The sequence below is a fragment of the Polypterus senegalus genome, chromosome 6, assembly GCF_016835505.1.
Source record: "Polypterus senegalus isolate Bchr_013 chromosome 6, ASM1683550v1, whole genome shotgun sequence".
Lineage (NCBI taxonomy): Eukaryota > Metazoa > Chordata > Cladistia > Polypteriformes > Polypteridae > Polypterus > Polypterus senegalus.
In genome coordinates, this window is record NC_053159.1 from 12,917,699 (window position 1) to 13,494,414 (window position 576,716).

Consider the following 576,716-nt stretch of genomic DNA (forward strand, 5'->3'; position numbering starts at 1 on the left):
TTAAGGCAGAAGTCTAAAGGTAAAATCGTTGGCTGCTTTGGACCATAATGGAGAGACGATAAACTGCAGTATCAGAAAAGTTCTGAATCATTGTAATGTGCAGGGAACAATGACGCAAATGTCACTTTCGGATTCCCAGAATCCTTTTCAATTTCACTGGCTGAAGACAGATTCGTCTCGTCATTTCTTACGAGATGCCATTATGAGGGTGGGAGAAGATGTGTCTGCACCGTTGTCCGGTGTAATGCTCAGGCCTGACGTTTATGCCAGACATGCCTGTACTGAAGTACGAGTAACACTTGGCGTTAACACTGTTGGTACTTTTACAGCCCGAATATTCCTCAGGGCTTACGCGAGACTCATCTGTACAGTTCCCTGGGTAGCGCTCGGGCCTGACACTAGCAGTAGACACTTGTACCGTTACCTGAGTAAACGCTCGGCTCTAACGCTGGTAGCACTTTCACAGCCCGAATAATCCTCAGGGCTTATGCGAGAAGCATACATTCTGCTGTCGAGTGACGCTTGGGTCTAAACGCTAAGGAGGGTAAAGGCAGGCGAGTTCGCAAAATTGACAATGCTTTTCAATATGAGATTTTAGAGAAAAGCCAAGCTAAATGACACCTTTTATTAACTCACTAAAAAGATAACAATATGCAAGCTTTCGAGGCAACTCAGGCCCCTTCTTCAGGCAAGATGTAATACAGAAACTGGAGTTCTCTGTGTTTATATACACACTAGGACAAGAAACAACATTGGTAAATCTTTAAATGAGATTTTAAAATTTTGTACAGCATAGTTTATTTGAGATAACTCAGTTACTATTGAACTGTCCAGGAAGTAAGTTTGCCAAATCTCAACAAAATCGTTCTACTAGGACCCGACTTGCTTAATACAGCCAGACAGATACGGAATATTGCATATATATGCAAATGTACCTAAAAAATAAAACTATAGTGTATGTGTTAATGAAATATTTATTCAAATCCACACTGTATTCCACCAGGTGAGAGTTACTATGTAGCATAGCATGCACATCTTTAGGACAGTCAACCATATGCAGAGGAAACTAATGCAGATATGGAGCTGATTAGGCCAATGACCACCAGTCATGAATGTGAACCTTTACCTCTGACACTGGGAGGCCATATCTCTAACCACTAGGCCACCCTGTGTTTGAGATAGATAGATAGATAGATAGATAGATAGATAGATAGATAGATAGATAGATAGATGAAAAGGCACTATATAATAGATAGATAGATAGATCGATAGATAGATAGATAGATAGATAGATAGATAGATAGATAGATAGGCACTATATAATGATAGATAGATAGATAGATAGATAGATAGATAGATAGATAGATAGATAGATAGATAGATAGGCACTATATAATGATAGATAGATAGATAGATAGATAGATAGATAGATAGATAGATAAGGCACTATATAATAGATAGATAGACAAACACTATATAATAAGATAGATAGACAGATAGATAGACAAGCACTATACAATAAGACAGATAGACAAGCAGTATATAATAAGATAGATAGATATGAAAGGCACTATATAATAGATAGATAGACAAGCACTATATAATAAGATAGATAGATAGACAAGCACTATATAATAGATAGATAGATACTTTATTAATCCCAAGGGTAAATTCACACACAAGGGGAAATTCACAAGAAGATAGATAGATAGATAGATAGATAGATAGATAGATAGATAGATAGATAGATAGATAGATAGATAGATAGATAGATATGAAAGGCACTATATAACAGGTGCAGAATCCACCTGGATGATGTGGCAGCAGTCATTTCTGCAGCAATATGCTCACCACTTATTAGCTATTAGGTGGTGAAGTGGTGATGGTGATAGCTATTTACAGGTAGAGGAGGATTAGGGGGCCAGAATGACTAGGCCATGAAGGGCAGTTTAGCCTGGACATCAGCATACACCCTACTATTTACTAAGGATTCACAGGTATCTTTTATAACCAGAGAGAGTCAGGACCTTGATCACACCCTTTTTATAGCACTGTGTCCCTATCATTGCACTGGGGCATTGGGATCCACATTCAGACCAAAGGGTAAGCACTCCCTGCTGGCATCACCAACACGTCTTCCAGCTACAACCCAAGCTTCTCCTAAATGGACTCCCATCCAAATACTAGCCATGCCCGAAAATGCTTAGCTTTAGATGGATAACATCTTTCAAAGTGAGCGTGGTATATCGGCCAGGGAAGGCCACCAAGCCAGAGAGACTGACCTAACATCGAATAAGAGTAAGGTTCAATGGCCAGGGGGGACAGAAAAAACAAAAAAACTCCAGACGGCTGGAGAAAAATAAAATCTGTAGGGATTCCAGACCATGAGACCGCCCAGTCCCCTCTGGGCATTCTACCTAACATAAATGAAACAGTCCTCTTTGGATTTAGGGTTCTCACGGAAGGGCTTGATGATGATGATGGTCACGTAGACTTCTTCCTTTTAATCCGTCCATCATTGTTGGAGCATCATGAAGCTTTGAGTAGGTGGAGGTGGCGCAGGCCACCACCACAAAGAAACCGGAAAAAGAAACAGAAAAGAGAGTAGGGGTCAGTACGATTTTAGAGCCACCATGAATAGTTATTATGATGAATTGAACATACAGAGTATCAGGATTAAGTTAAATTGAAGTTATAAAAGGCCATGTTAAAGTAATGTGTTTTCAGCAGTGTTTTAAAGTGCTCTACTGTATCAGCCTGGCAAATTCCTATTGGCAGGCTATTCCAGATTTTAGGTGCATAACAGCAGAAGGCCGCCTCACCACTTCTTTTAAGTTTTGTTCTTGGAATTCTAAGGAGACACTCATTTGAGGATCTGAGGTTACGATTTGGAATATAAGGTGTCAGACATTCCGATATATAAGATGGGGCGAGATTATTTAAGGCTTTATAAACCATAAGCAGAATTTTAAAGTCAATTCTGAATGACACAGGTAACCAGTGTAGTGACATCAAAACTGGAGAAATGTGTTCTGATTTTCTTTTCCTAGTTAGGATTCTAGCAGCTGCATTCTGCACTAGTTGCAAACGATTTATATCTTTTTTGGGTAGTCCTGAGAGGAGTGCGTTACAGTAATCTAGTCGACTGAAAACAAACGCGTGAACTAATTTCTCAGCATCTTTCAGTGATATAAGAGGTCTAACTTTACTTATGTTTCTTAAGTGAAAAAATGCTGTCCTAATGATCTGATTAATATGTGATTTAAAATTCAGATTACAGTCAACAATCACCCCTAAGCTTTTTACCTCCGTCTTGACTTTTAATCCTAATGTATCCAGTTTATTTCTAATAGCCTCATTGTATCCATTATTGCTGATCACTAAAATTTCAGTTTTCTCTTTATTTAACTTGAGAAAATTACTATTCATCCATTCTGAGATACTAGTCAGACATTGTGTTAGTGAATCAATAGAATCGGGTCATCAGGTGCTATTGATAAGTACAGCTGTGTGTCATCAGCATAGCTGTGGTAGCTCACGTTGTGCCCTGAGATAATCTGACCTAACGGAAGCATGTAGATTGAGAATAACAGCGGACCCAGGATAGAGCCTTGTGGAACACCATATTGGATATCATGTGTCTTGAGTTGTAATTCCCACAACTAACAAAATATTTTCTCCCTGTCAGGTAGGATTCAAACCAATTTAAGACACTGCCAGAGAGGCCCACCCATTGACTAAGGCGATTTCTAAGAATGTTGTGATCAATGGTGTCAAATGCAGCACTCAGATCTAAGAGGATGAGAACAGATAAATGGCCTCTGTCTGCATTTACCCGCAAGTCATTTACTACTTTAACGAGTGCAGTTTCTGTGCTGTGATTTGTTCTAAAACCTGACTGAAATTTATCAAGAATAGCATGTTTATTTAGGTGGTCATTTAACTGCATAATGACTGCCTTCTCTAGAACTTTACTTAAGAAGGCAGGTTAGAGATGGGTCTAAAATTTTCAAGAGCTGAGGGTCAAGATTATGTTTCTTAAGTAGGGGTTTAACTACAGCAGTCTTAAGACAGTCTGGGAAGACCCCAGTATCTAGTGACGAATTTACTATGTCAAGAACATTATCAATTAGCACGCCTGATACTTCTTTGAAAAACCTTGTTGGTATCGGGTCAAGGACAGGTGGAGGGTTTTAATTGAGAGATTATTTTCTTTAAATCAGGTAAATCTATCCTAGTGAAAGAGTTTAATTTGTTTATAACAGGATGTTGGGGTTTAGGGGGATCCTTAGTGTTGGGGAGATATACTATGTTATTTCTAATATCATTAATTTTTTGATTGAAAATACAGCGACAGCCTCACAGGTTTCACTGGAAGCACTTAGGAGGCATTCCTTTGAGCTACCTGGGTTTAGTAGGCGATCAATTGTTGAAAATAAGACTCTGGGATTACTAGCATTGTTATTTATAATCTTTGAGAAATAGCAGCGTCTCTCAAGACGGACAGTGTTATTGTATTCTGTTATTTTGACTTTTAATATTTCGTGGTGGATAGTAAGTTTACTCTTCCTCCATTGACGCTCAGCTCTACGGCATGTTCTCTTTAAATCAGACACTCTTTGGGTCTTCCATGGTATACCAATGCTAGAAGATTTTTTCACTGTCTTTTCAGGTGCAACTATGTCAACAGCAGCTCTCACTTTAGAATTAAATCTTTCCACCTTACTATTTACATTGTCCTCGCTATTATAGCTGGCACTATAAACGGACTGATTGCTTAAAATGTTTGTAAGTTTTAAAGCTGCTGCGAATCAAAGAAGCGTTTTTAACAATATGCTTCTCATGAGTGTTTTTATCATTATTTCTATATTAAAAGTAGAAGAAAATGGTCTGATAGACCAATATCAATGATCTGTTTTATATCAACTTTCAGTCCTTTAGTAATCACTAAGTCTAATGTATGACCTGCTTTATGTGTAGGCTGATTTATGAGTTGTCTCAAATCAAAAGAATCCAGGAGGTTCATAAATTCTTTTACTTTTAGATCACACTGATTATCTATATGAAAATTAAAGTCGCCAACTATTAGGAGTGTGTCATAGTTAGTAATTAAAATTGACATTAAGTCAGAGAATTCCTCAAAAAACGACGCGTTATATTTAGGAGGTCTATACACGGATAGTATTAGAACTTGAGAATCTCCATGAATAACAACGGCGAGATACTCAAAGGACTTGAACTTACCAAAACTGACATCTTTACATTTTAATCGCTCGAGTAAATGTTAGCCAATCCGCCCCCTTTTCCCTGGCGGTTTGCATGAGTAAAACTGTAATCCGGAGGCAGATTCGATTAAAACTGCACGCATCTGAATTCAGCCATGTTTCATTTAGTGCAATAAGATCTATTTTTATCACTAATAAGATCGTTGATAAAAAACGTTTTGTTAGTTAAAGCTCTAACATTTAATAGTGCCATATTTAATGTTTCGGAGGTGCAGAGATGAGTACTATGTGCGTTGTTATTTGGAATAGGAACTAAATTATTATTATTAGCGCTCTGTGTATTTTTGTTTAATCTGTGATCTGTTTTTATAGTTTTAATACATTGTTCCTCTAAAATAGTGATTTTAATTAGATTATTGGAGTTTATGCCGTATTTCCTAGGTTTTCTACGTGCATTGAGATTGCTTATTACAGTATTAATGGTGTGCACTTTAACGGAAGACTCTATTAAACATTCATCATGTCCTGGCACAGCAGTATTATTTCGGAAGGGGTTAGGGGTTAATTTTACAGCATTAATTAATTATTCAACAGGAAAATATTCTCTAAAAGACAGTACTTTGTATCTCTTTCTTTTGAGTGTGATAAGTGTACCACTATTTCCATTTGCCTTATATTATCACATTTTTTATGATAGGTTTCCAGTGTGCTACACGATATTCAAGAGTTAAAAGAGCAGAATGTGATGTTAATACATGGAACGTCAGATGGTAAGTCTGTGAAAAAAGCTTCTTTAATATGTTTGACACATTTTGTGTTCTTTATTTTGTGCATCTGTATGATCAAGATGGCCCTGATGCAAATGCAAATGGTTTATAGATATTTATACTGTTTTATTCATTTATTTATTTATTTTGTACTTAATGGCATACCCATCTAAGATTAAACTGAACTCTAAGTAATCGACGTAGACCTCAACATTAACATTCGCAGTACACCACCTATTTGAATGTATTTTGTAAATCATGTAGTAACAAAACACATTGAATGTGTCATTCCAATTGATGGTGCATCACAAACATTTGCAGTAGTACATTTTATTATTAGTTGTGGCATGGTGGCGCAGTGGGTAGCGCTGCTGCCTCACAGTTAGGAGACCTGGGTTCACTTCCGGGTCCTCCCTGCGTGGAGTTTGCATGTTCTCCCCGTGTCTACGTGGGTTTCCTCCCACAGTCCAAAGACATGCAGGTTAGGTGCATTGGCGATCCTAAAACTGTCACTAGTGTGTGTGTGTGTGCCCTGCGGTGGGCTGGCACCCTGTCCAGGGATTTGTTCCTGCCTTGCACCTCGTGCTGGCTGGGATTGGCTTTAGCAGAACCCCATGACCCTGTGTTAGGATATAGCAGGTTGGATAATGACTGACATTTTATTACTACAAATGTGTGCGATGCACCATCTGTTGGAATGTCAAATGCAAGGCATATGTCTCTGTTAAATATCATTTGGTATTGGATCCATAAAGGCAGTGTTAATATTTGGGACGTGCTATCCACTGGAATGACAAAAACAACACATTTAATTACTGCAAATGTTGTGATGTACCATGTGTTGGAAATGAAAAGTGCATATGTCTCTGTTATACACCATTTGGTGTGGGATTCATACAGTGTTAATATTTGTAATGTGCTATCCGTTGGAATGATAAAAGCAATGCATTTTATCACTACAAAATGCAAACTTTACAAAATGTGCCATCTGCTGAAAATGATAAATGCAATGCATATGTCCCTGTTATTTACCATTTGGTGTGGGATTCATAAAAGCAGTGGTTAAGCTTAAAATGTGTCATCTAATAGAATGTATTTTGTTACCACAAGCGTTTGTGAAGCACCATTTGTTGGAATGACAAATTTGAAGCATATATCTCAGTTATACACCATTTGGTGTGGATTCATAAAAGCAGTGCTAATGCTTTTGGTGCACTATCTATCCATCCATCCATTTTCTAACCCGCTGAATCCGAATAGGGTCACGGGGGTCTGCCGGAGCCAATGCCAGCCAACACAGGACACAAGGCAGGAACCAATCCTGGGCAGGGTGCCAACCCACTGCAGGCACTATCTATTGAAAGTACAAATACAATGCATTTCATTACTCCAAATGTTAATGATGCACCATCTGTTGGAATACCAGAGCCATAGCAACCGGGTGGACCCCCAAACACTTGTTCTTTAAATAAAGGTGGATTTTTAGTTCCCAAGAAAAGAAACTGCATATCTTAAGTTAAAAAAAAAAAGAATCTCCAAAATATAATTAACAAACAAACCATGCTAATGCTGCTTTTATCGGTCAATGCAGTGTAAGTGAAATCTGAAATACCAAAGGTTGAAGAGGCACAAGGAAAATGTTAATAAGATCACCTTCACAGGAAATATTTTGTAAATGTTATAAGCTGTGAACAAAATGAAACTGTAAATATCTAATTACAATGTTGGAAAAAAAAAGCTGCACACCTATTACAGTACCCCGTACTCTCCGTTCCAGCTGACTGGTCTTCATTTGACCTTTCCGGCAGCCTGACCACATCCAATTTGGTGTTTGTAACCATTCATTAAAAAAGAAATAAATAAAAGAATTATACATTGTGTTTATTGTACTTTTTTTCTCTTCCAGCAAATGTTCATTTTCAGCACTCAGCAGAACTGATTAAACATCTAATAAAAACTAAAGCAAACTACACTATGCAGGTAAGTGTCTGAGTGCAAGTTGCGAATACAGAGTGAATATTAAATGAGCAAATATCTTTAGTATGAAGACAGAAACAAAACACAAAGGGGAGAGCAGCCTGTGAGATTGAGAGCCCAATTGTGTGGTGAGAATTGAGCTGACTAGGTGTACATCACGGAATAGGAGATCATTTGTTATCATCATTAATGTGTATACAGAACTGCAGTGGCCTTAATGGAGCTCACTTACTCTGCTCTTCCTCTCGCATAATCATCCATCTGTCTGTGTTTCAGGTTATTTTAGATTCTGCATGCATATCAACTTCTTTCATTTCAATATTCAGGGTGTACAGCATCAGATAAATTCATTTTGATATGGGCATTTTGAGCATGAGAAAGGCGCTATATCAATAAAATGTCTCTCTATTATAATAAAATAATCTTGGGAAGAGAGACGAGATGTGATTTTCTCAGAGAGACACTTTCACGTCCCGCTAGACGAGACTTTGGGCCAAGAGATTTAACCACACCCGGAGCTGGGAATAAAAGACAAAGAGTAGATGGCAAAGTAGAACGTCGTAAAGGATTCAAAAACATTGGCGCGATACACATACAGAGCAGGTTAGAGGTAATGAAAGTACGAAAATTCGAAAGTCTCAAAAAAATGACAGTAAAGATCGCATTAGCACAAACATGAAAATACTCGGTGAAATAACAGAACAGCGAAAAGAGATCGAATATATTGTTTGGATTTAAAGTGTAAGTCGGAGACCTGCAGATCGTCTAATTTGTGTTGCTATCAGGGGAAAAAAAAGTAGTGTTCCTTCCCAATGAAGAGTCGTATCCGCGAGAATTAAAAGATTGGTTGTTTGGTGCAAGAGAAAATTTTAAGGCCCGCAAGACAAGATTTTATACAAAGAGATTTGGAAAAGTCCTGCCCATATCTAAAACATTTACAACCACGCACACTGTTCAATCATTTCTCATTTGTGTGAATGCTATTGTCAGACACAGTTCGCGTAAAGAGAAAGAAACAATATTCACTCACGGGCAGTGATACGTTGCGTTGTCACGATGTAATTCCAAACACGGAATCAAAATTCAATGGGATATTGACGAAAAGGTAAAAGCGACAGGAGATCGAATATATGGACATAGGTGATATGATCGAAATATGTAGATATTGTTTGGCTTTAAAGTTTGAGATTTGTAGATTGTCTAATTCGTGTTGCCATCAGGGAAAAGTAGTGTTTCTTCGAGAGAAGAAAGGAGCCGCTTAACGCCTTCATTTTCCAACTCATCACTTCCGTGCATTGCGCAGTTCCACTGCTTGCTTTTTCAGTATCCGGATCATCACCATGACAACCAGTGCAAAGGAACCCCGGGGTTTGGATTCCTATCAGCCATTGCCGAGGACTTACATGGTGAGGTCGTTTTGTATGTTTGGGAAGAAGCAAAATATCACTTCAGCCAAAATTCAATTATCGACGGACTTTATTAGCTTTGGACTCATTTATCACATACATTTCAACTTGCCGTTTATCATTAATCTGTGTTTGTGTTCCATGCTTATTCATTTATTGTTTAGTGGCAAGGGAGGGTTTGTGTTAATATTATTATTGTATATTTATGTGTTCATATAAATAATATCTACTCTCTCTCTCTATATATATATATAAAATCCTAAGCCTAAAAGTGCAATGATTTTGTGCAACGATTTTATGTGACGTTTTTATGTCACACTTTAAATCGGGCTTATTTTAAAACCTATACATATATGTTTGGCATCATTCTTTTCAGAATTGATCAAACTTTAGCAGTTAGATTTTCAGACTCTTATTCTGTTTTTAAATTATTAACTAAAAAGTATTAAGAACTCACATCCCGCGAGATGAGACTTTGTGCCAAGAGATTTAACCATGGGTTTAACCCTAACCCTAATCTGGGGCAGGAAATAAAAGACAAAGAGTAGGACAGCTGCTGTACAGACTTTTAAATGCTTAAAGCGCTGCACGAGATGCAGATCACATGGCACGGCAGCAGCTGATCAAGCAAAGAGGAGGTAAAAAAAATTGTATACAGTGGAACCTCTAGATACGATCACCTCTGTATACGAGAAATTCAAGATAAGAGGAAAGTATGAGCGAAAAATTCGGATCAAAATACGAGCATTGGCTCACGTAACGAGCCACGAGCCAGGCTGTGGTTATGCGTGACACGTTTCCCAATCCGCCTCGACTCGGGGATTCACCCAAGATGACGCTGCCAGCCCTTCAGCTCACTCAGTGTTCCTTGTTCTCCTGTAGCATGAGGATCTACGCGTTTGTGCGCTTGTGATTTCATTGTTTTGCTGTAGCAGTTCGCTGTATAAGCGTATCCCAAAATATCGCGGACATGCAGACGGAGAATAGGAGACGATTGCCCTCAAGAGGAGAGAGAGAGAGAGAGGCGCGCGAGCGAGATAAGGAGAGAGAGAGAGAGAGGAGCGAGCGAGAGAGATAAGGAGAGAGAGAGAGAGAGACACGTGCGAGCGAGAGAGATAAGGAGTGAGAGAGAGAGACGCGTGCAGCGAGCGAGAGAGATAAGGAGAGAGAGAGAGAGACGCGTGTGCGAGCGAGAGAGATAAGGAGTGAGAGAGAGAGAGAGACGCATGCGAGAGAGAGAAATAAGGAGAGAGAGAGGCGCGCGCGAGTGACAGAGAGAGAGAGAGAGAGAGAGACGGGTGCGCGAGCGAGAGATAAGGAGAGAGAGAGAGAGAGAGAGAGACGGGTGCGCGAGCGAGAGAGAAGAACCATCAGCTCAGTTATGATCACATGATGCTCAGCAGACAAAGTGTATCCATACTACAGGTATTGCAAGACATCGCTCGTTTTATCAAGTCAAAATTAATTAAAAAATTTAGCTCGTCTTGCAAAACACTCGTAAACCAAGTTACTTGCAAACCGAGGTTCCACTTGTATATATTATTTATCAGTGTTATTTGTTAGGAAAATTGATTTTTATGTTGATATTTTTGGGGGTGCGGAACGGATTAACTGGATTTCCATTATTTTCAATGGGGAAGTTTGTTCTAGATACGAGAAATTCGCTATACAAGCTCAGTGCTGGAACGAATTCAACTCGTATCTCGAGGTTCCACTGTATATTTGTTTCCCATTGTATCACCGTTTAAGAGGGGGTTTCTGAGGAGCAACCGGGTCTCCTTGGGGTGCATTCAGCCCTCCTCTTCACAACACGAGTAGCAGAGACGAGAAGTGGCTGGCGCGTAGCAGAGGCCCTTTGGTGTTTGGTGAGCGAAGCGATATATATGTGGGGGTTGCATCAGGAAGGGCATCTGGTGTAAAATTTTACCAAATCAATATGCGGACAAAGATGATCCGCTGTGGCAACTCCTAGCGGGAGCAGCCGAAAGAAGAAGATGTATATATAACCATTCAGTGGTGTCTTTGGGATAGTGGTGAATTGTGTGCACATGTATAGTATTGAGTATTTGTCGGCCCTTGTGTGTGTACATATAAAGATATCCATTGTCAATATATCTGCACTTGATTTTACTTTGCTGACTTGTAGTGCCTGTTATTTCGTCATTTGGGGGAAAAAGGACTGTTTGTAAGGAGTACAGCTTGTTATTAGCTTGAGAATCCTCAGGATAGACAAGGAAATAGTCTTGGTAGTGTAGTTGCCCATCTGAGTAAAGGGGTCGGCTGTTACAAGTCAGTCAGTCAGTTAGTCATTGTCCAACCTGCTATATCCTAACTATAGGGTCACGGGGGTCTGCTGGACCCAATTCCAACCAACACAGAGCTCAAGGTAGGAACAAACCCCGGGCAGGGTGCCAGCCCACCACAGGGCACACACACCCCCACTAGGGACAATTTAGGATCACCAATGCACCTAACCTGTATGTCTTTGGACTGTGGGAGGAAACCCATGCAGACACGGGGAGAACATGCAAACTCCACGCAGGGAGGACCCGGGAAGCGAACCCAGGCCTCCTTACTTCGAGGCAGCAGTGCTACCCACTGCGCCACCATGCCGCCCCGCTGTTACAATAATTAACCAGAACACCTGCCAAAGCAGAATGAAAATTAGGTTGAAAAATACCGTTAACGACTTAAAAAATCGACATATTTCCCCATATAACTGCTTATTACATTTTAATAAAAATCTAGCAAACATAGTTTGCAATTTCTACATTGACTCCAAAAACAAAGAAACTGGGAAATAATGACTCACCGAATTAGAAATGAAAAATAGAAGATGGTTGGAACAAAAACCTGCAGCCACAAGGGGTCCCCAGGACCGATTTTGGGAACCACTGATCTAGGTGGTCTCCCATCCCATCCAAATACTGGCCGGGCCCAAACTTGTTTAGTTTCAGGTGGATGATGTCTTCTGAGGTGCATCCCACCCCACTTATCTAAGAGAGGCGCGTTCGTTCAGGGTGCAAGACCAAAAGCAACAACAGCCGCTGGATGGATAGTTTGTTCTCCTCTTGGCACAGCGTCTATTAATAATGCATATTTGGTAAGGACTGACGTCTTTGTTTTTTGAGCTGATTGGACAATGCCTTGTGGTAAACGTGAGGTATGTGTAATTTAAATTTTTTAAATTTGTATAAACCTATGCCATACTTATGTACCAAATAAGAAAGAATGCGTGTCCATTGTTTTAATGATCTTTTTTTTTTCTTTCCCCGACAGATCTACCCAGATGAAGGACATTTTGTGTCAGAAAAAAGCAGACAGCACCTGTATGGCACACTCATCACCGTCTTTAGAGAGTGTCTAAGAGAAGACACATTATTATTTCCAGAGGAGCCAGAAGAGGATGAATAGGTCAACAGGCCACTGGAAGGACTTTATAATTTATTTCTGTAATGACTACTGGAGCCTTGAAGGCTCTGAAGTAAGCATTAGCTAGAAATGACTGAGAGAGTGCAGATGCTCCAGAGGCTCAAGGGCAGATAAAGGATTTCTATCAGTGGAACGGCACAGTTAGACATACTGGGCCAACAGTCCGCATTTAACATATCAGGCCCCAACTTCTCTTCGATTTAGAAATCTCTTTTGGAAGGGCACAGGTCTGCTTCATCTTCCAAAGAGAATTTAGTTTTTACATCCATAGTTATGTGCATGATTATTTGGTTTAGCGTCACCGATCTTTCTTTTCTTTTCTTTTTTTTTTTTTGTTTTTTGGTTTTTCATGTAAATATTTCTGGTAGCAGCGAGCCCACACGTTTCACTGTCTGTCTGTATGGTTTCTTCCCCTTTGTAAAGCTACAACGATGTAGAAACAAGTGCAATTCCTTCACTCTTTCACTTATAAAAGCAATCCTGTGGAGTGCATAGAGGAAACATACGCAAATGAAAAACAAAAAAAAAATGTATTTAAATAGCACCCAATCCAAAAATTCTTACTCTCGACTCTCAAAAATGATTTGATTTTTTTTTTTAAAAGATGTAAGTATTTTGTAATGCTTGTCCTCTCCTTTTTTCCTTTCCGTTTATAGATTTTTTTTTTTGTTATTGTTATTTCTTGATAATTAACTGGAAAAAAAAAATAAATCTTACTTCAATACTTTAAACTTTTGTTTGTAGTGTGAAGAGTGGATGTATGGGCTGCTGTCATCTGGTATTGGCATCATGGCATCCCGCCTGTTATTCCCCTCAAGGTTATTGGGATGCAGAAAAGATGAGCAACTTTATCTCCTTAATTAAAGAAACGTTTCCTATAGCTCACTGGGGGGGTCAGTCGGTGGGTATGGAGGTGGCACTGGACCAGCTGTAACAGACTCCCATTTTAAGTGTACAAGTACCATCATTTTCTGACCCATTTAGTCCTGAACAGAGTTGCAGGGGATGGTGGATCCTAACCCAGCTAGCATAGGGCTCAAGGCAGTGGCAAACATTGGACAGGGTGCCAGGACACACACACACACTCCAATCATACACTGTGGCCAGTTTAGTATCACCAGCCAGGGCAAGAGATGCCAACATTATCAGCTGGCATTCTATCAAACAAAGGAAGTCTTTGTGCCAGCTGCAGGGGAGCCTATAAAAATGTGAAGCCTGCCAAAGTCAGTGTTGCAGGTGGTGCTGAAGCCTATCCCAGCTAGCATAGGGCATAAGGCAGGAACAATTCCCTGGACAGAGTGCCAGTCCACACGCAGACACACACACACACGGCCCAGTTTAGGTCTGGCAATCCACCTAACCTGCATGTCTTTGCATTGTGGGAGAAAAACCGGAGCACCCGTAGGAAACCCCCGCAGAGACACGGAGAGAACATGCAGACTCCACGCCAGGAGGACAAGGAATACGAACCCTGACCTCCTTCCTGTGAATACCTACTACTCTGCCTCCGTGCCTCCCAGTGTATTATCGGTCATAGTCAGTCATTCAATCAGTCATTATCCAGCCCGCTATATCCTAACACAGGGTCACTAGAGTCAACACCGGGCACACACACACACACACACCAAGCACACACTAGGGACAATTTAGCATCACCCGGAGGAAACCCACGCAGACACGGGGAGAACATGCAAACTCCACGCAGGAAGGACCCGGGAAGCGAACTCAGGTCTCCTAACTGTGAGGCAGCAGCGCTACCCACTGCACCACCGTGCCATCAGTCATAGTGACAAAGTGAAATAAAAGCATCAATAACACTTCGGGTGCTGGGGTCTGTGATGCATCCCATAACTCATGGATTGGAATCTTGATTGGATTTCAAGGCAATTGCCTTTTTTTTTTCAAATCACTGGACAATGAAGATTTTGCTTGCAGAACATCAGAACAAATACAGAATTGTCCTGTAAAATTCGGAATTGTAGAGTAAATGGAAGGTAAAAGACATGTTCCATGTTGAACTAATATGGGATACTTGCCAAACCACGGCATATCATACGCCGCATAATCAGGCCGCTTTTTAAATGATTTTTAAGCACAGAGGAAAAAATAAACATTTGAAAAATCCGTAATTTAATAAACCACCAAGAAAAGTAACGTTGCAACAATGCACGGTACGAACCAACATACAATTGTCCGTGACTGAAAACCGGAGGAGAGCCGTCGCGCTTTCTCCTTCCAAAGCGAAGGACGGGGTTGAACGGCGCTCGTTCAGTACGCACTGCCCGCTTATGTGCCCGCCCCCAACTCCCTACCTGAGTCGCTTTCGTCTGTGTACAGTCCACACACACCTGTGAGTCACGTTGACTGTTAATTTTCCAAACAACTCCTCAGTTGGTTTCCACGTTGATTTTTCATTGTTCTTTGCGGTTCCGGCTGCTTTTTTTTATATATAATCCACCAAGTCACCCGACCATGGGGGGCTTTACAAAGGGCAGGGACGTAATCAGTGCGAGCGTATGACCCGCACGTACTGGGAATTTCTCGTTCGTGGGGAACAATTGGAAGCCACGGTCTCCATCACGAATGGGGTTCAACGGCTTACCCACGCCGGGTAGACACACGTTGATCCATTCAGTGTAGCGCGCGTGCAGTACGGACATACAAGTGCATCACAGACCTGTTAACGCTCAATCTCACTTGTCCCTCTAAGAATTTGGACGCCGACCGCTGTTGGGTCGTGTAACTATTTAGCAGGCGGGAGTCTCGTTCGTTTTCGGAAATAACCAGCCAAATCGCTCCACCAACTAAGAACTGCCATGCACCACCACCCACAGAATCGAGAAAGAGCTATCAATCTGTCAATCCTGTCCGTGTCCAGGCCGGGTGAGGTTTCCTGTGTTGAGTCAAATGAAGCGAAAGGCTCCACACCTGGTGGTGCCCTTCCGTCAATTCCTTTAAGTTTCAGCTTTGTAACCATACTCCCCCCTGAACCCAAAGACTTTGGTTACCCGGTTGGCTGCCTGTTGCGGGGCCTGCATTGGTGAAGCAAGTGAGACGGTAATGAAACAGAGGCACAGGGCTTATTGGTTTTTAAAGACCGCTTCCTTCATTGTGTTTTAACCAATGCACGGAACGAACCAACACACAATCGTCCGTGCGGCACTCAGGGTGGAACGGGAGGAGAGGAGAAGGACATCCACTCCGCTTCCTCCGTCATGCTAGTCTGCTGATTTCTCGTTCAGTATACACTGCCTGCTCATGTGTCGTCTTTGTACTGTCCAGATGCACCTGTGCTCACGTAGACTTTTCATTGCTCTGTGCGGTTTTGGCTGCCTTTCTATATATAATCCACCAAGACACCCGACCACGGTGGGAGGGGGGTGTGTACAAAGTGCAGGAGTATCTAAGAAGACGCATGTTTGTTGCGGATGCGAATTGCTGTATGTAGCGTGTAAAACAGTTTGCTATGCTGCACGCGGTTATGCGTCGTAACCGAAAACTCATTTTTTAAAGACTGCTCACTTCATTGTGTTTTAACCTCAGTTGTAAAGGAACGTTTTAAGGATCCCATGGGATACCCCTCGCAAACATTTTCACATGCCGCATTTGGCGATTCACCTCTGTGAGAAACATGCCTCTATTAACAGTCAGCGTGGGTCGGAGCTGCATGTGACCTCTACGACAGACGAATATAAATGACGCCGGTTTTTCTGTGTCGTCGCGTCCGAGTTGGTGGGCGTGGCTCTGTGAGTTGTCGTCGTATCCAATGGTCTTGGAGTTGGTGGGCATGGCTCCTTCCTGCGTGCGCCATAGGTGTCTCACTTATCGGCGGCTTAGTGAATCCACGCCCCTTCCGGCGTGCTTTCCATGGTTGTCTTGCCTTAGTGAATTATATATATATAGATAATTAGTTCTGCATTTTTTCTTCTGCATTTCATTGATTTTATTAAAATCAAATAACATTCTATAAAAACAAGTCACGTTTTACAAAATTAGGTGTAAATTTCCCCTTGGGGATTAATAAAGTATCTATCTATCTATCTATCTATCTATCTATCTATCTATCTATCTATCTATCTATCTATCTATTATATAGTGCCTTTCTTATCTATCTATCTATCTGACTTACAGTCAGTCAGTCATTGTCTAACCTGCTTTGTCCTGGACAGGGTCACGGGAGTCTGCTGGAGCGTATCTCAGCCAACATAATGGACAGGGCACCAATCTACTGAATGGTGAACACACACAAACACACCCAGACACATACTAGGACCAGTTTAGTTTCGTCAATCCGCCTAATCTGCATGTCTTTGGACTGTGAAAGAAAACTGGAGCACCTGGAGGAAACCCACATAGACACGGGGAGAACAAGCAAACTCAATGCAGGGCATGACCTGAGAGGCAAACGCTGGTCTCCTTACTGCAAGACAGCAGTGCTACCATTATGCCACCATGCTGCCCCTCTATATTATAGTGTCATTTGTATATCTATCTATCTATCTATCTATTTTATAGTGCCATTCACATCTATTTATCTATCTATTATATAGTGCCTTTCTTATCTATCTATCTATCTATCTATCTATCTATTATATAATAACTTTCATTTATCTATCTATCTATCTATCAATCATATAATGCATTTCATATCTATCTATCTATCTTATATAGCACCTTATCTATCTATCTATCTATCTATCTATCTATCTATCTATCTATCTATTTATCTATCTATCTATCTATCTATCTATCCATTATATTGTGCCTTTCATAACTATCTATCTCTCTACGCTATCAATCCATTATATAGTGCCTTTCATATCTATATATCTATCTATCTTGAAACAAATCAAACCCCACCCATGAGAAAGAGAGCTAGGCCACCAGAGTAAAACTTTAAACTAGTAAAAATAAGTATACAGATAAATTAATAAAAATAATCGTTCTGCATTTTCATATACAGCTTTAAACAACTCACATAAAAAGCCCAATGGGGACCCCCTTCCCTAACACCCATGCAGCAGACCTGAGGAGAGGTTAGCAGCACACAACTCAGGTTAAAGATGTCACAAAACCTGGCAGAACTGGTTTGGACGCTACAGAACCTTCTTCCAAATGCAAGGGGGTCAAAGAGGACAGAGAAAGGAGGAAGTGGTTCTCCACGATGCAATTGGCTTTGCAGGTGCATTGTTTTATAAAGATGTCATTAATGGAGAGCTGAGAGGCCCCAGTGATCTTTGCTGTTGTGTGCACCGTCAGTTGTAGTTCCCAAACCAGATGGTGATGCAGCATGTCAGAATGCTCTCGACAGTGCACATGTATAATGGTAGGCTTGCCTTCCTCAAACACTGATGGAAGCGGAGACCCTGCTGAGCCTTCTTGGCTATTGAGGTGGGTGCTAGCTGCCAGGTGCACACCAAGGTGTTTGGTGCTCAAGGACCAATTTCACTGCAACGCCCTTGATGCACCTTGGGGAGTGGACAACATGGGCCTTCTTGAAGTCGACAATCATTTCTTTCATCTTGTCCACTTTAAGAAGCATAACGTAGATCTTGCTGCAGTTTGCCAATCGTGGTGTCTTTATTCTGAAAGCCGACTCGTCCCCATTGCTAATGAGACTCACCACCGTTGTTCCATCAGCAAACGTAAGGATGGCGTTAGAGCCCTACGAGTCAGTAGGGTTGAGTATGCAGCCCTACTCACTCAACATGATGGTGCAGAAGATGATGATGTTTCTGAGAGGGACTGTCTGGGGTCGGTCTGTCTTTCAGGAAGTCCAACAACAACAATATTTATTTCTATAGCACATTTTCATAAAAAGTGCTTTACGGGACGAACAAAGAGAAAGAGAGAAAAAAAGACAAAATATAAAATTAGGCAACACATCCAGGGTGAGATAATGCCATGAGCATGCTTTTTCCTCCCGGGTCCTTCCATTACAAAGGCGTCCCAGTCGATTAAGGGTACCCAGCCGGCCACCACATTGGGAAGTCCGGCTTTCAGATGGCATAAGACTACGTCGTGTTCCCAGTTTGTGCATAGTTGAATACAATTTTGTGTTATTTTCCAGTTATATGAAGTCAGTGTAGGTTTCAGGTAGATGTGCGGTCGAGTACATTGATTTGAAATGCATGAGTACTGTATGTGGGCTGTACACTCTGCCCAAGACGGACATCATTTGAGGTAATGAGATGAGAGTCGGTGTCTTTTGAGTTCTTGTAAAACAGACAGGGCAGATTACAGTTGTACTGCAGCAGTACTGAAACAAGAGTTTGGCCTCCGGAGACTTCATTACCACATCAAGTAGATAGCAGATGATCGGAGTTGTCATCCCTCTCTCCTTTCACTAATCTACTCATCCATCAGCATCTAATAGATCAACACTAGCCTGAGGAGTGTCTCACCTGCAGTCAAGGAGTTCTGAATGTTCACGTCGACAGTGACAACAAATGTTCTCGTTTTCATTCTCACCCTTTTCTTAATGAGTGTCCTGTTTTTGCTGCTAATTAACGTCTTTTGAATTCATTTTTAATTGACTTGTTCTTGAAGACTCAGACCCCATAAATGTTTCATTTTCCTTAATTAGCAACCAAACCGTAATGAGATACAAAATGAGCCAAAACATGACAAGTAAACCGTGTCCATCATACAATATCTGAAAATAAAAAGCCATGGAGTTAAAGAACGGGTTTAATTAACAACGAGACTCGGCGCCTCATTGAGCCACCGGTTGGAGTTGGAGGCCCTGACTTAGTTGGACTTCTGTCGGCTCACTCACTTCACGTTTCATTTCTGTTTAAGGAAAGAAACAAAGCAACTCAGAGGAACGATGGAGAAATTCTGGGGAGCAAATCTTAAAAAAACAAGTCAATTAAAATTAAAGGAAAAGGAGTTAATTAGCAGCAAAAACATGTCACTAATTAATAATAATGTGGGTGTGTGTGTGTGTGTGCCCTGCGGTGGGCTGGCACCCTGCCCGGGGTTTGTTTCCTACCTTTTGCCCTGTGTTGGCTGGGATTGGCTCCAGCAGACACCCGTGACCCTGTGGTTAGGATATAGCATGTTGGATAACGGATGGGTGGATAATAATAATAACACATTTTATTTATTTATTTGTAGGGGGGCGGCACGGTGGCGCAGTGGTAGCGCTGCTGCCTTGCAGTTAGGAGACCCGAGTTCGCTTCCCGGGTCCTCCCTGCGTGGATTTTGCATGTTCTCCCCGTGTCTGCGTGGGTTTCCTCCAGGAGCTCCAGTTTCCTCCCACGGTCCAAAGACAGGCAGGTTAGGTGGATTGGCGATTCTGGTGTGTGTGTTTGTGTGTGTCCTGTGGTGGCTTGGCACCCTGCCCGGGATTGGTTCCTGCCTTGTGCCCTCTGTTGGCTGGGATTGGCTCCAGCAGACTTCCGTAATCCTGTGTTCAGATTCAGCGGGTTGAACAATGGATGGATGGATGGATTTATTTGTAGGCACCTTTCTAAACACTCAAGGACACCGAACAATACATAAAACAAACATTATTAACAAAATTAAAATCAGACAGAGAAAAAGCAGTCTTAAACAAATGAGTTTTAAGTTTAGATTTGAAAAGTGACAATGATTCAATATTTCTAAGCTCAGATGGTAGTGAGTTCCAGAGCTGGGGAGCACAGCAACTGAATGGTGGTAAGACGGACGAAGGGGACAGTCAAGTGGCTGGAGGAAGAGGATCTGAACCAGGGGTTGGCAAACTCAGTCCTGGAGGGCCGCAGTGGCTGCAGGTTTTTGTTCCAACCCAGTTGCTTAATTAGGAAACAATCCTTGCCAATAGTTTAATTTCATGGCTTGTTTTAGTGCTTTAACTCTGCCATGTCAGGTCATTCGCATATCCTAGATTTTTTTTTCCCTTTCTGAGGATATCATCCAAACGATTTGAAGTTATTCTGTTTACATAGATTGTTGTAGACACAGAACACACATGAAATACATGTGTTCCAAATAACGATATAGTATTTATAAAAGGTGTGATTTTGCTTGACTTCTCACTCTATACAACTCTAAGCAACTGACATGCAGGTAAACAGACTTGAGCTGAGACAACTGTGCAGGGTGGGGGATGTAATAGCAGGCTGTTTGCTGCTTATCAACACATTTACAGGACAAAAGACGCTGACGGAGAGGTGCGAAGCGATTTAAGGTGGGACGGATCTACGAGTTTTTTCGTAGGCTCTTGTAATTCTAGTGTTAAGCAAGAGAGGAGAATAATGTCTAGTCAAGATCTTTGGATAAGATGACTGTCCAACAAAGTCTTTTGAAGTTTCTGATGAGTTTTTCAATACAATGTGGGTCTGTAATCAGGTTGTCCCACACCCACATGAGCTTGTTGGACATCCCATTTCAAAATCACGGTCATTAATTTGGAGTTTTCAGCTATAAACAGTTTTTCTGGGAAGGATTTCCACTAGATGTTGGAGTAGGCCTGTGGGAATCTGTGCTAATTCAGCCAAAAGGGTATTTGTGAAGTCAGGTACAAGAAGATATGGCCCACAATCGGCATTATGGTTCATCGGTCATGATGAAGCAGAGAACAGCCTTCCATAAGCGTTTGCCACAAAGTTAGAAGAACACAATTGTCTAAAGGCATGTCTTTGTATGCTGTAATATTAAAAAGATGATCCATTACTGGAAACAAGGGACCTATCCAAGGCCAAGTTACTTCAACTACCTGTGTTCCAATAGGAAAAGCAAAAGAAATGGAACCAATTGTATCTCAAATGTTGTAAGTTACCTTGCATAAAGGCAGCAACCAAATAATTAAATGGACATGTGATGAAGAGAGACCAAACTTTACAGTCACAGCTAAATATTTTGAGAATAACCTAAGTGTTGGTTTTCACAAAGTTTGCTGCTTCAGTGTTTTTAGATCTTTTTGTCAGATGTTTCCAAGATATACTGAAGTAGAATTACAAGCATTTCCGAAGTTTCAAAGGCTTTTATTGACAATTACATGGAAGTTTATGCAAAGAGTCCATATTTGCAGTGTTGACTCTTCTTTCTTTTTCAAGACCTTTATAATTCGCCCTGGCATGCTGGCAATCAACTTCTGGGCCCAATCCTGACTGATGGCAGCCCATTCTTGCATCATCAGTGCTTGGACTTTGTCAGAATTGGTGGGTTTTTGTTTGCCCACCCGCGTCTTGAAGATTAACCACAAGTTCTCAATGGGATTAAGGTCTGGGCCATGGACCAAAAATGTCGATGTTTTGTTCTCTAAGCCACTTTTGCCTTATTTCCTGGTGCTCCATCATGCTGGCAAAGGCATTGTGGGTCACAAAACTGTTCTTGGATGGTTGGGAGAAGTTGCTCTCAGAGGGTGTTTTGGTTCCATTCTTTATTCACGGCTGTGTTCTTAGGCAAAATTGTGAGTGAGCCCACTGCCTTGGCTGAGAAGCAACCCTACGTGACATAAATGGTCTCCGGAGTGGTCTCCCCTAGACTTTTGGAAATAGCCCAAAAGTTGATAGAAATCAAAGTACCTAATACTTGTATACGAAATTTGGTTTAACTAAGTGAATGCATTCTCAAGTTATCGTGTTTACACACACACACACACACACACACAGATATAATTCCATAAATATTTTTTTCTGACTCAGGGAGGTCTAAAACGTTGAGATTCATCAAAATCTTGACATCAAATTTTTGGATGATTATAATATTTCCCTATACTTCATATACGAGAAAGTAAACAAGAACAACTGGATACAGGAGATCTCTTCAAATATAGCTGATAGGTGGCTAGGAAAAACGGCAGCTTGCAGCGCTCGTTCATCACACTTCTTCCAAGGAAGCTTGAGCTGTAGCTGGTAGAATTCAAATAACTAGATCATAACTCAGCAGGGTAAGGTCCCAGCTCACGGACCTCATCAATAATTGTATTACTCATTAAAAGCCAATTTTTCTCAGCGCTAACTTTAATCCAGAGGGTAAAGCCATAGTTTGAAGGACCCATCAATTAGCTGGATTGTGGCTGAGGTTAAACTGGTACTCATCCATTATGTCAGAGCTTAGGTGGGTGAAGCTTTAACTTGTTGATATCCAAGAGGGTGCAACAGCAGTGAAGATCAGCACTCTTACTGTTACTGAACACACATGGCAAGAGAACAATACATTAAAAACAAAAAAAAAATGAGACTCTCTGAAGATTGAATTAACACTTATTTGATCCCAAAATAAACCAGGCCGGTGCAAAAATTTTGTGGTGATGAGAAGGAATAGTCCCAGTGAGGACGTCCACTTCGAAAATGCAGACGTCAATCTTGAGATGCACAAACAGAATTCAGGTGTAAAGTATAATCTAAATATGATTTTGATTACTGAGGATGTGAAATGATATATAAAAGAAGATGGTCCCCTCTCTCTGTTGTCCTCCTTTCATTTGTTAAACTAGATGTTCTCCCAACGTTCTGTCCCCAAGGGCCTCTGCCCTGAAGCACCAAAGGTCTACTCTGTCCGGTGCCAGAGCTGAGCCTGGGGGAGCCAGACAAATTATAAAAAATAATTGTAATAAATGACTCACAACCGTGCTACTACATTAGGGTGGTCCAAAACAAAATTCAGATGTAAGCGTCGGGAACCAAGTTACCTGAACTATTCTATAACATTTCAGTAATTATTTACCGCTCTGATGCTCATCTTTCTGATAATAAAATAGGTCATTAGGATAGCAATTGATGATAAGAATTCAGAATTAATTGCAGAATTACAATATTTGAGGGTTCCTCTAGAACAGGGGTGTCCAACTCCGGTCCTGGTGGGCTGCAGTGGCTGCAGGTTTTCACTCTAACCCTTTTCCTATTTAGTAGCCAGTTTTTGCTGCTAATTAACTCCTTTTCTCTTCATTTTCATAGCCCTGTTATTAAGGATTCAGTCCTCTGAATTGATTCGTTTCTTCATGAAATGGCAGCCAAACAGAAATGAGATGTGAAACGAGCCAACAGATGACCAGCTAAACTGGGACGTCAAACTCCAGCCAGTTTCTCTCCAACCGGTTTCTCAATGAGAAGCCGATTCTTGCTGTTAATTAAATCCGTTATTGAATATCAGAACTTGTTGCTGCTCTCATTCTCCCACAGGAGACTATTGATTTTCTGTTTTTTCTAAGACCACCATCAAGATATTTCAGTGACCTGAGCAGACCAACATGACCGAGACCTTCACCTTTATTTTCAGGTTAGCTGGTTGTTTTGTGTCTCATTACTGTTTGACTAATCATTAAGGAAACAGAAACAACTAAGTGGTAAATTAAAACTAAGGCAAAACAAGTTAATCAGCAGCAAAAACGGCTCACTAATGAAGAAGAGGGTTAGAATTGAAAACCTGCAGCCACTGCAGCCCACCAAGACCGGAGTTGGACACCCCTGCTCTCGAGTGCCTCCATCTCTTGCACGACTTGGCTTACAAACTAATCAGCACTTCGTCAACTCAAGCTGAAGTTTTGAGTTTGGTATTTTTCCGTCCAGCCATTTTAGCGCTAGACCATCCTGAAGAAATTGTGACACACACAAACACACGCTCACAACTCACACACACACACACGCACACACATACACAGATTCACACCTATCATTGAGATATTGATGGGGAACCCTAAAACTTCGAGATCTGTCGAAAACCAAAGATTGAAATATTTGATGAATCTGAAGCTTTAGCTCCTCCCTCATAGATGATACTTTATAGTGGGAGGGGGCGCAAAATAACAAAAAATGAAGATAAAAGCTTTAGAAGTCACATTATTTGACAGATTTATGTCATCTGAACAGCAAACAAATGTTCCACACTTTAGAACTGTTTGTCATGAAATTGGAAATTTTTTTTGCTGATTTGCAAACAGTCAAACTGCTTGTGTTCCTCGTCATCTGTCAATATGTCATTGCTCTTTTCGATGAGTCGCATTCCTCTTTCAGCTGCATTGTTCACTAATGTTGGCAGCTCCCAATTGAAGACTGGATCCCCTGTCCACTGTTCTGGAGGTTTCTTGAGAAATGACTGAGACCTTTCGCTGTATTCTTTTTCCATAAGGACATCAAAGAAGGACGTTGATCTTTCTGTTATCAGATCCTTCAACTTCAGCTGTCCAGATTCTTTTATCAACTTAAAACGTTGAGGAATGTCTGGTAACGGTGGCTGCTGCTTTTCTTTTTAATCAAGTAGATTCAGCTACATTCTTCCAGCTTAAAGGTGAATCATATACAGTGGAACCTCGGTTTGCGAGCATAATTCATTCCGGAAACGTGTTCGCAGTCCAAAGCGAATTTCCCCATAAGAAATAATGGAAACTCAGATGATTTGTTCCACGACCCAAAACTATTCATATAAAAATGATTAATACAAAATATAAAGTAAAAATACATAAAACAAATAAACCTGCACTTTACCTTTAAAAAGAATCATGGCTGGTGTCAGTGAGTTTCTAAACTCTTGTGGGGTTCCACCCAACGGGACGACACGCGGAAGAGCATCCCAAAGCAATCGCAGTCTCCCAGATCTGTAGCAGTTCGCCGTATAAGCGCATCCAAAAAGATCGCAGAAATGCTATAAGCGCCTGCCGTCAATGGGTGATACAAGGAACATTATAAAGATCCCGCTGCAATAAATAACAGCGCTGTTGCTGTTTCAAGCTGAATAAAGCTGGTGTTGTTAAAGTACTGAGACTCAGCTTCGTGTTTTGGGCGCAAGATGGGGACTCGCACTTCACAGCACACACGTGCGCGCGCACACACACTCACAGTCACAATGCTGTAGTAAAAACAGTATACGCTCGTATGGATGTTGACTATATCAGTGAGGCACACAGACTCAGACGGAGAATAGGAGACAATTGCCCTCAAGAGAAGAGAGAGAGGAAGAGAGAGAAAGAGAGAGAGATAAGAAGAGAGAGAGACGTGCTGCGAGCGAGCGAGAGAGAGACGTGCTGCGAGCGAGCGAGAGAGAGACGTGCTGCGAGCGAGCGAGAGAAATAAGGAGAGAGAGAGAGAGACGCAAGCATGCGAGGAGCGAGAGAGATAAGGAGAGAAAGAGAGTGCTGCGAGCGAGCGAGAGAGATAAGGAGAGAGAGAGAGAGAGAGAGAGGGAGACGTGCACACGAGCGAGAGGGATAAGGAGAAAGACGCACGCGAGAGAGAACCATCAGCTCAGTTGTGATCACATGACGCTCAGCAGACAAAGTGTATCCATACTACTCGTTTTGCAAGACATCGCTCGTTTATCAAGTCAAAATTTATTAAAAAATTTAGCTCGTCTTGTAAAACACTCGTAAACCAAGTTACTCGTAAACCGTGGTTCCACTGTACTTGAGGACATCTAGTGGAGATTAAGGAGAAGTGCATTTAATAGTGAAACCAGGAAGTACTTCTTTAAGCAAAGAGTTGTGGGACTCTGGAACAAACTACTGAGACGTGGAGTCAAAGCAGAAACCTCAAAAATCTTGAAGAAGAATCCAGATGAGATATGGGGACAGCTTAGCTATTAGCTAAACAAACGGGCTTGCTGGACTGAATGGTTTTCTCTCGTTTGTCAAATTTCTGATGTTCTGGTATTTCTGCTGAGACTCTGTCATCACAAAGGCTAAGCCTGTCAAACGTTCAGATGAAAACCAGAGGTGCCTTGAAAATGCTGCATATACATTGCCGGCAACAACCTGTTTTGGGTAAGTAATCTCATGTCATCGAAAATTAGTTTGGATGACAAATGGTGCTTCGTTCAACTGTCAGACATAAACAAGACTAACAAACAAAATAAAATCGTTCTGAACTGAGCCTCTAAAAAAGGAATATTTTATTATATACTAGTCACGGCACTTGTCGAAGACACGTAATAGGATCATTTTAAAAATATTTGCTATCTCTTGCCCTACAAGTACCTTAAGTGCTTTTCCTCAGTATTCTCCTGTGTGTGTGTGAATGTCTCTTTACTGACGCTCCACTTCTCGAGCGTGTTCCCGTAAAGCCTGCTTCTCAGACTCTGTCATTATTTCTGAGGTGCCTTTCTAACCTCCTATCTCCTGTCCATCTTTGGTGTCTTACACTCGCACTTACTCTTTTGTTGCATCACCAAAGCCCAGGCTCTACTTACAGGCTTCGGCCTATCCAGACCCCAAAAATATGAAATAGGCTTTTAAAGTTCAAAGTACTTGTTTGGAATATAAACTTTATTTATCATTAATTGTTCATAATATAAAAAGTTACAATATTAAGCAAATCTTAACACGTGTAAAACTTGGAATCATGAAAAAGTACTCAAATTCCATTAATAATAATTAAATTACCCTGAGTCCTGACTTTACTGAGAGGCTTTGGCCTATCTAAACTCCTAAAATGGACAGAAAGGCATTTAAAGTTGAGATTTCTTGAAGTTCTAATATTAATTAAATTTCACTTACATTAATACATGTAAAACTTGAAATCAACTAAATGTACACAGCTTCTGTTAATGATATTTAAAGAAGCCTGAGTCCGGACTCTACTGACAGGACTAGGCCTGTCCAAACCCCAAAAATGGGAAATAGGCTTATAAAATTCAAATTACTTGATTGTAATATAAAGTTAAAATATTAAATAAATCTTGCTTACATTAACATATGTAAAATGTGAAATCACGAAAAAGTACACAAGTTTCGTTAATGATATTTAAATTAGCCTGAGCCCAGACTCTACTGACAGGCTTTGGCCTATCCAGACTCCAAATATGAGAAAAAGGCTTTTAAAGTTCAAATTACTTGTTCGGAATATAAATTGATTATTTTTATTTATCATTAGCTATTTATAATATAAAGATACAATAGTAAGTAAATCTCATTTACATTAACAGATGTAAAACTTGAAATCATGAAAAAGTACACAAGTTCCGTTAATGATATTTAAATTAGCCTGAGCCCAGACTCTACTGACAGGCTTTGGCCTATCCAGACTCCAAATATGAGAAAAAAGCTTTTAAAGTTCAAATTACTTCTTTGTACTCATATAAAGATACAATATTAAGTACATCTCACTTACATTAACACATGTAAAACTTGAAATCACGAAAAAGTACAAAAGTTCCTTAAATGATATTTAAATTAGCCTGAATCCAGACTCTACCGAGAGGCCTCGGCCTATCCAGACCCCCAAAAATGGGAAATAGGTATTTAAAGTTCAAATTACTTGGTCATAATCTAAATTCATGATTGCTATATATCATTAATTGTTTCTAATATAAAGTTCAACTTGCTTTTAAGGTTCAAATTACTTTAAATATCTTGTGAAGAGTCAAGCAAAATGACATCTTTTATTGGCTAACTAAAAAGATTACAATATGCAAGCCTTCAAGGCAACTCAGGCCCCTTCATCTTGCTAGTTGCCTCGAAAGCTGGCATATTATAATCTTTTAAGTTAACCAATAAAAGGTGTCATTTTGCTTGACTTTCACCACATAATAATGGCTAACACGGTACAACACCCTAGTACTTTAAATATCTCAAAATATTTCAAAATTCCTCTAAAGGGAAAGGAAACCAATAAAAACCTTTGGATTGAGAAACAAGTCCACAAAGAATCAATAGAAAAGGAGCATATTAGAAAGATCAAAAGAATTATAAAAACTGTCAAGAACAAGACAAAAAGGTTGGCTTTACAAGGCAACCTACAGATCTAATCCATGATCCCAGTACAACTTTTAGAAAAAAGAAGTAATAATAGAATCAGTAAACAAGAAAACGGATACTCACCACTGATTGCACAATCCAAATGACAATATACCACTGAAGAATCCGCTCCTCTGCCTCACAACATATAGGCCGTGGGCGGTCCTTCAGCCGTGACGTAATGGTGGCCCCGCCTCTTGAGGATCCGCCCACAAAGCACAATGAAAACAGAACACGTCGTTCATAGATAATGAATCATAAACCCTACTACAGTATATTAAAAAAAAAATACATAAATGTTGGAAAAATAGTGCTTTACAACAAATAAAGAACATGCAGAAAATGGAAAATAATAAACCAAGGAACACACCCTGGCTGAAACGTGACACATACGTTCCTTGTAAGAACTCCAGCCATGCACAAGCACCACTGTTAGCAAAAGAGCTATGGCGCTGGGGTATCTAAAGGACAGTGGGCACTCTGCAGGGTACCTCAGAAGGGCAACAAAGGACCAGCAAGACAGAAAGAGAGAGCATCACTGCCTAGAAATCACTAATATTTTCCCAAGCTGCTAGAGTGTCTCAGAAGGTATCATCAAAAATCTCATTTTAAAGTAAGCCAACCCAAAATGGCACTACAAGGTTGTTATCAGAAAATATGTAAAAAAAATGCTAACAATATTAATTATTAAGCAAGAATAATGCAGAATAATTGTTTCTTAAAAATAAAAGTCTGATCTCATAACATACTCATAGTTTAATACTGACCCACTGAGAGGAACTGAGAGAAAGCGACAGAGCGAAAGAAGGACGCCAAGGTGGACAGACAAGAAGCTTCAAGACCTCCTGGCCAACACGTGGCAGAGCAGGGCTACTTATTCAGGAAGCTGGCAATTAGTTACCCGGTCAGAAGGGGCATCTCAGGAGAACATGGCAGGAGACCAGAGCTCTTGTGACCTTTTGTCATGTTATATGATTTATTATTCCTTTTCTGGAGACGATTTTTATATCTTTCCCAAGTTTTTATTTTAACCCTGCAGAATTTATTCTTGATGTATTTTCAATTTTATACCTCTGATAAAAAGTTTATTTATTATTGTTATTTCAGAACAATGTTTGGTTTTTGGCATAGACATCTCCATATTCTGAGTTCGTTGGGTGACGGCACCCGATGTTGAAAGACCCAAAACACCCGCCGAAGCCAAGTAAATCAAGACATGTCAATGTCATTCATGATGTTTTCACGTCTATGCCCCTTGGCTTATTGTGGGTGTACAGGGCTCTCCTCCAACCACAAACATCACCTCTTACATTGGACTTTGGACGTGATGTACAGTAAGTGACCTTAAAGTCTAAAACAAAGACCCCCAAAGAATTAATAGGAATTAAAAAGAAACAGCAGCATGTACTTATTCCCATTTAGTGGACATGATAGTTTTACAAATACACTTTGAGCAGAATCAATTAAATATTTTAATTATCACTGTCAGTTATTACACAACATTTTCAGGCAAAGTAAAATGACTGCATATTGGACAAGATGATATTTTTATTATTTACAGTACTTAGCTGCAGACATATTTAATTGGTTAACAATGTTTTTTTTTTTAAAACAGGCATTGTGAAATTAAGGACAGCTATAAGCAGATATTTTAATCTGTACAGAATAATACAACAGACTCTCATGATACTGAGCAATGAGAGAGATGGACCTTGAGCTTTACTCGCAACCACCTGAGGCACAAAGTCAGTGTTTCGATTATTCCTCTGAAAAATGTGACTCTGATGGAAGTTCTGCATGAAAGCATTGCCTGAAAAAGGTAATGAGTGTATTGTAGAAGTAATATCTGCTCTTTATCAAAGTAATGTCGTGCCCTTCGTCAGGGTACATCTGGAAAAAAAAAGAAAGAAAGGGAAAGGTCAGTGAGGAACACGGCTGAAGACTCTGAAATTGGTAAAAAAAAAGAAGTTATTTAAAGTTTTATGTGAACATCTTTCTTTCTCTGGAAGATAAAGTGAAAAGGTTATAATGATCAGAGAGATAGATAGATAGATAGATAGATAGATAGATAGATAGATAGATAGATAGATAGATAGATAGATAGATAGATAGATAGATAGATAGATAGATAGATAGATAGATAGATAGATAGTGAAGTACTTTGAGCTACACTGTTTGTATGAAAACGTGCTATATAAATACATGTTGTTATTATATACTGCCTTTTACATCTATCCACCCATCCATATATCCATGTCTCTAAAATGCTATCTTCTATCTTATCTTTAATCTTCAGTATCTATCATATAGTGCCTTTCACATCTATCTAGCCATCTTTCTATTATGTAGTGCCTTTCACAACTAAAATGTTACTTTCTAAATTATGTCTTTAATCTGTAGTATCTATCCATCTATCTATTTTATAGTGATTTAATTATATATAATATATAACATAAATATAATATATATATATATATATATATATATATATATATATATATATATATATATACATGGTTACACAGGGTGAGTCAAAATTATGTTAACACTAATGGTACTGCTATGTATATACTGTACTTATGTGCAAATTTTTGTGGACAATTTATGTGCCATATAGGGTACATGTGGTGAACATGATGGCGATTAGGTAAATTATTTCCACCATTCAAATTTTAACATAAATTTGACTCAAACATATATATATATATATATATATATATATATATATATATATATATATAGTACCTTTCATTTCTATCTATCTATCTATTATATAGTGCCTTTCATATCTATCTATCTATCTATCTATCTATCTATCTATCTATCTATCTATCTATCTATCTATCTATCTATCCTCTTAAAAGTATGTTTTCTTTACACATACACTAGGGTCAATGCAATCAGTTAGTTTGTGCTTCATATTTGTAATTAACTTAGAATTGCATTACAGACATTAACATGAAAGAGACTACTTCTGCTGATAAGTGTCAAAGATGCAAGTTAAATTCCCAGTGATTCAATTTTGCATAACAACAAAATGTAAAACCTTCTAAAGAGTGAATGTTTTTTTATTATTTATCTATCAATCTATTTGCCTTGTAGAAGAACATTTATAGGTGTATTCTCTAAATACCAACTTGATAAGGGTAAATATTTTTATCTATCTATCTATCATATAGTGTCTTTCATATCTATCTATCTATCTATCTATCTATCTATCTATCTAATAGTGCCTTTCATATCTATCTATCTATCTATCTATCTATCTATCTATCTATCTATCTATCTATCTATCTATCTATCTATCTATCTATCTATCTATCTATCTATCTATCTATCTATCATGTGTAGGCTGTAAATAACTATAGAGCTTTCCTTCAATTTCAGTGATACTAATACCACTGTTATACAAACAAGTGACTGCCTTTGTGGTCCCTTTAATGATAAAAATATATTAGTCCTCAGGTTCCAACCTTTGTTGAACCCACACCAATTTCAGAATAACCTTATATCTTCAAAACACAAAACAATTGATTGGGTAAAACATAAAATGTTTTTTCTTTATAGTGTTTGCATTTCATAATCTTATTTATTTGTGTACTTTTCAGAGAGTGCTGTTTAGAGGCTCAGCCCCGGTTTATTTCTCCTTGACTGTACCCTCAGTTAAGGTCAGTTCTCTAATATCTCTTGTCCCCTTTCAATATTACAATGCTGAACTTTCCTAATTTTTTATTTCCTTCTAAGTAACGCTGAGCGTTGCTCACGTCTTCACGTGTCTCTCTGCTATGAAAGTGGCCTCTTACAGAGGATAACAAAGATGTGAGTAAATGTGAAGTGCCAGCCTGTTTTAGTTGTCTGCACTAATCTGGATTGTCTGTTAATTTTCATTTCTAGACGAATATAAATTAAAGCAATTAAGGGAACAATCTGTTAACAAGAAAATGTATTCTTAAAATGTAAAGGAAATTAATGAAGAGCCGTGCAGAGAGTCCTTGTGCTATTGTCCTGTTTCCCAGGCTTGGTCGCCTAATTGCTTTTAAACACTTTCCTTTACAAGTGACAATTAAAAGACTATTAATGAATTAATTCACAGAAATGTCCATCTGTGTGTTCATCACCAAGTAATTAATTTAATAATACACATTGTAAAATAAAAAAAGAGAGAAATGGAAACAAACGAGTAAACTTATTGGAAAGTAAAAAGTTCCTGTGAATAAAACCCATCCTTACAAAGATCTGTGGTAAAGCAGAACCGAACATATAACAACACAATCATCCAAAACCAAAAGGAGGAGGCATCTCAGTGACAAAGACCACCAAGAGATAAACCTGAATCCAGAGGCATTGAGAATACTGCGGCTCATCGACATGACAGACATACTCCACTCCACAGAACGCAAGACCAGTGACGAAAGAGAAACATATGTCGAGAAAGGAGGACATTGTCTGGTACTCACCACTTCCACCCGTATGCTAACATTTCTTTTTCATCCTTCCATCATTGAGCACTGCTTACGAAGGTTAGACTAACGATGTGTTTACTATTCGGTGGGGTTTTTTTATACTGCAAACAAAAGAATGAGAGGCCAAAATGGACACATTAAGCTTGTTCTGTGTGAACTACCTTTATATGAGGACCAGAGGTCCTTCTCAGTTGGTCACATCAGATCCCTCCTTGTTATATTGGGGAACCTTTTATTGACATTAAACAAAGTCCTGTGCAGTTGCAATGACTACAGGTGCCACAAGGTGGACCTTTACACTGGTGTCTGAGCTCTAGGGGCAGATCATGCTAGGGGTCCTTAAGTTTGGTCCTGACGGACCAAAGTGGCTGCAGGTTTTTGTTTCAACCCAATTTTTTAATTATAAAGCAAGTCCTTGAAGATATTGGGATTCTATGTCCTTTATGCTCCTACGTCGGGATAATACTTGCAATCGTAGATTTTTCTTTTCCAAGAATATCATTTAAACAACTTATAGCCAGAAGAGATTAGTTCTTCTCAGTCTTTCATATCTTTCCATGTAACAGACACTTCACGATGAACACATGATGATGGGGAACTTAACAAGCAAGAGTTCTCCTGATGCAGCTTGGATATTTCCTCAGTGATAGAACCTTAGGGTCATGGGGTGTTTAGGGTCTTTAAGCATCACATTCCCTCACATAGGCAATCCAGCCAAGAGTGATCAATCCATGCCCTGTGACCAAGTAGCGTATGTGCCTTGGAGCACCCCAAAGTCATCTGGAAGCCTTGTTTTCCAGCCCCCACAATACTTTTGAAGGCTTTCTTCTGCGATGCCAAAGTACTTGAGAGTCCAGTATGAGGATGGGCCCACGGTGCCTCTAGAGCCCAATGTTCTACATTGAGCAAGCTAACCATTAACCAAGCTAACCATTTCTTATGCGTTCACTCACCAGATCCTCATACTCTTCCTTTTTGCTTGCCTCCTCCATTCTTTCTTCCCTGCGGACAATCAGTTCCAGCATGACCACTTGCTTTGTTTTAACAGACATCAGGACAATGTCTGGCTTGAGGGTGGCTACTGTGATGGCATCTGGACATTCGGGTTCCACCCCTCAAGCTGTGGTGAGAATCCCAGCTGGTTTACTTCACTGTGGCCGAAGCTTGTCCCATCACTTCACAAACATGATGACCTGCTTGTGGGGGTGGATCTGTTTACTGTTGGAAAGTCCTGCGTATAAGGCATCCACAAATGCCATGAGCACCTGGTTGTGTCACCAGTGGCAACACCCTTCTCCCAGGGTCCTCAGGCAACAGCTTAGGATGTTCTCCAGGGATCCTCTTTTCTGGTGTCAAGGACAGGTTGGTGTTTCAACCATGGCCCAGCAGTAGAGGTTGGTTGGGCTGCTCAGGATATCATAAACTGACTGGACTAGGAATCATATTTGCACAGGTCTGCCCATGAGATCTTCTGATCCAATAACGGTGTCCCTCTCTAGTCCACATGCCCTGCTGTTGTGTCTCCACAATTCTGCTGGTATATACCTCTTCTACTTGTATCGCTTGTATATCTTCCTTGACCAGGTTGTGACCAAAGGCTTTGTCATAGCAGAATAAAGGTTTGTTCTATTTACTTTCTCATATAAGAAGTATAGGGAAAGTATTGGAATCCTCCCAAAATTACATTTCGAGATTTTTATGAATCTCGATGTTTTAGACCTCACCGACTTTCTTGTATATGATGTATAGGGAAAGTAATGGAATCCTCCAAAAATTCAATTTTGAGATTTTGATAAATCTCAACATTTTAGATCGCCCTGACTTTCTCAAATATGAAGTTTAAGGAAAGTATTGAAATCCTCCAAAAATTCCATTTCAAATTTTGATGAATCTCGATGTTTTAGACCTCCCCAACTTTTTCATACATGAAGTATAGAGAAAGTATTAGAATCCTCCAAAAGTCCCATTTCGAGATTTTGATGAATCTCGACATTTTAGACCTCCCAGACTTTCTTATATACGATGTATAGGGAAAGTATTGAAATCCTCCAAAAATTCCATTTCAAATTTTGATGAATCTCGATGTTTTAGACCTCCCTGACTTTCTTGTATATGAAGTTTAGGGAAAGTATTGAAATCCTCCAAAAATTACAATTCGAGATTTTGATGAATCTCGATGTTTTAGACCTCCCTGACTTTCTCATATAAGAAGTATAGGGAAAGTATTGGAATCCTCCAAAAATTACATTTCGAGATTTTGATGAATCTCGACATTTTAGACCTCCCAGACTTTCTTGTATACGATGTATAGGGAAAGTATTGAAATCCTCCGAAAATTCCATTTCGAATTTTGATGAATCTCGATGTTTCAGACCTCCCCGACTTTGTCATATAGGAAGAGAAGTGTCCATAAATACCATTTTAGGAATTATGCCTGTGTGTCTGTGTCTGTTTGTGTGTGTGTATGTAAACACGATAACTTGAGCATGCTTTCACATAGGTCAATGAAATTTTGCATACAAGTATTATGCACAAAACATAAATTTCTATCAGCTTTTGGGCTATTTCCATTAATCGAAAGTGGTACTTTACCTGAACACATACTCATTTTTTTTTTTTTTTTTTATTCATGTAGCTTCAGAGTCTGATTTATTCAACTTTACTTTTATAATAATTGTTCAATATATTATTAATTTGATTTGATTTGTTGTTGATGGTTCTTTAATGTACATAATATAAAAATATGATTATTGTCATGTGGTTTACTCATCAAGTATCCATCCCCAAATATACGAGACCACTCCAGATTTTTTAATTCTATGCCTTTCATTTTTTTTATGTCAGGCCATTCTTACATCATAGATGTTTCTTTTCTGAGAATATCATCCAATTGATTTGTAGCTGGAGGATATCAGTTATTCTCAGTCCTTCATGTTTTTCTCTTCTTTTTCTTTCCATATAGCAGAATGATGAACACACACGAGTATAAATGGGAGGGAGTTAGTTGATGAGTTGATTTTTCCATCATTTATATCTCAATTGTGAATTGTCAGCTCAATCAAAAAAGTGAATAAAGGTGCATAAGACTAAAAAATTATGAGTCATGAATCCTCAGATAACCAAATTGAAGCACAAAATGTTGATTGAACAATACCTGGACCATGACAGTAATTTTTTTTTTGATAGAGGAAATTGTCCTTTTGCGTGTTCTTTAGGGGGTTAAGAGTGCAGGGTCAGCCATTGTACTCCATCTCTGGAACAATTTTCAGGTTAATGGCCTTTCTCTTCTAATTAACTAATCAGGTTGGAACAAAAACCTGCAGTCACTGCAGGACCAAACCTGAAGATCCCAAGGTTCCACCCTGTCCAAAATGATGAGGACATCAGAAGTGACCCTCAAAGTGCTTATGGGCTGGGATGGAGTTAGGAGAATGGAAGCCAATGTTTTAACTGCCAGGTGGAAGAAATCCCAGAGTGATCGTGAAAGGAAATAGTTGTTGCAAAGTTTTTTATGTGAGCAAGTGGACCTGCCATTCTATTTTTTGGTAAGAGTTTCCTAAGATCCATAGACATATGGAACAAAGTAGGACTTCAAATCTCAACTTGATGTCATTCAGGTGGTTATCCGGATGAGTAAAATTGGTGAGCTTGAATGGCCTTGCTCTAATATTCAAATATTTATCATTTGTGAGTTTATGATCTTGTATCGTCTTGCTCTGTCTGTAATTACCAAACTCTGTGCACCATTTAATTAATAAATTACTTTTCTGTCTTATATCTGAGCGTCCTTGTAGTTCACGGATGTCTCTAAAGCACCCATAGTGGACCCGATCCATTTGTTATATGGATGTAATAAAGCTGAATTTGTTAAATCTTTTGTATCCAGAACAAATGACATTAGGCTATCTATGACATTATTACTTAATAATGGCTGTCTCTGTCAAAAGAGCTTTATGCAGGCAGTTAGAAAGACTCAAAAGCGATTAAAATCAGTGTCACAGGTCGTGCCTCACAATTCATATTACACATAAACAGAGATGTTCTTAATTGGAAAAGGCCGTGGCATATGAGGAGGGTTTTTGCTGGCATGCATAATTTAGTTTTTACAAGGCTGAGTTCAATTTAAGTTACCACTCTTTCACCTATTGATCTTTGTCATCCTGGAAACTCATTTAAAGAGCAAAGCAGAGCAGGTGTTCTAAGCTGGCAATGACCTTGACGAATTTAATTGTCACATCGGTACAAGACGTGCTGCTGAGCGGTCCTCTCTCCCTCTCATTGTCTCTTCCTGCCTGTCTCACACTTGGTGCATTGGAAAAACGAGCACGGCAAAAAAAAATGGGCCTATATCCTTTATACAGAAAGTTTCAAATAATATGAAATGGATTTCCACATGTATTTTACATATTGTACACTTACATGTTATACTCATCATAAACACCCTAAGTAATTAAGAATATTTGGGACAGTCTGCATACAGGCACAATAAGGCACACATTCATTTGGAAAGTTAGACATTCAGGCCATACTGCATATAGCATGTTATCAAGACAGTGATAGTTATCGACTTTAAAAGCATGGTATACATAATGTGCTCTGTGTGTGTATGTGTTCATTTATTATATACTACTTAAAAAAATGAAAGGCACCCTTTTGAATGAGAGTATAGCATAGGAGGAGGAGTATAGGAAACTAATCAAAGACTTTGTTAAATGGTGCAACTCAAACCACCTACAACTAAACACCTGAAAAACTAAGGAGCTGGTGGTGGACTTTAGGAGGCCCAGGCCCCTCATGGACCCCGTGATCATCAGAGGTGACTGTGCAGAGGGTACAGACCTATAAATACCTGGGAGTGCAGCTGGATGATAAATTGGACTGGACTGGAAATACTGATGCTTTGTGCAAGAAAGGATAGAACCGACTATACTTCCTTAGAAGGCTGGCGTCCTTCAACATCTGCAATAAGATGCTGCAGATGTTCTATCAGCGCCCTCTTCTACGCGGTGGTGTGCTGGGGAGGCAGTATAAAGCAGAGGGACGCCTCACGCCTGGACAAACTGCTGAGGAAGGCAGGCTCTACTGTAGGCACGGAACTGGACAGTTTGACATCTGTGGCAGAGCGACGGGCGCTGAGCAGGCTCCTGCCAATCATGGAGAATCCACTGCATCCACTGAACAGGATCATCTCCAGACAGAGGAGCAGCTTCAGCACCAGACTGCTGTCACCATCCTGCTCCACTGACAGACTGAGGAGATCATTCCTTCCCCACACTATGCGACTCTTCAATTCCACCCCTTAAACGTTAATATTATACAAAATCATCCATCCATCCATCCATCGACCCGCTAAATCCAAACACAGGGTCACGGGGGTCTGCTGGAGCCAATCCCAGCCAACACAGGGCACAAGGCAGGAACCAATCCTGGGCAGGGTGCCAACCCACCTCAGGACACACACAAACACCAAGCACACACTAGGGCCAATTCACCTAACCTGCATGTCTTTGGACCGTGGGAGGAAACCCACGCAGACACGGGGAGAACATGCAAACTCCACACAGGGAGGACCCGGGAAACGAACCCAGGTTTATTAACTGCGAGGCAGCAGCGCTACCAAAAATCATTGTCTGTCTTTTATACTTTCATTGTTATCACTCTTTAATTTAATATTGTTTTTATCAGTATACTGCTGCTGGAGTATGTAAATTTCCCCTTGGGATTAATAAAGTATCTATCTATCTATCTATCTATCTATCTATCTATCTATCTATCTATCTATCTATCTATCTATCTAGCATCAAGTCAATAAAACTTGAGGACTATTGATCAGGTCAGTTAAGTAGCAGAGGGGCTTGTTAATCAGTTTTAGCTACTTTGGTGCACTAGACGGGCAACAATGAGACAACCCCCCAAACACAAATGAATGATTTAACAGGTGGAGGCCACTGACATTTCCTTCTCCTCATCTTGTTTTGTCACTCGTTTTGCATTTGGCTATGGTCAGTGTCACTACTGGTAGTTTGAGGCGATGCCTGGACCCTACAGAGGTGGCCCAGATAGTCCAGCTTTTCCAGGATGGCAGACACATCCATACGTGCCATTGTCAGAAGGTTTGCTGTGTCTCCCAGATCAGTCTCAAGGGCATGAAGGAGATTCCACGAGACAGGCAGTTACTCTAGGAGAGCTGGACAGGGCCTCTCATAGAAGGTCCTTAACCCATCAGCAGGACCCACCAGTAGGACCCACCAGTATCTGCTCCTTTGGGCAAAGAGGAACAGGATGAGCACTGCCAGAGCCTACAAAATGACCTCCAGCAGGCCGGCCACTAGTGTGAATGTCTCTGACCAAACAATCAGAAACAGAGTTCATGATGGTGGCCTGAGGGCCCGACATCCTCTAGTGGGCCCTGTGCTCACTGACCACCCGGCACCATGGAGCTCGATTGACTTTTACCATAGAATACCAGAATTGGCAAGTCCACCACTGGCGCCCTGTGCTTTTCACAGATGAGAGCAGGTTCACCCTGAGCACATGTGACAAAAGATAGATAGATAGATAGATAGATAGATAGATAGATAGATAGATAGATAGATATGAAAGGCACTATATAATAGATAGATAGATAGATAGATAGATAGATAGATAGATAGATAGATAGATAGATAGATAGATAGATAGATAGATAGACAGATAGATACTTTATTAATCCCAAGGGGAAATTCACATAATCCAGCAGCAGTATACTGATACAAAGAAACAATATTAAATTAAATAGTAATAAAAATGAAAAGAATTAAAATAAAATTAATGTTAGCATTTACTCCCCCGGGTGGAATTGAAGAGTCGCATAGTGTGGGGGAGGAACAATCTCCTCAGTCTGTCAGTGGAGCAGGACGGTGACGGCAGTCTGTCACTGAAGCTACTCCTCTGCCTGGAGATGACACTGTTCAGTGGATGCAGTGGATTCTTCATGATTTACAGGAGTTTGCTTAGTGCCCGTCGCTCTGCCACAGATGTTAAACTGTCCAACTTTAATCCTTTAATCTGGAGAAGCCGTGAAGAACGTTATGCTGCCTGTAACATTGTTCAGCATGACCAGTTTGGAGGTAGGTCAGTGATGGTCAGTCTGGGGATGCATATCCATGGAGAGACACACAGACCTCTACAAGGCTAGCCAACGGCACCTTGACTGCCACTAGGTATTGGGATGAAATCCTTTGACCCATTGTTAGACCCTATGCCGGTGCAGTGGCTCCTGGGTTCCTCCTGGTTCATGACAATGCCTGGCCTCATGTGACAAGAGTATGCAGGCAGTTTCTGGAGGATGAAGGAATTGACACCATTGACTGGCCCCCATGCTAACTCACGTGACCTCAAATCAACAGAACCTCTTGGTGGGACATTATGTTTCGGTCCATCCAACACCTCAGACTGTCCAGGAGCTCAGTGATGCCCTGGTCCAGATCTGGGAGGAGATCCTCCAGGACACCATCCATCGTCTTATTAGGAGTGATGTTGTAGCGGTTTTTTCCGCTACACTTCACTAAGTTTAACTGATGATTGCAGGTCAGCCTCAAACTGCCTTCAACCCCTTCCCACAGCGCCGAAAGGTGATTTATAATAATAAAAACGATATTAACTAACCCATACAGAGAAAAAAATGCAAAAACAAAAAACTATAATTAATACACTTTTACAACACCCCCACTTCCAATATATACAATGAACACAAAGCATAAAATTATATTTCCAAGAACTTTCCCCTCCGTCCTTTCGATTTAGTCTTTTTTCCGTTTTACTATTTCTCCATAGTCCAGATCATTATACATGCCGATCCCAGAATAAAAAGATTTACGGCTCACACTGCTTTCGATCCCTTTCACGGTAACCTCAGCGTATCTGGAATCTTGGAGGTGGTCACCCCAGACTGCAGTTGACTTGTGGTGCTCCCTGAAAACAAATCTTTCTCCTGGACTCAGAACGGTCATGTCCTTTCCTCCTTCACCATAAAACTCGGGCTGTCTTTTCTTTCTCCTCTCCCTGCCTTTTCCTGCCCTATTGAAATAGTGCGTCTGTTTCCATGGCACTCCCGGAAATCGTAAATGACAGCCCTGTACCTCCCAAAAGGTTCTCTCTATCCAACCCGCCTATCTTATCTTCCGTATTTTTTTTTTTTTTAAATGACAACGGGATTTTACATAGAGAGAAGAAGAAAAAAAATATATATTTTTTATGTGGCAATGCTACAACGTTGTCGGGCATGCATACAAGCACATGGATGGCATATAAACTACTGAGTACGATTTGGAATTGCTGCAATGAAATTTCAGCAAAAATGGAGTCATCTGCCTGCCACATAATTTTTTCACATTGATTTTCAGGGTGTCTTAGAATTCAGCCCTCTGTAGGTTGATCGTTTTCATTGCCATCAAATGCTGTGGCATCCTTTCATTCCTAACACATTACCATATCAGTCCATATCAGTAGCGATAACCAGCAGGATTTTTTTTTCACTGATGTGTTTTAAAAGTGTTCCTTTAATTCTTTGGAGCATATATATATATATATATATTGTGACGGACAGCCGGGTCCCATGCCCGGTCGGGACGCCCCTGCTACATATGTTCCGGGGGAGCCATCATGGACAGCTCATTACCTCCCCCGGGACGCTAGGTGGCAGCCTCCCTGGCCGATGTTCATTTCCCACTCTCCCACGTGGCTCCCTGGGACATGGAGTCCTCTAAAGCCTGGTTGGGAGAGGGGTGGCCTAGGGGCACTGCCACAACTCAAGAGCCTGGCTGGACGAATCTTCAGCCCCACCCGGAGGTGCAATTAGGACCAGGTGGTCAAGCACCTGGAACACTTCCGGGTGGGGTATAAAACGAGCCAGCCTCCACCACTGAGGAGCCAGAATCGGGAGGAAGAGGACGAGGTTGCCTGGGAGGAGTGGTGGTGCCAAAGAGGGAAGAGTATTGCTTGTGCTTTGATACTGTGTTTGGGCTGTGTGGCACGGGGAAGACGTGTCACACAGCTGAAGAAAAATAAAAGCCTGTGTGTTTTTGTACACATGCCTCTGTGTGGTCTGTGCCGGGTCGGGCTATATAGCGCCTTTTACTATATATATATATATATATATATATATATATATATATATATATATATATATATATATATATATATACACACACACACATATTTATAATACACACTGTGTACATATATATGCGTAATGGCACCGACAACTGTGCCACGTCCAAAGTCACTTTAGTCCCCTTTCTTTCCCATTCTCATGCTCGGCTTGAACTTCATAATGTCTACAGGCTGAAATGCATTGAGTTGCTGCCATGCGATTGGCTGATTAGATATTTGTGCTAACAAGCAGTTGAACAGATGTACCTAATAAAGTGGCCAATGAGCGTACATATTGATTTCCAAATGCACGTTTAATTAAATGCCAGATAAAAATATACATCCACATCATAAGATTCTGTGCATCTGTCTACAGACCTCCACATCTGCACACGCAGGCATTCACGTCTTCCCTTCACTATTGGCTTCAAATGATGCCATTACCGAGTGGCTGCACATTCTCAGCTCACTGCTCCTCGGCCCTTGCCCTTCATGCTGACTCCATCTCCAGATTTCAAAAAAAGTTGTGCAGACTGTAGTTAACCCTGAGGCCTAACACCTCTCTTGTGGACTGCAGGCATATTGGCTTTTGTGATTTAACTAACCATAGCTTTTATTGTAATATCTCTTCCCTATTTCTTTTTTAACTTTTCTTTTCCAAATGTAAGACCTTCTCAGCGCCTAGCCTTGTTGCTATGCATTGTACTTTCATTCCTGTCACTCTTTTTTCCACATATTCATGGTCTCTTCTCATCACATGTCCATTTAATTATTTGACTGTTGCCTTCATCCAAGGTGACTGACAACATTTGAGATACAACTGGTTACATTTCTTCGGTTTTTCCAATTCGAGCACTGGAGGTTATGTTATGTTGCGTTTATAGATAATTGACATTTCTTGCGTTTTTGTACTGGTATTCTCCATCATGCACTTGTAAACAGTATAAAGATGTGGTAAATCTTAAAGAAAAAATACTAAATTAACTATAATTTTATAACACATCCTATACTTTAGCCAAAATCAATAGAAAATTACAGAACAGTATTATGAACTTAATCTGAACATCCAATTCCTAGTTGACCCTCAGAATGACATTGTGCAGTGAACAGGTTGTTATTGACTTCCTTGTGGCAGAGAAGGAACGAGTAAAGACCATTTTCAGGCAATTACAATAGGTAGGGTGCACTATATGCCCAAAATGTTGTGGACACCTGACCATCACACCTATGTGAGCTTGTTGGACATTTCATGCCAAATCCATGGGTATTAACATGCAGATGTCTGTCCCTTGGCAGTGTCACAGGTGGATGGGGGTGGCATTCAGCCGGGATGCACCGGAGGACCGGAGGAGGGCTTACGCTTCCCTCAGACCATTCGGGAGTGTCTGCCCTGGTGGCTTATGTGACCACGGGAACTGAGCTTGGAAGCTCAGCCCTATAGGGGCCTGTGGTCACCGCCAGGGGGCGCCCCCAATGCCTTTGGAGCCCTGGCACTCAGCACTTCTGCCACACCCAGAAGAGCTGCAGGGAAAAAGACCAGGGACACTCAGAGTGCTTCCGGTGTGCAGCCGGTACTTCCGCCACAAGCTAATCGGAAGGCACCTGGAGCACGTCCTAGTGGGGATAAAAGGGGCCGCCTCCCTCCATTCGATGGCTGGAGTCGGGTGAGGAGAAGGACAGAGCTTGGTGGAGAGGAATGGAGGCGGCCTGAAGAGGTCATTGGATAGGGAGGCCTGGACTTTTGGGGGAGTTTGGGGTTGTGTGCTGCACTTATTGTAAATAGCAAATTATGATTAAATGTGCGTTGGGTGAACCATCGCTGTCCGCCTGTCTGTGTCCGGGCCATCTCCCACAGCAGTTATACACAAAATGTGTGAGAATTTGTGGCCGTTCAGCCAAAAGAGGATTTGTGGAGTAGGGTGTTGATGTTAGATAAGAAGACCTGGAAAGCAGGAAACAATCCTGGGTGGATGTCAGTCCAAGTGAAGCTCTTACTCACACAAACATACAGGCAGGGCTGATGCCACCATTAAGGCCAATTAGGTGTTCGTCTAGGGTGCAGGTCATTAAGATGCTTTGCAGTAAGGAGATTGTGGGTTCACTCCCCGGGACTTTCCTGTGTGGAGAGTGTTTTGAGTAGTGAGAAAAGTGCTATATAAATGTAAAGTATTATTAAGATGGGGAAAAACCCACTAGCACGGGTTAGCTACTGAACAGTAGGTTGGCACACTAATAAGCTTAGCCTAGCACTGGCACCGCTTACAGGGCCATTTAACGTAATGTAATGGAGAATTCCTAAAACCCACTTAAGCTACACCTGAATATCACACCTATAAGAGTTTGCTGGAGATCCCATTTCAAAGCCATGGGCATTCATATGGGGCTGGTTCCCCATTTTTAATAGTGTCTACTCTTCTGGGAAGGCCTTCCACAAAATTTTGTAGTGCGTCTGTAGGAATTTGTGCCTTTGTAAATCGAGGATGAGAGGACCCAACTCACAATTGGCATTCCAAATCATCACAAAGGTGTGCAGTAACGTTGAGGTGAGGGTTCCTTGCAGGCCATTTGAGTTCTTCCAAGTTTTTTTGGGACCTGGCTTTGTGCACATGGGACAGTCACGCTGGAACAGAAAATGATCTTCCCTAAACTGTTACCACAAATTTGGAGGTACACATATATCTAAAATGTATTTTTTATGTTGTAGATTTAACTGTACCCTCAACTAGAAAACAAAGGGCCTAGGCAAGGCCAAGTCACTTCTCCTACTTGTGTTCCAATTGGAAAAGCAAAAGAAGTGTAACCAAGTGCATCTCAGATGTTGTAAGTTACTTCGGATAAAGTCATCAGCCAAATCATTAAATGGACATCTAATGAGGAAAGACCATGAATATGTAAGCAAAAGAGTAATGGGAATGGAAATACAGGGGAAGAGGAAGCAATGGAGGCCAAAGCAGAGGTGAATGGATAAAGTAAAAGAAGATCTGAAGGAGTCCTGTGGTGGGCTGGTACCCTGCTCAGGGTTTATTTCCTGCCTTGCGCCCTGTGCTGGCTGGGATTGTCTCCAGCAGACCCCGGTGACCCTGTAGTTAGGATATATTGGATTGGTTGGATAATGGATGGTTGGGTGGATGAATGGATGAAGATCTGAAGGAAAGGGGTCTGACTTGGGAGAAGGTGAAGGACCAAAATGTATGGAGATGGTTGATCAAGCACAATGACCTGTGAAAGAAAATGTAACTGCTTGCAAGCTACTAAGAGTTAAAAGCTGACAAAGCTGTTTTGCTATAACGGCAGGTTATTCATACATGCCTCTGTCATAAGACAAGGTGCAGTAAGCTGACCGAGGACAACTTCCTCTTTAGGAACGTGTCTGTTAGAGACACGGGAAAGATGACCTTTCCTTCTTTAGGGCCCCTCTGACACGTACATAAAACAGAAATGGTTGGCTGATTTGCGCAATATTAAATGAAATGCTTAGATAAAAGATATTATGCTTTTTTATAAGTAGGGGTGGGGTAAAATATAAAAAAGCCAACTGAAAAGCAGAACTTCGCTCTTCTGCCTTGCAATGCATGAATCCGTCTACTCATCTGTGTCTGAATAAAGAATGATTGATTGAACTATTCCTGTTTTCCTCAAGGGTTACTTCCACAAACCCCATATAGAAATGGGAACAGATGAAGAGGAAAGAAAAAAAAATGTACAATAAACTTGAACTTACGAGGCAGGGGTGCATATTCAGAAGGGGTAGTGTGAGAGGAAGGATGGACAGAGAATAACAATGAGGCAGCGTGTGTTCCAGTATACGTTATGTGACTTCCCTGGGTCAGAGTTTAGACAGTGCGGCAGCTTTGGACTTGGAGCACTTAGGTTGTGGGTGGTGAAACTTTGCTCCCCTTCTCCAAGAAGCCCACCTCCACTACACTTAGTGGTAGTTTTTCTCCGTTGCTAGTGTGCAGCTCCGTGGCACACTGAAACAGCGGCGAACATGAATGTCAGTCTTGTTACATAAATATGAACTAAGAGAAGAGTGGCAGGGGATCATCTCGAGATCATTACAACTTTCGCGGTGTCATCATAAACAAGTCACAACTGAAAAATTCGGACGTGGACATCAGTAGGCTTTGCTCCCTAGAAACCAAGCTACCCAAACTATTCTATAACATTTCGGTAATTATTTAGCACTCTGATGCTGATCTTTCTGATCATAAAATAGGCCATTAAGACAGCAATTGATGAGAAGAATTCATAATTAATTATAGAATTCGGGTATTTGAGGGTTCCTCTCGAGTGCTTCTTTCTCTTGTACGATTTGGCTCCAAAATTAATCAGCATATCGTCATCTCATAACAGGCTTAAGTTTCGAGACTGGTGTTTTTCCGTCCAGCCATTTTAGCTGTGACACGCAGACACACACCCATCATTGAGATATCGATGTTTTCGATATCAAGGCACCCTAAAACATCGAGATCCACTGAAAATTGGAGATCAAAATTTTTCGACGAATCTAAAGCAGTGATGGGTTATGGTGGGGGAGGCTGCAAAGCAAAAAAATACAACAAATATGTTCTTGTAGAAACAAATAAATAAATTGAAATGTAATGACGACAAATAAATGTAATGGATGGATGGATGAGTAGTAATATTCTCTAACTAAATAAGGAGAAAACAGTAATTTTAGTGATTGGCAATAACGGATATAATGAGGTTATTAGAAATAAACTTGATGCATTAGGATTAAAAGTCAAGATGGAGGTACAGAATTTAGGGCTAACTATTGACTCTGACCCGAATTTTAAATCACATATTAATCAGATTACTAGGACAGCATTTTTTCACTTAAGAAACGTAACAAAAGTTACACCTCTTATAACATGGTAAGATGCTGAGAAATTAGTTCACACTTTTCTTTTCAGTCGACTAGATTACTGTAATGCACTCCTCTCGGGACCACCCAAGAAAGACATCAATCGATTGCAATGAGTGCAGAATGGAGCTGCTAGAATCTTAACTAGGAAAAGAAAATCCGAGCACATCACCCCGGTCTTAGTGTCACTACACTGGTTACCTGTGTCATTTAGAAATTGATTTTAAAATACAGCTGATGGTTTACAAAGCCTTCAATCATCTCACTCCATTTTATATTTCAGAATGTCTTACACCTTACACTCCAAATCGTAACCTTAGATCTTCAAATGAGGGTCTACTTAGAATTCCGAGAGCTAAACTTAAAAGAAGTGGTGAGGCGGACAGTATTCTGCTGTTAGGCACCTAAGATCTGGAATAGCTGACCGATAGAAATTCACCAGACTAATACAGTGGAGCGCTTTAAAAAAACTGCTAAAAACTCATTATTTTAACATGGCTTTCTCATAGCTTCATTTTAGTGTAATCCTGATGCTCTTTATATTCAATTAATTATCATTACCATTCATGGTGGCTCCATACTTCATACTAACCCTTGCTTTCTCTGCTGTTCTTTTCTCCGGTTTTCTGTGGTGTCGATCTGCACCACCACCACCTCCACCATTGATGGATTAAAGGCCAGAGGTCCACATGACCATCATCATCAAGTTCTTCCATGTGAACCCTGAATACCATGAGGACTGATGGAGGTCATTGATGTTAGGTAGAATGCCTAGAGTGGGCTGGGTGGTCTCGTGGCCTTGGAACCCTTGCAGATTTTATTTTTTTCTCCAGCCGTCTGGAGTTTTCTTTTGTTTTTTCTGTCCTACCTGGCCATCGGACCTTACTTACTTTTATTCTATGTTAATTACTGTTCCCTTATTTTAATTCTTATTTATTTAGTCTTTCTTTCTCTTTCTTCATCATGTAAATTACTTTGAGATACATCATTTGCATGAAAATGTGCTAAATGTTGTTGTTGTTGTAAACATCAGAAGAAATTAAACAAATTAGAACCCCACCCTCTGTAAATGTAATAAAAATCAAATACCTGGAAGGTGTAGCTCATATTACACTGCGTTAGCTTCGTGATAAGCTCTGCAGAGTGCTGGAAGTGAACCTTGGCTGCAGCAAAGAGAAAAGCAGGAGAAGATATTGTTATTTTTTTCGTCCATCTATCCATCCATCCTTTGTGGTAATTAGTGCCAACATGCCTGATTAACAAAGGCACCAGTCATAAATTATTCAGAAAGAAAGAATGAAAAAGAAAAGAAAAAAACTGATGCATGTTTCATGCGACATGAATTATGTAAGCCTTCTTGAAATACAAAGCTTTTATTAATTTATTATCAGTTTCCATAAAGGCGTCTATGTTTGCATACAGGTAATTTAAAGAGATTCGTAAATTGAGTTTTGATGAGCACACACACACACACACACACACACACACACACACGTGGCTGTAGCCAATGACCAGGAGGCGCCACACGTGCCACGACTTTAATGGGAATGACATTCAAAGGCCGTTCATCTGTTGTGCATCCCTGGAGGCGCAGACTTCACTGTCTAAATCTGGTGAATATGAATGAACTCGAAATAATCACACAAATTCATCATGGTCACAGCCAGCTCTGCCTTTCCAGGCTGCACAACTACACAACAGGCATTTAACCTGATTAAATGGTACACGCACATTAAATCTTAAAATCCTATTTGAACACATCTTGTCAGTTTATTTGTTCTTTTTAAGATTAAATTCCATCTGAATGAGCTCAGCTAGGCGGCACGGTGGCGCACTGGTAGCGCTGCTGCCTCACAGTTGGGAGACCCGGGTTCGCTTCCCGGGTCCTCCCTGCGTGGAGTTTGCATGTTCTCCCCGTGTCTGCGTGGCTTTCCACCCACAATCCAAAGACATGCAGGTTAGGTGGATTGGCGATTCTAAATTGGCCCGTGGGTGTGTTTGTGTGTGTCCTGCGGTGGGTTGGCACCCCGCCCAGGATTGGTTCCTGCCTTGTGCCCTGTGTTGGCTGGGATTGGCTCCAGCAGACCCCCGTGACCCTGTATTCGGATTCAGCGGGTTAGTAAATGGATGGATGGATGAGCTCAGCTATGTGCCCAACTATGGCCCAAGATGGACTGGCACACTCTCCAGAGCTGCATCCTGTCTTGTGCCTAGTGGCACTGCCCACAATTACCCTGAAGTGTATTAAGTGGGCTTGATAAGCAATGAATGAGGGGAACGTTTTCCTGTTTACATAGCAACGACAACATTTATTTTTATAGCATATTTTCATGCAAATGCTGTAACTCAAAGTACTTTACAAGATGTCAAAGAAGTAATTTAGTGCAAAGAAAAACAAATTAAAAGTAGATGAGAAAAATAATTCATAAATAAGACACAAGCTTGTATAACACATACATATAATTAAGAGAAATGGATTCCTTAAACACAGAAATGTTTATTTTTGGTGGTTCAATGATGAGGTTCCGATGGCTGGGGTGGATGGGAAAAAAAAAAATAATAATAATAATGTGCAGGGGTTCCAGGCCAAAAGACCACCCGGCCCCCGATGGGCATTCTGCCTAACATAAACATTTTTAAGTTGTTCTTTATTATTTATTTATTCTGAGGCTTCCTGGGTTCACTTCCCGTGTCCTCCCTGTGTGGAGTTTGCATGTTCTCCCCGTGTCTGTGTGGGTTACCTCCCACAGTCCAAAGACATGCAGGTTAGGTGGATTGGTGATCCTAAATTGTCCCTGGTGTGTGTGCGCACCCTGTGGTGGGCTGACACCCTGCCTGGAGTTTGTTTCCTGCCTTGCGCCCTGTGTCGGCTGGAATTGGCTCCAGCAGACCCCTGTGACCCTGTAGTTGGGATATAGCGGGTTGGATAATGGATGGATTATTTTATTTTATTTTTTTTTTCTGAGGCTTCCTGGGTTCACTTCCCAGGTCCTTCCTGCGTGGAGTTTGTATGTTCTCCTGTGTAGACGTAGACGTCACGTAGTATATGTGTACCGAATTTCAGGTCAATAGGTCAAATGGAGGTGGCACGGTGGTGCAGTGGTAGCACTGCTGCCTCGCAGTTAGGAGACCCGGGTCCTCCCTGTGTGGAGTTTGCATGATGTCTGCGTGGGTTTCCTCCCACAGTCCAAAGACATGCAGGTTAGATGCATTGGCGATCCTAAAATGTCCCTTGTGTTTGTGGGCTGGCGCCCTGCCCAGGGTTTGTTTCCTGCCTTGCGCCCTGTGTTGGCTGGGATTGGCTCCAGCAGACCCCCGTGACCCTCTGTTAGGATATAGTGGGTTGGATAATGGATGGATGGCTTCACATTAAAGCAGTGGTTCCCAAACTCGGTCCTTGGAACCCCCCTGTGGCTGTAGGTTTTTGTTCCAACCAGCTTCGGTTTTTAATTGGACTCATAGCCTTATTAAGCAAGCTCTTATTATACAGTTTCCGTTTTTTGGGATCAATGAAGAAATTACAAAAGTAAGTGTGCTAATACAATTTAATAAAAGTTAAGCAGTTACATGTAAATATTTTTTTCTTTTTTTTTTTACTTTTTATTTATGTTCACCTTGATTTCCATTCTGCTTTTCCATTATTGACTAATTGATGGGCCAGACGCTGAAGCAGTTGCAGCCTTTAATCATTTAGTGTTGTTCGCCTGGGTGTCTGTCTGCTTGTTTTTAATTGTCATCACTAGGATACAATGAAGGGAGCAGAGTGCACAGAATAAGGGGAGAAAATAATCGGAGAGCAACGAAATAGAATGAAGCATTTAAAGATATAGCAAAATATTTCTAACTGTCTCATAATGTAAAAATCATACTGCTGTGCTTTTCTTAACACTGAGTAAAAGAAGAGAGAGAGAGAGAGAGAAAAAAAAAACAGATAACTAAATGAGATCAATTATTCTCTATTATTTATCAGTTCTTGTGAATCTGGTTGGAACAAAACCTACAGCCTCAGGAGGTCGCCAGGGCCGAGTCTGGGAACCACTGCCTTAGAGCAGGGGTGTCAAACTCCGGGCCTGGAGGGCCACAGTGGCTGCAGGTTTTCATTCTAACCATCTTCTTAATTAGTGACCAGTTTTTGCTGCTGATTACTTCTTTTTAATTAACTTGACTCAGGCCCTTTAGTTGTTTCTTTTTCCTTAATTAGCAGCCAAACAATAATGAGACACAAAACAAGCCAACACATCACACAATATCTGAAAATAAAGAAAGGTGAAGGTCTCAGTTGGGTCGATCTCTCAACTCACCAAAACACTTTGACGATGTTCTTATGAAAAACAGAAAATCAACAATTTAGGAAATGTCTGCTGTGGCAGAATGAGAGCAACAACAAGCTGATGAATTAAATAACAAGTTTAATTAACAGCAAGCATCGGCTTTTTATTAAGAAACTGGTTGGAGTTTGAAGCCCCAGTTTAACTGGTCATCTCTTGGCTCGTTTCACGTCTCATTTCTGTTTTGCTGCCATTTTAATGAGGAAACGAATCAATTCAGAGGAATGAATCCTTAAAAACAGGACTATTAAAATGTGAATTAGCATTGAAAACAGGTCACTGATTAGGAAAAGGGTCTGAATTAAAACCTGTAGCCGTTGCGGCCCTCTAGGCCTGGACTTCAACACCCGTGCCTTAGAGGGTTCAGCGATATCATTACTGAGCACTGACGCAGCATGGGTGACAGCCAATCAAATGCTCCGCAGTGCGGGGTCTTGACAGATTTCTTATACTAATGGCGAGCTATAGGGATTAGTAGCGCAAGTACTTTGTGCACTAAAAAGACAGCAAAGACTTATTGTAAACTGTAGGTTCTCGTTCCCCGTCATGATTATAGGTCGCCAACACCTTCAAGTTGTCACACGCACGTGACTACATCGCAATTTTGAATGCCGCGCTCCGAACTGACGCACGTGTGTTCATACAGGAACACGGAATGGGAGAGATGGTTTGAAGTTATCAGTAATCACATCATTGTACTACTCAATTTTTCAGTTTTACATTTTCCCTATGAAAGTTGCTATGCAGTGAAACAAGATCATCTTAAAGTCAATAGAGCACAAAGAAATGGCAGACTTTCACATACCATCGGCCGTTCCATGAACAAGAAGAAACTTTCTTTCATTCATTGCAGTCACGTTTTGTTGAGAGCTACAAACCTGTAAATACAACACAAAAAGTCACAGACGCTGGCAGCATAACAAATTATTAGGTTTCTTTACTGGTAACTGAATTTTATTACAATATTAGTGGCAATTTAAAGTGTATTTCCATTGTCTGTAGCAAATGTATCTTTACAGAAGCAATTTAAATTTATCTATCTATCTATCTATCTATAGGGTGGACCAGATCTAATTATGTAATTTTCATTACGCTATAACTTATTAAGTTTATTACATAGAAAATCACCCGAAAAATCCCGGACCATCGAGAAGTGTGCGAACTGACGACATTAAGAATTGTCTTTGCACCGAACTGCAATCGTCCCCGCATAAATCAAAGTCATTCAGACGATCTGGATCTGAATAATTGGATCTGGACCACCCTCTATCTATCTATCTATCTATCTATCTATCTGGTATATGGTGCTTTTCATATCTATCTATCTATCTATCTATCTATCTATCTATCTATCTATCTATCTATCTATCTATCTATCTATCCTGCCTACTATACTAAGATTAAAATCTATATATCTTTTACAATGCCTCTTCTATCTATCTATCTATCTATCTATCTATCTATCTATCTATCTATCTATCTATCTATCAATCATATAGTGCCTTTCATATCTATCTATCTATCTATCTATCTATCTATCTATCTATCTATCTATCCTGCCTACTATACTAAGATTAAAATCTATATATCTTTTACAATGCCTCTTCTATCTATCTATCGATCTATTTAGGGCTCTCTGGCCTAGGATTTGATTTATTCAATTTCTTTATTTTGATCTTTACAATTTCTCCCCATCTTTCTCAATGCCATTTTTTTTATCTTCTATGCACCGCTATGTCAAAGTTTAGTGCGTCGCACACTGTCATGGGAATCCTTCCCACAATGCACTAGTAACATAATCGGCACGACCACTTAAAAGTCAACTCGTGCAGTCTCACGTTTACCTGAGATTAGATCCGTTCTTTGCAATCTATATGCTTCATTTTGAGAATTTCTTGGGATTGACTTTGGCTCTGAACTTTGAGTTTGATTTTTTGAGGTAACGCTTTTCTTTTTGATCTCCATTTTTCAACTTTGTTTTTTCTCCCAGCGTTTCTTCGTACGTTTTTCGGACCTCTCGTTAAAGCCAGTACAGATAGAGTGTGTGTGTGTGTGTGTGTGGGTATGTGCGGGCGAAGTTGAGGGGGCGATAGCAGACTGGTCCAATAATGAACTTGGTGAGTTCCATGATAATATAGCTGGGAGGACGGGGGACACTTGGAGGGGGTTTGAGGGGACTGTTTATTTTTCTTTATTTTTAATTTTTGACCTGTACAAATTTTCATAGCCATTGTTTTCTTTTTTATTCTCTATAAAATATTGCAAAAAATACTGTACCTGTATAAAAAATCATAAAATAAAAACTGAATGCACCGTAAAGAAACAGAGATATCATTTAAAATTCAGGCATGATCTTCAATGTTTTAATTAAGATAAATAACCTTCTGTCTGAATCATGAAGGCAACGGATTGTAATTAATAACACCTACCCTGTATGTGTGAATATTCTCCAGTGGAAGGCCAAAATACCGCTCCGTAAATGCTGAACCTGTAAATTAAAATGGAAAAAGGACGTTGAAAGGGAAGAATTAAAAGAAAGAAGCTGTTTGATGGAAGTAATGCAAGATATTCTTGTTTCCAACATCCAACGACAGATTTATGAGTGACATGGAGGCAACACTACGGTACATTAGTGCCTGCCCTGTATTATGACATGGGGTTTCAGAGACTTTGAGCAGCTGCCTCACACATTCACTGCGGTGAATTTGAATCCCACACATTGGATTAGTTAGGTGTCTCCACATTCTGATGGTCTCTGTGAGGTTTTCCTCCCAAACAGTTGCATTGTGGGATTTTTTTTCTTCTTTTTTCATCTGTTCTCATGTAGGGGTCGCCAGGGGGGATCATCCATCTCCATCTGTCCTTATCTTTGAAATCATTATCTGCCACACCGACTGCCTTCATGTCCTCCCTCACCTCATCCATAAACCTCCTCCTCTTTGGTCTTCTTCTTTTCCTCTTGCCTGGCAGTTCCATCCTCAACGTTTTTTTTCCTGACCGACACCTCTCCTCTCAACCTCTCATCCATTACTCTTCCTCATACAGTATCTGCATGGTTTGGCTGATCAACTTTATACCCCAGGGATTTAACAGTAAGAAGTCTTATAACAAGTCTTTAGAGTCCTGGTGCTTTCTGTCTTGCTATAGGGTTGCAAGACATGGATGCTATTCAATGACCTGAGACGAAGACTGGACTCCTTCTCCTCCACAGGGAATCCTTGGGAACTGCTGGTTTGACTTTGTGTCGAAAGAACGGTTGGTCATGGCTTCCCAAATGAGGAACATTCCCTGCATTGTGAGGGAGCATCAGTTACGGCACTACGGCCATGTGGCGTGTTTCCCCGAGGGTGATCTGGCTTACAGGATCCTCATTGTTGAGGGCCCGAGCGACTGGTCCAGGTCAAGTGGACACCTACCTACATAACACCTGACTGCGGAAGATAGAGAGATATGATAAGATAGAGGCAAATGAACACCATCAAAAACCAAGGAGCTGGTGGTGGATTTTAGGGGGCCCAGGAACCTTCCAGACCCCGTGATCATCAGAGGTGACTGTGCAGAGGGTACAGACCTATAAATACCTGGGAGTGCAGCTGGATGATAAATTGGATTGGACTGCCAATACTGATGCTCTGTGTAAGAGAGGACAGAGCCGACTATACTTCCTTAGAAGGCTGGCGTCCTTCAACATCTGCAATTAGATGCTGCAGATGTTCTATCAGACGGTTGTGGCGAGCGCCCTCTTCTACGCGGTGGTGTGCTGGGGGGGCAGCATAAAGAAGAAGGACGCCTCACGCCTGGAGAAACTAGTGAGGAAGGTAGGCTCTATTGTAGGCATGGAGCTGGACAGTTTGACATCCGTGGCAGAGCGACGGGCGCTGAGCAGACTCCTGTCAATCATGGAGAATCCACTGCATCCACTGAACAGGATCATCTCCAGACAGAGGAGCAGCTTCAGCGACAGACTGCTGTCACCATCCTGCACCACTGACAGACTGAGGAGACCCCACACTATGCGACTCTTCAATTTCACCCGGGGGGGAAAACGTTAACATTACACAAAGTTATTGTCTGTTTTACCTGCATTGTTATCACTCTTTAATTTAATATTGTTTTTTATCAGTATGCTGCTGCTGGAGTTTGTGAATTTCCCCTTGGGATTAATAAAGTATCTATCTATCTATCTATCTATCTATCTATCTATCTATCTATCTATCTATCTATCTATCTATCTATCTATCTATCTATCTATCTATCTATCTATTTATCTATCTATCTATCTATCTATCTATCTATCTATCTATCTATCTATCAATTTGGGGGATTGAGGGGAATAGATTCATGACAAATAAATAGAAGATGGCATGGCAGGATGTTTGCTCTATTTGGTGCATGACCAGGAGGCCCTGGTCTGCTAATTTAAAAGTTTTCTTTACGTATGAATTCCATGGGCAGGGATTTTTGTTGATTAAAGCAGGCCTGACCCCATTGTCTTGAAGCCGATTTCAAAGCCATGCAATTCAACTGACAGAGGGAAACCGCCGGAGAGGATGGACAGAGGGATGTGACAGCCACACAGGCTGGCTATTTTAAATGTGATCAAATCCTATAGAAGACATTAGTGAAGGTGTTATAAAGAGCCCATCTGCCAGCTGGCCATATCTGACAAGTATTCGATATATATGTAAACACGTGAGTGGTGTGATGGGCGCCATTACCCAGCCAGGACGCTACCTGGATGTAAGGATTGGTGTAGAGAGCATCTGTGAGGCACTACCTCCCATGAGACGCTAGAGGACAGCCCTCCTGGGCGGCTCTGACACCACAGTGGGACTTGTAACTTTGGTACAGCCCTGTTGGGTTCCGTGGGGGGCGCTGCAGAGCCGTATGAGGGGACTTCCACTACGCCTGCGAGTTATTCCAGGTAATCCTGATGAACCACCTGGAGTAATCCTCACTCCAGTCTTGGAGCCAGAGTCAGGACGAGGAAGATGAAGCTTGCTAAGAGAGGAGTGCAGGCAGCAGAGAAAGAAAGAAGGAGGAAGAAGATGATGACGAAGAAGAAGAAAGGAGGGACTGAGTATTGTGTGCTTGTCTGTACTGAGGTGGGGAGCCAGTGCTTCCCAGCTGTAAATAAAGGTGTGCTGTGTGACAACTTGTGTCCTGCCTGTCTGTACCAGGGTTAGGGTGGCTCTATGCACCCAGGTGGTCCACAATGGTCATAATGAAGAGGATCCATCACAAAGTCAGAAGCCGAACAAAGCTGCCCCCCTTCCTGAATGTATAAATGAATTATGCATTGGATCCCTTGGGACGGAAATTACATGTTAACACAAGTTACCGTATATACTCTCGGATAAGTTCTCCCGTGGATAAGTCGGGACTTGATTTTACAGTATAATTTCTGGTATTTTGTAATGTCGGTCGTATAAGTCAAATGTGGAAAACTCACACGACTGTTCCAAGAGATGATGATATACTAACACCCACCTGAGAGAGCAATCACGGAGCACCCAGCATTTTTTGTCTATGTGAGTGAATACCCAAACAATTCTGAAGCGACGTTTGCACTGATTTGTGTTTTTCTGTATCTCACACCCTCATACACCTTTATCGTAAGAGCATCCCTTACCTACTGTTGCCGCTTTGCGTAAGGTGAAGTCAGGCACGGGTAAGACGCGTGTCAAAGAAATCTCTCAGTCCAAAAGTTCGTTTTAAAAATATTTAGTGAAAGTTAAAGGCAAATAATCCATACAAGAATAAAAAGAAAAATAGTTACACACAAAGGATAAAGGCAAAAAAAAGGGAAAAATGTATCTTCTATAAACTTAGTTTTTCTTATGAAGCTTTGGTTACTTCTGTACTTAAAGGTTATTTACTTCTTCTTCTGTATGCTTTAAACATATGGTTCAAAACTTAGATCTTTTAATTTACGAGTTACTTTACACTCAAAAGACCCTTAGGCCATTGGCACTTAGAAATGCGCCAAGCTCAGTTCTATGCATAAGCACGAATGCGAGCATAAAAAGAATTCTTTCAAGGACACGTTAAAAAACCGTATGCCTCTATACCTTACACAAGGTAAGGCCAAACACTTACTAAAGAACATTGTTTACTCAAAAACTATTAAGAGATGACAGGAAAATACCAACTCAATTCTATTCACGGGGGTTTTAGGAACCTCCCATATTTTATGCATTATCATCTAGTAAATGTTCATACATTTTATAGAACTAGGAAAATGGCTCTTACACCTACGATGGAGCATTTGATCAGAAGAAACTATGAAGCTAGTTTTAAATTAAACATCGTTGAAGTAGTGAAACAAATTGGTAACTGCGCTGATGCGACAAAATTCGATGAGTCTGAGAAACTGGTGCGAGATCGGAGGAGGCAAGAAAATGTAAAAAAAAACAAAAAATGAAGTGTCGCATTTTTGAACAGGCGTATAAGTCAGGGTCTGATTTTATGTTTGATTTTTCGGGTTTCAAGACCCGACTTATATGTGAGTATATATGGTAAATACATATCTCTCTTTTTGTACCTTATTTCTCTCGTCTGATTATTTCCGCCATGGTTATTAAAGGGATGGGCATTGACTCTAGTCTGTTCTGCACCAAGAAAGGACACACCGTAGGAGAGAAAGAGCACCCCCTGCAGGATGCAAGGTGGACTCCATCAGATGTGCCGATGGTCACCAAGTGTTTTTGACTCAATCCTTTGGTTGGCTTGTTGGTCAGCACATTAATCCCAGTTGACTTTTCTTTCATTTAAATAACACAAATCGCATTAAGTAAAGAATCACCCAACCTTTCACATTACGACTTGGGCCCAGGCCTTTTCATGCTGTTAAGTCACAATTAAACAATTCTCACTGTATAACTGCCAGTCCGTAATTGGAGCAACGGCCACCATACACTTCAATGGACTCTCTGAAGAGAAGAAGAGCCGAGTTGAAAGGAATCCTCCATAAGCCTGGCAATAAAAACAGAGAAACTCACAAATATTAATGACGTGTTTGAAGATTGTATAGCTGAATAAAGGAAACATAATTCAGAAGTGATATTTGAGCAAATTTATATTGGCAATATAAATTAAAAGTTAATGTTAGGCATAAACAATTGCAATCTTAAATAATGGAAAATAAAGAGAGGATTAGGTAATGACATCCATAAGGAGGCTTCAAGTGATACCCGACTAGGCTCAGGCCCCGTATGAAGAAATTCAATCATTAGTGTGGACACTTTTTCTCTAGTGTCGTTTCTTGTGACTGAAGACAGAGAGATATAATTAAAGTTAGTAAAAAATCTTTTACTAATACACACCAGGCAAGGGTAAGATGACAGAGAAGCACAGTCCTAGGACACCTGCCCTTCGTCTGCCCTGAGGGGTCGGTGTCCCAAATCTTTTATAGGGCAAAGCTTTGTCTTATGACTTTAGTTGCACAAGAATTTCAAGACGTTACATCTTTACAACAATTTGCTTGGATCAACATTTTTAAAGTTCATCAGTTGGTCACTTGTGGTTTTTTGTCTGTTAGGAAAAACAGGAAGTTGCACTTGTCATATGCACTTAAGACAGGCCTGTGTGGCTTTTGTTACGTACACCAGATTGATCAATACTGATCAACTTTTTATTATTTTTCCACATTAGTGATAAAAACAGAAAAATGAAGTTGCATTTACAAGAAAAAGTCACTTGCAGTCTCTTAAAAAATTACTTAGACTTGATAAAATATGGAACTTATCGTTTAAGTTATTTTCTCCTCACAAACTTGGCATATATGCATTTTCCACATGAAATTGTGCTCTTAAGTTAAGCGTTGGTAGTGATCGAAAAGATGCTACGATTCATACCGACACAAGATGGTGATTTGTTGATTTTATTGTGGGGACCCCAAGAACACATTCAGCCTTGGTCTGGTATGCACACACAAAGTCACACCCAGACACACTGATAAGTGGCTCATTGACTCGATCAATATTGAAGTATACATCAAATAATGAAGAAAAAAAAAACAATATTGCACAAAAACACATTCGTAATTGTCCTTCCCTATTCTGCAATGATGACAATTAGTTACATACCCTACACAGTAAACAATAAACACTGACAACAAAGTCTAACACATTCCAGTACAGCTGGAACAGGTGACGGTGCAGAGTGGAACGAAACCCCCTGTGGACGGTTCTCAGAAGGAAATGTAAAGTTTTGTCCTACCAGGTTCCCACTGCAACGTGAAGGTTTGATGATTGGGAGAGGCCCACCCCAGACCCCCACACGATGAATACAAAGCCAAACAAGATAAATCCACACTGTCAAGTGTTGTGGAGAAAGAATTGTTCCCTCTTGGAATAAAATAGGCAGAGTTTCTGGATGAGCGATCAGAATTTAAACTTTAAAGCTGGCCCAGTTCAATGAAGTGAGTACCATTAATCTAGAAGTATAATAAGTGTATATGTTTAATATGTCACTGTGCTCTGTACAAACATTTTATAAATCTTCTTTTCTCTCTACTCTCATGCACAGCTAATACAAAGCCAGATTTAGCACAGGGGCTCATCATTTGACAAGACAGGGACAACTGCGAAATAGGCATTGTACACTATTTTTGTGTGTCAAAGTCATCATGAAACTGTATCTTCATTGCCTTGTTAGGAATGGCATGACTCACTGAAGTGGGGGCTTGCACATGAAGAAAGAGTATAAAGCATTGGAACATTGCCTGGCACACCTATGAAGCCGACGGACAGAAGGGAGATAATGTCATCCGATCCAGAAAATCCTTCCAATGCAGCGACGAAAATGGCAGACTCTCTACACTGGGCCCTCACTCCCGAACTGGGTTCTTGCCATTGGCTTCCTTCGTCTGTTATGCAGCGCAAGCTGTCATTAAAGAAAGCTGTTATTTCTCCTATCTGATTTCTTACCACCATATCAATAAGGGAGGGGTATCGCCTTTTTATATTATATCTATATAGCTTTGGGTTATGTAACACACCGCAATTAAAAAAGAACTCATTCCAACAAGGGAGCTAGCTCCCCCTGCTGGATACAAGAAGTACCTCATTTTAATAGCGATTTTGTGGTAACCTACACTAACACAAGGGGCAAATCGATTTTGTTAATCAGACGTCGACATTCTGCCGTCTCCTGCACAAGCAACAGCAAAACAATCTAAGAAAAGTACACTAAGAAACACACTTCTACTGTCCCGATTACAACATTGACTATTTCAGAACATGTTGCACAAAAAATGTGTATTAAATCTGTATCACTAGACGTACGTTCCTACTGCATTTATGTGGACCATTTGGTATTTACGTGTTTCTGTTACATGTAATGTCATCTTTTCTTGTACCATTTTTGCCTTGATTTTCCATTGGAGGTAAACATAACATCTCCAAAAATCTTGGGAGGGAGACGGGATGTGATCTTCTCGGAAGACACTTTGACGTCCCGCGAGAGACACTTTAACGTTCTGCGAGACAAGGCAGTGAGACAAAAGGACAGCTGCTGTAAGGGCTTTTAAATGATCGACGTGCAGCGCGACAAGCAGAACACGCAGCTCGCCAGCAGCAGCAAGCCAGCAGGTGATCCGACCGCATCTCCTTAGCCCCCCTTCACAATGCGATCAGCGTTATAAATTCCGCGAGAAATAGATTTAACCATGCCTGGGGCCAGAAATAAAAAACAAAGAGTAGATGACAAAGTAAAATGTTGTAAAGAATTCAAAAATGTTGGTGTGGTACACATGCACAGCAGGTTAGAGATAATGGAAGGACGAAAATTTAAAAGTCGCAAAAAAAGAATAGGAAAGATCGCATTAGCGCAAACAAACAGAAATTATTACTTCATGAAATAACGGAACAGCGAAAAAAGCTTAAATATATTGTTCGGAGTTCAGAGACTTGAACATCGTCTAATTTGTGTTGCCAGCGAGAATTAAAAGATTCCAAAAACATTGGCGCAGTATGAAGTCCCGTGAGACTTTTAACATGAGATTTTTTCAAGTCACGCCATACATACAACTATTTTCAAACAAAACCACGATCATCTAACCTCAGTCGTGTGAATGCTTTGGTCTCACACACTTCCTGCGCTCTCAGCTCTTAAAACTTTTCTCAGGACAATAATTTTATATGTTATAGATGACATGTCAACGACAAAGCAAAGAAGAAAAAGCATGGACAAACATTCGAGAAAGTTGTTTTATTTATTAGAGAGAAAGAAACGATATTCACTCACAGGCAGTTCTACGTTTCATTGTCATGACGTAAGTCCAAACACGGAATCAAAATTCAATGCGATCTTGAAGAAATTTTAATTTCAAATATTGTTTTTGCTAAAGTTTTAAAGTAAAAGTGAAAGTAATGCATATGTAACAATTCCCATGAAAATGACAATCTCTTTAAATTGTATATCGGGTAAAACAAACCCGGGGTGGGCGAGTGAAGCAAGCAGGGGGTGGTGCCCCCTAGTTAAAGTTAAATAAATGAAAACTGAGACGCTTGTGACGCTGTGTCTGACTGAGGGCACTGAGTAGAAGGTCTCTTGCTTGCAATTCATTTTCGTTCTGTAACATTTATTTCTGTTAAACATGGTGGTGCTGGGGGTGTTCTGGCTTGGGCATGTATGGCTGCCACAGGTCCTGGCACACTTCTCTTCACTGATGATGGAAGTGCTGATGGCAGGCACACAGTGTATTCTGAGGTGTGTAGAAACATCTGATCTGTTTGAGTTCCAGTAAAGGCCTCCAAACTCATCAGATGGCACTTTATCCTCCAACAAGATAATCAGCCAAACACACTGTTGAGACAACACAGGAGATTATCAAAAGTAAAAATGGAAAATTCAAGAATGGCCAAGTCAGTAACCCACCTGAAATCCAACAGAGCAGGCCTTCCATATGCTGAAGAGAAAACTTAAGGGGACAAGCCCTCCAAAACAAGCAGGAGCTGAAGATGGTCGCATTAGAGAGACTTGGCAGAGCATCACCAGAGAAGACCCTCAGCACCTGGAGATGTCTGTTAATGGCAGACATCAAGCAGGCATTGCATGCTGGGATATGTGACAAAGTTCTAAATACGACAATGATTTTAATAGACCTGCCATTGCTATGTCCACACATCATGGTGCCCTGAAATGGGGGTCCATGTAGATCACAGGTGTCAAACTCCAGGCCCTGAGGGCCGCAGTGGGTGCAGGTTTTCATTCTAACCCTTTTCCTAATCAGTGAACAGTTTTCATTGCTAATTAACTCCTTTTCCCTTTGTTTTAATAGCCCTGTTTTAAAGGATTCCGTCCTCTGAATTTATTCTTTTATTAATTATATGACAGCCAAACAGAAACGAGATGTGAAACGAGCCAACTGATGACCAGCTAAATTGGGATTTCAAACACCAACCAGTCTCTTAATGAGAAGTCGATTCTTGCTGTTAATTAAACCCGTTATTCAATTCCATGGCTTGTTGCTGCTCTCTTTTTGCCACAGCAGACATTTCCAAAACTGTTGATATTCTGTTTTTTTTTCTAAGAACTCCTAAAATGTTTTGGTAAGCTGAGGGATCAACCTTACTGAGATCTTCATCTTTATTTTCAGATTTAGTTTGATGGGTACAGGTGAGCTTTTCATGGCCTGCTTGTTTTATGTCTTATTACTGTCCGGCTGCAAATTAAGGAAAAAACAACTAAGGAGCCTGAGTCAAGCTAATTAAAACTGAGGCTAAAGAAGTTAATTAGCATCAAAAACTGGTCACAAATTAAGAAGATGGTTATAATAAAAACTGCAGCCACTGCGGCCCTCCAGGACTGGAGTTCGACACCCCTGATGTAGATAAAGGGTTAAGTGCAAATCCCCTTAAATGAATGTCTGCAATGTGCACTTTAATCACAATGTCTGAATTGTCAGTCAGTCAGTCATTTTCCAACCTGCTATATCCTAACTACAGGGTCACGGGGGTCTGCTTGAGCCAATCCCAGCCAGCACAGGGTGCAAGGAAAGAACAAATCCCGGGCAGGGCCCATGCACACACACCAAGCAAACACACACTAGGGACACATTAGGATCGCCAGTTCACCTTACCTGCATGTCTTTAGACTGTGGGAGGAAACCCATGCAGACACAAAGAGAACATGCAAACTCCACCCAGGGAGGACCCCGGAAGCGAACCTGGGTCTCCTTACTGCGAGGCAGCAGCGCAACCACTGTGCTACCATGCCACCCATGTCTGAATTGTTTGATTTGTAATTTCAAACTGAGGAACAGAGGGGGAATTCAAGGAAAGAGGAGTCTTTTCTCCAAACACTATGGAGGGCACAGTGTAATGATAATGCCTTTTGGCCACGTGTTCAACAGAACCACGCATAACTGCCAGAAAGAAAAAGAAAATAATGCAGTTATTTGTGATTATTATTAAATATGAAATCAACAAAATAGCTGTTCGTGTGGGTGCCACAGCAGGACCATTAGAAACTCCATTAAAGCATTACACATTTCATAACCAGAACTGGTAGTGCAGAAGCATTCAGATTAATTTTCTTGAGTTCAGCTCATTTTCTTTGGCTGAGGAGAAGACAGCGTTACTTATTTCTATATTTTCTAAAATGGGCTGCAGCTGTGTTTGACAGCAGGCATTAGTTTCTTTAATTTCTCTAGTTTTAATGTTCAGTAATCTTTGAGGTTTCACAAAGGAAGGAAGAAGTCACCAACAAACCATTAAAGTTGACAAAGGGCAGCGAATTCATCACTGAATTTATCACCAACTTGAAAACTCTGCCTGGTAACCCCATATGGGAGGACGAGGCTGTTATTTCATATTAGATTTTCAAAGGCACTCAAGGATGAGATGGCAGAGGGGATTATCTGGGAGAGGTTATTGAGTTGGCCTCTTGGAAATGGTCTCATCTGTTTGTCAGACATGGATAGCAGAAACAGCCTCTCCTCTAGCCGCACAGCTTTAACTTCATTGTTTCATTTTTTTTTCTTTTATTTGAAATAATCCATCCATTATCCAACCCGCTATGTCCTAACTACAGGGTCACGGGGGTCTGCTGGAGCCAATCCCAGCCAACACAGGGCACAAGGCAGGAAAGAAACCCCAGGCAGGGTGCCAGCCCACCGCAGGGAGCACACACACACACACACACACAAACACACCAAGCACATACTAAGGACAATTTAGAATCGCCAATGCACCTAACCTGCATGTCTTTGAATTGTGGGAGGAAACCGGAGTACCAGGAGGAAACCCACGCAGATACAGGGAGAACATGCAAACTCCAAGCAAAGTGAACCCGGCTCTCCTAACTGCGAGGCAACAGCGCTACCCAGTGAGCAACCGTGCCACCCTATTTGAAATAATCTCATATGTAAAACTTTTGGTGAGGTTCTAATGGCAGAGAGAATACTGTATGTGTCCAGATGATCCATTCTGATAAGAATAAGAACGTAAGAAGTCTGACAAACGAGAGGAGACCATTCAGTCTATCGAGCCCATTTGCTTAGCTAATAGCTAAGCTGTCCCAAAAAATTACCCTAATGATATCCTAATGGGGCGGCGCGGTGGCGCAGTGGTAGCGCTGCTGCCTCGCAGTTAGGAGACCGGGTTCTTCCGGGTCCTCCTGCGTGGAGTTTGCATGTTCTCCCGTGTCTGCGTGGGTTTCCTCCCACAATCCAAAGACATGCAGGTTAGGTGGATTGGTGATTCTAAATTGGCCCTAGTGTGTGCTTGGTGTGTGGGTGTGTTTGTGTGTGTCCTGCGGTGGGTTGGCACCCTGCCCAGGATTGGTTCCTGCCTTGTGCCCTGTGTTGGCTGGGATTGGCTCCAGCAGACCCCCGTGACCCTGTATTCGGATTCAGCGGGTTAGAAAATGGATGGATGGATGATATCCTAATGTCCCAAACGAGATAAAAGAGCAATCAAAGTTGAAGCTTAGAACTGTCGCGTTTCAACCAGGGTCTTGTATGATGTTACTTTGTTGTCAACAGTCATATGAAAAAGTTTGGGAAGCCCTCTTAATTCTTTTGTTTCTCATTGGCAGAGCTTTCAAAGTAGCAACTTCCTTTTAATATCTGACACGCCTTATGGAAACAGTAGGATTTTATCAGTGACATTACGTTTATTGGATTAACAGAAAATATGCAATATGCATCATAACAAAATTAGACAGGTGCATAAATGTGGGCACCCCAACAGAGATATGACATCAATACATCAAGTGGAGCCTCCTTTTGCAAATCTAACAGTGTCTAGCCTCCTATAGTTTTTGATGAGTGTCAGGATTCTGGATGGAGGTATTTCTGACCATTCTTCATTACAAAATCTCTAACTGTGCCTGTGGCCTTCCATTTCCTGATTCCATTCCTTACAGTTGAAACTGACAGTTTAGACCTCTGAGATAGTTTTTTGTTGCCTTCCACTAAACCATGAGACTGAACAATCTTTGTTTTCAGATCTTTTGAGAGATGCTTTGAGGATCCCATAATGTCTGTCACTCTTCAGAGGAGAGTCAAAGGGAAGGAAGCACACCTTAAATACCTTTTACCAGTCATGATTGGACACCCCTGTCTATGAAGTTCAAGGTTTAACGAGCTCATCCAACCATTTTGGTGTTGCCAGTAATCAGCATTGAGCAGTGACAGGCATTCAAATCAGCACAATGACAAGGGGACTCACAGCCAGTTTTTCACATTTGATTTAATTTCATACAATTAAATACTGCTTCACTAAAAATCTTTGTTTGGAAAAAAACCCAATACTCAGATGTTCCTAGAAAATGAAAGACATACCACTGTTATCTTTTTGGTTCAAAGTAGAGTCAATTATTATGCATGCTGAGAAGGGTTCCCAAACTTTTTCATATGACTGTACATGGTATAGAGAACATATAGGAATCGTGAAAAAATTCGACCTCAAGATTTTGACGAACCGTGACATTTTAGACCTTCCTGAGTCCAAAAATACAACTTTTGAAATTAGGTCTCTCTGTGAGTAAACTCGATAACTTGAAAATGCTTTGCCCTCGGTCAATGAGAATTTGTACACCTGCTTTATATCAAAAACTAGCTGTCCTCCACGGCTCCGCCAGCATAGTAGTGAAACAGGACAGTGAGGAGGGCCCTACCCGGCTCCCTACTCCTGATGTCACGCATCCCCCTCCCCTCGGCCCGTAGCCTCTGTCTCGGATTAACGTGAATATATTTGAATTATGATTCTTAGCGCGATAAGAGAAATCGCAAAATCAACCAAAATGTTTAAGCAAATTATAGAAAAAAAACAGATCTAAATCCGTTAAGGAGTTCTCTCGTTGTCAAAGCCATTTTCCTAGTTACATAAGATTCGTGAATATTTTACTAGATGACAATGCATAATCTTTGGGAGGTTCCTATAACCCCTGTGAATATAATTGTATTGGTATATTCTTGCCTTTTCTACAGCTTTTAGTAAACGTTAAAGTTCAGTTAGTGTCTAGCCTTGCCCTGTGTAAGGTATAGAGGCATACGGTTTTTAACCGTGTTCATGCTCGTGATCGTGCTTGTGCACCTGACCGTGCCTATGTGCCAACCGGCCTACGGGCCTTTTTGAGTGTGAAGTAACTCGTAAAACAGCACCTATTTAAGTGTTGAACCATATGCTTAAGGCATACAGAAGAAGAAATTAAGAACCTCTAAGTATAGAAAGAAGAAGCTAAGAACCTTTAAGTAGAGAAGAAGTAAAGAACTTTTAAGTACAGAAATAACTAAAGTTTCCCAAGGAAAGCTAAGTTTATAGAAGATACATTTTTTCTTTTTTTTTTGCCTTTTATTCTACGTGTGTAACTATTTTTCCTTTTATTCTTGTGTGGGTTATTTGCTTTTAACTTTCACTAAATATTTTCAAAACGAACTTTTGGACTGTGAGATTTCTTTAGACACGCGTTTTACCCGTGTCTGATTTCGCCTTACTCCGGGCTACACTCGTGAAAAGTGGACAGACATACAAACAGACAGATGTTGGATTTTATATATATATATATATACTGGCCGTCCCCCGTGGCTCTGCCCACGTAGTAGTAAAACAGGTCAACGAGGAGGGCCCTGCCCGGCTCTCTACTCCAGATGTCATGCATCCCCCCCGCCCTCTACCCATAGCCTCTGTCTCGGATTAACGTGAATATATTGCTCATGCAAGCGAATTATGATTCTTGGCGTCATGAGAAAGGTCGCAAAATCAACCAGAATGTTTAAGCAAATTATAGAAAAAAACCCAATCTAAATCCGTTAAGTAGTTCTCTCATGAAAAGCAGACAGACATACAGACAGACAGATGTTGGATTTTATATATAGAGATAAGGAATCCTATCAACTTTTGGGCCACTTCCGGCGACCGAACTGAATACTTCCACGAATTTTCAAGTAAACTATAGTTCTAATGAAAGATAGATGATTAAAATTTTGTATAGATATTGTCTCACATGTGCGAATAGGAGGAAGCTGATTGGACCAAGTCAAAGTAATTAACCGCCAGAAAACCGCCACTAATCCCACTTCTGTTATCTCTGCAGGCCAGATACAGGACCACCTACCAGACACCCCAACAATGACATCACTTCCATTTCTGGCACCACGGAAGACATAACTTCCGGTTCTGGTGCCCAGAATGACGTCACTTCTAGCTTCCAGACTAACATTACTTCTGGTTCTCGCTCCATCACTTCCGTCCTTTGGCTTATGAAGCCGCCATCTTTTCTAATCAAATCAGTTTGACTCAGGACTTGAAACCATGTACATGTGCGCGTTATTTAAACCCATTTGCAGCCAGGGACAATATATGGGTGGCTGCCCCAAACCTTTTTGTGTGTGTCGAGGCTGTTCTTTTCACAATATTAATAATCATTAAAAGCAAACAGATATGAAATTTGAGAAATATTAATCAACCAGAAGTAGTCTTTTTTGTATCATGGAAATATAAATGTGTACACGATATTAAAATCTGTATTCAATATAACGCATATTCTTTCAACGATTATTATTAATTTTATTTCAATTTATACATCATCAGTTTAACAATAATGTGTAAACATTGAACATGTCATGTAAATATAAAGATGTAATGGGAACAATAAGCTGCTACATCCCCATCGTGTTAATGGCAATACATTTAATTATTTTTTCTTTTATATTTCCACCATCATTAACATAATTAAATGTAGCTAAATGCAGTTTCACCATTAGTGATTTATTGCAGCAAATATTATATAATACTAACACTTTTTAGGTGACTATAACTCTTTTTACTTTGCACGTAATCAAGGTAACACATATGTAATCATGAAAAAATTCCACCATTGTTTTTGACCCCCCTAAGTGCGAAAATATCATTTTAATATAAGGTTTGATTATAAAAAGAGATAAATGATTGGGTATCGATATTATCAGTTCGTTATGATGAAAAACAAAGAGATATGAAATTTGAGAAATATCGAGCAACTGGAAGTGGTTCAAGACGGAAGTAAAAAAACATAGGGGTATCTGTTGACTGTAATCTGAATTTTAAATCGCATATTCATCAGACCACTAGGACAGAATTTTTTTACTTAAGAAACATAGCAAAAGTTAGACCTCTTATATCATTGAAAGATGCTGAGAAATTAGTTCACGCTTTTGTTTTCAGTCGACTAGATTACTGTAACGCACTCCTCTCAGGACTACCCAAAAAAGACATAAATCGACTGCAACGAGTGCAGAATGCAGCTGCTAGAATCCTAACTAGGAAAAGAAAATCCGAACACATTTCTCCAGTTTTGATGTCACTACACTGGTTAAAACAAAAGTTAATGCAGACTCGCTGTATTTTATGATCACCCATCACAAAAATCTCAGAACACGTTTAATAAACACCAAGAAAAACCGACACGGAATGGCGTACAAGCAATACAGAGCAATGCCACTTGGCAGACGGCCACAGAATACTCTAAGTATGATAGACCTAGTGGCGAAATTTGCAGCTAAGTCGAGATTGCATGCCAGGTACAGATTCCAGTTATTTTTGGGTACCCCCTCGTATGTGGGTTCAATGTGCTTGACCAACCTTCTCCAAACAGCTCAGTCCTGTACCTTCCTGGTCAGATCATTTTCCATCAGATCTTCTTTTACTTTATCTATCCACCTCCCTCACTTCCCTTCCCCTGGACTTCCATTTCCATCACTCTTTTCCCTACATATTCCTTGTCACATGTCCTCACCACTTCACCCTACTGTTCTGTACTTTCTTACATGTTTCTCCTACTTATATTGAACCACGGTCTGCCTCGTTCCTTCTTTTGTCCTCATGTTTAACACCACACATCCATTTCAACATTCTGATTTCTGCCACATCTATCCTCTTCTCCTGCATTCCTTTTACTGCCCACTTCTCACCTTCATACATCATTGGTGGTCTTACCACTGTCTTAAAAACCTGACCTTTACCCTACACCTTGATTCTTCAGTCACACAATACTCCTACACCTGCAAACGATTCTCCATCTTGGGCTACCACTTCTTCTTCCTCTTCATCTTTACCCACTTCTATGTGGGGTCGATGTTCTCCATTCAGCTCAGTCCTCATCTCCTTCCCAGTCAGACCCTTTTCCTTCAGATCTTCTTTGACTTTATCCATTCACCTCCACTTTGGTCTCCTACGCTTTCCCTTCCCCTGGACTTCCACTCCCATCACCCTTTGGCCCGCATATTCCTCATCTCTCCTCATCACATGTCCACATTACTTCTCCCTACTGTTCGGTACTTTCTTACATTTCTCCTACTTTTATTGTACCTCTGACTGCCTCATTACTTCTTCTGTCCTTATTTGTAACTCCACACAGCCATCTCCACATTCTCGTTTCTGCCACATCCAACTTCTTCTCCTGCACTCCCTTAACTGCCCATTTCTCATATTCATACATCATTGGTGGTCTTACCAATGTCTTAAAAACCTGACCTTTACCCCTCAAGTTGATTCATCAGTCACACAATACTCCTACACTTGCAACTGATTCTCCATCTTGGATGACCACTTCTTCTTCCTCATCATATTAACCCCGTTAAATGTGGGGTCGATGTTCTCGGTTCTGCACCTCGTCTTCAGTCAGACCCTTTTCCTTCAGATCTTCTTTTACTTTATTCATCTACCTCTGCTTTGGTCTCCCTCATTTTCTCTTCCCCTGGACTTCCACTCCCATCACTCTTTTGGCCACATATTCATGGTCTCTCCTCTTTAAATATCCACACCACTTCTTCCTACTGTCCTGTACTTTCTTAGATGTCTCTCTCCCACTTTTGTTGTACCTCTGATTGTCTCATTTCTTATTCTGTCCTTTCTTGTAGCTCCACACACCCATCTTAACATTACACCACTGGATTTCTTTCTACTCACTCTGACCCCTGCTATCACAAATCTGAGCTTACTTGTCACAAACCTTACATGACGTGAGCAGTGCTCATGTGCCAAATGTTGTACAAGTGGCCTTAACAGACATAGAAATAGCACATTTCGACAAGAAACAGCAATCATTTTAAGAACTACAAGTTAAATGACCCTCTTCAAATCACAGCAGAAAATAATTAACAGGCAGCCCAACACACGATACTAAAACCAATAGGCGACAGTGCCTGATTTAATCAAGAAACGAGTTTAAAAAATACACATTTATAGTATGCACATGTATTTCACTTTCCAAAGAAAGTCATTTCTTTGCCAAAAAGAGGAGTGACTGCTTTTTGTGTATCACACAAATCTTGGCGCATTTGCTCATTCTGAAGAATGCTTCATTTTTAGAGCGACATCTTCAATTGCAATTTGTTTACTACAGTCTTTGTACTGTCAATTAAAATATCTGTAACAATTTAAAGCACTTCTATCGTTAGTGTTCATACATTGCTGCTGTATCAGCTCAATATGTCTGCTAGAGATAGTCTCATCTCTTGAAACCGCTTTTAGTAATAGCGACCATGTTTTGATGTTCATATTACTTATTACTATTAATGTTAATATTATTTCCTGCTAATTGAAATTCATATATTAAGGGCGGTACAGTGACACAGTGGTAGCCCTGCTGCCTCTAAATACGGAGATAAGGCTTCACGTTCAGAGTCTTCCCTGTGTGGAGTTTGGATGTTCTTCCCATGTCTGCATGGGTTTCCTCAGGGTGCTCCGGTTTCCTCCCACAGTCCAAAGCCATGCAGGTTAGGTGAACTAGTGATGCTAAATTGGCCCTACTGTGTGCTTGGTGTGTGTGTGTGCGCGCCCTGCAGTGGGCTGGTGCCTTGCCCAGGGTTTGTGTCCTGACTTGCGCCCTGTGTTGGCTGGGATTGGCTACAGCAGACTCCCGTGACCCTGGTTTGGATTAAGCAAGATGACATGACAATACTAATTTATTAGTATTGTGGTCTGTACAGAGGGTCTCAGAACCCCAAACATCAATGCAGGAGTCCAAAATGACAAAATAAAACGAATATGAAAACCTTAATAAGCAGTACCGGGGAACAGTAAAGTATAAAAAAGATAGAAAACAATAAACACCTCCACCTTCAGGGACTAAATTAACCATAGTCACCCCTTGCTACTCCTGTTAAATATCTACCCTGCTCACCTTCCACTCTCCGACCAGCTGAGCTCCTGTCTCCTTCCCAGCAAGGAAGCAAGGCCCTTTTATATTGTGACCCCCAACCACCTTCCGGGTACCCTCCCATAGTCAATCTTTGGGGTTGTATGGGTAGGACACCACCTAGTGGCGCCAGAGATTGCTGCACATTAGCATCGCTACAGAAGTGCACTGGAGTGGGACAGACTGGTTGTCATTCTCAATATGCAAGTGAGGATATAACACATCGCCCCCTAGTGGTCTGGGGAACCTGAAACCCTGTGATAGATAGATAGATAGATAGATAGATAGATAGATAGATAGATAGATAGATAGATAGATAGATAGATAGATAGATAGATAGATAGATAGATAGATAGATAGATAGATAGACTAGCAGACCTTACGTGCTTCGCTGCACGTTTCACCGGCTAGTTTCAGCAGCGGATTGTGGTTTTTCCAATCTAGACATCCTGTCTTTTTCAGATTCTTTTATCCGCCTGGTCTCGGCAGCCAATTGTCCTTTTTCCAATATAGAAATTCTGTCTTCTTTAGTTTCGTTTGACCACCTGATTTTGGCAGCGAGTCATTTTTTGTTGAGATTCGTTTAATCGCCTGGTTTTGGCAGCCAAGAGCTTTTTTTCCAACCTAGAAGACCACTCTTGAGATCCGTTTAATGGCCTCGTTGATTGCATGTCTTCCAAGGTAGTTTCAATACCCATTTCTTGCACGGAGTCTTCACCCCTTTTATGAGTGACTGTGTAAGTACCGCGTGTACTAAACAGTAAATTAGTAAAGGAGAAAGGTCTAAACACTAAGAAAAAAGAACGGCAAGACCGCGTCAGCTGCGGAGCTCAGTTCGGAGCGAAATGAAGTGAATGAAATGACGTGAATGGGAGGGGAGATGATCACGTGACTCCCCACCCTTAACTCTCCATCCCTCCACAAACACAGTCTATCGGATTCCAACTCTCCTTTATAGATAGGTAGATAGATAGATAGATAGATAGATAGATAGATAGATAGATAGATAGATAGATAGATAGATAGATAGATAGATAGATAGATAGATAGATAGATGTAAGGCACTATATAATAGATAGATAGATAGATAGATAGATAGGCACTATATAATAGATAGATAGATAGATAGATAGATAGATAGATAGATAGATAGATAGATAGATAGATAGATAGATAGATAGATGTAAGGCACTATATAATAGATAGATAGATAGATAGATAGATAGATAGATAGATAGATAGATAGATAGATAGATAGATGTAAGGCACTATAATAGATAGATAGATAGATAGATAGATAGATAGATAGATAGATAGATAGATAGATAGATAGATAGCACTATATAGATAGAGATAGACTATATAATAGATAGATAGATAGATAGATAGATAGATAGATAGATAGATAGATAGATAGATAGATAGATAGATGGATGTAAGGCACTATATGATAGATAGATAGATAGATAGATAGATAGATAGATAGATAGATAGATAGATAGATAGATAGATAGATGTAAGGCACTATATAATAGATAGATAGATAGATAGATAGATAGATAGATAGATAGATAGATAGATAGATAGATAGATAGATGTAAGGCACTATATAATAGATAGATAGATAGATAGATAGATAGATAGATAGATAGATAGATAGATAGATAGATAGATAGATAGAAGGCACTATATAATAGATAGATAGATAGATAGATAGATAGATAGATAGATAGATAGATAGATAGATAGATAGATAGGAAGGCACTAGATAGATAGATAGATAGATAGATAGATAGATAGATAGATAGATAGATGTAAGGCACTGTATAATAGATAGATAGATAGATAGATAGATAGATAGATAGATAGATAGATAGATAGATAGATGTAAGGCACTATATAATAGATAGATAGATAGATAGATAGATAGATAGATAGATAGATAGATAGATAGATAGATGTAAGGCACTATATAATAGATAGATAGATAGATAGATAGATAGATAGATAGATAGATAGATAGTAAGGCACTATATAATAGATAGATAGATAGATAGATAGATAGATAGATAGATAGATAGATAGATAGATGTAATGGCACTATATAATAGATAGATATAGATAGATAGATAGATAGATAGATAGATAGATAGATAGATAAGGCACTATATAGATAGATGTAAGGCACTAGATAGATAGATAGATAGATAGATAGATAGATAGATAGATAGATGTAAGGCACTATATAATAGATAGATAGATAGATAGATAGATAGATAGATAGATAGATAGATAGATAGATAGATGTAAGGCACTATATAATAGATAGATAGATAGATAGATAGATAGATAGATAGATAGATAGATAGATAGATAGATAGATAGATAGATAGATAGATAGATAGATAGATGTAAGGCACTATATAATAGTGTAGCTTCTGTTAAAAGCTTCCCGTCAAACTGATGAACTCGAAGTCATGACCCCAGACACCACACCCCTACAAATGTGGAATGAGACCCTAAAATTTCACCCTGATCGTGACACACTAAGCACATTAAACAAATGAAAGCTCAAGAAGTTTCCACTCCTGTGTGTATTTGAAATGAACAGCCAGGAATTGTGGTAGACACTCCTGATTTATTCAACAGAGAGCAATATCTGGAGGTGACTGGTAGGTGCCCCCCCTCTTTGGGGACCACCCACAAAAAAAAAGCAAACATAATAAAGGCTTAGATAAAGATAAATAAAATGTGAAGAATACTGCAAATCATAAACAAATGAAATAGTAGCACATAGAAATAAAACAAACACATATGAACTGCAGGCAGGGAAGGAACCTTTACTGAGCAATGACAGTAGTAGCCATGCCAAGACCATAAGAACAGAAGCCTGACATTCTTATTAAATGAATCACACAAAAGTGGATTCTGAATGAGAAATTAATCAAATTATAAACTAGCTCGGACAAAAGGATATTAAACTCTTAATTTAATTTTTTGTGTCTGTCATATTTTACCAAATTAAAATATGCTGTACTTCCTGTAGAAGCAGCTCACATCATGTCTTGTTGAATGCTTGAAATTCTTTGTCTATGTGACATTTTTTTAAACTGCCCCGAATTTACGAATCTCTGATACAGTTTCTTAATGAAAGTCAAAATAGAAGCACAAATATGTGCACAAATTGTTTCTTTTATGAAAAGGTTAATGTATACAGTATGTACAGTATGCACTCACAATTCATTATAACACCAGCTGGAGTACATCACAAAGGCAAAAATAATACATATTTAATTATTTATATACAGTATACCTTACCTTACCATATATGGCTGTTCTTCTGTTATCAATAAAAGGTAAAGTAAATAAGTGCCTGAAACAAAAATAACACAAGTTACAGAAATTAACTATAAATAAATAATAGTAATCATTGTGGTAAAACAGAAGTTATTTGCAGCAAGAAAAATAAATAAATTACTATTAATGAAAAATCCAGTTCAATAAAAAGATAAGTGCCTGTGTGTCTGTACAATTGCCATGTCTCAGTCATTCCAACAGATGGCGCATCACACACATTTCTAGCAACAAAATGCACTGGATTTGTCATTCCAACAGATGGCACATCACAAGCATTAACACTGCTTTTATGAATCAATTACCATGATGCACTGCAAACATAAACACTGAGGCCTATGGTGATTACATAGATTTCAACGTGTCTTAGATGGGTAGCACATCTAGTAAAATTATGTGTCTGTATGGCTGTCCTGTTGCTATGTCTCGGTTATTCCAAAAGATGATGCATCACAAACATTTTAAGTAACAAGATGCATTGCATATGTCATTCCAATACATTGCACATCTCAAACATTAACACTGCTTTTACTAATCCCATACCAAATGGCATATAACAGAGACATATGCATTGCATTTGTAATTCCAACAAATGGCACATCACAAACATTAATTCCTTACCAAATGACACAACAGAGACATATGTATTGCATTTGTCATTCCAACAAATGGCGCATCACAAACATTAGCAATGCTTTTACTAATTCCTCTCCAAATGACATAGAGCAGAGACATACATAACATACATTTTTTACTTTAACAGATGTCACCTAACAAACATTTGTAGCAATGCACTTTTTTGCTACAAATATTTGTGACACACCATCTGTTGGAATGACAAATGCATTGCATTTTATTACTTGCAATCATTACAGACTATTGTAATATTTCTATAGATGGTGCACTACAAACATGAAGGCTAAGGTCTATGTTGATTACTTCATTGTCATCCTGTCTTAGACAGGTAGCAGAGCTAATTTCTGAAAAAATTTAAAATCACATACTGAATAGCTTTAAGATAATCATGAACTTCAAGGACTCCCACACGTTGATAGATCTGTCTCATAATATTCAGGCCCTGAAAGCCACTTCCACTGCCGTCAAATTGGGCCACAATAACACCATCAGAGCTGCTCAACACAGAGTCCCAGTCAAGATGAAATTTTTCAGTTATCGTCTGGCTACCAGGGGCTCCATCACTGCAAAAAGAAGCACAAACAGGACATAAAAAGACACAATATATATAAAGCCTTATAAAGCCTTAAATAATCTCGCTCCATCTTATATATCAGAATGCCTGACACCTTATATTCCAAATTGTAACCTTAGATCTTCAAATGAGTGTCTCCTTATAATTCCAAAAGCTAAACTTCCAAAAAGAAGTGGTGAGGCGGCCTTCTGCTGTTATGCACCCAAAATCTGGAATAGCCTGCCAATAGGAATTCACCAGGCTAATACAGTGGAGCACTTTAAAACACTGCTGAAAACACATTACTTTAACATGGCCTTTTTATAACTTCACTTTAACTTAATACTGATACTCTGTATGTTCAATTCATCATAATAACTATTCATGGTGGCTCTAAAATCCATACTGACCCCAACTCTCTCTTCTGTTTCTTTTTCCGGTTTCTTTGTGGTGGCGGCCTGCGCCACCACCACCTACTCAAAGCATCATGATGCTCCAACATTGATGGACTGAAAGCCAGAAGTCTACGTGACCATCATCATCAGGTCCTTCCATGAAAACCCTAAATACAAAGAGGACTGTTTGACTTATGTTAGGTAGATTGCCCAGAGGGGACTGGGCGGTCTCGTGGTCTGGAACCCCTACAGATTTTATTTTTTTCTCCAGCCTTTGGAGTTTTTTTTGTTTTTTCTTTCCACCCTGGCCATCGGACCTTACTCTTATTCCATGTTAATTAATGTTGACTTATGTTTATCTTTTATTGTGTCTTCTATTTCTCTATTCATTTTGTAAAGCACTTTGAGCTACATTTGTTTTGTATGAATATGTGCTATATAAATAAATGTTGATTGATTGATTGATTGACAATTTCTCATCTTTTTGCTTATATGCTGTGTGATAGGATTTTAGTTGCCAATGCGGGACTTAAATACAATCTAATATTCTGGAATGAGAAGTATTTTGGATGTTAAATCAGCATAATATACCATGGAGGTTTGGCTACATCCTTGAGATCCTTTCAGCTGCTGCGTTAGAGTGGATTGGATTTTATTGTCTATTTTTACCATCCATGGTCTTCCTCTTAGTAAATTCACTGTTCGGTTGCGGTACACTTAAAAATCAAGGCAATTGAGACACAAACAGTAGTACTTAGAAATATTGGGAAGTATTTTACATAAAACCACTCGTACAGACGGATTCTGAAAGTATTCAGAGAGGTGCTTGAAGAAAACCTGCTCCAGCAAGCAAGCCACCTCAGACTGGGACGACAGTTCGCCTTTTAGCATGACAATGATGTCAAACATACAGCTATGCCAATGCTGGTGTGGCATGAATCTTTGAGCGGCCCAACAAAAGCAAAAACTCCAACCCCACAGAACATGTGAGGAGAGACCTGAAGATGGAAGCTGACAGACGCTTCCCATCCAATGTGACGGAGCTTCAGAGGATTTGCCAGGAAGAGTGGGGTATACTGGCCGATTCCAGGTGTGTAAAGCTTGCAGAGACTTACTCAGGAAGACGCAAAGCTGAAAAACAGGCTCTGACAAAGTACTGAATTCAGGATCTAAACACTTCTAGGAATGAGAGATTTCAGTTTTTGAATTTTAACAAATCAACAAAATTTTCTGAACACATGTTTTTACTTTGTCATGATGGGGTATTGAGTGTAGATTAGTGGGCAACAATGGTAAGTGTAGCCATCTCAAACAAATACACCTCGGTCCAGCACCTCATCTTCTTATATAATACGCTACTGTGGCTGTTTGTTTGTCTGTCCAGGATTTTAAATCACCTGTAGCTCGCAAACCATTTGACATATTCAACAATTCATTATCCAACCCGCTATATCCCAACCACAGTGGTCTGCTGGAGCCAATCCCAGCCAACACAGGGCGCAAGGCAGGAAACAAACCCCGGGCAGGGCGTGCACACACACACCAAGCATACACCAGGGACAATTCAGGATCGCCAATCCACCTAACCTGCATGTCTTTGGATTGTGAGAGGAAACCGGAGCACCCGGAGGAAACCCACACGGACACGGGGAGAACATGAAAAATACAAGCAGGGAGGACCCGGGAAGCGGGTCTCCTAACTGCGAGGCAGCAGCGCTATCCACTGCGCCACCGTACCATCCCCGTTTGATCTATTGACCTGAAATTTGGTACACATATACAGTGGTGTGAAAAACTATTTGCCCCCTTCCTGATTTCTTATTCTTTTGCATGTTTGTCACACAAAATGTTTCTGATCATCAAACACATTTAACCATTAGTCAAATATAACACAAGTAAACACAAAATGCAGTTTTTAAATGATGGTTTGGATTATTTAGGGAGAAAAAATCCAAACCTACATGGCCTGTGTGAAAAAGTAATTGCCCCCTGAACCTAATAACTGGTTGGGCCACCCTTAGCAGCAATAACTGCAATCAAGCGTTTGCGATAACTTGCAATGAGTCTTTTACAGCGCTCTGGAGGAATTTTGGCCCATTAATCTTTGCAGAATTGTTGTAATTCAGCTTTATTTGAGGGTTTTCTAGCATGAACCGCCTTTTTAAGGTCATGCCATAGCATCTCAATTGGATTCAGGTCAGGACTTTGACTAGGCCACTCCAAAGTTTTCATTTTGTTTTTCTTCAGCCATTCAGAGGTGTATTTGCTGGTGTGTTTTGGGTCATTGTCCTGTTGCAGCACCAAGATCGCTTCAGCGTGAGTTGACGAACAGATGGCCGGACATTCTCCTTCAGGATTTTTGGTAGACAGTAGAATTCATGGTTCCATCTATCACAGCAAGCCTTCCAGGTCCTGAAGCAGCAAAACAACCCCAGACCATCACACTACCACCACCATATTTTACTGTTGGTATGATGTTCTTTTCTGAAATGCTGTGTTCCTTTTACGCCAGATGTAACGGGACATTTGCCTTCCAAAAGTTCAACTTTTGTCTCATCAGTCCACAAGGTATTTTCCCAAAAGTCTTGGCAATCATTGAGATGTTTCTTAGCAAAATTGAGACGAGCCCTAATGTTCTTTTTGCTTAACAGTGGTTTGCGTCTTGGAAATCTGCCATGCAGGCCGTTTTTGCCCAGTCTCTTTCTTATGGTGGAGTCGTGAACACTGACCTTAATTGAGGCAAGTGAAGCCTGCAGTTCTTTAGACGTTGTCCTGGGGTCTTTTGTGACCTCTCGGATGAGTCGTCTCTGCACTCTTGGGGTAATTTTGGTCGGCCGCCACTCCTGGGAAGGTTCACCACTGTTCCATGTTTTTGCCATTTGTGGATAATGGCTCTCACTGTGGTTCGCTGGAGTCCCAAAGCTTTAGAAATGGCTTTATAACCTTTACCAGACTGATAGATCTCAATTACTTCTGTTCTCATTTGTTCCTGAATTTCTTTGGATCTTGGCATGATGTCTAGCTTTTGAGGTGCTTTTGGTCTACTTCTCTGTGTCAGGCAGCTCCTATTGAAGTGATTTCTTAATTGAAACAGGTGTGGCAGTAATCAGGCCTGGGGGTGGCTACGGAAATTGAACTCAGGTGTGATACACCACAGTTAGGTTATTTTTAACAAGGGGCAATTACTTTTCACACAGGGCCATGTAGGTTTGGATTTTTTTTCTTCCTAAATAATAAAAACCATCATTTAAAAACTGCATTTTGTGTTTACTTGTGTTATATTTGACTAATGGTTAAATGTGTTTGATGATCAGAAACATTTTGTGTGACAAACTTGCAAAAGAATAGGAAATCAGGAAGGGGGCAAATAGTTTATCACACCATTGTACTATAGGACGTCTACTGTCCGTTTTCGGGGTGATGATTGACCTCCAAGGTTATTCCTCTTTTTATTTTATTGTAGAATCAACTCTTGGCCATGCAGCGCATGCGTACGGGTGTTGTTCTCATTCCCTACCACCTTCGCCGTCACTTCCCCTACCTCTTCATATCTTAAATCATTCTTGAGGCAGATTGAAGACTTAAGTGCCAGCTCAAGTGAAAAATGAAGGAAAACATACTAAGTAATTGCAACGCAAACCCTGACTTAATCAGTTTTAACGTGAAAAGATGCCCACGGAAGAAAAGAAGAAGTGGGCCGCTAGGGTGGAGAAAAGAAGAACTGCTTAGGATGCAGCAAGCACATCAACCTCTGAGCAAACAAATGATAAACGTACAGAGAAAGAGGATGAGAACTACAAACGCTCAAGCCGAGTGTATTCACTGCACATTATCGTACAGTGCGCCGTCACTGGTAAGTGTATATATATTGTGACCAGTGTCTCCACCGGTTAGTTGCCCATAACAGTGGTAACCGTCACTCATGTGCACTTCAATAGCTCCCCTGCCCCATTTTTTCCTCCCACACGCTGCACGCTCTTAACGCCGTGCTGTCTCTCTGTTAAACCGTAATCCTATGGCAAAGAAACACAGCTGCCCTTCAACAACTCCCTCTTACACAGCATTTCACTGAGAAACAAACACACCCTTACCCGTCCCCTTTGTGGGATCAGCTGCAGGCTTAACACGTGACATGCTTCTCATATGAGGTTTAGAACATTTTAAAGACCGAGACACCCGGCCCACCTGATGGCTCCCTCTCCTGTCGTCTCTCCCTCAGACTGCATCTGCTCCAGTCGCTGCTTCCGAGCTGCTGAATCCACTTGATGTGCTGGAGACAGGAGCTGGACCACTATGTTTGACAGCTGCAACCTGTGTGCTTTTCTGCTGTTGACAAACCCCTTCTGATTAAGGTTACGTGTTTGTACCTGCCAGTTCCATAATAAAGATTTTGTACCTTGGAAACCTGATCCCTTTTCCAGTCTCCTGTGCAACTCTGTGAACCACGCTTGACAATAATACATACACAGGAATACGTGAGACTTTCTGAATGATGTCCATTCAACTCAGCGGGCCACAGGTAGACTCCAATCAAGATCTAGAAACATCTCCAGGATGTACCTGAGCACAATGAGGAGGGCCACAGCAAAAGGTCGAAAATGTTTTATGAATACACTAGCTGTCCCCCGTGGCTCCGCTCACATAGTAGTGAAACAGGACAAACTTTAAAAATCAATAAAAAAAATGCAATTCTGGCCAAGCAGAAGGTAGATAGGCTCCAGTGTCAAATGTTGGCACTGTATGTGATCGTGTTCATCTCTGACGGGAGAGTGTCCCCCGCGTGGGGAGAAAAGCACATGGCCGTGATATCCCTGGCATTCAGCAGCTACCCTATAAAAACACATGGAGTTCTGATCTCTCTCTCAAAAACATCAAACGTTACTCTTTAACAATCTCTAGATGATAATTTCTGCTGAACAAACAGGTATCGCTAGCTAAGTGGAGGCAAGGTGCACTCCAACATGTGGCGTAGAGCCACTCGAATGGAGGCTGGCATGTGACTAAGCAGGGCACCACCCCCCCTCCCCTTAGCCCACAGCCTTTCTCTCAGATTTGTACAAATAAATTGGCACCGCACACGAACTATGATTCTTAGCGTGATGAGAGAAGTCACAAAATCAACCAGAATGTTGAAGCAAATTATAGAAAAAAACCCGATCTAAATCCGTTAAGTAGTTCTCTCGTGAAAAGCGGACAGACAGAAAGAGAGACAGAGTAACGTTTTCGGGATTGTGAAAGCCGCAAGGACATACCACTCACCAAACCTGGACACAGACACACACGGAGTCCAAAAGCAGCACACAGTTTATTTCCACATGGGGCAGGTTGCCCTCTTTTGTTCCGGGGGAGGTATTGCTGTCCTTCCATCATAGGGGCGTCACGTCCAGGGAAGGGCCTAGCCATCCACCACAAATATATATATATATATATATATATATATATATATATATATATATATATATATATATATATATATATATATATACGTATATATACACTTACCTAAAGGATTATTAGGAACACCACACTAATACGGTGTTTGACCCCCTTTCGCCTTCAGAACTGCCTTAATTCTACGTGGCATTGATTCAACAAGGTGCTGAAAGCATTCTTTAGAAATGTTGGCCCATATTGATAGGACAGCATCTTGCAGTTGATGGAGATTTGTGGGATGCACATCCAGAGCACGAAGCTCCCGTTCCACCACATCCCAAAGATGCTATATTGGGTTGAGATCTGGTGACTGTGGGGGCCATTTTAGTACAGTGAACTCATTGTCATGTTCAAGAAACCAATTTGAAATGATTTGAGCTTTGTGACATGGTGCATTATCCTGCTGGAAGTAGCCATCAGAGGATGGGTACATGGTGGTCATGAAGGGATGGACATGGTCAGAAACAATGCTCAGGTAGCCCGTGGCATTTAAACGATGCCCAATTGGCACTAAGGTGCCTAAAGTGTGCCAAGAAAACATCCCCCACACCATTACACCACCACCACCAGCTTGCACAGTGGTAACAAGGCATGATGGATCCATGTTCGCCAAATTCTGACTCTACCATTTGAATGTCTCAACAGAAATCGAGACTCATCAGAACAGGCAACATTTTTCCAGTCTTCAACTGTCCAGTTTTGGTGAGCTTGTGCAAATTGTAGCCTCTTTTTCCTATTTGTAGTGGAGATGAGTGGTACCCGGTGGGGTCTTCTGCTGTTGTAGCCCATCCGCCTCAAGGTTGTGCGTGTTGTGGCTTCACAAATGCTTTGCTGCATACCTCGGTCGTAACGAGTGGTTATTTCAGTCAAAGTTGCTCTTCTATCAGCTTGAATCAGTCGGCCCATTCTCCTCTGACCTCTAGCATCAACAAGGCATTTTCGCCCACAGGACTGCCGCATACTGGATGTTTTTCCCTTTTCACACCATTCTTTGTAAACCCTAGAAATGGTTGTGCGTGAAAATCCCAGTAACTGAGCAGATTGTGAAATACTCAGACCGGCCCGTCTGGCACCAACAACCATGCCACGCTCAAAATTGCTTAAATCACCTCTCTTTGCCATTCTGACATTCAGTTTGGAGTTCAGGAGATTGTCTTGACCAGGACCACACCCCTAAATGCATTGAAGCAACTGCCATGTGATTGGTTGCTTAGATAATTGCATTAATGAGAAATTGAACAGGTGTTCCTAATAATCCTTTAGGTGAGTGTATATATATATATATATATATATATATATATATGTATACAGGTATATATATATAGTCAGTCAGTCATTTTCCAACCTGCTATATCCTAACACAGGGTCACAGGGGTCTCCTGGAGCCAACACAGGGCTCAAGGCAGGAACAAACCCCGGGCAGGGTACACACATGCACACACACACACCAAACACACACTAGGGACAATTTAGGATCGCCAATGCACCTAACCCGCATGTCTTTGAACTTAGAGCAGAGATTGGAGCACCAGGAGGAAACCGACATAGACACGGGGAGAACATGTAAACTCCACGCAGGGAGGACCTGGGAAGTGAACCCAGGCTACCACTGTGTCGCCCAATATATATATATATATATATATATATATATATATATATATATATATACACTTTATATGTATATATATATATATATATATATATATATATATGTATATGTATGTGAAATTTCACTATTTGAATTTTAATATATGTGTAAACCTTTTCGAAAAACATGTTTCCACTTGGTAATTATGGGTTATTGAGTGTAAAATGATGGGTAAAAATGGCAAATGTATCCATTTAAAATAAAATGAATTCAAAAGAAGTTAATTAGCAGCAAAAACAGGCCACTAATTAAGAAAAGGATTAGAATGAAAACCTGCAGCCCTCCAGGACCACAGTTTGAGACCACTGGTCTATATGAATTTAGGTAATGGTTGGGTGGGCTCCGACCTGCCCGGGGTTTGTTTCCTGCCTTGTGCCCAGTGTTGGCTGGGATTGGCTCCAGCAGACCCCCGTGACCCTATAGGTAGGATATAGCGGGTTGGATAATGGATGGCTGGTAATGGTTGGGTCCCTCATGTATCTACTGATTTAACACTTTAGTTAGTTTGCCATCTATTTATGAGTCCTGTCACCTTCAAAAATAAAAGAGAACCGATATTTTTCTAAGAAGTGGAGAAATAAATTCAGCATTCTGCATCAACAGACAGCAGCTGTTCTGGTCAACATGATGAAGTGACATTTCACTCACTTTTTAAAAAAAGACTTACAAAAAACGCTTCTGCGATCCTGTTTTCTGAGTCTGTGGAATAATGGGATGTGACAGTAAACGCACGCACTCATGCTGCGAATTTATTCTGCTTATCTATAAAATCGTTTAATTCCCAGTCCAAATGGCATTGTGGTGTTTATGGCACTTAAATTAAAAAAAAAATAAAATAAAGGTTTCTGTACATCTCTACATTTTATTATACATAATAAATCTTTCTGGATAAATTATTAGAGTAAAACACAGTGGTTATGTCTCCAGCAGACATTAAAAAAAACATTTTCTTTTGTTATAATAATCAATATAATTTTCTTAGGAAATTTCTTTTATATTTCCAAAGCTAAAGTGTGCTGTAATGACAATACAACAAACTGAACTAAATTGGATATGACACACTGCGCAAAAGAGCTGTGACAAAAAGGTATTGAATGAAGATTATTGCCTGAAAATTATGACCGATCGCCTACTGTGCGTTTGCATTATGTGCATCATAATTACAAGCACTCTCAATTTTTTTTTGTTTCTTCATGATGCCAAAACATTGATTAATATTTCCTAGGATCAAAAACATGTGGTGAAAGCAGTTATTATTTTAAAGAGATAGGATTTTGTAACCTTTTAGACTGATCTTTCCGACTGAGGTGTAAAAAGCAGCAACGTCACTTTAGAAAATATGCACAACACATTACAGTTCACAAAATTATAAGGCAGAGAGGAAAATGATAAATGTGCGTTGCTTGGATTGACCATATATTTCATTTTTTGTCTTATATTTTGTTTAAAACCCAGATTATAATGCATCATAGATGTCCACAAAAATGAACATCTCTCTCTCTCTATATATATATATACCGTATATATATTGTCATACACATGCAAACAGGGGGACGTTGTGTGGACCAAGTAAAGGTAATTCCATGCCAGGCCAGGGTAGGGCGGGGTGCACTAAACCTTCTCCTGCTATCTCTACAGACCAGCCGCGGGAAAACGTATCTGAATCAAGAAGGTCACTTCCGGTTCCGATGCCCAGAAGAATGTCACTTCTCGTCCCAGCACCTAGAAGAATGTTACGTCCAGTGCTGGTGTTCAGGCTGATGCTAGAGAAACATCACTTCCGGTCACCCTACATCACGTCCGGTTAACATACATCACTTCCTGTCTGACCACTTAAAACCACCATCTTTTCATCAGTTTTGTCTTGGACTCTGTATGATCATCAACTCTGTTGAATGAAAAAGAAAACCTTTGCAGCTAGGAATATTATACGGGTGGCTGCCCCAAACCTTTTTATGTGTGTTGAGTCTGCTCCTTTTTACAATATATAAACTCCAATGTCTGTCTGTCTGTCTATCCGTTTTTCAGGAGAGAACTATTTAACAGATTTCGAGTCTCTTTCTATAATTTGCTTGAACATTTCGGTTGATTTTGTGACTTCTCTCATCGTGCTGAGCATCATAGTTCGCTTGCAGGAGCGATATATTCACGCTAATCTGAGACAGAGGCTACGGGTTGAGAGGAGGGGGAAGCGTGACGTCAGGAGTGGGGAGCCGGGCGGGGCCCTCCTCGTTGACCTGTTTTACTACTACATGGGCAGAGCCGCAGGGGACGGCTAGTCTAGGTGTAAAATCCAACATCTGTCTGTCTGTCTGTCCCACTTTTCACAAGAGAATTACTTAACGGATTTAGATCGGGTTTTTTCTATAATTTGCTTGAACATTCCGGTTGATTTTGCGACATCTCTCATCAGGCTAAGGGGAGGGGAGCTGGGCAGGGCCCTCATCGTTGACCTGTTTTACTACTACGTGGGCAGAGCCACGGGCGACAGCCAGTATATATATAAAATCCAACATCTGTCTGTTTGTATGTCTGTCCGCTTTTCACGAGAGAATTACTTCAAGGATTTAGATCTGGTTTTTTTTTCTCTAATTTGCTTGAACATTCCGGTTGATTTTGCAACTTCTCTCATCGTGCTAAGTATCATAGTTCAGTTGCAGGAGTGATATATTCACGCTAATCTGAGACAGAGGCTACGGGTTGAGAGGAGGGGGAAGCGTGACGCCAGGAGTGGGGAGCCGGGCGGGGCCCTCCTTGTTGACCTGTTTTACTACTACATGGGCAGAGCCACAGGGGACGGCTAGTCTAGGTGTAAAATCCAACATCTGTCTGTCTGTCTGTCTGTCTGTCTGTCTGTCCCACTTTTCACAAGAGAATTACTTAACGGATTTAGATCGGGTTTTTTCTATAATTTGCTTGAACATTCCGGTTGATTTTGCGACATCTCTCATCAGGCTAAGGGGAGGGGAGCTGGGCAGGGCCCTCCTTGTTGACCTGTTTTACTACTACATGGGCAGAGCCGCAGGGGACGGCTAGTCTAGGTGTAAAATCCAACATCTATCTGTCTGTCTGTCTGTCCCACTTTTCACAAGAGAATTACTTAACGGATTTAGATCGGGTTTTTTCTATAATTTGCTTGAACATTCCGGTTGATTTTGCAACATCTCTCATCAGGCTAAGGGGAGGGGAGCTGGGCAGGGCCCTCCTCGTTGACCTGTTTTACTACTACGTGGGCAGAGCCGCGGGCGACAGCCAGTATATATATAAAATCCAACATCTGTCTGTCTGTCCTCTTTTCACTAGATCCTTAACGGATTTAGATTGTGTTTTTTCTGTAATTTGCTTGAACATTCCAGTGGATTTTGCGACTTCTCTCATCACGCCAAGAATCATAGTTCGCTTGCAGGAGCGATATATTCACACAAATCTGAGAGAGATGCAGCGGGCCGAGGGGAGCGGGAAGCGTGACATCGGGAGTGGGGAGCTGGACAGGGCCCTCCTCGTTGACCTGTTTTACTACTACGTGGGCAGAGCCAGTATAAAATCCAACATCTGTCTGTTTGCATGTCTGTCCGCTTTTCACGAGAGAATTACTTCACGGATTTAGATCTGTTTTTTTTTTCTATAATTTGCTTGAACATTCCGGTTGATTTTGCAACTTCTCTCATCGTGCTAAGTATCATAGTTCAGTTGCAGGAGTGATTCATTTGTGCTAATCTGAAACAGAGGCTGTGGGGCGATTGGAGGGGGAAGCGTGACGTCAGGAGTGGGGAGCCAGACACAGCCCTATTCGCTGTCCTGTTTCACTACTACGTGGGCAGAGCCGTGGGGGACGGCCAGTATATATGTAAAATCCAACATTTGTCTGTCTGTATGTCTATCCGCTTTTCACAAGAGAACTACTTCACGGATTTAGATTGGGTTTTTTTCTATAATTTGCTTGAACATTCCAGTTGATTTTGCGACTTCTCTCATGGTGCTAAGTATCAGAGTTCACTCGCAGAAGCGATTCATCCACATGAATCCGAGAGAGAGGCTGTGGGACGAGGAGAGGGAGAAGCAAGTAGGGCCCTCCTCACTCACACGCCAGCCTCCGTTCCAGTCACTCTACCTCTGGCCACGCAGAGCCGGCCCTAGACAATTTCGGGCCCGAAAGCAAACTGATACCATAAGGGGAGTCTGTTGGGTCCTCTGCAGCAGTGTCGCATCACAGGAAAAAAAAACCTTGGGCGCTGTGGGCCCGAAACGGTTGCTTCATTCGCTTTGCCCTAAGGCCGGCTCTGGGCCACGTGTTGGAGTGTACCTTGCCTCCGCTTAACTAGCTATACCTGTTTGTTTATTGATTTTTAAAGTTTGTCCTGTTTCACTACTATGCAGGCGGAGCTGCGGGGGACAGCTAGTTCTTCATACATTATCATGCATGTGCATTGGAGGATCTCCTCACAGTCTCGATCGAAGAATGTGATAACCCACAGGGGTAAGAGGGGGCGCTGTTGCTAAGTTTCTCTACTCCTTCTCCCCCAGCAGCTCAGAGAACCCGCCCAGTCAGGGCACGTAGCCCCACCCCTTCCAGATTGTGTGATATAACAAACCCGGCTAAACAGGAGGAGGCATCTTTTGCGATCAGAGTGACCCACCGGATGGAGCTCCAGTAATTGACCCTCAATTCTGCGGTGATGAACCAAATATTTTTATTGTTTTGCCCAAGAGGCGTGTTTCTTGTATTTATTTATTTCTTTGGTGTTGAACTGCATTCAATTAAATGGGATGACCCTTAGTGTCACAATGTTTCATTGTCTCCTCAACCTGTCATTCTTGCACCTGGCCACAACATATTCATAAATTAACTACACTTTTAGCCATAATAAAATATTTGGCATTTGCATGCATTCTGAAGATATTTTAATCCTAAATTATGGTCAACAAATTCTAGGACTACCAGTTGTAAACAGCATGGCTCTTTAATCCACACCTCTGTGATGAGGTGTTGGTGGTAAAGGAGCACAAAGTTTCTGCATTCATGGATTCCAGCAGCAACATTTCCATTGTTGTATGCCGCTATGTGCTTCTGCAACAATGGCAGAAGGGAGCAGTGGATTGGCAGTCCCATAAAGTATGCCATGAATGCAGTAGCTCTGACTGACAGAAACTGTACAAATTATCCCATTCCATTGGGACCCCAGTTTGTATCAAATAAACAATTTACTTGACCCATCAGGGTGAGATGTCGTTTCATCTTTACAGTGGTTAGGTCTGGTGAGCTTTGTCGGGCTGAACGGCTTGTTCTCGTCTAAACTGTTCTAACGTTCTAAAGTAGAGTTTACCAAAGACTAATTAACTCGCTTTCCTGATCGTCCTCCTTCATCCACCACGAAGGCTCTACCACGTGGTAGGACCACTGATTAAGGGACGTATCTCAAGACTGCTCTCGTAGATCATCTGAGATCACACTGGGAATGTTGTGAACCACCGTTTGTGAACCATCACAATTACTTGAGTCAAGATTTACAAACATTTGTGTAAACTGTTACGCTTCTGCGACCACGGTGGTGCAGTGGGTAGCGCTGCTGCCTCGCCGTTAGGAGACCCAGGGCCTTCCTACGTGGAGTTTGCATGTTCTCCCCGTGTTTGCATGGACTGTGGATATCCTCCCACAGTCCAAAGACATGCAGGTTAGGTGCACTGGCGATTCTGAATTGCCCCTAGTGTGTGCTTGGTGTGTGTGTGCCCTGCGGTGGGCTGGCACCCTGCCCAGGGTTTGTTTCCCGCCTTGCACCCTGTGTTGGCTGGGATTGGCTCCAGCAGACCCCCGTGACCCTGTAGTTAGGATATAGCGGGTTGGATGATGGATGGATGGATGGATGGATGTTACGCTTCTTTCTGTTTAGCATTATGACGGTGACGTCATCACACAGACATTATGTGGTGATCCTGTTAGCGGTACTCAAGTTTCACGGTTATTCATTTTTTACATGCTCTGATCATTATGATAGTAATATCACTTATTGATATGAGCAGAAGAAGCTGACTAAATTTTGCAATAACAACTTCTAGATATATAACATCATAAATGACTATACTGATGCAGGCAGTTCTTCACTTGATAACTTACATCATCAGCAGTAAAGGGTACTGGTCCTTTTCATTAAAGTTGGCTGGCAAGGTCAACTGCAAAGGAAATTCTATAAGGAAACAAAAATGAAAGTTTTGTTTGTCTTAATTTTATTATACATCACTTACAATTGGGATTTGTCTACTTTCCATTCTTAACAGAAAATAACACAACACAGCAGAACATTCCCAAGCCTGCTTAATTAAAAGATTTCAGTTGCAAAACTAAAATGTTCAAAGATTTTCCTTTTATTCTCCACACTTTTTACAAGATATTTTTCCAAAAAATGTGTTATACAGGGTGACACAGAAAAATGGGAACTTTTGAAATGTTGAGATGTTGCAATATTTTGTTGCACCTGCATTGAACAATTTTCCACAACTTCACGAAACCTGGTTTCAACAGGATGGTGCGACATCGCACACTGCAAGGCAATCAATGGCAGCTGTATGAGAATTGTTCGGTAACCGTGTCATCTCAAGATTCGGTGACATTCCCTGGCCCTCAAGATCACCGGATTTGTCCGTTTGTGATTTTTTCTTGTGAGGCTACCTTAAGAGTCGGGTCTACACGACTCGGCCAAGGACACTAAAAGGAATCGAAACAAAGAATTCAAGACGAAATTCGTGGTATCCCAACTGAGATGTTGCAGCGATTAATGGGGAACCTCAACAGCAGATTGGAAGAATGCATACGTACAGGAGGACGCCATCTACAGGACGTCATTTTCAGACATCGATAATTTGGATTACTGTCTCTTAAAAAGGCAAGTTGTAGTGGTTCAATTGCTGTCAATAACATTTTTTTGTTGGATTTCTTCTATTTTTATTGGGTTTTTCAAAAGTTCCCGTATTTCTGTGTCACCCTGTACATTGGTTTTCTTGATTGCTTACATTTCACACCCATTTAATTTGAAGCAATTTAGCCAAATCTCAAAAATGCTAAAATGGAGATTTTAAAATGAAATGACACTGTTTATAAAATCGAACGCCAGGCCCGGTGGGCCACAGTGGCTGCAGGTTTTCATTCTAACCCCTTTCCTAATCCGTGACCAGTTTTCACTGCTAATTAACTCCTTTTTCCTTCCTTTTAATAGCCTTGTTTTAAAGGATTCAGTCCTCTGAATCCAACAATCATTCAACCTGCTATATGTTAACACAGGGTCACGGGGGTCTGCTGAAGCCAATCCCAGTCAACACAGGGCTCAACGCAGGAACAAACCCCGGGCAGGGTGCCAGCCCACCGCAGAACACACACCCACACACCAAGCACACACCACAGACAATTTAGGATCGCCAATGCACCTAACCTGCATGTCTTTGGACTGTGGGTGGAAACCCACGCAGATACTGGGAGAACATGCAAACTGCATGCAGGGAGGACCTGGGCAGCAAACCCAGGTCTAGCACTACCACTGCGCCACCGTGCCCGCCCAGTCTTTTATTCTTTTTTTAGTTAAACAACAGAAATGAGATGTGAAACGAGCCAACAGATGACCAGCTAAACTGGAATTTCCAACTCCAACCAATTTCACTCCAACCGATTCCTTAATGAGAAGCCAGTTCTTGCTGTTAATTAAACTCATTATTTAATTCCATGGCTTGTTGCTGCTCTCGTTCTGCTACAGCAGACATTTCCAAAACTGTTAATTTATCTGTTTTTGTTTTTCTAAGAACACAGTTAAAATGTTTTGGTAACCTGAGAGATCAACCTTACTGAGACCATCGCCTTTCTTTATTCTCAGATAATGTGTGATGGGCGCAGGTGAGCTGGCCATGTGACAGCTTGTTTTGTGTCTCATTACTGTTTGGCTGCTAATTAAGGAAAAAGAAACAATAAAGGGAACTGAGTCAAGTGAATTAAAACTAAGGCAAAAGAAGTTAATTAGCAGCAGAAACTGGTCACTAATGAAGAAGATGGTTAGAATGAAAACCTGCAGTCACTGTGGCCCTCCAGGACTGGAGTTTGACACCCCTGGTTTAAAATGTCAGCCATACCACACACACTTCAGAAGAGGTCATCCATCAGAAGCTAAGCACATTTGGGCTTGGCCAGTATTGGGATGGGAGACCAACCAGGAAAACCTATGTTTGCTGCTGGAAGAAGAGTTGGTGAGGCCAGCAGGGGGCGCTTACCCTGTGGTCAGAATGTGGACCCCAAGTCCTCAGTGCAGTGATGGGGACACTGTGCTGTAAAAATTGAGCAGTTCTTTGGAGGAGTTGTAAAAATCAAGGTCCTGACTCTTTGTGGTCATAAAAGATCCCTGAACATCATGGTCTAGTCTTTCTGGTCCCCTAATCATTCCCTGTCACTAATTGTCTCTCTGTCTCTCACCGCCTAACAGCTAATGTGTGGTGAGTGTACTGGCACAAAATGGTTGCCGTTGCATCATATATTCCAATATATCCATCCATCCATTTTCTAACCCGCTGAATCCGAATACAGGGTCACGGGGGTCTGCTGGAGCCAATCCCAGCCAACACAGGGCACAAGGCAGGAACCAATCCTGGGCAGGGCGCCAACCCACCGCAGGACACACACAAACACACCCACACACCAAGCACACACTAGGGCCAATTTAGAATCACCAATCCACCTAACCTGCATGTCTTTGGATTGTGGGAAGAAAACGGAGCGCCCGGAGGAAACCCACGCAGACACGGGGAGAACATGCAAACTCCACGCAGGGAGGACCCAGGAAGCGAACCCGGGTCTCCTAACTGCGAGGCAGCAGCGCTACCACTGTGCCACCGTGCCACCCATATTCCAATACACAATCTAGTAAATCCTTTAAGAAAGTCTATCCTCATTGTTTTTGTGGCTGTAGCAAGTTTTTTTAAGCTCTCTGTTGCCATGCGAAACACAGGAAAGTTCCCACACATGCTGTAGAGTGGGCAGAATAGTCAGCTTGAAGATGTCTTGTTACAATCAGCAGCCATACCACAAAAGAAGAAGATGGTTAGAATGAAAACCCGCAGCCACTGCGGCCCTCCAGGAACAGAGTTCGACACCCCTGATTTTAAAATGTCAGCCATATACAACATGCACTTCAGAAGAGGTCATCCATCTGAAGCTAAGCCTGTTCAGGCCCGGCCAGTACTTGGATGGGAGACCATCTAGGAGAAGCCTGGGTTGCTGCTGGAAGAGGTGTTGGTGAGGCCAGCAGGGGGCGCTTACCTTGTGGTCTGAAAATGGGTCCCAGTGAAGTGATGGGGACACCGTGCTGTAAAAATGGTGTCGTCCTTCGGATGGGACATAAAACCAAGGTCCTGGCTCTCATAAAAAGCAGGGGTTATCCCAATTTATAGTCTATAATGCTGCCCATGGCCTAGTAATTATGGCCCCCTAATCATCCCCTCTCTCTGACTGGCTAACTATCTCTCACCACCTAACAGCTAATGTGCACTGAGCTTACTGGTGCAATGATGGCTGCCATCATATCATCCAGGTGAATGCTACACATTAGTGGTGGCTCTCCACTCTCTGTGTAAGGAACTTTGAGTAGTGAGAAAAACACTATATAAATGGAAAGAAAGAATGTTCCATTAAAGACAAGCTCAGAAATGAAGTGAAAGAAAGAAAGAAAGAAAGAAAGAAAGAATGTTCCATTAAAGACAAGCTCAGAAATTATGTGAAAGAAAGAAAGAAAGAAAGAAAGAAAGAAAGAACGAAAGAAAGAATGTTCCATTAAAGACAAGCTCAGAAATGAAGTAAAAGAAAGAAAGAAAGAAAAAAGAAAGAAAGAAAGAAATAATGTTCCATTAAAGACAAGCTCAGAAATGAAGTGAAAGAAAGAAAGAAAGAAAGAAAGAACGAAAGAATGTTCCATTAAAGACAAGCTAAGAAATGAAGAGAAAGAAAGAAAGAAACGTAACAGTCCATTGCATAATGTCTTAGTTACTTCTGTAGGGAAAGACATCCAGCTGGAATTTTAATTTCCCAGAACAGTTATAAAACAAATACAAATATTAAATCTTCCTACAGTATGTGCCAGCAGGTTTTGTTCGGTTCTAACAATTTACACTTGAACATGAACACTACTTGCTCATTCAGTTCCAAATCACAGGCAGGTAATCCTGACATTAGGAGTGAGGCAGTAACCGACCCTGAAATTGTGGTTAAACGTTATTGTGGTCAAAAGTTTTAGAAAACCACCATTATGAAATGTAATTAAGTTCATTCAGCCTTGAAAGTAGATGACGACAATTCCTGCAGGTGTCCCCGCTTTTGCTGATTACTTACAAAGCCCTCTGGGTGTATACAAGCTGAAGCCTTTGTTGCTACAGCCTCTAAAACATCATTTAGACAACATTATGCTGTATACCATCAGGATAAAGGTTAGAATAAAGCCAACTAACAAAGGAAGACAGACAGACCTTTATACCCCTTAAAAGTTTAGGTCTTTACTTTAGTGAAATTGCAAAGAAAGCCAGCGTGTCATTGAGTACAGTTTCTTACAAAATAAAAAGGAACTTGGAAACTGGAGAAAACTCTGACAGAAACAGGCCTGGCAGACCCAAAGCCACAACACAATCAGAAGACAAGCGTCTGAGAGTCAACACAGCTTGTGTGATGGACCCCTCACAGGAGTAGAGAGAAGGAGGAGGAGGAATAAGTTATTGAGGTTAACAAATGCTGTTTGTGAAGCTAAATATGAAAACGTGGGATTCTTTTTGAGACTTTGTCTTCATTGCTGTGTTCTGGAATTTTGTCAGGCAAGACCCCCAGAACATAAACGCCATCATCTAAATCCCTAATATTTACGTTAGGTTTGCATAAGAAACAAATGTAAAGTTCTTCAATAAATTATACTAATGTGAATTCAATAATCAAAAAAAGCTTAGCATAAAATTAGGACCATTTTCAACTAAACATCCATCCATCCATTATCCAACCAGTAATATCCTAACTACAGGGTCAAGGGGATCTGCTGGAGCCAATCCAGGGCGCAAGGCAGGAAACAAACCCTGGGCAGGGTGCCAGCCCACCGCAGGGCACATACACACATACACCAGGGACAATTTAGGATTGCCAATGCACCTAACCTGCATGTCTTTGGACTGTGGGAGGAAACCAACGCAGACACGGGGAGAACATGCAAACTCCACACAGGGAGGACCCGGGAAGTGAACACGGGTCTCCTAACTGCGAGGCAGAAGAGGTACCCACTGTGCCGCTGTGCCGGCCTCAAACCAAACATTAAAAATTAATTAGTCTGACCAAGTAACTAAGATTATTAAAACTAATGACTACAGTAAAAGTAAAAGCAAATAGAAGTGACTCACTGTATCCATCAAAGGAAACTGTTGTGAGGTCTTTCATTAGAACTCGTTTGGCCATAAAATCTCTGAAGTTTGCATTGTCTTCCAAAGTACTGCAAACTATAAGGAAAAGCACAGAACATTTTATAACACATAGCAATAATATTAAGAACATTAAAAATACAGAAACATACCTAAATGTGCTCTATTGTATTCACTATAATACTTTTTAAATTAAAATTTTACTTGTTCCCAATCTATGCAATATAGAAGTTTTTTTATTTTCTTTTTTAATTTTAAATAACACTGTATGACAATTAAAGAAGTCACACAATTGAACTCAAATATCACAGAAACAATTAAGATTTGCAGTTACGAGCCCCACTAAAACCCAAACCCCTACCCTCACCTACAACAGAGAGCTAATTAGCCATAGAAAATCTCCACTGCATTATAAAACCTTTAATTAATTAGTAGTTATACAAATTAACTATACAGGCAGGAGTTCAGCAAACTTATTTTTGAATAATATTAAAGAAATCTTGCCAAATTCTAAACACACTCTGCTTAGTTTTCACACAAATAAAAATTGGATTTTGTTTTCTAGTTTTATATAATAGAAAATATAATTTTCCAATTTAGTTGTAGAAAGTGCATTTCAATTCATCCAATTAAGCACATTTAGTCATTGCAGTGAAGGAAATAATGGTCTTTTCATTATCAGATATTTTAAGCTCACCTGAAATAACTCCAAAGACCACCACAAAAGGAATTTTGATGATCACACAAACTATTCTCACAGATTTAAAAAAAAGAAAATTCTTTTTAAAAAAGGCTTTAATTTTGGACAGTCCCAAAACATATGCCTGGGCGAGGCTGGAGCTACATAGCATTACTGAACATTAAGGTAAAATCCCCAATATACACTTCTCAAATAAAAATTAAGGCAACACGTACATCACACATTGGATCTCAATAAACAGGATATTCAGGTGGAAAATCTTTACTAAGTAACCCCGTGTAGGTCGTTGAGAAGAAAATGATGTAATAACGGTCAATGGAAATCAAAACCACTCGCCCATTGAGGGCTGATTCAACATGACACCGAAAATCTAAGTCAAAAACCATTTCTACTAAGTGACTACTTGGAATTAATAAATATATTATATTATATGAGGGACATTCAAAAAGTTTACACACTTTTTTTTAAACTCTGTTTATTAAGAAAAATATTACATCACTCTTTTACATACATAGTCACCTTCATATGCGATGCAATTTTCCCAGCATCATATGAACTTTTTAATGCCCAACTACTACTCCTCCCGCCTTCACCCTTTCCAACGACAATATAAAAGTGCGGAAACTTTTTGAACGTCCCTCGTTATACAGGGTGGCACACGAAAAACTGAACCGTCTCCGACCGGCTGGTTTGAGCTATTATACAGGCAGGTGCCGTCATGATCGCGGAGCCTTGTTGTGGTGATGGGGTCAGCAGCCCCAACTGTGCATTAGTAAGGAAGCTGTGAGTGGGTACAGACATGCGTGAAAGAGATCTGGAAGATGTATTCTCTGCAACAGAGGATTGGAATATTGGAGGCGTATGTGTCAACCGGTTCTTTTAAGGAAATGCGGGACATTTTCGCACAGAAGTTTCCTGGCGTAAACCTAATAACAAAGAGCGGCATTCACGAGTTGGTGAAGAAGTGCCGTAAGACAGAGGTTCTCAACCTGTGGGGCAGGCTCCCCTAAGGGGGTGCGAAGTAACAAAAAGGGGGGCGCGAAGATGTGAAAAAAAGAAAACAAATCAAAAATATGAAAAAATATCTGTTGAAACCAAAACAAATTAACCTAAACTACCTTCTGATAGTAGACAAATAAATATACAGTTAGATGTCGATAAAAGTTAACTAGGTACAGTGGTGTGAAAAACTATTTGCCCCCTTCCTGATTTCTTATTCTTTTGCATGTTTGTCACACAAAATGTTTCTGATCATCAAACACATTTAACCATTAGTCAAATATAAAACAAGTAAACACAAAATGCAGTTTTTAAAATGATGGTTTTTATTATTTAGGGAGAAAAAAAAATCCAAACCTACATGGCCCTGTGTGAAAAAGTAATTGCCCCCTGGTTCAAAAATAACCTAACTGTGGTGTATCCCACCTGAGTTCAATTTCCGTAGCCACCCCCAGGCCTGATTACTGCCACACCTGTTTCAATCAAGAAATCACTTAAATAGGAGCTGCCTGACACAGAGAAGTAGACCAAAAGCACCTCAAAAGCTAGACATCATGCCAAGATCCAAAGAAATTCAGGAACAAATGAGAACAGAAGTAATTGAGATCTATCAGTCTGGTAAAGGTTATAAAGCCATTTCTAAAGCTTTGGGACTCCAGCGAAATTACAACAATTCTGCAAAGATGAGTGGGCCAAAATTCCTCAACTCATTGCAAGTTATCGCAAACGCTTGATTGCAGTTATTAGGTTCAGGGGGCAATTACTTTTTCACACAGGGCCATGTAGGTTTGGATTTTTTTCTCCCTAAATAATAAAACCATCATTTAAAAACTGCATTTTGTGTTTACTTGTGTTATATTTGACTAATGGTTAAATGTGTTTGATGATCAGAAACATTTTGTGTGACAAACATGCAAAAGAATAAGAAATCAGAAAGGGGGCAAATAGTCTTTCACACCACTGTATAATAAAATATGCATCTACGTTTCAAAAAAAATTAGGGGGGGCATGATTAAAACTGTTATGAAAACTCGTTGAGGTTGAGAAACGCTATCGTAAGACTGGGTCAGTTGCAAACTGCAAAAAGAATCGGTCCCCGTCTGTTTGTACACCTGCGGTCGTAGCAGATATTCAGCAATGGATGGCCAGAAACCCTAGGAAATCGACACGTAAATCAGCACAACAAGCGAATGTTTCGTGCAGGTCTTGTCAACGTGTATTGCACTCACTACAAATGAAGCCGTACAGAATGACTTGTGTCCAAGAACTGAAGGACGATGTATATTATTGCACGTGGCTCCTTCAAACAATTGCAAATGGAATTTTGTATTGCATATCTTTTGTTTTGTGTACGGGCTAAGAAGCGTACGTTGACGTTGGAGTCGGAGATGGTTTGGTTTTTTGTGTGCCACCCGGTATTATATTACTGTTTGTAAAATATTATTGTATTTTTTAAATTAATAAATATATAATTAATAAATATATTTAAAACAATTTAAATAGGTAATTTTAAATTAATTTTTAAATCAATTATAGGTAATTTTTAATAGGTTTTTTTTCTAGTCTAAATAATTAATTTGAAAAATATATTATGCTTTGTTCTCTAAAATAGTGTAATTCTCTAAACCGTCATCTCTTAAATACTGGATATGACGAAGCAATTTGATTGCCAGATTTGGATTCATTATCCTCAGATCTGTAAAGAACACTTTTTTTGCAGACCAGTATATGAGATATAGCGGGAAGCACTGCCACTCCACAGCTCCAGTGTCTTGGGTCCAGTTCTCAGACTAGGCCACTGCCAGGGGAATTTAAACAGATGCACTTTATAGTTTTGAGTTTTGTTTTTTCCCCTCCCAGAATTCCAGTTTTCCTCTGCCATTTCAAGGACATGCATGTTTGGTTATTTGGTTATGCGAGATGAATGTCAGATTAAAGGAGTGGGTGGATGAGAACTGTTTGTCTTTAAACACGGATAAAACAGAGATGTTAACTATAGGAGGGAAAGAGGCCGATCGCAACAATACTCTGCCATTATTTAACTCAGTTGACATCACCATTAGTTTAACTGAATCAGCCCACAATTTAGGTATTATCTTTGACACCAGCATATCATTTAAAGCGTACATTACAAAATTGTGCAAAACATATTTTTTTTCTATCTTAAAAATATTAGGAATTTAAGGCGTTTTCTACATATGCAGGATATGGAAAAATTAATTTACGCATTTATTTCTAGTAGGCTAACTGACTAATGCAATGCAGTGTTCACAGGCTGTTAAAATTGTTCTTTGTGCAGCTTTCAGTTACCATATATACACACGTGTAAGTCGACTCTTGAAACCCAAAAAATCGATCATAAAATCAGACCATGAGTTATACGCCCTTTCAAAAATGCAACACTTACATTTTTTTTTTCTTTACATCTTCTTGCCTCCTCCAATCTTGCATCAGTTTCTCGGACACGTCGAATTTTGTTGCAGCAGTGCAGTTATCAATTTCTTTCGCCACTTCAATGACTTTTCATTTAAAACCAGCTTCATATTTTCTTCTGATCGAACGCTCCATCGTAGATAAAGGATGCTCTTATGATAAGGTGTATGAGGGTGTGAGATCCAAAAAAACACTAAACTGTGCAAACGTCGCTTCGGAATAGTTCGGGTATTACCATATGGTCACGTAGGCACAATAGACAGAGAGAGAGGTTAGGAGCACATGCTGATAGATAAAAAAGGCCGTGTGCTCCGTGGTTAATCTCTCAGGTGGGTGTGAGCATATCATAATCCCTTGAACCAATAGCGTTGGAGTTTTCCGCATTCGACTTCTACGACTGACATTATAAAATACCAGAAATTTTACTGTAAAGGCAAGTCCCAACTTATGCACAGGAAAACTTATTTGCGAGTATATAAGGTAATTCATAATGCTGCTGCATGAATTATTACAAGAACTAGAAAGTGCTCAAAAATTATAACCCCAGTTCTCATGTCCTTGCACTGGCTCCCGGTTAAGTTTAGGGTAAATTTTGAAATTCTCCTTTCAACATATAAAGCCTTAAATGGCCAAAGCCCTGCTTACTTATCTGAACTTATCATTACTTACAAACCATAAACCATGCATAAACCATGCAGTAGAGCAATTTAAAACACTGCTGAAAACATATTACTTTAACATGGCCTTTCTATAACTTCAATTTAACTTAATTTAACTTAATCTTGATACTCTATATGTTCAATTTCCTCATAATAACTATTCATGGTGGCTCTAAAATCCATACTGACCCCAACTCTCTCTTCTGTTTCTTTTTCTGGTTTCTTTGTGGTGCGGCCTGCGCCACCTCCACCTACTCAAAGCTTCATGATGCTCCAACAATGATGGATGGATTAAAAGGCAGAAGTCTACGTGACCATCATCTTCATCAAGCCCTTCCGTGAGAACGCGAAATCCAAAGAGGACTGTTTCATTTATGTTAGGTAGAATGCCCAGAGGGGACTGGGCGGTCTCATGGTCTGGAATCCCTACAGATTTTATTTTTTCTCCAGCCGTCTGGAGTTTTTTTGTTTTTTCTGTCCCCCCTGGCCATTGAACCTTACTCTTATTCGATGTTAATTAATGTTGATTTATTTTGTTTTCTTATTGTGTCTTTTATTTTTCTATTCTTTATTATGTAAAGCACTTTGAGCTACTGTTTGTATGAAAATGTGCTATAGAAATAAATGTTGTTGTTGTTGTTGAAACCAAAGTGCACGTTAAGATCTCAAGATATCGGTCTGCTCATGACTCCAAGGATTAATAACAGTGAGAGATTGAGTGTTTAATTTACCAGGCCCCAAAACTGTGGAAAGGTCTGCCTGCTACTATAAGAAATTCTCCTTTAGTTTCAGCTTTCAAGTCCTGGCTGAAGTCTCACGACTTCAGTTTAGCATACCCTGACTAGAGCTGCTGTTCATTCTGCATCTCTGTGGTTAGTCATTAGTACTAAAATACAAGTAATATGATATGCGTATTTTTTACTAACCTTCGCCTATTCTATTTCTCTTTTCGGGTGCGACTTGCGGCTCTTGGTGCTACTGCTCTAGAGTCAAGTTGTTTGCATGTTTATGGAAAAGTCATCTCTGATAAACAAGCACTAAAATCATCAAGTAGAAAGGTCCTTTCATCTGATTGGCCAGCCCAGCACTGACTCAGCTGTGGATTGGCCAGTAGAGGAGAGGCAGCTTGTTCGCTGACATCTCAAGGACTCTGAAGAAATCTGAATCCTCATATGCAATAGTTCTGTATTTAGTGAGAGACCTCACTTTATTCTTACATTTTTACTTTGTATTCTTTGTATTTCTGAGGTGGCCATGATAGACTGGCCATCAAGCTATGTGAAGAGGAGTAATGGGGAGTATTTACCCAATTTCTTTGAAATCCAATGCACATCCAACTCACCTGGAAAAGCTTTTCCTATTAATTGTCTTTCCCAAGATTTCTTCCATTTTTTTCCCTACAAGAATTTTTTTGGGAGTTTTTCATCTTCTAAGGGAGTCAAGACTGGGGGACTTATAAAAACAGGGCCTGTTAAAGCCTATTACAGTGAACCCTTGTTTATCACCATCCATTCCAGACTCTACTGTGATAAATGAATTTTCACGAAGTAAGATTCTTTATTTATAAATCGAATATTTTCTCAGTTAGAGTGTAGAAAACCTGTTTACGACCTTCTAAATACGTTTTTTTAACATTATTAGAGCCCTCTAGACATGAAATAACACCCTTTAGTCACCATTATTTAGTATTTAGTATTACCCAATATATTAGACAAAATAAGAGAAAATAAGACATATTAGACGTTACAAATACCATATTACTAGGCGCACTCGCCTTTTAAGGCGACCGACTTTTATCCTCAATTTTTGTGAACTCCATGTGTATATCAGGCATGTAAGTGTAGGGAATGAGAACATCAAAGTGCCCATTCATAACATCTCCCGAAAACCTAAGTTTTTTTTTTATCACCTCAAGTGCCTGTCCAAAGTCGTACAATGTCAGCCCGAATCTGTACCGCTAAAGACGGAGTTTCATGCACTAAATAAGCTATAGATGAGAATAAGCAAGCACCATCTCCTCTGATATTTACTACGCGGTGAGGCATTTGTACTCCATCAACATTAATTATTTCCAGAGACATTATTTTGTCCATTTTTCCAGCGTATCGCGCACAAAAGCAAGGGAACGATGAGAGCAGCAGAACTCTGCTCATATCGCGTCGCTTCGTACCTCAAACCGCAAGTAGTAAGTCTGTGATAAGCGAAATACCGCTACGCTTTGCACTCACAGGACGGAAGGTCAATCCCGAACACTTTTATCTAGTAGATTATTGTACTGTACATTTAATTGCGCACAACCACTAACCTATGAAGGCACGACCTCAGTAGGAGAGTCTTCAGAGGTGGTGCAGTATCTTCAGCAGGTGCGTTGTTGTCTTCTTCCGCTGAAGGAGTACTAGGAGAAGGCAGTGGGTGTCTGGGTGCGCGGCTGAAGAACATCTTGATAGGCAGTTGCTGGCGCTGTCTTTTCATATGCGTGAGGAGGCTTTTGTAGGGTATTGCCATCTTTAATCATATCCAAGAGTTTCACCTTCTCCTGGATAGTAAGCATCCTCCTCCGGCACTTAGTTTTATTGTCAGAAGGCTTAGAAAAAGTAGAACGTTTAGGAGCCATCGTAGGGCTTAGATAAAAGTTCTCAGAAAGCGCATGCGTAGTGACGTAAGCGTGTATGAGAAAATAATCGCAATAGAGTGAAGCCGTGAAAGTCGAAGCGTGATATAGCGAGGGATCACTGTACATCACTCCTTGTGCAATTTTGGGCTATACAAGAAATAAATTCTGGTTGTTGTTGTTCATATTTTGTACCCAATGTTATTTAGTTCTCTTTAGATTTCCAAATTTTGCTTCTGAATTCTTTCATTTGAAATTTATTGGATTACAATTTTGTTTAGATGAATAACAGGACGAGCTTTAGGTTTAGATTTTGTATCTTACTTCAAGTTTCCTCTTCTGGTCATCCTCAATTACTCTCCCAGTACCATTTCCTCGTACGAGGCATGACAGTTTTAGGCTAGTAGGCTTGATAAAGTCCCACCATAGTTCCATCCCCATCTCATCCCAATTCCTAGAGACTAAAAATCATAAACCGGCATTCATTTATTTATCTGCTAGCCGAGTTGTAATTAAATTACACACGCACAAGTGTGAGTTGGTGTTATGAGATGCTTAATTGTTCAAGTAAGTTATAAAGATTGAGCTGATTCACGCTGCCACCCCATTGTCACAGATTAACTCTTTCAATAATGCAGTGTTTCATTGTATTTGGGCCAAGCATCAGGACTTAAACAAAAATACAATATTCAAATATTATTGCTATATCCGCCTTCTGAAAAACTGAGATTTTGTTTTAATGATATATTCTTATTCTCAGACTTACTTTCCATGTCGCTCAGCCTGTGAAGAGTGACTTTAGGGACACCAGGACCTGTTTACAGCAAAAAAGCAAACAAACAAAAATAGAAACGTAAAAACAGTTTTGAAGAGAACAGGCCACTCCGCCTTGTCAATCTGTAGTTATTCTGCATTCTGAAAAATAGCATCAGGGTGAGATTCCTAAAATATTACAACGTAACTCACATGTCATGGGTCTTTGTGTGAAAAACAAATTTAGGCATTTGTGCAAAATTTACTCTTAATCCGATTCATACCTGGCTCCAGGGGCTTCTGATACTTGATGGATTTTGTTACATCACCCATCCCATCCAGTATTTACCAGTTTAGCCTGGAACCCAAGATGATCAGTTTCCATCTTCTCCTGTGCTATTGTTAAAGATCAGTGGGAATCCATTTTCCTCTCATGTCTCCTATCTAAAGGCCATGGCACATTAGACGACTTTTCCAGCGATTTTTCATTATGTTTTCATTAACACCATCTTAGGAAAACGGGATGTCACAAGATCCTGTGAAGCATTTCTTTTGGAGTCACGCTTCATTTAGCTGGCATTTTTATTTGTACATTTTTTTCCCTTGTACAGTAAATAATAATTCATCTTTTAACATTATTTTACAAAATCTCAAATGTTTTCTGACTCTTGCAGGGCCCATAACCAAAAACTATTTGTCAGCCAGACCAGGAGTTGGCGCTCTCACCTGATCCTCTCTCCTCTAATTCCTCTGCAGTTCAAATGAAGACCCCACCTCTCAATGACATCACCACTGGTCCCACCCTCTGCTGACATCACTTCTGGCAAACCCTGATGACATCATTTCTGATACGCAGAGTCCACCTTCCTGCCACATCAATTCCCTGCCCTGACTCCACCCCTTCCTCCTACCCACCTTATTTATAGAGCCGTCTCAATCTGTAAGTCAGTTCAGTTGTGAATTCCGCTTACGTGAAGACGTATTTCTTTTCTTTTGATGATTTTTTCAGTATATGGGGCGGCCAGCCCCAAACCTTTTTCTGTCTGCTGCCTAATATTTTACCACATGCAATATATTTTTAACGTTGGCTTAAAATTTTTCTATTACAACATTTAGGGAAGTCGGTGCCTCACCACCACAGTGATGAAGTAACCAGCAGATAAAAGGCAGGCACAGTTTTGCCAAATAACCAAAAATGTCTGCCTTTGAAGTTTGCGTAGTTTGTACAATCTACCTGATGAACACATACAAAATTCACCTAACAGTGACTGGGCTGACAAGTTAATCCAGATGTCTGAAACATTGGGGTGAGGTTTGCTGGGGGTAACCACAGCAGTAACTAATTGTGCCATCATGAAGGCCTATCCTTTATTATAATAATACTCTTAACTAATATATAAGGAGTTATCAGATCATCTTTTATTTTGGGGCTTAAGCCTTGGCTCTAAGCAGGTGAGCAAGGAGGTGAATGATTAGGCTTTCAATTACCCATCCATCCATTTTCTAAACTTGCTTTATCTTTATCCTGAGCACGGTCACCATGAAGTTGGAGCCCATCCCAGGAAGCAAAGGGTGCAAAGTAAGGAAAAATCCTTTATATGCTGTTTTATATTTGTAATTAATTTAGACCATTTGGAAAATATGTGTTTTCATGTTGACATTAAAGAGTGTTTTTTTCTGTGTGTGAGTTCAGTATCAGAAAAGCCAAGTTAATCCACAATGATTCAATGTTGTATAAGAATATAATGCGAAAACTTCCAAGAGGGTGAATATGATTTAAAGGCACTGTAAACTCTCAAACAACAATCAAATCCACCATCCAAAGCAATGAACAAATTTACCCACAGTGACTGAAAGAAAAAAACACGCCATTACTTTCCAATGGCACTTCATTCTATGTGAAAAAATAGCAGTGGTGGACATTTGCAGCTCTCCCTGTAAAGGCAGGTCAATTGCTGCATTCAGAGAAATCAGAAAAAAGTACTTGGCACATCAGAGTGAACACTTCAAGCAAAATACTTTTAGAATAAGTGCTAGCATTTTAGAATAGGAGCTTAATGGGTTTGCTGCACTAAATCTGTCAGTCACTTATCAGCATGTAACAGAAATAAGATGTCTGATAGGCTCTTTCAACATGCCAAAAATTTACTATGAGTAGCCCATATTTGAAAATGTCCCTGGTGTTTTGTAAGACTTACTGACATTAGTCGAAGCTTTTGTTACGGTCTTATAGATACATAGAGATAGTTTATTATAAGATACACCAGGATAACCCCTGTTCAAATGTTAAATTATGGCGTTTGTAAGCCAATTAGCACTTAAAAGTTCACTCTATCTATCTATCAATGTTTTTTCTATCTATGCTATCCTGCCTATTATACTAAAATTTCTATCTATCCCTAAATTGATATTTTTCCTATCTGTGATATCCTGCCTACTATACTAATATCTATCTATCATATAGTGTATTTTATATCTAGCAACCTGATAGATAGATAGATAGATAGATAGATAGATAGATAGATAGATAGATAGATAGATAGATAGATAGATAGATAGATAGAAATATTAGTATAGTACGAATCATAATATTGAAAGCCCAGTTGGAAGTATCTTGAACATAGGAACTTTTATAGAATGCCGCACTTACAAACATGCACCGCTATCCCAATTTAAGTATCTCCTTTTCCTTCTGTAGCTTCGCCACACGCCTTTTTTTTATGATAATACTACTGTTGTAAATATCACTATATGACAGTAGGCAGGATTAGCCTAGATAGGAAAAATACCAATATAAGGATAGATAGATAGATAGATAGATAGATAGATAGATAGATAGATAGATAGATAGATAGATAGATAGATAGAGTGAACTTTTAAGTACTAATTGGCTTACAAAAGCCATAATTTAACATTTGAACAGGGGTTATAGAAAAAACATCAATATAAGGATAGATAGATAGATAGATAGATAGATAGATAGATAGATAGATAGATAGATAGAAATTTTAGTATAGTAGGCAGGATTGCATAGATAGTGTGGCAGATGGGGGGCGCTGTCGTCCCTTTGAACCCTCAGATCAGACACCAGATAAAAGTCCAATAATTATTTATTTTATAATAATAATGTGCACAAAGCACCCTACACTCCACAATACTCATAAATATCCAATAACCAATAACTATAATCAATCCTCCACTCTCTCAGACGCGTTGCCACCACCCTTCCTCCCAACTCAGCTCGTCTGTCTGGGATTTCCGGGAGTCCTTTATAGTCCTTGACCCGGAAGTGCTTCTGAACCCTCAGTCCATGTGACTTCCTAGCACTTCCAGGTCAGATCAAAAGCTCTTCTTTTCATCCTGGAAGTACATCATTTCCTCTGTCCCTGTGACCAGTACATACTTCCAGGTTATAGGGCACATAAAAGTCTCTGAGCCTCCCTGCAGCGTCCCCTTGCGGCCCCCATGGTATCTAGCAGGGCTGTGAAGGAAAACTCCAATATCCATGATGCCCTGCCGGAATTCGGGGCACCTCCATGCTGCCAGAAGGGCTCCATATCTCACAATAGATAGAAAGATAGATAGATAGAAATTTTAGTATAGTGGGCAGGATAGCATAGATAGAAAAAAAATATCAATTTAAGGATAGATAGATAGATAGATAGATAGATAGAACTTTATTTATTCTCAAAGGGAAATTAATACTTTACAAATCACAAGAGAAAAAAATATATTGGTAGGATCAAATAATATGGTTTCTCAGCTGGACTAAGGGTTGGTGGTGTCACTTAACCATGTGTCCTTTTTTTCCCCTGCGGACCAGCCGAAGAACCAACCCAGCAGTGACGTCACCATTAACCCACCCTCTGATCTCGTCACTTCCAGCTTTTCCAGATGACGACTTCCTCTAGACCCCACCTACCACAGATGTCATTTCCTCTCCAGGCCACCCTTGATCTTCCCATTCCTGCCATATAAAAGCCTCTGTCTACCTGCTGTATTTAGTTTTCTTTTGAGCTCGTTTGTAAAACTGTGTTTGCTTTGCTAATTTTCAGGATACAGTGGCCATCCCCTGAAACCTTTTTTGGGTCTCCTGCTCTCATATATATATATATATATATATATATATATATATATATATATATATATATATATATATATATATATATATATATGTGGTGTAGTATGCTAGTATGCCTATAGCTCCTGTTCAGGTGTTGTTGCCCGATTGCACGTTACTCACGTGCCTAATCTCCTACTCAATAGCTGTCACTAGATGGCTGCTGCATGTGTGTGCACAATGCAATATGATGCAATAAAGATTTTTTTTTCATGAGTGGCAAGAACAAGCTTTCATACTTTAGCACATAGCATGAAAGCAAATAAAATATTTAAAACGTGGCTCTCCTCTTACCTTGACATTTCAAAATGACATATTGCAAGTCAGAACTAAATTCGGCGCTGAAGTAAGTGCAGTTTTCCTTGAAGATACTGCAGGTGAGACACTGGCGTGTAAATGTACTCACATAAGACACTCTAGGAAAGAAAAAACAAAAACTCAGATGAGTTCTGCTGACAAATCCCCCCTTTAAATGAACAGCATGTTACGAGGTGTTTACTATAAGCAGGTGTGTTTCATGGAGAAAGTTCCTATGAGGCAAAACAACCGAGGCCGTACACTTGATCCGGCATTTTTGCAGGTAAGCCGGTGGACACTCTGTTCTTCTTCTCCTGCAGAACTTTGCAGTGGTCCCTCCTGGTCCTTGTGGTAGGGATGCAGCTGTCACAATTACATTCATTATTTTTTTCTTTTCCCAAGCCTTCCTGAAGTTACTGGGACAATCTACGGCTGTTTTATTTATCATACACATGCAAAGTTATACTGCAGTGTCCTGGTAATAAATGGTCCAGCAGTCAACGTGTTATTATGACATCTGGAATACAACACGTTGTATACAATTTTTCAAATTTCAAAATCTCCCATGATGAAGCATTAGTGAATTTCCAAACTTATCTATTTTAAAACGGTGAAACTCCGTGCAACTCCGACTACAAATTACTTTGGGAGCTGTTACTTCAACTTATATAATTTTTTATAGATATATATATTTTTTTTTTTGTAATGGCAGAACAGTCATGTGCGCTGAAGCAAATACACCTCGCTGCAGGACATGGGAGGGTAAGATGTGGGTGAAGTCGGATGACCAAGTGTTTCCATATAAGAAAGGCACGACTCTTTATTTATTTATTTTTGTATAGTTAGGTTCATAAATATTTGGACAGAGACAACTTTTTTCTAACTTTGGTTCTGTACATTACCACAATGAATTTTAAATGAAACAACTCAGATGCAGTTGAAGTGCAGACTTTCAACTTTAATTCAGTGGGTTGAACATACAGATTGCATAAAAATGTGAGGCAACTAAAGTATTTTTTTAACACAATCCCTTTATTTCAGGGGCTCAAACGTAATTGGACAAATTAAATAACTGGAAATAAAATGTTCATTACCAATACTTGGTTGAAACCCCTTTGCTGGCAATGCCAGCCTGAAGTCTTGAACTCCTGGACATCACCAGACGCTGGGTTTCCTCCTTTTTAATGCTCTGCCAGGCCTTTTCTGCATCGGCTTTACTTTCAGTTGCTGTTTGTTTGTGGGCCTTTCTGTCCGAAGTTTAGTCTTCAACAAGTGAAATGCCTGCTCAGTTGGGTTAAGATCAGGTGACTGACTTGGCGATTCAAGAATTTTCCTCTTCTTTGCTTTAATAAACTCCTGGGTTGCTTTGGCTGTATGTTTTGGGTCATTGTCCATCTGTATCATGAAACGCCTGCCGCCCAATCAATTTGACTGCATTTAGCTGGATCTGAGCAGACAGTACGTCTCTCAACACCTCAGAATTCATTCGGCTGCTTCTGTCCTGTGTCACATCATCAATAAACACGAGTGTCCCAGTGCCACTGGCAGCCATGCATGCCCAAGCCATCACACTGCCTGACTCCACCGTGTTTTACAGATGATGTGCTATGCTTTGGATAATGAGCTGTTCCATGCCTTCTCCATACTTTTTTCTTGCCATCATTCTGGTTGAGGTTGATCTTGGTTCATCTGTCCAAAGAATGTTTTTCCAGAACTGTGCTGGCTTTTTTAGATGTTCTTTAGCAAAGTCCAATCTAGCCTTTCTATTCTTGAAGCTTATGAGTGGCTTGCACCTTGCAGTGCACCCTCTGGATTTCCTTTCATGCAGTCTTCTCTTTATGGTAGACCTGGATATCGATACACCTACCAAGCCCTGGAGAGTGTTGTTCACTTGGTTGGCTATTGTGAAGGGGCTTCTCTTCATCATGGAAATGATTCTGCGTAATATTGTACCAATTTCTCAGATGGGTTTTTTTTCTGTTTTCACAGCTTAAGGATGGCTTCTTTCTCCTGCATGGAGAGCTCCTTTGACCGCATGTTGTCTGTTCACAGCAAAATCTTCCACATACAAGCACCACACCTCAAATCAACTCCAGGCCTTTTATCTGCTTAATTGATAAGACATAATGACGGACTTGAACACACCTGCCCATGAAATAGCCTTGGAGTCAATTGTCCAATTACTTTTGAGCCCCTGAAATGAAGGGATTGTGTTAAAAAAATACTTTAGTTGCCTCACATTTTTATGCAATCTTTTTGTTCAACCCACTGAATTAAAGCTGAAAGTCTGCACTTCAACTGCATCTGAGTTGTTTCATTTAAAATTCATGGTGGTAATGTACAGAACCAAAATTAGAAAAAAGTGGTCTCTGTCCAAATATTTATGGACCTAACTGTATGTATGTACTTATTTTTCCTATTATTAAAGTTTTACTCTGTTGGTCTAGCTCTCTTTCTCATGGGGAGGTTAGTTTGATTCAAAACCCTTTTCTTAATTAGTGACGGACAGACAGAGGACTCTCCATTTATCAAGTTTCGCTCATCTTTAGTGGCTGGGAACCTGCCTGGCAAGTCTCCTGCCATGTGCCACTTGCTGTCCTTGCATACCTTTGCCAGTTGGTCAATCTGTCACAATATTATAATTTTTCCACATGGTTTTAAATGTTTTTTGGCAAATATGGTCTTTTTCTTCTTTCGGCTGCTCCTGTTGTTCAATATCTTCCTGTCCTCGTCATCTTGATTTGTCACACCCATCGCCTTCATGTCCTCTCTCACTACATCCATAAATCTCCTCTTGGGCCTTCCTCTTTTCCTCTTCCCTGGCAGCTCCATCCCTACCATCGTCTTCTTCTGTTGGCTGCTCCTGTTAGGGGTCACCACAGCAGATCATCTTTTTCCATATCGTTCTGTCTTCATTATCTTCTTCTGTCACACCCATTACCTGCATGTCCCTTCTCACCACATCCCTAACCCTTCTCTTAGGCCTTCCTCTTTTCCTCTTCCCTGGCAGCTCCATCCCTACTTTCTTCTTCTTTTGTCCATTAGGGGTTGCCACAGTGGATCATCTTCTTCCATATCTCCTTTTCCTCGTCATCTTGCTCCATCACATCATCACCTGTATGTCCCTTTTCACCACATCCCTAAACCCTTCACTTAGGTCTTCCTCTCTTCCTCTTCCCTGGCAGCTCTGTCACTACCTTCTTCTTCTTCTTCTTCTTCTTCTTCTTTCAGCCGTTAGGGGTTGCCACAGCGGATCATCATCTTCCATATGATGAAAAGATTCAGAAACTCCTGTCCCGACGGAAATACCTGAGAAATCTGAAGGCCCGGCTGTTGGATAAACCGTCCTTGCCATCTGGAACCGGCGAAACATCAACCCCGCGTTGTGCCGACCTCACCCCCGCGTCTCGTAGGAGCGACGCCGCTGCTGACCTCGGTGGATTTCAGCTATGCAGGCGGGGGTTCAAGGCCAGAGCACCTCCATCGGCACAGGCGAGCATTTTATCTCAGAACCGGTTTGACCCTCTCGCGTCCCCATTTCGCCTTCAGCACCTGGTGATGTATTAGTGGTAGGTGATTCCATCGTTAGAAACCTTAATGTCGCATGCCCTAATGCAAAATCGTTTGTTTCTTGTTTTCCCGGTGCTCGTGTCCGAGATGTAATGAAACGTGCGCCAGCAGTCTACGAGAAACACAAGGAGAGGGCAGTTGGATCAATCGTCTTGCATGCCGGCGTAAGCGATATAAGGCACCGACAATCAGAAATCCTGAAGGCTGACTTCGCAGCTCTGATTAGAGACACGAAGGAGAGGACCCCATCGGCAAAGATCTTCGTTTGGTCCACTACCTCTCGTCAGACGATCCAACGAGTACTACAGTCGTCTGCTAGGGTTGAACAACTGGCTACAGGGTTTCTGCAAGAAGAAGGATGTCGGCTTCATCAACAATTGGAATCTCTTCTTGGAAAGGCCGCGTCTCTTCAAGCGTGATGGCCTGCATCCGAACAGTTTCGCGCCGGGTCCTCTCCGAAAACATATCGAAGGTAATTCGTTTTTCTTGACTATCTATCTCTGCTCTTAACCCCTTCCGAAATAATACTGCTGTGCCAGGACATGATGAATGTTTAATAGAGTCTTCCGTTAAAGTTCACACCATTAATACTGTAATAAGCAATCTCAATGCACGTAGAAAACCTAGGAAATACGGCATAAACTCCAATAATCTAATTAAAATCACTATTTTAGAGGAACAATGTATTAAAACTATAAAACAGATCACAGATTAAACAAAAATATACACAGAGCGCTAATAATAATAATTTAGTTCCTATTCCAAATAACAATAACGCACATAGTACTCATCTCTGCACCTCCGAAACATTAAATATGGCACTATTAAATGTCAGAGCTTTAACTAACAAAACGTTTTTATCAACGATCTTATTAGTGATAAAAAATAGATCTTATTGCACTAAATGAAACATGGCTGAATTCAGATGCGCGTCAGTTTTAATCGAATCTGCCTCCGGATTACAGTTTTACTCATTCAAACCGCCAGGGAAAAAGGGGGGGCGGATTGGCTAACATTTACTCGAGCCGATTAAAATGTAAAGATGTCAGTTTTGGTAAGTTCAAGTCCTTTGAGTATCTCGCCGTTGTTATTCATGGAGATTCTCAAGTTCTAATACTATCCGTGTATAGACCTCCTAAATATAACGCGTCGTTTTTTGAGGAATTCTCTGACTTAATGTCAATTTTAATTACTAATTATGACACACTCCTAATAGTTGGCGACTTTAATTTTCATATAGATAATCAGTGTGATCTAAAAGTAAAAGAATTTATGAACCTCCTGGATTCTTTTGATTTGAGACAACTCATAAATCAGCCTACACATAAAGCAGGTCATACATTAGACTTAGTGATTACTAAAGGACTGAAAGTTGATATAAAACAGATCATTGATATTGGTCTATCAGACCATTTTCTTCTACTTTTTAATATAGAAATAATGATAAAAAACACTCATGAGAAGCATATTGTTAAAAAACGCTTCTTTGATTCGGCAGCAGCTTTAAAACTTACAAACATTTTAAGCAATCAGTCCGTTTATAGTGCCAGCTATAATAGCGAGGACAATGTAAATAGTAAGGTGGAAAGATTTAATTCTAAAGTGAGAGCTGCTGTTGACATAGTTGCACCTGAAAAGACAGTGAAAAAATCTTCTAGCATTGGTATACCATGGAAGACCCAAAGAGTGTCTGATTTAAAGAGAACATGCCGTAGAGCTGAGCGTCAATGGAGGAAGACTAAACTTACTATCCACCACGAAATATTAAAAGTCAAAATAACAGAATACAATAACACTGTCCGTCTTGAGAGACGCTGCTATTTCTCTAATATTATAAATAACAATGCTAGTAATCCTAGAGTCTTATTTTCAACAATTGATCACCTACTAAACCCAGGTAGCTCAAAGGAATGCCTCCTAAGTGCTTCCAGTGAAACCTGTGAGGCTGTCGCTGTATTTTCAATCAAAAATTAATGATATTAGAAATAACATAGTATATCTCCCCAACACTAAGGATCCCCTAAACCCCAACATCCTGTTATAAACAAATTAAACTCTTTCACTAGGATAGATTTACCTGATTTACAAAAATAATATCTCAATTAAAACCCTCCACCTCGTCCTTGACCCGATACCAACAAGGTTTTTCAAAGAAGTATCAGGCGTGCTAATTGATAATGTTCTTGACATAGTAAATTCGTCACTAGATACTGGGGTCTTCCCAGACTGTCTTAAGACTGCTGTAGTTAAACCCCTACTTAAGAAACATAATCTTGACCCCTCGCTCTTGAAAATTTTAGACCCATCTCTAACCTGCCCTTCTTAAGTAAAGTTCTAGAGAAGGCAGTCATTATGCAGTTAAATGACCACCTAAATAAACATGCTATTCTTGATAAATTTCAGTCAGGTTTTAGAACAAATCACAGCACAGAAACTGCACTCGTTAAAGTAGTAAATGACTTGCGGGTAAATGCAGACAGAGGCCATTTATCTGTTCTCATCCTCTTAGATCTGAGTGCTGCATTTGACACCATTGATCACAACATTCTTAGAAATCGCCTTAGTCAATGGGTGGGCCTCTCTGGCAGTGTCTTAAATTGGTTTGAATCCTACCTGACAGGGAGAAAATATTTTGTTAGTTGTGGGAATTACAACTCGAAGACACATGATATCCAATATGGTGTTCCACAAGGCTCTATCCTGGGTCCGCTGTTATTCTCAATCTACATGCTTCCGTTAGGTCAGATTATCTCAGGGCACAACGTGAGCTACCACAGCTATGCTGATGACACACAGCTGTACTTATCAATAGCACCTGATGACCCGATTCTATTGATTCACTAACACAATGTCTGACTAGTATCTCAGAATGGATGAATAGTAATTTTCTCAAGTTAAATAAAGAAAACTGAAATTTTAGTGATCAGCAATAATGGATACAATGAGGCTATTAGAAATAAACTGGATACATTAGGATTAAAAGTCAAGACGGAGGTAAAAAGCTTAGGGGTGATTGTTGACTGTAATCTGAATTTTAAATCACATATTAATCAGATCATTAGGACAGCATTTTTCACTTAAGAAACATAAGTAAAGTTAGACCTCTTATATCACTGAAAGATGCTGAGAAATTAGTTCACGCGTTTGTTTTCAGTCGACTAGATTACTGTAACGCACTCCTCTCAGGACTACCCAAAAAAGATATAAATCGTTTGCAACTAGTGCAGAATGCAGCTGCTAGAATCCTAACTAGGAAAAGAAAATCAGAACACATTACTCCAGTTTTGATGTCACTACACTGGTTACCTGTGTCATTCAGAATTGACTTTAAAATTCTGCTTATGGTTTATAAAGCCTTAAATAATCTCGCCCCATCTTATATATCGGAATGTCTGACACCTTATATTCCAAATCGTAACCTCAGATCCTCAAATGAGTGTCTCCTTAGAATTCCAAGAACAAAACTTAAAAGAAGTGGTGAGGCGGCCTTCTGCTGTTATGCACCTAAAATCTGGAATAGCCTGCCAATAGGAATTCGCCAGGCTGATACAGTAGAGCACTTTAAAACACTGCTGAAAACACATTACTTTAACATGGCCTTTTATAACTTCATTTTAATCGTAATTTAACTTAATCCTGATACTCTGTATGTTCAATTCATCATAACAACTATTCATGGTGGCTCTAAAATCGGTACTGACCCCTACTCTCTTTTCTGTTTCTTTTTCCGGTTTCTTTGTGGTGGTGGCCTGCGCCACCTCCACCTACTCAAAGCTTCATGATGCTCCAACAATGATGGACGGATTAAAAGGAAGAAGTCTACGTGACCATCATCATCATCAAGCCCTTCCGTGAGAACCCTAAATCCAAAGAGGACTGTTTCATTTATGTTAGGTAGAATGCCCAGAGGGACTGGGCGGTATCATGGTCTGGAATCCCTACAGATTTTATTTTTCTCCAGCCGTCTGGAGTTTTTGTTTTTCTGTCCCCTGGCCATTGAACCTTACTCTTATTCGATGTTAATGTTGATTTATTTTTTATAATTATGTCTTTCATTTTTCTATTCTTTAATATGTAAAGCACTTTGAGCTACTGTTTGTATGAAAATGTGCTATATAAATAAATGTTGTTGTTGTTGTTCCTGGCAGCTCTGTCACTACCTTCTTCTTCTTCTTTCGGCTGCTCCTGTTAGGGGTCACCACAGCAGATCATCTTCTTCCATATCTTTCTGTCTTTGTCATCTTGTTCTGTCACACCCATCACCTGCATGTCCTTTCTCACCACATCCATAAATCTCCTCTTAGGCCTTCCTCTTTTCCTCTTTCCTGGCAGCTCTATCCTTAACATCCTTTTCCAAATTTTCCCAATTTTTTATTACAAATATGGTCAATTTATTTAAAAAATCAAAAGAAAACTTCATTTAAGGATATGTTTGAGTGTCGTGGCCCAGTAAGGCATTTTTACCATAAGGGCTGAGCAACAGAGCCTGATCTGATTATATTACAATGTCTTTGAAAAACCTCATCCTTGATTAGGATCATGAAGGCATTTCGGCATCATCATCATCATCGGCAGCAGCATGCAGTTCAGTAAGATGTTACAAGGGAATGATGAAAAGGGTCGAATGGACAATAAAAAACGCACAGAGCAATGCCTGCCATTTCTGCAACCCACAGAATTATTATTTGGAGATTCAATAGTTGGGATTTCATGACATTCAAATCCAATATCCTCATAACAGTTGACTAATGTTCAATTAAGCTTTCGCCACAATCTAAAGTCATGAGGGACACATTGTCATAAAAACGCTCTTTACACCGTATGTGGAGAGGAAAGGTCCCATTAAATTTAATCCGTATGCAGTAGGCTTTTTATTGTATTTTATAGTACAATTCTGTATTTACATCCTTGTTTTAATGAGATTTTAACAACTAATGGGTTGAGAATTGTGATTCAGAACCCCGGGATCCTTCAGAAAACCAATTGCAGGTGCTAACAAGATTGGTGTGGCTGTGTACATTTTCTTTTAATTGATAATAGATGATTAAAGAAATATATTTCTTCTTTTAGAAGCCGGATATGGATAATTAGAAGCAAATATGCATTCTGCAGAGAGTCAATTCGGAAGAACAGCTGATGGGAAATTATGCTAATATTCCAAGTATAATCACTGAAAGATAATTAGGCAGGATTTTTCTGCTTATTTCATTTTCTATTTTTGCATTTATTTTTTTTTTGTAAGTTGCAAAAATACATTTTCATTAAGTGGAATTAAGGAACTAAAACAGGTTATATGTTATATGAAACTTAAAATGATTCCATAATAATAAGTTTTTGATTTATATAGCACTTTCCCTTCAAAGCTCTTCACAATTATTCAACATTTTTTTTGTAAGTTTTTTAAGTTGCAAAAATGCATTTTCGTTAAGTGGAATTAAGAAATAAAAGCTGGTTATATGCTATGAGAAACTTGCAAACATTCTATGAGAAAAATAATAATTTGATTTAGGTAGCACCATTCCCAATCTCAAAGCACTTTGCAATTATTTAAAATGGATATTTCAGTTTCTTTTTTTATCTTTTTTTTTTTTTTTTGAAGTTGTAAAAATATATTTTCATTAAGTGGAATTAAGGAATAAAAGCAAGCTATGTGTTATGTGACTTTTCCATAATAATAATAATAATACGTTTTTGATTTATATAGCACCTTTCACCTTCAAAGCTCTTCACAATTATTTAAAATGGGCATTTTGATTTCAAATTCTATTTTTGGTTTTTTTTTTAACAATTTTTGAAGTTTCAGAAATACATTATCAATAAGCGGAATTAAGGAATAAAAGCAGGCTATATGTTACGTGAAATAAAACATTCCATAATAATAATGATAATAATCATTTGTTTTATGTAGCACCATTCCCATCATCAAAGCCTTTCACAATTCCTGAAAATGAATATTTCGATTTCTGCTTATTTTTTTTTTTTTGTGTGTGAAATTGCAAAAATACATATTTTCAATAAGTGGAATTAAGGAATAAAAGCAGGCTACTTGTTATGTGAATATTAAAAACATTCTATAATAATAAGTGTTTCATTTATATAGCATCTTTCCTTTCAAAGCACTTCACAATTTAAATTTTTGTGTGTGTGTTTGTGTTTTTTTTTTAAGTTGCAAAAATGTATTTTCATTAAGTGGAATTAAGAAATAAAAGTAGGCTATATGTTATGAAAAACGTACAAACATCCCATAATAATAATAGTTTGATGTATGTAGCACCATTCCCATGCTCAGAGCGCTTTACAATTATGTAAGATTTCAGTTTTTGTTTTTGTGTGTTTTGTTATTTAAATTTCAATACAGTTTATTACATGAAGCTTAAAAAAATTCCATAATAATAATAGTAATAAGAAGAAGAATGTGTTTGATTTATATAGTACCTTTCCCTTCAAAGTGCTTCACAATTATTTTAAAAAAAAAAAATTTCTTAAGTTGCAAAAATGTATTTTCATTAAGTGGAATTGAGAAATAAAAGCAGGTTATATGCTATGCAAAACTTACAAACATCCCATAATAATAATAATAATTTGAATTATGTAACACCATTTCCTTGCTCAAAGGGCTTCACAATAATTTAAAATGGATATTTCAGCTTCTGTGTTTCTGGTTTTTTTTTAAGTTGAAAAGATACATTTTATAACATAAAGCTTAAAAAATTCCATAATAATAATAATAATAATAATAGTAATAATAATGTGTTTGATTTATATAACACCTTTCCTTTCAAAGCGCTTCACAATTATTCAAAAATTGTTTTGTGTTTTTTTTTTTCCTTGTTGCAAAAATGTATTTTCATTAAGTGCAATTAAGAAATAAAAGCAGGTTAGACGTTATGAAAAACTTACAAACATCCCATAATAATAATAATAATAGTTTGATGTATGTAACACCATTCCCATGCTCAGAGCGCTTCACAATTATGTAAGATGGATATTTCAGTGTCTCTTTTTGTGTTTTGTTTTTTAAGTTGCAAAGATATATTTTATTACATGAAGCTTAAAAAATTCCATAATAACAACAGTAATAATCGTAGTAATAATAATAATAATGTGTTTGATTTATATAGCATAGTAGTTTGATGTATGTAGCACTATTCCCATGCTCAGAGCGCTCACAATTATATAAGATGGATATTTCAGTTTCTGTTTTAGTGTGTACCTGATTTATTTCCATCCAGGTGGTCGCTTGCCACGACCACCATCTTATTGAATGGCCGGCTGTTAAACATTTCTGTCAAAGGGTTGAAGCTTGTGGCTACAATGAGAGTGAGTGGGGGTGGGGGTCGGGTTTGGGGGAGGGGCATTGGGAATATTACCATGACAACTCTATAAAATGTATTTTACCTGAGGTGGCCTGTAAAATTTTCCCAAACATCATTACTACTATCCCAGATTGCAGAAGCCCTGAACACATGTACCTTGAAGCTAACGGCAACAATAATAGCACTTGCAATTTGCGTAGAGGGTAATTGGTATTTGGTACAGAACTATATAGTAAAAGAGTATTCAAGTGTGAATGATTAAAGTAAATGAAGTAAAAAAAAATACCTCAAAATTCCTGTTTTTCCATTTAAATCTGTGTGTGATAGCTATTGGGTGCTCACATGGGAAATAAGGACTAATCCGAGCGTGTGCAGAGTGAATTGTGCTATCTGAACCTTGTTGCAGATTGGAGAAATAGCAAACGTAACAGCTATTCCGTCTAATAAACATCACCAGTCTCCACTACCGATTACCTGCAATTGACAAAGAGGGATGACGTCTGTCCACCCCGCCTAGAGCTCCAAACGGGCTTCAACTGGCAAAGGAAGACAGAGAAGTGACAATATAAAACTAAATAATGAGCACGTCATCACGACTGCAACATTAAACTCAGGATATGCTGCAAAACATTTACCCGTAGTTCCAAGTATAAGCATCTATCTGTCAAATGGGCTTACATTACAACTCCCTTTTAAAACTCCTTAAATCTCGTCCTCTGGTTGGTCACCATCATCAGATGGGTCTGACAGAGCAAGATACTGTATAAAGAACAGGAATGGCTTTTCTCTGACACGGCTACAATATTCTCAAAACTTTTAAAGAAAATATATATATACTTCACTATTGGCACGTAGACTTACTTATCTGGAAGAAACCTAACCCACCTCTGTTAAGTCAGTGGGTAACTGATGTTCTGTACTACTTGAAATTGGAAAAAATCTAATTCTCACTGTGATAAAGGTGCTATACAGGCATCCGAACTGACACAGACTGAAAACGGAGGCAGGTGAAAACTAAATGAAAAGATTTATTTTTCTTCACCTGTGGGGCACGTCTTCTCCATGTCCCACTGGCAGTACACAGTCCCAAAAGCACACCAAACAAAATAAAACAAAGCACCAAAATAAGACACACTCTTCACCACCACTCCTTCTGGCAAGCATTGTCGTCCTCCTCTTCCCGACTCTGGCTCCTTGAGTAGAGGCTCCCTTTATAGCCCACCCGCATTACCACCCCCAACGAGCTCAGGATGACATGCAGCTCCCACTGGTGGTGGCCACGGAACTCAACAGGGATGAGCTCCAAAGTCCCATGCCTGTGGCTCCGATGCAGCCCAGGGGGGCTGCCACCAAGTGTTCCGGGGGACGTAGTGTGCATCCCATGGCTGCTCCCCCGGATCTGGTGTTAAAGGGGCGTCCCAGTTGGGCATGGGTCCCGGCTGTCCGCCACATCACTTAGAACTTTTTCAAAATCTAGCAGGAACTAATCAATTACATTTTAGAATAAGCATTTAAATTAAAGAAGTGGATCTTCTTCCCATATTTATTTTAATTATTTTTATTTATTCATTGATTTAATTTTCTTATTATTAAAGTTTTACTCCGTTAGCCTAACTCTCTTTTTCAAGCACGGGGGTTGATTTGATTTGAACTTAGTTTTGTAAAATTTGACTTCCTTGTATGGAATGTAATTTGATTTGAATAAAATTCAATAAAATGATAAAAAAAATAAAGAAAGAAAAAATAAAGAAAACATACAAATAAGGTTCTGGATGTGTATGTAATTCTTAGGCTTCCCTAACTCTAACTTAAACTCTAACCCTCGTGTTATAATTTTGTAATGTTAAAACACAGTTACATGGCAATGCCACTCTTGCCAAAGGGCTGGCTGAGGCAATCGCCTTGTTGCCTCACTGCACACACCAGCCATGCCCAGCAGTGTGTGTGGGGTGGGCTTGATGGGATTTTTGGAGGAAGGGGTGGTCTTAGCCCAACTAAATGACCCCCTGGGCCTGGTAAAACCTTGATTAACATCACAATAGGAAGGAAGCAACACGGTCCTTACCTGTACAGTTGTCTTTGATGTAATGAGTTTTCAGTGCTAAGGACGTACCTGAAATATTAGAGAGATCTGAATTACACAGAACAAGTAGCAGCACACGGATGAGAACAGAATTCTGCATTACAGTATTAGATTTCCTATAAATACATTGACTTGATTACTATTACATTAGAACAAAACGTATCATTACTAATGAGGGAATTGATGTTAATCATTTTTATTTCGCACTCACCGTGATAAAACATCTTTAGTGTTTGTCTTTGCACATAATGAGCCGACACTACTGAAGTCAATTAAGTGCATATTGGCACTTGGCTGGCACAGTGGCTAACACTCCTGCCAAACACACACACAAGGAATCCTGTGTTCAAATCCACACCTGGCCATAGTCAGTGTGGTCTTTCCACTTTGTCTTCCCTCCCTGAGTGGGTGGTCCTCTAGCTACTCTGGCGGTCTGGTATTGAACGTATTGGGTGGTTTTAAATTGGCACTTTGTTAATTGTTCATGTGCTTGCATGCACGAGAGGGTCCTCTAATGCAGGGGTCCCCAACCCCCGGGCCGCGGCTCACTGCCGGCAACGGAGACTCACTCAGTGAAGGGCTACAGCAAAATGAATGCCCACTTCACTGAGGACTCTTTTCAGAATGCTAGGTGGGTGGGGCTTTGCAGTGGCACAGAGAAAGGAGAGAGACCGAGCTGCGAGCACATATTACGGGTAAAATTTTGTTACAACGAATATCTTTACAATGAATTTTTCATTACAACAAAGTATTTTTATGGTCCCAACAGTTTCCACATATGACACAAGTCTATAGAAATCTCGTTTCTACGAAGTACATTCAGCAGATACTTTCATTACAACGAAGTGACCTTGAAATGCCTGAATGAATCATCCACAGAGAAGTTAGTTCTGTGGTCGCACAGATTATTATAATTAGAAATAATTACAATAAAGTACAAGTAAATATTGGCAACCATACAACCTGATAAATGCTGACGTGTAGTTTCAGGCGGCACACAGACTTGTTAGTTACTTTAAATGTGTCTAGTTAAGGCATCATTTTTGGTCAGCTTTCTTCGGAACAGGTCGCATTGTGCACAACGATCCCCAGACAGAAACATTGTTAAAAAAATGTGTTTCTTCGAAATTTCCTCATACTGTTTTTTTTTTTTGCTGTTTTTGTTTTCGGTGGTTTTCACTGATACCTTTTGCTTATTGCTCGTCAACATTTGAAAAACATCCATTGGAATTTAACTCATTGTCACCCCTCCTATAAAAACAGCAGAAACGAAAAAACGATAATAATTTACATTAGAAAAAAAAAACTTTTAATTTTTGCAGCAAAAAGAAAAAAGACGTTGCCAGTGAATTCAGAATTTCGTCATCGACACTGTCAACTTTCTTGAAAGACCAAGCAAAAAAAGAAGAAAAATCTCAGGTTACAAACGTATGCGAATTGCTGCATTTGAAGACGCTGAAAAAGATGTTTTTATGTGGTCCAGGGATGCTCTTTCAGTAAACATTTCTATTAATGCGGCACTCATTCAAGAAAATGTGAGGTTTCTAAGCTCTCTTGGGACTTCCCCCAACGGGACGACATGCCGAAGAACGTCCCGAAGTGTGATCACCGCGTCTGTGGAAGACTGTTTATCCATTGCAGGATTACTTGGCTACTAACCTGGTCACAACCCTGCCTGACTGCTGTGTTTGAGTATAGCAGAGTGGCAGATCCCGCTACAATAAATAACCGTGCTGTTCCTGTTTCAAGCTGAATAAAGATGGTGTCGCTAAAGTACTGAGACTCAGCCTCGTGTTTTGGGGTGTAAGACAGGGACTTATAGCGCAACTACAATCTTTTAAGAGTTGCTTCTGTGGCACTTCACTGCAGCACTGTAAGCATGCTGTTGCCCTGCCCCGGCAACGGACAAACAATCTTACACGGACGCGGCAATCGCGCTTCGGCACGGACATCAGGGTGATATTCCTGGTGGGCGGGGGGGATCCCAAAAGAAATCTCATAATATGAAGAAGGAGATGATTCGGCTTCTGATTGATAGCTATGCTGCCCATAACATGCTTCCACATTTAGATAATGTTCACCTTGAATTCTTCCCACCCAATTGCACAACAATGGTTCAGCCATTGGGTTTGGGCATCATTCGCACCCTGAAAGTGTATTATTGCAAGGAAATGCTGAGAAAAATTCTCATCAGCATAACTTGTAGACAAGAGAAGATAGAGTTTCAGCATTATTTCCCCAACCACAAAAGACCCCCAAATAGGAAGGAATGGATCCGTGACTCATTTGTGAATAAGCCAGGTGAATCAACTTTGTCTGTGCTTGAAGAGGATCAACTCCTTGAGGTTGCAAATGATGGTGGCCTTAAAAGTATGTTTGAGACAACTTCAATTCTCAGTACGTTTTGGATTAAAGTCAAGGCGGAATATCCGGAGGTTGCCACAAAAGCACTGAAAAGTCTGCTTCCATTTTTAACATCCTATCTTTGTGAGGCAGCGTTCTCTGCAGTGACAGCAACTAAAACGAGATTTCGGAGTAGACTGAACATAAGCAACACACTTCACGTGTCACTGTCTTCCATCGTCCCCAAATGGGATCGTCTGGATGCAGGAAAACAAGCTCAGGGCTCCCACTGATTTTACATTATGGTAAGTTGTATAATTTCTCTATTACGATATCATAACTTAATAATAATAGAAATGTAATGTATATTGTGTATAAAACTACGCCCCCCGGCCGGTCAGTGGAAAAATTTGCTTCTATAAAAGCGGTCCTTGGTGTCAAAAAGTTTGGGGACCACTGCTGTAATGGACTGGCAGCCTGTGCAGGGTTGGTTCTTGCCTTGCACGGCACCCCCAATGACCCCTGGGACAGACTGAGTGGGGTTTGAGAATGTAAAGTATTCAAATGGCTTCACATTCTGCACACTTTAGCATGTTGTAGATTTTATTTTAAATGGATCCATTTGCCATTTCTACCCCTTAATCTGCACTCAATAACTAATAAAGACAAAGTGAGAACACGTTTTCAGAAAAGGTAATGCAGATTTATTAAAAATCCAAAACTGAAATCTCTCGTTTACTCCTAGAAGTTGTAAGCACATGTGCACATGGGAGGCAGCCAAAGAGTCCAAATGGGAATGAAAATATAAGAGATAGGGGTGGGAAACAAGAAGCACTAACGCCTTTTTCCCCTCTTTCAACAGAACAGCGGAAGAATAACCTCTGTCACACAGGTGCACATGGGAAGCAGCTAGAGGGCTTAAATAGTTGTAATACCATGTCAGACCAAGGAGTGGCGAGCTGCACTAACTCTCTCTCTCTCCGTCCTCTGCAGACTATCCTCAGGAAATCCCACTAGATGCCAGCACCATCGATGACGTCACTTCCGGTACCGGTGCCATTGATGACGAGACTTCTAGTCCAAAGGACGTCACTTCCAGTACAGGTGCCATTGATGACGAGACTTCTAGTCCTGAGGACGTCACTTCTGGTTACGGCCTTAATGACATCACTTCCTGCAATGGCCTTTAAATCCGCCATCTTGTCAAACCGAAATCTGTTCTGTTTTGGACTTCAACCTGAACACAACTCAACTGAAAATTAACCTTTTGCAGCCAGGGCATAATATATGGGTGATTGCCCCAAAACGTTTTTGATGTATCTGTGTTGTTCTTATCACACCTTCATCTCCCACCTTCGTCCCAACCAGATGACATCACTTCCAGCCCCTCAAATAGCATCAATAGCATTCCTCCACTACCTGACGTCGTTTCTATTTCCTCACGTTCCCTTTCTGACATTTCATTATAAAACCTCCACCCGGTCTATATTTTTGTTGTCGAATGTAATTTTTACAAAAGGACCATCATTTGTCATTTCTCTGATTTCTATGTTCCAAACATTATACAGGGAAGGCCTCCCCAAATCTTCATGTTTGTTTTGACACTTTATTTCTTGTTTTGTCTTGGTAGGGTTCTCTATCACTCTCCTTTCCCCTTCTGTATTATTAATGTGTAGCCTTTGTCAGAATGCCTCATATCTCACAGACTTTCCAATGTTTCTAAGGTATTGTACTTTAAAACTTCACCCCATCTTCCCTTCTACATTTATAACCTCAGGCACATAGGTGTAGTAAAAGACAAGCAGGAGTTATGTTACACTTTAAATAATCTTATATATAAACGTCTCCGTGTGGAAGTGTGTGTGTGTCTGTCTGTCCGGTCCAGAAGTGAGAGGTGGAGTCGGAAACAGAAAACTCGCTAAGCTGCTAATAACACAAGCGGGGTGTGCAAGTCAGCAAAACGAAAGCACCGAAAAAAGACAGAGTCGCTTAGCCACTAACATCAGCAAAACGGTAACCCTTTTAGTTTTCCTCCCGCCGCTAATGCACAAGTGAGGCGAGCACGTCGGCAAAACGAATCCTCCTAGGAGAGAGTTCCCCAGAGTAGTTTCTTTCAATTACCTGACTTCTGTACATTTCATATTTTTTTCCTGACGATTTCAATCATTTCTAGGACCCCCAGCTTTTTACAGCACAGGCTTACACAGCTAGTGTATTATTGGTAATATTTAGAAATAATAACAGTAAGCAAAGTACATTGGCAACCATACCACTTGATAAATGCTGATGTGTAGTTTCAGGCGGCACACAGACTTGCTAGTTACTTAAAATGTCTCTAGTTAAGGCATCATTTTTGGTCAGCTTTCTTCAGAATAGGCCGCATGCCTGTCTCAAAATGGCTGCCGAGTTTTACTTCTCAGTGTGGTCTTTTGTGTGAGATGCTCTTTCATGATGATGGTGTGAGAGAGGGAGGGAGGGGTGAAGCAAACAAATTATTAGACTCTCTGTGTACAGCCAATAGTGTGTCGTGGTACTTAGTGGCTTCTGATTTAAAACCACACTGGCAAATTTATACCAATAGAATTCCGGTGCGACATAATGGTTTCTCGCCTGCCGCCAATACCATTTGTTAAGGTGAAGCTTGCCAGCTGGGTAGTTGGCCTCCAAGTGGGTTGTTGATTGAGAGAGTCGAGCAGAGAATCACTTGCCAAACTGATTTTAGGCAATTCCTCCAACCCTGTCGTAAAATTACAAAGACTCAGTCCTAAAGACTTGAGGGGTTCTTACATTGCTTTGTCTAAGTTACAGATAAAGACATACAAAATATTTATCAATGTATATATACAAAATTTTACACCACAATTTCTTCACAAAGTATTCAGGCCCTTTGCCGTGGCACCCCAAATTGTACCTGGGTGCATCCTTGTTTGCTTTAATTCTCCTTGAGATGTTTCTAGAATTCGCTCGTAGCCCACCTTGGGTGAACCAAATGGATTGGACATCATTTAGAAAGACCCATGTGTACCTGTGTAGAGAAGGTCCCACAATTCACACTGCATATAAGGACAAAAACCAAGCCATGAAGAGGAGACTCATCTTAGAATTCAGCAAAGCAAATTGTGGTGAGGCAGAGATCAGGCACCATTTCTGAAGGGTTGAGTCTTCCCAGGAGTATGGAGGCCTCAATAATTGTGACGAAGAAGAAGTTAGGAACATTCATGACAACGTTTTCTTAGTATTGGCTGTCTGGCTAAATTGTGTAACCGGGCAAGAAGGGCCTTGTTCTGGGAGATGACCAAGACCCCAGTGGCCCTTGGCTGAGATAGGGGAACTAGTGGGAATGACAGCCATCTCACAAGCACGCCATCAATCAGGTGTTTGTGGTAGAGTGGCTGACTCCCTACTCTAATAGTATGAGGACAAGGATTCCTTGTTCTGATGCGACAAACGTTGAACTCTTTGGGCAAAGATAGTGCTCATGACCTGCCTGATACCATCATTACAGTGAACCATGGTGGTGGAAACATCATGCTATGGGAATGCTGCTCACCAGCAGGGACAAGACAACTGATTAGAACTGATGGAAGGTTGAGTGCAGCCAAACGCAGAGAGGGTCCTTGAAGAAAACCTGCTCCAGAGTGCAAGCGTGGGGAGATATTTCACCTTTCAGTATGACAATGACGCAAAGCTACACAGCCAAGACAACACTAGGGTGGCTTCAGGACAAGTCTGTGATAGTTCTGGAGTGGTCCAGCCAAAGACGAGACTTAAACCTAATAGAATATCTGTGAAGAGAGCGGAAGATGGCAGTTGGCACGCACTTGCCATTCAATCTAATGGAACTTGATAGGAACTGCCACAAATCTGCTTACCTGAGAATTCCCGAGGATGGATTTTCTGCATAAGGGGTTTCTACAATACATTGAAAACATCAAAGAATGAGAGATTTCAATTTTTGGATTTTTAATAATTTGCCAGACCTTTCTAACATGTTTTCATTTTGTCATGATGGGCTACTGCATGTAGACTGATGGGCAAAAATTGCAAATTTACCTATTTAAAATGAAATGTGTGCCCAAAGCGAAGGGGTCTGCCTACTTTCTGTGATCAAAAAATATGATGAATGTTTAAGTAAATATATATATATATATATATATATATATATATATATATATATATATATATATATATATATATATATATATATATATATATATATATATATATATATAAACAGCTCAAAAAATTAAAGGAACACTTTGAAAACACATCAGATCTCAATGGGAAAAAGAAATCCTCCTGGATATCTATACTGATATAGACTGGGTAATGTGTTAGGAACGAAAGGATGCCACATCGTTTGATGGAAATGAAAATGATCAACCTACAGAGCCCTGAATTCAAAGACGCCCCAAAAATCAGAGTGAAAAATTATGTGGCAGGCTAGTCCATTTTGCCAAAATTGAATTGCAGCAACTCCAAATTGTACGCAGCACTTTGTATGGCCCCTGTGTTCTTGTATACATGCCTGACAACATCGGTGCATGCTTCTAATGAGATGACAGATGGTGTTGTGGAGGATCTCCTCCCAGATCTGGAACAGGCCATCACTGAGCTCCTGGACAGTCTGAGGTGCAACCTGGTGGCATTGGATGGACCGAAACATAATGTCCCAGAGGTGTTCCATTAGATTTAGGTCAGGAAAGTGTGGTGGCCAGTCAATGGTATCAATTCCTTCATCCTCCAGGAACTGCCTGCATACTCTCACCACATGAGGCCAGGAACTGTCGTGCACCAGGAGCCACTGTACCAGCATAGGGTCTGACAATGGGTGCAAGGATTTCATCCTGATACCTAATGGCAGCCAAGGTGCCTTTGTCAAGCCTGTAGCGGTCTGTGTGACCCTCCATGGATATGCCTCCCCAGACAATCATTAACCCACCACCAAACTGCTCATGCTGAATGATGTTACAGGCAGCATAATGTTCTCCATGGCTTCTCCAGACCCTTTCACTTCTGTCACATGCTCAGGGTGAACCTGCTCTCATCTGTAAAAAGCACAGGGCACCAGTGGTGCATCTGCCAATTCTGGTGTTCTATGGCGAATGCCAATCGAGCTGCATGCTGCTGGGCAGTGAGCTCAGGGCCCATTAGAGGACGTCGGGCCCTTGGGTCACCCTCATGAAGTCTTTCTGGTTGTTTGGTCAGAGACATTCACACCAGTGGCCTGCTGGAGGTCATTTTGTAGGGCTCTGGCAGTGCTCATCCTGTTCCTCCTTGCCCAAAGGAGCAGATACTGGTCCTGCTGATGGGTTATGGACCTTCTATGGCCCTCTCCAGCTCTCCTAGAGTAACTGATTGTCTCCTAGAATCTCCTCCATGCCCTTGAGACTGTGCAGGGAGACACAGCAAACCTTCTGGCAATGACACGTATTGATGTGCCATCCTGGAGAAGTTGGACTACCTGTGCAACCTCTGTAGGGTCCAGGTATCGCCTCATGCTACCAGTAGTGACACTGACTGTAGCCAAATGCAAAACTAGTGAAGAAACAGCCAGAAAAGATGAGGAGGGAAAAATGTCAGTGGCCTCCACCTGTTAAACCATTCCTGTTTTGGGGGTCATCTCATTGTTGCCCCTCTAGTGCATCTGTTGTGAATTTTATTAACACCACAGCAGCTGAAACTGATTAACAACCCCCTCTGCTACTTAACTGACCAGATTAATATCCCATAAGTTTCATTGACTTTATGCTATGCTCTGATTAAAAAGTGTTCCTTTAATTCTTTTGAGCAGTATATATATATATATATATATATATATATATAACAATGAAATCCACATTGCCATTAATCCCCCTCAAAATACCCCACACCTCGCTTCAAACACACTCATTCCATCATTGTTGCCACTTTCTGAAGGAGCTCTGGAAGTCGTCTTTCGTGAGCGTCTTTGGTTGCACTGTCCAATAGGTGTCTACAGCACAAATGATCTGATGGACTTGAAGCTGTGCAATGGAACTGAGGGGGGTTCACCCCCTAATGGGACTGAAGGGGTCAAAGTTACTCCTTTTTTGAATACTAATAATAATGGTATGTGGATTGTCACTTTATGCTATTTTGAGGTTGCTGATCACAAATATGATCATATTGTTGATATTTGATTCTTTACCGGTGGTCCTAGCTCTCTAAGAGACACTCCCAGGAGGTTACAAATTACACATTTCAAACATACACATGTGGGGTATCGTTTTAGACTATGTCAAGGTCACTAATTATGAATGTGATGTTATTCTTTTGATTTGTGACCCTTTACAAGGGCTCTAGCCCACTATGGACCCCTATGGGTGAAAAATGACACATTACTATTACAACCGAGAATATTTAGACATTAAACATTGAAACTGACGCACACATTTTAACATTTCAACTACCTGACACAACTCTTCTGGTTTATTATGCACTTCTACCTAATGAAGTTAATTATCACATTTCTTCTCAATGCCCCAAATTAGGGCAGCTTATGCTAATTCAGGTTCTTCTTTTAACTTACACATCCTTTTGGTTTTCGTCATATGCCAAGATTTCAGTTACTTCCCACTGCCCGGATGTTAGAATCTGAACATTGATTTCCTCAGTCTCTGGCTGCAAAAGGGAAAATTATAAAAGAAAGTAGATGAATAAACAAAGGAATACAGTAAATTAAATTAAGCAAATGTATACATAATGTAGCACAGTAAATCAAGCTCATCACCTGTGTGGAGTTCTTCCGCTCTCTGCATTTTTTCTCTCCCACATCTTCCAAGACATGCAGGTTAGTTTAATAGGCATCTCCAAATTTGCCTTGTACAGTAAGTATGTGTGTGTGTATGCCCGGTCGTGAACTGGCACCATTTCCACTACGGACCCCGACTTGAATTCATCCATCCATCCATCCATTTTCTAACCCGCTGAATCCGAATAGGGTCACGGGGGTCTGCTGGAGCCAATCCCAGCCAACACAGGGCACAAGGCAGGAACCAATCCTGGGCAGGGTGCCAACCCACCGCAGGACACACACAAACACACCCACACACCAGGGCCAATTTAGAATCACCAATCCACCTGACCTGCATGTCTTTGGATTGTGGGAGGAAACCGGAGCACCCGGAGGAAACCCACGCAGACACGGGGAGAACATGCAAACTCCACGTAGGGAGGACCCGGGAAGTGAACCCGGGTCTCCTAACTGCGAGGCAGCAGCGCTACCACTGCGCCACCGTGCCGCCCGACTTAAATTCAGTGTAGTTAAAATAGACCATAGCCTCTGTGAGCCTAATTTGATTTGAGGACATTTAAGAATTTATGTAAATGTATACAAATACACATACAAAAAGAATAAGAATTATATATTTAAAAATTACTGTGACAATATTATGAATAGAAATTCAACTTAATTATAGGACACCATCTCTGTTTTGGACTGATTGCTATGTCTCTGTCATTACCACAGATGGTGAATGGCAAACATATGAAATAATAAAATGCATTGGTTTGTCATTCCAACAGATGGCGCATCACCAACAATTACACTGCTTTTAAAAATCCCATACCAAATGGTGTATAACAGAACCATATGCATTGTACTTGTTCTTCCAACAGATGGCGCATTACAAACATTTATTTATTAATAACAAATGTTTGTGTTGCACCACATGTTAGAATAACAAACACAATGCGTTACAAAATACATTCCAATAGATGATGCATCTTAAATATTAATGCTGAGGTCCATGCTAATTATTTGGATTTTGACCTATCTCAGATAGTGTAGTCGAAGGAAGAAGAGTCGGTATGCCAAAAAGCAGTTTGGGGTGCCGACGCTTCTCTCCCACTTTAGTACCAGTTCCTTTATAAACAAACAAAAAAAAAATGCACAGCGATGCATAAACAAAAACAGAACTGCTGCCTCATGGAGATTTGACCTTGATTGTCAAACAGAATAAGGAGGTTGTCTCTTTAGATTGTCTCCCTGGTCAAAAGCCGTCTCCATTCAGGCTGTCATCCCTTTTAAAGCCCTGCGACCGACATGGACATGGCCAATTACCCTCACTGGACATTGATTTCTCCAGTCTGTGGAGGAAGAACAAGACAAAACTTTTAGGGGCAATGCCCCCTCTCGGCCCATGGTGGTATTATATACCTGGGAAGAGCTTGGATGGAGATCGTCAGACGAGCATGCGTGCCAATGGGTAGCATTTTTTTTCCACTTTCATTAAATGGGTGTTACCTTCTTGACAACCCAACCTTTCTTCTGGCATCTATCAATCTATCTATCTATCATCACGTGTACTTGAAGTAAGCAGTACCATTCTGGTCAAGAGGGGGCGCTGTCGCTGACAGTATCATCTCCCTTTTTTCCCACTACCCAGAAGAACCGTCCACTGAGGGCAGCTGACTTCGCCCCTTCCCCTCCCTCCACTATAAAGCCAAGGTGCTCTTGGCATGAGTTGTCTCATAATGGAAAGAGCAGACAGCAGAACAGAGTTCTCAACTAAGTACAGATCAGACTACTGAGCCTTGAAACTGGCTGGCTGCTTTAATTTCCTAGTTTTTAATTTTGTTGGTAATTCTATGTGCTACTAAATACCTGTTTAAGTCATCCGGACTTGGCAAAAGATTCAAACGGATGACCGTTTTGTGTTATTGCACAAACAATTCCTCTTTTATACCCCTCTATTAACATCACTATCTGTTGTGACCACTAGGGGGTGTTAAAGCACCCCAAACCCCAGACTACTGCACAGACATAAGTTCTGGGTTCAAATCAAAGGGTTATTTTCATAAATACCTTTCAAAAAGGCTTCAACACTGGCAAAAACACGACATGGTTCTTCTCTCTCTCTCTCTCTCTCTCTTTCTTCTCTTCCACACCTTCCAGACACCAAAATGTGCCGTCCTATCTATCTATCCATCTATCTGTCTTATAGTGCCTTTCACATCTATCGATTATATAGTGCCTTTCACATCTATCTATTATATAGTGCCTTTCACATTTATCTATCTATCGATGTATCATATAGTTTCTTTGCTATCTATCTATTATATAGTGACTTTCACATCTATGTGTCAATTTATCATATACTGCCTTTCCTATCTATCTATCTATCTATCTATCTATCTATCTATCTATCTATCTATCTATCTATCTATCTATCTATCTATCTATCTATCTATCTATCATATAGTGCCTTTCTTATCTATCTATGTACAGTGGAATGCAAACGTTTGGGCAACCTTGTTAATAGTCATTATTTTCCTGTGTAAATCGTTGGTTGTTCCAATAAAAAATGTCAGTTAAATATATCATATAGGAGACACACACAGTGATATTTGAGAAGTGAAATGAAGTTTATTGGATTTACAGAAAGTGTGTAATAATTGTTCAAACAAAATCAGGCAGGTGCATAAATTTGGGCACCACAAAAAAGAAATGAAATCAATATTTAGTAGATCCGCCTTTTGCAGAAATTCCAGCCACTAAACGCTTCCTGTAGGTTCCAATGAGAGTCTGGATTGTAGGTGAAGGTATTTTGGACCATTCCTCTTTACAAAACATCTCGAGTTCATTCAGGTTCAAAGGCTTCCAAGCATGGACAGCTCTCTTTAACTCACACCACAGATTTTCAATTCTATTCAGGTCTGGTGACTGAGATGGCCATTCCAGAACGTTGTACTTGTTCCTCTGCATGAATGCCTTAGTGGATTTTGAGCAGTGCTTAGGGTCGTTGTCTTGTTGAAAGATCCAGCCCCGGCGCAGCTTCAGCTTTGTCACTGATTCCTGGACATTGGTCTCCAGAATCTGCTGATAATGAGTGGAATCCATGCGTCCCTCAACTTTGACAAGATTCCCAGTCCCTGCACTGGCCACACAGCCCCACAGCATGATGGACCCACCACCATATTTGATTGTAGGTAGCAGGTGTTTTTCTTGGAATGCTGTGTTCTTTTTCCTCCATGCATAACGCCCTTTGTTATGCCCACATAACTCCATTTTAGTTTCATCATTCCACAGCACCTTATTCCAAAATGAAGCTGGCTTGTCCAAATGTGCTTGAGCAGACCTCAAGCGGCTCTGTTTGTGCTTCCTCTGCATCACTCTCGCATACAGCATCTCCTTGTGTAAAGTGAATGGTTGAACGATGCACAGTGACTCCATCTGCTGCAAGATGATGTTGTAGGTCTTTGGTGCTGGTCTGTGGGTTGACTCTGACTGTTCTCACCATTCGTCGCTTCTGTCTATCCGAAATCTTTCTTGGTCTGCCACTTCGAGCCTTAACTTGAACTGAGCCTGTGGTGTTCCATTTCCTCAATATGTTCCTAACTGTGGAAACAGACAGCTTCAATCTCTGGGACAGCTTTCTGTATCCTTCCCCTAAACCATGATGGTGAACAATCTTTGTCTTGAGGTCATTTGAGAGTTGTTTTGTGACCCCCATGTTGCTACTCTTCAGAAAAAATTAAAGGAGGAGGGAAACTTACAATTGACCCCCTTAAATACTCGGATTCACCTGTGTATGTAGGTCAGGGGTCACTGAGCTTACCAAGCCAATTGGAGTTCCAATAATTAGTTCTACAAGTTTGGGAATCAATAAAATGACAACGGTGACCAAATTTATGCACCTGCCTGATTTTGTTTGAACAATTATTGCACACTTTCTGGAAATCCAATAAACTTCATTTCACTTCTCAAATATCACTGTGTGTGTCTCCTATATGATATGTTTAACTGACATTTTTTATCGTAACTACCAACGATTTATACAGTAAAATAATGACTATTAACAAGATTGCCCAAATGTTTGCATCCCACTGTATCTAACTATTATATAGTGCCTTTCACATCTACCTACAGTGGTGTGGAAAACTATTTGCCCCCTTCCTGATTTCTTATTCTTTTGCATGTTTGTCACACAAAATGTTTCTGATCATCAAACACATTTAACCATTAGTCAAATATAACACAAGTAAACACAAAATGCAGATTTTAAATGATGGTTTTTATTATTTAGGGAGAAAAAAAAATCCAAATCTACATGGCCCTGTGTGAAAAAGTAATTGCCCCCTGAACCTAAGAACTGGTTGGGCCACCCTTAGCAGTAATAACTGCAATCAAGCGTTTGCGATAACTTGCAATGAGTCTTTACAGCTCTGGAGGAATTTTGGCCCACTCATCTTTGCAGAATTGTTGTAATTCAGCTTTATTTGAGGGTTTTCTAGCATGAACCGCCTTTTTAAGGTCATGCCATAGCATCTCAATTGGATTCAGGTCAGGACTTTGACTAGGCCACTCCAAAGTCTTCATTTTGTTTTTCTTCAGCCATTCAGAGGTGCATTTGCTGGTGTGTTTTGGGTCATTGTCCTGTTGCAGCACCCAAGATCGCTTCAGCTTGAGTTGACGAACAGGTGGCCGGACATTCTCCTTCAGGATTTTTTGGTAGACAGTAGAATTCATGGTTCCATCTATCACAGCAAACCTTCCAGGTCCTGAAGCAGCAAAACAACCCCAGACCATCACACTACCACCACCATATTTTACTGTTGGTATGATGTTCTTTTTCTGAAATGCTGTGTTCCTTTTACGCCAGATGTAACGGGACATTTGCCTTCCAAAAAGTTTAACTTTTGTCTCATCAGTCCACAAGGTATTTTCCCAAAAGTCTTGGCAATCATTGAGATGTTTCTTAGCAAAATTGAGACGAGCCCTAATGTTCTTTTTGCTTAACAGTGGTTTGCGTCTTGGAAATCTGCCATGCAGGCCGTTTTTGCCCAGTCTCTTTCCCATGGTGGAGTCGTGAACACTGACCTTAATTGAGGCAAGTGAGGCCTGCAGTTCTTTAGACGTTGTCCTGGGGTCTTTTGTGACCTCTTGGATGAGTCGTCTCTGCTCTTGGGGTAATTTTGGTCGGCCGGCCACTCCTGGGAAGGTTCACCACTGTTCCATGTTTTTGCCATTTGTGGATAATGGCTCTCACTGTGGTTCGCTGGAGTCCCAAAGCTTTAGAAATGGCTTTATAACCTTTACCAGACTGATAGATCTCAATGACTTCTGTTCTCATTTGTTCCTGAATTTCTTTAGATCTTGGCATGATGTCTAGCTTTTGAGGTGCTTTTGGTCTACTTCTCTGTGTCAGGCAGCTCCTATTGAAGTGATTTCTTGATTGAAACAGGTGTGGCAGTAATCAGGCCTGGGGGTGGCTACGGAAATTGAACTCAGGTGTGATACACCACAGTTAGGTTATTTTTAACAAGGGGGCAATTACTTTTCATACAGGGCCATGTAGGTTTGGATTTTTTTCTCCTAAATAATAAAACCATCATTTAAAAACTGCATTTTGTGTTTACTTGTGTTATATTTGACTAATGGTTAAATGTGTTTGATGATCAGAAACGTTTTGTGTGACAAACTTGCAAAAGAATAGGAAATCAGGAAGGGGGCAAATAGTTTTTCACACCACTGTATCTATCGATGTATCATATAGTTTCTTTCCTATCTATCTATCTATCTATCTATCTATCTATCTATCTATCTATCTATCTATCTATCTATCTATCTATCGATGTATCATATAGTTTCTTTCCTATCTATCTATCTATCTATCTATCTATCTATCTATCTATCTATCTATCTATCTATCTATCTATCTATCTATCTATCTATCTATCTATCTATCATATAGTGCCTTTTCCTTATATATTATGCAGCTCCTTTATCTCCATTTGTCTCTAAACCACTGAAATATCAACTAGAAAATCCTGAAATTCCTACAATATGAAAAGGCAGCACTGATCAAACATTGAAAAGACAACACAGATTTAATCATATTCATAACCTTTGCTAAATAGGCCATAATAATTCAGGAGAGTCAAGCTTCTTGTAAGCTAAATACAGGCTTGGGATAAGAGGAGCCATTAGAATGATGCTGGAAGACAGCAAAGCCTGTCCTAATTGTGTGACGTGTGACCTTGAAAGCTCCTCTGACAATCACAGTTCATTATTCTGATCAGCTAATGACTAAAAATGAACATGCCGAAAATGAGATGCGAGAACAAAAATATGTAGGTTACTTAGCGTGGCCGATAACAGAAACATTTTAAATAAATGTACACTAAATGAAATGGACTTGTGTGCTGTCCTGCCAACACAGAAAATAAAACAAGCCTAGGGTCAGAGAGGGAGCTGGCAAAAACGTACAAACCAAATTCTCCTGTGTGTTTCAAAGGATGATAAAACTTTATTACAACTTACAACTTTTAATAAAAAATGGGAATAACAGAAATGTGATGTAGTAGATATAATAAAGTTCCTTATTACTGACAACCTGAAATTCTTATAATTAAAGGGTAATTGATACGTCTGCATCGAGCCTATTCCGTAGTCTGCTGCTCCTCCTGTAGCTTATCTATGGTGTTAGCCTGATGTGAAGCCCATGGATAATGTGATAATGTGACCAGTTTGGAAGTTGGTGAATGAATGTAAGAGTGGAAAAATGAGATGGACAAATCTGTTTGCTTGTGGTAGTAAATGAGGAACAAGAGGAGCGGTGATCTTAGAGGGCAAAACCTGCTTGCGTGTTAATGGATCTTTCACTTTTCTTGAAAGCAACAAATGCTGCCGACTAACATTCTGTGCAATGCAGAAGTATAAACTGCTTTTGATGGTGTAGTCTGTGTGCTTAGCTACGGCGTAGGCTTGAGGCAGGAGTATAAATCAGGCTCCATTTTTATGAGAAGTTCTAAGAACAAAAACACATATATAAATACACACATATACACACATACACACAGTATATACATTGTGAGTGCTGTGCTCTAGACCCTTTCACAGCCGGGACGCTGTAATGAAAGAGCAGTATTGAAGGAGGCAAAACCTGACCTGACTGAACATATAATGTTTTGGGATTTGGTGCATTCAGGACAGTTCCTCTTCCAATACAGTAGATGGCAGTACTGCACTGGCATGGTCCCAGTAAGGACACCCACAGAGGGGTGCTGCAGGGGGTGGGACTTCCGGCTTCAGGGGGCCTCCGTCTGACCCAAAAGTGCTTCTGTCAGGCTATGCCCTGGTACTGGAAGTGTACCCAAGTCTGACATAAAAACGTGCCGTCCAGCCTACTTCAGTGAGTCAGAGTCAGGAGTCAGGAGGCAAAGCTCAACTGGGTGAGAAGTAGTTTATTGAAAGGCTGTGGAATTATATGTAAAAGAAGGTATATTTCTTTTGTATCTGTGACTGTTTAGTGTGGTGTGTCTGGACTTGTGGGGCTCAGTGGCACCTGTGACTTTTACTAGTATATATATATATATATATATATATATATATATATATATATATATATATATATATATACCTGGTCCTCTTGACATCACTTCCGGGACCGAGCCAATGGAAGGAAACCCTGCCGGTTCCGGCCCCTGTGATGTACTGTCCGGGCTCGCACCAATGACAGAAGACCTACTTGAGCTTGACACCTTTGACTTCACTTCCTGTCTTCCCCTTTAAAAGCCTCCATCTTTTCCCTATTCCCTCAGTTCTGTATTGGACTTTGGTTTTGTGCACAGCAGTGCTATCATTTAAAAGACGATTTGCAGCCAGGATACCAAATTAAACGGGTGGCTGCCCGTGACTATATATATATATATATATATATATATATATATATATATATATATATATATATATATATATATATATATATATATATATAGTAACCAACCGCGTAGCATACGCGCATAATCAGGCCGCTTTTTAAATGATTTTTAAGCACAGAGGAAAAATAAACATTTGAAAAATCCGTAATTTAATAAACCACCAAGAAAAGTAACATTGCAACAATGCACGCTACGAACCAACATACAATTGTCCGTGACTGAAAACCATTCAGTACGCACTGCCCACTTATGTGCCCGCCCCCAACTCCCTACCTGAGTCGCTTTCGTCTGTGTACAGCCCACACGCACCTGTGAGTCACGTTGACTGTTAATTTTCCAAACACCGCCTCAGTCGTTTTCCACGTTGATTTTTCATTGTTCTTTGTGGTTCCGGCTGCTTTTTTTTTATATATATAATCCACCAAGTCACCCGACCATGGGGGCTTTACAAAGGGCAGGGGCGTAATCAGTGCGAGCGTATGACCCGCACGTACTGGGAATTTCTCGTTTGTGGGGAACAATTGGAAGCCACGGTTTCCATCACAAATGGAGTTCAACGGCTTATTCACGCCTCCCCGCGCTGGGTAGACACACGTTGATCCATTCAGTGTAGCGCGCGTGCAGTACCTGACATACAAGTGCATCACAGACCTGTTAATGCTCAATCTCACGTGGCTTTCAGCCACGTGTCCCTCTAAGAATTTGGACGCCGACCGCTGTTGGGTCGTGTAACTATTTAGCAGGCAGGAGTCTCTTTCGTTTTCGGAAATAACCAGCCAAATCGCTCCAACAAATAAGAACTGCCATGCACCACAACCCACAGAATCGAGAAAGAGCTATCAATCTGTAAATCCTGTCCGTGTCCGGGCCGGGTGAGGTTTCCTGTGTTGAGTCAAATGAAGCGAAAGGCTCCACACCTGGTGGTGCCCTTCCGTCAATTCCTTTAAGTTTCAGCTTTGTAACCATACTCCACCCTGAACCCAAAGACTTTGGTTACCCGGTTGGCTGCCTGTTGCGGGGCCTGCATTGGTGAAGCAGGTGAGACGGTAATGAAACAGAGGCACAGGGCTTATTGGTTTTTAAAGACCGCTTCCTTCATTGGGTTTTAACCAATGCACGGAACAAACCAACACACAATCGTCCGTGCGGCGCTCAGGGTGGAACGGGAGGAGAGGAGAAGGACATCCACTCCACTCCGCTCCCTCCGTCATGCTAGTCTGCTGATTTCTCGTTCAGTGTACACTGCCTGCTCATGTGCCCACCTCGTCACTCGAGTCGTTGTCGTCTTTGCACAGTCCAGATACACCTGTGACTCTCGTAGACTTTTCATTGCTCTGTGCGGTTTTGGCTGCCTTTCTATATATAATCCACCAAGACACCCGACCACGGTGGGAGGGGTGTGTGTACAAAGTGCAGGAGTATCTAAGAAGACGCATGTTTGTCGCGGATGCGAATTGCTGTATGTGGCGCGTAAAACAGTTTGCTATAGTGCATGCGGTCGTACGTCGTAACCGAAAACTCGTTTTTTAAAGACTGCTCACTTCATTGTGTTTTAACCGCAGTTGTAAAGGAACATTTTAAGGATCCCATGGGATACCCCTCGCAAACAGTTTTACACGCCGCGTATGGCGATTCACCTCCGTGAGAAACATGCCTCTATGAACAGTCAACGTGGGTTAGAGCTGCATGTGACCTCTACGACAGACGAATATAAATGACGCCGGTTTTTCTGTGTCGTCGCGTCCGAGTTGGTGGGAGTGGCTCTGTGAGTTGTCGTCGTATCCAATGGTCTTGGAGTTGGTGGGCGTGGCTCCTTCCTGCATGCGCCATAGGTGTCTCACTTGTCGGCGGCTTAGTGAATCCACGCCCCTTCTGGCGTGCTTTCCATGGTTGTCTTGCCTTAGTGAATTATATATATATATAGATATATACACACATACACACACACACACACATTTATATACAAATACACACTGTATATATACAGTACATATACATATATACACACACACATAAGCGTACTACATATATATATATATATATAAATATATACACACGCTATATATATACTGTATGTACAGTGTATATATATTGATTTCCTCATTTACCTCATGAAAAAACACTGAAATGTGGTGAAATTCTCCTTTGTCCTGCTGCTGTTCTGGAAGAATCATAAAGAAGGTATTTCCATCATTTGAAAAGAGAGGTTCTTCATTCTGAGAAAGAAGCAAAAATAAAGATTAAATAAATGACTAATAGTTTGGGACAGACACAGGAATCAAACATCTGCAACACAGGAATCAACTGCATCTGCAAACTATTGCAAAACAATACCCCTTCACTCAAGTCCAAACTGTCAACAGCAGGTGAATAAAGTGTAGAATGCCAAATACTTGAAGTCTTAACTGAAAAATGTTTTACAGTCAGTCTACGCCATTGACAAAAAAATCGCCAGTGGTCTCTTCTCGACTGTCATATATTCAGATATGGGGATGGATATTTGAGGAGTAAACCTCAAGACAATGATTATATTTTTATATTATGTACATTAGAGAACCGTCAGCAACGAATTAAATCAAATTAATAATATATTAAACAATTACCTGCCTCACAGTAAGGAGACCTGGGTTCACTTCCCAGGTCCTCTCTGTGTGGAGTCTGCATGTTCTCCCCGTGTCTGCGTGGGTTTCCTCCCACAGTCCAAAGACATGCTGGTTAGGTGCATTGGCAATCCTAAATTGTCCCTAGTGTGGGTGTGTGTGTGCCCAGCGGTGCGCTGGCACCCTGCCCGGGGAATTTGTTCCTGCCTTGCACCCTGTGCTGGCTGGAATTGGCTCCAGCAGATCCCCGTGACCCTGTGTTAGGATATAGCAGGTTGGAGAATGACTGACTGACTAAACAATTATTATAAAAGCAAAGTTGAAAAAAATCAGACTCTGCAGCTGCATGAATAAAAGTTAAAGTACCACTTCCAGTTAACGGAGATAACTCAAAAGTTGACGGAGATCTATGTTTTGTACCTAATACTTGTATGCAAAATTTGGTTGATCTAAGTGAAAGCGCACTCAAGTTATCATGTTTACATACACACCGACACATACACACAGACATAATTCCAAAAATGGTATTTTCAGACTCAGAGAGGTCTAAAATGTTGAGATTCATCAAAATCTTGAAATTGAATTTTTGGACGATTCCAATACTTTCCGTACGAGAAAGTAAATCTGGGGACTGGGCGGTCTCTTGGTCTGGAATCCCTACAGATTTTTTTTTTTTCTCCAGCCGTCTGGAGTTTTTTTTTTGTTTGTTTTTTCTGTCCACCTTGGCCATCGGACCTTACTTATTCTATGTTAATTAATGTTGACTTATGTTTATTTTTATTGTGTCTTCTATTTTTCTATTCTTCATTTTGTAAAGCACTTTGAGCTCCATTTTTTTGTATGAAAATGTGCTATATAAATAAATTTTGTTGTTGTTGTTGTTGAAATTTATCAAAATCTCAAGGTTGAATTTTTGGACGATTACAATACTCTTCCTATACTTGTATGCAAGAAAGTAAAAAAAAAAAAAGGTCTTCATGAGCTCACCTGAATCCACTAGTGATTACAGAATATAACTTTCGTGGTCCAGGAGTGAATCGCTGACCTCCTCCTAACAGGCAGTTCTTTTTGGAGCTGCAGAACCTTTTTCCCATGGCCCAGGCAGATGCTGATCTGTTTAGTTAGATCATTTCCGTATTATATCTCCTTGATAGTTGTCCTCGCTCACTTTTTGAAAAATGGCGTAGTTTGTGTAAATTCCACCAGAAAAAAAAGAACCAGGATGTCCCGCCTTCTTGGGCGGTACTGTCCATCACAATCTGTATGGGCTATCCTAATACTTACACAAGCAAACCAGACAGACAGCAGAAAACACGTAAAATTTGTACTTTCTCGTATAAAACGTATAGGGAAAGTATTGCAATTGTTCGAAGATTCAATGTCAAGATTTTGATGAATCTCAACATTTTAGACCTCCCCGACTTTTTCATATACTTTTCCGAGATCGGGTCACCATCCCCACCATATACGGTGTTGACACTGCACTGCTTCCCCTTCCTGAGACGTCAGATGGTGGACCAGAATCTGCTCAAAGCCGTTCGAAAGTCGTTCTCCATGGCCTCCCCAAACTCCTCCCACGCCCGAGTTTTTGCCTCAGCAACCACAGAAGCTGCATTCCGCTTGGCCTGCCGGTACCTATTAGCTGCCTCCAGAGTCCCACAGGACAAAAGGGTCCTTTAGGACTCCTTCTTCAGCTTGACACCATCCCTCACTGCCAGTGTCCACCAACAGGTTTGGGGATTGCCACCACAACAGGCACCGACCACCTTACGGCCACAGCACCTGTCAGCCGCCTCACCAATAGAGGCACGGAACATGGCCCATTCGGACTCAATGTCCCCCACCTCCCTTGGGACATGGTCGAAGTTCTGCTGGAGGTGGAGTTGAAGCTACTTCATGTTGTATGATGTTCCCAGCAGAGCAGACCCTCACAACACGTTTGGGCATACCAGGCCTGACCGGCATCCTCCTTCACCATCGAAGCCAACTCACCACCAGGTGGTGATCAATTGACAGCTCTGTCCCTCTCTTCACCCGATTGTCCAAGATATGTGGCCACAAGTCCGACGACATGACCACAAAGTCGATCATTGAACTGAGGCCTAGTGTGTCCTGGTGCCAAGTGCACATATAAACACTCCTATGCTTGAACATGGTGTTCATTAAGGACAATTCATGACAAGCACAGAAGTTCAATAACAAAACACCGCACGGGTTCAGATCGGGGGCATTCCTCCCAATCACGCCCTTCCAGGTCTCGCTGTCATTGTCCACGTGAGCATTGAAGTCTCCCAGCAGAACGAGGGAGTCCCCAGAAGGTATGCCCTCTAGCACCCCCTCCAGGGACTCCAAAAAGGGTGGGTACTCTAAACTGCTTTTCGGCGCATATGCACAAACAACAGTTAGGACACATTCCCCCCAACCTGAAGGCGGAGGGAGGCAACCCTCTTGTCTACCGGGGTTAACCTCATGAACAGGCTCCAAGTCAGGGGGGGGCAATAAGTATGCGCACACCCGCTCTGCGCCTCTCACCGGGGGCAACTCCAGAGTGGTAGAGAGTCCAACCCCTCTCGAGGAGATTGTTTCCAGAGTTCAAGCTCTGCGTTGAGGTGAGCCCGACTATATCTTTTCGGAACCTCTCGACCTCGTGCACTAGCTCAGGCTCCTTCCCCTTCAGAGAGGTGACATTCCACATCCCAAGAGCCAGCTTCTGTAGCCAAGGATCGGACCGCCAATGTCCGCTGTCTTCGGCCACCACCCAACTCACATTGCACCCAACCTCCTTGGCCCCTCCCATAGGTGGCCACTTCGGGCTGTGCCCAGCCGAGCCCCATGGTGGCAGGCCCAGCCACCAGGTGCTCGCCATTGAGCCCCACCTCCAGACGTGGCTCCAGACGGGAGCCCAGGTGACCCGCGTCCGGGCGAGGGAAAACGCCGTTCAAAGTTTTTATTCTTCATGGGAGGATTACTGAACCGCTCTTTGTCTCATACCTCACCTAGGGTCAGTTTGCGTTGGGTGACCCTACCTGGCGCATAAAGCCCCGGACAACAGAGCTCCTAGGATCATTGGGACACACAAACCCTTCCACCATGATAAGGTGGCATTTCAAGATTTTGACGAATCTCGACATTTTAGACCTCCCTGAGTTTGAAAATATCATTTTTGGATTTATGTTTGTGTGCGTGTGTGTTTGTGCGTGTGTGTGTGTATAACCACAATAACTTGAGCACGCTTTCACTTACGTTAACCAAATTTTGCATTCAAGTATTAGGTACAAACCTTTCAGGCTATTTCCGCTAACCGGAAGTGATACTTTACCTTTTATTCATGTAGTTGCAGAGTCCAATTAATTTAAACTTTACTTTTATAATAATTGTTCTATTATTAATTTAATTTGATTTGTTGCCGATGGTTCTGTAACACACATAATATAAAAATCTAATCATTGTCTTGTGGTTTACTCCTCATATATCCATCCCCATATCTGAGGATATGAGAAAGTCGAGGGGAGACCACTCCCAGTTTTTTTATGTGGCAGTGTGACGATGTGGGTTCTGGCTCCACACTCCCTTTGCTATTGGAAGCACTCGAACCCAACACCGTCGATAATGTTGCCGAGTGAGCTAGTCAATGGAGGCAATAATTGAGCATCTTAGCAAGGGGAAGGTAAAAAGTGCAGAAGTGCTTTTATTAAAAACAATCAACAAAAACAAAAACAGTGTTCAAATAAATAGTGTAGTTCTTCAAATTCATTAAATAAATAATCCATAAAAAGAACGTGGGGTAAAACCAATAATAAACACAACAATCCTTTAAAAACGAAGGTTAAAATCTTCTCCTGGAAGCAGTCTTTAAAACAAAAAAACAAATCCGGTGCTTTTCTGTATGCGTCTCACCTGCTTATCCCGTACGGGCTTAGCAGCAGGTAAGACGCTCTCTGCAGCTGCCCTCCTACTTCACACGCTCGAGACTGGAGACCTCCCGATCCCTGGCTCCGGTATGGCACTCATCCCAGTCCCCGAGACTTGATTACCCCAATAGCCAGGTCGCTCATATTGGGGACTCCACCACCAAGCCTCCCGACTTCCGCTGCCTTTCCGCGGCCTTCTGCGGCTCGTCGCTTTCACCTTGTCACTCCCGCTACCAGATCGCTCAGCGGGAGCGACATCTACACAAACACCTGGGTGTCGGCCTAACACCCAGCTTTCCTCGCAGCTGCCCACGAGCGCTCGATCGCGCGCTCACCACACGCTCCGCGTGTCCGTCTCTCTCCTGCACCGCTTGCTTCCACGCTCCCTGTAACCTCCGTCCTCTCTTTCCTTTCCTTTCTCTCCAATCGATTCTCTCTCTCTCTCCCCAACCGACTTGCGCTTCTTTTTAAAACGTGAGGGGCCATCACAGCTGCAGCATTAGCCACGGGAGCAATCACGAATGTGGGCAGTTCCTCACCTGTGCACACGGTGAGAAACGCCCACATCGACGACTGCCCCGCTGCTGCATAACATCGCCCCTCACGAAGCCGCCTCGGGTGCGATGATTATTTATTTAAAATCAATGGCCTTTTCTCCACGAGCTGTGGACCCATAACACCACAGGCAGAGCTACAAGATTAAACTGGCATAGGGTGAAGAGGTGCGGTAGCTGGGACAGGCTGGAATCTTCCGAGTTGTGGTGAAAGTAGACAGCTATGTGGATTTCTTGGCATCTTCTGCTGCTCTCCCCTTTGCCGATCCCTGCTAGGCTCCCTTGGAGCTTCACGCCCTTCACAATGTTATACTTTCATTTTTGTTTTGCCCCTACCGTTCTGTCAAACAGTATTTACTAATGTGTTTACTGATCTCTGTCGGCTTTCTTAAAGTGATTTTGCTGAGCATCTTAAGCATAATCTCTGTCATTCTCGATTAATAATACACGCCAATGTTAGGTTGCTTTCATATCGTGGACAGATCTACACGAGTCTGACACATTCATACAAAGTCTTGTCAATTTGAGTAGGGAATTGATGTGACAGTACAGAACATCTCTAGGCTGCAGAACCAAAAAGAAAACGCCCTTACTACTGTAGTGGTGTACAGTGCCTTCACAAAATATTCAGAACCCTTTAGTTTTTATATATTTTGCTGTGATGCAGTTGTGACCAAAAGGGGGCGCCCTAGAGCCCTGCACTCCAAACACAAGTGCGTGTACACAGTCCATTTTTATATATATACTTTATTAATCCACTGAGGGGAAATTGTCTTTTGCCTGGCCTTTTTTGGGGTCAGAGAGCAGGGCCAGCCCTTGTACAGTGCCCCTGGAGCAATTTTCAGGTTAAGGGTCTCTAATCAAGTGAAATTTTATTATATAAAAGTTCCTTTCACAGGATTCCTCACACAGTCCAAAGACATGCAGGTTAGGTGAATTGGGGAGCCTACATTTGCCTGTCTGTATGTGTGCTGTGAATGCCACACGAGTTGGACGGGCATCCCGACCAGAGAAGGGGATGGTTCCTTACCCAGACGGGATGATCTGACCAAGAGAAAGGAAGGAGCCAGACCCGGAAGTGACAGCCGGATGGAGATGGATGGACAGCCCACCGGAAGTGGAAGATATTGCTGGGGACTTTTTATTCCACCAGAACAGGAGATGGCAGCCGCTCTCTGTTTCAGCATCCATTTGAGAACCAGTAGGGAATGCTGGGAGATGTAGTCCAGCAATACCATAGGTGCCACAAGGGGGCATGCGTTCCCTTAAAATGGGACTTCTGTATGACCAGGAAGTACTTCCATCAGGCAGTGGCCCTGGCACAAGAAGTACTCCCGGGTCCTTAATAAAAGGGGCCGCACTCGGAGCTGGGAGGATGTAGGTCTACACTCAACTGGAGGAGGGCAGTATGGTGGTAAGAAGAAGAGAGCTATTGTGGGAAGAATTAACCTGTGCTTTTGTTACTTTTGAAGGAATTGGTGAGTAAACCATCCTTTATTTGAATCCCGGGACTCTTTTTGTGTTCGGGTTGGGGTTCGGGGTACGCTGGCGCCCCTGGTTTCCTTCACAATGTATGTGTGTGTGTGCCCTGCGATGGACTGGTGCTGTTTCCAGAGCGTGCCTTGAACCATATGAGAGCTGGGGTGGACTCCAGCAGACCCCATGACCCTGTTCAAGACAAAGCGGGTTAGAAACTGACTGACCGACCTTTCACAAGTCCTTCCCTTCACTACATGAGTAACCACAGGGTGGACTGGGTGGAGAGGAGTGACAGGAGTGATTTGCAGTAGAAGAGTAAATGAATGGGAAGGCCTATAAAACGGTAGTAAGAGCAGCTATGCTGTAGGGCTTGGAGACGGTGGCACTGACAAGATGCCCGGAGGCAGAGCTGGAGGTGGTGGAGCTGAAGATGCTATGATTTTGGCTCGGGGTAATGAGGGTTAGACAGGGTTAGGAATGAGAATATCAGAGGGGACAACACAGGTATGACAGTTAGGTGGCCAAGTGAGAGAGGCGAGATAGAGATGTTGAGGGAACATCGGGAAAAGCATGTTGAGGATGGAACCGTCAGGCAAAAAAAAGGAAGACGGCCAAAGAGGAGGTTTAGGGATATGTGGTGAGGGAGAACATGAAGGCAGTCGGTGAGGCAGAAAAGACAGGGATAGATGGAGACAAATGAGCCGATGTGGCGACCCCTAAATGCCAAAAGAAGAAGAAGTCGCCTTTAGTTTGAACCCCCTGGGCTGTGTACACGCACTGTGCTTTGAATCTGGAGCTCAGTGGCATCCCAGCCTGTCACACAGGATGGAAAGAAATTGGGAGGAAAGGGTAAAACCATAAATACCTGCATCGTGAGAAAAAATTCTGATGTTCTTTCATGCTTCTGTAAAAGAAAAAGAAAAAAAAAACAAAAAAAGAAAAGAGATTCTTAGTCTGCGGTTTGTAAGTCTGCTCACTGGGTCGCACTCAGCCGGCTTCTTAGAATAGCTTGACAAGCACATATCATGCAAATTAACCCTGCCAATCGACCCCCCGAAATCAACTAATGAACGGTTTCTTCCTCCCACTTAAAATATTAAAAGTCGGCTGAACAAATGGCTTTTCAGACCTCAAAGGAGCGGAGCTTTACCTTCGACTTGTACTTCCTGTGGAATTCTTTTGATTATTTTTATTACTGCTTTTTTCTTATTTTATTATTATTCCACCTTATCATGGGAACTCATGCAGTCACTCTGCTGAGAGACTTCTGCGTTACCTTTCATGTAAGTTAATTTAACTTTCTTCATAAACCCACCGTACTGAAAGTACTCATTAGAAGGCAGAGTGCATATGAAACTGGCACTTACAACTTCCGATACATTGATTTGTCTGCTGCGTGAGGTCAAAAGTCAAACAGATTTAACAAAACGGCTGTTTGCTTTAACTCTAAATAGACTGAAGTTGATCTAATGAGCAAAGGATGCATTGCATTTTTAATTAATTCTTTAGATGTAGCGTATTTGGAAAAGATATAAGGGATCAAACAGGCCACCTCAGCTCAAAAGAAGCACAATGCCTGAGCAACCTTCTCAGGACAGCCTGCGGCATCACAGGGCCAACCCTGGACACACTGGAAGCCGTTGTGGAAAAGAGGAGGGCTGGCAAAATTGGATGCTGTCATGAAAATCCCCTCTATCTCCTCCAAGAGGCACTTTTCCACTATGTTGTGCAAAAAAGTGCCACTGGGGGTCTTTTTTGCCCACTTCTACCAGGCAATTCAGTGCTTTCCGATGTTATGGCCATTGGAAACGCCTCGTAAACCGAGATACTGAAACTTGCCCTGGCACCATTTCTGATGTCACTTTAACTCTTTCAGTGCCCCATCATCTTCCTATAATTCCTCATATCCTCATCATATATCATAATAATATATCATATATCATCATCATATATCTTCCTTGGGCACGGGAAAGGTGCTATATAAATAAAATGTATTATTATTATTATTATTATTATTATTATTATTATTATTATCCTATCTTCCAGGGTCCCATCATCTTCCTATCTTTCTCATAACCTCATCATATATCAACATATATCATAATCATATATATATATATATATCATATATCATCATCATATCCTCATCATATATCTTCCTCATATACTGTATTCCTCATCATCCTCCTATCTTTCTGTATTTCAGCATCCCATCATCTTCCTATCTCCCTCATATCCTCATCATATATCCTAATCACATACTGTATCATATATATATATATATATATATATATATATATATATATATTGTGGAGGACTACCGGTTTTCCATGCCGGTCCTCACCCCCAGGCCGCTAGGAGGAGCTCTCCCGACAGCAGGATCATTCCCCGAGGTCAAGCAGGGCCTCATGGACTTTGTAGTATTTTTACACAGCCCTGCTGGATACCTTGGGGGCCACCAGGAGTCGCTGTGGGGGGACTTATGGGCTCTGTCGTGCCTTATGACCCGGGAGTACGTCACGGTCACGTGACAGGAAGGAACAACGTGCTCCCGGGGTGAAGAAAAGGACTGTTTGCCCTGACCCGGAAGGAATAAGGAACTGTGGTCTGTTGGGACAGGAACACCTCCGGGTCAGGGGCTATAAAAGGGCAGTGCCTCGCTGCAGACAATGAGCTGAGCTGGGTGGAAGGGTGGCAACGCGTCTGGGAGCTGGAGGATTGGTTTATTGTATTTGTGATTATTATTGGAGAATTGTTGTGGAGAGTGTGCTTTGTGCACTTTATTATTATAATAAATATCATCATTGGACTTTTACCTGGTGTTTGACGTATAGTCTGAGGGTACAAGGGTGCGAGAAGCGCCTTAATCTATTACTATATATATATATATATATATATATATATATATATATATATATATATATATATATATATATATATCATCATATCCTCATCATACATCTTCCTCATATATTCGTCACCATCCTCCTATCTTCCAGCATCCCATCATCTTCATATCTTCTTGAGTGATCCACCCTTATCTTCTGCAAGGCTCCGTTTATTCAATGCCCCGGAAGTCTCTGTCTTCCTTCTTGAACCTTACCGGACTTATAAAATGTAACGAGAGTGGCCCAGGGGCTAATGGGAGTGAGGGCAAATTTCTTACAAATGTTACAAAGTTTTCCTTCATGGAAAAATTCATAGACACATGGAAAAAATGACCATGCTGGACACACTGGAAGCCATTGGAGAAAAGAGGATGGTTGGCAAAATTGGACGCCGTCATAAAAATCCCCTTCATCCCCGTCCAGGAGGCACTTTTAGCTACAGGGTTCATTGCACTACATTGTCCTAAGAAGTGCCTCTTGGGGTCTTTTTTGCCCACAGCTACCAGGCAATTCAGTGCTTCTGCCTTTCCAATGTTATGACTATTGGAAACACCTCGTAAACTGAGATACTGAAAGTAGCCCCGGCACCATTTTTGAAGTCACTTTTACTCTTTCATTGTCCCATCAGCTCCCTATCTTCCTCATATCCTCATCATATATCATCATATCATATATACTGTTCAAAAGAATTAAAGGAACACTTTTTAATCAGAGTATAGCATAAAGTCAATGAAACTTATGGGATATTAATCTGGTCAGTTAAGTAGCAGAGGGGGTTGTTAATCAGTTTCAGCTGCTGTGGTGTTAATAAAATTAACAACAGATGCACTAGAGGGGCAACAATGAGATGACCCCCAAAACAGGAATGGTTTAACAGGTGGAGGCCACTGACATTTTTCCCTCCTCATCTTTTCTGACTGTTTCTTCACTAGTTTTGCATTTGGCTACAGTCAGTGTCACTACTGGTAGCATGAGGCGATACCTGGACCCTACAGAGGTTGCACAGGTAGTCCAACTTCTCCAGGATGGCACATCAATACGTGGCATTGCCAGAAGGTTTGCTGTGTCTCCCTGCACAGTCTCAAGGGCATGGAGGAGATTCTAGGAGACAAGCAGTTACTCTAGGAGAGCTGGAGAGGGCCATAGAAGGTCCATAACCCATCAGCAGGACCAGTATCTGCTCCTTTGGGCAAGGAGGAACAGGATGAGCACTGCCAGAGCCCTACAAAATGACTCCAGCGAGCGAACTAGGAATGCTCAAGTCAAGTGGATTCACTGCACGTTAGTGTAGAGTGCGCCATTACTGATACACAGATAATGCATAAACTTATATGCACAATTAAAATACAGGGTGAGGCAGAAAGGACAGACTTTTTTACAAAATCACAAAATTGTTAATTTTTTCTTACAAAGAAATTTATTGCAAGATTTCAGTTCATATTTAAATAACATTTGACAATTTGTATGGATGGAAATGCAGGTCTAAATGCAAAATACGCCTTACCGAACGATTACTGAGGCCAAGTTCAGAAGAATGCTTCCGAGCAGATCGACTTGGACTGCGCAGCAGGGCTAGTCGTACGCTTTCCACATTTTCAGGGGTACGTGCCGTTCGTGTAACCCCCGGCGGTCTTTTGTTCATTAGTGTACCTCGTGTACGAAGTGCTTTAGCCCAATGTAGGATAGTGTTAGGAGCGGGAACAGCTTTATTTCTGTGGATATTGAAATGGCAACGAAACTCACGTTTAACTGCAGTAATGGATTGGTTGTTCTTGACAAAACAGTTGTACGCAAAAACGCGGTATTCTATCGTCCACGGCTCCATGGCTTCAACTAAAAAGAAAATAAAAAAATGCTAAGACTTTGCGAACCTAACGCCACCTACCACACATCTGTCACTCCACCTAGTGGTGATTTCTAGCCATTTCAAAGGCGTCCGTCCTTTCTGCCTCACCCTGTAGTTTTACTATATTCACTAGTCATGAAAATATGAAAAAATGTCATAGTAACGAAGTGAAAAAAAATTCACCTTCTTATACGCTACCATGGCTGTCCATTTGTCTGTCCAGGATTTTAAATCACCTGTCGCTCGCACACCGTTTGACCTATTGACCTCAAATTTGGTGCACATATACTACATGATGTCTACTATCCGCTTTCTGGGTGATGATTTTTATTACTCTTTTTTTTATTTCATTTTATTGTAGAATCAACTCTCAGCAGTGGGCAGCAGGGTGGCAGTGTGGCGCATGTGTACAGGCGCCGTTCTTATTCCCTACCCCCTTGGCCGTCACATCCCCAACTCTTCAAATCTTAAATCATTCTTGAGGCAGATTGACGACTTAAGTGAAAAATGAAGGAAAACGTACTAAGTAATTGCAACACAAACACTGACTTCATCAGTTTTAATTAATGTGAAAAGATGCCAATGAAAGAAGAAAAGAAGCGGGCCACTAGGGTGGAGAAAAGAAGAGCTGCTCAGGAAGCAGTCATGCGCATCAGCCTCTGAGCAAACAAATGATAAACGTACAGAGAAAACTAGGAACGGTCAAGTCAAGTGAATTCGTGCGCCGTTACTGGTACAGTGGAACCTCGGTTCACGAACGTCTCGGTACACGTACAACTCGGTTTACGACCAAAAAGTTGGCCAAACCTTTGCCTCGGTTTACGACCACACACTCGGTATACGAACAAGCTAGTTTACCTTTCGGTTTGTACACGTTCAGCATCTCCCTGTGCAGCAAGCGAGCGAGCAAGAGAGAGGTGTGCAAGAGAGAGAGAGACACACGCACACACGAAAGAGAGAGCGAGCGAGCGAGAGAGAGAGAGAGAGAGAGGTGTGCAAGAGAGAGAGAGACACACAGGCGCACGAGAGAGAGACACACGCACACACGAAAGAGAGAGCGAGCGAGCGAGAGAGAGAGAGAGAGAGGTGTGCAAGAGAGAGAGAGACACACAGGCGCACGAGAGAGAGACACACGCACACACGAAAGAGAGAGCGAGCGAGCGAGAGAGAGAGAGAGAGTGTGCAAGAGAGAGAGAGACACACAGGCGCACGAGAGAGAGACACACGCACACACGAAAGAGAGAGAGCGAGTGAGCGAGAGAGGGAAGGCTGGACGCCTAAGGTAGAAAAGACTTGTTTTTGTTTTCACTTCTGTTTACAGCGATCGGTTCATAGCGTGTATTGTGGCAATGTTACTTTTCTTGGTGGTTTATTAAATTACGGATTTTTCAAATGTAAATTTTTTTCCCTGGGCTTAAAACTCATAAAGAAAAAAGTGTTTTTAGTGAGCGGTTCCTAGCACTATAGCGCAAACTATTATAGTGTTAGTTTTCTCTATTGTTCAAGGTTTTCTTAGTGTTATTCAATGTTTTTACATTTAGTTTACTATTACGCTATGTATTCTATGGTATAATTAACTATATTTGTGCTTAAAAACTAAAAAAAATATATATTTACATACAGTTCGTACGGTCTGGAACGGATTAATTGTATTTACATACAATCCTATGGTGGAAATTGCTTCGGTTCACGACCAAATCGGTTTACGACGAGTTTTGGAACGAATTATGGTCGTGAATCGAGGTTCCACTGTATATGTAATAAAAACGTAGAAATGATTTGAGTCTGTAACACCCAGTGTAAATTTTGGCTACTAGTATAGCGCTTGTTTTTTTTTCTTATTGTATTCAGTTTTATTCTGTCAGTGACGTTCACGTAGTACAACGAACTTGCCCCTCCCTCTTTGAGTTGACGGCGTTTATCTCCATTCTTTTCACCAGAGCAGTGATGACCAAAGTTGGTGCTGTGATTGATGTCTGCTCAGAACTATTTGTTGTACCAGCAATCAAAAATACGATGCCCCGTGACAATCATGTGGCATTAACGCTTTGACAACAAAGACACCCGTTTAGAACCTCTGAAAAATGACAGATTTGCATGTGCATTTGCAATGCTACTTCTTATTTAGGAAAAGATCCCAGTCGTCCCACTGGAGAAAGGATTTGCGAGACTGTGGTCATAAAACCGTTTCTGGACAAAGGCAGAACCGTAACAACAGACGACTTCTGCATGGCACTGCCAGATCTAAACGCTAGCGTGGTGAATTGCACGTGTATTGAGTTTAGCTGCAGGTGGAAGTTCCCATCCAATGTTATGGTGCCAAGCAGATATTATTGGGTGTTATTTAGCCAGGGGAGGCGAATGGTCAAAGTGTGTCTAATGTCATCTTCAAGAGCAGCAGCAGGGCGCAGCTTTAAAACGGCTCGTCGTTATTCATGTTTCACCAGCCCAATAAGTGCAAACTGACCCTTATAAAATAGTTCATATTCTGTCGAGTTTGATTTTTGCTTGTTTTTAATGGGACATACCCATAGGCTTCTATTAATATTAAACAAGTTTTATTTCCAACCCCATTAATTCTATAGTTCTAGCTAATTCTGACACAAAACTATACTCCACAACATCTGTTTAATTATATCATAATAACCAAAACAAAAACTGAAACAAAGGTCACCGTACCTTGACGCAGTCTCCCGTTGTGACGTCACATACTGCCAGGAGGGAAGATTTCTGGTTTCTGTCCAGCCATCTGACGGCGGTCTTGTTGCTGTTAATCCATTTTACCATTGTAATGTAATAATCGCTGAAAGAAAAACATTTAGTAAAGAACAGTTAAGAACTCATCTCTGACAAGAGCCACAATAATGCATATCAGCAATGGTGTTGAACCAAACTTGGCTGCCTGCAACATTTTTTTTTTTGTTTTCTTTGCAATGTCGGCTTGCCTGTGGAGAGACCGGTAATCTGCCTGGCCTACATCTGTCATTCAGACTTTTAATGCAAAGAACGCTGGGTGCAGCGGAGTGAGGATTTCTGCAGGTTTTGGTTTTATAAATGCCTCGTTTTACTGCTTTTGCGCGTGTTTTGACAAGTTAACTAATTTACAGTTTTTGTGTCTGGTGGTCTGGTCATATGACAAATATAACAACATGAAACAAAACATACATTTCTGATGCCTTCGTACTTCAGATTATAGACTCTGGGACTAGTGGTGTGTGATGGACTCCGGGGCGTCTGCCTGCCCCTAACTCCGACACGAACACACTCTCTCTGCACAATAATCTCGTTTCCTTCTGCAATACTCTCTGACAACCAGACTGCCCTCCTCCAGTCAAGTGTTGCTCTACGTCCTCCCAGCTCTGACTCACCTGGACAAGGAAGTCTGGTCCTATTCATTAATGACCCAGTGCCAGGGTGGAAGTACTTCCGGGTCCTACAGAAGTCCCATTTTAGGGAGTGCATCTCCCAAAAGTGTGGCACGGTGGCGCAGTGGGTAGCGCTGCTGCCTCGCAGTTAGGAGACCTGGGTTCGCTTCCCAGGTCCTCCCTGCGTGGAGTTTGCATGTTCTCCCCGTGTTTGCGTGAGTTTCCGCCCACAGTCCAAAGACATGTAGGTTAGGTGTATTGGCAATCCGAAATTGTCTCTAGTGTGGGTGTGTGTGCGTGCCCTGCGGTGGGCTGGCGCCCTGCCTGGGGTTTGTTTCCTGCCTTGCGCCCTGTGTTGGCTGGGATTGGCTCCAGCAGACCCCTGTAGTTAGGATATAGCAAGTTGGATAATGGATGGATAAAATATCCCGACAGCACCTTCTTGTGGCACCTATGGTCCCCAGAGGGGCTGTATTCCTGGACTACATTTCCCAGAATTCCCTACTGGTTCCTGAATGAGTGCCAGTACGGAGGGCTGCTGCCATCTCCTGTTCTAGGGGAATAAAAAGTCCCCAGCAATATCTTCCACTTCCAGTGGGCTCTCCGTTCATCTCCTCCGGCTGTCACTTCTAGGTCTGGCTCCTTTCTTTCTTTTGGTCGGGATGCCCATCTGCCTGTCCGGGTAAAGAATCATCACCTTCTCTGGTCAGGGTGCCCTGTGGTATAGCGGGTCCACACCTCACGTCAAGAGGCCAATTTTAAATAAATAATCGCCACGCTTGCAGCTTAGCGAGGGGGTGTGGTGGTTGTGTGGCTGAAGTGGTTTCCGAAATGATTCATGATGTGGGCGTTTCTCACCTAAGTGCACAGGTGAGAATCCGCTTGCAAACCGTGATTGTTCTATCTTAATTAAAATAATTAGGCGTGAGGTGGCATGAGAGGGGGGAATGAAAGAAAGAAAGAACGAAGGTTGCAGGAAGAAAGCAGGAAGCAGTGGAGAGAGAGAAAGTCGGTGCGGGAGAGTGAGCGAGCGAGAAAGCCTGGGTGTTGGGCCGACAACCGGGGAATAGTTGTAGTGGTCGCTCCCGCTGAGTTTATAGTGAAGAGTGGGAGTGACTGGAAGGCGGATGACTCTCCGCGTAAGGCCGCGGGTGGCAGCGGGAGTCGGGACTTGGAATGTGGTTGCAGAGGGATCCCAAGTCGCTGTCTGGAGGAGCCTATCGGAGCCAGGTGTCGGTGAGGCGATCCGAACAACTGAAGCAGGCAGAGAGAAGATCAGCTGCATGTTGGGTGACTCCCCTGTTGAGAAGCCCGTGACGGGAGCCGCCAGGTAAAGAAGACACAGGTGAGAAACCGTCCAGATCACGAATCATCTCGGAAACCGCTTCAGCCACACAACCACCACGCCCCCTCGCTAAGCTGCAAGCGTGGCGATTATTTATTTAAAATTGGCCTCTTGACGTGAGCTGTGGACCCGCTATACCCGTCCAACCCGTGTGGTATTTACAGGTGTTGCACCGTGTTGGCCATTATGGATCATTCTCATTACATATTATACTGTAGACTCAAAATGTGTGTAAGCCGGTGGAAGACTCAGGCCACTCTATTAAATTTGCTTCTTCTAGTTCAATCAGTCATCTCCAGGGTCCTCAGTTTGCATCCTGTAGTCTGGTCATAATTTTGTTAGGAATGGCACCTTTTATTCATTTGTTTTGTGTCAACTGCCTGAACTAAAATTCATTTTGACTTCTTGTTAGAAGTTTTCACACATGTGGTGCACCTTGTCAGAGCCTACTTTGTAAAGTGTGTCATTACTATTCCGCTGAAATTTTGAGGATAGTTACTTGGTCGTCACCATGGAAACCTTGCCCATGATGCACTGGGACATCATTGACATGACTGTGTAACGGGCACCTTTGCAGCTTATTTAAGTTGCAGTCTTATTATTCTCATTTTTGTTTTTTGGCTCCTGACAACAACAACAACATTTATTTCTATAGCACATTTTCATACAAATAATGTACTGTAGCTCAAAGTGCTTTACATAATGAAGAAAAGAGAAATAAAAGACAAAGTAAGAATTAGAATAAGACTACTCTAATTAACATAGAATAAGAGTAAGATCCGATGGCCAGGGAGGACAGAAAAAAAAAAAAAAAAAAGCTCCGGACGGCTGGAGAAAAAATAATAAAATCTGCAGGAGTTCCAGGCCATGAGACCACCCAGTCCCCACTGGACATTCTACCTAACATAAATGAAACAGTCCTCTTTGTATTTAGGGTTCTCATGGAAGGACTTGATGATGATGGTCATGTAGACTTCTGGCTTTCAATCCATCAATGGAGGAACATCACAGTGCTTTGATTAGGTGGTGGTGGCACAGGTCGCCACCACAGAAAATCGGGAAAAGAAACAGAAGAGAGAGTAGGGGTCAGTATGGATTTTAGAGCCATCATGAATAGTTATAATAATGAACTGAATATAAAGTATCAGGATTAGATGACGGTGAATTTATGAGAATGCCATGTTAAAGTCATGTGTTTTTAGCAGTTTTTTTAAAGTGCTCCACTGTATCAGCCTGGTGAATTCCTATTGGCAGGCTATTCCAGATTTTAGGTGCATAGCAGCAGAAGGCCGCCCGCCTCACCATTTCTTTTAAGTTTAGCTTTTGGAATTCTAAGCCGACCCTCATTTGAGGATCTAAGGTTACGATTTGGAATAAAAGATGTCAGACATTCTGATATATAAGGTGGAGTGAGATTATTTAAGGCTTTATAAACCATAAGCAGTATTTTAAAGTCAATTCTGAATGACACAGGTAACCAGTGTAGTGACGCTAAGACTGGGGTGATGTGCTTGAATTTTCTTTTCCTAGTTAGGATTTTAGCAGCTGCCTTCTGCACTCGTTGCAAATGATTTATGTCTTTTTTGGGTAGTCCTGAGAGGAGTGCGTTACAGTAATCTGGACGACTGAAACCAAAAGCGTGAACTAATTTTTCATCATCTTTTAATGATATAAAGAGGTCTAACTTTTGCTATGTTTCTTAAGTGAAAAAATGCTGTCCTAGTGGTCTGATGAATATGCAATTTAAAATTTAGGTTACAGTCAACAGTTCTTTACAACAGAAATTCCAGTAGCTTTGTACTTTTGACTTTACATTTTTGGCTAGAAATTTGGTTTCATAGAATTTCTTTCTGATTTCTTGTAATAACCCTGCCCATTAATGACCACACTATTTTTTCTAGCTCATCGCTAAAAAGATTCTTTTTACCGACTACAATGAGTTTCATGGATGATAAATGAGCATCCCGTCAGTGATAGATTGTGCTTCTTTGCCCACCCTGAAGACCATAATGGAAGGACTACATGGACGGGGGCACAACCCAGCCAGGGTGTCTTACCAACCTCATCCTTGATGGGATAAAAGAAAAATGCATGTACTGGGTGAAGCTGGGTACCAGGAGAAATTCATTCCCTACACATAATGTGGCAGTGTTCCTCTTGGATGATTCCATTTAGGACAGCCGCAGGGTAATATGAAATATGGACTGTGGAAGCGTAGCCCAATCATGGTCATTGAGTGCCACCAGAGGGTGCTGCCAAGGGAGAACAGCCCTGGTGTCCATATACTTCTTACAGGGCAATGTCCTAACACTGGAAGCATTCCTGGGTGTGGCATTAAAGGCTTTTATTCTCAGAGTGAATTATTATCTGAGAACAAGGCACACGATTCTCATTCATTTGATTTGCAAACTGAATCATTACCCAAGAACAAGGCACATGATTCTCATTTGATTCTCTGACTGAATTATTATCTGAGAACAAGGCACACAATTCTCATTCATTTCATCCTCAGACTGAATCTGACCAGAAAGCAGGAGACAGAGCTGGTGGAAGCACAGTTAAAGATGCTAAGATCTGTAATGGGTGTGATGAGGATGGACAGGATTTGAAATGAGGACATGAGAGGGTCAGCTCAGTTGGGATGGTTGGGAGACAAAGTCAGAGAGGCGAGATTGCGTTGGTTTGGACATGTGCAGAGGAGAGATGCTGAGTATATTGGGAGAAGGATGTTAAGATAGAGCGGCCAGGAAAGAGGAAAAGAAGAAGGCCGAAGAGAAGGTTTATGGATGTGGTGAGAGAGGACATGCAGGTGATGGGTGCAACAGAAAAAGATGCAGAGGACAGAAAGATATGGAAGAAGATGATCCACTGTGGCGACCCCTAATGGAAGCAGCTGAAAGAAGAAGAAGGCACATGATTCTCATCACTTGATTCTTGAACTGAATCATTACCCAAGAATGATTCACACAATTCTCCTCCATTTGATTTTCAAACTAAATCATTATCTAAGAGCAAGGCATGTGATTCTCATCCATTTGATTTGCAAACTGAATCCTAACCCAAGAATGAGGCACACGATTCTTGACCATTTCATTCTCAGAATAAATCGTTTCCTCACGAATGAAGCACACGATTCTGATTCTCATCTGATTCTTGAACTGAATCATTACCCGAGAATGAGGCACAAATTTCTTGTCCATTTAATTCTCAAACTGAATCATTATCTGAGAACAAGGCAAGTAATTCTCATTCATTTAATTTGCAAACTGAATCATTACCCAATAATGAGGCAAGCAATTCTTGTTCATTTCATTCTTGGACTGAATCATCACCCAAGAACGATGCACTTGATTCTCATTAATTTGATTCTCGGACTGAATTGTTATTCAAGAATGAGGCACATGATTCTCATCCGTTTGATTTGCAAAATGAATTATTACCCAAGAATGAGGCACGATTCGTGTCCATTTCATCCTCAGAATGAATCATTACCCAAGAATGAAGCACACGTTTCTGATTCTCATTTGACTCTTGAACTGAATCATTACCCAAGAATGAGGCACACGATTCTCATTCGTTTGATTCTCAGACTGAATCATTACCTGAGAACGAGGTACATGACTCTCACTCATTTGTGGTACACTAGACAGTCAGATTGGTGTTGTCACAGGTGTGGAGCTGAGCAGACACCATAACAGGATGTAAAACAGCCAGTCAGCACCGACTCCATGATGCTCCCGTAAAGCTGATTATCAGAGACAGAAACATCCAGGCTTCCTACGGATGCCCTAGGAAGTAAAGGCTTTAGAGAGTGCTGATGATACCTCTTCAAAGCAGCACTTAGCAGATACACCTTTGGCAGCCATGACGGCTTTTAATCTGTGTGAACAGTCTCCTGAGAAATATATATTTCTGGAAAATCGCCTCAAATTCTATATTTTTTAAGCAAAAAGCGACTTACTAAACTGATATTTAGCATTAATTGCTTCTCTTACTGTAATCATTATCATCATGCGCACCAGGCCATGGCTAGCAGATACGTAAGTGCTCATTTGTCATCTCAGAATAGACACTTTTCATCTCGGGTAGAGTGCATAAATCCTCTCATCGCAAATTATGCAAGACACGGCACCGTGGTCTACACCATGACGTCCTGCAGCTGCACTCCAGCACACTCCGTGTGGCGTTTGACAAGGTAGCTAACAGCTGGGCTGCCAAGCTGCTGATTTATATGTCATCGATGCACAGAGGAGTTCACGAGGGCCGATTTCATTAGCCCAATTCTCACATCAGTAAAAATGCCAACTGAGAAAAAAGAAAAAAAAAAGGAAAATAAATACGCAACGCTGATTCACAACTGTTCTGATAGCAAGCCTCGTCCTTGACATTAGCATCTCAATATCTTTCTGCCTGATAATCTTCATTATGTGAAATGGAAGCCTGGGGGCACTGGGTCTTTCTGGTGGGTTGTTTCCCTCCTGCTTGTTCTGACAGCTGTGATCACCCCTTTGTTTAGCCTGGCATTTTGTTTTATTAAAATAAATAAATAGTCAGATATTGTGCTCGTTTCACAAACTTGGCATCATTCTGGGTTGTTGAAGCCTGATAAAATGGAGGCATTCTGATTCCTTAATGGTGAAGCGGAGTCACCCACTTTGACTCATATTTTTATTTCTATTATTATTTTACAAAATAAACTAAAAATATTGGCACGCAGCCCAAAAAATGAAAAAATATAGCTTAGGGTGATGCTAAGAAAGAAACAGGAGAACAAAAAACAACAAAACAATGGGCTCAGTGTCATGAAGCCTAACTACAGTATACCACAGATATGCAAGTCATGGTGATGAGTCTTCCAGAATTTGGTACGAGTGGAGTTGTACACTCGACCTGAGATGAAACGCGTCAGTTCTGCAGATGACAAATGCGCACTTACATATCTGCTAGCCATGGCACAATTCTTTATGACTACAGATAGAATGCACTGGTGAGACCACATCTGGAAGTAACATGTGCAGTACTAAAATGTCTGTCTGTCTGTCTTATCCTGCCAAGTATACTAAAATGAATGTCTGTCTATCTATCTATCTATCTACAGTATCCTAAAATGAATGTCTATCTATCTATCTATCTATCTATCTTATTATATAGTGCTTGTCTATCTACCTATCTATCCTAAAATTAATGTCTATCTATCTATCTATCTATCTATCTATCTATCTATCTATCTATCTATCTATCTATCTATCTATCAATCATATAGTGCCTTTCATATCTATCTATCTATCTATCCTGCCTACTATACTAAGATTAAAATCTATATATCTTTTACAATGCCTCTTCTATCTATCTATCGATCTATTTAGGGCTCTCTGGCCTAGGATTTGATTTATTCAATTTCTTTATTTTGATCTTTACAATTTCTCCCCATCTTTCTCAATGCCATTTCTATCTATCTTATTATATAGTGCTTGTCTATCTATCTATCTATCTATCTTAAAATTAATGTCTGTCTATCTATCTATCTATCTATCTATCTATCTATCTATCTATCTATCTATCTATCTATCTATCTATCTATCTATCTATCTATCTATCTCTCTCTTATTCTGCTAGCTATACTAAAATTAATGTCTCTCTATTTATCCTTTTATCTACCTATTATATAGTGCCTTTCATAAATATCTATCTATTATACAGTGCCTTTTATATCTATCCATCTCTTATAGTGCCTTTCACAACTATCTACAAGTATCTCTCTATCTAATATGTTTATGTCCCTCTTTATATTCAACAAATGAATTACACAAAACTAAACCTTATAAAAATATTGTCATTTCTTTGATTCTAATCATTGGCTTTTAATTTCAATTTAAAGAAGACAGTTCTGCACATTCTGTGTCATTCGCTGACTCTTTTGAGTTCAAATTGAATCATTCAGCAAAGAAAAGCAAGCAACAGTGGCTGCCAACATTCTGGCACAAAGTTTATCTAGCACTTTGATTTTCTCACTAAGCCACATCACTGACTTTTCACGTTTGAGCTCAGAGCCTGAAGGACATGCAATACGCTTTGGGGCCATAATTGCAATGCAAAATGTAATTTTGTTTAAGCAAAATAATAAAAATATGCAATGAATGCACAGGGAGCTCTTTACAACAACAGCATTTATTTCTATAGCACGTTTTCATACAAATGATGTAACTCAAAGTGCTTTAGAAGGTGAAGAAAGAAAAAAATATATAAAAATAAGATTAGACAATACTAAATAACAAAGAATAAATATAAATAAAATTTAAAATTTCTCTACTTCGTTGGGCCCTTGATCAAGGCCCTTAACCTGCAATCGCTCCGTCCTGGGTATTTTGTTTATCAATCAATCAATCAATCAATCAATCAACATTTATTTATATAGCACATATTCATACAAAAAAATGTAGCTCAAAGTGCTTTACAAAATGAATAGAAAAATAGAAGACAGAATAAAAAATAAACATAAGTCAACATTAATTAACATAGAATAAGAGTAAGGTCCGATGGCCAGGGTGGACAGAAAAACAAAAAAACTCCAAAGGCTGGAGAAAAAAATAAAATCTGTAGGGATTCCAGACCAAGAGACCACCCAGTCCCCTCTGGGCATCTGCATCCAGCCCTGGATGTGGGCCCTCCAATCTGCAGGGAAACATCTGGGGGTAGGTGGTAAAATTGGCACTCCAGCCACCATAAAAAAACCTCCAACTCGTTCCATGCCATCTGAAGTAGTGTGGTGCCGAGGTATCACCCTTTGCATGGCTGCACTTGGGTCCTCATCTGGGATCCTGAGTTGGTTTGTCATGTGGTGGATGCAGCAACGCGCTTTATCAGCGCCTGCTCCTAACCTCCTTCTCCATACTAGCCACTCCCGAAACTTGCTCACATTGTGATTCAGGTATCTCTGCAGCCTGGAGCCTCCAACTTGGAACTCTAAAAACAGGAGGATTTAATTTATTTGAAAGTACTTGGTGTTATCTGAGTCAGATAACCCTCCCACAATTCTAATTTTAACTGTAGTGCAGCCTGGTGGAGGGTCTGGAAGTTTGCAGCTGGACTCTATTGGTGCCCATTAGTGTCAACTCCACCTTTGTGGACAGCCCACTGAAGTCAACTCCACCTACTTGGACCACCCACTGAAGTCAACTCCATCTAATTGGACAACCCACTGATGTCAACTCCTCCTACTTGGAACACCCAATAAAGTCAACTCCACCTACTTGGGTCGCCCACTGGTGTCAACTTCACCTACTTGGACCGCCCACTGGAGTCAACTCCACCGATTTTGACAGCCCACTGATTTAAACTCCACCTACTTGGACCACCCAATGGAGTCACAGGGCGCAAGGCAGGAAACAAACCCCTGGCAGGGCACCAGCCCAACACAGGGCACACGCACACACACCAAGCACACACTAGGGACAATTTAGGATCACAAATGCACCAAACCTGCATGTCTTTGGACTGTGGGAGCACACAGAGGAAACCCACGCAGATACGGGGAGAACACGCAAACTCCAAGCAGGGAGGACCTGGGAAGTGAACCCAGGTCTTCTAACTGCGAGGCAGCAGCGCTACCCACTGCGCCACTCTACCCCTTTTCTAATTATTTTTAAATTATTGCCACTAAAGGCAAGACAAACTTTCTTCCTTAATATTAATTGTCTCGTTTTCTAAGAGTCAGGACCCCAAACTGCTCTTCTTCTTTCTTTTTTTCTTTTCCTTCAATAGCTGCCAATCAACATTGAGATGCAAAGGAGGCCAAGAGCTAAGCAGCTAAATTGGTCCCATTTGCATCCATTTGTTTGCTCATTAAATGCAGTAACATCTGCTTTAATAAAATACTTGAAAGAATGAGGAGTACGGAGCTGCAGAACATTTGGATGATACTCTTAGAGAAAGGAAATGAGCAATATTTAGAAATGATCGTAGCGAAGTAAGAGCACTGCCATGAATTAAATCATATTTCACCCAACAGCAAATTAAGAAGCTCGTTGCAGAAAAACCCTCCAGTCACTGCAGCCCCCCAACAATGGAGTCTGATGCCCTGCAGAAGAGCATACACTGCACACACAGTGCCCTCCATAATGTGTGGGACAAGGACACGTTTTTTTCTTGATTTCCCCCTCCGCTCCACAGTTGAAAATTACAAATCAAACAATTCAGACATCGTGATTAAAAGTGCACTTGGCAGACTTTCATTTATTTGTACTTAACCCTTTTTCTACGCCGTCCCCCCACTTCAGGGCACCATAATGTGTGGACACAGCAATGGCAGGTCTATTAAAGCCATTGTCATATTTAGTTCTTTGTCGCATATCCCAGCATACATGCAATGCCTGCCTGAAGTCTGCGATTCATCAGCATCACCAGGTGCCGAGGGTCTCCTCTGGTGATGCTCTGCCAAGTTTTCTAATGCAGCCATCTTCAGCTCCTGCTTGTTTTGGTGGGCTCGTCCCCTTAAATTTTCTCTTCAGCATATGGAAGGCCTGCTCAGTTGGATTTTAATCAGATGACTGACTTGGCCATTCAAGAATTTCCCATTGTTTAGCTTTGATAAGCTCCTGTATGGCCTCAGCAGTGTGCTTGGCTCATTACCTTGCCCAGTTAATTTGGAGGTCTTGACTGGAACTCGAGTAGATCAGATGTTTCTACACACCTCAGAATTCATTGTGCGTCTGCCGTCAGCAGTTCCATTAACAATGAAGAGAAGTGTGCCAGGACCTGTGCCAGCCATACATGCCTAAGCCAGAACATCCCCAGCACCACCATGTCTAACAGATGAGGTGGTCTGCTTTGGATCTCGTGCAGTTCCTTTTCATCTCCACACTTTGTTCTTGTCGTCACTCTGATGAGGTTCATTTTTGTCTCATTGGCCCACAAGACCTTATCCCAGATTTCTGCAGGGTTTTGTAAGTCCTGTTTCACAAACTGTAATCTGGCAATCTTGTTTTTGTGGTTTTTATCTTGCAGTTTGTCCTCTGTGTTTCTGGTCATGGAGTCTTCTGCTGATAGTCGTCTCTGGCACGCACACACATCGGCCCCCTGAAGACTGACAGATCAGAAACAGGCAGGCACTGGGGGCTTTTTCTTTACTGTAGTGAGAATTCATCTCTCATCAGCAGTAGAGGTCTTCCATGGGTAACAATGGTCTTGAATTTTCTCCATTTGTACACAATATGTCTGACTGTGGATTGGTGGAGTCCAAAGTCTTTAGAGATGGTTTTGTAACCTTTTCCAGCCTGATGAGCATCAACAACTCTTTTTGTGAGGTCCTCAGAAATCTCCTTTGTTCGTGCCATGATAACAAACGTGTTGTGAAGAGCAGACTGTGATAGATCCTGTTCTTTAAATAACACAGGGTGCCCACTCACACCTGACTGGCATCCCATTGACTCAAATTTCACCTTCAAACTAACTGATCATCCTAGAGGTTCACATACTTTTGCCACTCACAAATATGTAATATTCGATCATTTTCCTCAATAAATAAATGACCAAGTATAATATTTTTGTCTCATTTTTTTAACTGGTTTCTCTTTATCTACTTTTAGGACTTGAGTGAAGATCTGATGATGTTTTAGGTCATATTTATGCAGAAATATAGAAAATCCTAAAGGGTTCACAAACTTTCAAGCACAACTGTATTATCTCTTTATTTTTTGGATTGCCACATCATCTATCCATCCATCCATTATCCAACCCACTATATCCTAAATACAGGGTCACGGGGGTCGGCTGGAGCCAATCCCAGCCAACACAGGGCGCAAAGCAGGAAACAAACCCCAGGCAGGGTGCCAGCCCACCGCAGGACGCACACAGGCACACACACACACCAAGCACACACTAGGGACAATTTAGAATCACCAATTCACCTAACCTGCATGTCTTTGGACTGTGGGAGGAAACCAGAGCACCCGGATGAAATCCACACAGACTTGGGGAGAACATGCAAACTCCACGCAGGGAGGACCCGGGAAGCGAACTCAGGTCTCCTAACTGCGAGGCAGCAGTGCTACCACTGTGTCACCGTGATCCCGCATCATATTCTATTATCCATCCATCCATTATCCAACCCGCCAAATCTAAACTATAGGGTCACGGGGGTCTGCTGGAGCCAATCCCAGTCAACACAAAGGCGCAAGGCAGGAAACAAACCCCGGGCAGGGTGCCAGCCCACCGCAGATATTTTTTTATTTTATATTTATCTTTTGTATTCTGTGTTGTCCTTGTCCTTGCACCAACACCATCAAGACAAATTCCTATTAGATATTAGTGCACCTGGCCAAACAAAGTGGATTCTGATAAGGTAAAGGCAGCATGGGAAAAAAATAACCAAATAACAAGAGTAGCCATAAACATTCACACTAGAGTTAATATTTTGTATGCTATTCCCTTCTGGCAGAATGTTGTCCTCTTTAATGGGCTTGTGATTTTAGTGACTGTTTAATGAGGAGTAAATCCCACCTGCTTTTGAAGGATTCTGGAGGCTTCAGTTCCACGGTGTCCGCCAGCCCCTGCACCTTTACCACATAGAGCTTCACGGAAGGGTTAGTCTGGCCAGCCTAAGAGAAGAGAAATGACATATTAATTAAGAGACGTGTACTAAGATGTGAGTTTGACCTTTTGTCTGATCAACTTTCTATTAAAACTGCAGTAATACCCAAGCACATACAGTAAGCCAGGAATAAAAAGATCAACAAGGTAGAAACATAACAAGACCCTCACCTTGTGGAGAGGGGACTGTGGGTATCGCAGTTTTATGATGCTGTATGACAAACACGTTCACATTGCTCAGACACACAACATCTCCATAGAATAAAACCAAACAAATCACGCATGCCTTCAAAAACACTCATATAATAAGTTTAAGTGCCACACAGATGGACTAGAATCCCAACCAGGAGAGGGGAAGGTTCATTACTCAGATGGAAGGCCCCAAGCGGATGGGCAGACGTCCTGACTGAGAGAGAGAGAGAGAGCGAGAGAGAAGGGTTCTTTAACCAGATTGGAGGCCCCAGGTGGATGGTTTATAGCAGGGGGTCCCCAAATCCGGTCCTGGAGGACCCCAGTGGCTGCAGGTTTTCATTCTAACCCTTTTCTTAATAAGTGACCTGTTTTTGCTTATAATTAACTTCTTTGGAATTGCAGGGGGTCCTCGGGTTACGACACAGTTCCCTTCCTACAACAGTGATGTAACTCGAATTTTGGTGTAAGTCGAAACGCACCCTAGCCTAAGTCACTTACCTATCCTAACACATTTGCAAAATCATTATCTAGAACATAAAAACACAACCAAGCCACAGAAAAAGGAAAAGGACATAAATATACTGTAGTGTACACTGTACTGTAATAATAGAAAAAATGACAAAAAAAATGAGTGTAAAAAAATTCCTTACCTTTATTCCTTCTGATCTCTTCCATCCATACATTATCCAACCCGCTATATCCTAACTACAGGGTCACAGGGGTCTGCTGGAGCCAATCCCAGCCAACACAGGGAGATGGAAGTTTCTTAAACACAATAAGGAAGTTGGAGGATTGAATGATGGTGGGCAGTCCGTTCCTCTAACCAGGAACTATACGTGAAAAGGGTCTGGACGGGGATTGAATACCATACTGAGGTGGTATCTTCAGCTAGATGTCATTCACCAGCAGAACTGAATGGTCAAGAAGGAGTGTAGGATCTCACCAGTGTCTCTCTACCCTTTGACTACTCTATTGGATTTGAATTTAACAGGCGCCGCTACAAGAAGCCAATGTAGTGATCGTGCTAGTGTGGGATCAGAGAGGTTCAGACACACACACACACGGCTACAGAGGAACGGTGCTAAAGTCACACGTAAAGTGACAGATATCATATATTTTGTCTTCCACAGGTAACACTGCTAGCATAACATATTCTGCCAGTTCCTAAAAACCAGCGCCTGCTCAAAGGTTTTTAGGTTTTGAGAGCTGGAGGTTCCTTAAACATAATATGAGAATTGGTGTCTCCCTACCCTTTGACTACTCTATTAGATTTGAATTTAACAGGCGCCACTACAAGAAGCCAATGTAGTGATCGTGCTAGTATGGGATCAGAGAGGTTAAGACACACACACACATGGCTACAGAGGAGCGGAATCAAAGTCACACGTAGAGTGACAGATATCATATATTTTGTCTTCGACAGGTAACATGACTAGTATAACACAATCTGCTAATTCTTAAAACCAGCACCTGCTTGAAGGTTTATAGATTTTGGGAGTTGGAAGTTTCTTAAACACAATAAGGGAGTCGGAGGTTTGAATGGTGGTGGGCAGTCCATTTCTCCAACCAGGAACTATACGTGAAAAGAGTCTGGACGGGGATTGGATACCATACAGAGGTGGCATCACTAGATGTTATTCACCAGCAGAATTGAGTGGTCGAGAAGGAGTGTAGGATCTCACCAGTGTCGCTCTACCCTTTGACTACTCTATTGGATTTGAATTTAACAGGCGCCGCTACAAGAAGCCAATGTAATGATCGTGCTAGTGTGGGATCAGAGAGGTTCAGATACACACACAGATAAAGATGAAATGCGGCAAAGTCACATATACGGTGATGGATACCATATATTTTGTCTTCCACAGGTAACACTGCTAGCATAACATATTCTGCCAGTTCTTAAAACCAGCGCCTGCTCAAAGGTTTTTAGGTTTTGAGAGCTGGAAGTTCTTCAAACACAATATGAGAATTGGTGTCTCCCTATCCTTTGACTACTCTATTAGATTTGAATTTAACAGGCGCTGCTACAGGAAGCCAATGTTGTGATCATGCTAGTGTGGGATGAGAGGTTCAGACACACACACACACGGCTACAGAGGAACGGCACCAAAGTCACACGTGAAGTGACAGATATCATATATTTTTTCTTCGACAGGTAACATGACTAGTATAACACAATCTGCTAATTCCTAAAACCAGCACCTGCTCGAAGGTTTATAGATTTTATGAGTTGGAAGTTTCTTAAACACAATAAGGGAGTTGGAGGATTGAATGGTGGTGGGCAGTCGTTCCTCCAACCAGGAACTATACGTGAAAAGAGTCTGGACGGGGATTGGATACCATACAGAGGTGGCATCACTAGATGTTATTCACCAGCAGAATTGAGTGGTCGAGAAGGAGTGTAGGATCTCACCAGTGTCGCTCTACCCTTTGACTACTCTATTGGATTTGAATTTAACAGGCGCCGCTACAAGAAGCCAATGTAGTGATCGTGCTAGTGTGGGATCAGAGAGGTTCAGATACACACACAGATAAAGATGAAATGCGGCAAAGTCACATATACGGTGATGGATACCATATATTTTGTTCAACAAGTAACACAACTAGTATAACACATTCTGCTAATTCCTAAAACCAGCGCCTGCTTGAAGGTTTTTAGGTTTTGGGAGCAGAAAGTTTGTTAAACACACAATATGAGAGTCAGTGTCTCCCTACTTTTTGACTACTCTATTGGATTTGAATTTAACAGGCGCTGCTACAGGATGCCAATATAGTGATTTCACTAGTGTGGGATAAGAGAGGTTCAGACACACACACACGGATACAGAGGAACGGCACCAAAGTCACATATAGGGTGACGGATATCATATATTTTGTCTTTGACAGGTAACACGGCTAGTATAACACATTCTGCTAATTCTCAAAACCAGCGCCTGCTCGAAGATTTTTAGGTTTCGGGAGTCGGAAGTTTCATAGCAGGAGGCCCTCTACCCAGACTAGCAATTCCACTTGTGTCTTACTAAAGAGCTAAGGAAAATGTAGAAAAGATCAAAGGAACATTTCTTCTAAAGAATGGAATGGATTTGAAGGTTTCAAGCCTCGCGTCCTCTTTACTGAACCTGAAGCCATTGAAAGTCGCCTGAAAGGACGAGAAATGCAGCGACGCTGGCATCTCAAAAAGAAAAGGGCCATTTTGTGTTATCCTTCAAAGAGCTTTGTAAAAGTGAATATGGGGGTGGATGGGGGGGCTGCCTACTTTTACCAGGCCATGCATCTCATTCATCTTTTAATGCACTCGGAGCAGGATGCCATCTTATAGATGCTGGTAGAATATTTATGAGAGTAACATTAGAAACATCGAAACCTGAACCATGTCCTGATGCCTTTTATCTGTTGAACAGATTGTAACGAGACTATGTTTGAATGTCGGATTAAAATATTTAGGTTGCATTTTAGAGCTTGCTAAAACAAAAGATTCTTTTATTAGTTGATTGTCAGTTTAGTAGAGGCTTTTATTTATATACAATTGCTGTGACCCTGAATTTGACTATGTGAGTTTGAAAATGTTATAATAATTCACATTCAGAAATCAGATGGAGCAAGAGATGAATGAATAAAAACTCTCATTATACAATAACTAAAAAAAGTCAAACCCGTGTGTGTCTCTAACAATGATATTTTCTGTAATATATTCATTTTCAGCCTCCTTCGTAATTCATGTTTAGATTTACATATACATTTACACTTATTTGCTTAGCACACGCTTTTTCCCAAAGTGACTTACAGAAGAGGTTGGCATAACTGAGTAAATATCACTCTGGAATCAAGTGTGACAGAACAAGGGTACAAAATCGATCACCGATCAAGTGAAGAGCTTAGAACAAAACACAAGCGAGTTACGATTCCAAAGGTTATAAAATCTAGTTAGACAGAAATTCACCAAAGAAGGGAGTCTGCAAAGGTTTCTTAAACACAATAAGGGAGTCGGACATTTGAATGGAAGTGGGTAGCACGTTCCACCAGCCAGGAGTTACACATGATTGGACATGGATTGGATACCATACAGAGGTGGCATCACTAGATGCCATTCATCAGCAGACCTGAGTGGTCAAGAAGGAGCATAGGATCTAACCGGTGTCTTCCTACCCTTTTGGATTTGAATTCAACAGGTGCTGCTACAGGAGGAGTATGTGGTGATTGTGCTAGTGTCTCCTTACCCTTTCACTACTCTATTAGATCAGGGGTCTCTAACAAACTACCGGTAGCTCACAACCCCTTCCCAAGCAGCTTGCCAAAGGGTTAATTCTCCATAAATTTGAAAACTTGATTAGTCAAATTAGGGGTGAGCGATCATTCCAAAAAATATTATCACGATTCTTTTAACACAAAATCACGATCCACAATCTGAATTGCAATCCGTCTTTTCAATGTGGCATACACTTAAGAGAATATCCGGACTCAAACTCATCAAGACTTAAGTAGCACTTTATTTTAAATATCAAACAAAGTTGAATTCAATTGTTCTCTCATTCGCAAGCTAAACGGAGTTAAGGAACACGGCCTGAAGCTGGCGAGTGAGTGAGAAAGGCCCCGCTCCACTCCCCTCTGCCCGCTGCATCTCACATGGATTTGTGCAAATAAATCGGTACCGCCAGCGAACTCTGATACATAGCGAAATGAGAGAAGTCGCAAAATCAACTGAAATGTTCCAGCAAATTATAGAAAAAAACACAACCCATCCATCCATCATCTTCCGATTATCCGAGATCGGGTTGCGGGGGCAGCAGTTTGAGCAGAGAGGCCCAGACTTCCCTCTAGTTCTTCTAGTTCTTCCAGGGGAATCCCGAGGCGTTCCCAGGCCAGCCATGAGACATAGTCCCTCCAGCGTGTCCTGGGTCTTCCCCGGGGCCTCCTTCCGGTTAGATGTGCCCGGAACACCTCACCAGGGAGGCGTCCAGGAGGCATCCTGATCAGATGCCCGAGCCACCTCATCTGACTCCTCTCGATGCGGAGGAGCAGCGGCTCTACTCTGAGCTCCTCCCGGATGACCGAGCTTCTCACCCGATCTTTAAGGGAAAGCCCAGACACCCTGCGGAGGAAACTCATTTCAGCCGCTTGTATTCGCGATCTCGTTCTTTCGGTCACTACCCATAGCTCATGACCATAGGTGAGGGTAGGAAAGTAGATCAACCGGTAAATTGAGAGCTTTGCCTTACGGCTCAGCTCATTTTTCACCACGACAGACCGATGCAGAGCCCGCATCACTGCGGATGCCGCACCGATCTGCTTGTTGATCTCACGCTCCATTCTTCCCTCTCTCGTGAACAAGACCCCGAGATACTTGAACTCCTCCACTTGGGGCAAGATCTCGCTCCCAACCCTGAGAGGGCACTCCACCCTTTTCCGGCTGAGGACCATGGTCTCAGATTTGGAGGTGCTGATTCCCATCCTAGCCGCTTCACATTCAGCTGCGAACCGATCCAGAGGGAGCTGAACATCACGGCCTGATGAAGCAAACAGGACAACATACAGAGCGAAATGAGAGAAGTTGCAATGTTCAAGCAAATTATTGAAAAAAACATAAGCCAAATCCACTAAGTAGTTCTCTCGTGAAAAGTGGACAGACATATAGACAGACAGATGTTGGATTTTATATATTATATATCAGTAAACCTTCAAAATAATGTGCCGTTAAAGTCTCAACAGCATTCTCAGCATTTCTGGAGCTTAGTAGAGCCAGATGACTAGATGAATCTTCACCAAGCAGCTCTGAAAATGTCTGCTTTGTTTGGCTCTCAATACCTCTAAATGTCATGAAATCAAAGCTCAGAACAAGACTGACAGACGAACATTGAAATGACTCCATAAGAGTGAACCTAAGGGGGCTCCACTCCACCAGACATCTCAGTGCCAGTCATCTGACTAACTAAAAACACATCACACATGCAACTGGATCTGTGAATAAAGTAACACAGTGACATGTGACAGAATGACAAATGAATAAGTCAGATCTGTGGATTTGGAATTGTTTTGTTTTGACAACATTCATGTTTTAATTTAATACTGTGAGATACACTAGAAAATGCATACAGACATAGAAAATTGAACTTGCAGGTGAACTAAATATTGTTTGTGATGTTTTAATGCAAAATGTGAGTTGTGGACACCAACATTTTGTAAATGTTCAGGCAAAACAAACTTATTCAGTTTGTTTGGGTTGAAATAAGCTATGAGAAGAAACGTTAGGAAACATGGGTAGCTCTCGGCCATTTTCATTTTGTAAATGTAGCTGTCAGGGGAAAAAAGGTTGGAGACCCTTGCCCTAGGATATGAGGTTAATAGGCGCTGCTACAGGAAGCCAATGTAGTGATCTAGAAAGAGGAGTGACATGTGCCCACCTCGGCTGGTTGAACACCAGACGTGCCACTGCATTTTGAATCATCAGCAAGTGGCCAGATACCAGGGAGTTGCAGAAGTCCAGACATGACAAGACCAAAGCCTGGACCAGGAGTTGTGCAGCATACTCTGTCAGATCTTGAACATGTTGCAGAGAGTGAATCTGCAAGAAGACCAAGAGACTGTAGCAACATGGTACCTGAAGGACAGCTCGTCTTTAATCACCACTCCAAAACTGCCAACAGATCTGTGGTATAGCTAAGGGCCAGGTGGTGGGGGCAGTGTGCCCCAGGGCGGCATTATTGGCCAAAAAGCTCAGTACAATTCATGTGTAAAGAGTAGGGTATCACCCATGAATGGAAAAAAGTCAAATTCTCTGATTTTCATCCACAAATGCTTCAAAAATAACTGTCCTTCTGTTACGACATCAGACACAGCAGTTGAAACTTATGAGGCAATAACAAAAATAAACATAAACATTACACCGAAAATAATTTCTGGGAAGATGAATAACTAATTTGCAATTTATTATTTCGTTTTGTTATCAATCTGAATGCATTCTTGCTCTGCGCAGAAAACATCCCCACCTATCACTTGTACACCACACTGGTTCTGGTTTTCGCAGCGTAATTATATCGAACTAATAATTAGAACAGACTTATCAGTGTGTCTACACTATATTCTTGTCTAGTTGATGCTTATAAATAATTATATGTGAAAAATGATTGATGTTTCTCTCTATATGAATGAATTAGGGCTGTGCGATATGACCAAAATCTTATATCCCGATATTTCATTTCATATCCCGATATCACGATATAGTACATTTTCTTTGTATTCAGTGAATAGTTTATATAATCACCACTCCTTTTTTTTCATTTAAATTAAAAAAATCAAAATTGAGAAGTACTCAACTTGTAATTATTTCTGTTCTTTTATTTAGAACATTTGAGCAAATGTTTGACTTAGAATGTAAACATAAAATGTTAATGTATCAAATATAAAACACTTTTCAAAAACAAATTACTAAAGGCCCAATATAAAATACTGCTATATAAAATGCCTGACATAAACAAAATGTGAACTGTAGCAGCAATAACTCTCACAACATATATTAAATATAAAAGGATCAAAGCACTAACAACTAAACTATATAAGGCCAATAAACCCTTTAAACAAAATAAATACAAGTCTAACATTAACTGTCAAAACCAAATGTAAACATTGTACTTCAAACTGTAGCAGCAATAAGGCTTACGACAAAAATATATTAAATATATAATATTAAATATAATATTTTTTAGGCTACATTCTAGTAAAATGTTAATTTGCACATCGTAGTGTGGCAAATCTCCGTTAATGAGTTACAGCTGATTGCCCCGTGCGTTGGACTGGACGGCGCTAACGTGTTGATGCCGTCCAGCCCCAAGCACGGGGCGATCCGCGGTAACTCGTTAACGGAGATTTGCCGTGTTAATGCAGTTGTGGCGTAAACATAATTTTAACAAGATTAACGGTGACAGCAAACGCTGCAGGGAAAATTATGCCTTAAGATAATTGTTTTGGTAGCAATTAATCTTCCAAGCTTTTAACATGCTCGTTTAAATAGTACCTTTACAACTGTAATATCCTACGTGGCCTGCCTCTCAGTTGTAAACTCTCTGCATGCTCGCTCACGTGCTTTTTGCGGAGGTGGTAGAAGAGGTTTGTCGTGTTGGAGTCTGTGGTAGCGATCGGTTTGCAGCATAATTTGCACAGTACCGTTTTCTGGTCCGTGTCAGACTCTTCAAATCCAAACCATCTCCATACTACAGAGGTAGCCCCTCGTTTAGGAACAAGGTCCTTCTGTGTGGAGCTACCTGGTGTTGCCTCGTCTTCATCAGCCATGCTAGTGTGTCTGCATCCACGTGGTGGCCATCAAAACAATGAAAAAAATACTGCTGTAAACAGTTTATTTTGCGACACCACGAAACAAACGATAGCGTAATGTGCAGCGATAGACGTTTTCATATTGTCATCCGATATATATCGTTATATCGAACAGCCCTAGAATGAATCTATGCAAAATTTATCTTACTTTTTCTCTATTCGTCATTTTAATTTTCTATTTAAATAGGTTAACATAGTCAGATATGTTGGAGGATGGCAAATTGAAGCACCGCCCCACCCCACCCAGAATGGCTCAAACCCGAGCTACGACACTGGGCAGGTGTTAGCAATAATGAGCCAAGCTGGACAGAGATCATCACATAAGTACTGTGATATGTGATCGTGTCTTTATGATATTATAAAAATCCTATAAAAAATGCACTTTTGTCACCTGCATTTTACAAGCATTACCATTCATTTCAATGAAATAAGCGATTGCCTGAAACCACCTGAAAACTGCTGCTGACAGGATTTTTCTAAACTATACACTTTTATAACATTTAGATGTGTATAGTGTTGTTTAAAATAAGTTCGCATAACATTACAAACAGTTTTAGAGCATTATGGTCTTGCGTTTAAATGTAGAAAAACATTTGGGTGTGAATGGGCTCTTAACCTCCCTAACGTTAGACCTGAGGTTCACTCAGGCTGCGAAAACAGCATCAGTCTCGAGTGTCACTCGGGCAGCGTTATACACACATCTTGTGTAAGTAATAGACCCGAGGATTACTCGGGCTATAAAAGTGCTAACAGTGTTAGTCCCAAGCGTTACAAGGCCAACGGTGTAGGTATGATTTATGCAAGCATTAGGCCCAAGTGTTACCATGGCAATGTTTTCATAACAATGTAATAACATCTGGTAAGAAATGCTTTACAGCAGCCGAGGTGTTACACGCTCTTGACAGAGTTACGAGTAGTGATGTCAAGGAGCCTCTCATCAGAAAGTGATGACAAAGTGAATCTGTCTACAGGCAGTGAAACCGAAAGCGATTGTGAGGAGTCCTAAAGTGATACCCATTTTGATTTTGTGGGTAGACAGGAAAAAAATTGAATGTTGACAGCCGAGATCCACTTACTTACTTGAAATTATTTCCTGATGATGATGTGATGGAAAGAATTGTTGTTGAGATGAGCCGTTATGCTGAGCAGTGTTATTACAAGAACAAGAAAGTACGAACACATAACTCCAGTTCTTAAATCCTTACACTGGCTACCAGTTAAGTTTAGGGCAGATTTCAAAATCCTCCTTTTAACATATAAAGCATTAAATGGCCAAGGTCCGGCTTACTTGTCTGAACTTATCATAACTTACAAACCAGAGTGCACATTAAGATTTCAAGATGCCGGTCTGCTTATAATTTCAAGTTCAGTTTAGCACACCCTGACTAGAGCTGCTGATTAACTGTGCAGACTGCATCTCTGTTGTTAGTCATTAGCACTAACACATAAGTAACATGATAATTATATTTGAATACTAACCCTCACCTATTCTGTTTCTCTTCTCTGTACTCAAATGTTTCACTTGGTGCCACAGCCCACCTCCCAAGTTGTTTTGCCTTTCTAAGGTAAAGTCATCCCTGATGGAGGATCACAGGAATTGTCAGGTAGAGGGGTCCTTTCATCGGATTGGCTGGCCAAAGCAATGTTTCAGCTGTGGAATGGCCAAATGGGGGAGGCAGCTTGATGGCTGAGGTCTCCAGGACTCTAAACAATCCAAATCACATTATGGGATATCATCTACTGTTAAATTCTGTTCCATACTTGTAATTTTTTTATTTTTTATACTGTATTGTGGATTTGTTCTGTTCTGTGTATTGTATTGTATTGTATTGATCCCCTTCTTTTTGACACCCACTGCACGCCCAACCTACCTGGAAAGGGGTCTCTTTTTGAAATGCCTTTCTCAAGGTTTCTTCCATTTTTTAGGAGTTTATCCTTGGCTTTTTAGAGAGTCAAGGCTGGGGGGCTGTCAAGAGGCAGGGCCTGTTAAAGCCCGTTGTGGCACTTCTTGAGTGATTTTGGGCTATACAAAAATAAATTGTATTGTATTGAATTGTCAGTGTCAGGTGAATGACTGTACATCTAAGCAGTTTTCCCGTTTGACAATATATATGGAATTAGCACCATTATTATTATTCATTTCACATTATTATTATTATAATTTATTATTATTATTATTATTATTATTATTATTATTATTAATAATACTTATTTGTATCATTATTATACCTTTTACACTTCTGGCTTTGTGCTTTTAGTGTTTTGTATGTTAATGACAGTATATACGGCATTAGCATCATTCTTCTTATTATTATTCATTTCATATTATAATTATTATTGTAGGCAAAGGTTTAAGCAGCCACTGTGATCTGTGAGGGTTATTCATAAACGTTATTTTATTTACAATGGGAATCCAGCTGACATGGTGCATCTGACAGGGAAATGAGATGAGTTAAGTGTTACAGTGCTGAAGTGCCATGTTTGGAGCACACAGTGCACACAGTAGCTGTGTGCTATTTCCTAATCATGCGTGTGAGCAAACACATTGTAGCCATGTTTGGAGACTGCACGTTCAAAGAGGGGATATAAAAATCACACAACTGCATGGAACTCTGAGAGCACACCTAAGAGTGGATGAAAGACATCACTCCTGCCAGTGCCTCGGACCAAAAATGCTTTCCCACACTCTGTCTCAAAGTTGGACAAGGGCCATTTTCAGGAAACCCCGAGTGTATCTGCTTTGGCCAAGAATTGCTCTCCTCGAGGATTATATTCTTGGGAGTGTTAAGCAGATATTAAACAGAAGCTAATATAATCTTCCTAGTGTTATTGATTCTTTCTGCCTTTTAGAATCCCCACCTGACCACTAGGGAAAGATATAAGATTGACCTTTATGTATATTGTTGGTATAGTAAAGGCTGCAATCTCCGATGAAAGAACCTCTTCCCAGGGAGCATGTGCCCCTGCTGGATTCAATTATCCGTTATTATTATTTGAGTCGTTGTTAAACTTTTTACACTTCTGACTGTGTACTTTTAGTGTTTTGCACATTTTTGACAGAAAATACAATATTAGAATCATTCTTATTATTATTCATTTCATATTATTATTATTATTATTATTATCATTATTATACCTTTTACACTTCTCATTTGGACTTTCAGTGTTTTGCACGTTTCTGACAGTATATACGGCATTAGCGTCATTCTTCTTATTATTCATTTCATATTATTATTATTTTTATACCTTTTAAACTTCTGACTTGGAACTTTTAGTGTTTTGCATGTTTTTAACATTATATATGACATTATTATCATTCATTTCATTTTATTATTATTATTTGTATCCTTATTCTATCTTTTACACTTCTCATTTGGAGTTTTGGTGTTTTGCACATTTTTGACAGTATATACGGTATTGGCATCATTCTTATTATTCATGTCATATTATTATTATTATTATTATTATACCTTTTACACTTCTGACTTTGTACTTTAAGTGTTTTGCACATTTTACAGTAGATTTAATTAAAATGCAATGTGTTTTACATGTTTTTTCAAGAAAAAAAGTAATTCTAAGGAGGTTAATCAGACCCCTCAGGCAACTGCGGTTCTAATTACTGCAGCACCTGACAGCAATCATCAGTGAGTGGCAGTTAATGAGGCTAAGGTAGAGTAGATAAATAGAAAACACAAAATAAAATAAAAAACAAACAATAAAAACAAGGGAATAAAAATGTTCAAATTAGAATCCTGACACATGACTCCAGGGTCCAGCGTTCCATCGATGCAGATGCCTGAGTCCCTTGGCAGGTCTTTATTATATAGAGTGGCCATGAAGTGCACGAGTGGTTCAGGTGCAAAATTAAAGGGTTGGCAGCATTCAGCGGTGACACACACAAAGTACAAGAGGTAATAGCAGTAATAGGTGGCACAAGCTAAAGAAAAAGAATGGCAGCAATAAGAGGAGACTCGTGTAAAAAGGTAGGTGCAAGTTTGATGCCTGTAGTGGTACGCAGACTGGAAAAGTCCCTGTTGTTTTAACTTTAAATAGGTGGAATACAACCTTAATATCTGTGTTATACATTCTGTATGTTACTATGCACTGATATCTCTCTACCAAACACAAATTATGAATGCATCATCTGGCTTTTGTGAAAAACCATTATGATTTTTATCAAAGCATCCATCAACCCAGCAGAATGCCACTTTCAGATTTGGTTTCTGCTCCAGTGCTGCTGCTCAAATTTAATAACAGAAACCTTTTAATATCAGGGTCTTAGTTTTGCATTGCACACATGCATACATGTATAATGCATGATTGTATACTTATTAGTTATGATAATAATAATAATAATAATAATAATAATAATAATAATAATAATAATAATAATAAAAGTTGCACAAACCCAAAGTTGCTTTACATACAGAGGAAAAAAAAAACATCACACAGAAGACAAAAGTTCACCAAAGAGGAAAAGTGTGGAGTTGAGATTTAGAGGTGGAGGAAGAGGAGCAATCTTGGAGAGACTGAGGAAGAGGAGCCATAGCACTGAAGGACCTGCCTGCCAGGGTGGAGAGTCAGTAAGGAGATTACTGAGCGAGGACCTGAGAGAGTAACAAGGAGTGTACGGTGTTAGGGGCTGAGTGAGGTAGAGGGGGGCAAAGGTTATGTGGGGCTTTGAAGGTGAGAAGCAGAATCTTGAATTGAATCCTTGATGTGAAGCCGGGAGAGAACAGGGGAGACGTGAGCAGAACGCTTTGTGTGGCTGCGGAGTTCTGCATGTACTGTTGCTTCTATATTGATTTTGCAGGGGGGCCGATGAAGAGGGAATTACAGTAATCAATACGAGACATTATGAAACAATGAACCAGAGTCAGAGCATCATTAAAGGACAGATATGGATGGAAGACGGCAATGTGAGGGAGATGATAGAATTGCATCTTTTTCACTTATGGCTACCAGCTTTTTGTCACCTGTCCTACTACACTTGCCTTAACAAACAGGTCCATAATGTGAATTATGTTTACCTGTTTTGTAAGTCGCTTTGGATACAACTGTCTGCCAAGCAAATAAATGTAAATGTATACAAGGACAGACACAGACTAGGGTGATGATGTAGTTTATGATTCCAGTGTCACCTCTGGACAAACAACATACTGTAAGTGGACTGTTTCAAGCCTCCATTTTCCTTCTGATGTGTTGAGCGAACTTCTGCCTCTTACGGAGTAACTAACTCTTTGTCCAATGAATTCAGTTTGTCCAATTGCACATCTGAATTCTTCATAGTGTGTCATGTTACTGCTGAAAATAGAAAATCATGATGCATACAACCATCTGATGATGGTACCATAACTGTTTCAGGTTGAAGCCCACTCACAATCAGAATGGCTATAAAATTCACATTCACATACAGAGCAACGATTACACAAACAGATCTTGTAAAAGCTTTAAGTTGATTAATTTACCTTGGGATAAGGATACGCGTATCCACTGGGATAGAGAACACCTGTAAACCGAGGAAGAACCACTCTTGGCACCAGCGAGTCATTAATCATCAGGAAGGCCAGCCTTCTTCCATCAGGGGACCACCAGTGGGCAACATGGGAGTGTAGTATCTCCTCTGTAAGTAATACAGGAGTATATTTTGGAAGAGACAGGTAAAGCTTAATTCACACACTAAAATAAAAAACTATTACAAAAAGATCTAAAATTCACTTTGATTTCTTGTTCGAGGTTTTCAGACACATGGCGCACCTTATTTTGCAATCAAAGCCTATTCTGAAAAGTGTGTCATTTTATTTACCGCAGCATTTTGGGGATAGTTACTTCTTGTTGTTGCCATGGAAATCTTGTCCATAATGCACTGGGAGTGAGTGACAGGTGATGTCATTGATGCCATTGATGCAACTGTATAAAAGGCACAGTATGCATTCCTGGCTTATCTAAAATTAATTTAAATAGCAGTTTTACAGTTCTTATTTTATCTTACTTTTTTGGTAATTCCTGACAATGGAAAGAACAGTAGCTCTGTACTTTGACTTTGATTTTTGGTTTGTGATTTGGCTTTGTAGTTTTTGTTGCTGACTTCCGGTATCAAACCTATTACCACATCCTTTTTCTCCTGGTCATCACTCATAATGTTATTTTACTGAACACCTTTTCATGCCAGTACAGCCTTTGGGCTTCCACGTCCCCATATGTACTCAGATTAAGCTACTTGCTAAGCCCAGACTGGTCCAATGTAAGGGTCTGAGTGCAGTGAAATATATGGATGCCATTTCCAAACTGGTTTCTTACCTTGCTGTGATATGCTCCCCCAAATATCCCCATGACCCTGAATTAGATTAAGAAGCTCTGACAATTTATGATATGCTTTCTATAACAGGGGCACAGCATAGTGAACAAGGCAGGAGCCACCAATGGGTGGGACAGCATCCCATTAAAAGGCACACACACACACAAGGTGACTCGTTCAGGGCCAGTTTAGACCCAGCTGTTGGCCTGCACATCACTGGGATGGGTGTAGGTGGTATAAGAGAAGGGGTCTCTTGCTACAACTTTTAACACCCAGAAAGGTACCAGAGGGGCTATAAAGTATTATCTACCTATTATAGTGCCTTTCACATCTATCTATCTATCTATCTATCTATCTATCTATCTATCTATCTATCAATCATATAGTGCCTTTCACATCTATCTATCTATCTATCTATCATATAGTGCCTTTCCCTTCTATCTATATATCTATTATATAGTGCCTTTCTCTTCTATCTATATATCTATTATATAGTGCCTTTCTCTTTTATCAATCTATCTATCTATCTATCATGTAGTGTCTTCCATATGGATCATACAATGGGACAGTGATCCCAAGCACACCAGCAAATCAACATCTGAATGGCTAAATAAGAAAAAAATTCTAGATAATGGAATGGCTGAGAACCTCGATCCAATTGAGATACTGTGGTCGGATCTTAAGACAGCTGGGCATAAACTGATACCCTCATACATCAGACAATGAATGAATGTTGTAAAGAAGAGTGGGATAAAAGTTCTCCATTTCTGTCTATAATAGACTTTCTTTTGTCTACCATAGTCCTTTTTCATCAAGAACACAGGGGCACAATTGGAGACTTGTTAAGGGTAAACTTTTTCTTCACTCAGAGAACCACAAACACGCGGAATAAGTGACCAAGTAGTGACGTAGACATTAGGGACCTTCAGAATTTGACTTGATGTTATTTTGGAAGAAATAAGTGGATAGGACTGGCAAGCATTGTTGGGCTGAATGGCCTGTTCTCGTCTAGAGTGTTCTAATGTTCTGTTGTTCTCTTTCTAATATATTGTGCCTTCATAACCGTCTATCTATCTATCTGTTATATAGTGTCTTTCATATCTATCTAGATGTATATGAATATATAAATAAATACAAATATATAAAAATATAACAACAAACAATATATGACATAGAGTATATATCTTTATCTAAAAAGAACAGGTTTGTAAGTGATTAAAGGTAAAATGTACAGTATTCTAGTTAGCCAAATTATAAAACTATTTCAAATCGTAACACATAGGATTCTCAAACTGGCCTAATCCGGTTCAAGCAGTGGGGGTGGAGCTTGTCTCAGCAGCAAGGATGGCACCACCAACCCTGCACAAGGTGCCAGTCCATTATACATACTGTCACCTGTATTGTCAGTAGGGTCGCTTTTGATTATTATTAAAAAAAAATTTCTGGGACAAAATCAAACATAACTAAAGGATATATTTATTTATTTTCAAGTATAGCCACTAGAACTGAAATCATCTACGCAGTCTGAGGTATCGTACGTTACTACGTTTAGATTTACAACTTTATCAGGTACACTTCAAAATACAACGAATAGAGGGGCAATTCAGAGGACACTCTCTTTATGAGTTAATGCTCATGATATAGTTTTATGACTTCATATATTCATCTATCTTTCAAAGCAACAAATAATATATTTGTATATATTTTTATTGATTTTAATCAGAAAGAGATAACATTCCATAAAGTCAAGTTAAATTTAACAAATAAAAGCAAAATTTGACCCCCACCCAAGAGAAAGAGAGAGGATCCAGCAACCGAAGCTACTAAAAGGAGCAAGAAAAGAAGGGTATCCTTTTCCGCAAAATGGAAGCTTATTCTAATATGTTATTGATTACATCCTGTTATATTTTAAAAAAAGTTTTGAACAGATTCTCTAAGTGAGAATTAGATTTTTCCCAATTTCAAGTGGTATAGAACATCAGTTACCCACTGACGTAAAAGTGGTGGGGTGGGATTATTCCAGATGAGCAAGATAAGTCTACGTGCAAGGAATGAGGTAAAGGAAATTACATAGTGACGAAACCAGGGGTTATAGTCAGGGAATGCCCATATCGGATTCCCGAAGCAAAAAAGGCAGAAGTGGAGTTGGAGATCAAACAAATGCTGGATCTAAGTGTGATAGAGGAAAGTTTTTGTCCCTGCTCCAGTCCAATCGTGTTGGTCAAAAAGCCGGAAGGAAGTTGGAGGTTTTGCAATGACTTCTGTCGGCTTAAGCAAGTCTCCTAATCCGACGCCTATCTGATGCCACAAGTGGATGACCTCCTTCAGCGGCTAGGACATGCCAAATTTTTGACTACTCTTGATATGACAAAGGGGTACTGGCAGGTTCCCATAACGGACTCTGCAAAGGAAAAGACTGCGTTTAGCACTCCTAGCGGACATTGGCAGTATCGTGTACTTCGTGTCATCTATTCCAGCACATGGAAGGAACATCTACTGCAGGTTGATGCTGTATTACAGACACTAGTGAATGCTGGACTTCGTATTAATCCAAAGAAATGCTATTTTGGATGGGTCGAAGCCAAATATTTAGGTTACCTAGTGGGCCGGGGTACAGTGAAACCACAATGCTCCAAATTAGATGCCATAATGAATTGGCCCGTCCGATAACCAAGCGGCAGGTACAAGCATTTCTCGGCTTAGCAGGTTACTATCGCCGGTTTGTACCCCGGTTTTCCGAGAGAGCAACGCCCTTGACAAACCTGACAAAAAAGGGGAAACCTAACCACGTGGTTTGGGATTATAATACTGACACTGCATTTAGTGACCTTAAGCAGGCCCTTACGTCAGCTCCTATTTTGAAGGCACCCGACTTTACATTGCCTTTCATTCTCCAGACGGATGCTTCGGACACAGGTCTTGGTGCCGTGCTGAGCCAAAGTGTCGATGGAGTGGAACACCCCGTGATGTACCTGAGTCGGAAACTGTTGGACCGAGAGACCAGATATGCAGCAGTGGAGCGGGAGGCTTTGGCAATTAAATGGGCTATTACGCAGCTGAGGTACTACCTCTTGGGTTGGGAATTCACCCTGCTGACTGACCATGCACCATTACAGTGGATGGCGTTACACCGGAACTCGAATCCAAGAGTCACGAGGTGGTTTTTGGACCTACAGCCTTATAAGTTTAAGGTCGTTTATTGTCGTGGTCTGCTGCGGGCCAATGCTGATGCCCTTTCCCGGTGCCACGACCTCATGAGTAGGTACGCCTGACCCGATGGGTCTGGGCTGAGGGGGGGGGCCGTGTCACACACGTGCGACTAGGAGCAAGCTGAAGGGACCAAGTGAAGGTAATTACCCACCAGGCAAGGGATTGGCGGGGTGCTCTAAACCTTTGTCTGTTATTTCTGCAGATCAAATACGGGAAAACCTACCTGACCTGACGTCACTTCCTGTCCCGGCACCTAGACGGACGTCACTTCCTGTCCCAGCACTTAGACGGACGTTACTTCATGTCCCAAAACCCAGACTGACATCACTTCCGGGTTACAAGACATAAAAGCCTCCATCCTAGCTAACTCAGACAGTTCAATGTGAAATTCGAATAAGCAACATCGCTAATCCTTTGCAGCTAGGAACAATATACAGGTGGCTGCCCCAAACCTTGTAAAAGTGTTGAGACTCGTTCTTTTACAATATATATATATATCACCCTGCGGTGGGCTGGCACCCTGCCTGGGGTTTGTTTCCTGCCTTGCACCCTGTGTTGTGTAGCAGACCTCCGTGACCCTGTAGTTAGGATATTGCAGGTTTTATATATATATATATATATATATATATATATATATATATATATATATATATATATATATATATATATATATATATATATATATATATATATATATATATATATATAACATCTGCCTGTATGTCTGTTTCTCTGTATGTCTGATTTAGATCAGGTCATTTTCTCTAATTTGCTTTAACATTTCGGTTGATATTTCAGCTTCTCTCATCGTGCTAAGTATCATAGTTGGCTTGCAGTACCAAATTTTTTCCATAAATCCAAGAGAAAGATGCTGAGGGATGAAGGGAGGTGGGTGGGGCCCTCCTCTCTCAATTTGCCAGCCTCCGTTTGAGTCGCTGTACCTCTCTCCATGTGATGGCGCTCACCTTGCCTCCACTTAGCTAGCAATCTCTGTTTGTTCAGCGGACATTATCATCTAGAGATGGTTAAGGATTAACATTTGACGTTTTTGAGAAACAGATCAGAGCTGGGAGTGATTGTGACACAGAGGCTGTCTGATAAGGAATGCAAAGATTTTTGTCCAGAATGTCATTAATTAGGTGAGCACCAAGAACATGCTGCCCAGTGAGGCTGGAGCTCGAGCGCAATGTTCACAGGCTGAATCTTGCCCTGGAAAATTGTAAATGAGATAAATGCACCCAATAACAACATACATATATATATATATATAAAATCCAACATCTGCCTGTTTGTCTGTCTGTCTGTCTGATTTAGATTGGGTTGTTTTCTATAATCTGCTTGAACATTCCGGTTGATTTTACAGAGGGAGATGCTGCGGGCCGAGGGGAGGGAGATGGGGCCTTCCTCATTCACACGCCAGCCTCTGTTTGAGTCGCTCTACCTCTCACCACATGTTAGAGCGCACCTTGCCTCTGCTTAGCTAGCGATACCTGTTTGTTAAGCAGACATTATTATCTAGAGATTGTTAAAGAGAGACGTTTTTGAGAGACAGATCAGAGCTACGTGTGTTTTAGTGGGTAGCTGCTGATTGGGGAGCGCTATCCCGTCAGAGCTGAACACGATCAGATACAATGCCAGCATTTGACTTTGGAGCATGCCTACCTTCCGCTTGGCCAGAATTACATTTTTTTTTACTGTTTTTTTAAGTTTGTCCTGTTTCACTACTATGCGGACAGAGCCACGGGGCACAGCTAGTAAATAATATTGTACAGTTTTTTCCATTCTCTAATCATACACAGGAAGGGCTGGGGAGGACTTTAAAAATATTATATGTAGTTACATTTTCGGAAAAGAGACAGATTACCTCCCCGCCAATGCTCTTCTGTTCTCGCTCCAAAGGAATGATGCGCCTCTTTGTCTATCCGACCTCCGCCCAGTTTACTCCTGTTTAGGCGTCTTTTGCAAATGCACCTTTTCGTTAAAGCTTTCGGAGCTGCTTAGTGTGTATTTTGCAGGAGATCTGCTGCTGTACTGACTATGACTTTAGGCCACAGACATGCGTCTTAAGTCAATTTTCATGTTTATAGATGTACTGTAGTAGTAGTAGTAGTTCTACCCCCTCTTGCTTGGTTTTTTCAATCTTCTCTTAAATGTTCTCTGTTGCACCTTCTAATCATTCTTGAATATAATTACTTTGTAAGTTGCCTTAGCTAACGGTGTCTGTTAAATACGTTATTAGTAATAATAATAATAAAACTGAATGGAATTACCTGTTGGTGTGACCTTACCCTCATACAGCCAGTCTGCTATCCCGTTGAAAACGGCTCCATCTTTTCCAGAGTCCGTGAGTCTTAAAGAGCTGTTCCGTACATCCGGCTGGTAATAAATGTTGTTTTCAAAAATATAAATCTAAAGAGGAAAGAAAGAACACAATTATAAAAGGCATCTCCGGTGTATAACTCTATTACTTTGTTTCTCTACAATTAAATCAACAACGTATTTGAAACAAAGTACTTTACTACTCGCCTATAATTGACTGTTGTAACCCTGAGCTTTTATACTTACCAAAAAAAAACCCAAAATGGAGTAAAAGAGAGAAAAATGAGTGCAGGAGCCATTGTGTGCTTTAAAATGTATTCATCCACTTGCTAATAATGGCAAATAAAATGACACGATGAATTATTCACTGCTATAATGTAATAAGCACTTCACACCTGACACTGTACACTCTCAAATGGATAAACAAAACAAAAAAATTGTTCAGTGACACAATCGATAATCCTTTCAGTCAACATTATTTTTTTTCCATATTGTTCCTTTACTATATCTTTATATATAATACGCTACCGTGGCTGTCTGTCTGTCCAGGATTTTAAATCACCTGCAACTCGTAGACCGTTTGAACTATTGACCTGACATTTGGTACACAAATACTACGTGACGTCTACTATCCGCTTTCGGGGTGATGATTGACCTCCAAGGTTATTCCTCTTTTTATTTTATTACTAGACATTAAGCCCGTTAGAATAATGGACGCTAGAACAGTAGTGCATAAACATTAGTAGGAACAGTTTATATTAAATGGCAAGGGACCTTGTATGTGGCTGTAATATGTGTCACTGTATTGTGTGCCTTTAATTTTCTCTCTCAGTAATACTGGTTTGTATTTCCTTAAAATGCCTGTAATTTTGTCGGACAGTAATACAGTGGAACCGAAGTAATTTCCCCCATAGGATTGTATGTAAATACAATTAATCCGTTCCAGATCATATGAACTGTATGTAAAAATATATATTTTTAAGTTTTTAAGCACAAATATAGTTAATTATACCATTGAATGCACAGCGTAATAGTAAACTAAATGTAAAAACATTGAATAACACTAAGAAAACCTTGAACAACAGAGAAAACTAAGACTGCAAGAGTTCACGCTATAGCCTTACGACCCACTTGCTAAAACACCTTTTTTAATGAGTTTTAAGCACAGGGAAAAAAACGAACATTTGAAAAATCTGTAATTTAATAAACAACTAAGAAAAGTAACATTGCAACAATGCACGCGCGCGCGCCTGTTTGTGTGTGCGTGTCTGTCTCTGTAGCAGGCCTGCGTGTGTGTGCGTGAGTGTCTGTCCCCCATGCGGGCCTGCCTCTGTGTGTGTGTGTGTGTGTGTGAGTGCGTCTCTCTGTAGTGCGTGTGTGTGTGCCTGTCCGTCTCTCGCGTGGGCATGCCTGCCTGTGCTGCCAGGTGAGAGAGAGTGTGTGTGTGTGTGTGTGTTTGTGTGTGTGTCTGTCCGTCTCTCGCGTGGGCCTGCCTGCGTGCGTGCGTGCCTATCTCTCGTGCACGTGTGCGCGCGCGAGAGAGACAGAGAGAGAGTGTGTGTGTGTGTGTGTGTGTGTGTCTGTCCGTCTCTCGCGTGGGCCTGCCTGCGTGCGTGCGTGCCTATCTCTCGTGCACGTGTGCGCGCGCGCGAGAGACAGAGAGAGAGAGAGTGTGTGTGTGTGTGTGTGTGTGTCTGTCCTTCTCTCGCGTGGGCATGCCTGCCTGCGCGCACGCGAGAGAGAGAGAGAGAGTGTGTGTGTGTGTGTCTGTCCGTCTCTCGCGTGGGCCTGCCTGCGTGCGCGTGCGTCTCCTATCTCTCGTGCGCGTGCGCGCGTCGCGTGTCTGTCCGTCTCTCGCGTGGGCCTGCCTGTGTGTGTGCGTGCGTGTCTGTCTGTCGCGCGCACGCACCTGTGTGTACCTCTCTCTCCCTGCACACACAGGGAATGCACAGGAAGAGACTGAACATGTGCCGTGTGGCCCCGCGCATGCACACTTCACCAGAAGACAAACACACGGACACTGGACGCACACAAGGATTTTATTAATGAGGATGATAGAATCAACTCTCGGCAGTGTGTAGTGGTGCATGCGTATGAGTGTCGTTCTCATCCATCCCACCTTCGCCATCACTTTCCCTACCTCTTCATATCTTAAATCATTCTTGAGGCAGATTGAAGATGCCAGCTTAAGTGAAAAATTAAGGAAAACGTACTAAGTAATCGCAACACAAAAACTGACTTAATCAGTTTTAACACTAAAAGATGCTGACTGTAGAAGAGAAGAAGCGAGCTGCTAGTGTGGAGAAAAGAAGAGCTGCTCAGGAAGTGGCAAGCGCATCAACCTCTGAGCAAACAAATGATAAACGTACAGAGAAAGAGGATGAAAAATAGGAACGCTCAAGTCAAGTGGATTCACTGCACGTTATTGTGTAAGTCCACCATTACTGGTGGGAAATAATTTAGGAAATAAAGGAACACATGGGTAATGTCACCCTGACATTATCCTGTAGGATACTTTGATAAACTTTTATTTTCCCTTTGATGACAGCAAGATCAAAAAGTAGCTCCAGATTATGATTCTCCCTCCACCATACATCACCCTTTTGGACACCATATGTGCTGTATAATCTACCAGAACAATTAAACTTCAGTTTCATCAGTTCACAAAACAAAGGTTGTGTTTTACCGATTATAGACAAGCTGTCATTTCTTTGGAGGGCAGTGGCTTCCTCGTTGATATTCTGTCACGGACACCATGCCTGCTCAATGTTTTGCATGTGGCAGACTCATGAACAGAGATGTTCACCTCTTCCAGTGATTCCTTCAAGCCTTTAGCTGTTACTCCAGAAGTTTTTTCTTACCTCATGGAGAATTCTGTATTGTGCCTTTCAAGTCATCTTACCCACTTCTAGGGAGAGTACAGCTGTGGCCAAAAGTTTTGAAAATGACAAAAATTTTAATTTTCACAAAGTTTGCTACCACAGTTTCTATGATGGCAATTTGAATCTACTTGAGAATGTTCTGATGAATTTGCAGATGAATTGCAATTAATTGTAAAGTCTGTTTGCCATGGAAATGAACTTCATCCCAAAAAACCCCACTGCATGTCAGCCCTGCCACAAAAGGACCTGCTGCTGTCATTTCAGTGATCCTCTCGTTCACTCAGGTGAGAGCTGGAGATCACTCTGTCATGCTGATTCAGTTACAATAAAGAGGGTCACTGGGCCGCATTGTTCAGGGTGCCCAAGAAAGTTCAGCAAGCTCCAGGGCTGGCCATCTCCTAAAGTTGATTCATGGCTCAGGATCAGGGTGTACCACCAGTGCAGAGCTTGCTTAGCAATGGCAGCAGGCAGGTGGGAGTGAGGTGAAGACTTTTGGAGGATGGCCTGGTGAGTGTCAAGAAGGGCAGCAAAGAAGCCAAGAAAAACATCAGGGAACGACTGATATTCTGCAAAAAGCTACAGGGATTGGACTGCTGGGGTCAAGTCATTTCCTCTGATGAATCCCCTTTCCGATTGTTTGAGAAGAAAAGTTGAACGCTACCATCAGTCCTGTGTTATGTCAGCAGTAAAGCATCCTGTGACCATTCATGCCACGTGGGGTTTCTTCTGTTCAACCTATATACATCGGACTTCCAATACAACTTGGAGTCCTGCCACATGCAAAAGTTCGCTGACGACACTGCTATCGTGGGCTGCATCAGGAGTGGCCAGGAGGAGGAGTACAGGAACCTAATCAAGGACTTTGGTAAATGGTGTGACTCAAACCACTTACAACTGGACACCAGCAAAACCAAGGAACTAGTGGTGGATTTTAGGAGGCCCAGGCCCCTCATGGACCCTGTGATCATCAGAGGTGACTGTGCAGAGGGTACAGACCTATAAATACCTGGGAGTGCAGCTGGATGATAAATTGGACTGGACTGCCAATACTGATGCTCTGTGGAAGAGAGGACAGAGCCGACTATACTTCCTTAGAAGGCTGGCGTCATTCCACATCTGCAATAAGATGCTGCAGATGTTCTATCAGACGGTTGTGGCGAGCGCCCTCTTATATAAGGTGGTGTGCTGGGGAGGCAGCATAAAGAAGAAGGACACCTCACGCCTGGACAAACTGGTGAGGAAGGCAGGCTCTATTGTAGGCACGGAGCTGGACAGTTTGACATCCGTGGCAGAGCGATGGGCACTGAGCAGGCTCCTGTCAATCATGGAGAATCCACTGCATCCACTGAACAGGATCATCTCCAGACAGAGGAGCAGCTTCATCACAGACTGCTGTCACCGTCCTGCACCACTGACAGACTGAGGAGACCCCACACTATGCGACTCTTCAATTCCACCCGGGGGGGGTAAACGTTAATATTATACAAAGTTATTGTCTGTTATACCTGCATTGTTATCACTCTTTAACTTAATATTGTTCTTTATCAGTATGCTGCTGCTGGAGTATGTGAATTTCCCCTTGGGATTAATAAAGTAGCTATCTGTCTATCTATCTATCTATTATATAGTGCCTTTCATATCTATCTATCTATTATATAGTGCCTTTCATATCTATCTAGCTATCTATTATATAGTGCCTTTCCTATCTATCTATCTATCTATCTATCTATTATATAGTGCCTTTCCTATCTATCTATCTATCTATCTATCTATCTATCTATCTATCTATCTATCTATCTTCTCAGCCAAGGCAGTGGGCTTACTCACAATTTTGCCTAAGATCACAGCCATGAATAAAGAATGGGACCAAAACATCCTCTGAGAGCAACTTCTCCCAACCATCCAAGAATAGTTTGGTGACCAACAATGAACCATCCAGCATATTGGAGCACCGGGCCATAAGGCAAAAGTGAGAACTAAGTGGCTCAGGGAACAAAACATCGAAATTTGGGATCCATGGACAAGAAACTCCCCAGACCTTTAATCCAATTGAGAACCTGTGGTCAATCCTCAAGAGGCGGGTGGACAAACAAAAACCCACCAATTCGTGACAAACTCCAAGCATTGATGATGCAAGAATGGGCTGCCATCAATCTGGATTGGGCTTACAAGTTGATTGCCAGCATGCCAAGATGAATTGCAGAGGTATTGAAAATGAAAGAAGGGCCAACACTGCAAATATGGACTCTGTGCATTAACTAAATGTAATTGTCAATAAAAGCCTTTGAAACTTCTGAAATGCTTGTAATTCTACTTCAGTACACCATAGAAACATCTGACAAAAAGATCTAAAAACACTGAGGCAGCAAACTTTGTGAAAAGTAACATTCTCAAAACCTTTGGTGCTTAAGTTTACTGACATGTGAGTTCTTAAACCGCAGTGTCTGTGGACAGGACAACCCGCATCCGTGTCTACTGTTCTGCTTATGATTCCTCCATCACCCCATCTCACAGCAACATGGGAGATAATCGATAGTGTGCGTAACCCAGGAGACTACAGTACACCATATGATCCATTTTTATAAGCTGATAACACACTACAAGAATAAGGTATGAAAATTAAATATCTTGCTTATCATATACCGTGAATTTGGAGTCCAATCTGATAGTCTCATTCTTTTGACATCCCCTTAAATGATTTTGCCCCTTCATAGGCATTTATGCATACGCTATATAAAAGCCGCTGGCTGAGAGGCATGTTCGGATTTTTAAGAAGGACATCTCAAGAGCATCCTGAATCCATTTGCTGTCTTTGAATGATCAGATACTTTGAGCCGACAAACTGCATATATAAATATTGTCAGTGATATTTGTCATAGCAGGACAATATTTACCCGGTGATTAAAGCTGCATTTTTTACCACCTTGACTCATACGGAGCGGATAAGAGAGCTGGCATAATCTAACGTACCCTTCATCCTGGAGAGCGGCCCATTTTTTGTGAAACTTGTCACAATGGTAACACTTGATTTTTTATTTTTCGTTATAAATCACAACTAGCCTCTAATCATGTAGCCGATTATCACATAACACCCAGGAGCCAGTTTACACAGATGCACGTCTATACCTAAGAGAAATGTCTCCGACTCCTCTGAAGATGGACATAAAATTTAAGACCCCCCCCACCGAAGAATCCAAATGCAATTATATTTGTTCTGTAGGTTCACTTCAATGCTTATAAAGATATGCAACCCCTTGGATGTTTTTACATTTTATTGTTATGCAACATTAAATTGTCATAGATGTTAATTTAACTTTCTTGACACTAATCAACAGGAAAAGACTAATTAATGTCAAAGCGAAAGCAGACCTCTTGCAAAGTGGTCTAAATTAATTATGTTGATACACCGTGAGAAAATGAGCAAGCCCTTTAATTTGAGAGGGCTATAATTATATAAATATGGATGCCATAGTATTGCACGGACTGCACAGTGACAGTGCACAGGGGTTCAAGACTTGTCCTGTGTAGCGTTTCTATGATCTGCAGAATGGTTTTCCTCTGTGTGTTCTGATATCCTACTACAATCCAAACACAAGCAAGTCAGTTGGATTGGTGAGGTAAAATGGGCCTCTGGTGTGGGTGTGCGTATTCACCCCTGTGATCGAGTGGAGCCCTGTCCAGGAGTTGTTCCTACTGGCACGCATGCACCTTGCCAGTTCTGATCAGGTATGTGGTACCACCTGAAGGCAAGAGGGGGCGCTAACTGTCTTGTCTCTTCCCTCTGCAGTTCAGAGAAGACGGTCCAGGAGGCCAAATGACCCCGCCTCCAGCACTCCCTTAAGCCCCACCCATTCTGGGCAGAATCATATAAAAAGAGCCCTCCCCCCGGAAGGACCCAAACATTAGACAGGAAGGAGCTGCCAGTTAGACCTGCTGATTTAAGAGGCGTTGATCGTTTGTTTGCTTTGTGTTCTTGTGCCCCCTGTGTGCCGGTTTATCTCTGTGAGACATGCGCCTTTTGTGTTGCCTTGACAAATAAATGGTGTGGCCAGGTTGGCACCCTAACTGTTTTTGGGACTCTACAAGTCACTGTGTTCTATGCTACCTTAATGCCTGATGTTTTGTTGGGATAGGCTCCAGCTTCACCATGACCCGGCTCTAGATATGTGGATTTGGAAATGGATGAATGATACCATACTGGCAATATTGATAAAAATATTATAAATATATTGATAGCTCTGAGGCTAGGGATCTGCACTGGCAATCAGAACGATACCGGTTCAAATGCCGTAAATGCGAAAAGGGAATCTGCTCTGTTGGGCCCTTTAGCAAGGCCCTTAACCTGCAATTGCTGAGGGCTTTGAGTAGTGAGAAAAGCGCTAGATAAATGCAAAGAATTATTATTATTATTATTATTATTATAAAAGTGTCATCTAAAAATCTAAAATATGTGAAAGTTGGGTAAGGGCAGCACAAGATTTAGTGCTTAGTGCTGCTGTCTCAGCTGTCAGGTGCTGTCCATGAGAATCTTATGAACTCACCAGAATTGAATAACCCAAAATCTGGGCTCAGAAATTAACAAAGGAACTTCTCCTCACAAATACTCTGGAGGCCTTGCTGGCTAATGGGGGCTTCAGTCTACTCCTGTGATGATTTGCCAATTGTTAAGCCACCTACATTACTGGTCAAAAATTTTAGAAAACCTCAGTTTTTTCAGTTTTTATGGAAATGCATGCGGTTTAATGTCTTAATGTTCCATGAAATCAAGGCAAAGAACAAATAAACGATGGCAAATAAAAAAATAATTCAAAGAATCATTATGTATGCAAAATTTTTTTTTGATTCATCAAAGCAGCCTGCACCTTTTGTGGTAACCCTTTTGATTCAGAATGCCAGTCGCCAACTCTGCCTCCAGTTAAAGAACCTGAGACCATCACATGTCCTCCTCCGGGTCTGACAGTTGGTGTCACACACTGAGGGACCATCCTGTCACCAACTTGACGGCTTACAAACACCCTGCATCAGTGACGAACTGAAGATTTTAATTTTAGGTTTCCCTTGTGCAAATTTATCACCTTTATCTGTAGGCATGGATTGCACAAAGATCTACTGTATGCCTGCACAAAACTGGTTGAAGAAGTCAACAATTCACATATATACAGCGGACCCTTGACTTACGAACTCAAATCGTTCGCGAGGGCTGGTTGTAACTCAAGTTGGTTGTAAGTCAAGACTATTTTTCCCATAAGAAATAATGGAAATACCCATAATGCGTTCCGAACCTCCCACTGCAACACTTATTTAACCTTTTTATAATAAAAAAGGGTTGTATAATATGTATAATTTACCAAAACACCAATAATTTTTCTAACGTACTAACCAAAAAGTTATAAAAAGTGCCTAGCCTACCAGAAACAACAATTTCATACTGTACTCACCATTTAATTTGACATCTTTGGGCTGCATTAAGGGAGGAGAAGGATAATGAAACGGATGGTGGTTATTGTTTAGAAGGAGCCTCCTTATGAAAATCTTTTCTTTGTAAAATTGTCGAGATGGTGGATTTCGACATGCTGTACATATTAGCGAGTTCTGTCACACGAACACCACTCCCATATTTCCGCACAATTTCCTTCTTCGTTTCGATTGTGATCGCTGTTTCTCAAGTTAATAATGACAGTTGTCGAGCACTCAGTTCAAAGCTGGTCGTGTTGTGAACTGCTGTAATAATACACTCCAAAGCAAGCCGGTTCTGACTCAGCCTGATGACATCACCATGTGCGCGCCAGCCCGCTAGCAAACATCCCTTAACAATTGCTTTCTTTACCTTCGTTATCTTCTCTTCCTTCCTTAGCAATTATGTGTCTTGCTTGCCATGGTCTTAGTGAATTATATATACAGTGGGATGCAAAAGTTTGGGCAACCTTGTTAATAGTCATTATTTTCCTGTATAAATCGTTGGTTGTTACAATAAAAAATGTCAGCTAAATATATCATACAGGAGACACACACAGTCATATTTGAGAAGTGAAATGAAGTTTATTGGATTTACAGAAAGTGTGCAATAATTGTTCAAACAAAATCAGGCAGGTGCATAAATTTGGTCACCGTTGTCATTTTATTGATTCCCAAACTTGTAGAACTAATTATTGGAACTCCAATTGGCTTGGTAAGCTCAGTGACCCCTGACCCACATACACAGGTGAATCCGAGTATTTAAGGGGGTCAATTGTAAGTTTCCCTCCTCCTTTAATTTTCTCTGAAGAGTAGCAACATGGGGGTCACAAAACAACTCTCAAATGACCTCAAGACAAAGATTGTTCACCATCATGGTTTAGGGGAAGGATACAGAAAGCTGTCCCAGAGATTGAAGCTGTCTGTTTCCACAGTTAGGAACATATTGAGGAAATGGAAGACCACAGGCTCAGTTCAAGTTAAGGCTCGAAGTGGCAGACCAAGAAAGATTTCGGATAGACAGAAGCGACGAATGGTGAGAACAGTCAGAGTCAACCCACAGACCAGCACCAAAGACCTACAACACCATCTTGCAGCAGATGGAGTCACTGTGCATCGTTCAACCATTCGCCGTACTTTACACAAGGAGATGCTGTATGTGAGAGTGATGCAGAGGAAGCACAAACAGAGCCGCTTGAGGTCTGCTCAAACACATTTGGACAAGCCAGCTTCATTTTGGAATAAGGTGCTGTGGACTGATGAAACTAAAATGGAGTTATTTGGACATAACAAGGGGTGTTATGCATGGAGGAAAAAGAACACAGCATTCCAAGACAAACACCTGCTACCTATAGTCAAATATGGTGGTGGGTCCATCATGCTGTAGGGCTGTGTGGCCAGTGCAGGGACTGGGAATCTTGTCAAAGTTGAGGGACGCATGGATTCCACTCAGTATCAGCAGATTCTGGAGACCAATGTCCTGGAATCAGTGACAAAGCTGAAGCTGCGCCGGGGCTGGATCTTTCAACAAGACACTGAAACATTGCTCAAAATCCACTAAGGCATTCATGCAGAGGAACAAGTACAACGTTCTGGAATGGCCATCTCAGTCCCCAGACCTGAATAGAATTGAAAATCTGTGGTGTGAGTTAAAGAGCAATAAGATGCTGCAGATGTTCTACCAGACAGTTGTGGCGAACGCTCTCTTCTATGTGGTGGTGTGCTGGGAAGGCAGCATAAAGAAGAGGGACGCCTCACGCCTGGACAAACTGGTGAGGAAGGCAGGCTCTATTGTAGGCACGGAGCTGGACAGTTTGACATCCGTGGCAGAGCAACGGGCGCTGAGCAGACTCCTGTCAATCATGGAGAATCCACTGTATCCACTGAACAGGATCATCTCCAGACAGAGGAGCAGCTTCAGCAACAGACTGCTGTCACCGTCCTGCTCCACAGACAGACTCAGGAGACCCCACACTATGTGACTCTTCAATTCCACCCGTGTAAACGTTAACATTATTCAAATTTATTGTCTGTTTTTACCTGCATTTTTATTACTCTTTAATTTAATATTGTTCTTTATCAGTATGCTGCTGGAGTATATGAATTTCCCCTTGGGATTAAAAAAGTATCTATCTATCTATCTATCTATCTATCTATCTATCTATCTATCTATCTATCTATCTATCTATCTATCTATCTATCTATCTATCTATCTATCTATCTATCTATCTATCATATAGTACCTTTTACATTATCTATCTATCTATCTATCATTAAAATAGCAATAGAATGTACAGTACAGTACTGGCAGCACAATCACTTTGTATACAGGAGACATGAGAGGCACGTGTTCACTGAGTCCTCCGCATTCCGTTCTCCGATCAGGACATATGAACTCGATTGTAATCTTATGAGATAACATTATGTGGTCAGATGCTGCCCAAATGGACATTATGAGGCTCATAGCTGCATTAAATAAAATCCACTATTCCAATTTGTCATAGTTTCAGTTTTCATTGTAAAGAAAATGGTACCGAATACCGAAAGACGTTTGACCTATGGGCTTTTAACGCATTAAATGGTCACTGGGCAGCAGAGGAAATAATAATGCATTATCTTAGTAACGTTTAGCCTAATCTGTAATTCAACAGATGAAGATGAATGCCTGCTTCCATATTTACTGCAATGTCTTTTTCTTATTGCAAATTAGTGCCAAAATGCTACAACCCACCTAAGATACATGATATGCAAGATTGGGTGCTGCTGCCTTTAAGTCGAAGCATACAGTACAGTGTTATTTGGTAAACTTTTTATTGGGAAGTAGGTAAAGTTCACATTAAAATAACAATAGAAAGTACAGTACAATACTAGGAGCACAATCACTTTGTATGCAGGAGACATGAGAGGCACGTGTTCACTGCGTTCACCACATCCCGTTCTCCGATCAGGATGAATTCTATCGTAATCTTATGAGACAACATTATGTGGTCAGATGCTGCCCAAATGGACATTATGAGGCTCATAGCTGCATTAAATAAAATCCACTGCTCCAATTTGTCAAAGTTTCAGCTTTCATTTTAAAGAAAATGGTGCCAAACACCCAAATGTATTTCCTCATACGTTTGACCTATGGGCTTTTAATGTATTAAATGGTCCCTGGGCAGCAGAGGAAACAATAATGTATTATTTTAATAATGTTTAGCCTATTCTGTAATTCATCAGATGAAGATGAATGCCTGCTTCCATATTTACAGGGATGTCTTTTTCTCACTGCAAATTAGTGTCAAAAGATAATACACTTAAGGAAGATTTATTCCCCAAATGCTGTAATCATCAGTTTCTGATTTGCCACATTTCATGATTTAGCACAGAGGCTGCTGAATGCCGTCCTCCCCTCTCTTTGTCTGCCACATCATCAGAGGCTTGGCTCTGTTTGAGGAGGGTGAACCAACACCGTCGACTCTTTTATTTATCTTTGTGCATGTTTACCAGCTGTTTCTCTGTAGGCTTTCAGATTTTGCTACAGAACTGAAGTCCAAAGGGCGGCACGGTAGCGGAGACCTGGGTTTGCTTCCCGGGTCCTCCCTGCGTGGAGTTTGCATGTTCTCCCCGTGTTTGCCTGGGTTTCCTCTGGGTACTCCGGTTTCCTCCCACAGACCAAAGATATGCAGGTTAGGTGCATTGGCAATCCTAAATTGTCCCTAGTGTGTGTGCCCTGCGGTGGACTGGCATCCTGCCCAGGATTTGCTCCTGCCTTGCGCCCTGTGTTGGCTGAGATTGGCTCCAGCAGACCTCAGTGACCCTGTGTTAGGATATAGCAGGTTGGGTAATGGATGGATGGACTGAAGTCCAAATTAAGATCCTTAACAAATACAAGGAGGTGGGACTGCCATAACACAACAAAACACACATGTTGTGGGTCACATGTATCCTTACCAGCTGCTGCCCTTGCACTCCCCAGGCTGCGTACTGCAGGACTGCATTGGTAACCTCCGGTGGGTTGAGTTCCCAGACTTCTCTAGGGTGAGATGGGAAAAAGCACAAAGGCAAATAAAAAGCTTCACAAATTAAAAACAGTGTTGTAAGAAAAATAATTTCCAATAAATCCAATAGAAAGTATACAGATGTTACCTGGTATGTAAGTTGTAAATTGAATATGAAGCCATGTAAGAATATCGATAGACCTAGAAGATAGAAGTGAAATAATTTATATAAATATTGTCATCTTTAGGATGGCACGGCAGTCGTTTTGCTTTCTCACCGAAAGGAAATTGGGGTGTGTGTCCTGGGTGCCCCCAATTTCACCCAGAGTCCAAACACATGCAGGTTGCTGCAATAATTATCATACTAACCATAAAATACAAACACATAACTCCAGTACTTGAGTCCCTACACTGGCTTCCAGTGAAGTTTAGGGATGATATCAGAATCTACCTTTTAATATATGAAGCCTTAAATAGCCAAGGCCCTGCTTACATATCTAAACTTATCATTACCTGCAAACCAGAGCACACATTTAGATCTCAACATCCTGGCCTACCTAAGATTTTGAAGATTAATAAAATAACAGTGGGAGCTGCAGTTTTTAAACTAGTAAGAGGATTTTGGATGCACAGACATCAATCTGGAGACAAAATTAAGAATCTAAAGGCGCTTTTCCACTGCATAGTACGGCACGACACGGTTCAGTTCAGCTCACTTTTGGGGGGTTTTCCACTGGGAACAGTACCTGGTACCTGGTCCTTTTTTTAGTACCACCTCAGCCGAGGTTCTAAGCGCGCCAAACCGTTACCAAAACGTGACGTGTAAACTCTGCTGGTCACTGATTGGCCGGAGAAAATCGTTATTACTGCGTCACTGAATTTGCAACACGAGACACAACAGACCCGCTGGATTTTTAGCACAGCCAGCGAAGGTTCGGACACACCATTTTGTTTTAACCAAAAATGGCCGTTTCGTGGTCTATTGAGGAACTACAGACGTTCCTCTCGTTGGTAGCCGAGGAGCAGATCCAGCGAGAGCTGGATGGGGCGATGCGGAATGAAAAAGTTTTTCAGGAGGTCGCTAAGCTCTTGGGCGCACATGGCTACCATCGGACTTACAAACAGTGTAGGGACAAGTTAAAAAATGCAGTGAAAAAGCGCCATATAACGACACGTGAATAATCCCGCCCACTCTAAAGCGGTACTAAACTGCAGTTGAAATGCAAACCAAGCCGATCCAAGGTGAGCTGTACTGAACCGTGCTGTGCCGTACTATGCAGCGCCATAACTAGTAGTGCGAGGCTTTGGATGTACGGAGATATCAATCTGTGGACAAAATTAGGAGTCTATAACATGCTAGTAGTGCTGGTAGCTGAAAAGTGAACATTTAGTTAAGCGATTGACTCTTTCAGGGCGGATGTCAACTTTTGTCAAAAGGAGGGGTTGACGGTGGTCATCAACTGTAAACGTTGTATTAGTTGGACTCACTTTGCTAGAAGGAAAGTTAGCTTCATTGGTTTGACCGAGATTCCCTGCTCTCGCATGAGTAGCAAGGAGAGAACAACGGCATAAATGGCATCGACATCTGGTAAGAGATTGAAGCAAATGCATAAAGCAATATACTCCATTGGACGGCATTTTGCATATTATCACTAAATTGGACTCTAATTTGTCAGAATCTGATTTTGATACAAGTGATCAAAAACGAATGTGAGGTACCAGCATCAGCTGATTGGTCCCCAGTTGACTGTGGTGCTTATCGTCCCCAGAGCACTAGATGGCAGCGAGTCCAGGGTCGAATCCCCACATGGGCGCCCACAAGGCATGCCGGGTATTGTAGTCTCGGAGAACAGCCTATCTGTGTCCCTTGGGTTTTGCTGGATTTGGGAGTCTCTATGCCGTGGGGCTCTAACCTCACCAGGAAGCTCTTCGGAGCTGCAGCACCATATCCACCATATCATCAGAAGCACTCCCTCCTAGAGGAGTTGATAAAAGGAGCTGCTAGCCTTACATTGACGGGCCAGAGTCGGGTAGAGGTGGATGAAGCTTGCGACGAGGAGTGGAGGAGGCAGTGAGTGACTGAGAGAGAGAAGACAAAGAATGATTTATGGTACCATTGTGCTTTTTTGTGATTGTGGTGGGAAAAGCTTATAGGGAAGAGTTTGCCACACATAAAGACTTTTTGTGCTTTGAACTTGTCTGTCTTGAGCCTGCTTGTGTTGGGTGTTTGGTGAGTTGGAACGCCCCCTGCTGTTCACAATAGATAGATACATTTCACATACCGCATAAATCCAAACATGCTAATGTAATTTTCAACTGTAATACTGAAGAATTCCTTTAAACATAACCATTTTCACACTGGAACTTTATGGCTAAGTATAAAAACATTCCATGGTGGTGCAGTGGGTAGCGCTGCTACCTCGCAGTTAGGAGACCCGGGTTCCTTCCCGGGTCCTCCTTGTGTGGAGTTTGCATGTTCTCCACGTGTCTGCGTGGGTTTCCTCCGGGTGCTCCGGTTTCTTCCCACAGTCCAAACACATGCAGGGAATGTGCATTGGCGATCCTAAATTGTCCCTAGTGTGTGCCCTGCGGTGGGTTGGCGCCCTGCCTAGGGTTTGTCTCCTGCCTTGTGCCCTGTGTTGGCTGAGATTGGCTCCAGCAGACCCCCGTGACCCTGTAGTTAGGATATAGTGGGTTAGGTAATGGATGGATGGTTCCAGCAGACCCCCATGACCCTATAGTTAGGATATAGTGAGTTGGATAATAGATGGATAAAAACATTCTTTAAATTTTAAACTACGGTTACAATTGAATAACATTAGTCCTTCTGTCTAACACTTTAAAAACATAAAAAAAAACATTTTCCCCTTTTTATTAACATAACAAGAAAGCAAATTACATTTCACAAACATACTTTGAAGTTTCTCATTTCCATAGAACAATGAAGTCAATGAGGGATGCCCACTTGCCAAGTCTCACCCGTTGTTGTGTCAATCCTGACACGTGAAACGCAATGTGGAAGCAGATGTTATTGGCAACTAAATGAGAGCATCGTAATGGGAAATCTATTGGTGTAAAATGTTTCATGCAACACTCATCCTTCAGTGTTTACCTCAATAAAAGAAAATCTTCCTGGGCTGAGAAATTTAAAATTTATTAACTTGGTAACTATGGTAACCGCAAACGTATTGGTCTGCACTTGAACTAATGATGCAAGCGTGCCCCCCGAAAGCTGTGCTGCTGTTTGCTGGTTAAACCAAGCAAATCTAAAAATAAATAAATAAAGAATAATGTTTCAAGTCACATTCAATCCAAATTCCTAAAGTGACCGATCTGTGCAGGATGGACTGTTGGGGCGGTCTTGTAAGACCCTTCAATTGCTTAACTCACTTTCCGCTTGTGAGTTGTTGACACCTAATTAAAGGTGCTAAAGGTAAAATTCCGTTATAACGAAGTGCCAGGGACCTAAAAAATATTTTGTTGTAACGAATATTTCGTTGTAATGAGGTTCTGTATTTATCGCTGTAGTGCTTTCTTTAACTTGCATCCAGGCATTTGCAATCATTTCATTAGCTTCTTTCACGTTACTTTTAATCTCCTCCTGCCTACAAGTTATGCTGACGAAAATTTTTCTCAGCATTTCCTTGCGATAATACACTTTCAGGGTGCGAATGATGCCCAAATCCAATGGCTGAAGTGCTGCCATGCAATTGGGTGGGAGGAATTCAAAGCGAACATTATCTAAATGTGGAAGCATGTTGTGGGCAGCACAGTTATCAGTCAGGAGCCGAATCATTATTTCTTCTTCATACTGTGAGGTTTCTGAACTCTTTTGAGACCCCCCATTCCCCACCCAACGGGAACGACATGCTGAAGTGCGTCCTGAAGCGCGATTGCAGCGTCTGTGGAAGATTGTTTGTCCGTTGCTGGGGCAGGGCAATAGGAGACTCACATCGCTGCAGTGAAGCGCCACAGAAGCGAATCCTAAAAGGTCGGGGTTGCGCTATAAGTCCCTGTCTTGCACCCCAAAACACGAGGCTTAGTCTCAGTACTTTAGCAAAACCAGCTTTATTCAGCTTGAAACAGGAATGGGACAGTTATTTATTGTAGCGTGATCTGCCACTCTGCTATACACAGACATAGCAGTCAGGCAATAGTGGCCAGGTCAGTGATCAAGTAATCCTGCTATCTGCATTTACAATGTCCGTGCTCCTAACCTTGCATCACCCATCGAGATCTTTTCTGTTTACTTTGGCGGAGAGACGCAGCATATCTGTGAGCCTACTATTGCCCCATACAGACGTGGTGATCGCACTTCGGGACGCACTTCGGCGTGTTGTCCAGTTGAGAGGTCCCAAGAGAGTTTACAAACCTCACATTTTCTTGAATGAGTGCCACATTAATGGAATGTTTCTTGAACGAGCAGCACTGAACCACATAAAAATGGCTTTTCAGACGTCTTCAAATGCAGTAGTTCACATATGTTTGCAACCCGAGTTTTTTCTACTTTTTTTGCTCTGTCTTTCAAGAAAGTTGATAGTGTCGATGGCGAAATTCTGAATTCACTGGCGACGCCTTTTTTCTTTTTACAGCAATCGAGAGCTGCAAAAAATTAAAGTTTTTTTTTTCTAATATGAACTGTTATCATTTTTTCATGTCTGCTGTTTCTATAGGAGGGTGACAATGAGTTAAATTCCAATGGATGTTTTCAAATGTTGACGAGCAATAAGTAAAAGGTATCACTGAAAACCGCAGCAATAAAAACAGTACGAGGAAAGTTCAAAGAAAGAAAAAGAATTACAGTGTTTCTGTTTGGGGATCGTTGTGCACAACTGAGCTGTGACCACCAAACTAACAGCTCTGTGGATGATTCATTCAGGCATTTCAAGGTCTTTTGTTCACTTCGTTGTAATGAAAGTATCTGCTGAATGTACTTCATAGTAACGAGATTTCTATAGACTCGTGTCATAACTGGTTCAGGTCATATCTAACTGGTAGACACTTTTCAGTGACTTTAAATTCCTCTTTTTCGTCTACTGCCCCTCTTAAACGTGGTGTTCCTCAGGGATCCATTTTGGATCGCGTCTTATTCTCTATATACCTCCATCCTATTGCAGCTACTTTAAGGAAATTTAACATTTCTTTTCACTGCTATGCTGATGATACTCAGGTTTATATTCCTGTCTGCAACTCTGCAATGAATCAACTGCGCAACTGTCTTTCTGAACTAAGATCCTGGATGGCTAATAATTTTCTTGATCTAAATCAAAATAAAACGGAGGTGATTATAGTGCGTCCATCAGCTAAAGCCCAAATTAGTCTTGGACTTCTCAGCTGTTTCTCTGTCTTTTGCAAACCTCAAGTCCGCAATCTTGTTGTTATGTTTGACAGTAACCTCTCTTTTGAGAAACAAGTAAATTCCGTAGTTAAGAGTTGCTTTTTCCAGCTTCGTCTATTAGGTAAGATCAAGCCTTATTTTTATCTTCTAGGGATCTTGAGAAAGCTACTCATGCTTTTATTTTTTCTCGCCTCGATTACTGCAACTCACTGTATTCTGGGATTAGCAAATCCCTGATACGCAGGTTATAGTTGGTCCAGAATGCTGCCGCTCGCTTTCTGGTTGGGGCAAGAAAGTCTAATTCTGTTTCTCCAATATTACCGTATTTACTCGTGTACCACGCGCCCTTGTGTAAGACACGCACCCTCATTTTTTCAAAGAAAATCGGGAAAATCGTTTTGCCCCGTGTACGATGCGCGTTGTGATTGAATAGGAAGCATTTAGAGAGAGAGAGAGAGCTCGATCGAGAGAGAGCACGAGAGCGCAAGCAAGCAAGAGAGAGCGCGAGTGCACAAGCAAATGAGCAAGAGAGAGCGCGAGCAAGCGAGCGAGAGAGAGGGCAAGTGTGCAAGCAAGCGAGCGAGAGAGAGAGAGTGCGAGCACAAGCAGAAGAAGTAAACATTGCAGAATTACATTTCCTCATGTATGACGCACACCTGATTTTCTAATGCTAATTTTCGGGAAAAAATGTGCGCGTGGTACACACGTAAATACGGTAGCTTCTTTACACTGGCTGTCTGTTAGTTTTCAACTTGATTTTAAAATCTTGTTGCTAGTTTTTAAATCTTTACACGGGCTTGCTCCTGCCTATTTATCTAAACTGTGTGTTTTACACCAGCCATCTAGAGTGCTTAGATCTTCTGGTCAGTTGTCTCTTCTTGTCCCTCGTACCAAGTATAAAACTAAAGGGGGACAGACAGGGCTTGACAGCTGCTGCTCCTCGCCTGTGGAACTTTTTACCTCATCACGTAAAGGAGACGTCTACAATCGAACTGTTCAAAACGAGATTAAAGATTCATTTCTATTCACTTGCATTCCGTGACCTTCAGTAATACTGATGGCTTCCTCATTGTCCATCCATCCATTTTCTATCCCGCTGAATCCGAATACAGGGTCACGGGGGTCTGCTGGAGCCAATCCCAGCCAACACAGGGCACAAGGCAGGAACCAATCCTGGGCAGGGTGCCAACCCACCGCAGGACACACACAAACACACCAAGCACACACTAGGGCCAATTTAGAATCGCCAATCCACCTAACCTGCATGTCTTTGGATTGTGGGAGGAAACCCGAGCGCCCGGAGGAAACCCACGCAGACACGGGGAGAACATGCAAACTCCACGCAGGGAGGACCCGGGAAGCGAACCCGGGTCTCCTAACTGCGAGGCAGCAGCGCTACCAGTGCGCCACCGTGCCGCCCCTTCCTCATTGTGATTATGTATGACTTCTATTTTTTATTTATTTTATTTATGTTCATTTATTTTATTTCTATTTATGTTATTTGTTTGTTTTCTTTTATTCTTTTATTGTAAAGCACTTTGGCCACAACATTCCTATGTTGTTTTAAATGTGCAATATAAATAAATTGACATTGACATCATATGGGGAAACTGTTGGGACCATAAAAATACTTTGTTGTAATGAAAATTTCGTTGTAAAGATATTTGTTATAATGGAATTTTGCCTGTATATACAATAAAGAGGGACTGACAGAGATTTGTCATTTGATAATGACTATCCAGTTGTTCATTCCGCAAACGCAGAAGTTTATCCATACTGATCGATACTGAAAAGTGCAACATAAAATAAACTTTGGTCGTGTGGTGAAGTGAGTAAAGGGTCTGTTGCAGTGTGCGAGTTTTTAAAATAAAAGCAGTAAGTCTCAGGTGCAGGGCTGGGCAATGGCTGGGTGGTCAGTAAGGAGGCAAGCTGATTGCTTGATTGATCGGCACTTCATGGGTTGTAAATAAAATGCCAAAAGCACAGAGTGGGAGCCTGAGGGAAGTGGGGGAAAGTAAAGAGAGAATGAGAAAGGAAAAGAGAGGAGGGCTAAATCAAGGTAAGGAAGTGGCAGGGTTGTGGTAGAATGGGTGCTGCCGAAAGGAGACAAGCAGCTGGGGACGATGCCCCGGGTGAAGTGAGCAGACGACACTCATGGCATGAGGGTCACTTCAAGGGTGCAGAAGCAGACATCCAACTCTGAGAAGTCCCACAGAACACTGAGTGACAGTGGCAGAAGAAAGGAGCAGAGCTCAGGGGGTTGCCAAGGAGGCCAGCTGGGAGGGCACGAATCAGCTAAAGGGTCGACTGCACTTGTCGGAGGACATCTGCTCTCGCTGAGGGGACCGTAATGGGTGAACATAGGGGATGATGGTTTGTAAAGGGGGCACACAGTTTTGTGAATGGTTTTAAGGGACATATCCTGACTGAGATTTTTATCTTTGCTTTATACCGTGTGGAATATTTTTACCTCCACAAAAAAAACTGCATCTATTACAGGGGATTTATTTACTTATTTATTTACAGACGATCCCTGCACTGCACTTTTGATTTGGATCACTTTGTTGGAAACAAAAAGCCCTGTGCCCTTTGCCCCATCTCTTACTGTTCTGTATCCCATTGCAAGACTATAAATGTCCTGGGTTCAAGGACGTTATACCAGCTGTCGGGCAACCCAGGCATCACAGGGTGATGTGTTATTTGAGGTGTTGAATGACTGATGGAGCTATTCATTGACTGATTTATTGATTAGCTGGATGATCGATTGTATTGTTTGATTGTCCTTTCCTGCAGTTAACGGCTATTAGAAGCTGATGCTCACTCAACTGACAGCAACAGAAAAGATGCAAACTGTGCAAGGTGCTACTCATATATAAAATAAAACTTTGATTAACCAGTTATTTGATGTGTTGATTGATTAAGTGAGTGATCAACTGTTTGATTTATAGTTTTTCCATCCATTTTCTTACTTGCATACTGTAGCTAGTTAATGGCTTTAAGAAGCTGGCACTTAGTGATTGATGGTGACAGAATTTTGATTTTTCTTTTCGCCTTCTATAAACCTATCTTTCAACATAATGAGAGCAACATATTATCAAAAAAAAAATGTTCCATGCAAAATTCATCTTTCAATCTCTATAAAGAAATCCACCTGGGCTGTGTATTGTAAATTTGTTTACTTGGTCTCTATGGAAACCTCCAGACGTATCTGTCTGTGCTAAACGAGGTGGCGGCTGCTGCTGAAGGCGCCGGATTGTTGTCTATTTGCCAATTAAAAAAAGCTGGAAAAAAAACATATATGAAGAGGGATGAACAAATGATCTGCGTCTAAGCTGACGGTTATCCCGAAATGCCTAAAGCAACCTCGTCACACATTGTTTTTGCTTTTATAGTTAGGCGCAACACCCCGCACTTTACCAGCACCCTTGATATGAGGCAGTAAGATGATTCTATAAATGTAGTCACTTGAACATACAGAATCCGTTGTAGGAAAAAATTAATGTTCAGACAGATTGTCCCACAGATTAGCAGTGGGGAAATGCTTGCCTTTTGTTATTATCTATGGGGTAAATCATCTAGTCACCCATTTTTTTTTTTTTTTGGAAACACATCTTCCATTTCAAAATCATGAGAAGCCTGAGCCAATTTCTGAAACTTAATGCATTAGGCAGGAATGAACCCTGGATGAGACAGCGGTCTATTAAAGGGTGTTACTTTAAGATTGCATGGTACTGCAAAAATACTGAACACCCCAGATTTAAAAGCAGTGCAGTACCAGCATTTAGGTGGACATCAATTTTCCTCCCCTTCACTAGACATCCTCTGTATAAAAACATCTGTTTCATACATTTCACAAAACGAAACTACACGCTTCAGTGTGATGGGGTAATATTTTCTTCTCCTGGTAAATCATGGGGGACCTACTCTGTTACTTCAATGTGATTTTGATTTCACATCAGCTCTCCTCCACATTGCTACATAAGGGATGATTGCTGTGATGCGATCAGGACATCATGGGGGACCTCCCTCTCATATTGCTTCGATGTGATCTCGATTTTATGGTTCAAGCTTCATGAGAGATGAGGTGCGTAGCGTGTCGTAAACAGTTGTCAGGTGAGAAATTGGGCAGCACATCAGGGAGGTCGAAGTTTTGGAGTTAACTGTGATTTGCTTTGGAACCATTTTGGTATCCTTTAGAGATAAGGTGAGAAGCGTAGACACAAGGGAGATGCTCGGAGCAGAGCCACTGACCTTCTGTGTCAACAGGAGCCAATTGAGGTGATTCAAGAATCTCATATGGACACGTCCTGGGTGCCTCTCTGTGGAGGATTTATGGGGACGACCAGCTGGCTGGAGACCCTCGGGATGACCCTGGGTCAATGGGAGGATTATATCTCCAAGGTGGCCTTGGAACACCTTGGGATCCCACAGTATGATGAGTTAGCAAGTGTGGCTGGGGAAAGGGACATGTGGGTCTCACTGCTAAGACTGTTGCCTCTGTGATCGAGCTTTGGATAAGCAGTGGAAGATAAAATGAAAAATGAATGAAATGAAATTAACATTTTGATACTGGTATTGAAGGTCCAAAACCTGGAATTGATACTGGAGTCAAAATTTTAGTACCGATCCAACGCTTGGAGTATTCACACCGGACCCTTACTCATAAATGTCACAAAAGATCTTAAATTGCATATTTCTCATATTGCATAGTTTCATCATTGGCGTACGTGTGTTTTCTGCTATTATGGTTAATTCTGACTGATCATTTGTCATATTTTTAAGAAATTTCAATTATATTTGTTTATTATTTATGTATTCTTTGTTGGTTTATATATGTTCCTTGCATTCACATCACGCCTGAGTGACCACCCTCCACTTTTAACTTCATGTGGATGAGATGAAGCCCCTCAAGCAGTCATTGGGAGTTTTCTAGAGATTATCAGTGTTGATGAATATAATTCACCAAAGCATTTTTCACATACAATTTACAGGGTTCACAGACGACCTTGTTTGCCAAGTTTTTTCCCGAATATTCGCCTTGCGGCTCTTTTTTTTCTCAGCGTCCCATGATGCTTTGAAAGACCAGCTTGACTTTACAGATTTGAAAGACCAGCTTGACTTTACAGAGCTTTAGCTCTGTCAGTGGTGCCTGGGGCAGCCCTTCCCCGCATTGCATAACTCTATAGTGGGTGGTGGAATTCAGATCACCCGCTAAACCAGACTGAATTCTTCTTTTGCTTAGGATTTAATAAGAACTGCTTTAATTGTATGCTATAAATTAGCAGAAAACTTGTGAATACATTTGAACACAAAACACACATGCAAATTCAAATTCGAAACATGTTGGTCATGTCTGAAATGTAATGTCTTTAGGTTTGGACTTAAATGAGACTTGTGTGTAACATGTGAGCGTACCCCTTTAATAGTATTACCCAGAGTGCTGTTCAGCTGAAGCAAGTAAGAAGAGCAGAATTCTTGATTTAAAAAGATTGTTAGCACCTCTTGTCTCATCGGTTGGCCATCTAAGCCAGTCACCGCAGATGCGATCTCTGATTTCATAATAGTCACCTGCAATTCCTGAGCTACCACCTCAGCCAATCAACAACAGCTTCCCAGGATGCCTTGCTCTCTCACGGATGCTGCTATGTATCAGTTTCTCCCCACCCCAGTCTCTCTTTAGTTCTAACAGCCTCTCTTCATTCTCATCTACTCCACTACTCAGCAGACTTAAACTTAGCTGCACCCAAGAACCTCAGCATCAGCCATCTGTGTTATTAACTAAGGAGTTCGAAAGCAGAATAGTCCTAAAATATCCCAAAAATAGCAATTAGAGGGGGAAACACCATCAAACCGCGACTTATAACAGAGAGCAACAAATAATTTGTATGAAATTTACTTAAACAAAAATGTTCTGTAGCACAAGAATAAGCCCAGAGGAACATAAAGTGAAAGGGACAGAAGGCAATGCCTTCAAAAATATGCAAATCACAAAACAAACGCAACCAAAGAACACAAAATCCAAAGAATAGTCAAAGACAGAGCAGAAGGTCACAAAAACTCAGTAAATCACAAAAATATCAAAAGCAAAAACATAGGAGAGCTCACCAAGACAATGAACCGCAAGGGACTCTGGGTTTTACTTGGCCATTATAGAGCTGAGGGCATCTCTCCTATACTAATAAAAGGCAAAGCCCTCACTGACTGACTGACTGACTCATCAGTAATTCTCCAACTTCCCATGTAGGTAGAAGGCTGAAATTTGGCAGGCTCATTCCTTACAGCTTACTTACAAAAGATAAGAAGGTTTCATTTCAAAATTCTATGCGTCACGGTCATAACTGAATCCTACATACGTACATATATACGGCCATAGCCTGCAGTTTGGTCGCCGTGTGAGGTGGAGTTGTGTCCCCCATTACTACGCCTCCCACGTAGTTGGCTGCCTACCTATATTGCGTCCCCCATACCCACGCCTCTCATGTAATTGAGTGCCTGCCCATATAAGGTCGTCCATCAGCAGCAATCCAAGCTGTGAGAAAACAGTAAAAAGGAGGCGCGCCACACGACGTGCTATGTTTTCTGATGCAGCTAGACGAAAACAACTATGTGATGCTGCTGCGAAATACTCGCAGAAAAATCCACAAGTTAATAGAGACGCTGTCGGTAAATACTCGCGGGCAATTCCACAAGTTCATAGACACGCTGCCGCTAAATATTCGCAGGCAAATCAAAAAGTTAATACCGGGAATGCCTGTTAAACATCTTAGATTCACGAGTAGCGATTTGGGTGGTGAGATGTCTATCGAAGTGATCACTGTAATATTTATATGTCATTGAAATGTTTTATTATCAGGCATGGTTTAGGCACCTATGTCATCAGGAAGGCACCAGAACAAGGGACCTTAGGGTTACTATTATGGAAGTTAATTTAGAGCACGGATGCCGTGAATGTAAGAGCTTTAATAAATAAAGTTCCCCTGCATACTTTAAAAGAAAGTCTCGCCATCATTTCATTTTTCACAATTTGTGAAAACAAGACATGGTGTCAGAATAGAGGACAGTCATGGATTTTGTTGGAGTTCCCTCGCCACTAATTGACTGGTATTCTCTTAAGCTGCCGGGAGAATGGAAAAAGTTTCGACAGCACGTGGAAGTGATGTTTTCTGGCCCGCTAAAAGGCAAAGACGAGAATGAGAAATGCAGCTACCTGCTCCTGTGGACTGGGGAAAAAGGAAGAGACATTTTTAACACATGGACTCTCACCCAGGAGGAAGCCAAGGTACTGAAAACTTATGACCGGTTTGAGGCTTTTGTCATGCCTAAGACGAATACGATATTCACGAGATACAAATTTAATGAGAAGACGCAGGGTATAAACGAGACTTTTGATCACTTTGTAACGTAGTTAAAATTGCTGGTGAAGGACTGTGCTTATGCAAACGAAGATGAGATGGTCAGGGATAGAATAGTGTTTGGCACAAACTCAGCAAAAGTGAGAGAGAAACTTTTAAGTGCCGGGTCTTAGCTAACATTAAATGAAGCTGTGGACATCGCAAGATCAAACGAGCACAGCTGAGAACCTTCGATGCATGTACTGTGAACGCAGTATGCAGACAACAAACGAGCTCCAAAGAGCGCTGATCAAAAAACGCATTACACAATTGAGAAGGCAGCAAAAGAATATGAAGCGAGTGATGCATACAAACATATTCATAAGTGCAGCTACTGCAGAAACAAAGCACACGGTGGAAAAAGTCAATGTCCAGCTAAAGGAAGATAGTATGAAAAATGTGGTAAATTGAACCACTTCGCTAAAGTTTGCAGGACTGGGAAAGGTAAACCCGTGCATGCAGTGTGTGATGTCTCAGATAAAGAGGAAGACGAGCTGTTCATTGATGCAGTAAGACAGGAACAACCTTCTGAATCTGAACAAGCCTTTGAGGACATATCAATAGGAAAGCAAGGTGTAAAGCTTAAGTTTAAATTAAGTTCATAGGCACTCTGCCGCTAAATATTCGCAGGCAAATCCACAACTTAATACCGGGAATGCATGTTAAACATCTTAGATTCACGAGTAACGATTTTGGGTAGTGATCACTTCGATGAATGAAACCTGTTATCTTTACAACGGTTGACAAACACGGAATGTAACTTGAACACAACACGTCCTCCAAATACGAACTTGACTGAAAGAAATAATGATAATCAAATCCTTGATGACAGCAACTCTCATAACACTCACAAAACAATTACATTGACAATTACGTTATTTTTAAAATGTTTCCTTTTCTTTTTCATAACTTTTTTAACACACTACTTCTCCGCTGCGAAGCGCGGGTATTTTGCTAGTGACCAATAAAACACACAGCACATGGTATAAGACGCTCAGACATAACGAAAGTAAATAATCAACAATGTTAACATAAACAATGAATAAAATAGACATAAAAGAGGAATTTGAACCCCAGGTACCATAAATGCTTGATTGATTTAGTGCTGGTCAAATGGTCGCCCTTCCCACAGGTTCTCCAGTCGCAGAAGATGACTTCTGTAGCTGTGATCATTAGGTTCTTAGTCACCTCCCTGATCAGCACCTTTCTTGCCAGATTACTCACTTTGGGTGGAGAGCCAACTTTAGGAAGAGTCCTGGTGGCTCCAAACGTCTTCTGTTTCTCAATTCTTGAGGCCACTGTGCTCCTGGGAACATTCAGTGCTTTAGAAATGATTTTTATTCCCTTGCCCTGATCTATGCCTCATCACAATTTGATTGTGGAGTTCTACAGAAAGTTCCATGGACCTCATTGCGTGGATTTCATCCACCCATACAGTGTGAATTGCAGGATCTTCTATACATAGATACACATGTGCCTTTCTAAATGATTCCCAATCAATTTGCTGCAAGTTCTTGACACCTTTCAAAGAGAGTGAAAGCAAACAGGAGCCACCCAAGCAACATGTGGAGTGTAAAGTCTGAATACTTCTATGAATACTTCTGCTGAGGGGGGAGAACCTTTCAAAAGAACAACCATCTTAGTAGCACTCCAATCAGGAGTTTATGGTAGAGCAGCTAGACAGAAGCAAATCTTGAATAAAAGCCAAATGACATCCTGCTAGGACTTTGAGGAAAATAATTCTTTGAAACTTTGAACTCTTTGGGCACTAAGCACTATTTTTCTCGATGGCCAGGTACTACTCGTCACTTGCTTAATGCAATTCCTATGGTCAAGCATGGTGGTGTCAGCATCATGCTATCGGGCTGCATCTCAGCAGCAATGCAGAGAGACTGGTCAGAATTGAGAGTAGGCCAAAAACAGAGAGTTCCTTGAAAAAAACCTGCTCCAGAGTTCACTCAATCTAAGATTGGGAGATGGCTCAACTCTCTGGACAATGACCCCAAGCATACAGTCAAGACAATGCTAGAATAGCTTTGGGACAAGTGTGTGATGGATTAGTTTTAGGCTCAGAGTTTAACCCTATAGAACATCCATGGAGAAACCTGAAGATGGCAGTTTACAGACACTCCCCATCCATTCTAAAGGAGCTTAAGAGGGTCTGCCAGGAAGAATGGGATACACTGCCCAAATCGAGGTGTGCAAAGCTTGCTGAGATTGACTCAAGAAGACTTGGATCTCTAATTGTGAAAGGACTTCTACAAAGTACTCATTTAATGATCTCAATATATCGATGAATGAGATTTCAAATTTAGATTTTTAATAAGTTTGCAAACATTTCTGAAAGATGTGAAAAAAACTTTTCTCTCCTTTCAAAGAAGTCCATCTCGGAGACCGGATGAAAATGCAGAATTCTTTATTTGTACACAGATATGCACACATGTCTCAGTCCATGGAGTGAGTACTCAATAAAACAATGAATCTGCCTTTTATGCTTTTCTGTTACATCACCTCATCCAATACCTCACGTTATCTGACTCTTAATCTGCATAATATGCAGAGCTTCATCCAATCAATGAGTGCCACCAGGGCTTTCTGATTCCTATTGACTCTCTCTTTCTCTCTCTCGCCTTGTAAATACGAGTGATCTGCGGATTCTTTTATTAGTTTTAGCACCGCTTCATAGGAGGGGTGTTTGGGCTTTCCCATTAGTTGAATTCCACTTTCTAGAGGGGTGTTTGTTACTCATCTACTTCATTTTAACCTTGTCAACTGTCTTGTTGGCTCCTCTAAGATGAGGCAAAAGCCTCACGTGCCTAAGCTTCAAACAACATTTAGTTACATTCAACTCTTATCCTTACGTTTAATAATTCACTGTTATACCTTCATATAAGTATATACTTGTATTAAATTGTAAAATGATATCATGTATTGATTACAAATATTAACTAAAATTCTATAAAACATCCCTTTGTTTATTATGGGTTATTGAGTGTAGGCTGATGAGTACACACATGGAAAATGGATCCAAACTGGTTTAAGGCACATCCTCCCCTAACTCTGTCATAAAATTCAAAGAGACTCAGTTGTAAAGTGTGTATGTTAAACATGAATACTTCTCACTAATGTAACACTAAAATTACATTGCTTTGCTTATTTTACAAATAAAGACATACAAAATATTTATCAACTTGTATGCGAAATTTCACATCACAACGATGCCATTTCTAATTTTTTTTTTAAATCCTCTATAATGCATTTTTTACTTCAATGAACTCTGCAACGAAACCATCCAAAATGATTTGATTTTAAATAACAAGCAGCTCATCAAAGCACTCCCTCGCACCAAATAAATAGATTCAGTTACCACAGGGGTGAGTGACAACTGTAATGACAACCAGGATCCTTCAGGATTTATGAAGCCATCATAAAAGTAGGGATGAATGGGTCCAGTCACAAGAAAACCCTGCTGGACGCAAGTCCTCGCCAATGTTTTGTATAATGAAAAACCCCAGGAGTTGGGGGCTTCATATGCCACTCTTTAGGGTCTGGCTCTGACACCAAGTGGAGATGTCTTCATTCTGACATTTCAATAAAAATCTCAGGGCCTTAAAAACACTGCGTCATTATCTGAACAAACGTCTCGCTCCAATCCTTTTGTTACTTATCATTCTATAGATGCGACAAACAAGGCGTACTTTGGCTAAGTAATTACGGCGTAAGATTCAATTTGCATCTTAATATAAAGTAAGCTAATAAGCCGATGCGTATTAATAAATACAATAAAAGTGATTAGATTAAAGTCGAGTGGAGTTCAATTACCCACAGAGATGATGAGGCCTTGACTGATGTACCTGTCTGCTTGTTCTCAATCTTAATTTAAAATCTCACTGGAATTCTTCCGTGATTCAGGCAACGGCAAATAAAGCAATCATATTATGATAAGTTATCTTCCAGGGAATGGCAAGAGGGAGGCAATCTCTGCAGACGCGTTTGATGTCAGGATCTACAAAGCATTGCTGAACCTGCCATAGTCAGCTTCAAAAACTGCAGGTTCAAACGGGGACTGAAAGATAAAAACGAGTTTTGTAGCGCTACACGGTTTACGCCTTTTAATTTGCACTGAAATTCTGATTCCCCAGGAAAAGGAGTTTAAAGGCTGATTTGCATCCAGCTTAGTGTCATCCACGGCTAACAATACGAAAACAGACTGGCATGGAAAACAAGCTTGTGCCTCTAGGGAACTGCTTGCTGCTTTAAGTTGTTTTTTTTTGGGCCTGCTGATTGATTTTCCTTATTAACGAAAGTACATTTGATAAATTTTGCTTTGTTAATTAGCTCGTGAGCTGGAGTTTAATTTACGAAACACTTTCTATAGTGGTCGGCACGGTGGTGCAGTGGTAATGCTGCTATACCTCACAGTAAGGAGACCGGGGTTTACATCCCGCGTCATCCCTGTGTGGAGCCTGCATGTTCTTCTCATGTCTGATTTTCCTTCTGGTGTTCCGGTTTCCTCCCACAGTCCAGAGACATACTGGTTAAGTGAACTGGCAATCCTAAATTTGCCGTAGTATGTGGTTGGTGTGTGTGTTCGTCCTGTGATGGCCTGGTGCCCTGTCCAGGATTTGTTTCTGCCTTACACCCTATGCTGGCTGGGATAGGCTGCAGCAGACCCCCACAATCCTGTTCTGCGTGGGTTTCCTCCAGCTGTTCTGGTTTCCTTCTGACAGACATACAGGTTAGATGAACTGGCAATCCTAAATTTGTTTGTAGTATGTGGTTGGGGTGTGTGTGTGTGTGTCTGGGTGTATGTTTATCTTGCAATTGCCTGGTGCCCTGTCCAGGGTTGGTTCCTGCCTTATGCCCTATACTGGTGGTAATGCTGCTATACCTCACAGTAAGGAGACCAGGGTTCACATCCCACGTCATCCCTGTGTGGAGCCTGCATGTTCTTCTCATGTCTGATTTTCCTTCTGGTGTTCCGGTTTCCTCCCACAGTCCAGAGACATACTGGTTAAGTGAGCTGGCAATCCTAAATTTGCCGTAGTATGTGGTTGGTGTGTGTGTTCGTCCTGCGATGGCCTGGTGCCCTGTCCAGGATTTGTTTCTGCCTTACACCCTATGCTGGCTGGGATAGGCTGCAGCAGACCCCCACAATCCTGTTCTGCGTGGGTTTCCTCCAGCTGTTATGGTTTCCTCCCACAGACATAAAGGTTAGATGAACTGACAATCCTAAATTGGCCATAGCATGTGGTTGGGGTTTGTGTGTGTGTGTGTGTGTTTACCCTGCGATGGCCTGTCAGCCTGGCACCCACTCCAGTATGTATCCTGCCTTACACCCCATGCTGACCCTGATAGACTCCAGCAGACCCCCATCACCTTATTCTGTGTGGACTTTCTCTAACAGACATACAGGTTAGGTGAACTGGCAATCCTCAACTGGCTGTGGTATTTGGTTAGGGCGTGTGTGTGTTTACCCTGCAATGACCTGGCACCTTCTCCAGGATTTGTTCCTGCCTTACACCCTTTGCTGACTGGGATAGACTCCAGCAGACCCCCGTGACCTTATTCTGCGTGGGTTTCCTCCAGCTGTTCCTGTTTCCTTCTGACAGACATACAGGTTAGGTGAACTGGCAATCCTAAATTTGTTTGTAGTATGTGGTTGGGGTGTGTGTGTGTCTGGGTGTATGTTTATCTTTCAATTGCCTGGTGCCCTGTTCCAGGGTTGGTTCCTGCCTTATGCCCTATACTGGTGGTAATGCTGCTATACCTCACAGTAAGGAGACCAGGGTTCACATCCCGCGTCATCCCTGTGTGGAGCCTGCATGTTCTTCTCATGTCTGATTTTCCTTCTGGTGTTTCAGTTTCCTCCCACAGTCCAGAGACATACTGGTTAAGTGAACTGGCAATCCTAAATTTGCCGTAGTATGTGGTTGGTGTGTGTGTTCATCCTGTGATGGCCTAGTGCCCTGTCCAGGATTTGTTTCTGCCTTACACCCTATGCTGGCTGGGATAGGCTGCAGCAGACCCTCGTGACCCTGTTCTGCGTGGGTTTCTTCCAGCTGTTCGGGTTTCTTCCTACAGTCCACAGACATAGAATTTAAGTGAATTAGCAAAACTAAATTGGCTGCAGTATGTGGCTGTTGTGTGTGTGTTCACATTACAATGGCCTGGTGTCCTGTCCATGGTTTCTTCCTGGCTTACGCCCTGTGCTGGCTGTGATAGACTCCAGCAGACCCCCACGACCTTATTCTGCGTGGGTTTCCTCCAGCTGTTCTGGTTTCCTCTGACAGACATACAAGTTAAGTGAAATGGCAATCCTAAATTGGCCGTAGTATGTGGTTGGGGTGTGTGTATATTCACCCTGCGATGGCCTGGTGTCCTGTCCAGTACATATTGTTTTATGAAGTCCAAACCTCAATTAATTAACGGGTAGATACAGCAACTAATTTGCATTATAATGTGAATTTACTGCTCCCTAGAATAATTTTGGACACAAAAAAAAAAGAAAACATTAAAATGGTGAAGAATGACCCCTGCCAACAGGCACATTGCTACATTATAATGGATTTCATATTTTTCTTATTACTCAGGCATTCTCAGAGGAAATAAATTGTCTCGAAGCAGTAAAAAAAAAAAAAAAAACGCTCCAAGGATAATTACGATGCTCTCTTTACCGGGCAGGCACCTCCCAGATGAATCATTTGTTAGCCACTCTTGGACAACAGTTGCGTTTGAGGAACCTCATTTTCAGGTACACACTCAGATCGGCACAGATAATGGCACTTTTTACGCGAGTACTGCTGTCGTTAAATTTGAAATGTATCGCGAGCTGGCAACATCGAGGACAATGGCCCTCTTGCTTAAATCAGCCAACTTTTACATCGTTCCTTCATTAGTGTCTACCATCCTGAAAGTTGTGAATCTCACAAACGGGAGCGACAGGAAGAGAAATGGCACATGCTAACCAGCGTGTTTAAGTAATATTACAGTGGGTGATTAGAACCGGAGCTGAAAGTACTAAAAAGCCCCTTAGTCATACAATTTAATCTGAAACTCAAGATGCTTTAGAGTGCTGAATTCAAACACACTTGTCAATTTGAGATGTTTTTCATTTATATGTTAATGCTTACCAATTTCACTCAGTGCATTCAAAGGGCTACATTCTTGACTTTTTTTTTTTTTTTAAGTGCACTCTGTTTCCTAAATCTGATGTGCTGTACGCAGCTCAGGCTCTAGGGATTTCGTGGCTCCCTCTGGTTTACATAATACGCTATTCACAGGTGAGATCTTTAGGCTAAAAAGGAAAAATATTTTCCTTTCTGTAAAGAGCTAAGAAATAGCACAAAACACACACACGGGAAATGTGACGTTAGCTTTAATCAAATAATCGGATGATCCGCTCCGAGATCAGCTTGACGCTCAGGTAGAGCATCTTATCTGATCACTCAGATTCACTCTTGCAATGGAGAGTAGTTGAATGTTATTGGATTAGATGGCTTCAAATGATAACAGGGCACGATCCGTCCATATGTCCATCCACCAAACACTTTGTCTTTAAACCTTCTCCATCCATCCCTCCATATTTTACTGTCTGTCCATCCTTCCATACATTCGTCCATCTGCTCACCCAGCATCCACCTAGTATTATTTCAGCTGTCCATCAATCCACCTGCCAAAGCATGCATCAATTTCCTCAAACGATACAGTGCACAATTGTGGAACCCGGGACCCGTACAGCCCCCTTAACCCCGACGCAGACTGGCAGACACAAATACTGTTTGGCACACATGTATTCTTCCAAATATTCCACGTTTATTTCTTTTCGCTTCCCACTACAGAGAACAGTACAATAAAGCAAAAGAAACCAAACACAGTCCTTTCTTCTATGTCTTTCTCTTTCTCTGCCACCTCCGTTCCTATCCTGACAAGCTTCATCCACCTCTTCCCGACTCTTGCCCCCAAAGTAGTGTCAGCTGGCCCCCTTAATAGGGAACCCCGAAGTGCTCCAGGTGCTCCCAGATCCGGAAGTGCTGCAACCCAGGGTTCAGAAACTGTCCCAGAGTCTCCAGGCAGTGTCCACGCGCCCCAGTAGGGGTTGAGCTTCTAAGCTTCAAACTCGTGGCCCGCTGTGAGCCAGAAGGGGTTGCTCTCTCGTGTTCTGGGGGAGGTATTGCCCTGAATATGCCCTCTCCTGGTCCTTCCATCACAGGGTCCCAGCCGTCCACCACACAATCCATCCATCAGCTTAATCATCTATATCTGCCTGTCCATCCATCCATCATCCATTAAGCACTTTATCATTAAACCTTCTCCATCCATCCCTCCATATTTTACTGTCCAATCATCCTTCCATAAATTCGTCTTTCTACTCACCCAGCATCCACTAATCATTCTTTTTTTGGTCCCTAGCTGTCATCCTCAGAGTCAGTATGCTGCTGTAGGTGCCAATGGATCTCGGATTTCGGACACACATCGCTTTCCATGCCAGGCGGTCCTTGGCAATGTCTCTGGCTTCGTCGATGTTGAGTCTTGACTTCTTCAGGTCTTCCTCGACTTGTTTTCTTGGGAGCTGTATGCTGGATTTTCCAATGGCTGTATTTTTGCCCCCAGAGGAATTTGTGTGGTAGACGGCTGCCACTCACGGAACACAAGTGACCAAACCATCATAAGTGACTTTGCTGGATTTGCTCTTCAATGGTTGGCTGGCATCAGCAATTCTGATGAATTACTTTGTTTCGGATACCATTACAAATTGAGCCTAGCAGAATTTGATATAGGCATCACATCTGGGAGACTTCCAGTTTAACCAGATCAGATCTGAGCAGTGTTCATGCTTCTGATGTGTATTACAAGATAAGTAGGATAAGAGTCTGGAAGAGGCGAACTTTGGTCTTCGTCGAGATGTTCGTCCATTTCCACAGGCACCATTTAAGAGAGGCAAACACTGGAGTTGCTTGTCCAATCTGGCTGTGGATTTCTGGTGTGGAGGCCACCTTCATTTCTTGAACTATCGAAACCTAGGTATTTGAATTCATTAACCTGTTGAAGTTGGGTCCATACAAGTGGACAGTGGCTGGTGACCCGTCCATTGTGAGTACCTCTGTCTTGTCTGCGTTAATTTTTAGGCCATACCTTTCATTACTCCAGCTTTCCATCAGTCCACCTGCCAAAGCATTCATTCATTTCTTCAAACGATACACTGCACAATCCAGCCATCAGCTTAGTCATCTGTCTGCCTGTCCACTCATCCTCCATTCCATTAAACAATGTATTATTAAACCTTCCATCCCTCTATATTCTACACTCCATCCATCCTTCTATTCATTCATCTTTCTGCTCACCCAGCATCCAACTATCATTGCTTCAACTGCCAGTACATTCATCCAGTTCTTCAAGCGATAAACTGTACAATCCAACTATCAACTTAATCATCTGTCTGCCTGTCCATTCATCCTTCAACCCATTAAACAATTTATCATTAAACCTTCTTCATCCATCCCTCCATATTCTACTGTCCATCCATCCATCCTTCTATACATTCATCTCTCTGCTCACTACTCCACCTGCCAATGCATTCACCCATTTCTTCATTAAAACATTAGGACGAGAACAGGTCGTTCAGCCCAGCAAAGCTCTCCAGTCCTATCCACTGTGACAGATAGGGGGCGCTATCGCTCCCTTGAACCCTCGGACAATACGTCAGACACCAGGTAAAAGTCCAAAAGTTGACTTTATTAATGAACAACAGTGCACAAAGTACCCTGCTCTCCACGATACTCATTAATAAACACAATACTTCACAATAATCAATCCTCCACACTCCCAGATGTATTGCCACCCTTCCACCCAGCTCAGCTCCACGTTCTGGTGTTCAATAGAGTCTTTTATAGTCCCTGACCCGGAAGTGTTTCCAATCCCCAGTCCATGTGATCTCCTATCACTTCCGGGTCAGATAAAAAAGTCCTTTCTTCACCCCGGAAGCATGTCATTCCTCTTGTCCATGTGACTCGGACGTACTTCTGGGTCGTAGGGAAAATATTCTTTGCTCCTCACTGCAGCTCCATCTAATGGCCCCTGTGGTATCCAGCAGGGCTGTGGATGAAAACGCCATTGTCCATAATTCCCTGATGTTATTCGGGGCACCTCCATGCCGCAGGGAGGGCTCCACCTGGTGGCCTGGGGGTATTGGCCAGGATGAATGGCCGGCCATATTCCACACCACTTAATTCTTCCAAAATAACATCAAGTCGAGTTTTGAAAGCTCCTAAACTCCTACTGTCTACCAGACTACTTGATATCTTATTCCATGTGTCTATAATTCTCTGTGTAAAGAGAATATTCCTAGTGTTTGTGTGAAATTTACCCTTAATAAGTTTTCAACTGTGTCCCCATGTTCTTGATGAACTCATTTTAAAGTCACCATCTCGATCCACTGCACTAATTCCCTTCATCATTTTAAGCACTTCAGTCAGGCCTCCTCTTAATTTCCTTTTGTTTAAACTGTAAAGGCTCAGCTCTTTCAACCTTTCCTAATCACTCATTCCCTGTAGCCTTGGAATCAGCCCAGTTGCTCTTCTCTTGACTTTTTCTACTGCTGTTATGTCCTTTTTGTAGCCTGGAGACCAAAACGGCACCCAGTTCTCCAAATGAGGACTCACCAGTGTGTTATAAAGCTTCAGCAGAACCTTCTTGGACTTGCTTCATCTAGCTATTCATCAAAACAGATTTCCCTTTCCCCAGCGCTCTCACTGAGTGATTCCCAGATATTCTCTGTTTACTTGTTAGCTTACACCAGCTACAAGAAAATAGGTGTACCAATAAACAGTGAAAACAGGAATACAGAGCAGGTGGCAAAGAACTAACAAATGAATCTAGGATAGAGAAACACATAGGGGTCATTAGTACAGGGTAAATAAGACAGTCAAGTATCTCTTAACTAGCCATTGACAACGACAAGATAAACATATTCAGCACAAATGTCAAGGAATTGCTCAAGGTTTATTGGGTTGCAAGACTGGCCAGTAGATGTCACCATTGTGGCTTCACACAAGGTTTCTTGACATGTAAGATTGGCCAGCAGGAGTCATGGCCCTAGATGTCTCTGTCAATAACAAATGGTGAGAGTTTCACTTGCACTCCTCTCACTAGCTTGTCACCAATCTCTTTTGCCCATGTCTCAAAAGCTAATGGGAAAATGAGTGAGAAGTAGGAATCTCTCAGTAGTGAAAGGAAATCATGCCCAAACCAATTTAAGAAGTATGTTCACTGGAACATTTGATGAAAGTAACCTTTTAAAACAGGGACCCAGTGTAAAGCAGTGCAAATTAAAGAATGAAATTATGAGGGCAGCGACATCTATGAGCAATGAAGCAAATTATGTGACAGGAGGAAGAAGATAGCTCCAACATCCACTGCACGTCAAGCACATGTAGTGTAACAACCTGCTGGAATTAGAACATTGGAACAATCTCAATGAGAACAGGCCATTCAGCCCAAACAAAGCTCGTCAGTCCTATTTTTATTTCTTCCAAAAAAACATCAAGTCCAGTTTTGAAAATCCCTAAAGTCTTACTGTCCACCACATTACTTGGTCGCTTATTCCAAGTGTCTATCGTTCTTTGTGTAAAGAAAAACTTCCAAATGTTTGTGCAAAATTTACCCTTAACAAGGTTTCCAACTGTGTCCCCGTGTTCTTGATGATCTCATTTTAAAGTCACCGTCTCGATCCACTGGACTCATTCCCTTCATAATTTTAAACACTTCAATCATGTCACCTCTTAATCTTCTTTTTCTTAAACTGTAAAGACTCAGCTCTTTTAATATTTCCTCATAACTAATCCCCTGTAGCCCTGGAATCAGCCTTGTCGCTCTTCTCTGGACATTTTCTAGTGCTGTTATGTCCTTTTTCTAGCCTGGAGACCCAAAACTGCACCCAGGACTCCAGATGAGGCCTCACCAGTGCATTATAAAGGTTGAGCAGAACCTCCTTGGACTTGTACTCCACACATCAAGGCGCTATATAACCCGACATTCTGTTAGCCTTCTTAATGGCTTCTGAACACTGTCGGGAAGTCGATAGCTTAGAGTCCACTGCGACTCCTAAATCCTTCGCATAAGGTGGACTCTCAATTTTCCAACCGCCCATTGTGTATTCAAACCTAACATTTTTACTTCCTACCTGTAACTCTTTACATTAACTGACATTAAATTTCATCTGCCACAAATCTGCCCAAGCCTGTATGCTATCCAAGTCCTTCTGTAATGATATAGCGGATTCCAAATTATCTGCTAATTCTCCTATCTTGGTATCATCTGCTGACTTAACCAGCTTGTTACTTATAGTGCTATCTAAATTATTTCTATATAGTAAAAATAGCAGCGGCCCGAGCACTGACCTCTGTAGAACATGACTCTTAACATCGGCCAATTCTGATGAGGTTCCTCACACCATCACATATTCACAAACTACTGGTGCTTTAACTTTAATCTTGGGGGGTAACGGAGGTCCGCATATTCTTGAGTGTATAAATAAATGACTATGTGCAACTGTACAGGGAATGTATAATGTCTGTGTTAGTGGCGGAAGTGGAAAAGTCCTGGAATACCTTACTAATGAGGGCTAAATGTATTCAAGCAATGTTACAGATTATTAGTATTAGGAAAACAAAACATAACAAAACAAAAAGAATGGATGGATTACAGCAGTGCTGTCTAATATTTTTGTAGAATACCGCAGGGCACCATTTGACGGATACCAAGCTCTGATGCATCTTGTGTAGCTCCTGGCCATTTCGCAACAACGTTCCTTATAATGAGTCTGCTGTCACAGATGATTTGCACATTCAGGAAAATAAATCCTTTTCTATAAACGTAGAATCGAGGCTCATCGATGGGGGACTTGACCCTAATTCATGTGTCGTCAACAAGACAAATCATATAATATTTGGAAATCCATAAGTTGGACGCAATGAAACTGCCATTGTTAAATTGGCTCTTATAGTGCTAAAGTTATTCTTAAAAGTATATACATGGAAATAGCTGTCCAAAGTGTTCATTTAATACTAATTATTTCACTGTGCACAGAAACCTTCTTTGACTTCTCTGCGGGATGTGTTATACACCGTTGTAAAAAGTTGTTAGAGTTTGATGATGGTTAGAGGCACAGAAAACAGATGCGAGTAGAAAGTCCTCTTGGCAGTTTATTATTGCAGCGGCATGTCCACCTTACAGCACAAAAGAATTCTCTCTACTCCATTTTCAATCTCCTCTACTCACCCAACACAATACAGAAAAATTCACATTTCGGGGAACTCTGGCTGCAACCATAAGACACAAGTTTTAATGATTAATTACATACAAACAATGGTTTCCTAGACACTCAAAGTGCTTTACACAGACATTGGGGGACCACTTCGGCCCCCTCCAATGAGTAGCACTAAATCAGGATGTTGCGACGGCACCCAATTGTCATGCACCAATAAGCTCACACCACATTAACCATTAGGTGGCGAAGAGGTGAGAGAATTAGCCAGCCATTTAGAGACAGCAGATGATTTGGAGGGCAAAATGAAAGGGTCTATGGTGGGTGGGAGAGAATAAAGGGAACCATCAAGGTGTAACATAGCCTTTTGTAAATGAAGTGTTTTGGAAGCAGTACACAATAAAAAGAAATCTAAAGCATTAATCTTATAATTAGCATGAAGAGACTGCTGAATGGGTTATGTAAAAGAGAGTGTCCTAGCCTAAGTGGCATAAGAAACTGGCCGATGTCATGTGCCCATGAAGCCCTGACAGTTGTCAAGTCACAGTTTTCCATAATAAGAATAAGAGCTGAACTAAAGAGATATTGAAGGACAAGAATGTAGTAGAAATGAGACTTTTATTTGGGTAGGTTTATTTGGGTGCATAAGCCAGTGAACCAGAGAAATGCAGGCTAGTGTGACAATAATTCAGCACTGTTATGCAAATTCAGTTATCTACAGTATAAGAATGTCTCTTTGTTCTGTGGCCATTTGCTGACAACCTCTGCCAAGGGCACTGTCCCTTAGTAAGAGGGTCCTCCTTCTTCATGACGAGAAGTTAAATATGCATGAACATGTTTCCTCCTGCCAGGTTCCTGACTCAAAAAGCACCTAGTTGAGGACCAATTTCTTTCTTTAATATACAGCGGTGCCTTGTACTTTGACCAATTCTAACTTTGAACAGTGCTTATGTTTGAACTGGGAGTGCGGTGAAAAAAATGCAACAACAGATGGCCCTTACACAGTGAGGGTAAGCATCATCTGTTGTGTGTTGTGTGAAAGCATCTCTTGCATTACACTTGTGTGTTTTCAGTGTTTTTTTTTACATATATACATGCATACATACATACTGTATATATTGTCACACACACACACGTAGGAAGCAGCCAACAAGTCCTAAGGTGAGTGATATTTTGCAAGATAAAGAGTTGATTATAGGTACTAATGCCTCTCTCTCTCTCTCTCTCACTCTCTACAGAAACAAAGAAGAAAAACAATAATTCACTGACCATACTTCCGGGTTCTCTTAAAAGGCCACAATCCCACAATCCAATCCATCGATGACATCACTTCCAGCTCCACCATAATAGCATCATGTCTGCCCATCTCCGATGACGTCACTGCCGGTTCCACCAGAAAAATGTCACTTCCGGCCATCCCAGATAATAGCACTTCCCGGCTCCAGCGCAAAGATGTCACTTCCGGCCATCCTTGATGACGTCACTTCCGTTTGGTCATTTCCTGTCATGACCATTTCCTGCCACCATTTTCTGCTATACAAACCATTGTACCCAACATGTTTTTGACGAATGTCTCATAGTTTTGATTCTTTTTCCCTCATTTTTTCATATTGTCCATTGGAGAATATACAGAGAAATGCCCCAATTCTTTTTGAGTATTCCAGCGTCCTTTTTTCTTATTGCACTAAACATATACGGTACATGCATACATATCGTCTTATATAATTTAGCTGTCCATTTGTCTGTCCAGGATTTAAAATCACCTGTAGCTCACAAACCGTTTGAGCTATTGACCTGAAATTTGGTACACATATACTACGTGACCTTTACTGTCCTCTTTCGGGGGGATGATTGACCTCCAAGGTTATTCCTCTTTTTATTTGATTTTATTGTAGAATCAACTCTCGGCAGCTGCTAGCAGGGCAGCCGTGTGATGCATGTGTACGGGCGCCATTCTCATCCCTACCACCTTCGCTGTCACTTCCCCTACCTCTTCATATCTTAAATCATTCTTGAGGCAAATTGAAGACTTATGTGCCAGCATAAGTGAAAAATTAAGGAAAACGTACCAAGTAATTGCAACACAAACACTGACTTCATCCGTTTTAATGTGAGAAGATGCCAACAAAAGAAGAGAAGAAGCGGGCCGCTAGTGTGGAGAAAAGAAGAGCTGCTCAGGAAGGAGCAAGCATATCAACCACTGAGCAAACGAGTGATAAACGTACAGAGAAAGAGGATGAAAACTAGGAATGCTGAAGTCAAGTGTATTCACGGCACGTTATTGTGCAGTGCACCGTTACTGGTATATATAAAATCATTATCTATTAACCTTGGCATCCAAGAAGAGTGTGGAATCAACAAAGCCTAAGAGGAAGGTTGTAGTATCGACAATTGAGGTGATAAAGGGATTTATCGTGAAGCGTGTCTTTGGAAGGCGACAGTAAACTTTCTCTTCCTCTCCACCAGCCACATGGCACATCAGCATTCCTCATTAAAGTACAGTAAATGCAATTTTCATTTTGTTATACAAGAATGTGTTATTTTACTTTAAACTGATTAGAATTGTTTAGGGTCTGGGAACAGATCAATTCACTTTCCATTATTTCTAATGGCGAAAACTGATCCAGACTTCCAAACTTTCAGAGTTCAAATGGTCTCCTGCAATTAGTTATGTTTGAAGCACGAGGTACCACTGCATTTCCAATTTATTTATTCCACATGGGCAATTTAGCCAGGACATCAGGAAACATACTACTCTTTATGAAACAGGACCAGGGACCTTTTAATGACCACAGAGAGTCAGGACCTCGGTTTCACATCTCATCTGAAGAACATTGCCAATTTGTACAGTATGGTGTCCCCATCACTGCACTGCGGTATGGGGATCCACACACAGACCAACAGGGTTAGCACTTATTGCTGCTTCACCAACACCTAACCCACAAATGATTCTCAGGACCATAGCAAAGCCAATTGACCAAATAATCCAGCCAGGAACTTCTATGTAGAGACAACGCTTGCCTAGAGGAAGTGGAAGGAAGAGAATGCAAAAAGATGGAGAATTATGTTTTGCTAAAAAAAACCCACGAGGTTCCATTATATATTACAGGTTATTTGAACTTGTAACTAGCGTCTGTGAAGTACTGTGGAGGGTTTAAGGTCCCAAGATGCCCCCCAAACTGACCGCAATGGAAACAACTGTGAGGTCCTACACTCCTTTGCTAACACTCAGATCTGCTGATTAAGTTTTTCTGGCGATGCCACCTCTGCATGGCATCAGTTCTCAATCCAGACTCTTTTCATGTGCAGCTCCTGCCTGGTGGAATGAGCTGCTCACCTCCATTTAGAATTCTGACTCTCTCAATGTTTCAAGAAGTCTGTTTTGTTATAAGTTTGTCAGATTAGTGTCAGCAACCTTGACAATGGGAAGGAAAATAACAGGAATGCATAAGCAAGTGCCAGTCATGACACTTAACAAGAAATAGCAACCAAATGAATAAGCAGCATGCTGTCCTGTGAAGAAGTAAGTACACCTCATAGAAATTGGTTGACTTATTCTTATGTTTTATTTGGTGAATTTCTCTCTAACTGATGACCCACTATAGAATGACCAGATGAGCCAGTTGGCCAAGGTCTCCAGAGCCATTTTAATCTCCTCTGTTGTAAACTGGCCATCATTTAACAATTAGTTAATGGACAGGTATTGTTGGTTCCATTTATGAATACCATATATGCTTACATATAAGTCAGGTCTTGAAACCCAAAAAATCGATCATAAAATCAGACCCCGACTTATATGCCCGTTCAAGAATATTACATTTAATTTTATTTGTTTTTACATCTTCTTGCCTCCTCCAGTCTCGCACCAGTTTCTCAGATGCATCGAATTTTGATGCAGCAGCGTAGGACCCAATTTCTTCCACTACTTCATTGATGTTTAAATTAAAACCAGCTTCATATTTTCTTCTTATCGTACGCTCCATTGTAGATAAGGGATGCTCTTACGATAAGGGTGTATGAGGGTGTGAGATACAAAAAACACAAAACAGTGCAAACGTTGCTTCAGAATAGTTTGGGTCACGTAGGCACAATAGAGAGAGAGAGATTAGGAAGACACGCTGATACAGCGCATTGCCGCACCAACATAGACAAAAAAGGCAGGTGGGTGTTAGCATATCATAATCTCTTGGACCAATAGCGTGAGTTTTCTGCATTTCAGAAATTATACTGTAAAATGAAGTCCGCAGGAGAACTTATCTATGAATATATACGGTAATCACTTTCTACCTGGTTCTCTGTGTTTTTTAACAAATCTTTATTTCTGTGTACCAGTACTGTATTTAGTATAATCTATACTTCCATTTTGACTGAGAATTGGTCTCAGCACTCTGCGTCTAAACTCAATAAAGAGCGCTGTACCAAAAATAATTTGCATTGTATTGTGCTGTATGCCTTGTAATCGGAAATTAATCAATTTGAGGTGTTTCTGATGGGCCTAAATGATAAATTTATTTTAGGATCTCTAATCCTCTGCTCTCTATGCTTTGCAAGCCCACATTTGCCACTGGAGTCCAAGCACTCACTTAACTTACTTATCTAACCTTCTACATCCAACTCAGAGTAAAGAAGGGCTGGAGCCTATCCTGGCAGCACTAAATGTGATTAGATAGATAGATAGATAGATAGATAGATAGATAGATAGATAGATAGATAGATAGATAGATAGATAGATAGATAGATAGATAGATAGATAGATAGATAGATAGATAGATAGATAGACAGAAATTTTTGTATGGCGGGCAGAATAGCATAGATAGGAAATATATCAGTTTAAGTACAGAGAAATAGAAAGTCATTATACTGTATAATCGATAGATAGATAGTTAGATAGACAGATAGCAGAATACCCGCACTTTGCAGTAGAGAAGTAGTGTGTTAAAGAAGTTATGAAAAAGAAAAGGAAACATTTTAAAAATAATGTAAGATGATTGTTAATGTAGTTGTTTTGTCATTGATATGAGTGTTGTTGTCATATCTATCTACCTTATATATATATATATATATATATATATATATATATATATGTCAAAATATCCGCTTGGCGGAGAAGTAAAAAGAAAACGAAACATTTTAATAATAACGTAACATGATTAACAATGTAATTGTTTTGTCATTGTCATGAGTGTTGCTGGCATATATATATATATATATATATATATATATATATATATTTTATATATATATACACACAGACACACACACATATATAAACATATATATATATACATCATATATATATATATATATATATATATATATATATATATATATATACAGTAGACATATATATATATATACACATATATACTCAGCAAAAAAGAAACGTCCTCTGACTTTCAACTTTTTTACTTTCAGTAAACTTAATGTGTAAATATTTGTATGAACACTAAAAGAGTCAACACCATAAGACATAAAGTAAAAATGTTTCACAATGTGTCCCTGAATGAAGGGAGGCTCAAAATCAAAAGTACCAGTCAGTATGTGGTGTGGCCACCAGCTGCTTGAAGTACTGCAGTGCATCTCCTCCTCATGAACTGGACCAGATTTGTCAGTTCTTGCTGTGAGATGTTACCCCACTCTTCCACCAAGGCACCTGCAAGTTCCAGGACATTTCTGGGGGGAATGGCCCTAGCCCTCACCCTGCGATCCAACAGGTCCCAGACGTGCTCAATGGGATTGAGATCCGGGCTCTTCCACTGCGAGGATGATCAGCTGTCCTTCCTGTCTCCCTGTAGCGCTGTCTTAGGCGTCTCACAGTGCGGACATGGCCCTAGCCACATCAACAGTCCTCATGCCTCCCTGCAGCATGCCTAATGCACGTTCACGCAGATGAGCAGGGACCCTGGGCATCTTTCTTTGGGTGTTTTTTTACAGTCGATAGACAAGTCTCTTTAGTGTCCTACGTTTTTAGAACTGAGACCTTAAATGCCTACTTTCTGTAAGCTGTTAAGGTCTTAACGACCATTCCACTGGTGCATGTTAATTAATTGATTATGGTTAATTGAACATGCATGGAAAACATTGTTTAAACCCTTTACAATGAAGATCTGTAAAGTTATTTGGATTTTTAAAACATTATTGTTGAAATACACAGTCCTATAAAAGGGACGTTTCTTTTTTTGCTGAGTATATATACACAGTTTTATATATATATATATATATATATATACACACACATATATATATATATACATATACATATAAATATACAGTATATACATATATACATATATATATACATATACATATCTACATATATATTGTAGACAGATAGATAGATTTATTTTAATAAGTGTAGTAGGCAGGATTAGACAGACAGACAGACAGACAGACAGACAGACAGACAGACAGACAGATAGATAGATAGATAGATAGATAGATAGATAGATAGATAGATAGATAGATAGATAGATAGATAGATAGATAGATAGTGTTTTAAACAGCATATAATAAGTGTGAGCGGCTGCCTGCAGTAACATGTTCCTAAAGAGCACATAATAAACACCACCCTTATAAAGGAAGACAAAGGTAAATCTGCATAAAATTGCAATGCCTGCAATAGGGTTTTTATGTTTATATGAAGTGATTGGCAGATAACATGTAGCCAAGGGACAGAAAAGGGGTCATAAACCAAGAGACCAAAAAGCACTGCAACCAAACCCAAACATGAGATAAGAGTCAAAGATTCAAAGACAAAAGCTGAAAACCAAGAGGGCAATCAGGTAAGCCCAAAAGTTCTTTTTGTATTTTTTATGAAATGAAAGATTTTTCTAATCCAAACTCGAAACCTGGCAACATGATGACCCTTTATCCTGTCATGTAATTGGCAAGGTGTCACAATCTTCGAGGACTCGCTTACTAGAAACGCAGGTTAGCGGTCTTAACGACAGAAGACAAGATGACTCCACATTATACACGTTGCGAGCTGGGGGTGATGTTCACACGCCTACAGGTTAAAGAAGACCTTGAAAGACTACCTTCACATTGCTCCCTTGCTTGCTGGGCTTACTTGCGGCTGATCTATCTCACGATACATTGTAGACTTAAAAGTCCGAGCAGCACCTGTCAGTTTTTGATTGTTTGTTTGCTTTTGTCTCTCTCAGACCTTCCCTGCTCCTGATGCGCACTCATTTGAAGAGGAAGATATGTTTGCATTCTTTTAAATTGTGAGACAGAGCTGTCATCTCTGTCTTGTCAAGGAGTCCATTTAAACCTTTAAAAAAAAAGAGGCATATGTTTGTTTGCAATGTTTTAATAAAGTTCCTGTCTCTACAACCTCCTGTGTTTCTGTGCAAATCTGTGACCCAAGCATGACAACGTGATTAAGAAACTGATAGAAAATTAAATTTCTAGGCTTTATTTTTATGTCTTATTGGTTTATATTAATGTATGTGTGTACTTCAAAATGCAGAGCATATGTTGAATCTGTCAAAAGATCCTGTTTCTATTGTATTGTTTGTACTATTTAAGCAAAAGAAGTTTAAGAGGAGACCTGACTGAAGTTTGTAAAATTATGAAGGGAATTTGTCCATTGGATCGAGACGGTGACTTTAAAATGAATTCATCAAGACCACGGGGACACAGTTGGAAACTTGTTAAGGGTAAACTTTGCAGAAACATTTGGAAGTTTTTCTCCACACAGAGAACTACAGACACTTGGAATAAGCGACCAAGTAGCGTGGTAGACAGCAGAACTTTGGGGACTTTCAAAACTCGACTTGACGTTAGTTTAGAAGAATTAAGTGGATAGGACTGGTGAACTTTGTTGGGCTGAACGGCCTGTTCTCGCCCAGATTGTTTTAATGTTCTATTCAGGGGACACACCAAAATTTTGTTGTACATCTGTGCAAAGACAATAAAAGGTATTCTGTTCTAAATAAACCCATGAACAAATGCCATGATGTGAAAAATCAAACTTTTAGGAAGGCACAAAAAATTCCAAGTAGCAGTAAGGTAACACCTTCTACAGAGATAACCACAACCACACTGTGCCACTATAATGGTGGGCAGACATTTAACTCATTAATTTTGGTGTGTGTTGTAATCTTATAGTAATTCTAAATTTCATTTATAATTTCTGGTTGCAGTTACGGAAATTAGCAGGACAATTAAATAGAGAGCACAATCAGTGAACCACCATTTAATCATAAGCAATAAAAACAACAAAAAACAATAATAAAAAAGAACAGAGGCAAGAAAAACATTAAAAATTAAAACTCCCATAGAGAGTGTAGTGTGGAAAAAGGCTCTCCTACAAAGGCATGCAGTAATTTTCTTTTTGTAGATTTTTTTAAAAAATATTTTTTATGTTTCATTTGGCAGCTTTTCCGCTCTTCATTAAAATTATAATAGAAAAAGATGGCAAATGATAACAGTAAAAAATAATGAGTGAGTAAAATAATAAACAAATCACAGCATACAACAACAATAAGCTTGGCTGAGCAGATTTGCTGGCTTGTCAAACCTGTAGTCATTCATTATCCGATTCTGGCTTGCAATTCTTAGAAAATATTTATTGGATTGTATTAATAAGCAGCCTTTTCCCGACTCTTGAGAGCATTTCATTTAGCAAAAATGAGGAAACTACTTCTGCTGATCGGAAAATTGAAAATTTATATGATGTTGGAGGCTGCTGAGCCAAAGTCATCTGCAGCTCATCCACAAATATTTTCTAGCAGTAATTAGCATAGATTTGTAACATAACATGACATTCTCAAACCAGCTTAATTCACATTAGGGTTGATGGGGTGGGCGGGCACTATAAGACCCCCAACTCCGTATAACTGAGGTAACCTGGTAATGGAGAGATTCCTACCTCTGAGCTCCAAAGTCCTGGGTTTGACTCCCAAACCTGAACACCGTCACATTGTCCCCATGTCTGTGTCATTTTTTTCCTTTTCAGTTTTTTTATTCCCCTCTCATATCCTAAACTCGGGCCACCCCCCCCCCACAAGTAAAGGGCCCACGGGTAGGCCTTTGCCCACCCTCCCCAGTTTCCTCAGTGACCCATTGTCGTAGAAATCAAAATTAACCTATAATGCATACATCTACCTCAATATAAATCTCCCTTGATTAACTCTCTTAGGGTGGATGTCGACTTTTGTTGACAACAAGGGGTTGAGTGAGGCGGACATCCGCGGCCAATGGGAGAACAAAAGCTATTAAGTCAGTAAAACTCACTGCTACATGACAAGTAGACCCTCTCTGCTAGGAGGACTGTTAGACTTGTTGACTTGGTATCGAATGCATGAATAATGTCTAGAATGGCATCGACATCAGGCGAGAGAGCGAAGCAAATCCGTCCGTATTATGTACTGTATTTAATTATTTATTTGTTAATTATCGCTGAATTGAACTCTGACTTATTAAACTCCGATTTATAATAAAGTGATCTGGAAGTCAAAAACAAAAGTCAGGTAAGCTGCATCAGCTGATCATGCTGAACATATTTGAGTAGCTGAGACGCCAACAGCAACATTTGCTCTTAGAGGACTACACAGACATCGATCTGTGGGAGGCAAACCGGCTACCGGAGTTCATCAAACAACACGGTGTGCTAGTGGACACTACGGATCACTGGCCACTTGACTAGATGAAAGTACGTACAAACAGGTATGTAATAACTATGTGCATTTACACACTGTAGAGGCTCATGAAACATAAAACAAAATGACAATTGCCATAAGTAAGTATTTAATGTTGATTTATGTGTGAACCCATGGCTTTGTCTGATTTTTAGAATACAGATTTTTTGGAAAAATAGTCAGCTCTGGGACAAAATGAAAAACAATAATTAGCCTTAAAAGAGTTAAAATATGAGATAATTGTAAATGTCCACCGCAAAATCACCAATGTCATCTTTATCACTATAAGAGTTAATTTAATTCTTTAAAAGAGTACAGTAGACCCCCGCAAAGTCGCGGTTCAGAGTTCACGGCTTCAGTCATTTGCGGATTTTTCCGGAAACCGCAAATATCCTCCACAATTGTTTGATGGCTTTTTTCGTGGCAATACTGTACTGTAGAGAGAACACAAAGCAACCATAGAGAAAAACGCGACTTGTGATGGTGAAAGTAGCCAATCTGAGAGAGTTATTCATTTCTCCTTGCTGCTGATTGGTTGCTGCTCTGTGACACATCTCTGGCAGATGCAGCCCAGCATTTCCGTATCATCACAGCTATCTCGAGGGTTTCGCTGAGCGTTCTTGTGTTTTTTTGGTTTTGTTCTTCTTAACGCCCTAAGATGCCGCCCAAACACCCTGCACCATCTAAGGCTTCTGACAATGAAACTAAGCGCCAGAAAAAGTTTAAGACACTCCAGGAGAAGGCTGAACTACTGGATCCGCTCCCGGAACTAAAATGTTATGCCGCAGTAGCCATCCGAGGAGCTGTAAATCCTCTGCTTTGCTGTGCAGTCATTATTTCATTACATAACTTCATCGTACTGCACAGCATCATCATCATCTTCAATCAGTATCATTCATTATTGGTGAGTACCCATACATTTTACAGTATTTTTATTAAATTAAATTATGTATTTACCTTACTTATACCAAAGTAAACGACAGCGCATACCAAAGAAAATGTGTCTGCATAAATTACAGTAGATACAGAGGTAACATCAGTATTTTACATTCTAACACTGCAGGAGACATAGCAGTACAGTGCTATACAGTATACGGGTTTACCTTTACATTCTTTTTTTAGGGCAATGTATTGGGCTGAGTTTGAAATGAAATTAAAGTGTTTTGGGGGGAAATTTAGGGTTTAAACTATAAAAATAGGCATTTATAGGCATTTTTTGACCACATCCAAAATTTGCGTTTTTTCACAATTCGAGGGTGCTCTAGAAATGTAACCCCCATGAATTTCGGGGGTCGTCTGTATTTAGAAAGCATACAGTATATACAGTATATGCAGATTGTTGTTTTGCAGGGAACATATGCACTGATTTGACCAATCACAGCCACTTTCTTTGTTATAGTCCCTATGTTTTGTTGATGGTTCTCCAGGAGGCGGGGCAACCTTTTGGTTACCGCCAGGAACAGCACTCCATCTCCCACAATCCCTGGTGCTTCATTTTGAATGTGCTAAGGAGCCGGTGAGCTCTTGTGTTTCCAATGTGTTTATATTTCGGTGTTTAGTGAATTTCTGACTTTATTTTTGGATTACTGTATTGGGATTTTGTTCGCCTGGATTGCCTTCCTGGCAACTCCTGTATGCCTTTTATGCTTTTTGGAAATTCATTTTTTGTGGTGGTACATTTCAGTGAGTGGTGGGTTTCTTGGGGTCTTGCTGTGCTCGTGCGGTTTTTAGATTTTCTAGATTTTTGACCCTTTTTTGCTCTGTTTTGGATTTGGCATTGGGATTTTGTTCCACTTGGATTGCCATTCATATTGCCTGTTGTGCGTTTTTTACAGAGCACAGTATTAAAAATGTATCTTTTCCAGGGTGGTTGTTATTTTTTTTTTATTAGGTTTTGTCTTTTTCAAGCCTGCTTTCTTTTTTCTGATGTTTTTGTTCTTTTTGTAGTTTGACTATGAAGTCATTTGTTGTACCAGTTTGATTAGATTGTATGGAATGTTAATTTCTTCAAATAAATAAAAAAAAAAGAATACAACTATTATTATATTATATTATATTATATTATATTATATTATATTATATTATATTATATTATATAAAGCCAGAGTTTGGCACCAGTGGGAATTTCTGCAAATGGTTTTGGGATTAATGTGATTTGAGACCCCAGGTCATAACAGCTCGATTTTTATGTGTAAAGAGCAGACCACCCATTCCACGATAATACACGTTATCATTGGGATTTCTGCTATTTATATTTAAGACTTGATTCACCCAACCCTATGATGGCCGTAACCCTTCTGGTTCCATACCGAGTCACTATCCCTGAATCCTTTACAGTGCATGTTAGTAAATTGAGGGTCTGTGCATGAGTGGTCCCTGAGATGGTATTACCATCTGGTGGCTTGTGATTTCAGGACTCAGAATTCAATTAAGCAGGTTTTTGGAATACTACACTATGTGATTGTCTGAATTATGAATAATAGATTAATAAAATAAATAAAAACATTCTGTATAGTCAGCAAACAAAGGTGATAACAGAAGCAAGCAGATCCCCTGATTGCTTCCGAAGTTTTAAACACAAATGCAGCTAATTGTTACATTGAATGTGACATTAGGAATTCATTCTTTTCTCTTTCTAAAGTGCCCCCGGATATTGTAACATTGCTATTAAATAATTTACAGATGATGTATCTTTTCATCAAGCCTATTAAATTTTCACAGTTAGAATGGACAAAAGCAATTATATTAAAAAAAATTGAAACGAGGGATGATTTGATCGAAGTGTGGTAGTCAAGGAAAAATATTGCACAGTCAGAGCGGTGCCCCAGAATAGAAGAGAGTCCATTTTTCATCTCTTTAAGAAGGGATGATGGTTTTTTTTTTTTACATAAAGTTATTGATTAATAGCTGTTTTCAGACAGGTGCCTGTAATGAATAGATATCATGGTGCAAGTGTGAATTACTTCATTTATAAAGATAAGTCATTTTGGAAATGCAAGGCTACATACTGATTGGGAGGAATTCTTTTCCTCCTCCAGCTCAGCGAGTTGTAACTTACTTACTGTATATCTAAGATGACTAGATGTCTGGTCTCGCCAGTCCAGTTTATCAGCACCAGTTTAGACATCCTGGCTTGTTCTTAAAAATCGTTACCCATATTTTAAAAACATCATTAATTCCAAATCGTCACTAACACCAGCTTGTGTTCAAGATCAGATAAAAGATCTGACCAAATGGGGGTCCCATTCAACGTCTTGCTTTCAGTATGGACAGCGGAATCAGACAGTACTCAGACCCTTTCACTTACTTCACTATTTATTGTGATGGTAGGTTTAGCTTTAAATGGGCAAAACCCCCAGGCAGATACACAGTCCAGTCCCACTCCCCAGAAATGACCTTCTATCTGCCACAGCCAGTTATTATGTGGGTGTCTCCTTGGCCTGGTCCAGCCGCTCGGGTCTTCAGCAATGAGGATCCTGCAAGCCGGGTCACCCTTGAAGAATCATGCCACATGGCCGTAGTGCCGTAACTGAAAATGCAGGTACTGAGCACCTGCTCGATAGACACAAAGTCAAACCAGCGGTACCCTAGGATTCCCCAAAGAGACACAGTGCCAAAGGAGCCCTGTCTTCATCTCATGTTACTGGATGGCCTCCATGTCTCGCAACCATAGTGCAAAACAGGAAGAAACAGGACTCTAAAGAATCGGACCTTCATCCGTTTGCATAGATATCAGAGCACCCCTCACCCCTTTGCAGTGACCTCATCACCCCACATGCTCTCCCAATCCATCTACTGACTTCATAGGAAGAGTCTCCAGAGACTTGAATGTCACTGCCGAGGTCAGTAAACCTTTCGACGTGGTCGACACTCTCTCCACAGACAGACACATTGCTGATGGTCATGCCCAAGAGGTCATTAAAGGCCTGAATGTTGGTTTTTATCAGGACACTCAGAAGTCCAGACAATCAGACTCCTCGCTCAGTCTCTCGAGAGCCCCGATCAGAACCTCCATTGACTCTGCAAAGAAATGGAGAATGCCTGTGAAAAGAAGACTTCATAGTCAGGAGCCTAATCAGTCACTAAAGATGAGGAGGTAGAGGAAGACTTTCCTTCTAGCTCCACTGACTAAGTCTATGTCCACGCTACTACGTTTTTGTTTCAAAACACAGATATTAGTAATCAGGTGTTTTGTCTTGGTAGAGTCCTCTATTACTCTACTTTCCCCTTTTGTATTATTAATGTGTATTTTTTGTCAGAATGCCTCAAATCCCATAGACTTATCACTGATTATAAGGTACCAGTAATGGTGCACTGCACGTTAACATGCAGTGAATCCACTTGACTTGAGCATTCCTAGTTTTCAGACTCTTTCTCTGTACGTTTAGCATTCGTTTGCTTAGAGGTTGATGTGCTTGCTGCTTCCTGAGCAGCTCTTCTTTTCTCCACACTAGCAGCTCGCTTCTTCTCTTCTTCCGTCGCCATCTTTTTGCATTAAAACTGATTAAGTCAGTATTTGTGTTGCAATTACATTGGAACCTCGGGTCACGATCGTAATTCGTTCCAAAACTCCCCCATAGGATTGTATGTAAATACAGTAATCCCTCGCTATATCGCGCTTCGACTTTCGCGGCTTCACTCTATCGCGGATTTTAAATGTAAGCACATCTAAATATATATCACGGATTTTTCGCTGGTTCGCCACTTTCTGCGGACAATGGGTCTTTTAATTTAGGTTACATGCTCCCTCAGTTTGATTGCCCAGTTGACTTCATACAAGGGACGCTATTGGCAGATGGCTTAGAAGCTACCCAATCAGAGCATGTATTACATATTAACTAAAACTCCTCAATGCTATAAAATATGCTTCCCGCGTGGCGCTTGTTTTGTTTACTTCTCTCTGTCTCTTTCACTCTCTCTGCCTGACGGAGGGGGTGTGAGCAGAGGGGGCTGTTTGCCTAGAAGATACGGACGCTCCTCTACAAAATGCCACTTTATCGCAGTGCTTCTGTATACTAAAAAGCACATATTGATTTTTTGATTGTTTGCTTTTCTTAGCGAGCGCTCTCTGACATTATCTGCTCTTCACGGTGCTCCTTTGAAGATAAGATATGTTTGCATTCTTTTAATTATGAGAAAGAACTGCCATCTCTGTCTTGTAATGAAGCACAGTCTAAACGTTTGACTAAAGGGTGTTATTTCATGTCTAGAGGGCTCTAATAATTTTAACAGTGTGGGAGAGTTTATAAGGGCTTAAAATATTTAAAAATAACCATACAAACATATGGTTTCTACTTCGCGGATTTTCACCTATCGCTGGGGGGTCTGGAACGCAACCCCCGCGATCGAGGAGGGATTACTGTACTTAGAAGGTCGTAAACAGGTTTTCTATGCTCTAACTGCGAAAATATTCGATTTATAAATAAAGAATCCTACTTCGCGGAAATTCATTTATCGCGGCAGAGTCTGGAACGGATTAACCGCGATAAATGAGGGTTGACTGTACAATTAATCCGTTCTGGACCGTATGAGCTTTATGTAAATATATTTTTTTTTAAGATTTTTAATCACAAAAATAGTTAATTATACCATAGAATGCACAGTGTAATAGTAAACTAAATGTAAAAACATTGAATAACACTGAGAAAACCTTGAACAGAGAAAACTAACATTGCATCTTCACACTACAGCCTTACAAACCGCTCTCTGTGAACACTATTTTTAAACACAGAGAAAAAATTTTACATTTGAAAAATCCGTAATTTGCAAAAAAACTAACCATAAACAACCAAGAAAAGTAACATTGCATGAGTCGAGTTCTGGCCTGAAGGAAGTGAGGAGGAACTGAGTGGAGAGGAGATTACAGTTTTGAGGTAAAGTCTGTGAAGATGCGGGTTCGCTGCATGCTCTCATCTCGCTTCCGGGAGCCCTTAAACCCGTCACCGTCGGTAATGTTACCGATGAGCACAACAGTGAGGCACTACAATGGAGCAATCGGATGGTGCAAAAGTGCCAAGTGCCTTAATTAAAATCAACCAAACAACAATCCAAAACAAAGTCCAAATTAAAGTGCAGTGCTTTCAGAATCTTTCAATAAATAAATGATCCCATAAAAACAGAAGTGAAGTGGAGATTAAAATCCAATAGAAAAAAAGTCTTCATTAAATAAAGTGTGATTAAAACAATGCTCAAAGTAGTCTCTTTAAAAATAAGCCCGGTGCATTCTTTAACTGCCTTCTCAGCATTACTGCTAACTTGCGCTCTCTCATGCTTGGTCACTCGCTCTCTCCTCTCTCACGCTTGGTCACTCGCTCTCTCCTCTCTCGCGCTCTCTCTCTCTCGCTCGCTCTCTGCACAGGGATAGATTGAACACGTGCGGAAATTATCGGTGCGTACGAACAGGAAGGAAAACTGGCTTGTTCGTCACCGAGTGTGTGGTCGTGAACAGATGCAAAAGTTTGGCAAACTTTTTGGTCATAACCTGATTTGTACGTGGTCCGAGACGTTCGTGACCCAAGGTTCCACTGTACTTAGAACATTTTACTCAATTTTTCACTGAAGCTGGCACTTAAGTCTTCAATCTGCATCAAGGATGATTTAAGATATGAAGAGGTTGGGGAAGTGATGGTGAAGGTGGTAAAAATGAGAAGGGCACCTGTATGCATGCGCCACACTGCCTCTGAGAGTTGATTCTACAATAAAATAAAACAAAAATAAAAGAAGGAATGACCTTGGAGGTTATCCATCACTCTGAAAGCGAACAGTAGATGTCACGTAGTATATGTGTACCAAATTTCAGGTCAATAGTTCAAACAGTTTGCAAGCTACAGATGATTTAAAATCCTGGACAGACACATGGTCAGCCATGGTAGTGTATTATATAAGAAGATTGTACTTTATAACTTCTCCCCAACTTTCCTTCTACATTTACAAGGGACATTCTAAAGGTTTCCACACTTTCATATTTCCAGTGAAAACAGTGAAGGCGGGAGGAGTAGTAATTGGTCGTGTCTGAGAGTGTCATGGGACTAGTTCTGCCTGGCAGGCCGGCTGTCCTTGCAGTTTAGTATAAGAGTTGTCACCCTGTGGTGAAGATGGTTACGAAACTTACAAATTGCACCAAAGAGGAACGGTGTTCTGTTATACACGTTTTGTGGGCAGAAGGTATGCTGGGAGCACAAATTCATCTCCGCACGTGTACTCAGTATGAGGATAAAGTTCCCTCTCGTAGAGTCGTCTACAAGTGGATTGAAATGTTCAAAAATGGCCGTAAAAGTGTGATGGATGCAGAGCGCTCCAAACATCTAGCTACAGCCATAACCACGAGGAATGAAGAACGAATCCCAGAACTGATACACAAAAACAGAAGAATAACAGTTGAAGAAGATACTGGGAAGGTGACTACATAGAAAAGTGATGTAAAAATGTCAGTTTGTGTTGTTATATTCTATTATGTTGTGTTGTATCGTTATACAAGGGACGTTTAAAAAGTTTGCGCACTTTTATATTTTCGTTGGGAACGGTGAAGGTGGGAGGAGTACTAATTGGGCATTAAAAAGTTGGTACAATGCAATTGCATCACAAGCGAAGGTAACTATGGACAAGGTGATGTCATTTGTTTTTGAAATTATTAATAAAAAGAGTTTAAAAAAAGTGTGGAAACATTTTTAACGTTCCTTGTATAACCTCAGGCAATTACATAGAGTAAAAGGACAAGCAGGAATTAAGTCACATCTTTAAATAATGTATTGCTGACAACATTGATAAATAATAACAATAAGCAAAGTACAAGTGAATACTGATAACCATATAACCTGATAAATGCTGATGTGTAGTTTCAGGTGGCACAGAGACTTGCTTGACACTTAAAATGTCTCTAGTTAAGGCATCATTAGTGGTCAGCTTTCTGTCTCAATATGGTGGCTGAGCTATGCTCTTCATTGTGTTGAGAGATGGTGTGAGAGACGCTCCTTCATTATGGTGGTTTGAGAGAGAGATGGAGGGATAAAGCAAGCCAATTTATCGACTCTCTGACCAAACCCTACAGCCAATAGGGCATCGTGGAACTTAATGGCTTTTAATTTAAAACCACACTGGCAACTTTAGACCAATAGAATTCTAGTGTGACACAATGGTGTCACGCCTGCCACCAATACCATTTGTTAAGGTGAAGCTTGCCAGCTGGGTAGTTGGCCTCCATACTGGGGTTGATTGAGAGAGTCCTGAAACGGGGGCTACCGTGTAGAAAGAGGGTAAGGACAAATCCCCTGAAATTAATGTCTGCAACGTGCACTTTAAAATTATAAATCAAGCGGTTAAACTGTGGAGCAGGCATGTATTCTGTCATGGCCGAGGTCCGACTTACTTGTCTGAACTTATCATGACTTACAAACCAGAGCGTACATTAAGATCTCAAGATGCCGGTCTGCTTATGATTCCAAGGATTAATAAAATAACAGTGGGAGGTCGAGATTTTAGTTACAGGGCCCCTAAACTGTGGAGTGGTCTGCCTGCTATTATAAGAGTTGCCCTTTTGGTCTCAGCTTTTAAGTCCCGGCTGAAGACTCACTACTTCACTTTAGCACACCCTGACTAGAGCTGCTGATTAACTGTGCAGATTGCATCTCAAACTCAAACTACAACAAACAGACAACTCAAACAGACTCAAACCACCTACAGCTGAACGCCAGTAAAACCAAGAAGCTGGCGGTGGCTTTTGGGAGGCCAGGTCCCTCATGGACCCCGTGATCATCAGAGGTGACTGTGCAGAGGGTACAGACCTATAAATACCTGGGAGTGCAGCTGGATGATAAATTGGACTGGACTGCCAGTACTGATGCTCTGTGTAAGAGAGGATAGAGCCGACTATACTTCCTTAGAAGGCTGGCATCTTTCAACATTTGCAATAAGATGCTGCAGATGTTCTATCAGACGGTTGTGACGGGCACCCTCTTCTACACGGTGGTGTGCTGGGGAGGCAGCATAAAGAAGAGGGACGCCTCACGCCTGAACAAACTGGTGAGGAAGGCAGGCTCTGTTGTAGGCATGGAGCTGGACAGTTTGACATCCGTGGCAGAGTGATGGGTGCTGAGCAGGCTCCTGTTAATCATGGAGAATCCACTGCATCCACTGAAGAGGATCATCTCCAGATAGAGGAGCAGCTTCATCACAGACTGCTGTCACCGTCCTGCTCCACTGACAGACTGAGGAGACCCCACACTATGCGACTCTTCAATTCCACCCGGGAGGTAAACGTTAACATTATACAAAGTTATTGTCTGTTATACCTGCATTGTTATCACTCTTTAATTTAATATTGTTTTTTATCAGTATGCTGCAGGAATATGTGCATTTCCCCTTGGGATTAATAAAGTATCTATCTATCTATCTATCTATCTATCTATCTATCTATCTATCTATCTATCTATCTATCTATCTATCTATCTATCTATCTATCTATCTATCTATCTATCTATGTTGTTAGTCATTAGCACTAAAACATAAGTAATATGATAGTTATAAATTGTATTGTATTGTATTGTATTTCAGTGTAAGTGGACATGATGTGATGGCACTATTATGGATGTAGATCATATTTGGCATTTTAAAATGAAAAGGTAGCCATGTGGACGAAGCCTAAGGTGACTGTACTCTGCACTCTAGTGGTCCGAGTTCACATCCACCAGCTCAGAGTGAGGGTGCACAATTATAATTTGTTGCTAAATCTCACCTATCTTGTTTCTCTTCTCGGGACTCAAATGTGGCACTTGGTGCCACGGCCCACCTGCCATATTGTTTTGCCTGTCTAAGGTAAAGTCATCCCTGATGGAGGATCGCAGGAATCGTCAGATTGTTGGGTCCTTTCATCGGATTGGCAGGCCCAGCTGTGGAATTGCTAATAGGGGGAAGCAACTTGATGGCTGAGGTCTTCAGGACTCTAAACAAATCCAAATCCTATTATGTGATATCATGTACTGTTTAATTCTGCTCTGTACTTGTAATATGTCTGTTGCACTATTGTATTGTAGTGAGGATTACTTATGTTCTGTTCTGTGTATTGTATTGTATTGTATTGACCCCGTTCTTTTTGACACCCACTGCATGCCCAACCTACCTGAAAGGGATCTGTCTTTGAATGGCCTTTCCTAAGGCTTTTTCCATTTTTTCCCTACAAGGGTTTTTTTTGGAGTTTTTTTCTCGTCTTCTTAGAGAGTCAAAGCTGGGGGGCTGTCAAGAGGCAGGGCCTGTTAAAGCCCACTGCGGCACTTCTTGTGTGATTTTGGGCTATAGAAAAATAAATTGTATTGTATTGTATTGTATTTCAGTGTAAGTGGACATGATGTGATGGCACTATTATGGATGTAGATCATATTTGGCATTTTAAAATGAAAAAAAGCCATGTGGACGAAGCCTAAGGTGACTGTACTCTGCACTCTAGTGGTCCGAGTTCACATCCACCAGCTCAGAGTGAGGGTGCACAATGAGAGGGGAGTCTCTACCCCACGAGTGTATTACTTGGTAGGGACACATGCAGAATGTGTAAACTCCACACAGACAATAGCTGGGATTTGAATTCAAAGCTCTGCAGCTGTGCGGCTATTTGAAGAGTTGCCATTAGAACCCACACCATCATTCAGACTGCTTGTCAAAGAAGTCACGGGCACCTTTTACATTACCGCCGCTACAAAAGACCCTGAAAGCTGAGCTTTCTTATTATTCTCTTTTATCTGTTTGTTTGCTTTCCTCGGTCTTCGTGTCCCCATTCATTTAATCAGTTTGAACAATAATGCAGCAACAGATACCAGTATTTGAAATCAAATCACAAACGCAAACAAAATTGCTCACAGATCAAATTGCCCATGAAAGCCCTGTCTTATTTATTTAGAGGGGATTGTCTTTTTGCTTTTTTTTTTTTACACTGAGGTTTAACATTAGCATACGGCAGATGAGCCGTGCTGCTTTATCTCGATGCACGTCTTATCTGTCTCATGGTGTAGCTGCTCAAAGCAGAACTCGGCCCATTATCATTCTTTTATAAATATTACAAATGACTGAGCCCTGCACTTACCTGCCACAAGCACATCCTCTCTTTTTAGAAATCCAGCACTTGCAGAGGCTGATCTGACTGCCAAATGAGTTTAATATAAAGACATCTCTGAATGTGCAAGAGGGTTCTGGCTTTTTCTTTTTGAAAAATTTGTCACTTCTCAAGATTGTATTTTATTTCCATCCATTGTTGCTTTCAAAAAGTCCTACAAGCGCTCCCTTCCTTACGCAATTGCTATGAAATACAATGCCAGTAAATTTGGTGGGGAACTGAACTTACATTCGACTTTAAGTTTGAACTGCTGGCCTGTCAAAGGTGTAACTTGACCCTAATTTGCATGCACTGACCTCAATAAGGAATGAATAAAAATAAAAATGTTGGTTTGTGTTCTTATATTCTACTATCTTTTAACAGCATGGGTTCCTAGAAACCATGGATTCTGGCACTTCAATCAATCAATCTCATCGGTTGTGCATTAGCGGCTAAGTGAGGTTCTCTTTTCTCAGCGGTTTCATTTTCCCGACATGCATGCCTCCGTTGTCTATCAGTGGCTAAGTGAGCGTCTCTCTTCTTAGAGGTTTCATTTTGCCGATGTGCTCACCTTCATTGTCTATCAGTGGCTAAGCGAGTTTTTGTCTCATTGGAGGTTTCATTTTGCCGATGTGCTCGCCTCATTTGTGTATTAGTGGCTAAGCGAGTTTCTCTCTCCTCAGAGGTTTCGTTTTGCCGACGTGATCGCCTCCGTTGTCTATCAGTGGCTAAGTGAGCGTCTCTCTTCTTAGAGGTTTCATTTTGCCGATGTGCTCACCTTCATTGTCTATCAGTGGCTAAGCGAGTTTTTGTCTCATTGGAGGTTTCATTTTGCTGATGTACTCACTTCACTTGTGTATTAGTGGCTAAGCAAGTTTCTCTCTCCTCAGAGGTTTCGTTTTGTCTATGTGCTCGCCTCTATTGTCTATCAGCGGCTAAGTGAGCTTCTCTCTCCTCAGAGGTTTCATTTTGCCGATGTGCTCACCTTCATTGTCTATCAGTGGCTAAGCGAGTTTTTGTCTCATTGGAGGTTTCATTTTGCTGATGTACTCACTTCACTTGTGTATTAGTGGCTAAGCGAGTTTCTCTCTCCTCAGTGGTTTCGTTTTGTCTATGTGCTCGCCTCTATTGTCTATCAGCGGCTAAGTGAGCTTCTCTCTCCTCAGAGGTTTCATTTTGCCGATGTGCTCACCTTCATTGTCTATCAGTGGCTAAGCGAGTTTTTGTCTCATTGGAGGTTTCATTTTGCTGATGTACTCACTTCACTTGTGTATTAGCGGATAAGCGAGTTTCTCTCTCCTCAGAAGTTTCGTTTTGTCTATGTGCTTGCCTCGCTTGTGTATTAGCGGCTAAGTGAGTTTCTCTCTTTTCTTGACGTTTACACTTTGGCGACAGAGTCACTTTCTTTGAGCGTCATGCTGTAGCCTCGCACTTCCAGGCTGGACAGAGAGGCACATACACTTCCACACGTAGACGTTTATATATAAGATTATCTTGTATTGGGCATCGCCTTGGTCTGGTCTAGCAGCTCATGTCCTCAGCAATGAGGATCCTGTGAGCTGGGTCACCCTTGGGGAATCGTGCCATAACTGACAATGCACAAGGTAAGGTGCCTCATTCGGGACTCCATGAGCAACCGTTCAATAGACACAAAGTCAAAGCAGCAGTACCCAAGCATTCCCCAAAGAGACACAGTACCAAAGGAGTCCAGTCTTCGTCTCAGCTCACTGGATGGCGTCCATGTGTCGCAACCATATAGCAAAACAGGAAGCACCGGGACTCTAAAGAATTTGACCTTCATCAATTTGCATAAATATCAGAGCACCCCTCACCCATTTGCAGTGACCTCATCACTCCACATGCTCTCCCAATCCATCTACTGACTTCATAGGCAGAGTCTCCAGAGACTCGAATGTCACTGCCGAGGTCAGTATACCTTTTGACGAGGTCGAGACTCAAGAGGTCATTAAAGGCCTGAATGCTGGTTTTTATCAGGACACTCCGAGGCCCTGACACTCAGACTCCTCACTCAGTTTATCAAGAGCCCCAATCAGAGCCTCCATTGACTCTGCAAAGAAGTGGAAAATGCCTGCTGTGAAAAGAAGACTTCATAGTCAGGAGCCTAGTCAGTCACTAGAGATGAGGAGGTAGAGGAGGACGTCTCTTTTAGCTCGACACTACTAAGTCTATGTCCACACTACTACATTTTTGTTTCAAAACACAGCTATTAGTAATCAGGTGTTTTGTCTTGGTAGAGTTATGGATTACTCTATTTTCCCCTTTTGTATTATTAATGTTTTAGACTTTGTCAGAAAGTCTCAAATCCCATAGACTTACCACTGATTATAAGGTATTGTAGTTTATAACTTTTCCCCACCTTGCCTTCTACATTTACGAGGGATGTTCAAAAAGTTTCTGGACTTTTATATTTTCATTGGAAGCCGTGAAGACAGGAGGAGTACTAATTGTGCATTAAAAAGTTGGTACGACGCTGGGGAAATTGCATTGCAAACGAAGGTAAAATGTACGAGGTGTTGGAATTTGTTTTTGAAATTCCTAATAAATAGAGTTCAAAAAAATGAATTTTTTTTTTTTTTGAATGTCCCTCATAGTAGCTGTGTTGCCTGGTTGAAATCTAAATAATCAATGCAGACCTCAGTGTGAACATTTGCAGAGCACCATCGGAATGCATTTTGTAATGCATGTATGAGAAACCAGACACAAAATAAGAAGAAAAGCACTTATAACGACTCTCTGGACAGAGGGACCGAGCAAAGGATGCAGATGGAAATTTGCTGACAAGCAGGTAGAGTGTGGTGAAAAGGTGGAAGGAGTACTTCGAAGAACTAATGGATAGAGAAAATGAGAGAGGGGGTAGGTTGGATGAAGTGGAGATAGTAAATCACAGAGTAACAGAGGGATCAGCAAGGCTGAAGCAAGAGAAGCTATGAAGAGGATGAAAAGCGGAAAGGCAGTTGGCCTGGATGATTTACCACTGGAAGCATGGAGATGTTTAGGAGAGATAGCAGTAGAGTTTCTAATTAGATTGTTTAACAAAATCTTCAAAAATCGGGAGTGGTCTTTCCTCGACTTTCTTGTACACTCAGATATGGGGATTTATATTTATTTATTTTTCTTCTTTTTATTAATTTTATTGCAATCCATACAAATCAATCAAGTTTTTACAAAAATAAAAATTGAGTTAAGGACGAATTTATCCCCACCGCTACACTCAGATATGGGGATTTATATTTGAGGAGTAAACCGCAAGACAATGACTCTATTTTTATATAATGTACATTAAAGAACGATCAACAACAAATCAAATCAAGTTACTGATATATCAAACAATTATTATAAAGTATAAAATATGAGTCGGATTCCGCAGCTGCAAGAATAAAAGGTAAAGTACCACTTCTAGTTAGCAGAAATAGCTCAAAAGTTGGTAGGTTTTCTACCTAATACTTGTATGCAAAGTATGGCTGACCTAAGTGAAAGTGTACTTAAGTTATCGTGTTTACATACACACTCACACACACAGAGACATAATTCTAAAAATAGTATTTTCAGACTCGGGGAGGTCTAAAACGTCGAGATTCATCAAAATCTCAACATCAAATTTTTGGACGATTCCAATAGTTTCACTATTCTTTGTATACGAGAAAGTAACAAAAGAGAAGATGATTGAGGAGTGGAGAAGTAGTATATTAGTACCAACTAACTCCAGGGGTATAAAGGTTATCAGCCACATCATGAGGATATAGCAAGGAGTAATGGATGCCAGGCTGAGAGAAGAAGTGGCGATCCGTGAGCAGCAATATGGTTCCAGACCAGGAAAGAGTACTACAGATGTGGTGTTTGCTTTAAGAGTGTTAATGGAGAAGTACAGAGAAGGTCAGAAGGAGTTGTATTGTGTGTTTGTGGACTTAGACAAAGTGTATGACTAGATGCCATGAGAGGAGTTATGATACTAGTAGTATGCGGAAGTCTGGAGTAGCAGAAAAGTATGTGAGGATGTTGAAGCATATGCATGAAGACAGCGTAACTGTGGCGAGATGTGTGGTAGGAATGACAGCCTGGTCCAAGGTGACAGCGGGATTACATCGAGGATCGGCTCTGAGCCCTAGTGAGTGCATTCCGATGGTGCTGAGTTGGCAATAGTGATGGACAGGCTGACAGACGAGGTCAGACAGGAGTCTCTGTGGACTACGACATTTGTGAATGACACTGTGATCTGTAGTGAGAGTAGACAGCAGGTTGAGATGAACCATGGAGAGGTGGAGGTACACACTGGAGAGAAGGGGAATGAGAGTCAGTAGGAGTGTGTGAATGAGAGGGAAAGTGGTGGAAGGATGCGACTGCAAGGAGCAGAGATAGCAAAAGTGGAAAAAATTAAAAACTTGGGTTTAACAATCCAAAGCAACAGGGTGTGCAGCAGAGAGGTGAAGAAGAGACTGCAGGCAGGGTGGACTGGGAGGAGACGAGTGGCAGGAGTAATTTGTGATAGAAGAGTATCTGCAAGAATGAAAGGGAAAGCCTATAAAATGGTAGTGAGACCAGCTATGTTGTACCATTTGGAGACGTTGGCACCAATGAATAGACATCAGGCAGAGCTGAAGATGCTACGATTGTCACTCGGAGTAATGAGGGTAGACATAATTAAGAATGAGAACATTAGAGGGACAACACAGCCCACAGGATTGAAAAAAATTAGAAAAGAGACATAGCAGGAAACGGGTTACCATCATTGACTTATTTCAAGCTAACAGATCTGACAAAAATAATTAACCATTTTTTTTTATAAATAATTTGTCCATTCAAATGGGATTCTTTCTTTCTTTCCTTCTTTCCTAGGCACAAGGGTAAAATGCCTGATGACTTTTGCCTATCTGCAAATCAGACCTCATGGCAGCTCAAACATTCTTCTGTGATGGTTAAACGGTCCTTTGGTTGTTCTGCTGTCCCGATAAACGCAAGTAATTTGTCTGTATTTACCCGCTTGTCACTTACATCAGGACTCGTTGTCATCTTTTAATGTAGTCGCTCATACAGCTCGTCATTTTTTGATGTCTGTCAACACTGTCTTGGCTAATCATTGTAGAAGGAATAATAGAATCTGCAAGGAGGATTAAAAGTCTCAGTAAACCGTTTAATTGTGTTCCGGACTTGGATTTGCATTCTTATAACTCACTTCAGTTGTTGGCACAGATAAAGCACAGGATAAAACACACTGGCTAATGGGTTTATTTGACATCTCATTAATTTTGCAAAGGTGGGTGACGGCTGCAAATGTGCGGTGACGTGCCAAGTGGCAATTTCCGAGGAGAGAAGCGGGTGATGGACTTTCTTTGAAATTTAAAAACGATTTTGCCGCATAGGACAAATGTGTACAGTTTTAGAAAACATGTAAAGAATAATTTTAAAAATGCATACTGATTTATAATGCAAGTAAGAAGTCAAACAAATACTCGCCATGCCTCCCATGACTTATACTGATTATATTGTATTACATTTACCTGCCTCCCTTGATGGTCGTCCAGTGGCAAGTGCGCCTACCTCATGATCCCGCCATCTGTGGTTCAAACCTCATGTCTGACTGCTGTTTCTGCAGAGTCTGTATGTTCTCCACGTGCTTATGACAATTTGACGGGTGATTTCAAATTGGCATTGTTGGGCCATGAGATGAACCAGCATCCTGCCCAGCACTCTTTCCGGCTTTGTGCCCTGTGCTGCCAGGGTAAACTCAAGCCCAAAGTAGTTTGAGAATGTTCTGCTATGCTTCTGTTTAGAAAAGAAGTGGCTAAGTGAGTTGTGTTGTGTAAGAGAAAAGGGTCAGGCAGAATGATGCCAAGGTAGCTGAAAGGGTACAGGAGAGAGAGTGGAACATAAGAAATTTGACACATGATGAGACCAGTCCATTAACAGATAGATAGATAGATAGATAGATAGATAGATAGATAGATAGATAGATAGATAGATAGATAGATAGATAGATAGATATGAAAGGCACTATATAATAGATAACAAGGAATAGTAATGCAAGTAAATTACAAATATATACAAATTACACTTGTCATATATACAAATCGCACTGGTTGACTCAAGGTCTATATTGCACATTTAGAGAATGATATGGTTTTATTTGAGTTCAGGACCATGATTGCTTTTGGAGAAAAACTGTTTTTAAGGCAGTTTGTCCTGATTTGCATTGTTCTGTATCTCTTGCCCGATGGCAAAAGCTGGAAGGGGCAATGACCGGGATGTGATGAATCTTGTGAAATGTTTATTGCTTTTTGGCGGTATCGGGAGGTGTAGATTTCTTCCAGAGTGGGGAGGGTACAGCCAATAAGCTCGTAGGGTGACTTAAGGCATGTCGTACCACTACAGGATGAGAGGGGGTGCTGTCACTAGCAGTCTTGTCTCCTAATACAGAGCCCAAGAAGCCCTTCTGGTGCAACCAATATGAAAGGGAGATGTCCTCGGAAGGTGGCATCTAATTTGGACCAGATAGCACAACTCCAGAGTAGACCTACCCAGATACGCCACTAGAGGGCGATAAGAAGTCTGTTTTTGTTTGTTGTGGCTGTGCTCAGGTTCTAATTTTGGGATCCTGAGGTGGTTTGTCATCTGGTGGGAATGGCTGCATTAGTGCATGCTCCTCCGTGCACCTGTTAAGTTATTTTTTCCTATTGTTTCAAATTTACATATTTCTAGGACTGGCTTTACCTTCTGACTTCACCCCCTTACGTTAGATAATAGTTAAGCTGTCCCATTATCTCTTACAGGCACGTCTTCAAGGTAGTCAAGGTTTCTACTTCAAATATATGGTTTGGTAGTTTTTCCAGATGCTCACAACTCTTTGTATGAAGAATCGCTTTTTGACTTCAGTTTTAAATGCAGTTCTAGGTTATTTCCACTGATGTCCTCGATTATGTGATTCACAGTTAAGTTGAAAGAATTCTGCTGGATCTAAAGGCCCAATACCTCTGTGGATTTTGAGGATCTGGGGCCTCATGTATAACGCCGTGCGTAGAACTCGCACTATAACATGGCGTAAGCACAAAAGCCGAAATGTGCTTACACACAGAAAAATCCAGATGCAGGAATCTGTGCGTACTCCAACTTCCACGTGCTTCCGCTACATAAATCCCGATCAGCGTGAAAACTAACGCTCGTGCACGCGCATTATGTAACTCCCCAAATCCTCCCAGAATTACTCCTCTTTGAATATGCAAATCAATATAAATCACCCTTAAGCTCAGCTTTCTGTAAAAAGACAATGGGAAAGCACGGGGGAAAATATAAGAATTTCAGCGAATACCAAGTGGAGGCAAAGGAAAAACATACTATTTGTTCAAATAAACCGTGGAATAATCAACAAAATGAAGTTGATCGAGTGACATAGCATGTTGGAGAAACTTGAAAGCTCACATTCACAAAATCGCACGTGCCGGAAATAAAGAAGTCACATATCAAAGTCGCCGTGAAAAGCCGAGTTGTAGCCCACTGTCTGAGTGTCATATGAAAGCTTATTAGGGTACAGAGAAAAAAGGTACACAGTGGGGAAAAAGCACGAAATGTCAACTTCAATCTCGACATTTCCACTTTAATCACGTAGTTTATTTTGTCATTAAAGTAGAACATCATAAACTTCATCTTAAAATTGTTTAATTAACCAGTTTCTCAAATCACATTGTAATTAAAGTAGCACGTTAAATGCTTTGTTTTGTATTTGATCTTCTACTTGTATGTGCTCTGTGTGTGAATCACTACTTGCTTTTTAAACCGGCTCTCTTCCTCCAACTGGACACAGAGTCCATTACATTCGTGATGTTACAGCTCTCTAAAAACTTAAATACTGAGATGTATACGTGATATTATTTTCATGATGATAGGAGTTAAAGCACGTTATTAAACATGAGTTTCACTTCGATGAAATAATTTATTGCAGCAGTACAATCAGGGGCGGCTCTAGACTTGTGGTGGCACTGGGCAGAGGAAGAATCGGTGGCTCCTTCGCCCGCCCGTCAGTAAGGTAGCTTATGCACAGTGGATGGCTGCATAGCCGCCTCGTGCTCATGACACAAGCATTTAACTTTTGCTGAAATTTGTTGCTGCGTTTTTAGCTGTGTTGTTATTTTCTCTTTCTGTTTTATATTCAATATATATTGGCGTAGCCGTCACTGCAGTCCTTGCTTTTCTTTCCCCAAATAACCGATCGCCACACAATCAGCTCTGTAATAGAAATTAAGCCATCTGTAAGCTTAGATCTCAAATTCTTCAAAATGTTTAAGGAACATTGAAATATTATCGTAGTACATGTTTAATTATTCTATCCTTCACGACACTCCCAGTGAAGAATATAGATTATTTAAATGAAGTTAAAGTTTTATCTGTATAATTTAACAAAAATATTTTGCTGCATTTCACCTTAAAAATGATATCGTCATCATATGTAAATACGCGCTTTATAAAGTGGCTCAGGTTGTGCAATATTATAACTGTAGTGCAAGTTTACAATGAGGTGATTGTACTTATAAGTACTAACAGTTCTACAAGGAGCAATTGATTGAGTGCATTTGAAGTTCTTGGGATGAAACTGTTTCTGAACCGCGAGGTCCATACAGGAAAGGCTTTAAAACGTTTTGCAGTGGCTGAGACAGCGTGTGCTTGAAGCTGTATACAGATAATTCTCTTTCCGATCAGCTGCTGCTGTGATTCACACTCAGATACAGTGATATAAATACTCTGAGTGGTGCAGTGAGAGTAATATGGAAAAAGATGATCCGCTGTGGAAACTCCTAACGGGAGGAGCTGAAAGAAGAAAAAGAAGGCGCAGTGAGAGTAACAACGCTAAAGCAGTTATGGTATTTGGAATACTATGGCTATTCCCTGGACCATTATATTGTTACAAGTTAATTACAATCAGATGCATTACAATAATAAACAATATATGGTTAGTTTCAGTGTATTTATCAAGCTGCGTCAGGAAAATAAGGTGTAACCACACAGGAACAGTAGCACTGCTTTGACACTGGGTGCCGCCAATCTGCAAAACCGAGTGGAGAACTTGCGTACGACAAGGCATGAGGTACCGTGGAAAAGTGCGTGGCTTTACGCCAAGTGTAGGTTTTATACATCGCGATTTGAACGCGGAAAAGTTCTTACGCAACATTTCTGTGTGTACGCACTGTTTATACATGAGGCTCCTGGATTAGGTCCTGTAAGAGATGGCCAGCAGCTTAGGAGTCAGGGGCCACCACCAGTGCAGAGCTTGCTCAGGAATGGCAGCAGGCAGCTGGGAGTGAGGTGAAGACTTTTGGAGGATGGCCTGGTGGGTGTCAAGAAGGGCAGCAAAGAAGCCAAACAGAAAACATCAGGGACAGGGATTGGACTTCTGAGGAAAAGTCATTGTCTCTGATGAACCCCCTTTCTGATTGTTTGTGAAGAAAAGGTGAGCGCTACCATCAGTCCTGTGTCATGCTAACAGTAAAGCATCCTGAGAACATTCATGTCACGTGGGGTTGCTTCTCAGCCGAGGCAGTGGGCTCACTCACAATTTTGCCTAAGAACACAGCCATGAATAAAGAAAGGGACCAAAACATCCTCTGAGAGCAACTTCTCCCAACCACCCAAGAACAGTTTGGTGACCAACATGATGGAGCACCAGGACATAAGGCCAAATTGAGAACTAAGTGGCTCGGGGAACAAAACATTGACATTTGGGGTCCATGGCCAGGAAACTCCCCAGACCATTAATCCCATTGAGAACTTGTGGTCAATCCTCAAGAGGCAGGCGGACGAACAAAAACCCACCAATTCTGACAAACTCCAAGCATTGATGATGCGAGAATGGGCTGTCATCGGTCAGGATTGGACCCACTAGTTGATTGACAGACAGCCTGCCAGGGCGAATTGCAGAGGTCTTGAAAAAGAAAGAAGGGCCAAAACTGCAGATATGGACTCTGTGCATAAACTTCATGTCAATGTCAATAAAAGCCTTTGGAACTTCTGAAATGCTTTTAATTCTACTTCAGTACACCATAGAAACATCTGACAGAAAGATCTAAGAACACTGAAGCAGCAGTCTTTCTCAAAACCACGACTGTACTCCCATGAGTTACAGAAACTGAAAACTTGTTTGAGAGTCCGTAGAGTTTGTGTGTTGGTTGGTGGGCCACAGATTAGCTCAAGCTCTTATTTTATAACCTTCAGCTTTCTTCCTTGTATCAATAATAGTAAAGCAGATGTATTTACTGTATATTGATTAATCACTAAGTGCTATTATAACAATACATACATTTTAAATGAGCTTTGTTACCGAAGATCCACAAACCAATCTGAGGCTCACAGTGTGATCTTCTTTTATTCCAAGTTATCTTCTAGCCTTGGCATTGATTTGCTATTTACAGCTGACAATTCCATCTAAGTGAATGTAATAAAGATAACATTGTGAGTGCAGTGTATGGTAAAGCCATTGATGCCATTGTACTTTCAGGTAGCTTCTGTGTTTTTGACTCTTTGAATCGATTCATCTAGCTTCATTTGCATTATCTGCAGGACTCAATGCGCCTTGATAATGTGATGAATGGTGAACAATTTCAATAAGCCGACTGCTGAGTGCTTTACTTAGGCTCCTCTTTACATTCATTTAGTGGGATTTTACTTTTAACAATAGCAGCACGACCTGCTGCTTATGAATTTACAGAGAAAAAACGATAAGTAATATAAGGTGAAAGAGACACATTTATAAAACTTCTTTCCTAAACCTGTCTACATCTTGCAAACTTCAAATGTCAAACCAGCGGTTCTCAAACTGTGGGGTGCGCCCCCCTGGGAAGGGCACTGAAGCTGTACAAGGGGGGCGTCAAATAAATGAACAAGACATCAAAATAAACTTTTTATATTTTCATTTCAAATTTCAACTTGCAAGTATATAATCACAATGAATGCATTATAACTAAAATTAAAATAAAACATTTCTAAGGCATAGATCTAATGACTAACTGACGAGTGGCGCTGCTGTTGCTGCTTTTATAGTCGCATATTTTCAATCCAGAAAGTTCGAGACATATCAGTATCTGTCGCAAACGTTCGGGTAACAGAAGATCAGGTGATAATGCGGCGTGACTGAACCACATTGGCAGCGTAGCGAATATTGCCAAATTGAGTTCAATAATTTACTGCGTATTGGGTTATTTTCATGATATAACTAACAGCAGTATAATATTTGTCGGACGAAAATACGTTTGTCTCACGCAGATTGATCATCGGTTCATCGGTGTCCTAGTTTACGAGATTTTTAAAAATTAAAACATATTTAATTGTTTCTTTACATAAAAAATAATTAAATAAGAATAAATTATTTATTCTTTGTTTTTGGGATTAGAATTACTACCAAAAACCACACAAGGCATTTTAACAGTTATTAAAGCACTGTAAAAAAAAATAAATTGCAAATATTTCATCAAAGTTAGCCGAACACATGCAAATCTTATGGAAGTAAAAATGAATGGATATCGCTACACCACACGAGTATCATAACTTTGTTAGTTGTATCATGGGTTATTCTCATCTATCTTATATTATGCAGGGGGCGCAGAATTATTCCAGGTAGAAAACGGGGGACGCGATATACGAAAGTTTGAAACCTGCTGTGTTAAACCATTGCCTACCCTTGGACACAGACATGCCAGGCTCATCCACCGTCACCACTGCAAAGCCACAGGCACCTCAGTTAGACTACGTGCACTTGATCTTCATTCGTAACAATGCTACTGTTTGATCAATCATTCTTGTTATGTTACGAGGGGCGTTCAATAATTAATCTACCTCAGTAGGAAAGAAAAGAGTTCTTCAAAAAAATGTTTTCTTTTTTAATATAGTCCCCCTGATAGCTCTATACACGACATCTTCATCACTTGAAATCTGCTGTCCATGAAAAGATTTCTTCAAAACTCAGAACAGGAAACAATCTGAGTGAGCCAGGTCAGGACTGTAGGGTGGACGGTTCAGCTGCTGGACCCCACATTCTCAGGCGACAGCCTGTGATTGATGTGACATGTGAAGTGGCACACTGTCGTGAAGAAGCTTACTTGATTCTCACGAGGACTCTCCTGATCTCCTGTCTCTTGGAATGTTAGACTCGCACTGAGCCACAACTGCGCATGAGGAACCTTGAGACGCGTCACAACACCCCTAGACTTGTATCAATGTGCTTCCTACTTTCTTTCATACTCAGGTAGATAAATTATTGAACACCCCTTGTGTATAGCACCCCTTCAGAGAACACACTCGCACAAGGCGCTTTACAAACACTAGGACACTATTCAAAGTGACAAACATTAGGCGACTCTGCACAAGTCAACATGAATGGGTGACATTAGATGATGGTACCGGAGGCACACCATCCCATATCATCGATTTCTCAAGCCAAAGGCACACACTTGTTAATGGCGGACAATTGTTAGCCACCCACAGCTATCCTAAATTAAGGACACCCATTGTGAAGAAGGTACTTCGACAATCTTGTATAGATGTCGGGGGAAATCCCTGATATATTTTTTCACTTTGGTCGGATTATTGCTGAAATGTGTCTGTTCTGCCTAGTAACACTAGTATCAAAAACAATTTTTGGTGTTAATTTGATCAGGAAGTAAATTCCAAAAAGTGTAACCAACATGAAACTGTGTGATTTGTGCTAAGCCTGTTTCCCTTTTTCTTATTGGAGAGCCTTGTTAAAAAAATTCCTATAAAAAACTATTTTATCTAATGTCTACTTTCAAGTCTTTTTGTGGATGTCATGAGGCACAGAGAAAAAGGTGTAGTCCTCAAAAGAAAAAACCAATAGCAGACCAGCAATCCCAAAACCAAGCCTTAACCAAGAGAGTCCCTACTCACAAAGCAGTCTTTGGCTCAAGAACTCACAACATTATTTAAAATTACTCTTCAGGAAAGAGGATTACCTTAAATTCTGGGTATTTATGACAAAAACAATAATTAGTTGCTTAATGTTTCAAAAATAAAGAAGCTAAAGAAAAAAGTGAAGCAGGGGAAATAGTAAATAATCAGAAATGATATACATAAAGATTCCAACCAGAACAAACAAATATAAGTCACAAATCAAATACAAATATTGTGTGACATATAAAATTATATATATATAAAATATACAGTATACGTCCATCCATCCATTATCCAACCTGCTATATCCTAACTACAGGGTCATGGGGGTCTGCTGGAGCGAATCCCAGCCAACACAGGGCGCAAGGCAGGAAACAAACCCTAGGCAGGGCGCCAGCCCACCGCAGTAATATACAGTATATCATATATATATACATATTGTGACAAGAAGAGACTTGAGACATGGCAAAGGTTTGGGGCAGCCACCCGTATAATCCGTATCCTGGCTGCAAAAAGTAAAACCTGAAAGCAAGTAAAGTTTACAAGACAGAGTCCAAAACAGAACTCAATTCCAGAGGAAGGGAGTGAAGCTTTATAGGAAGTCTGGGGGAAGTGATGTCATCCTCGGAGTCGGGGCTGGAAGTGGGGTGTCCAGAGTGAGGCGGTGGCACCTGGTGGGATTTCCTGGAAAAGGTCTGCAGGGAACTTAGAAAGAGCATTAGTGCACCCCACCACCCCCTGGGCAGATGTGTTACCATTATTCTCCAAGCTCTTCAGCTGCCTCCTATTCACACATGTGTGACAATATATAATATAATATATATAAATATAATACTATATATAAAATACATATAATATAATACATATAAAATACATATAATATAATATATATATATATATATATATATATATATATATATATATATATATATATATATATATATATATATATATATATATATATATATATATAAATAAAAATACATATATAGTGTGACCTGTAAGGGTGTTGCAGCACCCCAAACCCCAGACAGAACTCCACAGACACAAGTCCCGGTTCAATTAAAAGGTTTATTGTGTCCAAAAGAAATACACAATTTGCACAGCAACAATTCTTTCTTTCTTTCTTTCTTTCTTTCTTTCTTTCTTTCTTTCTTTCTTTCTTTCTTTCTTTCTTTCTTTCTTTCCCTCCACTCCTCCCAGGTTAGCTTTCGCCATATTCCTCACCTGAATCCAACTCATTTGGATGAGGTTGAGTAGCTTCTGTTATCTATGACCCAGTAGCACTTGCGGTACGAGGGCATAGCCCTGCTGGATTCATTTCTGTGTCTGATGTAATTTCCCGAAAGTAGGGAATATTAATCCTGGCAGCTCCCCCTGGTGGTCCCCATGGAACCCAACAAGGCAGCCTCATAGGGACTACAAATCCCAGCATGCTCTGTGGGTGTCCACGTGGGAATCCCAACCCAAGGATGTTGCCCTTTAGCATGTTGCGGGAGCCACTGGTCTGAATAAATCGTCTCCCCCGTCCCTCCATTACACTTGCCTTCAGGTCAGGTAAGGAACTTCAACAATACTATGTGCCATAAACCTATAAACTATTGCAGCAAGAACACATGTTATGTAGCACACTTTTTATATTGGTGTTGCTTCAACTGCACTTACACTGATAGGTAGCACCACACCCCCCTTTCCAGTGACCTCATGACCACCCCATGCTATCCCAATCTGTCTAATGACTTCATAGGAATAGTTGACAGAGACACGAATGTCACTGCCAAGGTCAGTAAACCTCTAGACAAGGTCTCTCAGCAGACCTGAGATGAAGACTGGACTCCTTAGGTACTGTGTCTCCTTGGAGGATACTTGGGTACTGCTGGTGTGACTTTGTGTTGCTCATGGAGTCCCAAATGAGGCACATTACCTGCATTGTGAGGGAACATCAGTTATGGCACTACAGTCATGAGGCTCAATTCCCCCAAGGGTGATCTGGCTCACAGGATCCATATTGTTGAGTACCCGAGCGGCTGGACCATGCCAAGGGGATGCCCACGTAACACCTGGCTGCAGCAGATAGATGGTCATTTTTGGAGGATGGGACTGGACTGGACCGCGTGTCCCGAGCGGTTTGATCGTGTGGTGGGTGCATGAACACGCTGTACCAGTGCATGCTCCCCAACCTGACCTGACCTGACCTACACTGATCTTCTCATGTTAATGCAAATCTGTGCCTGAAATGGCTTGCAAAATGAATGTCTTAATTACTACTAGTGCAGATATTAATATTTATTTTAAAAAATGAAACACAAATGCATACATTTTTATCTTCTTAGCCCCAAGATGTCTTTGGATTGGGAAGAGTGCAGATAATTATTCTCGTCGGAAATTAAAGTGCGAGTCAGAGAGAGGTCGTCCAGAATATAACAGACTGCATCCAGACTGAGAGGAGAGGGGGCACTGCCACCTTTGAATATTTTGCAGTACTTCCAGACTCATTTTTTTTTTTTCCGTGTGTTATTGTGGGTTTTCTGCAGCTGCTGTAATTTTCTCCCATCTCCTAAAGATATGCTGCTTTAGGATGGCTGGTGTCTCCAAATTGCCTGCTTTTGAAACACTGTGTATGTGTGTGTGTGAGCTTTACCTGAAGCTGACTGATGTCCAGTCTGGAGTTGGTACCAGCTTTGGCACAGATGCTACAAGGTTCACAGAATTAATGAAGGAATGAAATGGTTTTAAGTTATCGTGTGTTTGGATATCACGTAGCCAATAATAAATGTCTTAGTGAGACCTTGAGCACATCTGATAAAACTAGCAGCTACCATTACCGTCGTTTGAGTATCATTACCGCTTGAAATAGAATTTAGAATCATCAAACATAAATAGAGGCAGTTGATCCTCCTCTTTTAACTGTCTTCAAATGGGCTTTGGTATTAAAATTCAAGGCCTTCAAACGTATCATTTTTTTGGCCTTGCACTGAGCTCTGGTCTCCGACATCTATGGACACGGCTGAAAAAAATAAAATAAATAAGTAGCAAAGAAGCAAAATTAAAGAAAAAGATAACCAAGGACAAGAAAATCTATTTATGTTAGAGCTGTATGTACGTGTACAAGACACACATTGGGAACTGTCATTTGTCACACATGTGCACATGGGGGACAGTTTAAAGGCCTTTGGTGACTGTAATTCTCCGTCGACCCAGGGGTTGGCGCTGTGTGATAACAGCCTGGCTTTAACTCTCTCTGCAGAATGGAAGATTGATGGCTCTCCTCCTTTGACATAACCTCTGGGTTCTGCCCACCCTGGGGACCCGCCTCTTCCTGCCAGAATACGTCATAACCGGAAGAGCCGGCATTTTAGGGCTCATTTATACTTCATGCTCAGAACGTGTACGTGCACGCATCATGGCTGCCATGCGTTCCACGCATTCATTTGATGCATCCTCTGAGCAGGTCCTCAGAAATTAATGTGACGCGTGTACAAATTGTAGCACCAGCATAAAAAAGGGGGTCGCAGTGTGCTAAAAGTTGGACTGTGACGTCAGAGTCCCTGTTTACTGTCTACATGTGACAGAAAGCTGCTATGAGGATCCTACCAGATCGGTGTGCGCACTTCGATGTTCAATGAATGGTTCGATGTGGAGAAGGAAAATGCTGATATACAGATGCATTCATGGTGCTTTAATATTCAAGTGTCGCATATTCCCGATCGTAATGACACAATACATTTTAAAAGTCTCACCGTCTTTTGTACCGCCTTTTCTTTCTGGGGCTTCCTCCTGAGCTGACAGCAGCGGCAAACAGCAATAGATCACCACACAGAACAAATTAAATGTATGACATTTCTACTCTCTGCAAATTTCAAATCCTTAGATTTATACTCCCTTCCTTGAACCGTCACCTTATTGTGGTGGAGGGGTTTGCGTGTCCCAATGATCCTAGGAGCTATGTTGTCCGGGGCTTTATGCCCCTGGTAGGGCCACCCAAGGCAAACTGGTCCTAGGTGAGGGATGAGACAAAGAGCGGTTCAACAAACCTCTGATGAAGAATAAAAACCTTGGACGACGTTTTCCCTTGCCCGGACTCTTTAAAAAGGGGGACCGGAGGGTGTGTTCCAACTATAGAGGGATCACACTCCTCAGCCTCCCTGGAAAAGTCTATTCGGGGGTTCTGGAGAGGAGGGTCCGTCGGATAGTCGAACCTCGGATTCAGGAGGGACAGTGTGGTTTTCGTCCTGGTTGCGGAACAGTGGACCAGCTCTACACCCTTAGCAGGATCCTGGAGGGTGCATGGGAGTTTGCCCAACCAGTCTACATGTGTTTTGTGGACTTGGAAAAGGCGTTCGACCGTGTCCCTCGGGGAATCCTGTGGGGGGTGCTCCGGGAGTATGGGGTACCGGACCCCCTGATAAGAGCTGTTCGGTCTCTGTACATCCGGTGTCAGAGCCTGGTCCGCATTGCCGGCAGTAAGTCGAGCCCGTTTCCAGTGAGAGTTGGACTCCGCCAGGGCTGCCCATTGTCACCGATTCTGTTCATAACTTTTATGGACAGAATTTCTAGGCGCAGCCAGGGTGTTGAAGGGGTCCGGTTTGGTGGACTCAGGATTGGGTCACTGCTTTTTGCAGATGATGTTATCCAGTTTGCTTCATCAGGCCGTGATCTTCAGCTCTCTCTGGATCGGTTCGCAGCTGAGTGTGAAGCGGCCGGGATGAGAATCAGCACCTCCAAATCCGAGAGCATGGTCCTCAGCCGGAAAAGGGTGGAGTGCCTGTGGTGTTATGGGTCCACAGCTCGTGGAGAAAAGGCCATTGATTTTAAATAAATAATCATCGCACCCGAGGCGGCTTCGTGAGGGGTTGTTGTTGCGAGCCGCGGGGCAGTCGTCGATGTGGGCGTTTCTCACCGTGTGCACAGGTGAGGAACTGCCCACATTCGTGATTGCTCCCGTGGCTAATGCTGCAGCTGTGATGGCCCCTCACGTTTTAAAAAGAAGCGCGAGTCGGTTGTGGGGTAGTGTAAGAAACGATCGGGAAAAAGAAAGAAACGTTCGGAGAGAAAGGAAAGGAGAGGACGGAGGTTACAGGGAGCGTGGAAGCAAGCGGTGCAGGAGAGAAACGGACACGCTGAGCGGTGGTGAGCGCGATCGGCCTCGTGGGCAGCTGCGTAGAAGCTGGGTGTTAGGCCGACACCCACGTGTTTGTGTTGATGTCGCTCCGCTGGCGAGCAGGTAGCGGAGTGACCAAGGTGAAAGCGACGAGCCGCAGAAGGCCGCAGAAAGGCAGCGGAAGTCGGGAGGCTTGGAGTGGCAGTCCTTGGTGTGAGCGTCCTGGAGACCAAGGAGTCCAAGTCTCGGGGACTGGGATGAGTGCCAGACCGAAGCCAGGGATCGGGAGGTCTCCAGTCTCGAGCGTGTGAAGTAGGAGGGCAGCTGCAGAGAGCGTCTTGCCTGCTGCTAAGCCCGTACGGGATAAGCAGGTGAGACGCATACAGAAAATAGGCACCGGATTGTGTTAGTGTTTTAAGACTGCTTCCAAGAGAAGATTTTAACCTTCGTTTTTAAAGGATTGTTGTGTTTATTGGTTTTACCCCACGTTCGTTTTATGGATTATTTATTTAATGAATTTGAAACTGCACTATTTATGGAACACTGTTTTTTTGTTGACTGTTTTAATAAAAGCACTTTTGTACTTTCAACCATCCCCTTGCTCAGATGCTCAATTTGCCTCCATTGACTGGCTCACTCGGTTTCATTATCGACGGTGTTGGGTTCAAGGGTTCCCAAACAGCCATGGGAGCGTGGAGCCAGAACCCACATCGTCACAGTGCCCTTTCAGGGTTGGGGGAGAGATCCTGCCCCAAGTGGAGGAGTTCAAATATCGGGGTCTTGTTCACGAGTGAGGGAAGAATGGAGCGTGAGATCGACAGGCAGATCGGTGCGGCATACGCAGTGATGCAGGCTCTGCATCGGTCTGTCGTGGTGAAAAAGGAGCTGAGCCGTAAGGCAAAGCTCTCAATTTACCAGTCGATCTACGCTCCTACCCTCACCTATGGTCATGAGCTATGGGTAGTGACCGAAAGAACGAGATCGCGAATACAAGCGGCTGAAATGAGTTTCCTCCGCAGGGTGTCTGGGCTTTCCCTTAAAGATCGGGCGAGAAGCTCAGTCATCCGGGAGGGGCTCAGAGTAGAGCCGCTGCTCCTCCGCATCGAGAGAATTAGAATTAGAATTAGAACAATCTGGACGAGAACAGGCCATTCAGCCCAACAAAGCTCGCCAGTCCTATCCACTTGCTTCCTCCAAGAAAACATCAAGTCGAGTTTTGAAAGTCCCTAACGTCTTACTGTCTACCACACTACTTGGTAACTTATTCCAAGTGTCTATCGTTCTTTGTGTAAAGAAAAACTTCCTAATGTTTGTGCGAAATTTACCCTTAACAAGTTTCCAACTGTGTCCCCGTGTTCTTGATGAGCTCATTTTAAAATACAAGTCTCGATCCACTGTACTAATTCCCTTCATAATTTTAAACACTTCAATCATGTCACCTCTTAATCTTCTTTTGCTTAAACTGTAAAGGCTCAGCTCTTTTAATCTTTCCTCATAATTCAACCCCTGTAGACCTGGAATCAGCCTAGTCGCTCTTCTCTGGACCTTTTCTAGTGCTGCTATGTCCTTTTGTAGCCTGGAGACCAAAACTGCACACAGTACTCAAGATGAGGCCTCACCAGTGCATTATAAAGGTTGAGCATAACCTCCTTGGACTTGTACTCCACAGATCGTGCTATATAACCTAACATTCTGTTAGCCTTCTTAATGGCTTCTGAACACTGTTTGGAAGTTGATAGCTTGGAGTCCACTATGACTCCTAAATCCTTCTCATAAGGTGTACTCTCGATTTTTCGACCGCCCATTGTGTATTCAAACCTAATATTTTTACTTCCTATGTGTAATACTTTACATTTACTGACATTAAATTTCATCTGCCACAAATCTGCCCAAGCCTGTATGCTATCCAAGTCCTTCTGTAATGATATAACGGATTCCAAATTATCTGCTAATCCACCTATCTTGGTATCATCTGCAAACTTAACCAGCTTGTTACTTATATTCCTATCTAAATCATTTATATATATTAAAAATAGCAGCGGCCCTAGCACTGACCCCTGTGGAACACCACTCTTAACATCGCCAGTTCTGATGAGGTTCCTCGCACCATCACCCTCTGCTTCCTGTGTCTGAGCCAATTCTGCACCCATCTAAAAACATCACCCTGAATTCCCACTTCTTTTAACTTGATGCCCAACCTCTCATGTGGCACCTTATCAAATGCTTTCTGAAAGTCCAGATAAATAATATCATAAGCTCCACTTTGATCGTATCCTTTTGTTGCCTCCTCATAGAATTCCAACATGTTAGTAAAACACGACCTCCCCCTTCTGAACCCATGCTGACTGTTCAGAATAACTCCTGTCCTTGTCATGTGTTGCTCAATCTTATCCTTAATAATTCCTTCCATTAATTTTCCTGTGATGCTTGTTAAGCTTACTGGCCTATAGTTGCTTGGATCTGCCCTGTCACCCTTTTTATATAATGGGATGATATTTGCCATTTTCCAGTCCTTTGGAATCTCTCCAGTGCACAGTGACTTCCTAAAAATATGTGTCAAGGGTTTATATATGTACTCACTAGCCTCCTTAAGAACACGAGGATAAATATTATCTGGGCCTGGTGATTTGTTTGATTTCATCTTATTTAATCTGAGCAGCACTTCTCCCTCTACAATTTCCAAATCCCTCAGTACCTCCTTAGTAGTTGTGTTTACCTCTGGCAGGTTATCCACTTGCTCACTTGTAAACACCTCAGAAAAATGTAAGTTTAGGGCATCTGCTATTTCATTGTCTGTATCTTTTAATTCCCTTTACTATTCCTGATGAACTTGACCTCCTCCTTAACTGTTCTTTTACTACTAAAATACTGAAAGAATCTCTTGGGGTCTTCTTTCGCCTTATCTGCTATATTCCTCTCCAACTGTCTTTTAGCCTCTCTGATATCCTTCTTAATGGTTGCCCTCATTTTCTCATACGCTACGGTTCTCTTTGCAGTCATTAGTCTTATATGCCTTATACAGCAGTTTTTCCTTTGCAACTTCTTTTTAAATCTTTATTAATCCATCGTGGAGATTTTTTTAGTTTCCTATTACTTCCAAATTTAGGTATGTATCTGTCCTGCATTACATGTAAAACATTTTAAACCTGTTCCACTGCTCCTCGACTGTCTCCACATTTAAAAGCTTATCCCAGTCTATCCTACTTAGACTTTGTCGCATCTGCTCAAAATTAGCCCTACTAAAGTTCAACTTAACAATTTTAGTCTTTGCATCTGTACTCTTACAAAATACTGAGAATTGTATTACATTATGGTCACTTGACCCTAGTGGTTCAATCACCTCTACACCCTCAATTCTATCCTGATTATTACAGAATACTAAATCCAGATAGGCTTCACCCCTTGTTGGTGCTTTAACATGCTGTGTTAAAAACAGTCGCTGATTACTTCTAAAAACTCCTGCTCTTGTGCTCCTCCATCTGTAAGGTTATCCCAGTTAATATTTGGATAATTAAAGTCCCCCATGACTATAATATCCCCCTGTAAACTTGCCTTTTTGATATTACTAAAAAGATGTGTGTTGAAATTACTGTCTGAATTGGGTGGTCTATAACACACTCCTAAAATCAGACCTTTTTCCCTAATATTTTCCAGGCGAAGCCACATGTCCTCACTAAGATGGGGCTCATCATCCAACTGAAGATGACTTACATTTAATTCCTGTTTGGCATAAACAGCAACCCCACCTCCTTTTCTGTTCTGTCTATCCTTCCTAAAAAATGTGTATCCCTCTATGTTACACTCATCCCCATCTTTGTTATTTAGCCAGGTTTCCGTTATTGCTATAATATCATAATTGTGCTCTGCTACATACAACTCCAACTCACTTACCTTATTTTTGATACTTCTAGCATTAAGGCAAGCTATTTTTAATGTGTTAATCCTTCTATCTTTACGTGTTTGCTTAAAATTTACATTACTATGCATTTTTATTTCTACACCATTGTTTGTTCTTCCATGTATAGATCTAAATCTGGCCTGTCCTAAACTCCCTGCCCCCCCATTCCCTAGTTTAAACAATCCTCGACTAGCCTACACATACGCCTCCCCAATACATTGGTGCTCATCCGGTTCAGATGTAACCCGTCACGGCGGAACAGGTCCCATCTGTTCCAAAAGGAGTCCCAATGCCCCATAAACCTATACCCTTCTACCCTGCACCAAGATTTGAGAGGAGTCAGATGAGGTGGCTCGGGCATCTGATCAGGATGCCTCCTGGACGCCTCCCTGGTGAGGTGTTCCGGGCACGTCCAACTGGGAGGAGGCCCCGGGGAAGACCCAGGACATGCTTGAGGGACTATGTCTCCCGGCAGGCCTGGGAACGCCTTGGGATTCTCCCGGAAGAGCTGGAAGAAGTAGCCGGGAAGAGGGAAGTCTGGGCCTCTCTGCTTAAGCTGCTACCCCTGCGACCCGACCTCGGATAAGCGGAAGTGGATGGATGGATGGATAGATTTATACTTGGTATCACTTTCATGATGAAATGCATTAAAGTATGTATGTTACATTTTACAGATAAATCATTAATTTCGTTTAAATAATGAATACTGTTAATAATTACACACATGGGGGTGACACGGTGGCGGAGCGGTAGCGCTGCTGTCTCGCAGGGAGTCAAGTCACTGGTATTCCCTGCCTGGAGTTCTCATGTTTTCCTGCTGGGTTTCCACAGTGTGCTCCGGTTTCCTTCCAAAGATGTGCAGATTTGGTGACACTAAAATGACTCCAGTGTATGTGTGTGCTTGTATTCACCTTGCAATGAGCTGATGCCCCATCTAGGGATTGTTTCTGCCTCGTGCCCAGTGCCAGCTGGAATGGACACATCCCTGGATTGATGGATGTAATCATTAAACATCCTTTTCAGAGATATTGCGGTAAGGTGTCCTCAGAATTTAATGGGTGCTTCAAGCAATTCACAACATAGCGAAGCCGAACCTGTCCTTACTGTGATAATATCTTGCACTGCCACCTGGTGGATTCTTCCAGATTTATGTAAAATACGCGTGCAAGTATAAACAGAAAAACGCGTGCGTAGCAGGAGCGTCCGCTGCAGCATGTGTTGCGTCGGATGAAGTATAAACCCAGCCTTAGTTAGTCACCTGAGAGGGCTCCAGGTTGAGGAAGTCTCAATTGCATTTAAAATACTTTATTTTTATTTTCTTTTGTTTTGCATTTTCTTTTTTTCCATTATACAGGGTTTGCCGCAAGGTGCCCCAACACACTGACATTGTCTTGTCTCCTGTTACGCATTAGAAAACATTACATTAATTTTACTCATATGCAATTATTCCTTTCTTTTAGAATAAACGATGTTTCCCTGATGCTGTCCTTAATCAAATTAGTCAGTTAAAGGAGTGGATGGATGAGAACTGTTTGTCACCGAATACAGGGAAAAAAAAAAAACCACAAATGATGTTCAAAAAGTTTCCACCTTTTTTTTTTACTCTATTTACTAAGAATTTCAAAAACAAATTACATGTCTTTTCTACATAGTCACCTTCGTTCAGAGGCTAAACGAGTTTTTCTCTCCTCTGAGGTTTCGTTTTGCCAACGTGTTCGCCTCTCTTGTGCATCAGCGGCTAAGCGAGTTTTTCTCGCCTTGAAGGTTTTGTTTTGTCAACATGCTCGCCTCACTTGTGTATCAGCGGCTAAGCGAGTTTTTCTCTCCTCTGAGGTTTTGTTTTGCCAACATGTTCGCCTCTCTTGTGTATCAGCGGCTAAGCGAGTTTTTCTCTCCTCGGAGGTTTTGTTTTGTCAACATGCTCGCCTCACTTGTGTATCAGCAGCTAAGCGAGTTTTTCTCTTCTCTGAGGTTTTGTTTTGCCAACATGTTCTCCTCTCTTGTGTATCAGCGGCTAATCGAGTTTATCTCGCCTTGAAGGTTTTGTTTTGTCAACATGCTCGCCTCTCTTGTGTATCAGCGGCTAAGCGAGTTTTTCTCTCTTGGGAGGTTTCATTTTGCTAATGTGCTCGCCTCACTTGTGTATTAGAGACGGAGGTTTCACTTTGGCGAAAGAGTCGTTTTCTTTGAGCTTCATGTTGCAGCCTCACACTTCTGGGCTGGACAGTTAGACACACACACACACACACACACACACTTCCACACGTAGACATTTATATATAAGATAGCGCTGCTTATTAAACTCCGGGTCTGAATGCTTACACTGTTTCAGGAATACGGAACAGTGGCAGACAAGTATGAAAACCGTGCATAAATAACCTCTAATATGCTTTGAGATGAACAATGAAGACAGTGATTTACAATAAAACTAAGCTGGGCTTAATACATATAACTATATTGTCCTTAATTTTACATACATTCTCCTTCTCCATTACAGTACATCAGTTTCTCTCCCCTACCAAAAAATGGATATAAAAATAGAAAAAAAAAGTAAAGTGACATCTTCTGTAGCCCCATCATATATTCTGTTTTCCCAAAGCCCTGTCAAAGGACACAGGGAGCGCCGGAATAAGATGAGAATTACATTAATTTGACTTTCATGATGTTCCTGCCTTATTCTACTTTGCAAACTCTGAAAGCATCTTTCCCCCATTTTGTGCACTTACTCTGTGTACAGTCACTGCTATTACCCTGTCTCCTCATCACATTATGCAGTACACGTCAGAGAGGTAGGCCATTGCAGCTCTTTGGTAATGCTGTACCTTGTATTTCTATCACCTCAAAAGGTGTCACTATAAATGCTATACTTTATTAGATAGATAGATAGATAGATAGATAGATAGATAGATAGATAGATAGATAGATAGATAGATAGATAGATAGATAGATAGATAGATAGATAGATAGATAGATAGATAGATAGATACAGTACTTTATTAATCCCAAGGGGAAATTCACATAATCCAGCAGCAGTATACTGATACAAAGAAACAATATTAAATTAAATAGTAATAAAAATGAAAAAAAAAAATGAAAAAAATTAAAATAAAATTAATGTTAGCATTTACTCCCCCGGGTGGAATTGAAGAGTCGCATAGTGTGGGGGAGGAACGATCTCTTTAGTCTGTCAGTGGAGCAGGACGGTGATAAAAGTCTGTCACTAAAGCTACTCCTCTGCCTGGAGATGACACTGTTCAGTGGATGCAGTGGATTCTTCATGATTGACAGGAGTTTGCTTAATGCCCGTCGCTCTGCCACAGATGTTAAACTGTCCAACTTTACTCCTACAATAGAGCCTGCCTTCTTAACAAGTTTGTCCAGGCGTGAGGCGTCTTTCATCTTTATGCTGCCACCCCAGCACACCACCGCATAGAAGAGGGCACTCGCCACAACCGTCTGGTAGAACATCTGCAGCATCTTACTGCAGATGTTGAAGGATGCCAACCTTCTCAGAAAGTATAGTCTGCTCTGACCTTTCTTACATAGAGCATCAGTATTGGCAGTCCAGTCCAATTTGTCATCCAGCTGCACTCCCACATATTTAAAGGTCTTTTATTATTAACTCTTTTTGGGCTAATTTTTTTGTTTTGTTTTTTTTCTCTCAGGGCTGAATATTTTTCCAAAAACTAACTTTTTAAAAAAAAAAAAAGAACACAAAGCAATGGTTTAACATATCAAATTAACAAAAAATATTTACTTTTGGCAAATGCTATTGTCTTGCGTGTTGTATGAGCCGGCATACTATATGATTTCACATACATATCACACACGTTACACAGCAAAGTCCTGTAAAGTCTGATCTCGCTCAAAGCAGCCAATTGCATGCATTAATTAATAAATCAGCAGCCATACCATGTACACTTCAGAACAGGTCATCCACCTAGAAGATAAGCCTGTTCAGGCCCTGCTTGGATGGGAGACCATCTAGGAAAAGCTTATGTGATTTTAGAAGGGGTGTTTTCAGAGACCAGCAGGGGGTGCTTACCCTGTAGTCTGAATGTGGATCCCAGTGAAGTGACGGGGAGACTGTGCTGTAAACCTGGCGCCATCCTACAGATGAGATGTCAAACTGAGGTCCTGACTCTCTGTGGTTATAAAAGATCCCATGAAATTCTTTGTAAAGAGTAGGGGAGTATCCCAATGTCCTGGCTAAATTGCCCTCCATGACCTAATCATTCTGGCCCCCAATCATCCCCTGTCTCTAACTGTCTCTCTCCCGCTCTCTCCACTTCATCGCATAATAGTTCATGTGTGATGAGCATACTGGCACAAAAATGACTGCCGTCACATCATCTGCATGGATGCTACACATTGGTGGTGGTTGAAGTGGCTCCCCACTCATTAAAGCACATTAAGTGGTGAGAAGAGTGCTATATAAATGTAAAGAATTAATAATTCTTTTTTATTTATAAACACTGTGCTTGGAAGTACTCTTAGGGTTCTGGTTTTAGGACTCCTAATTCATATCAGGTGTATGTTAGGCACATGAGAAAGGGGTTTGTATTAATTACCAGTATGAATGAGAACTCTATACTGTGAACACTGATAGGTTTTTCTTTTTTTACAGTTATAAATGACTTATTCTGCAGCGACCCTGGCAATTAGCATATTGTATCCTAGATAGATAGATCGATACGAAAGGCACTATATAAAACACATAGATAGATAGATAGATAGATAGATAGATAGATAGATAGATAGATAGATAGATAGATAGATAGATAGATAGATAGATAGATAGATAGTGTGAACGCTGGCCCAGACACAGACAGACGGACATCGTTGGCTCCACCACACACTGTTTATTTACACTAATATTTACAATTTACGTGCACAACAAACCCCAGTGCCTCCAGCACCGATCCCCCTCAATCCCGGCCAATCAGTACTTTGTGCCTCTCTCTCTTGGCCGCCTCCAGTCCTCTCTCCAGCTCTGTCCACTTCCACCCGACTTCCGCTCTCGACTGAAGGGAGGCGGCCCCTTAAATAGGAACCCGGATGGGCTCCAGCTGCTCCCCGGCACTCCTCCGCAGACACGGCCCAGTGTGGGAAAAGTGCCGGCTGTGCACCCGGAAGCCCTCAGGAGGTGTCCCCTGTTGTCTTCCCCCCAGCACTTCCTGGTGTGGCGGAAGTGCTGGTCTCCAGGGTTATTCAGGCACCAGGGCGCCACCTGGCAGTGGTCACGGGTCCCTATAGGGCTGGGCTTCCAAGCCCTTTACCCATGGCCCCCAACATAACCAGGGCGGATGCCCCCTCGTGGTCTGGAGGAGGTACAAGCCCTCCTCCGGTCCTCCTGGGCGTCCCTGCCACAATAGATAGGTAGATAGATAGAGAGAGAGAGATAGATAGATAGATAGATAGATAGATAGATAGATAGATAGATAGATAGATAGATAGATAGATAGATAGATAGATAGATAGATTCCACACTCTATTTTTGACTTTTTATGTTTGGTCCTTTCCTCATTAGTATAAGCGATACGGTTACATTTTTTTTCAAATTTTATTTTATGTTTGGTGACTTGATGACATATTTTTTTACTAAGTAAGCTTTGTGATATTATGCTTATCAGCACTCTACGATTATGCAGACTGCAGCGAAAATGTTGCCAGCTGAGACTGAATTATTATTATTTTTTTTGGTATTCATTCCTTGGCTTTTCATTGTAAGAAATGAAGACTTTGCTGCAAGCACATCTAATGTGACTTCATGTGAAGTCAACTTCTATTACCGTTCTTGAATCAAATTGAATTTGTATGAGCTGAATTTTTAATAAAACCCAAGCCTTAGTCGACCTAATCCATAAAATTGAATATGAATATATTGTAAATTTTCTGATAGAACATGTGAGTGAATGCATATGTAAGCGAGTTCTCCCTTCTGAATTTTAAAGCACCATTTAAAAGTGCGTATTGACCAGGCACCAAAGATGCCTTTGAAAAGTCTGCATATCAACACAGTAGTGCAGCTTTGATTTCTTAGCTGAAGTTTTATTGCAATGAGGACAAACATTTCAAAGGGGTGTGTTAGGTAATCTGATTTATTTTTCTCTTAAAACCATATGTGCTCTGTCTAGGGTCAGTCCTGGTGCTTGTATTTTCCATTTCATAGTCTATGACTTTTTATTTTACAGTCACTGAGCACATTCTTAGGAATGCCTGTACACCTGCTTATGCATTCAATAATCTTATCGGCCAGTTGTTGTAGCAGCAGTGCAATGCATACAATTATGCAGATATAAGTCAGGAGCTTCAGTTAATGGTCTCAGTGCTTTCAACCGTGGCATGATTGTTAGTGACAGACAGGCTGGTTTGAGTGTTTCTGGAACTGCTGCTCTCCTGGGATTTTCACACGCAACAGTCTCGAGAGTTTAGGCAGATTGGTGAGTTAAACAAAAGACATTCAGTGAGCATCGGTTCTGCAGACTGAAACCTCGTTTGTGACAGAGGCCAGGGGAGAATGGCCAGACTGGCTCAAGCGGACAGAAGGCCTACAATGGTCTGTGTTGTGATTTGCAAGGCAGGGAACTCCAAGTTAAGGGGGAGATCTGTCGTGCTCTGACAAAATGGTGAAGTCAGAAGAGCTAAAATTAGAGACTACAAGCTGGTACACGGCAACTGTCAAAGAGCGTTCACTTGAATATGTTAAAGCATGACAGAGTATACAGTACATTATGGGAAGAAAGGCAAAAAATTGAGCACATCTTTCATTTGATTTTTTTAGTTGCTTTTTATTTTTGGCAGAATTTACTCTAGGGTTTGGTTATTAAGACTTTGAGCAAATTTGAATGAGGCAAACTTTTAAAAATGTTAATTTTTAATATGTTTATCTATGTATGATTGCCTTTTAAATTTCTGCATGTCAAAAATATAGATAGATAGATAGATAGATAGATAGATAGATAGATAGATAGATAGATAGATAGATAGATAGATAGATAGATAGATAGATAGATAGTGTGACAGATCACTCCCTTGAACCCTTGTGCAAGACATCAGACACCAGATAAAAGTCCAAAAGATGACTTTATTTATATGCAACAGTGCACAAAGCACCCTCCTCTCCACTATACTCATTAATAAACACACAATAACTACAATAATACAATCCTCCCCTCCCAGACGCGTTGCCACCCTTCCACCCAGCTCAGCTCGATGTCTGGGATTTCCCATAGTCCTTTTATATTCCCTGACCCGGAAGTGTTCCCAGTCCCCAGTCCATGTGATTCCTTATCACTTCTGGGTCAGATCAAAAGTCCTTTTTCTTCACCCCGGAAGCACGTCATTCCTCTTGTCCATGTGACTAGGAAGTACTTCCAGGGCGTAAGGCATATGGCCCGCATGGTTTCCAGCAGGGCTGTGTATAAAGACTGCATTCTCCATGATGCCCTGCTGGTCTTCGGGGCACCTCCATACTGCAGGGAGGGCTCCATCTGGTGGCTTGGGGGTATTGGCCGGGATGAACGGCTGGCCATATATCATGATAGATAGATAGATAGATAGATAGATAGATAGATAGATAGATAGATAGATAGATAGATAGATAGATAGATAGCCCTGGTTATGTTGGGGGCCTCGGGTAAAGGGCTTGGAAGCCCAGCCCTGTAGGGACCCGTGGCCACTGCCAGGCGGTGCCCCAGTGCCTGAATATCCCGGGAGCCCAGCACTTCCGCCACACCAGGAAGTGCTGGGGGGAAGACAACAGGGGACACCCGGACGGCTTCGGTGCGCAGCGGCACTTCCGCCACACTGGGGTGTGGCTACGGAGGAATGCCGGGAAGCAGCTGGAGCCCATCCGGGTTCCTATTTAAGGGGCCGCCTCCCTCCAGTCATTGGTGGATGTCAGGTGGAAGTGGACAGAGCTGGAGAGAGGACTGGAGGCGGCTAGGAGAGAGGCACAGAGACTGTGAGGCCTGGACATTGGGGGAATCGGTGCTGGAGGCACTGGGGTGTGTCGTGCACGTGAAATTGTAAATAGTTGTGAATAAACAGAGTGTTGGGTGAAACAACGATGTCCATCTGTGTGTGTCCGGGCCAGCGTCCACAATAGATAGATAGATAGATAGATAGATAGATAGATAGATAGATATGAAAGGCACTATATAATGGCTAGATAGATAGATAGATAGATCAGTGGCTGACTATAATGATCAGACACATTTTTTCCCAACCTTTAATTGATAGTCCTTGAATTCCCTTGTGAGGTGACAGTGATTTTCCAAAACTATATTATTTTGTTTTACTTTACCTATTTATCGTCATGCTATTAAATTAGAAATGTAAATAATAAACATCACAGAAACACACAAATGTCAGCATGTAGGCGGGCTAGGAGAAGAAACAGAAATTGTCTAATACCACCTGTCAGCTTGGGGAATGTGTGACATTTGTAAAGAAGGATTTGCACACAGAAATGACCTTTCTTCATCAAAACATCTAAATATATAGAGCAGATATGATAGATACAAGAGATAGCATCTAGTGATCATCTGGTAGACATCATGGATATGACTTCTGAAAAGGACACAGCTGCTATTCTATCACATTCATAAAAGAATTTTTGCCAAGCAGTTAACCCTGTTTGAAATGCTTTTGTTTTACATCTGCTACCAAGTGTCACTCTATGACAGCATTCCTTTGAGAAAGTGACCTCTAATTATTATCTCCACGGATCTCCTTTGAGCAGCAGCTGTGTGATAATTAAAATCGAATCCACTGAATATGATGTGTAAGTCCTATGAGTAAGATATGCAAAATCATTACTGTGGTTTTTAATTAAGCTGAAGTCAGAAATGACAGAAATTTCGTGGAGGACCAAAATAAGGAGAAGAATGTGGGAATAGATGAAAGGGGCAAAACGCCATTAGCCTGTGGCATGTTTTTAAATTGGCACTGTTGCCCATTAATGTCATAACTCATTCAGTCCAATCGCCATTTCTGTCCAAACCCAGATGTAATAAGGATCACTAATGAAAGTCACTCCCCGAGTTCATTTATGCGGTGTCTCATCTATTAAAAGTCAAACTTTCACAACACTAAACATAACCGGCCACCTGGTAATGACCTGTAATAATACTCCACACTTCAATTAGCTCAGCTTGCCTTATTAAATAATGTTTGAGTTTTACTGTTACTTTTGTTGTCTTTGTATTATTTTTCAGATGTTATTTCTGCTAATTCTGTTTAATTACTGGTTAATTGTGTACTGTCTTTTTGCATTTACGTATTGTTCTGCAGAGACCTAAAAGTAGGAAAAACCAGATCTTCTGTCAGAACAAGGATGAAACAAGAATCATATTGAGAGTTCCAAAAATAAGTATAAAACCAGAAAATCCTCGTAAAAACAATTGCAAGTATTTTAAGAAGCTGTAGCCATTCTTAGACACAACAAAAACAACGCAGCGATATGTATATATGTATATGATCACGTTAATTACATCACATTTAGCTCCGGGACTCATTGCTATGGCAACCATCAGCACTGTTGTCAGTGTAAAGCAACGTCGTAGCATAATGGTTAAAATAAATTACTTTCTTTTCAAGACTTTTGACTTTTATTTTGCGATCTAATTCCTTTGCTGTAACAGCCTCAACAAAGATGTTTAAATTCACCTCAACATTTCAGGGAGGAAACTAAACAGTTAAATACAGCAACCAAGCACAATTCCTATATGTTCCTTGTGCTTTGTGGGTGGAGCCCCAGGAGGCGGGAATATCCTGAACTAACCACTCCTGGGACCTCCCTCTGGTTATTTAAGTCGGATGAGAAGGCTCAGGAGCAGGAGGTCATTCGGTAATTGTGGAGTTTCAGTAAATATTGCATTTCATTGTTGGATTTTTGAACCTTTTGATTTTTTTTTTTTTTGATCTGTTATTGGATAATTGTTACAGATTGTGCTGTTGATTGCCATTTCAGACAACTCCTTTTGAGACTTTTCTTGTTGTTAATTTGCAGGCACCTCCTGTCCGTTTTTATATTTCTCATCTTTGAAGGCAACTCTAGGCTTCCCTCCTATGCCTTTTCTCCTTCTCGTGCGTCTCACGTTCACACTTTCTCTTGTCATTGTGACACCAAAGCCAAACCAACCTGACAGGTGGTCACCTCTGTCAGGCGTGTTCTGGTAAAGCCTGCCTACCCAGATTCTGTCATTACCTTCAAGGCACCCTTATGGCCTCCTGTCCAGTTTTAGAGTTCTCGTTTTTGTAGGCGACTCTTAGTGGACCTTTTTCTCTCCTTGTGTATCTCTCTATTGCCCTACTTTTGATCGCCAAACTGACCAGTCACACCAAAGTCAAACTGACCAATCAGATTTCTCTAAGGGATTGGACACACCTACAGACCTTATTAGTACACTGCACTGCTGTCACTAGTCTGTGTGAAGATGTGTGCTACATACACATGATGACAAATCTGAACTTGAACTTGATTTTAAAAATTAACCCTTAAACCACTGTAACTGGCTCTAGTCAGTTCCCGGTGCAATTTGCCGCCACGCCGGAGCCAAGAATATTTGGCGACATACATTTGTTGATCTCTGCAACCTGCTATAGTCGGTTCCCAGTGTAATTTGCCAGCGCAACGGAGCTGATCAGTTCGTGCCGTACATTCATTGAGCAGCCAGCTGATGTCCACTTGCGCCCCCTACAGCACTGCAGCATCACTGCTCCTGAGATTCAGCCGCTGCACTAGACTGGCCTGCTGGCATCAGCGCTTACCTCTGTATTCTTGCGTGCAGCCAGTTCAAGCGCAGTCGGCTTGGTGATTTACTGAATTTCATCAATGGCGTCACTTGCACTTTGTACATATAATAATGGATTGTTGCAGTAGTTTTTATAGTTTTTACAGTTCATTGGCAGTGTATAAAACGATCAGCGTTGCAGTAATTGTGATGCTCTTTGCATGAAAAAAAATTGTGTCCCATTAAAATTTCACTTTTTCTAGGTGAATTGTGACATTTTCTTAAAATGTGCAGCAAAAAAGAAGTATTTGGCACCTAGTGGTGCATTAACACCCTCCCCCCAAGTATGTGGCAGTTTAAGGGTTAAATTACGATGAGTTTTAACGAGTTGGTCTCGTCCGATGCGAGAGATGGACGTCTAAAGTGGAGCTCCGCTAGCAGCGGTGTTATTTTTTCATATTATTTGCTTATTATCCTGAGATATCCTGCATTTATTCAACCCAAGGAGACTGCTATATAAACATGGCCAGCAAGAAAGGGGGTCCGAAAGAAAAGAAAACTAAAGCTGCACCCAAGCCAAGATCAGCAAGCCCTAGCTCAAGATACGGCCTTTCAGAGAGAGAGACCTGGAACAGCTGGGCGAAAATACAGACTCTTCTGGACCAAGGTCCGCTACATCGTCGCCGGCTGAGAGTGAAAAGGAGAGCGAATGTACGATTGGGAGTGCAGATCTTGATAGATCGCTGATCGGAGAACACCTGAAACTGGAAAGGGCCTTACAGTCCGCAATCTCAATTACTCCACGCGAGCCGGGAATAGCGGGGGCACCGGCTACAGTAGAGCCTGCCGCTTCACCTACGGTACAAGAAAGCACAATTAAAATGTCTAAACTGGAGGTGATGCTCGCTGAGATTGTACAAGATATAAAGAAAACTGAGAAGGCAAATTAGAAAGCAAGGGCAAAGGCAAGTGAGAGGCTGAAACACGAGTTACTGGAATTGAAACGCAACGGCTGATACTGCAACAGGCAAATGAAAGGCTGTGACAAGAAATGCAAGTGGAAATGCGACAGGTGCTGGGTAAAATTGAAACGCTTACTGATCAATTGGAGGATCTCAAGGAGACATTCTCGACTAGGATTGAATTAGCCAAAAATTTAGCCACCAGTGCTAAAGAAAAAGCAGAAAATGTCAGCTCCGAATGCAAAAAACTCGGAGACACACTGGCTGCTTTGGAAGATAGAAGTAGAAGGTATAACGCCAGAATTGAAGGTCTGCCTGAGAATCGAGAAAGTTCAAACCCGGTGAAATTCGCTGCTGAACGTTTTTCTAAAATAATCGGGGACGACTTGAAAGCAGAATCTGAGATAGCAGCAGCTTACCGCGTACGCAGATCAAACACCGTTAGACCCAGACCAAGGTCTTTTATAGTTCGTTTTGAACGATTATCATTTAAGCTAGAGGTGATAGCATTCCTCAGAAACAAGGAAGATATTACATTTGAAAATAATCACATTCGTATTTTTCCTGACTTCTCTCCAGCAACAGCTGCTAAACGCGCAGCCTTCTACAACATCAAACAGCGGTTACGGCAAGTCAACGTCAAATACAGCCTCTTGTATCCGGCAAAACTTAAAGTGGAATAGCAAGGTCATTTCTATGTCTTCGCTAGCAAGGAAGAAGCAGAAAAGGAATTAAGAAAGCTGATCCCGGGACTATTCTGATACATAATAGTGAGTCATGGCAGTAAATGATAAAGTTAGGATTAATAATCTACTGTCTGATCTATTAGTTTTAAAATACTGGTTTTTTATCAGCATATATTCTCATATATTCTTATTATTACTTAGTATTACTAGGGCGCTATCTGTTTATGTTTTATTGTGCTTAACTACTTTTTTTTTTTTTTTTATAATTACTTCATCTTTACCCTAAACGAGACTGTTCAATATCATACCCTTGGTTTATTGTTATTGCTATTACTGCATTAAGACTTGTTATGCTTATTTTGGACACATCTTTAACACCATCACCCGGGTTTATTATCTGGGTGTATCATCTTAATGCACTAAAATTGCTGAAGACTATATATATATTTTAAGTGCAAAATTCTTTTTTTTTCTTTTTTAAAGACTATATTGGTAACAGATGTCTCTATCTTTTAACCCTAAAGCGCAGCTGCATGGGGGCTTGTTGTGCTTTGGACTTGCTCTGTCTCTGGGTATGTCAGAGGACTGGGAATGTGTGAAGTGGGTTCTAGCCTCACTTGGGGAGTTAAGGGGGGGAGAGAAAGAGAGCAGGCTTGATCTATACCTAATCTATCCTCTCAATCTTTATAATTATAACTATCAACGTAATAATAAGCTGCATGGCAACAACTCTTGGGGAAATAGGAAATTAAGACCTAAACTATCTCACTTCCAGTTAAGACTATAAAATGACATCAAAAACTCAGAATCAGTGTCTCCATGATGGGACAGTTAACTTCGTAAGCTGGAATGTTAAAGGCCTGAATCACGAATTAAAGAGAAAGAAAGTACTTTCTCACCTAACAGGTCTAAATGCTAAAATAGTATTTTTACAGGAAACCCACTTACTAAGCAAGGATCAGTTCCGGCTGCAAAAAGACTGGACTGGCCAAATGTTCCATTCTAGTTTTACGAAGAAAACTAGAGGGGTGGGAATTCTCATACATAGAACAGTACCATTTGTAGCATCAGATGTAGTATTGGATCCTGAAGGGAGATATGTAATGGTCATGGGAGACTTATCTAACTGTAAAATGATTTTGATAAATGTTTATGCACCTAATGTTGATGATAAGGAATTTATACAAAATTTATTTGCATCCATTCCCAATCTGAACACTCATAAAGTTATAATGGCTGGGGACTTTAATTGTGTTTTAAATCCACTTTTAGATAGGACTTCCTCCACAGGGGGAACGGCATCTAACACTGCAAAGATAATTACAAAGTTTATAACTGATCACAACTTATCAGATCCCTGGAGGTTTTTAAACCCAAATTCAAGAACATATTCTTTCTACTCACCAGTACATCATTGCTACTCAAGGATTGATTACTTCTTTATAGACAATAACTTCTTGCCTAAGATTAAATCTTGTAAATACGATGCTATTGTTATTTCTGACCATGCTCCGATGATCTTGGAGTTAAAATTACTAAGCCCCACACACTCACCCCGCAGATGGCGCCTCAACCCGCTTCTATTAGCTGACGAGAATTGTACGGAATTTATATCCAAACAAATCAAATTCTTTCTAGAGACAAATACATCCCCCGAGATCTCTGCAGGAATACTCTGGGAAACTCTTAAGGCCTTCTTAAGAGGACAGATTATCTCATATCTTTCCCACAGAAATAAATCCGAAGCGAAGAAAGTAGCAGAGATAAAAAGCGAAATTACTAAAGAGAACTACCTCTTTCAACCTTCACAAACATGTGCAGTTTTTAATATCTGGAAAAAATTTGGAATTAACTTACTTAGAGATCTTTATATAGACAACGTCTTTACATCCTATGAACAATTTACATTCCAAATTTAACATTCCAGCTACACATTTCTTTCACTATCTTCAAATTAGGAATTTTGTTAAACAGAACCTTCCTGATTTTCCTCATCTTGCACCATCATCCACGCTGGAAAAAATATTGCTCAATCTCAAGGAATTAGACTCCATCTCTACAATATATAAAATCATTTTACAGTCCCTCCCTTTCAAAGATCCAAGAGGACACTGGGAAAATGACCTCTCAATTAATATATCAGAAAAGGAGTGGAAAGTAGCAATGCAGAGAATTCACTTGAGCTCCATATGCGCAATTATACAACTCAAAATTATATATCGAGCACATCTGTCTCGACTAAAACTCTCCAAAATGTTTCCAGGGCAGGATCCAACCTGCGAACGCTGCAAACAAGTCCCAGCCTCACTGGGTCACATGTTCTTGGCCTGCACCAAATTAACATTATTCTGGACCAAAATTTGTAATTACCTTTCAGACAGCCTTGGTCTCACAATCCCTCCTAACCCATTAACAGCTGTGATTGGTGTTCTTCCAGATGGTCTTAAAGTGGAGAAAGACAAACAAACTGTGATTGCATTCACTACACTTTTGGCACGCAGACTCATTCTGATAAACTGGAAGAACCCAAACTCTCCTCTTTTAAGTCAGTGGGAAACCGATGTGTTATATTATTTAAAATTGGAAAAAATCAAATACTCAGTTAGAGGATCCGTACAGACTGTTTTCAAGACATGGCAGGATCTAATCAGTAATATTTTAAAATAAGTTCATAAAGCACAGAGAATTTATTAATTTAGGTATGTTTACAAGCCTTAAATTTTACGCCGTTTGGCTTGCTCTCTCTCTCAAGGGTGGGGATCGATCTGTTCTTAACATAATTTTTCTTTTTGTAAAAACTTGATTGCTTTGTATGGATTGTAATAAAATGAATAAAAATAAAAAAAAAATAAATAAATTACGATGAGTTTATTGCTTAGCAAAGATGCAAGGAAGATATTCAATGTCATATTTCAGACCGGTCACATACCCCCCTCCTATTTATCAAGCTGTCCGTCTCCTTCCAATCTGCCGAGCTTTAAAATTAAGCAACAATGAAACTCAACCTTTTGTCACAGACTCGCAAGCTGTAGCATCAATTGGCTCCATATGGGTTATTCTGCACACATGCAGTCATCTGGCATTCCCTCCAAAAAAAAAAACAAACTAAATGAAAGTAATTTTTCATGAAATTCCAGAAAGAATGATGAAGCTATTTTGGTATCTCATTACATAACTGTTTGAATTTTGAAAGCCTCCCTTCCCAATCAATGCAATTCTCTCTTCAAGCATCAAAGCAAATTGGTGCAGATGGTTGGAGTGTCGGCTCCATTCAGGATGCAACATAAACAAAAGACAAGGCACGGGGGCTCAAAGGAAATGGGTCTTTTCAGGACATGTGTCGACATCTGTTCATTCTTCTAAGTGGCCTGCTAGGCTAGCGACTTGGCTCCTGAATGCTCCACCGCCATGAAGTGTCATTCATCTGCAACAGCAGCTAGTCAGCTTCTGGTTGCAAAAAGTTCCTATGTACAAACTACGTTTGTATTATTGTGAGGGTGTCTTTACCCGGCCGGGATGCCTCCATAACAGAAGGGCATTTGAAGGGCTCAATCTCGACCGAACTGCTACTTGGCAGCCCCCCTTGGGTTGCCACATGGCTGTATGGGAATTACTACGTGTCGGTACAGCCCTGTTCGCATTCGTGGATGCCAGCAGGGGGAGCTGTGGGATCTGCAGAGTCCTATCTTGGGCTTCCACCACACCTGGGAGGAATTTGAGACCACCATAACTAGCCACCAGGAATGCTCCCAGGAGTGGCTTAAAAAAGGAGGGGGGATGAGCCAGAGTCGGGAGGAAGAGGGACGCAGCTTTCCAGGAGGTGTGGGCTATACTGTGCTTGGTGCAGGTGGGAGACGGGGGACGTTTCCCACTGAATACAAGCCTTTCATTTTATTGCTCTTGTGTATGTGTCTGCTGTGTCGGGTGTTTGGGGAGCCTGGAGGTCACAAAATGCAGTATTTCTTTCTTTCTATTTTTCTTTCTTTCTTTCTGTATCACTGCCTGTGTGGATTTCTCCCTGATAAATAAAGAAACCAATCACAATACCAATGTTGTTAGTGGGTGGAGCCTCCCCAGGAGGTGGGGCCACCCTGACATCAGGGTGATTTTCATCCCACATTAGTGCAAATTAGGGTTTGGAGTCATGGGGAGGGGGGGCTATCCCAACTGCACTGGGTGCATGGGAGGTACAAACATTTCACCGCAGGACTCATCACCCCTCACACTTACTCCATTTCTGCATGTCCCACAAAACAGCAGTACCCATGAAAAAATAAATATACAAATTAGCACCGTGCTGACATCTATACTAATAAAAGGCAAAGCCCTCACTCACTCACTCACTGACTCATCACTAATTCTCCAACTTCCCATGTGGGTAGAAGGCTGAAATTTGGCAGGCTCATTCCTTACAGCTTACTTACAAAAGTTGGACAGGTTTCATTTCGAAATTCTACGCGTAACGGTCATAACTGGAACCTATTTTTCTCCATATACTGTAATGGACGTTAGCTCGATGGCCGTAGGGGAACGGAGCTGCGTGTGACATCATCACACCTCCCACGTAATCACGTGAACTGACTGTGACCGCAGTACGTAGAAAAGAAGGAAGAGCGCCCAAAGAGCGCTGAAGAAAAATGTCGAATACTTTATTCGCAAGATACAAGTTTAATGAGAAGACACGAGGTATAAACGAGACTTTGGATCACTTTGTAATGGAGTTAAAATTGCTGTATCGAGAAACTTTTAAGTGCCGGGTCTTAGCTAACATTAAATAAAGCTGTGGACATCACAACATCACACAAGAGAGCTCACGTGAACTGACTGAACACAGTACGAGTGATCACTTCCATGCATCAAACCTGTTCAAGAAACGCATTACACAATTGACAAGGTAGGAAAAGAATATGCTCTGAGCTGAGCTCCACAGCTAACGCGGTCTTGCGGAAGCAACTTCGTCACGCTGCCACCAAATACTCACAGAAGTTAATACACACGCTGTCTCTAGAGTTTCTCCACACTCAATGTATTCCTCGCGTCCCCTTTATACCCTCTGATCGCCCATTTCAATTCAGATGCCTCCAATTTCCAGTAAGGCTCTGCTGCGCGATGACAAGTAATAAGTCTCAGGGACAGACCCTACAAAACGATGCCATTGATTTCAGGCAAGATTGCTTTTCTCCTGGACAACTATACGTTGCATTCTCAAGAGTGAGCTCGCGCAGCCAGAAACTTTTAAGTGCCGGGTCTTAGCTAACATTAAGTAAAGCCGTGGACATCGCAACATCACACAAGAGAGCAGCTCACGTGAACTGACTGAACGCAGTACGAGTGATCACTTCCATTCATCAAACCTGTTCAAAGAATGCATTACACAATTGACAAGGTGATGGCTTTATATGTCATTCGTTTATAAAACAGTGGAGAAGCTGTGTAAAGGCTGTTTCACCAAAAACCAGCGGAGTGTCTTATATGAGCAGGCAGTCAGCTAAAGAAGGGAATTAATAAATATCTAGAATCGTAATAAACGAACAAAAAATAACGTACAAGCCACGGATTAAATAAAGGAAATGGGTACCTGAACAAAAAGTAAGCCTCGAATAGCTACACAATAACTATAAGAATCGTAATAAACGAACAATAAAACAGTACAGAACCGCGAAGCAAGGAGAAACGACGGCCTTATATGGCATTCATTTATAAAGCAGCGGAGAAGCTGTGTGATGGCAGCTACACAAGAAAACAGCAGAGCACCACACTCTGAATGTATTCCTGGCATCACCGTTATACCCTCTGATCTCCCATTTCAATTCAAATGCCCCAAATTTCCAGTAAGGCTCTGCTTCGCGATGACAATTAATAAGTCTCAGGAACAGACCCTACAAAAGGTTGCCATTGATTTGAGGCAACATTGCTTTCCTCCTGGACAAAACTATACGTTGCATTCTCAACAGTAATCTCAGTGCACAGCTTGGTCATATTACAACCAGAGTGCTCAATTGACAACGTTGTATACAAAGAGATCCTTAACAGATAGTTATTGGTATATTTTCCCTCAGTTTAAAAAGGTTTTCTTTTCTTCTTAATAAAAATTTAAAAGCAGTTCTTTGTTGCTGCGAAGCGTGTAGATTTTGCTATATACAGTATATTTATATGTATGTATGTATGCTTATGTATGTTTATATATATATATATATATGTAGATATGTATATATATGTGTATACATATTTGGAAATATATATATATATATATATATATATATATATATATATATATATATATATACACAGTATATATGTGTGTGTATATATGTAGATATGTATATATATTGTGAACTTGAACCCGGACACAGACAGACGGACATCGTTGGCTCCACCATACACCGTTTATTATATACAATATGTACAATCAGTCACGTGCACACCCCAGTGCCTCTTGCACCGTTCCCCCAAAGTCCAAGCCTCACAGTCGCAATGCCTCTCTCTCCTGGCCTCCTCCATTCCTCTCTCCAGCTCCGTCTCTCTTCTACCCGACTTCCGCCGATGACTGGAGGGAGGCGGCCCCTTAAATAGGAACCCGGATGAGCTCCAGCTGCTTCCCGGCATTCCTCCGTAGCCACGCCCCAGTGTGGCGGAAGTGCCGGCTGCGCACCCGGAAGCTGTCCGGGTGTCCCCTGTCGTCTTCCCCCCAGCACTTCCTGGTGTGGCCGGGATATTCAGGCACTGGGGCGCCGGCTGGCGGTGGCCACGGGTCCCTACAGGGCTGGGCTTCCAAGCCCTTCACCCGAGGCCCACAACATAACCAGGGCTGACGCCCCCTCGCGGTCTGGAGGAGGCACAAGCCCTCCTCCGGTCCTCCTGGGCGTCACGGCCAGGCTCCACAATATGTAGATCTGTATATATATGTGTCTGTGTATATATATATATATATATATATATATATATATGTGTGTGTATATATGTATATTTATCTGTAGGTATGTATGTATGGATGTATGTATATATGTATATATGTGTGTGTATGTATGTATGTATGTGTGTATATATGTTGATATGTGTAGATGTGTATATGTGTATATATATATATATATATATATATATATATATATATATATATATATATAGATATGTGTATATGTTGATATGTTTATATGTATATATGTATATGTTGTGGTCCCCGGCCGGGCTCCAGCCTGGTTATGTTGGGGGCCTCGGGTAAAGGGTTTGGAAGCCCAGCCCTGTAGGGACCCGTGGCCACCGCCAGCCGGTGCCCCAGTGCCTGAATATCCCGGGAGTCCGGGGAAGACGACAGGGGACACCCGGAGAGCTGCCGGGAGGACCGCTGAATCCGAACACAGGGTCACGGGGGTCTGCTGGAGCCAATCCCAGCCAGCACAGGGCACAAGGCAGGAAACAATCCCGGGCAGGGTGCCAACCCACCGCAGGACACACACACACACCAAGCGCACACTAGGGCCAATTTAGAATCGCCAATCCACCTAAGCTGGACCTCTAACTTGTGTTGATTCTTTCCTTTTGAAAAGATTACAATGATGCAATACCAACTACCGATCCCACTTATAGATGAAAATTATGAAAATGGCCACAACCATAACCCCATAACAGATTTGAATGAAACAAAATGTTACAAGACCAGAAAACACTGAAAGTGAAAAGTAGTCCTACAGTAGTCCTGAAAAAAACAAAATACATTTTCAGCTAAAGGGCATTTGGGGAAATTTGTATCTACAGTAGAGGCGGCACGATGGTGAACTGGTAACACTGCTGCCTCGAAGTAAGGTTCACTTCCTGGGTCCTCCCTGCGTGGAGTTTGCATGTTCTCCACATGTCTGCGTGGGTTTCCTCTGGGTGCTCCTGTTTCCTCCCACAGTTAGGTGCAGGTTAGGTGCACTGGTGATCCTAAATTGTCCCTAGTGTGTGCCCTGTGGTGTGCCTGGGGTTTGTTCCTGCCTTGCACCCTATGCTGGCAGGGATTGGCTGCAGCAGACCCCCGTGACCCTGTGTTAGGATATAGCGGTTTGGATAATGACTGACTGACTGACTGTATCCAGAGTTCAGATGAGGAAGTGAACGATCAGCCAACCTTTTAACCAGTCGCGTCAGTCACTCTCAGGTCATGACCTCTGACGACACGCCCCTAGAAACACAGAACATTGTCTCGACGACCGGTGTCTAAAGCTGCAACCATTGCTAAGAACACAAATTTGCCCTGCTAACTACAGAAAAAATTAAACAACCATTAAAATATATATTATACTTCCTTAGAAGACTGGCGTCCTTCAACATCTGCAATAAGATGCTGCAGATGTTCTATCAGACGGTTGTGGCGAGTGCCCTCTTCTATGCGGTGGTGTGCTGGGGAGGCAGCATAAAGAAGAGGGACGCCTCACGCCTGGACAAACTGGTGAGGAAGGCAGGCTCTATTGTAGGCACGGAGCTGGACAGTTTGACATCCATGGCAGAGTGACGGGCACTGAGCAGACTCCTGTCAATCATGGAGAATCCGCGGCATCCACTGAACAGGATCATCTCCAGACGGAGGAGCAGCCTCAGTGACAGACTGCTGTCACCGTCCTGCTCCACTGACAGACTGAGGAGACCCCACGCTATGCGACTCTTCAATTCCACCCAGGGGGGTTAGGGTTAACATTATACAAAGTTATTGTCTGTTATACCTGCATTGTTATCACTCTTTAATTTAATATTGTTTTTTATCAGTATGCTGCTGCTGGAGTAGGTGAATTTACCCTTGGGATTAATAAAGTATCTATCTATCTATCTATCTATCTATCTATCTATCTATCTATCTATCTATCTATCTATCTATCTGTTATACCTGCATTTTTATCACTCTTTAATTTAATATTGTTCTTTATCAGTATGCTGCTCTTGGAGTATGTGAATTTCTAAAATCTATTCTAAAATCTATCTATCTATCTATCTATCTATTATATAGTGCCTTTCATTTCTATTTATCTATCTATTATATAGTGCCTTTCATATCTATCTATCTATTATATAGTGCCTTTCATATCTATCTATCTAAGTACACAGATAAAATGAAAAACAAATATCAGAACTGAGCTCAGAACCAAAAAAAATGTCAAACTGAGTGTTAGATCATTCAAGATGTTTGAGATCAACATATAAAAATATTTAAAGATCCCAAACCATAACACTCTGCCCCCATCACCCTGAAGTGGCTTAAGTGGTAAAGTTATGTCCTGTTAGGCTGCATTTCTTTTGAGAGGATTTGCGATTGTAAGACATGAGTGCAATAAACATGACATGAGTGCTTTCTTTACATGTTAAGATATCACTTTGTGGAAATTGCCAAGTTTGGCAAAGTTGTTTTCCAATTTTATGAACGAGTGTATGTATGAAGGCAGTTTGGCTCACACACTGATAACATCCTTCAGAGAAAGACTATTTTTTTAATTCTCTATTTATATCTAACAGCTTGTCAGTTTGCTCCACTCTTGAAGAAGTACATTCTGATAAGCACCCAGCCACAGCATGTTTGAGTCTCTGATAGTCAAGCGCGGTTACATGCCGCACTTCTGTGGCTAATCTAATGATATCCAATCTAAGGCCTGTGATGAAAATCGACATACTGATTGTATAGATTCCAACCGAGGTGACTTTTAGCATTTTATTATTCTTTCCATTTCTGTAATCATTATGATGGAAAAAAAAATTGGATTTCAACTGATAAGTGAATACGTTTAGCGTGAAATGCTAGAGGAGCGTCTTTTGAAACACTGCGTATACTGTAGGTCCAATAGAAGTATGTGCATTAAATTACTCTAATTCACGGTCTTCAGTTCATACAAATAATACTGCATGCTAGTGATGGGAGGTTTGGCTCTTTTCAAAGATTTGGATCTTTTGTCTCGGCTCCCAACTGGCTCTTCATTTAGTATCATAAGGAGCCTTCTATTTTAGCCTAATTTAGAAATTATGAATGGTTTGTGTGTTGATAAGCAATTTTTCATTTAGTGTTTTCATATAAGCCTTATTTGAATGCTGTAGCTGTGGTTTTCAAAGTTCTGCAGCTCTAGCTTAAAAATGGCATTCAACAAAAGCCTCTTCTTCTTTCGGCTGCAGCCATTAGTGGTTGCCATAGCGGATCATCTTCTTCCATATCTTTCTGTCCTCGTCATCTTGTTCTGTCACACTCATCACCTGCATGTCCTCTCTCACCACATCCATAAACCTTCTCTTAGGTCCTACTATTCTCCTCTTACCTAGCAGTTCTATCCTTAACATCCTTCTACTAATATACCCAGCATCTCTCCTCTGCATATGTCCAAACCAAAGCAATCTCGCCTCTCTGACTTTGTCTCCCAACCGTCCAACCTGAGCTGACCCTCAAATGTCATGATTTCTAATCCTGTCCAATCTTGTCACACCCAATGCAAATCTTAGCATCTTTAACTCTGCCACCTCCAGCTCTGTCTCCTGTGCCACCGTCTCCAGCCCATATAACATAGCTGGTCTCACTACCGTCCTGTAGACCTTCCCTTTCACTCTTGCTGATACCCGTCTGTCACAAAGCACTCCTGACACTTTTCTCCACCCACTCCACCCTGCCTGCACTCTCTTCTTCACCTCATCTTCCCATTACTCTGTACTGTTGATCCCAAGTATTTAAACTCATCCACCTTCACCAACTCAATTCCTTGCATCCTCACCATTTCACTGACCCCCCTCTCATTTACACACATGTATTCTGTCTTGGTGGTCCTACTGACCTTCATTCCTCTCCTCTCATATCTCCACCTCTCCAGGGTCTCCTCAACCTGCTCCCTACTCTCACTGCAGATCACAATGTCATCAGCAAACCTCATAGTCCACGGGGACTCCTGTCTAATGTCATCTGTCAACCTGTCCATCACCATTGCAAATAGAAAAAGGCTCAGAGCCGATCCCTGATGTTATTCCACCTCCGTCACTCCTACCGCAGACCTCACCGCTGTCACACTTCATTTCTGAAACATACGTTTCTGCCACTCCCGACTTCCTCATACAATACCACAGCTCCTCTCGAGTCACCCTGTCATATTCTTTCTCCAGGTCCACAAAGACGCAATGCAACTCCTTCTGGCCTTCTCTCTCTCTCTTTTGGATTTAACAACACGCTGAAATGATTCCACAGAAAATGTATCTTCATTTTTAAAAGTTTTAGTTAAAATTCAAAGTAAAAAAGTATCTATCTATCAATCATATAGTGTCCTTCATGTCTATCTATCTATCTGTCTATCTCTGCGGTGGGCTAGCGCCCTTCCCGGGTTTGTTTCCGGCCTTGCACCCTGTGTTGGCTGGGATTGGCTCCAGCAGGCCCCCGTGACCCTGTAATTAGGATATAGCAGGTTGGATAATGGATGGATGGATGGATTCAGTTATTAACACTGTTTTTGTTTTTGTATGTATCTTATCTATTTTATGTGGTGGTGTTTGTAAATTATTTGTTTTCTGTGTCTCAGTGTTGTCTGCCCTGCCTATTGCACGTAGAGCCACCTAATTAGGCAGCTAAGCTCCTGGTCCCAGCAGTATTTATGTTGACCGCCATAGTGAAAATAAGTTCCTGATGCCAATGTATGTTTATATACTAATTAAATGCATTAGGTTATTGAGCAGAACTCATAACTCAATGTATTTTCTCTAAAACAAAATCTATTGGAGTTACTTCATAGTTGGTACAAAAGGAAAACAAAATTCTTTGTACATGCCAGCTACGCAGTAACTTGGCTGGGTCTATTATGTTGGCCCTTGCACAATTCATTTTGGTTTGTGGGTCATTTTGGAGGCCTATCACCCTTTCTACAACTCCTAGAACACACACTGGCTAAATTTACTATTATCAATTGATTTAGAACATGATGTCTGCGGAATTATGGAGGAAATACCCACAGACTTAAGGAGAACATATAAACTCCAGTCTGAGAATGGAACCCACCACCTTCAGCCATAACATACATACAGTATACAGTATGTGTTATATTTTTGCAAGGGTTCTTCCCCTGGCTTATGTTTAAATTCCTCTTTTATGTCTTGTTTTTTTTTTTTGACTATTATCATTTATGTTAATACTGATTTTTAATTTAATTACTTGTTGCTTTCTGCATTTTATGCCCTTTTTATTTCTTGATCTCTCTCCTATGCCTCTTGGTTTTTTTTAACTAGACACACCCAAGAGGCGGGGTCACCAAAACCTGACCACAAAGATCCGCCCCCGGTCTTTCAATTCAAGCTGGGAAGACGAGTCTCTTGTGGTTCATTGAATGAGAGTAAGGGAGTGTCGTTGTTTGTTTGTCTGTTTGGATTTCTGGTTTGTAAGGTGATTTATTATTTTTGGATTTATTAGTTTTGCTCATTTCTGGATTACGATTAATGAATTTAGGATTGGATCTGTGCCTTGTGCTACTTTTTTCTTAATAAATACTTTATTTATAAAGATTCTTGGAGGACTATTCCATGCTAAAGCTAAAGGAATTTCAATGTTTTTGTTATTCCCTTTACCTTGAGAGATGCTTTGACATATAAAAGAGTGTTTAAATGTTTTGAATCCAAAGCTCCACTTGCCCAGCTGTAAGCCAAAGCCAGCTTTTAAGTAGTGTGACCACCAGGGGGCATTGCAGCACCCCAAACTCCAGACACACTCTCACAGTCCCAATACGATGGAAACATTTGTCACCAAATACCTTGCACAAAGAAGTTGCCAAATACAATATCATTTTTCTCTCCCTTTTCTTCTCCGCACCTACCATTTGAACTTTGTCCGTCCTCCACACCCAACTCTGACTCCCATGGATGTGTGTCAGGTGGTCTCTTATCTTGGACCCAGGAGTACTTCTGGTTCTAGGGCATAGCCCATTGGAAGTACTTCTGGGTCAATCAGAAATCCCAAAATGTAGGGATGGTGAGGGTGGGATTGTGATTGTGAACCTGTAGTCTTGGGACTACAGGTCCCAGCATGCACTGCAGGCTTCTGAGTGGGGAGCCTAACCCAAGAAAGTTGCCACATAGCATATTGGGGGAGAAAATATTTATCAGTGTTCAATCTCTCCCAGTCTTCCCATTGTGCTGGCCTACTGGCCAGGTAAGGATCCTTATTCAGGATGCCATTCCATGTGTGCTGCCCAGTACAGTAGTCTGCAGGGAAGTGAGGCTTTTCTGGGCAGGCTAGGTAGATAGTATTCTGTTTTTGGCTCTAATATGGAAGCCCCACACCTTCACCACTTCTGAGTGCACTGAATCGTAACAATAAGCACCTTCTCTGTTCATGTTATGTCAGGATATTAGGGGCTGGAGCCCATCCTAGCAGCAATGGATTCAAGACAGGAACCAAAGCTGAGTGAGGTTAAAATTCAGAATGGGTGACACCACACGCGCATTGTGGGCCAAATTTAAGGAACTTGAGTATCTGGTCTTGCAGAGTCAGACACAAACACTGAGAAACAACCACAAATGAACTCTTCTTAAATATGGGTAGTGTGACATATAGGAGGCGCTATCGCTCCCTTGAACCCCTGTCCACGACTCCAGACACCAGGTAAAAGTCCAATAAGTGACTTCATTCAATCGCCACAGTGCACAAAGCACCCTCTCCTCCACTATACTCATACAATAACAATTATCAAACACAATAAACCAATCCTCCCACTCCCAGACGCGTTGCCACCCTTCCACCCAGCTCAGCTCACCGTCTGGGAGCTCTCATAGTCCTTTTATATATCCTGACCCAGAAGTGTTCCAATCCCCAGTCCATGTGACTCTCAATCACTTCCGGGTCAGGTGCAAGTCCTTTTCTTCTCACCCCGGAAGCACGTCGCTCTTCCGGGTTATCGGGCACAAAGGAATCTTCGGTCCTCCCTGCAGCTCCCTCTTGCGGCCCCTGTGGTATCCAGCAGGGCTGAGGATAAAACTACAAGTCCATGACTCCCTGCTGGTCTTCGGGGCACCTCCATACTGCAGGGAGGGCTCCATCTGGTGGCCTAGGGGTATTGTCCGGGATGACAAACCGGCCAGATACCACAGTAGAAGCAAATAGATGGCTAACTGAACATCATGTGAAGACACCACTCAAGTGGGGTCAGTGATTTAAACAGCAAAGAGCGCTCACCATTGTCAGAGCACAAGTCTACGGTTATGATGGATAACGCGTTATATTGTATTTCATTGAGTGTCAAGACGTGACATTCGGGAGAATTCGTAATGCAGTTTGCAGCCGCTGTCAACGCGGATATCTTGCTGCAAGCTTTACTGCCACATCTCAGTTGCCTACCACAGTGCTGCCATCTAGTGGATAGACATAGAATTATTTTTTGGTGCCAACAGCTTGCAGAAAATAGTGCTGTAAACAGACAGTCTGTAGTTATGTCATCATGGAAAAAATGTAAAGCAGCTGATGTTTTGAAACAACTCGATTTGTTGCAAGATGAATATTTTGATGACATTGACAATTAATTGGGTGATGTGAATCCTGTAGGCACTGGTACTGATAAGTTGCCCTGAAGGCAATTCTTCATCACAAGGTTGTTACAACTCTCAGGACGGCAGTACTTGGACATTCTGCCAGCCACTGTGCCACCAATGCATTGTGTGTGACAAGCGTGGACAGAGCAAAGAAACGCGTTACATTTACAGCACATGTGCTTCTAAGCCTGCACTCTGTGTGGTGCCATGCCTCTGGGATTGTCATTCAAATGGAGACTTCAAGTCACATAGCTGGTGAAAATGAAGTAATTAGCAGTTACTGTTGATAATAGAACTGTTGCTTTCTTTTACATTTCTTTACATTTTGTTTTTGTTTTGATACAGTTCATTATCATATACTAGCCGTTATCTGCGGCTCCGCCCATGTAGTAGTGAAACAGGACAAACTTTAAAAAATCAATGCAAAAACTTGAAAAATGTCATTCTGGCCAAGCGGAAGGTAGCTAAGCTCGAATGTCAAACGTTGGCGCTGCATCTGATCGTGTTCAGCTCTGATGGGAGAGCGTCCCCCGTATGTCTATAAAAGCATGTGGCCATGATATCTCTGCCAATGAGCAGCTACCTTATAAAACACACGTACAGTAGCTCTGATCTCTCTGTCAAAAATGTCAATCATTACTCCTTAACAATCTCTAGATGACAATGTATGCTGAACAAACAGGTATCGCTAGCTAAGCGGAGGCAAGGTGCACTCCAACATGTGGCGAGAGATGGAGCGACTCAAACGGAGACTGGCACGTGAGTGAGCAGAGCCCTGCCTGGCTCCCCACTCCTGAGGTCCTGCTTCCCCCTCCCCTCGGCCCGCTGCCTCTCTCTCGGATTCGCGCTAATAAATCAGTGCTACAATCGAACTCTGATACTTAGCGCAGAATCAACCAGAATGTTCAAGCAAATTACAAAAAAAAAAATAATCTAAATCCATTAAGTAGTTCTCTCATGAAAGACATAATATCAGACAAACAGACGTTTAATTTTATATATATATATATATATATATATATATATATATATATATATATATATATATATATATATATATATATATATATATATATATATACAGAGATGCAGCATCCTGGTAATAAGTGGTCCAGCCATCAATGTGTTAAGCCTGTAATAATTTTAATTTGGGCTTTTACCTGTTATTCATTATACTAATCACTAGAAGAGCACAATGTGTCCCTAAATGTACCCCACAGACTTTCTGCATGCATATTTTAATACAAGAGAACAAGCATACTGTACCTGCTTAACATCATAGCCAAACAGAGCATAGTTGAGATCTGGCGAGATGGAATACTTTGTAGCATTAAATGTGACCTGAAAAGAAAACACAAAAACAGAAACTCATTCGGATTGCTCAGCAAGAGTAAGTGGACACATCACAATGTATTTTTCAGATGTTGTAAAATATCAGTTGCAGCTGATTGTGCCATTCAAAGTCAAAATCACGTCAAGTCATTTTCTAACCCACTTAGTCCTGAATAGGGTCACAGGTTTTCTAGAGCCTGTCCTAGCTAGCATAGGGTGCAAGGCAGGAACAAACCCTGGACATGACAGGGTGAACACACACATCCACGGGCCAACTTAGTGTCTCCAGTTCACCTAACTCACATGTCTATGGACAATGGGAGGAAACCCATGCTGACACGGGGAGAACATGCAAAAGTCTATGCAGGGAGGACCCGAGAAGTGAACCCTGTTCTCCATACTGCAAGGTAGCAGTGCTGTCACTGTGCCACCCCTAGTGAGAATGCATCACAGATAATTTTCAAAAACAATAAAGATTAATATAGCCAGCTCAGAAATTACAGAAGTCAAGGAGACACAGGAAGCAGCAAAGACTACCATGGACATGTATGGTGAATATGTCATGTCAAGTCAAGTGGATTAGGGCTGCCTTCGTGAGGCATCAAATCTCAATCCAGGCAGTTTTCATGTGGAACGAGCTGCCTGCCTCCATTTAAAATTCTGACTCCCTCGATATTGTAAGAAGTGTTTGAAGACTGGTTTGCTTGAGGAATTTGTATTAGATAAATCAATATTAATTTTAGGGGAATTTGTATTAGATAAATCAATATTAATTTTAGTATAGTTGGCAGGATAGATAGTTCTATAGATCAATACAATTAATTTTGGTATAGTTGGCAGGATAGATAGTTCTATAGATCGGTAGATATTAATTTTAGTATAGTTGGCAGGATAGATAGTTCTATAGATCAATAGATATTAATTTTAGTATAGTTGGCAGGATAGATAGATCGATACATATTAATTTTAGTATAGTTGGCAGGATAGATAGATCGATAGATATTAATTTTAGTATAGTTGGCAGGACAGATAGTTCTATAGATCGATAGATATTAATTTTAGTATAGTTGGCAGGACAGATAGTTCTATAGATCGATACATATTAATTTTAGTATAGTTGGGAGGATAGATAGATTGATAGATCTATAGATATTAAATTCAGTATAGTGGGCAGGATAGATAGATCGATAGATATTAATTTTAGTATAGTTGGCAGGATAGATAGATCGATAGATATTAATTTTAGTATAATTGGCAAAATAGATAGATAGATAGATAGATAGATAGATAGATAGATAGATAGATAGATAGATAGATAGATAGATAGATAGATAGGCAAAAAAGGCACTATACATAATTTAATAGATAGATCAGATAGATGTGAAAAGGACAAATAAATGAACAAACTTTATTTATCCCCAGGCAGAAATTCAGCTCTTCTGAAAGGTTATTTTAACTAACGAAGGTGTGATCAGTGTCACCCCTGGTTAGTTGCCCATAACGGTGGTGACTGTCACTCTTGTACGCTTCAGTAGTTCTCTAGCTCTGTTTTTTTCCTCCTGCATAGTGCTGCCAGCTGCATGATGTTATGCTCTGAAACTGTGTGCTGTCTCTCTGTTAAACACTAACCCTATCACAAAGAAACACAGGTGCCCTTCAACAACACCCTCTTACACAGCATTTCAATGAGAAACAAACACACCCTTACCCATCCCCTTTGTGGGATCAGCTGCAGGCTTACCGTGTGACATAGTTTTTACACGAGTATTAGAACATTTAAAAGACCAAGTCCCTCCCTGTCCTCTCTCCCTCGCTACCTCCGAGCTGCAGAACCCGCTTGATGAGGAGGACTTCGTGTCCTTTTGACCTGGCAAGGGGAGCTGGTCTGCCACATTTCACAGCTGTGTGCTTTTCTGCTGTTGACAAACCCCCTTCTGAATACGGTCACGTGTTTGTACCTGCCGGTTCAACAATAAGGATTTTGTACCTTGGAAACCTGACCCCTTTTCAAGTCTCCTTTGCAACTTTGTGACCCAAGTTTGACAAAGTGAAACTTGCATTTTGTTCTGGTCTCTTCACTTGCAAATGGTCAGTTTTGTACCCTTGTCCCAAACTGATGTTTACTTGATTACCTTTGTAGGTTGCTTGGGATAAAAGAGTCTGGTTAGCAAATAAATGTAAATGCCATATAATGGAAAAGGTGTCCAGGGACAAGAAAATTCCCATGATGTAAATATAAAATATGAAAGACCTTGAAGTACTGCAGGGGCTGGTGCGATGCCCGGGGTTTGTTTCCTGCCTTGCACCCTGTGCTGGCTGGGATTGGCTCCAGCTGTGACCTTGTAGTTAGGATATAACAGGTTGGATAATGGATGGTTGGATGGATAATGACTGACTGGCAGAGCATGAAGGAGATAAGTGACCTGCAGTTTTGGCCACACAGATATGAGTCCTAGTGACTACCCAAGTGACCAGTCAACAGCACACAGACTAAAATGGACAGAGAATTAGAGGAGAACCTCTTGGTCAAAACTTGCTGTATGCCCACTTACAGGACCCATCCTGGTAGATGGGTAGATGCAGGCAGGGCTGTCTTAATGCATGGGCACGCTGGGCAGTTGCATGAGCATAGGAGCCCCATGCTAATCTATGTATGACTTGTGATTTGCTGAATGGTTGTGTAGGTAGGGGCACTGCTTTGCCCGGGGGTCTATATAGCTGTTAAGACGGCCCTGGATGCTGGGGTACTTTGTGAAGTAAATAAAGCCAAAACGAAACCACCATTTATATGAATCAGGAACCTTCCCCCTTTGTAACTGCTTTGCTGCGGAATACAAATGACGCGGCCTTCTCGACATTCAGGGAGCTTGTTAGCAGCTTTGTCAGATGGCAAATTGTATACCAAAGAAAAAAGATTTTCAGCATGAGCAATAGGACTCGGGATTCCTAGCTGTAATTGCGACGTGTTAAGCCACGTAAGTGTGAGCAGCCTGGAAATGGCATTTGTCCACCGGACGAGTAAAGAGGAGGCGGCCGCGGTGTGTTTGACTCAGATAAACTAGGAGGGAAATCGAATCTGTGCGGGCTGCAAAAGAAATACATTTACTCCTCACTGGTAATAGACATTTTCTTTTCTGCCACATAGGGATATAATCATCAAAGCTGCTGCAAGAAGCAGTGAAAATTTTAATATTCCTGGGGCTGCAAAAAAAGCTTGATAATAAAGCAGCATGAGGAGTGATGGGGAAAAAAGGGAATTAAGGATAATATTTTAAGAAAACACGCTCGGCAAATTTGACAGACTGAAGATGAAAACTGTTATGTGTGTAACAGGAAACAATCAACAAATGAAACAGTACAATTCCCAGTCAATTAAGGCATTGCAAATTTAGTTCTTTTGTTTTTTTTCTGAATATTTCCAAATCACATCAACTCTAATTTGGCATTGGAGAGAAAAGCGAGCTCTATAACAGTAAATTAGACCAAATGCCATCACTCCCCAAAGAATAAAATGGCAGCAATGTGTAACTCTCGAGTTTCTGAATACACAATGGGCGGTCGGAAAATCGAGAGTACAGCTTGTGAGAAGGATTTAGGAGTCGTAGTGGACTCTAAGCTATCGACTTCCAGACAGTGTTCAGAAGCCATTAAGAAGGCTCACAGGTTATATAGCACCCTGATGTGTGGAGTACAAGTCACAGGAGGTTCTGCTCAAGCTTCATAACACTCTGGTGAGGCCTCATCTGGAGTACTGTGTGCAGTTTTGGTCTCCAGGCTACAAAAAAGGACATAACAGCACTAGAAAAGGTCCAGAGAAGAGCGACCAGGCTGATTATGGGGCTACAGGGGATGAGTTAGGAGGAGAGATTACAGGACTTACGAGTCCCAGTGGACTCTAAGCTATCAACTGCCAGACAGTGTTCAGAAGCCATTAAGAAGGCTCACAGGTTATATAGCGCCTTGATGTGTGGAGTACAAGTCACAGGAGGTTCTGCTCAAGCTTTTTAACACACTAGTGAGGCCTAATTTGAAGTCCTGTGTGCAGTTTTGGTCTCCAGGCTACAAAAAAGGACATAACAGCACTAGAAAAGGTCCAGAGAAGAGCGACCAGGCTGATTACAGGGCTACAGGGGATGAGTTAGGAGGAGAGATTACAGGACTTACGAGTCCCAGTGGACTTTAAGCTATCAACTGCCAGACAGTGTTCAGAAGACATTAAGAAGGCTAACAGAATGTCAGGTTATATAGCGCCCTGATGTGTGGAGTACAAGTCCATGGAGGTTCTGTTCAAGCTTTTTAACACACTGGTGAGGCCTCATCTGGAGTACTGGGTGCAGTTTTGGTCTCCAGGCTACAAAAAGGACATAACAGTGCTAGAAAAGGTCAAGAGAAGAGCGACCAGGATGATTACTGGTCTACAGGGGATGAGTTAGGAGGAAAGATTAACAGAGCTGAGCCTTTACAGTTTAAACAAAAGAAGATTAAGACATTAGTGAAGTGTTTAACTGCGGTGGGCTGGCGCCCTGCCCGGGGTTTGTTTCCTGCCTTGCTCCCAGTGTTGGCTGGGATTGGCTCCAGCAGACCCCACAACCCTGTAGTTAGGATATAGTGGGTTAGATAATGGATGGATGGATGGATGAAGTGTTAAAAATTAAGAAGTCCAGTCCAATGGATCGAGACTGAGTTGAAAATGAGTTCAGCTAGAACACGGGGACACAGTTGGAAACTTGTTAAGGGTAAATTTCGCACAAACATTAGGAAGTTTTTCTTCACACAGAGAACCACAGACATGTGCAATAAGTGGCCAAGTAGCATGGTAGACAGTTCAACTTTAGGGGCCTTCAAAACTTCACATCTTATACTGCCATTCATATCTATCTATCTATCATATAGTGCATTTCCTATCTATTATATAGTGCCTTTCTTGTCTATCTATCTGTCTATCATATTGTGCCTTTCTTGTCTATGTATTATATAATGCCTTTCTTGTCTATCTACCTATCATATAGTGCCTTTCATATCTATCTATATACAGTGCATCCAGAAAGTATTCACAGCGCATCACTTTTTCCACATTTTGTTATGTTTCAGCCTTATTCCAAAATGGATTAAATTCATTTTTTTCCTCAGAATTCTACACACAACACCCCATAATGACAATGTGAAAAAAGTTTACTTGAGATTTTTGCAAATTTATTAAAAATAAAACAATTGAGAAAGCACATGTACATAAGTATTCACAGCCTTTGTCATGAAGCTCCAAATTGAGCTCAGGTGCATCCTGTTTCCCCTGATCATCCTTGAGATGTTTCTGCAGCTTCATTGGAGTCCACCTGTGGTAAATTCAGTTGACTGGACATGATTTGGAAAGGCACATACCTGTCTATAGAAGGTCCCACAGTTGACAGTTCATGTCAGAGCACAAACCAAGCATAAAGTCAAAGGAATTGTCTGTAGACCTCCAAGACAGGATTGTCTCGAGGCTCAAATCTGGGAAGGTTACAGAAAAATTTCTGCTGCTTTGAAGGTCCCAATGAGGACAGTGGCCTCCATTATCCGTAAGTGGAAGAAGTTCAAAACCACCAGGACTCTTCCTAGAGCTGGCCAGCCATCTAAACTGAGCGATCGGGGGAGAAGGGCCTTAGTCAGGGAGGTGACCAAGAACCTGATGGTAACTCTGTCAGAGCTCCAGAGGTCCTCAGTGGAGAGAGGAGAACCTTCCAGAAGGACAACCATCTCTGCCGCAATCCACCAATCAGGCCTGTATGGTAGAGTGGCCAGACGGAAGCCACTCCTTAGTAAAAGGCACATGGCAGCTCACCTGGAGTTTGCCAAAAGGCACCTAAAGGACTCTTAGACCATGAGAAACAAAATTCTCTGGTCTGATGAGATGAAGATTGAACTCTTTGGTGTGAATGCCAGGTGTCACGTTTGGATGAAACCAGGCACCGCTCATCACCAGGCCAATACCATCCTTACAGTGAAGCTTAGTGGTGGCAGCATCATGCTGTGGGGGGCAGGAACTGGGAGACTAGTCAGGATAAAGGGAAAGATGACTGCAGCAATGTACAGAGACATCCTGGATGAAAACCTGCTCCAGAGCGCTCTTGACCTCAGACTGGGGTGACGGTTCATCTTTCAGCAGGACAACGACCCTAAGCACACAGCCAAGATATCAAAGGAGTGGCTTCAGGACAACTCTGTGAATGTCCTTGAGTGGCCCAGCCAGAGCCCAGACTTGAATCTGACTGAATATCTCTGGAGAGATCTTAAAATGGCTGTGCACCGACGCTTCCCATCCAACCTGATGGAGCTTGAGAGGTGCTGCAAAGAGGAATGGGCGAAACTGGCCAAGGATAGGTGTGCCAAGCTTGTGGCATCATATTCAGAAAGACTTGAGGCTGGAATTGAGTACTGAGCAAAGGCTGTGAATACTTATGGACATGGGATTTCTCAGTGTTTTTATTTTTAATAAATTTGCAAAAACCTCAAGTAAACTTTTTTCATGTTTTCATTATGGGGTGTTGTGTGTAGAATTCTGAGGAAAAAAATGAATTTAATCCATTTTGGAATAAGGCTGTAACATAGCAAAATGTGGAAAAAGTGATGCGCTGTGAATACTTTCCGGATGCACTGTATCTATCTATCTATCATATAGTGCCTTTCACAGCTATCTATCTATCTATCTATCTATCTATCATATAGTGCCTTTCCTATCTATCTAAGAGCCTCTGTTTAAAGCCAAATTTCCCCCAGGGACAAATAAAGTTCTATCTATATTATGATAAGGCTACAGAAGGTGCCATGAGTAATAACAGCTGTGTCAAATTTTTCCAACTCCAAATTACTTACAAATGTAGAGTTTTTCAGAAGTGTTGTCGTCTTATTAGTCATAACATTTAGCTTAATCACATTTCCTTCTTTACTTCTATAGACCAGTTCTTCATCTGTTTTTAAAAAAAAAGACAATACATTGTATAAAGTCAATAAAGCACAGATGGCGAGAAGTTTCTAATAACTGTAAACAGCATCTCAAGTTCTCATTGTGTTTTTTCCTGTTATATGGAGAGAACTCTTTTCAAGAAATTCCATTTTCTCCTTTAAAATCCCAACCCCTTTCATTCTACTGGAAGTTACCAACAACAGGAATGTAAATGTACCTTATTAACGGACATATACAGTAAATACACAACAGGTTATGAATAGCATAATATAACATTCTCAAACAGTTTATCATCTTACTTTTTAACCTGCTTGTAGGAAGGCCACAGCCTATCCTGGAACTTTACCCTCAGATTCAGTCTCTCTGAAGCCAGACGTATAACATATACATCTGGAGACAGCCATGAGTGAAATGTGCTTAAAAGTGGGTGGGAACAATTAGAGGGCTCACTGAATGTCACATCGCTAAACCAATCCAGTGCCTCTTGAGGGGCGGTGCTCAAACTAGGGGTGGATCTTTTGGCACTGCAAAGATCAGAGGGGCTCACGATAATCTGGTCTGACAGACAACAAACTTCCGTTTACTCTGGAAAAGTCTCCTTAAAAAAACCCTATTAGACATATAAATGTGTCAAGTGTGCAGAAGACAATTTGCACTTTTTTTTAATAACCATAACCTGATGTACGAGGGAAGTGTGACAGCGATGAGGTCTGCGGTAGGATTGACAACAACAACAACAACATTTATTTCTATAGCACATTTTCATATAAATGATGGAGTTCAGAGTGCTTTACAGGATGAAGAAATAGAAAAAAGACAAAATATATTAAAAAATAAAATTAGGCAATACTAATTAACATAGAATAAAAGGAATGTCCGATGGCCAGGGAGGACAGAAAAAAATAAATAAATAAACTCCAGATGGCTGGAGAAAGAAATAAAATCTGCAAGGGTTCTGAGGCCACGAGACCACCCGGCTCACTCTAGGCATTCTACCTCACGTAAATGACCTGAATCAGTCTGTAGATGTATTCAGGGTGGAGCTGGGATTACATCAGGGATCGGCTCTGAGCCCTTTCTTATTTGCAATGGTGATGGACTGGTTGACAGACGAGATTAGACAGGAATCCCCGTGGACTATGATGTTTGCTGATGACATTGTGATCTGTAGTGAGAGTAGGGAGCAGGGTGAGATGAACCATGGAGAGGTGGAGGTACACACTGGAGAGAAGGGGAATGAGAGTCAGTAGGAGTGTGTGAATGAGAGCTGAGTGAGCAGGTTGAGGAGACCCTGAAGAGGTGGACATCTGCTCTAGAGAGAAGAGGAATGAAGGTCAGTAGGACCACCAAGACAGAATACATGGAGATCAGTGGAATGGTGAGGATGCAGGGAGTAGATTTTGCGAAGGTGGATGAGTTTAAATACTTAGGATCAACAGTACAAAGTAATGGGGATTGTGGAAGAGAAGTGAAGAAGAGAGTGCAGGCAGGGTGGAATAGGTGGAGAAGAGTGTCAGGAGTGAATTGTGACAGACGGGTATCAGCAAGAGTGAAAGGGAAGGTCTACAGGACGGTAGTGAGACCAGCTGTGCAATATGGGCTGGAGACGGTGGCACAGGAGACAGAGCTGGAGGTGGCAGAATTAAAGATGCTAACAGAGCAAGATGTAGAGGACATGAAGATATGGAAAAAGTTGATCTGCAGTGGTGATCCCTAATGGGAGTAGCCGAAAGTAGAAGAACCTGATGTAGGTTAAGAGCCCTTGTGCAGCAGCAGATTATACATTGGTATTTGAAAACATCAATGGATGAGAGGTAAGCGTGAACAATAAGAGAAGATCTGATCATGTCTTACTTACACCAAAAGCCTTTGATCAGATGACAGCTACTTTCTTATTATCCAAGCCAAAAGCTCTTGAGTGGGTTTGGGAAGTTATGAACTGTTATAATATTTATAAGTTTCTATAAAGTTGTAACTTCTTCTTGGGGATAAATAACGTATTATCTATCCATGAATCATTGACCCTAACTTGTGGCTGTGTGAGCAAGTGCTTCTGTAGATGGACTGGCATCCTTTCCAGGGTTGCCATCTTTGAGTCCGAACTGGGCAAAGTGGGTTTAGGAAATGGAAGGGTGAAAGACATGTAAGAATAACACCATCCTAACAAAGCAAAAACTTGAAGTACGGCCTTTTTATATTTAAAATCTATGCCTGAAACAGTCTTCTTTAAAATGAAGTATGGAAGTGCTTGTGTTCTTCCATATTATTTTCCCATAGGTTGCCATTAAAGTAGAAATTCATGACAGAACAGCATGTTTTATTTAACAGCCTTTACTGTCCTGAAAAGATGCTTTCCTCAGGATCAATGGCCGTCAATTAAGGGTTAGATTTTTTATTTATTTTTTTGTAAAGTCTAAGGCTACTGTGCTTGGGGGAAATGAACTTTCTTATAAAGCCATTGCAATAAAAGCTGTAAAAACTTACTGTATTAATTTTGAAGAAGTGACTGATGCTCAATATTAGGTGGATTAAAAACATCTGGCCCCTCAGAATGGTGTTAAAATGGGTTTAGCTCAGTTATTCATTTCAGCTCCTGCTCTGCACGTCACAGAATGCTTTTTAGGGCACACAAAGGTTTGCGGCCACAAACAAATTCAAGGCCCAAATGGCACTTTGTGCTGTGTAGAAAGTACACAAGCAGAACTGTAAATTGATGAGAACCTAAAAGTTCAGTGGTCCAACTTTAAAGCAAAGTTGAACTCTGTACCATTAATAAAAATCATAAAAAAGTGGATTAGTTGACCCTGAGGTGCAGTGAACTGAGAAAATAATCACACGCCTTCACTTTTTACACACTTTGTTTCTGTTCTTGTTATTCAAATGTGGCACTTGGTGCCACGGCCCACCTGCCAAGTGGTTTTGCCTGCCTAAGGTAAAGTCATCTGTGATGGAGGATCGCAGAAATCGTTGGATAGATGGGTCCTTTCATCAGATTGGCTGGTCCAGTGCTGACTCAGCTTGGAATGACCAATAGGGGAAGGCAGCTTGATGGCCGAGGTCTCCAGGACTCTGAACAAATCCAAATCGTATGATAGGATATCATCTACTGTTAAATTCTGTTCTGCACTTGCAATATTTCTATTGCATTATTTTATTGTAGTGAGGATCGCTTGTCTTCTCTTCTGTGTATTGTCTTGTATTGACCCCCTTCTTTTTGACACCCACTGCACGCCCAACTTACCTGGAGAGGGGTCTCTCTTTGAACAGCCTTTCCTGAGGTTTCTTCCAATCTTTTTCATTAAAAGGGTTTTTTTTGGGAGTTTTTTTTCTGGGGGGCTGTCAAAAGGCAGGGCCTGTAAAAGCCCATTGTGGCATTTCTCGTATGATAGATAGATAGATAGATAGATAGATAGATAGATAGATAGGAAAGGCACTATATAATAGATAGATAGATAGATAGATAGATAGATAGGAAAGGCACTATATAATAGATAGATAGATAGATAGATAGATAGATAGATAGATAGATAGATAGATAGATAGATAGGAAAGGCACTATATAATACATAGATAGATAGATAGATAGATAGATAGATAGGAAAGGCACTATATAATAGATAGATAGATAGATAGATAGATAGATAGATAGATGGATAGATAGGAAAGGCACTATATAATATATAGATAGATAGATAGATAGATAGATAGATAGATAGATAGATAGATAGATAGATAGATAGATAGATAGATAGATAGATAGATAGATTAACCTTAAACAAAACAAGCTCATGCTCAGTGGCACAATGGGATGGGGGACACCCTAAAGCTTTCCCCTCGAAATATCCCGTAATGATTTCACTTGGTCTCATTTTCTCCTCCAGAAGTCCTGCACTCTTCGATTTCTTGCTCTTGCAGAGTCATATCACAACAACATTGCGGCTCCGTCTCGCAGAGAGATGCAATAAGACCCAGAGCAGCAGCCAGTGAGACAGATTTGCTTTCAGCGGGGAGGATATCGAAACAGAGGCAGTTAACCAGGACATGCTGTAGGGCTGCTGGGAAAGAGATTTGTGAAATCTTTCGCAAGAGGCTATAATCCAAAATTGCTCAATGGGCTGTTGTCAGCTGGTTTCCCTTCAAGGTGACTCTTGCCGAAGCAGAGAGATATTAATTATTATTTTCAAGTAAACTCTTCAAGTACTCTTTAAATATGAATAGAATTTCATTTTGAAGATTTATTTTTCCAGATTATTGCGGTTCAAAAGCACAGACATTGCCTTTTTTTTCTTTTTCAATTGATATATTTGCAATTTCGTGTTGACTAAGTGTTCTTGTATATTTATCGTGAAGAGTTTGTCAATGGATTGTCCCTGCATTATGGTTATAAATCTTCTCAAGCACCCCGAGCCTGTATTCAGTAACGAGCGCTATACAAAAATACATTAACTTTAAATCCATCAACCATTACCAAAGGGCTTACTGGTTAATATTTGTAATAACAATTTAAGTGTACCCCTAATTCAAGTAATTTACCTCTTCATACTAGCATAACATTGTAAAGCCATGATCAGTGTGATGGAAGGCCACAGCCATCCTAGAAGCATTGGCTACAGAGTAAGATCCAAATGGGGACGGTGTGCAAGTCCATCAGGGAGCCAATTAAATACACTGCATGCACTCACAAGCAGAGACACAAAGCCAATGAATGAGTACATCTCTCTATTATAAAAAAAAAAAAGCTTGGGACGAGACGAGACTTTTTTTCCTGCGGCGAGACGTGATCTTTTAAAGAGAGACAGACAGACACTTTCGCGTCCCCCGAAACGGTCAAGTCACGTCATACTTACAACCTTTTGGAAGCAAGACCTGTGAGATGGTGACTTTTGCAAGTCACTCCCTACTTACAGCCATTTTCAAACAAGACCACGGTCATCTAACCTCTCAGTTGTTGGAATGCTTTTGGCAGACACACTTCCTGATAAGATACGTGACTCCTTTTCTCCCTTTGTGGATTTCTAGCTACTTATATATGTATATATCTCTCTATTATAATAATAAACTCTTGGGACAAGACGTCTTCTCGTAAAGACACTTTGATATCCTGCGAGACTAGACTTTACAACCTTTGGAAGCAAGACCCATGAGATGGTGACTTTTGCATGTCATGCCCTACTTACAAACAATTTAAAATAAGACCACGGTCATCTAACCTCTGTTATTGGAATGCTTTTTGCTCCCAGCTCTTAACAATTTTATACGTTCTAGATGGCACGTCAACAACTAAGCAAAGAAGAAAGAGCAGCATGTCGAAAAGAGACACAAAAGCTTTGGAGAGAAAAGAATGCAAAAAAGAAAGCAAAAAAGAACAAAAATAATCTATGTGCAAATTCAGAAAATAAGGAAAGTAATAATCAACCCATCCCGCGAGACTAGACTTAGTGCCAAGAGATTTAACCACACCCAGGGCCGGAAAAAGACAAAGTAGAAAGTCGTAAAGAATTCAAAAACGTTGGTGCGATACACATGCAGAGCAGGTTGGAGATAATGAAAGTATGAAAATTCTCAAAAAAATGAAAGTAAAGAACGCATTAGCACAAACAAATGGAAAATATTACTCGGTGAAATAACGGAACCGAGAAAAGAGATTGCATAGCGTTTGAAGATGTCTGCAGGAGAAAAGAGACAAGGCGGTGAGACAAAAGGACAGCTGCTGCACAGGCTTTTAAACGTTTGAAGTGGTGCGCGAGATGCATCACATGGCATGCAGCAGCAGCAAGCCAGCAGCTGATTGAGCAAAGAGGAGGTAAAAAAAAAAAACTATATTTTTTTCCCATCGTATCACCGTTTAAGAGGAGGTTTTGAAAGAGTGCCCGCGTCTCCTTGGGGTGCGTTCAGCCCCCATCTTCACAAGGGGATGGCGAGCGAAGCTAGCAGCGAGCGAAGTCCCCTAGTAATATATTATATCAGCGTTTCTCAACCGTTAAGTATTTCCGACCCGAGTTTTCATAACAGTTTTAATCGCACCCCCCTACGGTTTTTTTGAAAGGAACCCACTAATACCAATTTGTTCTTTTTTAATTAATGATATATCATAGATGCATATTTTATTATACCTACTTAACTTTTATCGACATTTATCTAACTCTATATTTATTTTTCTAGTATCAGAATGTAGTTTAAGTTAATTTGTTTTGGTTTCAATAGATGTATTTTTCATATTTTTGATTCTTGTTTTCACATCTTCGTGCCCCCCTTTTTGATACTTCACACCTCCCTAGGGGGACCCGCCCCACAGTTTAAGAACCACTGAATTAAATGAAAACCCAACACAAATCAACAACAATCAGACAAACCTCTCCTTTCCCTTACGATGATACAGTTGCAACATAACAATGAACCACAACAATAAACACTCACGACAATGTCCTTATGCAGTCCAATACAGCAAAAGTGGATGAAATGGTTTGGCATGAAGGTGACAATCCCAAGAACAGCTTCCATAGAAAATGAATGAAACAGTCCTACTGGTAGTCCTGAACGGCGAGAGGTGAGATTTGCAGGAGCGCTCCTTTTGAAGTCCACCACTATACTCATAACAGGCAGGCACAAGACAGTCCATTCATCCCAACAGGAAACAATCCAGGGCACAGTTTGACTCTTCAGATGACACGTTGGACAGGATACACAAAAACACCGATCTCATGTTACTCCATCAGGCCCTCCCTTTTCAACTTCCCGTTGGCCTATTTTGACCCCAGCAGCCCCTACTTCCATTTCAGTCATACTATGCGGGTAATCCCCCTTGGGCTCCTGGGAAATGGAGTCCTTCCCACGGTAACACTTCTACAATGTGTGTATCCGTTGATGCTAATCATCTTTTGGAGTCGTGTACTCGATAAAGCAGTTGAGATTTTCACATAAACACATTGAAATGTTGTCTGGGCTAATCAGAAGACCTCCGTTTCCTTCTACTGTAAAGAAATCTAAAAAGATGTTAAATGCAAGGGCACAAGAGTAAAAACCGGGCGGCAGAGCGAGGCAAGAAAGAAATGAAAACATGTCTGAATCTTGGAGATAATTAGAATCATTTCCAGTTGTTTTGCCATCCCTTCTTATTTGATTTATTGATCTGCAAGACCTACACTGCTTTCACAAACAGAATTCATAATAATTCACCATAATGACCTCTGGTGCCATGAAATGAGCAGTTTTGTTGTAATTGATTGTTGTCACTTTGCTGCCGAGATTAAATCATCTCATATTTCAGTGCACTTAGTTGCGAGACCCTAAAGGATTTTGCATGTTTTAGTTAGGGAGTCGGGGGGTTATGAATACACTGGTCGTCCCCGTTTCCTTTTATATTGATTCCTATTCATTTATTTAATATTCATTGCTTTTCCACCACTTTTAAAAGATAACTCTGAAACAAACAGCTGACTTTTTAGTCTTATAAATCAAGCAACAGATGAGATTAGAATATCCATGTTTTTTCTTGAACTGTTCATTTTATTTCCTATTGGAGGGGTGTTTTTAAGGGACTACCCTATCCCAAAAATTATTTTCTTTGAATGCATTACAACACATAGTTTATGGTCGTGGCTAAAATAAATTTTTAATCTCATGTTTTCATGGAGACAAGGCGAAACAAAGTGTCTAATGGGGAACCAACAGGGCTGGAAAGCAGGAAACAATACCACGAACATCCATGAATAAAAGGTTACGTTACTCGTGTCCCATAATCCAAATAGAGATGCAGTTCTTTCTGTAGTTTTCCACGACCATCAGTGATTCTGTTGGCTCCTTCCTCATAGTCATTTATTTGGTGTCGATTTACTGCTGCTTTGTATTGTAATTCCACTGTAATTATGTTGTTGGACTTAAGTGCAGCATTTGACACCATTGACCATTCTATTTTACTGCACAGGCTAGAAAACGATGTTGGGCTTACAGGCCCCGTGCTCGCTTGGTTTAGTTCTTATTTATCAAATCGATTCCAATATGTACAGAAATGTGCAGACAGTACTCCATCATTATACACAGAAGTTCAATATGGTGTCCCGCAGGGCTCAGTACTGGGACCTTTACTGTTTTCACTTTACATGCTTCCACTGGGATCTCTCATTAGGAAACATAATGTTAATTTTCACTCGTATGCAGATGACACCCAGTTATACCTTTCATTTAAATCAAATGAAGTTTCTCCGATGTTGTCTTTAATTAGTTGTGTTAGTGAATTAAAGGAATGGATGAATGAGAACTACTTGTCTTTAAATACAGATAAAACAGAGATGTTAATTGTTGGAGGGAATGATGCTGATCACAGCAATATTTTGTCGTCATTTAACTCAGTTGGAATCCCAATTAATTTTACTGAATCAGCCCGCAATCTAGGAGTTATCTTTGATTCTAGCATGTCATTTAAAGCACATATTACAAAGTCGTCCAAAACATGTTTTTTCCATCTTAAAAATGTTAGGAAATTAAGGCGCTTTCTAAATAAACAGGATTGTGAGAAATTAATTCATGCATTTATCTCTAGTAGGATTGACTACTGCAATGCGGTGTTCACTGGCTGTTCAAACTGTTCTCTATACAGCCTCCAGTTAATCCAAAATGAGGCTGCAAGAATTATTACAAGAACAAGAAAATATGAACACATAACCCCAGTTCTTAAATCTTTACACTGGCTCCCAGTTAAGTTTAGGGCAGATTTCAAAATCCTCCTTTTAACATATAAAGCATTAAATGGCCAAGGTCCGCTTACTTGTCTGAACTTATCATGACTTACAAACCTGAGCGCACATTAAGATCTCAAGATGCCGGTCTGCTTAGGATTCCAAGGATTAATAAAATAACAGTGGGAGGTCGAGCTTTTAGTTACAGGGCCCCTAAACTGTGGAATGGTCTTCCTGCTTCCATAAGAGATGCCCCCTCGGTCTCAGCCTTTAAATCCCGGCTGAAGACTCACTACTTCAGTTTAGCATATCCTGACTAGAGCTGCTGATTAACTGTACAGACTGCATCTCTGTTGTTAGTCATTAGCACTATAACATAAGTAACATGATAATTATATTTGAATGCTAACCCTCACCTATTCTGTTTCTCGGTACCCAAATGTGGCAATTGGTGCCACGACCCACCTGCCAAGTTGTTTGCCTGCCTGTGGTAAAGTCATCCCTGATGGAGGATCACAGGAATCATGGGAAAAGGGGTCCTTTCATCGGAGCAACGTTTCAGCCGTGGCATGGCCAAATGGGGAGGCAGCTTGATGGATGAGGTCTCCAGGACTCTAAAAATATCCAAACCTAATTATGTCATATCATCTACTGTTAAACCGTACTTCTAAAATTTTTATTATTATGCTGTATTAAGGAATTGTTCTGTTCTGTGTATTGTATTGTATTGACCCCTACTTTTGACACCCACTGCACGCCCAACCTACCTGGAAAGGGGTCTCTCTTTGAACTGCCTTTCCCGAGGTTTCTTCCATTTTTCCCTACAAGGTTTTTCTTAGGAGTTTTTCCTTGTCTTCTCAGAGAGTCAAGGCTGGGGGTCTGTCAAAAGGCAGGGCCTGTTAAAGCCCATTGCAGCACTTCCTGTGTGATTTTGGGCTATACAAAAATAAACTGTATTGTATTGCTTTGTATTGTGTTTTACTGCATTTTATTATATTTAATGTTTATTGTACTACGGTGGGCTGGTGCCCTGCCCGGGGTTTGTTTCCTGCCTTGTGCCCTGTGTTGGCTGGGATTGGCTCCAGCAGACCCCGTGACCCTGTAGTTAGGATATAGCAGGTTGGATAATGGATGGATGTTTATTGCATACTAGCTGTCCCTGCGGCTCTGCCGGCATAGTAATGAAATAGGACAAACTCAAAAATCAGCAAGCAAACAGTTATCGCTAGTCAAGCAGAGGGAAAGCACACTCCAAAATGTGACCAGAGGTAAGACTAATACGAATGAAGGCTGGCGAGTGAGTTTCGAGGGCTTCGCATGGCTCTCCTCGGCCCGCAACCTCTCTCTTGGATTAGCAAGAATATATCGCTGCCACAAGTGAACTATGATACTTAGCGGGATGACAGAAATCACAAAATCAACTGGAATGTTGAAGCAAATTACAGAAGAGAACCCGATCTAAATCCATTAAGTCAGCAGATCTCAAAGGGGCGCAAAGATGTGAAAAAAAGAAAACTAGAATCGAAAATATGAAAAATACATCTATTGAAACCAAAACAAATTAACTTAAGCTACATTCTGATACTAGAAAAATAAATATAGAGTTAGATAAATGTCAATAACAGTTAAGTAGGTATAATAAAACTTGTAGCATTGTATCGGCGGCAAAAATATAGAAATACATTTTATTAGGGTTTCAAAAAAACGTTAGGGGGGCGCAATTAAAACTGATATGAAAACTCGGGTTGCAAATACTTAAAGGTTGAGAAACGCTGTGTTAAGTAGTTCTCTCGTGAAAGCGGACAGACAGACAGATATTGGATTTTATATATATAGAGATATACACACACACACACACGTATCTATCTGTACTGTATGTGTATATAGAACTGTAAACCTGTATATATACACCCCTGTAAATATGAATAGCTGTATATGTATATAAACACCTGTATGTATATATACATTATATACACACTGTAAGATGCCAGAGGTCGCTGTTGCCTCTTTCAACCCAACAGACAGTCACACTAAACACAGGGTAAAATCACCAAGAATGTTTTTAATTATTTTCTTCTTGTTTTCAGTGCCTCCAAGCACCTCCGCCACCGTACACAGGCAATTCAATCACAATCACAATAAAGCAAACTCATCTGTCCTCCACTCCTCCCAGCAAGTTCTGTCCTCTACCTCCCAACTCCGGCTCGCTTGCTGGGTCTCCAACAGCTCTTTATATAGTCCTTGACCCACGTGACTTGCTAGCACTTCCGGGTAAGATGGAGAATTTGGTTTCTTCTTCAGCCCGGAAGTACTTTGGGGCTTCTGTCCCCGTGACTCGATAGTACTTCCGGGCTATGGAAAAGATACGAGTCCCCAGGTCCCCTGGCAGTGTCTCCTGGCGGCACCCACGGTATCCATCAGGGTTAAGAAGCCAAACTCCAAATCCCATGGTGCCCTGTTGGAATCTGGGGCACTGCTGTGCTGCAGGGAACTTGCCAACTGGCATCTTGGGGGAGGCAGTGTCCCAAAGTAGCAGCCTTCCCCCATCCTTCTCTTCTTTGGGCATCCTGGCCGTGTTGAGCAGCCGGCTGTCCGCCACAACACACACACACACACACACACATATACACTCACCTAAAGGATTATTAGGAACACCTGTTCAATTTCTCATTAATGCAATTATCTAATCAACCAATCACATGGCAGTTGCTTCAATGCATTTAGGGGTGTGGTCCTGGTCAAGACAATCTCCTCAACTCCAAACTGAATGTCAGAATGGGAAAGAAAGGTGATTTAAGCAATTTGGAGCGTGGCATGGTTGTTGGTGCCAGACGGGCAGCTCTGAGTATTTCACAATCTGTTCAGTTACTGGGATTTTCACGCACAACCATTTCTAGTGTTTACAAAGAATGGTGTGAAAAGGAAAAAACATCCAGTATGCGGCAGTCCTGTGGGCAAAAATGCCTTGTTGATGCTTGAGGTCAGAGGAGAATGGGCCGACTGATTCAAGCTGATAGAAGAGCAACTTTGACTGAAATAACCACTCGTTACGACCGAGGTATGCAGCAAAGCATTTGTGAAGCCACAACACGAACAACCTTGAGGCGGATGGGCTACAACAGCAGAAGACCCCACTGGGTACCACTCATCTCCACTACAAATAGGAAAAAGAGGCTACAATTTGCACGAGCTCACCAAAATTGGACAGTTGAAGACTGGAAAAATGTTGCCTGGTCTGATGAGTCTCGATTTCTGTTGAGACATTCAAATGGTAGAGTCAGAATTTGCTGTAAACAGAATGAGAACATGGATCCATCATGCCTTGTTACCACTGTGCAGGCTGGTGGTGGTGGTGTAATGGTGTGTGGGATGTTTTCTTGGCACACTTTAGGCCCCTTAGTGCCAATTGGGCATCGTTTAAATGCCACGGGCTACCTGAGCATTGTTTCTGACCATGTCCATCCCTTCATGACCACCATGTACCCATCCTCTGATGGCTACTTCCAGCAGGATAATGCACCATGTCACAAAGCTCGAATCATTTCAAATTGGTTTCTTGAACATGACAATGAGTTCACTGTACTAAAATGGCCCCCACAGTCACCAGATCTCAACCCAGTAGAGCATCTTTGGGATGTGGTGGAACGGGAGCTTCGTGCCCTGGATGTGCATCCCACAAATCTCCATCAACTGCAAGATGCTATCCTGTCAATATGGGCCAACATTTCTAAAGAATGATTTCAGCACCTTGTTGAATCAATGCCACGTAGAATTAAGGCAGTTCTGAAGGCGAAAGGGGGTCAAACACCGTATTAGTATGGTGTTCCTAATAATCCTTTAGGTGAGTGTATATATATATATATATATATATATATATATATATATATATATATATATATATATATATATATATTGTGAAGTATAGCAGCCCGGACAAACACAGACGAACAATGTTTTATTCATCACATCATGTTTATTCACAATATTTACAAAAGTGCACCGCCACCAACCCCCCAGTTCCCTAGCCACTGTCTTTCAAGCACAACACACTCGGGCCTCTCATCGCCTCCACTGCCACGACCTCGTCCTCCTCCTCACCCGACTCCAGCCTTGATTTCAGGGCGGCGGCTCCTTAAGTAGGTTGCTGATTGGTGACCACACCCAGCCACCTGCCACAATACTCCCCCGCTAGCTAGGACCTCCCGGTACCAGGACGAAGATGTCTCGGCGCCAAACCGACTCATTGCAGGGTAGGGCCCGAGCCTGTAAAAAAAATAGAAAAGCAAGGGGCGGAGACGTTGCCCTGACGCAGCCCCTCGGCTCGTCCTCTCCGCTGGGCCAACGTTCTCTGCTCCGATCGGCCTTCTGTTGCTCCCTCTTTTGGCTTCCTCCTGCGGTAAGTCCGCCTCCCGCGCTACGGGGTTTTTCGCTGCCTCCGCAGAGGCCGGCCCTTCGCGGGACGCGCACCCAGCGACACGTCCTCCCTTGTCGGAGGAACTGGCTTCCCCAAGCCGCTTCCTCCGCCTACTTTGGGACGCCGTGGTGGCTTGGATCTGCTCATTGTAAGAGCGAAGACCAGGCCCCGCTGGCGTCCGGAGCTTTACGGGGTTGGTCTCACCTACCTTCCCCGCTGTACCTCTCCATCCAGGAGCTCCTGCAGTGCGCCGATCCTCACTTTCCTGCGGCTCTCGATTCGACGCCACTGCTGTCCCTCCTGACTTTATTGGACAAGTGATGAGCAGTGCCTGGTTGTCAAAAAAGTTCTATCTTAGTCTCATCAGACCAGAGAATCTTATTTCTCACCATCTCAGAGTCCTTCAGGTGTCTTTTAGCAAACTCCATGCGGGTTGTCATGTGTCTTGCCTCTCCTCAGTGTGTGGAGACAACCAGGCACTGCTCATCACTTGTCCAATATAGTCCCCACAGTGAAGCATGGCGGTGGCAGCATCATGCTGTGGGGGTGTTTTTCAGCTGCAGGGACAGGACGACTGGTTGCAATCGAGGGAAAGATGAATGCGGCCAAGTACAGGGATATCCTGGACAAAAACCTTCTCCAGAGTGCTAAGGACCTCAGACTGGGCCGAAGGTTTACCTTCCAACAAGACAATGACCCTAAGCACACAGCTAAAATAACGAAGGAGTGGCTTCACAACAACTCTGTGACTGTTCTTGAACGGCCCAGCCAGAGCCCTGACTTAAACCCAATTGAGCATCTCTGGAGAGACCTAAAAATGGCTGTCCACCAACGTTTACCATCCAACCTGACAGAACTGGAAAGGATCTGCAAGGAGGAATAGCAGAGGATCCCCAAATCCAAGTGTGAAAAACTTGTTGCATCTTTCCCAAGAAGACTCATGGCTGTATGAGCTCAAAAGGGGGCTTCTACTAAATACTGAGCAAAGGGTCTGAATACTTAGGACCATGTGATATTTCAGTTTTTCTTTTTTAATAAATCTGCAACAATTTCAAAAATTCTTTTTTTTTGTCTGTCAATATGGGGTGCTATGTGTACATTAATGAGGAAAAAAATTAATTTAAATGATTTTAGCAAATGGCTGCAATATAACAAAGAGTGAAAAATTGAAGGGGGTCTAAATACTTTCTGTACCCACAGTGTATATATATTTACCAAACTTAGTTTTCTAATTTCTATATTGTTCCCAAAACGCAGAACTTGGGAAATAACACATCACTTAATTAGCCCAGAAATCCAACTAAAAACTGAAGCTGGTTGGAACAAAAACCTGCAGCCACAGTGGGCCACAGGACCGAGGTTGGGAAACACTGCCCCATACAATTACAAAGTTGAAGACTTGAATTATGGAATGAATTCAGCATGGGACTTCCGTACCCAAACACTTAATAAAGAAATGTGTCATTAAAATAAATGGTGATGTTGCACAGTGGCAAACACTTGACTGTCCCAACTCTTTTGGAGTGTGCCGCAGTCATAAGTTGTGCATTTTCCAAAAAGAATTAAATTCCCAAGGTGAAGCGTCCAGTAATGTCTTTTTGGAGTCTCTGCAATATAGTACAGGGAAAGCAGAATTTACAAATCACTCCTTTTTCTTTATTAGCATTTTCCGTACTGGCCCAAACTGTTTTTTTTGGAGTTGTAGTTGAAGAATAAAAACAGAAAAAAGAATGTCCAGAGCCCTAATCATAGCCATTAAGAAGTAGACTACATACATTTATTAATCTTATATTTTGTCCATCCATCCATTATCCAACCCACTATATCCTATTTACAGGGCCACGGGGGTCTGATGGAGCCAATCCCAGCCAACACAGGGCACAAGGCAGTAAACAGACCCCGGGCAGGGTGCCAGCCCACCAAGCACACACTAGGGACAATTTAGGATCACCACTGCAGCACCTAAACCTGCATGTCTTTGGACTGTGGGAGGAAACCCACGCAGACACGGGGAGAACATGCAAACTCCACACAGGGAGGACCCTGGGAAGCGAACCCAGGTCTCCTAACTGCGAGGCAGCAGCGCTACCCACTGCGCCACCGTGTCACCCATCTTTTATTCTGTATACACTATATACAGTATTTTTTTTAACATTTCCTAACAACCTGAAATATTTTGAAAAGCTGAATCAAGAAAAAAAGTAATACAAATTCCAATCCAAACCTTACGCTTTTATCTCTTGTACAAAGGAAGAATGATGGCACAGAAGCCATGAAATTGGCAGCGTCCGTACAAAAGCATCTTAATGCAGACCTTGACATTTTCACAAAAAAAAAAAAAAAAATCCAAAATAAAAACGGCCGTATAAAAACCCGCAAAAGGTTGTGAGAATCTTAGTCAGGAAAAGTGAGCATCTTTCTGAGAACTTAAGAACAAAGTGTTTCATAAACATCATTGAGGGTTTGTGTTGCAGAGGAGATAAAAATGTCACACTTTGGGTTAGAGGGCGGAGGGGTGCTGTAAGATGAAGTTTATTCAAGGTTTTCGCTTTTATTGCTTAATTAAATTGCTCAAAGCAAAGATGTTATTCGTGCAGCTAGAACTGAAGAAGTACTCTGGTGCTGCAGCCTTTCTGCGTATTTCATGTGGACGCCATGTTCATTATAGTACAAACAGAGCCACGGGGGGTACAGCCTTCCCAGTCCTCTTTAGTGCGGACCCCGTAGTTAGTTAGCCTTTGAGTCGCCTTTCGCATTGGTCCACCTTTCTCAAGAACACAATTCACCTCATCATTTCAGTAAAAGGAGATCTCGAGATGACCACATCTTTGATGGACTGGCATCCTGTCCTGCTTTGTACCTGATGCTATTATAAATACCCAAAAAAGAGCAGCTGATAATCGCATCATAACAAATGTTACAGTTGTGGTACAATTTCTATCTACTGTAAGTACCTGCTCATCATCTACATTGAACTTCTCCTGGTGTTAGACTAATAATAATAATACATTTCCTTTATATAGCACCTTTAATCTCATCTGAATAGGGCTTTGTGCCACTTAAAATATTATAAACATCGCCAGACATGTCGTATAGTTGGTGTTACAATCAGACATTATGGTCGTGTCTCCAAGTTGTAATACGTTCTCAGGACCGTATCTTCCCTTTGTTGTGTTCATTGTTTTGTTTTTTGCTGGTTTTGTAATTTTTACAGGCTCCTTTGTTTGTCCTTTCTTCACATGATTATAATATAATATATACTATTATATTTTTACTAGGGGTTAACCCCCTGCTCGCTTCACTCGCCAACCCCCGTGGCCTGCGCTACTCGCCAGCCACTTCACGTCTCTGAGGGGGGGCTGAACGCACACCAAGGGGACGCAGTCGCACCTCTGAAACCCCCTCTTAAACGGTGACACAATGGGAAACAAATAAAAAAATTTTTTATTTTTACCTCCTCTTTGCTCGATCAGCTGCTGGCTTGCTGCTGCCGTGCCGCATGATCTGCATTTCACATGGCGCTCCGAACATTTAAAAGCCTGTACAGCAGCTGTCTTTGTCATCTACTCTTTGTCTTTTATTTCTGGCCCCAGGCCTTGTTAAATCTTTTGGCATTAAGTTTCGTCTTGCGGAAAGTGAGTTTTTGATATTTTTTTAGTTTATAATTTAAAAACAGAATAGGAATCTGAGAATTTAACAACATCACATTAAAGTGATAAATTCTGAAAAGAATGATACCAAACATATATATGTAGGTTTTAAAATAAGCACGATTTAAAGCGGGACATAAAATCGCTGCACAGAATCATTGCACTTCTAGGCTTAGGATTTTATATACGTATATAGAGTAGATTAATATACTATAATATAGTAATATTTGTAATTTTGCAACCAGTCCTGTTATAACAATGAGAGAAGCCTGGAATGACAATAAGAGGACATTAGACCAGGAGGGTAAGGCAAGAGAATGGTCAGGGAAACACAGAAAAGGCCCAAACCTGTACAGTCGTGGCCAAAGGTTTTGAGAATCACCCAAATATTAATTTTCACAAAGTGTGCTGCTTCAGTGTTTTTCGATCTTTTTGTCAGATGTTTCTATGGTGTACTGAAGTAGAATTACAAGCATTCCAGAAGTTTCAAAGGCTTTTATTGACAATTACATTCAGTTTATTCAAAGAGTCCATATTTGCAGTGTTGGCTCTTCTTTCTTTTTCAAGTCCTCTGCAATTCACCCTGACATGCTGGCCATCAACTTCTGGGCCCAATCCTGACTGATGGCAGCCCAGTCTTGCATCATCAATGCTTGGATTTTGTCAGAATTGGTGGGATTTTTTGTTTGCCCACCCACTGCTTCTTGAGGATTGACCACAAGTTCTCAATGGGATTGAAGGTCTGGGGAGTTTCCTGGCCATGGACCCCAGATTTCGATGTTTTGTTCCCCAGGCCACTCACTTAGTTCTCACTTTTGCCTCATGGCTTGGTGCTCCGTCTTGCTGGATTTTTCATTGTTGGTCACCAAACTGTTCTTGGATGGTGGGGAGAAGTTGCTATCAGAGGATATTTTGGTCCCATTCTTCATTCACGGCTGTGTCCTCAAGCAAAATTATGAGTGAGCCCACTGCCTCGGCTGAGAAGCAACCCCACGTGACATGAATGGTCTCAGGATGCTTTACTGTTGGCATGACACAGGAATGATGGTAGCGCCGCTCACCTTTTCTTCTCAAGCAGTCAGAAAGAGGATTCATCAGAGAAAATGACTTGACCCCAGCAGTCTTCAGCAGTCCAATCCCAGAATATCAGGCTGTCCCTGAGGTTTTTCTTGGCTTCTTTGCTGCCCTTCTCGACACCCGCCAGGCCATCCTTCAAAAGTCTTCACCTCACTCCCAGCTGCCTGCCGCCACTCCTGAGTAAGCTCTGCACTGGTGGTGCCTCCCGATCCTGAGCCATGAATCAACTTCAGGTGACGGTCCTTGCTGGACTCTCTTGGGCGCCCTGAAGCCTTCTTCACCACAACTGACCCTCTCTATTGTAACTCAATCAGCCTGACAGAGTGATCACCAGCCTCGTCCTCGTCGAAACTCTCACCCGTGTTAATGAGAGGACCACTGAAATGATGGCAGCAGGTCCTTTTGTGGCAGGGCTGACATGCAGTGGGTTTTTTGGGATTAAGTTCATTTTCATGGCAAAAAAGAGAGACTTCCTCTGAGCATTCTGGAGTAGATGCAAATTTCCATCATAAAAACCAGGGCAGCAAACTTGAACTTGTGAAAATGAACATTTGTGTCATTCTCAAAGCCACAACTGCAAATTGAAACCAGACGACAAGTCTTTAAAATGGCAAACCAGAATTAAAGGTCAAAAACAAAAAAAAAGGTAAGGACCAAAAAACATCTGAAGCTAGAGTATAACCTTTTTCATTCACTTCATTTATTATTTTTTAAAACTAATACTGAAATTCATTCACTGAGGGATACCAAGCCTGCGGTGGGTTGGCACCCTGCCCTGGATTGGTTCCTGCCTTGTGCCCTGTGTTGGCTGGGATTGGCTCCAGCAGACCCCCGTGACCCTGTAGTTAGGATATAGCGGGTTAGAAGATGGATGGATGGATGGGATACCAAGCATGAGAACCGCAATCCTGTAAGCCATCAGGAAAAACAAGAGCTAAATTACGGGTGCGACTGAGCAGCACAGGGCATGAGGGCAGGAGTTTTACTGAACAGGCGGCGTGGGTTCAGACGAGGGAGGTCGTGCTTTAGTAACATGCTGCAATTTTATGAGGAAAGCAGCAAAAGGGTTCGATAAGAGTGGTGCCTATACGATTGTTTATCTGGACTTTCAGAAAGCATTTGATGCGGTGCCACATGAGAGGTTGGGCATCAAACTGAAAGAAGTGGCAGTTCAGGGTGTGGTGTGCAGGTGGGTGCAGAATTGGCTCAGACACAGGAAGCAGAGGATGATGGTGTGAGGAACCTGATCAGAGTTGGCTGATGTTAAGAGGGGTGTCCAGCAGGGGGCAGTCACTGCTATTTTAACCCTTAAACCGCCGGAATTGGCTATTGTCAGTTCCCAGTGCAGTTTGCCAGCACGCGTGACCACTGGCGCCCCTTAGCCAATCAGCATCACTGTCCCTGGGACTCAGCCGCTGCACTAGACTAGCCTGCTGACATTAGCATTGGGCTCAGTGATGTACTGAATTTCATCAATGGCGTCAGTTGCATCTTGTACATTTGTTACCGGGTAACGTATGAAAGGCAGGCATTGTATAGAATGCCTAGGCAATATACAGAATGACGAAAATTGGACGTCAAAGTATGAAACGATTAATATTTCACACATTTCCTAGGCATACTATGCAATGCCAAAAAGACAAGCTGGCAAAGTATAAAATACTCCCGCTAATGCAAAAAAGCAATGAAGTGCAATTCAAATGGCCATTCAAGCCTTCTTTGTTGCAACAAGTAGGTTCATTTTTTTCTCTTATTTTTTTCAGCAAGAAAGATCTGTATTTTATTTGATATTTTCTTTTTTCATTTATGTAATTTTCAATGAAAGCCTTTTCATGACTCACTTTTAAAGTTTTACTTTTTCTGCGAAAGACAATTAAGTGCAATTCAAAATATTTTTTTTTCCTTCCTTGTTGCAACAAGTAGGTTCATATTTTATTTTCTCTTGTTTTCCTCAATAAGAAAGTCCTATACTTTATTTTGTATTTCTTTCTTTATCCTATATGTCTTTTCAATTAAAAACCTTTTCATGACTCTCTTTTAATACTTTGCCTAAATAGCATTTATTATTCTATATAATGCCTAGGTATTACCTACAATGCCTAAGGAAAGTATACACTCATATGAAAACGTTTGTGAACCCCTCTCAGCCTGCATAATAATCGACTCTACTTTCAACAAAAAAGATAACAGAAATGTCTTTCATTTCCTAGGAACATCTGAGTACTGCGGTGTTTTGCAAACAAAGATTTTTAGTGAAGCCGTATTTAGTTGTATGAAATGAAATCAAATATGAAAAACTGGCTGTGCAAAAATTTGGGGTCCCTTATCATTGTGCTGATTTGAATGTCTGTCACTGCTCAATGCTGATTACTGGCAACACCAAATTGGTTTGATGAGCTCGTTAAGCCTTGAACTTCATAGACAGGAGTGTCCAATCATGAGAGGTAAAAGGTATTTAAGGTGGTCAATTGCAAGTTGTGCTTCCTTCCCTTTGACTCTCCTCTGAAGAGTGACAGATAGCATGGGATCCTCAAAGCAACTCTCAAAAGATCTGAAAACAAAGATTGTTGAGTCTCATGATTTAGGTGAAGGCTACACAAAGCCATCTCAGAGGTTTAAACTGTCAGTTTCAAGTGTAAGGAATGGAATCAGGAAATGGAAAGCCACATGCACAGTTGCTGTTAAACCCAGCAGGTCTGGCAGGCCAAGACAAATCCAGGAGCGGCATATGAGCAGGATTGTGAGAATGGCTACAGACAACCCACAGATCACCTCCAAAGACCTGCAAGAACATCTCGCTGCAGATGGTGTATCTGTACATCGTTCTACAATTTAGCACAATTTGCACAAAGAACATCTGTATGGCAGGGTGATGAGAAAGAAGCCCTTTCTGCACTCACGCCACAAACAGAGTCGCTTGTTGTATGCCAATGCTCATTTAGACAAGCCAGATTCATTTTGGAACAAAGGGCTTTGGACTGATGAGACAAAAATGGAGTTATTTGGTCAGAACAAAAAGCGCTTTGCATGGCGGAAGAAAAACACCGCATTCCAAGAAGAACACCTGCTACCTCCTGTCAAATGTGGTGGAGGTTCCATCATGCTGTGGGGCTGTGTGGCCAGTTCAGAGACTGGGGCCCTTGTTAAAGTCGAGGGTCGGATGAATTCAACCCAATATCAACAAATTCTTCAGGATAATGTTCAAGCATCAGTCACAAAGGTGAAGTTACGCAGGGGTTGGATATTCCAACAAGACGATGACCCAAAACAGAGTTCAAAATCTACAAAGGCATTCATGAAGAGGGAGAAGTACAATGTTCTGAAATGGCCATCACAGACCCTGACTTGAATATCATTGAAAATCTATGGGATGATTTGAAGAAGGCTGTCCATGCTCGGCAGCCATCAAATTGAACTGAACTGGAGAGATTTTGTATGGAAGAATGGGGTCAAAAATACCGCCATCCAGAATCCAGACACTCATCACAGGCTATAGGAGGACAACATCTAGAGGAGCAAAGGAGCAAAAGGAGGCTCAACTAAGTATTGATGTCATATCTCTATTGGGGTGCCCACATTTATGCACCTGTCAAATTGTGTTATGATGCATATTGCATATTTTCTGTTAATCCAATAAACTTGATGTCACTGCTGAAATCCTACTGTGTCCATAAGGCATGTCAGATATTAAAAGGAATTTGCCACTTTGAAAGCTCAGCCAATGATAAACAAAAATCCAATGAATTAAGAGGGGTTCCCAAACTTTTTCATATGATTGTATATAATACTAGCCATGTGCGCCCAACTACGTTGTGCGTTTTAAAGTTGTCTGTGAAGGGCTCCCTGTTTAAACGCGGCTGCCAATCGTGAACTGGGCCCTTTGTCGCACAGCATTATGATTTTTTATAAGGGAAACAAAATTACAAAAGAAAACCCTTGGATATTGATTCAACAGGAATGGCCTACTCTGAATCACTGTCCGAATAGTAATTACAGTATGTGGTGATGTAGGAGCATTTCTGCTTCTATCTGTTCACAATCCGTCTCGTTTTCACAATGCTGTCGTTTCCTCTCACGATGTCTTCTCAACCTTTCTCCAGTCTCTCAGGTTGCTTTGTGGCAATCCAAAGAGTAAGGCAATATACACGGAGCAATGGTTATAAAAGGGGGACACATAGGTATCCAGGCTCTTAAAGCATAAATAGGGATCACTTCACTGACATGTGAGCAAGCCACGGTACAACTGTGAGACGCGCAGCACTCGCCGGCTACAACGTAACAATAATAATTTCCAGAATGTGCTGTTGCGTTGTCATTCATTTTACCCGCTGTCTTTCTTTCAGTCATATGTTACGTAGGCACGTACCTTTTATCTTCGGCAATCTCATTCTCCAACCAGGCCTCAGGAGCTAACCAGCGTAACACTGTCCACCACCCCTTTCGTTATTCCGGCACATTGTTGACATCCGTGAGTAACAACAACGTACTGAACTGGAAGGTGGTCTACGCATGCGTGGAATTCGCAGACAAACCAAGATCAAGATTTAAATGAAGATCTCTTTAGTTAATTTAAAGCACAACAATTTGTTTAGTTTGAATGTCTGTGTTTTGAGGTGTGACTGACGTACTACAGTCTTCAGTAGTATAAGCCTGGAGGAGATTCTTAATGCAATGCCTATGTTTTAGCTGTCTCTCTACTGCCATCTAGTGCTTCTTCTAATTAATTCGGGACAAACAAAGATTAAGATCCAAATGAAGATTATACATAGAGATTAAAATAATTCGGATATTTCATACTTTGCCCAGAAACACCAGGAATTCTATATATTGCCTAGGTATTCTATACAATGCCCACGTTTCATACATTGCCGTTAACACATATAATTATTGATTGTTGCAGTAGTTTTTATAGTTTTTACAGTTCATTGGCAGTGTGTAAAATGATCAGCGTTGCAGTAATTGTGATGATCTTTCCATGAAAAAAACGTGTTCCATTAAAATTTCAATTGCTCTTGGTGAATGGTGATGTTTCCTTAAAAAGTGCAGCAAAAAAGCATTTGGCATCCGGGGGTGCATTGACCCCCCAAGTATGTGGCAGTTTAAGGGTTAATAGATATAAATAATTTGGTTAGGAATATAAATAGCAAGCCGGTTAAGTTTGCAGGTGAGACCAAGATAGGTGGACTGACAGATAATCTGGAAGTCATTGAATCATCACAGAGGGACTTGGACAGCAGACAGACAGGGGCAGATGAAATTTAATGTGAGTAAAGTTAAAGTATTACATCCATCCATTGTCCAACCCGCTGAATCTGGACACAGGGGTCTGCTGGAGTTAATCCCAGCCAACACAGGGCGCAAGGCAGGTAACAAACCCAGGCAGGGCACCAACCCACTGCAGGACACCCACAGCCACACACCAAGCACACAATGGGGACAATTTAGAATCGTCAATGTACCTTCCCTGCATGTCTTTGGACTGTGGGAGGAAACCCATGCAGACACGGGGAGAACATTCAAACTCCACGCAGGGAGGACCCGGGAAGTGAACCCGGGTCTCCTAACTGTGAGGCAGCAGTGCTACCTCTACGCCAAAGTATTACGTAGGAAGTAAAAATGTGAGGTTTGAATACACAATGAGAGGTCTGAAAAAATCAAATGTACACCTTGTGAGAAGGACTTAAGAGTCGTAGTGGACTCGTCACCATCAACTGTCAGACAGAGTTCAGAAGCCTTGATGTGTCCAAGAAGGTTCTGCCCAAGGTTTATAATGCACTAGGCAGGCCTCGTCTGGAGTACTGGGTGCAGTTTTGGTTTACAAAAAGGACATGGCAGCACTAGAATAAGTCCAGAGAAGAGCAACTAGGCTGATTCCAGGGCTACAGGGGATGGATGAGCTGTGAGGATAAATGAAAAGAGCTGAACCTTTACAGTTTAAGCAAAAGGAGTTGAACAGGAGACCTGAGTGAAGTGTTTAAAATTATGAAGGGAATTAGGCCAGTGGCTCGAGACTGAGACTTTAAAATGAGTTCATCAAGAACACGGGGACACAGTTGGAAATTTAAGGGTGAATTGCGCACAAACATTATGATGTTTTTCTTCACACAGAAATCCACAGACACTTGGAAGAAGTGACCAATTAGTGTGGTGGACAGTAGGACTTTAGGGACTTTTAAAACTTGCCTTGATTTCTTGAGTTGAACAGCCTGCTCTTGTCTAGATTGGTCTAATATGCTAATGTATAGAAAATAGCAGCATGCAAAACAGTCTTGTGGTAAAAATAAAATAAACTAGTCAAAGACGATGGTTCGCCTTTCAACACAACGTTGGCCCTAAGCATACAGCAAAGACGGTGCTGGTATGGCTTCAGGACACGACTCAGACTGTGTTTGAATGGCTCAGACTTAAAGCCCACAGAACTCCATCATGAGGCGAGAGCTGAAGATGGCAGTTTAAAAACACTTCCCATCCAAGAATGACTTAAAACTGCCCAAATGTAGGTGTGCAAAGCTTGTAGAGAGTCGCCGAAGAAGACTGAAAGCTGGAATGGCTGCCAAAGGGGGCTTCTACAATGTACTGAAGTATGGGTCAGAATACTTACATAAAAGAGAGATTTCAGTTTTTGATTTTTAAGAAATTTGCCAACCTTTCTGAAGTCATGTTTTCACTTTGGATTATGCAGTGTAGATCGATGGGCAAAAATTAATTAAAATAAATTCCACAAAACAAATCGAGTGTGCAAAAAGAAAAGGGGGTCTGAATACAGTCTGAATTCACTGCAGATATAGAGATTTTTCTGAAAATTCTATTGATTTAATGCAGCCATACAATACAATAAATTAAGTGTAGTGTTACATTTGCCAAGTAGAATATATTTTTATCAAGGATCTGCAACCTAGGTAGCAAATTAAACCCTAAATGCACTGCACCTCTCCAGACAGATTTTGACAACCTGCTAAAAGCACAAAGTGAGATTCCTCTTGGAAGACAGCAAGTTTCATTCTCTTCTGTTGTCAGGATGTTTAAGGATTTGCTGCTCCCCATACAATTTTCTTTTCAAAGCAGCTCGAAGCAAAAATCTCTGAAAATATGATAGATTAGACATAGTTAACTTTCAATAATCCCCAGAACATCACGCGTAAGTCTCAGTTCTGTCAAATAAAAAGCAGCTCCCTTTTTAGCAATTAATCTCTGTCCTCTTTAATCACTTACGGGACAAACGGAGCGAACATTAAAATTCAGGAGGAGCTGATAGATTTCGTCAGACATAACTGTGATGGTGTGGGTCCTGCTCTGTGCACCTTCCTCCAGATTTGGGAGACTCTTGAACCCGAAACAGTGGTTAACATAACTGGATGAACTGGCAGATGGGGACAAAACACACTTGGAGTAAGGGGAAAGTGCAAAGTGCAAAAGTGTGTTTATTAAAGCGAACCAAAATAGTGTTCAAATAAATAGTGCGGTTTTCCAAAAATCATCCATAAATAAATAATCCTTAAACCAAGGTGAAAAGTGGAGGTTAAAAATCAATAAATCTATACTAATAAAAGGCAAAGCCCTCACTGACTGACTGACTGACTGACTCATCACTAATTCTACAACTTCCCGTGTAGGTAGAAGGCTGAAATTTGGCAGGCTCATTCCTTACAGCTTACTTACAAAAGTTGGGCAGGTTTCATTTCGAAATTCTACGCGTAATGGTCATAACTGGAACCTATTTTTTCGTCCATATACTATAATAGACTGCAGCTCGATGGCTGTGGGAGGCGGAGTTGTGTGTTGCATCATCACACCTCCCATGTAATTGAGTGCCTGCCCATATAAGGTAAATATTCGCGGGTGAAGGACTGTGCTTATGCAAACAAAGATGAGATGGTGAGGGAGACATGCTGCCGCTACATATTCGCGGGTGAAGGACTGTGCTTAGTATATTCATAAGTGCAGATACTGCGGAAACCCTCTGACGCTGAACAAGCCTTTGTACACATATCAATACGAAAGCAAGGTGTCAAGCTTAAGTTTAAATTAAGTTCATAGGCACACTGCCGCTAAATATTCGCAGGCAAATCCATAACTTAATACCAGAAATGCCTATTAAACATCTTAGATTCACGAGTACCGATTTGGGTAGTGATCACTTCGATGAATGAAACCTGTTCAAAAAACGCATTACACAATTGAGAAGGCAGCAAAAGAATATGAAGCGAGTGACGCATACAAGAATTTTAATAAGTGTAGCTACTGCGGAAACAAAGCACACGGTGTAAACCTAAAATTTAAATTAAGTTCATAGACAGGCTGCCACTGGTGTTTGTCATGCCTATGACGAATACGATATTCGCGAGATACAAATTTAATGAGAAGACGCAGGGTAAAAACGAGACTTTTGATCACTGTGCAACAGAGTTAAAATTGCTGTAAGGGAGTTAAAATTGCTGGTGAAGGACTTTGCTTATGCCAACGAATAGGAAGGCAGGGTGTAAAGCTTAACTTTAAATTAGGTTCATAGACACATTGCTGCTGGCGTTTGTCATACCTAAGACGAATACGATATTCACGAGATACAACTTTTAAGTGCCGGGTCTGAGCTAACATTAAATAAAGCCGTAGACATCGCACGATAGCACAAGCACAGCTGAGAAGCTTCGATGCATGTACTCCGAGCGGCTCACGTGAACTACTGCGGAAACCCACTGACGCTGAACAAGCCTTTGTACACATATCAATAGGAAAGCAAGGTGTAAAGTTTAAGTTTAAATTACGTTCATAGACACGCTGCTACTAAATATTCGCAGGCAAATCCACAACTTAATACCGGGAATGCCTGTTAAACATCTTAGATTCACGAGTACCGATTTGGGTAGTGAACACTTCGTTGAATGAAACCTGTTCAAAAAACGCATTACACAACTGAGAATACAGCAAAAGAATATGAAGTGAGTGACGCATACAAGCATATTCATGAGTGCAGCTACTTTGGAAACAAAGCACGGTGTAAACCTAAAGTTTAAATTAAGTTCATAGACAGGCTGCCGCTGGCATTTGTCATGCCCACGATGAATACGATATTCGCAAGATACAAGTTTGATGAGAAGATGCAGGGTGTAAACGAGACTTTTGATCACTTTGTAACAGAGTTAAAATTGCTGTAACAGAGTTTAAACTGCTGGTATGCCAGGTCTGAGCTAACATTAAATAAAGCCGTGGACATCGCGAGATCGCACGAGATAGTACAAGCACAGCGGAGAAGCTTCAATGCATGTACTCCGAGCAGCTCACGTGAACTGACTTTGCAGGAACGGGAAAGGTTAAATTAAGTTCATAGACACGCTACTGCTAAATATTCGCAGGCAAATGCACAACTTAATACCAGGAAGATTAGATTAGATTCACGAGTACCGATTTGGGTAGTGAACACTTCGATGAATGAAACCTGTTATCTTTACAACGGTTGACAAACACGGAATGTAACTTGAACACAACACATCCTCCAAATACGAACCTGATTGAAAGAAATAATGATAATCAACATCGACTTTTACGGCCTCCTGCCTTTTTCTCTCCTTCACCACGAGCCTTTTTCTCATTTTTCTTTATTCCTCCCCTCCGCACTCTCACTTCTCCTTTTTATATGGGGACGTGTGACGATGTGGGTTCTGGCTCCACACTCCCTTTGCTGTTGGGAACCCTTGAACCCAACACCGTCGATAATGTAACCGAGTGAGCTAGTCAATGGAGGCAAATTACTGAGCAGGGGAAGGTAGAAAGTGCAAAAGTGCTTTTATTTAAAATCAATGGCCTTTTCTCCACGAGCTGTGGACCCATAACACCACATTCCACCCCCCATTAAACTCCAGTTGCATGGGAAGGCTCCACACCACTGCCAATCCAATGCAACTGGAGCTCAGGTCCACAGCTCGGCCACTCTACACTGCACTAAAACCATAAAAGCACTAAAACAATCCCACTTTAAACAAACCAACCCAAGCCCCCTTCATAAAAACAGGACATTAAAAGAATAAGAACTTTAAAAGACAAATAAAAATGACAGCAATAAATAAATGTACTTAAAAAGCTCAGTCTCTTAAAAATGTCCTCCTCCGGCTTGGGTACGTGGGTCCTTCCAAAAGTCAGTTACCAATCCCACTTGCTGCTCTGTCTCCTCTTCTGGCCTCCACTGCTAGCTCATCCCACCGCTGCCACCAAATGTGACGATGTGGGTTCTGGCTCCACACTCCCTTTGCTGTTGGGAACCCTTGAACCCAACACCGTCGATAATGTAACCGAGTGAGCTAGTCAATGGAGGCAAATTACTGAGCAGGGGAAGGTAGAAAGTGCAAAAGTGCTTTTATTTAAAATCAATGGCCTTTTCTCCACGAGCTGTGGACCCATAACACCACAGGACGTGGCACAGGTGTAGTGATTAGCTGCTCTCTGCATCAATTACGGCCATGGGCGACCCCACATCTGTGCGGAAACGCCCACTCCACACTGCGCCCAAGAACCGCTACCGCCACACTACCTCATATCCCCCGCTTTAAGCCACGATTATTTATTCAAAAACTGGCCATTCGTCCAGAGCCGCAGATCCGCTATATCACACAGACCTCACTGTGGGTTTTATTATGGCAGCCTGTTTCATCAAGAGGAGATTACCAAGCCACTCTGAACTGTGGAAGGAGCAGATGGGCTGGCTGACTCCAGCCTGCTGCAACAAGTAGCCCGTAGAAGGTCCCACAGTTAAGTAAAAAAAACCAAGCAATAAGATCGATCGAAAAAATTGCCTGCAAACCTAGGAGACAGGATTATGTCGATGCAAACATCTGGGGTAGGCTACAACAGAAATAACCGACAACACTGGAAGTTCCCAAGAACACATTGGTCTTCATAATTCTTAATGGAAGACACTTGTTGCAACCATAAATCTGGCTGCCTGGCCAAACTGAACAATTGTGGGAGAAGGGTGATGTGACCAAGAATCTGATGGACAGTCTGGCTGAGCTCCAGAGAACTTGTTTTTTGTTTGGTGACACGTACAGGAGGACAACCATCACTCGACCAATCTGGGTTTTGTGACAGAGTGGCCAGCCAGAAGAAGATGACAAATGGAAGCCCTCTTGGAGTTTGCAAAAAGGTACTTAAAGGACTCTCAGACTGTAAGAAACAAGACTCTGTGGTCTGATAAAAACAAAGATTAGCATCAACATCTGAAGGAAACCACACATCACTCATCCAGTAACTTGTGGTGAGGTTCATGGCTGGTGACTCCTTCCGAGTCAGATTTTCAAATATATGATCCCAAAAGAGTCACTTATTCACTATTTAATTGGCAGCATGCACATTGACTACTGGTTATGTTTCGTATCTCATCAGCATTCTTTACACACAGATAAATAAGGTTCATATTTGGCTACCCCGTGACCCTGTAGTTGGGATATAGCGGGTTTGATAATGGTTCGATGGATATTTGGCTAAGAAAGAACGTTAAATTTGTCGTTGTAATTTCACAATTCACTCTCATTCAATACAAGTGAAAGTATAGAGTGGTGTACAAAAAAAACGGATTTCAATTTTGACCTTAATTGAAATATTTAGTTGTTTTTGAAAGCTTTTAATTCGGATGCTTTAATCAATTCTAATACAGACTGTTCAAAATAAGGATAACAAGAAAAACAAAAGAATATTTGATTGAAGGTCAAAATGTAGTTTTTAAATATTGGATATTTTTTTCTTAGTCTGGTCCCATTTTATTTTTAGAACCGTTTATGGTCTTATTTGTAAAATAATTTAGATTTACCAATGTTGTTTCTTGTCCTAGTGTGAGTATATAAACATAGAGTACTTCAGTTTCTGTATTACATCTTGCCTGAAGAAGGGGCCGGAGTTGCCTTGAAAGCTTGCATATTGTAATCTTTTTAGTTAGCCAATAAAAGGTGTCATTTTGCTTGGCTTTTCTCTTTATTTGTAAGTGAAGTCCATGCGCCAATCCTTCTCCACAAAAATCACCGTCACTTTCTTGTAAAAGTCCTCCTTATTTTCCTTTAATTTTAAACGTTGCTCCGCCTCAATGGAAATCATCGCCAAGAAGAACAGCAGCAACGGGCACCTGTTGGGCTCACATGCGCCCCCCTTCAAGGTGTCACGGTACTGTCTGCCTCACCTTGTGTCTTTTTACTGCAGTTTAATGTCCGATCAGCAAGACTAAAAATGTCCCACACATTCATTAAAGATATTCACCAGACTGTTGAAAGTCGGGGTGTATAATAAACATGTCTGTAAACCTTACATTGGCGACATACAGAGAGACAGCCACAGGCATGCGCCAATGGCAGGCATCAACCCTGTGTGTGAGGGTGAGGTGAGGCTCGTTGCTCACGTTTCTTCCCTGAATTTGAACAGGAAATGCACAAATTCAGCGATTTTGACTGTAAAATGATAAAAATTATTGGAATCATGCAGAAAACAAAGTTTTTTATGTTATCATCATTATTAGTTTTTTTTTTTTTTTTTACTTTTCATGACGACAGGTGAGCGCACGTCCCTGCACTCATCACCTTTGTAGTACCATTCAAATGGTGAAACACGATAATGGTAGCCTCATGCCATTGGGTTGCTTTTCACCTTCAGGGGCGGGGAGATTAGATAGCCAACCTAAAGGACTCAGACACTGAGACATAAGATTCTCTGTTCTGGTGAAACCAAGACTGATGTCATTCCTATGCAATATCATTTCAGCAGTGAAGTATGGCGGTGGTAGCATCAAGATGTGGGGTTGGGGACCGGGAGACCGGACAGGGTTGATGGAAAGTAAAAATTGAACAAAGTATGCAGATATCCTTAATGGAAGTCTCCTCCAGAGTGCTCTGGGCCTCAAACCAGGCTGAAGGTTCATCTTCCAACACGACACAAAGCAAAAGACAACACAGGGTTGGCTTAGGGATACCTCGGGGAATGTTCTTGAGTGACTCAGTCAGAGGCCAGCTCTGAAAATAATTGTCCACAGATGGTCTCCTTCCAGCCTGACAGAGCTTGAGAGTATCTACAGAGAGTAATGGCATAAAATGCCCCAAATCCAAGTGGGTAAAGCTTGACATGTCAGACATGTCAAAGGAGATTTTGGAATCGCTGCCAAAAGGGCATCATCTTAGACACCACTTTGGCAGCAAAGGGTTTTTTGCTTGAGTCAAGGGTCCAAATACTTGTTTTCCGTTTGTCGTTCTGGGGTACTGAGTGTGTGGAAGGAGATCTCCGAGGAAGACAGGAATAGTTCAATCAATCAGTCTTCATTCAGTCACAGATGAGTACATGGAATCCACATTGCAAGGCAGAAGAGCAAAGTTCTCCTTTTTCGATCAGCTTTTAATAATCTTTCCTCCCTCCCTCATCCACTTACTTATCAATAAGCACAATATGTTAATCTAAACATTTCATCTTACATTGCGTGAATCGGCTAACCGTTTCTATTTTGTGTACATTGCACATGTGGCTCCAAAGAAGGAGAAGTCATCTTTTCTGTGTCTAACGAATGAGTGAGGACCCTGTGAGGACCCTGTCCTTCAGGCCCGTCGCGACAAGGCAGGCAAACCAAGCAATTGCTTGGGGCCCCGAGCTGGCCTGGGGCCCCAAGACAACGACTGGTTAAGAATAAAATGCAGTGACAAACTGTGTGAGCGCCCCATTGATAGTGAATGCAGTAAAGTGCAATGACACTGTTATCGGGATCCCCCTCAAGGGGGCTCCCCTCACTGACAGCAGCCAGCCAACCACGCGATCTCTGCTGCCGGCAAAATACAAAACTTCCTCAGCAGTCATGAAGCGGAATTATGCTTCAGGAAGCCAAAAAAGAAAGAAGAGAAAATTACATGAGGTCCACGGTGGGCCAAGAAAGGCTCACAGGACTGGCACTTAAGTCAATTGAGCGGGATGTTCGCCAGTCTTTGGACATGGAGGACATTGCGATTGCCTTTGCAGAAAACAAGGCTCGCAAACAGCAGTTTTAGATAATTTGCACATGTTTGAGAGAACTGAAAAATGTTAATGTGAGTATGTATGTGTGTGTGTGTTTTTAAGTATGTTGGATTTAGTTATTGTGCACTTTTTAATGTATATTTGATTTTATGGTACAGTGGTGCTTTTTGCAAATGTTCAATTGTTGAAAATGTTCAAATTTTATGCACTTTATATGCAACAGCAGTAGTTGCACTCTAAACATTTTTTTATTTATGCACAGTATACGCAACAGCAGTATTTGCACTGTAAACCTTTTTTATTTATATAAAGTGTGAGTGAATTTAAACTGTATGGCTATGCTGTGGTTCCTTTGCGTGCGTGCGTGCGTGCGTGCGTGCGGGGGGCCTCCATGTCTATTTTGCTTGGGGACCCCAAATTCCTTCAAACAGCCCTGCTGTCCTTGGTCAGCTTACTGCACCCTGTCTTATTACAGACGCCTGCAGGAATAACCTGCCGTTATAGCAAAAGCAGCTTTTAACCCTTAGTAACTTGCAAGCAGTTAATATTTTTTTTATTCAGGGAAAATCATTAATTGAAATGATTTTAGCATAAGGTAACTGTAGTTAAAGGAGAGTAAGGCAGGATCAAGCACTAGCCAAACGCATACCAAAAGAAATCTCTCAGTCCAAAAAAGGTTTATTTTAGAAAGGGTTAGCGAAAATTCAAAGCAAACAGTCCACACAAGAATAGAAAAAGATTGTTAAAAATCCATCCATTATCCAACCCGCTATATCCTAACACAGGGTCATGGGGGTCTGCCGGAGCCAATCCCAGCCAGCACGGGGTGTAAGCTAGGAACAAACCGCGGGCAGGGTACCAGCCCACCACAGGGCACACACACCAAGCACATACTAGGGACAATTTAGGATTGCCAATGCACCTAACCTGCATGTCTTTGGACTGTGGGAGGAAACTGGAGCACCTGGAGGAAACACACGGAGACACAGGGAGAACATGCAAACTCCACGCAGGGAGGACCCTGGGAAATGAACCCAGGTCTCCTAACTGCGAGGCAGCAGTGCTACCACTGTGCCGCCAGATTGTTAAACACATAGAATAAAAGGAAAAAAAAAATTCAAGTTATTTCTCTACGCTCTACTTCACATTCAGTGCATTCAAAAATGTTTGGCTCTGCACATGCCACTGAGCACTTTAAGGCATGGTTTGAAACCGTGTGCCTTCCATGCCTTACACACGGCAAGGCAGGTCACTGACTGAGACTAAACTGTAGTCAGAGGGACAAGAACTAGTTAGAACATTCTATTTCAATTCAGCTTGTGGGGGTTATGAGAACCTCCCATGATCTATACACTAATTTATAGGCTGTGGGGTCACGATCACCCCTTAAACCCAACAGACAGACATGCAGGACATATCGTAAAAGCACTAAGAAGTATTTTTAATTTGTTTCTTTCTTCTACAGTGCCCTCCAAGCACCACAGCCATAATAAACAGGCAAGTAATTCAGCACAAATACACAATATTCTCTCTCTTTCTCCTCCATACCTCCCAGCAAGCTTTGTCCACCACCACCCTACTCTGGCACACCTGCTGGTTGTTCTGCAGTCCTTTATATATTATCTGACCAGAAAGTGCTTCTGCTCTTCCATCCACGTGACCTGCCAGCACTTCCGGGTCAGATGGAAAATTCAAGTTTTTAAACACCCCAGGAAGTACTTTGGGCTTTCCATCCTCGTGATTCCACTAGTACTTCCGGGCTAGGTGAGAACTTCGTCCCCCACCATCTTCCTACAGCATCCCAAGGCGGCACCCATGGTACCCAGCAGACCTATGTTACCAAACTCCATGTCCCATAGTGCCATCTAGCGTCTTGGGGAGGCAGTGTCTCACAGTAGCAGCCTTCCCCTATCCTTCCATATTTGGGGCATCCCGGCCAGGCTGAGCTGTCAGCCATCTCTTACAAGGCAAACATTTACTGTTCTTCTTCTTTTAGCTATTCCCGTTAGGGGTTGCCACAGTGGATCATCTTCTTCCATATCTTTCTGTCCTCGTCATCTTGTTCTGTTACACCCATCACCTGCATGTCCTTTCTCACCACATCCATAAACCTCCTCTAAGGCCTTCCTCTTTTCCTCTTCCCTGACTGCTCTATCCTTAGCACCCTTCTCCCAATATACACAGCATCTCTCCTCTGCACATGTCCAAACCAACGCAATCTTGCCTCTCTGACTTTGTCTCCCAACCGTCCAACCTGTGCTGACCCTCTAATGTCCTCATTTCTAATCCTATCCATCCTCGTCACACCCTTCGTGCAAATCGCAGCATCTTTAACTCTGCTACCTCCAGCTGTGTTTCCATTTAATATAACTAAGAAAATACTTAAATAACTACCTAAATAACTGGTGGGACAGATAGGGGGCACCATCGCTCCCTTGAACCCCTGTCCACGACTTCAGAAACCAGGTAAAAGTCCAATACTTGACTTTATTTAATCGCCACAGTGCACAAAGCACCCTCTCCTCCGCAATACTCATACAAATCACAATAACTATTACAATCCACAACCCTCCGACTCCCAGACACGTTGCCGCCCTTCCACCCAGCTCAGCTCGCTGTCTGGGAGCTCCCACAATCCTTTTATATTCCCTGACCCGGAAGTGTTCCAATCCCCAGTCCATGTGACTCTCAATCCCTTCCGGGTCAGGTACAAGTCCTTTTCTTCACCCCCGAAGCCTGTCATTCCCCTTGTCCATGTGTGCTTCCGGAGCGTAGGGAAAATACCCGTTATTCCTCCCTGCAGCGTCTCCTAGTGGCCCCCATGGCATCCAGCAGGGCTGCATATAAAAACTACATTGTCCATGATGCCCTGCTGGTCTTCTGGGGACCTCCATACTGCAAGGAGGGCTCCACCTGGCGGCTTGGGGGTATTGGCCGGGATAAACGGCCGGCCATCCACCACACTGGCAAATGGATCTTACAGTAACAACATGTGAAAATAGTGAAGGGGACTGAATACTTTCTGAATCCAACTGCCAGAAGTACTCTAGGACATCTCATGCCTCAATGCAACTGTATGGAGTAAGCTGATTTTTCAAGTGAAATTAACCAAAAACAATAAGCAACAAAACAAATCTTTCTGGTTTCATGTCAGAATGGTTTACCTTCCATGACAGTCTCACGACAGCTAGACAACAGAAAATAACAACATGGATGTGGGTCGCCCCCATCGAGTAGGATTCTCTAAATTCTTGACGTGACTGAGACGGGATCTTCATTTTTTTACAACATGATGCGATGACTGGAAGTGGTTGCAGTGAAGCCTCAGGGGCTTATGCCTTCTTTCATCAGAAGTAGTAATGAGAGTTTCCTAATGCCCAAAAGGCCTCTAGATTGGGATGTTTTGGAGAGAAAAGCTGAAATCAGTTGGAGCCGAGGCAGACCTAATGAACCTGTGTGCTGCTTCATGACTCCACCGAGCTTCTCCTTGCAGCCTATTGAGCATTTCTGAAGGCTCAGACAGGTTGTGCCGGTTTCGAGCAGGCTGGTAAAACCTGAAAATACATCACGCTGTCAATTTATTCTTGCAGTGAAGGTGTGTAATTGTATCTTAGAAGTATGTTGAGGGAATAAAGGATGATATTAAGCAACAGTTTAAAGATGAATAGAAACCATGATTTATACTCACAAAAAACTATGGAATGCATGAAAGACTGCAGTCATGATTAAGTGCAAGAGTTCCCAAAGTGGTCGATATCGACTCCCTGGGGTCGATTTGAACTTTCTAGGGGTCGATAGTTTCAATAAAAAAAATTTGGGGTAGACGACAGCAAAAATAGACCCCCTTACAACTGCTATTTGTTACTTCAAAATATCTATGGTACCTAATTAAGAAGTAAAATAATTCAAAAAAATACTTTTATGATAATAACACATTATATACCAAACTTGCGAACGAAAAGGTAAAATGTGTCATTAAAAGAGTCACACGTAAGAATGCATGAAAATACATGTAGCACAAACATGTCTATGCATTGTCTTATCGAACGTATCAAAGCAAGTGCGGACATGAAAAACCGTTGCACGTCCGCACTTTCTCGCGGTGGGACGAGATGACGGATATTCGATATTAGCAGATATCAGTCTTGTACGGTCCTGCTTTCATAAAACACTATAAATTGGTTCGTTTGATGTGACATGTACTTATTTGTGATTTGAACTTTGAATATAATTATTTCTTGAGGAGCAGTACTATGAAAAAGAAAATCAGAGGACACGGTTTATTTATTCGGGTTTGAACAAAAATCTTCAGTTTCAAGTAAGTACGTACTTTATTGGGTTTTTTTTTTTATCACAGGGGCTGTAGAAATTGTTTGTTAATAAAAGTTTTTATTTCTTCAGATAATAATATGACTGAACCAAAAAAGAAATGCAGACATAACAGCTTGGACTATTTGTACTTATTTTGAATTGACATATTTATTTCATAAATGTCAAAAATGTAAATAAAACTCTGCTCGTATTTTTTTGCTTTAATTTTCGTTAGTGCAGGTTTCGGTATTAAATGTTGCACAAGATAATGCCATATTCCGTAGTCCTTTTCAATCTTTAATTACAAATGATTAAAATGAAAAGTTTGATATCTAGTGAAATATTTAATATCGAGCACTGCACAAATTTATTCATTTGAGTAAGTAAAGTAAATGACTAGGGGGTCGATGGTTTTAAAAGTTTTTGGTAAAGGGGTCTGTGGCCGAAAAAAGTTTGGGAACTCTTGATTTAGTGGGACATACCATAGAATTAGCTTGTTTTAGCGCATGATGTGGTACTTATTCATTCCAGGTTTTTGGTGCTCTAATTGCATTTTTGGTATAGACGTGTGTGATGCTAGCGTGTCCAAAAGATGTTCACGTACAGTTATATGGACATTCTAAATGGCCCCTATTTGATTCAGGCCATGAGTATGGGTACCATGAGACCGAGTCTCTGGTGATTGTTGTGAGAAGGCAAACATGACCGAGATAGCAGTCACTGCCAGGCTAATCAAAAAATCAAGAGATCAAAAGGGAGCAGAGGGACAAACCAGAAATCAGAGTAAAAAGGATTTAAAAACCAGGAAACAACCCTAGTACTCGGCCAACTTAAGAAGAATCCACCTGTCACCAAGAGATTTCATTGTTTTTGTTGTTCAATTGAGGAATGTTTACAATTGAAATCTCAGCCATAATTATACCGCATGTCCGTAGATGTAAGAAGCATGCCAATCGCAGTCACATGATAAACAACTTCCAATCATGAAATGCGTCATGTGACCCACCAATGGTGTCTCAAAAATACATTGCATGCAAAAACTTCCACATGTAAAAACTAAATATCAAATGGTTGAACACTTTAACAAAACAAGTACACAAATGAAAAAGAACTGTAAAACCGTTGGAACTATGACAGTGGGTAAGTGTGTGAGAGGGTTCTGTAGCAGAAAGACCCTCGCTCCAGGGCTGGTACCCTGTCTTCCACTTGATCTTGCTGTTATAGTCTTTGGTCCTCACATGACTCTGAATTAAACCAGATTGAGAATATTATGTATTTCTTGTGACAATCTTTTTTTATGTTTAACCTTTATAACACACTGGTAAGCCCTCATATTGAGTATTGTGTGCAGTTTTGGTCTCCAGGCTACAAAAAGGACATAACAACACTTGAGAAAGTCCAGAGAAGAGCGACTAGGCTGATTCCAGGGCTACAGGGGATGAGTGATGAGGAAAGATTAAAAGAGCTGAGCCTTTACAGTTTAAGCAAAATGAGATTAAGAGGTGACATGACTGAAGTGTTTAAAATTATGAAGGGAATTAGTACAGTGGATAGACGGTGACTTTAAAATGAGTTCATTAAGAAGACGGGGACACTGTTAGAAACTTGTGAAGAGGAAATTTCTGTAATGGAAGGATTTTTCTAAAGAGAAGGGGGGATCAAGAGAGCAGATGGGCGTTGGTCGCTCAGCGCGAAACCCAGCTGCATTACTAATGTTTTGGGAGAAACAGCCGGGAATGTTCTAAAGATACAGCCAAGGTTATGCTGACTTGTTTTTCACTTGAGGGCTTCACTACGCAATTCTTATTTTTGTGTGCCTTTTGGTACCAGGTGTCGTCATCATCAGGACCAAGTGCAAAACAACACCGCGTCCCGTGGAAAGGTGTGTGTGCTGAAACTAATCACTTCTGTATACACTGCTTGCACGTAAGCCGCTTTGGGCAAGGACGCTCAATTAGTATATAAGGGAAGGTTTCGCCCTCAGTTTCTTTGGAGGCTCAACCGTGGGGACAGCGCGCACCGCCCGGTATTTGAAAGGCAAATGAGTTGGTCCTCTGACAAGACTGACAAGCGGGCCCCCTCAGTCTACTGGTCTGGGATGATGGCTCTGGGTCTTTTTATATGTCTGTAAGTATTGTTTTGTTTTGTATGTCTGCATTATATGTGTTTGATTATTATAGTTGATTAAGTAAATAAAATAGAAGTATTGGACCTCTTCTCTCTGATTCTTTGCCTACTTATGTTCTAATCCCTTGAACCATTTTCCCAAATCAAAACAATTTCGTACAAACATTAGGAAGTTTTTCTTTACACAAAAAACGAATAAGCGACCAAGTAGTGCGGTAGACAGTAAGACATTAGCGACTTTCAAAACTCGACTTGATGTTTTCTTGGAAGAAATAAGTGGATAGGACTGGCGAGCTTTGTTGGGCTGAAAGGGCTGTTCTCGTCTAGAGTGTTCTAATGTTCTAATACTCAATAAGCGAAAAGACTTAACTAATTTTTGCAGTGAAAACTCTGCCCCATTAGAATATATATTTTTATCTCATCTGCAGCTTTGGCAGGAGAGCAAATACCTGCAAAAACTTTGCCATTGCTAAAATTCATTGATTTAGAGTTGGAGAAACTGAATTTCCACATTTTCATAATTTCTCAGACCAAAGTTTTCCATTTGAGAAATATTGTAGAATTAATTTAAATTCTTCATTTACAACTATTTCATTCATTCTCTCTGAACAGCATTGGCTATTGCAGTGCTTCATTATAATGTGACTCATGTCTTTATTTACCACTCAATATATTGTTTATTCAAACAATGGCAGCAAAGAGCATACCTAGAACTAAAAGCTATGACCAGATAATGTCAGTTCTTAAATCGCTGCATTGGCTTCCAGCAATGTTTAGAGGTAATTTTAAAATGATCTCCATGACATAAAAAGCCTTAATTAACCTGGGCCATCCTGTTATGACCAGTAGTTTTTATTAATTTATTTGTGAATAGTAAATATTTACTCATCTATTTAGGGGTTTTGAACTTCAAGGGTTCTAAAAATAAATGTTAATTTTTGTTTAATGATGACTTGAAAAAATTCCGTTTTTAGTGTTGTTTTACTATGGGTGTCACCGTTCAGTGTAAATCTATTCGGTTTTTCCATCTCAATTACTCACAGATTTCATTGGAATTCATGATATGCAGGGACACCAAGGGAGCGACAGTATAAAGTTTTATCGAGTGCATTTCCAGGGTGTCCGAGATTGCAGATAAATACAGTAGCTATGCAGTGGGCAAACAAAAATATTTTGATCACTGAAAATACTGCTGGATCCTCAAATTTTCGTTAGCGATTTAATTTTGACGACAGATTGGTTTGACCAAAGGCCGCTGACCTTGGCTTACCCCTGACTGTTAATCTCCCAGTCGTTATCATTCAAAGCAGAATGTCTCGCCCCAAGCCCGTAAACATCCCATCTCATCCATAACTTATTAATGTCAGAACCTATTAATATACTGCGGTCTCAGGCCTGATTAAAATCTCTATATGTAATCTTCATTTGGATCTTGATCTTTGTTTGTCCGCGAATGAATTAGAAGAAGCACTAGATGGCAGTAGAGATACAGCTAAAACATAGGCATTGCATTAAGAATTTCCTCCAGGCTTATACTACTGAAGACTGTAGTACGTCAGTCACACCTCAAAACACAGACAATCAAATTAAACAAATTGTTATGCTTTAAATTAACTAAAGAGATCTTCATTTAGATCTTGATCTTTGTTTGTTCGCGAATTCCATGCATGCGTAGACCACCTTCCAGTTTAGTACGTTGTTTTTACTCACGGATGTCAACAATGTGCCGGAATAACGAAAGGGGTGGTGGACAGTGTTACGCTGGTTAGCTCCTGAGGCCTGGTTAGAGAATGAGATTGCCGAAGATAAAAGGTACGTGCCTACGTAACATGAATGAAAGAAAGACAGTGGGTAAAATGAATGACAACGTAACAGCACGTTCCGGAAATTATTATTGTTACGTTGTAGCCGGCGAGTGCTGCGCATCTCACAGTTGTACCGTGGTTTGCTCACATGTCAGTGAAGTGATCCCTATTTATGCTTTAAAGAACCTGGGTACCTATGTGTCCCCCTTTAATAACCATTGCTCTGTGTATATTGCCCTACTCTTTGGATTGCCACAAAGCAACCTGCGAGATTGGAGAAAGGTTGAGAAGACATCATGAGAGGAAACGATAGCATTGTGAAAACGAGATGGACTGTGAACGAACAGAAACAGAAATGCTCCTACACCACCACATAATTATGATTCGGACAGTGATTGTGAGTAGGCCGTTCCTATCGAATCAATATCCAAGGGGTTTCTTTTTTAATTTTGTTTCCCTTATAAAAAATCATAATGCTGTGCGACGAAAGGCCCAGTTCACGACTGGCAGCTGCATTTAAAGAGGTAGCCCTTCACAGACAACTTTAACACGCACAACGTAGTTGGACACATGGCTAGTTCCTTGTATAAATAAGACTTGTGCAGGAAGTAGAGATTTTAGCTAAGAGGCGGTTAAACTTTAAAATGAACTACCTACCACTATTAGTCAGGCCCATTTGATCTAAACATTTAATTCTACACCACAGACTTTCAGATCCAAGATATCGTCTGCTTGTTAGAGAGGTTGCTGTGGCTGGACATATTCCCTCTTCATATTGCTATTTAATAATTCCCACACAATTACTAAGACTCTCTCATTTCCTTTCTGTCCTCATCAAATGAAGGGAGTTATGGATGGATTTCCTGGAGCAAGAACAAAGCAAAATTATTTGCTCACAGTTTTAAACTGAAAACCTTAACAGCAGGGCTGCCTTGAGTGAAGTGGAGTCTTTGAGCTTCTGGAATAATGCCGTATTATGACCAGTGGGAAAGCTTGTATTGTGTAATCAAGATGGAGCAGTATCAAGGGAGGAGGCAGACCACACTTTCTGTAACAAAGGTGTAGTGTCAGTTACAAATCAAAACAATTAAAGTGCAAATGGGTCGTGATTTAATAGAAAATGAGAAGAGACAAACTACTATATCACTATACCGTGTATAGAAATCCTTCCCAACAAATAGTCTATACCCTGGGCCGGCTCCACCATTTTTGCTGCCCTGCATGAAGCTATAAATAGAGAACTCCGTCATCCCAAACCCCTCAAACTGTACGAGCATTTCTATGACAAGAAATTCAGCAATGAAGGTTATTGCTATTTAACCCCCTTGATGCAGTAGAACCACATCGTACATGAACAAACACTCTGCAAACCACCCTGTACATCTTAAGGTCAAACAGAGCATCCACATTTCATGACAAATACAATCAAGATTAATGGAACGAGCAGGAGGAGGCTTACTTATCTGAACTTATCATGACTTACAAACCAGAACGCACATTAGGATCTCAAGATGCCGGTCTGTTTAAGATTCCAAGGATTAATAAAATAACAGTGGGAGGTCGAGCTTTTAGTTACAGGGCCCTTAACCTGTGGAATGGTCTTCCTGCTACTATAAGAGATGCTCCTTCGGTCTTTGCTTTTAAATCCCAACTGAGGACTCACTACTTCAGTTTAGCACACCCTGACTAGAGATGCTGATTAACTGTACAGACTGCATCTCTGTTGTTAGTCATCAGCACTAAAACAGAAGTAACATGATAGTTAGAATTTGTTACTAACCCTCACCTATTCTGTTTCTCTTCTATGTATTCAAATGTGGCACTTGGTGCCACTGCCTACCTGCCAAGTGGTTCTGCCCACCTAAGGAAAAGTCATCTCTGATGGAGGATCACAGGAATCACTGGGTAGAGGGGTCCTTTCATTGGATTGGTTGGCCCATAGCTGACTCAGCTTGTAATGGCCAATAGGGGGAGGCAGCTTGATAGACAAATCTAAATCATATTATGTGATAACATCTGCTGCTGAATTCTGCTCTGTACTTGTAATATTTCTATTATACTGTAATACTGTATTGAGGATTGTGTTCTGTTCTGTGTATTGTATTGTATTGACCCCCATTTTTTTGACACCCACTGCACGCCCAACCTAACTGGAAAGGGGTCTCTCTTTGAGCTGCCTTTCCCAAGGATTCTTCCATATTTTCCCTACAAGGGTTTTTTTTTTTTTTTGAGTTTTTCCTTGTCTTCTTAGAGAGTCAAGGATGGGGGGCTGTCAAGAGGCAGGGCCTGTTAAAGCCCATTGGGCTATACAAAAATAAATTGTATTGTATTGTATTGTATAATCAGGAAGACTAAACAGAGATTATAACAAATTATAACAAAACAAAATGTACTTGATAAAGTAAAGCAAACATCAGCAGACAAAGAGTCTTTAGGAGATTTTTATGGATGAAAATATAATAAAGATAATCCTGTTGCAGTGATGTTTATACTGTCACGCAGATGTGGTAATTTGTGTAACTTCTGGGACCGTGCTCGATCGCAATGACAGACGAGAATCTGCTACCGTAATGCAAAATGGCAGTGACCAGAAGTAACAAAAATGATGAACTTCCTATGAAGTCCTTCTCATAAAGTGTACTTTCAAGTTTCAGACCTTCCATTGTGTAGTCACACTTATCATTTTGACTAAAATGTCACACTTTACATTTACAAACATGAAATTTCGCCTACTAATATTCGGCTCAAGCCCGTCTGCTGTCCAAGTCCCTCTGTAATGAATCAACCGATTTTAGATCAGCGTTTCCAAACATCTATGTCATCAGAACCCAGTTTTTCAAATGCTAGTGTGTTTCTGACCCACCATGGACTGGAGATCCAACTTTCTGATGTCAATGAAGTCATCTAAGTGTTCAATGAATCAAACATGATCTCCTCCTTGGTGAATTGAGCATGATTGCTAGAGAAGGGTTTGGGGAGGACATCCAGGATCGACCACAATCCACCTGCAATGCTGCCGCAGTGAAGCAAACACAATTGGAGTAGTGGAATCATCCGAGGTCAGTTGGGGGTTACCTGCAATGCCACCACGGCCCACAGGTTGGGAAGTACTGTTCTGGATTATCAATTATTCCACCTTGTTTGGTATCATCTGTAAACTCAAACAGATTATTTATATTTATATCCAGATCATTTAAATATATTAAAAATAGCAGCTGCTTGTGTGAATGACAGCAGCAGCTTCACTCTAATTTTTTCCCCCAAATGCAGACAAATTGCACCCTCACATCGGCCTCTGTGCACTCCTATTGGATGCTGGGAAACTGAGGTCCATTCAGTAAACAGTTTCATCTCAATAAGGCGTGTCCTTATATAGAAAGAGCATCCTCAAATAAACTTTAACACGCAATTGGACTAAGCTGTTCTTGTCACCGCCCTAACCAAATAGTTTTCTGCACTGCTGATTGGCTAATAAAAACTGCACTCATTTATATAAGGAGATGAGGAAATGATCTCCTTACCGTGCATTTAGAGGACACCCCAATGTACTGACGGATAACCTAGTATAGGAAATGACTGTACGTAATTTAGAAATGAGGATTCTTTTTTCGGAAAAAAATTTAATTCTGAGAAGCACATAATCTTTCTATATATAAAATCCAACGTCTGTCTGTCTGTCTGTCTGTCTGTCCACTTTTCTCGAGAGAACTACTTAACGGATTTAGATTGTTTTTTTTCTATAATTTGCTTGAACATCCCGGTTGGTATTGTAACTTCTCTCATCTCAATAAGTATCATAGTTCGCTTGCGGCACCGATTTATTTGCGCAAATCTGACAGACATGCAGCAGGCCGAGGGAAGGGGGACAGGGTCTTCCTCACTCACAAGCCAGCCTCGGAGCGTACCTTACCTCTGCTTAGGTAGTGAATGAGAGAACTACTTAATGGATTTAGATTGTTTTTTTTCTATAATTTGCTTGAACATCCCGGTTGGTATTGTAACTTCTCTCATCTCGCTAAGTATCATAGTTCGCTTGCGGCACCGATTTATTTGCGCAAATCTGACAGACACGCAGCAGGCCGAGGGAAGGGGGACAGGGTCTTCCTCACTCACAAGCCAGCATCGGAGCGTACCTTACCTCTGCTTAGGTAGTGAATGAGAGAACTACTTAATGGATTTAGATTGGGTTTTTTTCTAGAATTTGCTTGAGCATTCCAGTTAATTTTGCAACTTCTCTCATTGCGCCAAGAATCATAGTTCGCTATGACAGAGACAGAGGCTACAGGCAGAAGAGGAAGGGAAGCAGGACATCACGAGTGGGAAGCTGGGCAGGGCCCTCCTTGCTATCCTATTTCACTACTATGCAGGAAAAGCTGCGTGGGACGGCTAGTTAGGTATTAATCAAGATGATTAGAATATATCTACTCTATATTGTATATATAAAATTCTAAGCCTAAAAGTGAAACGATTTTGTGCAATGATTTTATGTTGTGTTCTTTGTCACGCTAAATTGGGCTTATTTTAAAACCTGCATATAAATGTTTCATATCATTCTTTTCAGGATCTATCGAACTTTAATGTGATGTTGCTAGATTTTCAGATTCTTATTCCGTTTTTAAATTACAAACTAAAAAATATCAGGAACTCACGTCCCGGGAGATATGACGTTGTGTCAAGAGATTTAACCACGCCTGGTGGCAAAAATAAAACACAAGCAGTAGGACAGCTGCTGTACAGGTTTTTAATTGTTTGAAGCACTGCGCGAGATGCAGATCATGCGGCATGGCAACAGCAGCAAGCCAGCAGCTGATCGAGCAAAGAGGAGGTAAAAAAAAACAATTTATTTCCCATTGTATCACCGTTTAAGACGGGATTTCAGAGAAGCGGCCGCAGCTCCTTGGGGTGCGTTCAGCCCCACTCTTCACAACACAAGCGTCAGAGACACAAAGTGGCTGGCACATACCGCAGGCTGGGGGGAGTTGGCGAGGGAAGCGAGCAGGGGGCGAACCCCCAGTTTATTTTCTAAAAAAATATAAAGTATTGACTTTCAAGTAAGTTTTTAATACTTATATTTTGCTGGTAGAAAATGTTTGGTTGTTGCTCTAGCACCCACAGTGGATGGAACACCACTGGGCCAGTCACATACAGAATGGAGGAAAACTAGACGCGAAAGCATCCTTATGATTTTTTTCTTTGAAGGTTTTATTAGCTTTGTTCACAGCTTTATTCCGAGCTCCATTCTTAATTGCATGTAAGTAAAACAAATCATTCTCAGCTTCATGTACCAGCTGTTACTCTACACACAATATCAAACAGAACATTGTATTCACAGTCTCAAGGGAATGTGGAGAATCACATTGTGTTTGGGAAAACTTGGCAGTCAATCTAAAAAAAAACAAAATTTGAGATTCTCGGTTAGTAATTATAGGAAACAGTATCATAACATTGTCTGTGTGAAAAAGAAACATGCAATTAAACACCAAAATTGGAAGAGAGTATATGGGAAGTAATGGGTATTTTACCTTTGTAGCCTAGGGACGTCAGCAATTTGAGGTTAACAGTGAATACTTAGCAAGTGTAGGTGGTACATGGGATGGATGGGCACCCCAGCAAGGAGACAGGAAGATTCCTTACCCAGATGGACATAAAGGCGTCCCGACTCAGATAGGAAAGGAGGTCGAACACAGACAAGGCTTCCCTAATAGAGAGACACACATACCAGCCAGAGAAGATGGTTCCTTAAGAGGATAGGAAGCCTCAGACAAATGGACAGTCGTCTCGACTGGACACATGTGTAACACCTTCTCTGACCAAGATAAGACAGGGAAGGACTGTCTCTGATGAATGTTTATTACCCTCAGGCACTAGATGGCATCTGCACCCATTTGGGAACCAGCAGGGAATGCTGGGAGTTGTAGTCCAGCAGCATGGTCCTGCTGGGGTCCATAGGATGCTGAAAGGAGATGCACGCCTCAATATATTGGGCTTCCATATGGCCTAGAAATAATTCCAACTGGCACTGGAAGTACACCCAGGTCCTCAATAAAAGGGACTGCACCCTCTTGTCCAGATGAGTCGGAGCTGGGAGGAAGGAAGGCAACACTCGACTGGAGGAGGGCAGGGTGATGAAGAGAGGAGAGGTGGATTGAAGGAGAGATTACTTGTGCTGTACATTGAGGTACTGTGTATAATAAATCATACATTTATTTGAACCCGGGAATGTACTGTCTCATCGCATTTGGGACTCGCTGGAGCCCTGGTGTCCGTCACAAAAGATATGGAGGACGTCCTCCTGGTGCATTTTACAAAGAGTTGTGCTTTTATTGTTTGAAGACCTGGGGTCCATTTGCAAACAGTAGGCATATTATTACCTCCTTAATCTGAGTTTCAGCATTGCTAGGCAGATCTGACTAGGCTTCTTTTTTGAAAGTTCTGATGTGAAGATCCATTCATTAGGTCATGAAATCAAGCAGGCTGGACATTTTCCAAGCAGTCCATTAACATGTGAGTGTCTCCAAGCCTTCTTTCAAAATGTAAAAAATGGCAGGCCAAAACCAGAATGGACCAAAAGATAAAAGGGAAAAACCAGTAAGCCAGAAACACATTGCTATGATTCTGTACATTGGCATATTTTGTATATTTCTTTAACATTTTTTAGGTGTGATCACATATATGGTCATACTCTTACTTACGGGTTCATTTAGCTATATGTTGGCCACAAAGCGTATAGGTCATTGCAAACTGTAGCTCTATGGATATGGTGTGGGTCAACGTTAAGTATACTTTAACTACTGGTACAGAGTATCACAAATCGATCTTCAAGTCTCAGGGTCCGCACACTGGCTTCATATAAGGCAGTGTTTCTCGACCACTGTTGTGTAACCAGTGGGGTGCTGGTTGCTGTTGAAGGTTTGTCTAAGCCAATGTTTCTTAATGTCTAGGTTGCCAATGATGGTTTGTGGTTGCTTTCGTTGGTTCATCAGTGGGTCACCTAAATTAGTGTTTCTCAACCTCGGTGCTGTGACCTAGATTGCCAAGGATAAGTCACAAGTTACCATCATTGGTTCATAAATTGGTAACCTAATCCAGTGTTCCTCAACCTTTGTGTTGTAGGTTGCCATCAATGGTTCATGAGTGGGCCGCCTAAGCCTAAACCAGTGTTTCTCAATCTCTGGGTCGCAACCTAGGTTGCCACCAATGGTTCACAGGTTGCTGTTGTTGGTTAACAAGTGGGCCATCGGTTGCCAGTGTTGGCTCTCAAGTGGGTCTCCTCAGCAATTAGCAGCATTGTAAGATATTGAGCAACTTGGATGCAGAAAGTCAAAAATCTCTTGTTTGTGGGGAAAGCAAGAAGAGGCTTTTGACCCGTCTTGGCCAACTATGTAAATGATGCTGATGATGAATTAGCATGTTCTATTAATTCTCCAGTGATGGTTGATCACTGAAATATTACTCTGATGCTATGAAATATCCAATAAATTAGCTACGGAGAATACAATAATATTACATTCTTTACATAGATAGATGGATGATCGATGGATGATGTGAACTGCACTATATCATACAGATAGACAGATCCAATAGAAAGGCAGTACCATATATAATGGATTTGGACAGTGCTATATAACATACAGGCAGACAGATAGGTAGATAGATAAGAGAGGCACTATATAATAGTGGATGGTGTTATATAACTTCTAACTTGGCTAAAGATGAATGGAGCAGTCACAGTTCCAAGAAAACATTATAAAGGGGTACTGATGTTGGCATAAAGGTGTCCCATTGCCGTTCGGGACACTTCTGCTGAATAATTCCTTGTCTGAAAAGCATTGTTCATAATGGCTATCATTTTTGCCTTCATTCTCTGCTCCACTACAACCTCCAGCGGGTCCAGGGGAATTCCCCTACTTGAGCCTGCCTTCTTAATAACTTTGGCCACTGACAAAGTGATATAACCAGCCCAGCACACCACGGTGTAGAAAATCAAACTGGTCATCACAGAGTTGTAGAACCTGCAAAGGGTGTCACTTCCCACATGGAATTAGAGAGTGGTGACGTGTCACATACAAGTCAGACATAACATGCAAATAGAAATTTCAATGTCCTATGTACATGTGACAATACTACTAGCATGAATCCTTCGACCTTTTTATAGTATTGACTGATAAAATTCAGATTTGACTTTGACCGTTTAGGTTTTGACGAAAGATTAAATGATTTCCTTGTTGTATTTCGCTATTCATTTATTACTCCCCACCATAAAAAAAAAAAAATTAGCTGCGTCCAATAAAACTTAAATCTGAATGGACTGTGATTCAAATAAATCTGTGTGATGTATGTGTGCAGGCTACTTTTTGCTAAACTACTTAAACAACAAAAGTAGACGACTTGTGCGATTTGGTATTTCTTGTGTTTAGTAGCTCTACACTGGAGACCCTGTCATAAAGCATGTATGGTTTGTTGCCAGCAGGCAAACATCCCCTTGGGTATGGATAGCGGCATGGACAGATGGACTTTATTTGCTAGCCATTGTTTAAAATGATAGACTATTCATCATACTGAGACATGGTGGTGTAATTAATGGGGTCAATTTGTTTAATGTGAAATATTCCAGGGAGGGTTTGTTCTCAATCCCAAATCATGAATCTCCACTATTTTTTTTTTTTAAACATTCTGTTTGGTTTTCCGTTTCCCAAAAAAAGATTTTAAAATCCAAAGAGGAAAGAGAAGTATAGAAATTTCTGTTCAAATTAAACAAATAAATGCATGTTTATGGAGATCAAATATGTGTCAACCATGTGTGCCTTTTTATAGCATGGCTTCAGAGTTAAAACAGATGTGGTAGCGGAGGACCGCAAGAGATGGGTCTAGGACTGCAGTGTAAACAATAAATCAGTAATGCAGACACACAAGATGTTTTTACTTCAATTCTGTTTAGTTTTGTGTATTGTTGTGGCCAAAAGTTTTGAGAATGACACAAATATTAACTTTCACAAAGTGTGCTGCTGGACTCCTTTGGTACCGTGTCTTTCCGGAAAATCCTTAGGTACCGTTGGTTTGACTTTGTGTCGAATGAGCGGTTGCTCATGGAGTCCTGAATGAGACACATTACCTGCATTGTGAGGGAGCATCAGTTACGGCACTATGGCCATATGGCGCGTTTCCCTGAGGGTGATCCAGCTCATAAGATCCTCATTGTTAGGGACCTGAGTGGCTGGACCAGGCCAAGGGGTCGCCCACTTAACACCTGGCTGCGGCAGATAGGGGGTGTCATTTCCGGAGGGTTGGACTGAACCGTGTGTCCGCATGGGGGGTTGCCAACCGGGATCCCGAGTTGTTTTGTTGTGTAGTGGATGCGACAATACACTGTACCAGTGCATGCTCCCCAACTTGACTTGACTTGACTTGTGCTGCTTCAAGGTGTTTAGATCTTTTTATCAGACGTTTCTATGGTATACTGAAGTAGAATTACAAGCTTTTTAGAGGTTTGAAATCCTTTTAATGACAATATTTGCAGTGTTGGCTCTTCTTTCTTTATCAAGAGCCCTGAAATTTGCCCTGGCAGGCTGTCAGTCAACTTCTGGGCCCAATCCTGACTGATGGCAGCCCATTCTTGCATCATCAATGCTTGGAGTTTGTCAGAATTGGTGGGATTTTGTTTGTTAGCCCGCCTCTTGTAGACTGACCACAAGCTGTCAGTTGAATTAAAGGTCTGGAGAGTTTCCTGGCCATGGACCCCAAATTTCAATGTTTTGTTCCCAGAGCCACTTAGTTATCACTTTGGCCTTATGGCCCGGTGCTCCGTCATGCTGGAGAAGGCCTTGTTGGTCACCAAACTGTTCTTGGGTGGTTGGGAGAAGTTGCTCTCGGTGGATGTTTTAGTCCCATTCTTTATTCATGGCTGTGTTCTTAAGCAAAATGGTGAGTGAATCCACTGCCTTGGCTGAGAAGCAACCCCAAACATGGATGGTCTCAGGATGCTTTACTGTTGGCATGACACAAGACTGATGGCAGCGCTCACCTTTCTATATATATCTAATATCTATCTATCTATTGTTAAATTGTAGAAAAAAAAATAGTCCGAGTGCCACAGAGGATAGACGGGCATCCTGGCTGGACGATGGCATGACCTCAGGACAAGATGGAAGGTAGGTGCCGGGGATGGACAAGCTGGAGGGCAGGAGTAGTTCTGTCCTCCAAACATTAGGTGGCAGTGGTCCACTGGAGGTGCTGTAGCTTGGGCACCCACAGGGCATCTGGAAGTGCAACCAGGTCAGGGTCCCAGGGTGCCAAAAGAAGGCACTGTTGGGGATGGGCTCGGGGCTGGGAGGAACCGCCCTGGTTTTCAAAGAACTCAGAAGTGCTCCCTACAAATCATACCAGGTCCAGTATAAAAGAGGAGTCATGGTCATGCAGTGGTGGGCAACACTCACCTGGAGGTGGAAGGAGAGGGGAGAGTTTTTTTATTTGTGTGGTTATTAGTTGTACTTCATTGAACATAGTGCTGGGTGGACTAAAAATTATTACTTGAACCTGCAACTGTGTTGGGTATTCTTGGGTCTGGGGTTTTGGGTTTGGCACCCCCTACTGGGCAGCAGTAGCTCAGTCGGTAGAGCGGGTGGTCCAGCAATCGGAGGGTCGCAGGTTCGATCCTGGCTCCCGGCATGAGAATGCAGCTGTTGTGTCCTTGGGCAAGACACTTAACCTACCTTGCCTGCTGGTGGTGGTCGGAAGGATTGGTGGCGCCAGTGTTCGGCAGCCTCACTTCTGTCAGTGTGCCCCAGGGCAGCTGTGGCTACATAGTAGCTTATCATCACCAGCGTATGAATGTGTGTATGAATGGGTGAATGACTGTTGTGTTGTAAAGCGCCTAGGGGGGTTCTTGAACTCTAGTTAGGCGCTATATCAAATACAGGCCATTTACCATTTTTTTTACTGGTTACAATAAATACATGTAAGCTACAATTTTACATTACATTGTGTCTTTGTGGACCTGAAGAAAGCATATGACAGAGTGCCTCGAGAAGGAGCTGTGGCGTTGTATGAGGATGTTGGGAGTGGCAGAGAAGAATGTAAGAGTGGTACAGGATATGTACAAGGGAAGTGTGACAGTGGTGAGGTCTGCAGTAGGAGTGACTGAGGTGGGATTACATCAGGGATTGGCTCTGAGCCTTGCCTTACTTGCAATGGTGATGGACAGGTTGACAGACGAGATTAGACAGGAGTCCCCGTGGACTATGATGTTTGCTGATGACATTGTGATCTGTAGCAATAATGGGAACAGGTTGAGGAGACCCTGAAGAGGTGGAGATCTTCTCTAGAGAGGAGAGGAATGAAGGTCAGTAGGACCACCAAGACAGAATACATGTGTGTAAATGAGAGGGAGGTCAGTGGAATGGTGAGGATGCTGGGAGTAGAATTGGCGAAGGTGGATGAGTTTAAATACTTGGGATCAACAGTGCAGAGTAATGGGGATTGTGAAAGAGAAGTGAAAAAGAGAGTGCAGGCAGGGTGGAATGGGTGGAGAAGAGTGTCAGGAGTGATTTGTGACAGACGGGTATCAGCAAGAGTGAAAGGGAAGGTCTACAGGACGGTAGTGAGACCAGCTATGTTATATGGGCTGGAGACGGTGGGACTGACCAGAAAGCAGGAGACAGAGCTGGAGGTGGCAGAGTTAAAGATGTTAAGATTTGCATTTGGTGTAATGAGGATGGACAGGATTAGGAATGAGGACATTAGAGGGTCAGCTCAGGTAGGACGGTTGGTAGACAAAGTCAGAGAGGCGAGATTGCGTTGGTTTGGACAGGAACAGAGGAGAGATGCTGGGTATGTTGGGAGAAGGATGCTAAGGATAGAACTGCCAGGGAAGAGGAAAAGAGGAAGACCTAAGAGAAGGTCTATGGATGTGTTGAGAGGGGACATGCAGGTGATGGGTGTGACAGATCAACATGAAGAGAAAAGATGATCCACTACTGCAACCCCAAATGGGAGCAGCCGAAAGAAAAAGAAGATTATTCTTCCCATTATGTTTCTACAGCTCATAATGTTGATTTCCAGATTAGCGCCTTGTATGAACAACTAATAATCAATGTCACCCTTCTCCAATGACCCTTTTCCTGTTAAAAACCTACTGATTAGTCAAAGCTGAACAGCTCTTTATTTTCAAAGGAGTTTATTATTATTTATTATGCCTATTTGCTTCCAACATACCGTTGATCCATTTTGCTTGTGGGTCATGCACACCGAGTTCCTTCCTGAAAAGGTCATCCAGCGATATTCTTGACTTTGCGGCATTCAAAGATTCATCTGAAACAAAGTCAAGACATGAATGCACTTTAATAAAATCACGTCAAAATAATTTTATGAGAGGGCAGAATTCAGTATGATATGCAGTGCATTCCGTTTCATTAATTCCTGTCAAAGACTGGCATTCCATCCATGGCTTATGCTCCGCGTGCCAGAATGTTTCAAAACAGAACGATGAGATTGCAGGATCTACATTCAGTAAATTAGCCAACAAAAGGGGATGCAAAGGAGGTCTTCCTTCTTCTTCATTGGATTACCTCCATCAACACACTGGCAAGTTAACTGGAACACACCTACCTTTGTACAGCAACCTAAACAAACACATTAGTCACGCACACAGAGGACTTCAAGTCCTCAGAACTCTCTAAATTTAGAAACTAATATCAGCTCAATGAACAACTGCAGCTATCCAAAATACTCTTCCCCCCTCAACTCACGGGAGCAGCCATACCAACCTCACCTCAGAGCAGGTAACCCACCTGAAGGTAAGTCTGGTCAGGCCCAGCCAGTACTGGGATAGGAGACCATCTAGCCTTTTTTGAGTCACGGACCCCAATAAGAATCTGATGAAATTTTTGGACCCCCTTCCCCAGAAATATTCACATAAACACTGTCAGAAATGGCTGGGGCGACCCGGCCGGGACGCCCAGGAGGACCAGAGGGGGGCCTACGCCTTACCCACACAATGTGGGGGCGACCGCCCTGGTACCTTTGGGGGCCATGGGCACAGAGCATTGAAGCTCAACCCTGTAGGGGCCCGTGGTCACCACCAGGGGGAGCTCCAATGTCTTGGGAACCCTGGACCTCAGCACTTCCGCCACACCCGGACGTGCTGGGGGGAAGAGGAGCAGGGACACCCGGAGTGCTTCTGGGGATGCAGCCGGCACTTCCGCCACACTGGGGCATGTCGGGGGAAGATTGCCGGGACACACCTGGAGCACATCCAGGGGAGCATAAAAGGGGCCGCCTCCCTTCATACAATGACTTGAGTCGGGTGGAAGAGGACGTGGTCTCTGGAGGAGGCAAGGAGGCAGCCCGAAGGAAGAGACAAGGCATTGTGTTGTGGGCAGGACTTTGGGGTTGTGTGGCACTTATTACTTGTATATAGTAGTGTAAATAAACGTGTTGTGGGTGACATGAATGTGTCTGCCGGTCTGTGTCCGGGTCGGCTACTATAACACAAACACACGTGTTATTTTTCTCACAAGTATGTAACTCACGCATTAGGCTTAGGTGAGATAAATACTTGCAAGAAAAATAATACATGAGAGATGTAACGCATGAGAAAAATCACGTGAGAAAAATCTACAGCACCGGGCTGTACATTAAATTTAAATGATAATTTTTATCTGACCCTCACACACCCCCTGAAAGCCATCCATGAACACCCCCCGATCTAGGGGATATCTGGCATATAGGCAGGCATAGGCGCGATGGTTAAGGTTTTGGACTTCAGGCCATGAGGTTGTGACTTCATATCCCACCACTGAACAAGTCACTTCACCCACCTGTGCCCCAATTGGAAAAACAACAAGAAACGTAACCAATTGTATCTCAGATGTTGTAAGTCACTTTGGTTAAAAGCATTGGCCAAATAAATGAATGTAACTGTATTTGCTGTGACAAATCCTTAAACGGATTCTTAATGTTACGTAAATCATTAAACAAAGAAACACAAGCAGAGCTTTAGTATGCCAGTGCTAAAAGGTGCAAAATGCTCAAGAGTAACAGTGGCAAGAAAAGGGCAACTATTGACAATGATAGGTAAAATATATGGGACAATGGCAAAGGTGGGCCACACGACCTTATTTGTGCAAGGGTGGCGGGGGGCTTCCTCCTTCTTCCTCCTCCTCCTCCCCTTATATTCAAGTCCCTGTGGTTTATCTGAACGTGTTCTGATGAATGGTGGTTTTTTCTTCTAAATGTTGTTCTCTTTATGTTCTTTGGCTCTCCACTTTTTTAGCCATGGACTTTGGAATTTCTTAAGGATTATGCTTATCAGTTGCATTTGATTTAGATTGAAGATGGCACAGTGGCGCTGCCTCAGCCCTGTAAAGGCAGGACCAACCCACAGTTCCTTGTGGTTCATCTGAATGTGCTCAAGGTGTGGGGAATACTCTTGATGACTGCGATTTTCTGCATTTTTTTTAATTTCCTGCCTCGCAGAAAGGAGACCAGGATTGGCATCCCAGGTTCTTTTGCAGAGAAATAGGGAGCGCCACACACCCCTTTCCAGTGACCTCATGACCACCCAATGCTCTCCCAATCCATCTACTGACTTCATAGGAAGAGTCACAAGAGACACGAATGTCACTACCGAGGGAAGTAAACCTCTTGACGAGGTCGACACTCTCTCTGCAGACAGACACACTGCTGATGGCCGTTCCCAGGAGGTCATTAAAGGCCCGGATCTTGGTTTTTATCGCAAGCCCAGACACTCAGACTCCTCGCTCAGTCTCTCGACAGCCTCAATCAGAGGCTCCATTGACTCGGCGAAGATCAAAGCATCATCAGCAAAGTCAAGTTACTATTGTAGCGGGGCTACATAATAATAAATATTTTTTATTATTACAAATATGTTTTAAAAAAAATATGTTTTTTGTATATGCTGGGTGCGTTTTGTTTTCATTGTCCCATTTACTGTCCGTTATGTGTGTGCGTCAGTAAATGTTGTCCCCATAAGTGAAGAGGGGAAGGATGAAGGGGAGAGACCACAACCCAAGACAGAATTCACCTGTTAACTCACCAGATACATCTGGGACATTCTGTATTCAAAAAAGAGTAACGAAGGTGAGAGGAGAGAGAGAGAGGAGAAAGGAGACAATTTACCCGATCATTATTTAAACTCATCACTGCTGTTTATTGCTTAATTCCACTGCTTGCTTTTTCAAGAGGGGAAGGATGAAGGAGGGAGACATTAGAACATAAGAACACTCTAGACGAGAACAGGCCATTCAGCCCAACAAAGCTCGCCAGTCCTATCCACTTATTTCCTCCAAAAAAAACATCAAGTCGAGTTTTGAAAGTCCCTAACGTCTTACTGTCTACCACACTACTTGGTCGCTTATTCCAAGTGTCTATCGTTTTTTGTGTAAAGAAAAACTTCCTAATGTTTGTGCGAAATTTACCCTTAACAAGTTTTCAGCTGTGACCCCATGTTCTTGATGAACTCATTTTAAAGTCCCAGTCTCGATCCACTGGACTAATTCCCTTCATAATTTTAAACACTTCAGTCACGTCACCTCTTAATCTTCTTTTGCTTAAACTGTAAAGGCTCAGCTCTTTTAATCTTTCCTCATAATTCAACCCCTGTAGCCCTGAAATCAGCCTAGTCGCTCTTCTCTGGACTTTTTCTAGTGCCGTTATGTCCTTTTTGTAGCCTGAAGACCAAAACTGCACACAGTACTCAAGATGAGGCCTCACCAGTGCATTATAAAGGTTGAGCATAACCTCCTTGGACTTGTACTTCACAAATCAAGGTGCTATATAACCTAACATTCTGTTAGCCTTCTTAATGGCTTCTGAACACTGTTGGGAAGTTGATAGCTTTGAGTCCACTATGACTCCTAAATCCTTCTCATAAGGTGTACTCTCGATTTTCTGACTGCCCATTGTGTATTCAAACCTAATATTTTTACTTCCTATGTGTAATACTTTACATTTACTGACATTAAACTTCATCTGCCACAAATCTGCCCAAGCCTGTATGCTATCCAAGTCCTTCTGTAATGATATAATGGATTCCAGACTATCTGCTAATCCACCTATCTTGGTATCAACTGCAACCCAAGACGGATTTCACCTGTTGGATCTACCAGTTACATCCGGGACATTTTGCATTTAAACAAGGGGAGTGAAAGGCAAGAGAGAGACAGAGAGAGAGAGAGAGAGAGAGAGTGTAAGGAAAATAATAATTTTACGCGTATTTCAGCTCAATTCCGAACATCATACCAGTCCATTGCTTGCTTCTTCAGGATCTGGATTATAAACACAACAGCCAGCACCGAGAAACCCCGGGGTTTGGACTTTTGCCAACCACTGCCATGGACACTTACAGTGAGGTCTTTTTTTTTTTTTTGGATTGTCGGGAGGAAGCAAGATTTCACACCAGCCAATTTCCAATGTTTGCCGGACTTTATTAGCTTTTGGACTCAACTATCATCTTCATTTCAACCGCCATTTATCATTTCATCTGTGTTTGTTCAGTTAGTTTTTAGGGGTAACGGAGGGTTCTATGTAAATATTTTGTATATTTGTGTCTTATATAATAATTATTCACTGGTGTCATTGGGATAGTGATGCTTTTTGCACACACACACATATATACTCAGCAAAAAAAGAAACGTCCTTTTTTCAGGACTGTGTATTTCAACAATAATGTTTTAAAAATCCAAATAACTTTACAGATCTTCATTGTAAAGGGTTTAAACAATGTTTTCCATGCATGTTCAATTACCCATAATCAATTAATTAACATGCACCTGTGGAATGGTCGTTAAGACCTTAACAGCTTACAGAAAGTAGGCATTTAAGGTCACAGTTCTAAAAACGCAGGACACTAAAGAGACTTGTCTACCGACTGTGAAAGATGCCCAGGGTCCCTGCTCATCTGCGTGAACGTGCATTAGGCATGCTGCAGGGAGGCATGAGGACTGCTGATGTGGCTAGCGAGGGCAATAAATTGCCATGTCCGCACTGTGAGACGCCTAAGACAGCACTACAGGGAGACAGGAAGGACAGCTGATCATCCTCGCAGTGGAAGACCACGTGTAACAACACCTGCACAGGATCGGTACATCCGAATATCACACCTGCGTGACAGGTACAGGATGGCCACAACAACTGCCCGAGTCACACCAGGAACACACAATCCCTCCATCAGTGCTCAGACTGTCCGCAATAGGCTGAGAGAGGCTGGACTGAGGGCTTGTAGGCCTGTTGTAAGGCAACTCCTTACCAGACATCACCAGCAACAACGCCGCCTATGGGCACAAACCCACCTTCGCTGGACCAGACAGGAGTGGCAAAAAGTGCTCTTCACTGATGAGTCACGGTTTTGTCTCACCAGGGGTGATGGACGGATTCGTGTTTATCGTCAAAGGAATTGAGCACATCTGGGACTTGTTGGATCGCAGGGTGAGGGCTAGGGCCATTCCCCCCAGAAATGTCCAGGAACTTACAGGTGCCTTGGTGGAAGAGTGGGGTAACATCTCACAGCAAGAACTGACAAATCTGGTCCAGTCCATGAGGAGGAGATGCACTGCAGTACTTCAAGCAGCTGGTGGCCACACCACATACTGACTGGTACTTTTGATTTTGAGCCTCCCTTCATTCAGGGACACATTGTGAAACATTTTAGTTTATGTCTTATGGTGTTGACTCTTTTAGTGTTCATACAAATATTTACACATTAAGTTTACTGAAAGTAAAAACAGTTGAAAGTCAGAGGACGTTTCTTTTTTTGCTGAGTATATTATATATTATTGAAAATTTGTCTGTCCTTGTGTATATTTCTATCTATCATTTATAACATACCCGTGTTTGATTTTACATATCTGTTTACTGTTTGCTGGTAATTTTGTTGTGTTGGGAAAAATAAGACAATCTGTAAGGAGTACGGCTTGTTAATAGATCAAGAAGCCACAGGTAATCCTAAGAATCACCTTGGCAGTGTAGTGGCCGGTCTGGATAAGTGGTCGGCAGGTAAAGTATCTCCAGCAGCAGTCTGGTGACAGCCTGCACGTCACACTTCTTTGAGACTGTTCTGTTCTTATGTAGCTTTTTTGATTTTTATTTTTTTTAACCCTCTGAGGTGCAGGCTAAGAGCTGCTTACTTGTATCTGTGTGACTCTACTTGAATGACAGGGTTGCTGTGAAACACACATCACAACAGCATAAAGATAAGAAAGCAGGACCATCACATTAACACCATCTCCATGCGTGTAGCACATCCTTTTCAGATATTCTCCTCAAGATCCTTTCTTTTAGGTCACTTTACTATTACATTATATGCTTGTCCCTATTCTAAAAAAAAAATAATAATAATTAGCATCAAGCAAGAATTTTCCTCTTCTTGTCACCCTGCAGCCTTCTCTCTCTAACATGTCTGGAATGATCCACTTGGTGATGTCGGTAAGGCCTTTCAACCTTCTTATCCAATCATTTACTTTCATTTTTCCTTTTCAAACTTCCATTGGGGAAAAAGGTATCGACCTGTGAACTAATGAGAGTGCCTCAATGTAAAGTGGGTGTAGCGTCTGAACAGTTGGTTGCAAATTTCTCTCATGTAGATTTCGAGCACCAAGCATCATACTATTGGGGTGCTGGAAAGCTTTACCTGTTGTCACCCTTTCTTTTGATTTCTGTCAGTGAAATGATCAATCCTAAATAGTGATGAGTGAACCCTACTGAATTTGTTTCACCACGACTTCGCCGAAAACGTGGATTTTTCCAGAAGAACTCGGCGAAATGCATTGAACGAGAACCTAAACCAGTTTTAAGTGGATTATAATGGTGCAATGGTCTCCCCAAGGGTTTGAAAAGCATCATCCAACAACTCTGGGCTGATTAATGTGGCTGAAAATGTGATCTGTGCTGTGAGGCAGCAGTGTTACTCACTGCACCTCCAGGTCTCCTGGAGATAAAATTAGGATTACCTGAAGCTCTTTCTCTCTCTCTCTCTCTCTGTTTCCTGATCTCCTATCACTACAACTAACACACACCCAACATGGCTTGTGATGCAATGGATCAGCGTTACATACTCAGGGGACTGTCCCTGTCACTACCCAATCTGTGCTACATAGCGAGGAGCATAAAATGCCTAATCCAGCAGTGAAGTGTGATAGAAATGTAACATCTTATTAAAGAAAGAAACATCTCCTAATAGGACAAATCAGTTATCTGTCAGGAGAAAATCTGTTCATTGTATCTTTTAATTACTCCTCGGCAAAATGCCTTGGAGGGAGCATTCTTCAAAAGCAGTCTGTTACAGCCTGGTCAGAATGGTCAGAGAAACAAAGACTAGACTAGACTAACTATTCATGGTGTCTCTAAAATCCGTACTGACCCCTACTCTCTCTTGTTTCTTTTTCCGGTTTCTTTGTGGTGGCGGCCTGCGCCACCACCAACCTACTCAAAGCACATGATGCCCCAGCATTGATGGACTAAAAGCCAGAAGTCCACGTGATCATCATCATCATCATCAAGTCCTTCAGTGAAAACCATAAATCCAAAGAGGACTGTTTCATTTATGTTAGGTAGATTGCCCAGAGGGGACTGGGTGGTCTCATGGCCTGGAATCCCTGCAGATTTTATTTTTTTCTCCGGCCGTCTGGAGTTTTTTTTGTTTTTTCTGTCCCCCCTTGCCATTGGACCTTACTCTTATTCTATGTTAATTAATGTTGACTTATTTTATTTTCTTACTGTGTCTCTTATTTTTCTATTCTTCATTATGTAAAGCACTTTGAGCTACATTCTTTTGAATGAAAATGTGCTATATAAATAAATGTTGTTGTTATAGAGGTTCATTTTATAAATTGTTGAATTTACATAGAGTGTCAATAAGGGCATACATTTTACTCTGGTTGGTTTGTTGGTTTACACCCAAATGATTTATATAAAATAAAAATATGTTATATTCTGGTTCTTCTTATACCTTTGACTTGCGCCACCACCTTTGAAATGTCTGTGCATATAACAAGTGTCCATTCTCGTTGCTTCTAGTACATCTGCTGATTTCTTAAGTCATCCTTCAGTACATTTTGTATATCACATCAACCTTTCTTCTGGTACATTCTTTATATACTTGACCATTTCAGTATTTTTCTTAAACCAAATCTTATATTTCAGTGTAAATTTTGTTGTTCACTTGACCTTTGTTTGCTTTCCCACATTTATTAACTCTTTGTGCTATAAGATTAGAAATTAATGAGTATATTGGGAGAAGGATATTAAGGATAGAGCTGCCAAGCAAGAGGAAAAGAGGAAGGCCTAAGAGAAGGTTTATGGATGTGGTGAGAGAGGACATGCAGGTGATGAGGGTAACGGAACAAGATGACGAGGACAGAAAGATATGGAAGAAGATGATCCGCTGTGGCAACCCCTAACAGGAGCAGCCAAAAGAAGAACTGGAATGCTATTTCTTTAAGATGAAGACTATGTTAACCTAAAATTATTCTTCCACAGAAGACACCACATACACTGAGTCTATGAATAACAACCCAGAATGTTCATATCATTCTCGCTGCATTCAGCTAATGTACCTTTCAAATTAAAATATCCAGTGAAGTGCAGACTTACAGCTCCATTTTGGACCAGTCATTTAGCCGTAAGTTGGTAACAAAGTGTACGGGTCATTGTAATTAAGGCTGTGTGGCTCTGGTTTGGGTCACCAACCAAAGGCATATTTTAGATGACAGTATGGAAAGGCACAAACGCGTCCGAGTCTCAAAATCCACACGCCGGGTCCACATAAGGCAGCGTTTCTCAAGTACTGGGTCATGCCATTCGTGGGTCACCATACTGTGAGAGAACTTAGAGGTTAATAGTATTTAAGTATTTCGGTTTTCTGTGCACACTGAAATATATAAGAATTTGTTTTACAAATGGCATGAAGAGAACGACTGAAATGGTTAAGTAAACAAAAGACCAGGATGTTCCAGAAGAAGGTTGATGTCATACGCAAAATGTGCTAAGAGATAATTAAGAGATCTGCAGATGTCCTGTAAACAACAAGACTGGAGAGTTGTCACATACACTAACATTGCAATAGCTATTATGATTATTTCATCGTTTCGGGAAAAATAAGACAACTTGTAAGGAGTACAGCTTGTTATTAGAGCAAGAAACCTCAGGTGTTCCAAGGAATAGTCTTGGTAGCGTAGTGGCTGGTCGGGGTAAGGGGTCGGCCGTTACAAAGAATTATTATTATTTACTGTGACTAGTATTGCCAATTTCTAAAACATTACCCTATTGTTTTCCGATAGCCCTCGGCCATATGTGTGAATCGCTTCAGCTCTGTTGGCTGTAAATCAGCTCAACTGTAGTGTGAATTTTTATTTAAAACACATGTGGGTGCAAACCAGCCTGGAGTAATGATCAGGTAATGACATCATGCATGCTTCTGGAACAGTTGTCAAGTGTATTTGCTGTCAGTGTCAGTTTGTACCTTTCATTGTGATTTTTTTTTTAATAGAAATAATACATTATTCAGTCTCAAGGGGTAGTCATATCTATGGAGGAAGGAGCACCCGATTCAGAGGCCTAAATAGGAGATGGCAACACCAGGGGGAGAATGTCCTGCCATTTGTGGAAATACGCCACTAGCAGGAAGCCATTAGATGAACCCGGGTTTGTCGAAGTAGACGGGAAAAGGTTAATGTATGGTTGGATGACTAACGGTGAACTCGGCAGAGGGCCTGGTGGACCTGTGAAACCTGACTGAGAGAAGAAACTGTGGCCGTTATTTTCGGCTGGTCTTAAGGTATGGCTTGACAAAACCCACGCAAGCACGAACCTTAAGAGAACAACAATCTAAATTATGGACATTAAGGACTTTTTTACATCATATGTTAAAACGTTTTATAAAACTGTTATTTGTGTATCGGTCGTTGGCGAAGCCAGGAATAGATTTTAGAGTGGGCCGGTGCAAAATGGGTGTTCTAGTTTTTAGTTGGATATATAAGGGCACTAGTCATACTGTGGTACATTCACATAAAATGATCAAAGCCACCGAGCGTTATTGTGTCATGGCAGACACACACATACGTACAAAGTCAGTCCCTACCTGTCCTGTATTCGATCCATTTGAATTGTTCATACCATTTTGCAGAGAAACAATGAGCCTTTTCTGTTATCAGAGTTAGAGTTGAGAGGCTGTGGTTCGTCAATGGCTGACAAATCTTTTGGTGGTTCTGTCACAGCTTACTTGTCTTTTAGGGCCGCTAAAGCCTGAGTCTCCTCAACTGAAGACACGGCTGAAGTGTTTGCTACAGTCATTTTCTCAGCCTCATGCTGTTGCGTATTGCGTGTCTAATTTATGGCTGGGTGTCCCTCTTCATCTAAACGTGGCTTTTTGACAAATCTTGATCTTTCTGTTTGTTTTGCCATGTCAGAAATAATCCTTCAAAATAAGAAACTCATATTTTGTTAATTCAGTTGATTATAAAATAAGCCTCCACACTAATTTTATTTCCTGACCATTCAGTAACAGACGATAGTGATGAATGCTCCTTCTTCGACATTTGCTGAAGAATAAATTAAAGACGTAATGGACAAGTTTCCTCCTGCCTGGTTTCTGACTCAAAGAGGTTTTATCAAGCTTGTCCTAGTACAGGGGTCCTCAATCACGGTCCTGGGGCCTCATGTATAACGCCGTGCGTAGAACTCGCACTATAACATGGCGTAAGCACAAAAGCCGAAATGTGCTTACGCACAGAAAAATCCAGATGCAGGAATCTGTGCGTACTTCAACTTCCACGTTCTTCTGCTACATAAATCCCGATCAGCGTGAAAACTAACGCTCGTGCACGCGCTTTATGTAACGCCCCAACTCCTCCCAGAATTACGCCTCTTTGAATATGCAAAGCAATATAAATCGCCCTTAAGCGCAGCCAGACAATGGGAAAAGCACGGGGGAAAATATAAGAATTTCAGAGAATACCAAGTGGAGGCAAAGGAAAAACATACTATTTGTTCAAATAAACTGTTGTATAATCAACAAAAGGAAGTTGATCGAGTGACATAGCGTGTTGGAGAAACTTGAAAGCTCAGATATCAGTCGCCGTGAAAAAGCGAGTCGTAGCCTACCGTCTGAGTGTCATATGAAAGCTTTTTAGGGTACAGAGAAAAAAAAGGCACACAGTGGGGAAAAAAAAGCACGAAATGTCAACTTCAGTCTCGAAATTTTCACTTTAATCACGTAGTTTATTTTGTCATTAAAGTAGAATATCATAAAAGTCATCTTAAAAGCATTTAATTAACCCGTTTCTCAAATCATATCGTAATTAAAGTAGCACGTTGAATGCTTTGTTTTGTATTTGATTTTCTATGTGCTCTATGTGTGTGAATCACTATTTGCTTCTTAAACCGGCTTTCTTCCTCCGACTGTACACAGAATCCATTACATTCGTGATATTACAGCTCTCTGAATAACTAAAATACTGAGATGTATACGTGATGTCATTTTCATGATGATAAGAGTTAAAGCACGTTATTAAACATGGGTTTTACAGCGCAGCGATTGTGCACGACCATCGATGAAATTATTTATTGCAGCAGTACTCAGGGGCGGCTCTAGGCTTGTGGTGGCCCAGGGCAGAAAAAGAATCGGTGGCTCCTTCGCCCACCAATGGCAGTGAGGTTGCGGACACTGCATAGCTGCCTCGTGCTCATGACACAAGCGTTTAACTTTTGTCGAAATTTGCCGCTGCGTTTTTAGCTGTGTCGTTATTTTCTCTTTCTGTTTTATATTCAATATATATTGGCGTAGCCGCCACTGCAGTCAGTGCTTTTCTTTCTCCAAGTAACCAATTGCCACACAATCAGCTCTGTAATAGATGTTAAGCCATCTGTAAACTTAGAGCGCTGATTCTTTAACAAGTTTAAGGAACATTGAACTATCTTCGTAGTACATGTTTAATTATTCTGTCCTTCACGCCAGTCCCAGTGAAGAATATAGATTATTTAAATGAAGTTAAAGTTTTACCTGTATAATATAATAAACATATTTTGCTGCATTTCATCTTAAAAATGATATTGTCATCATATGTAAATACGTGCTTTATAAAGTGGCTCAGGTTGTGCAATATTATAACTGTAGTGCAAGTTTACAGTGAGGTGATTGTACTTATAAGTACAAACAGTTCTACAAGGAGCAATGATTGAGTGCGTTTATAGTTCTTGGGATGAAACTGTTTCTGAACAGCGAGGTCCGTACAGGAAAGGCTTTAAAACGTTTTGCCGTGGCTGAGGTAGCATGTGTCTGATGCTGTACAGTATACCGATAATTCTCTTTCCGATCAGCTGCTGCTGTGATTCACACTCAGATACAGTGATATAAATACTCCGAGTCGTGCAGTGAGAGTAATATGGAAAAAGATGATCCGCTGTGGCAACTCCTAACGGGAGGAGCTGAGAGAAGAAGAAGGTGCAGTGAGAGTAACAACGCTAAAGCAGTTATGGTATTTGGAATACTATGGCTATTCCCTGGACCATTATATTGTTACAAGTTAATTACAATCAGATGCATTACACTAATAAACGATATGCGGTTAGTTTCAGTGTACTGTATTTATAAAGCCGTGTCAGGAAAATAGAGTAACCACACAGGAACAATAGCATTGCTTTGACACTGGGTGCCGCCAGTTTGCAAAACCGAGCGGAGAACTTGCGTATGAGAAGGTATGAGGTACCATGGAAAAGTGCGTGGCTTTACGCCAAGTGTAGGTTTTATACATCGCGATTTGAACGTGGAAAAGTTCTTACGCAACATTTCTGTGCGTACGCACCGTTTATACATGAGGCCCCTGGAGAGCCGCAGTGGCTGCAGGGTTTTTGCTCCAACCCAGTTGCTTAATAAAAAGCACTTATTGCTAAAGTAACACTTCTGCTTCACTTTAGTGATTTTGAGCCCTTATTGCTTAATTTTGTCTTAAACAGCTATTTTAATTGCTCCTTATTATCAATAACATGCAAATGACAAGAGAGAGCAGCATTTCTCCATTTAGCTTATTTACATTCACACCTGTGTGTATTTATCTGCACTATTGGGTTTAATGAAATACTTGGAAGAAAAATGAAGAGAAAAAAGTGAAGGACTGAGAATTACTCGTCCATTTTAGCCTTCAAATCATTTGCATGATAGAAAGGGAAAGAAAATCTAGGATATGAGAATGACCTGACATAGCAGAGTTAATTTAATTTCATAGCTTGTTAGTGCTTTATTGGCAAGAATTGCTTTCTAATTAAGCAACCAGGTCAGAACAAAAACTTGCAGCCACTGCGGCTCTCCAGGACTGGGATTGAGGACCCCTGTCCTAGTAGAAGATCAGTTTCTTTTCTTCAATTAATATAGAATTTTATCCAAAGTTACCATCACTGGTGGGTCACGGTGGGTTGTCTAAGCCAGCATTTCTCAACCAGTTGGTTGTCTAGTGGGACGCCTAATCAATTGGTAAGCTTGTAGTGGGGCTACATAGTAATAGTGTCAAATGTTAGTACTGAGTGTGTCTTGTTTCCATCGTCCCGTTTGCGGTTTGTGTGCGTCAGTAAATGTCGCCCCGTAAATACAAAGGGGGACGGATGATGGAAGGAAACCGCAGCCCCAAACCTGGAAAACACCTGTTAACTATCATTCAATTACATCCAACACAGGACTATTTAAGCAATCAGGAGGAAACAAGTAGAGAGAGAGGAGAGAGAGAAGGAGACTTACTTCACGACCATGAACCATCTCTACCTGCTGTATTCCACATTGCGCATTTCCTTCCAGTTTGTTTTTCATTCCGCCGAACTTAATCCAATACCCTCATCACGAGAGACCCCGGGGTCGGATTTCATCATCCACCACGCGCCAAGGATACATGGTGAGGCTGTTCCATTTTCTTCCGGGAAATACAAACACTCCACATATCGGTTAACCAGTCATCTGCATTCAGGACAATTGTTATTCGGACTCCAGTTCACGACCATTCATTTCTGTATCTCATTCATTTTTATTATTCGTGTTGTTTGTTATATGTTACAAGGGCAAGGGAGGGTTTATTATATTAATATATGTTGTTGTTGCTTTGGTGGAGGGATTTATATTTATTTGTTTTGCTATTCTGTTTCATTTAATACAATTAATCAGTTTAAGTTTACATATCTGCTTTTCTTCTGTGCTTATATTTACACCGTTCATTGTGGGGCAAAGTTTAATTTGTTAGATGTATGGCTTGATATTTAGATTCATCCTCAGTAATTTATCCAGGCCACAGGTCTTGGAGGTGTAGCTGCCGGCCGGGTAAGGGGTCGGCCATTACAAGCACTACGGGATAGGATTTCCCCCTATGTAAGGGAGCTCCCTAGTCGCTCTGGTTTCTCCAGCTTGTAAATACTGCTAGTGGGTCCTTAATGAATTTGGAAAGGCAAAACTGGGTCATGGGACAGTAAAAGTTGAGAAATGATGGTGGAAGGAAAGTAGTGTTGGCCGAGATAAGAGATTTAAACAAATTATAGAAGTGGAGCAGTGTTTATCAAAGCAAGTCTGAATTTGCCTTCTAAAAGTCAGAAAATGTGAGACCCCGTGAAATAATAAAAATACTAAAAGACTGATTACTGCTAAAATTACTGGAAAAGTCTATTCAGGGGTTCTGGAGAGGAGGGTCCGTCGGATAGTCGAACCTCGGATTCAGGAGGAACAGTGTGGTTTTCGTCCTGGTCGCGGAACATTGGACCAGCTCTACACCCTTAGCAGAGTCCTGGAGGGTGCATGGGAGTTTGCCCAACCAGTCTACATGTGTTTTGTGGACTTGGAAAAGGCGTTCGACCGTGTCCCTCAGGGAATCCTGTGAGGGGTGCTCCGGGAGTATGGGGTACTGGACCCCCTGATAAGAGCTGTTCGGTCCCTGTACAACCGTGTCAGAGCTTGGTCCGCATTGCCGGCAGTAAGTCGAGCCCATTTCCAGTGAGAGTTGGACTCCGCCAGGGCTGCCCTTTGTCACCGATTCTGTTCATAACTTTTATGGATAGAATTTCTAGGCGCAGCCAGGGTGTTGAAGGGGTCCGGTTTGGTGGACTCAGGATTGCGTCACTGCTTTTTGCAGATGATGTTGTCCTGTTTGCTTCATCAGGTCGTGATCTTCAGCTCTCTCTGGATCGGTTCGCAGCTGAGTGTGAAGCGGCTTGGATGAGAATCAGCACCTCCAAATCCGAGAGCATGGTCCTCAGCCGGAAAAGGGTGGAGTGCCCTCTCAGGGTTGGGGGAGAGATCCTGCCCCAAGTGGAGGAGTTCAAGTATATCGGGGTCTTGTTCACGAGTGAGGGAAGAATGGAGCGTGAGATCGACAGGCGGATCGGTGCGGCATCCGCAGTGATGCAGGCTCTGCATCGGTCTGTCGTGGTGAAAAAGGAGCTGAGCCGTAAGGCAAAACTCTCAATTTACCAGTCGATCTACGCTCCTACCCTCACCTATGGTCATGAGCTATGGGTAGTGACCGAAAGAACGAGATCGCGAATACAAGCGGCTGAAATGAGTTTCCTCCGCAGGGTGTCTGGGCTTTCCCTTAAAAATCGGGCGAGAAGCTCAGTCATCCGGGAGGGGCTCAGAGTGGAGCCGCTGCTCCTCCGCATCGAGAGGAGTCAGATGAGGTGGCTCGGGCATCTGATCAGGATGCCTCCTGGACGCCTCCCTGGTGAGGTGTTCCAGGCACGTCCAATCGGGAGGAGGCCCCGGGGAAGACCCAGGACACGCTGGAGGGACTGTGTCTCCCGGCTGGCCTGGGAATGCCTTGGGATTCTCCCGGAAGAGCTGGAAGAAGTGGCCGGGGAGAGGGAAGTCTGGGCCTCTCTGCTTAAGCTGCTGCCCCCGCGACCCGACCTCGGATAAGCGGAAGAGGATGGATGGATGGATGATTACTGCTAAGTGTGTTCAGGGTCAGCCAGTACTTTGACAGGAGACCATATACAGTTTACAATTTATTTTTGTACAGCCCAAAAATCACACAAGGAGTGCCGCAATTGGATATAATAGGACCTGCTGTTCATTGAAAATACTCAATTAAGAAACTTTAAGGTTCTGTTAACAGTCTAATGACTACCACCAATCAGGTTACACATACACTGTGACACCGCCCTATTTATTTATTTATTGAAAATTCTGTAAACCAATGGGATTTGACATACCACTTTGAAAGCAAAGGAAAGATAAAATAACAAATACCCAATCAATTACAAAATTCAACAGAAAAATGTCATATACCATAAACTGATTGGGTGGGCCTGTAGCTAATCAGAGTGGGCCTGGGCCCAGCCAGGCCCACCCTTCCTTTTGCCTCTGGTATTGGTTGTTATTTATTGTTTTTTTTTTTTTGTAAAGAGTAAAGGTAGCAGAGTGGGGTTGTATAAATATGAGGTTTTTTTTGTGTGTGTGTGTTGTCATACACATGCGAGTAGGAGGCAGCTAAAGGGTCTGAGTAAGTGTAATAAAACATCCGACCAGGGGGCGGCGGAGTGCACTGACTGTCTTTCTCAGTTCCCTGCAGACCTTTCCCGAGAAATCCTGCAAGGTTCTGGTGCCTCAGAAGACGTCATTTCCGAAGCAGGCCCTTTTGATGACGTCACTTCCGAAGCCGGTTCTTTGATGACGTCGCGTCTGTTTCCGGCCCCTTTGCTGACATCAGTTCCTCTCCAGACCTTTAAATCCTCCACCTTGGGCTACTTACTATAGTCAGTTCTGCTTTGGACTCTGTGATATGCACATTGTGCTTCTGATTTAAAAACCCTTTTGCAACTGGGAAAAATAATATATGGGTGGCTGTCCCAAACCTTTATGATGTCTTAGACTCCTAATTCTTACAATGTATAGATATATCTTCTAGATAAACATCTACATGTGGAAGTGTATGTTTCAGTCTGTCTGACCCGGAAGTGTGAGGCTACATCAGGAAGCTCAAAGAGCCGGCAAGGCAGCCTCAAGTTAATGAGTCAGAAGAAGAAAGAAGTACAAGGCTACAGCATGAAGCTGAAAAAACGCGACTCCATCCGCAAAGTGAAACCACTGAGCAAAGACAAACGAGAGAAAAACTTGCTTAGCCGCTGATAGACAAGAGGGGCAAGCACATCCATCCGCAAAATGAAACCACTAACGCTGCATTTCAATTTTTTTCTAACGATTTTAATAGTTTCTAGGAGCCTGGGTTTTTTTTACATATACAGGGTGACACAAAAAAACGAGAACTTTTGAAAAACCCAATAAAAATAGAAGAAATCCAACAAAAAAAATGTATTGACAGCGATTGAACCACTACAGCTTGCCTTTAAAGAGACAGTAATCCAAATTATCAATGTCTGAAAATTACGTCCTGTAGATGGCGTCCTCCTGTACGTATGCATTCTTCCAATCTGCTGTTGAGGTTCCCCATTGATCGATCAATATTCTGTGGAGTACGAGCACTTCTCGGTCGTCCTGTCGGTTTCTTTCTTAGAGCAGATCAAGTCTCTTCAAAGTTTTAAATCCAAGTTTTTATTGCGTGTTTCGAGGGAACCCGACCATGACGCCCTAAGTCGGAACTCCCTCTGCGCACCTTCCAAACTATCATTGTTTTTGTAAAACATTTTTATCGCGAAAGCATGCTGTTGAACATTCCACTGATCCATGATTACTAAATGGCAAGACTGTTTACAGCTCAAGGTCCCTGTTCTGCAGTGCTGCCAACGTACATGGCTGCCACTACGCATTTCAAAAGTTCCCATTTTTCTGTGTCACCCTGTATATTATATATATATTGTGGTAGATAGGGGGTGCTCTTGCTCCCTTGAACCCCTGTCCACGACTCCAAACACCAGGTAAAAGTCCTCAAATCGACTTTATTCAATTTCCACAGTGTACAAAGCACACTCTCTTCCACAATACTCATATAAATACTCAATAATCACAAGTAAACAATCCTCCAGCTCCCAGATGCATTGCCACCCTTCCACCCAGCTCAGCTCGCCGTCTGGGAGCTCCCACAGTCCTTTTATAATCCCTCACCCGGAAGTGTTCTCAATTCCCAGTCCATGTGATCCTCTCACTTCCGGGTCAGGTAAAAGTTCTTTCTTCACCACGGAAGCCCGTCGCTCTTCCTATGACAAGCTTCCGGGTCATAGGGCACAAATGAGTCCTCGGTCCTCCCTGCAGCACCCTCTTGCGGCCCCTGAGAATAAAAACTACATCGTCCATGATGCCCTGCTGGTCTTCTGGGAACTTCCATGCTGCAAGGAGGACTCCACCTGGCGGCTTGGGGGTATTGGTTGGGATAAATGGCCAGCCATCCACCACAATATAAATATATATATATATATATATATATATATATATATATACATACATACATACATACACTCTATATATATATATATATACTCTATATATTGTGATGGTCGGCTGGGGGCTGTTCCCAGTTGCAAGACCTGGACGGACCAGGAGAGGGACTGTACCTCCCCAAGAACACAAGAGGGCAGCCGCCCTGCTTGGTTTGGGGGCCACGGGGTCCGAGCATGGAAGCTCAACCCTGTAAGGGCCCGTGGCCACCACCAGGAGAGCTGCACGGCCTAACGAGCCCGTCTGGGTGGGAATGCAGCCACACCCGGAAGTAGGTCAATGAGCACCTGCAGCACTTCTGGGTGGTCTATAAAAAAGGCCAACAGTCACCACTCCAGGCTGCAGTCAGGAGGAAGAGGACAGAGCTCGACAGAGAGGAGGAATAGTGGCGGTGAAGGACCTTTGGAAGGACTTGAAAGAGGGTGATTAGTGCAGGGGCACCTTGTGCTGTGAACTGTAAAATGAATAAACGTGTTCTTTTTGTAGACATCCCGGCATCTGTCTGTCTGTGTCCAGGGATGGCTTCCACAATATATAAAATCCTAAGCCTAAAAGTGCAACGATTTTGTGCAATGATTTTATGTGATGTTTTTATGTCACACTTTAAATCAGCCTTATTTTAAAACCTACATATATATATATATATATATATATATATATATATATATATATATATATATATATATATATATATATGTTTAAATCATTCTTTTCAGAATTTATCGAACTTTAATGTAATGTTGTTAGATTTTTAGATTCTCATTCTGTCTTTAAATTAGAAACTAAAAAAAAATCAAGAACTCACGCATGAGACGAGACTTTGTGCCAAGAGATTTAACTACACTCGGGCCGGAAATAAAAGACAAAGAGTAGGACAGCTGCTGTACAGGCTTTTAAATTTTCAAGATGCAGATCATAATGCACGGCAGCAGCAACAAGCCAGCAGCTGACTGAGCAAAAAAGGAGGTAAAAACTGTATTTGTTTCCCATTGTATCACCATTTAAAAGGGGGTTTCAGAGGAGCAACCGCGTCTCCTTGGGGTGCGTTCAGCCCTCCTCTTCACAACGCGAACGGCAGAGATGCGAAGTGGCTGGCACGTAGCGCAGGCTGGGGGGTTGGCGAGTGAAGCGAACGGGGGGACCACCTAGTATCCATCCATTATCCAACTCACTATATCCTAACTACAGGATCACGGGGGTCTGCTGGAGTCAATCCCAACCAACACAGGGTGCAAGGTGGGAAACAAACCCCGGGTAGGGCGCCAGCCCACTGCAGGGTACACACACACACCCACACACCAAGCACACACTAGGGACAATTTAGAATCAGCAGTGCACCAAACCTGCATGTCTTTGGAATGTGGGAGGAAACCAGAGTACCCGGAGGAAACCCATGCAGACACGGGGAGAACATGCAAACTCCATGCAGGGAGGACCCAGGACATGAACATTACGAGGCAGCAGTGCTACCACCGCACCACCATGCCACCATGGCATCCCAGATGGGACTCAAACCGACAATCCTTGGCTTAGGAGGCCAATGCCTTATCCCCTAGTGTGTGTATATATATATATATATATATATGTGTATATATATGTGTGTATATATATTTTATATATTTTATATATATATATATATATATATATATATATATATATATATATATATATATATATATATATATATATATATATATATATGTATGTTGTATAGTTTACTGTCAAATAATGTGTTACCTGGTAGGTAACCACCCATATAATCAGGCCAGGACTCAGACTATGAATGCAATGAATATATATATCTATCTATCTATCTATCTATCTATCTCGTGTCACACACGCGCGAGTCGGAGACTGCGGAAGGATCTTGATACACCTGGGAAGACATTCGCCGGCAGGGAATGGCGGGGTACTAACTTTCTCCCTATGCTTCTTTACAGAAAAAAAGACGCTCCGCCGCCATAAGCCAGTTTTGCCCTCACTATGTCTACTTCTGCCCTTCCTCCGCCATCTTCCCTGACGTCAGCAATCCCATCCTCCCTCACGGTTCTTTCCCAGCATTCCTCCACTTCCGGCTCCTCCTCTTTAAAATGGCCGCCGACGCCATGCTTGGGGTCGCGCTTAAGAACTGTTTATTGGTTTATGACTCAGACCATATTTTTTTTCATTTATTGTGGATTCTAGACAATATACGGGGCCGGAAAACCCCAAACCTTTGTGCTGTCTCCTCCTCAGTCTGTTACAATATATATATATATATATATATATATATATATATATATAGATATATAGATATATAGATAGATAGATAGATATAGATAGATATAGATAGATTGTGGTGGATTGCCGGCATTTTACTCCGGCCCTCACCCCCAGGCCACCAGGGGAGCTCTCCCGACAGCATGATCATACCCCGAGTTCCAGCAGGGCATCATGGACTATGTAGTGTTTATACACAGCCCTGCTGGATACCTTGGGGGTCTCCAGGTGTCGCTGTAGGGGGGCTCGTAGGCTCTTATGTGCCCTATGACCCGGGAGTGTGTCACAGTCATGTGACAGGAAGAAATGACGTGCTCCCGGGTTGAAGAAAGGACTGTTTACCCTGACCTGGAAGGAATAAGGAACTGTGGACTGATTGGGCAGGAACACCTCTGGGTCAGGGGCTATAAAAGGACTATGGGCCAGTCCAGACACTGAACTGAGCTGGGAGGTAGAGGGGCGAAGTGTCTGGGTGAGGAGGAGAGAGTATTTTCATTGTGTTGATTTAGTTTATGAATAGTGTCGAGTGGAAGGTGCTTTGTGCACGTTTATTGTTATTCAATAAAGAACTCTTGGACTTTTATCCAGTGTTTGGCGAGGTACCTGAGGTGGACAAGGGCATCATCTGCGACAATATATATATATACACACACACACACACACACAGTATATATATTTCCTTGCTGACATTCACCCCTGTTAGTGTTTTCTGTACTTGTTTTGTATGGCTAGTGAGAAAGTAGTGTTGGTCACTCGCACTCTGGTTCATTTATTATTTTCTTTTTCAGCTGCCGCTTTAGGAAATGGCAGTGCCTATGTTAAACGTGCCATCTCGGGTGGTAAAAGGGTCTCGAGGTGTGGTACACATGTATACATTATAAATTATTTGTGCATGCACAAAGCAGATTGGACAGAGAGGTGCAGATCAGGTAGTGACCTCCTCATCCAGCATTCTCTGCTGTAGCACAGGGAGGTCATGCTGACCTTGCAAAACCTTGCACCGAGGAACAAAACAAAAAAATATATAAAATAATAATAAGGGGGTTAGGTTTACCAAGACCTCTTCTGCAACAAATCAGGTGCACAGACGGGTGGTACAGTGATACCCCTAAAAATTATATTGTGCCACCTCCTCTTCATCAGACAGAAATCCTATACCCAAGTATGACTTATTTTGCCGATAACACAAATGTTAGAACATCAAACAATTAAACAAGGTGAGGAACAGATGGTTACAATTCCATAAATGTCACTTTTGTTAATTAGGGAAAAATGACTAAGCAATTCTTATCCAGCTCTTACAAAGAGTTCCAAACCCTGGGATGAATGGCCAGAGTCGCAAACAGGATGTAAGCTAACCTGTCTCTTACATAATGGGCATTGTCTTCAAATGCAGATGGTAGGGAAGCACATTTATTAAAATGTTAACATTTCCTATAGAAAAGAAAGTCAGCACATTCTGGGCTGGAAACAAATCCACGCAGAATAAAATATGCTGAATTCAGGCATTGAGTGCTCTGACAAGTTTTTCGGCAGAAAGCAAAATAAAAACATTACACTCTGGCTGTGCTGCCCGTCTAAGAAATAAACTCAGACCTCAGCATTAATGTTTGCATTGAATTGTGCTTTTTTTAATGCATGTAGTGTGTGACAGACGGCTAGGGCGCCTGTGCAGCCGGGATGCCTGGAAGGTGGAAAGACCGGGAGAGGACGAATACCTCCCCCGAGGCACAAGAGGGCAACCGCCCAGGGTTATATGTGGGCCACACGTTCGGAGCTGTGAAGCTCCATCCGGTTGTGGCACGTGGCCACCACCAGGGTCTGCCCAGACGTTCCAGGAGACAGGGTCTGCAGCACTTCCGCCACAACAGGGAGTGCTGCTAGGCCAGGAGGTTAATACACCGGGTGTGCTTCCGGGTGCTCAGCCACACCCGGAAGTGCTGCAGGAAGATCGTCAAGAAGCACCTGGGGCACATCTGGGTACTGCATAAAAGGGGCTGCATCACTCCAGTCGAGGAGCCGGAGTTGGGTGGGAGCATGACGAAGCTTACGAGAGAGGAGTGGAGGCAGCAAGCAAAGAATAGAGAGAAGGAAGGACTGTGAGTGACTAGTGCACTGTACTTGTTAAAGATAATAAAAACGTGTACGTTTTGGATAAAGCTGTCGTAGTGTCTGTCCGTGTCGATGCTGGTTACCACAAGTGATAAAATGCATAACTACAAATTTTTGGGATGTACTTCCTGTACTGTATGTATTGCATTTGTCATTCCCTTTTATATGCCATTGGTAAAAGCAGTGTTAGGTTGTGATGCGCCATCTGTTGGAATGACAAATGCAATGCATTGTCTCTTTTGGTGTGGGATTTTGTTTGTGATGTGCCATCTGTTGGAATGACAGAGATATAGGAACCGTACATACACACAGACACTTCTCCTTTTATTAAGGTGGATTACTAATCAAGGAATGATTACATTTAAATACATGATTTATTTAAAATAGACAGGAAAAGAAAGATTGAAAGAAATTATGACTAATTATTATACTATAAAAATTGTATGTCATTCAGTCAGTCATTTTCCAACCTGCTTAATCCTGAATAGGGTCACGGGGGGTGCTGGAACCTACCCTGTCTGCGGAGGGTGCAAGTTTGGAATAGATCCTGGACAGGGAGCCAGTCCATTGCAGGGAGTACACACACAGACACACAGACACACAGACACACACACACACACACATTAGGGCTAGGGGGAGGAAACCCACGCAGACACGGGGAGAGCCCTGGTCTCCTTACTATGAGGCAGCAGCGCTAACACTGCGCCAGCATGCCACCCACAATTTCATGTCCATTGATTAATTGTTAAACTATGGTCAAATGGCAACACATTTCATTTTGACAGAGGCAGCATTTAAAACTGACTGTGAAAAATAGTCAATGAAGACATAATGTATTTTCACACACACATACGTGCAAATTTTTCCACAGTTATTAAATGAAGTGGTGGCAATCGCATGCGCATTTGGAAACACTTTAAAGGCTTCATAATAGTAATTTGCCACTGGAACACAGGATGGCACTGTTGACTAACTCCTTCACTCTTCCTCTCGATGCAGACTGGATGATTGATGGCGTTACCACCACCCTTGATGTCGATTCCAGTATCCACCTACCTGGACTCACCCTCTTCTTGCCCAAAGTCCATATCAGCAGAAGCGCCACCATCTTGAAACAGTCTACTTGGGGACTCATGTTATCAAAGTCGTTTTTCCTTATATAATAGTATAACCCACATTTTGTTTGAATTATACGGGGTTTGCCTATGGGTGCCCCAACACTTCACCGTGGTCTGTATTTTTTCTTACAGTGGTTACACCCTCCTATATGTATATTAAAATTCCTTTGGCCACGCCTCTGAGCCAATCATGTCTTCTGCTTTTGGTTGCTTAGCAGCTATAGATGTACAGCACACACTTTGTCATCTGCTTGATTAACAGAAGGGTAAGGTGGTCAGTTTAACTTCCTCACTGATTAACAACAATATTTATTTCTATAGAACTTTTTCATAAAAATGATGTAGCTTAAAGTTCTTTACAGGATGAAGAAAGAGAAAAAAGACAAAATTTAAAAATAAAATTAGGCAATACTAATTAACATAGGATTAAAGTAATGTCTGATGGCCAGGGAGGATAGAAAAAAAAAAACTCCAGACGGCTGGAGAGTAAAACAAAATCTGCAGGGGGTCCAGGCCACAAGACCACTCAGCCCCCTCTAGGCATTCTACCTAACATAAAATCCCAAAGTCCCAAACTTGGTTAATGGTCCGATTGGAATTTGCACATTCTCTCCATGTCTATCCAACATTCTAAAGAATTACTTGTACCTCATGCACATGTCTGTGAGTGGGCTCTTTGGTGGTCTAGATCTGTCCCCTTCTATATTATCCTTGAGTCTGAGGCCAACAGAATAGCTTCTGGCTCCCAATAACCCTGAACTGGATTAAGCAGGTTTGAAAATATTATATTGTGTTTCACAATGTTCCTGCCTTGCGCCCTGTGCTGGCTGGGATTGGCTCCAGAAGACCCCTCGTGACCCTGTTTTAGGATATAGCGGGTTAGACAATGACCGACTGACTGACTGATTTTAGCATACATCTCACCATCTGGCAGTATTCATTTCTCGAATATCTCAAAGAGCATATGACTGTTAAGTAATTGCATTAAAGGGCAAACATAAATTGTACAAATGCTAGGAAAGACCTTGTTGGTTTAAACAGACGCAAGTTCTTAGCCAGGTAATCCTCACCAAATCAGCAGCCGAGACAAAAAAACTGAAAAATTAATTTGTTGCTTTGAGTATTTGTCTTGCTAAACTGCAAAGAAATGTATTTTTCTCTTTGCAACAAAAAACAAAGTTTACATAGGTGAGCCTCAAGGCAGGAGGACTTTACACTGGATATCCAAAGTCTACACAGGCTTATTGAAAGTTCAGCTCTTGTTGAATTAAAGGCTGAAATCAATACAAACCTGGGCTGGAATTTTTTACACCTTTAATAGGATCTTAAACCGTAGATTTTTAAGTAAAACAATGAATTACTTACAAAATTAAAAATAAACTTTACAGAAAGGGTGAGCAGACTCTTATAAACTGTATAAAATGGTAACTGTGAGGTCACCCTTGCCTTGATTTGTGCATCACCACAATTTGATTGTGGAGATCCACAGAGAGATCCTTGGACTTCACGGCTTGGTGTTTGTCTGACGTGCAGTGTGAATTGTGGGGACTTTTACACCCAGGTACATGTGTGCCATTTTAAACGACGCCCAATCAAATCAATGTGCCACAGGTGGACTCCAATCAAGTTCTAGAAACATCTCAAAGGGGAATTAAAGCAAACAGGATGGGCCTGAGCACAATCTGGAGGGCCACAGCAAAGGGTCTGAATACCTATGGGAATGAGGGATTTCAGTTTGTGGTTTTTAATAAATTTGAAAACCTTTCTGATAACACGTTTTCACTTGGTTATGATGGGTTGTAAAATGTTTAAAATGAAATCTACACCATGATAAAGTGTGTAGAGGGTGAAGGAGTCTGAAGACTTTCTGAATCCACTCGATCTATACAGTATTTACATATATATGGTCATAATGGAGTCCTACAGGTTTCTAGGAATGACACCGCAGGTAAGGTGGAAGACATGGGAGAGCTGTTTCCACCATGGTGTGCGAAGGATGTTTCATCTACTCTTGCCGACACATATATATATATATATGTACATACACACACACACATATATATATATTGTCACAGACGGCTGGGGTTGTGACCCGGCCAGGACGCTTAAAAAGACCGTAAGGTGGCATGAATAGCTTCCGGGCCATGAGGGGGCAATGCCCTGTAGCAGGAGAGGACCATAGGAAAAGAGAGAGAAGATTATAACTCGTTGGGACCCATGGCCACCGCCAGAGGGCACCTTAAACCTCGTGGGACCCGGAATTAGTTACTTCTGCCACACTCGGCAAGATGGCTGGAACCTGCCAGGGATGCCTGGAGTGCTTCCGGTGCAAAGGGCAGCATTTCCGCCACACCAGGAAGTGCTGCCAGAAGTTTGTCATCAGCCACCTGGAGCACATCCGGGCGGGAAATAAAAGGTGCCGCCTCCTAACAATCGGAGAGCTAGAGTTGGGAGCGGGAGCAGGACGAAGCTCCCAGGATAAGATTGGCAGCTACAGACTGACAAAGAGAAGGTTTATTCGTGAGATTATTTGCTGAATGCATTGTATGGTGTTCAGGACTTTATTCTTGTGATTAATAAATGTGTGACTTTTGCTAAAGATGTGGTTTCCGACTGGTGGTGTCCGGGCACGTCTCACAAAACACATACATATTGCCCCACTGGGACGCCTGGATCAGGGAAGGACTGGGAGAGGGGCAATATCTCCCCTGGGTGCAAGAATGCATCCTCCCTGATTTCCATCAAGGACTATGGATTCAGAGCAGGGAAGCTCAACCCTGTGGGGGTCTGGACCTCCCCCAGGGGGTGCCTGGATGGTTCCCGAGCCCTGGAGGACAGCACTTCCACCACACCAGGAAGTGCTGCCGGAAGACCATCTCAGAGCACCTGGAAAACATCTGGGGCGTTATAAAAAAGGGCCGCCTTACTCCATTCGAGGAGCTGGAGTCGGGAGGAGGAAGACGGAGCTTGCAAGAGAGAAGTGGAGGCAGCCAAAGAGAGGAAAAGGGACTGAATAGTCATGTGTGAGTTGGTGGAACCAGTAGTATATATTGTAAATAAACACATGTGTTTTGGACATCGGTGTTGTGTCTATCTTTTAATATATATATATATATTATATATATATATACATATACATATACATATACACATATATATTATATATATATATATATATATATATATATATATATATATAGTGTGCCGGACGGCTGGGGCTCTTGACGAGCTGGGACGCCCAGAGGATGGAAGGACCAGGAGAGAGAGAGAGAGAGACAATATCTCCCTGGGACATGAGGGGCCCCCTCCCCCAGTGCCCCCCTGGTTTGCCCCCTTGGAAGCTCAACCCTGCTGAGGCCCAGGGCCACCGCCAGGAGGCACCTGGACAATTGGGAAGTCCTGGACAGCAGCAGTTTCGCCACACTCAGAAGTCCTGCCAGAAGATGATCTGGGGTCACTGGGAGTGCTTCTGGGTGTCCATGCAGCACTTCCGAAGTGATCATCAGGGAATACCTGGAGCGGTTTTTAGGTGTGATATAAAAGGGGCCGTCTCACTCCATTCGAGGAGCTGGAGTCAGGAGGTGGAGGACAGAGCTTGCAAGTGGAGGAGTGAAGGTGGCAGAGAAGGGAGAAGAAGAGAAAAAAAGAAAGACGGGATTGAATTTATTGCTGTAGAGTATTGTGTGCTTGGTAAAAGGTGACAAAAGAAAATAAAATAAAAGTGTGTGCTTTGGGACTTGTCAGTCTGCATGTTTGTCTGTGTCAGGGCTGAACTACCACTATACACTATTAAATTAGGCACTCACACTCCATTTCATCATTTTGGTAAATGGTAAATGGCCTGTATTTGATATAGCGCCTAACTAGAGTTCAAGAACCCCCCTAGGCGCTTTACAACACAACAGTCATTCACCCATTCACACACACATTCATACGCTGGTGATGATAAGCTACTATGTAGCCACAGCTGCCCTGGGGCACACTGACAGAAGTGAGGCTGCCGAACACTGGTGCCACCAATCCTTCCGACCACCACCAGCAGGCAAGGTAGGTTAAGTGTCTTGCCCAAGGACACAACAGCTGCATTCTCATGCCGGGAGCCAGGATCGAACCTGCGACCCTCCGATTGCTGGACAACCCGCTCTACCGACTGAGCTACTGCTCAATTTTTGTGTATTGCTGTTCCTCACAGGATAGTGGTGCACATTTTTTTTGTTTATCTTGTAATTTCACACACCCTGTATCATTATGGATTTCATTTATGGTTTTAAAAAAAAGAAAACAGAGCAAATGTTTCTCGGGTGGCAGAGGTTGAAAAAGCTAAACAGAAAGCGCAGTCTGGGTTAAGCGAGGGTCAAACAATTGAGCGCATATTCATTTAAATGGATGGACCAGAGCACACAGTCTTGAGTGCGGAATTGGAAACATGAATTTCCACAGAGAAAGCTTTCTTCTTGAAATTATTCTTTCCTTTTTTTTTTAAAAGTATGAGTGTTTTGTTTCCCCCAACCTTTGACAGGTCATCATACAGTAATAAAACACTAAGGTCTGTGTGTCCAGTCCCTCTGAGCAATCCGATTGGTCCATTTGGCTTTGGTGACGTGACGAATGAGGAAGTGCAAGTGAGAGACGCTCAAGGAGGAGTAAAGGTGTATGAGGCACACCGAGAGAGTCGCCTTCAAAGATGGAAAGTATAAAACTGGACAGTAGGTGAGAAAGGTAACTCAAAAGGTAATGGCAGAGTCTATAAAGCAGGATTTACATGAATGAGTTTGAGGGAGGGAGTGCCGATGAGGAGACATTCACACGCACACGATTACAGAGGAAAGGTGCAGAGGGTAAACATAGTGCAAGAGATTACAAATATTTAGCTATTATATTAATAATTTTTTTATCATTATATTAATAATACCATACCAGTACCTTATCTATCATCTGATAATTCATCAATTATCTCCTGGAGTCAGCCTGGTCGCTCTTCTCTGGACTTTCTCTTGCTCTCTTATGTCCTTTTAGTGGCCTGGAGACCAAAACTGCACCCAGTACTCCAGATAAGGCCTCACCAGTGTGTTATGAAGCTTCAGCAGAACCTCCTGGTTCTATGTGCGTCTTGGGAACTGCAGGTCTGACATTGTGTGCAGCAATACAGGGGCACCGCAGGGGACTGTACTTTCTCCGGACCTGTTCAATCTATATACATCAGACTTCCAATATGACTCGGAGTCCTGCCACGTGCAAAAGTTCGCTGATGACATTGCTATTGTGGGCTGCATCAGGAGTGGGCAGGAGGAGGAGTATAGGAACCTAATCAAGGACTTTGTTAAATGGTGCGACTCAAACCACCTACAACTGAACACCAGCAAGACCAAGGAGCTGGTGGTGGATTTTAGGAGGCCCAGGCCCCTCATGGACCCTGTGATCATCAGAGGTGACTGTGTGCAGAGGGTGCAGACCTATAAATATCTGGGAGTGAAGCTGGATGATAAATTCTACTGGACTGCCAATACTGATGCTCTATGTAAGAAAGCTCAGAGCAGACTATACTTTCTGAGAAGGTTGGCATCCTTCAACATCTGCAGTAAGATGCTGCAGATGTTCTACCAGACAGTTGTGGCGAGTGCCCTCTTCTACGCGGTGGTGTGCTGGGGTGGCAGCATAAAGATGAAAGACGCCTCACACCTGGACAAACTTGTTAAGAAGGCAGGCTCCATTGCAGGATTAAAGTTGGACAGTTTAACATCTGTGGCAGAGCGACGGGCACTAAGCAAACTCCTGTCAATCATGAAGAATCCACTGCATCCACTTAACAGGATCATCTCCAGGCAGAGGAGTAGCTTCAGTGACAGACTTTTGTCACCGTCCTGCTCCACTGACAGACTGAGGAGATCGTTCCTCCCCCACACTATGCGACTCTTCAATTCCACCCGGGGGAGCAAATGCGAACATTAATTTTATTTTAATTCTTTTCATTTTTATTACTATTTAATTTAATATTGTTTCTTTGTATCAGTATACTGCTGCTGGATTATGTGAATTTCCCCTTGGGATTAATAAAGTATCTATCTATCTATCTAGTAGTCCACACATCAAGGCACTATATAACCTGACATTCTGTTAGCCTTCTTTATGGCTTCTGAACACTGTCTGGCAGTTGTTAGTGTCAAATCCATTGTGACTCCAAACTCCTTCTCATAAGGGGTACTTTCGATTTTCAGACCTACCATTTTGTATTCAAACCTTACATTTTTACTTCCAACATCTATATACAGTATATATAACAGTTAATATGTGTGTGTGTGTGTATGTATGTTCCTGTATCACTTCTGAACGACTGGAGCGATTTTCATGAAACTTGGCACACATGTTTCTCTTTGAACAACTAAAAATAATGTAGGGTGAAATCAACCCAAGTCTTCTGGCTAGGTTGGTGGGTGATCTTGCGGTCTTGTATGCATGTTATCGTTAATTTGACACTGGGAACGACCACCAGATGGCAAACTGGACGTGACTGCCAGCATTCTTTATATCTGAGCTCCACCACCGCACCCCTGTTGCTTTTGAAATTAAATAGCGTTGGCCGGTTCCAAACGTCAATTGGATAATTAATAACAATAATTCTTTGCATTTATATAGCGCTTTTCTCACTACAGCAATTGCAGGTCAAGGGCCCAACAGAGCAGTGTCCCTATTGGCATTTATGGGATTCGAACTGGCAACCTTCCGATTGCCAGTGCAGATCCCTAGCCTCATTGCCATCACTCCATATGGATGATACCATGCATATAAGACCACAAGACAAGCACATTAATGAGTCTTCATTATTTGTTAATTTATTTTTTTTATTTTAAAGCTGTGTTTTTTTAATTATATTTTTCTCAAACAAATAAAAACAACATGTCGGGTATTTCAGCTGGTACTTTACATTATCTTATACTAAATTTCTCATACCACAAATCTGCCCAAGCATGTATACTATCCAAGTCCCTCTGTAAATCTCCATTATCTGCTCTTCCACCTGGCTTGGTATCATCTGTAAACTTAACCAGCCATTTGATTAAATTCTTTTCCAGTTCATTTATTTATACTAAAAAGAACAGCAGCCCCAGCACTAATCCCTAAGGGACATTCACTTTTAACATTACCAAACTCTTAAAAAGTTACCCACAACATAACCCTTTAGTTTCTGTTCTTTGGGGGAAAAATCAAGGACACTAGCCATTGATCTTCCCTGCAGACCACAGGGCCAGTAGACAGGAGTTCACACCATGATGCTCACCGCATAATGAAGTGAAGCAGAAATGGATACCATAATCTCAAAGACTCTGTCAGGGTATGCACTGAAATGTATTTTGACTAAATAAGCAGGACGTGTTTAAATAAAGAAAGAGCATAACCATCTAATAACAGAGAGGAGTTTACCTTTTGACAGCAGAAGAATTGAAAGTGCAATGAGGGAACATATTACAGCAATAACGAGAAGTGAAATGCAGATTCCCTTCCAGTTTCTTTCTGGAACAATGATCTCTCCCAAATCCTATGAGAAAGAAGAAGAAAAGAAAATGGTAATACTATATATTCTTTATCTCATCTCATGTCCATGACTGCCCTTTGTAGGTCTACTGTTAAAACACAGCAGGTTTCACAGAGGATACATCAATAACATTTTAGTTCTCACCATGACCAGCCTATATCAATATATCCATCCATATATAAACTGCTCAAAAAAAACTAAAGGCTAACATAGAAAACACATCAGATCCTGTGGATATCTCTACTGATATGGACTGGTAATGTGTTAGGAACGAAAGGATGCCACATCGTTTGATGGAAATGAAAATGATCAACCTACAGAGCCTTGAATTTAAAGACACCCTGAAAATCAAAGTGGAAAAATGATGAGTCAGGCAGGCAAGTCCATTTGGCCAAAATGTCATTGCAGCAACTCCAAATCGTACTCAGTAGTTTCTATGGCCCCCACGTGCTTGTATGCATGCCTGACAACGTCCTAATGAGATGACGGATGGTGTCTTGGGGGATCTCCTCCCAGATCTGGACCAGGGCATCACTGGCGTCAGATGGACCTAAACATAATGTCTCACCCAGAGGTGTTCTGTTGAATTGAGGTCAGGTGAGCGAGCATGGGGGCCAGTCAATGGTATCAATTCCTTCATCCTCCAGAAACTGCCTGCGTACTTGTGCCACAGGAGACCGGGCATTGTCGTGCACCAGGAGAAACCCAGGACCCACTGCACCAGCTAAAGGACTGACAATGGGTCCAAGGATTTCATCCCAATACCTAATGGCAGTCCAAGTGCCGTTGTCTAACCTGTAGAGGTCTGTGCATCCCTCCATGGATATGCCTCCCCAGACTGACCATCATTGACCAAACCGGCCATGCTGAACGATGTTACAGGCAGCATAACATTCTCCACGGCTTCTCCAGACCCTTTCATGTCTGTCACATGTGCTCAGGGTGAACCTGCTCTGATCTGTGAAAAGCACAGGGCACCAGTGGTGGACCTGCCAATTCTGGTATTCTATGGCAAATGCCAATCGAACTCCACTGTGCTGGGCAGGCAGTGAGCACAAGGCCCACTAGTCTCATGAAGTCTGTGTCTGATTGTTTGGTCAGAGACATTCACACCAGTGGTCTGCCTGCTGGAGGTCATTTTGTAGGCATCTGGCAGTGCTCATCCTGTGTTCCTTGGCCAAAGGAGCAGATACCTGTGGGTCCTCCTGATGGGTTAAGGACCTTCTATGAGAGGCCCTATCCAGCTCTCCTAGAGGAACTGTATGTCAGTCTCCTGGAATCTCCTCCATGCCCTTGAGACTGTGCTGGGAGACACAGCAAACCTTCTGGCAATGGCATGAATTGATGAGCCTGCCATGCTGGAGAAGTTGGACTACCTGTGCCACATCTGTAGAGTCCAAGTATCGCCTCATGCTACCAGTAGTGACACTGACCATAGCCAAATGCTAAATGAGTGAAAAAAACAGATGAGAAGGTAAAAATGTCAGTGGCCTCCCTCCACCTGTTAACCCATGCATTCCTGTTTTGGGGGTCGTCTCATTGTTGCCCCCCTAGTGCACCAAAGCTGCTGAAACTGATCAACAAGCCCCTCTGCTACTTAACTGACCAGATCAATAGCCCACAAGTTTCATTGACTTGATGCTAAACTCTCATTAGAAAGTGTGTCTTTAATTTTTTTGAGCAGTATCTACATATATAAAATTCTTTTTGCGTTTGAAATGGAAATTACGTATGACCACAGAACATATTATAATGCACTTGCACACTCGCGTTTGAAACAGAAATTACGTATGATCACAACAGTCAGGTTACACAGAGAAAGCGAGGCAGTAGCAGATCGAGAGAGAAGGCTCGCAGGCTCGCTGATCAGCGTATACGACAATTGAGGGCCTCACAAACACCCGAACAACGTGCTGAACAGAATCGAATCCGACGGATGCAGTATTCACAGGCTACCACGTCACATAGGTGTCAGGGTCTTTATATGGAGGGATTCAGTTATAACATTGAAAAAGATTATTGCCTACATCCAAAAGTTACAATAGGAGAAATGGACAGCATGTGTGAGTACTGCCAAGCACAGAGGTTTAAATTTGAATCACGTGGGGTGTGTTGTTCAGACGGCAATTATCTCTTATTTCTGGTGCAAATCCAAATTCAATTAATTTTTTACAGAACATTAGGAAATACAATTCGTGTTTTCAGATGACATCGTTTGGCACCACGTCTGCTACCGAGGAGTCTGGCTTTATGCCGACATTTAAAATGCGGGGGCAAATCTATCATAGAATTGGGTCATTAATGCCGTTGCTTCATGAGAGCCACAAATTTTTTCCTTCCACTCAGTGAACGAAGCCACTGGGTAATCTGCTAGTATATATATATATAAAATTAGTCACACACGTGCACATGGGAGGCAGTTAAAAGGTGGTGTGTGCTAATCCTTTCTCTTTTTCCACTGGCAGACCAGTTACGTGTAATTCCACCTGGGCATGAAGACATCACTTCCAGTCCCGTCCCCAACAACATCACTTCCACAGCCTTCCTTTAAAACCGCCATATTTGCCACAGTCGAGTCAGTTCTGTTTTGGACTGCAATCTGTACATAATTGTGCAATCAATTTACCATTTTGAAGCCAGGTTCATGTATACAGGATCCTGCCCCAAACCTTTGAGTGTCTCTTTGTCTGTTCTTTTGACAATAATTATATCTCCAGTACATCCAATAAATCCATCCATTTTCTAACCCACTGAATCCAAATACAGGGTCACGGGGGTCTGCTGGAGCCAATCCCAGCCAACACAGGGCACAAGGCAGGAACCAATCCTGGGCAGGGTGCCAACCCACCACAGGACACACAGCACGGCCAATTTAGAATCGCCAATTCACCTAACCTGCATGTCTTTGGATTGCGAGAGGAAACTGGAGTGCCCAGCAGAAACCCACGCAGACAACATGCAAACTCCACACAGGGAGGACCCGGGAAGCGAACCCAGGTCTCCTAACTGCGAGGCAGCAGCGCTACCACTGCGCCACGGTGCCGCCACATCCAATAAATATCCAATATATCCATCCATCCATACATCCTATACCCATCAGTATGCAGAGCAAAGCCCTGCTCTAAAGCTTTAAGTCTTCAGAAACGTGGGTTTGAATCCAGCTCTGAGAGACTTTCAGATTCTCCCCCATGTCATTGTGGGTATTCTCGGGGTCCTGCACATGAATTTGTGATTCTGCTAAGCGGTTGTGTGCTTGAGTCATCCGTTCAAGGATGGAAAATAAACTGATTTAACTCCATTAAGAAGAACAACAAGCCATACTGCTTAAGAACTTTGACGAGGAGTAACGTTATGCAAAATCTGAAGGCATTTTTTTTTTTTTTAAATCTTATAAAAAATTAAAACATTGGTGTAAAGGTTGATTCCCAGGAGTGTGAATGAGCTGTTCAATCCAGCGCTTGATTTTGTTCTTAATATGCAAACCTTAAAAGGTTGATCTGATGCCTTAGCACAGGGGTCCTCAATCACGGTCCTGGAGAGCCACAGTGGCTGCAGGTTTTTGCTCCAACCCAGTTGCTTAATAAAAAGCACTTATTGCTAAAGTAACACTTCTGCTTCACTTTAGTGATTTTGAGCCCTTATTGCTTAATTTTGTCTTAAACAGCTATTTTAATTGCTCCTTATTATCAATAACATGCAAATGACAAGAGAGAGCAGCATTTCTCCATTTAGCTTATTTACATTTACACCTCTGTGTGTATTTATCTACACTATTGGGTTTAATGAAATACTTGGAAGAAAAATGAAGAGAAAAAAGTGAAGGACTGAGAATTACTCGTCCAGTTTAGCCTTCAAATCATTTGCATGATAGAAAGGGAAAGAAAATCTATGATATGAGAATGACCTGACATAGCAGAGTTCATTCAATTTCATAGCTTGTTAGTGCTTTATTGGCAAAAATTGCTCTCTAATTAAGCAACCAGGTCAGAACAAAAACCTGCAGCCACTGCGGCTCTCCAGGACTGGGATTGAGGACCCCTGCGCTTAGCACGTTAACAGTTTTTCGAAGTTTAGGTGTTTTTGGAGTGAACAATATAGAAAAAGTTAGTAATAATATTTAATACAGGTAAAGCAGGAAGACAAGGCCACATTAATGCATACATATAGGGGTGAGCAAAAGTAGGTTTACAGTTGTTTGTATGGGAAAAAGACATGCAGGTTAGGATTAGTATTACAATACTTCATAACAAAAAGAGAAGTACAATAATCAATAAATAACACCAGAATACATGGCTTTGCATACTCTCATCTGTTAACCTACTTTATTAAATATGTGTATATTTTCAAAACTGTTAAAAATCCTTAACATCCTTCGCATCCTTCAGCTCTGTGATGTACGATTTTCTACACTGTGGTGTGCTCGGCTGGTAACATCACTTCAAGAGAGGCCCACTGAATCAACAAGGTCAGGATCAGTAATGGGACACACTCTGGACCCCCTGGAGGTCGTAGCAAAGAAAACAAAACCGAGTGCCATTATGAACAACATTGCACATCCTCTACATGATACACCAACACTGAGGGTTTTCAGTCAAAGAATCACTCAGCAGAAGTGTGTCAAGAAACACCAGTGGGCTCCTTTATACCAACAGCAATACACCTGTATAGTGCCTCAATGGGACTGCCAGGTCAGTTTTCTTATTTGCTTTGTGCCCTCCTCGACCATAACCTATTGTCTATTGAGGAAAAGAGAAAGTTTTAGATTTGTCAAATATTTTGATCTCCAGTTTGACAAATCTTGATGTTTTAGGGTCCCAGATATCAAAAACATCGATATCTCGATGATGGGTGTGTGTCTGTCTGTCTGTGTGTCACAGTGTCTTGTGGACAGTCTTGAGCTAAAATGACTAGACAGAAAAATACCAAACTCAAAACTTCAGCCTGTTATAACGATGTGCTGATTAGTTTTTGATCCAAATCTTTCAATAGAAGGAAGCACTCAAGAGGAACCTTCAAATACAGTAATTCTATGATTAATTATGAATTCTTCTCATCAATTGCTTTCGTAATGACCTAGAGTCATATGAAAAAGTTTGTGAATCAAAGCCTGCATAATAATTGACTCTCCTTTCAACAAAAAAGATGAAAGAAATGTCTTTCATTTCCTAGGAACATCTGAGTACTGCAGTGTTTTCCGAACATAGATTTTTAGTGAAGCCGTATTTACTTGTACGAAATTAAATCAAATGTGAAAAACTGGCTGTGCAAAAATCTGGGTTCCCTAGTAATTTTACTGATTTGAATGCATGGAACTGCTCAATACTGATTACTTGCAACACCAAATTGGTTGGATTAGCTTGTAAAGCCTTGAACTTCATAGACAATCATGAGAAAAGGTATTTAAGGTGGTCAATTGCAAGTTGTGCTTCCCTTTGACTCTCCTCTGAAGAGTGACAGACAGCATGGGATCCTCAAAGCAACTCTCAGAAGATCCGAAAACAAAAGATTGTTCAGTCTCATGGTTTAGGGGAAGGCTACAAAAAGCCATCTCAGAGGTTTAAACTGTCAGTTTCAACTCTAAGGAATGGAATCAGGAAATGGAAGGCCACAGGCACAGTTGCTGTTAAACCCAGCAGGTCTGGCAGGACAAGAAAAATACAGAAGCGGCATATGAGCAGGATTGTGAGAATGGTTACAGACAACCCACAGATCACCTCCAAAGACCTGCAAGAACATCTCGCTGCAGATGGTGTATCTGTACATCGTTCTACAATTCAGCGCAATTTGCACAAAGAACATCTGTATGGCAGGGTGATGAGAAAGAAGCCCTTTCTGCACTCATGACACAAACAGAGTCGCATGTTGTATGCCAATGCTCATTTAGACAAGCCAGATTCATTTTGGAACAAAGTGCTTTGCACTGATGAGACAAAAATGGAGTTATTTCATCGTAACAAAAAGAGCTTTTTCCAAGAAAAACACCTGCTACCTAATGTCAAATTTGGTGGAGGTTCCATCATGCTGTGGGACTGTGTGGCCAGTTCAGGGACTGGGGCCCTTGTTAAAGTTGAGGGTCTGATGAATTCAACCCAACATCAACAAATTCTTCAGGATAATGTTCAAGCATCAGTCACAAAGTTGAAGTTACGCAGGGGTTGGATATTCCAACAAGACGATGACCCAAAACACAGTTCGAAATCTACAAAGGCATTCATGCAGAGGGAGAAGTACAATGTTCTAGAATGGCCGTCACAGTCAACTGACTTGAATATCATTGAAAATCTATGGGATGATTTGAAGCAGGCTGTTAATGCTCGGCAGCCATCAAATTGAACAGAACTGGAGAGATTTTGTATGGAGGAATGGGGTCAGAAATACGTCCATCCAGAATCCAGACACTCATCAAAGGCTATAGGACAGCGTCTAGAGGCTGTTATATTTAAAAAGGAGGCTCAACTAAATATTGATGTCATATCTCTGTTGGGGTGCCCACATTTATGCACCGGTCTAATTTTGTTATTGCATATTTTCTGTTAATCCAATAAACTTAATGCCACTGCTGAAATCCTACTGTTTCCATAAGGCATGTCAGATATTAAAAGGAAGTTGCTACTTTGAAAGCTCAGCTATTGAGAAATAAAAATCCAAAGAATTAAGAGGGCTTCCCAAACTTTTTCATAGGACTGTATTTTATGATCAGAAAGATCAGCATCAGAGCAGTAAATAATTACAGAAATGTTAGAGAATAGTTTGGGTAACTTGGTTCCTAGGGCGCAAAGCCTACTGATGCTCGTGTCTGAATTTTTAGTCATTCTTGTGTGTAATCAGACCATAGTGTATGTATACGATATTTATTCATCTGTCTATATTTTAAAGAGCTTCGCTAAAGAACCCAGTTTCCTCCTGAAGAGAAATGAGTTTTGTCTTTCTATTATATAGTGCCCTTCCTATTGATCTACGCAAACGGTTTAGAGAAGAGCGATGAGACTTATGAGGAAAGATTAAAAGAGCTGAGCCTTTACAGTTTAAGCAAAAGAAGATTAAGAGGAGACCTGACTGAAGTGTTTAAAATAATGAAGGGAATTAGTACAGTGGATCGAGACTGTTATTTTAAAATGAGTTCATCAAGAACACGGGGACATAGTTGGAAACTTGTTAAGGGTAAATTTCACACAAACATTAGGAAGTTTTTCTTTACACAGAGAACGGTAGACACTTGGAATAAGCAACCAAGTCGCGTGGTAGACAGTAAGACGTTAGGGACTTTAAAAACTCGACTTGATGCTTTTTTGGAAGAAATAAGTAGATAGGACTGGCAAGCTTTGTTGGGCTGAATGGCCTGTTGTCATCTAGAGTGTCCTAATGTATCTGTCTAAGCAGGCATCATGGAGGGCTGCACAGAGCATAAGACAGGAATCAACCTTGGGTAAGATACCAGGCATTTGCAGGGTACACAGACACCCCACAATGGGCTAAAATGTGAAGTTGCCAATCCACACTTGGAAAAATGGCCTGCAATCCCAACAGGCACTGGTGACTAATCTTCACAACAATCTGGAGTAAATCTATTCCTTAATGGAAGACCACTTTCCCTGGATTGATTTCTCAATCGAAGTTTAACACCAGAAACAACATCAAAACCACTGGTTTATACAGTGAATTCAGAAAGTGATGGGCAAACATTACAAATTTGTCCGTTCAAAATTAAATCTACAATATGGAAAATTGCTCATAAAGTGAAGTGGTCTGAATCCACTGTATATTCTCTGTTGAACTGTGGAAACCACTTCAGAATGATGATGGGGGTGCAGAACAGGACCCAAGGCAGAGATCAGGACTGGGAAGGGTACCTGTTCGTTGCAGGGCACACACCAAGCCATCTACCACACTTTGGGGGATATGGCCAGGCACTGGTGACTACCCTTCTCTGGTGTGAGATGCAGCAATCTGGAGTGGTGTTACTCTTTAGCTAATGTGAAGGCTAGTGGGCACCAGTGAGCCCCAAACACACAATACAGTCCCAGGTTCAAATAATGGATTGTTTATTACAAGAAAACCTTGCACACAATAGAGAGATTGTTTCCTTCTCTTTCTCTAGCACTCTCACACTCTCTCATTTCCCTGCTGCACTACGCTCCTCCAGTCAAGTGTTGTCTTCCTTCCTCCAAGCTCAGACTCAACTGGACAAGGCAGAGTGGTCTCTTTAATTGCAGTCCCGAGAGTACTCTGGTGGCATGACATGGCCCCCTGGAAGCACTTCTGGGTCATAAAACCAGGGAGGCCCTCATACGGCAGAGCCCTCTGTCATCCTCCAGGGACCCCTACAGGGCTGCTCCTCTGGACTCCAACTCCCATGCAGCCCTGTGGGTGTCCAAACTGGGACTCTATATGAAGGACACTTCCATCTTTCGAAAAATGGTATACTGGCCAGGAAAGGATTTCACCTCCATCCTGGGGCATCTACACTAATTAAAACTATTAACTGGGGACCATTATCCCTGGACTGATCTCTCACTCCATGTTTTATACCAAAAAACATGAAACCACCTTAGTATATTTCTATATAACATTTTGGGAAATCAAGTGGAAGAGAAAAGCTACAGAACTCTAGAAGCCTTGATTGGAAAAGTGCTGATGGTGTCACCTGCCAGAAGATCAATGAAATATTCCAGGGTGGCTGAACGGCCCTGCAAGGTCGAGAGTAAAAAAAAAGAGAAGATCACGGCCTCCAGTTATTTGGCCCTGGAGGATTCTTAAACAGGATGGAAGAGAGGAAGCACCTGTGGTTAGGACAAGGGTCAGAACTCCCTCCGAGGAACTGCTACAGGCTAAATATTAAAAGCAACCACAGTTGGCTCCTTGGGAATGAACACTGTAAGTAAATACTTTATTGGGTATTAGGTATTCTTGAAGACTGGTACTAATACACTTCTCCACTCTTCAGGCATCTTCTTTCTTTTTGTTAAACACTCTACTAAGAAACTCAGCTGCCACCTTACCAAAACATCTCCAGGTCTCCACTGGCATATCATCCGGGCCAACTGCCTTTCCGCTTTTCATCTTCTTTATAGCTTCCCTAACTAATCCGATCCCCGGGTACTTTGATTTATTATCTCCACTTCATCTAAGCTACACTCATTCTCATCTAATGCTTCTCTGTTGGCCTGTATGTCTGTCTGCTTTTCACGAGAGAACTACTTAAGTGATGTAGATCGGGGTTTTTTCTATAGTTTGGTTAAACATTCTGGTTGATTTTGTAACTTCTCTCATTGCGTTAAGTATCATAGTTTAGTTGCGGTACCGATTTATTTGAACGAATCTGAGAGAGAGGCTGCAGGCCGAGGGGAAGTGGGCGGAACACTCCTCACCCACTCGCCAGCCTGCATTCGACTCGCTCTACCTCTCACTACATGTTGGAGCGCACCTTCCCTCCTCTTAGCTAGCGATACCTCTTTGTTCAGAAGACATTGTCATCTACAGATTGTTAAGGAGTAACAATTGATGTTTTTGAGAGAGAGACCAGTTACGCGTGTCTTAGAGGGTAGCTACAGATTGGCACAGATATCACAGCCCCGTGTTTTTCTCCCCACGAGGAGGCTGCTCTCCCGTCAGAGGTGAACACGATCAGATAAAGTGCCAACGTTTGACATTCAAACGTACCTACCATCTGCTTGGCCAGAATCACATTCTTTTTATTGATTTTTAAAGTTTGTCCTGTTTCACTACTACGTGGTATAATAAGTTTATATGTTTAATATGTCACTGTACAAAAAATATTTTATAACTCTGCTTCTTCTCACATGTACAGCTAATACAAGGCCAGATTTAGCACACAGGGGCTCATCATTTAGAACTGCTAGGCAAGCATTAGAAGACAAGAAAGGGACAACTACGAAAATGGGCATGTGTATTATTTCTGTGTGACAGAGTCAGCATGACATGAATCTTCTTTTCCTTGTTTGGAATGGCATGATTTACCTAAGTGGGGGCCTGCACATGGAGAAAGAGTAGAAAGCCTTGGAACATTGCCTTGCACACCTTTGTACCCGATGGATGGATGGAAGATAATGTCATCCGATCCAGAAAATCCTTCCAACACAGCGACGGAAATGGAAGACTTGAAGGTCTTGTCATGGCTTCCTGTCTGTTATGCCGCGTAAACCGTCATTAAAGAAAGCTAAGTTACTCTTATGTGATTTCTTACCGCCGTATCGCTAAGGGAGGGGTATCGCCTTTTAATATTATATCTATATATACTGCTCTAAAGAATTAAAGGAACACTTTTTAATCAGAGCATAGCATAAAGTCAATGAAACTTATGGGATATTAATCTGGTCAGTTAAGTAGCAGAGGGGGTTGTTAATCAGTTTCAGCTGCTGTGGTGTTAATGAAATTAACAACAGATGCACTAGAGGGGCAACAATGAGATGACCCCAAAACAGGAATGGTTTAACAGGTGGAGGCCACTGACATTTTTCCCTCCTCATCTTTTCTGACTGTTTCTTCACTAGTTTTGCATTTGGCTACAGTCAGTGTCACTACTGGTAGCATGAGGCGATACCTGGACCCTACAGAGGTTGCACAGGTAGTCCAACTTCTCCAGGATGGCACATCAATACGTGTCATTGCCAGAAGGTTTGCTGTGTCTCCCTGCACAGTCTCAAGGGCATGGAGGAGATTCTAGGAGACAAGCAGTTACTCTAGGAGAGCTGGAGAGGGCCATAGAAGGTCCATAACCCATCAGCAGGACCAGTATCTGCTCCTTTGGGCAAGGAGGAACAGGATGAGCACTGCCAGAGCCCTACAAAATGACCTCCAGCAGGCCACTGGTGTGAATGTCTCTGACCAAACAACCAGAAAGACTTCATGAGGGTGACCCAAGGGCCCCATGTCCTCTAATGGGCCATGAGCTCACTGCCCAGCAGCATGCAGCTCGATTGGCATTCGCCATAGAATACCAGAATTGGCAGATGCACCACTGGTGCCCTGTGCTTTTTACAGATGAGAGCAGGTTCACTCTGAGCACGTGACAGAAGTGAAAGGGTCTGGAGAAGCCATGGAGAACATTATGCTGCCTGTAACATCATTCAGCATGAGCAGTTTGGTGGTGGGTTAATGATTGTCTGGGGAGGCATATCCATGGAGGGTCACACAGACCGCTACAGGCTTGACAAAGGCACCTTGGCTGCCATTAGGTATCAGGATGAAATCCTTGGACCCATTGTCAGACCCTATGCTGGTACAGTGGCTCCTGGTGCACGACAGTTCCTGGCCTCATGTGGTGAGAGTATGCAGGCAGTTCCTGGAAGATGAAGGAATTGATACCATTGACTGGCCACCACACTTTCCTGACCTAAATCCAATAGAACACCTCTGGGACATTATGTTTTGGTCCATCCAATGCCACCAGGTTGCACCTCAGACTGTCCAGGAGCTCAGTGATGCCCTGGTCCAGATCTGGGAGGAGATCCCCACAACACCATCTGTCATCTCATTAGAAGCATGCACCGATGTTGTCAGGCATGTATACAAGAACACAGGGGCCATACAAAGTGCTGCGTACAATTTTGAGTTGCTGCAATTAAATTTTGGCAAAATGGACTAGCCTGCCACATTATTTTTTCAATCTGATTTTTGGGGCGTCTTTGAATTCAGGGCTCTGTAGGTTGATCATTTTCATTTCCATCAAACGATGTGGCATCCTTTCGTTCCTAACACATTACCCAGTCTATATCAGTATAGATATCCAGGAGGATTTCTTTTTCCCATTGAGATCTGATGTGTTTTCAAAGTGTTCCGTTAATTTTTTTGAGCAGTTTAGTTTTGTGTTATGTAACATGCCGCAATTAAAAAAAGAACTTATTCCAACTAGGGAGCTATCGCCCCCTGCTGGATAGACGTGGGTAGAGCCGTATTGGAGAGCTAGTTTTCTATTTTCATAATCTCTTCAAAGTACTCCTTCCATCTTTTCAACACCCTCTGCATCCTTTATCGCCCTGACCTGCAGCACGTCCTTCCCTGCTTGGTCCCTCTGTCTGGACAATCACTACAAGTGCTCTTTTCTGCATTGTTTTTCCACAGTTTATTGTGAACTCGTTTATACATTTTGCAGGATTTTTGCAAGCAATTATTTACATTGTCGCACACATGTGCCTGGAAGACGATTTCAGGGCTCGTCAAATTGTAATGCCACCCCAAGTCACAGGTTGGCGCTGCCACCTTAACCCCTCTCCTACACAATCATAGCTCGATGACACATGACATCGCTTCTGGTCTTGGGGCACCTGAACCCGCCCCTGAGCCCGCCCCTTCCATCTCATCGACTTTATAATCAGCACCACTGCCATCTTTTCCCAATCTGGTTGGAGGTTCTCATCTGAAAAGATGTATTGTGTCAGCCGTTTCATTGTTTTTTTTTTTTTCATCAAAACCATTTGGTGCCCCATCGAATTATCTTTGTGCTTCCTATTACAATTTCATAATTGAAATTTTATTTTGGCATAAATGGTATTCCAAACATGCCCAATGTCTGGTGCTGACCTACACCATTTTGCAAAATTGTTCAGACATGGCCCACAGGTTTGTTCTTTTGACAAATTTATATTATCGGTTAGTTCAATAAAATAGCAGTCTCAGTAGCGATAGGTAAGGGGGTTAAAACTAGGAGAAATGTCTGCACCTCTTTATGTCCTGAAGATGTGGTGGCCTACTGACTGTTAGGGAGGGCATTAGTGACCTGGGGCCCAGACATGTGGGGGTACGTGTTCACCACCGAGAGTATCTTTGGGAGGACAGTCCCAATACTTTCAAAGGGTGCTCATAGAGCAGCCCCTCATTTGGAATTTCAAATTGCATTTTGCCAATGGAGGGGCGGCACGGTGGCGTAGTGGGTAGCACTGCTGCCTCGCAGTTAGGAGACACAGGTTCACTTCCCGAGTCCTCCCTGCGTGGAGTTTGCATGTTCTCCCCGTGTCTGCATTGGTTTCCTCAGGGTGCTCCGGTTTCCTCTCACAGTCTAAAGACATGCAGGTTAGGTGGATTGGCAATTCTAAATTGATCCTAGTGTGTGCTTGGGGTGTGGGGGTGTGTGTGCCCACCCTGCGGTGGGCTGGCGCTCTGCCCAGGGTTTGTTTCCTGCCTTGCACCCTGTGTTGACTGGGATTGGCTATAGCAGACCCCCGTGACCCTGTAGTTAGGATATAGCGGGTAGGATAATGGATGGATTTTGCCAATGGAGAGTCGAGTTGGGACTTGAGTAATAGGTCATGCATGGGGAGCATGCATTGGTACAGCACATTGCTGCACCCACCACACGACAAAACAGCTTGGGATTCCATTTGGTACATCCCCCGGGCCGACATGTGGTCCGGTACCACCCTCTGGAAACTACCATCTATCTGTCGCTGCCTGGTGTTACATGGGTGTCCCCTTGGTCTGGTCCAGCCACTCAGGTCTTCAACAATGAGGCATCTGTGAAGTGGATCACCCTCGGGTAATCGCGACACATGGCAGTGGTGCTGTAACTGACGCTTCCTCACAATGCAAGTAACGTGTCAAGTATCAGCGGGTGCACAAATGTGGCAAGCTCAACGCCAAGGTGGAGAAGTATAAAGTGATTTGAGACAAACAGATCAAGTCATCTTCCCCCACTGCAGATTCGGTGATGGGAGACCCCCATGAGGCAGTCCCAGTACAGCTGTCGTGTTCTTGTTTGGTTTGTACTTTTATGTTCTCCCTATACTCATCCCTCATTTGTAGTATACCTTTTATTTTGGGGTAGGTTTTAGTCTCCTTCGATCCCCCAATCCTTTACACTACCCTATTTTTGTCAGAGATTTGCATAAAGATGCCAACCTTAATAATTCTATGTACTTATAAATTGCCATTAGGCAATTAAAAGAAATTTAAAGCAATATATACTCTTCTGTGCGGAACTCTCCAGACTTAAGACGGATAATTAAAAGTCAGCATCGTGGAAATTCCTTGGGGAGCCACTTCTTGCAATAAAGTAAGCATAATTTTATCAAATTGCCTGCACTAGATCCCCAGGATATCTCGAAAAACGACTTGGATCTCTAACCTGTAAAGAGCACAGAGAGCCTTTTTCTTAGTCGTTTATGGGAAAATCAATCTTCAAATGTGAAATATTGCAGTGCTACTAGGTAGCAATAGTAATTATGGGTGTGTAATGGGAATATCTTCTCCAGGACTGCTCCATTTATCTTCGAATGTTCTAACGGTTATGTCTTTTCCCTTTGGCTATTACTTAATGGAATTTTAACACATATACATATAAGACATAACTTTCTTAAAACCCACTTAAATTAAATTCAGGGTCGCAACATCCAGGGCCAATCCCTACAGCACAAGGTGCAAGGCAGGAAACAGCCTTGAGCAGGACATTTGTAGGCGTGCATTAAATCAAATGTGAATTTGAGGATGCCAGTTGGGAGTAAAAATGGAAATACCTGGAGAAAAATCGACACGGCACCAGGAGAACCTACACAATCCATGAAGACAATAACAAGCTATGGCATTCAGACTCAAGATTCTAAATACAGGGTGAGACAAAAAGAAGTCCCACATTTCAAACGTTTATTCTACAAAAACGCTACAAGATAAAATAAATATTATTATGACATTAGAAAGGGTGCATAAAATAGATTTTTCTCACTCCATTTTAAAAAAATGATGTCCTCAAGGTGGCGGCCATCATTAACGATACACTCTTCGAGACGATTTCTAAACGCTCACATGACTCGTTCGGCCATTTCAAGAGGAATAGCTGCGATTTCATGACAAATAGCGTCCTTGGGGTCTTCAAGGTTTTGAGGTCGGTGTGTGTATACCATTGACTTGAGATAGCCCCCACACAGAGCGAGATCAGGTGAACGTGAAGGCCACCCGACATCGCCACACAGGGAAATCAGCTTCCCCAGAAACATCTCCCATAAAACTTGCATGGATCTCTGCACTGCATGAGCGGTTGCTCCGTCCTGTTGAAACCAGGCATCCATCACATCCATTTCTTCCAGTTGCGGCAGCAACAAGTTCTCTAGCATTTCAGTGTAACGTTATGAAGTGACGGTGACCGTTGCTCCCCTCTCCTCAAAAAAGTAAGGCCCTACAATGCCAAATTCTGCAACGGCGCACCAAACTGTAACCCGTGTGTTCACTGTGCACGGGTCTCTGATGAAGTTCACGAGGGTTGGTTTCAGCCCAATTGCGAACGTTTTGCTTATTTACGCAGCCATTCAAATGGAAACATACCTCGTCGCTGCACATGAAGATGGCATCTCGATGAACGGTTTGCAGAATCAGGAAGCAGCAGACACTCAAGTTGAGGCAGGAGGTGGTTTGTTTTGGAATATTTTGACTGGTGTTTGTATTAAAAGTCTTAAGGGAAAATAAAAACTTTAATACTTTGAACCTGGAATTATGTTGAGTAACATGGTGTCTGAGGTTGGCATCCCCGTATGGTCACATAAGTTTATATTGTACATTGTGTACACTATCATCTAAGACAGGTTGAAATCCAAGATAGCAACATAGACCTGAACATTAATATTTGCAGTGCACAATGCAATACATGGGTCTTTGTTATATAGCATTTGAGATTCATAAAAACAGTATTCATGTTTGTGATGTGCCACCTGTTGGAATAACAGAGATATAGCAACTGGATAGACACACTGCCACTTATTATACTCCTACCCATCTAGGATGAGTTGAAATCTAAGAAATCAATGGATTGACAAATGCAAAGCATTGTATCAGTACAAATATGTGTAATGGGCCATCTGTTGGAAAGAAAACTGCAATGCTTTTTAGTGCTACAAATGTTTATGATGCACTATCTGTTGGAACAAGAAAATTCAATGCACTTCACTACTGCAAATGTCTGATGCACCATCTGTTGGAATGACAAATGAAATGCATTCTGCGACTACAAATTTTTCTGATGTGCCATCTGTTGGAACAACAAATGCAACGCAAATATTTGTTGTGCACCATCTTGTTGGAATGACAGAGACATAGCAACTAGAGAGACACATTCTATCATTAGGGTGAATTGAGTTTATTAATTATTATAAAATATTTGCCTATTTAGTGATTTAGTGAGGATATATTTTATGTAATAAATGACTGATAACACAGTATGTGTCTGATACCACCTAATATACTGAATTTCATACACTGCATTCTTGGGGTGTGGGGGTGGAGACCCTTTCCTTATTCAGTGTTTTAAATATTTGAAAACTCCCAGTTAAAAAAAAAAAAATGACTAAAAGAGCCTCCAGTTTTGTCTGCCAGTCCAGTGTAATTACAGTCAATTTCTTTTCACAGCGCTTCCTTTCTGAATCTTCCACGGTGATGAAATTGTCTAGCAGACCGCGCTCATGACAGATGAAAGGCTTCCCAGCAGCCCTGATGCTTGTCACTTTATCTGTAGCGATGACTTGTATTTAATTATCAGGTGGTAGCAGATGCCTGATTAACGTTCGCTTTTTCTCATGTATCATTCCCTTTATGTTATTGCAATTTGGAAGTTGTTTCAGTACAAAATGATTTACTTTTGCCAAACTCGATTCTGTACTCTTGTCTGGCAGAACGTTTCTCCACGTTAATGGAAATCCTGAGCTACAGGTAAAGCTTTCATCACTTGGCTACCAGCGTCGTTTTCTTGCTCTTTGTCACCTGCACCTACTAAATAATAAGTTAAGCAATTTGTTGTTGGCTGTGCAGTGTAGCCATTTCTACTCTCAGTTTCACAATGCTTAAAAATCTATTTTTATGACTTGATAATGAGCTTAATTTAAATTCCTTTTATAACAATAACTGGATGTGCCTGGTTTCAGTCTTCTGTATCTGTTGGTTCGAACTTGTATAGGCTATGTTGAATTTAGTGCGCTGTATTAATCCCCAAGGGAAAATCGACTTTTTGCATTACCTTTGGTGGGTCGGAGTGCAGGGTCAGAGTGCAGGGTCAGCCATTGTACAGCACCCCCGGAGCAATTTACAGGTTAAGGGCCTTGCTGAAAACCCAACAGAGTAGGAACCCTTCTGACAGTAATGAGATTTGAACCGGAAACCTTCCTGATACCCATGCAATTCCTTAGCCTCAGAGCCACCACTCCGCCTTGCATCATAAATATCTTATATATATATAAACGTCTACGCGTGAAAGTGTGTGTGTGTGTGTATCTGTCTGTCCACCCTGGAAGTGTGAGGCTACAGCATGAAACTCAAAGAAAGCGACTCTGTCACCAAAGTGAAACCACCAAGGAAAGATCAACTTGCTTAGCCACTTCTACAAAAGCGAGGCGAGCACATCCACAAAACAAATCCTCTGAGGAGAGAGAAACTCATATAGCTGCTGATAGACAACAGAAGTGAGCACATCGACAAAACAAAACCTCTGAGGAGAGAGAACCCCACTTAGCCACTAATATACAAGCGAGGCGAGCACATCGGCAAAGCGAAACCTCTGAGGAGAGAGAAACTCGCTTAGCCGCTGATAGACAATGAGGCAAGTACATCGGCAAAACGAAACTACCGAGAAAAGAGATCCTTACATAGCTGCTAATGCACAAGCCAGGCGAGCACATCGGCAAAGCAAATCCTCTGAGGAGAGAGAAACTCATATAGCTGCTGATAGACAACAGAGGTGAGCACATCGACAAAACGAAACCTCTGAGGAGAGAGAACCCCACTTAGCCACTAATATACAAGCGAGGCGAGCACATCGGCAAAGCGAAACTACAGAGAAAGGATAACCTTACTTAGCTGCTAATGCCAAAGCCAAAGAGCCAAAGCTCTCCTTGTCTGCTTGTACTTCTCTACCCATCTATTGTTTTGAGTTGCTCCCATGCCAAAAATGCAACAGCAAATCTTTTCCGTTTCCCTTCCTAAAACCTACGAGCAAAAACAATGCTGACTTGCAGCAAAACAAAAACAGCAGTGTAACTTGCTTAAGTAGCAGAACGATGAAACTAGACAGCAGCATATCATGTGCCAAGTCTAATATAGCAAATGCCCATAATCCGGCCTGGCAATGTTATGATGGCAAAGTTGTTGTGGCCTATCGAGAAAATGCCTCAGAATAGAAACATAGGTAGTAATCAGAAACATTGTGGGCCTCCAGGCAGTGCCCATAAGTTAAGAAGGCCTTGGCATAGTGTTACCCAATATTCCAGACAGCAGGGTTACGATGGCAGAGAGGTGTAGTGGCCTTCCGAGAAAATGCTTCAATGGCAGCGGATTGCAAGATTTAGAGAGCAGAGTAGTGTAACACAAGCGTAGCGTAAACCATTATTTAGGCCAACTGTGTTGATGGCAGAGAGTTGTAGTTGCCTTTCAAGTATATGCCTCAACGGAGGCAGACTGCACGATTTTGAGAGTTGAGCAACATAACAATCACGTAGTGAAGAGCAGGGCTGTCTTAACAGCATCATAGGCCCTCAGGCTTATGTAGTGCACTAGGCCCCCGTCTGATAGCAAAACAGAAAGATAGATAGGCATCAGAAACATTGTGGGCCTTTGGGCAGTGCCTATATGTTAAGAAGGCCCTGGCGTAGTGTCACCCCTTATTCAGGCCTACCAGGTTACGATGGTAGAGAGATGTAGTGCCTTTTCAAGAATATGCTTCAACGGCAGTGGACTCCAAGATATAGAGAGTAGAGTAGCATAATACAAGTGTAGCATGATCTGTTTTTCAGGGCCAACCATGTTATGGTGGCAGAATGGTAGTGGCCTATCCAGAATATGCCTCAGAATAGAAACACAGATAGGCATCAGAAACATTGTGGGTCTCCGGGCAGTGCCCATACGTTAAGAAGGTCCTGGCGTAGTGTTACCCATTATTCCGGACAGCTAGGTCACGATGGCAGAGAAGTGTGGTGGGCTTTCGACAATGTGTTTCAATGGCAGCAGATTGTAAGATTTAGAGAGTAGAGTTAACGTAATACAAGTGTAGCGTAACCCATTATTTAGGCCAACTGTGTTGTGATGGCAGAGCTGCATAACAATCTCAGTGTAGTGTAGGGCTGTCTTAACAGCATCATAGGCCTCCGGGCTTATGTAGTGCACTAGGCCCCCTGTTTGATAGCAAAACAGAAACATAGATAGGCATCAGAAACATCATGGGCCTCTGGGCAGTGTCATAAGTTAAGAAGACCCTGGAGTAGTGTCACCCCTTATTCCAATCAGTACAATGGCAGAGAGGTGTAGTGGCTTTTCAAGAATATGCTTCAATGGCAATGGACTCCAAGATTTAAAGAGTAGAGTAGCGTAACACAAGCATAACGTGGCCTATTTTTCAGGGCCAACCATGTTAGGGTGGCAGAGTTGTAGTGGCCTTTCTAAAATATGCCTCAGAACACAAAACATAAATCAGAAACATTGTGGTCCCAAGTAGTGCCCATATGTTTAGAATGCACTGGCATAGTGTCACCCCTTTTTCTGGTCCGCCATGTTACAATGGCAGAGAGATGTAATGGCCTTTCGAGAATATGCATCAACTGAAGTGGACTGCAACATTTAACGAGTAGAGTAGCATAACACAAGCGTAGCGTGGCCCATTTTTTAGTTCAACTATGCTATGATGGCAGAGTGGTAGTGGCCCATTTGAGAATATGCCTCAGAATAGGAACATACCGTATTTACTCGTGTACGACGCGTTCTTGTGTAAGACACGCACCCTAATTTTGACAAATTGTGATTGTATAGGAAGCGTTTAGAGAGAGAGAGAGAGAGAGAGAGAGAGACAAAGAGCGCGAGCACGCAAGTGAGAAAGAGCGCGAGTGGGCGAGCAAGAGAGAGAGTGCGAGAGAGAGTGCAAGCGAGCGAGCCCAAGCAGAAGAAGTAAACATTACAGAATTACATTTCCTCGCGTATGACGCTCTCCTGATTTTCTAATGTTAATTTTTCCGGAAAAAATGTGCGCGTGGTACACGCATAAATATGGTAGATAGGCATCAGAAACATTGTGGGCCTCCGAGCAGTGCCCATATGTTTAGAAAGGCCCTGGCGTGGTGTCACCCCTTATTCTGGTCAGCTGGGTTAGAATGGCAGAGAGGTGTTGTGGCTTTTCAAGAATATGCTTCAATGGCAGTGGACTGCAAGATTTAGAGAGTAGAGTAGCGCAATGTAAGCATAGCGTGACCCATTTTTTTTAGGCCAACTATGTTATGATGGCAGAGTTGTCGTGGCCCATTCAAAAATATGAATAGAAACAAAGATAGGCATCAGAAACATTGTGGGCCCTTGAGCAGTGCCCATACGTTGAGAAGGCCCTGGCATAGTTTGACTCCTTATTCTGGTCAGCTGGGTTATGATGGTAGAAAGGTGTAATGGCCTTTTGAGAATATGCTTCAATGGCAGCAGACTCCAAGATTTAGAGAGTCGAGTTAACGAAACACAAGCATAGCGTAAGCCACTGTCTAGGCCAGCCGGGTTATGATGGTACCTAGGTGGGCCATTACAGCTGCTGTTTTGGGCACATACTGTGATGCGGCTGGCCCAAAAAAACTGGCCTGCTGGTTTTGAAGGGTTAAAAAAAATTGCACTGAAGGTTTTCTCAAGTAAGAATTCACAGCAAACGCAGATTTTGCCAATGTTGAATTTTATCCGATGTGCCTATCCTTAATTTACATTGTGAATGTGACTAATAAAAAAAGCTTTTATAAACCCATAACATAAATTAGGTTAATTGTTTAACGTTGTAACCTTTGTCTTCACGTCAGTAAGACAAAAAGCACATTTCTGTTTTGGAAATCCGGCAAAGTCGAAGTTTTGGATTCCCTAATGAATAACTCTCACTGAATAATTCATCGCACCCTGGCCACTGCGGTGTAAATTTTTTATTAGCTTTTTAGGCAGCAGATACAATCAGCAATTCATCAGGCCCTTCACAGACATCTTTCTGCTCCCTTCATGGTTTGCAGTTATAGCTTTGTCCTTAAAACAAGGCTAAGCCACATACAGCCATAAAAGATGCACAGCTGGATACCTGTAGACTTTGTCGTTCTTAATTTGTGAAGTATTAAAATGTAGGTACAGTTGGAAGTGTCTACGGTGGAGGTGGGAACGCAGGGAGATGCCAAGATGGGTTTTGAAAAGAAGAGTGAAATGTAAGTGGTGAGGGTTGAGTGATCGAAGGTTTATCATAAAAGCACCGCCTTGCTGTTGGCAGCTTGTGAATGTCGCTCTTAAAAAGCAGACCCTGAAAACAAATAGATTTTTTGGAAGTGGACACCTATTATATTGTACATAATCTTTAATCTTAACTTCCATAGTGCCAAAGTTAACCTCACGTTAATACATTTGTTGACCCGCTTAGTCAGATTCAGGGTCCAGAGCCTGCCCTAGCAGCATTCGGTATAAGGAAGTAAGACTAGACAGGACAATGCAGGCCAGACTGGCATTAACCACTTTGTTTTGCTTTGGCACACAAGTCCTTTAGCTTCGATTAGATAAAATAATGTTTATTAATCCCAAATGTAATACAAAACAACAGAAAACAAGAATACAGACTCCTGGGACAGATAATACAGCCAATCAATCAAACTTGAGGATAATCGGTGGAAACACAGAATTGCCCGAAAGCAGTGGGCAGAAAAGACCCCCAGATGTGCTTCTTAGCACATTGTAGAGGAACGCGCCTATGATTAAAAGTGTTCCAAGAAAGCGCCTCCTGGAAGGAATTTTCCTGGATGGCATCCAGATTCGCCACCATTCTCTTTTCCACAGCAGCTTCCTGTATATCCAAGCTTGGCCCTTATCTTATCTTCAGCTCCATTTTCAGTTCTCTGCTTACAGAACAGTTTTGGGGGGCAAGTCTGGTCCTTCACAGACAAATGACATCTGGAGGCATCTCCAGAATCCAAAATTCCAACAGTTGGCGCAGTGGTAGGGCTGCGGACTTGAAGTATGGAGACACAGGATTTGCGTCGTCAGGTTATCCCTGTATGGAGTTTGCATGTTCTCCCTGTGTCTGTGTGGGTTTCTTCTAAGTGCTCTGGTTACCTGTTTACTGTCCAAAGACATGCAGGTTAGCTGGATTAGTGACACTAAATTGGTCCATGTGTCTGTGACTGACACAGGGAGGACATGCAAACTCCAAGCTGTGACACAAACCCTGGTCTCCTTACAGCAGCAGTACCAGTGTGCCACCATGCCACCCAGTGGAACAATGAAGTATTTCTAATTAATATTACCTATTATTTATTTATTTATTTTTATTTTTTATTTATTATTTTATATTACATATCTATTGAATATATTTATGTATCTAGATTGCACAATACTAGTGCTGGGTGGTATGAACAAAATTCTATATCACGGTATTTTTCAAAATTATACCGGTTTCACGGTATTCAACTGTATTTTTTTCCCATGCATGAGTTCCACTGCAATGACTGCAGTAGCCTTCCTAAGAATAACCGATTCCACTGTCATGAGAATTGTACAATGTAAAAAAAACAGTATTAATACGGGTTTGCATGACCCCATAAAGTGATAGTTTTCAGGGGGGTGGCACTAATGATAGTGCATGACAGTTGCAGTCAAAATATAGAATCTTTTTATTAAACAAATTTTGCAAACTTAAACTATAATTTTGACAACATATTTTCAACCATCCAAAGAGGCTTTTGGACTTAGTAAAATATCCAGAGGTGCTTGTCAAAAGTTGTTTTGCATTGAGCATGTCTTACAAAAGGAATAAATAGTAAATATTTTTTGTAAACCAACTACACTTTCTGTTCATGTTAACAGTCTCTGTCCCCTGACACGCTAGCTATATGGATTGTAATAAGCGTTGGTTATCTCAATCCACCGCTTGCTTTATTTGTCGAAGGCAGTACTTCTACCACAAACGCGTCTACAAGTGACGTCTGACTCGAGTGTCCTCTAGCTTTTTCAGTTTTACCTGAGGACGTCAAGGCTGCCAATCTTAGTGCTATACATTCATGGTACTCCAAAGCATGTTTGTGGCTAAGATGGTGCAGCAAATTGCTTGTGTTGCCAACTTTAGCTCGACAGCATTTGCAGTAAATAGTTGTTTGGTCCACATCCGACCTTTTAACACTAAAATTACCAGAGCCTACAAGAAAACTCGTAAATCCGGCCCACCTTAAATCTGTTCGCACCTCTCCGTCAGCGTCTTTTGTCCTGTAAATGATATCAATAAGCAGCAAGCAGCCTGCTATCCCAAAAGCAGTTCAATTCGCAAAATAGTTTCTCAGTGCTCAGTGTTTATATTTGAGTGAAGTGCAGGAGCTTTAGAAGGTAAAAATAGTACATCGTCATTTGGAATACATACATTTTATGTGTGTTCAGTGTCATCAACAATCTATGTAAAAACGTTAACACAGAGACGTTTTTTATGTTTTAGTAATAACTGACAAAATGTAGACATGAAATGTATAATGCGTGAAGCCTGAAATACAAATATGAAAAACACTTTCACAAAAGGTACAAGTATAACAAAACAAGTGCACATTAATTAAAAAATTTAACCAAAGAAGAAAGAAAGCAGGCTACGGTAGGCGGTTGATACGACAGCTTGCGTGTGGCAATGCTAAGAACTGCTGATTTCCAATCAAGAGGTCACGGTTTCGATATCAGCTGCATCCCAAATTTAACATTTTGAGTAGTGAGCTGCTCTTATTGTTTATATCATACAATAAAAATATGCATTTGATGTGCATCTGTCAATTGAAAGTACTTGTCAAAGTTTTTTTATTTCAGTTTTATTCTATCACTCACGTTCAAGCTTTCACCCCCACCCCCCCAACTGACACTGTTTTCAGATAAAGACGTTAGCAGGCTGCTTGCTGCTTATCAACATCATTTACAGGACAAATGACGCTGATGGAGAGGTGAGAAAGGATTTAAGGTGGGCCGGATTTGCGAGTTTTCTCGTAGGCTCTGGTAATTTGAGTGTTAAAAGCAAAGTATCTCCAGACAACAGACACGACTCCTTTATTTCGGCAGAGGTTCTTCTATGTCATGAAGTTCAACCTTATCGTCTGCTACAGCTTCAGTTTCAGAATGTTCTCTGTCCATTTTCACCGCTCAGTACCTCCACTAACGCATGTACTCCTTTGCATGTGTGTTTAGCGGCGTAGTAGTGGAAAAGGTTACCCCCTTCAACAGTTTCCCGCTGCGCAACGTCTCCAAACGTTGTTTAGGCTATTTCAACCAGTTTTGCGGTATAAGAAAAATTCATATCATAACAAAAATAAAAAACAGTTTTCGGTATGAACCAGTACCCCTCCCAGCACTACACAATACCATACATTGCATCAATGTTCATATTGCTTACTACATGTCATATTGCTGCTACCTCTTTGTCTTGTCTTTGCACAATGTCTTGTCTTGTTTGTGTTTTACTTTTAATTTTTATTTGCACTTCATGTTGTTACCCTGTGGCCCCCGAGCTTCGCAATGTTGTCTGTTTGTATACTTGTATATGGTTGAGATGACAATAAAGTTCGCTTTGAGTTTGACTTGAATGTCCATGAGACGGGTGTGCGGTATGGCCATTTTTCTTTTAAATAATCCATTGGCCGTGTCAGTCTCCTTGGGCACACTCAAGCAGCTGCTGGGAGTTGGTGCGGTAATTGGGGCACCTGCACATTAGGGTGCTATCTTTCTCAATTGTTTCATCAGCTTCCTGCGGTGCACGATTGAGACTCTGTGCCCACAAAGCCGTATAAGTATGGGCCGGCACAGGGTGATTGAGAGAAGATCGAAAAGAGAGAAAAACGCAGGCAGAGCGAGAGTACGGCATTGGGGTAGAGAGAGAAAGGGCCAGTCTGCTATTGTAAGGAAAGGCAAGCGAGGTCAAAGGTCCCGGCAGTCTAGGGACGGATCGTACCCACTGATTGTGCTGACGAGTGGGAGCGATCGAGGTGGTGTCCTCTCCAGGTATCAGAGGGACGACTACGTGAGCGATGAAAGATGACGAGAGGACAACTGACCCCAAGCGGTCTGGCAGACGCCGACAGAGGGATTGAGAGGACTGCGTCTCTTCAAGTCTTTCCAGCTGAACGAGCAATGGGTGAGCTGGGGAAAACTTGGAAGGAGTTGGGCTCAGATCGTTTGACCCAATGACTGGTGGGTTTTTATTCTCATTTTTAGCCTTGTTTTGGATTTGTTTTACTATTTTTATGGAACATTTATGGAAGTATGGATCAATACACTTTTTAGACACAAATGGCTTTGATTTTTTTATTTAAGCACTTTGCACCATCCCGTTGCTTGGAGTGTTTTGTCCCCACCTGCCAGCTCATCTGGTTACATTATAGACAGGGGCGGGCTCTATAGGGTGGTCCAGATCTAATTATGCAACTTTGAATGCAATGCAGGAAAACAATACAAGACAAAAGAATTGTTTGAAATATCTTGTAATAAACGAAAACATATGGAATTAATTCACTGATTTTCCAAGTAATGTCCCACTTGTCCTCCATTCAGTTGGATACAGGCTATGTAATAAACTTAATAAGTTATAGCATAATGAAAATTACATAAATAGATCTGGACCACCCTGTAGGGGCTCCCAAAACTGGAAGAGGGAGCAATGGAGTAGGAACTGCACCGTCACAGGGTGGAGCCTTCAACCAAGACACACAACAGTGTGTAAATGAAAAAATGTAAAGACAGTTTTAGAACAAACTGAAACTGAACAATTAGTTCAAGTGATAGTGATGACAGTGTGAATTGGTCATCAGGCATTGATGAATACAGAACTTTATGATCGAACTGCCGCGATATGCTTGATGAAGCTTTAGCATGACAAAACGGTAAAATAATTGCGATGAAGAATGAAGGACAAGAAAGACGTTGGCCATGTTCATAATACAGCAGCTGTCAATGTTCATGTCAGGGGGATATGTGGGAGTCACCAAACCCTGTGCTATGGCAGCCTACAATAACACAATGGGCAATGGCGATCACGGTAAATCAGGCATTAACTTTCTACCCTGTCAGACTCAAGCAACAGAAAAAAACAAATAAGTGTGCAAAGAATCACAATTCTACTCAGGGTCGTCTTAACGTTAACGGAACAATGGGCACTGGCTGGGGGTCCCAAGATGCTTCTGATGCCTATGTAGGTTTCCACTTTGCTATCCAAACCGGGGCTCAAGTGCACTACTTTGCCTTGGCCCACTACACCATTAAGGTTACCCTGGCTTGACGAATGCAACATAGGACCGTGTGTCGGTGACGGTCTCAAAACTTGTCACACCAAGGACGTGTATTAAGTGTGCGTCAACAACAAAAACATTTCTATAGCACATTTTCATACAAAACAAGGTAGCTCAAAGTGCTTAACATGATGAAGAAAGAGAAAAAAGACAAAATAATTAAAATTAGGGAACACTAATTAACACAGAATAAAAGTAAAGTCTGATGGCCAGGGAGGACAGAAAAAATAAAAATAAAAAATAAAAAAAACTCCAGATGGCTGGAGAAAAAAAAAAATCTGCAGGAAAACTCAGTGGAAACTTGACAAACTTCCCCTCGTGTATTTATGCTGAAATTTTGATGTTTACACGTAATTAAATTTTTCCTTGAAAAAAAAAAACAAATTGTTACCGCCGAATGTATCAGTTTTTTGTTTTTTACCCCCAGATGTCAATACAACCGTAAGGCAGCTCAAAAAAAGAACATTTTTCTGTCATTTTAAATATTGGTAACCGTATTTGTGTACATTTTCATATCTTCAAAGTGTTAAATATGTTAATTTAAGTGAGATGTACTTAATACTTTAAATTTTGCAAATGATTTATAACAGTGTTTCTCAACCTTTAAGTATTTGCGACCCGAGTTTTCATAACAGTTTTAATCAAGTAATAAAATAAAATGTATTCCTATATTTTTTGCTGCCGATACACTGCTACAAGTTTTATTATACCTACTTAACTTTTATCGACATTTATCTAACAATAGATGTTTTTTTCATATTTTCGATTCTTGTTTTCTTTTTTTCACATCTTCGCGCCCCCTTTTTTGTTACCCCACAGGTTGAGAACTGCCGATTTATAATAATATCTGATATGGGATGTGATGTAAATACTGTAAATGTAGCAGTACAGCTAAGATTCTAAAATTGCAATGATTCACACACAATACAATAACCATACGGCAAACCCTCATATCATTTATTTTCTTTCTTACCCTGGCTGTAAAATCTGGATTTTGTCCGACAAGGCAGGCTCTCTGCTGCTGGCAGTTGTCTCCTTTAACTTTATGTTTCAGATTGAATGGCTGATGCTTCCCTTGCTTTACATATGACAGCGCCATGAGCCTGCGTCCTCCCACACTTAATGTAGATAAAAGTGAACTTTTAGAAGCTTTTCCTCCTTAAAATACTGTATTTTCCAGGTACCGTGTCCTCTAGGTGTGACCCATGGAGTGTACCCAATAAGGCTGACCCTTAATGGAAGGTTCAGCTTTCCGAGGTTATTTGGGTGGGGTGTTAGGGCCTTTTGTTCTAGCGTCTGGTGTCTTCTTACTTTGCTTTCTGGCATCACACCAGTCCTATGTATTGGGAATCCACACACGGGCCTGGCCTATTGTTGAAGCGGTCTCTGATTTCCTGATTAAGACAACGAGGGAGTTACATTTCACAAGACGGACACGCATCGTTTGATCAGTCATTTAAATTTGAAGGAATGGCCATTGGCAGACACCCTGGGGAAACTTCCAAACAGCTACTGAAAGGTGTAGAGAAGCTTTTATGTGTTATGATTAGTGCACGTGTCACACAGAAATAGCCCCCTGGGTACCAGTCCCATGCCTGGATGTTGTCCACGTGGAGTTTGCACCTTTGGTTTCCTTGTTTTTTTACTTCTGGTTTTAATCCCACGTGCCCAAAGACGTGCATATTTAGTTCATTGGTCAGTTTAAAATTGGCCATGGTGACTGAGCTATTTGATGGACTGGCCTACCATCAAGGGTACCATCCTACCCAGCAGCTGATTCTCCTAGAATAGTCAACAGCCCCCCAGAACCCAAAAACTGGAAAAAAATGGATTTGTCAACATTAGGGCACAGAATAGCCCCAGAGGGACATTGATAAAGCAGAGAAAATGCACTAAGGCATCCAGCCATCCGAGGGCACATTTAAAACACACAGAGATGGGCACACACCTGAGCTCTACAGGACCCGTGGTCGGAAAAAACAAATGACATTAAGAGGCGAACAGTGGAAATGGTGACTAAGATGGCTGGTGCTGTGCTGCTGTTGAACCTGCGCAAGGATGAATATTGCAATCTCACTCAAGGACAAAATAAACTGCACCCGTTACATAGCGCCTTTCACATTTTTCTTGATAAACATTTGTCCATCAATTGCCTTACTATTGTATATCTTTGTTATATAACACCTTTTGTCTCTACTTATGTTATAGTACATTATATTTCGACTTATGACATAGTGCCTTTCATATCTGTGTCAATCCATCCATTATCCAACCCACTATATCCTAACTACAGGGTCACGGGGGTCTGCTGGAGCTAATTCCAGCCAACACAGGGCGCAAAGCAGGAAACAAACACAGGGCAGGGCGCCAGCCCACTGCAGTTGATTTGATATTGTGTATGTGTATATTATATATATATATATATATATATATATATATATATATATATATATAAAATACACACACATGCACACACACACACACACACACACACACATAGTGGAACCTCTAGATACGATCACCTCTGTATACGAGAAATTCAAGGTAAGAGGAAATTATGTGCAAAAAATTCGGATCTAAATACGAGCATTGGTTCGCGTAACGAGCCACGAGCCAGGCTGTGGTTATGCGTGACGTGTTTTCCGATCCACCTCGACTCGGGGATTCACCCAAGCTGACGCTGCCAGCCCTTCAGCTCACTCAGTGTTCTATGTTCTCCCGTAATGTGAGGATCTACGCGTTTGTGCGCTTGTGATTTCATTGTTTCGCTGTAGCAGTTCGCTGTATAAGCGTATCCAAAAATATCGCGGACATGTAGACGGAGAATAGGAGACGATTGCCCTCAAGAGGAGAGAGAGACAGAGAGAGAGAGAGAGAGAGAGAGAGAGAGGCTGGTGCGCGAGAGATAAGGAGAGAGAGATGCGCACGAGAGAGAAGAACCATCAGCTCAGTTATGATCACATGACGCTCAGCAGACAAAGTGTCTCCATACTACTTGTATTGCAAGACATCGCTCGTTTTATCAAGTCAAAATTAATTTAAAAAGTTAGCTTGTCTTGCAAAACACTCGTAAACCAAGTTACTTGCAAACCGAGGTTCCACTTGTATATATTATTTATCAGTGTTATTTGTCAGGAAAATTGATTTTAATGTTATTTTTGGGGGTGCGGAACGGATTAACTGGATTTCCATTATTTTCAATGGGGAAGTTTGTTCTAGATACGAGAAATTCGCTATACAAGCTCAGTGCTGGAACGAATTAAACTCATATCTCAAGGTTCCACTGAATTAAAGTAAGATGCTGCAGATGTTCTACCAGATGGTTGTGGCGAGTGCCCTCTTCTACGCGGTGGTGTGCTGGGGTGGCAGCATAAAGATGAAAGACGCCTCACGCCTGGACAAACTTGTTAAGAAGGCAGGCTCCATTGCAGGATTAAAGTTGGACAGTTTAACATCTGTGGCAGAGCGACGGGCACTAAGCAAACTCCTGTCAATCATGAAGAATCCACTGCATCCACTGAACAGGATCATCTCCAGACAGAGGAGTAGCTTCAGGGACAGACTTTTGTCACCGTCCTGCTCCACTGACAGATTGAGGAGATCGTTCCTCCCCCACACTATGCGACTCTTCAATTCCACCCGGGGGAGTAAATGCGAACATTAATTTTATTTTAATTCTTTTCATTTTTATTACTATTTAATTTAATATTGTTTCTTTGTATCAGTATACTGCTGCTGGATTATGTGATTTTCCCCTTGGGATTAATAAAGTATCTATCTATCTCTATATATTATATAACTGCTCACAAAAATTAAAGGAACACTTTAAAGAAACACATTAGATACATCAGATCTCAATATGAAGTTGGATATCTATACAAATACGACAGGGCAATGTCTTAGGAACAAAAGGATGCCAAGTCTTTTAATGGAAATAAAAGTTTTCTGCCTACAGAGGGCTCAATTGTGTAGACACCCTAAAATCAGAGTGAAATGAAGATATGGCAGGCTAGTCCATTTTTCAAAAACTTAATTTCTGCTACTCAAAATGCTTTTCAGTATCTTGTGTGGCCCCCACGAGCTTGTATGCATGCTTGACAATGTCGGGCATGCTCCTAATGAGACGACGGATGGTGTCTTGTGGCATTTCCTCCCAGATCTGTATGAGGGCATCCCTGAGCTGTTGTACAGTCTGAGGAGCAACCTGGCGGCGCCTAATGGACCGAAACATAATGTCCCACAGATGTTCTATTGGGTTTAAGTCAGGGGATCGTGAAGGCCATTCAATTGTTTCAATTCCTTCATCCTCCAGGTACTGCCTGCATACTCTTGCCACATGAGGCCGGGCATTGTCGTGCATTAGGAGGAAACCAGGACCTACTGCACCAGCGTAGGGTCTGACAATGGGTTCAAGGATTTCATCTCGATACCTTATGGCAGTCAGAGCACCATTTCCTACGCAGTAGATGATGTCTGTGCGTCCCTCCATGGATATGCCTCCCCAGACCATCACTGACCCACCACCAAACCTGTCATGTTGAACGACGTTGCAGGCAGCATATCGTTCTCCTTGTCTTCTCCAGACTCTTTCACGTCTATCACAGCTGCTCAGGGTGAACCTGCTCTCGTTTGTAAAAAGTACAGGGCCAGTGGCGGACTTGCCAATTCTGGTGTTCTTGAGCAAATGCCAGTCGAGCTCCACGGTGCTGGGCAGTGAGCACAGGGCCCACTACAGGACGTCGGGCCCTCAGGCCATCTTCATGAAGTCTGTTCCTGATTGTTTGGGTAGAGACATTCACACCAGTGGCCCTCTGGAGGTCATTCTGTAGGGCACAAGCAGTGCTCAGCCTGTTCCGCCTTGCACAAAGGAGCAGGTATCGGTCCTGCTGATGGGTTGAGGACCTTCTACGGCCCTGTCCAGCTCTCCTAGAGTAACAGCCAGTCTCCTGAAATCTCCTCCATGTTCTGGAGATTGTGCTGGGAGACACATTAAACCTTCTTGCTGCAGCACGTGTGGATGTGCCATCCTGGAGAAGTTGGACAACCTGTGCAACTTCTGTAGGGTTAAGGAATCACCTCATACTGCCAGTAGAGATGATTACTCAAGCCAAAACTAGCACGAGTGGAAAACCAGCCAAAAAGATCAAGAGGGAGAAACTTGAAATGACCTCCACATGTAAAACCAGTCCTGTTTTGAGGGTTTTCTAATTGTTGCCACTTTAGTGCACCTGTCGTTAAGTCCATGAACACCAATACAGCTGAAAGTGATTAACAATGACCTCAGCTGCTTAACCAACCAGAAAATTATCAGACAGGTTTAATTGATTTCATGCCAGGCCCAATAAAAAGTGTTCCTTTAATTTTGTGAGCAATATATATATATATATATATATATATATATATATATATATATATATATATATATATATATATATATATATATATATATATATATATATATATATATATATATATATATATATATCATAGTGCCTCATCTATCTATCTATCATATAGTGCCTTTTACATTATCTATCTATCTATCTTTTCAGTTGTTTAGGTGCACACTTATGAAGTCTTTCAGAGTGTGTCCTCAAGAGGATAGAGACAGGACTCGTTTTCCAGTCAATCTGAGGGCCTTTCAGCTATTACTCTGAGTACCTTTGAAATGATGTTATAATTGATTCAGAGTCAAAGATGTGCTGGAAGTGCTGCAGTCCTTCATTCTTCTTAAAAGATTTGATCTGATTTCACAGACTAATGCTAAGTGAAGCAAAGAATTATATGATATTTCATTCCAAGCCAGTATCATTCATCAGATTCATTGCAAATGCAAATAAATGAAAGCACAGTTCAAATACACCACTGATGACATTCAGAAGGCACTTGGACCACAGACCCCTTTGTGGGATTTCAGGTTAATGATGTCGGAAGCAAATTAGGATCTTTGAATCCAACACAGGGAGCAAGACAGAAAACAAACACCGGGCATGGTGCCAAACCACCACAGGGCACACACACACACACCCACACCAAACACACACTAGGGACAATTTAGGATCGGCAATGCACCTAACCTGCATGTCTTTGGACTGCAAACCCACGCAGACACGGGGAGAACATGCAAACTCCACGCAGGGAGGACCCAGAAAAAGTGATCCCAGGTCTCCTAACTGCGATATATATTTAGATATATCAATCAATCTCTATATTCAGCCTGTGATGGACTGGCTCCAAAGTCCAGCCATTATTCCTGCCTTGTGCCCTCCAATTACTGGGATTGGCTCCAGCTTCCCCGTGACCCTGCTCAGGATAAACTGGTTTGAAAATGCATGGATTTTTTTTTTCTCCTTTGAAACACCCTAATATAATGCCATATTTTAAAATCCATATCACACATGCCTACACCCGTACAATGTGCGAGTGTAAACATATACAACCTCCATATTTCTTTTTATATTGAGTTTAATTTATATAATCTACATATCTATGGAACACAGCAACTATCTGTCTATCATATAGTATCTTTAATGTTTATCCATCTACGTATATGTGCAAATACAAGGGTAGTTTACATGAAAGAGTTTTTTCTTGCATTGCTATTTATTTATTATTGTATTATTAACAATAATCGAGTTAGTTACTGTAATAATCAGAACCTGCATGTCTTTTTCCATATGAACAACTGTAAACCTACTTTTGCCCACCTCTGTATATTATCATTTTTCTATCTCTATCATATAGTGCCTTTCGTATTTCCCATAATGTGCTCTTCATATTTCTCTTTTTATGTAGAATATATAAATGAAATTCTGCACATCTATTGTGGCGGATGGCCGGGACCCATGCCTGGCCAGGATGCCCCTTTGACACTGGATACGAAGGAGGAGCCATGGGGTGCAGATTGACTTCCCCAGAATGCTTGGTGGCAGCCCCCCTTGGTTACATCAGGGCCACAATCATGGAACACCAGAGCTCATCTGTGTTGGGCTCCATGGCCACCGCCTGGAAGGAGCTGCACGGCTTAATGAGCCCATCTGGGCTGGAATGCAGCCACACCTGGAAGTGTGGCCTGAATTAGGTTATTTATTACCTGAAGCACTTCTGGGTGGGCTATAAAAGGAGCCGACACCCACCACTCTGGGAGCCAGAGTTGGGACGAGGACAACGGCAATGATGATGATGACGACAACAACAAAGCTGCCTGGGAGGAGTGGAGGAAGAAGAGTGTATTTCTGGGAGTTTTTTCTTTTGGTGTGTTTTAGGGATTATGTAGGGCTTGTGGGACACAGGGAAGGTGTTCCCCATGGCTGAAGACAAAAATAAAACCTTTTAATTTATTTTTATACATACCTCTGCTGGCAGTCTGTGTCGGGTCGGCGCCAATAGAGCGCCTATTCCACAATATCTATGTAATGCAGTAACTTTATCCATTATACAGGAATTAAAGGCACACTTTTTAATCAGAGTTTAGAATCAAGTCAATGAAACTTGTGGGCTATTGATCTGGTCAGTTAAGTAGCAGAGGGGCTTGGTAATCAGTTTTAGCTGCTTTGGTGCACTAGAGGGGCAACAATGAGACGACCCCCAAAACAGGAATGAATGGGTTAACAGCTGGAGGCCACTGACATTTTTCCCTCCTCACTCGTTTTGCATTTGGCTACGGTCAGTGTCACTACTGGTAGCATGAGGCGATACTTGGACCCTACAGAGGTGGCACAGGTAGTCCAACTTCTCCAGGATGGCAGGCTCATCAATTCATGCCATTGCCAGAAGGTTTGCTGTGTCTCCCAGCATAGTCTCAAGGGCATGGAGGAGATTCCAGGAGACTGACATACAGTTCTTCTAGGAGAGCTGGACAGGGCCCCTCATAGAAGGTCCTTAACCCATCAGGAGGACCCAGCGGTATCTGCTCCTTTGGCCAAGGAACACAGGATGAACACCGCCAGAGCCTACAAAATGACCTCCAGCAGGCAGACCACTGGTGTGAATGTCTCTGACCAAACAATCAGAAACAGACTTCATGAGAGTGGCCTGAGGGCCTGACGTCCTCTAATGGGCCCCATGTTCACTGCCCGCCTGGCACCGTGGAGCTCGAGTGGCATTTGCCATAGAATACCAGAATTGGCAGGTCCATCACTGGCGCCCTGTGCTTTTCACAGATGAGAGCAGGTTCACCCTGAGCACATGTGACAGACATGAAAGGGTCTGGAGAAGCCATGGAGAACGTTATGCTGCCTGTAACATTATTCAGCATGACCGGTTTGGTGGTGGGTCAGTGATGGTCTGGGGAGGCATATCCATGGAGGGACTCACAGACCTCTACAGGCTAGAAAACGGCACCTTGACTGTCATTAGGTATCGGGATGAAATCCTTGGGCCAAATGTCAGGCCCTATGCTGGTGCAGTGGCTCCTGCGTTCCTCCTGGTGCACGACAATGTCCGGCCTCATGTGGCGAGAGTATGCAGGCAGTTCCTGGAGAAGGAAGGAATTGATACCATTGACTGGCCCCCATGCTCACTCACCTGACCTCAATCCAATAGAACACCTCTGGGTGGGACATTATGTTTCGGTCCATCCGACAGCTCAGTGATGCCCTAGTATATACTGTACAGAGATTTATATATATTACACATATATACACACACACACTATATATAGTGTATAGTGTATATATTGTCGCAGTAGGGGGCAGTAGTGCTCCCTTGAACCCTCAGGTACCACGCCAAACTCCTGGTAAAAGTGCTACAATTATTCTTTTTATTATAACAATGTGCACTAAGCACCCTCCACTCCACACTATTCATAAATCACAATAACTACAATAATAAATCAATAATCAACAATCCTTCACTCCCAGATGCGTTGCCCTCCTACCACCCAGCTCAGCTCGTTGTCTGGTAGTTCCCAGAGTCCTTTTATTCCTCCTGACCCGGAAGTCTTTCTGCCCAACAGTTCCACAAGTCCTTATTCCTTCCGGGTCAGGGTAAACAGTACTTTTCTTCACCCCGGAAGCCCGTCGCTCTTCCTGTGACGAACTTCCGGGTCATGGTGCCCAAATGAGTCCATTGGCCTCCCGACAGCAACTCCCAGTGGCCCCCAAGGTATCCAGCAGGACTGTGTATAAAAATTACATAGTCCATGAGGCCCTGCTGGAATTCGGGGCCCGTATATGCTCTCGGGAGAGCTCCTCCTAGCGGCCAGGGGGTGAGGGCCGGAGTAAAATGGTTTTTTTAGATAGTGATTTTCTCATATATTGATCTAGATATTTATCCATCTAATACAGTAACATTCTTATCTAGTATTTACCTCTCTATTATACAGCAGCTTTTATACATCTGTCAAAAATTCATAGGTAAATACATAACATAATGAAGAATATGCATCTATAAGAGCAGCACACTGGTGCTCCCAATTGTGGTCTGTGTGCGGTTTACTGGTTCTCTTGGTGCCCACCCAGGTCCCAGGTTTGCCTCCAGGTACTCCCATCCCCACCGGACACACTTGTCAGGTTACATTTCCAATTCTGAAGTGTGCATATATATGAGTCTCCTGTCTTGTGCAGGATGCTTCTAGAATAAGGCTTAGGACCCCATACCCCCATTGAATTAAGCAGATTTAAGAATGTTGTGTGTACATAAAGACGCACAAAGAGTAGCGATTGCTGATCATCGATTTTTTTTTACTGCTTACCGAAAACGCGAAATCCGTCAGTTAGTAAAAGAATCAAACACACGCCAACGTGGTCTGCCACACACACACCTTTAAAAAGGTACAAACACACAACATCAGAAAAGAAACGAGAAGGGAAACTTCATTCTAATATAAACACTCAGGGGGAAAAACCAACCCCCTAAGGACTCACACGTCTTGTTTAAAGAGAATGGCTGACAGACATAAACAACCTGCCTGAGCAGATGAACTATAAACTGACAAGACGGGCTCAGCAAGACCCCTTTGATGTGGGAAATGACCGAGCAAGTGCAGCTCTGGGATCAGCCGGTAATGAGGCCTCATCTCCCATTTCAGTGGTGGGGTATTTCGTAGCTGCAAAAGTCACCGCTCTGAAAGATCAAGTACAGTCCAGGTTATACACACACACACACAAAATCTGAATGTGAATCAAGAGTAAGAATAAAAGAGGTAGATGGACAGGAAAGGAGCTATATATGTATGTGCTATACCAGGGGTGGTGAACTCCAGGCCTGGAGGGCTGCAGGTTTTCATTCTAACCCTTTTCCCAATCAGTGACCAGTTTTCACTGCTAATTAACTTTTTCCCCATCACTTTAATATCCCTGTCAGAAGAGTTCAGCCCTCTGAATTGATTCCTTTCTTCATTAAATGACAGCCAAGCAGAAATGAGTTGTGAACCGGGCTAACAGATGACCAGCTAAACTGGGGCTTCAAACTCCAACCAATTTCACTCCAATCACTTTCTTAATAAGAAGCCAATTCTTGCTGTTAATTAAACCCGTTATTTAATTCCATGGTTTGTTGCTGCTCTCATTCTGCCACAGCACACATTTTCTGTTCTTTCTAAGGGCACCAATGTCAAAATGTTTTGGTGACCTGAGAGATCAACCTTACCAAGACCATCACCTCTCTTTAATTTCAGATATTGTGTAATGGACACAGGGGAGCTGGTCATGTGGTGGCTTGTTTTATGTCTCATTATCGTTTGGCTGCTAATTAAAGAAAAAGAAACCACTATGGGTTTCTTTTCTATGGGGCCTGAGTTGAGTTAATTAAAAGAAGTAATCAGCAGCAAAAACTGGTCACTACTTAAGAAGATGGGAAGAATGAAAACCCTGCAGCCACTGTGGCACTCGAGGCCTGGAGTTCACCACCCCGTGCTATACGGTACCTCTCCTCCATCTATCACATCACACCTTTCATATTTGTTGTTCAGGTTCTTTTAAAGTGATTTTCATCTTGACATAGTGCTTAGATCAGTACCACAATACCTATAAGCATTCCAAGGACTTTGTTGGACAGTTATCTTATCCAACGATCTTGACCATGCATTGTTCTTCTCTCTCTTGTTAGATTAATCTTAGCCTGAAGGAATCTATTAATTTTTTACATTTCAGATTTCTCATTTAAAAAATCACCAATGTTGTTTCTTGTCCTAGCGTGTGGATATAAACACAGGGAACTCCAGTTTCTGTATTACATCTCACCTGAAGAAGGGGCCCGAGTTGCCTCGAACGCTTGCATATTGTAATCTTTTCAGGAAGCCAATAAAAGGTGTCATTTTGCTTGGCTTTTCTCAACAAGAAAAAAAGATGTCTCCTTTATGACATCATTGGTCATATTTTCGAAAGCTGGCGTGCATGATGTATTTAGCTAACAAAAATGTCAAAATCCTTGGATATACGGTATGCATAACATAAAATATAAGGTTTACTTTGAAATTTTAAATAAAATAAATAAATAAATATATAAATCAAGTCAAACTGAAATGTTTAGTGGTTATATTTGGGGTTGGGGTCTGCCTTAGACACAGGGTCCCCAAGGGAGGCTCCACTCCAGGGGCCTCATGTATAAACGGTGCGTACGCACAGAAATGTTGCGTAAGAACTTTTCCACGTTCAAATCGCGATGTATAAAACCTACACTTGGCGTAAAGCCAAGCACTTTTCCACGGTACCTCATTCCTTGTCGTACGCAAGTTCTCCGCTCGGTTTTGCAAACTGGCGGCACCCAGCATCAAAGCAGTGCTACTGTTCCTGTGTGGTTACACCTTATTTTCCTGACGTGGCTTTATGAATACACAGAAACTAACCGCATATTGTTTATTAGTGTAATGCATCTGATTGTAATTAACTGTAACAATATAATGGTAGAGGGAACAGCCATAGTATTCCAAATACCATAACTGCTTTAGCGTTGTTACTCTCACTTCTTCTTCTTCTTCTTCTTCTTTCAGCTCCTCTTGTTAGGAGTTGCCACACGGATCATCTTTTTCCATATTACTCTCACTGCACGACTCGGAGTATTTATATCACTGTATCTGAGTGTGAATCACAGCAGCAGCTGATCGGAAAGGGAATTATCGCTATACAGCTTCAAGGACACGCTGTCTCAGACACTGCAAAATGTTTTAAAGCCTTTACTGTACAGACCTCGCGGTTCAGAAACAGAAATGATATCATTTATAAGGTGAAATTCAGCAAAATATGTTTATTAAATTATACAGATAAAACTAACTTCATTTCAATAATCTATATTCTTCACTGGGAGTGTCGTTAAGGATAGAATAATTAAACGTGTACTACGATGATATTTCAATGTTCTTTAAACGTTTTGAAGAATCGGTGCTAAGCTTACAGATGGCTTAACGTCTATTACAGAGCTGATTGTGTGGCGATTGGTTACTTGGGGAAAGAAAAGCACTGACTGCAGTGACGGCTACGCCAATATATATTGAATATAAAACAGAAAGAGAAAATAACAACACAGCTAAAAACAGCGACAAATTTCGGCAAAAGTTAAATGCTTGTGTCATGAGCACGAGGCGGCTATGCAATGTCCGCAATGGACGTAGCCATCCACTGTGCATAAGCTACCTTACTGACGGGCGGGCGAAGGAGCCACCGATTCTTCATCTGCCCAGTGCCACCACAAGTCTAGAGCCGCCCCTGATTGTACTGCTGCAATAAATTATGTCATCGAAGTGAAACCCATGTTTAATAACGTGCTTTAACTCCTATCATCATGAAAATGACATCACGTATACATCTCAGTATTTTAGTTATTCAGAGAGCTGTAATATCATGAATGTAATGGACTCTGTGTCCAGTTGGAGGAAGAGGGCCGGTTTAAGAAGCAAGTAGTGATTCACACACATAGAGCACATAGAAGATCAAATACAAAACAAAGCATTTAACGTGCTACTTTAATTACGATGTGATTTGAGAAACTGGTTAATTAAACGATTTTAAGATGAAGTTTATGATGTTCTACTTTAATGACAAAATAAACTACATGATTAAAGTGGAAATGTCGAGATTGAAGTGGACATTTCGTGCTTTTTCCTCACTGTGTGCCTTTTTTCTCTGTACCCTAATAAGCTTTCATATGATACTCAGACAGTGGGCTTACAACTCAGCTTTTCACGGCGACTTTGTTATGTGACTTCTTTTTTATTTCCGGCACTGTGCGATTTTGTGAACGTGAGCTTTCAAGTTTCTCCAACACGCTATGTCACTCGATCAACTTCCTTTTGTTGATTATTCCACGGTTTATTTGAACAAATAGTATGTTTTTCCTTTGCCTCCACTTGGTATTCGCTGAAATGCTTATATTTTCCCCCGTGCTTTTCCCATTGTCTTTTCACAGAAGGCTGCGCTTAAGGGCGATTTATATTGATTTGCATATTCAAAGAGGCGTAATTCTGGGAGGATTTGGGGCGTTACATAAAGCGCGTGCACAAGCGTTAGTTTTCACGCTGATCGGGATTTATGTAGCGGAAGAACGTGGAAGTTGGAGTGCGCACAGATTCCTGCATCTGGATTTTTCTGTGCCTAAACACATTTCGGCTTTTGTGCTTACGCCATGTTATAGTGCGAGTTCTACGCACGGCGTTATACATGAGCCCCCAGGTGACCCAGGGCTTTGACTGCATGTCTTTGGACTGTAGGAGGAAACCCGAGCACCTGGATGAAACTCATGCAGACACGGGGAGAACATGCCAACTCAACGCAAGGAGGACCCAGGAAGCAAAGTACCTGGAATATGGTATAAAACAATTATTTTCAGACCCCCTTTTGTTATCGCAAACATTCATTAAAAACAGGGAAGGCACAGATGAAATACTTGACAACTGTCTTGGCTTGAAAAAAAATTTATGTATTTGGTAAGTTTTTAAGTTTTTCCTCTGTGCTCCATAGCCTCCATTATAAAACAACCAGAGTGCGTAACATATTTTAATTTATAGAAAAACTAGCCGTACCCCACGGCTCTGCCTGCATATTAGTGAAAGAGGGCAGTGAGGAGGGCCCTGCCCGGCTCCCCACTCCTGATGTCTCTCTTCCCTCTCCCCATGGCCCACAGCTTCTGTCTCGGATTAGCATGAATATATCACTACTGCAAGCAAACTGATTCTTAGTGTGATCAGAGAAGTCCCAAAATTCTACCAGAATGTTCAAGAAAATTCCAGAATAAAACCTGATCTAAATCTTGTAGCTCTCACATTTGCTAGCTAAGCCGAGGTGAGGAACACGCCTCAAGGCTGGCACATGAGTGAAGATGGCCCCGCCTCCCTTTCCTTGGCCCACTGCATCTCTCTCAGATTTATGTAAATAAGTTCATATCACAAGCAAACTACGATACTTAATGTGATGAGAGAAGTTACAAAATCAACTGGAATGTTCAAGCAAATAGAAAAAAACCCATTCTAAATCCATTAAGTAGTCTGCTAGATATGTGGAGGTAAGGCTGGCATGTGAGTGAGGAGGGCCCCGCCCCTCAGCCCGCTGTGGGTCTCTTGGATTCGCACAAATAAATCAGTACTACAAGCGAACTATGATACATAACGTAATCAATAACTTCAAATGCACACACAAACCCCCACACAGTCCTGGCCACACAATGCCTTCCTCTTCAGCCCGCCTCCACTCTCTCTCCTGCTTTGTCCTCCTTCCACCCGATTCCAGCCTCGAATGAAGGGAGACGGCCCCTTTTATTTCATCCCGAATGGGCTCCAGGTGTTTCCCGGCACTCCTTCCTGGACACGCCCCAGTGTGGCGGAAGTGCCGGCTGTACTCCCGGAAGCTCTCCGGGTGTTCCTTCTCTTCCCCCCAGCACTTCCTGGTGTGGCGGAAGTGCTGAAGTCCAGGGCTCCAAAGGCATCGGGGTGCCCCCTGGTGGTGACCACGGGCCCCTACAGGGCTGGGCTTCCAAGCCCTAAACCCGTGGCCCCCAAAGCAACCAGGGTGGTGACCCCCACGTGATCCCAGATGGGCGCACGCTCACTTCCGGTCCCTCAAGATGTCCCGGCCGGGTCGTCGCCCCTGGCATCCCTGACAATATTATATATATATATATATAATGTAGAGAGAGAGAGAGAGAGAGAGAGAGAGAGAGAGACGGATGCTTTAACTTTAGAGCACAGCTTCAACTGGCAAATGCATCCATAGTCCATTTGTGAAGAAATGACTTTGACTAGAAAAATATCAAAGTTATTCTTTAAGCACCCGTGTGTTTGTTCTTAACTTGATGTCATATTAACATTTAAGCTTAACATTTTAGTTGCCTGTTTTTAAATAAATAAATAAATAGATTGCTGGCTCTATCTCAGTGGGTGTGTGTGCTCGCTGTTGCGGGATGTTATTGAAGTAATCGGAGGTAGATGTACCTGCATGTGAGAGTGCAGTCTGTCTCAGTTGCTTCATTGTTCTTCTGCAGTGAACGACTGAAGCTCTACACCCATGGAGGCATATAAGGGGGAGTCGGTATGAGATAAAGAGGAACAGAGCCGTGAGAATTGCATTGTGGGGGAAGATTCAGGATGAGCGAGTCAGGGCGGTGAAGGGCAACGCGGGCATGATCCCTGTGAAGAATAGGTGCTCTAGGGGTGGATCGTCCCCACTGAATATTGGTGAGGAGTGGGTGTGCTCGAGAGGGAGTCCTACACCGGGGAAATGAAAAGGCAGACAGGGAGGACAACCGAACCCAAGCAGTCTGACCAACACCACTCGAGGTAAGGTGAGGACCGCAGCTGCTAGTGTCTCCATTAGCTGTATGAGCAATGGGTAAGCTGGGTGAGACAAAGAGGGTGTTGCACTGGGCTCGTCTGACAGAGCATGAAGGACCTAAAAACGGTTGATTTACTCCCGTTTTTAATGTCACGGATGGTCACCTGGAATTTAAGGATTATTTATTTATTGAAGAGGTCGCCACACTTTTCGGACATGGTTTACTGTTTGCTGGTTTTAAGAAAAGCACTTGGTCTGATTTTGCACCCACCCCTTGCTTTGAATGAGTGTCCTCATTCGCTGGCTCATCCCTCGGGTATGTTATCCATGGTTGGAGGGTTCAAGAGGTTCCTGGCAGGAGATGGTAGAGTGGAGCCGACTCACTCTGTCACATTTGATCTGACCTAACAGTTCCTAGATATGCCTGGATGCCTTCAAACCAGTACTGGAATAAAGTGGGCTCTGGAATGGATGGATAGACACACATTAGGTAAAAAAAAATCTGAATTGATTGATGGATTTTTGGTAGTTGGAGGTGTCTGTGAAGCGCCATTAGTCCCGGTGTTAAATGAGACCTGTCAGAGGGCTGTGTGATAGACACCATATTCATTCATTATTCCCAAGTTATGTTAAAGAGTTTACCGATTTCCCAAAGTGATGACGTGGTCTTTATACATCAAAGTGACAACCTCACATTTCCAGGCTTTTATCACTGGCAGTTATTTAACAGATAAGAGTTATTATTAGCTTTGCACATTCTCTTCCACTGTACCTCATTTATTTCATAAGGCACCCATAACACAAAAGACTACTGACACAGGACCAGACCACGAAAACTGCATATGCAAAAAAATAAATGAATCACTATAAAAACACCCAATTTATGACAGTCTAGAAAACCATGAATGTTAAACAAAAGAAACAAAGTGCTGGGATTAAGTCAACTGATAAGCCTTTAGATGAAATTTTATCTCTTTAATTAGGCCTCATTTACTCATTTATGCTAGAAGTCCTGATTTTGAACAAGCTGAACAATCCCTGAACAAAGAGAACTGTTAATCAAATCTCACTAGCTGATACAACAGAACATTTTCAAACTGGCTAAATCCAGTTCAAAGTTGGGGGGTTGAGCCGGAATTTTAGGCAGAAGAAGGAAGGTTACACTCCCCCATTGGGGGTCTCAGCTGAGTCTGTAATAAATGAAACCAAGGGTGGCATGGTGGTGCAGTAGGAAGTGTTGGTGCCTCACCACCCTGGCTTTGATTCCCACAGTTGTTGCCCATATGGAACTTGCCAGTTCTCCCAGCGGAGTTCCCTCTGGGCACTGTGAGAGAATGATTTAGAGGAAACCATATATTTTGCTTTGTAGTGCACATTGAAATACACAAGAATTTGAACTACTGAAATTGTTAAGTAAATAAAAGACCAGGATGTACCAGAAGAAGGTTGATGGCATACACAAAATGTACGAAGAGATGATAAAGAGATCAGCAGATGTCCTGTACACAATAATACTGGGCATACGTACATAGAGATTTCAAGGATAATAGCTGAACCTAAAGGATATAAGAAGAGCAAGAGTGTAAGAGAATAGACTTTTATTTTGATAAGTTATTTGGGTGTAAGCCAACTAACCAATCAGAGTAAATGTATTCATTAAATTAGCACTATTATGTAAATTGAGTTGTTTATGGACCTCTGCCCTTATTTTTCTGAAATTTCTGTAACAGAGTGCTGTGATGAATGCTCCCTCTTTGGCATTTGCTCAATGATCAGGTTTCCTCCTGCCTGGTTTCTAACTCAAAGAGATTTTACCATACTTGTCCTAGTAGAGGATATGTTTCTTTTCTTAATTAATATTTTGATTTCTACCACAGTACTTCAGTTTTCCTCCCACACAGGTCAATTAGAGATTTGTATCCTATGCGAGTGTCCTCCAAGCCTGTCCGGGGCGTTGTTTGGTCTTCCAACTGATGCTGTCAGGACGGCCTCTGGCTCTCCCAGCTCCCTGAATTGGTGTATGTTGGTTTGAGAAGGTTACATTAGGCAGAGTTAACGTAATCTCACACTTTGCTTTTAATGGAGACGAGTTTTCCTTTAAGTATTCGGGTTTGCATCTCCTGTAAACTCTACACAAGCAGTGAGGTCTGTGCCACTGACCACAGTGTCACCTTAATAGCTTCTAGTCACTTGTTCAGTTATCTTAGCATCTGGCAACATGGCATTCGTAGATCTGCTACAATGGCGCATGCTGGTTCTGCACATGTGACATTACTACCAGGACTAATATATAATAAATTAAAAAAAATAGAAATGAAAGGCACTACCTAATAGACGGACACTAGATAAATAATCTCCATTAGAAACTCACATTTGTACAGCTATTGGATGCATGGAAAAACTTTAACTGAATTATCTCCAAACTCCTCAGAAAATAGACGGGATGGGAACTAGGATGGAATTCATTGGTTTGCTTACTGTATGGTCATGTAATACTGTGTTGAGCGTTATGTAAAGATGAAAGGCAGTACATAATAGATTAGGTGATAAATAGGAGAGGCACTATATAAAATAGAATAGACAGATTAAGGCACTATATGAGGTAAAGTATCTAATTTACCAGAGTTGGAAATAGGACGTACTTCACTCATTTATTTACACAAAGCATTACATAAATATTAAAACACATACTATAGAAGACTGAATAACAGACATGAAATGTGCTATATGATAGATATTCATGTAAGACAATGCATAGACAGCTAGATATGAAAGTCTCTATATAATAGACTAGACTGACAGACAAAGGCACTATACAAGCTAAAGTATCTTGCTTACCAGTTATAGAAATAAGACTTATTTCACTTGTCCATTTATGAGCGAGTATCATAGTTTCATTATAAGCATTATGTAAAAATGAAATGCACTACATATGAGACTGCACAAGAGACAGACAATGAAAGGCACTATATAATGGGCAGTACAACAAATAGACATGAAACACACTATATGACAGACACATAAGGAAGTACATAAGCTACAGTATCAGGCTTGAAAAGAGGATGCATTGGATTGTTATGCTTAAGAGTCTTGCGATGCTGTGCTAAACACTACTTAAAGACAAAATGAAGAACACTATAACATAGATTGAATAAGAGATAGATACATATTTAGATACATGGAGAGATATCTAGACACACATGGAATACACAATACACACTATATAAGCTGCAGTATCTATCTTATAGTGTATTCCATGTGTGTCTATAAATAATCTATACATCTCTTTAACCAGGTTGGGAAACAGGATGTATTCATTAAAGGCACTATAAAATAGATTGAATAAGACGGAGAGAAAATGTATTATGATATACATTAAATAAGACAGATGGAAAAGGCACTATAAGTTATAACAACAAATGATAGATAGATAGATAGATAGATAGATAGATAGATAGATAGATAGATAGATACTATATTATAGACAGATGGACATGTAAGGCACTATATGATAGTTGTATATCTATAACCAATCAATCAATCAACATTTATTTATATAGCACATATTCATACAAAAAAAATGTAGCTCAAAGTGCTTTACAAAATGAATAGAGAAATAGAAGACACAATAAAAGATAAACATAAGTCAACATTAATTAACATAGAATAAGAGTAAGGTCCGATGGCCAGGGTGGACAGAAAAAACAAAAAAAAACTCCAGGCTGGAGAAAAAAATAAAATCTGTAGGGGTTCCAGACCACGAGACCGCCCAGTCCCCTCTGGGCAATCTACCTAACATAAGTCAAACAGTCCTCTTTGTATTTACGGTTCTTACGGAAGGACTTGATGATGATGATGATGATGGTCACGTAGACTTCTGGCTTTCAGTCCATCAATGTTGGTGCATCATGATGCTTTGAGTAGGTGGTGGTGGCGCAGGTTAGGTTTAATTTAAGGTTAGGTTTAACATTAGGTTTAATATAAATGGACATATATGAGAGTACTATATACAGTAATAGACAGATAGATAGATTTTCAAAATGAACTGCCAGAATCTATGGAAGGCCCTCCCACAAATAGGATAGAGGGCAGTTCCTATTGGTAATTGTCATGTGACTCCGCCCCTTGAAGACCACCCACAAAACACATGGGATATAAATCTAAGCATCTACTAATTACAAACAGACACAAAGAAAAATGTACGTAATTAACAAAAGAAGCATTCATACAAATACATGGTACAAAAATAGAACAGACGAGAAATACACCTTTGAACCTCAGCCAGAGGAGATATCCAGATTCCATAACGCCTCATTTTTAAAACTCGCTTAAACCTGAGCAGGGTCGTGGGATACAGATAACATTTCAAGTTCACTTTTACCAAAATAAAAAAAAGAATACTGAATTGCAGTTGGGCAGCCTGGTGGCACAGTGGTAGTGCTGCTGCCTCACAGTTAGGTGACCTGGGTTCGCTTCCCAGGTCCTCCCTGCATGGAGTTTGCATGCTGTCCCCGTATCTGTATGGGTTTCCTCCCGCAGTCCAAAGACATGCAGGTTAGGTGCACTGGTGATCCTAAATTGTCCCGGGTGTGTGGGCTGGGACCCTGCCCAGGGTTTGTTTCCTGCCTTGTGCCCTGGGATTGGCTCCCAGTGACCCTGTAGTTAGGATATAGCGGGTTGGATAATGGATGGATGAATTGCAGTTTTTGTTAATGAAGCACATTTTAAAACAACACTGTTAGCCAAAGTGCTGTACTGTACATTTAAAAGATCAAAGTAAGCAACAACACAGTTACAAACCATACAATCATCAGCATAAATACATTAAGACAAGGACAGGAGGCTTTCCCGTCATTCTTGTATCAATTGATAACAGAGGTATTTTAGAATTTTAATCTTTAATTGATTTTCACTTTCAAACTGATGTTCTTACCTGTGCCGAGCTGGTTTTGTTTTAGGCTCAATACAGCTAGTAAAGGCTCATACCCTCTAAACAACCAGAACAAACTTAAGTGGGTTTGAAAAATGTCACCTTATAGTTTATAGGAGGGGTCAGCAAAGTTACTCCTGGAGGGCTGTAGGGGCTGCAGATTTGTGTTTCAGCCTGATTGTTTAATTAGAAGCCAATCCTTTCCAATAACAGATCACATTGGATGTTATGGCTTGTTAGTGTTTTCATTCTGCCCTGTCAGGTCATCCTATCATAGATTTTTTTTATTTTCTTTTCCAAGGTTGTCATCCAAATGATTTGTAGCCTGAAGCGGATGAGTTATTGTCAGTCCTTCACATTTTTTTTTTCTCTTCAGTTTCCTTCCATATATGTTATTAAACTAGAAAACTCCACACAGGTGTAAACAGAGACAAGTCAGATGGAGAACTGCAGGTTTACATGTCATTCCCATCTAATTGCTAATAAGGAGCCATTGAAATAGTGAATGCAGCTGTTAAAGACTCAACTAAGGAGATAAGGGTGTGGAATCTGAACAAGTGAAACGACTAAACTGAAGCATCAAAATGTTGCTTGAGCAATACGAGTTTGAACAGCAACAACTGAAATCTCATTAAAAATGGAGCTGGAATGATGTCCAGGATAAATTGCCCACCATGTCCTGGTCATTGTGGCCCCTTAATCATCCCCTGTTTTTAATCGATTAAGAATCTCTCACATCACTTCACCACCTAATAGCTAATGTGTGCTGATCATACTATCACAAAAATGGCTTCCATCGCATCAAAATGGAACCAAACTACCTTGAAATTCACAAAAAGTACAAATTAGCCTGATTGCTGATAATCAATCCACGATATAGAATAAGCAGGAAAGTTAGAACAATTCAATGTACTAAACAAATAGAAATTGTAAAGCATAAACCAATCATTTAGTACAGATGTCTATAAATTAAAAAATGTATTATTCCACTAGTCATGTAGCAAATATACACAGATACACACACACACATATATATATATATATACATATATACATATATATATATATATATATATATATATATATACATTATATATCCACTCTCCATATATAAAATCCTAAGCCTAAAAGTGCAATGATTTTGTACAACGATTTTATGTGACTTTTTTGTCACGCTTTAAATCAGGCTTATTTTAAAACCTACATATATATGTTTGGTGTCATTCTTTTCAGGATTTATCGAACGTTAATGTGATGTTGTTAGATTTTCAAATTCTTATTTTTAAATTATAAACCAAAAAATATCAAGAACTCATGTCCCGCGAGACAAGACTTTGTGCCAAGAGATTTAACCAGGCCCGAGGCCGGAAATAAAAGACAAAGAATAGGACAGCTGCTGTACAGGCTTTTAAATGTTAGAAGTGCCGTGCGAGATGCAGATCATACGGCACAGCAGCTGATCGAGCAAAGAGGAGGTAAAAAAAAAATATTTGTTTCCCATTGTATCACCGTTTAAGAGGGGGTTTTGGATGAGCGACCGCGTCTCCTTGGGGTGCGTTCAGCCTCCCTCTTCACAACGTGAGTGGCAGAGACACGAAGTGGCTGGCGCATAACACAGGCTGGGTGGCGGGTTGGCGAGTGAAGTGAGCAGGGAGCAAACCCTCTAGTGTATATATATATGAAATGTATGTCCTGTTGATGGAAGGACTCATGATCACTGATCTATACGCATACTAAATCAACAGGACATACATTTAACTGGGACAATGTACAAGTAGGATTTAAGGCCAGTATTAAAAGTGCAGGAGAGCTGGCTAAATCTTGGCTATCAAATGAGAACACCATCAACAGACACTTGGACATAAATCCAGCATATGCAATCTTAAGAAGAACATATTCATAATAAATAAAACTTTACAACCAATTCCCCCCCTCCTAATCACACTGACTTAGCCAACACCCACCTCCCCGTCCACACGTAATTTTTGCTATATATTGCCTTTGATTCTTGTAAATCTAAGCATCACCCTCTGATGAAGGCCCCTGGCAGGGACTGAAAGCTCAGGAATAAAAACTATTTTATGATACGTGATTCATTTTCTCCCTTTATGGATCTCCAGCTGCTTATATATATATAAAATATGTATATATATATATATATATATATATATATATATATATATATATATACAGTGGAACCTCGGTTTATGAGTAATTTGGTTTACGAGTGTTTTGCAAGACGAGCAAAATTTTTTAATAAATTTTGACTTGATAAATGAGCAATGTCTTGCAATACGAGTAGCATGGATACACTTGGCTGAGCGTCATGTGATCACAACTGAGCCTGATGGTTCTTCTCTCTCTCTCTCTCTCTCTCCTTATCTCTCTCGCTGGCACGCAGCACGTCTTTCTCTCTCTCTCTCTCCTTATCTCTCTCTCTCCTTATCTCTCTCGCTCGCTCACGTCTCTCTCTTTCTTCTCTTGAGGGCAATTGTCTCCTATTCTCCGTCTGAGTCTGTGTGCTATAGTCAACATCCGTACGAGCGTATACTGTTTACTACAGCATTGTGACTGTGTGTGTGTGTGTGTGCATGCGTGAACGTGTGTGCTGTGAAGTGCGAGTCTCCATCTTGCACCCCAACACCAGCTTTATTCAGCTTGAAACAGCAACAGCGCTGTTATTTATTGTAGCGGGATCTTTATAATGTTCCTTGTATCACCCATTAACGGCAGGTGCTTATAGCATGTCTGCGATCTTTCTGGATGCACTTATACAGCGAACTGCTACAGCGCTGGGAGTCTGCGATTGCTTTGGGATGCTCTTCCGCATGTCGTCCCGTTGGGTGAAATCGCACAAGAGTTTAGAAACTCACTCACACCAGCCATGATTCTTTTTAAAGGTAAAGTGCAGGTTGAAATGATTTACAATGAGACACATAGAATAGTTTAATCAATCCACAACCTGGATTTCTGGATGCTGCACACTGGTGGAAGTTAAAGTGGTTCCCTTCTGTTAATGTAAAGTGCTTTGAGTTGTGAGAAATGCATTATACAAATGTAAATTATTATTATTATTATTATAGAAAACCTGAAGCCACTACAGGCCTCCATGACCAACTTTGCAGACCCCTCGTCTATAGAGTAATTATTCTGAAGTGCACAAAGTTCTGTGAAATTCTCTGCTTCCATGTGCTAATCAACTCGCCACTTATCATACGTTAGGTTAGGACAAATTTGAAAAGGTCAAAGGGGAGGGGCGATGGGCGGAGCCCAAGCTAAACTGTCACACTCAGTTGCTAAATTTCTTACTATCACTTTTAACTCTTTCTGTTCTTCTAGATACTTATCCTTCCCCTAGAACAGGAGTGTCTAGCTCTGGTCCTGGTGGGCCGCAGTGGCTGCAGGTTTTCATTCTAACCCTTTTCCTAATTAGTGACCAGTTTTCACTGCTAATTAACTCCTTTTCCCATCATTTTAATAACCCTGTTTTTAAGGATGCAGTCCTCTGAATTGATTTGTTTCTTCATTAAATGGCAGCCAATCAGAAATGAGATGTGAAACGAGCCAACAGATGACCAATTAAATTGGAACGTCAAACTCCAGCCAGTTTCACTCCAACTGGTTTCTTAATGAGAAGCCAATTCTTGCTGTTAATTAAAGCCGTTACTGAATATCAGGACTTGTCGCTGCTCTCATTCTGCCACAGCAGACTGTTGATTTTCTGTTTTTTCTAAGACCACCGTCTTACCGTTTTGGTGACCTGCGACCTCTTTCTTAATTCTTGACCATGTTTTGCTGCTAATTAACTTCTTTTGACTCCATTGTAATTGAGTTACAATTTAAGACTCAGACCCCTTAATTCACCTTTCCTTGATTTGCAAGCCAGACTATAATGAGAGACAAAATGAGCCAACACATGACCAGCTAACCTCTGTCCATCATACAATATTTGAAAATTAAGAAAGGTCTCAGTAATGTTGATCTGCTCAGGTCCACACAAAATGTTGACAGCGCTCTTAGGAAAAAGTAAATCAACAGTTTAATAAATGTCTGTCGTATCAGAATGACGGCACCAAATGAGCCATGGAATTAAACAACAGGTTTATTTAACAAGAACTGGCTTATAATTAAGAAATGGGTTGGAGTGAAATTGGTTTCATTGGTTTGAGCCCCCCAGCTTAGTTGGTCATTTGTCGCCTCCCTGACTTCACATCTCATTTCAATTAAGATGAAGGGAAATGGAGTTAATCAGCAGCAAAAACTGGTCATGAATTAATAAAAGGGTTAGAATGAAAAGCCACAGTAGCACTCAAGGACTGGAGATGGAGACCCCTAGAATAGAATCTTAAATTGAGGATGAAGATAAAAGAAATATATGGTATGGTACCATATGAGGCCACAAAATATTCTTCTTTAGACACTTCATGGTATTTACGGCGTACTTTGCAGGATGTAATAGGTTTTTGGACACAACATAATTATGTGCCATGCTAAGCTATAAAATACAACACATGACTTATTGTATTGTTTCCTTCACTTCCATTTAATGGAATTGTATTATTGTCTCATCCCCTCACCCTATGAAGATATTTATGACATGTGTATATGACAATAAAGTATATTTACATGGTAGCAATGATAATAAATGTGAATCTATCACAGGGTTACACACAAGGGCTGAATTAGAGCCCCCCCAAATAACCTCACCTGCCCATTTATGAGGATATGCAAACTCCATGCAGACAACAACAGGATGCGGGATTTGAACCCGGGATGAAAGATCCATGTGGCAGTTCACTAGCCTCTGCACCACCACGCCACCCTCTTCACAACATGTCATTACATTTTTTGGTGTCAAAGTATGGACATGAGCTCTTCCCTTTGTGTGATACGACAATGCAGGCACCATAGCAATTAAAACATCAGCGGTGTGCGACAGCAGAAAACAAAAAAGAAATCAAAGGTGAAATCTCTCTCTACATAAAATCCAGCATCTGTTTGTCTGTCTGTCTGTCTCTTTTTCACGAGAGAACTACTTAATGGACTTAGATAAGGTTTTTTTCTAGAATTTGCTTGAACGTTCCGGTTGATTTTAAAACTTCTCTCATTGCGCTAAGAATCATTGTTTGCTGGCAGGAGCGATTTATTCACACTAATCTGAGAGAGACACAGCAGGCCGAGAAAAGTGGGAAGCGTGATGTCAGGAGTAGGGAGCCGGGCAGGGCCCTCCTCACTGTCCTGTTTCACTACTATGTGGGCGGAGTCGCAGGGCACAGCTAGTATATATATATAAAATCCAACATCTGTCTGTCTGTCCGCTTTTCACGAGAGAACTACTTAACGGATTTTGATCAGGTTTTTTCCTAGAATTTGCTTGAACATTCCGGTTGATTTCGAGACTTCTCTCATTGGACTAAGTATCGTAGTTCGCTTGCAGGAGCAATTTAGTCGCACTAATCTGAGACAGAGGCTGGGGGCCGAGGGGAGGGGAAGCGTGACATCAGGAGTGGGGAGCTGGGCAGGCCCCTCCTCACTGTCCTGTTTCACTACTATGTGGGCGGAGCCACGGGGCACGGCTAGTTTATGTATATATATATATATATATATATATATATATAAAATCTTACATCTGTCTGTCTGCTTTTCATGAGAGAACTACTTAGCGGATTTAGGTTGGGTTTCTTTCTAATTTGCTTGAACATTTCAGTTGATTTTGTGACTTTTCTCATCGTGCTATTTATCGTAGTTACTCGAGTTATCGTAGGACCGACTTATTCGCACTAATCTGAGACAGAGGCTGTGGGCCGAGGGGAGGGGGAAGACGTCAGGAGTGGGCAGCCATGCACGGCCCCCTTCACTCATGAGCCAGCCTCCGTTTGAGTCGGTCTATCACAGGTCACATTTTGAAGCGCGACTGGCGGGGTTGGCTAGTAAAAAATAAAATAATAAAAAGGCTGTATAACTAAAATAAATACAAAATAATGAGCATGTGTATGAGAGAAAAAAATAAATTCAATGTTTTTTGAGCTGGAGAAGATTACTCTGCAAGAAACCATCGGTTAGTGTTAGATCATACTCTCCTGTTGTCCGACCCATGTCTGTGCGGGTTTCTAATTTGCTCTAAGATGGTGCTCTGCATCAACATTCACCGTACTTTTTGATCACACCACGTACGTGCGACATTTAATGAAAATCGGTTCAGCTGTGTATGGGGGATGCATTAAGCTATTCAAACTAACAGATGTGAGCTAAACAGCTGAGAACTGAAAGACTTGTCAAGCTGAACAGGAGTGTATTCTGGGAAAGATGATCGACAAAGCAGGACTTCGGAATGCATTATACTGCCAGTCACCTTGCAGCTTGGTTTTCATATTCATGGTGATCATTGACATTGTTTAATCCTTTTATAGGACATTAGAGCATTTTGCCCGAGGAGAACTCTGTAAGGGGACTCGTGCATGTAAACCAAGGTTTTGAAGAAAAAGGTTTCTGCTGCGACCAGGTTACTCACTTTACCCTGGGTTTGTGTGTGCATGTAAACTCACTCCTTGAGTGATTAAAATAATAAAATCAAAAAATGGTACCTGGTGTGGGGAGGTTGCCACTTTCTTTTTCATAGACTTTGTAGACTGAAGGAGACTTCCCAACATTTGACCACATGGTGGGAGTAACACATCGTTGATTAGCAAGTGGCTTTAGCCAAAGTGAATAAACCTTCATGTGTGTCTCTGGGAACATGGTGTCCACCTTTAGTGTTGTGAAGGACGGCCGGCAGCTCAACCTGGCCGGGACGTCCCTGAAGTGGAAGGATGGGGGAAGGCATCTTTTTCAGGACATTGCCTCCCCCAAAACTGTAGACGGCAGCTCCCTTGGAGTTTAGCTGTTAACACAGGGCATCCTAGGACTTGGAGTCCGGTTTCTCAGCCCTGTTGGGTGCCATGGGTGCCACCAGGGGTGGTGATATTAAAGGACCTGGGAAGTCATGCTTCCCTTACAGCCTGGAAGTGCTTGAAAGTCATGAGGACTGGAGGCCCCACAGTACTTCTGGGCTGATTAAAGACTCTCCATCTGACCCGCAAGTCACGTGGGAGGAAGAGTAGGAGCACTTCTGGGTCAAGAACTATATAAAGGACTGGTGGAGAGCCTGCAAGCAAGCCGGAGTTGGGAGGTAGTTGAAAGAGCTTCCTGGGAGATGTGTAGGAGAAAATTTTATTAGTTGTTATTGGTTTATTTGTGTATGGTGGCTGTGGTGCTTAAAAGGCACTTTGAAGAAAGAAGAATACTGTAATTAAAAGATCTTCTTAATGCTTTTACCATGTGTCTGCGTATCTGTCTGTTGGGTTCACGGGGCAACAGCGACCTCTAGCGTTCTTACAGTGTCTAGGATTATATCTGGGGACATTTGCGTTTCTACAATATTCTTGGTGATCAAGGTGTGTCAGAATTTATAATAATACATTTAATTTATACAAAGGTGCCTTTTTAAGCCTTCAAGGAAACCAAACAAACAATAAATAAAAAGCACATTTTAAACAGAACTAAAAGTACCAGAAAATATAAGAAGTTAAAACCAAACAAAGCCATCGTAGTCACAGAGAAAAAGCCATTTTGAACAGATGGGTTTTAAGTTTACGTTTGAAAGTTGAGAATGATTCGCTATTCCTAAGCTCTGCAGGTAGTGACTTCCAGAGTTTGGAAGCAGAATGGCTGAATGTTCTGCTCCCAATGGTGGTTTAGACGGGCGAGAGGAATGGTCAGGTGGATGGAGTAAGAGGATCTAAGGTTACGGGAGGGGACGACAACATGAAAATGGTCAACCAGGTATGGACGGGTGAGGTTATGAATGGCCTTAAATGTTAACAGCAGAATTTTAAAATCAATTCGAAACTTAATCGGGAGTCAGTGAAGCTGCTGCAAGACTGGAGTAATATGGTGAATAGATGAGGTTCGAGTAATGATGTGGACTGCAGAATTCTGGACCAGCTGAAGCTTATGGAGTGTGACAGATAGGTGGCGCTGTCGTCCCCTTGAACCCTCAGATCAGACGCCAGACACCAGATAAAAGTCCAAATAATGGATTTATTATAATGATAATGTGCACAAAGCACCCTCCACTCCACAATACTCAATAACAATAATCCATAAACAATCCTCCACTCCCAGACGCGTTGCCACCCTTCCTCCCGACTCAGCTCACTTGTCTGGGATTTCCCAGAGTCCTTTATAGTTCATGACCCGGAAGTGCTTCTGAGCCCTCAGTTCACGTGATTATCCAGCACTTCCGGGTCAGGTGAAAAGCTCTTCTTCTTCATCCCGGAAGTACGTCATTTCCTCTGTCGCTGTACCTAAGACGTACTTCCGGGTTATAGGGAAAATAGCAGTCCCTGCTCCTCCCTGCGGCGTCCCCTGGAGGTCCCCATGGTATCCAGCAGGGCTGTGATGAAAAACTCCACTGTTCGTGATGCCCTGCTGGAACTCAGGGCACCTCTATGTTGCAAGAAGGGTTCCACCTGGCGGCCTGGGGGTATTGGCTGGGATGAACGGCCGGTCATATCCCACAGGAGAGATTTATTAGAGAGACCAAAGAGGAGTCCAGACGAGAAGTAACAAGACTGTGAACAAGGATGGCAGTGGTATGGAGGCTGAGGGAGAGGTGAACGTAATTAATATTACGTAGGTGGACGTAGGCAGACCGGGTGATGTTGTTAATGTGAGATTGAAAAGTGTAAGGGACGGGTTGACAGTTTATCCCGGCCAGGACGCCCCAGTAACGGAAGGATGGGGGAGGGCAGCTTATTTGGGACACTGCCTCCCCCAGGACAATAGATGGCAGCTTCCCTGGACTGTAGTGGTGCCCCAGATGCCCACAGGGCACTATGGGACTTGGAGTTCAGCAACACAGCCCTGCTGGGTACCGTGGGTGCCACCAAGAGACGCTGCAGGGAGACTGGGGAGTCCCTACTGTGTACATAGCCCAGAAGTACTCCAAAGTCACGGGGACGGAAGCACAGAAGTACTTCCGTGCTGAAGAAAAATACAATTCTCCATCTGACCCAGAAGTGCCGACGAGTCACGTGGACAGAAAGACAGGAGCACTTCCGGGTGAAGGATTATATAAAGGACTGGTGGAGACCCACCATGTGAGCCGGAGTCAGAAGGTAGTTGATGGAGCTTGCTGGGAGGTGTGGAGGAGAAGAAGAGTATTGAAGTATTGTGTTTATTGATTGTGTTTGTTGTGGTGGAGGTGCTTTGGAGAACAGGAAAGAAGAAATAATTAAAAGAATACTTCTTGGTGCTTTTAACTTGTGTCCAGAGTGTCTGTCTGTTGGGTTTAACGTCCATAAAAGATAGAATACTATCAAGGATGACACCCAGACTCTTGACCTGTCTAGGTTATTCTTGGGAACGAAGGAAGCCTTGGCCTCACATAACAAATTGCAGTGCCCAGGGCTGCTGGAACTGGTCTAAACTGGCCTGAGTATGTAAGTGTATGTACGCATTCATAGATAGCCATTTCATTTCATTAAATGTGAACCACAGATTGCACAAAAATCTGTTCAGTCGTAAATAATATCAAATCAGTGATCATCAACAGACTACTTGCAAAAATACCACCAACATTTAATTCTACAGCACATTTTCATACAAACGATGGAGCTCAAAGTACTTTACAAGATGAAGAAAGAAACATTTATAAAAAAAAAAATACAAATATAAAAATAAGACTAGGAACAAAAATCAAGCTTGCCCAGGTAGGTTTAATTTTGAAGCAATACGGCAGTTGCCCGTTTAGATTTCTGGTCAGTTCTCCTCTGACAGCACTGATCCAATCATTTTTTTTACACCAGTGATGGAGAGCACATGTTATCTGGCATATTGATTTATAGCCAAGAGGCAGGATCGATACTCGCCACAAACTTCTACATATCATGACAGCTCTCAAGAGTTTGAGAAAGAAAATATGATTTTGAGGCTCTTCTCATCAAGTGGGCTGTATGCAACGTTGCAGAATGAAAAAAAGAAAAAATAAAGACATACCGAGTAGTTCTAATAAAAACACTAAGTGAATGTGATAAAGAGAAGCTGTGGGAGAGCATGCAATTGGCTCCTTCCATTTTCTAACCAGTTTACCCAGTTCAGGGCAATGGGTGGCAGAAAGTTGTCTCTGCAGCATCAGGCACAATGCAAGAAGATAACTTTGGCCAACGTGCCAGTCCATCGTAGCGCCCATTCATGCACAAATCTATGCTTTTTTGAACTGACAAGTAACCTCCTCTCAGAAAAAGCCTAGAAACAACGAGGACTGATTTAAGCACATTTATATTAGGTGGGGCCTGGGTGGTCTTGTGGCTTTGGAGACCCTGCAGATTGTTTTATTCTCTAGCTTGATTGGAGTTTTTGTTTCTTCTGTCCTTATCACCGGACTCATATTTAGACACTTAAAATACTGTACTGTACATAAGGATGCTACTCTTGTACTAATTCTATATCTATGTTTTATAATATTGTATGGATTTCTTTAATTAATTATTCCTGTAATGGACTAGTACCCTGTCTAGGGTTTGTTCCTGCCTTGCACCCTATACTAGCTAGGATAGGCTCCTGCATCACTGCATCCCTGGTCTGGATTTAATAATGTCATTTATTTTTTGCCTTTCTTACTTCTTCATTATCATTATTCTCAACTAATCTTTTCGATTTCTGGTAACTTTCTTTTTGACATTGTTGCACGCATATATAATACATGGGAGAGGGCTCATGATGATGGTCATTCTCCACCAATCTAGGAGGTGACTCTGTGTGATAATGCCCGATCTTTTCAACACAGAATCATCGTCTTGTGGTTTACTCCTTAAATATCCATCCCCATATCTGAGTATACCAGAAAGTCGAGGGGAGACCACTCCCGATTTTTTAGTAACAAAATTAAATTCTGCAGGCTTATTGTTCAGTGACCATAAAAATACTAAAATAGATAAAATTTCCTTACAATTAATAGTTATAATAAAACATACCGTATATACTCCCGCGGATAAGATGGGGATAGATTTAACCGTATAATTTCCGGAATTTTAATGTCACTCATATAAGTCGAATGTGGAAAACTCACGCTATGGTCCAAGAGATTATGATATTCTAACGCCCACCGGAGAGAGTAACCACGGAGCACACTGCCTTTTTTTTTCTATGTATTGTCACCCGGTAATACCCGAACTATTCCGAAGCAACGTTGGCACGGATTTGTGTTTTTTTGTATATCCTTTATCATAAGAGCATCCCTTATCTACGATGGAGCGTTCGATCAGAAGAAAATATGAAGCTGGTTTTAAGTTAAAAGTCATTGAAGTATCGAAAGAAATTGGTAACTGCGCTGCTGCGACAAAATTCGATGCGTCTGAGAAACTGATGAGAGACTGGAGGAGGCAAGAAGATGTAAAAAAAAAAATAAAGTGTCATATCTTTGAACGGGCGTATAAGTCGGGGTCTGATTTTATGATCGATTTTTTGGGTTTCAAGACCCGACTTATATGCGAGTATATACGGTATACAAAAATATTTACCCATATATTTACATACATCATTAAAGAAAATAAAGCTTCTCATGATTTCAAGTGGGCAGCACGGTGGCACAGTGGGTGGTGCTGCTGCCTCACAGTTGGAGACCTGGGTTCGCTTCCTGGATCCGCCCCTCGTGGAGTTTGCATGTTCTCCCCGTGTCTACGTGGGTTTCCTCTGGGTGATAGATAGATAGATAGATAGATAGATAGATAGATAGATAGATAGATAGATAGATAGATAGATAGATAGATAAGAAAGGCACTATATAATAGATAGATAGATAGATAGATAGATAGATAGATAGATAGATAGATAGATAGATAGATAGATAGATAGATAGATAGATAGATAGATAGACAGATAGATAGATAGATAGATAGATAGATAGATAGATAGATAGATACTTTATTAATCCCAAGGGGAAATTCACATAATCCAGTTTCTTCCCACAGTTCAAAGACATGCCGGTTAGGTGCACTGGCGACTCTAAATTGTCCATAGTGTGTGCTTGGTGTGTGGGTGTGTGTGCCCTGTGGTGGGCTGGCACCCTGCCCGGGGTTTGTTTCCTGCCTTGCGCCCTGTGTTGGCTGGGATTGGCTCCAGCAGACCCCCGTGACCCTGAAGTTAGGATATAGCGGGTTGGAAAATTTATGCATGGATAATTACAAGCGGTTGTATTGTTTAAGATTTTCTGTAATGTACTTATCTGAAAAAAAGTTTAATAAAAAAAAGGAGTTTTCACCACTTCTCTAACAAAAAATACACATACATAACGACAGATATATATTCTCACACAATAAAGTAATTGTTATTTACAATTAAATGCTGCTTAAATGTAAAGATATGTGCAAAGGTTTTAATTATTTTAAATTATTAATTGAACTACAGCTGTTTGCTGTTAAAATGCACATTTAATATATTTATACAGTTGTGTTTTTCTTTACTTCAGTGTATCAGCTAGACATTCGTAATTCTTCAGGTATAAATATAAAATATGAATTGCCATTTTAATTAAGTAGTGCTTGTCGCTTACCAATACTTACACTTTATGATACACAGCAACAAATCCTTAAAACTAACCAACTGTTTACTAAGCAGCAATTTCAAATCAGTCTTTCTTTTCTTTTTCCAATTGAAAATGCAAGCTGCCGAATTTAAAACAAGCATGCTGTCTTTTTAATGTAAAGGATAAAATAAAAAAAATGTCCAAATTCCTTAATGTAGCTTTTCTTGCCATTTGTCTAATTGGACAGGATGACTTCTCAGATTCATTTATCTCAGTTTATTACTCTTTCTTTCTTTAGCATAAATGTTATTATTGCAATCATCTGTCATCTCTGATAAACCGAGCCTCCATGTGCTGCTCTCTTGGTTTACACTTTAGAAAGTTTGCTACCCAAAAAATAAATAAATAAAAGACATGTAGGCTCAACTCCCATAAGTGGCTACTGAGGAGATTCTAAAGGACTGGAAAATGGCAAATATTATCTTGTTGTATAAAAAGGGTGGCTGGGCATATTCAAGTAACTCTAGGCCAGTAAGCTTAATGTGCATCACTGGAAAATTAATGGAAGGAATTATTAAGGATAACATTGAGCAGCACATGGCAGAGACAGGAGTTTTACTGAAGAGTCAGTATGGGGTGTCAAATATTTTATTTATCCTTTTAATTCCAGGCTATATCAGCCAGTTAACGGCCTTTTATTTCAGCCCACCTGTATTCCCCCAGGCTAGCTAACCAGTCAGTTTGAAATTTTTTTTTATGTACACTAGTTTTAACCAATAATAAGTACAACAATTATTTCTTAAAATTTTGCTTTTCCAAGTGCATGCTTACATCAGAACATTTTTACACCGTCCTCACAGCTATGGGCGGGCAGAGAGGGCAGTCTGCCCCGGGCGGCACATTTTTGGGGGCGGCATTATTGGCCAAAAGGCTCAACAATTCATGTGTAAACAGCAGGGTTCGGAAAAATATCACTCATGAATGACAAAAGTCTAATTCTGATTTTTATCCACAAATGCTTTACAAATAATTTTCAGACTGTCCTTCTGTGACGGCATCAGACACAGCATTACACCGATAATAATTTCTAGGAAGATAAACAACTAATTTACAATTTATAATTTCATTTTGTTGTCAATCCGAATGTGTTCTTGCTCTGCACAGAAAACATCCCCACCTATCACTTGTACGCTACACAATTATTGCTGTTTCTCTATATATGAATAAATCTATGGAACATTTATCTTAATTTTCTCTATGCATCATTTTAATTTTCTATTTAAATAGGTTAACATATTCAGATATGTTGGAGGGCGGCAAATTGAAGCACTGCCCCGCCCCGAGCTGCACAAACTCGAGCTACGCCACTGCGTCTTCATGACCACCCGGGGGAGTAAATGCTAACATTAATTTTATTTTAATTTTTTTCATTTTTATTACTATTTAATTTTATATTGTTTCTTTGTATCAGTATACTGCTGCTGGATTATGTGAATTTCCCCTTGGGATTAATAAAGTATCTATCTATCTATCTATTATATAGTGTCTTTCATATCTATCTATTTATCTATCTATTATATAGTGCCTTTCATATCATATCATATCTATCTATCTATCTATCATACAGTGCCTTTCATATCTATCTATCTATCTACCTATTATATAGTGCCTTTCATATCTATCTATCTATCTATCTACCTATTATATAGTGCCTTTCATATCTATCTATCTATTATATAGTGCCTTTCATAATCTATCTATCTTATCCTGCTGACTATACTAAAATTAATATCTATCTATCTATCTATCTATCTATCTATCTATCTATTATATAGTGCCTTTCATATCTATCTATCTATCTATCTATCTATCTATCTCAAACACTTAAAACATCTTGGCATTAGGTTCATTACATTAGTAAAACATAGCAACAGGTGGTCCATTTCATATACACTCTAAAAAGCAAGCTGGGTTACGAAGAGGTTCAAGCGCCATTGTGGTGCCACACAAGAGCCTCTAATATACAGTAAACTAGATAGATGGAAGCCCATTCTGACATAAAGAAACATGTGTCCATGTCAGAGGGGGCAGACAGGCACAGCCACTCGTACCTCCGGTAAACTCCTTGCCAACGGTGCAATCCTCCACAACACAATTAAAAAAATATAGCTTTTATGGTCTTACTTTTCTAATAAATATACTGCATTGTCATATACACATGTCATAAATCTCTTCTATAGGTCGAGGGATGAGACAATAATGCAAGTCCATGACATGGAAGATAAGAAAACAATACAATAAGTCATGTGCACTGTTTTACAGCCTACTAGCTTAAGGGACGGAGGCCATAATTATCTTTGTGCCCAAAACCTATTGCAATGTGCAAAAAAAGCAGTAAATATCATGAAGTGTCCAAAAGAGGATATTTTGTGGCCTTATATTATCCCATACTATACATTTCTTTCACAGAGATCCCCTGTGGATTCTGCACGTAAAGATGCTCTTGGTGTTATTAAATTGTCTGTTAATTTATTTTTCCCTGTCATGGACCAGCTTCCCTTCCAGTGGTGATTTTTATCTTTCGCCCGTTGCTTCCAGTATAAGTGCCAGGCCTAGGGTTGCCAGATGTTCCGATCTGAGCGGGGCTGTTCAGAGTTCATCAGACAATTCCCGAATCCCGCATTGCCTCTGTGGAAGAAAATTTTAGTGTTTATGCCTTAATGGGAGTGATAGCATGCTTTAGCACAGTGGAATATCCTGCTAAGAAATTCTAAAGTTAAAATGTAATGTCTCTGTAAACTGTAAGGTTAGAATGTAATGTTTCTGTAAGTTATAAGATCAACGTCTTTGCAAATTCTGTTGTGCCAGATAAAAAAGAATGGAATACTTAACATTGTTAAACTGCACATACACAGTCTGGACTTTAAGCCTTTAGAATAAAGAGGATAAAGCGAACAGCCCGTAATCAGCAAATAAGCAAATCAACCAAGTGTTGTGCAATGTGATTAAAGCGTGCTTCTGAAAATGTCAATCAGTAAAATGTTAACTTTATACCATGTGTTGTGTAAACCAATTCTGATATGGGAGCATGTGCATTGCAGTACCCACCCCATGACGAAACACCTAGATTGAGACCTGAGTACAGCAGGTGACACCTCAGCACCACACTAGGACAGTGTGAGGTTTTTAATGGTGGCTGTAGTGCCAATCCTGCCATCAACCCCCAAGTATTCACTGAAAAGTTGGAGGACCTGATGCTGATTAACGTCATACCGAGGACGGAGCAATTGCAGGTTAAGGGCCTTGTTCAAAGACCCAACGAAGTAGAGTCACTTCTGGCATTTACGGGATTTGAACCAGCAACCTTCCAATTGCCAGCGCAGATCCAAAGCCTCAGAGCCACCACTCTGCTCTTTAACAAAGTGGTTATAGATAAGATTTTGTGCCTTAGTTCGGGAATCAACCCACCTCGCTATATACACCGCTGGCCACCGGGATTTCCTCAGAAGATGACAAGCTTCCTCCTGCCTGGGTTTTTGTTTCTTTCACACCTCTGAAAATCCCAATTGTACGTAGAAAAAAAAATCTTCATTTTTTATATTAATATCTAGTGAACTACTTGTGAAATTTTTGTAGATTGCCTGGCATATCGCCTGTTATGAATAAAATTTGTAACTGTCAGCTGATTCCAAGTCTTTGAATCGCATGTGTTCGTGTACGAAGTTTGCTCGTGTCGTCGTACGTTTCTTGTGGTCATCGTGGCTCTTCGTGCTCGTGTATAATTAGTTTTGAATTTCTGTTTTAGGACATGTATGCAATCGACTGCCTTAATGTTTTTGGGCAATTCTTTTGCTTCTTCTGCTCCGTGGAGCTTCAAAGGTATTGAAGAGTGTTCTGTGGAAATAAACTTGTCATTTTATACAGAACCAGAGCTCGCCATTATTCCTAGCCGGGGTTCAACGGTCATATCCAATTCTTTTAGCCATTTCTAGAGCTGTAGAACTTATTGTAATTTATGTGCTTTGGGATTCCTAGCTCACAACTCCACCATTTTGATTTTTTGCCACCAGTGTCATTTTGACCTCCCATTCACAGGGCAGCAGCTGTGTTGGAGGGGTGTGTCCTCAAAGGTCATGAACTGCCAATCACAATGCGTTGGGATAAAAGTTCAAACTTCAAGGCCATTCCTTCATTCAAGTTCAAGGATTCAAATCAAAATCTTTGCCTTTGGGCACCTTTTAGTGCTTTGGGATTCCTAGTCCATGACATGGAGGTTTTGGGTGTGTAAATGGTGGAGATATTGTGACGTGTGAGACATCTGTGGGGAGAACAAAGACTGGAGTGCCTGTAGGAGCCTCATTTTGCTCCGCTGGTATAGGGATATAATATGCTTCTTGGGGTCCCATTGGTGCAAGACCCCACTTCTGGTACCATGTGACGCTTGAGTCGCTGTCTTGCAGCCCAAAACACGTGGTTGAGCCTCAGTACTTTAGCTTTATTCCACTTGAAACAGGAACAGCAGGGTTATTTATTGTAGGGGGAGCTACCACTCTCCTATACACAGACAGAGCAAAGGGGTACAGTATAGATAGATAGATAGATAGATAGATAGATAGATAGATAGATAGATAGATAGATAGATGTGAAAGGCACTATATAATAGATAGATAGATAGATAGATAGATAGATAGATAGATAGATAGATAGATAGATAGATAGATGTGAAAGGCACTATATAATAGATAGATAGATAGATAGATAGATAGATGTGAAAGGCACTATATAATAGATAGATAGATAGATAGATAGATAGATAGATAGATAGATAGATAGATAGATAGATAGATAGATGTGAAAGGCACTATATAATAGATAGATAGATAGATAGATAGATAGATAGATAGATAGATAGATAGATACTTTATTAATTCCAAGGCGAAATTCGCATAATCCAGCAGCAGTATACTGATACAAAGAAACAATATTAAATTTAATAGTAATAAAAATGAAAAAAATAAAAATAAAAAAAGCAGACAATAACTGAGTAATGTTAGCATTTACTCCCCCGGGTCCAGGTTAGTGGCCAAGTTATAATGTTCCCTGCATCACCCATCGGCGACAGGCACTTATAGGGTGGCAGTGATCGGTTTATAGGCGATCAGCTCATAGTTGTGTCTGTGAGGTTTTGCAGTGGCTCTGTGAACCTGTGGTTGCCTCAGTGATGGACAAACAGTCCTCCACAGACGAAGGTGATGCACCTTAACCATGGGGCTCAAGGCCATGCATAGGAGGATTTGTTACTTCAGGAAATCATAATCATCGAGTCTTTCAAGAGGGAGGTTTTGCATGACCTGTAGGACCCCACTCCCCAGGTTAAAAACGGGGCAACGATAGCTCCCCAGAATCCCCTGTCCCAGCGCATCAGTGTTGCCGTGCACTCGAAGCAGAGCAAGAAACACTCTGGGTCATTCGAGATAGCCATCTTCACCAGCACATCTGTGGGGAGCCTGGAGACCAGACCGCCCGTAGGAGACTCATTTTGCTCCACTGGTATTGGGATATCATATGCCTCTTGGGGTTCCATTGGTGGAAGACCCCACTTCTGGTACCATGTGACACTTGAGTCACTGTCTTGCATCCCAAGACACGAGGTTGAGCCTCAGTACTTTAGCAAAACCAGCTTTATTCCACTTGAAACAGGAACAGCAGGGCTATTTATTGTAATGGGAGCTACCACTTTCCTATGCACAGACACAGCAAACGGTTATATTTGGGGCCTGGTTTGTGGCTAAGTTATAATGTTCTCTGCATAACCCATCGGTGACAGATGCTTATAGGGCGGCAGCGATTGGCTCATAATTGTGTCTGTGAGGTTCTGCTGTGGTGCTGTTAACCTGTGGTTGCCTTGGTGACAAACAACCAGTCCTCCACAGGCGAAGTTGGTGCCCCCTTAACCAGGGGGCTCACCGTCGTGCGGAGGAGGATCTGTTACTTCAGGAAATCTTAATCATCAAGTCTTTTGAGAGGGAGGTTTCGCATGACCTGTAGGCCCCACCCCCCATTAAAATTGGGGCCACAGGTTCCCCTGTCCCAGTGCATCAATGTTGCTGTACAATCAAAGCAGAACAAGAAACACTCTGGAAGCCATCTTCACTAGCACGTCTGTAGGGCGCGCGAAGACCGGAGTGCCCACAGGAGTCTCATATTGCTCCACTGGTATTGAGATATCATATGCCTCTTGGAGTTCCATTGGTGCAAGGCCCCACTTCTGGTACCATGTGACGCTTCAGTCACTGTTTTGCACCCAAAAATATGAGGCTGAGTCTAAGTTCTAAAGCTTTATTACATTTGACCCACTACTCAGAAAAAGTGTGAGGCCGATGAAGGTTGGAGCAAAAGTCCAAGTCTCTCATGTCACATACTTAGCGGCAGATGCTCCCAACCTGGAAAAGGTGGGACAAGGCCATGGGAGGACTGCTAGGACCAGAGGGCAATAAATGAAAATAATTGAACTAGAACATAAGGAAATTTTACACTTCCCAGAGAAACATAAACATTATTTAAAAGACAATTTTTTTAAGGGCAAAAAAACAGGAAAGCAATAGATGCTCCGATACAATTAAATAAACTTCAGGGCCAACAGTTATTGTTGCATTGCAAAAGGAAGAAGTGTTTTAGCTGCTGATTGCTTCCCAATCGGAGGTCTTGTGCAAGGTGACTGGATCAATAAATTCATGGACACAATGTGGGACCTTTATTTATGTATTTCAAAGGGACAGAACTGTAGGCTATAAAGGGTCTAAGTGGAATTAGAGAAAGCGTGAGTGAACATGAAAAACCAGCTGGGATGTGTAAATTCCCCTGTTTTTAGAAGAAAGAGACGAGTAATTGCCTCTGGTCCTGTTGTTCTTTGTTGTTTGAAACAATTCACTTGATTTCTTTTTCTTGTTTATCAATATACTGATTTGGTGCTTTGCTGGAGAACAATACCATGACGGTCCGTTTCACCGGCTGAATTGATAGCACTCCTTAGTTACTGCCAAGCTTGCAAATCACAAGAAACGGCTTTCCAGGGAATACTGAAGAACACAATGGCCTACATCATCTGCGTGACTTTGCTTCACCTACTGTACGGATGCTTTATGATTCCATAGATTGCTTCGAGCCACAATAGTTAGATGGACAAAAACAACATACATAAATCCATAGAAGCGATGCTCCTCCGGTAATCTTAATTGATTTACAGTACATCACCTGCTGCCTGTTAACGGAGTCTCTTCAGTGGAGGACACATACGCAGAATTATGGAAACTGAACAGAGTCCAGTGTGGAATGAGGATGCCATGAAGGCACCGTCCTCTAGAGAGGCAAAGCCACTAGAAAAAAGGTGACACAGTATTACCTGACCCACTACTCGGAAAAAGTGTCAGGTCAACGAAGGTTGGAGGAAAGGGCCAAGTCTCTCATGTCACATAGTGAGTGGCCGATGCTCTCAATATGGAAAGTTGAAATGAAATCTTATGGGAAAGAGATAAATACTTATAAAGAATGGTGGGAATTTTGGTAAAAGTGAACTTGAAATGTTCAAGCTTTAAAAGGATTGTGGGAGATCCCAGCAGTGGGCCAAGTCGGGAGGAAGGGTGACTGAGCTGCTGGGAGGTGTGGAGGATTAATCATTGTGAATTGTGTATTATTAATTATTATTATTGCAAGTATTGAAAGTATAGTGGAGGGGAAGGTGCTTTGTGCACTGTATTGTACAAATAAATTAATTATTTGGATTTTTATCTCTTGTCTGGAGTCTGGTCTGAGGGTTCAAGGGGACGACAGCGCCCCCTATCTGTCACAATACATATATATTTATATATATATAAAGTATCATATATATATTAGTGCCTTTCCTCATCTATCTATCTATCTATCTATTATATAGTACCTTTCACATTATCTATCTATCTATCTATTATATAGTACCTTTCACATTATCTATCTATCTATCTATCTATTATATAGTACCTTTCACATTATCTATCTATCTATCTATTATATAGTACCTTTCACATTATCTATCTATCTATCTATCTATTATATAGTACCTTTCACATTATCTATCTATCTATCTATCTATCTATCTATTATATAGTACCTTTCACATTATCTATCTATCTATCTATCTATTATATAGTACCTTTCACATTATCTATCTATCTATCTATCTATCTATCTATCTATTATATAGTACCTTTCACATTATCTATCTATTATATAGTACCTTTCACATTATCTATCTATCTATCTATCTATCTATCTTTTCAGTTGTTTAGGTGCACACTTATGAAGTCTTTCAGAGTGTGTCCTCAAGAGTATAGAGACAGGACTCGTTTTCCAGTCAATCTGGAGCCTGTGTTAGCTGGGATTGGCTCCAGCAGACCCCCGTGACCCTATAGTTAGGTTATAGCGGGTTGGATAATGGATGGATGGATAATCACAAGTGGTTATATTGTTTAAAATTTTCTGTAATGTACTTATCTGAAATAAAGTTTGATAAAAAAAGAGTTTTCACCATTTCTCTAACAAAAATAATATATACATAACTACACATATGTATTCTCACACAATCAAATAATTGTTATTTACAATTAAACGTTGCTTAAATGTAAAGATATGTGCAAAGGTTTTAATCATTTTAAATTATTAATTGAACTACAGCTGTTTGCTGTTAAAATGCACATTTAATATATTTATACAGGTATGTTTTTTTTCTTTACTTCAGTGTATCAGCTAGACATTGTGTGTTTGTGTGCCCTGCGGTGGGCTGGCACCCTGCCCGGGATTTGTTTCCTGCCTTGCGCCCTGTGTTGGCTGGGTTTGGCTCCAGCAGAGCCCCGTGACCCTGTAGTTAGGATATAGCGGGTTGGAGAATGACTGACTGACTGGCTGAATTCAGAAGTAGTTAATTAGCAGCACAAACAGGGCACTCATTAAAATAAGGGTCAGAATGAAAACCTGCAGCCATGGTGGTCATTGAGGACCGGAGTTGGTGGTCATTGAGGACTGGAATTGGTGACCACTGACTTAAACCTCTGTGGGTAAGCAAGCTTAAAAAATGAATACATGGTCTTCTTGCAACGACATTTGAACCAAAAGAGTTGCCCAAAGGTTAGAGAGGGCACCTGAATCCGAAACATCCAGTATACAAACAGATAATAAAGATGAATTAAAAGCTTAAATGGACTGGAAAATATTGAAACAAAAATGAGATGAATAAAAGAAGCTTAAGGTACAAAATCAAAGAAAGATCAGGCCACAGGGGTCCAGAATTGCTCTGTCTCCGCCACGTGTGGTTTAGCCACCTACCGCCTTCTTAAACCATAACCAATAAAACAACAGGACCAGGCTGGCAAATAGCGCAATGAAGACTTCAACAGAACACGTCTGTTGAAAAATGCATCACTGGAGCAGTGGGGCTCAAGCAGGTCTCAATAGATAACAGCGAGTGGTCGTCTCTTCTTCAGAGTGAGATGAGGGCCTAAAATCATCAGAGGTTACTCAATGACTCATTAAGAGAGTCCTGAAATTTTGCCATGGTGAATTATAATAAAAACATTACTCCTTCATACGGCAGGGCGGCACGCATCTTTGAACAGGGGCCTCACAGCTGCCCAAAGCATCAATAATTTACCAGTCCTGACGTTCAAAAATGGCCGTCACAGACTTTCCTTTCTTTTTCCCAGCGTTTCTCCACACCACCTGTCACAGTTGGAATAGCTTGGATCCAAAGCTCCTTCATTTTAAATGAGAAAACAACCCCCTACCCCTTTGAAATACTTACAACTTTTGTCTTACGGCCTGATATCAAAACCCATTCAAACTTATCTTTTCTCCAGCTGTATTGACACACTTAGCCTTACAGTTTTCAAGTAACGAAAAAGGGGAACAGTTCTGAAACTCATTAAAAAATGGAGTTTTGCAAATCTAAAAAAAGGAAACTTCTTCAAAGGCAGAGCCAGATGCCCAATTCCAATCCACAGGCTGAAGAGAAAATTTAAGGGGACAAGCCCCCCAAAACAAGCAGGAACTGAAGATGGTGATATTAGAGGCTTGGCACAGAAGACCCTCAGCACCTGGTCATGTGATATCTATGAATCGCAGACTTGAAGCAGGCATTGCATGCTGGGATATGTGACAAAGTCCTCAATATGACAACAGCTTTAACAGACCTGCCACTGCTCAGATCATCCACCTGAAGCTAAGCTTGTTCGGGCCCCTCTACGTTTAGATGAGGTTTTTTTTCTAGAATTTGCTTGAACATTCTGGTTGATTTTATGACTTCTCTAATCACGCATCACGCAAGTATCATAGTTCACTTGAGGCACCAATTTATTTACACAAATCCAAGAGAGACGCAGCGGGACGAATTCCTCCTCACTCACTCGCCAGCCTCGGACCGGTCCTTACATTCACTTAGCTATCGAAGGAACGAGAGAACTACTGAACAGATTTAGATCGAGATTTTTTCTAGACCTTGCTTGAACATCCCGGTTGATTTTGCGACTTCTCTCATCGTGCTAATAATCACACTTCGCTTGCAGAGGCTGCAGGCCGAGGTTGAGGGGGAACCATGACTCCAGATGTGGGGAGTTGCCCAGTGTGGTGGACTGTTAGGGGTCCTGCCCAGCTGGGATGCCTGGAAGGACCAGGGGAGGAACAATAGCTCCCCTGGGCTATGAAAGGGCAGCCACCCTGGTCTGCATGGGGGCCGCGGGAACAGAGCTTGGAAACTCATCCCTGTTGGGGCCCGTGGCCACCGCCAGGAGCTGCCCACACAATTATGGAGCCCTGATTGATGGTTGAAGTCCTTAACTGGGGGTCTTTTTTCAGAAATCTCCACCTGAGGGGGCAGGAATGGGTGCTTCAAAATAAAGCCTTATTACTCAAAACATAAAGGCAGGAGCGTTAATGTTTCACTAAAACCTGACAGATGACTTCTCAAATGTGAAATGTCAAATTTAAACATTCCTTTACTTTGAAAGTGCTGCTAACCTAGGAAGAAAAATTTGAATATTTTCACAATTTTATTTTCTGACACAGAACATCTCACGTACAAGAAATGCCAGGGCAGCTTTATCTCCTTGGTGGTGTCCCCAGACCTGTTTGCTGTGCCTCTCCAAAGGTCTTGTGTTGATAACACAAAGAAATAAATAGTTACGCCATTTGGCCCCATGGGTCCCCCTCTCCTACGCAAAACCTCTCCCAATGGGGTTCAAATTCAGAACAAAAAAACAGAGAATCATATAACAACTCTGAACCCCATCCCCTAATACACCCACGTACCCCCCTACCCCACCTAAACATTCACATGAAACTATTGACATTGTTTGCTCCTGCTTCAAGTATTCATTCTGCATGTTCTCAGCTGTGTCTCATTATGTCCATATATGATGTGGCAGACAACCAGGGACCTTGCCCCACCGGGACACTTGGAGAAGGGAAAGACTGGGAGAGGGGCAATATCTTCCCCGGGGTCCAGGTGGGCAGCCTCCCCTGGATTGTATCAGAGACATGACTTGGAGCTTGGAAGCTCAACCCTGATGGGGTGATCCCAGAGCCCTGGACTGCAGCACTTCTGCCACACCAGGAAGTGCTGCCGGAAGAGGAACCAAATGCACCTGGAGTGCTTCCGGGTGCCCATGCAGCACTTCCGCCACACCAGGAAGTGCTGCCAGAAGAAGATCAGGAAGCACCTGGAACACACCCGGGGTAGGATAAAAGGGAGCACCTTACTCCATTGGAGGAGCAGGAGTTGGGAGGGAGAAGACGGAGCTTACGAGAGAGGAGTGGAGGTGGCTGAGAAGTAAAAAAAAGGACTGAGCCTTGAGATTTTTGCACGATGGCATTGTGTGTGTGCAACTGTTCTAATAAACAGTGCGTGTTTTTGGGACATCTGGAGTTCATGTCTTTCTGTTGCCAGGCTGATCTTTCACACCAGCCAGTTTTAAAACCGAAAGAACATTTGCAAAGAGATCTGAAGATGGCAGTTTACAGACGCTTCTTGTTCAGCCTAAAACAGCTTGAGAGGATCTGCCAGGAAGAATGGAATAAACTGTCCACATCCAGGTGAGCAAAGCTTGGAGAGACTGACTACAGAAGACTCAAAGCTGGGATTGCTGCCAAAGGGGTTTCTACAATGTACTGAATTAAGGGTCTTAATACTTTTAGGAATAATTTAGGAATGGTAAGTTTTGATTTTGAATAAACTTTATTTTTACCCCTTATCATTAGGGGTTATTGAGTGTAGATTGATGGGCATGTGCGCAGAGAGTGAAGGGGCCTGAGTATATTGCATATCCACTGTGCAGGCTCTAAGGGGAAGCCACCAGCCTTTGCTGACTTTCCTCCACTTAGTTAGCGATTGCTTTTTGTTTATTGATTTTTAAAGTTCGTCCTATTTCACTATTATGTGGGCGGAGCCATAGGGGACAGCTAGTCTATTGATATTTTTTGTTGAATAAACTATCAAAGAGGTCCATTTTCCTTCTACTTTTATTCAAATACATCACCTTCATCTGTAGGCACTGTTTTGCATGAATATTTACTGTTGTCCTATTCAAATATGTCAGCAATTTCCATTGGGGGTATTTACTTTTTCACACTACTATTGTAAGATTTCATTTTCTTGGCTTTGTATGCAGGGTTTAGTCACTAGCAAGCATGGAATTGAAATCCTAACGGATCAATGGGTCTGTGAGATAGAAGCACTAACAACTGTGCCACCCTAAACAAACAACCTGCAAAAGGAAAACTGGACCAGCAGCTCCATCAAAGGTCATCCTCTGCGTGTTTCTTAGCTTAATTGTTCAGCCTACTTCACCAGTGCCATTTTCAAAAGGGCTTGCTCTTTCTATTCCCTTGTAATGGTGTATCACAAAAAGGCAGACAGGATACAAGAAAAAGAAAGTCAAAGAACGGAGTCGGGTTTACAACTTCAACATAAACAAGAAAGAAATTTAACCTTGGACGGCTAAGGGTTCAGTCTCCATCACGTCATTGAAGAGCTGTCACTTTCTTGCTAAAAGTTCCTCTATGTGCGCAATTAAGCTGAGCCGGCTGCTCCTGCCTCTGCTCCGCATGGCTCCCTAGTGATAGCAACCTGTAATCAGTCGCTTACACAGCACTGCAACGACACCTTGGAAGTGAAGGGTGACAGTGCCATTTCAAATAAGCTCTACGTGAAAAGGGAATAATGAATCTCACCCCTGACAATAAGAGCTGCTGACACATGGCGTTGTAGTTACAAGTGCCGAGGAAATAAACAAGAAGGCATGCAGCCATTCTTATCACAGAGCATCATGCTGATATGCTGTTGGGCAGCACACAGCTAGAAACTGCTTACCGTTTGTTTATTTATTTATTTGCGTTTTCTTCTTTACTTTTTTTTTTTGCACAGGATTTATTTTTTCATTGATATAACAGGTCACATTCTGCATCTTTATGGCACACTAAGATAAGCCATCTCGATGATGTGGCTTGTGAACTGGTGCAGCGCTTTGCCAGCTCTGATGCCCGGGCGTCCATTCATCTAACCATGTCATTTCATTCATTTCAACACCACCCTCACCGTGTATATCCCAAAAAGGTAAAAATATTAATAATAATACTATATATCATGTCAAAATATGTCTTTGGTGTGGCATATTTTTGAGTGGGAAAACTACTTAGGTGATTTATTATTTTGTCTTTTGATGGGTCACTGCGGGCCCTTTAAGCAATCAGCCTTACTCTGCTATGACTGTCAACAGCGATTGTCCAAGGGGGATCCTCCAGGATAACTATCAGTGATGATTCTCCAAGAGGGATCCCCCAGGATAACTGTCAGTGACGATTCTCCAAGGGGGACCACACTCCCACTGGGATAATTGTCAACAGCGATTCTCCAAGGGGGATCCTCCAGGATAACTATCAGTGATGATTCTCCAAGAGGGATCCCACAGGATAACTGTCAGTGATGATTCTCCAAGAGGGATCCCACAGGATAACTGTCAGTGATGATTCTCCAAGAGGGATCCCCCAGGATAACTGTCAGTGATGATTCTCCAAGGGGGACCACACTCCCACTGGGATAATTGTCAACAGCGATTGTCCAAGGGGATCCTCCAGGATAACTGTCAGTGATGATTCTCCAAGGGGGACAATGCTTCCACCAAGATAACAGTTGGTGATGATTCTCCAAGGTAGAAGCACCCCCATGGGGGATAACTGTCAGTGGCAATTTGATTCTCTAAGGGGTATACCCCAGGATTACTGTTAGTGATGATTTGATTCTCCAAGGGGCACCATGCTGTCACCAGGATAACAGTCGGTGGTGATTATCCAAGAAGGAAACACACCCATGGATGATAAGTATCAGTGGTGATTTGATTCTCCAAGGGGTCTTGCCTCCCCTTTCCAAGCAGCTCACCAATGTGTTAATGAATCCTACATAAATTTGAATATTTGATTAGTCAAATTAGGGGTGGGCGATCTTTCCAAAAAAAGCTGAGGAAGGCCCCGCTCCGCTCCCCTCGGCCCGCTGCGTGTTTTGTCAGATTCACGCAAATAAATTGTACAGCAAGTGAACTCTGATACATAGCGAAATGAGAGAACTGAGAGAAAAATCAACCGGAATGTTCAGGAAAATTCTAGAAAAAAACCCCAATCTAAATCTGTTAAGTAGTTCTCTCGTGAATAGTGGACAGACATACAGACAGAGAGACATTGGATTTTATATATTATACAGTATATTAGTAAATCTTCCAAATAATGTGCCGTTAAAGTCTGAACAGCATTCTCAGCATTTCTGGAGCTTAGTAGAGCCAGATAACTAGAAGAATCTTCACCAAACAGCTCTGAAAATGTCTGCTTTGTTTGGGTCTCCATACCTCTGTGAGTCTGATGTGAATGTCATGAAATCAAAGTTCAGAACAAGACTGAGAGACGGACATTGAAATGACTCCATAAGAGTGAACCTAAGGGGGCTCCACTCCACCAGACACCTGCCTCTCTTGTTGAGTCATCTGACTAACTAAAAAACACATCACACCTGCGACTGGACCTGTGAATAAAGTGACACAGTGACATGTGACACAATGACAAATGAAATCAGATCTGTGGATTTGGAATTGCACTGTTTTGTTTTGACAGCACTCATGTTTTAATTTAATAGTGTGAGATACACTAGAAAATGCATACAGACAAACAAAATGCACTTGCAGGTGAGCTAAATATTTTTGTGATGTTTTAATGCAAAATGTGAATTGTGGACACCAACATTTTGTAAATATTCAGGTAAAACAAGCTTATTCAGTTTGTTTGGGTTGAAATAAGCTATGAGAAGAAACGTTAGAACACATTAGTAGCTATCGGCCATTTTCATTTTGTAAAAGTAGCTTTCAGGGGAAAAAAGGTTGGAGACCCCTGCCCTAGGATAACTGTAAGTGACAATTCTCTAATTCTCACCATGCTCTCATCGGGATAACAGTCAGTGGTAATTCGACTCTTCAAGGGGGACGGAGTCTCGATGACACAAAGAAGGGAAAGATTGGGTCATGAGAAAAAAAAAGGGCTATGCTAACAGGAACCAACTTTTAATGAGGGGCCAGTCCATTGCTGGCACACTTACACACACTCAGTCCAAGGGACCAAATTTTACATTATTATCAGCAGGTTTTCCATCTGCACCTCAGAAAGATGTCATCCCTCTGATGCTAAGCATGTTCAGGCCCGGCCAGTACTTGGAAGGGAGACCCTCTAGGTCAGGGGTGTCGGACTCTTGGCCTGGAGGGCCGCAGTGGCTGCAGGTTTCCATTCTAACCCTTTTCCTAATCAGTGTTCAGTCTTCACTGCTAATTAACTCCTTTTCCCTTCATTTCAATAGCCCTGTTTTTAAGGATTCAGTCCACTGAATTGATTTATTTCTTAATTAAATGACAGCCAAACAGAAATGGGACGTGAAACGAGCCAACAGATGACCAGCTAAACTGGGATTTCAAACTCCAATCAATTTCACTCCAACTGGTCTCTTAATGAGAAGCTGATTCTTGCTGTTCAATGACTTGTTGCTGCTCTCATTCTGCCACAGCAGACATTTCCAAAAGTGTTGACTTTTTCTAACTACACCATCAAAATGTTTTGGTGACCTGAGAGATCAACCTTACTGAGACCTTCACCTTTCTTTATTTTCAGATATTGTGTGATGGGCACAGGTGAGCTGGTCATGTGGTGGTTTTGTTTGATGTCTCATTATTGTTTGGCTACTAATTAAGGAAAAAGAGACAACTAAGAGTCCTAAGTCAAGTTAATTAAAACTAAAACAAAAGAAGTTAATTAGCAGTAAAAATGACTCAATAATGAAGAAGATGGTTAGAATGAAAACATGCAGCCACTGCAGCCCTCGAGGACCGGAGTTTGACACCCGTGCTCGAGGTAAAGGTTAGGTTGCTGCTGGAAGAAGGTGTTGGTGAGGCCAGCAGGGGGCACTTACCCTGTGGTCTGAATGTGGATCCCAATGCCAGCAGAGCAGTGATGGAGACACTGTGCTGTAAAAATGGAGCCATACTTTGGATGTGACATAAGACCGAGATCCTGACTCTCTGTGGTCATAAAAGATCCCTGGGCATCCTTTGTAAAGAGTAGGGTATATCTCGATGCCCACCATGGCCTAGTTTTTCTGGCCCCCTATTCATTCCCTGTCTCTAATTGTCTCTTTCACTACTTCACCACCTAACAGGTCATGTGTGGTGAGTGAACTGGAGCCAAAATGGCTGCCGTTGCATCATCCAAGTGGGTGCTACACATTTTTTTTTTTTTTTGCATTTTATTGATTTTATTAAAATCAAATAACATTCCATGCAAGCAAGTCAAGTTTAATAAAACTAGGTTTGAAACACATCAACCCCCACAATTCACATTAGTGGTGGTTAAACTGGCTCCCCAATCTTTACGAAAAGCACTTTGAGTATTGAGAAAAGCTGTATATAAATGTAAAGAATTATTATAATTATCATTATTATTATTATTATTGTGTTAGCCTTCGTGACTTCTGTCCACTGTCTTGAAGTTGATAGTGATAGTGATGAGTCCACCATGACTCCTAAATCCAAACTCATAAGGGGTACTTTCAAGTTTCAGACCTCCCGTGTGTATTCAAATCTAACATTTCTACTGCCTATGTGTCATACTTTACATTTACTTAAATTAAATTACAACTACCGCAGATCCTTCCAAGCCTGTATGCTTTCCGAGTCCCTCTATGACGATTCCACGGATTGTGGATTACTGTGTCTGCCAACCCCGCCATCTTGCACCAGAGGCAGACTTTGTGCCACTCACCCATATGAACACAGCAAAAGTAACATGCTGGCTGGAAACTGAACCTCCTTCCCCGGGGTATGAGGCATTAGTGCAAACCGCTGCACCACCAGACTGCCCCAGTTTTTTTATTTTTAAGTATCTCCATGCATTTCAGTACAAAAAAAAAAAAATCTCATTGGTGAATATTCCAGATAAATTATGATGAATGGTTGCCCAGACAACATCAAAAGAAATGAATTGGTCCTTATCTGTTGCTGAGTGATGATGGCACTTATTCTGTCATAAATTGACCTTCAGGCTTTAAGTGATTGGGGTCTGTGCCCGCACCTCTTTTCCAAGACATGTGTATTTTAATAATAGGATTTGCTTTTTTTATCAGTATTAGATATAATTCATTCAAAAGCTTATGCTTATGAACACAATTCTATTAAATTTCCCTCATTTCATGTCTTCCTGATTTTTAGTGTCCTTTAGGTAAAGCGGCATTTTTCCATAATGAGAGATACGTGAATATAATACAAATTTTTAATAAACAATTAAGCAGCTGTTCAATTCTTTTAAAAGGCAAGTTCACATTTATTGTGAGGGTGACCAGGCACCCAGTTATGAAACATTTCTTTAGTTATATTTTCTAATTCATTCAATGCTTTCAATCAAGGGTGGCATGGAGGCGCAGTGGTAGTGCTGCTGCCTCGCAGTAAGAAGATGAGGGTTCGCGTTTTGGGGCCTCCCTGTGTGGAGTTTGCACGTTCTCCCCATGTCCGTGTGGGTTTCCTCCTGGTGCTCCTGCAGGATAGGTGCATTGGCAGTCCTAAACTGGCCCTACTGTGTGTTTGGGGTGTGTGTGTGTTTGCCCTGAGATGGACTGGCACCTTGTGCAGAGTTTGTTCCTGCCTTGTGTCCTGTGTTGGTTGGCTCCAGCACACCTTCGAGACCCTGTCAGGATTAAGCGGGTTAGATAATAACTGACTGAGTGGCTTTCATCCAAAGTGACTTACAAATTGCTAGTGCCCAATTCTTTTGCAAGAGCACAGGGTAACAAAGGGAGTCAATGGTGAGAAACAAGCCATGAAGTGTACAGTCCATCACCTTGGCCTCTTGTGCCAATCGATTTCATGTGCCAATCAAGTTCTATGCACATCTTAAGGAGAATGAAAGCAAACAAGAAGGCACCGGAGCACAATTTGGAGTTCCATAGCAGAAGGTCTGCACTAGTATTAGGAATGACATATTTCAGTTTTTGATGTTTTTGAATTAATTTGCAAACCTTTCTGTTTTCACTTTGTCGTTATCGAGTGTAGATTGAAGGGCAAAAATGGCAAACCTATCCATTCAAATGAAATTATAACATGATAAAGTGTGCAGAAAGTGAAGAGGTCTGAATAGTCTTTGAACCCACCATATTATCATCCCACCACATGCTCCCTCACAAGATGGTCGAGGACTCAGACAGACATGGTGTGTCATGATCTGTTGTACCTGAGGGGGCGGGGATGGATGCTTCAAATAAAGTCTTATTATTCAAAACATAAAGGCAGGAGCGTTAATGTTTCACTAAAACCTGACAGATGACTTCTCAAATTTGAAAGAATCGATGTGTATGTCAAATTTAAACATTCCTTTACTTTGAAAGTGCTGCTAACCTAGGAACAAAACTTTTAATATTTTCACAATTTTATTTTCTGATGCAGAACATCTCATGTACAAGAAATGCCAGGGCAGCTTTTTCTCCTCGGTGGTGTCCCCAGACCTGTTTGCTGTGCCTCTCTAAAGATCTCGTGTTGATAACACAAAGAAATTAATAGTTACGCCATTTGGCCCCATGGGTCCCCCTCTCCTACGCAAAACATCTACCAACGGGGTCCAAATTCAGAACAATAAAACAGAGAATCATATAACAACTCTGAACCCCATCCCCTAATACACCCAAGTACCACCCCTACCCCACCTTCACATTCACATGAAACTATTGATATTGTTTGCTCCTGCTTCAAGTATTCATTCTGCATGTTACCTGCTATGTCTCATTGCCACCAGTGGGCGCTTGGGCGATCCCGGAGCCCTGGACTGGAGCACTTCTGCCACACCAGGAAATGCTGCCGGAAGAGGAACCAAATGTACCTGGAGTGCTTCCGGGTGCCCATGCAGCACTTCCGCCACATCAGGAAGTGCTGCAGGAAGTTCATCAGGGCACACCTGGAGCCCAATCGGGTGCAACACAAAAGGAGCCGCCTCACTCCATTTGGGGAGCCGGAGTCGGGAGGCAGAGGACGGAGCTTGCAAAGAGAGGAGTAGAGGCGGCAGAAGAATAGAGAAGAAAATAATGAGAAAGAAAGGACTGAGTTTATTGTGGTGGCTGGTGCACTTGTGTTGTGTGCAAAAGGAAGAGAAAAATAAATAGTGTGTGCTTTTGGACATTGTGCGTCTCAGTGTCTGTCTGTAGCCAAGCTGACCTTACACAATAGACATCTACATACTATTGGAGATGACACAGTGGCTGACATCCAATGGTATGAGGTTTGCGATTGTGTGACCTGTTGAGTCAGAGCTAATGCGAGGTGGTACTTGCCAAGGCTGGCCTCGTGACTCCTCTTATTTGGAGGATATCTCATGATTGATGCATCGCACAATAATGTGCTTGGAGTTGTTTTGATCAGGAGAATCTGCTGTAAGTTTTGAAGTGTCACTTGTACATATTTGCTGCTGTTTTGTGAAGTAATATGCATGAGCACATGAAAAATCAAAAGAGTGGTGTAACACTGTGTATTTTCCTGATATTTCCCTCTATTTACTCTTTACCTAGGGGTAAGTGCACTCATCAGATGCGTTATCAGGTTGATCTAGTGTCACACCTTCAGAGTAACACATGCATACATAGCTATACACATACACACAGAAACTCAACAGTGCCCTATGAATGACAAACACACAGCTGGTTAACCTCTAGCACTTTAAACCACAAGAGTGCCTTAGGAATAACACAGCCTGTCACTCTCTCAGAACTTCAAGACTTACTTATTTTCGGCACAAACAACATACAGTGTTTAAAGTAGGTCTCAAACCTAAATATTACTTTTGGTCTACAAGAATACATTTAAACATATAAAGTCTCAGCACTCTTGACTATAGGCCATTTATCAGCCAAGAATGCCTTACTTTACGTACTGTTCCCTACTATTGGGTGGAACTCTCACCCTCAGCCTTAATAAACCTCACAGCACAGAGCATATGGCAAATCTCCGGCTGCACCAGGTGCTCAAAGAAATTTACCTTATTATTTCAATCATTCTACAGACATTAAGACAAAGCATAGAAAGTTAAAAGTAGCATGGTATTTATTACAAGAATAATAATACCAGTAGAACAAAAAAAAATAGAAAATAGGACTGATAGAAAAGTCTGGATATATATAGTCTTTAGAAAAAGCTTATGAAAAGTTAAAGATAACAAAGATGAATGTTACAGGCGGCTTGTGATCGAGCACTCGTAGTTGTTCATGATGCTTATCTGATGATCAGATGGGAACGTCCGCATGTTGCTGTCGCTCTGTTCCCTTCTCCTGATGTCTTCGTTCCTTCTTCTAGCTCCCTCCTATGTTGCATATTTATTATAAACTTCTACCCGGGGGGGTTTAGAATGATGTGAATGTTAAATATTCTGATTGGTTGGCTGTCAATATGATGAATGAATTCACTGTCCGTTTTCCCAAACAATACAACTTTTTTTGCTTTTGCCTGAGGTGTCGCCATTTCTTCCTTTCCAAGGCTGTAAATGATTTAGCTACTTGTTGGCCCAGATACCCATTTTATAAACTAATAAATAGTGTTAGGCACTATTGGAACAGCTGTTTTAAAAGTGAGGTACAACTAGGAAGAGGATATGCTTTGATGGGTCCTGAATGTAGTTCATCTGTTGTTTTGTCTTGAACAAAATATAATGGAAATATAAACCAAAATGTACAGATTTTGTACCCCACAACATGCTCACATTTGTTGGTGGACGGGTTCATTGCCTTGATTGAAATCTATTAGTTGGGACTTTTTGATAGATGCATAAGACTTGGGTATTTCATATACACAATATTTAGTATGATTTTTTTTCAAATATTACCACACGTATGATTTCATACCCAATTAAAAGTATTGTAACCATTTGATTAGTAAGAGTGCGTTTGTGCCAGTGTGTGGCATAATTCCTCTGTATTAGATAGCAAAAGATTTTTAAATGATCGCTTGGCCCGGTACTGGACTGCTCATGTTGTAAGAGGCTACAAGCATCTCAATGGATTAGTAGTTATGGGTACCAAACTGTAGGCTTTACTAAGGAAAGAAAGATTTTAAACTTTCATTCCATACAACAGATCATGACACGCCATGTCTGTCTGAGTCCTCGGCATGCTGAAGTGTGTCATTTCGCTCCGCAGAAGTATCCTCTCATCATGAATTTTTAAAGATAGACAGGCTTTTGAGCAATCAGAGATTGCATTAAATATTTATAATCATACAAAGTAAAACAATGCAAAAAGTGGGATTGAGTGCTAATTGCTCTTTTAAAAATGGATTTATTCTCTGTGCAAATGTATTTTTAAAATTGCACCGCAATGTCAAGAGTTTTCAAGGTTGGTAAGTGTTTTCAACGTACGTTAAGAAACTTGCTTCATTTTTATTTAAAAATGAATATTGTATTCGATAAATATCTCTCTATTATAAGAGAAAATCTTGAGACGAGACTATTTCCAAGAGATTTTAATATGCCATTCGTATTAAAACGTTTACAGTTTCCTGTTACAATAACTTTTGCTGTGACAGTTAACAAATCACAGAGGCAAACATTCGAAAAGCCAGTTTATTATAGAGAGAGAAACAATATTCACTCACGGGCAGTTATACATTACATCGACACGATGTAAGTCCAAACACGGAATCAAAATTCAATGCAATATTGACAACAAGTTAATTCAATAAAAGTGTAAGTATAAAAAGTTTTTGCATGTTTATTTCAAAGACCTTAGGCGTAGGGCCTGGTGTGGTTGTCCCACTTGTCACCACAAACGCCACTCTTGATAGATAGATAGATAGATAGATAGATAGATAGATAGATAGATAGATAGATAGATAGATAGATAGATAGATAGATAGATAGATAGATAGATAGATAGATAGATAGATAGATAGATAGATAGATAGATAGATAGATAGATAGATAGATAGATAGATAGATAGATAGATAGACACACAGCAGTTAGATGGAAGCCACATTTTAAAGGACTCTGAGAGTGTAATGAATGAGAAGCTCTGGTCTGCTGAGTCAAAAATTGAACTCTTCGGGACAAACTCCAAGCACTATGTCTGGTGAAGACCAGACACTGCTCATCAACTGCCTAATTGCATCCCTATGGTCAAGAATGCTGGTAGCATCATCATACTTTGAGAGACAGAGACACTGGTCAGAATTGACAGAAGGATGAATGCTGGGAAATACAGAGTGGCCCTTGAAGAAAGCCTTCTCCAGAGTGCACACGACTTCAGACCGGGTTAATGTTTTCATGTGTCAGCACAACAATAACATGAAGTGTACAGCCAAGACAATGGCTCCCAGGACAAGTGTCAGACAGCCCGGTCAAAGTTGAGACCTAAACCTCACAGAACATCTGAGGAGAGACCTGAATGATGGCAGTTCACTGATGCTTCCCATCCACATCTTACAGAGCCAGGAGGATCAGCCGAGAAGAATGGGATAAAATGCCCAAATCCAGGTGTGCAGAGCTTGTAGAGACTTACCACTGAAGACTCAAAGGTAGAATTGTTGCTAAAGGGGCTTCTACAAAGTACTGAATTAAGGATCAGAATATTTACTGTATATGACTGCGGTGGGCTGGCACCCTGCCCGGGGTTTGTTTCCTGCCTTGCGCCTTGTGTTGGCTGGGATTGACTCCAGCAGACCCCTGTGACCCTGTAGTTAGGATATAGCAGGTTGAATGATGGATGGATGGATGTTTACATGAAGGAGAGATTTCTCTTTTTGATTGTAATCAATTTTAATCAATCGGTTTGTCATTAGAGAGTGCAGATTGTAGGTTGCTGGGCAGAAATGGCAAATCTATCCATTTAAAATGAAATCTACAACACAACAAAGTGTTTAGAAAGTAAAGGGGTCTGAATACTTTCTAAATCCACAGTAAACAGCAGCCAGGCCCAGGAATCAACCAACTTAGGCTTTAAGAGTCCTGAGACCGCACTGCTGCGTCACCATGCTGCTGCTCCTTTTGAGAGTCCGAATGGTCAGATGTGTAGTCCAAGTCTAGAGCAGAATTAACATTTTCAGAAGTCGCTAATGTTGTTCTGTGTTTGTTTGATCAATTCAGCGTTGCCAATGTAGATCACCTGTACCACAACACAGATGAACCTAAAACCACAAGGAGCCATCAGACGGCTTGTTGGTGACTGCACGCCCATCAAGCTATAGACTCCAGTGCCTTAGTTTTCCCAATGAATGTTGTGGTGTATTTATGCTTATAGGCATAATCACAGTGCTTCTTATGAAATTATAAGATTGCTTTGGGGTCGTTGAGTTGCAATGCAAACCAACTGATCTGTTAACCATGCTAATCAGGAGAAATGGTAACTCATTAATAAAGAAACGGATAGAGTTAGATGTTTGACATCATGCCGCCGACCGCCCGTGATTCTTGTACTCTTTTATTCACTTTATGAGGCTCATTGTAATGAAATCACAGTAATTAAGATTAATAAGAGTGCAGCCATTCAAAAGAAAATTCAATTGATTCACTGGCAACTTAGTTGTGTTTTTCCTTTTTCAAACTGATGTGGCAGAATGAAATTGTCTTCTCTGCCGTGTTTTACAGCTAATGCAATACAATGTGCCTCCAAGGCTCTCCAGTATTATTCTTAGAACAATGTTTAGAATTAAAGGGTTTGGGAAATGAATGGTTGAATAAATGAATGGTGAACAATTTCATATATTCAACAGCCACTAGGAGGAGGCAACATTGCCTTTGATTTTGTGCTCGAGATTTCCATAAAAAGAAAGCAGAAAATTATACGAATCGATGACTTTGAATAGAGAATAAGCATTGCAACGGAGATGGGTGGCACTTTACAAAGACTGGAGATGTGTGTGTACATTACTCTGAGTATTACAAATCAATAAATGGTACGCAACAAATAAATATGGTACATTTCTATGCGATAGATACATATGAATAGTCCTTAAATATAAAATTGTTTTATATACACGGTGTGTCAAAACTATGTTAACCCTAATGGTACTGCTATGTATATATTTATGTGAAATTTTTTGTGGACAATTTCTGTGCCACATATGGTACATGTGTTGAACATGATGGTGAACAGGTTGAGACATTCCTGTAAATCTTCTTGCACATATGAAGTATGTTTGGTGAATAAATTGTTTCTGCCATTGAAATGTTAAAATCATTTTCACTCACCCTGTAGTGTCTGATGATGAGGTCAAGTGGCCAGGATGGAGAGAAAGAAAAAAAAATATATATATATATATATATATATATATATATATAAATACTTTTTCAGAAACCACGCCTCTATGAAGTTAAAAAGTGTACTAAAAAGTAAAAAGTAAATCTCTCATACATCACTCTTAAAATAAAACGTGGGGGCTTTTGCTAAGATTTTAAGAAGTGTTTTTTGAATGTTGATTGATGAAAAGCCCCCACGTTTTATTTTAAGAGTGATTTATGAGAGATTTACTTTTTACTTTTTAGTACACTTTTTAACTTCATAGAGGCATGGCTTTAAAAAAGTATTTTTTTTATATATATATATTATTTTCAACTTTTTAGTCTTGGGTTTGTTTTACTTTAATTTTGTAATCAATATTTTAACACTTCCTTTAATATTTCTATCCGTTACTACCGCCATCTATTGATAAAATCTTGAACTATTCTTCATATGAAAATTTAATTCCTTAATTAACATGAATTAATTAATCAATCAGTGAAACTGATTATTGATTCGTTTATTGTCATCGGAAGTAAGTGTGCAAAATTTCAAATCATTTGCACAATAGGAAGTGGGTTAAATATCGATTACAAGATTTGTACCAGACAACAAACAGGTGAAGTTAAAATAAGCATAGTAATAAAAATAATAATATCCACTTAAGCTTAAGAAAAAAAATAAAATCTGTAGGGGTTTCAGGTCAACAGACCACTCAGCCCCCCTTGGGCATTCTGCCTAAAATAAATGTTCTTAAGTTATTCTTCAGTTTGTTTGTTTTTTCTTTGTCTTAGTCCATTGCACCTTTTCTGAAGTCCTCCAATCACAGAACAGGAAAAAATTTATATCAAAACCCCTTTAGGTTTTTATAACACTTATCTTATCTAGTGCCTCACATATCTATCTATCTATCTATCTATTATATAGTGTCTTTCATGTCTATCTAATGCCATTCACATTTATCTATCTATCTATTATATAGTGCCTTTCCTATCTATCTATTGCCTTTCATATCTATCTATCTATCTATTATATAGTGCCTTTCTTATCTATCTAGTACCATTCACATCTATCTATCTATTATATAGTGCCTTTCATATCTATCTATCTATCTATCTATCTATCTATTATATAGTGCCTTTCTTATCTATCTAGTACCATTCACATCTATCTATCTATCTATTATATATTGCCTTTCATATCTATCTATCTATCTATTATATATTGCCTTTCATATCTATCTATCTATCTATTATATAGTGTCTTTCATGTCTATCTAATGCCATTCACATCTATCTATCTATCTATCTATCTATAGTGTCTTTCATGTCTATCTATCTATCTATCTTTCTATCTATCTATCTATTTTGTCTTCTTCTGCTATACCCCAATGATGTTGCATTTGTGTATATACACAATCATTCTGACCAATGATTATGATTACTGGGTACAGAGGGCAAAGGGAGCTTGCAAAATCTACACTTTCTACTCAGCCACCTCTGATTTTCTGCTTCTTGAAAGTGTGAATAGACATGGCCATTAGGTCCCTTGGGAGAATATCAAATGGCCTCCACTTCTTCCTTTTTGACAGAAATCGATTTTGAGGTATATGCCACGTCATTATCTCTTTCATGCTAATTGCATAGTGCTCTCATAAAATTAAAGCCACAACTGATAAAGCTGGAATGTTAATGATCAAAGATCCATCCATTCATCTGCTGAATCTGCTCTGACTAGAGAGTCCTGGGGAAAAGTAATGGGTAGAAGATGTGAAGCAGCCCTAAATGGCACACACACAGTTATTCACACTAAGCCACTGTAGGGAGCCCAATTAAATGCACATCTTTGAGTTCTGGCAGGAATCCCACAAGGACACTTGGACAACATGCACACTCCATAGTGACCCGGCCGTGAGTGGGACCTGAAGCTGTCCGCTGACAGCCACGGCTCCACTGCACAGTTAAATGAGCACTCGGTTTACTTTATTCGTATCTCCTGGTGAGAAGCTGTCCAAAGCACAAGAGGTATTTTTTATTTTATTTTAGTCCTGCAAATGGAAAAAAAAACTTCAGAGACTGAAATTTCAATTCACATCCTTTTCCTCCCAGATATACTGTAGTAGTTGGTAAAAAAGAAAAAGAAATATCACAGGACTATCATTATCCTCTTCACTGCAATTTCAACACTGCAGCAGAATTATAATCAAGGCAAAGTGTTACATGAAACACACACATAGGCGATGAACTGCGTACCTGAGGATTTATACAGTATGGGTATGCGGGTAGGGGCAGCACATCTGAAAAAGTAAAAAACGTACAGCGGACCATAGATACAGTAGAATGAGAAAACAAGAAATAGGAAGTGTGAATTAAAGTCTGAATTATCATTCAACAATTACAACATGATTTTCTCTAGCGCAATTTCATACAAGGATATAGCAGAAAGTGCTTTACAAGATATCAACAAAAATAATCACACGCAAAGAAAAACATATTTAAATTAGATAAGAATAATAATCAATCATAAATGGTAGGCAAACAATAAATATTGCACATTTACATAAGACAGATATACACTCACCTAAAGGATTATTAGGAACACCTGTTCAATTTCTCATTAATACAATTATCTAATCAACCAATCACAGTTGCTTCAATCATTTAGGGGTGTGGTCCTGGTCAAGACAATCTCCTGAACTCCAAACTGAATGTCAGAATGGCAAAGAAAGGTGATTTAAGCAATTTGGAGCGTGGCATGGTTGTTGGTGCCAGACGGGCCGGTCTGAGTATTTCACAATCTGCTCAGTTACTGGGATTTTCGCGCACAACCATTTCTAGGGTTTACAAAGAATGGTGTGAAAAGGAAAAAAAATCCAGTATGCAGCAGTCCTGTGGGCGAAAATGCCTTGTTGATGCTAGAGGTCAGAGGAGAATGGGCCGACTGATTCAAGCTGATAGAAGAGCAACTTTGACTGAAATAACCACTCGTTACAAACGAGGTATGCAGCAAAGCATTTGTGAAGCCACAACACGCACAACCTTGAGGCGGATGGGCTACAACAGCAGAAGACCCCACCGGGTACCACTCATCTCCACTACAAATAGGAAAAAGAGGCTACAATTTGCACAAGCTCACCAAAATTGGACAGTTGAAGACTGGAAAAATGTTGCCTGGTCTGATGAGTCTCGATTTCTGTTGAGACATTCAAATGGTAGAGTCAGAATTTGGCGTAAACAGAATGAGAACATGGATCCATCATGCCTTGTTACCACTGTGCAGGCTGGTGGTGGTGGTGTAATGGTGTGGGGGATGTTTTCTTGGCACACTTTAGGCCCCTTAGTGCCAGTTGGGTATCGTTTAAATGCCACGGGCTACCTGAGCACTGTTTCTGACCATGTCCATCTCTTCATGACCACCATGTACCCATCCTCTGATGGCTACTTCCAGCAGGATAATGCACCATGTCACAAAGCTCGAATCATTTCAAATTGGTTTCTTGAACATGAGAATGAGTTCACTGTACTAAAATGGCCCCCACAGTCACCAGATCTCAACCCAATAGAGCATCTTTGGGATGTGGTGGAACGGGAGCTTCGTGCCCTGGATGTGCATCCCACAAATCTCCATCAACTGCAAGATGCTATCCTATCAATATGGGCCAACATTTCTAAAGAATGCTTTCAGCACCTTGTTGAATCAATGCCACGTAGAATTAAGGCAGTTCTGAAGGCGAAAGGGGGCCAAACACCGTATTAGTATGGTGTTCCTAATAATCCTTTAGATGAGTGTATAATTAAGAGAAGAATAGTCGTTAAATATAAATTACTTTTCATATATTGTCTGATGATAAGGTCAAGTGGCCAGGGTGGAAAGAAAAAAAAAATCCAGTTAAGCTAAAGAAAAAAATAAAATGTGTAGGGTGTGAGAGATGGCCAGCAATTTATCCCGGCCAACACCCCCAATCTGCTAGATGGAGTCCTCCCTGCAACATGGAGGTGCCCCAAATTCCCGCAGGGCATCATGGACAATGGAGTTCGGCTTCACAGCCCTGCTGGTTACTGTGGGGGCCGCCAGGTGAAGCTGCAGGGAGGCACAAGGATTTATATTTTCCTTATAACCCGGAAGTATTCCCTAGTCATTGGGACGGAAGAAATTAAGTACTTCCGGGCTGAAGAAAACGAAGAGTTTTCATCTGACCTGGAAGTGCTATGGATTCACATGGACTGAAGGACAGAAGCACTTGCGGGTTGAGCATTATACAAAGGACTATGGGAAACCCAGCAGAGTGAGCCGGAGTTGGGAGGGAGTGTGACAGAGATGCTGGGTGGAGAGGAGGATTGACGTTGATTTATTAATATTATTGTTGACTAGCAAAATACCCGCGCTTCACAGCGGCGAAGTACTGCCTTAAAATTTTTATTAAGAAAAAAATTAAACCTTTTTAAACTGAGGGAAAATATACCGATAATTATTTGTTAAGAATCTCTTTGTATACCACATGGCCATTTCGGTACACTTGAAAGCAACAACCGAACAATTCAGCGGCAGCCATCAACTCACATGCAGATCCATAGGTGAAGGGCTTAAGCATTTCACTCTTCTAGTGCTCCTGTGTAGAATAATTATCTCCTGTACCGTCATCAGTCCACACCTTGAACCTGTCCCAGTAATTCAATACATAAGACACAATGTTCCTCCGGATATCAAGAGTGAACCTGATATGGCCATGCAATATCTAACAAAGAGAATGGAAAAGATAGGTGCCATCTCCGGGCATGGAAACCACTCGGTAAGTGACAGTTCTTTGATCGATGGTGATCACCTCGATAGACATGTTAATGGGGGTACAATTGGAATGATAAAGGAAATGGGCACCTGAACAATGTAAAGTATGTCTAAAATACCTACACAATAACTATCATCGTAATAAATGAACAATAAAACAGAGGAGAAGCCGTGGATTAAATAAAAAGGCTACAGTTATCAGCAGGGAGACTTGAATTCCGTGGCGAAGCAAGGAAGGAAATTTAGAGACTGGAGCGACGGACAACCTTATAAAGGCAGGCAGCCAACAAAGTGGGAGGTGTTGGGATGGGAGACCCAACGCCACCTCACATGGTGACCGAGCTGCAGGCTATGAACGTATATATGTACGTAAGTAGGATTCAGTTAGCATTGGGAACCCGTGTACCAAATTTCTTGAAGATGGGCAAATAAGTAACAAAGACCATTGGAAAGTTCAATATGGCATCCGGCAGTGGCGTCATACCACCGAAATAAGTACGTACACTGGTTTCGATTAGCGCAGGAAAGCCGCCTACCAAATTTCGTGAAGATGGGGCCATAAATAAGAAAGTTTAACATGGCTTATGTTGTCGACCGTTATAACCATTATGCGTAGAATTTCGAAATGAAACCAGCTTAACTTTTGTAAGTAAGCTGTAAGGAATGAGCCTGCCAGCCCTCTACCTACACGGAAAGTTGGGGAATTAGTGATGAGTGAGTGAGTGAGTCAGTCAGCGAGTCAGTGAGGGCTTTGCCTTTTATTAGTATAGATTATTGAGTATTGTGGAGGTGCTTTGTGCACAGTATTGCAGAAATTAAAATCATTTCTAATACTTTTACCTGGTGTATGGACGTGTTGTCTGAGGGTTTGGAGGAGCGATAGCGACCCCTACTGTCACAAGGGGTTTCAGGTCAAAAGACCACTCAGCCCCCATAGGGCATTCTGTGTAACATAAATGTTCTGAAGTTATTCTTCAGTGTTTTTTTCTTCCTTTGTCGTAGCACACTGCACCTGTTGTGAAGTCATCCACTCACAGTATAAGAAAAAATGAAAATCACCACCCAGTATATAGGGGATGGGAGTGGCCTGTGCCAGGACCGCCCCTGTAGGTTTGCAGAGCTCTTCTAACAGTTGCAGTTACTGCAGAGTCTGCAAATTGCCCTTACTTTTTGATTTGTCATTGTGTATATACAGTATATCATATATATCATATAGTGCCTTTCCTCATCCATCTACAGTATCTCTTTATAGAGGCTTTCCTCATCTATCTGTTGTGAACGCTGGCCCGGACACAGACAGACGGACATCATAATTTCACCACACACCGTTTATTTTACAACTACTATGTACAAAGTCTACCGTGCAGTCACACCCCAGTGCCTCCAGCACCGATCCCCCAAAGTCCAGGCCACACTCTTCCAGTCTTGGTGCCTTTCTCCTGGCCGCTTCCAGTCCTCACTCCAGCTCTGTCCACTTCCACCCGACATCCACTACTGACTGGAGGGAGACGGCCCCTTAAATGGGAACCCGGATGGGCTCCAGCTGCTTCCCGACAATCAGTCCTGGCCACACCCCAGTGTGGCGGAAGTGCCGGTTGCACACTCGGAAGCCGTCCGGGTGTCCCCTGTCGTCTTCCCCCCAGCACTTCCTGGTGTGGCGGAAGTGCTGGGCTCCAGGGTTCCTCAGGCACCGGGAGGCCGCCTAGCGGTGGCCACGGGTCCCTACAGGGCTGGGCTTCCAAGCACTGTACCCGAGGCCCCCAACATAACCAGGACGGACGCCCCCTCGCGGTCTGGAGGAGGCACAAGCCCTCCTCTGGTCCTCCTGGGCGTCCCAGCCGGGCTCCAGCCCCGGCCGGGGACCACACTGTCTATCTATCTATCATATAGTGCCTCTCATTTCTATCTATCTATCTATCTAGTTCCTCTGAGTATTACTGTACAAGGTGCGCATTCTGTCTATCTAACCAATAGATGATATGCAAGAAATAAACATTGCACACTTATAGATAGATATATAAATATAGTCCTTAGAAAAAAATTAACATTGTCTGACGATAAGGTCAAGTAGTCAGGATTGACAGAAAAAAATCAACAAAAAAAATAAATAAACTAAAGTTAAGCTAAAGAAAAAAAATAAAAATCTGTAGGGGTTTCAGGTCAAAAGACCACTCAGCCCCCATTGGGCATTCTGTCTAATATAAATGTTCTTAAGAGTTTTTCTTTTTGTTTGCCTTTTTGTTTGTACCTTTGTAAAGTCCTCCAATCACAGAAAAGGGAAAATGAATATCAAAACATAGTACATAGGGGCTGGGCGTGGCCTGTGCCAAGACCGCCTCTTTAGGTTTTCATAGCTCTTCTAGTTATTACAGTTACCACATAGTCTTCAATTTTTTTGTCATTGTGTATATCTATCTATCTATCTATCTATCTATAATATACTGCCTCTCATTTCTGTCTATCTATTTATCTGTTATCCTGCCAACTTTACCATCTGAATTAGAATAATTCCGAGCTAACCAACAAATGTCAAATGCATGATTCAATACTTTGATTGCTTTTTATTAAACATTTCTGCAAACTTCAAACATTTTACCTATTGCTGCTGTCTGAATTTCAGTTCATTGAAGTTTTCAGGCTGCAAATCCCAAATCCAAAAGTTTATGAACTCCAGCAGGATTTTCTTGAGGCTTTACAATTTATCATGTTAAATTTATGTAAATTGCCTTCCTCCTCTTGAGATCTAATTAACCATCAAAGGAAACAATTATGCAAAACATTCTGCTTCTAAACAGATACGTATCATTGATTTAAATGCACATCAAGAATTTTGACAATGAAGTTTAGACAATGAACCAAATGTAAAGGTACATTTTCACAGGTTATATAATCTTATTTTTGTTTTCCTGTTTTTTTCTCATCGCTTTTTTTAATACTCACAGATATTCTTAGAATTTTCATATAAACATTGAAATAAACATGCGAGGAATATGTCATCATTGGGTGGCTATTAAAGGAGTATGCTCTTATAAACTGATATAATTTGAATTGTTGCTTACTCCATCTGTGTTTTTAATATGTCTTACTCTATTTGTTATTTATACCATTATGTGACTTACTACATTTGTAGTGATGGTCAAAAAAATGTCATTTAATTTTTTCATGTATGAACAGAAACAGCTCTGTTTCTGATACGGAGATCTATGATAACCAATACTGCAGAACAGAAAACAATATCAAAATGCTCCTTAAAAAATCTAACGTTACTCATGTCGCATGATCCTCACGTCAAGTCATCCGGTCATAAAGTCATGATGTACAAAACACAGTTGCTTTGACTGGGATATTGTTTTATAAACAATTTCTGGAAAGGCTTCTGGATCCATCTGAACACGTTAATAATTACAGGAGCCTGTGCTGTAAGAAGTCTACGTGCTTGAGCTTCCAACAAGATGGTCCTGTCTGAAGTGGATAAAAAGAAGTCATGTGATGCTGCACTTCATACAAACACACCCCACTGACCCCTCAGCCCACTTTATTTAATGCGAAAAGGTAGAGTGGTAGTTCAGTGGCTAATTCTGTTCTTTTTACGGTTTTCTGTGGTGGCGATCTGTGCCACCACCACCTAATCAAAGTACCGTGATGTCCCTCCATTGATGGATTAAAGGCCAAAAGTCCACATGACCGTTATCATCAAGTCCTTCCATGTGAACCCTAAATACAATGAGGACTGATTGAGGTCACTTATGTTAGATAGAATGCCTAGAGGGGCCTGGGTGGTCTTGTGTCCTTGGACCCCCTGCAGATTTTATTTTTTTCTCCAGCTGTCTGGAGGTTTTTTTTTGTTTTTGTTTTTTCTGTCCTCCCTGGCGATCGGACCTTACTTTTATTCTATGTTAATTAGTGTTCCCTTATTTTAAATATTATTTATTTTGTCTTTTTTCTCTTTCTTCATCATGTAAAGCACTTTGAGCTCCATCATTTGTATGAAAATGTGCTATAGAAATAAATGTTGTTCTTGTTGTTGTTGTAGTGCCAGAAAGAATCCTACTCTGTTAGGCCCTTGAGTAAGGACTTTACACCCTGACAGTTGCTCCAGGGGTGCTGTTCAATGGCTGAACCTGCACTATAACCTCCAAAGGTCATGGGAAAAGACAATTTCACCTTGGGCATTAATACAGTATATCCCAAATAAATAAAAAAGGAACACATCTACTATGGTAGTCATATCTGTCTGGCTTACCTTCCACATGAACCAATTCCACAGAGTCCTCCTTCATGGAAATGTTTCTCAGCTCAGTTATCATGGAGACATCTCGACTACAGCATGCTGTACAAATCTGTGCAATTTCAAAATTCTCTACTGAAAAGCATTGGTGAATTTGCAAACTTGTCTGGCATAAAACAGAGAAACGATCTGCGCGACTTTGACTATGAATTATTTTACTGTGTAAATTTTACCTTAAGAGCAGTCACATCGACTTGTATATTTTTCCTAATTTTTTTTTCATTATCACAGTAGATGTTTTTCATATTACTGTATTTACAAACGTAACTATAAAATGGTAAGAAAACAATTTTAACATTTAATGAGTGCTTGCATTTGGCTCCTCGTCGATATTACATTTTTTAAAAGCATCTTCTTACAGTAATTCTTGTCTTGTACTAAATTTAATTCAATTAAAATACACAGATTCGTTAAAGGAAAGAATGTATTATACAAAAGTTGATTAAAAGATGTAGTATAGTGGTTATAATTGGAGAAATTTTCAAATTGTAATTGTAATTACATTAATTATACTTATTGGAATCCTTTAAGGAATAAATACGCGTAGATTCAAACCTACGATCTTAAAGTGAAATGTTCATTTCTCATTTCAGAAAATCCTAACCATGGCGAAGTACTGGAAATCTGTGTTTGTCTGTTGGAGAATTGAACCTTTAGTCTTTCTTAGAAATGCCCAACATTTTATCCACTGAGCCAGTAACACCAAATCACTGAAAAGAGTATTTCGTTAGTGAACATTGGTCTTGAATCTTTGGCCATTTGATTGACCGTCCAACATGCTAACCACTTGACCAATACTGCTTAACTGTCATATTGAAATTATCTGGCAAAACGTCAATTATCAATTAATTTAAAATTTTCTTTAAATGAATTTTGTCTACATTGATCTTGAATCTTCGACTATTTGATCAAAAGTCCAACACACTAACCACTTGACCAACACGGCTCATTTTTCACACATATGTTTGTTGGCTAAAAGCACAATATGGTATATATATATATATATATATATATATCCATCCATCCATTCATTTCCTAACCCGCTGAATCCGAATACAGGGTCACGGGGGTCTGCTGGAGCCAATCCCAGCCAACACAGGGCACAAGGCAGGAACCAATCCTGGGCAGGGTGCCAACCCACCGCAGTATATATATATATATATATATATATGGTTTGCTAAATGTTTCCAAATAAACAAAACATTTTTACACCTTGGGGTTTTTTTTCGTACGTGGATTACTTGTTTAGCCAGCTGTAATTGTTGACGATTTGGCCTGATCCTGGATCTGCTGGTTTTTTGAAACTTTTGCTGGATGTGTTGTCATAGCAGCAGATCCAAATCCTCAAATCTTCTCGGAGCAGGTCTGTTCTATGTAAACAAGGATTAGCTCACACACTTAATCAGTTTCTGTGCATGGAATTCATTCAGTCATGGCTTCGCCGTTCAACAATGAGCAACCAATTGATATCGGTGCACAAATTATAAGAAGAGAATTTCATATAAAGAGGATTTTGCACAATCGGCAAGATCCTTTATTGCTCCCGGAGGAAATTCTTTTCGAAAGATACCGCTTTAGCCGAAGGGGAATATTGTACTTTAAAAGATTTATTAGCACCTTATATTCGAAGTCAAACTCTCACAACCACACAGACAGTATGCATTGCTTTGAGTTTTTTTGCAAGCAGCACTTTTTTTATATATTGTAGGCGATGCGGAAAATCTATCTAAAAGTGCAGTTTGCCAGGCAATTCGTAAAGTCTGTTTGGCTCTGAAATATTTCCTTCGGGTTTTCATAGTGTTTCCTAAACACCTGCGTGTGCAGACAATAAAAGAAGCGTTTCATGCCATTGCAGGTTCACAGGCAAAAACACCCACAGTGCCGTAAAGAGTCTCACGATCAGCCTAACATTCTCATTACCCAGGATTTCCAAATGTGATTGGGACACATGGGACTGATCAGAGTGGAGTTTGATCAAACATTATTTGGAAAATGTACCTCTCCTCCTGATGAACAATCAGACACAGTGTCTTCATCAAATATTTGACCTTCGTCAATATCTCGTTGGTCAGACAAGTTCTAGGGATATGACATTCCCTGCAACTGACCCAACAAAAAAAATGTGCTCAAAAACAGGGCGATGGGCATTTTGCTGGAGAGCCAACTCTTCTCCAGGGGTTAGGTCTGGACTGCATGGACCTGTTTTTTGCTTGTCCGCCTTCTTATTAGCTTTAAAATTAATGTTTTTTTATATTATATACGATTCTTTATGTCAACAATTCTTTAAATAGTTATATACCAATATATACCAGTTTGAAGTACATTCTTGTACTTCACTTTAACCTGTTCCCATGTTCTCCTTGAGCTCATGTTTGATCTGGAATTATGACATATTAAGTAATAATTAATCTGACACATAGGAAATGAAACGCTGCATTCAGTAAGTACAATGCACACTACTTAGCGTTTAATTTGTCAGCCAGTTTTTGCCAGCCGTCTTTTCTGGTTTGGACTGCTTTTGCAGTGTTACCCCTTGTGCATATTAAATCTTGAAATTCTTCATTTCCTTTGAATAAAAGGTCCTGCTCTGCTTGTGTGGAAAAAAATAAATTCATCATTTTGTTGCAGCCTATCAAAGACTTGCTGATCATGTTTTCTAGACTCAATATATATTGGCAGGGCGGCATGGTGGCGCAGTTTGATAGCGCTGCTGCCTCGCAGTTAGGAGACGTGGGTTCGCTTCCCGGGTCCCCGAGTTTGCATGTTCTCCCCGTGTCTGCGTGGGTTTCCTCCCACAGTCCAAAGACATGCAGGTTAGGTGGATTGGCGATTCTACATTGTCCCTAGTGTGTGCTTGGTGTGTGGGTGTGGGTGTGTGTGTCCTGCGGTGGGTTGGCGCCCTGCCTTAGGATTGGTTCCTGCCTTGCTCCCTGAGTTGGCTGGGATTGGCTCCAGCAGACCCCCGTGACCATGTAGTTTGGATTCAACGGGTTGGAAAATGGATGGATGGATATATAAGGGCTTTTCAATCAGCGCGGGCATGCACAGTCATCTCGGATGATTAGATCCAGCTAGACTAATCTACTACACGACTGCGTTTGAAAAACTGACTTATCCTGGATGAGATTCACCAGCATTAACTCATCCAAGATGAGGCATCTGATCTCGGATGATTTAAGCGACATATGGAAAGTACTCCCCTCTTCCCCTTTTTTACTTCATTCAGAGATAGACAGCATTTTTAAAATGCCCTTTTTGTATACCGTATATTCAAAGGCAGCCCCTTGTTACCTTTTTACTGTGATTCAGCAGCAATTTAAATTCCAAATAGCCTTTCTTTGAATGAAAACATCTTTAATAAGAAGGGAGTGCTTTTTTAATCCACTAGTGATAAATGGATGACAGGAAAAGTGCACATGCAGAAGCCACCACAAGCGGCATGTTGTTCCTTAGTACAATGGAAGGGCATGTGGCATCACTTAAGCTAATCAAAAAACTGGTCCTGACAAGTGTGTTTTAAATGCACCATACCTTCTGCCAAACACAACCATTCCCCCCGCCCCAATCCCCCTGAACCCCCTTCCCAGGATCCCATTTGGTTCTTTCAGTTTATTTGAAGCACGACTCTCCAGATTTTGTCGCTTCCATTTCATCCGAACATATTGAAGATCAATTTGACCTTCACCCCACTTCCAGAGCGAGCATGCACATTTACTCTACCTGCCAGTTAGACGGCTCGCCCTGGCCACCTTTCTACCGTTACCATCTGTCTTATTTGGCTCTCCTAACTATCACTGTCTATTGAGCATGAAGAGATGCGAGGGGCTGCCTGGCTTGTTCCAGCTTTTTGTCTCCTGCGTCTGTCACTCGCACATCTCGACTGAAGTTCTGATCCTTGACAACTCAGTGAAACATCTCACCGAGTGCTTTTAGGTTATTGCTTGTAAAAATGTAAGTTGTCACTGCAAATCATGTCACCTTCGCCTTGTCAGTTTGCTCTTTTATAATCTGTCAAGGCCACCACTGTCCTAATTGGATAAGGAATTGGTTTTTAAGACTGAAAGTTGTACAAGACACAGAATTACGACAAACAAGAATGTCTTTTTCGAAAAGACAGCAAGACAGAATACGGGTCAAGAAGTGGAATGGTATACGCTAAAGAAGGCACAGGCCCTCTAATGAGGTTGCATTAGTTAACATGTAACAAGGAAAAGTAAAATAGGTCAAAGAACAAAAAGAGGGCACACTCCAAGTAACAGATGTCTTATGCTCACTATCAGAAAATGAGAACTGCCTGCCATTAGTATATGAAGAAAATCATTTGTGGACGCTGGCCCGGACACAGACAGGCAGACATGTTGTTCATCACCCAACACACTGTTTATTTACAAACTATTTACAAAACTGTGCACTCACACCCCAGTGCCTCTTGCACCGATTCCCCCAAGTCCAGGCCTCACAGTCTCTGTGCCTTTCTCTCCTGGCCGCCTCCAGTCCTTACTCCAGCACCGTCCTCTTCCACCCGACTTCTGCCAATGACTGGAGGGAGGCGGCCCCTTATATACAGCTCCCGGATGAGCACCAGGTGTTCCCGGCATTCCTCCCTTGGCCACGCTCCAGCGTGGCGGAAATGCCGACTGTCCTCCCGGCAGCTCTCCGGGTGTCTCCCAAAGTCTTTCCCCCAGCACTTCCTGGTGTAGCGGAAGTGCTGGGCTCTCGGGATATTTTGGCACTGGGGCGCCGTCTGGCGGCGGCCATGGGTCCCTACAGGGCTGGGCTTCCAAGCCCTGTACCCAAGGCCCCCAGCATAACCAGGACGGACGCCCCCTCTCGGTCTGGAGGAGGCACAAGCCCTCCTCCGGTCCTCCTGAGCATCCCTGTGACGATGTGGGTTCTGGCTCCACGCTCCCATGGCTGTTTGGGAACCCTTGAACCCAACACCGTCGATAATGTCACCGATGAGCTAGTCAATGGAGGCAAACAAACAATTGAGCGAGGGGTGGTGCAAAAAGTGAATAGGGCTTTTATTTAAAATGAACAATCAAAACAAAACAGTGTTCCAATAAATAGTGCAGTTCAAAAGTTCTTCATTAAATAAATAATCCATAAAATGAAAACATGGAGGTTAAAACAATAGAAAACACAATCCTTTAAAACGAGGGGTAAAATCTTCTCATGGAAGCAATCTTTAAAACAACAAATCCGGTGTAACGTTTCTGTTAGCGTCTCACCTGCTTATCCCGTTTGGGCTTAGCAGCAGGCAAGACGCTCTCTGCAGCTGCCCTCCTCTTACACTTTCGCGAGACTGGAGACCTCCCGATCCCTGGCTTCGGTTTGGCTCTCATCCCAGTCCCCGAGACTTGATGTCCACCAATGACCAGGACACACACATTGGGGACTCCACCACCAAGCCTCCCGACTTACGCTGCCTTTCCGCGGCCTTCTGCGGCTCGTCGCTTTCCTCTAGGCACTCCCGCTACCTGGTCACTCAGCGGGAGCAACATCAACTCAAACGTCTGGGTGTTGGCCTAACACCCAGCTTCCTTACAGCTGCCCTCGATCGCGTGCTCAACACACGCACGCACCGCCTGCTTCCTCGCTCCCTGTAACCTCCGTCCTCTTTTCCTCATCTCTTTTTTCTCCTCTCTCCATTTTTTCCCCACAACCGACTCGCGCTTTTTAAAATTGACGCGGGCCACAGCAGCTGCAGCATTAGCCATGGGACAATCACTAATGTGGGCAGTTCCTCATCTGTGCACTCGGTGAGAAACGCCCACACCCTACGGATCGTCCCACGGCTCGCTATGGCCCAACGACTCCTCGCTAAGCCGCGAGCGCGTCATTTATTTATTTAAAATGAATGGCCTTTGCTCAACGAGCTGTGGACCCATAACACCACAATCCCGGCCGGGGACCACACATTTTAAGCTAATCTAAGATGGATACTAAAGGTGGCCTCATTAAAGACAACACTTAGCCCTAGAAATTCAACAGTGCAGGCACTGTACCTGCAATGACAATGACAATCAAATGCTGGACAATGACACTGAAAAAAATTGGGAGTGGTCTCCCTCATACTTTCTGCAATACTCAGATATGGCAATGGATATCTGAGGAGTAAACCGCAAGACAGTGAGTAGATTTTTATATTATGTACATTAAGGAACCATTGATAATACAGTACATCAAATCAAATTAATAATACATTGAACAATTGTTATAAAAGTAAAGTTGAATAAATTGGATTCTGCAGCTGCATGAATAAAAGATAAAGTACAATTTCTGGGTAACCAAAATAGCCCAAATGTTGAAAGAAATCTATGTTTTGTACCTAATACTTGTATACAAAATTTGGTTGACCAAAGTGAAAGCGTACTCAAGTTATCATGTTTACATACACACACACACAGACATAATTTCAACAATGGTATTTTAGGACTTGTTTAAAACTTTGAGATTTCATCAAAATCTTGAGCTTGAATTTTTGGTCAATTACAAAACTTTCCCTACAAGAAAGTAAATCGGATTCAGAGAGGTCTAAAACATCGAGATTCATCAAAATCTCAAGGTCAAATTTTTGGATGATTACAATACTTTACCTATGAGGAAGTAAATCGGGCTCAGGGATGTCTAAAACATAACGATCCATCAAAATCTCTAGGTCGAATTTTTGAATAATTACAATATTTTCCCTACGAGAAAGTAAATCGGACTCAGGGAGGTCTAAAACATTGAGATTTCAAAATCTCAAGGTCAAATTTTTGGATGATTACAATTCTTTCCCTATGAGAAAGTAAATCGGACTCAGGGAGGTCTAATACATTGAAATTAGTCAAAATCACAAGGTCAAATGTTCAAAAGATTACAATTCTTTCCCTATGAGAAAGTAAATCGAACTCAGGGAGGTCTAAAATGTTGTGATTCATCAAAATCTCAAGGTCAAATTTTTGGACAATTACAATACTTTCCCTGTACTTCATATATGAGAAAGTAAACATATCACGGGTCACCCTGTGGAAAAGTTTAGGCCAAATTGTTACTATAGTATGCTGTCAGAAGGTACATTCAAACACCCCCTGCAATCCAGCCTGTACTTGGATGGGAGACCATTTTGGAAAAGCTTGGGTTGCTGCTGGATGAGGTGTTACCCTGTGGTCAGAGTATGTATCCCAATGTCCCAGTGCAGTGAAATGGTGCCGCCCTTTGCATGAGATGTAAAACCGAGGTCCTGACTCTCTGTGGTCATAAAAGATCTTTGGGGACCACCAGAGGGTTGCTGCTGAGGGAGGACTGCCCTAGTTTCCACATGACCCGGACATGCTCTGGATGACTGGGACAAGAGACCGGAAACAATTCCCACCAGATAGACCCTCCAATCTGTCAAAAGAGGCTGAATAGTTTGATCCATCTAAAGTCAGATCCCATGAACACTCCACAATTCATGTGAAGGCAACATTCTAACACTCTACCGTAGACCTCCCCATGGAGGCTGAATAGTGTGATCCCCCTAAAGTCAAAGCACACTATCTTCTAAATAATGGTGGCAACCACCCCATTTTGTCCATTCTGAGGCACTGCTGTATGAGGCCACCCTGAGAAATGTGGTATTATTCATTTTCCAAGTCCACAAAACACAGTTAGACTTGTTGGTCAGACTTCCTTGAATCGTCCAGAATTCTCGTGAGAGTAAAGAACTGGTTCAGAGTTCCACAACCAGAATTTAACCCACGTTGTTCCTCCTGAATCTGAGGTTCAACCACCAGACTGACCCTCCAATCTGTCATAGACCTTCCCAGTAAGGCTGAATAGCGTGATCCCCCTAAAGTCAGAGCACACTCTATTCTGAATAGTGGTGGCAACCACTGCCACCGTCCCAGTTAGTCCCAAACGTCCACGCAATGTGATAAAGGCATGTCAGCCAAGACAGCCCAACAACATCTAGAGCTTTCAAGAACTACTGGCGAATATCATCCGCCACCGGAGCTTTGCCACCGAGGCATTTGTTTTTAATGGATGATATGAAAATTCACAAAAAGAACATAAAAACTACACTCAGAGAATGCCTGAGTGGTCAAAATTTGAACCATGGAAGAGCACCAATATGCTGCTTTTCTGTGGTTTAAATATTAGATGAATGATATGAAGATCAAATGTATTTGAATGCAAAAATGTGATAGTAGGTGAAATGAACTGGTTCTGATGATTTCATTGATGCTGTACTAAAATTAAACGCTTCTGTTAGTATAAGCATGAAAGTAACTGATGGATGAACAGCTTATTGTACGAAGCATTGTTTAATCAAATTTCCTTCTTATTATGTTGTTACGTTGATTTAACTTGGCAAGAAGATATTTAAATTAAATCTACTAGTTAGCAAAGCAAGGTTGTTATCCATAATGAATCAGGACCTTCAGTGGCTTGTATGGTTTAATTTTCAACATGAAGATTCATTCATTATGCATTTGTTAAGCTTGAGCAACATATATTTATAAAATGGCAAATTTAATTTTTGATTTCATGCATGATTCCAGGGTAGCACAGAGACGACACAATGATTCATGCTGTTGCCCCAAGAATCCATTGTGTTGAGTGCAGTCACAAACAGAGAGCCATGCACATCTGTGAGACGTGGGAGAAAAACATACACAGGCATCCTGGGGAGAACATAGAAAGGCCACACCGTAGGAGATCGGGCAGAAGATTTGAGCCACACAGGATGGACAAGTACCCCAGCCAGGAGTCCAGAAGATCCCTTGCCAGGACGGGCATCCCGGCCAGGAGAGGAAAAGAGGTGGCACCTGGACTAGGCAGCCCTAACCGGTGGATATATACCCGGGTGGGAAGCCCCGAATAAATGGACAGAACATGGACTTCATACCTTCCCTAGCCACAACAGAAGAAGAGGACAGGGAAGGACTGTCCCTGGGGGGGTGTTTATTCCCAACTTTTGGCCAGAATTATTGCTTTTTTTAAATTGATTTCTAAAGTTTGTCCTGCTTCACTATGTGGGCAGAGTACAGCTAGCTATTAATAAATTTGCAAACCTTTCTGAGAATATTTCTTCATTTTGTCATTAGGGGTTATGGGGAGAAGATTGATGGACAAAAATGGCACATGTTTCCATTTAAAATGAAATCAAAGACACGACAAATTGTGCAGAAAGTGAAGGGGTCTCAATACTTTGTGAGTCCACAGTACCTTTTAGCTCCTTCGGCGCTGGGGGCTGCCTTATTCCCAGAAAAACATTACGGAAAAAATATCATGCATACTGCGGTGGGCTGGCACCCTGCCCAGGGTTTGTTTCCTGCCTTGCGCCCTGTGTTGGCTGGGATTGGCTCCAGCAGACCCCCGTGACCCTGTAGTTAGGATATAGCGGGTTGGATATTGGATGGATGGATATCATGCATAACGGCTCATCATAGCATGTCCATTTCTGTTCACTTAAATGTTATTAAATATTCCGATGCTGCTTCTCTACAACTTGCTAAACTTGCTAACAAGAAAGTTTTTGGTAGAACAGAGTACAATTAACATTTTCAACTGAGTCTGAAAACGATCAATGCACAAGAACTGAGAAAATGCTATTTTTAAAAATGTTTATCCATTCTGAAACGGGTTTGCTTATTTATTTGAAATGCATCCTGATTTCCTCTCAAAGAGATCTCAATTCCCAGGGCGCTGTAAGATCGGCAGCAAAATGAAATTCTTTTTCCAGGATGAACGTCGATGAATGTTGAGCACTCTGACTGCCAGTTGGATTATATGTCAACTAATTTTTTTTTCCACCATAATTATCATTTAAGACCAGATGAATATAAACGGACAGAGCCAGTTAGTAAATTGAATAATTTCCGTATTTCATCACCGTGCCTGTTTACGGCAGCTGTAATATTGCCTCCTCTCTGAAGATCCTCCTTGTTCGCAGGATCTTGTTTGCTTCATTAGGTTTTACTCTGTGCTTACTTTTCATATCCCGACTGAGTGACCTCAATTGCTTCTAATTATATTTCAAATGGAAACAAAGGCAGGAGGAAACGATGGGAAGACAAAGGCTGTAGATCAGGGCTCATTACACAAGCTAGTCATTATTTTTAATGAGCAACTTCATTATATCAGCCTCCACCGCAGCTTGCAGGGACGACTCCGTCACACAGCGCACACAGCAGCCACTTTAAGTATCAGCAACGGGCAATGGAGCTCTTCTAAATCCACTCATTTACCATTTATAGAAAACTTTCTTACGCTGGTAAGATATGGTCTTTGTTCCTAATTCTAAAAGGCTGTACTGGGAAATTGAATATGCAAGATTAAGACTAATAAAACTCCCAGACTTGATGGAATTTTACTGATCATAATGAAAGAAGTTAAAAGAGATTATCTATAAACCCTTATTATATATTTGAGCAGTCACTTGAGAAAGGGAGAAGTACCAGAGGACTGGAAAGTTGCAAACGTCACTCCAATCTTCAAGATGGGAGACAATGGACTAGAGAGCAACACGTCTTATTCTGTGACAGGCAAAATTATGGGTACTATTATTAGAAATAAAGGAGAAAAGTACCTCATGCTAAATAACAGCCAACATGGCATCGCGGGATCCCCTCGAGGTTGCTGGATATCATGACCGGCCTGTACATTGGCACTGTGAGTGCCATGCAGAGCGTAGGCAGAACCTCTGTTTTTTTCCCCAGTTGATTCTGGGGTTTGTCAGGGGTCTGTTTTTGCTCCTACTCTTTGTATGGACTGGGTGTTGGGCAAGGTCGTGGGGTCCAGTGACTGTGGGGCATCTCTTGGTGAAGAAAGATTCACGGATCTTGACTTTGCTGACGATGCTGTGATCTCCTCAGAGACAATGGAGGCTCTGATTGGGGCGCTCGAGAGACTGAGCGAGGAGTCTGAGTGTCTGGGCTTGTGAGTGTCCTGGATAAAAACCACAGATCAGGCGTTTAATGGCCTCTTGGGCACGGCTATCAGCGGTGTGTCTGTCTGCGGAGAGAGTGTCAACCTCATCGAGAGGTTTACTTACCTTGGCAGTGACTGTCATGTCTTCCGATGAAGTCAGTAGACAGATTAGGAGAGCTTGGGGGGTCATGAGGTCACTGAAAAGGGGTGTGTAATGTAATCTTGCCTGAAGAAGGGGCCTGAGTTGCCTCAAAAGCTTGTATATTGTAACCTTTTTAGTTAGCCAATAAAAGGTGTGATTTTGCTTGGCTTATCTCATAACTTCATTTTAATTTAATCCTGATGCTCTGTATATTCAATTAATTATCATAACTATTCATGGTGGCTCCATAATCCATACTAACCCCTACTCTCTTTTCTATTCTTTTTCCGGTTATCTGTGGTGGCGATCTGCACCACCATCACCTAATCAAAACACTGTGATGTCCCTACATCGATGGATTAAAGGCCAGAAGTCCACATGACTGTCATCATCAAGTCCTTCCATGACAACCCTAAATACAATGAAGACTGATCATTTATGTTAGGTGGAATGCCCAGAGGGGACTGAGTGGTCTCATGGCCTGGAACTCTTGCAGATTTTATTTTTTTTCTCCAGCCGTCTGGAGATTTTTTTTGTTTTTTCTGTCCTCCCTGGTCATCGGACCTTACTCTTATACTATGTTAATTAATGTTGTCTTATTTTAATTCTTACTTTGTCTCTTTTCTCTTTTCTTCATCATGTAAAGCACTTTGAGCTACATTATTTGTATGAAAATGTGCAATATAAATAAATGTTGTTATCTATCTATCTATCTATCTATCTATCTATCTATCTATCTATCTATCTATCGTCACACATGTGCGAGTAGGAGGCAGCTAAAGGGCCTGAGTATCTATAATGAAATATATAACCAGGGTGCGGCAGAATGTGCTGACTATCTTTTTCAGTTCCCTACGGACCTTTCCCGGGATATCCTGCAAGGTTCTGGCTCCTCAGAAGACATCACTTCCAGTGCGGGCCCCTTTGCTGACATCACTTCCAGACCGGAATGACATCACTTCAGATTCCAGCCCTTTTGATGACGATCGATTATATAGTGACTCTATCGATTATACAGTGACTTTCTATATAGCACATACAGTATTAATGGCCTATAGTACACACAAAATGTTATGGCAGTCTTAATGAACTACTACCGAAGCTGCCTCCTTAAAATTAAAGATGAAGATGTGTACAACTTTTATGTAATCTACTTTTTCAAATGGCTGAAAAATCGAAATGCAAATCTTCCAACCTTTCTTTCTAGCCCATGAAAGTAATTAATGGAGATTTAAGAAGTGATGGTGAACACTAGAACATGAAATGTTCAAAAGAGTTTGGGAAAAGATTCAGCTGAAGGTTAGATTCCATATTTCATTTGAGCGATTTTATCTTAACTGTTGGTTAAAAAGAAATGAACTTTCCAATCGGTGATCAATGCAACGTGACGTTATTAAATCTTACCCTGTACAACACAGGGGTTTTATTAGCACAGTAATTCACATTGGGATAAATGGAGCCCATTAATCCATACATTTCCAAACTAGATTGGCTTTCTGTCTCCACACAAAAATCCTGCAAAAGTCGATTGATGGTGTATAGATAAACACATTATTTCAGAATGCAGCTGTCTGGCGGTCCCAGCTGGAAATGGTATATTGTGTAACTCGGCAGCTCAATCTACTTTTCTAATGGTTTCAGTTGAATTAAAATGATCTAAATGCAGGGTTCTGGCAGGATAGAATGGATGGTTGCTTAAAGTGTTCACAGTGCCCATGTTGTGCATGTGAGTCTTACAATTTTTACTATTCTGACTTCAAGCTACACTTTTTTTGGATATGAGTCTGAATTTTACGTAATAAGTATACATTTTTTCCATACTTGTAGGATTTCTGGGTCATCTGTAAGACTGAGGTGCACCCCATTCTATTGATCATTACTGAGATGTTTCTACACCTTATTTGAAGTCTACTTGTGTGCAATTCAATGAATTGGACTGTTCTGTCTATATAAAGGACCCCATAGCTGAGCAAAATCCAAACCATGAGGTTGAAGGAACTATCTGCATAGCTTAGAGACATGATGTTGTCAAGGCACAGATTTGGTGAAGACTACACAAATTCCTATAACACTGTAGGATCCCAAGAGCGCAGTGGCCTCCATAATTCTTAAACGGAATTATAGTTGGACAATCCAGGGAGAAGGGCCTTATTAAGAAAGGTGACCAAGAACCCGGTGGTCACTCTGGCTGAGATCTAGAGAACATGTGTGGAGGTGGGAGAAATTTCCAGAATGACCATCACAGCTACAACCCTCCACCAATCTGGAGTTTATGGCAGAACGGCCGGACGAAACATGAAAGCCCACGTGGAGAGTGCAAAAAGGCCCCTCTCTAACTCTGAGACTATGACAAATGAGACCTTCTAATTTGATGAAACCAAGATTGAACTGTTTGGCCTTCAGTTCTAGGTGTCGGTTGTGGAAGAAACCAGTCACCTGCACAGTGTCATTCTGACCATGAAGCGAGGTGGGGCTGTTTTTCAGCAGTAGACACTGAAACAATAGTCAGGGTTGAAGGAAAGCTGAATGGAATGAAGAACAAGGATATCCAGAGTGCTGTGGACCACAGACTGGGCCGAACGTTCATCTTCCAGTGACACTAAGCACAAAGCAAAGACAATGCTAGTGTGGCCCAACCAGAGTCTGGACTTGATCATAATTGTATATCCCTAGAGACACCTGAAATGGCTGTCCACTGACCATCTCCATCCAACCTTACAGAGCTTGAGTGGATCTGCCAAACAGCCTCAAATCCAAAGTTTCTCCTTTTCATAAAGTTTTATAAAAACAAGGATCAATAATATAGACATGTGGAGTGTCATTTTATGTGATCTTGAGGTTGTTGATCACAAATATGATGATATTTTTAATATTTAATCCTTTACCAGTGCTCCTAGCCCACTAAGGGCCACTAATAAGGTTAATGAGGTTAATAATGAGAATATTCAAACATAAAGATATAAGTTATCGTTTTAGACTATTTCAAGTGGCTATGAACATAATGTTATTTTTGATTTTTCCTCCTTTCCTGGGGATCTAGCCCTCTATAGACCTCTATCAACTTTCCATTACAACCAAGAATATGTAGACTTTAAAGATTTGAATTGAAGCACATCCTCATATTAATTCGCTTGTGTCTGACTGTGCTCGATATAAACTACGGTTGCCACGACTGCTATATCCCTCCACAACAATAGTGAGGAATCCATGTTCCTGGCAGAGTTTTGGTCTTCGGCTTATCTTCAAGTCTTCAATTCTTCAATGAGACCAGTTGTCAAATGTGCTATTTGACTGTTTATTCAATGAATACTTTGTTACTGATCGAAACTGCATTATGACACTGCCATTTTACACCTCCTTTTTCCTTCACTCCAACGTAAGCCTCCCGATAAAATGAAAAGGAACATACAGCCTAGCGGCCACCAACAGAAACAATCTCATTGGCCTACATACTCACACCAACACACAAAAGCAGAAACGTCTCTATCACGCCAGACCAATCAGCACTGGCATGACAGGCAAAACAACAAAGACAACGTATGACAAACCACAGAGCGATATTACCTGGACAATGAACGAAAAACGAATTATGCACGCAACCTTTCTGTAGAGCAGCGGCAAACTTCCACACAACAAGAAATATTACGACGGAAAAACTACAGAGATTCCATAACACTGACAACTCAAAACAAGATATTTCCTTTATATTACGGCGTAGGCAATTCCCCGTTCATGTACAGTAGCATATTGTTCGACTATCACCAAGTCACAACGACAAATGTTTAATAACGTCGGAGTTAATTTGCCAGGCCCGGTTTTTACCCATGGCTACTTGTACGCTACATTTTCAAACGTTACATCAAAAACTGGGTTAAATGTACAGGTACTTGAGGGCTACACACAGGGGAATATTTTCGCTGACAATAACGTTTATGCAACAAATTGCGTTTTCTGACAATTATTATAGACGTCGGTCACACTTCAGACATAAAAACTTACGCGTGCCTTGCATTTCCCCTCATATCCACTATGTCCTGTTAAACTGTTCATGTTACACTTTGTATTGTAAATATTCACGCTGTTGTCTCACAAGTCAGTACTTATTATAATAATCTCTTTTCTTACTGTAACGTGTGATGTTCTTCTATCCCTCATCATCATTTCACTAACGCTTTTATCCTTGCGAAATTTTCGCATGCACGATTTGCTAGTATATTAATATTTCAAATATTTGACACAACAATTCTTCATTATATACTTCTACCTCATGAAGTAAAGTGGTGCAAAGATAGCACTTCTGCCTCGCAGTAAGGAGACCAACCTTCATATCCCAGTTGATCATTGCGTGGAGTTTGCATGTTCTCCCTTTGTCTGCATGGGCTTTCTCCCACCTTCCAATGACATGCAGGTTAGGTGAACTGATGACGCTATATTGGCCTTAGTGTGTGTGTTCACCTTGCAAAGGACTGCTGACCTGTCCAGGGTCTGTTCCTGCCTTGCACCCTGTGCTAGCTGGTCTTTATTAAGCTGGTTAGCAGCTTATGATAATTCAGACTATTTTCTTATAATAAATCCTTCTATATAAAAGCGGTCGGGTGTCCTTCTGTCCCGTGAGTGCTACGCAGGCGCGGAGTTTCACACACGCCCTGTCCATTTTGCAATGCACGATGTGATTTGTAGTTTCGTTTTTCCAGGTAAAAGATGATTTTCTACTCCAGACTGTGCGATATCTTCTTCTTCTTTCTTACTATATAAAAGCGGTCAGGATTGTCTTTCCGTCCCGTGAGTGGAAAGCGTAGCGGTATTCCGCTTATCACAGACTTACTACTTGCAGCTTGAGGTACGAAGCGACGCGATGTGAGCACAGTTCTGGTGCTCCCATCGTTCCCTTGCTTTTGTGAGCGATGCGCTGGAAAAATAGACAAAATGATGTCTCTGGAAATAATTAATGTTGATGGAGTACAAATGCCTCACCGCATAGTAAATATCAGGGGGGTTCAAAAGGGCGACCTCAATATAGAAAAAAAGTTAAAATTTCATCACAAAAATAACAGAAACTACGAGTATTAAAATAATACCGCTCAAATGCAATATAACCAAATTAATGAGTTTGTATAAAATATCAAATTGATCTACATATTGAATTGCCTTAAGAAGTGGTCAACTTAAAAGTCGGTCGCCTTAAAAGGCGCTTGAGCCTAGTCTTTGATATACAGTGATCCCTCGCTATATCGCGTTTCAATGTTTGCGGCTTCACTCCATCGCAAATAATATATACTAGCAGAATACCCGTGCTTCGCAGCGGAGAAGTAGTGTGTTAAAGAAGTTATGAAAAAGAAAAGCAAACATTTTAAAAATAACGTAAGATGATTGTTAATGTAATTGTTTTGTCATTGATATGAGTGTTGTTGTCATATCTATCTATTTATATTATATATATATATAGCAAAATACCTGCGATTGGCAGCGGAGAAGTAAAAAGAAAAGGAAACATTTTAATAATAACGTAACATGATTGACAATGTAATTGTTTTGTCATTGTCATGAGTGTTGCTGGCATATATATATATATATATATATATATATATATATATATATACACACAGACACATATATAAACATATACATATATACACATACTGTATATATACACACACACATATATATACATACTGTATATACAACATATACATATCTACATATATACTGTATATACACATATATATACAAATCTACATATATATATCTACATATATATATATATTAGGTGGGACTCGATTAAAAAATTAATCCAATTAATTAGAGGCTGTGTAAGAATTAATCTTGATTAATCGTATGTAATCGCACACATAAATTTGCCCCAAATGTTTTGTTTTTTTTTAATTTAAAACGGTTTTAGTGGGCGACAGAATCAAATAATAGACATGGACATGAATATTGTAAACTGAAGCTGTTTTAATTTCTGAAAAAAAAGCTTTTAAACTGCATTTGAATTCAAAACAGAAACAAAAATATCATCCCTGGTTAAAATTGGGCAGACTTAAAAATAAAGTGGTAGTTTAAGTACTTTAAGTACATTTTCAGAATAGTATTGTCTTTAAATAATAATAACCAAAATTTCAACATAAAGTGCAGTTTTCTTCTTAAAAAATAAGTCAGAAACATAAAAGGTAATTTGACCAGCTTACTCTTTAAACTCTGAGTAACATTAGCCAAAATTATTTTGTACATTAGGCTAAAACAGTGTGATCATTGAACATTTTGTAATTAGATGTATTTAGAATTACTAACGGTCACGGAAGTCCAATGATCCCCAGTAAGAGCCACAAAGTCCGCTTTCTGTAATGCATCTAATTTTGCTTGCTTTTCAGTGTGCACAAAACCATGCTTTTATCAAGGCTTCGGGTAGTCGAAATGATCAGTCGTAGGAACGCGCTTTATTCCGACTCTAACATTTTTGTAGCTGTGATGTGTGCATCAGTGTAATGGATGTACCAGGAAATCATGCATTGACAAAAGTTCACGTTTGCTTGGAATTGAAAGTGTGATTAAATGCGTTATTTTTTAACGCGTTATGGAGTACATGCATCGAAGCTTCTCAGCTGTGCTTGTGCTAAGAAAGGGAAAATTTTAAAAATAACGTAACATGATTCTGCGTTAACCTAATATTTTTTCATACGTCCCAAACCAAGGAGATGCGAAGGTAAAATGAATCGGTAGCGTACATAGTCAGTACACCCTCTCGAATCGAACCTCGAATGTCGGCGTTAGAGGCTTAAGACTCTACAATTGCACCACAGCTTGTGGCTTGTCTATGCTAAAGTATGTATTGTAGATCGGGTATATATATACATTTATATATATATACCCGTGTACCGCAGTGGAGAAGTAGAAGTTATGAAAAAGGGAACATTTTAAAAATAACGTAACATGATTGTCAATATACAGTAATTGTTTTGTGAGTGTTATTGAATGTTGCTGTCATCAAGGATTTGATTATCGTTATTTCTTTCAATCAGGCTCGTATTTGTAGGATGTGTTCAAGTTACATTCCGTGTTTGTCAATCGTTGTAAAGATAAGAGGTTTCATTCATCGATTAGTTCCTTACTGCATCAATAAACAGCTCGCCTTCCTTTTATCTGTGATGTGACAAACTGCATGCACGGGATTTTTTTTTTTACACTGTCTTCCTTTAGCAGGACATTCACTTTTTCCACCGTGTGCTTTGTTTCCTCAGTAGCTGCACTTATGAATATGATTGTATGTATAAGACGCTTCATATTTTTTTTACACACACACATAAACATATATATATATACATATCTATACATATACACATATATACATACATATATATCTACATATATACACACACATATATACACACAAATACATATATATATATATATATATACACATACATACACACACACATATATAAACATATATATACATATACATACATATCTACATATATACACACACAGCTATTTCGTATCAGTGCAATACGCTGTTTGTTAAACGGTTGACTCCGCTCTTACGTGCAATAACAAATCAAATCATGCAGTTGTCTTTGCTCGTATGTCATTTTAGAGCTGGACGCCTGGCATCTTTTTTTGGCCACAAGTTCGTTTCTGTTTGGTGTGAGGTTCTGTGTTGTGGAGATTCTCAGGATGGATTGCAGGTGCTCATCAGTGAGGCGACTCCTGTGTGCTGTTTTGTTAGTCTTTATCACTGAGAAGAGCTTCTCACACAAATATGTGCTACCAAACATGCACAAGGTTCGAGCCGCATGTAGACGGACTTTTTTTGTTCTTCAAAGTCACCAAAGCGCCGTGCAAACTCAGTGCGCAATAACTCTAGCGTCGCAATAACTTGCAGCATCATAAGGTAGACTTGATTAACGCGGTAAGTGTTCGGCAAGGCAGCTGAAGCGCTGCATTATGGGATCTGTAGTTTATTGTGTTACCAGCGCTTCATATACCCGGGCTTTAATAACAATAATACAGTATATAAAATGATCTCGCGGGCTGGATATAATTACACGCCGGGCGGATGTGGCCCGCCCTTGAGTTTCACACATATGGACTAAATAGAACTTGAAAAGATATATTTTTTGAAATGTGATCGCGCAATTCAGATAGAGTTGACGCGCACTACAGCCTGCATCCTCCCCTCGCTCTTACTTTTTTACCGTTCATCTAATGAATACACTGAGTATGGCTTTACCAAAACAATCATTGATGGCGAATAAAGTATCCATTATTCGAGTATGTAGATCGGGATATATATATATACATATATATATGCCCGCGTATCGCAGCGGAGAAGTAGTGTGTTAAAAAAGGTAGAAAAAGAAAAGGGAACATTTTAAAAATAACGTAATTTATGAATATGCTTGTATGTATGAGACGCTTCATATTTTTTGCTGCCTTTTCAATTGTGTAATTCGGGTTTTGTTCAGCGCTCTTTTGAACTGTTGCCTTTTATCTGTGCACTGCGTCAGTTCACGTGAGCCACTCGGTGTACATGCATCGAAGGTTCCCAGCTGTGCTGGTGCCATCTCCTGCTATGTCCATGGCTGTATTTAATGTTACCTTAGTCCTGGCACTTAAAACTTTCTCTCGCAGTTTCGCTGAGTTTGTGTCAAACACTACCCTGACCATCTCATCTTCCTCTCCATAAGCACAGTCCTTCACCCGTCAATATTTACCCGTGGCAGTTTGCTATTGGATTGCCGCTGACGGACGGCCTTATATGGGCAGGCACTAAATTACAAACGCCAGCGGCAGCCTGTCTATGAACTTAATTTAAAGTGTAGGTTTACATCGTGCTTTGTTTTCGAAGTAGCAGAACTCATGAATATGGTAGTATATGCCACTCGCTCGCTTCTTATTGTTTCGCTGCCTTCTCAATTATATAATGCATGTTTTCTTGAGCGCTTTTTGAGGTCTTCCTGGTTTCTATGTACTGCGTGATTACGTGCGTGATGATGTCACACGAAACTCCGCCCACGGCGTTGAAGCTCATCTCCATTACAGTAAATGGAGAAAACTGCTTCCAGTTATGACCATTACGCGTAGAATTTCGATATAAAACCTGCCCAACTTTTGTAAGGAAGCTGTAAGGAATGAACCTGCCAAATTTCAGCCTTCCACCCACACGGGAAGTTGGAGAATTAGTGATGAGTCAGTGAGTGAGTGAGTGAGTGAGTGAGTGAGTGAGTGAGTGAGTGAGTGCTTTGCCTTTTATTAGTATAGTTAAGCATATCTAAATATATATCATGGATATTTCGCTGGTTCACAGACTTCTGCAGACAATGGGTCTTTTAATTTATGGTACATGCTTCCTGTTATAGTGTATGAAATCTGTACATTTTGGTTTACATTATATTTTGTTCGCGACAAGACAACAGATGAACTAAGACAAATCAAAGCAGGTTTTCTTCCCCTACACCTTTAGTTTTATAACAGTTGTTCACAGCTTAGTGCGAATTTGGTATTACAGCCTGAGAAAGGAGACTGAGCTGATACCTCCGGCTATTGATTACTTTATGGATGGACATCTGGGACAACAATTGGGTTTACAGCCTGGGAAAGGAAAACTGAGGCAATATCAAAGAACGTTATTACCTGGGGAATTAATTCATCAACCATTTTGACAGCCAGCCAATCAGGTGCATGTGTTGTGAAACCAAGGCATGACATTTCATAATAAATATGCCTTGGTTTGAGACAGAAGAGAAGCAAAGCAAAGAAGAAGGAGAAGAAGAACAAGAAGAGGAACGGACGAAGAAGGCACTGGTCGTCAGAAAGACATCATGAACATTGATTGCTAAATCAAACGCCTCCCTGGGACATTCATCCTTGTCATCTCTACCTTTTTTCGTAAGCTTTTCCTAAAGACTATATATATTCAGACTTTCCAATCAGTACCTATTTTCTATTATTCTTTGTTCCAGTGGTATTATTATTACAGTATTCTTGTAATAAATACCATGCTGCTTTTACCTTTCTATGCTTTGTCCTAATGTCTAGAGTGATTGAATTAATAAGTTAGATTTCTTTGAGCACCTAGTGTAGCCAGATTTTTTTGCCATTATATCTGTGCTGAGGGGTTTATAAGGCTGAAAGTGAAGGCGCCACTCAATAGAAGGGACAGTACGAGAAGAAGAAGGTATTCTTGGCTGATAAATGGCCAATAGTCAAGAGTGCTGAGTCTTTGTATGTTTAAATGTGTTCTTGTAGACCAAAAGTATTATTTAGGTCTGAGATATCACTAAAACATTGTATGTTGTTCGTGCGGATAATAAGTAAGTCTCTTGAAGTGCTGAGTGACAGGCTGTGTTATTCCTAACGCACTTGCGAGGTTTAAAGTGCTTGAGATTAATCAGTGTGTGTGTGTCATTCATGGGGCACTGTTGTGGTTAGGGTCTGTGTGTATGCGTATAACTATGTATGTGTGTGTTCATCCTAAAGTGCAACAGTAGACCAACCTGATAACGAACTTGACGAGAACACTTACCCTAGAGGAAACAGGTAAAGGGCAAATAGAGGCAAATACCACAATAATACACTTCCTCAGTTGGTTTGCCCAGTTGATTTCATACAAGGGATGCTATTGGTGGATGGCTGAGAAGCTACCCAATCAGAGCACGTATTATCTATACTAATAAAAGGCAAAGCCCTCACTCACTCACTCACTCACTCACTCACTGACTCATCACTAATTCTCCAACTTCCCGTGTAGGTAGAAGGCTGAAATTTGGCAGGCTCATTCCTTACAGCTTACTTACAAAAGTTGGGCAGGTTTCATTTCGAAATTCTATGCCTAATGGTCATAACTGGAAGGTATTTTCTCCATTAACTGTAATGGAGTTGAGCTGCAATGACGTGGGGGGCGGAGTTTCGTGTGACATCATCACGCCTCCCACGTAATCACGTGAACTGACTGTCAACGCAGTGCGTAGAAAACCAGGAAGACCTCCAAAAAGCGCTTAAGAAAACATGCATTATATAATTGAGAAGGCAGCGAAAAACAATAAGAAGTGAGCGAGTGACATATACTACCATATTCATGAGTGCTGCTACCTCGGAAAGAAAGCAAGGTGTAAACCTAAACTTAAAATTAAGTTCATAGACAGGCTACCGCTGGCGTTTCAAATACACACAGGTAATGCGGGATACAAGTTTAATGAGAGGACGCAGGATATAAACGAGAGTTTTGATCACTTTGTAACTAAGTTAAAATTGTAGGTGAAGGGGTGTGCTTATGCAAATTCCGAGAGACTGTGTTTGTGGGGGATTGACAGTTAAGGCGGGTGGGGGAGTCACGTCATCATCTCCCCTCCCATTCATCTCATTTCGTTCTGAGCTGAGCTCCGCGGCTAACGCTGTCTTCCGAAGCAACTTCCTCAGACTGCCACCAAATACTCACAGAAAAATCCACAAGTTAATACACACACTGTCTCTATAGAGTTTCTACACACTGAATCCTCCAGGCACTACTTACAAAAGGTCACATTTACAATCGTGTTACGTTATTTTTAAAATCTTTCCTTTTCTTAGCACAAGCACAGCCGAGAAGCTTCGATCCATGTGCTCCATAACGCGTTACAAAATAATGCATTTAATCACACTTTGCATTACAAGCAAAGGGGAGCTTTTGTCAATGCATGATTTCCTGGTACACGGATTACATTGATCAGTGCATCCCGATTCATTTTACCCTCGCACCACCTTAGTTTGAGAAGAAGTATGAAAAAATATGAGGTTAACACAGAAAAACAGATCACCAATTCAAGCTTTATGAATAATCGATTCGCCATCAATAATTGTTTTGGTAAAGTCATCCTCCTTCCATTTTATAATTTTTCCGCCACTAGCCATGATTAAATGAGCGGTAAAAAAGTAAGAGCAAAGCGAGGGTGACTTATTTAGGCAGGCATATATATGACAGCAACACTCATGACAATGTCAATCATATTATGTTATTATTAAAATGTTTCCTTTTCTTTTTCATTACTTCTTTAACACACTACTTCTTCGCTGCGAGGCGCGGGTATTTTGCTATATATATATATATATGAATGACCTCCAAAGAGCGCTGAGACTTTTGATATCATGAACGTGTCTGCAAACTGGGGTCTCCTGCCCAGCAAAAGTCGAGCAGCCACCGCGCGTGCATAGTTGTGCCGGCCTTTGAGACGCTGACTGCGCTTCTGCCTTAAGTCAAAGTGAGCACTTTTAATTTTTTTCATCCTCCCCCTGCGCTATAGCCCAGACAAGTGCAAACACGGGACCCCTTTTCTACACCACGGCAAAATAATATTAAGGCGATTCACAATCGAGGCGAGGCGAGGCACAAATTTGAACGTTCACATAGAAAATGTAATTTCAATGTACCTGTACTTCTTAAAACGTTAATGTTTTACTGTTTAATAACTTATAGACTATAATTTATTATTTTTCCCTTGCACTCAGTGACCAAACCTATACACACACATATAGACACATACAAACATACACACAAGTATGTGTATATATATATACACACACACACACATACATACACACATATATATAATTTGTGTGTGTGTATGTATGTATGTGTGTGAATATATGATGTAGATAGGTATGTATGTATGTGTATATATATATGTGTGTGTGTGTGTGTGTGTGTATATATATGACAGCAGCAATCCAAGCTGTGAGAAAACAGTAAAAAGGAGGCGTGTCAGACGTCGTGGTACATTTTCTGATGCAGCTGCGAAAACAACTTCGTGACGCTGCCGCCAAATACACAAAACAATTACTTTGACAATCATGTTACATTATTTTTAAAATGTTTCCTTTTCTTTTTCATAACTTCTTTAACACATGACATCGCTGTGAAGCGCGGGTATTTTGCTATATCTATACTAATAAAAGGCAAAGCCCTCACTCACTCACTCACTGACTCACTGACTCACTCACTCACTGACTCATCACTAATTCTCCAACTTCCCGTGTGGGTGGAAGGCTGAAATTTGGCAGGTTCATTCCTTACAGCTTCCTTACAAAAGTTGGGCAGGTTTTATATCAAAATTCTACGCGTAATGGTCATAACTGGAAGCAGTTTTTCCCATTTACTGTAATGGAGATGAGCTTCAACGGCGTGGGGCGGAGTTTCGTGTGACATCATCACGCCTCCCACGTAATCACGCAGTACATAGAAAACCAGGAAGACCTCAAAAAAGCGCTTAAGAAAACATGCATTATATAATTGAGAAGGCAGCGAAACAATAAGAAGCGAGCGAGTGACATATACAACCATATTCATGAGTTCTGCTACTGAAACAAAGCACGATGTAAACCTACACTTTAAATTAAGTTCATAGACAGGCTGCCGCTGGCGTTTGTAATTTAGTGCCCACCCATATAAGGCCGTCCGTCAGCGGCAATCCAATAGCAAACTGCCACGGGTAAATATTCACGGGTGAAGGACTGTGCTTATGGAGAGGAAGATGAGATGGTCAGGGTGGTGTTTGACACAAACTCAGCGAAACTGCGAGAGAAAGTTTTAAGTGCCAGGACTAAGGTAACATTAAATACAGCCATGGACATAGCAGGAGATGGCACCAGCACAGCTGGGAACCTTCGATGCATGTACACCGAGTGGCTCACGTGAACTGACGCAGTGCACAGATAAAAGCAACAGTTCCAAAGAGCTGAACAAAACCGAATTACACAATTGAAAAGGCAGCAAAAATATGAAGCGCCTGATAAGCATATTCATAAATCCAACTACTGCGGAAACAAAGCACACGGTGGAAAAAGTCAATGTCCCGCTAAAGGAAGACAGTGTAAAAAAAACCCGTGCATGCAGTGTGTCAGGTCTCAGATAAAGAAGAAGACGAGCTGTTTATTGATGCAGTAAGAAACGAATCGATGAATGAAACCTGTCATCTTTACAACGATTGACAAACACGGAATGTAACTTGAACACAACACATCCTACAAATACGAACCTGATTGAAAGAAATAATGATAATCAAATCCTTGATGACAGCAACACTCAGTAACACTCACAAAACAAATACTGTATATTGACAGTCATGTTACGTTATTTTTAAAATGTTCCCTTTTCTTTTCTAGCTTTTTAACACACTACTTCTCGCTGCGATACGCGGGTATATATATATGTATATATATATATCCCGATCTACATACTCGAATAATGGATACTTTATTCGCCATCAATGATTGTTTTGGTAAAGCCATACTCAGTGTATTCATTAGATGAACGGTAAAAAAGTAAGAGCGAGGGGAGGATGACTTATTGAGGCATGCAGGCTGTAGTGTGCGTCAACTCTATCTGAATTGCGCGATCACATTTGAAAAATATATCTTTTCAAGTTCTATTTAGTCCATATGTGTCAAACTCAAGGGCGCGGCCACATCCGCCCGGCGTGTAATTATATCCGCCCGAGATCATTTTATATACTGTATTATTGTTATTAAAGCCGGGTATATGAAGCGCTGGTAACACAATAAACTACAGATCCCATAATGCAGCGCTTCAGCTGCCTTGCCGAACACTTACGCGTTAATCAAGTCTACCTTATGATGCTGCAAGTTATTGCGAAGCTAGCTCACACGATGCTGAAGAGAAAAGTTGATTCTGAAAATAGAGCCTTTAAAAACCGATGGGAGGCTGAGTATATGTTTACTGAACCCGTGTGTCTCATTTGTGGAGCTAATGTGGCTGTAATTACAGAATTTAATCTAAGACGGCACTATGAGACAAAACATCAGGGAGTTCTGTGTTGTGGAGATTCTCAGGATGGATTGCAGGTGCTCATCAGTGAGGCTGAAAGACCTGAATGCAATGCAGAAGATACAGAAAGCAGAAGAATTAAATAAGAATCTGACACTTCAGCGGACGTTTTACCCGTGCACAATCACAAAGTGATTTCAAGTGAAGTTGCTTTTATGGGAGACACAAATGCACCAGTGCAACTTTCCCTGTTGCCAAGTAATGTTAAACCAAGTCGTCACTACGGTGTTCCCAAATAAGCACTTTGCTGATAAACTGAGCGCACTGAGTTTGCACGGCGCTTTGGTGACTTTGAAGAACAAAAAAAGTCCGTCTACATGCGGCTCGAACCTTGTGCATGTTTGGTAGCACATATCTGTGTGAGAAGCTCTTCTCAGTGATAAAGACTAACAAAACAGCACACAGGAGTCGCCTCACTGATGAGCACCTGCAATCCATCCTGAGAATCTCCACAACACAGAACCTCACACCAAACAGAAACGAACCTGTTGCCAAAAAAAGATGCCAGGCGTCCAGCTCTAAAATGACATATGAGCAAAGACAACTGAATGATTTGATTTGTTATTGCTGAAAGGAACACATTTTATTTATATTTCCAGGTTTTGTTATGCAGCATGTTCATATTTGAATTTGTATAATTTTGAAAGGATATATTTTTATGGAGAGCAAAATCTTTTGGGATATTTAAAATCTAAGTTTATTTTTTATATAAATTTACATAAGAGTAAAGAAATTTGAATGTTTGTTCTTTTAAGTTATTTAAGGTTTGAGTTGATTTATTCACGAATAATATTCCTGTCTGTTTTTACCATTCCTACCAAAGATATTTCTGTCGACTAAATAAAAATTCCTTCTATTTAAAATTTAAATAGAACTTGAACAAATACGATAGTTCATAATATCCACGCAGACTTGCACGTAAGAGCGGAGTTATCCGTTTTAACAAGCAGCGTATTGCACTGATACGAAATAGTTGTGTGTGTATATATGTAGATATGTATGTATATGTATATATATGTTTATATATGTGTGTGTGTATATATGTGTGTGTATGCATGTATGTGTGTATGTAAATATATATATATATATATATATATATATATATATATATGACAGCAACACTCATCACTCACAACAGTGACAAAACAATTACATTGACAATCATGTTACGTTATTTTCAAAATGTTTCTTTTCTTTTCATTGCTTCTTTAACACACTACTTCTCCGCTGCGAAGCGCGGGTATTTTGCTAGTGTATTAAATAAAACTCCTCAATGATATACGATATGCTTCCCGTGCGGTGCTTCACAAAAGCCCGAACAGCACCTACTGATTTTTGATTGTTTGCTTTTCTCTCTCTCTCTCTCTGACATTCTCTGCTCCTTTGAAGAGGAAGATATGTTTGCATTCTTTTAATTGTGAGACGGAACTGTCATCTCTGTCTTGTCATGGAGCACAGTTTAAACTTTTGAAAAAGAGACAAATGTTTGTTTGCAGTGTTTTAAAGTCCCTGTCTCTACAACCTCCTGTGTTTCTGTGCAAATCTGTGACCCAAGCGTGACAATATAAAAATAACAATATAAACATATGGTTTTTATTTGGCGGATTCTTCACCTTCTGTGGGGGGTTCTGGTACGCAACCCCCACGATCGAGAAGGGATCACTCTAATATTCTATGTAAAATGTCTGAAAAAAACTCCAGTTTAAAAAATCAAATACAAAACCTACAAACTTTATATATACTGTATGAACGTACAGGTTACATCCAACGTTGTAACTCATTCACTTTTACCTTTAGTCCACTGATGTCTTCGAATGCCAATGTATCATCTGGTTGTTCAAAAAAGTTTTTTCCCTTGCAAGAAGATATTTTTATTTTTAACACTTGCGGTATGTGACCTCACATTTATATGCTTTATAGGGGTCTTTTTAGGAGGCATTTTGGCTGTAAAGAGTTCATCGTAATCAGAAGCTTGCTCTATGTCAGACCATTGCTCTTTGCAATTCAAAATCACCACCCCTACTTTGAGCTCCGCCTACATGAGGCATTGGATTGGTTTAGAAATATGACACTCAGTGAGCCTTCTATTTGTCCCCCGCCTACTTTTATGCAAATCCCACTCATGGTTGTCTCCATAAGCAGCTATTAGACCTCTGGCTCTACAAGAGTATGCAGTCCTGGCCAAGAATAAAGGCCAAGTCTGCTGAGCCACAGACTGGAATGTCTAAATTTATAGCAGTGCTACGCCTGGAAGGGCTCCATTTCCCAGCAGACCCACAGGGGATTGCCCTCATTGGATATCTGAAAAGGGCATAGGGGCTGCTGGGGACAAGAAGGGCCAGTGGGAAACTGGAAGAGGGTCTGACGAACCAGCAAGGAGAGTGTCTGTGTATCCTGTGTGTCCCATCCAACGTAACCACTGTGAAGTCATTTGTACCCTGGATCGTTTCTCGCAAGGATGAATGGACTGTCTTGTGCCTGTCTGTCATGTGAATAGTAGTGGATTAGTCGTTGTGCGTATTCGGAGCGAGCGCTCCCACAATTCTCACCCCTCGCCGCTCAGGACTACCGGTAGGACTGTTTAATTCATTTATTACAGAAGTTGGTCCTGGGATCGTCATCTTTACTCCATACCATTTCATCTGTTTCTGTGATAAGGGCATTGTCATGAGTGTTTATTGTCGGGATTGATTGTTGTGTGTTATATTTGTATCGTCAAAGGAGAAGGGTAGGGTTGTCTAATTTTTGTTGTTTATATATCTGATTTTCCACTTAATATGTTTCACATGTTTGTTGGATTTGTGTCTCTGTCTGCGAGGGTGTGCAGGTCGGGCCAAGGCTGGGTGTATTCCTAGCCAACGAAAAAATAAATCAATCACCGCCCTATTGACGGTGTGAATCTGAGCGGCACCGGACCGCCACAAGTTTGACCCTTAAATCCATTGAGCACCGAATTTTCCGTCCCCATGGGACACTAACTCACATCATACGTTTATAAGGCAGTCTGATATCATGGTAAAGAAAAAAAGGCGAGGAAAGAAAAGAAGGACACAAGACTTGCAGTCAAGTGGCCATTAAGGTTTTGGACTACAAACCCTGCGGTCGTGGGTTCAAATCCTGCCCCAGACACTGTGTGACCCTGAGGAAGTCACGTCACCGGCCTGTACCTCAACCGGGTGAAAAAAGTAAATGTAAAAAATTGCATCTCAAATGATGTAAGTCACTTTCGATGAAGGTGTCAGACAAGTGAATAAATGTAAACATGGGAAATAATTATGGCCACGGTACTTTTTTCTTTTTTTTTGGAAAATGAAAACATAAAAGTATGATCTCTAAACTTCCCCAGAGTCAATTATTGATTCACAACACGCAATGAGAGCTATATTGGTTCAAGAAACAGCTCTCAAAGAATCTAAACTCATTGGCAAACTTGCTTCTCACATCACTCCAGCATTGAACAGCTCTCTGTTAATCTCGGCTTTCATCTTCGCAGAAGGCCACCATTTGCAGCAACTTGGCCTTGTACCCTTTTCATCTCTCTCTCCTGATTGTATTTCTTCCACCTTCCCCTACCCCTGTCACCTCTACTCTGTATTGTCTACTTGATTTTTCATTCCAGAACACATTTATTGAAGGCTCAATAGTGAGAATGATGTGTTTGTCACTTTATTATTTTATTTGTCAACAAGTGTGAATTTGCCTTGATTTTTTTAGAAGATAGTTAAGAAAAGAAAGGCATTATATAATAGACAGATACAATATGCATTATAAGAAATATATACAGATAGACAATTAGGTAAATATGAAGAGCACCATATACAGTAATAGGTAGATAGATGGAATGTGCGGAAGACAAGACCCTGTGTAATAAGCATCTAGTTAAATCTAAAAGGTACTCTAAAATAGATAAACAAATGACAAAGACAGTATATGATGTCACATGAAAGCTGATAGATTGATAGAAAAGGCAATACAAAATAAATAAACAGGATAGTAATAATGGGCGGCACGGTGGCGCAGTGGTAGTGCTGCTGCCTCACAGTAAGGAGACCTGGGTTTGCTTCCCTGCATGGAGTTTGCATGTTCTCCGCGTGTCTGTGTGGGATTCCTCCGGGTGCTTTGGTTTCCTCCCACAGTCCAAACACATGCAGGTTAGGTGCATTGACGATCCTAAATTGTCCCTAGTGTGTGCTTGGTGCATGTGTGTATACCCTGCCATGGGCTGGCACCCTGCCCGGGATTTGTTCCTGCCTTGATCCCTGTGTTGGCTGGGATGGGCTCCAGCAGACTCTGTGTTAGGATATAGCGGGTTGGATAATGGATGGACGGATGGATAGCAATGTGACACTTGTCCTGGCAGCCATTGTCTTGGCTGTACACTTCATGTCAGTGTTGTGCTGATACATGAAAACATTAACCCTGTCTGAGGTCATGTGCACTCTGGAGAAGGCTTTCTTCATGGGCCACTCTGTATTTCCCAGCATTCATCCTTCTGTCAATTCTAATCAGTGTCTCTGTCCATCATAGTATGATGTTGCTACCACCATTCTTGAGCATAGGGATGGAATTAGGCAGTTGATGAGCAGTGTCTGGTCTTCACCAGACATAGTGCTTGGAGTTATGCCCAAAGAGTTCAATTTTTCACTCAGCAGACCAGAGCATCTCATTCATCACACTCTCAGAGTCCTTTAAAATGTGGCTTCCATCTAACTTTATGTGTGTAAATCTATCTATATGCTGTGAGATCTATCTATCTATCTATCTATTATATAGTGCCTTTCATATCCATCTATCTATCTATCGTTACACACATGTGAGTAGGAAGGAGCTGTATGGACCAAATGAAGGTAATTCCATGGCAGGCCAGAGGGTGGCGGGGTGCACTAAACCTTCTTCCGTTGTCTCTTCAGGGAAAACCTGCCTGATTCAACCTTGATGACATCACTTCTGGTTCTGGCACCCAGAGGAACGTCACCTCCGGTTCCAGCGCTCAGAAGAATGTCACTTCTGGTTCTGGTGCCATGAAGAACATCACTTCTGGTTCTGGTGCCATGAAGAACATCACTTCTGGTTCTGGTGCCATGAAGAATGTCACTTCTGGTTCCGCCTTTAAAGCCGCTATGTTTTCACTAAAACATCAGTTCAGTCGTGGACTCCACCTGTGCACATCAATGCCATTTTTACATCCTTCTTGCAGTCAGGGATATTATATGGGTGGCTGCCCCAAACCGTTTTGAGTGTGTTGAGTCTGATTATTTCACACTATCTATCTATCTATGGCACGGTGGAGCAGTGGGTAGCACTGCTGCCTCGCAGTTAGGAGACCCGGGTTTGCTTCCCGGGTCCTCCCTGCGTGGAGTTTGCATGTTCTCCTCGTGCCTGCGTGGTTCTCCTCCGGGTACTCTGGTTTCCTCCCTCAGTCCAAAGACATGCAGGTTAGGTGCATTGGCGATTCTAAATTGTCCCTAGTGTGTGCTTGGTCTGTGGGTGTGTGTGTGCACCCTGTGGTGGGCTGGCACCCTGCCAGGGGTTTGGTTCCTGCCTTGCACCCTGTGTTGACTGGGATTGGCTTCAGCACACCTCCGTGACCCTGTAGTTAGGATATAGCAGGTTGGATAATGGATGGATGGATGTCTATCCTTCATATAGTGCCTTTCACATCTATCAAACTATCTATCTATTGTACATTATTTTCGTAAGCACATTGGGTTTGTCTACACGTGTGATGAAGGTGAAGGTCTGAGCACACTTTATGACCAGTTAATGCAGAAAAGCAGGTCATTCCAAGGGCTTAACATACTTTTTCCTGCCACCGTAATTATAGACAGACGTTCTGTGACTAAACTTTGGGAGGATGAGGTGACAGTTTTATCCTACAAATTCTGAAAGGTTCATCACAATGGAAACACTAAAGGATAAAGAAATGATATTATTTAATGGCTTACCATATGATGTTAGCAGTACACCTGGGAGATGGATGATAGCTCTTTCCAGGTTTCCAGCGCACTTCTATTTTTAAACATTTATTTTGGTTTGCTCATCTTATTAAATTAATGTCCCACTGCGGTAAGTCATTAGAGAAAATAAAACATGTTCAAGGACGGGCTGAAAACAAATTACCAGAGACTTTTTCACATGAGCAACCCAGCTGTTTCAGGCGAGCACAACACGGTAAAGAAGAATTCACGCCTGGCAAGTGGCACACTGAATTTTAACTCAGTTTTACACTGAAGCAGCATCCTGCAAGCGCTTACTTTGTTCTTCTGCATCCTTGCATATCTTTTGTATTTTCCACACTCTCATTTGACTAATAGTTCGGAAAGCATGACAAGCATAGACTTAATGAGTTTGTAACTTTAAAATATTCGCAAAAATTAATATATCTAAAAGTTAAGATTTTCCATTTGCATCTGGATGCACGCCCGCTAAACTGCTGGTAGTCGTGTCAATGGACTAATGAGGAGTCTTTAAATAATAAAGAACTTTTTGCAGCAAAATGTCTCGCAAAGAATTTTTTATGATTTTGGTTGATGATACGTTTACCGTTAAAGAAGTATCATAAATGTATTTGTGGTACAAAATTGAAGGAAGTCGCATTATATGGCCTAAGTTATGTGGACCCCAGCCTCCCCCCCCAAATGATTGAGTTCAGATGTTTCATTGTGAAGATACTGTATCCTTACAAGCACAAACCCATACAATCTCCATTGACGAGAGGAATGGATCATACTGAACAGACTTTGAAACATGGCACTGGACTGGGTTGGTAAGTAATCGTCAGAAGTTAGGACACCTGTAGGAATTGTCTTAGCAACTTTCAAGGCTCCATTAACTTCCATTGCTTCTGAAAGCTATACGTTGTTACACATTACATGTTCTCCAAAAAAGGCCTCTGAAAATTTTTTTGGTAACCTAAATGTTTTTTAAAACCTTTGTCGTCTTCCTGTTTTCTTTTGTACCATTTTAGATTATTCATTGGACTTGAACCACTTAAATATCAATAAAAACTGGAAAAATGGGGGTGTTTTAAAACCATTAACTAGTAGTGTATACATACTGTATACCCTAAATGACCAAAAATATGAGGACACCCATCTAGCTTACTGCGTTCAGGTGTTTCATAGTGTAATAGATGGCATGGGTTGGCTGGCATCCTGGTCGGGATGGATGGCTTCTTACCAGGCCAGGATGCCTTTTAAAGGTAGGATGTGGGTGGACGGGCATCCTGACTGAGTTAGTTAGTAGTACCTTTCCCGGATTCGAGGCCTTCATGATAAAAGGACAGAGACAAACTGTCTCTTCCCAGGGCCATGTGCTCCTCCAGTATATTAGGTGGCGACATCCCTCTGGTGTGCTTCCCATTTGGAGACTCGCAAGGCTACATGGGAGTTGTAGTTTTGGTGGGCAGACCTGTTGAGGTCCTTGGGTGCTGCTAGGGGGAGCTGTTGTCACAGGGAGGTTCTGGATAACCTGGAAGTGCTTCATGGATGCATTGTGATAGCACTGGAGGTACTCCTGCATCCTGTATATAGGAAGCTTTATTATTATTATTATTATTTTAAATGCATGTGGGATAGAAATCTCACCAGTGCTTCTCACGTTTTCTGGCTTCAGGGCCCATTTTTACCCTTTTAAGTTCACTTCCAACCCACATACAGCAATCAAGGAGCCCTGCAGGGTTGAAATGACCGCAAGTCGAAGAGACAGGTGCGGTTAGGGACAGGGAAAAATATTGCAAAACACGGTGAACACGTGCGGGTCTTTTAGCACATCTCAGTAGCTGAAATGGCTTTTTTTTACCTTTTTCCGCAAATACCTGCAACCAAGCTATGGCCACGTCAGCAACAATCTGAAGAGAAAGTTCAGCGGCTTGCTGCCTCTGTGATGTCACATTGGCCTCGCAAAGCATCAAAGTGCATTAGGAAGATAAGGTTTGCCTAAGCCCACCGTTCGGTGAATTTCCAGGAAAATATTCAGAGTACAAGGATATGAGCGAATATAATGTATTCGCTGCAAAAAACACTTTGGCAAATTTCACCAATCAGCCCTTAACATCACTAAGGCCCAAGCAAATGGCAAAGTTGCGTCTTTCTTCCTCCGATAATCACAACAGAGACCCTTATTCATGCTTTAGTCACCTCGTGACTTGATTACTGCAACACGGTTCTGTGTGGCGTCTCTGCACGTGCATGCGTGACGATACATAAAGAAACAACCTTGTGCTAGCGCAGGGCTTCTCAAAGTCGGTCCTGGGGTTCCACTGTGGCTGCAGGTTTTTGTTCCAGCCAGATTCGTAATTGGTGACAACAACTGATAACACTCATCTCAATTCATTACTTGGTATTTGTTTTTTCTCTTTTCGTATTCTATGTTCAGAAAAGCACAGTAGCAGGATTTTTACATTTATAGGAAATTTAGAAATATGTATGTTTGTAATGTAGATTTAAATGCTTAACTCTCTTTTGTTGATTTCATTCTATTGTACCCTTCTTCTATACAGTTTGCTCCCTTCATTGTATCTTAATTGCTCTTCTTCCAGCTGCTCCCGTTAGGGGTCGCCACAGCGGATCATCTTCTTCCATATCTTTCTGTCCTCTGCATCTTGTTCTGTCGCACCCGTCACCTGCATGTCCTCTCTCACCACATCCATAAACCTTCGCTTAGGCCTTGCTCTTCTCCTCTTCCCTGGCAGCTCTATCCTTAGCACCCTTCTCCCAATATACCCGTACTCTCCTCTGCACATGTCCAAACCAACACAATCTCGCCTCTCTGACTGTCTCCCAACTGTCCAACCTGAGCTGACCCTCTAATGTACTCATTTTTAATCTTGTCCATCCTCCTCACGCCCACTTCAAATCTTAGCATCTATAACTCTGCTACCTCCAGCTCTGTCTCCTGCTTTCTGGTCAGTGCCACCATCTCCAACCCATATACAGTAACTTAGCTGGTCTCATTACCATCCTGTAGACTTTCCCTTTCACTCTTGCTGATACCCGTCTATCACAAATCACTCCTGACACTCTTCTTTACCCACTCCACCCTGCCAGCACTCTTTTTCACTTCTCTTCCTCAATCCCCATTACTCTGTACTGTTGATTCCAAGTATTTAAACTCATCCACCTTTGCCAACTCCACTCTTTGCATTCTCACCATTCCACTGACCTCCCCCTCATTTACAGACATGTATTCTGTCTTGGTGGTCCTACTGACCTTCATTCCTCTCCTCTCTAGTGCATATCTTCACCTCTCCAGGGTCTCCTCAACCTGCTACCTACTATCGCTACAGATCACAATGTCATCAGCAAACACCATAGTCCACTGGTTCTCCTGTCTAATCTCGTCTGTCAACCTGTTCATCACCATTGACAATAAGAAAGGGCTCAGAGCTGATCCTTGATGTAATCCCACCTCCGTCACTCCTACCGCAGACCTCACCACGGTCATACTCCCCTCATACATATCCTGTACAACTCTTTCATATTTCTCTGCCACCCCTGACTTCCTCATACAACACCACAGCTCCTCTCGAGGCACCCTGTCATTTGCTTTCTCCAGGTCCACAAAGACGCAATGCAACTCCTTCGGGCCTTCTCTAAACTTCTCCATCAAACATTGCATCTGTGGTGCTCTTTCTGGGTATGAAACCATCCTGCTGCTCACTAATCATCACCTCACTTCTTAACCGAGCTTCCACTACTCTTTTCTTTTAACAAAACTTTCCATAACTTGATGCTGTGGCTCCTCAGTTTTATCCCCCTGTACTTATTAAAGCTCTGCACACCCTCCTTATTCTTAAAAATCATCTTAATCTTAATAATGACAATTAAAAACGAGCAGAGCAGATAGCCAGGCAAACAACACGGAATCATGAAAGTAACTGCTTTAGTGTCAGACCCGCTAATTATTAAATAATTAAACAATCAGAACACCTGGAAAAGTAGAATTAAAATCAAGACGAACATATTGTTAAAAAGAAAAAAAAAATACATTATTCCCATATAACATTTTAATACATTTTTTTTCTTTTAACAAAACTTTCTAATTTCTGTATTGTTCCCAAAGGACAGAATCAGGGCAATAACAGGAGTTCAATTAAAAGCAGAAGCTGCTTGCAACAAAAACCTGCAGCCACAGTGGGTCGACTTTGAGAACCCCTGTGTTAGGGGAATTTCGGGGTACAAAACCCAAGATAGCATTAATGACTCTTTGGTTAACAAACATGTTGTTGTAACTTCTGACAGAAAATGTACAGTTGAAAAAGGCAGGAGAAGTGGAGATTCAACACAAGTTCCGCCAAAGAGCAAAGAAATCCTATCCACAGCCAGAGATTAGACAGAGTCCCTTAAAGATTGGACTCCATTCCCATTTTTGAAGGTGGCCATCTGAAACACTTTGCTGCCTGATGAGCTCCAGGATTGACGCAGACGAGACAGTCGTGAGAGATTGACAACAACTGAAAACGCTCAGCTCATTTCATTAGCTGGCATTTGTTTTTTCTCTTTTCTTATTCTACATTCAGAAAAGCACAGCTGCAGGATTCTTACATTTATAGGACATTTAGAAATATGTATGTTTTTCATATTGATTGAAATGCTTAACTCCCTTTTGTTGATTTCATTGTATTTTGCCCTTTCTCTGTGCAGTTTGCTCCCTTCATTGTATCAACGAGCAGAGCAGACAGCCAGGCAAACAACATGGAATCGTGAAAGGCTGCAACTACTTTAGCGTCAGACCCGCTAATTATTAAATAATTAAACAATCAGAACACCTGGAAAAGTAGAATTAAAATCAGGATGAAAATATTGTTAAAAAAATATATCATTCCCATATGACTGCTTGGTACATTTTAATAATTTTTTTTTCTTTTAACAAAACTTTCTAATTTCTGTATTGTTCCCAAAGCACAGAATCTGGGCAATAACAGGAGTCCAATTAAAAGCAGAAGCTGGTTACAACAAAAACTTGCAGCCCAGTGGGTCGACTTTGAGAACCCCTATGATAGCAGAATTTAGGGGTATGAAGCCCAAGATAGCATTATGACTCTTTGGTTAACAAACATGTTGTCGTAGCTTCTGGTGGAAAAACGACACTAATGTACAGTTGAAAAAGGACACAAAAGGGAGATTCAGCAGAAGTCCTGCCAAACAGCCAAAGCAGCCTATCCACAGCCAGAGAGAAGACAAAGTCCCTCATAGATTGCATTCCATTCTCATTTTGGAGGTGGCCACCTGAAAGACTCCACCGCCTGATGAGCTCCGGGATTGACACAGAAGGGACAGTCATGAGGGATTGACTCAGGTGAGCCGAAAGCGATCTTTGTTTGTCTGGGATGGTGCGGCATGGAGACTTTTGTGAAAAGTGAAAGAGAAAAAAGGAGTACCATTACCAAAAGTGGGTTGTCTGTGTCAAAGGGCTTTTTCTTCTGCCATGTTATTTGCGTACTGCAAATGTTGGTGTGTGTGTGATAGGTGCGTTTACGGATTCGGTTGCTGCCATTTATGTCTGTGTAGTGTTATAAGATAAAGTGTCACACAAACGCTTAGGAGAATGTTGATGGGCTCAAATGATGTTATTTGTCAGCCAGACCAGGGGATGGCACTGTCATCTGATCCTTTCTCCTTTTGTTCCCCTGCAGACCAGCAAAAGAACTTACCAAGCAATAATGTCACCACCAACCCGCCCTCTGATGATGTCACTCCTGCCCCTCATTGATGATATCTGTTCCTCTTCAATCCCCTGCCTGTTCCAACCATATTTAAGTCTCAGTCTAACCTTCATTATCCCCGTTCTGTACAAACATATTCATTTTGCTGCTTCAGTATACGGGGTGGCCATCCCCAAACTTTTTGCGTCTTCTGCTTTTTCTTATTACAACAGTTATTTCCGCCTTGTCTAAATTCTTTCTGTCATTTTGTTGACAGTGTGTAAATTATAATTTTTAATCTATGAACACCGGTTTAGGGTTGACCTGCTATCTGACTCAAATACAACACCAGAAGCGTGGTGACATATAACGATATCCTACGAGAAAGCACTCTAAGGGTTTTTATTATAAGCGTTATTTTTCTGTCTCACTCCGCACTGTGCAACGCGGCCGCAGAGAGCTTAAACAACTCGGCACATCCACATAAAAACAACAAGGGTGCGCTTTCTTGAAGGCTTTTCTTGGGCGTATCTTGTTGTAAATTAAAATACAGGTATTTACGGGTGTAGAACCTGTCACACACGTGCAATTAGGAGGCAGTCAACAAGCCCAAAGGTGAGTGAAACATCGTGAGAGAAGGGTTTGTTTTGCGGTACTAATGCCTCTCTGTCTCTATCTCTCTCTCTCTCGTCAGACAAAGAGGAGACAAATAAAACATACCTTACTTCCGGGTTCCAAGATGGCCGCCCATACGTCACTTCTGGCACCTTTCTATGACAATTTTTTTTTATGACGATACTTCCGGCTCCATCTGATGACATGACTTCCCCCATAACACCACTTCCGGTCCCCCTTTGATGGCATCGTTTCTGTCCAACAGTTTTGACGTCATCTCCTGCCAACTCATTTTCGTCATCAATTTTGTCCATGTATATAAACGCGAACTTTTCTGTTACCGATTGTCAGTTGCTCTATATATGCATTTTGATCAAAATCCAAGTCTTTTGCTTTTTTCTTTTGTCCAATGGACATTATACGGAGATGGTCCTCAAGTCTTTTCCTTTTGTGGAAGTGCTTTATTTGTAAGAATATTACAAACCAAAGACAATAAAGGATGATTTACAGTGCAATACATAGCAGACTGTATACATTAACTCTTTTAGGGCGGGTGTCGACTTTTGTCGACAGGAGGGGCTGAGGGCGGATGTCGACAAAAGTCGACATCCAGGGATAGAGGGCGACAATCAGCTGTTAATGGCGACAAAACCCATTGTCACGTCACAGGCATTCCCTCTCTGCTTGGAGGACTGTTAATCTCGTTGGCTCAGCAACTAATCCTTGCGTGTGCGCGAGTTGCGATATGTAAACAAATAGAAACAAAGGCAAGATGGCATCAACATCTCATGCGGGAGCGAAGCGAGTTCAAAAAAGAAAATACTCGGCCGAAGAAACTTTGCGCATTATCGCGGAGTCGGACTCTGATTTGTCAGATTCCGATTTCTTTGATAGTGATCAGGAGATCGAGGAAGAAATTGCGGAGCAGGCATCAGCCGATCGGAGACCAGCCGATGCCACCGCAGCTGCTCGGCTGGCAGCTGAGCGCATTCGCGCTGTCGGTGCACCTACGGCAAGGTTCGCTTGGGAGGAATACCCAGACATTGATCCTTGGGAGCCGAACTGGCTACGGACTTTACAAAAAGGCACGGCTTGCTGCTGGACACCACCGATCACACGCCGCTGGACTATTTCAGGCTGTTTTTTCCTGAGGCAGTTTTTCAACTGATAGCGGATGAGACGAACAGGTACGCAGAGCAATTTTTTGAATCGCGGGAGGCGCTTGCTCCGCATTCTCGTTTTTCGAAGTGGAAACCCACAACCAAAGACGAGATCAAGGGCTTTGTGGCATTGCAGATAGAGATGGGACTGGACTGGCGATATAATTTCAGGGAGCACTGGTCCAAACGTACTTTGTCACCTGGTGGCTTTGGACAGGTTATGCCCCGTGATCGGTACGCGTGCTGCTGCAAAGCTTCATTCACTTTTGTGATAACAAGAAGCAAATCCGAGGGGTGAGCAGGGCTATAACCCGATGTATAAAGTTCAGCCCCTGCTTGACATAGTGGAGCCAACTTATAAACAATTTTATCAGCCTGGCCGTGATTTGTCTGTGGATGAGTCCATGATAAAATATAAGGGACGGCTTTTTTTCCGTCAATATATGCCAGATAAGCCCACCAATTATGGCATCAAGGATTTTGTATTGGCTGAAGCAAGCACTGGTTTCTGCCTAAAAGTAATCACTTACACTGGTAAGCATTCTTTTCAGGATGAGAACTGTCCTTTGACAACTCAGGTTGTGCTGGAGCTGCTTCAGGGTTATGAACATTTTGGACATGTTGTGTACATGGACAATTTTTATAGTTCACCAGAATTGTTCATAGAGCTACAGAGCAGGGGAATTGGAGCTTGTGGCACAGTGAGGGTGAGCAGGAGACACATGCCTTTACAGTTGAAGCCAGAGAGGCTGAAAATGAAAAAAGGTGACAATCCTGTTTTTATGCGGGCGGATAACTTGGTGGCATTGACATGGCATGATGTCAAACGGGTGACTTGTATTACTACAGTTCACACCAACAATTTGTGTGAGAAGGTAATTCGTTCTAAGGGAAACCCAGAAGGTAGAAAGCTGGACAAGCCTGTTGCACTTGAAGAGTACAACTGCAAAATGGCTGGAGTTGATCGACTGGATCAGATGCTGGGGTCATATGCTTATGGCCATAAGTCCACCAAGTGGTACCACACTGTGTACCATCGCATCCGTGAGATTGCACTCACAAATGGATATATATTATTCAAGCAGGCAAACAGTGACAGTACTATGACTGCGGCAGATTTCGCAAGAAGGTGGTGGACAACTTGCTGGCAGAATATGTTGGAGTGCCTTTGGCAAAGCGAGGAAGGCCATTACAAAGAGCAGTGCCAGACAGGCTGACCGAGCGCCACTTTCCTGCAAATTATGAGGACAAAAAGTACAAGCCTGACTGTGTTGTGTGCAGCAACAGACTATTGAAAAAGAGGCACCAGTGCAACACATATTGCAAGCAGTGCAACGTGGCGATGCACGCAATTGGATGCTTTGAGCGTTACCACACTTTGCAGGACTTTGCCTTGTGAAATTTACAATATGTGAAATAATAATATGTTAAATTATATAGTATGCAGGCTCATACAAAATGCAAAACAGTTATGTTGTTCAAAAATAAATATTTTTTGTTTCTTTGATAAGTTAAACAATTGTTTTGTGTTCTTTTTGTAAAAAAAGGTTTTTAGAAAAATATTCAGCCCTGGGAGAAAAGAAAAAAAAAAAAAATTAGCCCTAAAAGAGTTAAACAGCCTTAGAAGACACTTACAAGGCAAGTGATTTCCACAGTCAGATCGAGACAAAGAGAAGTGAGTAGACAGAGGTCCAAATTGCTGCGTACCATAACTAACCAGACCCAGGGGTTTATATACCTTAAAGATTCATTTCGGACGTAACTGAAACAAGAGATAAAGGGGTGCCTACGTGGGGTGTATTGTATTTAAATGTTTATTTTGGGAGTTACATGCTTTACATGAGATTCATAGACATTTATAACACTACAGTGAGTGTGGGATGTGACTTACAGGTGTGTTAATAAATGACAAGACATAAAAATCAAGTTCAACAAATAACAGCTAACGGCATGTGGGACAGAATTTGAGTTTATGATTTCTGGTTTGACACTTCTTTCTCATGGATCCCAACCTCGGACTACAAATTTTGCCAGTGTCACATACGTGTGCTTAGGATACAGTCTAAAAGCCCTGGGGTAAGGGAAATATCGCGTGACGAAGGGTGGATTTGCGGTACTAATGCCACTCTCTATTTTTCATCAGACCAAAAGAAGAAAAATAACCCAATGAACTTAACTCACACACTTCCGGGTTCCCAAGATGCCCGCCAAATGTCACTTCCTCATCCGGCTCCCACTGATGATGTTCCTTCCGGCTCCATCTCATTGATGTCACTTCCGGTCTCCTGAAGATGACGTCACTTCCGGTCTCCCGAAGATGACGTCACTTTCCGCTCTGCCGAAGATGACGTAATTTTCCGCTCTCCCGAAGATAATGTCACTTCCGCCATTACATCACTTACAGGTTTCCTTTTCATGACATCACATCCCTCTGTCAGTTAAGACCTCATATCCTGCCACATCACATCTGCCCGCCATTTTCTTCACCATAAAAACGGCAAGATTGTACTGTATACTGTCAATTACTGTTTAAAGTATTTTGATCCGCAAGTTCTGCCTTGTTTTTCTTTATTTGTCTGTTGGACATTATACAGGGATGGTCCCTAACTCTTTTCCGGTGTGGAATTCACTTTATTCCTTGATACCAGCTTCTTTTTGTATCCTTCTCTGGACTTTTTTGTCTTTTCCCACTAGACAGTTCTCATCCTACTGCACCCATAACAATAGGTGCTAGTTAATCTGAGCAGGCGCTCATAGTTTGATCATGTATGGTCAGGAAGTCCTTTCAGGTTCCCATCTTTTTAGGCTAGGTTTAGGTTTTACTTAGAATTTTTTTATATAAGATAAGTGATCTCCATATTGTCTTTTTTTATATACTGTATGTTTGATGGCGAGAAGAAAGCAGGTAGTGCAGCCCTGCAGTGGTTAAAAAATAAACCATAAGGCTATTGATTCAGTATCCACCGCTAATTCACTGCCCGACCCTGAGCAAGTCATTTAACCCATATTGACAAATCATTATGGAAAAAAAATTGCCTTCAGGTTGGGAATACATAAGCAATGGTGTTGCCCTGAATGAATTGTTTGGTTGTTTTTTATTTAAAAGAAACCCATTCTCGTGAATACCCTTAATATGTGTGGACTTGGCTAAATAACTAACATGCTTATTAAAATGAGGCCGTGAAGGATACCATCGTTAATATGGAGTATCAGAATGTGATGAACACTTCGCCGTACAGATTCTCTTTAATGAAAGGAAAGAAATCCAATACTGCAATTAAGTTAAATATATCAGTGATGAAGTGAGCCTGCCGCACATGAGAGAACAGGTCAGACTTAGTCACCCAGCCTTAGGGCGGTTCATCGGGCTCATTTAGTCGTTCCCCACACAAAGATTTGAATATAATGTGTAATTTGTTCTTACAATTAAGCTCATGCATGATTCAAACATAAATGTGCATATGAATGGTGCAAATCCAGGCAGAGGAAAATATCCATTTTAGAAAAAAACGCGAGGGAGAAGTGAAAGGGAACGATTGATGTTCATCAATTGATTACTTAACTATTGGTTTTGCTTATGTCAATGGCAACAATTCATTAGACACTTCAATAATGCTTTGCCTTGATTTTCTTGAACTTTTGGCTACAGATGGGAATTTGCTGCCATTAAACTTACCCTCAATGGAAAATAAATGCAGAGAAACACTTCACTAACACTGGGTAGGGCCTCATTTTGCTATCAAAACCACTTCAGTTCTTCATGGCATGGATTCCAGAAGATGTTTGAAATTTTGGTCCATGTTGACACCGTTGCAGTTTCTACAGATTTGTCATCTGCAGAGTCATGCTGCAAATGTCCCGTTTCTGCCACATCCCAAGGGTGATTCAGATCCGATGACTGGAAAGGCTGCTGTAGAAACCCGAACTCATCGTCAATTTCGTGAATGCAGATTGAGATGACTTTGGCTTTATCACATGGTGTATTATCGGGCTGTAAGTTGCCACTAGAAGGGTAAATTGTGGCCATGAAATGACAGTAATGAGACCAGCTATGTTATATGGGTTGGAGACGGTGGCACTGACCCAAAAACAGCAGACACAGCTGGAGGTGGCAGAGCTAAACATGTTAAGATTTGCTTTGGGTGTGACGAGGATTAGGAACGAGTTCATTAGAGGGTCAAGTCAGGTTGGACAGTTGGGAGACAAAGTCAGAGAGGTGAGATTGCGTTGGTTTGGACATGTGCAGAGGAGAGATGATGAGTATATTGGGAGAAGGGTACTAAGGATAGAGCTGCCAGGGAAGAGGATAAGAGGAAGGCCTAAGGGAAGGTGGGTGTGACAGAGCAAGATGACGAGGATGGGAAGATATGGAGAAAGATGATCCGCTGTGGTGACCCCTAACAGGAGCAGCCAAAAGTAGAAGAAGAAGAAGAAGAAACGATATACATGGTTAGTAGCAATAAGCAACTAGACCGTGGCATTCAAGTGACAAATGACTGGCATTAGTGGGCCCAAAGTGAGCCAAAAAAATCATTCCCCCCACCATTCTACCACTGCTACCATTATGGACTGTTGAAACAAGGCAGATGAGGTGCAATGGATTCATGGTGTTGATGTCAAATTCTGACCCTACCATCTGTCTGCCTCAGCAGAAATTTGGATTCATCAGACCAGGCTACACTTTTGTCCAGTTTTGGTGAGCCCATGCCAATTGCAGCCTCAGCTTTCTGTTCTTGGCTGAAAAAAATGGAACCAAACACAGTCTTGTGGTGGTGCAGCTTCACAGTAAGGAGATCATGGGTTCAGGGTACTCCCTGTGTGGTAGTGCTTTGAGTAGTGAGAAAAGAGCTATATACTGTAAATGTCACAGATTATTATTATCTGCCTCAAGGCTTGATGTAGTATTCATTCTGAAATGTTTCTTGTGCTCATCACAGTTGTGCAGAGTGGACATCTGAGATACTGTAGCCTTCCCGTCAGCTTGAACCAGTCTGGCCAGTCTCCTCTGCCCACTGTCTATAACATGGAGTTTCCACTTGCAGAACTATGACTTCATGGATTTCTTGCACAATTTTAATAAACTAAAGAGTATGTTGTGTATGCAAATTCCAGGAGATCAGCAGTTACAGAAATAATCAAACCAGCTTGTCATGCCATGATTGAAACAGGCAGGAGAAAAAAGTTACACTTTGTATTCATAGGCTAACTTAATGTTTCCATTTGAACCCCAAATATAAGCTGAGTAATATAATTCCAGCTGGATAACAAGCAGTTCATCTTAGTGCTTTGTCTACCGGGTGGCGCTCTGTCCTGGTATATTGATTGGCCTCGACTCTAAAGTGCTCCGGCTCAGCCTTTAGATAAAAAGGGCTTTCAAAAAAATGGATAATCTTTTTTATCCATTAAAAATGAAATCTGTAACACAATGAAGTGCATAGAAAGTGAAGGGATCTGAATACTCAACGATCGATAGATAGATAGATAGATAGATAGATAGATAGATAGATAGATATGAAAGACACTATATAATAGATAGATAGATAGATAGATAGATATGAAAGACACTATATAATAGATAGATAGATAGATAGATAGATAGATAGATAGATAGATAGATAGATAGATAGATAGATAGATATTGTTCCCTAGGGGAAATTAAAATTGTAAAGAACGTCCTAAAAATTAAAACAAACAACAATCCCACTTAACAAATGTAAGAAAATGTTTGGCTTGGATAACAGAGAGCTGCTGCTGTCACAGACTCTATTTTTTTAAGGATTATTTATGTTTTTAATGTAATTAATTAATAAAGTAGTAATGTTAAGATGGACTCTGGCTTGTTCCCATACATTTTTTAATCAACTTCGAAACTAAACTGAAGAGATGCTGCTGTCAACACAGACCACCTCTTCACCGGCACCATAAAACCTGCTTCTGAGTCTCTGTCATTATTTTCGAGGCGCCTTTCTCACCGCCAACCCGGTTTTATACTTGCTGTCTTTGAAGGCGACTCTCTCAGCGCACACCTTAACTTCTCCTCACACGTCTCACACTTGCACTTCCTCTTTCGTCGTGTCACCAAACCCAAACTGAACAATTAGATTGCTCTGAGGAACTTGACACTCAGAGCTTAGTGTTTTATTATATGCTATCGTACCGGGGAGGCGAACTCCAGGCCTCGAGTGCCACAGTGGCTGCAGGTTTTCATTTTTATCATCTTCTTAAGTAGTGACCAGCTTTTGCTGCTGATTACTTATTTTAATTAACTCAACTCAGGCCCCATAGTTGTTTCTTTTTCTTTAATTAGCAGCCAAACAATAATGAGACATAAAACAAGCCACCACATGACCAGCTCCCCTGTGCCCATTGCATAATATCTGAAATTAAAGTGAGGTGATGGTCTTGGTGAGGTTGATCTCTCAGGTCACCTAAACATTTTGACATTGGTGCTCTTAAAAAGAACAGAAAAACAACAGTTTTCAAAATGTGTGCTGTGGTAGAATGAGAGCAGCAACAAGCCATGGAATTAAATAACGGGTTTAATTAACAGCAAGAATCGGCTTCTCATTAAAAAAGTGATTGGAGTGAAATTGGTTGGAGTTTGAAGCCCCAGTTTAGCTGGTCATCTGTTATCTCGTTTCACATCTCATTTCTGGTTGGCTGTCATTTAATGAAGAAAGGAATCAATTCAGAGGGCTGAACTCTTCTGACAGGGATATTAAAGTGATGGGGAAAAAGTTAATTAGCAGTGAAAACTGGTCACTGATTAGGAAAAGGGTTAGAATGAAAACCTGCAGCCACTGCGGCCCTCCAGGCCTAGAGTTCGCCACCCCTGCTGTAGTAGATGTGTTCAGCTTCAGGCACTTGAACATTTAAATGAATGCCCAGCGATAGAATCCCAAGGGTAGGTTCCTGTCACGTGCCAGGCAAAGACAAGTCTGTAACACTTTAATGGAGCTAACAGGCCCATGGAATAATTGAATAAATGAATGAATGAATGCATCTATTTGCCACTGAAAATGAAATGTACGTTTCATTGAATATGGCCTGTAAACTTTCAAAACACATTCAGAAAAAGCAAAACGATTCTATTAGAGCAACCAAACCTTTTGAAATAGTAAGGCGTTTTTAAGAATGAGAATGTGCTGACAGGTAGGATTGTATTCGCATGAGAGCATAACTTGTTTTTTCTCCTCAAGCCCTCACTGTGAGCTAGATAAGTTATTTTGACATTTCTAGGTTATATAAGCAGAAAAATAAATAAATAATTAAAAAAAAATAACCAAAATTTCGAAAGCTGTCCGCAAAGGATGCTGAAGTTGTGTGTCGCTCAGTGCATTTAAAGCACGAAAACTGAAAAATAAATGGCTCAGAAAATATTCTGCCACATAAGCATTGTGCATTGAGGAATGTCTATTGTCCTTTACCTTTTAAAAGCCAATGATTATCATCAGTAAGAGAGACCGTACCATACAGTAGGGGAAAAAAAATTTGATCCCCTGCTGAATTTGTAAATTTGCTCACTTACAAAGAAATGAAGTTTCGGTGTAATGGAGAGAGACAACCGGATGTTCACAGGCAAACTTAAGAGGGGCCTGTACCTGTGCCTTCTTCAGCAGGTTGGACCTTGCGGGGGCTGCAAGACTTCAATCCATTATGGCGCAGTGTGTTACCAATAGTGATCTTGATGACTGTGGTGGTCCCAACTGCCTTCAGATCATTAACAAGCTCCTCCCATCTAGTTTTGGCCTGATCCCTTGCCTTTCTCATGATCATCCTCACCAACATGAGGCGAGACCTTGCATGGAGCTCCAGACCGAGGGCGATTGATGGTTATTTTCTATTTCTTCCATTTCTGAATAATCACACCAACAGTTATCACCTTCTCACCAAGCTTCTTGCCTTGTGCAGGTCTTGTCCCTGAGGTCCTTTGACAGCTCTATGGTCTTGCCCGTGGTGATGGAGGGGTTGGAATAGAAGAAATGGATTCTGGGGACTGGTGGGCTTTGTACACTGTCACACACACTTGAATATGGGACAGCCAAAGGGCTTGATAGGGGGCAAAAGAACGGAAGATAGGGGTTCGGAACGGCACACTAATGCTTTTTTTTTTTCATCAACAGAAAGACAGAAGAATACAACGCTCCTAACCGGGTGTAACACACCCAAATCCATCTCCATATTGCTCGATTCAGAAGACTCGTCTTCCAGCTCCGCTCAGTTGCCTCACCTCCGGTCTCATCTCGATGACTTCAGTTTGGACCCTCTGCTTCTGTTGTCATCTCCAGCTTCTTCAATCAACCTCACATCCGCTTTTGGATTTCATTTCCTCCCTGTGAATTGTACTTCCTCCTACACCTCTATAAAAGATCCGAGAACCCATTCTGTTGTTGTCAAATGTCTGCTTTACTTCATTTTGGCTTTTATTTGGACAAGTGGAATCTTCCGCCAGTATACGGGGAACCTCCCCAACTCTTACTCTGTGTCTTTGTGTTCTTCTCTTATCACAAAACATCATGAGTTGAGATCAGGAGTATCTGTAATTGATCGATTGATTGATAATAATCTGTGTGTCACATGGGCACACAGCCAATCTGTGGAAGCCAGAATCCTGGCTTGGTTGTAGGAGATCAAATCCTTATTTCTCTCAATGACATGCAAATCAATTTATAACCTTTATGTAATGCGTTTTTTCTGGATATTCTGATTCTCTCCATTAAAATGAAACTACCGTTCATTTTTTTGTAAGTCAGCAAACGTACAAATTCAGCGGGAGATCAAATACTTATTTCCCCCACTGTACTGGGAATGAACCCAGCAGATGCCATGCAGGCTTTTAGAGGAGATTTGTATTTCATTGGTTAACGTACCGTGACTTTAAACAAGTTAGAAAATACGCACACAGCGTAACCTTCGGGTGTGTTGTGAGACTTGGTTAACTGTTCTGAACGATGGAGCTTTTTAATTTTTTATTTATTTATCCCATCAAAGACATAAAGAACACATTTCGGTTCATTAAATGTTTTGAACAATGATTTGTGTTCAAAAACAACAGAGAACACAGGATACAATTTGTAGAGTGCTATTACAGTACATACAGAAGCTAGAGAAAAGATTCCCCCCCATTTGAAAATATTCACATTTTTTTTTACACCCTATAATGAAAACACACTGAAAAATACGTTGTTTTAATATTAAATGATTTTATTTAACTTGACTTCTCTGTCTGTTTGTTTGCCTTGGTCAAATCTTGCAACTGATTTTATACCCACTTTTGGCAAAGCGGATTTGTTCAAATTTTGCATACGTGTTCAGTTTATCGATGACAATACAATAACCGATGCGATTACGTAACAGATTTCCCCGTAATTAATGGTTATGCAATTCCAATTAACGCACACACAACAATGACGTAGAGAGAATAGAGTGCGATATAGGAGCATACAGGCGAGAGACGCATCGGATTGCCCTCACGTGCCTCTTCCAGTGAGTGGAGTCGGTAAATACGCTTGCCGACTTTACTTATTTACTCTTGCGAAGGAGTAACCTTGATAATCACGGTGAGGAAGTTTTGCCATAAGCTTGCCGTCCTGTCGTCAATATTTTTTTTTCGCAGTGAATGAACACAAATCTGAACAGAAAAATAGAGACCAAAATATAATTCTTTTTTAATATTCAAATAATTCTGCAAAGAAGATATATTATGTAATACTTTTAAAGAAGCTATTTGTTCACGAAAAATAATTTGCAAAATACTCAAAAAGTAAAAAGTGCAAAACAAAATATATAAAAAATTTTTTTAAAGTAAAACAATTTCATTTACTTTAGTTATAAATGCACTAAAAAGCAAAATATTATTTTTTCTTTAACCACAATTTTCATGGTTATATGTGACTAAATAAAATAGTGGGGCGCAAATAAATTCATTCATTCAATCAATTAATAGAATAGCTACTTTCATCATCTATATATATAAAATTCTTTTCGTGTTTGAAACGGAAATTACGTATGACCACAGAATCTTATTATGATGCACTCGCGTTTGAAACGGAAATTACATATGACCACAACAGTCAGGTTACACCGAGAAAGTGAGACAGAAGCAGATCGAGAGAGAAGGCTCACAGGCTCGCTGATCAATGTATACGACAATCACAATTGACGGCCTCACAAACACAACGTGCTGAACAGAATCAAATTTGACGGATGCAGTATTCACAAGCTACCACGTCACACAGACGTCAGGGTCTATATATGGAGGGATTCGATTATAACACTGAAAAAGATTATTGCCTACATCCAAAAGTTACAATAGGAGAAATGGACATCATGTGTGAGTACTGCTAAGCACAAAGGGTTAAATTTAAATCACGTGGGATGTGTTGTTCAGACGGCCAGGAGCCACAAATTTTTCCCTTTCACTCAGTGAGCAAAGCCACTGGGTAATCTGCTAGTAAAATATAAAAAAACAACATTGTAATTCCCCACCATGCTAAACAGTCAGTCAGTCATTCTCCAACCCGCTATATCCTAACTACAGGGTCGCAGGGGTCCGCTGGAGCCAATCCCAGCCAGCACAGAGCGCAAGGCAGGAACAAATTTCAAAAATTGTTTGAATCAATTAATTTATTTGTGTCCCATGATTTTTTAGTGCATTTATAACTATCCATCCATCCATTGTCTAACCCGCTGAATCCGAATAGGGTCACGGGGGCCTGCTGGAGCCAATCCCAGCCAACACAGGGCACGAACCAATCCTGGGCAGGGTGCCAACCCACTGCAGGACACACACAAACACACCAAGCACACACTAGGGCCAATTTAGAATCGCCAATCCACCTAACCTGCATGTCTTTGGAGTGTGGGAGGAAACCAGAGTGCCCGGAGGAAACCCACGCAGACACGGGGAGAACATGCAAACTCCACGCAGGGAGGACCCGGGAAGCGAACCCGGGTCTCCTAACCGCGAGGCAGCAGTGCTACCACTGCGCCACCGTGCCGCCCGCATTTATAACTAAACTAAATAAATTTGTTTTACTTAAAAAAGTTTTTTCATATACAGGTAAAATTCCGTTACAACGAATATCTTTACAACGAACTTTTCATTACAACAAAGTATATTTATGGTCCCCATATGATACGAGTCTATAGAAATCTTATTACTATGAAGTACATTTAGCACATACTTTCATTACAACAAAGTGCCCAAAAGACCTTGAAATGCCTGAATGAATCATCCACAGAGCAATTAGTTCGGTGGTAGCAGCTCAGTTGTGCACAACGATCCTCAAATAAAAACATTGTAATTTTTTTCTCTTTCTTCAACTTTCCTTGTACTGTTATTTTTTTTTTTTTTTTGCTGTGTTTGTTTTCTGCTTTTTTCAGTGATACCTTTTACTTATTGCTCGTCAACATTTGAAAAACATCCATTGGAATTTAACCCAGTGTCACCCTCCTATAGAAACGGCAGACACGAAAATGATAACAGTTCATATTAGAAAAAAAAACCAACTTTTTGCGGCTCTCGATTCGGGCAAAAAGTAAAAAGACTTTGCCAGTGAGTTCAGAATTTCTCCATCGGCACTGTCAACTTTCTTGAAAGACCGAGCAAAAAAAAGATGAAAAATCTCGGGCTGCAAACGTATGCGAATTGCTGCATTTGAAGACACCGAGAATGCAGTTTTTATGTGGTTCAGTGATGCTCGTTCAAGAAACATTCCTATTAATGCGGCACTCATTCAAGAAAATGTGAGGTTTCTAAAGTCTCTTGGGACCTCCCCCAAAGGGACGACATGCCGAAGAGTGTCCCGAAGTGCGATCACCGCGTCTGTGGAAGACTGTTTATCTGTTGCCAGGGCAACAGCAGGCTCACAGCTCTGCTGCGGCTCTTCACCGAAGCAAACAGAAAAGATCTTGATGGGTGATGCAAGGAACATCGTAAATGCAGGGAACAGGATTACTTGGCTACTAACCTGGCCTCGTCCCTGCCTAACTGCAGTGTCTGAGTATAGGAGAGCGGCAGATCACACGCTACCATAAATAACTGTGCCATTCCTGTTTCAAGCTGAATAAAGCTGGTTTTGCTAAAGTACTGAGACTCAGCCTCGTGTTTTGGGGTGTAAGACAGGGACTTATAGCGCATCCATGATATTTTAGGCGCTTCTTTGGTGCCTTACTGCACCGCTGTCAGCCTGCTGTTACCCTGCCGCAGCAGCGGACAAACAATCTTACAAAGACGTGGCCATCGCGCTTCGGGACGCTTTTCAGCGTGTCGTTCCCGTTGGGTGTAGTTGGGGGAGATCCCAAAAGAGTTTAGAAATCTCACAATATGAAGAAGAAGAAGAAAAGGATGATTCGGCTTTTGATTGATAATTGTGCTACCCACAACAGGCTTCCACATTTAGATAATGTTCGCGTTGAATTCCTCCCACCCAATTGCAAGGCAGTGCTTCAGCCACTGGATTTGGGCATCATTAGCACCTTGAAAGTGTATTATCGCAAGGAAATGCAGAGAAACATTCTCGTCAGCATAACTTGTAGACAGGAGAAGATTAAAATTAACGTGAAAGAAGCTATTGAAGTGATTGCAAACGCCCGGACGCAAGTTAAAGAAAACACTATAGTGACAAATACAGAATCTCATTACTATGAAATTTTCATTACGACAAAATATTTTTGAGGTCCCTGGCAGTTCGTTGTAATGGAATTTTACCTGTATATGTATATTTTTCAGCTTTATTTACTCGATGCAGCCTATAACAGCCAAGCCAAAGACATTGTAACTGCATTAACCCAAAATTACCAAAGTTCTGCAACTTTGGTTTGCTTCATGGATTCTGGCAACAGCTTGACACGTTGAAATGACTCCACAGACAAAATATCTTAGTTTTTAAAAGCTTTTGTAAAAATTCACAGCAAAAGAGTTCACACAAAATAGAGAAAAAATTGATATAGCAAAGAAAAGAAAGAGTCTTGTATAAGAAAAGTTCTGTTTAAAGCTTACAGCACATATCTTATTTGATCCTCATTGTTGTGGACCTGAATGGCTGAACCAGGCCAAGGGGATGCCCACGTAACACCTGGTTGCAGCAGCAGACAGAGGGTAATTTCTGGATGGTGAGACTGGACCGCATGTCTACCTGCAGGTTTGCTATCAGGATCCCGAGCTGTTTTGTAGTGTGGTGGATGTGTCAACGTGCTGTACCAGTGCATGCTCCCCAACCTGACCTGACCTGATTCTTTAGGTTTGTTTATACAGTTGAACCATTTCTAAACAATGTGACTGGAGGCCAGGTCTCATGCTCAGCTGGGATGGCCCTGCTGCATATGTTCCGGGGGCGCGACCATGGGCAACTCAATACCTCCCCCGGGATGCTTGGTGGCAACCTCCCTGGCCAACGGTGATTCCTCAACCTCCTGCAGGGTTCCATTGGAGATGGAGTCCTCACAGCCCGGTTGGAAGCTGGGGTGGCTGCCAGGGGGTACTGCATGGATTCCACAGCCCAGCTGGACAAATCTTCAGCTCCACCCTGAAGTGCAATTGGAACCAGGTGGTCAAGCACCTGGAACACTTCTGGGTGGGCTATAAAAAGACTAGCCACCACCACTCAGTGGCCAGAGTCGGGAGGAGAGGACGAAGCTTCAAGGGAGGAGTGGTGGTGCCAGAAGGGCGTATTTATGGTGATTAGTAGTGCGCTCCGGTTTCCTCCCACAATCCAAAGACATGCAGGTTAGGTGGATTGGCGTTACTAAATTGGCCCTAGTGTGTGCTTGGTGTGTTTGTGTGTGTCCTGCGGTGGGTTGGCACCCTGCCCAGGATTGGTTCCTGCCTTGTGCCCTGTGTTGGCTGGGATTGGCTCCAGCAGACCCCCGTGACCCTGTATTCGGATTCAGCGGGTTAGAAAATGGATGGATGGATAGTAGTGCTTTATTTATGGGAGTACACAAAGTTAATCAAAGACTTTGTTAAATGGTGCGACTCAAACCACTTACACCTTAACACCAGCAAAACCAAGGAGCTGGTGGTGGATTTTAGGAGGCCCAGGCCCCTCATGGACCCTGTGATCATCAGAGGTGACTGTGCAGAGGGTGCAGACCTATAGATATCTGGGAGTGCAGCTGGATGATAAATTGGACTGGACTGCCAATACTGATGCTCTATGCAAGAAAGGTCAGAGCAAAATATACTTTCTGAGAAGGTTGGCATCCTTCAACATCTGCAGTAAGATGCTGCAGATGTTCTACCAGATGGTTGTGGCGAGTGCCCTCTTCTACGCGGTGGTGTGCTGGGGTGGCAGCATAAAGATGAAAGACGCCTCACGCCTGGACAAACTTGTTAAGAAGGCAGGCTCTATTGTGGGATTAAAGTTGGACAGTTTGACATCTGTGGCAGAGCGACGGGCACTAAGCAAACTCCTGTCAATCATGAAGAATCCACTGCATCCACTGAACAGTGTCATCTCCAAACAGAGGAGTAGCATCAGTGACTGACTTTTGTCACCGTCCTGCTCCACTGACAGACTGAGGAGATCGTTCCTCCCCCACACTATGCGACTCTTCAATTCCACCCGGGGGAGTAAATGCTAACATTAATTTTATTTTAATTTTTTTCATTTTTATTACTATTTAATTTAATATTGTTTCTTTGTATCAGTATACTGCTGCTGGATTATGTGAATTTCCCCTTGGGATTAATAAAGTATCTATCTATCTATCTATCTATCTATTTGGGACTGTGTACTGCCTGTGGGTCACGGGGAAGACGTGCGCCCACAGGGGAAGAAAAATAAACAGTTTCTGTTATTTTATACGTGCTTCCAAGTGTAGTCTGTGCTGGGTCGGGCGCTATATAGTGCTATTGTTACAACAGTCAGAAAACGGTATGCCTATCCCATCTACAAACTGCAAATGGGTCTTACCAGTCCCTACTAGCAATTTGATCTAACTGACTTAATTAACTGTATTACAGGTATAGCCTAGAAGGTTCTATTTCACATTAACTGCAGGGGGTAGAGGATATACCATAATCTATAGCTATGAAAGAAACTTACGTTCTATTCAAATTAAGCAAACACTAATATTACTTTATCTTAAAGCATTACCTTTCTGAGATTGACTCATACAGCTATAAAATTAATAAATAATAAAATAAGAATCCCTGAGATTGATAAAGGGTCTCCTCCCCTCACCAACACTACTTGTAAACTCACTCAGGTGTAAGTAATCACCTTCTCTACTTCTCACAAAAGGTCATCGGCTTCCAACCTGTGATCCATTATAGTCACTGGCAAAATACAATCAAACAGAAGAAGAAAACCTGCTGCCCTCTGCCAGAAAGTTGAAGATATATAAATATATCTCTATATATATTGTGGAGGATGGCCGGCTGTTTATCCTGGCCAATACCCCCAAGCCGCCAGGTGGAGCCCTCCTTGCAGCATGGAGGTCCCCAGAAGACCAGCAGGGCATCACGGACAATGGAGTTTTTATGCACCACCCTGCTGGATGCCATGGGGGCCACGAGAGGGAGCTGCAGGGAGGACCGAAGAGTTCTTCGTGCCCTGTGACCCGGAAGTTCGTCATAGGAAGAGCGACGGGCTTCCGGGGTGAGAAAAGGACTATTTACCCTGACCCGGAAGGAATAAGGACTAGTAGACTGTTGGTCAGGAACACCTCCGGGTCAGGGAGTATAAAAGGATTATGGGAACTCCCAGACAATGAGCTGAGTTGGGAGGCAGGGTGGCTAAGCGTCTGGGAGTGGAGGATTGGTTATTTGTGATTGTTTATTGAGAATTGTGGAGAGGAGCGTGCTTTGTGCACATTATTATTATAATAAATAATAATTGGATTTTATCTGGTGTCTGACGTGTGGTCTGAGGGTACAAGGGTGCGAGCAAAGCACCTAATCTGTCACAATATGTAAAATCCAACGTCTCTCTGTCTGTCTGTTTGTCTGTTCGTTTTTCACGAGAGAACTACTTAATGGATTTAGATCAGGTTTTTTTCATTTTTTTGAACATTCTGGTAGATTTTGCGACTTCTCACATTGTGCTATGTATCACAGTTCATTTGCAGGAGCGATTAATTCACGCTAATTTGAGACAGAGGCTGCGAGACAAGGAGAAGGGAATCGTGATGTCAGGAGTGGAGAGCCGGGCAGGGCCCTCCTTACTCACGTGCCAGCCTCAGTTCAAGTTGGTCTGCCTTTCGCCACATGTTGCAGTGGACCTTGCCTCTGCTTAGCTAACGATACCCGTTTGTTGATTTCTAAAGTTTCTGCTGTTTCACTATTATGTGCGTAGAGCAATGGAGGACAGCTAGTATAAAATATATTAATTAGGGTTCTAACCGGGCAACCCCGTAAACTTCGTTGATGCACGTAACAAAATAACAAGCATGCAATGGCATTAAATATAACAGAAATCAATATACTGTAGCTGTCAGCTATGATAACATCTCGCATTCAAAGTCGTCAGGCGTGTCGTCAGACTTCCTGCCCTAAGGTGGGTTGTCTACCAAATGAGCCGTTGCCTTCTGTGAGCACCCTGTTTTAATAGCTCCTGGAACCAGAAGGGGCGGGGTTAGTTGCCCTCACTTGGCAGCTTTGATTGGCTATGGGTGGAAAAAGGAGACAAGCTGGTTAGTGATTGAGCTCCCTGGTGTCCCAGGGGGTGGTAGTGCTTACTTTTGAAGAACCGGGAAGGTGACCCTCTGACACGCATGTGTGACCACATTTAGATGAATTAATGAATAAAGAATGAACATAAGTCCTGAAAGAGCCACTTTCATATTCTACGTCTGCCCCTGCCATTTGACTGAATCTTATTTTAAAGTTATGCAATCAAGATAAGGCAACCTGCAGGCCACCATACATATGGAATCTGCTCAAATGAGGCAAGAACTGGTAATTGTGTTGGGTAAAAAGTGTTGTAACTGTCTGGGCAGAATTTCGGGGTGTAGGGTGTCAAGAATTGTCAATACAAGTAGATGTTTGAAAGCATTTTTAGCTTCCATCTCTTGACTATAACATCACATTGAAATAAAATATATGACCATAGCCCTTAATTATGTAAAGCTAAAATAGTCTTGAGTGGAAAGATTTTCTATTTCCTTAAGGACAGCAATTACGGTCGACGACGTGATTATTTAAAATGTTTGTGACTGTTAAACCAAAGGTGCAACACCACCATTGTGTGAGTGTGCAGGTAAGAGAATTTCTTATAAGCTGCAGAATGAAATCTGAACAGGGCTGCCAGTCGGGCTTACGGAGTGCATAAGAGACAAAATGAATTGAGAGCACAGCCTGCTGGTGACATGCGATTCTGCACTTATCTACACCAGACTGAAACAACAAAATTCAAATGAGTTCTTCTTTTTTCTTGTTCTTCTAATTAAACATTTGAACCTAATTACATCTGTAACCATCTATGTCATTATTTTATTACATTATTCATTCATCTCCAAACCCACTTCTTCTGAGCAGGGTTGTGGGGACGCTGGAGTCTGTCTTGGCAAGCTTAGGGCACAAGGCAGGAACAATGCCTGGACAGGATGCAAGTCCATCACAGGACCAACACACACGCATACCAGTTTAACAACTCTGATCCATCCAAACTGGAAGTCTTTGGATTGTGGGAGGAAATCGGAGCATCCAGAGGAAGACACAAACTTCATGCAAAGAGCACCTTGAATGTCTTCTTTCTGAAAGACACTCCTTGTACCACTGCACCACCATACTGCCCTATATTATATTATATTATATTATATTATATTATATTATATTATATTATATTATATTATCCCTGCAGTGGGCTTGTACTCTGCCCAGGGTTTCATTCCTGCCTTGCGCCCTGTGTTGGCTGGGATTGGCTCCAGCAGTCCCCCGTGACCCTGTGTTAGGATTCAGCGGGTTAGAAAATGGATGGATGGATGGATATTATATTATATTATACTAGCCAACCTGGGCGTACCATACGCCGCATAATCAGGCCGGTTTTTTAATAATTTTTAAGCACAGGGAGAAAATTTAACATTTGCAAAATCGGTAATGGAATAAAGCAAGAAAAGCAACATTGTAACAATGCACGGAACGAACCAACACACAATCGTCCGTGCGGTGTAGCGAAGTGGGAGGGGGGTGTGTACAAAGTGCAGGAGCATCTAAGAAGACGCATGAATTGCTGTATGTAGCGTGTAAAACAGTTTGCTATGCTGCACGCGGTCGTGCGTCGTAACCGAAAATTCGTTTTTTAAAGACTGCTCACTTCATTGTGTTTTAACCTCAGTTGTAAAGGAATATTTTAATGATCCCATGGGATACCCCTTGCAAACAGTTTTACACGCTGCATATGGCGATTCACCTCCGCGAGAAACATGCCTCTATGAACAGTCAACGTGTGGGAGGGGGGTGTGTACAAAGGGTAGGGACGAAAACAGTGGGAGCGTATGAGTCGCACTTAGTGGCAATTCCACGGTTTGCAGCCCGAATGGGGTTCAACGGCTTACCCACGCCTAGACACACGCTCAATCTCATGCATAATTATTTATTGAATGGTAAACACTTCTGGAAAGACACGGTTGTCTAAAACAGGTTAGTGTGAGAATACAACAGTAAGTGAATGAAAAGATGGAACTCTGGAGAGAGCAAAATACAACACAATAGTGAACCCCCGGCATAACAAACGCCGCATAATTATTTATTGATAGTTGAACACTTCTGGAAAGACACAGGGACACCCCTCACAAACTGTTCTACACGCCGCATACAGCGAATCACATCCGCAACATGATTTTTCCTAGATGGTCCTGTCGCGTCCAGCCTCGCACTCGAAGCATACACACTGCCTGCTCATGTGCCCGGTCGCAAGAGAAACTCATGGAGAGCCGCCCACCAGCTGCCTGTGTGTGTGCCTCTGTCTGTCTCTGGCGTGGCTTTCTCTTGCGCTACCTCTGTGTGAACCGGTCAGGCACAGAGAAGGTCAGCTGCTGACAGAGCGTCTCGACTGTTGCAGAGCCTGCATTGGTGAAGCAGGTGAGACGGTAATGAAACAGAGGCACAGGGCTTATTGGTTTTTAAAGACTGATTCCTTCATTGTGCTTTAACCTCAGTTTTAAAGGATTGTTTTAAGGATCCCATGGGATACCCCTCGCAAACCGTTTCACACGCTGCATATGGCGATTCACCTCCGCGAGAAACATGCCTCTATGAACAGTCAACGTAGCTCAGAGGTACATGACATTAACCTGACCTGCACTGCATGTGGCCTCTACGACAGACGAACATAAATGACGCCATTTTTTCTGTGTCGTTGCGCCCGAGTTGGTGGGTGTGGCCATGCGAGTTGTCGTCGTATCCAATGGAGTTGGTGGGCGTGGCTCCTTCCTGTGGGCGCCATAGGTGTCTCACTTGTCGGCGGCTTAGTGAATCCACGCCGGAATGGTTGTCTTGCCTTAGTGAATTATATATATAGATTATATTATATTATCCCTGCAGTGGGCTGGCACCCTGCCCAGGGTTTCTTTCTTGCCTTGCACCCTGTGTGGGCTGGGATTGGCTCCAGAAGAGCCCCGTGACCCTGTGTTAGGATACAGCGGATTGGATAATGGATGGATGGATGGATATTATATTATATTATATTATATTATATTATATTATATTATATTATATTATATTATATTTGTTGTGATGGGAGATTTTACATATAACTTGATAAATGTTTTGTATGTCTTTATTTATAATTTAGGCAAACCAATGTAATTTAGTGGTATTCATGTTTGCCTTCCCCATCCCCCTTTTTACGACTGTCTCTTTGTAATTTTATGACAGGATTTGGGGGGATGTGTCTTAAACCAGTTTGATCCCCCACACAAAGCCAGGTTAGCTTAACATATGGTCTTGGGGGGGTTGCAGGTGTTAAATGTACTATTGCTCCCATTGGTCTGAGATATGGCTGTTTGGAATTGGCTTGTCTCAGAGGCCTTTAAGTACCATGATGTCCTATTGGTTCTAGGAATTGGAGAGAACATCTATAAATGTTCTTGCTCAACCACATTCTCTCTCTCTGACCCACATAGGATGGAAGAAGCATCTCTCTCTCTAACTAACATATGATGAAAGAAGCATCTCTCTCTCTAACCTGTGATGATGAAGACAACACAATGAAGAGCACAGCTCAGCAGCCATTTTGAGCAGACATGTGGCTGAAAGCTGAGCACCAATGATGCCTTAACTAGAGACATTTTAAGTAACTGCAAGTCTGTGTGCCACCTGAATTACACACCACCATTTTATCAGGTTGTATGGTTGCCAATATTCAAATGTTCTTTGCATTTTGTTATTATTTATGAATATTATCAGTAATACATTATTTTATGTGTGACTTAACTCCTGCTTGTCTTTTTACTACATCTATTTGCCTGAGGTTATAGATATAGAAGGGAAGGTGGGGATAAGTTATATACAGTGGTAAGTCTGTGAGATTAGGCATTTTAAGGCTGCATATTAATAATACAATAGGGGAAAGTAGAGCAATATATATATTACTCTACCAAGATAAAACAAATATTATTACTAGTTGTCCCCCGTGGCTCTGCCCGCATAGTAGTGAAACAGGACAAACTTTTAAAATCAACAACATTTTTTAAAAAAATTTTATATTTGTATTGAGAAGAATTTATATTGATAGTTTTCGTATCTGAGGGCCTCGATATAAAATATTTTTAGTTTGGCTATCTGGGCGAGAATGTAGTTGTGATCTCCTTGCCAAAAATGTAAAAAGTTGGCAAGGTATCACTGGCCAAGCGGCATGTAGGTGCGCTCTAACGTCAAATGTTGGCACTGTATCTGATCGTGTTCATCTCTGAGGGGAGAGCACCCCCAATGTGGGGATAAAAGCACGTGGCCATGATATCTCTGGCAATCAGCAGCTACCCTCTAAAACACACGTAGCTCTGATCTCTCTTAAAAATGTCAAACGTTACTCCTTAACAATCTCTAGATGATAATGTTTGCTGAACGAACAGGTATCGCTAGCTAAGTGGAGGTAAAGGGAGCTCCAACACGTGGCGAGAGGTACAGTGAGATGAACGGAGGTTGGCGTTGTGAGTGAGGAGGGCCCTGTCCGGCTCCCTACTCCTGAGATCCCGCCCCCTGACCTCGGCCCGCAGCGTCAAATAAATCGGTGCTGAAACTGAACTATGATACTTAGTGCGATGAGAGAAGTCGCAAAATCAACCAGATTGTTCAAGCAAATTATAGAAAAAACCCGATCTAAATCTGTACTCCTGTTGTGAAAAGTGGGCAGGCATACGACAAACAGACAGACGTTGATTTTATACTGTATATATATATATATATGTACATACTCCTGCTCGCTTTGCTCACCCACTCCCGTATTTGGTTTACCGGATATACAATTTAAAGAGATTGTTATTTTCATGGGAATTTTTACATATGTGTTATTTTCACTTTTACTTTTAAAACTTTTGTTAAAACAATACTTGTCATTTATTTCCAACCCTGTGTGTGGTTACAGCTCTTCCTCGCCAGACGTATAACGCTGCTTGCGTTGTGAAGTGGAGGGCAGCTGGACACACGCTAAGGAGATGCCGTCGGATCATCTGCTGTCTTTCTGCTGCTGGTGACCTGTCTGTTCTGCTTGTCGCATGTCGTTTTTTTAAGAGCTGGGAGCGCATGATGCGTGTCTGCCAAAAGCAATCCAACAACTACTAGGTTAGATGTCCGTGGGCTTGATTTAAATGATGGCTCACTGTCTTATCTCACGTGACATTGTATAAACAATACTTGTCCTTTATTTCTGGCCCCGGGCGCGGTTACATCTCTTTTTTCGCAGGATGTATAACGCTGCTTGTGTTGTGAAGGGGGGGCATCTGTTGTCGCGCTGCCCGGCGATCATTTTAAAGCCTGTCCTTTTTGCCACTTCATGTCTCTGCTGCTCACATTGTGAAGAGGGGGGGTTATGGTGGCTGAACGCACTCAAGGAGAAGTGGTCGGATCATCTGCTGCGAGCTGCGTGTTTTTCTTGTCACTGGTCATTGTTTTAAGAGCTGGGAGCAAGTTAAAGTGTGTCTCGCAGGACTTCAAATTGTCTTGAAGATCACGTCTCATCTCCCTAGTCTGCCTCCCCAAGATTTTTTTTTATAATAGAGAGATATAGATGGTTGGACTTTTTTCCAGATAGACTTTGTACACCATTTCTATTATCTTCAGAATCAATTGACAGAGTGAAAATTGTGCCTGTTTTAAAAGTATCAAGTGAAAATTTCTTTACAGTGTATGTAATTGTACTGCTGTTAATTTCTTTATTGGATACATTGTGGTTGAATAAAACTAAATCTGTAGTGTTTATTATTTTTGCAGCGAATATTTTGTATTTACCCCAATAATTTACTGGAAATTCACCACGGTGGCTGCTTTGGCGAACTGTTTCTTCCTAGCGCCCTTTGATGCTTTGCGAGGCCAGCATGACATCACAGAGCTGTAGCAGCCATGCGCAGGACTTTTACGTAAGGATCGTTGTTGACATGGCCATAGCTGGGTCATAAGCACAAGCAGGAGATGAAAACAAAAAAGAAAAGATGCCATTTACAATGCAATACAATACAATACAATTATTTTTGCATAGCCCAAAATCACACAAGGAGTGCCGCAATGGGCTTTAACAGGCCCTGCCTCTTGACAGCCCCCCAGCCTTGACTCTCTAAGAAGACAAGGAAAAACTCCCAAAAAAAAAACCCAGTAGGGAAAAAATGGAAAGAAACCTTGGGAAAGGCAGTTCAAAGAGAGACCCCTTTCCAGGTAGGTTGGGCATGTAGTGGGTGTCAAAAAGAAGGGGGTCAATACAATACAATACAATACAATACAATACACAGAACAGAACAAATCCTCAATACAGTATCAAAATAAAAATTTTAGAAGTACGTAGCAGAATTTAACAGTAGATGGTATCATATAATATGATTTGGATTTGTTTAGAGTCCTGGAGACCTCATCCATCAAGTTGCCTCCCCCATTTGGCCATTCCACAGCTGAAACAGTGCTGGGCCAGCCAATCCGATGAAAGGACCTCTCATTTCAGCTAATGAGATGCACTAAAAGACCCCTTAAGCATTTACAATGTTGTGCCATATATTTCCCGATCTCTAATCAAACTAGTGTCTGCCACTTGTGGTCATTTCAACCCCCAGGGCTCTTCTGAGGTGAACATAAAATAATAAAAAGGGATCCCAAAGCTAGAAAGGTTGAGTAACACTGCGGAGTTTTTCATCTCACATGCGTTTAGAAAAAAATGAACAAAAAACCTTGCGGTATTAAGAGTACTGCCACCGGATAAATAACACTGATTCCTGTGCCTGTGCCACCAGCACCACATGGCTAATTATGCATGAGAATTAGCATTGTGCCCAGCGACTAACTCAAAACAAACCTTTAACAGGGCCGTCTTAATGTATGGGCACAAAGGGCACTGGCAGGGGGACCCTATGCTCCTGATGTTTCTGATGCCTAAGTATGTTTCTGTTTTGCTATCAAAACGGGGGCTGCAGCACACTACTTTGCCTGGGGGTCCTAACATGCTGTTAAGATGGCAGTGGCCTTATAGGAGTCCTCCCCTTCTCTTCATAAGAAACCACAGGACAATTTATTACTATTCACAAGCACATTTCTCCCTTCTGGATGGAAGAAGAAAGAGCAAAACATTTGCACAAACACACAGGAAACAAAAAAAAAGAAGACATTCCTGCTGTTCCTTGCTGCCAATGTGTACCCCAAGACTGGCACTCTGTGAGCGCAATGATTGATATTTTATTTACTTCTCGCTAGTTTGTGGCTCTGTGTTGGATTTGGTTTGAGGTATTTGTTCCGTCTGCATCTTTTGTTGTTTGAGGCGTGGTGGCACAGAGGTTAGCACTTCTGCCTCACTGCCCAGATCACATATATGGGCACAATAATCGCTCCAGCATAGTTGGCAAACATTTTCCTAGACATCAGGGGCACATAAAAGACCATTGCACTATTATCAACCACTCAAAAGGAGTTCAGTTCTCCAGTGACTTTGATGCAATTCATGGGGTTTGATGAGGTTCAGGGAGGTTACTGTGATTTAGCTGAAATTGGGGTCAGCACTACTTGAGACCACGTGAAGGCACTACGTTAACATTCTTACATCCTTAACTATTTAGAAAACAGAACAAGTCTCACGTGCAATGGAAAGACCTATTAAAGTGACATTTTTTTCCAAAATTGAGTTTTTGGAGTTACAAGGTCTTTCATGATGGTATACGGTTGTGGTGATCTGTCTTCATTCCGGTCATAGCATTATGCAAGAAGCTACAGTTGTGGCCAAAAGTTTTAAGAATGACACAAATATTAATTTTCACAAAGTTTGCTGCCTCGGTTTTTATGATGGCAATTTGCATCTACTCCAGAATGTTCTGAAGAGAGATCAGATCCCTGTTTGCCATGGAAATAAACTTAATCCTAACAAACCCATTTCTACTGCATGTCAGCCCACTGATCCTCTCATTCACACGGGTGAGAGTGTCGACAAGGACGAGGCTGGTGATCACTCTGTCTTGCTGATTGAGTTACAATAGAGATGGTCGACTGCTGTGAAGAAGGCTTCAGGACACCCAAGACAGTCCAGCAAGTGCCTGGTCCATCACCTAAAGTTGGCTCAGCTGCGGGCACCACCAGTGCAGAGCTTACTCTGGAATGGCAGCAGGCAGGTGGGAGTGAGGCGAAGACTTTTGGAGGATGGCCTGGTGGGTGTCAAGAATGGCAGCAAAGAAAGCAAGAAAAACCTCAGGGACAGACTGATATTCTGGGATTGGACTGCTGACGACTGCTGGGGTCAAGTCATTTTCTCTGATGAATCCCCTTTCCGATTGTTTGAAAAGAAAATGTGAGCAGTGCTACTATCAGTTCTGTGTCATGCCAACAGTAAAGCATCCCAAGACCATTCATGTCACATGGGGTTTCTTTGCGGCCAAGCCAGTGGGCTCACTCACAATTTTGCCTAAGAACACAGCCATGAATAAAGAATGGGACCAAAATATCCTTTGAGAGCAACTTCTCCCAACCATCCAAGAACAGTTTGGTGACCCACAATGAACAATCCAGCATGACGGAGCAACGGGCCATAAGGCGAAAATAAGAACTAAGGGGAACAAAACATCGACATTTTGGGTCCATGGCCAGGAAACTCCCCATACCTTTAATCCCATTGAGAACTTGAGGTCAATTTCTCAAGAAGTGAGTGGACAAACCCACCAATTCTGACAAAGTCCAAGCATTGATTCTGCAAGAACGGGCTGCCATCAATCAAGATTGGGCCCAGAAGTTGATTCACAGCATGCCAAGGCAAATTGCAGAGGTGTTGAAAAGGAAAGAAGGGCCAACACTGCAAATATGGACTCTGTGCATAAACTTCAAGTAATTGTCAATGTTGAGACTTCTGAAATGTTTGTAATTCTACTTCAGTATACCAAAGAAACATCTGAGAAAAAGAACTGAAACGGCACACTTTGTGAAAATCAACACTTTGGTCATTCTCAAAACCTCTGGCCACGACTGTAGTCTACATACTTCAAGATAAAAACCTAACAACTCCACTGACCAATGAGGAAAGACCGCCTACCAATGACAACGTTGGATTACGGTCATGTGATTTAAATGCTGTGATTGGGCAGGTGTTGTTGACTCGTGAAAAAAATGACATTGTATATGTGAAGCTCAAGAAAAATGAATGCTAGAGATCGTTAATTATAGGGGCGACATCATTTCCTCAATCTGCCGATGTGACATGCGAGGTTGTTCCATAGTTGGTGAGAAGTATGAACAGCTCCTCATCTTTAACTTGTTTATTATTTGTATTTTATTTTGTGATCGTAGGTCCCCATGTGTAATATACATTATTTTTGTTGTTAATGCCTATTATTTTGTATTTTTGGTTAAAATCAGCAGACTGAAAGTGACTCCTCAATACATTTTTTACAGGCTTTTTTTTTAAATGTGTATTACATGCATCCATTGCTTTGTGCTTGATTATTGGCAGCGACAGACACGTTTACTTCACTGCCCACCTTTGGCCTGCTGCATTGGCAGTTAAATGCTGCAAGTCTAGGACAGTAAATGCCTCACGGTTTCTGAATAGCATAGAACATCTAAAATGTGAATCCCATCTCATTTAGCATTTAAATAAATTAAATGGCACACAGCTGTTCAAAGATCTCAACCTCAATGTGCATGATAACATTTTGCAAAATTGGCTGCCAGAACTTGTGGTGCTGCGTTAGAATATTAAAATGGCTGGAAACAACACAAACAGTTCTCACCGAGAGAGAAACACCCTCAAACAAAATGAGAAAGAGGAAACCGTTGAGGCATTTTCCTGGTCATCCCTCCAAGTCCTTTTAGGTCTATTATAGTGATTTTATTGACTTTAAGGTTTCCTTACAGTGCATGCTTTACAAATCAGTATTACCTGTTATTTAGGTCACATACCCGGAGGCATCTGATTATTTCCCTTTCGAAATGTCACTGTTACTGACTAACTATCTATGAGGTAATAATCTGAAGTAAACATAATAAGCCCTGATGATTATGGCCACCTTCTGCAAAGTCTCATTTCTCAGGTCCCTTTTTTGGAGTTCTGGAGATCTCTGGGCTGAGACGCATTTAGAAAGGAAAGGGCGCCCTCTGGTGGCTCACACTCCTAAACTTCAGCCTGTAGACCCTTTTTATGACACTTTTATATTTTATGGGCCTAGAAAAACCTGGCTGGGTTTGAAGGGTTACAAGCTGAACAATTTAAGGAGACACCAAACATATTTCAACAGTCTGTAAATAAAAAGCGAGCAGAGCAGAGTGCTTCATTTAAGTTGACAGAAGGCAGTTGGAATATATTTATATATGCACTGTGTATAAATATATATATATATCCATCCATCCATGCATTGGTCATTATATATAACATGTGGACCTACAGGCCTAAAATAAAATGTTACAAAAGGCTACATAGAAACAACAGTAAACAGTCTGCCTGTTGTTCAAAAAAATTTGAACTTACAATTAATTATGAATTCTTTACATTAGAACATGTATGTGCCATGTCCTGGGAGATTATCAATCAATGGGATTATGGGGGCCGTGCCTTAATTATGATTACCTTTCCTGCCCATTAGTAAAGTGGCCAACAGGTTGCCACTATTTAATTTTCTTTCATTTGCAGCTTAACGCATAATAGACGGACAGACTTTAGCATTATATATATATATATATATATATATATATATATATATACATATATATTGTGGCAAGCGGCTTGGGGTGGTACCCAGCTGGGACGCCCGGAAGGACCAGAGGAGGGATTACACCTCCTCCAGACCATGAGGGGGCAACCGCCCTGGTGACTATGAGAATCACGGGAAAGGTGCTTGGAAGCTCAACCCTATAGGAGCCCGTGGTGCTGGGGGAAAGAACACCAGGGACACCCGGAGTGCTTCTGGGTGCACAGCCAGCACTTCTGCCACACCAGGGAGTGCCGGCAGGTGCTCGTTGGGAGGCACCTGGAGCACATCTGGGTAGATATAAAAGGGGCTGCCTCCCTCCATTCGATGGCTGGAGTCGGGAGGAAGAAAGATAGAGCTTGGGAGGAAAGGAGTGGAGGCAGACCTGAAGAGAGGCATTGTGTGAGGCCTGGACTTTGGGGGAGTATTGTGTTGTGTGTGTGCACTTTATTGTAGATAATACTGTGTAAATAAACATGTGTGGTGCTTTTAAAGATGTCTGCCTGTCTGTGTCCAGGTCGTATCCCACTATATATATAAAATCCAACATCTCTCTGTATGTCTGTCCACTTTTCAACAGATTTAGATTGGGTTTTTTTCTATAATTTGCTTGAACATTCCAGTTGATTTTGCGGCTTCTCTCATTGCGCTAAGAATCATAGTTCGCTTGCGATACCGATTTATTTGAGCGAATCCTACAGAGACGCAGCGGGCTGAGGGGATGAGTGGTGGGGCCCTCCTCAATGTCCTGTTTAACTTCTACACGGGCAGAGCCACGGGGGATGGCTAGTACTGTGTGTATATATATATATATATATATATACAGTACTAGCCATACATATGTATCTTCTTCTTCTTATATATATATATATATATATATATATATATATATATATATATAGTGGAAATATCAGCCTCGACACAGACAGGCAGACACCAATGTTTCAAGCACCACATATGTTTATTTACAGTAACTATTTACAAGTGTCCCACACACAATCTAGTGCTCATAAGCCCTATTAAGTCCTCTCTTCTCTGCCTCCACTCCTCTCCTCTGAGCTTCATCTTCTTCCACCTGACTCCAACTCGTCTACTGGAGGGGGGCGGCCCCTTTTATAATAACCCAGAAGGGCTCCAGGTACTCTGTCCAATGACACTTCTTGGTGTGGCGGAAATGTCAGATGACCCCTGGGATTTCCTGGTGTGGCGGAAGTGCTGCCATCCAGGGTTCCATAAACTATATATATATTTATTTATATATACACACAGTCAGTCAATCATTTTCCAACCCGCTATATATATATATATATATATATATATATATATATATATATATATATATGTATAGTACATATATTCATCCTTCCATCCATTATCCAACCCACTATATCCTAACTACAGGGTCACGGGGTCTGCTGGAGTCAATCCCAGCCAACACAGGGTGCAAGGCAGAAAACAAACCCCAGGCAGGGCATCACCCCACCACAGTATACACACACATATATATATATATATATATACACATAATATATATATATATATATATATATATATATATATATATATATATATATATACACACATAATATATATTTATATACATAATATATATATATATATATATATATATATATATATATATATATATATATATATCGTGACAGGCGCCTGGTGTCCCTGGACACTATATTCAGGGGGAGCAGCCCTGGACAGTGCAATACCTCCCCCTGGACGCTAGATGGCCGCCCCCCTGGGCTGGTGTAGTGCCTCGGTTTCCCACAGGGCTCTCTGGGAATTGGAGTTGGGGGCAGCCCTGTTGGGTCCCGCAGGTACCACCAGGAGGTGCTGTGTTTGGGACTCCTGAGCCCGTGTGGGCAACAGATTCATCACACCTGGAAGTGCCGCCGGATCTTGGTGATCAAACACCTGAAGCACTTCCAGATGACCTATAAAAGGGAGCCAGCAACCACCACTCATCGGCCAGAGTAGGATGGAGCAGGACAAGGTTGCGAGGGAGGAGTGGTGGTGCAAAGGAAGAGAGGAGAAGAGTGCTTGTGCTGTACTGTGGCTGGGGGGAGTATGGGGAAGGCATGCCCCCAGCTGAAGAGAAATAAAAGTCTTTTCTTTTACACGTGTCCAATCTGTGTCGGGTCAGGCGCTATATAGCATCTTATCACAGTATATACATACACATAACCTCAATTCCAAAAAACTTGTTTACAATAGAACATAGAAAACACATCAAATGTTGAAAGTGACAAAGTGTACCATTTTAAGAAAATAATTATTTTGAATTTGATGGCAGCAACGCATCTCTAAAAGTTGGGCCAGGGCCGCGTTTATCACTGTGTAGTGTCCCCTCTGTCTGTAAACGTCTGGGAACTGAGGAGACCAGTTGCTGGACGTTTGGGAGAGGAATGCCGCCCCATTCTTGTCTGATGCAGGATTCCAGTTGCTCAACAGTCCTGGGTCTTCTTTGTCGTATTTTTCGTTTCACAATGCACCAAATGTTTTCAGCCAGAGAAACATCAGGACTGCAGGCTGGCCAGTTCAGCACTACAAAGCCAAGATGTTGTAATAGTTACAGTATGTGGTATACAATACAATTTATTTCTGTAAAACCCAAAATCACACAAGAAGTGCTGCAATGGGCTTTAACAGGCCCTGCCTCTTGACAGTCCCCCAGCCTTGACTCTCTAAGAAGACAAGAAAAAAAAACCCCAAAAAAAAAACCATGGAAGAAAAAAAATGGAAGAAACCTTAGGAAAGGCAATTCAAAGAGAGACCCCTTTCTAGGTAGGTTGGGCATGCAGTGGGTTTCAAAAAGAAGGTGTCAATACAATACAATACAATACACAGAACAGAACAAATCCTTAGCATTGTTTTGCTGAAATATTTAAGGCCTTCCCTGAAAAAGATGTCATCCGGATATCTGGACTGCACGATCCCCCCATTTCAGGGCGCCATAATGTTTGAGGCAATTGGTGTCCCTGGTATTTATGATTCCTCAGGTGGGTTTTCATAAGATACCTTGGCTTGCTTCTACCCTTTGGAGTCTGTAGTTGCCATTGATCAACATGAGAACAGGAGATAGATGTGTTAAAGAAAGTCAAGGAAGCCATTATAAGACTGAAAAGAAAGCTAGGCCAAGGAGTACCTCAACTGGTGATGACAGAAGAATCCTCATTGCAGTAAAGAAAGAGCCCCCCGTACCTGTCCGACAGACCAGAAACTACCTTCAGGGGGCCGATGTGGACTTGTCAGAGATGACTGCCAGCAAAACAGAAATACAGAGGTCACACTGCAAGAAGCAGACTACAAAAACAGGACGGCCAGATTACAGTTTGTGAAAAAGGAGCCTGCAGAATTCTGGAAAAAGGTCTTGTGGAGAGAAGAGACAAAGATGGACCTCATCAGAGTGATGGGAAGAACAAAGTGTGGATATGAGAAGGAACTGCCCGAGAACCAAAGCAGACCACCTCATCTGTTAAACTTAGTGGTGCTGGGGGTGTTACAACTTGGACAGGTATGGCTGCCACAGGTCCTGTCACACTTCTCTTCACTGATGATGGAGATGCTGACAACAGTGGCAAAGTGATTTCTCAGGTGTAGAGAAACATCTGATCTGTTTGAGTTCCAGTAAAGCCCACCAAACGCACTTCATGCTACCTCAAGATAATGAGCCAAACACACCGCTGAGGCCACACACGAGTTTATCTAAGCTAAAAAATGGGAAATTCTTGAATGGCCAAGCCAGTCACCTGATTTCAATCCAATTGAGTAGAACTTCCATATGTTGAAGAGAAAACTTAAGGGGACAAGCCATCCTGAAACAAGCAGGAGCTGAAGATGGCTGCATGAGAGGTTTGGCAGAGCATCACCAGAGAAGACCCTCAGCACGTGGGGCCTCATGTATAAACAGTGTTTACGCACAGAAATGTTGCGTAAGAACTTTTCCACGTTCAAATCACGATGTATAAAACCTACACTTGGCGTAAAGCCACGCACTTTTCCACGGTACCTCATGTCTTGTCGTACGCAAGTTCTCCGCTCGGTTTTGCAGACTGGCGGCACCCAGGATCAAAGCAGTGCTACTGTTCCTGTGTGGTTACACCTTATTTTCCTGACGCGGCTTTATAAATACACTGAAACTAACCGCATATTGTTTATTAGTGTAATGCATCTGATTGTAATTAACTCGTAACAATATAATGGTCCAGGGAACAGCCATAGTATTCCAAATACCATAACTGCTTTAGCGTTGTTACTCTCACTTCTTCTTCTTCTTCTTCTTTCAGCTCCTCTTGTTAGGAGTTGCCACAGCGGATCATCTTTTTCCATATTTCTCTCACTGCACCACTCGGAGTATTTATATCACTGTATCTGAGTGTGAATCACAGCAGCAGCTGATCGGAAAGAGAATTATCGGTATACAGCTTCAAGGACACGCTGTCTCAGCCACTGCAAAACGTTTCAAAGCCTTTCCTGTACGGACCTCGCGGTTCAGAAACAGTTTCATCCCAAGAACTATAAACACACTCAATCAATTGCACCTTGTAGAACGGTTGTACTTATAAGTACAATCACATCGCTGTGAACTTGCACTACAGTTATAATATCGCACAACCTGAGCCACTTTATAAAGCGCGTATTTACATATGATGACGATATCATTTTTAAGGTGAAATGCAGCAAAATATGTTTATTAAATTATACAGATAAAACTTTAACTTCATTTAAATAATCTATATTCTTCACTGGGAGTGTCGTTAAGGATAGAATAATTAAACATGTACTACGAAGATATTTCAATGTTCTTTAAACGTTTTGAAGAATCGGCGCTAAGCTTACAGATGGCTTAACGTCTATTACAGAGCTGATTGGGTGGCGATCGGTTACTTGGGGAAAGAAAAGCAAGTACTGCAGTGGCGGCTACGCCAACATATATTGAATATAAAACAGAAAGAGAAAATAACAACACAGCAAAAAACGCAGCGTCAAATTTCGGCAAAAGTTAAATGCTTGTGTCATGAGCACGAGGCGGCTATGCAGTGTCCGCAACGGACGTAGCCATCCACCGTGCATAAGCTACCTTACTGACATTGGCGGGCTAAGGAGCCACCAATTCTTCCTCTGCCCAGTGCCACCACAAGCCTAGAGCCGCCCCTGAGTACTGCTGCAATAAATTATTTCATCGAAGTGAAACTCATGTTTAATAACGTGCTTTAACTCCTATCATCATGAAAATGATATCACGTATACATCTCAGTATTTTAGTTATTCAGAGAGCTGTAATATCATGAATGTAATGGATTCTGTGTCCAGTTGGAGGAAGAGAGCCGGTTTAAGAAGCAAGTAGTGATTCACACACATAGAGCACATAGAAGATCAAATACAAAACAAAGCATTTAACGTGCTACTTTAATTACGATGTGATTTGAGAAACTGGTTAATTAAACGATTTTAAGATGAAGTTTATGATGTTCTACTTTAATGACAAAATAAACTACATGATTAAAGTGGAAATGTCGAGATTGAAGTTGACATTTCGTGCTTTATCCCCACTGTGTGCCTTTTTTTCTCTGTACCCTAATAAGCTTTCATAGGACACTCAGACAGTGGGCTACAACTCTTCTTTTCACAGCGACTTTGATATGTGACTTCTTTTTTATTTCCGGCACTGTGCGATTTTGTGAACGTGAGCTTTCAAGTTTCTCCAACACGCTATGTCACTCGATCAACTTCCTTTTGTTGATTATTCCACGGTTTATTTGAACAAATAGTATGTTTTTCCTTTGCCTCCACTTGGTATTCGCTGAAATTCTTATATTTTCCCCCGTGCTTTTCCCATTGTCTTTTCACAGAAGGCTGCGCTTAAGGGCGATTTATATTGATTTGCATATTCAAAGAGGCGTAATTCTGGGAGGAGTTGGGGCGTTACATAATCACACTGATCGGGATTTATGTAGCGGAAGAACGTGGAAGTTGGAGTACGCACAGATTCCTGCATCTGGATTTTTCTGTGCGTAAGCACATTTCGGCTTTTGTGCTTACGCCATGTTATAGTGCGAGTTCTACGCATGGCGTTATACATGAGGCCCCTGGTCATGTGATATCTATGAATAACAGACTTCAAGCATGCATTGCATGCTGGGAGACGTGACAAAGTCCTAAATATGACCACGGCTTTAATAGACCTGCCATTCATCATTTCTGCATGGTGTGACCGAAATATATCCTAATCCTCTTAACTGTGTACCTTAATCACAAAGTCTGAATTGTTTGATTTGTGATTTTAAACTGTGGAGCACTGGGGCACATCAAGGAAGAATATGTCTTTGTCCTGCACATTATGAAGGGCACTGCACTTTACAAGCTGAAATGAAAAGTCTAGTGCAGCTTTTAAGATTTTTGATGCCACTTGAGGGCAGTGTCGACTCGGGCTGATGAACTTTTTCAGCTTAAAGACTCAAGAAAGTTCCCTGAATGTATTTGTGTCTCATTTTCTTTTTTGTCTGGCTGTCCTTCCACACAACTATTTTGTAACCCCACTCACACCCTTGAGAGACACAGGGTGCCAGCATCTATCCTGGCAGCACAAGGGATTTATACCAGCCCCGGATAAGATGCCAGACATCTGTGCCCGATGCCTGCTAAATGACAGTATATTGCATTTTTTTATCACTTAAAAGATTATTTTTGGGGAGATAGCAATTGTTTCAAGCCAAAATAATGTATGTTGTAAACTGAATAAAGAACAATTGGTTAGCCCTTTAGCTGAGGTACTGCAAAACTGCATTTACTAATCATCATTATGTGACAAGATAGCAACAAACTCTTTTTGTTCTTTTGGTCTTAATAACACTTACAAAGCATCAATGAAGTGTTTACTCCTCTCTGCAATATGGCTAACTGAATAACTTCACTTTGAAATGGTCTGAGGTGCCTTAACTGAGCCTCGTTTCTCTTGATATTGCATATTTGAGTAGAAGGCCTGCAAATCCTTCATATTCACAATTCATTTTACCAGCATGTCAATATGCCACACTGCACACTTTGTAAATGTTAGGAAGAACAGAAGAAGCCCTAGTTAAAGTTTTGTTACATAACAGTTGTGATGGATGGCATGCATGGGCAGGCATCCCTGTCAGGGTGGGTTCTGATCCTTTTACCTAGCATGGGATGCCATGACAGTCAGTGGACATGAAGACGCCCATGCCAGAAGCTTGATAAAAAGATGCCAATATTCAGGTGGGAAATTTAATCTTAAGAAGGTTTTCCTATTTGAAATGTAACTCTGTGTTCTACAAGTAAGCTTTATTTGCTCAAACATAATCTATGAAAGGATAATAACCAGTGTGGCGGATGGCCAGGGTCCTTACCTGGCCTGGACGCCTTTGTAAAGGAAGGGCTGGGAAGAGAGTGCATGCATAGGGCATTATCTCCCCCAGAGTGCTGTATGGCAGCGCCCCTTCCCACTCCCCTAGGATTCAGCAGTGCTTCAGGTTGCCACAGGGCTTCATGGGAGATGGAGTTCGGCACAGCCCTGTTCGGTTATGTGGGTGCCACCAGGGAGTATTTTATTGGGCTTCTACCCTCACCCTGAAGTGCTTCCGGACCACCCTAACGGGCCACTTGCTGTACTCCCGGGTGCAACATAAAAGAAACCCGTTGCTACTGCTCAGATTCAGGAAGAAGATGATGAAGCTTGCAGGAGGAGGATTGAAGATGGACAGAGAGAAAGAGAGAGAAGCTAAAGCAGAGAAAGAGCTGTGTGCATTATTATTATTATTATGCCTGCGCTTATTGTGTGGGAAACTATTGGGAAGATATTCCCACAGCTGAATAAAGGACCCATGTGTGTTGCTGAACTTGTGTCTACATCTGCTTGTGTTGGGTTTGGGGAGCTGGTGCACCCCCTCGCTGGCCACACCATATATATGACATTGTCATTCCCGTGACCCCGCTCTGGATAAGCACATTAGGAAAATGGACGGATGGATAACGGCCTCATGTAATTTGATTTCTTGCTGTCACATTTGCAATAGTTCTTAAAGGCATGGACCCCACCACAGCACAAACCCAGCTTGATATCCTGTGGATTCTGAAAGTATTCAGACCTGTGATGGTCAAGGTTGATAATGGGTTGGAAATGTTGATAATAAAGCCATTGATGAGCAAGGCATGTGAGGACCCAAAACAGTGTTTAAAAAGCGCAGTGCCATCTTCTTCTCAAACATCCATCCATCCATCCATTGTCTAACCCGCTGAATCCGAATACAGGGTCACGGGGGTATGCTGGAGCCAATCCCAGCCAACACAGGGCAGGAACCAATCCTGGGCAGGGTGCCAAGCCAACGCAGGACACACACAAACACACCCACACACCAGGGCCAATAAGAATCGCCAATCCACCTAACCTGAATGTCTTTGGATTGTGGGAGGAAACCAACGCAGACACGGGGAGAACATGCAAACTCCACGCAGGGAGGACCCGGGAAGCAAACCCGGGTCTCCTAACTGCGAGGCAGCAGTGCTACCACTGCGCCACCATGCCGCCCTCTTCTCAAACATACTGTAAATTAATAGTCCTCATTTGTGGAGGTTAAAAAAAAACAATAAATAATTGATAAATATTTCCATTAAAATGTGGTTAAAACTCAGGTAGGGCTTCCTTTAAAAACATGAACCCCAGTGCAACTCTCTAAAATCCCAGAATTGTTTGGCACCCCATAGGCACCGATGGAAAAGTTGATGGAGACCCAAGCAGGGATTGATGGTTAACTGCACATGCTGGTGGACATCTCCTCTGCTTATCCCATCAGGACGTTGCAATGAGAAGAGACTCCACTCATACACAAAATGGAGGCAAATCACAGAAATAAGCAGATGTGTAAATCATATGCTGTAATACTAAAAATATTATACATAAATCAAAATCATTTGAATATCTAAATTAAAAGGAAAGGGTTATAAAATGAACAACAGGCATGACAGCCTTCTATATGGTCCAAACCTTTCAACGGTGCAAAAATCAATACATCTCCTATTTGTGGCAGGCCAGATCTACTGAAAATAAATTAAAAGTTTCCATTGCCTGTGCCCACTACTGTCTTATTCTGTGTTAAGCGGACAGTAGCTGCTGTCCTAACCAGATCCACTTCCACAAATTTTATATTTTTTTGGAGGATATGAAAACGAAGGTGCATAATAACTTTAATAAAGTGCTTGTTGGGCTACCCGTCTAAGATGGGGTGATGTTTAAAGTGCATCATGCAAAGCATTTGTTTCTGTTATATGCCACTTGGTATGGGATTTGTATAAGCAGTGGTAATGTTTGTGATGCGCCATCTGTTGGAATGAAAAATGGCATGCATTTTATTATTAAAAATATGTGATGTGCCATGTGTTGGAATGAAAAATGCAACGCATTTAATTGCTAAAAATATTTGATATACCATTTGTTGGAAAGAATACTGCAATGCATTTTATTACTAAAAATGTATCTGGTGTGCCATGTGTTGGAATAAAAATTGAAATGCATTCTATGAATTAAATGTACGTGATGCATCATCTGTTGAAATAAACAGACAATGCATTGGATTACTAAAAATGCATGTGATGAGCCATCTGTTAAAATGAAAAATGCAAAGCATTTCATTACTAAAATATGTGTTGCACTAACTGTTGGAATGAAAACTGCAAAGAATTTTATTACTAAAAATGTATTTGGTGTGCCATCTGTTGGAATGAAAATGCAATGAATTTTATTATTAAAAATATGTGCTGTGCCATGTGTTGGAATGAAAAATGCAAAGCATTTAATTACTTGCTGGGCTACCCATCTAAGATGGGTTGATGTTTAAAGTGCATCATGCAAAGCATTTGTTTCTGTTATATGCCACTTGGTATGGGATTTGTATAAGCAGTGGTAATGTTTGTGATGCGCCATCTGTTGGAATGAAAAATGCCATGCATTTTATTACTAAAAATATGTGGTGTGCCATGTGTTGGAATGAAAAATGCAACGCATTAAATTGCTAAAAATATTTGATGTACCATTTGTTGGAAAGAAAACTGCAATGCATTTTATTACTAAAAATGTATTTGGTGTGCCATGTGTTGGAATAAAAATTGAAATGCATTCTATGAATTAAATGTACGTGATGCATCATCTGTTGGAATAAACAAGGAAATGCATTGGATTACTAAAAATGCATGTGATGAGCCATCTGTTAGAATGAAAAATGCAAAGCATTTCATTACTAAAATATGTGTTGCACTAACTGTTGGAATGAAAACTGCAAAGAATTTTATTGCTAAAAATGTATTCGGTGTGCCATCTGTTGGAATGAAAAATGCAATGAATTTTATTGTTTAAATGTATGTGATGCGTTATCTGTTGGACAATGAACAAGGTAATGCATTTGATTACTAAAAATACATGTGGTGCAACATACAGTATGTTGGAATGAAAAATGTAATGTATTTTAGTACTAAAATGTGGTGCGCTATCTGTTGGAATGAAAAATGCAATGTATTTGATTACTAAAAATGTAAGTGATATGTAACCTGTTGGAATGACTGAGACATAGCAACCGGATGGACACAAAGACGGACAGATACAAGTATAAGGCGGATATTTTTTATTCTTAAAGTTTTGTCTGGCCTAGAGATGCGCTAAAGTCTCAGTCTATAAAAGGTCCCTAAATTTTCCTCAGTATAAAGCTTCTGTCGTAAATAATGCCATTTTCACATATATGTTTTATCAAAATACTTTATAAATTATTAATAAGGTGGAGACCTAGCTGAAGTTTGCATGATATCTTTGAAGTGCCTTTAATCTCAGACTTTCAGAATAAAGTGCCTGTGTATAAATTCTCCAGTGTACACTTCTAAAAATAGAGTAGGAAAAGAAAAAGAAGAAAAGTAAATGCAGTTTTTTTTTTTCTTTTTTGGCTCTGTAAGATACTTTGAGTTCTTCTGGTTTTTATGTTGAGTAAAGAGACAATGGCCGATCTTACACTTTACCAGAATGAAAGTGGACCTTTGCGGTCAGTGGCTGAATTTGATCTTCTTCTAGAGGTAATCGCCTTGTCCATGGAGCTCATGGGTGACCTGTCATGAATTAGTGAATTAGTGATGGAGATCCATGAGACAAATGTGGTCCGGTAATGGGAAAATCAGCTGGGGAAAACAGACGTGAGCTATACTGGAAACTCCATGATGGTGACTAAAACTCAAAGGTGAGGGACAAGAATACTGAAAGACGAATGAGAGCCATAGAATATGAAGAACAAGGCGGATGAACTGCATTTTAATTCTTCTTTGTGTCCGAATGTGTGTGTGAACCTCCACACATGCAGAGCAGCTGCTAATATTTTGGGGTCTTCAGTATAATACATATATTTATGGGTCCATACCCCTCTTTACTGGGTGAGCTGGGAGACACTGGCCACCACTTTAAAAAACTTGCTTACTCCAGGAAACAGCCCTGTTTATCAAAGGATTCATGAAGTATTCAGACTGCTGCACTTTCTACACACGTTACTGTTGTAGGTTTAGTTCTCAGTAATCCATAATGACAAAGTGAAGACATATTTTCAAAAAGATTTCCAAATGTATTAAAAAATCAACTTTGTACAATTAAAGCCAATATGGCAACATTTACAGATTTGAGTTTTCTTTGGCAAGTCTCTACAAGCTTGATACATCTAGTGTGGGTGCCAGGGAGGGAGGACAGACATCCTGGCTGGGATTATGGAAAGTTTCATACCTGGCCAGGAGGCCAAAATGAAAGGACCAGTTAAGTGGACTCACCAGGAGCGGGTTATTCCTCCACACAGTAGGTGGCAGTGTTCCTTGGGGTTAAACCCAATTAGTACACCCGTAAAGGTTGCATGGGAAAGGGAATCCAGAAATGCCACCCTGTCGGGGTCTTTGGGGACTGCCAGAGGATGTTGCCAGGGGAGGACCGCCCGGGAACTACTCCAGACAACTTGGAGAGAAGACCAGATGAAGTTCCCAGGCGACTTTTAAAGAAAACCAGCTACCACCATTTGGGGAATCAGAGGCGGGAGGCAGTGGGCTACGGAGAATTGTGCTTAGTGAGTTTTTTTTTTTTCATTATTATTTTTTAAAATTAGGTGTAGGTGCTCAATAAAATCCTTTATTGAAGCATAAGTGTGTCACACACATGTGCATGGGAGGTAGTCTAAGGGCTTAACTGGGAGTAAGATGCAGAGTCAGGGGTTGATGAACAGAACTAAGGCTTTTTCTCCATCTTCCACTGACCACCAGAAGAAAAACCCAGCTAAGACTCCGCCCACTTCTGCTGCTACATCACACCTTCCTACAAACCTCACTTCCACCTGAGATCCCACCCCTTCCTGTCCTTCACCTATAAAACCCTAAGCCTTCACTCAATTAGTCAGTCGATGACTCAAACTTGAACTTTGTGATTACGCTTCTGAAGTTACTTTTTTGTCTTTTACTACACTACATGAGGTGGACTCCCCAAATCTTTATCTTTGCTCTTTTGCTTTCTTTACAGGAGTTATTGTGTCTGTAGTTAGGGGTTCAGTGGCTCCCCCCCTTGTGGTTACACTATATTTGGGCCATTTATCGAAAACAATTATTCATGTCTTGTACAACCCCAAATCATACAAGGAATGATGCAGTGGTCTTTAACCAGGCCCTGTTTTTTTTTTTGACAGCCCACCAGCCTTCACTCTTTGAGTAGATAAGAAAAAACTCCCAAAAAAACTTATAGGAAAAAAAAAACTGAAAGAAATCTTAGGAAAGGGAATTCAGAGAGAGAGAGAGAGAGAGAGAGACCCCTTTGCTGGTATGTTGAGTGTGCAATGGGAGTCAAAATAAATGGAATAAATGTAACACACAAAACAGAACCCAAGTAATCCTCCATCTATCGTGGCCACCTCAGAAGCACAATACGATAATTCAAAATACTTTGTCATAAATTGCGCTCCTTACAGAGTTTCAGAAGCAGAGTAATGTTTCAACTCTCAAGGCAAAAGTGCAAGAACAGATTACACCAGAGGTATCTCATATATCTCAAATACATCAAAACCAATTAACGTTAATGAAAAACTACAATATCAGACCATCGCATCATACTTTTCCTGCCAGATCCTCTCAAGCTCCATTAGATTGGCTGGGAATTATCAATAAACCTCAGGTCTCTCCACTGATGTTCTATGAAGTTTAAGTCTGGTTTTTAGACTGGACCACTGAAGGACAGACAGTCAGAGACTAGTCCAGAAGCCACTCCAGGGTTGTCTCGGCTCTACGTTTTGGGTCGTTTGTGCTGAAAGGTGAACCGTCACCCCAGTCTAAGGTGGCACGCACTCTGGAGCAGGTGTTCTTCAAGGACTTCGCTGTAGTTGGCGTCATTCATTCATCTTTCCCTCCATTTTGACCAGTCTTCCTGTCTCTGCTGCTGAGAAGCTCCCCATAGCATGTTGCTACCACCACCAAACTTCACTGTAGGGGTGGTATTAGGCAGGTGATGAGCAGTGCCACCATAGGGATGGCATTAGGCAGGTGAGTAGCAGTGCCACTGTAGGGATGGTATTAGGTAGGTGATGACATTGTGCTTGGAGTTCTGCCCAAAGAGTTCAGTTTTAGTCTCATCAGGCCAGAGAATCACATTCATCCTAGAGGTGCAGTTTCTCATGCAACCTCCAATTCCTTCTACCGAGGAGAACTTCGATCACTGGTTGACATTATTCTACCAGCTGTCTTTGTGGTCTTAACTTCAATGTGATGCTTCATGTCTAGTGATGGTATGGAGCAAAAAGATTCCCCACTTATACTGGTGAATGTCTGCTTCTACAATGACCAGATCAATTTATCAATTCTGAGATTTCAAACCTCTGTGGCATGAATGTTATCGGGGCTTGGGACCGGCACGAAGAAACACACTGGTTTGTGCATCCTTATAATGAACGTTGAAAAAAAGAAAATGAACAAAAAAGAGCTTCATAGAATAACAATCAGGAACAAAGAGACGAAAGAAAAATGAGAAAAATATCTTGAACACTACTCAAACAGAAATGCAAAGAAGCAACCTTTATAGAATGGAATTGAGAGGATAAAGTAATTTGGGATATTGTTTTATTGTATTTTTAATATGTATAGCCTTTGTCAGAATGCCTCCGATCTCACAGACTTGCCACTGTTTATTAGGTATTGTACTTGTGATGGATGGCCGGCCGTTCATCCCGGCCAATACCCCCACGCCGCCAGGTAGAGCCCCCCCTGCAGCATGGAGGTGCCCCGAATGCCAGCAGGGAATTATGGACGTTGGAGTTTTCCTTTACAGCCCTGCTGGATACCATGGGGGCCACTAGAAGGCGCTGCAGGGAGAAGCAGTGACTATTTTCCCTACGCCCTGGAAGTACACATGGACAAGGGTAATGACGTGCGTCCGAGGTAAAAAAAAAAGGATTTTATCTGACCCGGAAGTATTCCTAGTCACATGGACAGAAAGGGCAAAACACTTCCGGGACAAAGACTATCAAAGACTTAGAGAGACACCAGAGCGTTGAGCTGAGCTGGGTGGAAGGGTGGCAACGCGTCTGGGAGTGGAGGATTGTACTTGTGATTGATTATTGGTTCGTTTATGAGTATAGTGGAGGAAAGGGTGCTTTGTGCACTGTGGCATTTAAATAAAGTCAACATTTGGACTTTTTCCTGGTGTCTGGAGTCTTGGACAGGGGTTCAAGGGAGTGATAGCGCCCCCTATCTGTCACATACTAAATAACTTCTCTCCACCAGCTGTTCTACATTTTTAACCTCAGGCAGTAAGGTGTAGTAAAAAAGAAGCAGGAGTTAATTTATGCTTTAATTAATGTATTATTAATAATATTCATAAAAAAATAACAATAAGCAAAGTACATTTGTATATTGGCAACCACACAACCTGATAAATGCTGATGTGTAGTTTCAGGTGGTACACAGACATGTAGTTACTTTAAATTTGTGGTCAGCTTTCTTCAGAACAGGCCGCATGCCTGTCTCAATATGGCTGCCGAGCTGTGCTCTCCATTATGTTGTCCTTTTCAGTTCATGGTGTGTGAGATGCTCTTTCATCAGTTGGTAAGAGTGAGAGCTTGGGAGGGGTAAAGCAATCAAATGTATAGATTTTTTTGGCCAACCCCTACAGCCAATAGGGTGTCATGGTACTTAAAGGCTTCTGATAGAAGCCAATTCCAAACAGCCATACTTCAGGATAAATGGGGCACAGAATACCCTCACATCTGCCCTCCAAACCATTTGTTGAGCTGAAGCTTGCCAGCTTGGTAGATTGGCTTTCCTGTGGGGGTTGATTGAGAGAGTCCTGCAGAGAATCACTTGCCAAACTGGTTTTAGGGACTTCTACCCAACCCTGTTGTAAAATTTCAAAGGACTGATTCTTAACCATTAAACCATTGCCTGATCTTATCAATGATAGCGTTATAAGTTACAAATACATATTTATCAACTTATATGCAAAATTTCACACCACAGCACCATCATATAATAAAGTTTATGTAATCTAATACCACCTTGATTTCTTTTTTCCCCCCATTGTCACACAGGCTTGTCAGAGGACCACCTTCCAGGTTTATCGGAGGTAAGTGATACCACCCCAGGCAAGGAGGGTCCGCAGTCACTAACATTCTCGTCTTTTCTGTCACCCACAGCAGTGAGAAATCACCCACTGAGGACTATAAAAGAACAGATGCCCCGGAGAATGGCGTCTCATATCGGACCGAAATTGTGAACAATACGACGACCTGATTGATTTCCGTTAGAGACGAAGACTCCCTTTAGTTTGTTTCAATTTGCTGCTGTATACTAAATCGAGCGTCCTTTTTGTTTAAATGGTGTAAACGGCACTATATAGCGCCTGACCCGACAAAGATTGGACACGGGAGGCACGTGTAAAATAAAAGGACTTTTATTTTCTATTCAGCTTGAGGGCACATCTTCCCCGTAATCCCCCAGCCACAACACAGTCCCAAGCACCAGTAACCACCAGTGCAGCACAATCACAAACACTCTTCTCCTTATTGGCACCACCACCACTCCTCCCTCACAACCTTGTCTTCCTCCACCCGACTCTGGCCCATGAGTGGTGGTTGCTGGCTCCCTTTTATAGGTCACCTGGAAGTGCTCCAGGTGTTTGATCACCAAGATCCGACAGCACTTCCAGGTGCGATGAAGCTGTTGCCCACACGGGCTCAGGAGTCCCAAACACAGCACCCCCTGGCGGTACCTGCGGGACCCAACAGGGCTGCCCCCAACTACAATTCCCAGGGAGCCCTGTGGGAAACTGAGGCACTGCACCAGCCCAAGGGGGGCGGCCATCTAGCGTCCAGGGGGAGGTATTGCACTGTCCAGGGCTGCACCCCCTGAATACAGTGTGCAGGGGCGTCCCGACTGGGCATGGACGGCAGGCGCCTGTCACAGTGCCCCTCTCTTCGATGAGACCCGTCGGGATTATTGACACGTCCCGCGAGGGCTGGTTTTCTCCAAGATGGGGAGACGGCGTCATCCGGTTTGCGGACCTGACCTGTGGAGACAAAATTGGAAAACCGGGAGGGGCTGTCCCGACGTCCGTGCCCTTTGGACGTCCTCCAGGAACAAGCCCTCCAACCGTGTCCACAGCAGCCGCATTTGTAGCAATGCCGCTCCCCCTTACTCCGGACCCTGCGGGTGTGGAAGCAGGCTGGGAATCCCTGCCTTGACGGCAGCTCAGCAGAGCGTTCTCTGTGTCTCCGCCCCTTTGCAGAGCAGCCCTTCACTGCCTTTGAGCAAACAGGCTCGCGCTGCGCACTGTTAGGAGTCCCCACCTTTTCACAAGTTATCCTCTTCCTTTGGGGTGCACTGACGGTCTGAGACCCCTTATGGGAGAAACGGGGACCCCGTGCCGTCTACACCCCTTTGGCCACCCGCGAGACTGACGTCGGTGGCTGTGGGAGGGTTGTTTGACAATGGATTTACGTTTGGATTATAAAAGGGGGAGTTGGAACCTCGACACATCCTTCTTGTTACGAGTGTCCTTCCAAATGTCCACACCATCTTCTTTTTATGCTAAGCAGGTCAACACATTGCATAAAATCATTATTTCATCCATCCATCCATCATCTAACCTGCTATATCCTAACTACAAGGTCACGGGGGTCTGCTGGAGATAGTCCCAGCCAAACACAGGGCGCAAGACAGGAAACAAAACCCGGGCAGGGTGCCAGCCATGGCCATGAATAAATTACAAACTGCCAAAATCCCGGGACAATACTGCTGCCTGACACCACATAGGTTTCCTACCACCATATTGTCCACTGTAGGAGGGATGGGCATCCCGGTCAGGAGTCAGGAAGATCTCTTACCTGGACGGGAGGCCCCAAGAGAACATAAAAGCACCCCGGTTGGATTTAACACCTTCCCTCACCATGAAAGAAGAGAACAAGGAGAACTGTTCCTGAAGAAAGTTAATTTCCCCAAGGTGGGGAATGGCCAAGAGTTGCAGTTCAGCAGTACAGCACTGCTGGGGTCCGGAGGGTGCTGCAAGGGGGTGCTGCAGGGAGATGCTCTCCCCAAAATATGGCACTTTTATATGACCCACAAGTACTCCATCAGGCAGAAACCCGGGCACTAGAAGTACTCCCGGGTCCTTAATAAAAGGGGCCGCACTCCCTTATCCAGGCGAGTCAGAGCTGGGAGGAAGTAGAGCAACACTTGACTGGAGGAGGGCAGTGCGGTGGTGAGAAGAAAATATTGTGGAGAGAAAAACCTGTGTGACAGTGAAGGGATTGGGGTAAATAAACCCATCTTTTATTTGAACCCAGGACTCTTTGTGTGTTCACGTGTGGGGCCTGAGGCTCGCTGACGGCCCGGGTCTTTCACACCACATCTCACATTCAGGACTTTTGTACAATTTAAAAGTAAGGCATCTCTTCCACTTTCACATCATCAGGCACCATCTTCTCTCCATCTCTCACTTGAGCGTACTGTTATGGATCGTGCTCTCCCCCTCTACCAGCCTCTGTCTGTTTTGTTCTGCATGGCGAATGAAACTGCAGACATTTCAGAAGTCACCTTCAAAAGGCTGGGAACACGTCAGGCCAGACTGGATCCTGGTGAGCTTCTCCATTACTCTCCTTCTGAAGTCATCCATTTTATTATCCAGTCAGAAGTATTTTACACACAGGTGCTCTCGCTGTGCCTTAAATTAAATGTATTAATGGCCGCTGTTGAATCCCTGCCATTCTCAGAGAGGGGTAGTGTCAGTAGCTGAGTTCCATTTCTTGAATCACAGCAGAGAGAAGATGGAACAAGAACTGCAGGGCTATGACTGCAGAAGGCGGGTTGAATGTTCGTAGATCCGCTGTATCCGTAGTGGTCGCTGTATCAGACATTTTAATGTGGGTGCTTCAATTTAAATGTTTAAAGTCTAAATATTCTCAATAGAAATAGGGAAATTTGAAAAATATTCTTAATTACTGACCTTGAAATACTCTAAAATGATCCCCCCAACATGCCTATTTTTGGAATTTGTCATCTTTAACCTTCTGGGAATGGCTTTTATGGGACTAGGACCACCAGTAAAGTTTCAAAAGTATCGTCATATTTGAGATCAGCAAAATTGAAATTGCATAACTTTTACACTCCACATACCTAAATAACCAATTCCCATTTTGTCAAAGGTTTTGTGAAAAGGACTTACCCTTCGTATCCCACTAGGGGGTGAACCCCCCAGGGTTCAGTTGATGTGGCATAGACAACTTTAAGTCCTTCTGGTCATTTTTGCTGAAGACGACTGCTGGTTTACTATTTATTATAAAAGGTATAATTTCTTGTACAAAAATGGAAGGAGCCAACCCTGTACAGGGGACACTTGTGCACACTAATACCTTGGACCAAAGTAGAGTCTCCAATTAGTCTAACCAGCATGTCTTAGGAAGACGTGGAGAAGACCCGTGACATGCAGGAGAAACGCAAACTCCATACAAACATTGACAGAGCCAGGACTCGAGCCCAATGTGCAGGAACTGTGAGGCAGCATGACCAGCTGCTGTGCCACTCATGATTAACACGGCATTGAAGGATTGAATCAAATCAGGAATGAATAGAAGCCCAAAAAAGCACGAGAAATAAAATCACCAAAGCACTGACCGAGTTGTGTAAGCAAGCCAAGTACCAGGTGCAAGCGCCTTTCTGCTGCACTTTATGACTAATTGGTCGTGAGTGTGGTGGTCTGTTTTTAGTCATGCTAGAGGCTTCTCCCCACTTACATTTGCGACATTCATTTCATAAGGTTTGTCCTGAGGGCAGCACAGCAGATGAAAGGCTGCATTCATCCCCTGGGTATGAAGACTTCTCGGCTATTAAACAAATTGACTAGCGGCAGATAAGTAAAGCTCGTCTTGCAGGTCTGACTTTCTCTTAACCCTCAGTGTACTCCTGTTTGAGCTCTGCTGCCCTGCTTGGCAAAATTCTAATGCAATGGCTTTTAACTTAATATTCATTCAACCATTAATCCACTTATTGCAGTTCAGGGTTCAAGGGGAATTCTAAACACAGCAGATGAAGGCAGAAAACAACTCCGACTGGGATGCCACACTCACTCATATCTGGTCAGCTAAGAGACACCAATTAACCTGATAGATATGAGGAGATGGTAGGCGTTCATCCGAGTCGGGGGTTCAACTCTGCAGCATGTCATGTCTGTCAGATAGATAGATAGATAGATAGATAGATAGATAGATAGATAGATAGATAGATAGATAGATATGAAAGGCACTATATAATAGATAGATAGATAGATAGATAGATAGATAGATAGATAGATAGATAGATAGATAGATAGATAGATATGAAAGGCACTATATAATAGATAGATAGATAGATAGATAGATAGATAGATAGATAGATAGATAGATAGATAGATAGATAGATAGATAGATAGGAAAGGCAAAATATAACACATAGATAGATAGATAGATAGATAGATAGATAGATAGATAAACAATCTATCTATTATCCTGCCAACTATACCAAAATTACTATCTATCTATCTATTATATAGTGCCTTTCACTCACTGTCTATCTAGGATAAAATGCCTTTTAATCACTCACTATCATCTGCTATATAGTACCTTTTATTCACTCACCATGGTTATATAGTGCCTTTCATTCACTCACTATAAATCTCTAATATAATATATTTAATAGTGAGCATCATGGCTGTTTATTTAACTATATTTTTTAGTTCTTTTCATAGTGACATCATTAATAAATATCTGTTCATCTATATCTTTATAGAGTCTTTCCATCCAGATATTTCTTGGTGCCTCTGTATTATGTAATGCATGTGCATCTTTCCAGTAGGATTTTCTTACTTTCTTTACTTACTGGGTGACTATTAAGAAAGAAAGAAAGAAAGAAAGAAAGAAAGAAAGAAAGAAAGAAAGAATTCTTATAGCAGAAATAGTAACAATCATTCCAGTTATGAGTAAATTAAATGTAAAACCAATCTTCAAATAAGCATAAACCACAATCTGAAACAATATCTATTATACAGAACCTTTACACATATACAGTATGTCTGTTAGAACAATGCCTTTCATGCTCACTTATTTTTGTTATATGGTTTCTTTAATATCTATTGATCTATCTGTGATATCATGCTTTTCAATCACTATCTGTCCATTATGAAGTTACTTTCACTCACTCACCATTCATCTATCAGTTATATAGTGCCTTTTATTCAATCAGTATCTAGCTATCTATCTATAATACAGTGTCTTTAGCTCACTCACTATCTATTATATAGTGCCTTTCAAATCTCTTTATTAGAATGATAGATGTGAAAAGCAAAATATGTCCATTATATAGTGCCTTTCATATCCATGTAACTCTCTGTTACATAGTTCCATTCATATCTGTCTGTCTATGACATCAAGCCAATCACAATACATAAATCCATTATTTAGCACGTTTCACTCGCTCACCAGGTATCTATTAATCATACAGTAGTTTTAACTCACTGTCTATTATATAGTGTCTTTCATATCTCTTACTTATTGCCTTTCCCATCTGTCTGTCTTTTATATAGTGCCTTTCGTGTTCACTTATCTCTGTGTTACATACAGTAGTTCCTTTCACATCTCTGTGTTTAGGATATCATGCCAGTCACTCACTATCTAGCTATTTTGTAGCGCCTTTCACCCACCATGTATCTGTCTATCATAGAGTGCACAGTAACTCCCTCACTATCTATTATGTAGTTATTTTTATTTACTCCTTCCCTCTCTATCTATTAGATAGTGTCTTTCACTAACTTTCTATCTGACTATTGTATAGCGCCTTTCACTCACCATTACCTTTCTCAGCATCTATCTGTTCTATAGCACCTTTCCCTCACTATCTATCTATATGTTCTTGATTATAGTGCCTTTCTTTTACTCACTGCATTATTGCAGATCCAGTCTTATGCACAGGGAGTGTTCGCCTGTTCTGCACGTCATTCAGCAGATAATTGATCGCCTCTTGATTTTGTTTCAGTAATAGCAGGACTGCCATATTTCACTCCCACTTGTTCTAGCAAATTAAACTCGGTCTGTGATTCTCGTGAACACATTGTTTTCACTAAAATGATTTGATAAATGGCCCATTTGACTGTACATTTATAAATGTATGGCACATGTGGTCCCGCTGTAAAGACTCACTATGGAGATCATGCATGCTGCTGGATCTTTACCACATCTAGCTTAACAAAATATGCTGATTTTTGTTATGTGTTAGTTATGCCAAGTATCGCATCACTTTACTTATTACAGCTTTCTGTAAAAGTGTACGGTGGTCGAGCCAAGAACACAGGAGGAACAATGGGGATTCCACCCTGGCTGAGGAAGAGCAGACCAGCTTGTCTCCCTATTGGAGAGAGACAGAATATCAACCAAAAATTCAGAAAAAACGCATTACAAAAAAGTTATAAATTGATTTGCATGTTATTGAGTGAAATAAGGATTTGATCCCGTACAACACAGCCAGGATTCTGGCTCCCACAGATTGACTGGGCACACATATTACAATGAATCAATGACAGACCCTCCTGATCTCAACTCATTATGTTTATAAAGCCCACCTGTCCACAGAATTCATTTTTTTCCATTCCAACCTCTCCACCACCATGGGCAACACCAAAGAGCTGTCAAAGGACGTCAGGGACAAGACCTGCACAAGGCTGGAATGGGCGACAAGACTATCAGCAAGAAGCTTGTTGAGAAGGTGACAACTGTTGGTGCGATTACCAGGAATGAAACTGCTGGAATTCCCGGCTGAACGGGAATGGCCAAGCTCGCATATATAGCATGTAAAAGTGTAAAAATTGATCAAGAAATAAGAGTTACAGTTGAAAATATTTAATTGGTACGGTTTTTTGGCCCACGGTGTAGTGTGTTCTGCACGAAAGACGGCAACAGACATGTTCTCGGTACCATCTAATGACGTCATCCGAACATTTGTTCGTCGTCTGGTAACACGACTTGAACAGACTGTCAGCAGTAGTTCGGCAGCAACTTCCATGACACCGGAAAAAGGCGCCATTGCTGCAGCTTGCACTTCATCAGACATCAGCTTTGAACAGCAACTTGAAATTGCAATGCGTCAGTCTGTTGCATCCGCATTATCTGTGCCAATGCCATCACAGAATGATGACAAGAAACTGGATGCATCAGTAAAAGCTGAAATGGCGGTGATTCAGAGCAACGGCAAGCGCGGGTGTTGTTTAGAACAAGTGTATCAGTATCTGATGACTGTGCCACCTACTTCAGTGGAGGCAGAGCGTGCTTTCTCCATGGCTGGCATACTCTGCATGAAGGTGCGCTCTCGCCTGGACGACCGCACGCTCGACATGTTGTGCTTTCTACACTCTTATTACCGCAACTAACTAGATACATGTACTTATATGACAGCATGAACTGCTTGTAGATAAGGTGAGTCTTTTATTGGTGTCAACATATTGCAGTAGTTTTATTAAAAATAAGTGTCGCTCATTCTAAAACCGTTCACATGTGAGATGTCCGTGCACTGTGCCATCCCCGGGCGCCTGGGATTCCCAGGAATGGATAAACACGCCCAGGAATGGATTCCCTAGACAGGACCAAGCCATGAAGTCCAAGGAACTCTCTTAAGTCCAACAATACACACTGCATGACAGGACCAAGCCATGAAGTCCAAGGAACTCACTTTAGACCTCTATAGTGGTCTCAGGAATTCTGAAGTGGAAGACATGTAACCACCAGGACTCTTCCAGCCAAACAGAATAACCAGCCAAGAAAGGCCACAGTCAGGGAAGTGACCAAGAACCCATGTGGCCATTCTAAAAGAGATTCAGAAGTCTTATGCTGAGATGGGAGAACCTATCAGAATAGCAGCCATGTCAGCAGCACTCCATCATTCGGGGGTCTATGGAATAGTGCAGGGGTGGACACCATCAGTCCCGGAGAAGCTGTAGTGGCTGCATGTTTTTGTTCCTCCTCAATTTCTTCATGAGAAGTCATTTAGTGCTTATGACGCACTCATTGCTCAAGTGCTTCATTTTAGTGGTCTCGCTTATTAAGATTTTAAACCTTTAATTGCTTATTTTCATCTTAAACAGCTGTATTTATTATTTTAACTGCTCCTTATTAGCAATAAGATGCAAATGACAAAGAAACCAGCAGTTCACCATCTAACTTGTCTCCATTTCTACCCATATGTATCAGGGACATGCAGTCAGGGGAGGCAGAGCCTCACCTGTCATTATGAAAAGTAAAAAAAAACTAATAATGATAACGTAAAATAAACGTGTCCACTGGTCTGTGCTAAAAATTTGTTTTCTGTATGATTCCAATAGGTTTGGTCATTTTTATAGTCATAATCACTGAATTTGCACATTTTCTGATCTAATACCAGGGAGAAACGCGAGGTGTGGCAGCAACGAGCCTCACCTCACCTTGCACTGCACTCTCCCTCACACACTGAGCTGATGCGTGCGATTGGCACGTGCCTGTTGCTGTCTGTCTGCATGTCGCCAATGTAATGTTTGCAGACACATTTATTATACACCCTGACTTTCTAATATCTTTAATGAATGTGTGTGACATATTTAGTCTTGCTGATCGGACATAATACCGCAGTGAAAAGGCACAAGGTGAGGCAGACAGCACCGTGCCACCCTGAAGGGGGCGCATGTGAGCCTAACAGGTGCCCGTTACTGCCGTTCTTCTACGCAAAGGCGCCAATAAGTTAGTGAGATCAGAAAGTCAAGTGCACTGCAGCGGTCCGTTTATTTTTATTTTTTTTATTCCGACTGACTGATGGAAGATGACGATTTTTAAATCTAAAGGAATATAAGGAGGACTTTTACAAGAAAGTGAGAAATTTTCGTGGAGAAGGATAGGCGCATGGACTTCATTTACAAAAAAAGTTAAGACCATAAACGGTTTTCAGTTTTATAAACAAAATGGGATCAGACTAGGAAGAAAAACAATCCAATATTTAAAAACTAAAAATAAATTAAAATAAATAAATTAAATTAAATATTCTTTCATGTTATCCATTTGTTGAGCAGTCTGTACGAAAATTGATTAAAGCATCAGATTTAAAAGCTTTTAAAAACAACAAAATGTTTCAATTAAGGTTAAAACTGAAATCCGTTTTTTTTTTTTTTTGAAGTTTTATTCATTTTATTGCAATCATTCCAAACAAATCAATCAATTTTTACAAAAAGTAAAATTGAGTTAAGAAGAAGTCGACCTCCACCCCTGAGAGAGAGAGCAAGGCAAACAGCGTAAAATTTAAGGCTTGTAAACATACCTAAATTAATAAGTTTGATAAGCCAATAGAGATGAATGCAAAAGACAAAGAAATACAGAAATAATTGCTTCCACTGTGCTTTAAGAGCTTATTTTAAAATATTACTGATTAGATCCTGCCATGTTTTGAATAAAGTCTGTACGGATCCTCTAACTGAGTATTTGATTTTTTCCAATTTCAAATAATATAACACATCAGTTTCCCTCTGACTTAAAAGAGGAGAGTTTGGGTTCTTCCAGTTTATCAGAATAAGTCTGCGTGCCAACAGTGTAGTGAATGCAATCACAGTTTGTTTGTCTTTCTCCACTTTAAGACCCTCTGGAAGACCACCAAACACAGCTGTTAATGGGTTAGGAGGGATTGCGAGTCCAAGGCTGTCTGAGAGGTAATTAAAAATGTTGGTCCAGAATTGTTCGGATTCAGCGGGTTAGACAATGGATGGATGGATGGATGGTCCAGAATAATGTTAATTTGGTGCAGGCCCAGAACATGTGACCCAGTGAGGCTGGGACTTGTTTGCAGCATTCGCAGGTTGGATCCTGCCCTGGAAACATTTTGGAGAGTTTTAGTTGAGACAGATGTGCTCGATATATAATTTTGAGTTGTATAATTCTATGCTTTGTGCATATGGAGCTCGAGTGAATTCTCTGCATTGCTACTTTCCACTCCTTTTCTGATATATAAATTGAGGGATCTTTTTCCCAGTGACCTCATTGTAAAATGATTTATATATTGTAGAGATGGAGTCTGAGTCCTTGAGATTGAGCAATATTTTTTCCAGCATAGATGAGGGTGCAAGATAAGGAAAATCGGTAAGGTTCTGTTTAACAAAGTTTCTAATTTGAAGATTGTGAAAGAAATGTGTAGCTGGAATGTTAAATTTGGAATGTAATTGTTCATAGGATGCAAAGACGTTGTCTATATAAAGATCTCTAAGCAAGTTAATTCCAAATTTTTTCCAGATACTGAAAACTGCATATGTTTACGAAGGTTGAAAGAGGTGGTTCTCTTGCAGGGGTGCCACAGAAAGAAGCTTCTCCGTCTTAAAATGCTTTCTACATTGGTTCCATATTCTGAGTGAGTGAAGCACAATTGGGTTATCAGTATATTGCCGATAACTTGCATTTATTGGGGCACAGAGCAGGGAATATAAAGAAGTACTGCAGGATTTTACTTCTATTGCCGACCAAGCCTGTGTATGTTCTTCTATTTGTGTCCAGGTTTGTATATTTGCTGCCCAGTAATAAAACTGGAAGTTAGGTAGAGCCATGCCACCTTCTGCCTTTTATCTTTGTAGGGTCGCTCTTTGGATACGTGGATGTTTGGAGTTCCAAATAAATGATGAAATCCGTTTTTTTTTTTTGTTCACCACTCTGTACTTTCATTTGTGTTGAAGGAGTATGAATTGTGGAATCACAACGGCAAATTTAGAACACATGGAGGGTGAGAAGCAAATGGGCTCTCTCCGCTCTCTCTCTCTCTCTCTCGCTGTTATAAATGTAACGTTCTTTCTTAGCCACATATGCGCCTTACCTGTGTGTGTGTGTGTGTAAAGAATGCTGATGAGATATGAAACATAACCAGAAGTCAATGTGCAGGCTGCCAATTAAATAGTGAATCAGCTACTCTTCTGGGTTCATATATTTGTAAATCAGACTCTGAAGGAGTCACCAGTCATGAACCTCACCCACCGCACGTCACTGATATGTATCATTCACTGTTTGGCTTAATTAAGCACTTAGAAGGAAACTGAAGGAATAGAGAAGAACTGACAATTACTCATCAGTTATCATCAGAATGGAAAAATAAGATCTGTGATTTAAGAATGAGCTGACATGGTAGAGTTAAAACACGAACAAGCCATGAAATTAAATAAAATTCATTATTGGGGAGGATTGGCTTCTAATTAAGCAACTAGGTTGGAACAAAAACCATTGTCCCTGTTGGCCACCGCGCTATTAATGCCTACTAGTGAGGTCTTACATGGTGTATAGTGTATAGTCTTGGTCTCCATATAACAAAAATAACATAACAGTGCTAGAGAGAACCCAGAAGACAGTGACCAGGCAGATTCCAAGACTAAGATGTATGAGGTGTGTGGCCAGTAGGGGCACCACTGAGCCCCAAATCCCAGACACACTACCAGAGACACAGTCCTGTGTCAATAAAAAGCATTTTATTTATGCGAACAGTGTGGCTTTTACAGGCACCCTTTTCCCATTGTTTCCTAGTGTTTGTGTTTTCCTCCACTCCTTCCAGTTGAGTGTCACCTATCCTCTCTCCCAGCTCCGACTCCCCAAGGCCAAGTAGAGGGCTCTCTTTTAAAGAACAACTCCGAGAGTACTTCCGGTGCTCAATCCATTGCCCCTGTAAAGCAGTTCCGGATCTGACAGGCCCACAATATCAAAGCTTCCCCAGGTTGCCCCACCAAACCCAACATGGCAGCCCCATGGGACCACAACTCTCATGCTGCCCTACGCCCGTGCATACTGGGGCTCCAGTATGTCCTTCTGTGGCTGCTGGGAGGCTAATCTTGGTGTAGCTGCCACTGCAGTGTCCTTCCATAACCAATTTCAGGTTCGGGAAGCGAAGTATTGCAGCTCCCTCACCAGCCAGGACCCATCCCAGATGAAATGCCGATCCATCCCTCACAGCTATGAGGGGGGATTAAAAAGTTGAATCTTTTCATTTAAGGCAAATGAGGATTCAGTGGTGACATGACAGAAGTGTTTAAAATTCTGAAAGAAATTAGTACAATAGATCCCAGTTGTTACTTTAATATAAATTTTGCAATAAGTACACGTGGAGATGGTTAGACACTTAAGGGCAGAATTCACACAAAAATTATAAAGTTTTTCTTTACGTAAGAATCATAGACACACGTAGTGTGTCCAGCAAGTAACCTGGTAATGAGCAGAACTTTAAGAACCTTCAAATTCTGACTTGATTCTATTTTGGACAATTTAGATCACGGGTGTCAAACTCCAGTCCTGGAGGGCCGCAGTGGCTGCAGGTTTTCATTCTAACCATCTTCTTAATTAGTGACCAGTTTTTGCTGCTAATTAACTTCTTTCATCTTAATTTTAATTAACTTGACTCAGGCCCCCTTAGTTGTTTCCTTTTCCTTAATTAGCAGCCAAACAATAATGAGACAAAAAATGAGCTGCCACATGACCAGCTCACCTGTGCCCATCGCACAATATCTGAAAATAAAGGTGACGGTCTCAGTAAGGCTGATCTCTCAGGTCACCAAAATATCTTGATGGTGCTGAAAAACAAGCTTAATTAACAGAATGAATGGGATTCTCATTAAAAATCTAGTTGGAGTGAAATTGGTTAGAGTTTGAAGCCCCAAGTAAGCTGGTCATCTGCTGGCTTGTTTCTCATTTCTGTTTGGCTGCCATTTAACGAAGAAAACAATCAATTCAGAAGACTGAATCCTGAAAAACAGGACTATAAAAATGAAGGGAGAAAGAATTTAATTAGCAGTGAAAACTGGTCACTGATTAGGAAAAGGGTTAGAATGAAAACCTGCAGACACTGCGGCCCACCAGGACTGGAGTTCGACACCCCTGATCTAGATGAAGAGGACGGACACGCTTGTTGGGCTGAATGGCTTATTCTCATCTCATAGTTCTAATATTCTAAACGAGAGCACACCATTCAGTCCATTAAGCTTCTTTATTACCCCATCGGCAAGTGTCCAAGTGTCTCGTTTGAAAGTCATGAAGGTTTCTGCTTCAGTTAGTGACAGGTGGACTGTCTTGCTCCTGTGAAAGGCCAAGATCTTTCTCATACAATTTCCAGCCCACAATAAGAGAGGGATAGACAGTCCCCAAAATAACAATGAATTGCTTTTTTTAATCCAATATGACTTCAGGGAGAAATATACAAAAGAACGACACAACAGAGCATCTGTCACAACCAGCAGGCAGGAACGAATAAAAAATATTCACACCTACGCAAATAAAGAGACATTCCTTTTGTGCGTGTTAATGTAGGGGAGTTCTGCATGTGTTCTTGAGTTGCAGTTTCATGCATTATTCAGCATGCACCTCCCTGTCATTAATGTCAGAAATAAAGTTTTATAAGGGGAAATAAACCTGCAGCCATGTCTGTAGGATACAGACAGCTTTCTAAGCTGTGTGAGATGTGTGGTGGTGAAGGTGTTCTTCTACTTTAGTTTTGGGGCTTTAGTTGCAGATGGCAGATATGGCTTAATCCTGGATATTTCCCAGTATTGTAGTCATGTAGCTGCCACAAAATTACACCGCATGCACGACAGGCTTCAGAAGAAAATGTCCACATACATTTGACCATACATGATCTGTTAAAGGGGGCCCAATAGGGACGGGAGCTGGAGTGTAGCGTGTCCAGGTGTCACCTACAGTGGCAATGAAAACAGGTTACTGTCAACGGGGGGCAGTGTACCCCAATGGTGTGTATGGAGCCACCAAACAAGTGACTCCTGGGACACCAATGTAACTCCAGGTCACAAGGAGATGAAGTCCGCCATACTGTTAGGTGGCAGTGCATTTATATTTATACACTTAGCGCACACTTTTATACAAAGCAACTTACAAAAGATATCAACACAATTGATTAAACGTCAATCTGGGGGACTGTTTGGGAACAAGTTTCGCAGGACAAGCGCACAGAACTAATCGTCACAAGTGAAGAGTTTGGAACAAAATACAAGTGAGTTACACGTCCAAAGTTACAAAAATGAACAGCTCATCTACACCAAACAAGACAAACACCAAACAAGAGGGTCTTCAAATGCTTCTTAAACACAATGAGGGAGTCAGATGTTCAAATGCAGATGGGCAGCTCGTTCCAGCAGCTAGGAGCTACACATAAAGAGAATCTGAACTGAGATTTCATATCATGCAGAGGCAGCATCAGTACATGCCATTGGTCGGCAGATCCGAGTGGTTGAAAATAAGCATAGGACCTCACTAGTGTCTCCATATACACAGGTGTGGACACTCTGACTCCTCTGTAGGCGAGAATCAAGGATTTGAACTTAATAATGCTGCTACACGGAGCCAATGTAGTCATCTGAAGAGAGGAGTGACAAGTGCCCACCTCAGCTGGTTGAACACTAGAGATGCCTCTGTATTTTGAATTGCTACTGGTGATATACTGGTACCGGTACTCCTGCCAGCAGAGACTTGCAGTAGTCCTGACATGGCGAGACCAAAGTCTGGTCCAGGCGTTTTACTGCATATTCTGTTAGACACAGCCAGATCTTGCGGATATCTTACAGAGGGAATCTACAAGGAACGCACTCCCTGTGGGACAGCTAGTCATCAATCACCACCCCATGGCTGTGCACTGACTTTATGGGTGTTAGCCATAGTGAGCTGAGCTGAATGAAATGATGTGCTGAGTAGATGGACCAGCTAGGATAATAAAAAGGTTCATCTCTTTGTCAGGTTGAGCTGAAAGTGAGTGGTCTTCCTTCATTTAGGCTGCAAAACATGTGTTACAGTTTTGTCTAATATGTGTCTCTCTACTTCCGAGTATGATCGATAAATGTCCAGGGAGATTCCTTGTCCTATATGGGAAGGTTGGGATCCAGGAATGCAGGAGTACTTGTGGACCAGAAGGGGAG

The 576,716-nt window shown here is 41.5% G+C and overlaps 2 protein-coding genes across 3 annotated transcripts in view; one reads left to right on the forward strand and one right to left on the reverse strand.

The window, feature by feature from the left end:
• The window catches only part of LOC120530791 (inactive dipeptidyl peptidase 10-like), an 898,875-nt gene extending 885,453 nt beyond the window's left edge, over positions 1 to 13,422 (forward strand). For both annotated transcript variants that reach the window (XM_039755400.1, XM_039755402.1), the window contains exons 24-26: positions 5,923 to 5,995; positions 7,899 to 7,972; positions 12,655 to 13,422. In XM_039755400.1, the coding sequence (XP_039611334.1) occupies positions 5,923 to 5,995; positions 7,899 to 7,972; positions 12,655 to 12,789 (282 nt within the window). In that variant the 3' untranslated portion in view covers positions 12,790 to 13,422. The remainder of the gene's footprint in view (positions 1 to 5,922; positions 5,996 to 7,898; positions 7,973 to 12,654) is intronic.
• Positions 13,423 to 30,080: 16,658 nt separating this feature from the next.
• Positions 30,081 to 387,125, reverse strand: LOC120530489 (inactive dipeptidyl peptidase 10-like). The gene is made up of 26 exons (XM_039754919.1): positions 387,108 to 387,125; positions 386,201 to 386,315; positions 355,136 to 355,231; positions 302,808 to 302,902; positions 295,890 to 295,964; positions 199,270 to 199,322; positions 199,075 to 199,156; positions 186,772 to 186,892; positions 180,444 to 180,598; positions 166,369 to 166,466; positions 153,841 to 153,964; positions 147,293 to 147,331; positions 139,992 to 140,099; positions 129,749 to 129,840; positions 120,838 to 120,885; positions 107,884 to 108,005; positions 103,483 to 103,530; positions 95,297 to 95,392; positions 90,012 to 90,081; positions 76,239 to 76,433; positions 75,199 to 75,253; positions 58,128 to 58,227; positions 53,682 to 53,740; positions 52,058 to 52,130; positions 48,014 to 48,087; positions 30,081 to 30,352 (listed from the first exon to the last, which is right to left on the reverse strand). Exons 1-26 carry the CDS (start codon positions 387,123 to 387,125, stop codon positions 30,221 to 30,223), a joined length of 2,343 nt encoding a protein of 780 aa, XP_039610853.1. The 3' UTR covers positions 30,081 to 30,220.
• Between the last annotated feature and the right edge of the window lie 189,591 nt (positions 387,126 to 576,716).

Coding starts and splice junctions, on each gene's coding strand:
- LOC120530489 (XM_039754919.1), bottom strand. Junction 355,232..386,200: donor AATTCTTCTGCTGTCAAAAG/GTAAACTCCTCT, acceptor ACTTTGTTTCAG/ATGAATCTTTGAATGCCGCA. Junction 147,332..153,840: donor CAACGGGAGACTGCGTCAAG/GTACGGTGACCT, acceptor TTTCTTTTACAG/AAGCATGAAAGAACATCAGA.